Source organism: Sebastes fasciatus, chromosome 6 (assembly GCF_043250625.1).
Source record: "Sebastes fasciatus isolate fSebFas1 chromosome 6, fSebFas1.pri, whole genome shotgun sequence".
Classification (NCBI taxonomy): domain Eukaryota; kingdom Metazoa; phylum Chordata; class Actinopteri; order Perciformes; family Sebastidae; genus Sebastes; species Sebastes fasciatus.
This window is the reverse complement of record NC_133800.1, coordinates 7,257,849-7,830,348: the sequence shown is the minus strand read 5'-3', so window position 1 is coordinate 7,830,348 and position 572,500 is coordinate 7,257,849. Positions and strand designations below refer to the sequence as shown.

The 572,500-nt window shown below is 40.0% G+C and overlaps 25 protein-coding genes and 1 long non-coding RNA gene across 63 annotated transcripts in view; 12 read left to right on the top strand and 14 right to left on the bottom strand.

The window, feature by feature from the left end:
* Positions 1-368: 368 nt before the first annotated feature.
* lzts3b (leucine zipper, putative tumor suppressor family member 3b) lies at positions 369-13,074 on the bottom strand. Of its 2 annotated transcripts, none has more exons than XM_074637453.1 (8): positions 12,799-13,074; positions 8,502-9,473; positions 6,791-7,261; positions 6,539-6,706; positions 6,211-6,339; positions 5,571-5,762; positions 5,098-5,328; positions 369-3,512 (listed from the first exon to the last, which is right to left on the bottom strand). In XM_074637453.1, the coding sequence occupies exons 2-8, from the start codon at positions 9,354-9,356 to the stop codon at positions 2,409-2,411; spliced, it is 3,150 nt and encodes a 1,049-aa protein (XP_074493554.1). In that variant the 5' UTR covers positions 9,357-9,473; positions 12,799-13,074; the 3' UTR covers positions 369-2,408. The 2 variants fall into 2 exon arrangements, with proteins under 2 accessions (XP_074493554.1, XP_074493555.1); XM_074637454.1 differs by having other exon boundaries at positions 8,502-9,348.
* Positions 13,075-16,228: 3,154 nt separating this feature from the next.
* On the top strand, positions 16,229-18,032 carry sprb (sepiapterin reductase b). Its single transcript, XM_074639830.1, is given in 5 exon segments — positions 16,229-16,327; positions 16,856-16,911; positions 16,913-17,082; positions 17,218-17,505; positions 17,878-18,032. Coding segments are annotated over 5 exon segments (768 nt in total).
* Positions 18,033-21,597: 3,565 nt separating this feature from the next.
* Positions 21,598-31,225, top strand: smyd1b (SET and MYND domain containing 1b). Of its 2 annotated transcripts, XM_074637452.1 has the most exons (10): positions 21,598-21,887; positions 22,911-23,087; positions 25,334-25,547; positions 26,572-26,702; positions 26,880-26,918; positions 28,404-28,599; positions 30,107-30,199; positions 30,293-30,456; positions 30,581-30,749; positions 30,906-31,225. In XM_074637452.1, exons 1-10 carry the CDS (start codon positions 21,766-21,768, stop codon positions 31,068-31,070), a joined length of 1,470 nt encoding a protein of 489 aa, XP_074493553.1. In that variant the 5' UTR covers positions 21,598-21,765; the 3' UTR covers positions 31,071-31,225. The 2 variants fall into 2 exon arrangements, with proteins under 2 accessions (XP_074493553.1, XP_074493552.1); XM_074637451.1 differs by lacking the exon at positions 26,880-26,918 and having other exon boundaries at positions 21,628-21,887.
* A 2,266-nt stretch (positions 31,226-33,491) lies between these two features.
* On the bottom strand, positions 33,492-34,642 carry LOC141768922 (fatty acid-binding protein, liver-type-like). Its single transcript, XM_074637449.1, has 4 exons — positions 34,432-34,642; positions 34,027-34,199; positions 33,785-33,877; positions 33,492-33,703 (listed from the first exon to the last, which is right to left on the bottom strand). Exons 1-4 carry the CDS (start codon positions 34,496-34,498, stop codon positions 33,653-33,655), a joined length of 384 nt encoding a protein of 127 aa, XP_074493550.1. The 5' UTR covers positions 34,499-34,642; the 3' UTR covers positions 33,492-33,652.
* Positions 34,643-36,091: 1,449 nt separating this feature from the next.
* On the bottom strand, positions 36,092-38,419 carry oxt (oxytocin). Of its 2 annotated transcripts, none has more exons than XM_074637447.1 (4): positions 38,265-38,419; positions 38,063-38,187; positions 37,167-37,371; positions 36,092-36,237 (listed from the first exon to the last, which is right to left on the bottom strand). In XM_074637447.1, exons 2-4 carry the CDS (start codon positions 38,180-38,182, stop codon positions 36,092-36,094), a joined length of 471 nt encoding a protein of 156 aa, XP_074493548.1. In that variant the 5' UTR covers positions 38,183-38,187; positions 38,265-38,419. The 2 variants fall into 2 exon arrangements, with proteins under 2 accessions (XP_074493548.1, XP_074493549.1); XM_074637448.1 differs by having other exon boundaries at positions 38,063-38,184; positions 38,265-38,383.
* Positions 38,420-40,138: 1,719 nt separating this feature from the next.
* Positions 40,139-49,933, top strand: znf366 (zinc finger protein 366). Of its 2 annotated transcripts, XM_074637445.1 has the most exons (7): positions 40,146-40,392; positions 42,680-43,711; positions 43,798-43,965; positions 44,902-45,052; positions 45,690-45,881; positions 48,461-48,635; positions 48,715-49,933. In XM_074637445.1, exons 2-7 carry the CDS (start codon positions 42,687-42,689, stop codon positions 49,413-49,415), a joined length of 2,412 nt encoding a protein of 803 aa, XP_074493546.1. In that variant the 5' UTR covers positions 40,146-40,392; positions 42,680-42,686; the 3' UTR covers positions 49,416-49,933. The 2 variants fall into 2 exon arrangements, with proteins under 2 accessions (XP_074493547.1, XP_074493546.1); XM_074637446.1 differs by lacking the exon at positions 45,690-45,881 and having other exon boundaries at positions 40,139-40,392.
* Positions 49,934-53,618: 3,685 nt separating this feature from the next.
* Positions 53,619-62,612, top strand: mrps27 (mitochondrial ribosomal protein S27). Its single transcript, XM_074637444.1, has 11 exons — positions 53,619-53,746; positions 53,991-54,068; positions 55,811-55,881; positions 56,014-56,072; positions 56,678-56,792; positions 57,389-57,467; positions 58,951-59,066; positions 59,171-59,273; positions 59,384-59,526; positions 61,144-61,305; positions 62,117-62,612. The coding sequence occupies exons 1-11, from the start codon at positions 53,629-53,631 to the stop codon at positions 62,363-62,365; spliced, it is 1,293 nt and encodes a 430-aa protein (XP_074493545.1). The 5' UTR covers positions 53,619-53,628; the 3' UTR covers positions 62,366-62,612.
* Positions 62,613-76,120: 13,508 nt separating this feature from the next.
* ptger4a (prostaglandin E receptor 4 (subtype EP4) a) lies at positions 76,121-78,987 on the top strand. Of its 2 annotated transcripts, XM_074637443.1 has the most exons (3): positions 76,122-76,247; positions 76,341-77,205; positions 78,338-78,987. In XM_074637443.1, the coding sequence occupies exons 2-3, from the start codon at positions 76,423-76,425 to the stop codon at positions 78,863-78,865; spliced, it is 1,311 nt and encodes a 436-aa protein (XP_074493544.1). In that variant the 5' UTR covers positions 76,122-76,247; positions 76,341-76,422; the 3' UTR covers positions 78,866-78,987. The 2 variants fall into 2 exon arrangements, with proteins under 2 accessions (XP_074493543.1, XP_074493544.1); XM_074637442.1 differs by having other exon boundaries at positions 76,121-77,205.
* Positions 78,988-99,751: 20,764 nt separating this feature from the next.
* loxhd1b (lipoxygenase homology PLAT domains 1b) lies at positions 99,752-133,018 on the top strand. Its single transcript, XM_074637440.1, is given in 45 exon segments — positions 99,752-100,659; positions 102,195-102,309; positions 102,529-102,540; positions 102,825-102,905; positions 103,093-103,277; positions 104,124-104,222; positions 104,375-104,523; positions 106,234-106,357; positions 106,765-106,874; positions 107,208-107,348; positions 107,443-107,578; positions 109,097-109,257; positions 109,342-109,428; positions 109,845-109,980; positions 110,084-110,149; positions 110,152-110,241; positions 111,337-111,347; positions 111,349-111,494; positions 111,605-111,681; positions 111,768-111,960; positions 112,456-112,652; positions 113,621-113,781; positions 113,904-114,225; positions 114,571-114,722; positions 117,110-117,243; positions 118,323-118,468; positions 118,652-118,756; positions 118,845-118,973; positions 119,058-119,222; positions 120,920-121,101; positions 121,181-121,297; positions 121,507-121,669; positions 123,478-123,632; positions 123,718-123,927; positions 124,058-124,184; positions 125,456-125,664; positions 125,909-126,094; positions 126,203-126,330; positions 127,113-127,230; positions 128,111-128,288; positions 128,547-128,732; positions 130,121-130,291; positions 130,430-130,562; positions 130,845-131,000; positions 131,082-133,018. Coding segments are annotated over 45 exon segments (7,221 nt in total). The 5' UTR covers positions 99,752-99,968; the 3' UTR covers positions 131,563-133,018.
* A 152-nt stretch (positions 133,019-133,170) lies between these two features.
* On the bottom strand, positions 133,171-147,281 carry ark2cb (arkadia (RNF111) C-terminal like ring finger ubiquitin ligase 2Cb). 3 transcript variants are annotated; one of them, XM_074637438.1, is made up of 8 exons: positions 146,942-147,281; positions 142,978-143,308; positions 142,719-142,847; positions 140,650-140,779; positions 140,363-140,467; positions 139,872-139,955; positions 139,175-139,278; positions 133,171-136,882 (listed from the first exon to the last, which is right to left on the bottom strand). In XM_074637438.1, exons 1-8 carry the CDS (start codon positions 147,000-147,002, stop codon positions 136,765-136,767), a joined length of 1,062 nt encoding a protein of 353 aa, XP_074493539.1. In that variant the 5' UTR covers positions 147,003-147,281; the 3' UTR covers positions 133,171-136,764. The 3 variants fall into 3 exon arrangements, with proteins under 3 accessions (XP_074493539.1, XP_074493538.1, XP_074493540.1); XM_074637437.1 differs by having other exon boundaries at positions 139,872-139,967; positions 146,942-147,278; XM_074637439.1 differs by lacking the exon at positions 146,942-147,281 and adding an exon at positions 143,434-145,973 and having other exon boundaries at positions 139,872-139,967.
* Positions 147,282-154,549: 7,268 nt separating this feature from the next.
* LOC141768915 (ATP synthase F(1) complex subunit alpha, mitochondrial-like) lies at positions 154,550-159,614 on the top strand. The gene is made up of 11 exons (XM_074637436.1): positions 154,550-154,716; positions 155,174-155,249; positions 155,964-156,133; positions 156,457-156,630; positions 156,908-157,074; positions 157,181-157,481; positions 157,684-157,908; positions 158,013-158,120; positions 158,508-158,652; positions 158,750-158,900; positions 158,997-159,614. Exons 1-11 carry the CDS (start codon positions 154,657-154,659, stop codon positions 159,073-159,075), a joined length of 1,656 nt encoding a protein of 551 aa, XP_074493537.1. The 5' UTR covers positions 154,550-154,656; the 3' UTR covers positions 159,076-159,614.
* A 3,989-nt stretch (positions 159,615-163,603) lies between these two features.
* Positions 163,604-172,482, bottom strand: LOC141768914 (phospholipid phosphatase 1-like). Of its 2 annotated transcripts, XM_074637435.1 has the most exons (7): positions 172,334-172,482; positions 172,008-172,100; positions 167,991-168,142; positions 167,626-167,906; positions 166,238-166,295; positions 165,602-165,778; positions 163,604-164,418 (listed from the first exon to the last, which is right to left on the bottom strand). In XM_074637435.1, exons 2-7 carry the CDS (start codon positions 172,063-172,065, stop codon positions 164,296-164,298), a joined length of 849 nt encoding a protein of 282 aa, XP_074493536.1. In that variant the 5' UTR covers positions 172,066-172,100; positions 172,334-172,482; the 3' UTR covers positions 163,604-164,295. The 2 variants fall into 2 exon arrangements, with proteins under 2 accessions (XP_074493536.1, XP_074493535.1); XM_074637434.1 differs by having other exon boundaries at positions 172,008-172,478.
* A 2,841-nt stretch (positions 172,483-175,323) lies between these two features.
* On the bottom strand, positions 175,324-186,967 carry LOC141770174 (chondroitin sulfate N-acetylgalactosaminyltransferase 1-like). Its single transcript, XM_074639829.1, has 11 exons — positions 186,682-186,967; positions 185,868-185,986; positions 183,807-184,422; positions 183,582-183,682; positions 183,276-183,454; positions 181,498-181,714; positions 181,102-181,203; positions 179,698-179,879; positions 176,476-176,570; positions 176,287-176,368; positions 175,324-175,796 (listed from the first exon to the last, which is right to left on the bottom strand). The coding sequence occupies exons 3-11, from the start codon at positions 184,167-184,169 to the stop codon at positions 175,513-175,515; spliced, it is 1,605 nt and encodes a 534-aa protein (XP_074495930.1). The 5' UTR covers positions 184,170-184,422; positions 185,868-185,986; positions 186,682-186,967; the 3' UTR covers positions 175,324-175,512.
* Positions 186,968-188,213: 1,246 nt separating this feature from the next.
* rnf122 (ring finger protein 122) lies at positions 188,214-210,065 on the bottom strand. 2 transcript variants are annotated; one of them, XM_074637431.1, is made up of 6 exons: positions 209,670-210,065; positions 202,364-202,520; positions 192,029-192,074; positions 191,891-191,932; positions 191,702-191,784; positions 188,214-190,561 (listed from the first exon to the last, which is right to left on the bottom strand). In XM_074637431.1, the coding sequence occupies exons 1-6, from the start codon at positions 209,692-209,694 to the stop codon at positions 190,447-190,449; spliced, it is 468 nt and encodes a 155-aa protein (XP_074493532.1). In that variant the 5' UTR covers positions 209,695-210,065; the 3' UTR covers positions 188,214-190,446. The 2 variants fall into 2 exon arrangements, with proteins under 2 accessions (XP_074493532.1, XP_074493533.1); XM_074637432.1 differs by having other exon boundaries at positions 190,314-190,561; positions 191,702-191,781; positions 209,670-209,838.
* A 1,727-nt stretch (positions 210,066-211,792) lies between these two features.
* On the bottom strand, positions 211,793-219,023 carry LOC141768910 (gamma-glutamyl hydrolase). The gene is made up of 9 exons (XM_074637428.1): positions 217,502-219,023; positions 217,281-217,395; positions 216,515-216,565; positions 216,313-216,397; positions 215,533-215,671; positions 214,398-214,504; positions 213,610-213,703; positions 213,379-213,516; positions 211,793-212,301 (listed from the first exon to the last, which is right to left on the bottom strand). The coding sequence occupies exons 1-9, from the start codon at positions 217,605-217,607 to the stop codon at positions 212,183-212,185; spliced, it is 954 nt and encodes a 317-aa protein (XP_074493529.1). The 5' UTR covers positions 217,608-219,023; the 3' UTR covers positions 211,793-212,182.
* A 136-nt stretch (positions 219,024-219,159) lies between these two features.
* On the bottom strand, positions 219,160-223,717 carry nmrk1 (nicotinamide riboside kinase 1). 2 transcript variants are annotated; one of them, XM_074637430.1, is made up of 8 exons: positions 223,566-223,717; positions 221,633-221,723; positions 221,505-221,553; positions 220,758-220,926; positions 220,418-220,489; positions 220,149-220,255; positions 219,901-219,984; positions 219,160-219,633 (listed from the first exon to the last, which is right to left on the bottom strand). In XM_074637430.1, the coding sequence occupies exons 1-8, from the start codon at positions 223,592-223,594 to the stop codon at positions 219,623-219,625; spliced, it is 612 nt and encodes a 203-aa protein (XP_074493531.1). In that variant the 5' UTR covers positions 223,595-223,717; the 3' UTR covers positions 219,160-219,622. The 2 variants fall into 2 exon arrangements, with proteins under 2 accessions (XP_074493531.1, XP_074493530.1); XM_074637429.1 differs by having other exon boundaries at positions 219,160-219,588.
* Positions 223,718-225,153: 1,436 nt separating this feature from the next.
* On the top strand, positions 225,154-235,695 carry ostf1 (osteoclast stimulating factor 1). Its single transcript, XM_074637427.1, has 10 exons — positions 225,154-225,314; positions 229,856-229,902; positions 232,256-232,306; positions 232,644-232,707; positions 232,865-232,918; positions 233,147-233,254; positions 233,572-233,621; positions 233,858-233,936; positions 234,059-234,157; positions 234,679-235,695. The coding sequence occupies exons 1-10, from the start codon at positions 225,281-225,283 to the stop codon at positions 234,735-234,737; spliced, it is 645 nt and encodes a 214-aa protein (XP_074493528.1). The 5' UTR covers positions 225,154-225,280; the 3' UTR covers positions 234,738-235,695.
* Positions 235,696-240,493: 4,798 nt separating this feature from the next.
* mapkapk5 (MAPK activated protein kinase 5) lies at positions 240,494-262,745 on the bottom strand. Its single transcript, XM_074637426.1, has 14 exons — positions 261,770-262,745; positions 259,129-259,202; positions 253,825-253,900; positions 251,758-251,855; positions 251,533-251,641; positions 250,693-250,782; positions 250,270-250,365; positions 249,484-249,564; positions 249,152-249,339; positions 248,912-249,032; positions 248,067-248,197; positions 247,701-247,816; positions 246,768-246,872; positions 240,494-245,450 (listed from the first exon to the last, which is right to left on the bottom strand). Exons 1-14 carry the CDS (start codon positions 261,803-261,805, stop codon positions 245,356-245,358), a joined length of 1,416 nt encoding a protein of 471 aa, XP_074493527.1. The 5' UTR covers positions 261,806-262,745; the 3' UTR covers positions 240,494-245,355.
* On the top strand, positions 259,134-296,172 carry atxn2 (ataxin 2). 17 transcript variants are annotated; one of them, XM_074637417.1, is made up of 26 exons: positions 259,134-259,230; positions 268,805-268,835; positions 269,225-269,284; positions 269,710-269,781; positions 271,229-271,379; positions 272,980-272,994; positions 275,015-275,139; positions 275,347-275,438; positions 276,353-276,541; positions 277,615-277,787; positions 278,147-278,395; positions 280,683-280,868; positions 281,770-281,949; positions 282,149-282,256; positions 282,353-282,423; positions 282,498-282,862; positions 283,337-283,400; positions 283,511-283,657; positions 284,373-284,390; positions 285,043-285,115; positions 285,702-285,895; positions 287,600-287,726; positions 287,842-288,033; positions 291,668-291,879; positions 293,460-293,637; positions 295,295-296,172. In XM_074637417.1, the coding sequence occupies exons 3-26, from the start codon at positions 269,252-269,254 to the stop codon at positions 295,324-295,326; spliced, it is 3,246 nt and encodes a 1,081-aa protein (XP_074493518.1). In that variant the 5' UTR covers positions 259,134-259,230; positions 268,805-268,835; positions 269,225-269,251; the 3' UTR covers positions 295,327-296,172. The 17 variants fall into 17 exon arrangements, with proteins under 17 accessions (XP_074493518.1, XP_074493510.1, XP_074493517.1 ...); XM_074637409.1 differs by lacking the exon at positions 259,134-259,230 and adding an exon at positions 265,769-265,796; XM_074637405.1 differs by lacking the exon at positions 259,134-259,230 and adding an exon at positions 265,890-266,568 and having other exon boundaries at positions 285,043-285,109.
* A 1,164-nt stretch (positions 296,173-297,336) lies between these two features.
* On the top strand, positions 297,337-307,703 carry LOC141768908 (uncharacterized). Its single transcript, XR_012594228.1, has 3 exons — positions 297,337-297,942; positions 304,566-305,011; positions 307,567-307,703. It is a non-coding gene; the product is annotated as an uncharacterized LOC141768908 (long non-coding RNA).
* On the bottom strand, positions 299,625-370,848 carry sh2b3 (SH2B adaptor protein 3). 4 transcript variants are annotated; one of them, XM_074637421.1, is made up of 8 exons: positions 370,481-370,848; positions 345,613-346,842; positions 315,354-315,455; positions 313,956-314,044; positions 309,546-309,637; positions 308,155-308,369; positions 307,611-307,788; positions 299,625-304,976 (listed from the first exon to the last, which is right to left on the bottom strand). In XM_074637421.1, exons 2-8 carry the CDS (start codon positions 346,813-346,815, stop codon positions 304,612-304,614), a joined length of 2,244 nt encoding a protein of 747 aa, XP_074493522.1. In that variant the 5' UTR covers positions 346,816-346,842; positions 370,481-370,848; the 3' UTR covers positions 299,625-304,611. The 4 variants fall into 4 exon arrangements, with proteins under 4 accessions (XP_074493522.1, XP_074493525.1, XP_074493524.1 ...); XM_074637424.1 differs by having other exon boundaries at positions 345,613-346,845; positions 370,477-370,822; XM_074637423.1 differs by having other exon boundaries at positions 370,477-370,822.
* A 4,423-nt stretch (positions 370,849-375,271) lies between these two features.
* LOC141768904 (sesquipedalian-1-like) lies at positions 375,272-380,448 on the bottom strand. The gene is made up of 3 exons (XM_074637401.1): positions 380,308-380,448; positions 379,705-379,809; positions 375,272-378,505 (listed from the first exon to the last, which is right to left on the bottom strand). Exon 3 carries the CDS (start codon positions 378,465-378,467, stop codon positions 377,574-377,576), a length of 894 nt encoding a protein of 297 aa, XP_074493502.1. The 5' UTR covers positions 378,468-378,505; positions 379,705-379,809; positions 380,308-380,448; the 3' UTR covers positions 375,272-377,573.
* Positions 380,449-384,603: 4,155 nt separating this feature from the next.
* On the bottom strand, positions 384,604-436,925 carry prr16 (proline rich 16). Of its 2 annotated transcripts, none has more exons than XM_074637397.1 (3): positions 436,792-436,925; positions 390,813-391,891; positions 384,604-384,715 (listed from the first exon to the last, which is right to left on the bottom strand). In XM_074637397.1, exon 2 carries the CDS (start codon positions 391,835-391,837, stop codon positions 391,022-391,024), a length of 816 nt encoding a protein of 271 aa, XP_074493498.1. In that variant the 5' UTR covers positions 391,838-391,891; positions 436,792-436,925; the 3' UTR covers positions 384,604-384,715; positions 390,813-391,021. The 2 variants fall into 2 exon arrangements, with proteins under 2 accessions (XP_074493498.1, XP_074493497.1); XM_074637396.1 differs by lacking the exon at positions 436,792-436,925 and adding an exon at positions 397,731-398,519.
* hsd17b4 (hydroxysteroid (17-beta) dehydrogenase 4) lies at positions 402,666-432,151 on the top strand. Its single transcript, XM_074637394.1, has 25 exons — positions 402,666-402,835; positions 404,065-404,118; positions 405,131-405,238; positions 405,860-405,919; positions 406,028-406,049; positions 406,610-406,656; positions 407,246-407,330; positions 409,118-409,305; positions 411,217-411,308; positions 411,494-411,518; positions 411,662-411,790; positions 415,372-415,478; positions 421,590-421,702; positions 421,873-421,996; positions 422,130-422,181; positions 424,804-424,875; positions 426,223-426,326; positions 426,426-426,491; positions 426,891-426,960; positions 427,096-427,202; positions 427,425-427,511; positions 427,652-427,738; positions 427,930-428,068; positions 430,057-430,184; positions 431,239-432,151. Exons 1-25 carry the CDS (start codon positions 402,784-402,786, stop codon positions 431,326-431,328), a joined length of 2,208 nt encoding a protein of 735 aa, XP_074493495.1. The 5' UTR covers positions 402,666-402,783; the 3' UTR covers positions 431,329-432,151.
* Positions 436,926-438,271: 1,346 nt separating the features above from the next.
* Positions 438,272-504,725, bottom strand: dmxl1 (Dmx like 1). 6 transcript variants are annotated; one of them, XM_074637391.1, is made up of 52 exons: positions 504,334-504,725; positions 502,006-502,245; positions 500,392-500,517; positions 497,005-497,082; positions 496,476-496,554; positions 496,137-496,281; positions 495,087-495,153; positions 494,617-494,801; positions 493,471-493,675; positions 488,881-489,061; positions 488,033-488,209; positions 487,618-487,847; positions 485,853-486,570; positions 485,242-485,363; positions 484,661-484,750; positions 484,145-484,247; positions 483,890-484,009; positions 483,409-483,624; positions 481,401-482,638; positions 480,262-480,520; positions 479,126-479,259; positions 478,569-478,755; positions 478,316-478,426; positions 477,506-477,675; positions 476,605-476,702; positions 476,291-476,456; positions 474,955-475,083; positions 474,690-474,828; positions 472,778-473,277; positions 472,454-472,744; positions 471,180-471,278; positions 470,579-470,746; positions 468,483-468,674; positions 466,892-466,968; positions 462,272-462,393; positions 460,930-461,187; positions 459,644-459,867; positions 459,156-459,304; positions 458,828-458,913; positions 458,511-458,712; positions 456,449-456,566; positions 455,997-456,059; positions 453,250-453,336; positions 451,403-451,521; positions 450,191-450,359; positions 447,723-447,783; positions 446,660-446,787; positions 445,960-446,037; positions 445,676-445,767; positions 445,422-445,474; positions 444,457-444,674; positions 438,272-441,631 (listed from the first exon to the last, which is right to left on the bottom strand). In XM_074637391.1, exons 2-52 carry the CDS (start codon positions 502,090-502,092, stop codon positions 441,389-441,391), a joined length of 9,357 nt encoding a protein of 3,118 aa, XP_074493492.1. In that variant the 5' UTR covers positions 502,093-502,245; positions 504,334-504,725; the 3' UTR covers positions 438,272-441,388. The 6 variants fall into 6 exon arrangements, with proteins under 6 accessions (XP_074493492.1, XP_074493491.1, XP_074493489.1 ...); XM_074637390.1 differs by having other exon boundaries at positions 472,454-472,764; positions 472,798-473,277; XM_074637388.1 differs by having other exon boundaries at positions 472,454-473,277.
* A 20,345-nt stretch (positions 504,726-525,070) lies between these two features.
* sema6a (sema domain, transmembrane domain (TM), and cytoplasmic domain, (semaphorin) 6A) overlaps positions 525,071-572,500 on the top strand; it is a 110,682-nt gene continuing 63,252 nt past the window's right edge. For 2 of the 3 annotated variants that reach the window (XM_074637385.1, XM_074637384.1), the window contains exons 1-3: positions 525,071-525,503; positions 571,508-571,676; positions 572,484-572,500. The exon at positions 572,484-572,500 is cut by the window's right edge and continues 101 nt beyond it. In XM_074637385.1, coding sequence (XP_074493486.1) covers positions 571,577-571,676; positions 572,484-572,500 — 117 coding nt within the window. In that variant the 5' untranslated portion in view covers positions 525,071-525,503; positions 571,508-571,576. The remainder of the gene's footprint in view (positions 525,504-571,507; positions 571,677-572,483) is intronic. The other variant, XM_074637386.1, reaches the window with a different exon arrangement.

Sequence of the window (572,500 nt, the reverse complement as noted above, 5' to 3'; positions counted from 1 at the left end):
TAAGCATAATTTACTTTTCATATTAATTTTTTTGAAATACTTCAGGACTTTTACCTAATGGAGTCTTTTGGTTTTAATACTTTTTAGAGGTCTGGTGGAGTAAAATTGCAGTAATTAACAAGAAAATGTGATTAGACAAAAGTCTGAAAAGATAAATCTTTCTTTGTGTAGCAGAAATATGTTTTTTCTTCTTTCATCTTGTCAATTGTCTCATGACCCCTGATAATTATTAGTCCTGAGCATAACAATAATAATAATAATAATAATCCTGTATTCCAATATTTGGAGGACCTTTTCAAAGCTGAGCATCATATGTTGTCTTAACCACAGGACAAATGATTTTCTCACTGACAAAAAGTGCTGAATTATTCACATATCTTTATTAGTTCTGCTGAATTTTAACAAAGGGTGGTTTTAATCAAGCCAGAACAGTACTAGTAACATAAATGCAAACAATAAATTTGAAACATGTATAAAATCGGTAGCATTTTGTTCTCTAAACAATGCAATACTGTAACTACATTTATCACCTACATCAAAAGGAACATCATTTTTGGACAGGGTTGCTATGATTGCACCATTATGGTAGGCCAATAATAGGCTATCTACACAGTTTAAAAAAACACATAAAGGAAAGCTCAAATGGCACATCTTTTCTCTGTCAGTTCACCATAATATAATAACAGTAATAAAGATGATAATACTATGTAATACCTTAGAGATAAGTTATTATTCTTGAGCAACATCTTTGTATGCTGGCATAAACAACACATATAAAAGCCATGATATTCACATCTGAGTCTACTGTACATCATAACTCGTGTGTAGGACACTACGTAGTGCAGTTAGCCTGAATGCTCCCTTTAAAGAGGCAGACTTTCCATTTTTCAGATATTTTTTTTTTTACTTCCTTCTCCCCTGCTTTGTCTAAATGAACTATACAGAAGAAAGTAGAGTTTTCTAGGATATACAGACTCCCTCAGTTTTAATTTTCAGTCTCACTGTCCTTGTACCAAGCTTTGATGTACATCTTACTGTAGTTAAAGCCGCCCCAACAAATCCCTTTGCTCTCAATACATCTTCCCTTGCCGTATTGCCACTAGTCCCTCTCTCCTCAATCTCATAAGCTGAAGCGTTTCGTATGTATACACACATGCACACACCCGCTCTCCCACACACACACTCACACACACATTTACAATCTATAACTATTATAAGTATTTCTTTCTAGTATATCATACATTCTATTAAATCTTATTTTTAACTTTGGGGATACTGACTGATTACTCAGATTTCTTGGCTGTAAATGCACAAAGTGAACGACACAATTGTCATAATAACCAAATTCAAATCGTGTGCTTCCATTCACATTCTCAGAAGAAATTTGAGTCGGGAGCGCCGTGAAAGCTCTCCTATGACCTCTAGTGTTTGTTTTTAGTCACCGCAGACGATCAGCAGTGAAAGGCGAACCAGGTTCTCCCACGTCTTAAAACATATACTATATTCAGTTGGGGTTGATTATCTACTAAACATATCTATTTCATTCAATTTGTAGAAAATATAAACTCTGTTGGTCTTAATGATGTGTTTAAGTGGGTCATGCATGTTGGACCCTGTGCATGAAATGACTTGAAACTTGAAGCTGAACTTGAAAACTGAATCGGTCAGTGTGACCTTTGATATCTGCTGGGATTTAAATGAAATAGTCCAGCCATGTGTCATAATGTTGTGTAACCAGTTTGCTGATATTAAAATTAAAGCACTGAAAATGATAATCATTTCTAAAATCATTTTTTTTTTCATCTATTCCCAGCATTAGTTGTTATCGTATACATGCTGGAAAGAATGGAGTAAGGCGCTCTCTGGCCAAAAATGCAAGTTAACATCACACACTCTGACCACTATTTCTACTTTTACATTACCAGTGACACAGACTTACAATGAATAAATACCGCATAATACTCTTGTTGACAATTTCTGACAATATCCCTGATTGTCTTGGTCCTTTTCTAGCATGGGCATTAAATGACCCCCGTATTAGTGCTGTCATCTAAACATTGTCATTTAACGTTTTGCTTTTCTGCCATCCATCAGCATGGCACACTTTTCATGAACACTGATTAGGTAGGATGTGTGCAACTAGTGAGAGAAAGGCTGCTTAGAAGGTTGAAAAATCATTGATATATTGAATGAAGTTCAACTTCCTGCTCAGGTGATCTGCTTGTTGCTGATAGTGTTGGATTCTGAAGTCGCTGTTGTTGCTGTTTAGTGTCTTTAGTTGCTTTGAAAAGTATGTCAGACTGGACTGATTTATTCTATTGTAGACTGAACTGTTTTTCAACTGTATGCTGAAGTGGTTTTGTGTGAGAGGCCTTGTCACCGTGAGTGCATTGGCCATGGAGCTGTCTCTATATCTCAGTGGACTCTATCCTCTCCAGGCGTGAGGGTCCTGCCCAGGGATTGGCAAGCTGGTGGAGAGACGGAGGGCCCTTTTGGTCTTCACAAGGCGGGGAGATGGTGAGGGCGATGGGGCTGGGGAGAGAGGGTGGGGGCTGAGCACCCAGAGGTGAGAGGGCTGGTGGTGGAGGTGGAGAATTGGAGGAGGTGGGGGAGGTGGTGGTGGTAGTGGTAATAGTAGTGGTGGTGGACGTTGTGTTTGGTTTGGCTCCCAACTGGGTCATACGTTTCTCCAAAGCTTGGTTCTTCTGCAGCGTTTCCACGTAGCTGAGCTGCAGCTGTGCCTGGTATTTCAAAACCCTTTCCTTCTCGTCCTGCCAGGTGTGTCGCTCCTGGTCGAAGTTGAGGGCCTGACGTTCCCGTTGCTGCCGCTCCAGGCGCAAAGCGCCCTGCAGCTGCTCAAGTTGCCTGCGCAGCTCCCCTGCCTCGTCCCAGTGGCCTTCCTGGCCTCGCTGTGGCTGGTGGCCTTCCTGACGCAGCTGCACATCCTGGCAGAGTTGGGCCTCGTGACGTAGCTGGGCCTCTTGGCGCATTTGGGCCTCGTGGCAGAGCTGGGCCTCCTGACGGAGATGGGTCTCTTGACGGAGCTGCACCTCTTGGCGCAGCTGTGCTTCTTGGCGTAGTTGGGCTTCATGGCGGAGATGAGCCTCCTGACGAAGCTGGGCCTCCTGACGGAGTTGGGCATCTGGTCGGATTTGGGCATCCTGACGCATTCGGATGTCCTGCTGCATATGGGCATCTTGCCGCTGCTGCGCGTCACGCCACTGAGCTTCTTCGCGTTGCTGCCTCTCCTGCCTCTGAGCTTCCTGCCTTTGAGCTTTGGCTTCGTCACTCTGAAGACTCAGCAGGGAGTCAGATGTGGGGGTGAGGGAGTTGGGTGAGGGCTCAGTGGGGTTTCGCGGGCAGTGGACGATTCCCCATGGTGGCAATAGTCCTGCAGCAGCTAAGTTCGGGCTCACAACAACTTCTGCTCCTCTGCTCACTTCACTCAGAGCCCGCTTTAAACTAAGCACCTCTGCTTCAAATACACCCAGCTTCTCTCTGAGGATGGACACCTGTAGAAAGGAAAATATATATCACAGGAAAATTAAATTAATTATTAATTTAGTTTTACATGTAGTATTTGAGGTGGACAATCACACACAAGGTGTCTCCTACATTGAAATAGAATAAAAGAACAAAACAGGACATAAAGGGTAATAAGCCTTAATAGTGTACATAGTTATATACATAAATACAGATAATGTGTAAAAACATTAACACAGCTATTCAAACAAATACACATCCAGCTGTGTTCATTTTACATACATGCATGAATGCAAGCATGCACATTTGCTTTACATAGGCACACTCGAAATAGGATTGTACGGCTGATAGCAGCAGTGACGGATGTTGGACCAGTCGGTTGAATCAGGTGAGACTATAATACAGACAGACTTGATGGAGAGTGGGAGAGTAATCCTCTTAGTCTTGGCAATTAGCACATTAAAGCTGTTGTCTGACATCATTTTATATTAAAATATTATATTTAAACTTGCTTTAAACAGTTTTGAGTGTTTTTATGGCACTCGTAAATTGCCCCAGATATTGCTCTCAAACTTACAGCCTCTTTAGTAATGGAATACACATCTATATACATATTTTATGTGCGTGAACTGCTTAAGAGTTCATACTGTACAGCACAAAGGAAAAGAAATGGCTGCAGCTGTAATACATAATGTTGCCCAATCCCCAATTAGTCCTATATAGTCTCCTCACCAAGTTATTGGAATCCCTCTGAGGGATTTCAGGGATTTAAATGCTCAACAATCTAGATTTAGTGGTAAGCATCCCAATCCTGCAATCTCACTTGTCATAAACTATATTTTGGCTGCTTTGGACAGTAATCAACATTGCATTGCTCTTTTCGTAAAGCCTTTGATAAAGTCGACCATTCGCTGCAACGACACAAGATTTTCATCCTAGAACTAGAACAATGTGAGCTTTTTACATCCAAGTTTCATGCATTTTGTCGTTTTTAAACACTTCTGAGGGAGATTCTGGTCACCATATAGTGAGAATGAGGTCATGTCTATAAATACAACTAATATACAATTCTACATTGATGACATGAATCAGATTTTCTAACCAGATACAGTGACAAACTATTGGGCTTAAATATGGTTTTATTATTATTTTATATTATTAAAAAAGGCATCAAATTTGGCTGACTGGTGATAAAAGCACATAAAAGCCAAAAAGAAAAAATTGGTCTCCCCTCTTCAGTCCCTCGTTGCTGTTTACCATTGCATTTACAGTGTACGCAAACATACTGGAAATCGTGTTTTCAGACGCTGGGCTGGAGGTTTTTGTTCACTTGTAATCTCCTATACACAAATTACCATCATATCTTGAATCTTACAGTGACGGGGTTTTATCAGAGACACTTAAAGAGGATTTTATGTGCTCTAATACTGAATTATTGGATAACAGGAAGCCCTATGTTTTTGTTGAAAAATCTGATGAATAACCTGACTAAGAGTACGTGATTTTTGTTATGTTTGGAGACTGATTTAATGGATTATTAACATGTTTCTGTTATTTAGAATCCTTGGCGTTAAAGTCCGCTGAGTATTAATTAAGGTGAAACTGAAAACTCACCTCTGACAGAGTCCTCCTCAGCTCCCCCTCACACTTCTCCAGCTCCAGACTCTTGGTGCTATAGGAGTCCTTCAGGCCCAGCATGGTCTCCTCCCGCTCCCTCAGCTGGGCGTTGAGCTCCTTCAGCTGGCCTCTCAGGGCCACCATCTCTCCAGCTCGCTGGGTCACTTCAGCCTGGCTCTCCCTCAGCTGCTGCTTCAGCAGGGAGATCTCCCCTGCCTTCTGACATACCTGGAGCATAACGAATAAGTGAGTAGTATCTTCTTTTTCTTTCTTTTAGTACTTAGTATTTGTGGTACTCCCTATCCCGTTACATACAAGTGCGTTGCTTGTACACACATACTTACAGACACGGGCAGCTTCACACACACACCTTTATACTCAGCGCTGCACTGCTCAGTCTACCATGATGTAACCCTGATAACATTTTACTGAACTAGCCAAGCGCACCAAGTCATATACTCATATCTCACCTCCCACTTGGTCTCCTCCAGACGAGGCAAGATGTCAGCCTGCTCCTTCCTGTAATCCAGACACTTTCTCTCCAGCTCCTCTCTCTGGGCCAACAGAGCCGCCATCTCCTCCTGGAGCCTCCTCTTGTCCTGGGACAGACGGCTTATCTGGGCCTGCAGGGCGGTCTGGGAGCGCTGAGCACGACGGGTAACCTGCAGACAAATTGGACATATACAGTGTAAGTTTTGACGGTATCCACCTATATGTGGAACATACGTATATATACAGATCCTGCAATAACATCTTCTGGTACTTAAAGCCATGACCCATTACGTGTTGTATATCAGCAACAGATTTGGTCTAAATGCCTTTCAGAGGATGCTGCATTTTACCAGCGTTTACCTGTATCTTGATTCCAAAATGAACCATTAAATACCTTTAAGAGATTCCACCTACTATGCAGCAAGATGTGGCTTCCTCCAAAGATATTTAAAACAAGTAGATCTGACAAAAACATGTATCTGTTGTATGTACCCCCCAGAAATTGTATCATTGTATCAGATTTTGACCACATGCTTCATTCTGCACTTCTCCCAAGACTTCACACAGGTTGCATTTGGACTTGAGAAATAAAGTGCAGCGACATCCTGCTGAGTTCACCTGCTGCAGGCGCGAGGCGTAGTTCTGTCTCAGCTCGTCCATCTGTCGCTCCCAGACACGTTGCTTCTCCTCAAACACCTGAATGATTGCTGCCTCACTTTGGTCCAGGTTTCTACGCATGTGCTGCACCTGGTAGAAAAAAACAGTAATCAGACCACAAAACAGCCAGTTAAGACAGTAAACGTAGGAGAAATCCAACTTTGATAACAAAATGTGGGACTATCAAATAAGATCAGAACTGATCCTTTAAAAGCTGGCTCATATACGCCTTGTTTTTAATGGAGAGCCCACTAAGTGCACATCAGACATGTTCTGAGTGGCCTCTGACCTCTTGCTCTTTCTCCCACAAGCGGTCCTCCAGGTCCTGGATGATGTCATCGGAGGAAGGGGAGGGGCGTAGAGGTGCTGGGGCGTCGCTCAGGTGGCTCAGCCTCTGATAGGACGAGGAGCTCTTTCCCGAGGAGGACCGGCCGCTGTCTGAGGCGCTGAGCCCGTTCTGGAGGAAAGAACCACATCACGATACATTAGAGACGATATCAGCGAGGTGCAGACGAAGTGAGTATATGGATGATGGCCTTACCTGGTAGCCGGGCTTTTCCAGCTTGTCGAGGCCTGCAGCTGCCCCAACCATGCCCAACCTGTTGATGTGGCTGGTGGAAGCACTGAGAGGCCCCAGGACGGCTGGGGGCCCACAACCGGACCCCGAGCCCGTATAGGTGGGCAGGCTGGTCAGGGAGTTCCTCCCTGAGTCAGACATCCCTCCCTGAACCACTTCATTACCATTTCCCCCGCCCTCAGTTCTGCTGACCCTCACTGGGCTGTCCTGGTCCAGGAGCAGGGCCTCTGGGACCTCTCCTGACTCTCCTCCTGCTCCGTCCCTGCCTCTCCTGCCTCCTCTGCTCTCACTGAACCCTTCACTCCTTGCCTCAGTCTTGCCCTCGCTCCCAGCCCCTCCTGCCTGGCCCACCAGGTTCTGCATGGAGTGGAAGCTCTTGGGAACCACCGGCTTGAAGGCAGAGGGACGAACAAGGCCTGAGTTGTTCTGCATCGCCTGCGAGAGAGACGGAGGAAGGAAGATAGTAAAAAGAGAAATCAGAGATAGTACACATGTCGTAAAATACGCTGTAGAGAAAGTTTCAATGATATAATTAACACAATATGGGACATGCATCATACATATATCATACATGATTTATGTGGAACAGCTTGAGATGCATTTGGTTTATTTTCTGAGGCACTTTAATCTTATTTTATGTCATCTGTTTTTAAAGGGTGGGTTTTAAATTATTTTTCAAGTCTATCTTAATGCAATACTCACTGTAAATGAAGTGTTTTTGGTGGCTATAATCATTCCTCCTATATATACTGGCCGTGAGGAGATCCCTTTCTAACGTGACAGATTTGGGACAAAGTTCACAGTTCTCATTCTGTGCAAAAAGCGATTCTTGTCAGCCAAAGCTAATATGTAGCTTTAGCAGTCTTAGATAACCAAACAAAGTGGCCAAAAGTTACAGTCTTTTAATTAAAGCTTCTTTCTTTGTGTTACTATCTCTCCACCACAGCTCAGCAAGGAAACACTGTTCGGGGAAAGGAGGGAATTTACCCAAAAGACGGCAATTTTGGACGAAAGCAACTTGATTAGGTTAATTCAGACTGTTAACTCAGCAGTCGCTGAACTTCTGAATGCATTTTGTTTGTCTTTAGAGTATGACATTCCCTCTTTTTGTTTGGAGGGATAGTAACGCAAAGAGGACATTTTATACTGAAAGATTTAGGAAGGTGCCCATTTGATTTGTCTAACTCTGGTGCTGCTGTTCATAATAGATTTGTCTGAAACGTCGGATGTATTTTTGCACAGAATAAGGACTGCGGCTTTTATCCCCCAACGCTTACATTTGACTCACACCAAGAAGGGATCACTTCATGGTCAGTACGGAGAGGAGGAATCATTATAGCAACTAGTAAGTCTTCCAACATGCATGTGTATAATACATTTTCCAGCCTGGTCTTCTAAATCAGTGGTGTTCAAAACTTTTGTGCTTATGACGCTCATCACAGGCTGCATATTTATGAGAGCTGTTACTTGAACTGTGAGCAGTTCAACTGTAGTGGTTTTCCCTTCTCAGATTGGTTCATTTCGGAAAACTAAATATAATTTTGAGTGGCAGGATTTAGTTTTTCACTATTCCCTACCCCAGTAATCATGTTGTGACCCCTTAGATTGATTTTACAATCCCCTTTGAGGGTGCTGACCCCCAGGTTGGGAGCCACTGTCCTAAATCTTAAAGTACCTGCTCCAGTTTTCCCGATACTGGCAGGATCTTGGGCGGGTTGTGGTTCGGAGGGTTATGGCTCCCTGGGTTGTTCTCACTGTCACCTCTGGCGGCTGCCATCTCTCTGTGCTGCTGGTGCTGGTGTTGGTTCATGCTCACGCTGTTCTTCTCGTTTCCTCCTCGTCCCACAATGTTCCCACAAACATCTAAACCTGCAGCCTGCATTTCCCTCTCTCTGTCTCTTTCCAGTCTCTCGTTCTCCAGTCTCTCTCTTTCCCTCTCCCTCTCCCTTTCCCTCTCTCGCTCCCTTTCCCTTTCTATCTTCTCCCTCTCAATTCTCTCTCTTTCCCTCTCTCTGGCTCTCTCCCTCTCCCGCTCCCTCTCTCGTTCCAGCCTCTCCCTCTCCACTCGTTCTCGCTCCCTCTCCCGGTTCCTTTCTCTCTCTCGCTCCCTCTCTAACCTTTCTCGGTCCCAGTCTCGGTCCCGGTCCCTGTCTCTCCCCCTCTCGCGCTGCCTCTCCCTCTCCCTCTCCCACTCCCTCTCCCGCCTGCCTGCTCCGTTGCCACACTCCAACTGGTTGTTGTTGGACGGCGCCGTCATGGTACATTCAGTGTTGGTGGAGGAGGCTGTTTCAGTGGGCCGGTCAGTCCCGGTACAGGTCCCAGTCGCAACACTAACACTCCCTCGTTCATCGCTAGAAGCCGTCCCGTCGGATATAGTCGCCGGAGGGCGGGGCAGTCGCTCTGCGCTGCAGCTGCGGTCGGCAGGGCAACGGCGAGAGAGAGGAGGGGCTCTTGGGAGGGTGGTCCTCGTCCCCACAGACTTCATGGCAAACTCCTGCTCTCCTGCCACCCCACTGCCAACACTGCCCATAGTGGGGGTCAAAGGTCAGGGATTAGAGGTTAGGAGTCAGGATTGGGGAGGGTCACAGATACATTTGGAAGTAGTGTGGGTCATCACAACCTAATGCAGGTAGTGGGGGCACACACACTAGAGGAACACAGAAAAATGAAAGGAGTTATACAATATTATAATTGCATAATGACTAGTTATACAATAATAGCTAATGCAGAATAGATTCCAGCCCACATAGAGGGGCAGCGTGGTCCTCCCACCATGATACAAATGATGGTCTGATGGATCGGTCTGGACAGTTATGCGTATAGTGAAGATATAAATAAAGTGTAATGAATAAAACATGTCCTCCAGTTTAATGATAACACCACAGTGTTGCTTTCTGTTTATGGCAACTGTGTATTATGTAGATACACGTTGTAGTAAGAGTGAGCGTTTTTTGACGATTTTGTTTGTGTGCATAAGTTAAGGGATGCAGGGTGAAGAGGTCACTCACACCAACTCCAACGCAAAACAGAAATCACACTGGATCTTGTGCCCATTAGCATCATAGAACTGGAGGGTTGTATTTGTTTGTTTGTTTGTTGTTGTTTTTTTGCATTTTTTGTTGACACAAATAGAGGAACACCTGCATAAAACAGTTTAGAAAACAACAGCCCTGCAATAAATACAAATTTTGTGAAGCTTATAATGATCAGTTCTCGTTCAATCTGTATCAGATAGATATTGGTTTACTTACTTATTGTTTAGGGTCTCAATGTGTGTTGAAATAATAATAATAATCAATCATAATAATAATAAAAAATAATAATAATAATAATTGCTAAATTCCTTTAGATATCTTGATCTTTTCTTTTTACTCAATTAAAAACCAATATGTAGAAAATTATTGAAGAGGTAACCCATTTAACGTAAATCATTGCTATTACACCAAAGAAAAAAATACTATGATTTATATGTTATAGAGCCATGCATTAACAAATATAGGTATATGAATTTTGGATGCCAAAAGGTCAGCCATACACAAAGAAATAGATGGTGTATTATCCCACATTTGGGGTCAATTACACCTCAGAGAGGTTGAACTCCCTGTTGGATCAATTAAAAACAGTTATAAACAGAAATATAAGGACTATGGTTGGGCGATATGGTAAAAATCTTCTATCATGATATAGGTCATTTCATATGTCAATAACAATATATATCACAACAAAGCACATTTTCTGGTAAATCAATAAATAGTCCATATGAAATAACGACATGGTAAAGCCTAGTTTTGTATACTCCTGTGTGAATTAAGCACTTGACAAATGAAAAGTATTTTCTCATTTTAAAAACTTGAGTGCAAAGTGAACACCACAGTTTTAAGTAAAATTATAGAGTTATAGTTTAGGATAGCACGGTGTAAAAAGCAGTCAACACTACTAACATGTATAGAGCTTATGAAAATCAAGATCAGATTCATACTGTAAGCAATTCTTGTAAAAATTAGGAAAAGTTACGAATTACACAGCTGATAAAACAATGTTAAGTATGTTTTTAGGGCTGTTTAAGAGTCTATTTAAAAGCTACTTTTCTTTTAATCGTATTGGACTGGTTTACAAATTATTATATACATATTGTGCATTACAATCCAACACCAAAAAAACACAAACTATGGCCTGAAAGCTTTGCAAATGCCTCTCTTACTCAGCCTCAATATCAAGATCTCAACATTGTAAACTACACTTTATTGCAATACTGCTGTATTAATTTGCGCAGCGCTGCAGTGTACAGGTATTCCTGTTAATATGTCCACCCTAGTTTACACATAGGTGCCAGTTTATCAGGTACACCTAGCTAAAATGAATAATACAACAACCCTGCAATACATCCTTCATGAAGGTTATAGTGTTGAAAGTGTTTTAGAAAGTGTTGATTTAACTTCATGGTCACTTTGGAGGATGTAGTTTGTGGAGCTGTTGAATAATATTGTGTTGTATTGCGGAGCTGTATCAAAATCTACAATGATACCTTTACTATTTACTGTACCCTCAGTTTATATTATGTTCTAAGGTGCATATTATTAAGCAAAAAAAAAAAAGTGTTTAATCAAATATTCACAAGCTAATTTACAGTTTAGGCTACTGGTTGGTTTCTGGGTCTCTTGGCAAACTGGGTTGGGGGGAATGTGAGTGTGGGAGGCTCTAAAGGGGCTCCTGTAGCAGGTTTATCTGGCCCTGGTTATCCAGAGAGGTGCTTCTAATATCTACTCTACAAATGGGGTGGACAAAATATTAGAAACACCTCTCAGGATAATGGAATACAATTCAACAACAACACAAACTACAGCTTCCAAAATGATCCATAACTTCACCCAAACAGCTTAAACTAAGTATGTATTGCATGACTGTTGTATTAGACTGACTTATTTGGCCTAATAAACTGCCAACTGAGTGTAGCCTTTATATTCAGAGGCTGTAGTTATAGTTGAACTGTATTGCATTATACCGAGAGGTGTTTCTGTCAAGTGTCCCATTTATATCAGCGACTAAATATCAGAAACACCTCTCAGTGGTGTCCTGGTGGTCTCGGGGGGTTTGGGATGCTGACCTGCACATAAGGTCAACGTCCATCCATTTGAGTCCAACCTGGGACCTTTGCTGCACTTCATCTACAACTCTTTTGTTTCCTGTGTTAGCCATTCACTGTCTCCTAGTAAAGGCAAAAATACTGAGAGAGACACCACTCAGTGTAACACAATACAAGTCACCACAGACTGCAGCCTCCAAAATGACAACAACTGAACTAATAATGAATATATATATATAAACTTAATGAAGGTATTTATTGCAGGACTGTTGTATTAGTTTTAGAAAGATAGGGTACCTAATAATCTGGCAACTGAGTGAGGCATGTATATGCACATACTGTATGTATGTAAGACTGTGTGCTTGCAAAAATAAACATGTTTGTATACAGGCTACTATGTGTGCCATCAACAAGGTTAAGAAATATAGAGCTTGTTCACATATATTCACCAAAATCACACAATAGTATATCATCAATAGATAGATAGACAGATAGATACATAGATAGATAGATAGATAGATAGATAGATAGATAGAGACGCAGTCATGGTAGTGCACCTCCCCTTCTCAGCCCATTTACTAGAGGTTTACTTCCACTTGGGTGAATAGTAGTAGTAGTAAAATACCCTGCCTATCTATCTGCTGCTCTGCCTCCATCCCCTCCCCTCACGACTCCCCCTCTCTCTCCTCTTTTCTCTGCATCCCTGGGCGGCAAGGGCGGCTTTAGCAGCATCCGCATCAAGCCCTGGATCCACTGCGCTCCACAAACAATTACGCGCTAGGCCCCGTGACAAGAGACAAAACGCACGACCCCTCTGCTGAATCACACAATACATCCGAATTAAAGATGCACAGCGACATTGACATTGACGACAGTAGCTTTGATTTACCGATTGCAGCATCCTGGCGGTCCATCATCAAAGGCTACTCACTATTCTGCAGCTCGGTGGTTTGTAAGATGGCAGCCTCAATAAATAATATTTGTCACAGGACAGCAACGTCAGTCAGTATCCTGGTCGGCCACGGCTCTGAGTTAGTCTGCGTTGTTACCGCGGGGTCGGTGATATTAGGGATGTGCTGTCTGCTGTCTTCGACCGCTGTCAGCGTCGGATGCTGATGATGGAGTCGGTTGATACGCGCATCAGCTGAGAGACACACACCCACCTCTGGTCCCGCCCCTCCGGGCTGCATGATACTAACGCCCCCTTTTGGCTTCCAGCCAGTGATCTACCCCCCAGGGAAAAGGCTATAGTGTCATATATACAGTCACCTGGATGGATGGATGGATGAGTGGATGAGTGGATGGGTGGGTGGATGGGTGGATGGGTGGGTAGATGGGTGGATGGATGGATGAATGGGTGGATGGGTGGATGGGTGGGTGGATGGATGGATGGGTGGGTGGATGGTTGGATGAGTGGATGGATGGTTGGATGGATAGATGGGTGGATTGGTGGATGGATTGATGGATGGATGGATGGATGGATGGATGGATGATTGATTTTTATTTTATAATAAATCCACAGAGCTTTTAGAAAGGTGCCATATGGCTTTTCCTGAAATTGTGAATTAATCATTTAAAAAAATTGGCGGGTCCAAAATCAATGTTTTGTTTATCTCTGTGGAAGATATCTGGCGTTTAGTTCCCTCTTCTACAGTAACTGGGCTTGTGAGCCAATAGTAAAACAACGTTGGTATCACATGGTATCTCTGGGTCGTCAGTTAGTGTGGAAAAAACAGATAAATGTCTGAGATTGACATTAAGTGCCTGGCAACTTGTTATGAAGTAAATGCAATGGAACGGGGAGGGAGAATGCAACATCTAGTGGCTGAATGTTATCAATAGCACCTTTAAAAACTCAGTAATATGGACACAGTTGGGGTCACCCATAAATTATGACAGTTTGACCAGTGGTGGAGGAAGTATTTAGACCCTTTACTTGAGTAAAAGTACTAATACCACTCTGTAAAAATACAAGTAAAAGTCCTGCATTGAAATTGTGAAAAAAAAGTCCCCTGTGACTGTTACTATTATATATTTCATTAGATTATTATTACTCATGCATTAAGGCAGGGTTTCCTGTTGTAGTTGGTTGAGGTGGAGCTATTTTTTAACTATTTTGTGTAGCCTATAGTAGACTGCAACTAATGATTATTTTCATTATGGAGTCATCTGCTGATCATTTTCCCCATTAATCGGTTGATTGTTTGGTTTGTAAAAAATAATGTGAAAACAAAAACATTACTCAGAGCCCAAAGTGACCTTAACAATGCTTGTTTATCCAACCAACAGTCCAAACTTCAAAATGATTAGAAATAAATAGAAATAATCAAAATAATTAACATGAAAAGCAGCATTTGTGAAACTGGAACCCTGAATATGATTTTGCAAGAAGAATTATTTAAATTGTTGCGAATAATTACCTGTCAACTGGTAATCGATTAATGGACTAATCGTTCCAGCTGTACTTGTATATACTGTTGGGTAATTTAATTTATAACAATGCATCATGTTCAATAAACTCTTCATGTTTTGTGTGCAAAAAAAAAAGTAAGTAACTAAAGCTGTCAGATAATTGTAGTGAAGAGAAAAGTTTTCCCTCTGAAATGGAGAAGAACTAGAAAGTGGCAAGACAAGAAAAGAGTCAAGTAAAGTAAAAGTACCTCAGATTTATACATAAAGTAATTAGCTACATTCCACCACCGATTTAAAGGAGTATCCCAGTAGTTTAGTATTGCTTCCGTAAAGTTGGGGGATTTTTGCTTAGACAGATTTTTAAAAGAATGTTTAAAAGTGATGCTGCAAAGGGTGAGATATCCTTATTTATATTCCCTGCCTGATATGGGTCGAACTACAAATATACTGGATCATACGCTTCCCATAATGCATCTTTCATTAGACCCATAAACGCCCTGTTCTTTCTATCTTATTAACCGTCTTTGAGATCACTAAAAAGCGCTATATAAATCTAATATATTATTATTATTATTATCTCCACGTGTACTAATTGAGATACGTAATTATTAGATTTAGCTATAGAAATGATATTGAATTGGCATGTTTTGACTTAAAAAAATTGTATTTTCTGTGATTGCTCAGTCCAGTCACTTACTTGCTTGTGGTCACACAGAGTCATGAATATATCAGTATTCGGCAGGTTGTCCTGGTTTTGTGTCCAATCAAAAGAAGGATTCCTCTGCTCTTGTGTTGAACAGACATCTTTTACCTCTCAGTTGTTGATGATTGTCTGAGCTTCTGAGCTTGTTGTGATGTCTTTCACTCATATTTGTATCTTTATTTATCTGCTATATCTTACTCTACATGTATGGGAGTCCATTTTTCTCTTTTTCTCATCTTTTTCTTTCCTGCTGAAGAGGTGAGGAGCACCATTGTGCCCCCTTCAGGATGGGAGACGAGCATCCAAGGCCCAAAGTACACATGAGTACACAAATCCAAAACTCCAAAGCATTTCCTTTTGTGGGAAGAAATCCTACATACATGCATGTCAAGGTCACAGGACTGTGTGTAGTTGAGATTTCATCTTTAGGCCGTTAATCTTTAAGGTAATCTTTATATACTGTTGAATTGGCAAATCTCTAAAGAGGGTGTCCTTTTTTCTGTTACACTTGCTTGACTGCCCATGAGGGGGCAGTGGTGTTGTGTGTTTGCAGGCAGCCTGCACTTTAACAGCTGCAATACTGTTGTAGGCATGGTGGGGAAAGACAAGGCTCATCTCTCAGGGTTTCTTACACCATTTGGCCACTACAGGGCGCTATGATTTCTACCACTCACCTCAGTCTGTGTGCTGACTGTGTTTATTTTTATGGATCATAAAATGCAGTGTATATCTTCACCATACTTTTTTGTATTTGTTGCTGATGTAAAGCATAGTGTTTAGCTTTAATAAATTGTTGACTCTAAATTGCCCGTAGGTGTGAATGTGAGTGTGAATGGTTGTCTGTCTCTATGTGTCAGCCCTGTGATAGACTGGCGACCTGTCCAGGGTGTACGCCCAATGTCAGCTGGGATCGGCTCCAGCCCCCCGCGACCCTGAATGGGATAAGCGGTTACGGATAGTGGATGGATGGATGGATAAGTAGTCGAGAAAATGTCTTTTCACTGTGAAATGTAACACATGCAATGCATTAGTTCTGCTTGCTCACGATGGGTTATAAAAGCAGCTCAGTGTTCACAACTTGACATAAACAGTGGGCTCTTGTCCTCATTTCACATCAGCTGCAATCCCCCTTTCACATCCACTTTTTTCCACATCTTTTTCCACTGACCATCAGTGTTTTCACCACCAGAGAAAAGCTGTCAGGATGTCAGACATCAACCCTACAAACCCCAGGACTCTGGGACGGGGGATCTGTATCATCACAGGAGCCTCCAAGGGATTCGGACGGGCACTGGCACACAAAGTAAGTGAGCAACTTCTAGAAAGAAAGTAAGATAAGAAAACTAGAATTACCGCCTTGTGGTTGTATGCCTCCACCAACCAGTCAAGCTGCAGTTTACATCCATGTCTGTCCAAAATGTCATCACTTCATCATCTTATCCTGTTGATCTTGTGTGAAATTGTGATAATTAGCATATTAATTGTTGAGTTATTGTCAAAAACGTGTTTTGTGAGATCACAGTGACCTTGACCTTTGACCACCGAAATCTAATCAGTTCATTCTTGAGTCCAAGTAGACATTTGTGTCAAATTTGAAGAAACTGCCCTCAAGGTGTTCCTGAGATATTGCTTTCATGAGAATGGTCACAATGACCTTTGACCTTTGACCACTAATCTCTAATCAATTCATCCTTGAGTCCAAGGGGATGTTTATGTCAAATTTGAAGGACATATGGACAACCCAAAAACATAATGCCTCGGGCCAAAAAAATGATGATGTTTGACGCCTGTTAAAAAACAAGAAACAAACAAATATCTTGTGTCTGTCCAGGTGTCTCGCTTTCTGGAGCCTGGCTCTGTCCTCCTGCTGGTGGCTCGCTCTGGGACTGCTGCAGGAGCTGAAGGAAGAGCTGCAGAGCTTCACAGGGGAACAGCAGCTGGTGGTTCACTGCGTAGCTGTGGATTTGAGCACGAGAGAGGGGGTGAATGAAACCGTCAGGGTGGCGAGACAGGAAGCTGTAAATGAAATAGATCATGTGCTTTTGATCAACAATGCTGGTGAGTCTTAAATCACTGTCTATGTTGAAGTCTGTCACCACACAGCCTGCTCAATGCTGATTTTGTCTGCTGATCTTTCATGTATTTCTTTCCTCCTCTCTCTCTCTCTCTCTCTCTCTATCTATCTGCCCCTAGCCTCTTTGGGCGACATTTCCCAGTTTGTGTGTTTCACCGACCCCGATGAGGTGAATTCCTATCTGTCCCTCAACATTAGCTCTGCTCTGGCGCTGACTGCAGGCATCCTGCAAGCGTTTTCCTGCAGACCGGTCCTGCGATGGAGCGTGGTGAATATCTCGTCAACGTTTGCACTGCAGGCCTTACCGTCCTGGGTGCTGTACTGCACCGCCAAAGCAGCCAGGAAGATGATGTTCGGGGTGCTGGCTGAGGAAGAACCAAATGTCAAAGTCCTCAGCTACTCTCCAGGTGTATACAATATTATATACAGTATTAACCAGGGGTGTATAAATAGAAATATTTTTTATAGTAAAAAAAAAAAAAATCATTGGAGACAATACATTTTTTATTTTATTTTTTTTGTATTATTTTTAACAAGGACAATGCACATTAATCAACATCACTGTAAATGTGCAGGTGTTAAGGTCAAAATGTACGGTGATTCTTGTGCATCAAATCTGGAACTATTTAGCTTAACTGGTAGCCAGCATGTAAGGTTGTAAAAGGTTTGAGAAAAGAAAAGAAAAGAAGCTGAAAGAATGTACATCCACATTCTATATATGTAATATAGAACAACATTTGACGTGTTTCTAACCAGCTAATCCTTCTGGTTTCCTTCAGGTCCAATGGACACAGAGATGCAGGAGGATATTCTGAGGTTAACAGGCGTCAAACATCATCTGTTGCCCTGCCAGGAGTCTGCGGCCAAGCTGGTGAAGCTGCTTCTGGACAATGACTTCTCCTCGGGAGCACACCTCGACTTCTTCGAAGTGTGATGTCAATATGAGACAAAGGGGAGAATAAAGTGAAAATTATTGAATGTCACTACCTTGCTAAAGTTCGATAGACAGACGCATGCTCTCGGCTGCTGCTCTCTAGTGACAGATTTAAGTATAGAAGCAAATAGAACACAGTAGAGTAGCTGCATGTAGGGTATTTTAAACAGGATACATGCACAAAAATGACTATGCATAGTACAATATATAGAATACAATAATTTTAAATATTGGCAAATGCTTTTATAAGTGCGCTGTTTGAAGGCCTCAAAGCTTGTGAATGTCCTTTAAAGGGGAACGCCACATAAATGAAGAATTCCAATATGTTATTTCCATGGCCTAGGGAAGTTCAATCAATATTAGTGATCATGAGCTACTCTCTCTCTCAAAGCCAGAAACCACAGAAGTAAGTCTCAAACTTGTGATGTCATAGGGTATAAAGTGTGGCGCTACTCCATAGACGATGAATGGGAGGCTGATTTTGTGGACGCACAGAATGTTTGTTTTCTGTTTTGTATCCAAATGAACTTTATTCTATTGTAGTGTAGTGAAACAGAAAATGTTCCCACATACATTCCCCTTGGTGTTCTCAGTGTCATCTAGAACATCTTTTCCCATTCATTGTCTATGGAGCAGCTCCACACTTTATACCATATGACACATGACGTTTTAGCAGAGTTCTCCATGTTTACTAATATTATATTTAGGACTGTCAATGGATTAAAATATTTAATCGTGATTAAACGCATGATTGTCCATAGTTAATCACAATTAATCGCGCATTTTTTATCTGTACAAAATGTCCCTAAAAGGGAGATTTGTCAAGTATTTAATACTCTTATCAACATGGGAGTGGGCAAATATGCTTGCTTTATGCAAATTGATGTATATATGTATTATTGGAAATCAATTAACAACACAAAACAATGACAAATACCATCCAGAAACCCTCACAGGTACTGCATTTAGCATAAAAAAATATGCTCATATCATAACATGGCAAACTGCAGCCCAACAGGCGGCAACAGCTGTCAGTGTGTCAGTGTGCTGACTTGACTATGACTTGCCCCAAACTGCATGTGATATCATAAAGTGGGCATGTCTGCAAATGGGAGACTTGTGGGTACCCATAGAACCAATTTCCATTCACATATCTTGAGGTCAGAGGTCAAGGGACCCCTTTGAAAATGGCCAGTTTTTCCTCGCCAAAATTTAGCACACTTTTGGAGCGTTATTTAACCTCCTTTCTGACAAGCTAGTATGACATGGTTGGTACCAATGGATTCCTTAGTATTTTTAGTTTCATGATGATGCCAGTATCTTTAAAGCCTGCCACAACCTAAAAATCACATGTTGCGTTAATGCGTTAAAGAAATTATTGGCATTAAAATGAATTTGTGTTAACGCGTTATAATGTTAACTTTGAGAGCTCATATATTATAATATCTTGGACAGTCTTAGACCATAGGAATAACATTTATGAATTTTGAAAATGGCCGTAGTTCCCCTTTAATTCTGTTGTTTTGTAATCAAAGATAGATTTATTCATCAGAATTGCTCTTATTTGTTTTCTCAATTGCTGTGATATTGTGTTTGATGTGTGATTTTGTCTTGTAAATCAATGTCACTACTTCATATTATCCTGTTTTTTATTTTTCTAAATGTAAGAATATATCTATGCATGGCCCAATTCAAATATTTTTAATTAATTAAGCTTGTTGCTTTTGCAATTTATTTCTGTTGTCTTATTTTCGTTATCTACTTTTTTGTATTTGTTGCTGATGTAAAGCATAATGTTTAGCTCTAATTACTGTAAATGGTCTTTAACCCAACTGTTGAGTGAAATTGCACGTTTTATTTTAAATATATTGAACAGAATTTTGCATCTAGAAATAACTTTATTAGAATCATCATATACAAACAGGTACATACATGAAACATGACCTCTGTATGTAACCCATCCTAAGCATTAGGAGCAGTAGGCTGCTGTGAAGCACCCAGGGAGCAACTTGGGGTTCACAGTAGGCTTTAGCTTGTGAGCCACAGACACCCATTATTGGTTAGGGTTTCAGATCACTTTTGTATTTGGACAAACTTAAGCCCTTTACGTCAAACTGTTCATTAACACAGCACAGAACTTTAATTGACTGCTGTAGTGCTGCCACCCCATATAAAGGGCACATGAGGTGGTTTGGCACCAGAAAACATTAAAAAGGGATGAAGAACCAGGTTGATAAGCAGGAGTAGTGCAAAAAAGTGGCATTTATTAACAAAAAGTTTACTGAAAGAAAGGACCAAAAAAAAGACATCCGAGAGATTCAATAAAACTACATTTAAACTGAATCAAAGAACACCAAATAATAAAAGAAAGATCCCCGGCAGAACAACAACAATCCTACTATATGAACCCATAATGCAAACAAACTAAACTACCTTTTGTCATTTATAAAGTATCAAATAAACTGAAACACTGGACTGAAATTAATAATTAAGCAGACACAAAAACACTGTTTATATTGGGGAACAGGGCCTAGTGAAAAGGGAGAAAGGCAACCAACTGCTAATCTGAAAAGTTACGTGAATATGCACATGTAATATATCTATTCATAGATTAGTCTTCGTTCTTTGCAGTCATCATGGTCATTTTAGAAAAAGATCACTCTGGTGTAAAAATAATCTGGATACAATGCAGGCCAGAGAATACAACTGAAACCTTGAACATTAAAGGGTTAGTACAAACTTTGACAAACTGTGGTCTTTTAAGCACTGCCATACACGGCAAGTAGAAAAAGTTCAGATGAAAATGTGCGTGCACATATCATATGAGAGATCTTTAGTATACTATATATATGTATGTATATGTACTCTGTACGTGTGTGTGTGTGTGTGTGTGTGTGTGTGTGTGTGTGTGTGTGTGTGTGTGTGTGTGTGTGTGTGTGTGTGTGTGTGTGTGTGTGTGTGTGCGTGCGTGTGTGTGTGTGTGTGTGTGTGTGTGTGTGTGTGTGTGTGTGTGTGTGTGTGTGTGTGTGTGTGTGTCTATTCTTCATTGTAGAGTACTCTGGGGACCTAAACCTGGTAATCCACCCATGCTGTGGGGTCTGGGTACATTCTGGGGACACTAAAGCTGGTCCATGTCATATCATATGCTGTGAGTACAGAGAGAGAGTAAGTTACAGAAAGCACCAGAACAGAGTAGAGAGTTAGATCAGCTCTGTTTCTGTCAAACTCCTCACAGCTGTCTCACGTCACTGCAGATTCTTGATAGACAGCCCCAGCTGAGGGACAAAAATAACCCTCAGGGACAGAGCACCTACCAATTCATGATCGGGGGTGGGGGGCATTTTTGCCAGTTAACAGAACAAAAAAGTCAAAAGTGGGACCACAAATTCAAATAAATGTAAGAATCTGAGAGAACGACAGTGAGTTTCAGTCGCGTTACTTTCAGACGAGGTTGTTGGCTTTATTGACTGGACAAAACATTTCATTTCTCAGTGGACTAATGATACAAATCACCATCAACCCATTTTCTGTGAGTGTTGGTATAGTTCAAGAGGACGGCTATTTTAGTACCTCGGGTGAGGAATGTGCAGTTGTCATTGAAGAACACAGAGGGCACGGATTGGTCTACGAGTTCCTCAACTACTCTATCGCTGCATTTAGCTTCTCTCCACCACTGAAACGCTCATCGGTTCAACACCGACTCATCAGCATCTCAGGACCTAGTGCTAGAACCATGGAGCACGTGGCAATATTTGACTCACCTGGAAAAGGAAGGGGTCTGAAGGCTGCCAAGGAGTTTTGGGCTGGAGACGTCATTTTCGCCGAGCCCAGTATTGCAGCTGTTGTATTTGACAGGTACAGTGATGACGCAAGTTGGGCATGTGGTTGATCAATGGTGGGGGATGTGTTCATTCAGATGTGGTCATTATGGGGACATTTGGGCAGATGAACAATATTTTTTCTCTAGATTTACAATTTATCCACAATATCTTTCCTGTTTTGGAAGGCCATAGAGTCTGATTTTACTCTGGTTTGATAATGAAACAAGAGAGCTGTCATTTGGATGTAATGTCATGTGGACAACTGTGCCTCCATTGTAGACAGATCATCCTCAGGGGAATATTTTTACTGTTACTGTAACTAAAGAAAAGCTGGTCACATGAAAGAACATGCAAACACAAATTGTGACTGCATTTGTATCTTTCAGACAATAATGCTCAGTTGTATTAATCTTTAGTGCCAACATTTCTGTGCGCTTTAAATTATGATCTTTAAGGGATAATTTGAAAATATCTTTATACTGTATATACAGAAGCTGTTCTGTATGAGAAAAGGATGTGAAAATCCAAGAAATATAGTTTTATATAACATGACAGGCCAGACTTTACTGTCAAAAGTAATCCTAGTAGTATTTTTGCTGAGGAAGACTGAATGTTGAGTTGAGAATATTTTGTGATTGCCATTAGTTATTTTATTTCTATTTTATTTTTATCTTTATTTTTATTTTTATTTTGGGGGGGGGTATTATTTTTTTATTATTATTTTTTCTAATTAATGTTTTGAATTATGTAAAAAAAAATGTTAATAATTGTCAATGCATATCTTTAAAACCAATTCAATCTGATCACAATATAAGAGAATATTTTGTGATGACATTATATGATCTGAAAAATAATATAGAATCAATTAATTTTCATGCTCATCTGGAAGATTAACTTCAAAATTCATAAAAAATAACTTACTATAACAGAGCATTTGGGCACCTGTAAGGTAAAGCCAACACTCTTCCTTTGACAACTATCTCTCAGGCTATTATATCTACCGTATGCATGAGCTGTAATATATGGATCATAACATCTTCCATCTCTTTTTCTGCAGTCAAGCAGAGCGTATTTGCCACAGCTGTTTCCGCAGTCAAGAGAAGCTGCAGAGGTGCGGCCAGTGCAAATTTGCTCACTATTGTGACCGAACTTGCCAGCGTGCCGGGTGGGCCGAACACAAGCAGGAATGTGCTGCCATCAAAGCTTACCACAAAGCGCCGAACGAGAACATCCGGTAAGTGGAAGGAAAAGGAAACAGGGAGTGATAAAAAGTTGACACTTGCTTTTAGATTTTTTTTTTTTTTTTTTTGTGGACAAATCATAGGTAAGAAACCCACACACTAAGAGAAATACTTATTTTCTACAGTGTACTATTGGTACTCCATCCTACTAAACTAGAAAAGAAGAGGCTGGTTTGGTGCAATGTTGACTTTGATCAAGGAAACATGAATGCGTAGAGCCACATTCCATCTAATTTCCCTCAGGGGGTTTTAAAATCAGTAAAGCACACGACACTTTCTGTTCTTTACGACCCTCGCTTGCTTCGGATAGAGAAAAACTCCCCTCAAAAAACCTTTAACAGGGAAAAAAAATGGATATAAACTTCAGAGCAACTGCGGAGGATTCTTCTTCCAGGACGGACTGACGTGCAAAAGATGCCATGTGTGCAGAATGGACCAACACAATAAAATTATTTTATAGACAATACATATTACAAAATGATACATAGAATGTGAACATATTGATGAAAAAGATGGATCCAGGAGAATGTCAAGCAGCTTCCAGGTGTCGCCAAACAGAACCTAAGACCTGAGAAACACAGATACGTTTTGGACACATCTAAAACACAATGACCCCCTCTCATTACCAAGCCCTGCAGTGCCAAGAGATGACGGTCCTAAGGCTGAGTTTACAAACCTGCTCCACAAACACGCCAAGGCCTCAGGAACAGAACGTACTGTACCACCAATTAGACTCAACCAAATGACAACACAGTTAAAACGAAAATACATCACCTATTGGCAAACACAAACAACAGTACAAAACAAAATACAATGCTGTCTGACACTAAATTGACATAGACCATAGCAGATCATTTGAGCATGGTTACTGATCTACAATTAAAAAGAACCTTGACACAGTACAGACTGAGTGAAACCTGAAACAGAGCTACACTTCCTCACCAAATGAGACAAATATAAAAACATTATATTTAAAAAACATTTTTTTAAAAAGAATATATTTAAGAACCAAAGGTTTTCTACAGCTTAGATGAAGATACATTGACAGTCCTACTGGGGGAGGACACCAAGAGCTGTGAGCTGGCAGCAGTAAGGCCACGATCAAACTGCAGGCAAAAGTGGCCAAAATCAGTTTTTTTGTGAACATGTGAACAGCACAAATCACATGAAGTCCAATATTTTCAATTCAGGCCTTTTTTATGCGGTCCTAAATTAGATACAGCTCCGATTTTTTTTTTGCAACGTGACCTCAGTCTGAACAGTCATATCAGAATTCCTGCAACTTTTACGTCACTCTAGATCGACATTTGTCACAATTCTGTGTTGTGAAGCCGTTCACATCACGATCCCACCACTCCTGGCTCCAACTTTGCATCCACACACACCTCTGTACCTGAAGTAGCAGCCACAACCTGTTTTCATTCCCATGGCGTCAAATACCGAGGCTGTCACGGCCATCAGCGTTCAGTACCGTCGCACAAGGCAAGCGCCGGTATGAAACGCACTGGGCGTTCCATTAACTATAATGTAAACCCATCTGCAGCAACAGTAAACGCTCAGAGAAAGCGCACCGGGAGTGGGTGAGGTGGATGGGTCCAACAAACACAAGGCTTTCATCTAGAAGACCACTGTTTGTGTCCCGTGCATCACGTTACAATAAGCTGTTAGTTTGTGTCACATGTTCACAACGTTCAGGGTCATTTTCGCTGTACAAACGGAGTAGTTTTAAGCCCAACCATGTAGTTCTTTCCTAAACCTAACTATAGTTGTTTTATTGTCTGATCCTAAAGTGATGGGAATGGCTTCACAACTTCACAAAGGTAATTATAGTAGTTTTGATGCCTAAAATAAAGTGACAAAGCTACGGTATGTGACGAATTGAGATCAGAACGTGTTGGCAACCGTTGCTCCACAAAAAGCTACAAGTGTCTCTTTCTCCTCGTTCTCATTTTCATCTGCTCAGGAATTAGCTGGCTTCCACTGCACATCCACTTATGAATGAAAGTGTAAATGCTGACTGACTGACAGTGGCCTCCATGTACGCCAGCGTGTCGTGTGTGACGTCTTTGTTATTGTCTTTTGGGCGTGTCAGTCGGTTCAGGACCGTGATCAATTCACACTGGAATCTGATATTGGCCACATTTAAGAAATAATGTGAACAGTAAAACATCACTGTGTGAAACCAAAAGTCAGTGTTGACTAATTTTAATTAACGTTTTTTTTTCTTTCTTGTGGTCAGTTTGGCGGCCCGCATCGTGTGGCGCCTCGACAAAGAGGGGAGCGTGATGTCCGACATGCAGCTGACCACACTGGAGGAGCTGGAGGATCACATTGCTGACATGCAACAGGACGAGTTGAAGGACCTAAAAGTGGACATCCACAACTTCCTGGACTACTGGCCCCGGACCAGCAAGCAGCACATCATTGACGACATTTCCCATATTTTTGGAGTGGTGTGTTATCCCTTTTTTGACCATCCCTCCGTTTCCAAGTTGTATTCCAAATCAGGGGCTAGTTTCCTTAGAGGACAGAAAGATAGTGACCTGAACTTGCCCCTCTTCACCAAATTAGACTGGTCAGCCTCCCAGAGACCAAAACTAATGCATTCAGTCGTCCTTGTCAACTGGTAAAATCAAATATTTTCCAATTTCCCACCAGCACAAAGCAGTAAAAATGAGTGGCATGTTCCTTCATACCTGAGTTTACAGCACAAACTGTAATATTGAACTTTAATAATTGACGGACAGCTGGAACTCGATATGCTGGGATAATAGTAAATGTTAAACATTCACAAAAGTTATATCAATCTGTGAAATCCTGCGCCTAGCAACATGTTAACAGAGTTTATACATCCTACATGTGATAGGCCTCATGAGTTGACAAAAACTGCCCAAATTAACCTTTAACCAACCCACCAGCGCTGGTAAAATTAAAGATCTACTGCTTCAAATTCAGACAAAAAACAGGCCCCAGTTCTGGGGTACAATGGAACAATCTGTGGTTTCCAAACTTTTTTTTTTATCTTGTGACAAAGTGAAGCTACATATTACATCAATAAGAGCTATGTACCCGTTTAATATTGCTTAAATTGAATAGGTGTGAGAGGCCTGAAGTATTCTACAATTAAAAGTCAGTTCTGGAGAGAAAGGTCAGACAGAAGAACATCATTTTTGTAGCAGGAATGTTTTATTTTCTTATTTCAGATCCTGTTTATCATCTTGATATACCTCAGATTTATCGTGTGACTTTATGTACAACAGTGGGAACTACATACTGGTTTAATACAGCCGCGGCTGTAGTCTTCAGCCACTTTTACACCGCTTTATTTTTGTCCTTTGACCCTTAAAATAAATGAGCTGAAGCAAACAGTTAAAAATACTTCTCAACGTGCACAGGTTGCACAAATTATTCCATTATTTTTCTCCTAAATGTTTAACAGCTCTGTGTTCACATTGATATTTGCCGTCTTTCTCTCAGATTAACTGTAACGGTTTCACTGTGAGCGACCAGAGGGGCCTTCAGGCAGTGGGAGTTGGACTTTTCCCAAATTTGTGTCTGGTGAATCATGACTGCTGGCCGAACTGCACCGTGATCCTCAACCATGGAAAGTAAGTCAAAAAAAAAAAAAAAGCCTCTTTAGTTTCTATTTGTACGAATTATTTTTGTATTCAGCTTAAATTTAAATTCATTAAAATGAAAAAGTTTGTGTGCTGTTGCGTATTGTGTGTGAATGTGTGTTTGTAAGGTTGCATTTGGTGTAAAACTGCTTCCTGTTTGTCTTTCAGTCAATCGGCTGTGAATACTATGTATCATTCTCAACGGAGGTGCGTTACCTCAACCTAAAGTCTTATTTAATAGAGACTACGACATACTCAACATATCATTACGCATAACCGTCATCCTCCCTCCCTCTCCATCCATTGTAGACAATACAAGTCTTTGTCAGTAGTGCCCTGTAGTCTGCACTGTAGGTTTGACATGATTCAGTTTTCACATCAACATGTCAACATGCTATTTGAATGCTCTAACCTTTATTTAAAGGCTGGTATGAGTTTTTCTCTGCACATTTCTTCACCTGCTGAAAGATCATTTCTTTAGCCACAGACATTTATCTAACTGTTTGTCACTCGTGTGCTGATGGTTTGTCACTTTGTGTGTGTTTGTCCATGTGTGATGTCTGTCCATCATGCCAATGACACAGGTTGCTGTGTAAGAGTGTACTAGAAGCTTCTCTCATTCTTAACAACTTTCATTCCTATTAGTTCACCTCTAACGCCATGTAACACCAGGCTAAAACATGACAAAAAGTATATTTCCATGTAAATATTACTTTTCTTAAGCTAAATATCTATAATTATTTCATATTTAAGCCTTTTATTACCATTTTTGCTGTGACATTTACTACATGTGGATAGTTTTTTCATGCATTTTTTAAAGGTAAAGTGTGTAGGATTTTGCGGCATCTAGTGGTGCGGTTGCAGATTGCAACCAACTAAGTACCCTTCTGCTCACTCCTCCCTTTCCAAGATTGCGGTAACCTGAGCCGCCGAGTGCAAAACCGTGGTAACGCCGTTCACCTCGCTGAGAGGCCGTCCTTACTATAATAATACTACTTTAGGGGCAACAGAGGTCAGACAGCGGCTGGCCGTACCATGGTTTTGCACTCTGCGGCTCGCGTTACCGCATTTTCACAAGTGTGTCGGAGAACTACGGTGGCCTTCAGGTAACAAAAAATATACAAAGGGCTCTCTCTAAAGCCAGAGGTTTCTGTCGGTTCTGGGCTACTGTAGAAACATGACGGTGCAACATGGCGGACTCTGTGAACAGAAGCCGCTCCCTCTGTAGATATGAAGGGTTCATTCTAAGCTAACGAAAACACAACGATTCTTAGTTTCAGGTGATTATACACTAATGAAAACATAGTTATGAATATTATATTACATTTCTGCTAATAGATCCCCCGAAATGTTACACACTGTTCCTTAACTGTGGAACTAAATCAAATTAGGAAATTAACTGAACAATAAATGAATGTAATCTGTCCAGACATGTACAAAAAAATGCTGCTGCTTTATACTTAACACATGAATTCCTTTAGATGTAGAAAAGTGGTACATTCACAAAATGAGTGAACTGAATTTTGGCTTAAATGTGAAATAATCTTCATTAACATCCTTCAATCCTTGAACTGGATTGACTGAACTGAAAGCCACACGATGGAACAGAGTTTCACCATCAGTCAAAAACTGTAACTGAAAGACTAAATGAATCAAAGTCTGTTTGTATTTAATGATGTTTCTCATCCTCAGGATCGAACTGCGCTCTCTGGGTAAGATCGAAGAGGGAGATGAGCTGACGGTCTCGTACGTGGACTACATGAATTTGTCAGAGGAGAGACGAAGGCAGCTGAAAACACAATACTTCTTTGACTGCACGTGTGAGCACTGCAAGAACCACATCAAAGATGACCTGAAGTTGGCGGGATGCGAGGTGGACGGAGTCAAGGTTTGTGTCTTTGCATACTTTTGTCTTTGTGTTGATTTTAATGTTGCTTTTCAAGAAGCTAGAGAATGATTTTATAGTGCAGAAGGCAGAAAAGGACCAAACCCTCTCACTACATTTAGTACTGACACGGGCGATAACCACAAACGGGAAACATGAGAAGCAGAGCCGCGGGGACTATTTAAAGCAAAGATAAGCTTCTAAACTGTGTGTAAGGGCGTGCATTCACACGTGAGAGGTAAAGAAAAAGTACTCAATAATTTCAATAACTTCAAAGAAGTAACCGTCTTTCAATATTTTACCATATGCCAGGAATTATCTTTTCTATTTTATGTTATTACTGTATATAATTTACATTCAATTTCCCATTACATACATGACACACTATAATAAAGTGTAGTAATCCCATGGCCTTAAATGATATGGCCTGACATTATCTTAAACTGTGAAACACACACACACAATTAGAGTAGATAGTATGTGTGGGTCAGTTATTAATAGCATGTGTCAGGAACTATCAGTAGGAAACAAGTGTAAGGAGTTTATTACTTTATTTTAAACCATATAACTCTGAGACATTGACCCAAACTGTTATCTGTCAGATTTGGCTGTCTGATAATGACCATAATACCTGTAACTATGAATTGTCTTTTAATCATATATGAGAGGAAATCTAGTTTGTTATTAGTAAAATAAACATTCAAGTCTTGGACAGGGCCCCTTCAGCAGGTCAAAGGTCTTCTTAAGATAAAAAAAATAATAATCAGGCCTTCGCCTCAGAGCCGAGCCAAGATTTTAGCTGGAGCCTCTTACATTGCAACCAAGTCCACCACCAGTTATTGTCTTCATACACTAACACAGAAATTGCTGCATAGTTGTATGTCTTTGAGATTAAGCTATGCAGAACACACTTATAAGCAAAACTGTATTTGTTAAAATGATGCCGTAAGTTATTCCCCAAATGCCTGAATGGTCTTTCCACCTTTCCCTAATTAATTTATGGTGGCTAACTATGTATTACCAAGAAAATAGGGCCTATTTAATAGGCTACAAAGTTATGTTGTTGTGGGCCTTTTTGTAATATTTTTGAAAAAATAGTATATTAGTAAAACAATAGTAAAAGTCATAAATTTAGATTATTTTTTTTTCTTCCCTCATTTGGGGCGCCCCTATGGATGGATGGCGCCCCTAGCATTCGCCTATACCGCCTACGCCTAGGGCTGGCTCTGCTTTGTCTGGACCAGGACAAAGTTAAAGGGGACCTATTACACTTTTGTGCTTTTCCCCTTTCCTTTAGTGTGTTATATAGTTTTTTGTTCATGTAAAAGGTCTGCACAATAGGTCCTCTTTAAACTGTGTTGTCTAAAAAAGTTAATGTTTTTCTCTCTAAAAAAAAAAAAAAAAGCACCTTTCATGGTATATTTCATTGTCAGTGTGTTAATAGTCAATGAGTTGTGCAACAGTCTTCGATACTTTCATTAAGATTTGATCTCCCATCTTCACCTCTCAGCCTACAGAGGAGCAGGTGAAAGAGGCAACAGATTATTGCTATCAAATGCTGGAGAAGATGGACAAGGCTCGACTAAGTGGCAACTACCATGAGGTATAAAATCCCCTACCACACCAAATAAAAAATGTCTTCCAGCGCTCAATCCTACCATGTTTTGTTTTTTTAAGAGTAATTTGTTCTCTTCAGGTGATAAAAACCTGCAAGGATTGCATAGCGAAGACGGAGCCCGTTTTGGCCGACACTCACATCTACCAGCTGAGGATGTGGAGCACATTAAGTGAGGTGCAATCTTACTTGCAGTTATTCCTTGATGCTGCAGAATACTCTCGCAAAATGGTGGATGGATACACGTGAGTACAGAGATATCGTTGTGACACACATGCACGTCTTTATCCAATAATTAAGAAAGACTCTCCGGTGGGAAAACATGAAGAAATAAAATATTAAAATGAGTCAAATCTCTTCCCCTGACAGTAAACTGTACCACCCGAACAATGCGTCTCTCGGTATGGCTGCCATGCGAGCAGGAGTGACTCACTGGCAAGCCGGGGAGATAGAGGTCGGCCACGGGATGGTCTGCAAGGCCTACGCCATTCTCATGGTCACCCACGGCGCAACACATCCCATCACCAAGGACCTGGAGGTAAACTCCTTATCATCTTAACATCTGATAAGCTTTTCTTCGGCTCTGCTAAAATGTTATATATAGGCAAAATGTTAGTTAGAGGAACAGGTTACAATCCTTCACTTATGGGTGAATATTTTAAGCGTTGATGTGTCCCTCCTGATGTTTCTACAGTCGATGCGTGTGCAGACGGAGATGGAGCTGAGGATGTTCAAGCAGAACGAGTATGTTTACCACAGTATGAGAGAGGCAGCTCTGAAGAACAAACCGATGTCCATGATGCAGGAACCTTCGTCTGTGGAGGAGGGAATCAAGAACCTCTTCCACCGGAAGAAGTGATTAAAAAGATCCAAGAAAAAAAGACATCTTATTGTTTACGCTTGACAGTTTTCCGAGTGTTGATGTGTGTGAGTCTACACATTTAGTCACATGATCATTTTCTGTTTCACTCACTTTTGTAATTACGCTTTTCATTAAAAAGATGTCACATCAAACTTGTGCATATTGTTTTCAATATTCCAAACCCAGTGGAACTACAGAAATGAATCATAATGTTAAGAGAAAATAATTTTTTTTTTTAAATATGCAGTGCAACTACCTGTTGCTTATTATGCCATCAATCCTTCAGCCATGCTCCCTGATGTAAGATACATTTTAACCAGGTTTCCACAGGTTCACTTTAAAATTACAGGTCCTTAAGTTACACTAAATCATTTTGCTTCATGGTTATGGTTCCATTTTGTACCAGAACATGTAATTCATTACCAGTATGTAATACTTTAACCCTGAATAAGGCAAAGTTTTGAACCCCACTACCCGCCCAAAAATGCCCCCAGCCTTCATAAATGTAATAAAAGTGATTTTTCATTGACAAGATTTGTCTTTTGTTTGAAAGACAATTCAATCTGTTGCACTCCATTTTCAACATGCCAACCCAGTGGACTATAGACATCCTGTTGCATATCTGTTTGAATGCACTTTGTCCAGAAAAATATGGTATAGATTGTTCCAGTATGTTTGCACAAAGTGGGTAGTATTATGGACAATTTAACAAGAAAAGCAAGTTTGATATTGAAATTATAAATGATGGAAATGGAAAAAATACCTAAAATGTAAAGGGGGGCACAAAACATGTTCTAATTGCATTCAAATCGTATCCAATTGGGAAGAGCTGGGACAGAGGCACCTCAAGGGGAGACAACCCAGGTGAAAAGAATAAAAAAAATGATACCATGCGATTTCCCCAGTTGATTACTTACATTGAGATTATTTTTTGTATTACAAGTTTTCTGAAATTTTACATTTTAATATGCAAATTATCTAATGCTAACGTTTGGTGAATTTCTGAAAATCTGACACAAACAAAATGTAGTAAAATAAACACCTAAGTGTATATTGGATGTTTTCTTTCCACTAGTCTGAAAGAAAACCTATGGAAGGTAAAATAGCTCTCGCATTAAAGTGGCAGTAGGCAGTATGTTTTTGGCATCATTGGGCAAAAATTCCATAATAACCTTTCAGCATATTGTAATTCATGTGTTCTGAGAGAAAACTAGACTTCTGCACCTCATCATGGCTCTGTTTTCAGGCCTTAAAAAATCTAGCCTGTGACAGTAGACTTTGGCCAATCACAGGTCATTTCAGAGAGAGCGTTCCTATTGGCTGCACTCCGGTCATGTGACCGGTACTTGGCATTCCTTCAAGCCATCTCAACATGGCTGCCGGGTCACAAACTTTCTAATTTTACAGCTAAACAGTACACTACAAGATGATTCTGAAAACATTTGAGATGAGAAATAGGCATTAACTTAACATAATATTGATTCATATTTGATCAGCGCTGCCTAGTTTGACCGTTTGGTCAGAGTTTGCAAGTGATTGACAGCCAGCTCTCATAGACAGCAGACCTCATATCGGCTCTTACCGCTTGTTTTCCTCTGGTCTGTGAAATCTTGCAGATGCCGTTAGGAGCACACAGAGGAACACAATTTTTCTCAGGTAACCTGTTTCATGTACTACTGCCAGGATATAGAGACAGTATAATAAAAATATTTTTTTTCAAATCATATTTGCTCCAATCTCGCCTACTTCAGCTTTAAAAGTGTCAGACATCTGAAGAACCTGTCCTGGGCCCAACCTTTTGAGAAGCCAGAACTATAGCATTAACTTCCTGTCAGTGTTGGACAGATAACAGCAAACACAACTATGGACTCAAGCTGAATACTAAAGTTTGTAGCCACTGATTTATATGGCTGTAGCCAGCTGCTGGATTAAGTTAGATCACAAGGATCAGTAGAGGTGCCCTGCTGACCCACATGTAGTTCTCTACATTACACTGTTCTCTGCAGCAAGTCAGACTCCCCCTGTTGTCCTTTGGGTGTCCCTGCTCTCTGATTCGTTACAGGGCAACTCTCCAGCACATAACTGCATTCCTCAATTTCTTCCATTTTCATGCTTTCCACTTTCTTAATCCTAATGTTTATGCCCCCTTGACTAGACTGTCAGACTTCCTATTTTACTGTAAATGAGGCAAGTCATGGGATTCAAATGCCATTTTACTTTATATTCGTCATTCACTGCATCGCTCATTGTGGTTGCTGCCATTTGCAATTTTGTCAGCTTTTGTACACTTCCGAAACAAGTTTGCTTTAGCCCCTTTAAGCGCATGTTGCCCATTACGTAATCAGTTCAGTCAAACTCCTTTCGGTCACAAAAGTTCAGCCAGTTCCAAGTCTAAACACACAAAACTCAACCGTCACATTGATTCTGAGCATTTTATGGCCCTCATGTTCCAGTAAGTTTCTAGCAATTTTAGATTCCTGCCCGCATTTAGCTTCACATTCAGTGTCATTTTAGGAGAAAGAAACCAACAAGATAGCTGTGCCTTTTTTTTTACGCTTTATTATCCCAAGTGCAGACAGTTATATGCGTTTACTCGTCCTCTTGAACACAATGGGGCCAAGAGTCATAGTCTGGTGAAAAAAAGAAAAAAAAAGCCACATTAGAAACTTGTTTGAGTCTCTTAAGACTCTTGAATTGTGTCTACTACTCACATTGACAATTGTGTTTGCATCCACCAGTTCCGTGACGGACTCGACTCCCTTCAGGCAGATCTTCAGCTTGCCACCATCACGCTGAGCCACCGCCTTAAAGAAGCACGATACAAGAGTTTCAATCTGGGACGGTTAAGCAATTATTAACCGATGTGCACCCGGATTTAATCGCATCAGTGCGTCATTTTATTGCATTACTGATTAGCCATTCATTTTATCTGTGCTGAATCATCCTGGCTTACCTTGACCTTCTCCCCAGTGGCCGTCTCCATCTCTGCCTCCTGTCCAATGGTGAAGGTGTTGACGATGACCTTTGTGCCAGTGGTGACCGTCACCTTAAAGTTGTTACCAGTCTCCTCAATCTCGGAGATGCTCTTGAGGTCTTTGCCTTTCTGGATGAGATCATCAGGGAGACCTTAAGACAAAAAAGGAATGGTTTAAGAAGCCACCTAAGAGGTGTTGCATTTCATTGGCTGACCGTTTTAGCACCATTACATAACATTGTTACACAAGTCATCAAATCTTCGCATGTTCCAACTTTTTTTTTTGTTGTGTAAAACAGCCCAGTTAAACAAGCATTTCAAAATCACAGTGCAAACATTTAGCTACTGTTCAAAAAACATCATGAAAGAAGGGTGAACTCTTACCAACGGCCTTCATGAAAGCCTCAAAGTTCTCCTGAGACTCCAGCTGGTACTTTCCAGTGAAAGACATGGCGACAGACAGTAAAGGTAAGAATGAGAAGTGCTTAGCTGCCTGATTTATACTCTCAAACTCTCAGCGCTGCAATCATTAACCACAGGTGTCACAAATTAAAGCAACTCCAGCCCACTTCAACATCCAGAGAGATAGAAGAGGTACAGAACGGCTAGACTATATAGAGTTAGGTAACCCTCAATGCAGAGGAGGAAATAGTCAAAATGTCTGTTATGATCTCATTCGAAGTCACACTAACATCTGATGACATTGCATGAATCGTACCCCAAAAACTGCTGACTGGACACACTGTTCAGTTTGCTGCTTTCTCTCTTCCTTCATCTTCTTTCTGTTCCTTCTTTTCATCCTTTTTTTCTCTGTTTTTCTCCCTTTTGTCTTTCCTTTAGCCAATTCTTTCCTTCTGTCTTTTTGTTCTGCATGACTTTTTACATAGTGTATTTTTCACCTCTCAGAGTTTTACAGAGGCTTGAGTTTTAGGGAAACTGTTTTTCTCTGAGAGCTGATTGAGATTGATAAAAAAAAAAAAAAATGTAAGTTTGCCTGCAAGCAGTCGGGGCATATCAGGGGAAAACATTTGCTCTTATTTTGTCTGAAATGAGGAAAACAAAGATAACATTTCTAAGCGAAAAAATTAAATTAAAGTTTCCTAGATCATGTCAAAAACAAAATGATCAAATCTTTAAAAGATAGATAAATAGTTTCACACTACAGTTTCATATTCACAGTATTCACTTTTGTCCTAATATATTTAAAATGCATAAATATTATTGTATGATATATTATATATTTGCAGCTAACCCTGCTGCAGTTCATTCATACTGACTTCCATAGAGTGAACTGTACATTTCATTACAAAGGTACTTTACTCAGTTGACCTGGACACTATTCAAGATAAGATTCCTAAAAATAGAGAGCTCTCACAGATGCAAACTAAGATACGACAAAATGATTCAATCAAGCACAATGTCAATAATCTGTCATCAGTGTTTCAGAGTGAATTCTTCAGTCTGCTGTGTTCCAATTGTTTGGTGTTCACCTCAACAAGAGCTTATGATTAAACCACAAAGTTAACAAAAAAAAGGATCAAAGGTGACTACCGTACGAGATAACCTTCATAACTGTTGCAACAGTGATATTGTGTCACTGGAGTTGCGACGACGATAACACAAACATCATCATGTGAGGATCCTTTGGGTTGTTGCAGGATTATGCAAAGCTGAACATCTGAAGAGATAAAGACGGATGTGGGCTTTGTACGTTTAGTGATAGTAGAATATAGTGTAACACCGAAGCCTGATAAGATTTTTGCTGGCTGGTTCTTTACTGTGTAGAGAAAAGGGTTTGAAACTGTCTGCACTGTAGTTTCAGTCAGCTGGCTCTTAAATAAAGAAACAACATTTTATACTCTCTCAAAACTTTATTTCAACATGCAGATATCTGGATGACCACTGTCAGTATTCATCCCTGTTTTCATACATAAAAATATATCGACAGAGGCACTCTACAGAAGAAGAGGAATGACAAACATAGAAATACGACTATATGAACTACAACTACAAGTCCCACGTCCTCGGTGTCGGGAGCAGCAGCTTATTGGTGAACTCGATGAGGAGAACTGTGACCAGCCAGATGCAGGAGCCTGAGGATGATGTCACCGGGGTCGCTGCCTTCGAATTGGCTGCTCTGGTCATCTCCTTCGTCCTCGATGAGGCAGGATTGGTCTGTGGTGCAGCTTTCTGTAAAAAAAATAAAAAAAATAAAGGAGGAGTTATCACTCAGAACTTGGTTGTCTCAATCGTACACTTTACAATATGTTGTTATCAGGTGTTGCTACCCGTGACCATGAACCTTTTCAGAAGAAGAGGGCAAGAAAAGTTCACAATAACGTAGAAGACGTAACAGAACTCAGATCCAAAGACACAGTATGTAGCTTATTTAATTGAACTTTCAGTGATTTGTTCCATTTAGCTAAATCAAAGCTTGTAATAGAAAAGAAAAATACTAGAAAATCACATAAATCAATATGCAGTGGTGGAAAATAACTAAGTACATTTACTCAAGTACAGTACCTACAATTCTAGGTTTATTTTATGCTACTTTATACTTTTACTCCACCACATTTCAGAGGTAAATATTGTACTTTTTACTCCACTACTTTTCGGTTTGTTGCTGCTTCGTATTTTATACCTGTCTTATTCTATTTAGCTTCTTTTTTTTCAATTCTCTTGGTTTTTAAAATTAAAAATATTTAAATGTCCTTTTATTATGTGTTTCTTTTGCTCTTTGTCTTAATGTTTTGAATTGTAAAGTGCTTTGAATTGCCTTGTTGCTGAAATGTGCTGTATGTACAGTATAAATAAACTTGCCACGACTTGACTTATAGATTCAGATTTTACCTATAATGAGCATATAAAATACAATGCTTTGATACGCAGTCTATTAAATCATCCAATAGTAAATTGAATAACTAGAATCTGCTCCATTTCAGTCAACTACAACATTAAAATACTGTTTACATAGTAATGCAAAGCAGTAACTACAATTTAATGGTATAATATATAACAGTAGTACTCTGACAGAGACATTTTTCCTTCGAGTTTTACTGAAGTAAAGGGTCTGAATATTTCTTCCACCGCTGCCTGAATGCACTTCGGGATATCCTGACCTGCATCACAGCAGACTCCTGAAGCAGCGCAGCGTCCTCCCTCAGATCCACATGGTCTCCCTCCGGCCTGGCAGGGGGTGAGCAGGTAGTTCTCCTCCACGCAGTGAGCTGTTTCCGGGGAGCCCAGCAGGCAGCCGAGGCCCTCGCCGCAGCAGATACTGGGGCCGAAGCAGCGGCCCCTGTCTCCGGGGCCACACGGCATGCACTGGTGGAGCAAACGATTTTTATTAGAATGTATTCAGATTCAGATTCAGACAACTTTATTGATCCCAAGAAGGGCCATTCAATTCACAGCCTACCCCATCACAAAAACACACACAGACAACGTCCAGACAGACATCCAAAATGTTATGTCAATCACAGGTCAGTAAAACTGACAAACAGAGGTCGGTAAAGGTATATCAAAGCATTTAACACTGTGTAGAGCATGTTTATCATGAGCTAATGTGTCTGTTGAGCTCTTTAAAGTGAACTGACCACGAGAGTTTCAGTCCAAACTCAGCTCCTTTATGTAGAAATAAAAATGTTCTATGACGTATTTGGACATGTAACCAACAACTTTTTATTGAATGAAATTTTAGTATTGTTATTTCTATAGATGTTTTTCTACGCATGTCTGTCCATCCTGGAGGAGGGATCCCTTTTCTATTGTTCTTCTTGAGGTTTCTTAATTTTTTGTCCCTGCTAAAGGCTACAGGTGTTTGTTTTTTTGTGAGGTGTAAGGTGTAAGGATAGACGGTGTTGTATGTTGTTCAGATAATAAACCCCTTTGTGAAGTGTGATATTTATATATCATATAAATAAAATGGAATGGAAATGGAAAAAAAAACACCTCTCTGAATCTAAGATTATGACTTCATAAAGGAGATTTAAGGTAAAATATTGGTAACGCTCACCTTTCGCAGCGGTGCATCCATGATGGACCTCTTCCCGCCGATAGGACAGTTAGAGATGTAACACGCTGAACATACAGACAGCACAAAAAGTAGGCACACGGACACAGCAGCTCCAGTCATTTCTGCTGAGAGAGAGAAAGAAAGAGGTTAGTTAATACTCAAGATGGACAGATATCCACAAATCTGCAGAAACAGAACTCACTTGTTGTTTAACCTCTTGATGAGCAGTAGATTTGAAGTGTTGGTTCCAGATGCTCGCCCTGATGCTTCTTCTGATCTCGGATACCTCTGACATGTCTTATATATACCTCCAGAGCTTCTTCTGAGAGTGACACAGAAACCCAAAAGCCACTTAGAGATCCTTAATGAGTTCGTTTTAGCTACTATCACCTCCGGAAATGAAGCTGACCACCACCTCGAAGGCCGGGTCAAAAGGGCCATGCAGTTCTGTGGCCCGGTTGGCTTCTCGCTATTGGGAGTCATTACAGAAGGGCTCGTGGTGCGTGACCGTGCATGTTAGAGAGGACACGAAAGTCAGAGAGGTCAGGAAGTCAATGGAGAGATGGAATAATTCAGAGCATGAGTGGACACGAGTGTAGTACAACTTTTATGTTAAAAAAGGAGACACATTATAAGGATTCTTTTTTATTTTCCAGGACAGATGAAAAAAGCTGGTTTTAAAGGTCATGAGAAGAAGTTGAATCGCGGCCTGTTGCGCCGCCATGTTGGTTCGGAAGTGCTGAGTTTTTTGTCGACTGGAGGTTTACAAACAAACACAACGGTGACGAAAAAAGCACACACACACACACACACACACACACCTACAAATATTCCTTTCTATTAATAAAGTCTTTAATTCCTCACAGGAATTGACGCACACATCGTCCAGGTCTGAGGTTAATTGGTCTCATGAGCTAATTAACACGCCTAATGATCAGCCACATCCCCGTAAAAGACAGTTTCACCGTTTCAATGATATGAGTTCAATTACTTCTAACTGCCACCTCATCTCAATTAAACATAAAGTGAAAACATCGTCTTTGTTCGCCAACTTCTGCGGCAAAAAGGGAGGATTGAGACGTGGGCTGACAGTTTATTTAGATTTCACACCCACAAATAAGATAGTAAAACATAACTGTTGTCATTTTGGGAAGACAAATAGGACAAGTTGTTGTCATAAAGTGTCATTCAGACAATGGGCCACTCTTGCCTCCTAGTGGCTGTGTTGACACATTTAACCTATTCATGCATTCATTTGTACATACAGACATCTAAACATGTACGTACTGTACATAATCATCCAGTCAGTATGTATTTGCACTATTTGTATTGTTTACAACTTACACTACACTTGACTTGTATATAGACGTTTTATGTTATTTCTTATATTATTGTTGGTCATTGGTTCTTTTTATATATATTTATATAATATTTATAAATACACCTATTTTTTCACTTCTTGTGTACATAACGGTCCTGTCTATTCCTCATTTGTTTGTCCTTGTTATTTCCATTTCTGGTTAAGTACATTGAGAGAGATGCATATAAAACAGAGTCCTTGTATTTATGTACTTGGCAAATAAAACTGATTCTGATACTGAGTTTTCATTGTCTGTTGCTGATTTCACCTGAAAAATTGAACTTCAAATGTTGCACGTAGTGTTTTCTGCTGGGTTGCATTATATTATACAAGTATTTGCATTATAAGCCCCTGTATGATAAAACACTATGTACCTAACTGACTAACTATAAACTTTATCTGCTGGAACCTAAAATACCTGAAATACATTAAGTGTTTAAAATCTCATCATATTCCTTCTAAAAACATAAAAGATTTTATTCATTTTTACATGTGAAATCTTAAAATGCATTTCTTTTTAGCTGAAGAGCTGGTTTTACCAGACTGAGATCCTCTTCCATCACTGCCAGCGCCTTACAGCTGTTAAACATTCAAACTGCATTGTTTTCTTGTGCAACATCGTGTCTCGCCATTCCTCCAAAAGCTGTGCAAATCCCTATTTCATAGAGAAATGGAGATGTCTATCTAGTGTTTCCTTATTTTTCTGCAGGAAGGCACTAGGCTTGTTGACTTCCTCTCCCCTCCCTTCCTTCCTTCTCTCCGAAGGTACTCATCTGAAAAATGAGAACAAAGTGATTGTTCCTGTTCTCTTTCTTAAGTCACTTCAAATGCTATCCGTGGACGGGCGGCTCATTGTCAGGAGAGTTGCAGTGCGAGCAGGAGGGAGAGAAACGCAGGTACAGGTACACCAGCAGCAAGCTGCAGCAGCACTTCAGCCAACAGCATCAAGAGCAGAAAACACACTCAACTGGTAAGTTACACTCACACACACACTGACTTCGCTGCAGCCTCACACAAATACACACTTACATGGCACTGGCTGGCATACAGTATGAGGAGGGGCTTGTTTTTAATGGATTGTTTGGAATGCATGGTGTGGCAAAGAATAGCCTGGGGTCTCTGCACAGAGCACCTTAAGAGGGAGAGGTGAGGAGGATAAAAGAACAGGATCAGGGTTTGAAACTGGCTGAAAGGGAAACATTGAACATTTCAGCATGCATCTGAAATAGTTGCAAAATACTTGGAAGATGCAGAGTAGCATTCTTCTTGCATTCTGCATGAGGTTTCTGTTTTCTATAAATCACTAATTTACATTGTGTCCCTGTAACGTGTATTTCCATTCTTAATTGATATAGAGCGATATTCCCTGTTTTTAGAGTGTGTTGCACTGATTTAAGTTTTCAAAGTATGTTTTTGCAGAATCAAAATGACACTGTGATATTATATAACTGTGAATTTATTTATAATCTCTGCACCGATCTTAATCTCATGATCTTCCATAACTTCGTCATCCTCACTTGTTGTCATCATCTTTTCAACATGATTCAATCATATCATGCCGTCTGCATCTATGTGAATCTGGATGCATCTGTTGAGAGCTGAAATAGTTGATTAATTGATCATTCAGTCAACAGAAAATTTACAATTCTGGTAATAGATTAATCGTTTAAGAAATCTTTTCATGCAAAAATACCTAAATATTTTGTATTTCAGCCTCTAAATTATGAGAATCTGCTGCTTTTCTTTAATTTATGTGATCATTCACTGAATATCTTCAGGTTTTGGTCAGACAAAAAACAAAAACAATGAAACGATTATTTGAGAAAATGACCTGCAAATGAATCAACAATAACAATAATCTTTAGTTGCAGCCCTACATATGGTAATATGTGTATTTTGAGTGAATTCTTATATACAGTAGGAATAGTTGCTGCATCTGCAGCCAACATTGATATAACATGTAGCACACAATAGAGTAGAAGTAGTGGTCATGCTACAGTGAATTGATATGCATCACAGCAGTTTCTCATTGATAAGCACTGAGCTATTTACAGGAATAGAATAGATACATAGAACATTGCTAAGCCCATTTTAGATGTCATGCAGAAGTAAGACAGTTCCCCTCTGAGTATCATCATATTTTTTACCCATGACCATTATCTATACACTAAAGTATGCACATAGAAACTACGGCGGAGATGTTATTTATAGCAATGACATCTCACAGTTTTCATGTCACAGTTTTAAACTTCTATCAGTTATTGAGTCGACCTCAGACTTTAGGCTGCATGCTCACAGAGATACGGATTGAAACATCACGTAGCATTATCAGTGGAGGAGAAAAGGGGAAGTTTGTCCTGGCTATCAGTGCAACAAAAAGATGAACAGAGCAGAGAAAAAAAAGACATGGAGAAGCGAAAAGTGTGCGGGAGGTAGAGGTGAACATTTCACAGATAACTTCCTTCTTTCGGGAGAGGAGGAGATCTGTGAGAAAGAAAGAAGTGAAAGGTTTCAGGTTGAACACCGAAAAGGTGTGGGTGTCGAGACAAGAGGGTATGTGTGCCCGGTTACTTTCCTTCCACAGAAACCTTCAGCTTCATATCATGAATAGAAACCACATACAGAGTCATTGGACATACTTTTGTTCTATAAATGATGTGTCTGTTTTAGGGCTGCCAGTATAACTACAGGTAAGCAGTGGTGGACAGTAACTGAGTACATTTACTCAAGTATTACTCAACATTTATTTGACAGCTATAGTTACTAGTTACTTCTCTGATAATTTCTACATAATAACACATATATGTTCTTAAAATAGACAATGTATTCATCATACAAGCTTGTAAAGTTCTTAGTGATTTAAAGAACGAATCAGTGATTCCTAACTTTGGCTTGTGACTAAAAAGGGGCCCCTTGTCCAATAGCACAGCAGGCAACAACAGCTGTCAGTGAGTCAGTGTGCTGACTTGACTATGACTTGCCCCAAACTGTATGTGGTTATCATAAAGTGGGCATGTCTGTAAAGGGGAGACTCGTGGGTACCCATAGAACCCATTTTCATTCACATATCTTGAGGTCAGAGGTCAAGGGACCCCTTTGAAAATGACCAGAACAGTTTTTCCTCACCAAAATTTAGCTTAAGTTCAAGACAAGCTATAACTTGGTTGGTACCAAGGATTCTCGCGTTAACTTTGACAGCCCTAATCTGAATACTTCCTCCACCACTGTAACCACTTCTTTTACTCTTTCTAATGCAGACACAAGATGGAAACAGACAGAGGGAATTTCTCTCCAGCAAGAAGTCCTCCTCTCAGAGACCAGCTAAGACAAGCACCTCAGCACAGTTTCTACCTAAGCCCACCACCGCTCTACATTAAGCCCCCCAAATTCTCCCCTCCCAGTTACCCCAGCACATCGCCCAGCAGAGACACCTACAGTACGTTCAGCGCCCCTGCCTTCTTTCCCATGCTTGGTCCCGGTTATATCCAAAAGGAAGGATCCCAAAAACGCAAAAGAACTCCTTTCAAAATGAACGCCCAAGGAGGTGAATCTCCTGACAGAGGAGCAGCAGAGGCAGATGAAAGCAGCAGCAGAAAGAGGACGGTGCACCTCTCCCACGTCCCCTTCTCCCTCCCATCTCGCCCCATTCCTTCCCCATCTCTTAAGCCCATCCCTGGTATGATCGAGCTAAACAGACTGCAGCTTCATCACAGATCACCAGGTATTAGTCTACCTGTGCAGGTGAAACAGGAGCCTCTCAGTCCTTCCAGTGTTTGGCCTCCCTCTCCTCTCCTCCTCCACTCTCCCTTCTTCCCACCTCTCCACCACAGCTTCCTCCCATACCCCTTCTTCATGCCCGGCCCTGTCATGCACCTTTCCCCTGGTTCTTTCTACCCAAGAGAGGACCTCCGCCCCGGGCATCGTGGCCGTGACGGACCTCCTCGAGGTGGGACGACCAGTGCCGAAAAGCTTGGTCTCAACGTCCACGTGGATGACAGCTACCACGTAGACGTCGGTGGGGACCAGAAGAGATGGAAGTGTCGTATGTGTGAGAAGTCCTACACCTCAAAGTACAACCTGGTCACGCACATCCTGGGGCACAACGGCATCAAACCACACGGGTGCCACCTGTGTGGGAAGCTGTTCAAGCAGCTGAGCCACCTGCACACACACCTGCTGACCCACCAGGGCATGAGGCCCCACAAGTGCCAGGTGTGCCACAAGGCCTTCACTCAGACCAGCCACCTGAAGAGACACATGATGCAGCACAGTGACGTGAAGCCATACAGGTAGATGTTTTATAGAAGGAGCTTTTTTATTTCCAACTGTCAACTTTTATCCTAAGCGATCTCACACACTCTCTCTGCCCCTCCAGCTGCAGTGTGTGCGGCAGAGGTTTTGCTTACCCCAGTGAGCTTCGTGGCCATGAGCTGAAGCATGAGAAAGGACAGGAGAACGTATGTGTGGAGTGTGGTCTGGATTTCCCCACGCTGGCCCAGCTGAAGAGGCACCTTACCGCCCATCGTGGCCCCACCCTGTACAGGTGAGCACAAAACTGGTTCTTCCCTTTGCTGAAATAGCTTAATGATTGTATTGGTAAAGCAATAGTTGGACATTTTGGGAAATACCGTAGTTTGTTTTCATGGAAGGATTACTGAACGGGCGTTCTGGGCACAAGTAAGAGGGTAGAGGGCCCCTGAAGTTTGAAGTTACTGCTAAAATTTGGAAGTCATACATAGACGCAACATGACCACAAACAGATGGAAAACTACCACAGAGATGCAAAAATGTCCAAAATTAGACACAAAACAACCACAAAGAGACACAAAACGTCTACAAAGAGATGCAAAACAACCAAAAAGAGACAGAATATGACCCCAAAGAGACGCAAAACATCTACAAAGCGAAGCAGAACGGCCAAAAAGAGATGCAAAACGACTACAAAGAGATGCAAAACAACCAAAAAGAGACAGAACATGGCCACGAAGAGATGCAAAACATCTACAAAAAGATGTAAAACAACCACAAAGAGAGGTAAACAACAACAAAGACACGCAAAACGTCTACAAAACGACCAAAAAGACGCAGAACGACTACAAAGAGATGTAAAACAACCAAAAAGAGACACAAACAGCTACAAAGAGACGCAAAAAGACCATCAAGAGATGCAAAACATCTACAAAGAGATGCAAAATTATCTAAAAGATATCTCTTTTAATCTATGGCTCTTGAGGGGTTAAGACCATTTACATGTCTGTGCTTAGGGGCCCATTGTCTCATAATCCCTTTGTTTTCTTGTCGAGAGTTATAGATGAGATTGATACCACTCATGTCTGTACAGAGAGTGGTATCAATCTTCTCATCTAATTCCTGGCAAGAAAGCAAACACATTTCCCGAAATGTTTAACTACAGCTTTAACATTTCAGTTCTCTATTTGTCTCAGTGAAGAGGTTAACCGTATGAATGTTGTTCCTGCAGGTGTACAGAGTGCCAGAAGACTTTCCAGTACCCGAGCCAGCTTCAGAACCACATGATGAAACACAAAGACATCAGGCCGTACATCTGCAGCGAGTGTGGGATGGAGTTCATCCAGTCACACCACCTGAAGCAGCACACGCTCACTCACAAAGTAGGTTTCATTAGGAGGACAAAGAGAAAAGACGCAACATTTTGTCATTTTTTGACAGGGGTTGGAAGCAAAAGCATGGATTTTTGCCATCAAACAGAGTTATCAATTTTGCTGTCAAATCAAGACATTTCCATTATTTCTTGCGCACATTTTGGATAGTGACGCGATGGATCAAATAATTTGGACACTAGCCTAACAGGTTGTTTTGGCAGCTGTCTCAAAGCAATTTCGCCTTAAATTCTGGCTCCTGAAGTTATTTTTAGCCCATTAACATCCAGTTTTCATCTTTTATTTTCCCCTTAGGAGAGTTAGAAAAACCTGATTCCACACAGTTTGACAGTATTAGGCCTGTAGATAAATATACTGTATGAGCTTGTCCGAAGTCTTCATTGAAGTAGTTTGATGTTTACACTGAGTTATATGTTGAAAATTTGAGATTTTTAATGTCTTGGCATCATTTTATACACATTTCTCCTAAAAAAGACAAATCTGGTATCTTTGGAAACTTTGGGATCTCCACAAAAAATAAAATAAATATGTTAAAATAAAGATCAACCTAACATTTTAAGCAGACAGACAGACTCATCTTTTGACCACATTTCTCACACCGCTACTTCCACATTCTGTCGTTCTTCAGGGGGTGAAGGAGCACAAGTGTCGCATCTGTGGTCGTGAGTTCACGCTGTTGGCCAACATGAAGCGCCATGTCCTCATCCACACCAACATACGGGCCTACCAGTGCCACATGTGCTTCAAGAGTTTTGTCCAAAAACAGACTCTCAAGGCTCACATGATCGTCCACTCGGACATCAAGCCCTATAAATGCAAGGTTAGTCAAATTTAATATGTCAGATGGGGCTCTTTGCGTTGTGTTTTGGCCTTCAATTCCTCTTTCGCTCACCGAGGAAAAGAATAGTTTGCACACATAGTTAGCTTAGCATAGAGACCGGAATTAAGGGGAAACATCTAGCTCTGTCCAAAAGGTAACAAAATACACTTACCAGCACCTCTAGAGCTCACAAATTAACCAGTGGGCAACCTCTAGGTCTGAAAAGTGAAGCCAGCAATGTGGAAGTGCCTTACACTTGCATTCTCTCTAAAAGCCAGCAGGGGGCGACTCCTCTGGTTGCAAAAAGAAATCTGATTGTACAGAAGTCTATGAGAAAATGACCCTATACCTTTCACTTGATTGATGATATTACCTCAGTAAACATTGTAAACATGAGTTTATGGTCTCAATCACTAGTTTCAAGTCTTCTTCAACACGGCATGGTGCTCATTTAGTAAATTATGGTCCCATTTAAAGTCAAATAGACCATAAAGCAGGGGATGCTGTAGGGCTTGGCTACCTTGTGATTGACAGGATGTTACCACGCGTTGTTCAATCTGAGAGTTGGCCGTGCTTTTGTCTTAGAACTTTAACCCTTTCACAGTGTGATTTCAGTTTGTGAAAGTTAATATTAACATTTTGGTTGCCTAAAAATGTCTTATTCAGCGTTTGGTTGTTGCTCCACCCTCTGGTTGCAAAAAGCCAAGATGGCGACGGCCAAAATTACAAACTCAAGGCTTCAAAACTGTAGTCCACAAACCAATGGATGACGTCAACTGCTCCACTTCTTATATACAGTTTATGAAATTAACATATTATTTCATTTGTTTAATCTGTACAAAAATCAAACTGTAAAAGTAATGTATTGTGGTACTACGGGGGGTTATGTGGTGGATTGTTACCTTTGGACAGAGCCAGGCTAGCTGTTTCCCCCTGTTTACAGTCTTTGTGCTAAGCTAAGCTAACCAGCTGTTGGCTCTACCGTCATACTCAGCGTCGGACATGAGAGTGGTATCGATCTTCTGATCTCACTCTCGGCAAGAATAAGCGCATTTTGCAAAATGTCAAACTATTCCTTCAAGATTCAATCCTGCCTCCAGGTGTTACTGTTATTGTAAACTAAATGAACCAGTGTGTATTTATTCACAATCACAGCCAAGTACCAAAACTATAATATTTAGCTGCTATTAAAGGATTTCCTCACTTTTCTGGAGAGTCTGTTTTGACCTTGGTGCGTGGTGCGAGGACTGAGACGATGACCAGATAGCAGAGAGGCTTTTGGCAGTAGGAGCCTCCTTGTCCATAGGAAGGATATCGCCGCACAAGCTGCCTCTCTAACAATGGCCCCCCAGCCTCCCCGGAGAACAAGGCCCTCAAATAGATTTCATCTCGCTTTCTCTGCTGCTGGAGGGAGCTTCCTGTTTTCTCACGGTCCTCTTGGACAGTTTACAGTCCCTCTCTCCTCCTGAAGGAAAGGACCACCCTAATAAAAAAGAATGCAGAGGAAGGACAGCGCAGGAGTTGCCCTTCCCTGTTCTCCTCCCGGCCCTGTCTCCATGTTGCTTCCTCTTTCTTTCTGTTTTTCTTGCGTGTGTGTCAGGGAGCGAAAGACAGAGAGAGAGAGCGGGGGGGGGGAGACAAAGAGGAAAGGAGGAAAACAAGGATAGGAGGAGGGAGAAAGGGTGTGTGTCTATGTATATCTGAATGCCTGCACATTCATTCATGATTACGTGTTGCTCAGTTTGTCATCTAACAAAGGAGATTTGGCAGAGAAAGGAAAATAATAGGTGGATGGTGTTGGCCTATTGTTTTTATATATCCTCAAATAGTGTTTACAACAGTTAGTAGTGGAAAGTAATCAAGTATGTGACTGCGAGCTATTTTGAGCTGCTTGTCGGCTACTTTACTTGAGTATCACCTAAATGTTTTACGTCTTCCTGCATTTCTGAGGGGTAAACTGTACTTTTTACTCACTCAGCTACATTTATCCACCAGCCACAGTTATTTTGCAGATATAGATTTGACATACAAAACATATAATCAGCCTCAATACGATGATTTCTCATTGACTAAACTGCTAATGTATAAATTAGTTCAAATTAGCACCACCTCAGCCAATTAATAAAACGTAATAATTTTACACTTTGAAAGACGGCATTTAACAAAATGAGTACTTTTACTTTTCATAATTTAAATAGATTTTGCTGATAATACATTTGTACTTTTAGTTATGTAAAAGTCTACTTGTGACGGAGTAAATCACACTGTAGTATTGATACTTTTACTTAAAGGAATAGTTCGACATACTGGGAAATATGTTTAATCGCTTTCTGGCTGGGAGTTAGCTGAAAAGATACCACTCTCACGTCGGCAAATGTGTATAGCTTGAGCCATCGGCTGATTAGCTTAGCTTAGCATAAAGACTGGAATCAGGGGGAAACTGTTAGCAGCATTGGAGACTACAGGAAGTTGTTGTGCCCGGCTGAGTTGCAAGGAATTTAAATGTAAAAATGAGTAGATTTCTTATTTGGCTAATGACAACTTACCTGGTCGTACTCTTCTCTCCCTGTGTCTTTCAGCTTTGTGGGAAGGAGTTCAACAGGATGCACAACCTAATGGGCCACATGCATCTCCACTCAGACAGCAAACCCTTCAAATGCCTTTACTGCCCGAGCAAGTTCACGCTGAAGGGAAACCTCACCAGACACATGAAAGTCAAACACGGCGTCATGGACAGAGGGCTGGATGAAAGATGTAAGCATGCGCTTAAATGGTATATTCATTGTTTGTTGCAGAAGTTGCTCGATGTAATTAACTATTTGTCTGACTTCAGTGTTTAGGCAAAGAGGGCGATACTGCCTGTCCGCTCCCATGGGCCTCCTCACCCGCTTCAGCCAAGAGGAGCCGTTTGACCTTTCTCAGAAGCCCCCGGGCCTGCCCAGCCTCCGCCTCTCCCAGTCTGATGGCGAGAGCGTCCCTGGAAGCTCGTGTCAGGAGGAAGACGAGGAGAGTTTGTACAGAAGGAGCCAGTACAGCCCCGAGGTGGACCAGCACGAGCCGGCAGGCGAGGACCAGTACATCCCCGAGCTGGAGGAGAGAGAGCAGGGGTCTCCAGCTGAACCGCGGCCAGGGGAGAAGCAGAAAGAAATGTATCAGCATAGTTTAGATGAACAGAGGGGGTCAGCAGCAGAAGTAGATCCCAGAGGTGACCAGGTGCACCTCTCGCAGTCAGAAGAGACGTCCGAGATGGCCTATGAGTCTGATTTAGACTACGAGACAGGCAGTAGACAGTCGTATGATTATGACTCTGATTCAGAACTAGAAGATGATCACCAAGAGCTAGACGAGGCAGAGGAAAGCAAACAGCAGATCGATGGCTTTTGTGATGCAGCCATCGACGTAGCAGAGAGGAACCAGAGCAGATCAGAGAGAGGTGAAATAGTGCATCGCTTGTGCACGAGTGAATTCATGGGAGTTACGGGTCCACAGGATGAAGAAGAAGACAAAGAAAGAGAAGAAGATGCAGGTTTTTAGGGACGGTTGATGTTTTTTTTGACAGTACAGTGGAAGTCTCTAAATGAAACTGATTATGGAGGATGTGGTATCTTAGCACCAAAAAAATTAGAAAGCTGAACATATCGTGTTTATTAACAGAGCAAAAAATAACAATGAATTAACTGAAATACAAAGCTGTGAAGCATAATGCATGTACAGAACATGTCATACACTGATTATTAGTCACTGACAGACGGTTAATGTGCATTTATGAATGGGAAAGTATGTATATGGGAGTTTGTTTTTCGTTGTGTGAATAAAATGCAAAAATATTTTTGTTTGTTTTTTTACAAATAGTTTTGCAAGTGACTCAAATATGCAATTTTGCTTCAACTTTGTCTTTTAAATGATTATATCTATTATAATAAAATCAAAAATGTGTTATTTTCTCAAACCATTGTGCATGTGTTGGGGTTTGTTGTTTGTGTTAACAGATTCAGATATGACAAAGCTTGAGATTCTCAAGTGCGTCTTTATGAATAAACTGTGATTTCTTTTTTATGTCTAATGTTTAGATTTTTTTTATGCCTTTGTTAGTTCAATTTTGGGGGGATTTTTTTTATTGTATGGCAGTGTAATGATGGTCGCCTGAATGTGATTCTGCTAAATAAATACAAAAATAAAAGCTTGGACGCATGAACCTGTTAAATGAACCTGCTATTTGTGTTTTTATAAACACCCCTTTGACCGTTTTTTAAAGAATATAAACCCAGATATAAAATCTCATCCTCTCCGTCTGACACGTACGTTACCGAGCCAGAGATGATCGCTGTGAGTTTCAAAAAGCTTGCTGCCTTTTCTCCTCCTGCTTCTCTTTCAAAGGAGAGGAAGAGGAAGAGAAAACACCTCTCCCCTTCTCTCTTTTAGGTTGCGATCAAACAGCAGTGACGGACACAGTGGGTGTCCCAGACAAAGGCTTCATATGTCTGTATGACTCAGAATAAAGCATTGTTTCTGCTTATTGCAGAAGCCTCACTGAAAACAGAAATACTCCTGGAATGAAAGCATCTTTTGTTACAAAGTAGAAGATGATATATTATCATACAGTGCATCATGTGGGTTATCTCATATTATAAAGTGATTTAGCAAAAGGTCATTTATTTACTGTGTTTTAATATAACATGGAGCTCACTGGGCTGTAGTATCACATTATACCTCGCTCTGTTGTTCCAGTTCAGGTAAACACTGAGCCATTTCTTGTCAGATGAAATGCAGAACAGCAGCTTCTCTATTTCTACCAGTGACGACCACCGTGTCCTAAAGGGCGAAACTGCAAACAGTTTGAGGAAGTTCTCACATCCTCCTCTCCTTTCCTTTCCTCACCTACATGTTTCAATCCCAACCACTGGCTCGGAGAGGAACCCACAGACAGTTTGTTATCACCGTCTCCTCTCTAGAATCAGCTCCTCTGAGCAGCATCAAATCTCTGAGGAACAACGTCTATAACTGACCACACCTCAGAGACTTTATGAAAGATGGTGTTTCATAAGGTAATTCTATCACTCTTGTGTGTGTTTTTTAATGAACTGAAACTTTAGAGCTCATGAGAATGCGATGATCAGCCAGACACACAGGAGATACAGAACAGGTAGATACTGTTGGTGATGGGAAAATGAATCCTGCACAAACCGGTTGGTTGTTCTGCTTTGCAAACACACTAATAATATAACCAACACGAGATGACAAGATAAGTTGAATCATTTGAACTTAAATAAAGCTGTAAAATACAGTTGGTGTTACACATTTACTGTCACACATGCTGCAGTTGTATATAAACATTATCTACCACATTTTTACAGCAGATAACTCTGATGTTCAGGCTCAAAATATCCTGTTGTATACATATACTGTATATATTTATATATATATATATACAAGATCAAAGAGGGAAATCTTTCACATCATTTCATGTGTCAAATTAATTCACAGGTTAATTTCTTCATTTCTACTTAACAAGTTAAAATTCAATCTTCCCTAAAGTCATAGAGCACATGTTTAAAAAAAGACTTAAACCTTTTACAATTTTGTTTTGTAATTAATATCATAACCTTTATATACCTTTGTCACTCTGTTTTGTTTTACATTATTACGCTAGAGGCAATGAAAAAGCACTTTTTTTGGCTTTTTTTCCTATCTTCCTGCACATAATTTCTACAGTATGCTGTTTGTTTTTAGCTTACTTGCAAATAAATAAAACTCAAAGTCAATATGATGAGAGGCATAAAACTGTTGATTATCTTATTTAATTAATTGGGCGACATGTAATATTTCTCACAGAGGCATTATTGCTTAAGCATAACAACATATTCATAGGCAGCCAGTCACTATACACAATACTGTTCTTATTGCTGAAAAAAAGTACCCCAACAAAGTGACATGTGTAAACAAATTTCTTACAATGCCGTTTTTGTTTTTCTGTCTCACTTTTTCAGACACTAATGCTCTATGCTATGTGATACTATGGCTGTGAAAAATCAGACATGGGATGCGCGTAACTGAGATACTGAAAACAATTACATGTGTATTCTTTGCATCACTGGACCACATCCACAAACAAACACCTTTTCAGATGAGGAGAATAGTGTGGGAGGAAGTTTCGGATCAGACTTTTGATGAAAATTGATTGCACACTAATTATTGGCTCCAACAATACCAACAAGAGGACACAGCAGTGCACCAACAAATCATAACAATAGAACAGAATAGAGTATATTCCTGAAAAGGTATCTATATCTATCCCCACTTGTGCGTGTAGAAATGTTTACTTCCTGTCAGTTCTCTCTAGTGCAGCTCGGCTAGGAGCTTCCTGTTTTGCTGGCAAATGAGAAAACGAGATGGTGCTAAAATTCTTTGTTTGACTAAACTGTCCCACCCCAGTCTCAACCTGTCACCTCCCTTGACCCACAGCCAAGAGAGCTTACTGTAAGTATAGCTGAGGGCTGTCTTCGTCAAAAACAAAAACACCGAAAGAGAGGTGAGAGGACAACAGGTCAACGGCGTTGCTGTGCAAAGACTAATAAATGCATGTTTAAAGTCAATTCTGCAAAAAGTAAAAACAGCTCAGCTCCCAATTTAGGGCGCCAGTATCCCTCCTGATTTATTTTAAGGGTGTGTTACTATTTTAAGGATTGTCTGCAATCTTTTAAACATGACTGGATAAATCTGATGTCCTGACAAGCCTTGGGAAGCAGTCATCCATGATGCTGTGTAACAAACAGTGGGACTTTGCATGGCTTTATGTGCAGAGCCGTAGGGCAAAGTGAAGCTGCTGCACTTCTCCCTCGGTGATGTGGTCTGTCTCCTCTTTATAGAAACAGTGCCCTCTATTGTCACAACATATGTACTGTTCAAGTGTTATGCTCTCTTTTTAATATTAAATGATTTTATATTCAAGAGATTTCCCCTATTATTTGATTTCAAAGCACACTCCTGCAACATAGTTACTTTTATTCACCCCAGACAACCACTTTACATGTGTGTTTTTGTCCAAGAACATTGCTTGAAGAAGGTAAACAAATATGTATGCATTATAGATGTCATGATAGATTCAAATGTAACAAGCTTTAAAATATGATTTAAAAAAAAGTTTAAAATATATAGGCCTATATATATTCAACATATGCCTAGATAGTATTTGTATAAAGAGGTATCCCTTCAAGCATTTTGAGTTGGAAATGTTTCGGCTAAATATAAACTTTGATTTCTTTTGTAATTTAGAAAAGGAATTATTTATTTATTTATTTATTTATTTCACTGGAGATTATAGGCCTGGCTTATGGGTAAATAGCCTATGAATAATTTTAGACATGGATATTAACGTTAAAACCGACGTGTTTCGTGTGATGTTGTACATCACTTTAGGCACCCCAAAGAAGAACAAAAAGCTGAGAAAGCTTATTAGTATTTTTAGATCATTTTGATTTAATTTGAACTTTAAAATAAACTTTAATGATTGACTGAACTTCAATAGACTTGCTGAGTTTTATGTAGCCTATTATATGATTGTTGTTGGTCTTTGTTGTGAATAAAGACTTTTTTTAAATAACATTCAGCTTATTTTTGCGCCTTTACAACATAAACATTATTCATGAATATTTAGCTAAATTATTTTTCCGTGCAAATAAATAAATTAAAAATATACAGTGTTTCCGTTTTGTGTTTCACTTTGGTATGACCCTCTGACGAGGTAAATATGAAACACCCCCCCGTCCCGGTTAAGAAATGGACTCGTCCAAAGATGGCAGCCTCCGTCTGGCAGCGCTGTGTGTCTGCAGCTGTCAAAGTTAAATGTTTCTCTTCTTCTCTCTCAGGTAAACTCATCCTGCAGATAGACACGATAACATTAGAGTCGTATTTGATTGCATTTCTTTGTTTAACTTCTATTTCCTTGTCCTTCATTGTCGTTATTTGGATGTTTAGGAGCTACATGTCCCAGTTCATGTTGTCAGCTAACTCTATGTAGCCACATTAACAGGCTAACATGCCTGCAAAACTGAGACAACTAACTGTCTTTAGGTCAGTAATGTTAACCAGCTTGACTGTTTGTCTTGGCAGCCAGGAGATGGATGCTCTCAGCAGCTTACACAGACACCAAGGTGTGGGAGGAGAGAGAGAAAGACCCTCAGAACCTGGGTAAGAGTTAAACCTGCTCATGCTACACATACTGTAAATGTAACATAACATAAATGTAATATGCTTCACACTATTACATTTAATGAGCAGTTCAGAGCTACAGTAGAGTCTCCAACCTGGATGGAGGTCAGGATCTGTGGGCATTAGCCAGGGGAACCTATTTTGTCACCTTGTCCATATACATAAAGTCAGTATTCAACAATTTAATCCTTGGTAGTCAGCACTGTTGAGATTAAGATAAAGATTAAGATATTCCTTTATTAGTCCCGCAGTGTACAGCAGCAAGGGGATAGTGCAAAAAACAAGCTGCATCAGCTAACACAGTAAAAAAAAAAGAGCTAAACAAAGTGTAACAAAATATGAACCATTGAAATAGAAGGAAGTATAAAAATAGGAGCAGTATATACAGTATTGACAATAAACAGACTATTAACACAATTGCACAAGTGGAAAATGATATTGCACATGAATGAATGAATGAATATAATAATAACAGTAATAATAACTGTATTCATATAGCTCCTTTCAGAACAAGTTACACATTGCTTTACATTAAAAACAAGCTAATAAGAACCAAAACATGTGCAAGATTTAAAACAGGATAAAGTAGTTTAAATGGTTACAAGTTAAGTTAAGTAGTATAAGTTGCCGTCTTTGAATGTTTCGCCTGCTGATACCCGAATAAAGTGTGTTTCAATAGTCAAGTCTGGAGGATATAAAATCATGGATGACCTTTTCTAAATCTGCATAGGAATATGAATATGTCTACTGATAGCTGCAGAGGATACACTGGTTGTGTTCTACAAAGTCAGGCAAAAGGAGGACACATTTCTGTGCAGCATGTGATGTTATTTTTGTATTAACGTATGAATTGTTAAAGATGCAGCCTCTAAATTGGGAGTGCTATAATCTAACTTCAGTACTTTTTGGGCACTGACTGAGGGTATCGAAAACTGTCGATTGCCAAAAGTGGCACTGAATGCCTGTCATCACACACAACATATATTGGATGTCTATCCGTCCTGGGTGAGGGATCCCTCCTCAGATGCTCTTCCTGAGGTTTCTTCTTGTAAAGCTTCCTCCGGCAAACTTGGGATATTGGGCTGACTTTTCTTATTTTATCAAATATGTTCCTGATTTAAATCATAATTTTGCCAGTTTTATGTTGTATTTTTAGGTAGAGTTCCAATATAGTGCAGATTAAAATTGTGTGATTAATTTTGTGTTGAGACAAAATGAAACACTGAAGCTAAGTGTGTTCAAGGGGTTTTATATTCCTCAAAGTAAGATATCAAAAAAGTACTTTGTGGGTTTTGGTGCTGAAGCGTATCAATACCTAGCCCCACTATAATCACCATTTACACTTGAGATGAAATATGATGTGTAGCTGGCTTCCATCCAAATCCAGAAGTACTGATTGCAGATTATTTCATGTCTAAAGAATAAACGTTGCATGCTTGGCTGCATGCAGCAGTCGAACACCAAATGTTGCTGTGTGTGTGCACTCAGTCAACACAGGGTGGCGGTGTAACACTTCAGTCTCATGGTGCACCGATTGGAACTGTTCAATAGTGTTGATATTACACACCGAAGCATGTGATGAAATATTTTTTTTGGGGCTGCTTTGTCTCAGGCGAGTGTATCGTATTGGCACACTTGCCATACTGTAAAAGAAATTCTGAATAGTTTGTTTATGACATGATAAACTGTATAATAGTCTTGTCTGTTTTTTTAACATACAGCTGTACTGGCCAGCAATATGGACCGGACATACGACAGGAATCTCCCAGTTAGCTCTCTGACTGTTTCACGGGTAAACTCTAAATTTAAATCGCCTGTATTGTGATAAAACCCGTCTCTGACAAATCAACAATCACATTTGAAGTTGATGGCAGTACGGACAAAGTTTTTAGATAACTATTTATATTTTCTGTTTGTGCTTCAGTTCATTGACAACATTTCATCTCGAGAGGAAGTGGATCAAGCAGAGTACTACCTTTACAAGTAAGAGGGATCATTTTTACTCTCTCTCTGCATCAGCTTCTGCATCCTCATGTCTGTGTTGGATCTCAGCCTCTTCCTTGGTTTTGTGTTGTACCAAATGTTGTGTGTGCTTTTCTTGGAATGAATTGTCTGTTTGGTTTGTCTGTTTTGGTTTATATTCAGTCACATGCTTTTCTTTGTTCGGGGCAACTCCCGACCTTTCCTGTTTACTCCGTCTGCACCTGGAATCTGCACCCAATCTTGTGATTGTAACATTTAGTAAATTTCCCAATCGCACCCTTGTTCACGTCACATGCATTTTTTATAATCGGGTGAGAATTAAATAACGAACTTTCCGCTTTCGGAAGCTTGTAAATAGTTATTATTATTAATGGATTCAATTGTCCTTGATGTGTTTCCACCGTATTAGTGCTGAGTTGTGAGGATGAAGCTGTCAACATTACTATTTGCTCTTCTGGTGGTTCAGCAACCAAAATAGTTTATCGTGACATTCAAATGCAGTCGCATTCCTATCATTTTTATCAAGCACACCAATAAAGCAGAGGTGTGATGGATATGTAAAATGAAAAACTTTGTGTTTTCTTCTTTTTTTTTTATCCCTCCAGGTTTCGTCATAGTCCAAACTGTTGGTACCTGAGAGACTGGACCATTCACAGTTGGGTCAGGCAGTGTCTAAAATACGGAGCCAGAGAGAAGGCCCTGCACACACTTAAAAACAAGGTACACAATACATTATAATCCCTCCTTATATTTAACACCATAAACTGAGCACAGAAGACTCTCTTTGGTCAACGGAAAGGAGGCTCATCTTTATAATCAGACAGGAAATCTGATCAGATGTTCCTGATCGGGGCCGACAGTTGCAGTTATGAGCGATCACAGATCCAATCTCAACCACCCAGATGCATTTTCAAACTGATCTGAGCAGCACAAATAACATCAAACATGTTTGACATTTTCAGTCCAGCATGTGTACTGTTCCCGAATGAGTTGTAGTATCTGGGAATCACTGAATTATTCCAAAAGCAGAGACGTACACGAGCCAATGACTTGTTTACGGTGAGGTAAAACGGAGCGTGCTCGGTCAGTATGGCCGCCTCTGATGTTGTTGTGATTGGTGTCATGTTACTGTGAGATAAGAGGCCTCGATGTCAGTGATGCATCAGAACCAGCAGTTGTGTTATTGTGTGATATACACCATCTTTACCAAATCATGAAGGGTAAACAGTCAGTGTTCATGGATAAATAATGTAAAAGATCCTGTGTGTGTGTGTGTGTGTGTGTGTGTGTGTGTGTGTGTGTGTGTGTGTGTGCAGGTCCAGTATGGAATATTCCCAGATGACTTCACCTTCAACCTGCTCACAGATTCTTACATTAAGGATGGAGACTTTAAAAGTAAGGTTTTTTTAAAGCATTTTTTTCAATCAAACATTTGGAAAAAATTAGTTTCTGAAAGACCAAAAAAAAGTACACGCTCTGCAGACACAGTCTTGTTGGCACTGAATATTCCCAGGAGTGAGAACAGACGCTAAAATCAGATTTCAAACATTTCTTTCCTTATTTGTAAGAGACAGAGGTGAAGAGGAAGCCTGATTATTTTTTTCTGTAATAACATTAGAAAGTAAACAGTTTTGGGCAAGTAGTGAAGGCACAGAGTTGATGTTACAACGTTTCCAGTTGCATGTTGAAGTTTTGATTACATTAGATTAAATCTTCAGTATTGTAACTCAAATCCAGTGTTGTTGTTTCACTACTTTAAAGGATGAATCTGGCAGTATTCTATGTTTCCCATGAAAAGACAAAGACCAGCCATGAATTGATCCTACTAACAAGTATTTTCTGTGTAGCGAAAGTCTGATACATCTTATTCCTCTGTGTCACCTACTGAAAACACATCAACAAGCCACATTGATGTCAATTAGTACATTCGCATCCAACTATTTGAATGCACATTTTCATTTTGCATACAAAAAAATGAGTGAAAAAGTCAATTAGTGGCAAAACTGTGTGGACAGATAAGGAGACTGTAACAATAATAATTATGATGATAACAACAATAATGATAATTATATATATTTTAATTTATTAACATAGCACTATTCAAGCTTAAGCACGAAGTGCTTTCCAGTTTAAAAGATTTACAGAATAACGAATTAAAAAAATCTGAATCCCATGAAAGCACCGCCCTGTATGACATACATAAATGAGAACATAGATCATGCAGAACTGAGCCCATACATAAACAAATGGCAATGCAAGTGCAAAATAAAATAAATAAGTTAATATACAATTAAGTAAGATGTGAATAAGAGGAATAAGCTCATAATATACATGAAACAAACATCAATTCCATGTTTCCATCATGTTTTCCACATTTTTGTTGGTTTGTGGTTTGACTGGTGCTCTGCTCTCCTGTAATGGTTTAATGACACCCGACTGGAGAATTAGCACCACCAGCTGTATATGTTGATGAACCAACTCCTATTCACATAACTTTAGTGGATGAAAGCATGCACTCATTTGCATTTTCTTTAGATTTTCTGGAAATCTGTTCAAAATGTTGTGCTAAATTTGGATGGAAACTTGGCTATTGTTGGTTTTGGTCTTTTCATGGGATTTGTTGACAAGAAGGAAAATATAGATAAACACCTTTAAACTTCACAAAAGGAACGAACAGCAAGAGCAGCGAGTCTAAAAGCATCTCATTCAATCTCTTTTTAATTTATGATAACTAGGAAGAAATCCCTGTAATATTGGCCACATTATTATTATTATTATTATTTGACACAGGAATTACCTGAAAAAGGACTTAAAGTGTAGAAAGAAAAACAGAAACGATAGAATTAATTGTAGAAATGTTTTTGTTGTAATTGTACAGGTGCGTGCTCTGTGGTTGAAGAGGTGATGCTTCAGGAGGCCTTCGACCTTCCCTCCACACAGATCCTGTGTCTGTACGCCCTGGGCAGTTACCTAGCAACCAGACCACAACTCACTGTGAGTGAAACAGCAGCAACTCATCAGCATTTCAATGTTGCAGCAGGACTAACAAATGTGCTTCCAAATTAGATGCTTACACTTGTTCCTCGCTGTGCGTTCAGGTGTCAGAGGAGCGGGCGTTGGGAGCATCGCTGCTGCTCTGTGGACTGAAGCAAGACAACACTGTCGGCCTCAGCGCTCAGCTGCTTGGCAATGCTCTGCTAGGTGCGTATTTGAGTTTCTTCCCCCACAGTGTTGTATTTTTTTAACGTGATTCATACAGTGTTCTTTCATTATGCTGTTTGTTTCATTTATTCTCCTTCTTCCCCGTCCAGGCAAGGTGGAGATGTTAAGCGGCATCCATGCCGTGTTCAAAGGCATGCCTCTCTTCTGGGAGCGTGGTTATCTGGGCAGAGCGCTGGCCGTCATGGAGAGACTAGCTGCTGCTTCTGGTGACGTCAAGCTGTCCAAAGACACAGTAAGCGCAGAGAAAATCTGATTCAAAGAGTATATACTTTTGTGTGTGTGTGTGTGTGTAGTCATCTTACCCAAAAAAAATCATCCGAAAGAAGAAACTTTCTTGCAGAAAAATTGACATTTGAAGTTCTTGTTAATTATAACGCTATAAATCATTTTCATGTTTTATTTAGTTAATCCCTGATATCAGGTTACTTCACATAAAACACACACTAGTGAGGTGAAAACTTTGGGGGGGGAAAGAGGGCACTAGTATGGATTAGTGCTCGGCGAGGTTATAATAGTTTTACATTTTCAATTGATTTTTATTTTGTTTTAGTTTTGACTTTTAGATTTCATTTTAGTTTCGCTTTAGTTAGTTTTCAGAGTGTGTTTGCTAGTTTTAGTTTCAGTTTTTCAGAAATATTTAGTTTATATATTTAGTTTTATTTTATTTTTGTTAGGGACAGCTATAATGTCTCAAAAGTATGTAGCTATTGTAGCATTTTTATATTATTTTTATTAGTTTTGATTTACCAGGAAATATAGTTTCAGTTTAGTTTTTCTTCAAGGATATAGTTTTTATTTAGTTTCAGTTTACAAAATATTTTTTCAATGCTTATTTTCGTTTTAGTTTCAGTTTTAATTCACTATAATAACCCTGGTAATCGGTCAACAGATGCCATGAGTTGAAGTATTGTAATAGGTTACAGGAGAATAAAAGTTGGATTGGTGCATCCTTAATTATATCATATCACATGACAATAGAAAACATGAAACAAAAGTGGCTTTGGAGCAGGTGAAAGATATATCTTTGTCATGTTTGATGGAAATAGGTCAGCAGTTTCCTCCTGGGTCTAGTCTTTGTTATCGATCTTCTCCACTGACTATGGGTTTGACGTCAAACAAGCTGGATTAAAATTTCTTTCAACTATAACTGTGTAGTCGCAGAGCATTACACACACACACACACACACAAACACACACACACACACACAGTAGAGACTGTTGTTACTTTCCAGGTGGGGTGTATGACACCGACAGTCTTCATCTGCTGAGATAAAACACGCATGCTGTCATATTGTCGTTATTTTTACATATTTGCACGAACGCACAGTCGGGTGTAGCGCCTCTAATCTGGCCTGTGCTGTCCAGTTCAATAGTCCAGCTTTGTCCACGTTTAATGAGATTTTGAAGAGCCCGGGGCACAGAGGACGTCTGGGCGAATCATTGCAACAGATACTAAATGCCGAGTGTCACAGCAATAATGTAGACAGAGCGGATAACACCGTAGGACAGAGAGGAAATATTACATCTCAAATGAAGGTGCAGGTGACTGCTGCCTCAGGTGACCGTTAATCTTAATGCTGCTTCCTAAGATTAAAGGTGAGGTCTTCAGCCACTTTCATCATTACATGTCTGGTCTGTAATCTTTAAATAACAAACTGCATCTTTTTAAAAAAAAAAGGTCAGAAAATATGAAACTTTTATTGAAGTAATTTAATATAAATCAGATAAAGACTTTTCAGGCAGTAACAGCTGTTCTTCAGAACTGCACTTTATATTGATTTGGTAAACATAATAAATGAAAAATAATAATCTTTCTGTTTACTTAACCTTGATTTTCAATATTCCTCAGCTGGACTTCGTGAATGACTTGCTGCAGAAACTGTCCTCCACCTCAGACAGCGACTCCTCTGGAGAAGAGTCATCAGGAGAGGAGGACAAGAAAGAAGACGCCATAGATGAAGACGATCAGGCCGAGCAGGCTAAGCTGCCTCAATATGTCGACAGATTCAAAGTGGGTGTTTGTCGTGTATAACAGCTGTGCTTTTGTTTGTAGCAACTGAATTTACATCCGTTTTCCTGTCATGCCTGCTGTTGTAACTCAGAGTGGGCAGCATACCAAGGGTTATTTAATTGATTCTTAGACATTTAATTGAATACTTAACAGACAATAAAACCGTCTCAGCTAAATTACCGTGTGTGATGTTAAAAACCGATGATCTCATCCTTAAGATAGTCAAAGTGCGTCATCGTTGAGATGAGACTTTGTAGCCTAAAGCGTTGTTCATGCCTTTGAGCCGTGCAACAGGAAGCTGGTTGGGTGATTTAGCAGACAGGGTGCAGCCTTTCCACTCATATATTTGTCAGTTTAAGATAATATTCCGCTTTGCTCTGTTGTCAAATGCAGAGGGAAATTTAATTTTAAAAAATGGCCATGTGATGACTGAGAGATGGTGTCATTGGTGGCTCACTGATCGATGATTGAAATAACATCTAGAGTTTTACATTCACTGTTACTCACCAAGATGCGGTGTGCATGTCTTTGAGGTCTAACAAATAGGCCTGTCATGATAACTCATTTTGTTGGATGATAGAGTATCCCAGAAATAATTGCAATAAACTATATTATTGTCAGTTTTAGTCAATTTTATGCCACTGATATAATGATAAATATAATAGCATAATAATGCAAGAGCAGATTATCTCTTTTTGAAATGTATTGAATAGAGTTCACTGGTTTGGATGGTTTCACTCAAGTCATTTAAATGTAGTGATGAGGTCACTGTTGGGTGCTTCAACGTCTTTTTGTTCCTCTGCCTCTTCAGGACCTGAGCAGCCAGCTGGAGTCTCAGGGTAAAGTGGACTCTGCCTCCTTCCAGGCTTTAGTGACCGCTCTGGCCCAGCAGAACATGGCCGTGGCGGAGAAACCCGACTTGGAGCAGTACCAGAGCCGGATGCAGGACTGGGAGGCAGAGATCCGGCAGCTGATCCAGAGGGAGAAGGAGATGAGGGAAAAGGCCGAGCAGGAGAAACAGGAGCGGTTAGCTGCCAAGGCTGCAGCTCAGCAGGCGTAGAGACACGTAGACGGAGCTGAATCAAGATAAAGGAACTGTCCAGTGCGTATGCACATTGAAGTTGTGTAATAGGAGTTGTATGTCTTTAAAATGTAAAAAAAATCAACATTGATAACATTACATCTGCTCGTGTCACTAGTTACTTTTGTATATAACAATGTGTGCTTATGTGATAAGTATTGCTCTGTAACTAGGGCAAATATAAATATATTGTTAAAATGAAATTCATTTTCATTTGTATCAGAAATTGTGTCCCACATTTATTGTTTTTCTGGGATGAAATCATTATTGGACACATGAATTGTTCAGCCTGATGGTCGAGTGACCTCATGTAAGCAAAAAGAAGGGAAAGCTGGGGAGAGATCGTACCATCACATCCTCCCACTCCTTTTCCTCTCTGCGTGCATGCGTTTGGCGTGCATCAAAAGCATATTTTGTAAGTTTTCCCACAGAGGATTGAAAGGGGTATTCCACAGAATAATTCACTGATAGTCAATCTACAGAAAACTAAATGCTTTGCATGGAAAGGAATGCGTTTATGGCCAGAAACATTTTTGTTCACCAAGTAAAACCTAAATCCAGCATAGATCCTGATAACTGTAAGAATAGACACAAAGTGCACATCTGTGTTTGTTAAAAGTGGAACTATCAACATGAGAGTGCAGCATCAGCTAATGCATGGAAAACAGCACGTAAACTGGCAAATAGAGAAAAGCCCGAGTTGTTTAGACTCCGCAGAAAGATAAGATAATAGATCTTTGGAGAAGAAAATGCTGTTGTGGTTGTGCACATAATACGTGCATTCCACATTATGTTGCAGCTATTCAGTATTCAGAACAGGATCTTGGGAAACAGCCTGGTATGCAGTCCGGGATGAATGAGCGACACAAATTGCTGAAACAAGAAGGCTCCTTACTGAGTGAGCAGCTATTCACTCGTCAATGTTTCCTTATATAGGAGCACAAGAAGTGTAATTTAGCTGTTAGAAAATATTATTACTACACTGCTATTATATTTTGTCCCCTTTTGAATATGAAATTGAGATTTTTTGACTTGACCTTGGAAACAGCAGTTGATAAAACAATCTTAACTCAGGGTCCACATAGTTTACTTGTTTAGAGTCGGTTGTCTGTACTTTTAAAAACGCCTTATTTATTGACTCAATAGAACCATATATGTACTTTGTTCTCCACAATACAAAATAATTTCTTCATACCATATCAATGAATACGACAAAGAACATGCCATAACATAATCATAAATCCAAAAGCAATATTTTTATGTGAGGGGAAAGTAAAAAAGAAAGAAAAGCAAAAATAAATAAATAAAATTGAATAAAAACGAGGAGAAACAGCCAATTATTGTTTTATTATTGTTATTATATTATTATTATTATTATTATTATTATTATTATAATAATGATAATGGTAAATGAAAGGAAAATCAATTGAAAATTCTTAAAATAGTAATCATGATCATAAAGAAAGGAAATGCATAGTATTGTAGTGAAATAAGTGCTAACATATGAATAGGTAGATAAAAGCTGATTGCGAGTCAGTAATAGAAGGAGGGGCTGTAGAGTATGTCATCATAATAGTTCCCCTTATTTCACTTAATAATAAAAACATACTTCTCTACAGGCCAAATAAGAGAGAAGAGGGAGAGATTGTCTGTAGTTTTAGCTAGTAAGTGTTTATTAAGTGGAGATTTACACATCACTAGATTAAAACATATTACAGACCTTAATTGAAGGGCAAAAGAGATAATATGGAATATAGTCCACACATCTGACTTGACACTGGAATAAAATGCTGTTAAATAACAATGTAAACTGGTAAACTTGCTTTTCAATACATCACTAGATTACAATACATTAACAAATGGCTAAATGGCCAGATAACATCAGAATAGTGTAACATTTGTAACGCTCTGAAACATATTTCTTGTTGCATGTAAAGTCATTACTACATTCACAGCAACGGTTAAGTTAAATATATTGTTTGGCCTCCTAACACTGTACAATTTGGACCTTGTGTTACAGCTTGTGATGCTACAGTGACTTCCTGTTTACCTTGTTTACTGCTTTTGATTGAAGGGGCTATAGATGTTTCCTTTTGTTTGTGATCTATTTATTTGATTTTTTCTTATACACAACATAACATTGGGGGATAACATACAATACCAATACATATTAATTCTCCCAAAATATAGCAAGTCATCGCAGAGTCATGAAGCCCGAAGACAAAAATGAAAAAAAAATAATTAAAAAGAGGAATTACTTGCAAATGTCAAAAGAAAATTAAAAAAACAAGAATAAAAATAAAGAAATAAAGAAAGAAATAAAGAGAGGCAAACAACAACAAAAAAAGAAAAATAATTTAGGGAGGACTTTACACACAAATTTAGTAATCCATTTATGAATGGTGGCTGCAACCTAAAGTGTAATTATAACAAATAAAAATGCCACTATCTTCTCAGTCTTTCATCTTATACCAGCTCCACTCCACAGGCCATTTTTGTGTGATGCTTATCTCCCACTGATAAAGCTTTGACTGTGTAAAATCTGTAGACAATGAATTAGCTTTAATATGCAGTAAAAATGGGTCATTCATCATTCTTTGTCGGCTGCTCGTCCTCAAACTCAACTTAAAATCACTGATTTAAAAGTAACACAAGTGTTTACATTTCCCGCTTGAAGGGTTTTTTGGCCGTCATTGCGGGTGTTTGTCAGACAGATGTGCCAACACGGCTGATGAAGTCAGTCAGGTTGAGATGCGATGAGATGACGGGAAAAAAAGTCAGGAAGTTTGACATCCACATCACTGGTTATCTGTTGCCCAGAGCCTGTTAAGTGTTTTAAAAGACCTGTGTGTGTTTTCTTGGAGGGGGAGGCAAGGTTTGTAAGGGATATGTTTCATGGTTTATTTGACAAATGTAAACATTACAGAGTCTAGAAGAGACAAGGAGATGCATTAGACATTATCAGTGTTGAGCCTGGATACAGAACACCTGCTACTGTAAAAACAACACTTATCTCTAGCAGGAAACTGTATTTGTAGAATAAAGGCACTTGAGCTGGTAAGAGAATTTATAATAACGCCAGCACATCCTCATCTAATCTTTTACGTTTAGTACATATTATCCACTCTGAACATTACGTCCTACTAAATGCCTTTTTTTTTAACTTAAGTCAACAGGATTCGGTTCTTATTTTTGATTTGTAAGTGTGATTTATATCTGAGACCGCTGTGTCCGTCTGTTAAAGCAGATTACAGGATAAGATGCTGCTGCTTGTGTGGCTCTTGGCTCCAGAAACGTGTTTATTAATCTTTCATTATTCATCAAGGTCAGCTGCTTCATATTTCACATTCTAAGGAGATAAGTGAAAGCAAATAATGTTTCATTTGTCTGTCTGTTTGTTTTGAGGGTATGCGTGGCTTTTATGTGTCCTGACATTGGCGTATTGCTCACATATTAAACAGTAATAAATCAGACAAACTTCCAATGGTTAATTACAAATTGGATTTATTTGCTGTCTGATTCATTTGCCTGTTATGTTGTCATCATCAGTTGATATGCATAACCTTTCCAAGCTATTAAAATGTCTGCAGAAACATAGTGAGAATTGAAAACATTTGCTACAAATACCAACTTATAAAACTTAAACTTTAAACAGTTTTGTGCACCTTATTTATCGTAGAGATTTAGGCATTCTGTAACTTCATTTTTCTGTGTTTAACATATGGTATATACACTGATCAGCCATAACATTATGACCACTGACAGGTGAAGTGAATAATATCTCCTTACAATGCTGAGCGACTTTGACAAGGGCCAGATTGTGATGGCTAGACGACTGGGTCAGAGCATCTCCAAAACTGCAGCTCTTGTGGGATGTTCCCGGTCTGCAGTGGTCAGGACCTACCAAAAGTGGTCCAAGGAAGGAAAACCGGTGAACCGGCGGCCAAGACTCATCGATGCACGCACGTGGGGAGCGAAGGCTGGCCCGTGTTGTCCCATCCAATAGAAGAGCTGCTGTAGCTCAAATTGCTGAAAAAGTTAATGCTGGTTCCGATAGAAAGGTGTCAGAACACACAGTGCATCTCAGTTTTTTTGCGTATGGGGCTACGTAGCCGCAGACCAGTCAGGGTGCCCATGCTGACCCGTGTCCACCGCCAAAAGCACCTACAATGGGCACGTGAGCATCAGAACTGGACCACGGAGCGATGGAAGAAGGTGGCCTGGTCTGATGAATCACATTTTCTTTGACATCATGTGGATGGCAACGAGTTTGAGGTGTTGACTCGACCTCCAAATTCTCCAGATCTCAATCCAATCGAGCGTCTGTGGGATGTGCTGGACAAACAAGTCCGATCCACGGAGGTCCCACCTCACAACTTACAGAACCTAAAGGATCTGCTACTGACGGCTTGGTGCCAGATACCACAGCAGACCTTCAGAGGTCTAGTGGAGTCCATGCCTCGACAGGTCAGGGCTGTTTTGGCTGCAAAAAAGGGGGACCTACTCAATATTAGGCAGGTGGTCATAATGTTATGGCTGATCGGTGTATATTAACAGCACTTTGGGAGCCATGTTGTATAATTGGTCGTGTTTACTACAACAAATACTCACAGTATAGCCTCTTTGTGCCTCGTTGAGTAGCCTGCAAAACTCACGCTGATACATACTACCAATTATCAATAAAAATGTACTTGTTTGTTTCTCATGTGTAGCTGCCTTTGCATTTGTGATTTATAGTATCTGCTGCAAGAATTGCTGGTGCATCAGTTGCAAATAGTCACTAAGTATGTGATATTGTATGGCATGGCCAAATAAGCCAAAGCTGTTAGTATGCTCTAAATGAACTACTTCGTTCAACATGTCAATGGTAATAGTTTTTACAGCTGTTCCTTATGGCCTCACTTAAAGGTGGGGTGAAAAGCTTGCTGTCATAGAGAAGAGCAAGACGTAATGACGTGATGTTGCACTCGGGTACATCAAAGGTGACAGAAGTAATTGTGTGAACCTTTTCAAAATAAAGCTTGAGAGAGAAGTTCAATAACCTCCACACACCTGGCTAATTGTTTCAAGAAGTGGGCCTGAATATCAGATGGTTTGTTTCAGGAAGTTACAGAAATTGTTGGGTGCTGCTGTCATTTGTGTGAAAAGTATAGAGGGGGTTTCAGACGAAGCATACTGATCCCTTTAGTAACGACGAACAATGGTCTCAAGATGACCATTACAAATGCAGAGTGAAAAACATGTGCAGCAATGGGATATTTGACCCCTCAAACATTACTATAAGATGAACTGCGGTTATTGTATTGTATGTCATTTGTGTTTTGTTTTTTTAAATGATATAGGCCTACATCTGCACTTAGCAGTTGCTGTCTATGTAAGATTTGCAGTAAGGCTGCTCCCTCTTATTCGATTAGTCGACTAGTCAGCCGTTTTCATCTTAGTCTGCTAATGACTTATTTCAAAGAACCTATTTATGAGCACATCTCCAGTAAATACAAGATTTAATGTGGCGCTTCCTTGTGATTCTTTGTGGAGAATCACTGTGAGTTTCACTGTCGATTAAATCAACTAATTAGTTGTAAAAATCGTACAAATGTTATCAGTCGACTGAGAATTTCTTTCGTTGAGGACAGCCCCAATTTGCAGCTGAGTCTGTAACTGTAACTAGTTGTTTTTCCATTACAAATACATTTTTTGCAAAGAAAACATTTTTTTCTCTCAAACATTTGAAGGCCTCCCTGCCTGAAGAATGGTCTGATATCAAACTACCACATTGCAGTACTGTATAGCAGTTATAGCGACTCTTGTACAAACATGACTCGTATTTATTGGGATATTTATACATTATACTGAAAGACATTTCAGTATCTCTCACAACCTTTGACCACTCTGTGTCACAACATCTCAGCATTTTATCTACAAAGCTTTGTGAAAGAGTATTGATGTGGCTAAAACACACGTCTGTGTGTTTAGGGATGACGTAACTGTCAGGCAAGACGTATCACAGCTGTCCCACTGGAAGCAGCACTGTAGCTCCGCTCATGACACTGACACTATCACGATCAAAAAATGTTTTCATAAAAATTAATCCTGTAAGAAAATACACCCACCCAAAACATCTGGTCCTCATCTCTCCTCACATTGGGGAGCTGATGAGTAATTGCCAGCAGGAGTTTCATTGATAAAAGCCGGAACAACCAGATAAAAGATAAGACCAGACTGACTGCATCAAGAGAAAAATGTATCATGTGATTGTTTAGATATGTCCTCAGAGTAATTACCTTGTAAAATATTAGCTGCATAATTTGCGGTTAAGCAGCCAACAAGATTTATAATGAAGCAGTTTAATTGGTTCTGCACATTGTCTTCTCCTTTGATCATCACATGAATCCTGCTCCAAGAACATGTTTACCAGGTTGTTGTAGTTAATGTTTAGACAAAAGGACTTGATGTTAACAAATTGTTCTTTAAAGGGATTTTAAAACATTTTAATTAGGGGCTTTACATACGTAAATTGAATGTAACATTTCAAGACTATACAAATGGTAAAAAATATAGAAGTTAAATCAGGAACATACAAAAATGTAGATAATACAATACTATTAAAAGAGATCAAATTTAATTAAATAGAATATTAGGAGTGAACAAATACAAATTAGAATACATTTAAATACATGTTTTAAAAAATATATTATATTTAAAAAATATGTTTCCTTGTGTTCTCACTATGCGTGTAGATAAGCTTTAAAAATGCTTGTAGGGGGATTTTGTTACCTTCAGACAGAGACAGATCTAGCCGTTGACCCGTAACCCGTTATCAGTCCTTATCTAACTGTCAGCAAGAAAGTGGATAAGTGTATTTCCTAAAATGTCGAACTATTCCTTTAAGACCTCATAAGATAAGATAAGATAAGATAAGATAAGATAGATTTAATTGTCCCGAAGGAAAATTGGACTTGGACACATACAGTACAGTAGCCATATCTGCTACAAAATAACATACAGTATACACAGACTGTCTCCAGTCCACATGCACACAGAAGTATAGCCTAACACAGTAATTAATCTAGTAAACATAATCCACAAGTGTTAAAAGCCTAAAGTAAAAATAGTAAAATGCATGACATCAACAGTAAATTAACAGTTAGCTACTCGTTATGGTTGTTGTATTAGCAACATTAGCCTCAGACAGCTAATATAAGCTAATGTCTAGCTTGATTAGTAGTAAACTGTAAACTGCAGAAAGAAACTAAATCAACAAGTCAACAATCACAATTAACAGCTTTAACAAACATGCATATAGATACATGGAGGGTATTTGGGCCGTAGATGAAAGGTGTCTGTTAATATTTGCTATAGCAACAGAATGTTCACCTGAAACCAACTGCTGGTCATGAAATTTAAAATAAACCTTCTTACTGGCGTTATATGTCAGTAATCTGAATGAAACATGTTCTCTTGCATTTCAATGAGCTGGCACAGCAGCCGTTCACAACCAGCGTACAGTGTGTCCAAAACTAATTCACAAACTCAGTAGTTGGAATATAAATGAGCTGATTAAATGAGATGCAGTGCCGGCGGGGTTTTGCTCATGTGTTATGGTTTGGCCCTTTGACAGTAGGTTTGTACCATTTACCTTAATTTATGCATCATCAGCAATATAACATCCTGCGTGCGGTTTTCCATCGTGCTCTAATGGGCAACTAGGGTCGTCTGGTCATGTAAAGATTAGCAGTAAATGTCCCTAATTTGGCTTTGAGTGTCGGCTCCCTGTTAATGATTGCCACAATAATGTCTACAACCAAATGGTACACTTGTACAGCGGGGATGTAGGGCTCACAGGTTTACCGAGGAATCTGAACAGTTTGGATGGATTAACACGTTTAAAGCAACTTCCCATTATGTTGCTGTTTGATATGAGTCATATACCCTCTTTAGGGATAAACAGTCCTGCTGGAAGATCAGGAAAATGATTGTGTAAAGTTTAATGTTAAATGTAAAGTGCATTATATTGATTTTTCTTCTTTCTCCTCCCTATTAATGATGTGTAATTTCCTTGTTTTTTCCACCAATAGGCTTGCTCATTGATGGAGAACCACCCTCCCACTCTACTGATTAGTATAACACAATATAGGTGTGCAAGCTACTGCTGAATGCTCACAGTGACCCTGATGAAGACCTATGTTGGTCGCAACGCGTTGGTCATTTTAAACAATTATTGCCATATAAAATAAAGGCATTTTCATTTTGTTCAAACACTACAGTGTGCCTTGGATTTTTTTTGAGGGAGACTTGCATTTTGTACTTTTTTCCACCCATGCAATGAGCCCTTCACAAGACTGAATGTGCATTATATTGTTCTTTGTCATTTTGACTTGAATGAGCTTGAGTCTGATTTTGTATTGTTTTGCAGTCCTACAGCCTCAAGAGTAAACTGTCCTCTATGGGTTGGATGAAATAACAGTATGAACAGAGATGTTTTATGCTCAGGTCATTCAAGGTCATATTGAAAGTGGCTGTATACAGTGAATCCATATCTTCAAGGAGTTATAGAGTAGATATGATTACATTTGATGACTTAGACTCAACAGCCCAAACAAATCAATGACAGTTTAATCAGATGCCTGTTGTAAATAATCTCAAAAAGCAGACAAAGTATTTCTGTTTTCATGTTGGCATCACATGTCAAACTCTGTGCCAGTTCAAACAGTTTACATCTGATTCTCTTTGTTATGCTGAGTGAGATCGCATACGGATGTTTTTACTACAAATCTACCAGACCCCAGAATAAACACGTCCAGACTCTCTCTAAACTTTACATTTAAAAACAGGCCGCAGGCAGAGTGTCAAGGACAACAACCCGGCCACCTGGGTTTATGCTCAAAGATGTTGGGAATCCAAGACTAAAGTCGAGAGGGGTGACTTCACCGATGATTAGTCTGATATGGAATAACAGTAAACTGCTCTATTGGAAAGCACCAGTTTAATGCTTAAAATAGCAATGTAGACAAAAATGTTATCTGGATTGAGGCTCAAGGTTCATGGAAACAAGTGCTCTTGTCATGCATTTGTATTGATTTTACCAATGTTTTTGCATGTTTTATGCTATCACATATAGACCTACTTTACTGCCAAACAACTTATGAAGCTAGGTTGTTGTTGTTTTTAAATGGAAATAGGTTTATAAATTAGTGAATAAATGTACCAGGTAGCTACTTGATTTCATTTGTTTCACTACAACATGAAAAACAGCTTGAAACTTGAGATAAAAGTTCATTTTGGGCTTTGAAAACAACTCAAGACATTTTTATCAAAGTTAGCTCACTATTGAAACCACCCTCTGTAAACATGTAGCTGGAGCCAGTAGCTTAGCTTAGCATGAATGGTGCCTTCAAATGAAACACGTGAGCTCGTGTTTACAACATGGGAAGTCATGTACATGATATGCTTGGCGTTCAAGTGGTTAAGTCGTGAGAACACCGCTGCTAAGCAACGGCAATATTAACGTTACTGTCGGCGTCTAGTCGCCACAGATGCTATTAGCAGCAATTAGGTAACATAATGTAGGAAATGCAAAGACATAATGACAGAGGAGAAAGATGAGGCTGTTGGGAATATCAGCATTTTCCTCAGACCTATAAAATTACGGAAAAAAAAACAATATACGATTAAAATTATATTACTCATTATGCACCGAAAAATTTACTTCCATGGCCTCCGCCATTTCTGGCAACGTCAATAAACACGTCACAACTCGTGAACTCGGAGCCTTCAGAAACTTTCCACTTAACGAGGTCGTAAATACGACAGGAGGGCGCAGTCATATGGATTCCTCTCATGAACACAGTAAACACCAACCCATTTGAAGGCACCAAAGAAACAGCACCTTCCTGAAGTCTACGCCAGTTGCCCAGCCAAGATTTTGTTTTTTTTGTAGCTACAGATTAAAGAAACAAGATGTAAGCTAACATGTTTGTTAGCTATAGAGGTGCTGGTGGATTTAGTACCTTTTGAAAAGAGATGGCTAGCTGTTTCCCTCTGTTTCCAGTCTTTATGCTAAGCCAACTACATATTTACTGTACAGACTTGTTATATCAATCTTCTCATCTGACTCTCACCAAGAAAGCAAATGTGTACCTCCCAAAATTTTGAACTACTCCAACCCATTCTCATTACCAGGGCATCAAAATACTGATGTTTTGTCACGGCCATCAGCGTCCGATACCGCCGCAAAAGGCAACCTTTAGCGGTGGTAGGAGACGTACCAGGCTTTCCATTAACTACAATGTAAACCCTTTCACGGCAACAGTAAACGCTCAGGGAAAGTGCTGTGGTGGCGTAGTTTAAAGAGCAAAAGAGACACACACGGCGGGCGGGAGGGGAGGTGGCGGGGTCCAATAAACACAAGGCTGTCATCCAGGAGTGCGTTAAGTTTCACTTTCACTTTACAATCAGCTGTTCGATCATGTCCTGTGTTCACAACGTCCAGTCACATTTTCACTGTAAAAACAGTAGTTTTAAGCCCAACCATGTTGTTTTTTCCTAAACCTAACCATAGTGGTTCATTGCCTGAACCTAAGCACGTGTTTTCATTTCATTCACAACATTAAGCACGTGTTTTTATTTAATTCACAACATTAAGCACGTGTTTAGTGCGACCAAGATGTGACGCCGAGGGGTCTGATAAGGCGTCAGTATGTGACGAGTTGGAATGGGAACGTGTTGACCAGTCCTTTAAGCCAATATGTTTGAGAAAGAGCTCTGATAAATGTGGATTTTAAAACATTATGGTGACCTTGGTGGTGGGACTGTTTTGTCAACTAGCTTGAAGCTAGTGAATATCATGTCTGCCTTTATTATTGTGGAAGTTTAAATCATCAGCAGTATATATACAAGTCAGTTCATTGACAAAAATGTAAATTGTGCAGACAGAGTCAGTTTTGTCAGTTATTAAATGTGTGGGTGTGTAGACAGTAGATGTGGAATGAAGACAGTTTTCTTTGACCCATCCCACAAGCTACCAGATGTGTCTGTACATGTCCACAGAGATCCTGTTTTACTCTACAGGTGGCTGTTGTTTTTTCTAAACAAAAAGGTCTTTGGCAAACCGTAATCTCAGACGGTAAATCATAGATCAACCCAAGCGTTAAACTAAAGCACGGGTGCATTGTTGCAAGCAAATCATGCAGAACTACACCTAAATTCAGTACTGAATACCTGTAATAGCTCCCTTGGTGTAATTGTCCCTCTCGTTGTAAGAAACAAAGTCAAATCCCTAACAGCTATCAAAAGAAAAAGAAATGTTTTCCACCAACTGGCACTACTTTGAGGATATAAGAGTCTATAGAGCCAACAAAACCTTTCCAAGACACAATGTAGTAATTGTTTGGCACAGGAATTAAAGCCCTGGAAGAAATACTGTGTTTTGGAAGTTGTTTTTTCTTTGCTTTCTTTAAACCACAAAGTCTACCAGAAAAACAAATGCCTGAACAGAAAGCCCCACTCAGCTGTGTGATTGTCTTTCAACAGTTGTATTTACAGGAAAATGTAGTCTTTCAGCAGTGCGTCTGCAGTGCGACCACGCTGCAGGTTATCTGACTTCAACAAACAAATCCAGGAAAAGCACATTCATGAGAAGCCTAATCTTTCAAATCTACTTACAGAACATTCTGTGAGGATTGAAACCCGACATGCACGTATACAGAAAAACACAACAGGACGCTGAAATCATATTTTATACGTGCAGGGTGGCAAACACATTACATAACAGCTGTTTTTCAAAAGGTTGACATGTTGAGGCCAATTATGTTATATAAAGCCTGAATGGGTATGCCTAAGAAAATATTATTTTTTCAAGGCTATATTGCGCCCCTAATCAGAGCATGTTTCCTCCGTTTCTATGTTTAAATAAATGGCAGAAAGTGGCAACAAAGAAAAAACAAGTGTGTTTTCCAAGAGCACAGGGTCAGTCTGGTGGGATGACGTCAGGCAGCAGGGCTCAGGGTCTCGGTTCCTCAGAGTTCAACATGTTGTGCGAAAGCAGTCACAGTCTAGCTACGTGGAGGAAACAGCTTCAAGTGGTGTGGGTGCTTTTTCACAAGTGATGCCACTGACAATTAGCTCAGGGTTAATTGCATCACACACAGACAACAGACAAGCTGCAGCCACAAGTCTGACATCATCAGCGCAGCTAAACAAACCCCACCCACCTGAGCGTGGTGATGTTGCTGGTTTGTTTGTCAAAACAAGTCCTGATCGAGAACCGTCATACTACATATAACAGTCATGGAAATCGTGAGGATGGCCGGTGTGCACGGAAAGCAGAGGATGTTTTGAAGCAGGTCAGGCAGGTCGATGTGTGTTGCCCTCATATGGTTGCCCTTTAATCCAACTGAGCAGGGGCAGCCCATTCTCATTCCCAGAGCGTAAATTACCGACACTTTGTCACGCCCATCAGCGCGTGATACTAACGCACAAAGCACCCTTTAGTCCCTGATATATATACAGTATATATACAGATATAGATATAGATATAGATATATAGATATAGATATAGATATATATGGACCTTCACCTATATAATATAATTACGGAGCAAAGAAAGATTCTTGATCCCAAATCAATCCTATTATGAGATGATTGTCAGGAAATTATTTTAGAATAACTGAATTACTATAACAAATAATAAATGATACCTAATAAAATAATAATAAATAATTACCTTCACATTACTATATTCTAAGTTTTATTCTACCTTTTTGTGGCACTTTTAAGCTTACAGGAATATTTGGTTCTTACAAGGAACACATTTTTTTGGGCTGGGAAAATATAAATATGACCATTTTGATCTACAAGCCTCAACTAATTGCCTAAAATATAGCCTAATTCAAACACAATATGAATTTGGTCTTATGGTAACTTTAAAAGAACACATTTACATTTGTAAGAGTTTTAAGATTCTCATTTTTGTAACTTTTTTTAATGTTAAACCGTGTCATACAAGATTTGTTGTACCCCCATTTCTGCCCACCCACACACATACACGCCACGCACACACACATACACAGTTATAATTATATATGACCTTCGAATTAACTTAAAACATTTATTTTCTTTATTATTGTTATTATTTACTTATTTATTTATTTATACTGTATTATATATATATTTCATTCATTTATTTTCTTTTTGTTTTGTTTTTGTTCCCCCTATGCTATAAAAGGAAGGATATCTGTATGTGTGTGTGTAGATATGTGTGCATGTGTACAGTATATGTGTTTAAGAGTAGGTATATGTCATATATGACCATTTCGCCTCATTCAATGCCAAACACACACCCATTATCCACATCACACGCACACACACACAAACACACACACATTCTTCAACCTGCTTTTATCCCCTTGTGTTGTTTTTGTTTTGTTTTGTTTGTTTTTGTACTTTATTATTTGTCTTTCTCTGTATAATATATATTTGGTCTTTTTTATATAGAGTATGTCCCTGCACATCTTCACTTGTTTTGTAATCACTTTATAACACAATAAAAAATTAAAAAATTTAAATAAAAAGATTTGTTGTTTAGGTTGAACCTCTGTGTGATGGTGTTAAAACAAAATATGTCCAAGGCCTTTGCTGCACCAGACTGAACAGCTGATGAAGCTGTGAGGTGAAATGAAGGGGAGGGACTGAACCCTGCAGGAAGCTTGAAGGCAGAGCCTTATTTCAATGAAGTCACTGGTGTCTGTTGGCTGCCTTCATCTCTCTCTCCTGGTGAGTGAAATGTGCTTCTGTCTCCCAAAGCTATAGCTGAGGATCTCTCAGCCACATGATGATGCTCAGCAGGAGGAAGAACTAAGACAAGGTGCAAACTATTTTTGTTTTTTTTCAACTTTTTTGTTTTTTTTCAACTGTTTTGTTTTGGTTCTGATTTTGATGATGTTGGTTTTCTTTCAAGTGAAAATAAGTTTCCTCCTCTGGACTGGGAATGCTGGCGTTGAGAAAAGTAGTTTCACTCGTCTTGAACTGCGTTTTAAAAGATGAATAACCAAACGATGACAACAGGGGGCTTTGTCCCAACCATCCCGTCCATTATGTTCATCTTCGGGATGGTTGGGAACTTCATCGCCATCGTGGTGCTTTGTAAGTCTCGCAAAGAACAGAAAGAAACCACGTTTTACACGCTGGTGTGTGGCCTGGCGGTCACGGACCTGCTGGGCACCCTGCTGGCCAGTCCGGTCACCATCGCCACCTACGTGAAGGGCTCGTGGCCAGGCGACAACGCGCTGTGCCAGTACTTTGGCTGCACTTTGCTCTTCTTCTCTCTGGCCGGGCTCAGCATCATCTGTGCCATGTCGGTGGAGAGATACATCGCCATCAACCATCCCTACTTCTACAACGACTTTGTGGACCAGAAACTGGCCGGTTTGACTCTCCTGGGCATCTACATCTTCAACGCGCTCTTCTGCGCTCTGCCTATCGTCGGCTTCGGACATGTGAAGAAACAATACCCGGACACTTGGTGCTTCTTAGAGTGGAGGAGCAACAAGACCAGCGATGCCGCCTACTCCTTCATATACGCCGGCTACAGCACTCTTCTGATCCTCACCACTGTTGTCTGTAATGTGCTGGTGTGCGTGGCTTTGATCCGGATGCACCAACACTTCATGCGCAAGATGTCGCTGGGTACCGACCTGGGACGCACCAGGAAGCCGCCGAGGAGAGGAAGCAGCTTCAGTCGTCTGGCCGGTGCAGAGATCCAGATGGTCATTCTGCTCATAGGCACTTCAGCAGTGGTGCTTATCTGCGCCATACCACTTGTTGTAAGTTCCTAAGTATCCTTTACGCACTGATCTTTTGCGCACAAATGTTCCTTTTTTCCTTTTTAACACAGTTTGGTCATACATTTTTATCCAAAACCCAGGTGGATGATTAGAAAGCAAAGTTAAATCATATTAATATTTGTACTTAATAACTTTTTCCTTGCCATTTTTAAGCCACTACTCTTTGTTCATTCTATCCATTATGCACGTTTTACGCAAAAATATGCACTGTTAAGAATTTCCCAGTAAAATAACGATAAAGAACTGGCAGCAGGGTTGCCTTTATGTTACTGTAAAATTAACATCATTATACTGTCGTTGAAATTTACAGCTTTGTACTGTTATTGAAAAATACAGTTTGAACTGGGTTTTTTTATTATTAATTTCACAGTATTTTACAGTTAATTTACTGTTTAAAGAAACATTATATAGCTGTTTTTCACCTTTCTTTTACATTATCTTACTGATTTGTTTTAATGCACTATTTATTTTTTACATACATTTTAATAAACATAATTTTTTTGCCTAGATGAATAGACTTAGCAGGTTACAGACATAGGAATAGTCACACTAAATACAATTAAAGGCACTTGTTAGGAAAAAGGCTATAATAGACTTGTTGACACATTTCCCAAAATGTATGTCTATAGCTGGCTACAAGCACAGAATGCAAACTATAACAACATGTGAGTGAAGAACAATAAAGCTAATTAACTGATTTTACAATCATGTACAATGTACAAGCCTCACATGTGCAGATCAGGTCCCAGAATTAAAAAAATACTGCATGAAACTGTTACTGATGATACTTTAGACAGTTGATCAGCAGTAAAGTGCTGTTTTTTAAGAATGCATTATAGTTCAGTTAAAAAACGGCCTAGTGTAATTTAACAGGTTTTCTTTTGTATTAACAGTAAAGCACTGTTTTTAGCAATAACAGGTTAATACTGTTGAAATCCTGTTTACAGTGTACTTATTTTTGTACATGGATGATGAGATGCTCTCTCTCTTTTCCTGCTCTGGTGCTCCATGTTGTTATTAATGTGCTTTTCACACACCCACAGCTGCACACTCACACATAGTGTAAAACATGTATCCATCTACTCATCCTGTATTCTCTCTTCCCCTGCAGACTCAGGTGTTTTTAAACCAGCTGTATAAGACTCCAGTGGAGCCGAGGTTGGACAAAAACCCTGATCTACGTGCCATACGCTTTGCCTCCTTCAACCCCATTCTCGACCCCTGGATCTACATCCTGCTCCGCAAGGCTGTTCTCCTCAAGCTCATTGAGAAAATCAAGTGGTTATTTTGCAAGATGGGAGCACAGAGGCAAGAGAGACAGGATAACCGCCCCTCTATAGACACTCTTCAACGTCCCTCGACCACCAATAACCGGGACTCAACCGTCCTGGTCTGCCACGATGTGCGAGACTACACCAGCAACTCCCAGATCTTCCTCTACCTGCCAGAGGGAAGTGAGGCGTACAAAGGAACCTGCCACAAAGCAGACAAACTCTCTGGTACACAACCTTCATCAGTCAGAGACTCACAGGCTCAGAGTAGAGAAGTAATCAGGGACCTTTCAGCTCTGCCATGCCCAAAAGACCCGGCACTTCAGGTGTCATTGACCACTGAGACAGAGGAGGAGAAATCCATCTGACTTAACTCTGAATAAGGAGAAAGTTCTCAGTTCGCTCTGAAGCTCTACCGAATGACTTCTCTAAAAGTGAACTTCTAAACCTCTGAAAAATGGGGGGAAGGCAAATAAAAACAATAAATGACTCTTCTTGTGAAGTCGGGCACATAAAGAAGCGAGAAAGAAAGAGAAACTTGAAGTTCTGTGAGCTTCCTGTTGTTCTCTGTTTCAGCGCACACCTACCTCTAGTTATGACTATCTCTGACTGTGTGAGCAGATTTTGTCATTTTGCCTAAAACAGATATTCTAACAAAGATGATGACCCACTTCTTCATGACTCAAGTGTCAGTGATGGAAAAGCTATCCTTCCTCATTTCAGCTACTTTGTTCGATCATTGTGGAAACCTTTACTGTAAAGTAGATGGGGCCAGAAATTTAGAATAATTGAGTCACACGCTTGTGGTCAATAAATGAAAACAGTATTGAATGTGATCCTTACTGTATGAGTAACCACTGGCATGTATGCTGCCATTGTAAGGAGTGATTTCTTTAACAAACTCTATTGTGCAGTGCTTTTTGAAGGACATATGTGACTAAGTACAGTGCAGTATTATTATGTGGTGGACACCAACATTTTTGCGGGAATACACACACACACACACATACGTCATCTCAAATTATAAAAAACTTTATTTCCGTAGTTATTAACGCTAAACATTTTGTTCCTCAGCTACAGAAAAATGTGGTGTAAATCAGTGGACAGATGTTGCTTGATGTGGAGTACTAAGATGAAGATATTTCAACACACGTGTCAATGTTGTGTAAAATATTGTTCGTAATAAAGTTATTCTTCTCTACGAGAAGGTTTAGTTGATAAATCACAACTCTCAAGGGATTCTCCACACTAAAGAAGTATTTCTTTGATCAGAATCACTATTTTGCAGCGCTAACATCCAGAAAATCAGGACTTTACAAAATGTTTTGCATCAGTTGGGACGGTTATTTTCATGAGCAGTTATTCTGCTGATTATTCAGTTAATTATTTAGTCAAAATGTCCAAAAAAATTGATCGTCCTATTCTGTGCCGCATTTTTTCCATGCCTTATAATGTTTGTCAGTTGACACCTTCAGCTGCTGTCTCACCACTATATACAATAGACTGAACTTTTGAACCCGTTTGTTTGAGCTTTTCCACTCAAATGAGCTTTATGTCTTAGTTTCAGCAGCTTTGTAGCACACAGTCTGCCTCCTTTTCCCTGTTATTAAATCGGCTCCAGATTGTTGCTTCATGTCACGGATCACATTCTTGCCTTTCTAGTTTCTCTTGCTGTTAATTTTAGACAAGCTTCTTCGTGTGGATAAATGCTGGGAATCACGCCCCTCGAGTTTGTACATTACAATGGTATTTGGTTAAAGGTCGAGTTTGACATACAACAAGGTCTTTTAATTTATTTTTTCATCCGGTCTTTAAGTTATGCACTTTATTTTGTATTCTGAATTAAATATGTGGACATATAGTTGCGGTTGTATCAATTTTCATATCTGTAAACGTGTGTGTGTGTGTGTGTGCGTGCGTGTGTGTGTGTGTGTGTTAAAATTGAGCGGTAGATCATAACTGAGAACTTCGGTAAAACATTTTATAATGCAGCTGTAAATTAACGCCCACGCTGTCGTTTCACAGCGAACATGACCTTTGACATGTCGTCGTATGTTGTCAACATAAAGCGGAAGTTCATTTTGTGAGCACCAAGTTTCTCACACTCTTTTTTCCTGCTAAAGGTTTGGAGAGATCATCTCATGACCCCCATTAGCACAGACAAATGGCCCTGAGAAGAACAAACTTCTTCCAAAGTTTACAGACGAATAAACGAAAGTTTAACACTCTGGGTTAGGGTTACGTCAAATTAATATTTTTCTAAGCGTACAAAAAAGCCTGTGGATCTTGTTAATGTGCAAAATAGCAAATGCCTGACACACACACAGAAACAGAGAGTCTTAAGGAAATAAATCTGGGTATCAGGAAGTAGACCTGGCCGAGAGCGTTTCTCTCCTGAAACAATAAACACAATCTAAGCTCCAATTCATTGCAATTAAGCTTAAACAAGCAATGCAGTGGCTTAGGCAAACACGTAGCAGAGACGCCTAAAAGAGTAGTGTCAGCGTATCCCCCAAGCTCTGGGAACAACTCATTGAGTTAAACTGGGACTGTACAGTAGCGGAACACTGTGATGTGTGGAACAAGCCCTCCACTTGAGCCTCTTTGCTCTCACCAGAGTCAGTCCTACCTAATTAAATGTATAAATGGACAACCAATGAGGCTGATATTTACCGTCTGTGTGAACAGGTGTACATTCACATGCTGTACAAATGAGAATAGCCTCACTGACCTCAGATCTATAGAAACAAGTCTAACACAAGTCTTTTCTAACAATCAGCAATAAATGTGGACTGTTTTGTTGGATATGTTGAGATTAGAGACGGTGATGCATATACAAGTTGACATGAATGTTGTGAAGGAAACCTGTGAAGCTGCTTTACATCAACAGGGTCCTTCAGTGACGCCCTGTCCCCTCATGCGCTCATTGATAAACAGCAGAAAACACCTGCTGCTGCTCCTTCACGTCTGCTGTCACCCTCAGTTGAAAAGAACACTAAACAATCCTGGTCTGGAAATACGCCAGATCCAAAGCAGAACTGATGCATGTGCTGATAAATGGTATAAAGAACCATGTGCTTCTTCCCTGAAGTGATGGAGAAAATAGGAAATGTGAGTCTACAGTGTGTTTCTCTCACATTAGTGCCAAGATCATCCTTTGTCCATGGTACGCCCATGAAGCAATATGATCTTAGTGCTACAATCAGAACAACGAGGCCTTGTTTGGTGATAGATTTGAAAGCTTAAATGGTCAGCACACCCTCACACACCGAGCATACCGAGCTGATAGTTCTGTTTTTTTATTTTCCCAGGATCTGACATTTCTGCTGACAGATTTAAGGACTATTTTTCCTGGAAAAAGTAGTACCAAAGAAAATGTTCACACTCAGCAACAGGGACAATTTTACTGTAAAATACTGCTGTTGAATTTTTTAAAAGTATTTCATAATGCTATGAACACCACAAACGAAATTCCATTCAACTTGTATTAAAGGGACACTCCACCAATTTTACAAATGAATATCAGTTTACGCGTGGTGAGGAGTGCTACTCAGTTTGTGAAAACAGTTGATTTCTTTGACGTCTGACAAAATATTACCTATCAGTTTTGAGAGTTTGGGCTATTTTGCTTCCATAACATGTCTTCTTTCAGACTAGTGGAACGAAAACACCCAAAATACACATTTAGATGTTTATTTTACTACTTTGTCTATTTGCATCCGTAGATTTCTCCTAAATTCACCAAAGTTAGCATTAGATAATGTCTCATTTGCATAGATAAACATAACATTTCAGAAAACTTCGAATACAAAAAAAATAATTGTCTTAATGTCAGCAATCAACTGGGGAAGTTTCATGGCGATATGACTTAAAATGTTTACCCTATTCACCTTTAGAGTCTCCCCATACAGTAAATGTTTTTACATAAAGCCTGTGTTACAAACTGGAGGTGTGAGACATTTGTTTACCAGACAGGGGAAGTCTGACGAAAAATGCTACTGAGTTGCATTATGGAAATGGTAAAGGATCAGGATATCTTGGTCTTGGCTGCACAGATTTTGACCATTGTGTCTCTCAAGCTACCCAACTTAATGGAAATACAACACCTGGCAGCAACAACAACCTGGCATAGATACCACTCAAGGTAAATGAGAAATACTTTTTTTATAATTTTGGTGAACTAACCCTTTAATTCCAACTTTCCTGTCTTTCCTGTTTGTATAAGAGGAAAATACTCACCGCTGTGTCTTGGTTTTTGGTTCCTTTTCCTTGTTTTAACAGCATATTCACTAATACAGCACATTTTCACACACCAACTCTCTACACTACTGACTCTATAGATTCCTTCCATACATTCTTTTGACTTATTTCACATACTTTTGGTTAATAAATCACTTTATTTTGTTAAGTTTACCCGTGCCTCCCATTTTTGTCACAGTTCTAGAGATGGGCTGTGACAAGTCCAATTGTAAACCTGTTCTGCAAGGGAGGCCTCCAGCAACAAAATATAAAATCAGTGAAACAGATAAAACAACACAACACTTTTTTGTGGGGTGAAATCTTGGTTTTATTATCACATCTATGTCATTATCTGCTCCGTCTAACTCTTGTTGCAGCCTGGCCATGTGTTCAGTCTGGTATAGGGGACGGCGATGCGAACAGCTCAAGGCCAGGAATTAGTCACCCTGCTGACTCTGTTAAATCCCACACAAATATACAGCATGGAGAGCGACTTATTTCAAAGCTTTTAAAGCTGAATTATGGACACCAGCAAGTTCCCATGAAATCAGGAGTGGTAACTTTGATCTCTGCTGTTATATAACACCCAAGCAACTACAGTAGGAAAAACTTCACCACATGAGATGACCTGTCAGACAACAGGCCAATCAGACACAGACATATGGATTATTAAATACACTTATTGTATATGTTTAAACCTAATGTGTTTTATGTGTTTAGAAATAGTTGTAGTAGATTAGAGAGTATCTGATTTAAAAGCTTTTGGCCTGTGCCTTCAGGAGAGAGTATCCAATTGCAATGAAAGCATTGTAGCATCTGGTGATAGTGCTGATATGTGTGTGTGTCTGTGTGTGTGTGTGTGTGTGTGTGTGTGTGTGTGTGTGTGTGTGTGTGTGTGTGTGTGTGTGTGTGTGTGTGTGTGTGTGTGTGTGTGTGTGTACGTGCGTGTATTCACGAGGGTCAGATCTATTGACGTGTAGAGTCCACAGTAGGTCAAATAAGGCTGGAACCTCCCACACTCTGGGTCCAAATCTAACCAGTGATCTCAGTTGTATTAAATCCCTTTATATTTAAAAAAGGTGACAAAAAGCAACAAGAAATCTTAACTCATGTTTTTCATATGGGACTAAATCCACCTACCAGTACATCTGAAGCTCATTTATGAACACATTATATCTTGTTTTGTACAAAAAAGTGTAAAAACTACATGTGTACTACGTGTTACGAGGAATCGTGTGCCAGACTGTTTTTTGGCCAGGTGCAGTAATTCCTGGAAGTTTCAGGAAACGGCAACTTGTTATTTTTTAGATTTTGATTTAAAGGTCACATATTATACTCCATTTAAACTAGTTATTATAGGTCTCAGACACCTCCAAACCATGTCTCTGAAGTTTTTTTTTAAAAAAAACAATCAGATCATGCATTCCAGCATGTCTCTATAACCTCTGTTTCAGCCCATTTCCAAAAGTGCTGATTTCTGTGTCTGTAGCCTCTGTCTCCTCCCACTCTGCTCTGATTGGTCAGCGTTTTCTGTCAATCAAACGTCCTCAACAACACAGCGTCACCCTCCCCGCCCCCCTCGCGGCCTGAGAGCAGGGAGAGAGAGGAGCTAGAATAGAGCTTATAAACCACTTTAAAGTTTATAAACCAGAAACTTCACCCAGCGCACGTTACCGGAGGAATCTGATCAGAAATCGGCGACACATGATGAACATCTGCGGTCCAGATTCCAGGTTTTCCTGACGGTTTCTCTCAGGTAAATAATGCTGTTTATATCTCTGTTAGTTAGCTCAGTGTTTACCTCATGCATCAACTCTGTAAACCGTAAACATACACTCTGTTTTACGTCTGTCTTTACAGATCCATCTGTGAGAAATGACCGACAGAATCATCCCAGAGGAGAGCAGACAGCTGAGAGCAGACAGCTGTGGGCAGATGGGAGATACAGAGCTAACCCGTTAGCATGTAGCTACATGCTAACGGGTTAGCTCTGTTTACATGGAGATACAGAGCTAACCCGGTAGCATGTAGCTACATGCTAACGGGTTAGCTCTGTTTACATGGAGATACAGAGCTAACCCGGTAGCATGTAGCTAACCCGTTAGCATGTAGCTACATGCTAACGGGTTAGCTACATGCTACCGCTATGACACGGTGTGTAAACACAGCGACCATCAGGGTGGAAAATAGAAGATGTGAAACAGTAGTCAGTTCATTATTTCTGCTAAAAGATAAATGTATGGAAGATCAGAGTAATGGTATATTATTTACAGTAGTAGCTGTCTCTGTGTTACCATGACTACAGACCACCGGAGCTTAGCTTACTGTAGTTTACCAGAGCTGAAGACTTTCTCCTGTACCATGTTAACATAACTGCAGGTGGGATGATTACAAATGCTGTGAATAATTAATATTGTCATCTGTCAACTCAAATAAAGTTTGACTGTGAAACAGAAATGTGTTGTGTTGCTTACAAGTCACTATTTACTACCTGTACTCTGCTACATGCATGACATCAAATATATATAATATATAAATATCAGCTGTTGAAACAGTGTAATTACATAAAGCCTTTGTGAAAGAACATGTTATATTTAGATGATGGGAGTACATGAAGCCTGTTCTGCTGGTTCTTGCAGACTAGGGGTCTTTCCCATTAGTGCTTTTATACGGCTTGACTCCTCGACTCCTCGGCTCCTCGACTCCTCGACTCGCGTCTTAGTCCCGCCCCCGGGAGATGCGAGCGGAGGAGGCGAGGAAAAGACTCGAGGAGAGAGGAAACGAGTAAATATGTTTTTAGAGACATGAGACGTCGTTTCCTCTGAAGCATCTCGTGAAGCGACGTCCGTTTCTGATGACAGCAGCAGCTGATAACAGCTGGATCAGCTGTCAGTTGGCTTCAACAGCTGTTTATGTCTGAACTGATCTAATAGTAATAAAGAAACAGAGTTATCAGAGCAGCAGTGTTTCCTCTCTGTAGTCTGTTACCTGTTTAACAAACACCTGCACATGAATAACAGCTGCAGTCTGTATTTCTACTGTGGACTGAGTCCTGCTTAGAGAACCAGGAACCATCTCTACTGGCACAATATCTTTATATTATTTATTCATTATTAGCGTCTGTATTAATTTATATTCTGACAGTAGAAGTTATGTATTAGTCTGAATGTTTGAGGGGAAAGTGAAATGATATAACTCATATCAAACCCGACGCTCAGGAATTATCAGTTTCACATGTGACTGAATGGAAATGAGGATAAATTATGTAAAAGGTATAAAAGACAGACTCCCCTTCTCTCTCTGACTTTAACTGGATACTTAATAAAAGTGAATGAGTGAAATAACAGATCATCAAAAGAAAACTCTTTCTAATAAATGAAGAAAGTTATTTTAAGTCTATTCATTGTCAGCTTTTATAAACCCCTCTCAGTGTCAGACTCCTTCAGTGACGGTGTGTGAAGCAGAGAGACTGCAGGTCCTTCTGCTGCTGGAACACTTCACCATCAACATGATCCGTCTGCTGTTCACACCTACAATTAACACAGATTATAACTAGACGGCGAATCAGAAGACAACTAAAATATAAAACTGTTAATCTGTGATCTGTCTTCACTCCGGTATAAAACTCTACTGATGTTGATGTATCAGATCAGTCCTATCGGCGCAGCGGCCAATCAATAACTGATATCCAGTAAGGGGGCGTGTCGGTCGGTGATAAACTTCCGTGCAGGAAACACTGGAGGATGCACTGGTGTATCCTCGCTCATAGCTCCTCCAGCAAGCCTCCTCGCTCCTCGATCCTCGATCCTCGCTCCCTTAACAGGAGCTACTTTGCTCAAGTTCGGTTGAGGAGGAGAGACAGTGACGCGCTGTGGGGCGGGGTCAGCTACTGAAGGTTCTGCTCTGGTTCGACCAGGAAACCCTTACATGGCTTGCATTTCTCTAATGACGTCAGAATACAAGGAAAAAAGCGAATTTTTTTTCTGCACCCATTTCCGGACAAACGGAGGAGGAGAAAAAGAGAGAGGATGGTCTTTTATGATACTATGGTGGCCTGTAGACACACTGGGGACAGATATTGATGTTTAAAAGACATGGAAAAGTGCATTTTGCATAATAGGTGACCTTTAAAACAAGATATAATGTGTTGATTAGTGAGCTTTAGAGGTGCTGGTAGGTATTGTTCCCTGTGGACAGAGACAGGCTAACTGTTTCCAGAATTGATGCTATGATAACTAGCTGCTGGCCCTATAGCTTCAGACATAAGAATGGTATTATCTTCTCATCTAACTCACTGTAGGGGTGGAGCCAGACGTTGTAATCATTCAGGGTTTAGCCCAAACCTGCCAGGGGGGGGCATCCTCCATCGGGGGGGATTTTTTGCCCACTTACAGCAGCTATATGCATTATTTTCCAAGCCATTTGATCATAGAAAGCCTAAAAATCTGTACTTCATTTGGGGAAAAAACATGACTTGCCAAGGAAAAAACAATCATCCTGTAAAGCCTAAATCTTATTTTGTATCTATCGTTCTCCAACTGTCTTCATCACTCTGAAACCATAACACAAGAACTAATGAGGATGATTAGTTTTCACTCCTGACACCTAAAAAGACGCAAAAATTGTCTGTTGTTATTATTTTTAAGTTACATAACATACATAGGTAGGACAGGAATTTGGTGTAAACAGCTTTGCTATTCTTGAAACCTATTTTTGTTATGTTGGAGTACACAGAATGAATGTTTAGCTGACCAGTCAGAGAGACCAGCCCGTTTTCATTCCCAAGGCTTCAAATACCAACGTTTTGTCACGGTGTTAGACACCGCCGCACAAGGCACCCTTTAGGTTGGTATGAGATGCACTGGGCTTTCCATTAATTACAATGTAAACCCATCCACATTAATAAACCCTTAGGGAAAGTGCCGTGGTGACATAGTTTGAAGAGCGAAAGAGACACACCGGGCGGGTGGAGGGGAGCGGAAGGGAGGTGAATGAGTCCAACAAACACGAGGCTTTCATCCAGGAAACCGCAGTTCGTGTCCCGTGAGTCAAGTTTCACTTTCACGTTAAAATCAGCTGTGCGTTCATGTCCCGTGTTCACAATGTCACATTTTGACTTTACAAATGTAGTGATTTTAAACCCAACCATGTTGTTTTTTCCTAAACCTAACTAAGTGCTATTATTGCCTGAATCTAAGTAAGTGTTTTTATTTAATTCAAACGTTAAGCACGTGTTTACCTAAAAGTGAAGCTGAGGGGTCTGACAAAGCGTCAGTATATGACGAGTTGGGATGAGAACGTGTCGGAGAGACCAAGGAGAAATGACACAAAGTTGAAGGTATTTTAAAAACCTAAAATATTTGGGGCTGACTCATGGCAAGAAAGTGAATACGTGTATCTTCCCAAAATGTCAATCTATTCCTTTAACATGACTTTAATGATGATGCAGCACAAATAGGTGAAAAAACAAATACAGTCACTTCAGTAATCATTTAATGAAATCATATCAGCCACCACATCAGAAGGGGTAGAGCGGTTCAAAAGTTGTTGGTGTCAGATTTGAGCACCAAATGTGACGGTAAACAGATTAACCACACACAGTTTCAGGTCCACAGAGAGATGTTCAACAGAAAGTCACGTGCTCTCACATACTGGAAGCCAGCAGCGCTTCCCAGCTCGCACCGCTGTCCCTGCCAACTCAGTGATTCTTGGAGAACTCTGCATTTTTACAGCTGCCCACAGCTGTTTCTCATCCATTTCTCAAATAATAATTATCCCCTGCGATCACCTACTACACGCTGAATAGAATTCCCCCCATCATTTCTCCGTCGTTTGAAAACAGGTTAATTTGACCACAGAGCTTCTCCAGATCCAGTAGTTTGTGCTGCTGCTCTGCCGGGAATCAGATTACTGCACCTCACTCTGAGGCTTTCTAACAAATGGGGCTCTGGAACAATGTTGATGGCGTTAATGTTGCTTATATCCTGATTTGTTTTCAGATTTCAGCACCTCATAACTCAAACCCAGTGGGTCTGTGTGCCAGCGTTAGTAGTGACTAATGTATGAGACCAATTCATTAATCACATGATGTATGAGCAGGAAAGCAAATATGGTTATATGAATCATAGGATCTTTAAAAGCACATGTTGCATTAAAAATATAACAAATCACTGGGTAAAAAAAACAGAAACGATGATTCGATTACTTTACCCATTACTAATCAGTTGTTTTTATATAACTGTTGGGGTGTTTAACCAAAAATATGTTGTTGTTTTTTGACCCAACAAGCTCCAGTATGACCTGAAAATCTGTCACAAATGTATTGTTAGCTGTGCAAAACAATGTGCATATGACATTAAAAACTGTCAGTAATCAGTAAATGGTGACATATACATTAAAAAAGAAAGTGTAAAAAGCCCAACAGTAATACAAAAAACAAACACTAGGTCAAAAAAATCATTGGTACCTGATGTTACTAGGTAGTTATTGCTTGGCTTTGGTGCTACATTGACTCAGATTGGGTACATTTTGTCTTTCAGTGTGTATGTTTTTCAGAATACTGTGATCAGCTAATTAATGTCAACCTGAAATGTTTTATGATGTCACTGACTTCAAAAGGGCAAGAAATAGTGGGAACAATGTGTTTGTAAGCGTTTAATGAGGAGATTATGATGAATATTCATCATAATCATAACAAATGTGTATTGCATGTGTGTTTTCGCATGTTTCCATTGCCTGCACAGCTCGGGTTTCTTCCTCTTGTGATTCTTGAGTTAAGGCAATGAGATGCAGTCCTCATTTCCACTACCAGGACCAGGGCCTTTAATTGACGGTGGCGTGGATCAACATGAATATAAGTGCTTTACCAGTGCTTTACTGGGAACAGAGAACAAGTGCACTTACTTGCACACACTACAGTATATCAGATGTCGCCTCTGAGTGCACTTTCAGCAGGCAAAAAAGTACCAAAGACGTCACGACGTGAAGGAGTGCTGATGTGGAGTGAGGGCATATTTTGAATCTGTTTCTGTTGTGCTCGTCCTCTTTTGATCCCACCGCCCCAACGCTATTTGTGTCCAAAATAGACTGTGCCCTTTTTTTGTCACCTGTCCAATTTATCACCCTTTATCTTATGCTGGCACCAGCTCCGTATAACGTTCTTACACAAGCTGAAACAGGCTTTGCAAGCTAAGCAGACTGACTCACATGCCCCGGGCTTTGTCGGCTGTGTCATCTGAAAAGGTATTAATTATCTCCCAGTTTTGAAATGACACCACACAAGTCCACAAATAAATCATCCTGATTGTGTTCCGTCACATCAAAGTGCCTTTTTCTGAACTGTTTATGTTTTGTTCAATGAAGAACAGGAGTGTTGTGGAAAGAACATTTGCCAACTTAGATGCTGACCAATGACGGATATCTGAAGCAGCACAAGTGTCAAATTCAGTAATAGTGACATTTAAGTATGCTATTGCTCTAGCAGCTTATTTTTTATTAAGTTACTTCAGCATCACTTCTGGGAAATAATGATCTGTTTATTTCACCTGCTTTATATCCTAAATTGTCCTTTCCAACAATTTAAGGGTGTGCACTGAGGTGTTTTAGTAGCTAATGTGATTGAGATATACTATGTTATTTGAGTTTACTTATGGAAAAATGTGCAATACACGACAATATACGGAATGACCTGCCTGAGGAAATCAGGTCAGCTGAGTCAGTAAACTCCTTTAAATCCCTTCTTAAAACATACTTTCATCGGAGAGCCTTCCCTGATTTTATCAGTTTTAATTTCCTTGAACTGTCTATTATTTATTCTCTTCTATTCTATTTCTTGTTTTATGACATGTCTGTTTTATTTTGCTGCCCTTATGAAGCACTTTGTAACATGGGTTTTGAAAAGTGCTCTATAAATAAAGGTTATTATTATATATTCTTTGATTCAAAAGACAAAATCTGTCGTCTGGTTCATAAATAAAAACAAAATAATCAGACAGAGTGAAAGGAAAAGTTGGGGTCATATCGCCGATCTGTTCTGACGCTAGTTGGATTACACTGGGACTGCAGGCATCTTGCTTTGAGAACGTTATCCCCTTGAAGTGCCCGTATCTTTCTCAGTTAAATTAGAAACTAAAATAATAACAGGAAGTTCACACTGAAGGTTGAAAGATGGCGATGAGATAGCAGTTTGAAATAGATACCGAAGTTTATATAACTCTGCTTCAAAGGCCGTAACATCATTTTAACTGGGAATGAGCATTGATGCTGTGTTTTTATTTTTGCTGGTCAAACCATTAACTTTGCATCACAGCCTGTACTATGCTCTGAGTGGGAAAAGTTATGATTTGGTTTCAGGACTCTTTTTAGCAATTGTTTTCAATGGAAAGTTGTTGCTATAGTGGCAATTATGGGAACCAAAATTGGAAGAGTAGATTATCTGTGATCGTTAATGATATTGTAAACCCAACATTAATATTCAAAGCACATGATTGGAGGCTGCACCTACTCCCTAACTGATAAACATTCCTTCTAATAAATGGACTAACACCAGACTCAATTGAAGTTATTGTTTTCCGATTCTTAAAAATCTCTACGTCATATTTTTTCTATGATCTATTGAGAAAAATACAAAACCTTTAAAGGCCCTGCACACCCAAACGGGTGTGTTCAATTACTTTGGCTGATTAGAGCTCTTGTCAGGCACATTTCTTTTTTAATCCATGTTAGAAGGAACAAGGTTTGCAATTAAGCACAAAATTGAAAATTGTTCAATTTAGAGGCGAGATTTGAGAAAGATGTGTGTAGTTTTGTGGCCTCCAGGGGACTCCATTCTCGTCAACGTAGCACCTTTAAAATCTCACTGAGCATCACACTCACTCCTCACTATATCACCTGTTGGCCACATTAATTATACTATCAACACTAGCTGCGACCTCTTTCGGTGTTGCATAACGACCACAGGGACAACTTACTGTGAGAAGGGACAGACCACCTTGTCAAATAAATCAGTGTTTAGGTTTCACCACGATCCCATCCCCTTGTCACAACATCACTTGACCACCGAGCAACATGACAGCGACTGTGCTCCTCACGTATCCTGCTGTGACAATCTACTTCCTCTTCATTTCCTTCTGTGCATCCTGCGTAAACCGAAGGACCTCCAGTGTGTTTGTTTGGAGAGTCTTTGCCGAGTGTCTTCAATGAGGCTGTATCAGCGTAGCCTCAGCTATGTTATCACAAAGTTCCTTCTGGATGGGATAGATAAAATAAACAGTTGTAGCTTTGGGAAACCAATTAAGCTTATAATCTAAAGGCTATGAAATTATCTGAAGTCAGCATCACATAGAGGAGACATTTCAGACTCCTGTTGGCGTTAATATTGCTATTTGATGTTTGTATCTCGGGGTGATACTGCAGGCAACCAGGAAAATATGGCTTATTTAATAGGCTATGTAGTTACAGTATGTCCTACGACTGTGTGGTCGTGTATCATAATAATTGATTGACATCTAGAGTCTCTTGTTAGCTTTGTTGAACCTGTTAGGGCGGGACAAAACACACCTTTATCATCCTTATTGGTAGATGAAGATTTGTGACCTCATAAATTCCCATCAAATCTTCAACCTGAGCAGAGGTCTAATCAGCCCGAATAACTGAAAACACCTGCCGGGTGTTCAGATTCACCTACAGACAATTTATTTTAATGGTGCCACTTCTTATTACAACTATATTTCTTAGGATCAAAACTGTGATGCAAAGTCATAATGCAACTGTAATCTAGTTTGTCTATGAAAAATTAAAAAATAAGTTAAAAAAAAAATACTAATGTTGCCTTTTTTCCCCCTTTCATATTTTTTTTTTAATCTTACTGAAAAGTCTTTATTTGAATCTAGTATGTTTCATTGTATTTTAAATAGTTTGCTGCAATAAGTCAAGGGGTGAGAACCAGAGGGGCGTAAGTGACACTTGACCAGCTTTATAGAAGAGACAAAAGAAAAAAATTCCATACTTTGTCCTTACATTGTTTTTTCAATTTCATATTTAATATTACAACTTCATAAACATGGATGACAATGTACTTAATGAACAATATTTTGACATTTCTTTTCATTTCTTAAATGCACTTAGGCCCTTTTGGCCCCAAATAGTTCAGTGTGGTAGGTCTTCTTTTTTTTTATTAATAACTCTGGATTTGTTTAGACTTCACGTGTGCTGTTCTGGCAATTGAAAGAGTTCATCAAGAGCTTTTATTTGATACATATATATATGATTTCAATGGTGTGATGTTGCCTCCCTCCTCCATAGTGTTTTGGGTTGTAACAGAAACCTTTTAAGGTGTTAATTGCTTTAAATGTTTGTTTTCATGTCATTTAAAGAGGCTTTTAACTGCGAGGTACCACACAAATAATGTTAATTACGATTATTGTTATATTATCTGTCTATATGTGTGAAAGAAATGAGTAGGGACAAAAAATAATAACTTTCAACACAGATGCATATGATGTGCACAGGATCAGGCAAACTATGAGCATCTTGTGCAACTTAAAGATGAGTTAGTGGTATCAGTGGACTTTAGTTTGCTCCAATGTACAATCTACAATGATAATGGGTTGACCGATGACATGACCTTTGGGATTCAAACCCTTTGAATCTATGTTCAAAGACGCCACAGATAAATGCAGCGTCTGAAGTCCAGTATCTGGCCCCTATGGACGTGTACACCCTAACTGCTCCAGTCTAAAATGCTTCCTTCACTCTCGAAGAATCTGAAAGAAGTTTGAAACTGACAAACATCTTGAAAGACTTGATGAAACTCCTTTTTCCTGCATGCATCACTGATATGCATCTTACAAACATGTCAATCTTGTTACCTCACAGAAAGGTTACAGGCCAGGGCAATGGGTATCAGCTATCGTTGTTAATAATGAACTGACTACTGTTTCACATCTTCTATTTTCTACCCTGATGGTCGCTGTGTTTACACACCGTGTCATAGCGGTAGCATGTAGCTAACCCGTTAGCATGTAGCTAACGGGTTAGCTACATGCTACCGGGTTAGCTCTGTATCTCCATGTAAACAGAGCCATCTGCTCACAGCTGTCTGCTCTCAGCTGTCTGCTCACAGCTATCTGCTCTCAGCTGTCTGCTCTCAGCTATCTGCTCACAGCTATCTGCTCTCAGCTGTCTGCTCTCAGCTATCTGCTCACAGCTGTCTGCTCTCAGCTGTCTGTTCTCCTCTGGGATGATTCTGTCGGTCATTTCTCACAGATGGATCTGTAAAGTCAAACGTAAAACAGAGTGTATGTTTACGGTTTACAGAGTTGATGCATGAGGTAAACACTGAGCTAACTAACAGAGATATAAACAGCATTATTTACCTGAGAGAAACCGTCAGGAAAACCTGGAATCTGGACCGCAGATGTTGATCATGTGTCGCCGATTTCTGATCAGATTCCTCCGGTCACGTGCGCTGGGTGAAGTTTCTGGTTTATAAACTTTAAAGTGGTTTATAAACTTTATTCTAGCTGCTATCTCTCCACTCCTCTCTCTCTCTCTCTCTCAAGAGAGAGAGAGAGAGAGAGAGAGAGAGAGAGAGAGAGAGAGCTTCTCCGGGAGGGAGGGGGAGGGTGACGCTGTTGTTGAGGACGTTTGATTGACAGAAAACGCTGACCAATCAGAGCAGAGTGGGAGGAGACAGGCTGTGAATCAGGGGTTTTCAGACAGAGGCTGAATTAGGCTCTGAGGCAGGCAGACTCAGGCTGCAGTATGAGAAGAATAAAGTTTTTTTTGAACATTGCAGCATGTAAACATGTTCTAGTGCAACATTAAAATACATCTATGAACCTGGAAATGAGCATAATATGAGACCTACAGACACAGAAATCAGCACTTTTGGAAATGGGCTGAAACAGAGGTTATAGAGACATGCTGGAATGCATGATCTGATTGTTTTTTTGAAAAAAAAACTTCAGAGACATGGTTTGGAGGTGTCTGAGACCTATAATAACTAGTTTAAATGGAGTATAATATGTGACCTTTAAACATTTAAATCAGATTTAATCAGACGTAATAACAGAACTCCAGTAATAAACGACAACATTTGTCCACGCTGACCTCTCACAGGTGCAAAGATTAACAGTTAAATTGTTCCAAATCAGAGTGCTGATATACTGTTAGCACTGCAGGGTGACAGACAGAGAGGCAGAGGGAGAGGAAGGGTGAGGGAAACAGAAGGAGGAAGATGAGGACAACGAAGAGAAAGATAAATCCAGCGATTCATTGTGACTGAACACATCATGCCAGGCAAAATGTCTACTGAATAGCCAAAGGAAACATTGCAGAAAGTGGAGACAAAAGCGCTTGGCCAGACAGAAAATGAATAAAGAATGGGGCCTTTTTTATTGCATTTTACGTTTCCATTATTTTTCAGTATGGACAAAACTTCTTTTCTGTATGTAAAAAAAACTTTACATTAAAAGAGGTTGTTTATATACATATAGCATTTTATTTTGAGGTTTTTCTTGTTATGTGTTTAAAGTATTGAGAATAATGGAAGGGTTTCCATCAAATGTGTAACAACTGAGGAGGAATGGGCTTTGAGGAACACTCAATGAAAAGGGGGAAACCAGTAGTGGGTCTTTTGATAAAACTGTCACAATCACAATGATGCAACCAGTGCTCATCCTGTGTTGAATGAATGTAATGGAGCAAACAATAATAATAGTACTTTGAATCTACATGCAAATGAATGTGTCTCCCTCTGCTGGCTGCAATGAAGTTTACACACAGAAACGTAAACATAGAGACACCCGATTTTCATTTACCTCAAAATGCCACATGGACACCCCAGAAGCAGCTCAGATCACTTCTTCTTTGCATTATCTACTATCACATGCATATAATTAACTAATTTTGTTAGGGTGGAACAGGGTGGTCTTGTTGTTTATAGCATGTAAAAGGTTCTCACCTCACAAACAGCAAACAACACAGATATCAATCCTATATAGACACTAACAGTTTGTAAACCTTCTTTTCTGATATATAGGAGAAAAAGTGGAAGGTCTATACTGAATAGAGAGGTTTGACAATGAAATAACCTAGTATAATCTGGACACGCACAAGCAATACTTTCAATAATTCTAACACAAATTACTGCGTAAAGAGTCACTAGTTTTAATCAATTTCAAGTAAAACTGCAGAAGACACAAAAATAAATAACAACCAATGCACATTACACTCAAATCCTAAAGCTGCAACTTTTACAGACAGAAAATGTGGATGGCAAGCACAACTAAAATGTCAATTTCCAGCTAAATAAAAATACAGTAGGCTAACTATACCTTCCACTTACAGAAATTAACCAAATGTCAATTTCTGTAACTTAAAAAAAAACTTAAATAAAACCAGTGGTGGAAAGTAACAAAGTACATTTACTTAAGTACTGTTCTTCAGTACAATTTTCAGGTACTTATACTTTGTACTTTATACTGTACTTCTACTCCACTGCAATTCAGAGGGAAATATTGTACTTTTTACTCCACTACATTTATCTGATAACTTACTAGTTACTTTTCAGATTATAAATATAATCAACAAATAAATGATGATGTTTTATTATAGGTCATGGTAAGATAAGACGTTAATGTTATTTGGGGGGAATTCACAAGCTGCCCTGCAGTATTTGTAATTGAAATTAGCCCTGCCTTTACTGGCTGTAACATTTAAGTGTTTTACACATGAATGCGTCAATAATTATAATTCAATAATATATTTCTCTCAAATGGGCGATGCATACTTTTTCTTTTGGTACTTTAAGGACTGGAGGCCTATTTTTTATGCTAATAATGTTGTCCTTTTTATAAAAAAAATAAATTAAATGCAGGCCTTTTACTTGTAACAGTGTGTACAACAAGTGTGGCATTGCTATGAATTTTATGAAAATATATATATAAATTTGTTAAGCAGCAGTTTTTTTACTGTATGTCTACAGTGGCTCATTGGCGTGGCCGCTAGGGGGCAGTGACGCTCACCAAACGGTATCAAACACACAACCTGGACTCAAACAGTAGAAGAGAAGCCACATATCTTCTTCCCGCAACCTCTGCTGCTCGATGTCGAGACAACTCCAACTTTATTTATTAACAGGTTTTCCAGCAACAGGGAACATATTTTAATATGTTATCTGCTGTCTGGACAGAAAGATGAATACAACCAATGTTAAATACATTTTGACAAACTACCCGGGTTTAACGTCAGCTAGTTAGAGCAGAGCCGTTAGCCGTTAGACAAGGCTTATAGAAGGAGGCTGGGTCACGGGTCTGGGGTATGACGCATGCGCAGTGTAACAAGCTGCGTTCGTGTGTTGAGATTGGCTCAATTTCGGCGAGTGCAGACCAGATTATACTGCGCATGCGTCATACCCCTGAGTTGTCACGAGTTGATGACGTGTGACCTAGCCTCCTTTCCATAGGCCTTGACAGTGAGTGAGTGAAAATGATAAATAAGTTGCTAAAAGTTGGTTTCCAACAGGTAAAACAACAAAAAGTATCATTCGAGTGGACAGTAGACATTTGTGAAGTCGCACATATTACTTTGAAGTTTTGACTTTCTCCTAACGTTGGCATATGAGATGGATACCGAATCCTACAAAGTGCCAGGTTATGTCTCAATTAGGGCTAGCTAATAACAGCTCGCTTTATCTGGTGAAGACAGCAGAGCCTCAGTGGTGGAGATCAAACCAGAGACAAAAGGTGAGTGTGTTGGTTAGAAACATTAGTTCTGTGTCAGCTGCAGTGGTGGCATGTCACTAATGTAACATTACTGTACATACTCAACTCATACAGTAACGTTACTGAAGTACATATTTGAGGTAGCTACTTGTACTTTACTTCTTTTCATGCCACTTTCTGCTTCTACTCCGATACAGCAGGTCCTTTTCACAGCAGCCACTTTGACATGTCATTGCAGGGTAAACACAGGTGTAATCAATAACTTTAATTATGGCCCCGATCCAGTGAGGTGAGCCAGGGCCCAGGTAATGGCTGTAAATGAGACCATGAGTAAACACCCAACTTATTTACAATACTCAGAATCACAGCACTGAAGCAAATAACAAAAGGGTGGGCAAAACTAAACCCCCAGATTTTATAAAATGGAGAAGTGTAATTCAAGAAGTAAAAGTTATGGAAAAGGGAACTCACAAAATAAGGAATATGGAGGATGTTGTTCAGAAGAGATGGAGTCTAACAGAAGGAAAAATCTAGCTACGTGGGTTAACACGCATGCACATATACATATGCTTGGAGGTGACCTGACATGAAGGTGGATGCACATGTGTGCCCATGTAAATGATATTACTATATATTTGCCCCCCCAATCCCCTTTTTATTTTCTATTAACTTATTTGTTTATTTAATTTATTATTACTCTCTTATTTTTGTATTATTATTGTTTTTTGTTTTTTTTGTGTTTTTTGTTTTTGTTTTTTTAATTCTATTCTTTCTTTTTATCATCATTATTATTATTATTATTATTATTATCATTTCTTTTCTTAATTTTATTTCAATTTTGAATGTTGAAGATGTTTTCTCTAGTGTACTTAATGAGTTTGTCTATAAGCTCAACTACTTAAAAAATTGGTTTATAAACTATTGTAATTAAGAACTGTAAATTGCATATATGAAAACAAGCTCGAAAAAATAAAGTATAAAAAAAATAATAAGTAAACGCCTGTGTTTACCCTATTACCCAGCTATGACATGTCAAAATGGCTGTGAGAAGGGCATATTCAGAGGGAAATATTGTACTTTTTACTTCACTACATTTATCTGACAGCTTTAGATTTGTATAAACAAAAGTGTAAAGTAAAGAGTGTTTAGAAAATAAATAAATAATATGGTTTGTTATAAATTAAACTACCCAACAGTATATACTAGTAGGCTACAGCTGGAATGATTAATCAATAAATCTTTTAGTTGATTGACAGAAAATGTATTTATTTATTTATTAATTGGCAACTATTTTGGTAATCGCTTAAATAATTTTTCATGCTGATTTTTCTTTTAATAAGTTTAATAAGTAAATTTATTTTAAATAATGTTGAGGTTTGGACTGTTGGTTGGACAAAACAAACATTGTGAAGGTGTCACTCTGGGAGTAATTGTGATGGCATTTCTCACTTTTTCCGATTTTTTACAAATCAATCAGTTACTTAGGAAAAGTAATTAGCAGATGAATCCATAATGAAAATAATAATTTCTTAGTCAAACAGTTATAATGAACCAACCACCTACCAACTACAACAGTAAATGCATAAGTAATGATAATAATTACGTTATTGATATAATATATGATAGTATAACAGTCACAGGGGACATTTTTTCTGCATTTAATACTTTTACTTTTAATACTTTTTCCTGATTATACTTACATACTGTTACTTAAGTAACGTTTTTGTTGAAGTACTTTTACTTGTAACAGAGTGTTTTTACAGTGTGGTGCTTGTACTTTTACGTGAGTAAAGGATCTGAATACTTCCTCCACCACAGGTCAGATGAATGTGTAAGTAGGGAGTTGATTGTTAACAGATTAGCAAATCCAACAGAGCAGGTTTGTGTTTTATTTGGGTTTGTTTTGCAGTCTTTCTCCACAGTGGCCAATAGTCACTCAATTCACCTTTCCCCACATACAAAACGTGATATAATTCAAAAACATAAAATTATGAATGCTTGAATTGTAACAAAAATTGGACAAAGACGTTTTTCCATTTATAATTTGTTTGGTCATCATCATCCACATGGGTTCTGTGCAGCTGGAGGCCCAGGCTAGCTCGCTTAAAAAAAATTGTATGCATACATTTAAAGAAGTATCTATTATAAAGTCCCACCTTTAGGCAGAAAGCTTTTAGCAGTTTAATTGTATAAAAGAGGGATTATTGCAGTACTACTTTGGAATTTTGTAGCAGCTCTCAGTTCCCAGGGAGGGTTTCTTCCTCTGGTCAGGTGACAACATGCGTATTATCATTTTTAATGAGGTCAGAGCATCTGCTGCTGCTGTAGGTCAGGACAACCAGCAGTGAGGGTCTTCCCCAGCCACCTGCCAAACAGCCGTCTGTGAGCTCTGACTGGGACCTGTCCTGCCAGCGGGTCACTCCTGGACAGTCTTGGGTCAGTTAATCAAGTTTCAGCGGAACACACAGGAATCGGTTACGGTTACAAGGTAGTAAATAAATTAAAGATGCCCACAAAAAAGAAAAAAACAAGACAGAGCACCGAGGAAGAAACCAAAGATGTAGATGACGAGGACTCAGAGGATCAGGAACCAAAGCCCAAGAAGAAAAGTAAGCAGGTGAGGGAGTCAGAGGATGCTGGAAGATCGAAGAAGAAGAAGCTTAAAGACAGCGATGAAGAAGGATACAACTCTGACGCATCAGGGCCGGATGTGAGGAGCACCAAGAAAAAGGGCAGAGATAAAGAAAAGGTCAAGAAAAAGAAGAAGAAGAAGAAAGCCAAAGAGGAGAGCGAGGATGAGTTGAGCAGTGACTCACAGAATACTGATAATGAAGATAACAACAATGATTCCAAGAGTAAAAAGAGAGGAGATAAACTCCCTGATGTGATTGAGACCACTAAGAAAGGATCAAAGAAGTCCTCGGTCAAAGATAAGATGGGGGCAAAGGATAAAAAATCCAAAAAGAACTCTGAGAAAGAGGAAGAATCTGCAGCTGGGGAGGAAGAGGAAGGGAAAAAGAAAAAGAAAGAAAAGAAGAAGAAGGGTTCGGTGAGGGGAGATAGTGATGAAGACACCAAGAAGACAAAAGGAAAGAAGAAGAAGGTTGAAAATTACGTTGAAATCTATGAGAATGAGCTTCGCACCTACGAGCCAGAAACAATGGAGAACTACGAAGACGAGTATCACAAAAAGAAAGGTAATGGAAAATGTATATCTCAACCTGTAAAATGTACGAAAGGTAAGCTGTGGAATTAAAATACTCTATATACAGAGAGCATGTTGTTATGACATTAATTCAAGGACAATTTGATGTAAGTTCTATTTGAGAAAAGACATCTGATACTCGGGAGAGGTGAGTCCTTGATTGCAATTAGGGATTTATGAGTGGCCCCAGCAGTAATGGGCCAATGCCTTGCTTTTGATGTTCATGGTAACATTACACTGAGTGAAGTGCCAATCATGTATCGTCAGTATGTTATCTTCAACCTACAGCTATATGACTCCTGTCACTCACTTATCTTTACACATGGTGGTTTCACATCCTGATTAGAGGCCTCACAGTCCTCTAAAGTTGTTTTGACTCTCACTGTTAAATGTAAAAATCTCAATGTAAGTCCATGCATAATATGTATCTAATCTCTACACACAGAAACACACTGACCACATGCACTCCTTATACTAACCCTAAATTAACCTGTAAATGTCAGCCCTGTCCCAAATCCTTCATCACAGTAGAATCATGACAATTCAAACTAAACATTTTGTAATACATTTTTAATGTAATTATGAACTATGAACACATATTTTCTCCTTCATTTTTGCAAAATCCCTCTATGATTAGTTATGTTATTAGTTATTAGTTAGGGGGGCAGCTGTAGCTCAGTGGGTGTGGTGGTCGTCCTTTAACCGCAAGGTTGGTGGTTCGATCTCCAACTCCTATTGTCTAAATGTTGAAGTGTCCTTGAGCGAGACACTGAACTCCAACTTGCTCCCCTTGCCCTTTACAGCAGCTCACTGCATCCTAAGTATGGATTAAATGCACGACGCTAATAAAAAAAGCACCAAAAAAAGTTTGATTTTTAATGTAAGAGAGAATTCATTACTTTTTCAAAATATATATATTTTTAAAACCGTGTTTCACTCTTTACTTTCTATTGTGGAAAAATCCAAACTGACAGAAATTTGCCATTCAAAGTCCATTATTAAAAATATCTCTACCCTTTCAGGGTACATTCAGAGGGTCATAGTGTTTGCGATTACGCAAGAAAAAAGTATTTTAGTTCATTTGATTTAGAAATAATAGTAGAATTTGATGGTCAATTTGAGTCAAAATAAAAGTTGTTTTTTTATGTTGAGTTTGTTTAGTTTCATATCAGTAATAACATGCACAAAAGACAAAAACGTTCATTTCTACTGCCTCCAAACCATGAAAAAATTCCCATTATACCAGCTCTTACTGTACTTTTTATTGTGCAGGGCCTTCACTGGGCAAAGTACTTCCTAACAAAATGCTTTTTCTGAGGAGATTTTAAAAATCTAATTCTAATAAGGATAGAAGTACTAAAACACATGTAGACACACAGATTATAGCTGTTTACTGTATATATGTTTACTACTGTATCCCACTATCCTGCCCACACACCCCCAACACACTTTCTCCTGCTTTGTTTATACTGTGCATCTGCTTTCTAAAACTCACCTCCATTGTTATTATTTCCCTTAACACTCCAGTATACGAGGTGGTGACCATCACTGGCGATGAGAGAGGAGCAGGCACTGACGCCAACGTGTTTGTCACTCTGTTCGGGGAATATGGCATCACTCCCAAAGTTCACTTGGCTAGCAAGTAAGTCCTCTGATGAGTGGAATTTAAATGCAAGGTCATCTGTACTATTTAGGACAAAAGTAAAGAGTTTGGTCAAATAAAGAACAAAGATTTAATTTGTATTTATCATACTGCTCTAGCCAGAGGCCTCAGTAATAATCTCAGCCAGTTAGACCCCATATTTGATTGAGTTGGTTCTTGTGCTTGAACTAAAAAGTGTTTTTTTTTCTCCACTAACAGCACAGAAAAGAGGTATTTATTTCTTAATGCAGTGGTGGTGGTTGTGAAAGAATGGACGGAATGTGTGCTGTGATTTTGGTGTTAAAATTGCAATCGGTTTGCATGACATGATTTGCTGCATGATTTTCCCAAACATTTGCCAGGCTTTTATGTTTCATTGTGAATATGTGCATGTGGAATATTTTGTTATTTTCCTAGATTTACTCAACACTTTACTGTTTGATTCTTTTGCATTTATTTTGTAATTAAGAGTTTGATGAGAGAAAAGATGCTGATATTCGTTTTTTGTATTTCAGGAGTCGCACGGCATTCGAAAGGGCCAAAACTGATGTGTTCAGGATTAGAACTCACAATGTTGGACCTTTGAAAAAGATACGGTACGTTAGACTCACTCAAGACATCTCATCCCTGATCCAGTCTGTTTTTCAGTATAGCACAGATCAGGTATGAATAGCTTTTAGTTGGACCTAAACCAAACACTGCTGGCCTTTGTTTCGTCCCCGGAATTTGTTTGCAAGAAGAATGAGACTTAGGTGTCCGGATGTTATTCTTCTGTTGCTTTAGGATTGAGCATGACAACACCGGTATGAGCGCCAACTGGTTCCTGGACAGAGTGGTGGTGACGGATGTGATCAGGCCTCACCTGAGGTTCTACTTTGCTTGTAACAACTGGTTCAGTAAGGTGGAGGGAGACTGCCTCTTTATCAGAGACCTGCTGGGTACTATGGACCCCATGGATATTCCCAAATGTATGTATACACAGATATGAGTATAAGTATATGTGTCATACTCAGTGCCTGAAATGGGCAGGTACTCACCAGTACTGAATACTGGCACTTCTGATTTTTGGCCACATGAGTACCCTTACTTCTTATTGCGTACCACCAACTCCTGGTGAGTCTAGGTGCGCACCCCTAAACACCCGCGTAACCGCATCTCTGACTGTGTGTAAACACATAGCTCGCTTAATGCTGAGAAAACTGCTGAAAATGCCTTTGGTATTCCTTGTCACCATCCAATTGAATATGTAGGCCATTAGGTCATATTTTAAGTTGGTTTTGTTGTAGCATGTATGCAATATTATATTTGTGTACAATTTGATTTGTATCAATAGCTACGTAAAAAGTTTTTATTAACCAAAAATACATTTATGTACAAATAGTGAAAATGTATGTTATGTGTAGGCCTAATGTATGTAATGAAAGGCATATAAAAATAGATTTGCAGTGTGATATATTACCAAGATATACAGTACGTAGAAATATAAATATTTTCAAGACACATACAATGATTTTGTCATGCAACTGATAATTAAGGGTACTGACATCTTTGTTGGTCCAATTCAGGCGCTGGTAACATTTTATAATCAGAGTATTATATAAAAAATGTATTATGTTTTTTAGAAAGCGTCCCTATTTCCTCCGGTGATTAATTAAGTGAACTAGCCTGAACGGGGATAATAAAAAACAGCAATTAAAATCTTTTTTATATTTATTCACACAGTGGTTGCTTGTGGTTGACATACTATTTTGATGTTTTTGTATAAAGTCTGGTTTTAAGTTGTTTTTTTAAAGCTTTTGGTCTTAATTTTCCAGACAATAAGTATATAGTGAGTGTTTTCACTGCGGATATAAAAGGCAGTGGAACAGATGCAGATGTCTTCATCAATATCTTTGGGGAGTTTGGAGATACAGGTAAATTACAGCACAACAGGTAACTCGTGTGTGTGCTCATATTATGAACTTTCTCCCAAAGTGAATACCAACTTAAATGCAGTTGATTCTTTTCCAGTTACATTGAAATAGAATTTATCTGATATAATTTACAATTTTTTTTGTTGTTTAAGGTGAAAGGCGACTTGACAACGACAAAAATAACTTTGAAAAGGGCACTGAAGACAAGTTCACTATGGAGGCACCAAACTTGGGCAAAGTGAGGAAGATCACCATTGGCCATAATAATAGAGGTTCTTCAGCAGGATGGTTTGTGGACAAGGTAAGAAATAGCCAGCTGTTGTTTACAAGACTGTTTCTTTTGTAAGCAAGAAACTAATAAAATGCATGACATTAAGGCTTCATCGATTCTAAAGACAGATAACTAAAGAATAACACTTTCATTTGTGACATGCGTAACTTTTTTTTACAGAAAATCTTAGAGTCGTACTGTACCCCACTCTGCTCAGTTCTGCCTCTGCAGAGGTACTTAAGACATGTGATCCTCTTATTTCCTCTCAGTTTTCCCATCTGAGTCCGGTGTCCATGCTCCTCCAACACATACAGTGTGTGCAACTGAGAGGAGTTCATTCAAACACACACACACACTCACACACACACACACACACACACACACACACACGGGACACACATGTCGTCATTCTACCCTCTGTGTAAAGGGAAACCATGACCCTTTATGGGATTACCTTACAGCCAACAGACAGATGAGTCGGTAGATTTATTGGTGACTGCAGCACAGACTGATACCAAAGATCAACCGTGACAACAGTGATTAATTATATTCTATTTGCATTGCACATGTGCTGCCGTCAAAGTTCACATGGATTTGGGAGTAAATATCGTCTTTTAGCTAAATTATTTAAGCTTGTTCGGCTCCTCATTCCTGCTAAAACATGTTTAAACCTATATACCGTATGGTGTGTTAGTAAATTATTTAAGTTTCTTAGGGCACTTTCCGAAGGCATAGTCCGTTTGGCTAATCCAAATCAGAGTGAAATTGATACTTTTGAGTCGTTTTCTATTTAGTCTGGTTCGGTTTCACAATGCAAAAATTAAAGCGGACCAAATAAAAATAAAAAAATTTGCTGTACGAATTTATCTTTTTCGACTCGAGAGCTGCAACTTTCTTGCATGTAATCGCGGACTTTAAAATTTTGCTGTCAACGTTTTTTCACTTTGACTCGGCACGGATCTGTGTGCATGAATCCCTTCTTCTCCAGTTTATCTCTAATTACTTCAAAAATGTCACTATTTTTGTGGACTTTCTTTAGCATGTTCTGTATGTTCTCTTCCCAGATGTCACGCAAACATCAGACTTCTGCAGAAGTCTAGGTCATGTCCCACTCATGTTAACCTGTTGTTTACCTGTGTCCATCTCAACAAATGCCCGCACAGGCAGCCTGCATTTTTGTTCACTTGGAAACTGTCCGAGACCACCTCTCGCAAACGGTCTCAGACCGGTTGTTTTGGTTCGCACCAGAGTACGATTACTGCGTTCACTACTGTCCAAAATGAACCGCAAAAGAGTTTGATTAAAACAGACTAAATGTTGGCTTGAAGCGCCCTTAGACTCTGCAAAGGCTTACAGGACACAAAGGAAAAACACAGCGAGCGAGACACATTTTAATTAGTTTATACAGTACAAACATGCATTAGCTGCAAATATACAATCATACATTTAAATTCAGAGTCAAAGACAAATCCTCAATCAAATTATGTCAGTAATATAGCAATATAATATTAATTATATTATGTAGATAATCCAATATATCATTTCAACCAACCTGTTGCATCTTCTGTCTTCCTTTACCCTTTTACAGTAACTTTGTCAAAGTGTTCAAAATGTTCAAAAAGAAAATTGTGTTGCTTTACTGCCTTGCTTTACTTACTTTTCATAACATTATGTTCAACAGACCTCAATCACATGTTGGCTGACTATATTCAGATTTTCTTATTTTTCCTTTTTATACAGGTGGTTTTGGATGACATGGGAAACAAAATAGTTTATGAATTTCCAGTTGGTCGTTGGTTTGCCATCGATGAGGATGATGGGAAGATCCAGAGAGACTTTCTGGTGGGTGGGAACCAGCCCACAGGTGAGAAATATGTTTATGAGCCTGGAAAAAATGCCTTACATACACTTCATGTCAGTGAAAACAATCATGGCAAGGATGAAAATTAACTTAACATTTAACCCTCTAAATGATTTGCCTCATTTTGGAATAATTATCCACTTGCCTGGTCTGAAAATACTGCATAAAGGATTGTAAGACAAAAACATTTCTACTGCCAAGGAACAAATCTTTTGCTGTTTATCTTGTTCAGTCCAAAAAGAAAAATGTGTTTTGTTTTCTGGCCCACTGTGTAACCATTAAATCTGGGGTCAGACTATCAATGTTAGGATCTGGTTCCTGCTCAGCTCCTTAGGGAGTACGGGTGCCGTGAACCACAGTGACCCGCTGGCAGATCCTCTGATAGCCCGACATGTAACTGTACCCACCAGGTATTGTGTACAACGTCCAGATTGTGACAGGAAACATCCGAGGTGCCGGGACCAACTCCAAAATCCACATCGTGATGCAGGGCTCGAAAGGCATGAAGAACAGTGGCAAGGTGATGAGAAGATAACGTAGATACAGATTAGACAACTTGTACTTCATTTAAAAATAATTGCTGCAGCAGTTAGTTTTCATTTGTATGAAACAGAGTTGATAAGACTTTTAAGTTAATGTTGTAATGTTTGCTCTAGTGGTAACCCAGTTTGTGTTTTGCTTCGGTGGCATTTTTGTTGCTTAATGGTCATCGATCGCTTTAGTGTTTTTGCACTGCACTACCCAAGACTATTGTATTCAGACCACTATGAATGTGATTAAATCTGATTAAGTCTGTCTTACGGTGGATGAACAACCCTTTCCTTTAACTTTTCTTCAATGTATTTGTATCTAGGTGTTTTTGGAGGGAGGAAAGTTTGAGCGGGCCCTGACAGACATTTTCAATGTTGAGATTGCGGCACTCCTCAGTCCCCTCAGCAGAGTCACCATCGGACACGACAACGACGGAGTCAGTGCTGGGTGGTATTGCGAGAAGGTACATAGAACATGAAAACACATGCAAACACCACAATCTGGCAATTTACTGTGAGTTTATTCAGCTGAATCAATTATTATTATTTTTTTCGCAGGTGGTGGTGTACTGTCCGTTCACAGGGACAGAGCAGACCTTCCCGTGCAGTAAATGGCTGGATGAGAAGGAGGGAGATGGGCTGATAGAGAGAGAGCTCTATGAGATGGTCTCACTCAGGCAGAAGAGACAGAAGAGTAAGTTGAATGTCAGTAATTATGGCCAATCTGCAGCAGTAAATGCTGTCATTTTATTTCCTGAAACACTGAGCAAACATATTCAAAGCTCCATTCAAAGCTCCAACATATGTATCAGACATTTGCATAATGACTCAGCAGGCAGTCCATCTTCATTCTACTTTGTAATTTTAATGAGTTGTTTTTCCTATTGCTTGTGGAATGAAGTCCTTTTAAAGAAAGGTAAATGGTGAGTGCACTTTTTCTGGACTATACTTGTTTTTTTCTGGTCCACGACAGCAGAATAGGTGCATTAGCTTAATTCTTTTCCGTCCACACAAATCTATTCCTTTACTGCCTCATATTTATATTCATTCATAATTCACAAGCAAGAATGGCATTTCAGGGGCTCCACTGAAGTGTTGAGGAGTAGAAGTAGTCAAACTGGCAACTAGAGATGTTACGATACCATTTTTTCCTTCTCGATTCCGATACCTGAACATGCAGTATCAGCCGATACCGAGTACCGATCCGATACCAATGTGATTAAATATATATATATATGTTATTATTTAACACCTGTTTACTCCAGGGCAACAGCAGCAAAGTGAAGGCTACTGTTTTGGAGCGGCGAAGAAGAACTGATTTCCAGTTAAACAAGTTCATTATTTTCTGGGTTGATAAATGATGCTATCGGATCGGTGCATAGAATGGCGTACTCGCCGATACCAAATTTTGGGTAGTATCAGACGCATATCCGATATTGGTATCGTATAGGAACAACTCTACTGGCAACCCTCTTGTCACAAACTACTTCTGTAAACTCAAAGCTGCTGCTGGCCCCAAATGTGTAAAAAAAGTAGGCAACAATTTTTGGCATAACTGGGCAAAAATTGCATAATAACCTCTCAGCATATTGTAATTAAAGTGTTCTGAGAGAAAACTAGACTTCTGCACCTCCTCATCGATCTGTTTTCAGGCTTTAAAATATCTAGCCCGTGACGGAAGACTTTGACCAATCACAGGTCATTTCAGAGAGAGAACGTTCCTATTGGCTGTGCTCCGACCATGTGAGCGGTGCTTGGTATATCCTTGAGAACTTAACATGGCTGCCGGGTCACAAACTTTCTCATCTTACAGCTAAACAGTACACTACAAGATGTTTCTGAAAACATTTGAGACGAGGCATTGCAGTAACAGAATATTGATTCATATTTGATCAGCGCTGCTTAGTTTGACCATTTGGTCGGAGTTAGAGAGTGATTGACTCGTGGCTCTCATAGACGGCAGCTGGACGGCAGACTCCAGATCAGCTCTGACTGGTTGTTTTCCTCCGGTCTGTGAATCTTGCAGATGCCATTAGGAGCACCGGAAGACACTGGAGGACACAGAGGCACATGATTTTTTTCAGATTACCTGTCTCATGTGCTACTGTCAGGATATAGTGACCGTTTTATAAAAATAACTTTTTTTAATCATATTTGCTCCAATTCTACCCACTACAGCTTTCATAAACTGATTTCATTTGGTTTTCCTCAGAGCATCCCTGGTCCTTGTGGATCTGGACGTCAGATCTGCCCGGTGCAGGAACCGATGCAGATATCTCCTTCCAGGTGTACGGAGAGAAGGGCAAGAGCGATGAGACCCGACTTGACAACAAAACAGACAATTTTGAACAGGGACAAGTGGACAGGTTTATGGTAAATTAATAACACATACATTAATATCAGCAATCAGATAATGAGGCTTCGTAGGAAACTTTTTATCTTGATGTGAACCTACAGGTTGAGCTGCCTGATTTGGGGAAATTGACCAAACTCCGTCTCTGGCATGAGAAAAGAAATCCTTTTGCAGGATGGCATCTCAGTAAGGTGAGGAAATGTAATATCTAATAATTGTACAATCTTGCATTTGTCATATCAGTTGAATTCACTCAGTTTGTAATTCACTCCCATACATCCAACTAATATTGCTATGCCTAAATGTGCACAGTTGTAGGCATGCTAGTTAACATGAAAACGAGGATAATAAGACAGTTTATTATCCTCAGTTTATCACCGACACGTAGAGACATTAACAGACTATCTCAGGTTTAAATATTTCATTCAAACACAAGGCAGATATAGAATATGTGCATAAAATTGGCATGTGGCAAACAATGTTTTTAGGTGTTTTTTAAGATAATTCAGAGGATTGTTCAGTTTTAAGTGTTCAGTGTTAAACCCTTGAATGAAATGATAATCCAGACACCCCCTCACATATCAGAGCATTGTATTTTTCCAATTAGGCAACTGTGATGAAGACATTAACAAAGGAGAAGTATAGGTTTCCATGTGAGCGCTGGCTGGACACAAATGAAGATGATAACGAGGTTGTGAGGGAGCTTACTGCCACAGGAGACCTCATCGCTGAGCCGCTGCCCCGTGTGTATATGCACCTGTATTCACCCCTGAGCAACAGAAATCTGCTTTGCCACATACAAAGAAGAATTTAAATGTAATTGAATTATGTTATCCTGTTCTGTAGTGGTCAAATACAGAGTGACTGTTTGCACGGGGACTGTCGGCGGCAGCGGCACAGATGCGTCTGTTTTTCTAATCTGATCGGAGACAATGGGGACAGCGGAAATCGGGAGCTGGTCAACTGCAAAAACAACGTCAACAAGTTTGAGAAAGGAAACGTGGGTACATTCAGTACATCATTGTTAGACATAGAGCTTAGTGAAATATCAGGAAGGAAAACTTCTTTCTTTTTCCTCTCCTTCATATGCTTCTTAGTTTTTTGCTTTTGTCTGTTTTCAAAATCAAATGACAAACCTCGACCACTCAACAAGCATTAAACTTATTCATTTCTCTTACACACATTAGTGCAAATCACTAATCTGTGTACTCTTAATTAATCCAATTATCTGTACCTGTAGCATGCTGCTTACTTGGGGGGATATGTTTCTCACTGATTATGGACTTCACCCAAACAATCAGGCATTAACCCCTGATGGAGTCTGCCCAACCTACAGTATCTTCAATCAAAACAGTATACGTATAAACTAGACTCTCCTGATGGGAATACTGTTATATACTCTATATAACCTCTTGCTGTGTCCGAAATTGCGAAATATGCACTACATACTCAATTTGTGTACTATCATTCAAAATACTTTTGTGTGAATAAACAGTAGTATGTATGTTTTTGGACACACTGAGCAGTAACTACCATGTAGCCTTCTTGCCGATTGGAGAAGTGTAACCATGGTAACTTGTGTCAACCTCATGTGACCAAACGATAATTGTGAGATTCATAAAGACTGAACTAATTTAAAAATTATATTACAACTACCAAAGTGAAATCTTATACTTACACTTAAATTGAAGCATTATAGATGTTACAGAGCTGTCCGCCATCACTTTCTGTTATGAACCTTGTCATCACTGCCGCATTGCATTGTGGGATAGGTAGGCCAGCGTAGGGTCCAGTGTTGCATAATACTGCAATTTACGTACTATTGGTTTTATACTAAAGTTTCAGACATACTAAAAAATGTCATATGCCGTTTAATGTACTAAATTGCATGTTAGTATGGAATGTCGGACACAACCTATCTATAGCACAAATACTGCAAACACATTTTGAATAATTACAATGTCATATCTGCTGATTAAAAAATATGCTATGATATCAGTAAATAGGTCTTCACCACATATTCCTCTGTTGACATATAAAAAGGCCTCTAAATGTAATGTTACTTACTGTAATTTATTATTTTTTTGTCCTTTCATTAGATGAGTTTATAAATCGAGGCAGTAGCCATCGGGAAGATTCGCAGGGTGAGGATTGGACACGATGGCAAAGGTGGAGGCTGCGGCTGGTTCCTCGATAAAGTGATTGTAAGAGAGGAGGGAGAGGCTGAGGCCCACGCTGTGGAGTTCCCGTGCAACAGGTGCATTACTCTCATTTGTGAATACAGAGAAAACATGCTAAACAGTTGTTTCAACCACAGGGTGTGCGTGTGTAATAGATGAGAGTTTGTTCATCGAATGTGGCGTGCAGGTGGCTGGACCGCAACGAGGATGACGGACAGATTGTCAGAGAGCTGGTGCCATTCTCAGATGGACAGCGTCTTTACAGTAAGTTAGAGGAATCTTGAATTTGATTCTAACATTTAAACTTAAACCCCTCCTGATGCTATTGTTTGTGTCTCTGTGTGTGTCAGACGTTGACTATCACGTCGCGATAAAGACAGGTAGCATCCCCGGGAGCAGCTCAGACTCCAACGTGTTCGTCAAGCTCTACGGCGAGAAAGGCGACACCAGTACGATGATGCTGGTGGTCTCTTCCAACAACCTGGGGAACTACTTTGAGACGGGTCGCATTGACATCTTCACTGTGGAAACTTTTGATATTGACAGGTGACACAGTGGAGGCAAAAACATTGGATTTGATATTGATATTACTATGAGAAGCTTTAGAAATAATTTATTGAAGGCACACAGTCAAAGGTTTTGGGGTCCTGTCCATTGTGGGGTTGCTAATGCAAACAATATGTGCTGTCAAGGTGGATGAACCGCATGATGAATAACGTTATTTACATTCAAGCAATTATATTACATAAGTTATATTACAGAAGATTACCATCCCTAGTGGTCTCGATAGGATCTTAACGTTGTACTCTGCATTTGTAGCCTTCTTTCCTAGATACGGATTAGTAGCATATTGATCATTTGACTGGGTCTAAGCATGAGGCTACATTTGTTAAAGAGATGAAGAATTGTAGAAAAATCTATAAAAGCTTTTTTATTATATAGTATTTTATATGCATGTCTTCGTGTGACTCCTCTGTAAATGTGTGTAATCTTTTTTATTTATCGACTTTAAACAGTGTCATCCATTTAATCGTATTTCCAGATCAACCGTCTGATGATTGGTCACACCAACGAAGGCATGCGTGCCGGCTGGTTCTTGGACAGTGTTCAGCTCATGGTTCCAGTCCATGGAAAGCAATACATGTTCCCCAGTCACCGCTGGCTGGACAGGAATGAGGCTGACGGCAAGACAGAGGTGGAGATCTATCCCAGCGAGATCCTGGACATGGAACAGCGTAGGCAACATTCACACAACCTCACACCATTAGAAGAAACTATATATATATTCATGCTGACATGGTGACATTCTTTGTAATTGGTCCCCTATCTCAAGACTAATTCCGTAGTTTCCTAATCCTTTAGTAAATCACATTAAGACTGCATTTAAAATACTGTCAGTGAGTCACAATAGGGTTTTCCGACTGAGAGGAACAGCCGACTGGGGAGTTCCCAGGAGAACTACATACCTTCAAGGGCTTTTTTCTGTTTGCATTCGCATCGCCAATAGGAACGCTGAAGTGACATAGGCTGGCTGGTGCCACACGCACACATCTCCAGCTGGGAGATTGGCGAGGGCTAGTTTGCTTCGTTTCACAAGCTCTCTTAGCTTTTTTAGTAATATAAGAATAAATAAACATCTCTACTCTACTTTACTCTGTTATATGCCACAGTCATATAAACTCAAGCAAAACAGCCGTCACGAAAGTACCGTTTGCGATTTCATTTCGAATCGACTATCGTTCTTTGACACAGTGGGTGTGCTTTCGTTCTTCGGGACTTCACTGTCGGTCCATTTGTCCTTCTTTTCTTCCATTTATTTCGTTACAAGCTATTGTCTGTCTTTTTTGTTGTCTGTTGATTACACGACTAACGGGTTTTTAAAGATGGTGGTTGCCGGTACTGTATTGGCTCATGTGTTTGACCAATTACTGTACACTTCCATCACTCATGTCATGTCACTCACGACTCCTCTTGTGCTGAGAGAGTACCTACTCTGAAATAGGAGCTAAAAAAGTCCCTCAAAACAGCGTTCTAATAACTATGATAATTCCTAGTTCTTGCGGTGCGGACACACTTAAAAAGGGGGGTTCTTAGAACTAAGTACTTAGAACTATGAAAAAGTTCCTCCTGTCTGAAAACGCCCATTTACTTAAGGAATATTGCCAAAATTTGTGCTGACCATTCGTCAATGTGTATTTTCCAGTGATTAACTATGAGGTAACAGTAATAACTGGAGATGTGATGTTTGCTGGCACCAACGCCAGAGTGTTCATCCAGATCTACGGGGACAAGGGGAAGACAGAGGTCATCAGACTCGAAAGCAGATCCAACAACTACGAGCGAAACGCCACAGAAATATTCAAGGTATCAGAGTTTGGATTTCGTGCTTTCTGTGGCTCCAAAATGCATCTCAGTAGTTAAATCTGAATGCCAAAGAAAAATGTTAATGTTACATTTTGAGTTGAAACATTGCAACTGTTCCTCAGATAGCGGCCAAAGATGTGGGGAAGGTCTTCAAGATCCGCATTGGTCATGATGGCACAGGGATCGGATCTGGCTGGTTCCTGGAGACGGTGGATGTCAAACATCTAATCATGGCCTTGGTGCCCAAGGAGAAGAAAAAGGAGGACAAGAAAAAGAAGAAGAAAAAGAAGAAAGATGAGGAAGATGAGGACGAGGAGGGAGGAGAAGAGATGCAGGAAGTAGTGCTGACTTACCATTTCCCCTGTTCTCGCTGGCTGGCCGGAGGAGAGGAGGACAGCGAGCTGGTGTTGGAGCTGCTGCCTGAGGATGCAGAGGAGCTGGAAAGTAAGAATTAAGTATAACAACCCTGTATACGGCACAATGGAAAACCAGAACTACATTTTCTTTTTCTAATATTTGAAACATACAGTAATTACTAACCCCAAAATAGTTTGAATAAATACCACCCACAGCTCAGGGGAGCTGGTATTTATGCACAGATGAATTCAGGAGGGATGGATAACTCATATACAACTGAATTCAATGTTGCATTTTATTCACACATGTTTATATCTTGTACTTGGGGTTGATGTTGTAGACATGCATGGTTTGATTTGACACAGTTTCCTGGCCGACATATGCGACAGGTTAAAGAGGTGTTAGTAATTCATCCCTTGTATTGTCTGACAGTCAACACCTATGAAGTGTGCGTCTTCACTGGTGACACGCAGGGAGCGGGGACCGACGCCAACGTCTTCATTAATATTTATGGGGAAAACGGAGACACCGGAGAGCGCTATCTGAAGAACTCTGACAACCTCAACAAATTTGAGCGGGGGCAGGTATGATGTGTTAAACAAAGAGAGGGACTCTACTTTTTAAATCAGCTAAAGATAAAAGGAAGGAATACAATGAATTACATTTTTAAAAATGAATTATTGTACACAGAAAAAATGCTGAGAAAAATGTTGCACTATGTTTCATAAAAAAGGAAAAACACCTTATGTATATTAGGCTGGCTCACATTTTTCCAATTATTCTTTCATTTACTTATAGAAATACATAAATCAGGAGCATAAAAAAGCAACAAGCCATGGAGTAATTTCCCGTCTGACAAGTGTAGAAATGTTTGTTTGTGCCTGGATCTCAAATATAAAAACATATTTAATGGGGGTTTTACAATTTGACCCCTTTTCCTGGAAGTGTATCCTGCTGAAAATTAACTATCGGAGAGACAAAGACTCAAGCACTTCCACGCAACATGAGCCTTGCACTGAGGTGTGGTAGGATTACAAGCTCTCCTGCAGGCAAGCCAGCTGTGACTGAGAGGAACTGTGAGGAGTCCTCTGTGTCATTGAACCTGTCCTACTTTTACTCATTACTTAATCCAAACCTGTGAATTATTCATCTCTACATTACACCTGGCTCTGTAGGAACACACACCTTGTGTCACAGATCAAAAGCAACAATAGTCGTTTGTCATTCAAACGACCACAGATACTGTATTTACTGTACAGTAAGCAAGAAAATTCTGATTAAATTAATCAATCACTGAAATTACAATACTGTTACTACAATTCTGAAAGATGTATTTGGATGTCATAAAGGGTCATTGTGTAACATTTAAGGGGATATAATGGCAGAAATGGAATATGGTATTGATAAGTATGGTTTTTTTTGTGTATAATCGCCTGGAAATAAGAATCGTTGTGTTTTCGTAATGATCCGTTTATATCTCCATACGGAGCGGGTCCACTTCATGGAAACGGTCGCCATGTTTCCCAGTAGCCAAGAAGGGACAAACCAAACACTGTTTCTAGATAGGGACATTCACGTTTTCAAGTCGGCCATTGAGTTCTCCTGCACCCTTGGCACACAGGAGAAGTTTCAGTTGGTTGCAATCTCCAACCTCATCGTTAGAAGCCGGCAAATCCTGCACACTGCACCTTTAATATACAAAGTTGAGATTGAATGTTCATTCTTGTTCATGGAAACAATAAATCAATCTGCTGATGAAATATCATAAATATTGTCTGTAGTGTAGAGTGTCCCCATCACCATGTGATCGCAACATTCCCAGTTTGATTCTAGCTGGGGTCATGTGTTACATTCAGCCTTGTACTTTCCTTGAGTATTTCCCTTTTATGATAATTTATACTTATATTTTGCTGCATTTTTGAGGGAACTACTGTAGTTTTTACTCCACTACATGTATTTGATAGCTATAGTTACCAGTTATTTTGCAGATTCATATTTTTACTTACACTAATGCAATCCAATACATGCTGCCATAAAGTCTGAAGCCTATAATGTTTACTTTTTGTTGACACTGTCAAAGAGGTTTTAATTCATTGATGTTTTAACACTGAGGTCATAGTTAGTGGTGTTGCTATACTCATGGATGTATAACGAGAACTGGATACAGCGTTAGAGGCAGGCTCCTGTTCATTCCTATGAAAGCTGTTCAGTGGCGCATGAAGCAAAAAGCAGGTGCAGTAGTGTTTACTTTAACTCCACCTCCCAGCCCTCGGTCCAGCCTCGGTCTGGGTCTCATTCACATGAACGGAGGAGGGGAAATGACTCGGCTATTAGTGCATTTTACAACTTTTAGGACGTAATGATTTATATAAGGGATATTCAAGTGTTCATACTGGGAAGTTGATTTACCTAATTTACAGACATCTCTTTCCCAATGTAAGTATGAGAAAAAGTATTTTTGGGCCCAATGGCATCAGGTGATGGACACAGAAGTTGTAATTCCACCGTTTGGCCACTATGTAAAATTTGTTTCAACGCCCGGCGCTCTTCATGGGGACTTTGTTGAACTGGACTGCATCATTTTCAGATGTGTTTCTAATATTCTGCCCCCTAAGAAACGATAAGACACGCACATCCAGTGTCCGATAGGATGGGTGCAGGATCAAAGAAATATCTAGCAGAATTAAAAAAAGATAAATCTGCACATCAAGTAGCTCCTTTAAGAAGGATTTTTATTCCTGTGTAACATTTCGAGCACCAGACTCTAAAACCTTTTCTGACGGGAGCTACTTGTTGTGCAGATCTATCTGTTTTAATTATAATATTCTGACAAAAAAAATAGAAACACCTCTCAATATAGTGTAATCCAGTATGTCACCACATTTAACTATGATCTCAGTAATAAACATATAATTGTATTTACATATTTCTGACAATGTTGAATAGTAACTCCGGTTGCTGTATTTTGCAGGAGGATGTTTTCATCGTGACAGCTGCTGATCTGGGTCCTCTGAAGAAGCTACGAATCCGTCATGACAACACTGACTCTTATTCGTCTTGGTACCTGGATCGTGTTGAGATAGTAGACACAAAGGATGACACGACGTAGGTGAAACCAACATACAGTTTGCATGGATTTTGTTCAGTTTTTCAATTATCAAGAGGAAAGATCTCACTGTACAGTAATATTTCATGTATGTCAGGGCTCCAGACTAACTTTTCCTGCTACCAACTTTCTCATTTGGTCGCTTTATTATGAGTATATGAATACAGTGAATTAAACCACCCAACAATATAAAAAATGAATAGAATTCGCTCTATTGCAGCCAGCTACAACATTGAAATGCATCTTACATATTACTGCATCAATAATAATAATAATATAATATAATATCTAATAATGTAACAACTAAAGAGTCCATTTGGCTGCATAGTGAGTACTTTTACTTTTATACTTCAAGTGTACTTTCTTGATTATATACTTTCATACTTATATGTTGGAGTTTTACTTGTAACAGAGTATTTTTTTTAATTAGTACTTTTACTTAGGTAAAAGATCATAGTACTTCTTCCACTACTGGTGTTAATCAGTGACACTGGTTCAGTGGGTCTCTCCCTGCCTGCACTTTCATCATCAGTGGCGAATGAGTCTGAACCTCTCATTGTCTCTATCTCAACACCAGCCGCCTCCTCTCTCTCCTCTCTCTCCTCTCTCTCTGCTTTTTAAAATAATCAGCTATAGACTGCTTCATTTTTGGAACACAGTAACAGCTAAATGGATCGTTACGTAAAGTTTTCCGCCGCTACGTGCACCGTTACGTACACGTGTATGGCGGTTAAATAGTCTTAAACCACGCACATAAAAACCGGGTGCATGCACGTGATGCAAGCACTCAAGAGTGAGCGGAGAAGCATCTTTGCGCAGGTGCATCTCTGCTCTGTATACAAATGTGGCCCTGCGAGCAGCAGGGATGGAATAGACAGTGGCTGATGTCTCCATCTCATGCACACGCATGAATGCGACCACGTGAAATTTTAACTCGCACGCTCTCAAAAAGTTATCGTATATGCGACCATTTTGGTTGCAGTCTAGAGCCTTGTCTGTATGTACTGTATACAACTGATAGTGATGTACAGTAATAAACTGTTGTTAGTGCTGATCAAAGGTATTTCTTCTTCGACAGGTACTATTTCCCTTGTACCCGCTGGCTGGCAGTGGATGAGGACGATGGACAGATAGCAAGAGAGCTGGTTCCTGTAGACGAGGCATTCATGAAGAAGGATGAGGATGAGGAGGGAACAGGCGCCACTCTGGGACTCGAGCAGAAATGTAACACACTTTCAAAGCTGGCTCATGTCTTAGTAGAGGGACGAGATAAAAGGGAGGCCTGCTCAAGTATTTATCTGAGTGCTGGTGAAACATGCAGGTGTAGACGAGAGCAAAGAGGGACTCATGCATTAGTGTGAAGATGAAAAGGATTAAGTTACTTACTTGTTAAATATGATCTTTCAGCCATGTCCACTACATATACTCTCAAAGTAAAAACCGGAGAGAAGGAGTATGCTGGAACTGATTCCAACGTCTATGCCATCCTTTTTGGTGAAAATGACGACACAGGTACGATAGCTCACCAACCTGGCGTTGTTGTGGTGGCCTCATGCTGTATGTTATGTTAAATTAAAAAACATTTTGATGTCACTCACAGGAATCATCAACCTGAAGGCTTGTAAGAACTATAAGAATAAGTTTGAACACGGGATGGTCAATGAGTTCACTGTGGAGGCGGTGGATTTGGGCGAGCTGGAAAAGCTTCGAATTGGCCACGACAACTCAGGTGGGGAAAGAAAAGGCTCTACAGATCAAAAATAAGCAGTACACTATATGAAACGGAATAACGCGACTGTTTTCTCTCAATCAGGGGGTTCATCTGGTTGGTTCTTGGACTGGGTCGAGGTTGACGCCGCCTCACAGGGTCAGAGACTACGCTTCCCATGTGGCCGCTGGTTGGATCCAGGAGAAGATGATGGGGCACTTGTGAGGGATCTTTATCCTGCTGATTTACAGACTGAACTCTACATGCCATGTGAGTGAACAGCTGTGGAAGAAGTACTCAAATCCATTAGCGAAAGTAGCAATGCGCTGATTGAGAAAGTGCTTTATGCAAAGTTTTGCTCATGAAAGTGTGGAAGCATTAGCAGTAAAACGTATTTAAAGCACTCTATCTGAAGAAGAGAGCTTTGACTCTTTAGTAAGTGTTATAATGTCGCTGTTGTTGCCTGCCTTTTAAACGTAGTACTAGGCTTCTTGACTTACACATGAAGGAGTCCAAATCACAACGCTGCAGTCGTAGATACTAGAGTTTTATTTTTATTTCTATTTTTAACAAAAACAACCTTGCAGATTATACTGTGAGGTCAAAGACTGTACCAATGTCACGCTCTACAGTACACACTCAACAACTACTACAATAAGGGGTGGGCAATATTGCCAAAATCTTCTATAACTTTATATGTCATTTTATATCACTTTACGGTATATATCACGGTTCAGTAATTGTTCTGTAAATTCAGTTAAAAGTTTTAAAATAAGCATACCGTACTTTATCACATTTCATTATATTTTCTTTTAGACTCAAAACAGTTAAACTAAACTTCTTTCAAAATGGAAGCTTTAAGGTTCCTGAGAACAATAATTTCAAGTGTTACAGGTGTTAAGGTTAACAGGTCTGGCTTCAGTAAGTGATATAAAAATCACACAAATTTATATTTTAGAGTATAGCAAAAGAAAAAAAGACATCACTTTTTTGCTCATCTTTCATTTGAAAAAGCAGACAAAACCCTGTCAAAATAAACTACGATGTGCAAATGTCTGGTTAATCATGTAACCAGAGTTTTTCCTCATCTTGGGTTAGTTGGGATGCTTCCTCCTGCTCTACTTGATTCTCCTCTTCTCCTACTCCTTGTCTGCCCAAATCACGTTACCTTGCCAGGCAGCTGGATTATATCATGAGATTACATGATGATTGCAAAATCACGCGAGAATAGCTACCGCTGTGGAAACGGTATTGCCAAATCTCTACCGGTGGACACATTTCTACCATCGCACGATATATACCGTCCTATAGCCCAACCCTAACTACAATCTTCATGCTTGCTCCAGTAAACTCCACTTCCTTCTACAGCAGGTGATTATCATCATCTAATTAACTGTAATAAATCCAAAAATCACAAAAAAATTCAATAAGTATCTTGACAAATATAAACTTAACAATTAACACAAAAATGACTCTAACCCCTAATTGCTTCTTATATAGCAATTACCAATTATCTTATTACATTAGATCATAATGTAACTAAAGCCATCAAATAAAAACAAGAAAATGTATCAACAACATGTGAAATATTTCTCGCTTTACAAAATGTAAATGCCCATAGTGCCAATATACCATCCTCCATATCAGTGCTACAGAGCTCCTGAAGTACTCAAAATATGATATATATTTTCATCTTGTTTACTTTAGATATTAACTTGTGCTCACAAATTATTATCATGGGCCTACATACTGTATATTGTGTTGTGCATACAAGACTTGGCAAAACAAATTTTAAATTCGGGACTTTGTGGGTTCTGTAAAGTGCCAAAACTGTACTTAAGTTCTCAAGTAACTGTAGTTTGTGACTTTTCGACTCTCTAAGTCTAAGCATGTCAATCATATTGTTAAATTGTATATTTATATCTTCTACTTGTGTCAACCAATCAAAGCTCTCACCTTCTCCTCAGTTGTGCCTTATGAGATAAAGATATACACCAGCGATGTGTTCGGAGCGGGAACAGACGCTGATGTGTTCATAGTCTTGTACGGACAGAAGGGAGTGTGCACGCAGCAGAAACACCTGTGTGTCAACAAGAGAGAGAGACGTCTTTACTTTGAGAGGGGAGCTGAGGACATGTTTATTGTGGAGGTGAGTTTGTGGATTTGGACCGTACATCCTTTAAGACTGCGGCTTCAGCTCTGTAAACACTGTGTTGTCTCTTTCCCAGCTGGAGGATGTCGGTGAGGTTATAGAGAAAATCAGAATAGGACACGACAACAAGGGCACCAACCCAGGATGGCACCTCGACAGAGTGGAGATCAGACGACAGCTCAGGAAAGGAAAGGTAGTAAAAATTCACTTGAGATTACACTTGCATAGATAAGCGCATCATTAACGGTTTCCTTGTCTGTGCCTCATTAAATTATTAACAGATTAATAATTTAACACCTTTTGGCTCACACATCTCTCGCAGTCAGATATACTTTCTTTCAGTCTCAGGCAGACACAGCCGGGCCCAGTTTGGGGATTTGTTTCTTTTTTTTTCAATGGCAGGGTTCAGAGACGACCATATTCCCATGTGAGTGCTGGCTGGCCAAGTCTGAAGATGATGGGGAGACGGTGAGGGAGCTGGTCCCCTCGGACATCATCACAGAGAAGCTCCTCAGGGATGGGAAGCTGAAAACCACTGAAGTTGAGGTGGAGGACGCTTTGGAAAGTAGGTTAACCCTGATTTCAGTGCTGGAATGTAACTAAGTACATATAATAGAAATACTGTACTCTATCATGCCACTTTATAAATTTACTCCACTTCAGTTCAGAGGAAAATAAACATCTACGATATGATGTAGATTAAACCCCCCTCCAATGTATTTTGGCATTTCTATATTTCATATTTATTTGAGTCATTTCCTGACTAAGTCGATTAGCCACATTGTTTGCCAAAAAATGTTTTGACAAATAACTTAATTTTGTGCTCAAAGTTAAAAAAGAAGGTTGTTGCTTAAACAGGAATATGACGCACAGTATGACTATAGTAGAAGCTGCAAGTCATACGTCATCCTCCAAGCTTACACAGGTGCACTCATGCTTCTTTGCATCAGCCTGTCTGTCTGCCTGTCTTGTCTCTCTATTTAGTTAGCTCACTTAGTTAGGTGTAGTGAGCTAGCCCAACTTGCATTAGCTAAATGAGGGGATTTCATTTTATTTTTGAGTTTCCTCCACCTTAGTTCAGTGTGTTGTTTATTTTCACAAAGGAATTTGTGTGTGCGGTGAACAGGTGCAATCAAAGCAGTGGATTACACAAAATCCCACCGGCAGAATTAGCACAACAATTAACACACTGACTGTCCCTCTCACTCGCTCTCTTCTTCACCGTCTCCTCCTGGAGATGAATTAAAAGAAAGCAGCCGATGCCGCACGCCGGTGTTGTGTCCGGCCACAGCGCACCACACGACAGATCATAGACATGTTGAAATGCAGTTTCGGTACATTTTGGAGGTTTGCCGGCCTCTAACAGGTCCGGACGCCGGGGAGCGCACAACTTTAAACTCAAAAGAAAAGAAGAGAAAAGTCCTGCTAGAAAAATAAACGAATCACAGTGCAGCCTGGTGCAGAACTGCATTTGCAACTGTTGTGCTAATTGTTGTCTCATTTGTGGTCTGATAAATAGTAAATTTATCAAATTCAGTGCCACTGGGTTGAAAAACAATTCAATCTGGTTGCCATGGTAATGAATAACATCTGAATATTAACCACACTCCCATTCTCTGTTTGAGAAAGAACGTTAACCAAAAAAAAGGAAGTAACACTGGCTGGAGGGGGGCTTTAAAATCATTAAAATTAGCTCCACCTAGAGCAACTACACTAGTAAAATATCACAACACATAATATAACACTCACAGGCCTGTTTTTCTGCATAAAGAACATTTTTACTTTTGATACATGTACTTTGAAGTACATGTACGCTAATAAAAGTTACACTCATGGGGATGAACCTACAGAGAAATATCACCTGAATCTGCAGTAGGGCTGAACGATTTTGGAAAAAATATCTAATTGCGATTATTATTCTCACTTTCATTGAAAAAAATATTAAAATGATTATGGTGTGATTGTTGCGGAGATCTGTACCAAACAAAGATGTTTTCTTAAGTCTGTAGAATATGATGTGTAGGACAGATCATCTCTGCAGCACCACAATATTTAATTTGATATGGTATTTTGACACACATATTGCGCCTCCTTCAGTAGGCCATAATTTCAATTAATCTGTAGCTCCCCTTGGTGTTGTGGAGCTTTATAGTGAATATCAGTTAATTGTTTAGCCGAATTAATATACTGCATGAACACTGACATACTGTTTAATTGGAAGCTCAATTCAATAGTCATGTCATTCAATAAGCATGAAAACTTAAGTACACACCAGAAATGTCCAAATCATCTTAATTTTCCATAATTACAAATCTGTGAGCGACCATTGTGTTCATCAACTTAATTGATACTTCTGTTTTTCTTCCCTCACAGCTCACATGTACTCCGTGTCTGTGCGGACAGGTGATATGTACGGAGCAGGAACTGATGCCAACGTTTTTCTCACCATCCACGGAGACCTGGGAGACACAGGAGAGCGCAAACTCGCCAAATCTGAGAACAACAAGAACAAGTTCGAGAGAGGAGAGGTGTGTGAGGAAAGGTGTGAGGCGTGTCAACATCACTGCTGGTGTCTAAAGGTATCAAATGTGTCATATTCTCTTTGCCTTTCAGGTGGACAAATTCAGTATTGAGGCTGTGGACTTGGGCCAAGTGTTTAAGATTCGCATTCGTCACGACAACTCCATGATAGGTGCTGATTGGAACCTGGACCAGGTGGAGGTGTTGGATTTGGACACAGAAGAGGTGTACATGTTCCTGTGTGAGCGCTGGCTGTCGACGAAGAAAGAGGACAAACGCATAGAGAGGACGTTCTTCGTCAAGGTTTGTTACACTTGGGTTATGGTTTATTACTCTGTTCTCTGTATTTTATTTCCTATTAGCTGCTGCTGCAGTAAAATAGGTTATGAGAAGGAAATGAGTAAATTATTTGTCTGTTATGTGTCTGGTTTAGGGGTATGAAGGTGAAAGAAACATTGATCCAAATTCCAAGAAGATGCTTCAAGCTAAACTGGGGCTGGACAGAAACGCCAACAAGAAGAAAAAGAAGAAAAAGGTGGCAGTGGTGGAAGAGGGTCCAAGTAAGGCCACAAGACTATTCTCTGTGTTTCTCAAGATCATGTTGGAGTAGGATGAGAACAATGTGCTTTTGAAAAATGTCTCAGATCATTAACTTGAGAAAAGGAAGCAATACCAGCAGGAAGAATACTCCTAAACCCTGCATGCAAAACGTTCAAAATAAAAGTAAAAACTTTTAGAAATAATTCAAAATGTTAGCTAAGATTTATCAGTTCAAAGCTTTGTGTATAACTTGAAGTAACAAATAGTTCAACAGTTTGGGAAATATACTCATTTGTTTTCTTGCCGAGGGTTATATGAGAAGATCGATACCACTCTCATGTTTGTAAACTAAATATGACGCTATATGTGGTTAGTTTGGCTTAGCATAAAGACTGGAAACAAGGGGAAACAGCTAGTTCAGCTCAGGAAAACAAAACCACCTACAATTAAAAGCTCTCTAATTAACATTATTTTATGTTATGTCTTTTTGTTTTATTTGAAGAAAAAAAAAACTTGTAAAAACAACAATTTGTGTTTTTTTTCAGGATATAATCTTGATATATCTAGGACTATTTCTTGGCAGCAAGTAGTAACTCCCTAAAGTATCTCGCAATGACGACAAGACTTCTGCGTTAGAAGGATTTTTAAAAATGAGATACGTGTTAATTAGTGAGATTTAGAGCTGCTGGTTGGGGGAGACAAAGCCAGGCTAGCTGGTTCCCCTCGTGTCCAGTCCAGGGTTATTATAGTAAACTAAAATTGAGACTAAAATGAAAATAAGCAGTGAAAAATATTTGTATCAAACTGAAACTAAATAAAAACAAATTCCTTTTAAGAAAAACTGAAATTATATTGCCTGGGTAAAAAACAAATACAAATTACGTAAATTAATTCCATTTTTAGTTTTTTAGCTATAATATATCACTACCAAATTTATGTCAACTCCAACTTTCTTGAACCACAGAAACTGAACGGACTTGACATTCCAGGAGATGGTGCTATGCCGCAATTGCTTCACTTAAGTAAAGATAAGCGTGAAGATTAAACATTATGGCCATTCCTACACAGTTCTCCAGCCATTTATTTTGTATATAAATGTAGCTACATACTTCTGAGACATAGCTGGCCCTAACAAAAATAAACTAAAACTAAATATATAAAAACTAAAACTAAACCTTTAAACTAAATTAGCAAACACGCTCTGAAAACTAACTAAAATTAACTTAATTAGATTATTTCCCGAAATGTCAAACTATTAATTTAACTTTAACTATTCCTGTTCTTCCACCAGTCATCCCCTATCACTTCACCTTGTCCACTGGGATGGACCGTGATGCCAGCACTACAGCCAGGGTCTATGTCATCATCATCGGCCCCAACGACATGGAGACGGACCGACTGTGGCTGGACCTGCCGGAGGGAAAGACATTCTTCACAGTTGGCACCATGGAGCACTTTGTCAGTTATGGAACTGACGTAGGGGAGATCAAGCGGGTGGAAGTGAGAATCTAGGACTGTCTCTGTTGCTAAATCTGTGAAACTGTCTACTCTCTGCTGCCTCCTCAAATGCACCGACGTTAAAAATTTAAATAGAGCCATTCTAGCTCAGCAATAATTAATTCTGGCTGTGCCTTCTGGTACCTACATCAAACAAAATCAAACGATATATCAATTCCCAGTTCTACCTTCCCCCTCTTTCTCCCTCTCCTCCCCCTCCTCTTTCCTCCCTCCGTCTCCTCCTCAGCTTGGCCATAACGGTGTCACACCAGAGAGCTGCTGGTTGGTGGATGAGCTGTCGGTTGCCGTGCCAACCAAAGGTATCAAGTACATCTTTCCATGTAAGTGCTGGCTGGCTAAAGACAGGGGAGATGGTCTGACTGCCAGACTGTTCAATGTGCTGGACTCCAGCACGATCAACATCAACCGCAAAGTGAGTCACGGCACCTAAAATATGAAACCTTGGAAAATGTTCAGTTAATACGTTGTATAAAAACAGAGTCTCTTCCTCATCTGTATTATCCATCACTGTGTATTGTAGGTTATTTATTCGGCAACAGTTGTCACAGGTGACACTCAGTATGCAGGGACAGATACCAGCATTTTCCTTACGGTGTACGGAGCTAACGGGAGCACAGAGGAAATGCAGCTGCCCAAAAATGAGGACAGGTCAGTCCTCCAATTACCCCCTGATTGCACTGATCACTTTTCATTAAAGGAGTAGTCCTTGTTTTGGGAAATACACATATTCACTTTCTTGTCGAAACATAAAGCAGCTATCATAGATCATTTATTTAATAACAGTTTCAGTTCATTGTTTAGCTGTCAGGCCCACAACTTTACTGTTTTGGTTTACTTTCACCGCTCTCATAGTGTCGTTTTTGGTCGCAGCCTTGGGTTGCTGTTTTCAGCAACAACAAAAAAACTGAAAATCCACTGCACACTTCCTGCTCATCACCAAACAGCAGTTAGAAAAAAGCTTGTGAACATAGTGGAGCATTTAGCAGCTAAAGAGACAGATATTTCCCTCAGGAGTTGGTAGAGAGCAAAAAAACAGAGCTAAAAGAGAGAGAATATTGGACTTACATACGGATGCAGACAGAAACATGACTCTAAATGAATGATAATGTTGCTTCATAACTGCTGGATGTGTAAATCAATTATCGCAGGCTTAAAAGAGACGTTTGTACAGATGATCTAAAGCTGATGATACCATGAGCTTTAGAGGTGTTGGTAGCTGTTTACAGTCTTTGTGTTAAGCTAAGCCACCTGGCTGCTACAGTAGCTGTAGCTAGATAGTTAGTGTACAGACATAGTGGTATCGATCTTCTCATCTAACTCTCGGCAAAAAAAGCATATAAGCGTATTTCCAAAACAATTTAAGATAACCATCTTACGTCCGAATGTTTTAAAATGCTAAATTATATATACTGTATATTGTTTTGATTTAGGTTTGAAAGAGACCAAGAAGACACGTTCAGTTTGGAGATAGATGACATTGCTCCTCTGAAGAAGATCAGAGTTCGGATCGATGGCTCTGGAAGTCGCCCTGACTGGTTTCTTGACAGGGTAACGTAAAGACTACTACTAGGGCTACTATCTATAGGAGCATAGATTTTTGTAACACCGAAGTCTTTTTATAGGTCTTGAGGAGTACTACTGCATATGTGAAAAAAATTATATAAAGCCTTTTGTGGCTACAGAAGGAACTGTCTCCAAAGTCTGAGAAATTGCCTCAAGTGATGTCTTTTGAGTCAACTGTAGTTTGATCTTCAGACTACAAGCTTGAAGATGAATAAAAATCTTTTGGTGTGGAGTTAGAAAGAAGTCAGTGGACCAGATCTCTGTAGCCCGTTCCACATCTCTGCTTGAGGATAGCCGCTCTAGGCTACATTAGCCACTACTAGCAAAATACACCCGAATGTCTGACTGAAATGTCAACAGTCAAGGTGCATTGTGGGTAATGTGGGCACCAGGTTTTGACAAGGAAGAATGTTGCGTGGAATAAAAAAAAGACAATATCTCTGGTTCTGCTGCATTGATTTTGATCAATTTTTTTGCTGTCCATTGGGACTCCGACAGTGTTATAGGAGTTTAATACTAAATCCACACATGGTGTCAGTAGTATAAGTTAGCATTAAAATTGCACCTTTTTAAATCACAATTTTGACATAAAAGGAAAACGATTAATTGTTCAGCCCTGGCAAAAAGCAGCTGTATTATTTTATCTGGTCCTATTAATGTAGAAAATAGATAAATACTTAAATTTAAGAAATAGAATTCAAATCCCAGTAGACTATTGGTCGGGGAAAAAAAAGCAAATACATATTTTCCTGAAATCCTTCAGTCCTGAAGACAACTAATATTGGTCTGTTTCTGTCATATCTGCTCCTGCAACTTAACAGTGATATTCACCAAGAAAACATGTAACAACAGTAAATGCTTTTAGATCCTGATGCGGGACCTGAACACAGAGGAGACGTATCTGTTTACCTATGAGAACTGGCTGTCAAAGACAAAAGGGCCAAAGAGGACGAAGGTGTGCGAGCTGGCAGCTGTGGTGGAGGAGGAGGAGATGGTGGAGAAAACTACCTACTTCATCCAAGTCCAGACCAGTGATGCCGGAGGTGGGGCACATTAGTTGCTTTTTTAATGAGCATTTTACATTTTACAAAAATACTTTAAAACAACTAAATGAGGCACAGTATTTATATACTGTATAGTATTACAGTATGTAAGGCCACAGGGTGTTTAAGTTGCACATGTATTTTACTACTGATTACGTACCATAATATATCCACGTCGTAGTAGCATCCATGCAACATTATTAGGCATAAACATGTATAAAGATGTGTTTTCATCAGTAAATGCCTGTGATATTTTAGGTGCCGGCACTGATGCCAATGTGTTTATGATGGTGTTTGGGGAGTACGGGGACACCGGGATGCTGCCTCTGAAGGAGAGCACCAACAGGAACAAGTTTGAGCGTAAAATGAAAGATGTGTTCAGATTCCCCGACATGCTCAGTCTGGGCGAACTGTCAAAAGTCCGAGTGTGGCACGATAACAAAGGTGAGGAGGAAAGGAGCGCTGGGTGTTGGAACAGACAACTATTAGAAGGATCTTTGTTCTCTAAAACAACAGAGTTAATATGATTGTGATTTGTCACAGTGATTTTTTTGTTTGTTTTTGTTTTAGACTTTCAAGGCTTGTTTGATTACAATCTCAAAATGTTTAAGGATGGTTCTACATGTCTGAGACCATAATGAGTTACATCAGGGAAAATCATTGCATTCATAAATCATTTTGCTGCTGCTGTTGTCAAATAGTTTCTGTTGAATCTGAGAAAATGTAATCAAATTTGACTGTATTTACGACTTTCTTAACTGGTATTTTAAAGATCAAGTTGGCAACAAAAAAAAGTATTTTTATAAAACTGTCACTGTATCCTGACAGTAGTGCATGAGACAGGTAATCTGTGCTCATAATGGCATTTGCAAGATAACACAGATCTGAGGAAAACAACCAGTCAGTGCCAATGAGTCTCGGGGCAGCTGTCAATCACTCGCGAACTCCGATCCTATGGTCAAACTAGGCAGATCAAATATCACTCAATATTGTGTTACTGTAATGTCTATTTCTCGCCTCAAATGTTTTCAGAAACATCTTGTAGTGTACTGTTTAGCTGTTGAATGAGAAAGTTTGTGACCTGGCCGGTGGCTGGTTTTGTCTCATCTTTTCATAACATGGCGGCCGGGTCACCAACTTTCTTATTGTACAGCTAAACAGTACACTACAAGATGTTTCTGAAAACATTCGAGGAGAGGAATATGCATTACAGTAACAGAATCATAATTTATATTTGATCCGTGCTGCGTAGTTTGACAGTTTGATCGGAGTTCGCCAGCTGTCCAGAGACTGGCCGGCTCCAGCTTGGCTCTGATTGGTTGTTTAGATTCAGGTGTTGTCGGAACTTGCAAATGCCATTAGGAGCACGAGGAGGAGGCAAAAGATTATCACAGATTATCTGTCTCATACACTGCTGTCGGGATATAGTGATAATTTTATAAAAATAACTTTTTATCATATTCGCTCAAAGTGACCGACTGCAGCTTTAGAGAAGGTTATTAATTAATTATGATTCCAGAATATTAGAACTCCTACTACCAGACATTTGGATGAAATGCCAAAATCTACTCTTTTTGCATACTGTTTTCTAATATTAAAAGAAAATGTTGACGTTTTTAGGAAATACGCTGGTTTGCTTTCTTGCCAAGACTTAGATGATGCGTTCAATACCAGGGGAGGGATATTGATATTTTTATCTAACTCTCGCCAGGAAAGTGAACAAGCTTATCCTACAAGAATGTCAAACTATTCCTTCAGGAGCTCCTCACACATCATTGCTTTTAGAAATCATTTCCATATTGAAAGGATGTTGTTGCTCTTGCTGTTAACAGGCCCTGCTCCTGGCTGGCACCTGGAGTACATTGACGTGAAAGATGAGGCCATGGACCAGACCTTTAGGTTCCCCTGTGACCGCTGGTTGGCTAAAAATGAAGATGACGGGCAGATAATGAGGGAGCTGGCCTGTGCCAACAACGACTCTATAGACCTCAGTGACAAAACCAGTTAGTAAAAACGGAAGTCTGTGGGCATAATTACAAGCTCTCTAATTGTTGGAGATGAACGACATGCAGCTAATTACAGCCATTTGCCAGATTTGAAATGCTCATAGTGTGACAATCTCTCTCTCTACATTGCCACAGAATATGAAATTGCCACAACAACTGCGAACACAGACGACGCCTCCACCACGGAAAACGCCTGGATTGCGTTGGAAGGAAGGAAAGCTCGTTCCAAGGAGTTTGTTCTGGAGAATAAGAAAAAGAAGTTCTTGTGGTAGGTCTTCAAAGGGGAGTCTAGGTGCCTCGGCTCACGGTAAAACCCTATTATGTGGCCTTACATAATCTCCTCTCTTTCACATGTTTTGTTTCTCTACCCTCTTTTATCTTGTAGCTTCACTTTCTGTTCTCCAAGTCTCAGCTCTCGGGAGAGCTAATCCCATGAGACGCACAAAAGAAGAACTCTCTGGCAGACCACTGAATTTAACCGTTCGCTGTTCTGAATCAAACCCTGCACAAACTCTGCTAGTAGTTGTGACTTTTGTTTGCCCTTTCACAGCGGTGCCACTGACACGTTTGAGTTCTCGTCGAAGCACGTGGGGGAGATTGCCGGCATCTGCATCGGCCACATTTCAAAAGATGGAAAGAAGGTGAAGAAGGAAGCCTTCTGGCATGTTATGGAGGTGGAGGTGACAGAAAGGGAGCTGGGAAACAAGTGAGTTGAATCTCATACATCCTGCATTATGTTCTATAAAAGGTCACGTTGATGTGACTTCGCACTATCCCTTCTGTTCAGGTATTTCTTCCGCTGTGATGCACAAATCCCCCTGGCAGCCAAAAAGGACCAATTCCTGACATTTGAGTGCTTCAAGACCATCGAGAGCTTCGCGAGCAAAGTCCGCAAGCTGGTCCCCGTCAAGTATGAAATCATAGTCATCACCGGGGACGTGAAAGGAGCTGGCACGGACGCCAACGTTTTCATCAGCATCTATGGCGTCAACGGTGACTCGGGCAAGCGTCATCTGCGGCAGAAGTTCCGCAACCTTTTTGAGCGAGGACGAACGGACCGCTTTGTTCTAGAAATGCTGGATCTCGGGGAGCTGCTGAGGGTCAAAGTGGAGCACGACAGCAGCAACTCCAGCTGCGGGTGGTATTTAGAGTGTGTGGAGGTGACCAACACAGCCAACTCAGTGACAACCATCTTTCAGTGTGGAAAGTGGCTGGACACTCTTAAGGCCGACGGGCAGATTCAGCGAGTGCTCTACCCCAAATATTAGGAGGAGGATGCATGAAACAAAGAGTAGGTGAGCATTCATTTAGAGACTTTTTGTTTTTCTACTACATGTTAGACGAGCTTTGTGACGAAAAAGACTATTACCAGACCTGAATGTACCTTTATGTCAACTTTTAAAGGAAACACCATTGTTCTTTTTTTAAGTTTGTGCCAACTGTTTTGGTTGCCCCTCTTCTAACTTCAGAAAAAGCCATTTACCACCATCTACTCTTGTACAATTTGAATATTACCCAAAGCAGATAATCCAACACAATAAACATTTAGTCATAATTTGTGTCAGGGTGAAGCGTTTTCACATCAGTACACACATCATGTTACACTGTCCTTAACACCTAAAGGTGGTAAAGAAAGCCAGGAATTAGTTTAAATTAGTGTGGAGTATGGATTTGGGAATCTAGAAAACTAGTAGTAAATGAGACCAGTATTCCTCCTGAAGTCTTTACAACCGTTTTGACGCAAATGCCACAATTCACACATTGTCTTTATATGAAATTGTGACAAAGAATAAGTATTAATTATTAATAAGAACTGCATTTTGTTGCTTTGCAAATTTACAAATTGTTTAGGGTTAAAATTGGTCAGCCTATTAAAGCAACCCGATCTCAAGGGAAGTCTTATTTTGACACGATATTACAAGGACATTTGCGAGTCATGAGGACGCATTTTAGGCTTTTCGCGTGTCATTTGTTCGCTGCTTTTCCCTTGTCATTTGTATGTGCCATTTGTACGCTGCTTTTCTCGTGCCATTTGTACGCTGCTTTTCGCGTTCCAATTGTACGCATCATTTGTATGCTGCTTTTCACGTGTCATTTGTACGCCACGCAACAAAACTACAGTAACATCCGCAGTTAGGTTTAGGCAACAAAAAACAGCTGGGTTTAGGAAAAAACTTCATGGTTTTGCTTGAAATAAACATGTAAACTAAATAAAATACGTACAGAAACAATGTAACATAAGTACGGAATACACGTCACTAAAAAACTAGTCACTACCGTAACTTACAAAACAAAATACCGGTCTCGAACACCAGTCTCCTGGTTGAAAGTCCTGTGTTTGTACATTGCGCACAAATGACACGCCAAAAGAAAGTACGGCAGCAAAAGCGCTATTGCACGCTTTTGCCTTAAACATTATTCAATTCATACGCCTTTTTGTGCAACCGGGCTAATTAAGGATTGATTTAATAATCAAATGTAGATGTAAATGGCTTTCTTTGGGTATATGGTAAGCACATTAATGTTCATAAATTCAAATTATAGCCCACAGATAAAGGATGTTTGAGGCTATACAATCATGATATATTGGCAAAACTATATTTTAAATATAAACATTTTTGATAAGGATCCCTTAAGTTAGTTTTTAAAGAAGTGTGACCGAAATATGTACCGAGCAGGACAAGGATACGGTTTCTAAATGATCTCATGCATATAATTGGCATTTCTGTGCTGCAATAAGAGCCGACATGTACACGGATACAGATATATCTGCGATAAGCAAATATTGGCCAATATATGTAATACAAACAGTTGACTGTTGAGTATTTTTTAAAGAAAATGACTATAACAGATGTCAAATAACACCCCAAATTAGATGAGTTCTCAGCATTTTAGGCAGTTTATTTGAAAAACACATACAAAAAGATCATATACAAGACAATAAATAAAAAAGAGACAGAACAGTTTGGGTTAAGCTATGCAACTTTTTGCATCATCATTAGTAATAAATACAGTACAAAATCCACCCAGAGTGAATCTAAAGATTTTCCACAATATTCACTGATCATGTTATTCTTCATTATGATTTAGCTATTGCTTTCATATTATTGATACATACTTCTACTTTTCTATAAAATACTCAAGATCATAAAACATTGCGCGGTTACAGCAAAACAGCAGTGTGTTGTACAAAGATGGCCACTTCCCTTTTTCACTGGCAGGTTAATAATCAACATTTTTTCAGCAGCAAAGAAACATCTGAAATATTCAAGAAGGTACAGCATCATATTAAACACATCTACAGAGCTACTCCCACATACACATAGGAAAACCTGAGAAGGACATGCATTAAAAAGCTTGTGCTTTAAGTTCTACTGTTCATTCCGGTTCATCAGCTTGAGTTAATACTATGGCTACTGTCCAGTTCGCTCTGGAGTAATGGAGTACACTGTGGAGGACGTGGGGTAAGGCCAGTGAGAGCACGAAATGAAATAATAATAATAATAAGACCAGCCAGCTTCATTCCAATCCAATAAATGTTATAATAATTTGCAGGATTAGTAGAGTATTAATAAGAAATGCACACCGAAAACGTAGTTAGCTTATTATACCCAGGTGTAAAACACGCTATCTATATTGTATAACCACAGTACACCAGAAATTTGCTCAATAAGACCAATGGCTCAAGTTAGCATGTTAGATACTTCCCAAAATCCCACACAAAGCAATTGCCAGCGATACATAAGGACAAATAATACAGCTCATTATGTGGGTCCTTAAATAATAAGCACTAAATTGAGATCCAGATATGATGGGAGTATCATGAACATGGTCAAAATAAAACTAATATTAAAAATTAAATCAATTATGACTGATTATGGGAAACGAAGCCGTATAATATAACAAAGGCAAGCTAATTGTGGAGCCGTACTAAGACAAAAAGGGGCTGTACCCCGTCGTCTGCTTCAGATCAAAGCAGGGGTGATGTTTAAGAAATGAACAGATTTAATAGTAAAATCAAGAGGTGGCATGAATGGAATGTAATCCAGATCAACAGCACCATGCTGGCTAGAAAATGTGTTGGGAAAACACCCCCAAGTCAATTTTTCAACAGGTTTCTTTTTTTCTCCTTTTGAAAAAGAAAACACAGACGGCATGCAAAAGCATCCCCACCGACCAATGCATAATGAGGTATTCTTTTTTTATATTTTGTGTTATTTTAAATAAATATATTGATTAAATTGCAAAGTTATGAGATAGACATTAAATATTCCACCACGATAGCTAGCTAGCTACAGTTAGTAATAAATAATGATTGTTAAATACTTAAGGCATCTTTAATCACAGCATTCTATGTGAACTAGCAAAACCTCCATTTTCATCCATCTGTAGTTTTTTGGATGGAGGTTTTCATACGAAAAGAAAAAAACAAACGCAACACAAACAGTCAAGTTACCCTCCAATAATACACAAGGAAGCATGAAAATACTCGGAACTGAATAGAAACACAAAATCTAGGACAAGAAGAACCCACACCACCAAACCAAAAAATCAGGCAACTCCATATTATAGTGCATTTACAAAACACAAGCTACATTATAACAACAATAAATATGTTTTTGCAGCATTGCAGCTTTTTCTTCACTATGGTTAAAATGGACAAGGACTCGGCATATTAGTACCATGTCCAAATTGGCATGTGAGCAAAAAAAAAAAAAAAAAATACAAGTAAGAAGAAAAAGAAAAATGGCAGAAAAAGAGACATTTGAAAATAAAATTAATGTTAAGAACGATTGTTTGGTATTTTTCAAATGGATGGCTTTTTCTCCCTTTCACCCTCCTTCAAGTGAACTACGCCGACATGGTTCATGCATGATATAGAGAAAACGGCTTCTATCACTGAACGTATCACAGTTGTTCTAGCAATACCATACACTACTACCATGGGAGAGGGGTGGTGGGGACAATCATACACATTCTAGCACATATCACAGGCAAACTAGTTTGTATTTTCCCTGTAACACCAGACACAGTCTTTTTTATCATAACAGTGGGAGCAACTTAGATTGAAATGAAAAGGAGGCCGATACACAACAGAGGCGATTCACTGTATATAGAAATCACATGTGCTTGTTTGATAGGCAATAAGGTTCTGGTAATAGGTAATACAAATGTCAGATTTTGATTCACTCTGATGGCAAGACCTCAGGCACTGCATCCTCAAGCCCATGCCGGCCTCTCATGTCATATGATCATGCCATGAGCGAGGCAACAGAGAGGAGTTGCAGTTAGACACGGATCTACTTAGCAGCGCTTTGAATCCTAAACGTCAGGAGAGAAATGCTACATTGGTCTGAGATCAGTGTCTAAGGGCAACTTTGGTCTACTCGGGATGAGTGGGGGGGAGGGAGAGGGGGTGTAGGGAAGGGGTATTAGGTGCATTCTTGTCCTCCTCTATGAATGAGTGGGATCATCAGAGTCATAGTATACGGTTCACATGCACAGACACACAGTCCCTGTTTCTACTGCTCCACAATATTAACGACACAGCCCAAGCCTGCCATACAGCATGCACATCTGAGGCCTCTGCTCTAGATAAAAGAGGCCCGACTACAACACTACACAGATCACTGGAAGCCATGCCTGCAGTTAGCGGGTTTTTGCATCAACTCTGATGGCATCTACTAACTGTAAATCCAAAACCATGTTAGACGAGAAAGAGGGATTTTTGGCCTTTTTACACAACTAGCTCTTTCCTCATTGTCTATGATTAATTAACACGCTGAATATTCTCTCTTATTTGAGCCAACATCTCTGTAGGTTTATTTTTTCACAAAAGGCTTTTGCTTGCTACACAACACTGTTACTCTGTAAATACTTATTCAGTACTATACTCCATTACACCACAAGCGTTCAGCTACGAGAGTTCACACCAAACAACCTCATGCTAATCATTTGATAATGTTCTGTACAGATGTGCTGAGGGCTTGGGCAGAGTGCAGCTTAAAGGATTTTTTCACAGGCCTGGGGGGGAAAGGGTTTAGATGTAGTGGCAGAGAAATGGCCTTAATACGCCACACTGAGCTGGGGAGGTTGGTGGTCAGAGTGTCCTCTCTCGATGGCTGTATGGAGAAACGTACACAGGGTGCACAATCTGACAGAATGTGTGTGTGTGTGTAGCCTCAGCACATCTGTCCATACGTGTCCGCTCCTACCTTTTACATCCAGCAAGTCCATTCAAACCAACCTTCAGTCCAGCCACCTATCTATATGCATCAACCCCCGTCCCTCGTTGTGTTGTAGGTGAATGTGCTTTGTTGATCCCTCTGTCACAGCTGTCTCAGAAGGCAGGCTCGTTGAGTGATGCAGAGGTGAAGAGAGGGGTGTTTGGCAGAGCTCCCCCCCCCCGGAGGGAGGCAATGGAGAATCAACAAGACCAGATCCAAAGCTGCAGGAGTCGACAGGAGCTATCAACTGTCGGGGGTCAGTTGGGTCTCAATGTCCACTCTACAAATGGGGCACTTTCTGCTGGTGGCCAGCCATTGGTCCACACACGCCTGGTGGAAGAGGTGCATGCAGGGTAATCTCCTACAGACAAAGAAGAGACAAGGTCAGGATTTTAACATACATGTCGGACTTCACTTCAACAAAATGTTCAGCAACAGTTAATCACTGCCCTTTGAAAACCAGGTAATCCATTAAATGTCAACTTTACTCAAGAGCAAAGATAAACACTTTGCTCATGATAAACACTCATGAGCAAAGATAAACAGCCCTGTTTACAGCTTTGTGACAGATAATCCAATAGGTTGTTTAACAGTTTATTTAGCTTAATTTTCTCAATTCATTTTTTTTTTCTTTTATAGATTTTTGTTTTTTGCCTTTATTTGATAGTGACAGTCATAGTTATGAAAGGGGGAGAGAGGGGATGACATGCAGCAAAGGGCCGCCGGTCGAATTCAAACCCTTGGCCACTGCGGTAAGAACTCAGCCTACCAGGTGAGCTACCGGGGCGCCCCCTCACTTCATAAATCGAATTTGGAGGTACATCAATTTCACTGGAAAGCAGCAATTTGGAGAAGTCTTTTGTTTACAAACAATTTCTAAGATAACGATACGATCTCTTAAGATTTTGTTCTTTTTATTTCATTGACATTTGGATCTTGGTCTATGTCATACATATATTGACTTTAATGAATCTTTTTTGTGTGTTTGATACTTTTTACCTTTTCTGTTTTACTAATCAAATTAGTCGATCAACAGAATATTCATTCGTAAGTATTTTGATAATCAAGTAATCGTTCAGTAATCTTTCTAGCAAAAATGCCAAAACAAATCTCTGGTTTCAGCTCCTCCAATGTGAGGATTTGCTGTTTGTTCTTCGTCATATACAGATTGATAGTAAACTAAATATCTTTGGGGTTTGGACTGTTGATTGGATAACACAAGTAATTTCATTATGTCAGCTTCAAATCTGGGAAATCATAATGGCCATTTTTTCAAGAGTTTCTGAAATTTCATAGACAAATCAATCGATTAACCAAGAAAGTCATCTGCAGGTTCCTTGAAAATAATTGTTTGATCTGCTTCCTGAAGAAAAATGTCAATTGTTTCTTCTTATGATTGAATTTCCCTTGTTTTTTAAGTTTATATTTTCTAAAAAATGTTAATGTCAGACATTGGATGCTTGTCTTGATGAAGGTTGATGGACTGTGTAAACACCAACGATGGAAATAAGTCCAGGATTTCATTGTTCCGTCTCTGAAAAAGTCTAATATGTTGTATTTTGTAAATACATTAGTTGTCAATAAACCAAACCAAAAAAGAGAGTTGTAAATAGCTGTGTGAAACAGCTGCTGCTCTGCTTAGTTACACCAAGTTAAAGTCCTTTAAATCTTTAATGTGCATGTGATTCATGGGTCCTGTCATGCTCAGTATCCAGATTGTGTCTAGAATAGATCCAGTTGTCCGACCGTGGCTCATATTTGACATTAGAATGCGTCTCAACTGACTTCTTGTGATCAGATTTCGCTTCACGTTTGATTTCTTCTGCGGGGAAACTGCAAGTGCTGCTAAAAAAAATCCACATTTGTGCTTTATAATATAGCTAGAAGAAGGATTTCTGTGTTTGAGGTGCAATTGTGTATATTTAGCATTTTAATGTCAAATGTGAAGAACCAAAGGCATATGCTCTTATCACAGCTGTCTTCTTCAACTTTAACCTCAGGAGTCCAAACTACACAAAGCCTGAAACATCACGAATGATGAATGCTTGGAAGAACAGAGATTTTTCGGGTTCCCATCATAACAACTTGCATAAACAATATAAATCAACAAGCAAATCCAAACTCTATCACCATATCCCTGCTCCATTTCTTCTTTTAAATACAACCACACACATCCCCGAACCTAGAAAACCTGAACCTCTCCCCTACTTTGCTCTTCTTTTCTGTTTTTCACAGAGTAAAGTAACTTTTGCTGGTTAGACGGATCACAACACTGGACACACATCATAAGGTTGTGTGAAATGCTAATGTTGCCTTCAGGCGGTATTTTCAAGACGACGTGCTGGAGGGAATCCTGTGATAGGATTTTAAAACCTGATGCTTTGAACTGGCGTGGCAGAACCAATTTAGGGTTAAAAACGGCTTTTTGGTCACAACACGGTGCTTAAGTCCACTGCATTGTAGAGGTAGGATGTAAAAACAAATATTATGGACAATTAAGACATACCATGTCTGTCTCCGGGATTTAACTTAGCACAACACAAACAAATGTCTCCCCCCAGGAGATGAACTGTATGCACAGCTTTATGTTCACATCTGCATAATGAGCCTTTCCCCCCCTTTGAAAAAGCAAAAGATGAGCGTATAGTTGTACCTGACATCCTCTGCATCCTCCAGCATTGACAGACAGATGGTGCACTTCTCGTCGGTGTCCAGCTCCTCGTCTTCCAGACACATCTTCAGGTCCTGGGGTATTCTCTGCAGAGAGAGAGAGAGAGAGAGAGAGAAAAGGCAAACAGACTTTAATTATTAAAGTGTGTCTTGCAGCTGCGTGTTAGGAGCTGATATGTTTATGCCACGGGTGTCTCTCAGCCAGCCCAGACGAAGAAGAAGAAGAAAAGAGTCACCTAATCATGCTCCCCAGAAGAAGAAAAAAAATAGACATCAGATGGAAAAGACTCAATTACTTCGTCTCACTCACAATGTACCAAATGATCCGACACTCTTCCCAGAGTATTTGGGTCACAGTCAGTGTAGACGGGTTTTTTAAATTCATTCCACGCACATATCTGCAGACAGCTGGATGACTCATCCCTCGCCTTGAATTGTGCACACTGCAGACCTGTCTGACTAATCTGCTAACTGAAATTAGTTTGACCTTTGAACTGCTGTGAGAGTCGTGACCCTCTCACTTCACTCAATGATCCTGTCGACCCCAGCGCTGCCCTTTTCCATCCCCGTCTTTCACGTCCAGCTCAACTTATTTCTTGCTCAATGCCTACGTCTGAACCAGACCACATCAAAAAGATCCATCGTTCATTTAGCAAGTAAAAAGCTGACCATATTTTTACCTTTTTGTACTTATGGGGGAAGGTGAATCTCTCTATGGTGGTTTGGACCGCTCCACGGTTTACACTGCCCAGCCTGTCCTCCAGCTGCAGAAGCTCCTAGAAAGGAATGACATGTCTTTTAATTCTTTTAGGTAAAGGTTGAAAGTCTGACTAAAGGCATTTCTGTATTTGTAGGCTGAGATTAACAAAATTCCCATGTGTATAATAACATATTTAAATACAAAAGACATACAAGTGCAGAATGCTAAAATGAAATTGGTGCTTTGAGGAACAGGAAAGAGCCTCTCTGAAAACAATTGCATCTTGTTAAAATGAAAACAAACGTCACGAGATTAAAGGCAGTTGGACCGTTTGAGGCATCTGGAAGCCGGAGTAATTGGAAATAAGAAAATCAGTTACACACTCGAGCCTGTCCAGAGCATTGGTCACGGAGGAAACAATGATAAATGAGTGTAGACTGGTGTGTCTGCTGAGGAGAGAGTGGTACGGACCTCATAGCTCTCTCTAACAGCAGACGCGTGGCGGGAGGGGTTGAGGCTCTGCAGAGCCAGCAAGTGCAGCTGGGGATATGGGTAGTTTCTGATCTCATGGACAACCTGGAAGATGACAGATAAAAGAAGCTAGCATCAGCGCTGCAGCAGAAATCAGGAAAAACTGGAACACAGTTCCTCCCCGGTTGCTGGGTATCGAGATTATTCTCAGAAAACCCAGAGGAGGAGTCAACGGGAGTTCATCGAGACAAACATGATTGATTGTGCTGAGGTAGAGGGGGGCTCACCACTTGTGTTGAGGCATTGTTTCTAGGGAAGTGGTGCATCCTAGGAGAGGTCAAGTAGTGCTGATAGTGCTGCGGCAGCGGATGGATGTGATACTGGTGGGGGGGCAACCCAGCATCTACACTTAGATCCCTGGACAGAAACAAAAAACAAGTCAGCCAATGGCACCCGAGTCATTACTTCATTGCGTTTCTGGCAAATAGCCTTTTGATAACAGTGGATTAACATAGCTGTATTTACTCTAGTGATTCCCAACCAGGGGTACTTGTACCGCAGGGGCTACCTCTGCAGTTACTTGAAAAGACTGTGGAGTAAGGTGAACTTATTCTGATTAGAATAAAAGAAAATTAATCCATGTAACAGTGTGTTCAGAGTGCATAAAAACTAGTTAGCCAGTGGACAGAGAAGTCTAAGCAGTTAGCTAAAAGTACTGGACAAATGCTTTAAATGAATGTCTATCGTTGAAGTGGGTACTTGAGTTTATCTGACCGAGCTGTGCGGGTACTAAAGACAAAAAAAGATTGGAAACCAGCGACTTAAGTTATGTGTGAACTGGAGCTGCAGGACTTGAGTCCAGTTTAAACCCTTCTTCTCTTATGTTTGGGCCAGTCTTGGTCTTATTATGATTATATTGTCTTCATCACTAGTGCTCTAGGTTGTTGTTGTTTAGGGCTGTCAAAAGTTAACGCGATAACGTGTTTACGCATAATTTCTTTAACGCAATGTTCGAGCTTGTCTCAAAGGAGGCTAAATAACACTCCAAACTTGCGCTACATTTTTGGTGAGGAAAAACCGGCATGGCCATTTTCAAAGGGGTACCTTGACCTCTGACCTCAAGATATGTAAATGGGTTCTATGGGTACCCACAAGTCTCCCCTTTACAGACATGCCCACTTTATGATAATCACATGCAGTGTTGGGCAAGTCATAGTCAAGTCAGCACACTGACAGCTGTTGTTGCCTGTTGGGCTGCAGTTTGCCATGTTATGATTTGAGCATGTTTTTTATGCTAAATGCAGTACCTGTGAGGGTTTATGGACAATATTGGTCATTGTTTTGTGTTGTTAATTGATTTCCAACAATAAATATATACATACATTTGCATAAAGCAGCATATTTGTCCACTCCCATGTTGATAAGAGCAATAAATACTTGACAAATCTCCCTTTAAAGTACATTTTGAACAGATGAAAAACATGTGATTAATTTGCAATTAATGGCAATTAATTATGGACAATCATGCGATTGACAGCCCTCGTTTTTTTTATGATTTTGTTACTCCGATTTTCATCGACAAGAGATTTGCAACATAGATTAATAAAAAATAACCACATTTTGGCAAATACGATCTCGTATCTCAATATTAAGCACAAAACATAACTTTGCTTTTGATCTTCAATCTTGTAGAGCTGCTGTGGGTTGCTCTACCTCTCCTTAAGCATTAATGTTGCATTTAGCGAGACATGTACAATGTTTATTGCCAATTTTAGTGTCTAATAAGAGTTGGTTTGCTTTGGGCTCTTTTTAAACTTGGTCTGAAACCCCTTTCATCTGTTCTTGACCCAGATTTGACGGCTGTCTGGTGCAGTCAAACTAAGAAAAGCTGACAAAAAAAGGACGTCTTGTCCGACTTTGAGTATCACTGGTGCAGAAATGAGTGGTGTATAATTCAGGATAATTTCTGTTGGTATAAAATTGAAACCTACATCATGAAAACCACTTTTTTTATAACAAAAAGAAAGGCATTGTTTGCCTCTGTAGCACTGCATACTGGGTAAAAGAACTCCTTATGTATTAATGTTACATTTGGTGAGATGTATACAGTTTATTGCCAATTTTAGTGAGTTGATTCACTTTGGGCTTTTTTTCAACACCAAATTGAATTATCAGTGTTGTGGAAATGAGTATTACATTATTTTGTATCATTTAATAAGACTGTTTGTATGAAATCTAAACTTACATCACGACAATGTACTTTTCAAACATCCATAAAATAGCTGACCGTTTGCCTCTGTGGTGCTGCATACTGTAATGACACACACTTATACAGTATATAAGAGATACTGCTTACCAGTCTGTGCCCTCAGCCAGGTAGCGGGGCTGCTGCACCACAGGCTGAGGAGGGACATGAAGAGGGGGAGCAAACTCGTAGCCGGGCCGCAGTCTGTGGGGCTGGTGAGGAACTCTCTCTGGGGTGCGTCTACCAAGTCAAATAATCAAGTATTTTAAAACATCTTAGGAAAAGGTCACTGCAAAAACCACGAGGTTAACTGGAAACATTTTGTCTTTTAGATTTAAATTTCCCCTGCACACCCCCGTCGTGTGCATACCTGGAGGGTGGCAGGATGTGTCGGTGCTGGGCCTCGAGGATCTGCTGCTGGAGGAGGTATTGCTGGTGTAATGCCTGAGGTAGGAAGGGAGGGGCAGGGAGGTCCTGGAACTGGGGAGCGGGCAGGGAGTTGAGGGGCGGGTGGAGCGGAGGGCCATGCTGGTGGCCGGGAGGGGCCAGGTGGGGGTTAATGCCCGACTGTGGCTGCCCTGGGTGGGGCATGGGGAAGTCCATGGGCAGCGGGGCCTGAGGACCTAACTGGAAGTGCCGGCAAGAGGTAGCATGGCTGTGCTGCTGCTGCTGCTGCTGCTGTTGCCGGTTGAAATGGGATCCTGTGGAGGATAAGGAGAAGTTGTCAAGCACCTGAGGGGAGAGATTATGTGGAATTAATTGTGGGTGAAATGTGGTGTCACTGTGTGCGTGTGATATAGCATGTTAATGAAGCCCTACCTCTTACCTAGGGTGAAAAATACTTCTGTGGGGGTGGGAAAATGATGGTTACCACAAGTACCATGAACATGACAACCGTTTTTGGTCCTGCACACAATACGCGAGCTTTCGTTTCTTTAATCGCATTTCCGACCTCTGGATCGACTCCTGGTCTTCTGATTCACAGACAAGCGAACTGGATCAGATCAGATGAAATCTACCAGTTTATACGGTCTTGAACGCAGCTTGGTTCTTGTAAATCCTGCAGCCGACAAGAGGGTCAGTGCACTCTGACTGAAAACCTTTAGTACCTGCCTGTCTAGAAGATAAACTGTTTGGGTGCCAAGTCTCTATCTATATAACCGTAAAGAGCAATTCCTTCCTTCTTAAAAAAGAAACCACAATAAATTCACATTATTATGCATGTGTGCTTCACTGAGACCTACTGTATCTTTGTGTCTTACACATACAGTGTAGCTCTACTTGTTATTCTCTCATATGAACATTCAGGAGTTGAGAGGAAATAGCTTGAATGCCTTTTTTTACCCTCTCTAACCACAACTATTTGGCAACTTCAATGAACGGACTGCTGTGAAAGCTCAACATTGGAAAAAATACAGTCTAACTTGTGCAGTGTGGTTTTAATACTGAGCTTGTGCTTAAAAAGACCTTTTTGATTAAGCAAGGGCTGAGAAATTGCAATAACAAATGTAGCTTTTTAGAAGTTTTGAGGAGATCCTGGCTTCAGGGAGCCATGATTGGTTTACAGTGGAGCAGAATTCACTGTGCTCTGTTATGTCCATCTGGCAGAAACCGAAGCAGTGAATTTTACAGAGTTTGGACGTTATAATTGTGCAGTAAGATCCCAGTACAAATCTGCTTTGACAGTGCAAAAGAGACGACGAAATCTGGCGTAAACAGTGAATTATATTTTTTAAAAATCATGAGGAAATAGGCAAAGTCTACATTGCATTTACTAGGAGTACGCTTGAAAAACGCAGTATGATTTTAAAAACACACCCAGCAAAGATAGGCAGTATGACCTTCCAGCAATATTTACAGGTCGCCAGTGTTGCCGGGCAGACAACAGATGACCTTGCTGTCGTGGGTCAAAGGCTCAAGGCTAGACTGTAAAAGTAGCACACTGCGTTTTCAAGCGTCTCAGTGAAAACGATCACCATGAATGACAGCAGATAGACTCATTCAGGCCCTGTGATGGAGGAAGCGTGGAAATTGTCTATCTTTGTCACAGCGGGAGAGGAGGTGGGGAGGGGGGGTGGAGGGGGGCAGGTAGGGACAAGGGAGAGGGAGGACAATAAATGGAAATCAGCAAGAAGCACACTGAAGGTTAGGAAAAACACTATATTCTTTATTGAAAAATATTAGTATATGTGGAATTTGTGTTTTTTTTTTTCTTGTTTGTTTGTAATAATAGTATAAATCCATGCAACAAAAATAAACAACATAGACTGAAGGCAAGGCCCACCATGCTCCATATAGGGTTAAAAAGAACAAAAGCGGCATCCAATGAGCAGACGTGTTGGCTACAGCACATGATTTCAGTACAGCAGGGTACATCTTTACTACAGAAAGATTACATTGGATTTTCACTAGTCAATGTAGAAAAACAGAAAACAAAAAATTATGAATCATAAATGTGACCATGCATTGAAAGTACTATTACCAGAACAAAAGGTAAAGAGAGACCACAACCAAACAATAAAAGACGTTATTACTAATAGAGGATCTCTTTAGCAGTGCAGGAAAATAGGCATCCCTGTGAAATGGATAGCATTTTGGCCTTATGTTAGTGGGGAAAATTGGGAAGTGATGAACCACCAGTGAGCATGTTTTGCTTCCGTAAATGTTTAGAGGTTGCCCGTAAGGGGCAAACAGCCCTGACAATTCAGTGTGATTCGAAGCTTGAGAATTTGCAAAGGGAACAAAAGGATTACACAAAAATGGAGACAGTTATGGCAGGTTGTTGTGTGCAGGTGCAGTGTACCTTCAATCATTTCAAGTGATCACATGACAGCATTTGCTGGAAGTTTTAAAAATGAAAAATGCCATGCATATGGTTCCAATTTGCATGTTTTTCTTGTTTTAATTAGAGGTCACTTTAATCATGTACATTGCACCTTGTGTGAAAGAGAAGGAAGATGAGCCAAATTCTGGTGTTCAACAATGCAGTGCGGTATTTAAGATCATGCAAAATGTATCCACTTTACAGGAATTTACAGCATGTTGTCTATCAAAGACTGGATGGGAGGTACACAATGACATTCAACTGATATCTAAAAAAGGAGCTAAAATGTTCACTCAGTGCTACAGCAATTTGACAGAAAAAAGACAAAAAAGTGCTCTGTTTCTAGGTGTTAGCTATTGTTTTAGTCTTGCTTAACATGGAAAGTCTATGGCTGAATACATCTTGGGGAGGGGGGGGTGCTTTTTTAATACCAATGTCGTCTTCTGATGGAAAGAGGAAATGAAGAAGGGATTCACAATACAGCTAAATGCAGAGAACAGGCAGAGGCCACGCCACACCACACAGCAGCAGATGATCATTAGCTACACAATGGGGGGGACGACAAAGATCTGATAAATGCAGAATGTAGAGCCAGCCTCCATACTATGAAACAGGGAAATAAGAACAGAAATAAAAGCACAATGAAATCATTGATGCCACTGTTATGAAATTAATGTTACACTGTAGCGTTACCATTGTTTAAACTGTGACCGCAGACTCGGGGTCTTTTTTCTTTTGCAATTCGGCAGCTCCAAACAAAACAGCTGCTGAATTAGCAAATCATGATAACACTCATAATAGTAAAGGCGACTGATGCTTTAATGGATCGGAAGCTCCTACGGGCAACTGGCCATGTATCGATTAGTCCATTGGCCGACTGACACGGATAATAAAGAGTGAAATCACGGTAGAAACACGGCGAGCGCTAGCAGAGAAGCAGATGATCTTCAAATGACATCATCCAGGCTCAGATAAGCTGACTGGCTGGACAGGCTCCGTCTAGTTTGCGGTATTTTTTACAGTGCAAACACACGATAGCGCCTTGTGAGGGGGAATGACAATACATCGTGAAATAAAAATAGTAACATGTAGCTGTCTCAGATTAACAGGATTGTCTCTGCAGAGATGTGTTTAGACAGCAGGTATTGTGGACAGCCCGCCCCGAGCAGCAGAGTGAAATCCTTTGTGAGAGATGTTTCCGTTCCAGCACATAGCCGGAGCCAACGAGCCAGTTAGCTTATCTTTTAGCGGCGGTGTTTTTATTAGATTACACTGATGGTCGCCCGGAAAACAACATTATTCGGTGGTCTATAGTAATCTGCAGTGAACATACATTAAAGTAGTATCACGTTGCGGATAATTAACGATTAATTTGACGGTTAATTTTAAAGCTAGCTAACGCGAGCTAGCCTAAAGGGCTAACCTCGAGCTAGCTAGCCGACAGCTGCAGTGAATATTCAGATAAACAGGGCACATGTTGTGGATCGATATATTAATCATAATACCGTACCTCTGTTTCTCACTGAGCCGAATACAGGAAGAACCAGATATCCGACATGCACTAAGACCATCCTGGGATCCTTATCTTGTGATTCCTGCTGGGTTATCTGGAGAGAAAGAGGAGTAGTAGCAGCCCATGCGGATCTACATTCAGGCGGCTGGCTGGTTGTTGTTGCTGGCTGGCTGGCTGGCTAGTAGCACCACACAGGCTCAGGCTCAGGCTCAGGCAGACCCAGAGAAACCACTGTCTGTCTGACTCCTCCGGCTGGCTGGTTGGTTGTCGCTGACTAAAGCAGACATGTCATGAGATGTCCGGAGCTGAAGAGGGCGATGTTGCGACGCTACATAACGATACCAGAGCTGGAGGTGTCTCCAGGTTATTAACCTACTGGAAGAAGCTTTGATTGTCAACTCACATTGATAAAAACAATAGTATTAATCAGCTATTGTTTCATGTTTAGGGGCGAAAACCAGACACAGTAGCTACATTAACATATCTAGTCATGAACTCATATGACCTTAACTTTCACTATGTTGCTCTTTCATAAAGTTGGGGGACTCACAGAGACTATATATATATAGCTTATATTGTATATTGGTAGAATTTAAAAATGTTTTATTCTTATTTTATTCTAACGTTTTTTATCTATTCTTTGTTATTATACTGCTTATTTGCACCAACAAAACCAAAGCAAATTCCTAGTGTATACCTCTTACACCTGGCAATAAACACGATTCTGATATATATATATATATATATATATATATATATATATATATATATATATATATATATATATATATATGAGCTACGTATGTAAGAAAATTGTGAAAAATCACATTTTTAGAGAGCTGAAGTTGACATCTTTAAACTGCATTTTCTGTCAGACAAACGTAAATTTACAATTTAATAAAAAAGAGAAAACCAGCAAATCCTCACATTTAAAGGGACTATTTGTAACTTTCAGAAATGCTTGTTAACAGCGACACCTGTGGCCGTGAAATCAACGAAAGTCAGCGTCGAGCTCGCGCTTGCTCGCTCTAAATAGATATGAACGAGCATCGCTCAACACAGTGAGGTGACACACGTCAGCTAAAACCACAATATCACTCTATATTTCAGCTGCTTAGCAGTAATGTTAGCTGACCAGACGAAGGTCTCTCCATGAATCACTGCTGATCCTAGTGTTGGCTTTTCCTGCCTCAGCGCAGGCTGAGAGAGCAGGAAGACACCAGCACCCGGGTCGGAGACGAGACGACAACGTTTCTCTCTGCGGAGCCCCGTCACTTCACAAGACACGGAAAACCTCTGTTGGTCTGGAGGAGATGCAGCAGTTATTTCTGCACAAATGTCCACTGATCATTCACTAGATATTCTCAGAGCTAAACTAACTCTTCTGCAGTGTGGAATGAGCGCGCATTCACATCTAGAGGTGGAGCGAGTACGCGAGAACGCGCGCTGTGTGTCAGTGAAGGCAAGCAGAGGAACAGAGGCTCCGGCCACACACGAGCGTGCACATGCGAGCGCACATGTGTCCCGACCCGGTACATTTATACGCTTAAAAAGTTACAAACAGTCCCTTTAAGAAGCTGGAATTAGAGATAGTTTGGCATTTTTGTCTAAAAAAATTATTAAATTAATTTTCAACACAGTTGCCATTAGTTTTCTGTTGATCGATTAATCTATTAATTGACTAATTGTTTCAGCTTTAGTATTAAGCCCAAACTGACCTTGATAATTTCATCAGGGTTATTTTTCTCAAGCTAATAACGGTACCAAAGCTGGAGGTGTCTCCCGGTTATTAACCTATTGTAAGGTGCTGCAGCTTTGATTGTCTATTCACATTGAGAAAACACAATAGTATTAATCAGCTATTGTTTCATGTTTAGGGGCGAAAAGCATACACAGTTTAGCTACATTCAAATATGTATTCATGAACTCATATGACCTTAACTTTCACTATATTTCAGAGGGAAATATTGTACTTTATACTCCACTACATGTATTTGATCAATAAAATATGATACTGTGCTATAAATTAAACTATCCAACAAAGTAGTTTAAACGTGCTCCACGTCCACCAGCTGTAACATTAAAATGCTGCTTACTGTTAAAGCATGATATATCAATCAATCAATCAATCAATCAATCAATCAATCAATCAATCAATCAATCAAGCCCTTGTTGTTATTGTGTAGTACAATGAAATTACATTGTGACAATCCCATAGGTGCTAATGAAAAGATAATGCAATATAAAAAAAAATAATACAATATAAAAAGGATAATACAATATGTATATTGGCAAGATGCCAATTCAGTGGTTGAAAAGTGACCAACAGATAATTTCCAACAGATAGTGGCCAAAGTGTCCAAGGTGCCCAAAGTGTTTGCCCAAAAGTGTCGCACAGATTATTGCACAGAGTGTCCATTAGATAATTATTGCACAATATTAACATATTGTTATTGCACATATCCGTAAACAGTTCAAGTTTGTGACAGTAGATTCATACATGATTAGTATTGCACATTCCATATATGTATTTATGTATGTATGTATGTATGTATGTATGTATGTATGTATATATGTATGTATGTATGTATGTATGTATGCTAAATAACGGTACCAAAACTGGAGGTGTCTCCCGGTTATTAACCTATTGTAAGGTGCTGCAGCTTTGATTGTCAATTCACATTGATAAAGAAAAATAGTATTAATCAGCTATTGTTTCATGTTTAGGGGTGAAAAGCATACACAGTTTAGCTACATTCAAATATGTATTCATGAACTCATATGACCTTAACTTTCCACTATGTTGCCCTTCCATAAAGTTGGGGGACTCACAGAGACTGTTTTAAAACAAAATGGTCCAAATCAAAGCAGCAGACGCTCAGATATCCTGACTTTTATTCAGGTAAAGCTCCAAAAAAACGCTGAATTCCTACATTTCCCATGGTGCGACGCATCAGCATCCCCCCTCTCTCACCTCCTAAATGCCAAAAACTAAAGATTATAAAAGTATCAATTAATCTGAAGATTATTTTTTTCTAATATTCATATATATATATACTCATATAATAATGCACATAGTGCACTTTCATAGACTAAGCTACTGGAGTTACCCTGCACTATACTAATTTTTAACAGTCTCTTCTGCACTATATTCACTTTTTTAATAGTCGTGTATGACAGCTGTTACCCTGCACTATATTCAGTTTTAACAGTATTCTTCATCTCCTTGTATTTTTATATCTGGTATATATTTTTTGTACTTTGTACTACTAACTTTTTTACTGCCTTTTTACTAACATGTTTTGCACTATGGAACTGTGATGCTGGAAACTTGAATTTCCCTCGGGATCAATAAAGTTACTATCTATCTATCTATCTATATAAGCTACGTATGTCAAAAAATTATGAAAAATCACATTTTCAGAGAGCTGAAGTTGACATCTTCAAACTGCATTTTCTGTCAGACAAACCTAAATTTACAATTTAATAAAAAAGGGAAAACCAGCAATCCTCACATTTAAGAAGCTTGAATCAGAGAAAGTTTGGCATTTTTGCCTTAAAAAAAATTATTAATTGATTTTCAACACAGTTGCCATTTATTTTCCGTTGATCGACTAATCTATTAATTGACTAATTGTTTCAGCTTTAGTATTAAGCCCAAACTGACCTTGATGATTTCATCAGGGTTATTTTTTTCAAGCTTTGGAAATATCCATCCAGAGCCTTTTCACAGCCTAGTAGTGCTCACTGAACAACATTTGTAAAATCTGTGAAATGCCCCTTTAATCATACATTTAAAATCAATTGTCAATTTGGAACATTGTATGATTTCATGTGCAAATTCCACACAAGCATTATAAAGAATACGTTAAAAAAACAAGACTCTTTTCACAAACAAAAATGTTACACACAAACATTATTCCGGTTGGTTACTAGTCAATGGTCAAGGTTGTCTTTTAAGTCATGAAGAGTTTTAGTCAAAATGTTCATTTTATGGTCCTTGTAGAGAATTTATCTTAAGCTATAGTCTACTTGGAACTCCTCTATTATTTAAAGATACAACCAATCCCATTCTATTACAGCCACTGAAGCCGAAGAAAATTTGTTTTCCTCCTACATCAAAAAATGATAATAGTCAGGTCTCTTTTTATACAAATGTTTTTGTTTCTCTACCTAATGTGCCTGTGCATATGCTGGAAGAATATAATGAGAAAAGGAAGTTCACAAAAACATACAACATTACATGACAAAGTTTAAACCTGATGTTGATATAAATTGTTCATTTTGTAAATCTCAGGCTTTCATTGTGGGCATATTTTCACACTAGAAATGTTCTTGATGGATTAATCATGGTTAATGTAATGTAATATTATTTCTGTTATTACTAACATGCTTTTTTCCCATCATTTTCACAAATTTAAAGACAAACAATTTTACCCTGTGAATTTTATCACATTATTACCCAAATACTCAATAGGCCTTCTTAGATGCAGATTTTCAAATTGTCTTCTTAAAAGATTTCAAAATGTATTTCAAAGCTATTGAATCTTCTGATAGAAAATAGGCTTTAAAATTCAATTTGTGTGTAACAGGTAATGTATTCCTTTAGTTTAACAACCATCCCCCTTGGTTGCTTCTTCTTGTTGTCTTCATTACGGTTTAAATAATTGTCATGGACTATTTTTTGTTTGTTTGTTTATATTCACTCACATGACCACTTTATTAGATAGCCTACACTTGTATTACTTTCTAATGTAATCCATAAATTCTGCTTTTATGGATCTTATACATTTTCGTTTTTTGTTGGCACCGTCAGAGAGATGATAATAATTATACTATGTTTATTTTTGAGGACGTAGTGGGTGGTGGTGTTGAACTGGATTGCATTATACTGAAGGTAGTCACTAATATTTTGTCTCCTCATTTACATACACAATAGTGGAAAGTAATACATTTACTCAAGTACTGTACTTATGTACAATTTTGAGTTACTTTTACTTTACTTGAGTATTTCCGTTTTATGCTAGGCTACTTTATACTTCAACTTCACTATAATTCAGAGGGAAATATTGTACTTTTTACTCCACTACATGTATTTGATCAATAAAATATGATACTGTGCTATAAATTAAGCTATCCAACAAAGTAATTTAAACATGCTCCACGTCTACCAGCTGTAACATTAAAATGCTGCTTACATGTTAAAGCATGCTATATCGATCGATCAATCAATCAATCAATCAATCAATCAATCAATCAATCAATCAAGCCCTTTATTGTCATTGTGTAGTACAACGGAATGACATTGTGACAATTCCATAGGTGCTAATGAAAAGATAATACAATATAAAAAAAATTATAATACAATATAAAAAGGATAATACAATATGTATATTGGCAAGATGCCAGTTCAGTGGTAGAAAAGTGTCCAACAGATAGTGTCCAACAGATGGTGTCCAAAGTGTGCAAAGTGTCCAAGGTGTTCAAAGTGTTTGCCCAAAAGTGTCCCCCAGAGATTATTGCACAGAGTGTCCATTAGATAATTATTGTACAATATTAACATATTGTTATTGCACATATCCGCAAACAGTTTAAGTTTGTGACAGTAGATCCATACATGATTAGTATTGCACATTCCATATATGTATTTATGTATGCTATATGTCATAATAATAATAATAATAATATAGCTTTCTGAAAGGCACCATTACTTTAATACTTTCAGTAGGCTACATTTTACTGTTAGTAGCCTACTTTTGTACTTTTACTTAAGTGAAATCTTGAATTTAAGACTTTTACTTGTAACAGAGTACTTTCACTAAAAGTATCTCTGTATTCATGTCTCATATTTGTGCATGTTTGCTAAAAAAAAATATGCCTTACCTGTATGGTGATGCGCACATTGTCCCCTGTCCTTGTGGAGGTGAATCTAGTGAACTCGGGGTCTGGGTAGTAGGTTATTGTTGTGGAGCAGGCCAAGGATTCATTGGCTACTTTCAGAAACACAGAGCTGGTAGAAATCCCTTCTTCAGCTGCAGGTGTGTCATAGGTGAGATTCTGCAATAAATAAAAACATAGAAAGGGAAATTTGGATATATTTGGGCATGAACAAACAAAAATCCTATACGTTGCTGTACGTAAGACAGTGGAAAAACAATACATATTATTATATGTATTTCTTCTTTATGTATGCATTTACGGTGTCATAATATGTATATATATATATATATATATGTATAAAAATAAATTAGGGCTGTGAAAGCAATAATAATAATGTGTAGTGTCCAACACTATCTGTTGGACACTATCTGTTGGACACTATCTGTTGGTCACTATCTGTTGGTCACTATCTGTTGGTCACTATCTGTTGGACACTATCTGTTGGACACTATCTGTTGGTCACTATCTGTTGGACACTATCTGTTGGTCACTATCTGTTGGACACTATCTGTTGGACACTATCTGTTGGACACTATCTGTTGGTCACTATCTGTTGGACACTATCTGTTGGTCACTATCTGTTGGTCACTATCTGTTGGACACTATCTGTTGGTCACTATCTGTTGGACACTATCTGTTGGTCACTATCTGTTGGTCACTATCTGTTAGACACTATCTGTTGGACACTATCTGTTGGACACTATCTGTTGGTCACTATCTGTTGGACACTATCTGTTGGTCACTATCTGTTGGACACTATCTGTTGGTCACTATCTGTTGGACACTATCTGTTGGTCACTATCTGTTGGACACTATCTGTTGGTCACTATCTGTTGGTCACTATCTGTTGGACACTATCTGTTGGTCACTATCTGTTGGACACTATCTGTTGGTCACTATCTGTTGGTCACTATCTGTTGGTCACTATCTGTTGGACACTATCTGTTGGACACTATCTGTTGGTCACTATCTGTTGGTCACTATCTGTTGGTCACTATCTGTTGGTCACTATCTGTTGGACACTATCTGTTGGACACTATCTGTTGGTCACTATCTGTTGGACACTATCTGTTGGTCACTATCTGTTGGACACTATCTGTTGGTCACTATCTGTTGGACACTATCTGTTGGACACTATCTGTTGGTCACTATCTGTTGGACACTATCTGTTGGTCACTATCTGTTGGACACTATCTGTTGGTCACTATCTGTTGGTCACTATCTGTTGCTCTGTTGGTCACTATCTGTTGGTCACTATCTGTTGGACACTATCTGTTGGTCACTATCTGTTGGTCACTATTGGACACTATCTGTTGGACACTATCTGTTGGACACTATCTGTTGGTCACTTTTCTACCACTGAACTGGCATCTTGCCAATATACATATTGTATTATCCTTTTTATATTGAATTATAATTGTTTTTATATCAATGAACGCCTCTAATTTTTTTAACACATTAACGCAACTTGCAATTCTTAGTAAAAGTAAAAGATATGAGCAATTATTCCACCACTGTGCATACATATTATAATAGAATAAAGTCAGACAGGTTTGTCCAAAAATAAAGTTTGGGGGGTAAATATAGCGTCCAGCCAGTGTCCTCCTCTCCGTGCCGGTAGGCGGCAGAGCTGAGCTGTAAAGCAGGAAACGTAACGTCAGTGTCACATAAATAGAAGAAGAGTTCATTCAGCCATTACTCTCTTCTCTCTCAGCTCTCAGCCAGGTCAGAGCCGCTAGTGGTGGAGGACAGGTCATCAGCAATACGACAACATGCTATCCGTGAGAGTTGCAGCAGCGTTGGCCAGGAGCCTGCCCAGGAGGGCTGGATTTGTGAGTAGTATTAAACTCTCTGATGGGTGAAGTTGCATGAAGTTGATCTGATATCTGTGAACCTTGTGGGCGTGAAGGGTAACGATAAGGCCGCTAGCTAAACTGCCATTCACTTAATAACGCGGCCTTAAACCATGCTAAGCATAACAATAAGAACAACTCGCCTTAATAACCTCGAAATGGTGGTATTAAACGCGTTTGTCTTAGTTGCCCTTGTGAAGCGACAGTCTGCAGCAAGCTGCGCTACAGTTAGCACGCGAGCTAACGCTAGCTAGCTGCTAGCTGCTCATTGAGCCACGCTTTGAAGGTCAGGAAGCCTGACAGCAGCATGTCGTCTCCGCTGCACACTGGTACTCCAGCTCTGCTTTTAAAGTGCACATTGTAGCTGTCGCTGCAATATGTTAGTTAGGGAACTTTTATTTGCAATTAACACTTAATCTGTGGTTTGTTTGATCAGGTGTCCAAGGCTGTCCCGGCCGCCTGCATTGGGGTCAACCACCTCCACACACACAGACCATGGCTGCAGAAGACAGGTGAGATAAAGACTACATGACAGTTTATCCTTCAAACTATATAGGTCAGCTCACCCAAAGGGGATTGATGAAGGTCATTTATCATACTGTGTTTACTTATGGAGCTTGTCTTTGTAATTGCTGTGTCAGATTAACAGAATAGCTTTCTACGTGTTTACATGTCTGATCTGAGATTATTGGACAGATCATCAGTATTCATACCTGTCATTGTGAAGACTTTTGAATGCATAGCTTGTCTGTAAAAGTTAACCAAAAAAAAATAAAGGTCAGTATTAAAGTTTCTGAATGACCTTTTGTGTAGAGGAGACACTGACAAAATCACAGCACATGTCAATATCTTTGACATGTATTGGATGATATTATGTTAGTTAGCCTGTACCATATTTATCCTCAGCTAGTGGCAGATGGTTTGGTCTCTAAGGAAAAACGTCTTTTTTACTAATCAAGTGGCTTCTTATGTTCAGAAAATTATATCCATTAACTTTAATTAACATATCAATGTTACAACCCAAATCATGTAGTTTCTTATCAAGATGTTTATACAGAGATCTGTTTTTCCTAAATTCTAAAAATTTTTAATTAAAGTAATCTGGGATAATCCAAAACTTTGTTGCATAATTTTAAAAATGAACAATGAGTAAATGTCATAACAGAAAGTGTTTTAACTGTGGCTCAGCAAGACCCTCTATAACATGCATGTCTTGTCTTTCACAGGCACAGCCGAGGTGTCTTCAATCCTGGAGGAGAAGATCATGGGAGCTGAGACCTCTGCAGACCTGGAGGAGACAGGACGTGTGCTGTCCATCGGTGACGGTATTGCCAGAGTGTATGGGCTGAGGAATGTCCAGGCAGAAGAGATGGTGGAGTTCTCCTCTGGACTGAAGGTATGTATTCGAAGGATGCTATGAAACAAAAATGTTTTGTTTCTAGGCAAAGTTTTAAACGCATTGATTTAAAGCTACACTAATGTAATAATTATAGAAGTGTTCTCAGACACAGTGCAGCCATCTTGAATTGACTAAACTGAAAGAACATGGTGTACCTTTTCCTAAAGCGAAAGGTGAAATGCTCCAAAACCTTAAATAGCCAGTTTAACAGTTTAGCTTTATTTATATATATATATATATATATATATATATATATATAAATATATAAATAAATAAATAAATAAATATACCCACCATAATAAGTTGTTTTTGTCCTCCAGGGCATGTCTCTGAACTTGGAGCCCGACAACGTTGGTGTTGTGGTGTTCGGTAACGACAAGCTGATCAAGGAGGGTGACATCGTGAAGAGAACTGGTGCCATTGTGGATGTCCCTGTTGGTTTGGAGCTGCTGGGCCGTGTGGTGGACGCTCTGGGAAATGCCATCGATGGAAAGGTCACTTGAGCCACTATAACTCATGTTTAAATAGAAAATCAAATTACTATAGATGAAACTTGATGAAACACTTTTTTTCTCTCTTAATTAGTTGAGTAGATGTTGTGCGGCTGTCTTAACACTAATAATGCATTAAATTCCAGTTATTGATTTGATCAAAATTAAAGCAACACCTTTAGAATTTTTGCATGATCACATTAAATGGCTTTATTGGCACACTTGTTGGCACTTTGATATGTCTGTTCATCTTTTAAATTGCATATTTACTTTTTCTCAGGGTCCTCTGGGCTCTACCATCCGTAGGCGTGTGGGTCTGAAGGCTCCTGGTATCATCCCCCGTATCTCTGTGAGGGAGCCCATGCAGACTGGCATCAAGGCTGTGGACAGCCTGGTGCCCATCGGCAGAGGTCAGCGTGAGCTGATCATTGGTGACAGGCAGACCGGGTAAATACTTTGACATAGACACACATTTTTATGAGTATTTGGACATAAAACGATTCCATGGAGTAGGGTTTTTTTTTCTTCTTTAAATCTTACCTCCGTTCTCCAGCAAAACTGCCATTGCCATCGACACAATCATCAACCAGAAGCGCTTCAACGAGGGAACTGACGAGAAGAAGAAGCTGTACTGCATCTACGTCGCCATCGGACAGAAGAGGTCCACCGTCGCGCAGCTGGTCAAGAGGCTGACGGATGCTGATGCCATGAAGTACACCATCGTGGTTTCTGCCACCGCCTCTGATGCTGCTCCTCTGCAGTACCTGGCCCCATACTCCGGCTGCTCCATGGGAGAGTTCTTCAGAGACAACGGCAAGCACGCCCTGATCATCTATGACGATCTGTCCAAGCAGGTGAGGACTCGTATTACTGTTGTAAAGTGTGATTCTTTAAAATTGTCATAGCTTGAAATTACAACATTGGATGTTTTTCCTAATAAATGTTGCCCATGATTACAGTTAACAAGTCGGAAAATATCTCCTGCACGAATATTCAAAATTGAGGCAGTATTCCCAGGTTCAACCTTGGTAAATTCTTTTCTCCCCTCCTCCTCAGGCTGTTGCCTACCGTCAGATGTCCCTGCTGCTGCGTCGTCCTCCCGGTCGTGAGGCTTACCCCGGTGATGTGTTCTACCTGCACTCCCGTCTGCTGGAGAGAGCCGCCAAGATGAACGACAACTTCGGTGGTGGCTCCCTCACTGCCCTGCCCGTCATCGAGACCCAGGCCGGCGATGTGTCTGCCTACATCCCCACTAATGTCATCTCCATCACAGACGGACAGGTTTGTCCCAAGATGTCATATTATTGGTTGTGTTTTGGCCCATATATCAAACATTCTACATTACGGTACTGTTATATTGTAATAGCTTCATCTGTTTGCTGTAGATCTTCTTGGAGACTGAGCTGTTCTACAAGGGTATCCGCCCAGCTATCAACGTGGGTCTGTCTGTGTCCAGAGTAGGCTCTGCTGCCCAGACCAAAGCCATGAAGCAGGTGGGTTTTATTTTTAAATGTAGACATTTTAGCTCCATTTAAGTTATTTATTTATTTATTGTGGAACAAGGTCATTTTTTTCTGAACTTCACTTTTTGAAGGCATCATTTATGCCTATATTTATGAAACAACATAGGCTCCATAGTCTGAAACAAGATGGCAAACTTGCTTACTCATTTCAGCACAGACCAGAGCCACTCCTTCCATTCTTACCCTTCACAATAAAAGCCCTAGACATAATATTTGCAGGCGAGTGTTTTGCATTTGTGTTGTTTATTCATCACGCCCCAGGTGTGTAAAAGCCTTGCATCATGCAACAGTTTTATAAAAACTAATCCTGCAATTCATCAAATAGAGGTAATAATGGTCTTACTTTTTACCCTGTAGGTGGCCGGTACCATGAAGCTGGAGCTGGCTCAGTACCGTGAGGTGGCTGCTTTCGCCCAGTTCGGCTCTGACCTCGATGCTGCCACCCAGCAGCTCCTTAACAGGGGTGTCAGGCTCACTGAACTGCTCAAGCAGGGACAGTACTGTGAGTGTCAACTTCTTGTCTCCCAAGAAATATAATAGAAATGCTTAGCTGGTGATGCAAAAACTAAACTGTTGTCCCCACCCTCCACCCCCTCCAGGTCCCATGGCCATTGAAGAGCAGGTAACAGTCATCTACGCTGGTGTCAGAGGTCACTTGGACAAAATGGAGCCCAGCAAGATCACAAGGTTCGAGAAGGCTTTCCTGCAGCACGTCCTCAGCCAGCACCAGGACCTGCTGTCTGCAATCAGGTGAGATGAATTTCTCAGCCACAATATGTTTAAACGGTAAACACCCATGTTAATTTTTCAAAGTGTTAACTTGACTTGTCCTGTTTTCTGTTTCAGGACCGACGGTCAGATCTCAGAGGCATCGGACACCAAACTGAAGGCGCTTGTACTGACCTTCCTGTCCAGTTTTGAGTAATGGATAGCACTTCTCTTGATCTTCAGTGAGCTACCTGTCTTGTGTCCCCAGTATGCTTATAAATGTGAACACACTGAAGGCCAAAACCTCCATGTACAGATTTCTCCAAATAAAATTTTACAACCCTGCCGTGGTGTAAAATTCTTCTGATTGTACGCTTAACTACGGTAAGTTTAGTGTTAGGTTGGTTCCCTGTGAGCAGATTTCACACCAGTGGCAGAAGAACAAATACATAATACATTTCTTCAAACACATCAAATGTGTTTGTTCGATTTACGTCTGCCTGATATTTCAGTGTACCCAAACACAGAGATAACATGCATAACGATCCATATACCACAGTCTTGAATTCTGTTTACTGTAACCAGTTGTTCATAAGAGCGTTATATTTAAGAGGGAAAGTGAGCGTGTTTAGACTTGTGTCTGTTTTGCTCCTCACTGTGTTCAGAAGGTGGAAAGACTGTACGCCCGGTTTATCAACTGTGGGTGAAATGTTTGATACTGTGGTAATAAATGCAGTGACCATGTCACACATCAAATCCTTCTTGTATTGTCCTGTGTTATATCTTGTGAGACAGTCATCCCAACACCTCTGTGAAGTGACTATAGTGAGAATGTTTACACATTTGTGGTTAAAGTCTGGCCTGTCAAATATATATATCACTCCATAACTCACAAAGCACAAGTTCATACAATTGAAACGAGTGAGCTCTGATGTCATTTCTGCATTAACATGGAAAATGTCAAGTAGTGTTGTCAAGCAACGATTACCTCCATTATCAATTAATCAGCATATTTATCTATTAATCATTGTTTTTTTAACAAAGTGAAAAAATTGCCCATCAAAGTTTCTTCCACTCAGAGGTGGCTGCTTCACAGATATAAAATAGAGAAAAGAGGCAAATCTCCAAAGCTGTAACCAGAGAAGGTTTTGTATTGAACTGAAAAGCTTAATCAATTTTTTTTTAAGTTGCAGATTGATTTTCTATACATCAATTTATCAACTGATTAATTCTAAGCATGTAACTTGACACTTGTCCAGTAGGTGGCTGTAGATGCCACAAAGTAGATTGAGTTACTCGGGCTTAACGACACAATAGTTTTCAACTGTGTCTTCACAAGGATGCAGCATCATTGATATCTCTGTCATATATATATACAGTACATGTACTGTGTCATACTAGCCTGTCGTGAAGGAGGCTAAATAACGCTCTAAACTTATGCTAAATTGTCGTGAGGAAAAACTTATGGCCATTTTCGAAGGGGTCCCTTGACCTCTGACCTCAAGATATGTGAATGTAAATGGGTTCTATGGGTACCCACAAATCTCCCCTTTACAGACTTGCCCACTTTATTATAATTACATGCAGTTCTGGGGCAAGTTATAGTCAAGTCAGCACACTGACACACTGACAGCTGTTGTCTGTTGGGCTTGAGTTTGCCATGTTATGATTTGAGCATATTTTTTATGCCTAATGCAGTACCTGTGAGGGTTTCTGGACAATATTTGTCATTGTTTTGTGTCGTTAATTGATTTCCAAAAATAAATAAATTATATACTTATTGTTAAGAGTATTAAATACTTGACAAAAAGGCTCATTTTGAACAAATAAAAATGTGTGATTTATTTGCGATGAATCACGATTAACTATGGACAGTCATGCATTCAATCACAATTAAATATTATATTTATAAACTTTCTGAAACTCAACTGCAATATGTCCCAATATCCAATATAACTTCCTCTCCCGCCCCACTCAGGATTTCACACCAGTGTTGAGAGTAACAATATTCCCACCACCATGACCATGCAGATTACTCATGAGGGATCAGTTGCTGTGCTCTTGTGTAATATCTGTTTTTCCACAATCACAAATTTAAAGTTCATATGGGGATATGAACTTTAAATTTGTGATTGTGGAAATACCAAATCACCCTGCCCAACCTGCTATCCACACCTCATTTCCCAATGCTGTACTTCTGTTTTTTTGTCTCCTCTCAAACAGGAACAAGATGAGACAGACGGAGGTGTTGTTCCAGTCAAGCCTTTTGTTCTCTCTGAGTTGGATGGAGTTCAAGACCACTTATGACTCCATTTGTATCCATTACTTTCTCCCTCTTTGTTTTTTGAAACAATCAATACTGTTAAAAGGATCCTCTAGTGGGATGCTATTTGAGCAGTCATTATCTCAAGAGAAGAGGGCTGGCAAAGTATGCGTAAGGAACAAAAGTAAAGGTAGTGTGAGGGAAATTAAATGTATGGTGTTTCAGTGCCAGTTCTTTAATAGCTGCCAATGCACGCTGCACTCTGAGTCACTTGTTTCTCCGGTGGCATCGCTGCCTGGTAAGATAAAGTCAGACATGTGACATGTGAGAGTGAATGGAGCTGCTTTCAATAAAGACTATTGTCGAGGTCAGCGTGACAACAAGAGAGAGCTCTGTGGAGCAGCAGACAACATGACCGGTCCGATTACAGACATAGTGGGGGGAGGTAGAAGTGATGCTACAGCAACATGAGCAGTTTTTCAATAGACAAACGAACTTGGAGTCATGATCCAGCAATAGTCTCCAAATTCTCTTTTTTAGTGATGTAGCAGAACACTCCCTAATGCATATATAATTGGTTCTTTCTTTTTTAAATAGCTTTTTGCAATTTCCCCAGGAAATTTCACGCAGCATTTTTAACCGTCTATTTCTACATCCCTGCTCAGTTCTCTTTATGCATCGCACGCATAGTTTCACATTGAAGTGCTTGGAATCTGTGAAACACCCATTCACATTGTTCCCTAAGTAGTACTAGCACTAGTGCTGTTTGGCCTCTTAATCAAATTTGCTCAATCATGTCAGCAAGAGTTTAGTCAATAAAGAGACAATGGTAGATTCCTCTGGAATTTTCCTACTTCAACACGTTCCTAAAAAATGACAAGCTGTGGTAACGGCAGTAATGTCAGTTGAGAATAACTGAAGCTTTAATAACAGGAACTGAAACATGGAAAGTTGTCACACGAGACAACAGGGTGAAACAAAACTCACGTTTATAGAAATTCAATATTGATTATGTAATTTGCTCACTATGGAGTGGTGCAGACATGAATACCAAAACCATTTCCCAAAGAAATGAGTTAGCGTTGTAGCACTTACGGTTCCCCCGTCTAGAAGTCAATGGGTTATTTGGATGGGTTTTGAGTTAGATGCCTGAAATAAGGTCTGTGGTTAACACAAGCTGAAGAGATTTTAACGTTTTGTTCTACAATATAAAATACGTCAAATGCCCCACTCGTGAATTTTGAAGCTTTTACATGTCTTAAAAAAGGCGGCTAAATGAGACTACTAAACGCCATCACGCCAACTCGTCCGCCTTTAAAGCCTCGTTGTGTATAGCCAAGATTACTCACGTTCATGTAACCGCCGTGTAGATCGTTTAAAGGGAATGGGAATTGCGTAGCATTCTGGGGCGTGCCGACATTTTTGGAGGGTTGCAGACGGAGGTAGACTATCATTATCTGTCACCGGTCTATTCATCTGTCATCTGTCAATCGTTCATCAACAGAAATGTACAAAGTACGTGCGAAAGACACATACCCATGTAAAGAGAAGCTGACAGAGGCAAAGGGGCGATATATTACTAAACTGAAGCAATTGTGACAAGATGGATAAATCTGAGCTCTCGTAATTATGAAGTTGACATGAGTCGGAAACTCATTAGGATAACTCTTATATAGTATGGCCTGAACGCAGCTTTATTGCTGTGATACTTGGCATGATATCTTAATTGACAGCTGGCCTACCATAGTCTATTTTGTGAATTCCGTTTTCTTGTTACCGTTCTAATTCACCTTATTCTACATAACATTGAACGTGTTGTCCGATACTGTTTTCACAGTTTGACATTGCTTCCACCTCAAAGGTCGACTGTCTTCAACCTGTATTTGGCTCACTACATAGTAGTTGTGCACCTATAAACACAAGAGTGCAGAATAATCACACTTGCCCCGCTGATACATGGCCATACATAAGTGGTTTTGCATGGAGCCTGTAGACCTGAGCTGACATTGATGAGTGTGGTTTATTGCTGTCACTGTGTGTTAAACTAAACCTAGTTCACTGTAATAGGATTTCAATTCCAAAGCAGATCCTCAACTCGGACATTAGCGGCCAAGGATCAGCACCTGTCTGCTGAAGGTTTCCATTGGTCAAGACAAGCTGACCTCTTCCTGTTAGAAACAGCGAGGATATGCAGCGATAGTCTGCTTGTTAACGATACCACCCGGATAACAAACAAACATGTGTTTCCACTGTCATCAGAAGAGGTATATTTGCATGCTTGTGGTTTCTATGGTCTGTCTGCACAGACAGTGAATGACGCACCCAAAGTCTTTTGGTTTCTCTTCCTTGATGCTACACCCTACGCTGCAGTTTCACTAGAAAAAGACAATATTGCTATTCTGCTGCACCGTATCCAAGGCTTCATTCACTTGCATTATATATACTTACATAATAGGAATCATTTCATTCCTTTGTAACAAAGTAGCAAAACAGAGCTCTCTTTATTTGTCACACACTTTTTCCCAGTACTGCTCTAAACAATACTGTTTAAAGCTTCTGCATCGACAAAAACATAGAGCTTCATACAAATTGTAAAAAAAAAGAAAAGAAATGTCATACATGAAATAATATGAGGGAAGGGAAATAACAGCAGGCTGCAAAAACATCAACATCAAATATATTATTTCTGAGTTCAGTCTCCATTTGAAGTCGACAGTCCAGGTTTTTTCTTATTCACAGGTGCCAGGCTCTCTCTACAAGCCTGCTTGCAGCGCGCACACAGACGCTCATTATATTCTGGGCAAAAGGAATTTCATTCATTCATGATGGCAACATCCGACCAATATACACCAGTTCAGCTCACACTGTAAAAAAAACTTTTTCTAAGGTAAACCCAACATGCTGTATTTTCTTGGATTTACCCCAAACCTGTCTGCAGAAAGTTCTGCTTCTTTATATCTCAGTAAAGTGCAAGAACTGTCTTCTGTAGTGCACTTTTCTTCCTTTAATCAAAGTTTACCGACCACACCGAAGGTAGCAGCTAAAGGCAGCGGCGTCGACTCCACCGGGCAAACTGAGTTGAAGAAACGCACAGAAACAGCCAGCAGTTAATACAAAACACCTGCAGTTCATTGATAAAGGCCCTATAGTAGAGTCTTTGAGGCCTTGGATTCACTATGTGCTGCCATAGTGGTTCCCATTGGAAGGGTGTTCCTGTAAACTGGTGTGTGAGCTGTCTTCCTCCTGTGACACCACGGGGTCCACTGGCTGTTCAAAGAAATTGGACACACAGAACACCTGCAGAAAAAACAAGCAAATTATTGATTGTAAATGGACTGCATTTACAGTATATAGCACCTTTCTACCTTACCGATCTTAGTGCTTTACAATGTGCCTCTCAATCACTCATTCACAGTGAATGGCTCGCCCAACAACTTGGCTCAAACCGCCAACGGACGACCCTGCTCTACCTCCTGACCAACACCCCTAAAGCCATTTTCACACTACGAGCGACAAAAGCAAGAAAACGGCCAGCGTGGCCAGCTACATTGTCACAGAGTCGCTGTTAAAGTGTGGCTCAAACGCTCGTTGACGTATTTATGTTGTTAAAGAGCACCGGGAACTGGCTATTTTTTAGATGGAACGGAACAGGGTGAAACGAAAACATATGATTGGTTGACGCTTCACAACGTCATTGGAGCGCTGAAAAAAGTTGAGACCAGCTCAACTTTACTTGAAGCGCGTCACGCAGCGACAAGTGTCAGGCGTCAGTTTGTAGCTGTATGTCAATGGCTTCCATTGAAAATGGCTTGTTTCCTGTCGCTGTGTCGCTCATAGTGTGATCATAGCGTTATTAAAACTTTATTAGAATTGTACTATGAAGATGGATAACATCATTGAAGTAGATCAGACTTCACTTACATGCTCTCTTTAGTGTGTTTCTGCGTAAAATGGCTTTTTTATCTTTTACATTTACCTGTTTAATTATTTATTTATTCATGATTCTAACGATTTAACACTTTTATGTTTTCAATCTCACTGATTAAATAGTGGGTCAGTTATTAGACACTCATTTTTCAAACACACAGAAATTTTTTTAAATTCTAGTGGAGATCACAAAGATATTCAACATATCTTGAATATTTACATTTGATTTGAATGGTGAGGCTATAAAAATCATTAAGTCTTTAAATATTTCACTGTGTAAACATCATATAGCTTCAATGAATAGATGGAGTGAGCTGATAATGCATATGATACTGTTAGACACTGTGTTATAAGATGATTTTTCTAACTTTAAAGCTCTGAGAACTGCACGTTCAAGTCTTTAACCTCTTTTTAAAAGCAAACATGGTCAATGTGCTCCTTCTAAATAAACTAACTTGACGTTTTCAATTGCATATACTGTGATAATACTCCATAAAAGATGCATTATGCCTCGCTTTGCCATTATCCTAATAGGTCTTTGGATGAAACTTACTGTGAGAGTAGCCACTAAGCCTCCTTGCAGGAGGCCAGTGAGCACATCACTCCAGTGATGTTTGTAGTCAGACACCCGGGACAGACCCACATACACAGCAGTGGCAATCAGGAAGAACTGGATGGTGGGACGGAGAAGCCTCGACCATTCTGACCTCAGTCTAGCTTGAATGTACAGCTACAGGAGGAGGAAGAGGAAATGATTCAATATTAGAAACAAAAAAGCTATGTGGTCAGCAGGCATGCAGTTTATATTGACCAAGCTGATATTTACAGTACAGGTGTTGGCAGCTAATGCGTTAGCTGAAGAGAATTTTCATTGCCATTCTGTTGCTAGGGCAACAGCTTTGGTCCAAGTTTACTTCCTGTCAGCTACGGCATTAACAAACATTGCAACAGGAAATAGAAAGGGACCATTTAGAATGTTTCTGTTTTCAAGTTTGAAAAGGTCTATAATACGTCAACTTTTTTGACAATGGCATAAATGAGTTTAAGTAATTTATAGTGTAAATTTGAATGGTATAGACAGTAAAACAGAGCAAGCAAAGCTATTTATTAGAATAAGAATTTCTAGCACTCAACTGTAAGCCACATTTAGGCTATAAATAGTTTTTCGAAGTAGAAAATATGCACTTACTACAAGGAACAGCATGCAGTACATGGAGAAGGATGAATGGCCAGAGTAGAAGGACAGTCTACAAAAGATAAACAAAAGAGATGCATCAGCTTAATTAAGTCAGTTTTCATTCCTTCATAACAAAGGTCTATTGTAATCAAAATGTATCACTCTATCATTTTACCATACTGATATAAATTCAGAAATAAATTAAAGGGCAAAACTCAACTAATTTTACACATCAGAATCAGTTTACTAGTTGCTAGGGAGCACAATTTAACCTGTGAAAACAGTTGTATAATGTCGGCTGTGACTCTAGATGACCTCTATCTGGAAATAACTCTACTGATATCATACTGTAAATCATAACTGGGGCACAGCCTTTGAAAGACGTGGGCGTTTACCAGGTAGGGAGGGTCTAACAAAAAGACATTATTACATTCTTTATAGTTAATGATTAATGTTGTTGTATAGAGTATTTAGTAGCTCTTTTTCATGGTTCATTTGTAAATAGTAGATGTTCATAATGCATGTAGTATTCTGGATTTTAAAGTCTTTTAAAGTTTTATTTATGCATCTGTTTTTCTACTTCTGATGCTGGGACATTCAAATTACCCAGTAAAGCTCAATAAAGTTATCTTCTTAATAAATTGCATTGCGGAAAGTGTACGATTTAGAGTTTTAGGGACTAAAAATCAGGGTGTATCTTGGCTGACTGCACACATTTTGACTATTCTCCTTTTGATCTGTCTCTTTTTAAGCACCACAACTTTATGGAACTGCTAAATCACTGGAGTTTCCCTTTAAGGACTGCCAGCTTGAAAATAAAAGATCAATTTTGATATATTGGATGATAGTTAACCCCAACATTCATAGAAGTTACATGTATCGCAAAGTAAGGCAAAATAACTGAACACTCTTAGATGATCAGGCTCCTCCCAGTGAGACTCTACTATTACACAATCCTAATAATGTTATGATTTAGTCAGTTTACTTTCAACGTTTCTTCTGAGATGATGACTCTCTGTTACAAATGTTTGATTGAATCTCTTTTAACCTTTAGTATTATTACTTGGTTTGGAAATCTAAATTTGTCCAAAAAGAACAGACTTGTTCTTGTCTTGTTAAAATGGCTAGTAAGATTTTAGGGAGGCGTGATCCTCTTGGACATTTATAACAGAAAGGTCCTTAGAAGGGCTAATGCTATATTGGACTGCCAGGACCGTCCACTCCTGAAGGAGTTTAAGCTTTTAACCCTCCAGACGTTGTTTCAGGGAACCCGTTCAAATTTCCCCTCGTGGGACAATAAAGACGACCTAACCTGGCCTGAGAAAATTAATTTCCCCTCCTAAAACAGAAGCTATCTCTTGTAGGTTTCATCTAATCCATGTTCAGGACCGTTACCGTACCTGGCCTCATCTACCAGAAACTTCTCTCCAGTGCAGGTGAAGTTCTCGATGTATCCGCCAGTTTTGCAGTTGATGCTGCTCCAGACTGGTTGGCATACAGCCAGGAAGTTGGGCCGCAGACGGCCGATGGAGTACTTGGCTATGTCAGTCAGAGACTGGCTAGCAGCAGCTCCGAACACATAGCTGCCCACAGCTTTGTAGACACACGCCACGTACTTGGTCCCCATAGACTGGTTCTGGATGCGAGACAAGTAAACAGAAAGGCTCTCGCCGCAGACGATCTGCAACAGAGGAGATTAAACAATAAGTAAACTCAACATTTAAAAGGTTAGAGAACGTATGGAAGAAGACGACTGTTGACGCACCACAATCAGTGTGAAGGGGATCATGACTCCTCCCAGCAGCTGGTAGGATATGGTGTCATCTTTGAGGGGGTATCTGATGGACTCATCGCTGCAGAAGAAACCCCGTTTGAACGGGTTGTGTTGAGGGGTGAGGATAAAAAATGGAAGTCCAACTGTTACAATGAGGAAAGAGGCAGATGATTAGTATAAATTCTACCTCTTTGTCACATTGTCTTACATCTTATTTAATCAATACAAATACTTGTGTGACTCAGAGTTACTACGGTTATTACACAATTTCACGTTTTAGTCACAGGAAACATGCACTGTTGGCATCACACGGGCATTTCCCCCTCCTGAAAAAGAGGCTGGTGACTCTTGTGGGTTTCATTTAGCTGCAAGGAAAAAAATTCTGTCTGTTCAAACACATAGTTGCACAATAACTTAATTGAAGGCTCGAGGCCTTGAGTTACTACAGAGAAATACTGCAAATCACCACCAAAGCACATAAAACATGCTTTGACTTGCTTTGGTTTCACATACTTATTATTCCCCTCGCAGACAAACCAAATGCATTTGGCTAACCTGAAGTCAGTAATGCAATACCAGACATTCTTAGATCATCGCCAACGATGCCTTTTGGCTAAATGAGTTACCACACAGTCACAGACCTTTGTTTAGGCCTGTTCATTTAAACCTACTGCAGGGTGAATTACACTGACTGGCTGCGGTCTTTTGAAGTTCAGAGTACTCAAACTGGCTGTGAATAACATCAGTGGACTATACTGATCTGACCATGTAGTTAATATTTCACAATAGGCCTAGTGTCTACTTTAATTAGGATTGCTGTGCACATTTAGTCTCTGATTTTTATTCTCTCTATGAGTGCTTTCAAATCTCCTTTATGTTGCAGTTGTTGCAAACAACTTACATAGATTATTATAGGTCTTGCATTCAGATATGGAAATATTTAAAGGCATTAGCTTACGAAACCAGGTGTAGACAGGTGATATTGCAAAGATATACAGTATATACTGTATATCGGCTTGGGCACCCATCATACTCTAAAGACAATTAAGTTGAGCACACCAATTTTTCACATATAAATAATATTACCACATATAACAGACATCTAATGTGACATAACTTGGTGAATTGCACAGAAGAATACTTATATGTAGGCTAACTTTATTCAACCAGGATTTTTGGGCTTGGTTTGGTTTATTTTATTTAACATTGGAATATAATTATAAAAGTCCAATATATCAGACTTTATCAGGGATAGAATGATAAAATCCTGGATTTATATCCTTAATTGTTCGATGTGTTTTGACAGCCCACCCACCTTTATCAAGACGTCTATTCACTAGATAATCATGTATGCACATAACTGCTCAGAAAGCAGACAAGTTTTAAAGTATTAAATACACCCAAAAAGAGAAATCCCATCTTAAAAGACAACAGTTGTGTGACATAGGTCAAGATGTAAATATCAATGAATTAATAATTCAAGAAAAATAATGAATTAGTGATAAGTTAAGCATAGACGACATGTTAATAGGAGGAGAAAAACAGCCTCACTGAGATTAAAACTCTGTTTTACACAGTGGTGTAATGTAACTAAGGACATTTACACAAGTATTGTACTTGGGTATAATTTATAGATACTTTACCATATGTTACTTTACATTTCAGAGAGAAATATTGGACTTTTTACTCTTTTAATCTTAAAGAAAGGGGACAATATCAGCAAAGGTTGTATGTAGAGCTGGATTAAATTACTCAGGTGATTTCATATTAATGTAGTTCATCATTTTTGCTCAGATTTTCGTTCAATTAAGCAGAGGCCTAGTTTAAGGGACTTTTGTATCTTCTTTTATTATCCTACACATGAGAATGGGAAACTATTTGTATAGCGTAACTCTAAAGCTTGTTGTCAAATTCCTTTGTTCTGCGCTTGTGATGAAAAATTGTTCTTGTCCAAATTATTCCATTGTGTATGATGTTTTTATTTGAAGGGGATATCATTTTTCTCTATTCTATCTTCAGGATTAGTTTACAGTTTCCTTGTCAGGGTTTTTTTCAACCTGTAGCATGCGCTTGTTATAACTAGATCTGAGAATTTTTCACAATAATCTCTTTAATCCTGTTGCAAGTAGACACACGGTTTTATAAAATACTTTTGCAGAGAAGAGAAATCCTGTTTCTGTTAAACATGGCTCTCCGTCAGTACTAGAGAAAGACAGATTTTACACCCTATGTAGTTTCCATGCAACAATATATATTTTTTTGTCAGCAGCTCAGACTGTTTACTTGTGCTCATGTTGTGAATCACGAGAATCCACATTTTGATTTCCAAGTTTACGATAAATCTTAAAGGTCCCATGAATTTGCTTTCAGATTGTTACTTTTTTAAACGAATTTAAACATACATTGTGACGCATTGTTATAGATTAAACGACAGAAGAATATATAAACTAGTTAAAATCAGCTTCACCTCGAACAACTACAACGGTAAAACGCTGCTTACACATTGATGCATCAGTAATAATAATATAATGGTCTAATATTAGTAATATAACATTCACGCATTATGGATAAATCTATTTTTGCTTATGATACCAAAATAGCCAACTTTGGAATTCATAACTGTTATGGCCACAACTTGCTTAACCTGCCCAGGTAGTGCATATCTCTGTGTATATGCAACTCAGGATGTGTGGTCTCTGAGGAGGGATTGGTCCCACCTGCCGAGGGCTCGCCCCTCTTCGAGCTAGACGTTTCTGATTGGAGCGGCAATCGGTCCGGTCCTCCAATCCCCAAGGAGCTATAATCAGCTAATGAAGACTCAATTGCTCGGCCAGCCCGAGCCCCAATTTGATTTGGTGTGAACAACTCGCTTCTGTACCTTTAAAGGTATGTTCCTCTGAGGAACTCGCGTCTTTGATTGTGATGGTTAATGTTGTAAAAGGTGCTCGTTATTAGATTGGAGAAAGTGGGGGCCAGGTTAGTGTACTTTAGAGACTGATTTGCAACACTTTAGATGTATTGTTGTCTGTATCACTGTAAAGTGAGTTTATCACAAGTAAAGTTAATAAGTGAGGTTTTATTTTCCATCCAATTTTTTTGTAGTAAGTTTTGTTACATAGCTCCCATTTCTTTTTAGGAGTCCTTTTGTTCTATTTATTTCCTTGATTTCTAACAGCACCCTCTAATATCCCCTTTTCCTTTTGTCTGCCTCACCACCTTTTGTTGTTATCAGAAAATCAAACTCCTTGTAAATAAAGTAACTTAATTTACCATATTTAACTTAATTTATATTTTATTTTTTACATTGTGATATTTCTACTTTTCTTATGTGAATACTTCTGCTTCTTCTTATTATTATTATTATCATTACAGGAGTGTCCCACATATACTAAAGTTTCCACAACATACAAGAAGGACTTTCCAGTTTGATTGTTGCTGCCAGCATCAACGCAGAATGGGAGGATTGGTGTCCAGTCAGCAGCACATCAGCCAACCACAAGACACTGACTAAGCAGTGACTGAGTGCAGGTTAATCACAGGGAAGGACTGCTGAGTAAAACCTCTCCCTCTTTATCTCATACAGCAGTAATCAAACTGAACTATCTGAGTGCCCTCACACACAGTACAAAGGTTTCTTTAATTTATTTTACTGCAGTATTGTTTATTACATTGGGCAGCCCTGCAGCTTGTCTCTGTGCTATATGATTACATTACAAACACTGAGCTAAAAATACAGCTTTACTTGGTGGAAAAACACACACACAGACTTTGTTGCCTTTTTTTCCATCTTCCTGCCAGGTTCCCTAAAACCTCAAGCCTCCCAGTGTGTGTAGTTATATATGACGTGTATGCAAATCATTAGATTTGCTTAACCAGCCAGGCCATACTTCATCATGTCTCCACATACCAGAAGAGTTGCTGCAGGAGTTTGATGACAAAGAAAGTTCCACTTTAACGAGCTTGATCATTAAACAAAACGGATTAAAAGGTTCATGCACGTTTACATACCGAGGATGAGACAGATTATGTCCAGCCCGATGAGAGGGATCCCTGCAGCTTCAAACATGTTGCGTGTCCTTCTTCTTCTTCTGGTGTCTGTCTCTGTATAGAATGTCCTGTCCATGAGACGCAGCCTATCTGCCGCACATGTCTCTCTATATACTCCAGCACACAATTAAAACAGTGTCATTGTGCTACTACCACCAAACTCCAGGACTGTCCCAGAAACTATACCGGGAGATTATATATATAAATATATATCTATGTATAGACTAGATAATAACAGATAACTAAAGTCTAACTCTAATCTAACACCAGGACACACAGCCGCTCACCCTCTCAACTGCTCACAAACCATAACAGCAGCAGCAGGATGTCTTCAGCTCATAATCATCTGTCCTCTGTCCTCTGTCCTCCTCATGTGAGACACATTACCTGAGAGGCAGGAGCGCTCCTCTCGCGTTGTGATTTAATGATGCCTTCACGTGAGGCTGGGACAAATCAGAGTTCAATGTTCTTAGCTGGTTTGTTGTGACGTTAGGTGGGCGGAAAGAGTTTGGTAATAAAAGTGCAATTCATCACAATATTTATGAGGGTGTTTCTGCAACTACGAGCACTTTTGACTCTTCTAAATATAAATTTTTAAAAAATCAACCTCTATGAATTTTAACCATCAGTTGAACAGGTACACAAAATGACATAGGCTAGTCGTTAAGATTTTAATCTGTCACGTGTTTATTTTTTATGGTTTTCATCACTTGTTCTTACTAAATGTCATTACCACAACGTTACAATAACGTTCATTCTATGCATTTTCCTTTTTTTCATTTCTATAATACTTTTATGGCAGTTACATTTCATCTTGTGCATCATTAGTTATTGATATATAAACATTTTCTAAAAATAGGGGATTTCATGATTTTCTCTACACCCTGAATATTTAGACAGTAACCATAGATGTCAGTCTCCATGCTCAAAAAATATAAAATATGTTGTTTTTTATAATAGATGTCTAATGCTACAGAAATTAATTTTGTTTCTAATATTGCAGTATGATAAGGACACACAATAAATACTTGAGAAGAAAAGGTTATCTTAACCTTGTTTTTCCTGATCTTGAGAGTCACACATGTGGGCGGTCCAACCTGTCATCCATGTGCTCACCTTTTACTTTACTTAAGTAAAAGTAGAAATACCACATTGTAGAAATACTCTGGTACAAGACAACGTCCTTCATTCAAAATTTGACTTAAGTGAAAATACAAAAGATTAGCATTAAAATATATTTAAAGTATCAAAAGTAGAGAAACAGAATAATAAAGCCTAAAAAGTACTGTAGAAAAGTAAAACAAAATTATTTATATTTATTGTCATATTCTACTAAACTATATTATAAATATAATAAGCGTTGTCAGTCCAAATTGGCGGCAGCGGCAAAAAAAACACAGGCGTTTCATCTCTTTTCTTCTATAGCCTACTCTTTGCCTTTAATGTTGCAGCTGATAAAGGTGGAGCTAATTTTAATTACTTTATAGGCCTATACTGCTGCTAGCATAATATATAATAAAACAAAAATCATATTTAATTTGTTGGTGATATTTTGCATTAATAAGCTGAATCTGCAGAGTAGCCTAACTAGTAACTAAAGTTGTCAAATGAATGTGTAATAATGTGTAATTAATAGCCTATGGCGTATTAATATTTTCATCTGAAATATAGTGGATTAGAAAATGGAAATACTCTAGTAAAGTAGCCTACCTCAAAATTGGCTACAGTAGCCTATTGAGTAAATGTAGCCTAGGCCTACTTAGTTACTTGTTACTTGGCCTAGGTACTTTCCACCACTGGTGTTATCTAAAGTTATCATTGATTACTGCCATACTGTCTGGTCCCCTGTAATCAAGGTTATCCTGAGCAGGGTAAAGTCCTGTTTGGCAAGTAAACAGAATGATGAGTAATGTATTTTCTATCAATGGACAGACTTTAATTGGAATTTCCGAGCTGTATATGAATGCATCACAGGACAGGGACGTGGTAATAGGAGTCTCGGGCCTATCGCGTGCCTCTGTTGACGCTACGACAGCCGTCAGCCGATCCACAGCAGCTCCTCCTCCTCCCTCTGCCTGGGTCTGCAGGTCTGCAGAGGTAATGAGGTGACGTCAGTATCACTATTAATAGAAGAGAGAGCGTTTACTGTCTCCTCATCAATGCACCTCATTGATTAGATATCACTGTGTAGGAATTCCCCCCATGTTTCTTTATGGTGTTTTGTCACACAGACTATGTCTCAGACTACACAAAAATAGGCCTATGTAGGCCACAATCGATGTGAAATATCAATGTAATAATATCAGTGTAACACATATTTTTCTGCTATAACGAGTCAAAATGTCTGTTGATAAAAATCTATGAATCTGATTTATTTGGGAATGATAAAAAAAAGAGAGCTCTGAAGCCTTCAGACTGTTGACAGGGAAGGAAATCTGGTGATGGTCATCAAGCTAACATATCATTCATATTAAACATATAATGAATGATGCATCACATTTCTCATGTATGTAAATGTTTGATAAAAAAATTATATCATATTTCTATGAGAACAGCTGTTCTGTTTTCAGAGGTTTTCTGAGCAAATACATGGTCCTGAAATATACTTTACGTAAGTGGAATCCAGCTAATTTGGATGCATATCGATTAAAATAATGTATGAAGTAATTATGACATTCCTTAACTCCATTCACACGTGCATTAAATCATCATGAGTTATGCAGTAGTTAAGCATTACTTAAGTATGATTTGTACCCTTATTATAAAGTGCTCCTATACCTATCTTGCTCTTTAGTTAACCGTCAGTATAGAAAGAGAGTCTTTGTTCTTTTGTGTGTGATAATTTGCATATTGCATGAGAAAGGTGCGAGAAAATTCACGTGCAATTCAAGTTAGGCTATTGATAATGTTATTTCCCCTGTAATGTTACTGGTGTGGTGTTCAAGTGACAGAAAAAGTTTGGGAAGACGTGCCTTACCCTGGCCCACAATTGCAAAATTACACACATCACTTTAAGTGTAAAACATCTGTAAATGTTCTTTCTTAAATACCACATTTACATAGTCAATGGCTCCTACTGTCCCTTTAGTATGATAAGTAGAGAGCACAATAGGCTATCCAGTCAGTATTATGTGAATTTAGTGGAATGTGTAAATAGGTTGAGGATTCATTTGGGCATTAAAGGGTTAAACCACACAAACTATTAAGACTAGTTTTTGCCAAATTCCCTCTGTGACTAAGAAAACATGCAGTACACCAATAGATCACATATAGTTCATTGTTTTATTCACACAAAATATATCAGTCATTATTTGCACAAGTTTATGTGTCCACATGGAGAACAATAATCACAGTAAATCATCTGTTTGTTTGAAGCTGAATGTAAGTAAATAGAAATTGTCACGAAAAGCAGAAGGAGAACATACAGAACATCACCAAAGCCCTGTCATATTGTCTGTCCTCGTTATCATGTTCCTCTGTTCATCTGCTTCTGGGAGCTCAAATGAACCTCAATCTCCCGTTTGAAGAACAACTCCCCCAGCTGGCCGTGCGAGGCCTCGCTCATGGCTTTAGTCTGCATGCACATCTTGTATTTGTCCGGAGGGAGCTCGTCTGCACAGTTCTTCTCGTGCCACAAGTGGAAAAGGCCACGAGACGGAGAGCGAATGACCATCAGCTTACTGTGAAGGTACTTCCTGTACAGGTGCACATCCTCCAACCCCCAGCCTTTAATGTTACGGTCAAAACCACCTGAAGTAGAGAAGTTTAGATGTAGTGAGACAGTGAGAGTCAGGAGATGCATATAACTTAATAACAGTATGCTTGTTCAATGGCTGAGTTAAAATCAAAGTCAAAAACAGCATTTTAGGAGAATCATGTTTCCTTAATTTGATGTATTTAAACAAGGAAAGAGCATAACGCAGAGAGGTTATTCAAAGATCAATAAACTAACAACATATCAGGGAGTGAAAGGGCTTTTTCACAGTCAGAGAAATGGTCACAGTGGTTCAACAAAACTGTATTTTTACTTTAACTGTTTATGTACAACTACTGTTGCAGCATTAGTCAATCACTAAAAAGACAATGTCATCTATAAAGAGAAAATAGTGGCATTTTATTAAAGACAATGCATCGAATCCTGTATATTTATTACAGTACGTGTATTTTAATATACAATTGTATCATGTCTTACAAAACATGAAATTGGGGAAATTACTGATAACATAAGCTTTTCCATTACCTATGTTGAGGAAATCCGACCTGTATTGGCATGTCATGCCAAAGCCAAAGTCTCTCCAGAATCCAGTTTCCTTCCTCATCACCTGAGACAAGGATCAAATCCGTTTCTTGACGCCATCCTGACAATTCATTCTAATACATTAAATTAGTAAATTTAGCTGTTTGTATATTATTATTATTTTTTACCTACCAGTTGTTGTTGAACGGAGGGTAGAAGTGTCTGATTACTGTAGATAATAGATGGGTTGTACTGGCTGAAGAGCACTGGGTAGTACACTTTCTTACCTAGAGACAAAAGACAGTTAAAACAGACAAATGTCCAGTTACATACATGTAATAATGTGTCACATTTTCTACAAGTACAGCCTGTAAAAAAACACTAATAAAATAATAAAAACTATAAACATTTGTTAGATTTTAAAACACCATTTCTGTTTTAAACACCTGGCAGCCAGGAAGTGATTTATTTTGCATTACTGGAAGCAACAACAGAAGTTTGACTGGAGTGAAAAGAATAAGAACTGGGTAGTTAGTATGAGCAACAATAACCACCAACCTGAACAAAGACAAAACTGATCTGCAGTGCAGAAACACCACAACAATGACAACTTATTGATATAGGCACAAAAAAATCGTATAGATTATCATTTAATTAAGAGGTTAGTGCACGTCCTCATATTTTTGAGTGTTTTTCACAGCAGACATTGAAATCTCCCCAGTTAGTTTTTCTAGTTCTTTTTATGGTATGTCAACTTATTCCTATAACATTATTATCCACCCTATTCCTGGCCCTATGATACCTTGTACATGTAAGTATCATAAAGCTAGGAATAAGGTGGACTGGCTGCATGCTGCTTGTTATATCTGGAAGGGCAGGAAAACCTGCTGAAACAGAGTGCAGGCAGCATATGAGGCGACAGGTGTGATATTGAATCTCTCTGAGCTGATAATCAAACAGCAGGAGGTGTCAGAGACAGAACAGTACCTTTTTATATTCAATTTAAGCCACAACAAATCATGTGAAATATGTGCTAATTTGTCTTTGCTGTATATGCTGCTGTTGGAACATGTGGTATTTTTCTTTACCTGCTGCACAGAGCCGTCGATTCAATTCAGCACAAGCTGCATCTGCAGTTTTGTGTGCCAAATTGAAATGGAGGGGAAACCACTCCATTTAAACATCTCAAACCAGCACTGTGCAGTTCAGCTTTTTGGAGCCCACCCAATAGTTTTGGTGACCTCACATAACTCCCATCATAGCTCTGCCCAACTTCAACCTGAGCAAAATCAGCTAGAATAATAAAAAATACCTCTGTGGGAGCGCGGGGCTTTAATTAATTAATTCAATGGAACAGAAGGTAGAGACTATATGACTTAAATAGACAATATTTTTAATATTCTATAGTTCATGTTGTCATTATTAGCTTTGACCTAAATTGTTTTATTCTTGCAGATACAGATTACAGTGTGTGTAAACCCTGGGTAAATATCCAGTGATAAAATGTACATAGCAGTAGAAACACTACAGTTATTGTGTAGCCTACTGTTTGTTTGAAACATAATCTAAATATGACAGACTATCTTGCTTATTTGTAGTGTTTTTTAAGGTGGGGGAAAATGTATTTATTTGGCCTATTTAATTTTTTTTTCTTTAGTTAGATTTGGAGAATTGGTTTATTTGTAATGCAAGTTTTTGGATGCAAACCACCTCTGTAAACCACCGAAGAAGAAGAAGAAGAAGAAGCAGCAGCATAGCCTGCTAATGCTGGCAGCTAGTTAATGTAGCAACTAGCTCTAAAAGTAAGCTCAGTGTTAGATTAAGTGTATCCAGTAGTAACTAACGTGTGTTTTACTGCTAAACTTTCGTCTAGATACAGTGTTTCTGGTAGATAATCTGAATCCTGGAGGCTCCTCTGCTGCTGAGCTATTAGTAAGCATGCTCGCTACAGTTACTCTGTGATGTCGTCTGATGGACTTGGAGGCTCGCGCAGAGCAACAGACAGCGTGCCATGTGACCAGACAGACACAGGTGTCAAGGAGGAACAGTTTGTTTCCCTTCTTCATAGCCACTGGGACCGAGGTTGTATGTTTTTTTCCACTAGTGAAGATAGGTGAGTAACCCCATGATGCATTGCTCATGTGAGTGAAGACGTCATTGGTAAGTGACCAGTTTAAGTTACTCATCGCACCCAAGCTACACTCAGGCTGTCTGCTTTCTGCTGTCATAAGTGTACAGGTTTAAAGGGTACTCACCTGTCAGTTTTATTTGCATGACCTTGGTAGTAAAAGGGCTGTGATATTTATTCTGTCAGGTTATTTTAAGGCTGGCCCACACTAAAAGATTTTACACATCTTAACAGATGTTGAAAATGAGAGACCCCACACATAACGACATGTTATGTTAGATTTAACAGTTTTGTTCCTATGGTGTGTGGTGAGCAACGATTTGGCCAAAACAGCACAACACACACTAACAGATTCATTCATGGACAACAAGAGTCCAGACTCTTGGCGGACGACGGGCAGGAAGTGATGTTAGATTCTGCACTACCTTGTACTGAAAATTCACAAAGAAAAAAGAAGAATAATGGATGAAGTCATGGAGACATGTTAAATAAGCCACAAATCAACAAGTTGGTCCTCCATTTCTGAGGTACATCTTACTACTACTTTATGCTCAGTGTTTTGCATTAGTTCATGCGGTGGTTAACGTATGGGGTTCCCCACTGACAACAGGATATCCGATATATATAATAATAATAATAATAATATAATATATATAATAATATATAATATTTACGATTTGAAATCGGTGCGGCCAGGATGGACTTCCGAGCTGATCGAGGGATGTAAAAAACACTCTTAACATATCTCACACCACGGGTATATCTGGCATGATAATCTTTAGAACCATTCAAAAAAAATAAATGTCTTTGCAGACGATTGACGGGAGGGGGGGAATCGGGCCTAAAATCAGCTTGATTCTCGTGTAGTGTGTACCTGGCATTGAATGACGCCCTAGAGAACACCGAATGTGTTTTTATGTTGGTTTATTTTAATTGCTGGTCAATAAATAAGATGATTTCATATCTTTGTCTTTGATCCAGTAAATAGAAGTGGTGTAAAGCCGAGGGTTTACGGTGATCAGGGCAAGGTTTAAAATGACACAGTCCCACTATCATTCTTCAAGTTCAGCTGAGATGTTATGAAGTTGTGTTTCGGGTAAGTTTTAACATAATTCATACAAATAACACAGGGGAATAACAAGCGATGGTGTTAGGGTGTGCTCTAAGTAAAAGAAGTCAGGGCGCTGTATCACATGGTAGTTGATACAGGCAAAGTGCTACATATGAATCAAGGCTGGATGACACAAGATGTTGTAAAAATACTTGAAGTGAAGCAGTCCTCTCACCAGGCTCTGCGTTGAGACGACAGGAAGTTAAGAAGTCAGCGGTGAAGTGGATGTCAACGTCACAGAAGAAGAGCAAGACATTCTGGCTGCGCCTCCACGCCCTGGCGCCCACGTCTAAACCACGCCCTCGAGAAAATTCCTCATTCAGCTGGATCAACGTGAAGCTCCTGAACCGAGTCTCTCTGAAGAAGAAGAAGAAGAAGAAGAAGACAGGAGGGCTGTCATGGGAAATCTGTGTTTACTTAGACAAGTACTGCGATGCAACTGAATGTTTTTCATTTGAATATTTAGTGACTAATCATTCAGAAACAACCAATCTGCAGACATAAAGTCTGGTCACACTGTTGGAGCATTACATAGTTAACAGTATGGTATTTTGCTCCCATACTCTCTTACTTGCAATTTTTTAATCCGTTTTTTAGACACATCTGTGAGAGTAAATTCCAAAAGAGCAGAGAGAAGAAACAGCTTCAATACAGTCTTGCAGTAATCATATTATTGCATATTATCGTCTTTCCAGAAGTGTGGACTCCAGTCCCATGACTTCAACTCAGGTCATGACTCTGATGACTTAAGATTTGACAAAATCAAAAAGACTTTGACTTTCAGTGACTTGGGACTTCACTTGGACTTTAGCCGTTAGGTATCTTCTTGAAGCCCAAAAAGGAAAATTGTTTTTAAAAAGTATGCAGCTAATCAACTTTTCCAAAAATAGACAAAATGGACAAAAAATAGACCACATATCACTTCAACAGCAGTCAATCAGTGCAGACCATACAGATAACAAGTGATACCTCAGATTATGACATTCAAATGTAAATACTGACTTGGTCTGGTCAACCAAAAATAGATAGAGAGAAACATTCGGCTCAGAAATTACCAATGTCTGTAATTGTATCACAGGACTAACATACTGATGCAAACCCAATCAGTTTGTTTTAAAATGTTTATTTGAAAGCAACGAATACAAAATCAAAAAAGCATTCATTACTTCTGTAAATGTACTGTAGTACTGTACTGTTACATAATTTAAATGGCATTTAATTTGGTGAAGGGCGCATAATGATTTGTTTCGGACTCGAAACACAAAGTTTAAGATTTGGTCTTAATTTGGGATTTGATTCAGGATTTACCAGTCAAGATTGAGACTTTTTGACTTTGCTCCACCTCTAATCTGTTGTGTCATCGAGATACAAAACCGTGAGTGACTTTACTTAAATTATATGAACAAAACAGATGCACAGAATAAATTTGTAGACTAAATATTTCTTGGAGCTTTAAAGGAATAGAAGAGAAAATAGGTCAGAGATCAGAGGAAGATATTGTAGTTGAATATTGTTTATTTCAACACACCAAGCCAATGTGACATTAGCCGTTGATTAAACTGTAAAATGACTACATTACCTGGTGGTCTGGTCCAGCATGGCTTTCACCTGGTCTATCTGATCTCGACCAAAGTAGACCACAGTCAGATGAACCCTGCTGTCCTGCTGGATGCACACTTCTCTGAACCAAAAACACAATACAAATTAAACAAATAAACATGTTAGGCCCACTTCAATACTACTTTGTCCAGAAAAAATGACCTTTATTTTAGATGAGGACAATAATTAGCCTCACACCTTTAAAATCTATAAACTTCTGATTTTATCTGAAGTCGAGACTTATTGGCTTTCAACCAAGCTACTCTATTAAGACAAGGATTCACTCAGCACTTCCAAATGTGAGATCAATAATGTCCTGATACAATCAGTTAGTGTGAGTGGGTCCCAGCCTGTTAATTCACTGTCCAAATGATACCTGAAGTTGTTGATGAACCTCCTGAATGCGTCCGGCCTCTTGGAAAGAGGTACGATGATGTTGATGAGCGTGCTGCGCGTGTCCACGCTCTCGCTCTTCACCTTCATCACGGGACCAAAGGGTCTGAAGAGCACGAGCTGTGTGAAGTCCCGCGGACCGTCGCCTTTAAACATCAGCTCGTAAACGGTTCCTCTGTCCCTCTCTGTACGAGTCAACCCTGTGACAGAGACAGCCAGAGTTTTATTTTATTGGTCCCATATTTTTTCCTATCATTTTGTCAAAAATAACTGATATAGGACTTGTGCATTTCCAATTAATTTATTCCAATTCATAACCTGAAGGGTCTTTTAATCAGTGCCCAGCAGGTTAGTTGAATATGCAAAAATGGGAATTTTGTCAATAATTCAACATGTGAAAATAAAGTTGCCATTTTTTCCATTAATGAATAATGAATGCATATTAACTTGAGTTTAAATGGTTTAAAAGTTCTTCCTGCTTATAAACTCAACTAGAGCTGCAGCGATTAATCGATAAGTTGTCAAAACTTAAATTAATTGCCAACTATTTTGACGATCGATTAATCGACTTGAGTAAATTTTTAAGAAATTACAGTCAAAATTAATTCTCTGATTTCATCTTCTTAGTGTGAATATTTTCTGGTTTCTTTACTCCTCTATGACAGTAAGCTGAATATCTTTGAGTTGTGGACAAAACAAGACATTTGAGGACATCATCTTGGGCTTTGGGAAACACTGATTGACATTTTTCACCATTTTCTGACATTTTATAGACAAAACAACTAATCAATTAATCAAGAAAATAATCAACAAACTAATCGATGATGAAAATGATCATTAGTTGCATCCCTAAACTCAACACAACAAACTAAACTACTCTCTCATAACTATGTCTCTATTTTCCTTATAATTAGTACCAAATGACATAGTCCTTCACAGAGAATGTTCTAGGAAATTCTAAGGAACTTATGGAAAACAAAGCGTTACCAATGTTTTAAAGATGTTAATAAAAGAGCACTTGTTTCGGACAGAGGCTGTAGTGTTGCTGTGAGATCCTACTGGGTTTAATGACAATACCACAGATGTAATGACTAGCTATTATATACAAAATTACTTCACATTAGACACTTTTAACTCCAACTAAATAATGCTTGCCGTTAGAGTTCTTAATGAGTAAAAATGAGGACTTTACTATTTACAAAAAACATACAGTATGTTTTTGAGGATAATCTTTTAATATTTTGTATGGATACAAAGCATTTTGAGGTGCAACCCTGCGTTGTAGGATGACCTTGTAAAGGAAACACTGTCGTAGATTTGAAATTTGACCTTTGACCTTTGACCCATTGTGGTTTCCTCTGATGCTCTAGTTTCCTACCCTGGTTCCAGACCTCTGAATCACTCACTGACTGATTCAAATAGGTCTTGGTGTTTTGCTCATTGACGGCTGTTTCTCTGGTTGGAAAAACAACCAGCCATCGAAGCCAGAAAAATTGCATGTGAGCGAGCGTAGATGAGATTGATGTAGCTGTACACGTTGTGTGTTTTGTAAGTTGACTTACGGAAACAACAACTCTTGAATCTTAAATTTCTCCAACATGAAAAACATCATAGGCGTACTGTAAATGTGTAGGCTGTCTGCTTGTATTTGACAATCTATGGATGGAGTATGGATGGACAAACTTTTCTTGAGCTTTCCCAGCCATCCACCTAGATTATACGTGTGAAGAAGATGAATGAATGACGTGAGATCTTTCTCACCCTCTATGAAGTCTGCAGGGGAGTATGTGCGCTTCCGTCTGGTGTTGTCTGCGTGTTGCTGAGGTCCGTTCAGGACGTGCAAAGCTGTTTCCACAGTACTTATCAGCTCGTCTCTGTGGTCTCTCCTCACAGGCCTCTCCTCTGGGTGCCTCGTCAGCCCCGTCTCCAGCTGGTACACCCTGAGTGACACAACAAAAAAAACACACACTATGAAGAGGCTTGAGATAAAACTTGACATCAGAGGTGCTCCTGGAGGACTTGATAGCTCTACTGTTGTCCTTACCGATGAACGACTGTCCCACTCACCTCCGCAGGGTGAAAGTGTCAAAAGGAATCACTGCATATTCGCTGGACAGCTTTACACCCGAGTTCACCTCCGCCTGGTTCAGCTGGGAGCGTAGGAAATCCTGATGGACATGATGTAACATTTACTACTACACTTATAACGTCACACTTAATTTATCTCATCAGCACACTTTATTACTCCTGCCTGTCTTCTGCATCTACATCATCCTGTATCATGCTTCCTACCTTCAGGTCGGTCTGTGCTGGGGTTTTGTGCAGACTCTCCAGACCCTGAGGCAGAATCCCTCTAGTTTTAGCTTTTTCCAAGGACTCTTGAAGCTGCTGCGTCCTCTCCTGGAGAGCTTCCTTCAGATGAGCCATCTGCTTCGTCAGGCTGTTGATGTAATGTCTGTGAGAGTCCTCCCTCTCCTGCAACAAGGCCATGTATCCTTCCTTACTGGTGGCCCCTCCAGACCACAGCAGAGACTGCTGGCTGCTGTGAGACGTCGGTTTACAAGCGAGGAGGTAGAACAGGAACAGACAGCAGCAGAGGCCCAGCACAATGAGGCCGACCCGGGCCAATAGGGCTAAAAGCCACCGTTTAAACATGGTGGATTGTCTTTTATAAAAAACCTTAAACTCTCGAGGTTTATAAAATCATGACTGTTCCTTCGGTCACGTGGAGTTGCACCCACAAAAAGATGAGCAACCCATAGTTCCTAAACCATAGATTAATAAATGTGGCTTTTAAAAAAGACATCCTCCTGTTTTCTCATGTCGTCCGCATCTGTCACATCCTCAGGCAGCATCTTCACAGGTGTTGTGTCGCATGTAGAGATCATCGCCAGAGCGCTGAAACTACCTAGGACAACAATATACATTTTAAAGCATTGGTTCCCAACCTTTTAGGCTTGTGACTAGGGGTGGGAATCACCAGAGGCCCCACGATACGATATGATCTTATAGCGATTTTAAACATTTTGCGATATGCTGAGTATTGTGATGCAATATTTTGCAATTTATTAGGAGTTTACAGACATGCTAGCAGCCCTGTGAGACGCAGCGGTGCTCAATGCTAACGTCAGCATGCTGGTGTAATGTTTACCATGTTCACCATTTTAGTTTAGCGTGTTAGTATGCTAACATTAGCTAATTAGCACTAAACACAAAGTGCAGCTGAGGCTGATGGGAATGTCATTCATTGTAAAGGTAGTTTTTGAACCAAAGAAAAGTATGACTTGATGGTGGCGCTAGAGGAAAAGTCAGGGGATCACCAAAGGTATTATGATTCATCCTCTGGGGAACATGAATGTCTGTCGCTTACAGAATTTCATGGTAATCCATCCAATAGTTGTTGAGATTTGTCAGTCTGGATCAAACGGCGCCTTCAAATGGGGTCGTATTTACCGTGTTCACGAAGAGTCCATATGAACGCCCCTCTCTTGCGGTATTCACGACCTCGCAATTTGAAAGTTTCTGAAAGCTCTGAGTTCACGAGTTGTGGCGTGTTTGTTAATGTTGTCAGAAATGGCGGAGGCCATGGAAGCTCATTTTTAGATACATTATAGTTGATATATTGTAATTTTAATTGTATATTGTTTTTCTTTGTAATTTTAAAATAGGTCTAAGGAAAATGTTGATATTCCCAACGGGCTCATCTTTCCCCTCTGTCATTATGCCTTTGCATTTACTGCATTATGTTACCCACTTGTAAGCTTGCTAAATTGTTAGCCTCAGTGGCTTCTAGACGCCGACAGTACCGTTAATATTGCCGTTGCTTAGCAGCGGTGTTCTCATGACTTAACCACTTGAACGCCAAACCTATAGTGTGTACACAACTTCCCATGTTGTAAACACGAGTTTCATTTGAAGGCACCAAAAGTTGCCAGCTCTAGAGACACGCCACTAGCACGGCTAGAGAAAAAAATCTGATAAAATAATCATAATTTTTGGTAAACAAGGTTTTTTTAATCATCTGGTGACCCCTTAGATTTATCTAAGGACCCCTTGGGGGTTCCTGACCCTCAGATTGGTAACCACTGTTTACCAAGGATTATTAATTAGTCAAATGTTAAATCATTTGCACAAAGACAGATCTAATGTTGTTGACAGTGCATGTACTGTGTATGATAAATAACTGCAACAGCAAAGGTCAAGTTAACATATACAGTATATATTTTTAAGCATTTTATCATAAGAAAGTCTCAAAGGACTTTAAAAAAGACTTTAACAGAGACTTTGACATGAAGAAAGTCTTACCACGTCTAACAAATCAAATGACAACCTGAGAAAGTAAACCAAACCAACCTGGTCAGTCTCTTCCTGATGTGTCTCAGTGTTTTGTGAGCAGCTTATTTCATTACCAGTCCGTTTCACGCACCCTCGTCTCACTGCTGTCGGACTGCTGGTCAGGTTTAGCTTGGCTGCTATAAAATGCACAGAAAGAGAAATAACCTGACCTTACATTCACTCTCCAGTGCCACGACGCTGAAGGTGGGAAGTGACAGAAACAAGCATTTCTCTGTGTGTCTCTCCACCCTGTGTGTGTTTGTGTGTGTGTGTGTGTGTGTGTGTGTGTGTGTGTGTGTGTGTGTTGCCATCATCAGTTTATTCACAGCACAGATGGCTCTTTATTGCTCAGGTAGAGGCTGATCTCATGAAAGACTTGCTTATGTTTCCAGGTCCACCCAAGCGGTGTGAGAGTGTGTTGATGCATGTGTGCATGTGTTCATACCATGCAGACCCTTTTAAAGCATTCTACCATTAAAGTCAGGTAATTTTAATAAAAAAGTTCAGCCTCTCTTGGACTGTGCACGCTAATGAAATCCTTTCACAGCATCAATAGTTTTTTCAGCTTAAACATCACAGTTATGGTTGTAATCTTCAGTATCTTGTGGCTCACATATAAAAAACCTTTCATCTATTTATAATGACTGCAGCGCTTTCATCATGCCGTCATCTCGGTCGAACACCTTACAGGCAGTAAATCACAGTGGGTCATCAGATTTATGATGAAACTGATGCAAAAAAACAAGCTGAGATCACAGGATGAAACATGCCAACATCATCCCCCCAACACACTCTACAAAGCTGTAATTAAGAAAGATTTTGATATAATCACCAACGCCTGTGAGTCTCAAAGGAAAGTTGCGACCAGATGTCCATCTCTTCCCCTCTCCTTCTTTCTTTCTTCTTTTGCAGGCTTTTGTTTTGTAGTCTTGCAGGAGATCAGTGTGTTTGCATGCACAGAGAAGTTTACTCATCCAGATAATGATCAAACAACTCTCTGCCTTGTCAAAATTGGGAGTTAAAGTGGCCAAACTGAGTACCTCCTCTCTCCCATCCTCTCTCCTCTCAGTCTCCACCTTTTCCCAGCACCTCCCTTCCTCTCCTCTCGCTTTTTCCATCTCTCACTTTCTATCAGACCCAGTGTTCACTTCCATCCATGTGAGATCTCACACCATCTGCCTCCATCCTGAATCCCCTTTCAGGTCCTCCCGAGGCTCCTCCTTGGCCTTAAGTCTAATTAGAAGGCAACCGGAGTAAGGAATGCCCTTCAGACTTTCGATGCTCTGCCACCTGCAATCTGCTATGGGGAAATAGCTAGGTACCGGTTGGACCCACCAATAGGACGGGGTCTTGCACATTTAATGAGGCAGCGTACAGCTGGTCCTTGTTTTCATTCGGATGTCGACTCCTGAGCTCTGACTCCTCTAAATCTTTTAGTTTGCTAACTTGTTTCCCCCCCAGTTATTCACTTGTATTTTCAACGTCCAATATGAATATATTTACTGTAATATGGTGCTTCATAATTCATTGTTATTAATATTTAAAAAAAGTGTGTAATAAGTGAAATGTGTTATGATGCATTGTCAAATGTGTTTTAAATGGAAGGACAAAGCAGTGGGAGAGTGGAACTTGTTTTCTGTCTTAGTGCAGTTCGTATTGTTATTATAGTATTACGCAAATATTATTTGATTAATTATTGATTTTTTTTAGGCAGAGGAATATGAATAAATGTAGGATATTTGTGTCTCAAGGTGAGATGGAGATGATTATTCACATTTTTAATGCACCCACTTTTAAAAAGCAGCTCCAGATCCACCTGTTAAACCCACCTTTGTTTAGTTTATTTATTTTTTTCCTCTATATTATTTACTACTCTACTCTTGTTTATTTATGTTTTGCTTTTGTGTTTTATTGTGTGGCAGTCTTTTTGGTGTATATTCAGCCAGTATACTCTTTGGCATCAAGCAAATACTTGATTCAAACACATACACTGCCAGAATAAATCCATACTCTTTAGGATTAACAAAACATTTTTCGCACTTTTACTTTCCCAAATAATACAAATAATACAAATAATACAAATAATACAAATAATAATAATAATAATAAAATCTTAATTATCTTCATGGTATCTAGCCTTGCAGTTATTTTAAATTGACGAATCTCAGAGACAGATATGTCAAACCCCTGTGCAAACAAAACAGTCATAAAACATCTGCATGGACTATACTGTTCGGCTTTAAAGAGTCAAAAGCCAAACAGGTTGAAAGCCAGTGATCTAGATAGAATAATTTAATACCGTATTTCACCTGATGATGGCGCCAGATACACGACTACCAAGAAATAAACAAGGGAAGCTGAACAAAACAGACAACTGTATTTATTATTGTTTCAAGTTATTTACATCTGTTTGGATTACAAAATGTGGAATGTGGCCAGAATCAGAGTGAACAAATCTCTTTGACATTTTCTTTTCTTTTCTTTTCTTGGCACGCGGCGGCCTCATGTGAATTCAACAGCCTCACATGTGTGTTTGTGTTTGGCTTTTAATTACAGTGCAGGTGCCTTCTGTATCTGGACAATGTGCTTTTGTGAGTTTTGTGCTCAATTTTAGGCAGTGTTTCGCTTTCTGAATCGCTGTAAGTAACAAAAAAAAAACTATGTCTGAGGAATGTAAAAACAGAGTCACCAGCAATAATGCCACAGAAATGTATGAAAGTGAGATTTAGTTGCTTCCCAGATGAATTCACAGAACAACACCGAGCATCTGTACTGCTGCTTCTCTTCAGATGAAGCAACATCTCAGATACTTCACAGACTTTTATAAAAGAGTCACCACACCTGAAAAACAAAGGACCTGCTGTGCTGCATCCAAACCTTAGTCTATCAAGGAACAAAGGCTGTTTTTTGTGTGAATTTAAAGTGCAATATCTTAACAAAATCAACATATTTCAACAAAGAACCAAACTGTTACAGTGAAAAGCAGGAAGTGTCAGTTCCTTCCATCTATATTAACACAAGAAAAACATATCTGAACAATAAAACATCCCAGAAGGAAAAAACAACACGTAGAACATACATGATATCACTATAGAGGTGGGCACCAATATGTTTTACACATCAGCATCAGATGCACATATCAGCAACAAATCAATTGGTTTGACTTCATAGAAATACTGAGTAATTTGCTACTCGTGGACTACAGCTTGAGCTGCTCCTTCTAAGTAATATGAATAATTTAGGTCCCATTGATGACGCCTGAATCCACCTTTTTCATCATTTTTTTTTTAACCAGTGTGACTTCAATTTATAATCTTAGGCACAAATCTTTTTTAAAAAGTTTTTAATTTCCTTAAATTAAAAGCAGTTTTAATCAACTTATCTATGTCTTCACCACAGTATTATTTATTCTCTTCCAGCCTTCATATCTAGACGGCTCCAGACATTTTTATCAAACCCTTGTTCAACCTGTTTTTTTTCTTCTTTTTTAAAGGTGCTCTATACAATAGCCAGAGCATTAATAGCAACTATTTGTTATGTAAAGATATAGAAGAGTAATGTCTACCTGAGCAGAGAATGAAGTCACTCTCCCTCTGTGTGAGTTGTTATCCGAGCTTTTCAAGCTCTTCACTTTGTTGACATAGCCGGGTCGGCCGCGCGTGCTTTGAGTGCATGTTAGTTTATGTGAGCGTGCCCCACTGGCTAGCTAACGGCCGCCACTCTGCACTGCTCTCATACGGCGGTTACAGCTGATAACGCTGTCCCAGCCGCCGCCGCCGTTGTGGAAGCGTAGCACCCACCCTCCAGTTCCCTCTCAGGTAAACACTGTTATCTCTGTCAGCAGTGTGGCTGTTGTTTTCACTGTTAGCACTGTTAGCACCGTTAGCTACGAGCCGCCGGCTCAGCTGTTGCCATGTTGAGAGCCGTGCAGAGGCAATAGAAATGCTCCCAATTTCGCATTTAGCATCTTTAAGAATTGACTGTATCTTCCATCAACATGATCTTGTGCTCGTGGATGTTGAAATATTTATTTGTCTGTGGTTTTGTCTCAGATTTTCTTGTCTGAAAGAATTTTGCACGAGTTTTAAAAACCTCAGCCGATATTGATAATATTTCATATCAGTGACCACCGTGACATACAACACTCATACATGCTCGGAGGGGATCAGTGCCTCCTACCCAGCGCTGTCATCCTTCAACACTCACTTGTCCACATCGTTGTGAAAAATGAAACTCTTCTTCAGTGGTGCCATTAACCTGACCCGAGGCAACAAGAGAAGATGTGACGGAGCGGGTGGAGAGGGGGGATGTTGAAGAGTGAAGAGTGGTGGAGTGATGTGTGGGTGGCTGGAGATAATCTCTTAGACACCACAAGGTGTCGTGTTGCCATCTCAGAGATGGTTGCTAGGCAACAGCATCCTTCAGAGTCTTTCTCCGGGTGGTAACTAGGTTACCCCAACTTACTATCATCATGTTGGTGTTTTTTTGCTGCGTTTTTAACAGCAAAACAGTGTCCCTCTTCTTGTTGGTTGCTAACTTATATCAGCTGGTCTGGCCCGGGCGCCGGCGCCCACCCAGGCTGGCGGGGGATGAGAGGTTACACCAGTTCATCCAGAAGAGTCCCTATGCTGTGGTGCTGCTCAGGGGGGCCCGCTATGGGTTTGTTGCACATGGGGCAGACGCAGCGCACCTCCAGCCACTTTACCAGACACCTGTGCAGGGGATCACAGACAAGAGAGGATCTTTTAAGTAAAAGTTACAATACAACATTATCAAATAAAAATAATAGTCCTGCCTTCATGATTTTACTTTAAACGCATTAAAATGTTCTTGTAAAGTATTAAAAGTAAAAGCAGTAAGTACGAGTGTTCATTGTGTTGGCAGCATTTTGATGTTTTAGCTGGTTGGCTTGTAGCTAATTTACAGTATACTGTTGGGAATTTAATCTATAACAATGATATTTTATTTTTAATGAGCTGATCATAACTTTCGTATGTAAAAGTTGTATGTTCAAAGTATCTAGTCAATTATAACTGTTGTAGTCGAGTAAAGGGTACAATATTTGCCTCTTAAATGTAGTGAAGTAGAGGGATGAAGTAGCACAAAATGAAAGTACTTAAGTAAAGTACATGTGCCTCAAAACAGGACGTGTGTAAATGTACGTGGTTACATTTCACCACTACCCATACATGAGCATGTGAGAGCCCTGTATTTATATGAAGCTTGGGTGAGAGTTCATTAAGGACGGGCCTTTTCTCTCACGTTTTTTCCTTTATTGCTCTATGAGTTAAGTTCTTCTTTCTTCCTGCTCGAATTTTCTCCAATACTTCAGCTTTCCCGCGCTGTAAAGGTCCCACTAAGGAATTTTCTGCCCACGTTCCTCCAGCCAGTCTTACTATATACTATATATATTATATTCATGCTTACTCTATTAGATTTTTCTCTCTCTTTCTCTCCTTTTTCCTGCTTCCAACTCAATCAGCTGACAGAGGGCATATCCATCAGGGCATAAGTCAAACATATCCATCTCATTATTCTTAATGCCTCTCTTTCATTTAGTCTTTCCTGATTGATATTGATATTAAAAAAAATGATCCTTATGTTCAAGATGACTGCGAGAAAATCACAATTTTAGACACCTAATAAACATCAGGAATGCTTCCCCCTGCAAGATCTTAGCACTTATTCTACCTGCTGTCTACCCGGTGCATGCTGGGATACGCTATTGCCCTGACCACTCCTTCCTGAATGTCAGCGTCGATGAACGAGAGCTCCCGTAGAGCCGCGCTATAGTCGGGAATAAATCAACCAAAACAACAAGAGAAAAAGAGACTGTGCCCTCCTGTACTCACTTCCTGTGGAAAGCATGTTGGCATGGCAACACTCCCAGCTCGTCTTTCACTTTGAAGTCCTCCAGACACACGGCACACGTCTGCTGTTTAAGTGACAAACAGGACGGAGTGAGGACCGGTCATTTGATGGAATTATCATGCATCATTTTCTGTTTCACATTATGAAAGTTTTGTAAATCACATCCTTACCCCATGAAGATTCAACTTTTTAGGATCTCCTTTTAAAACCACCTGTAGGAGTAACAAAAACAAAATATGTTTAAGAGATTTCTTCTTTTTTTTTATCTAGACCTTAAATTGTGCTTAAATATTAACATCAGGCTTTACCTCTCTGTATCCAAACCGCTCACTCTGGGCTTGGTGTCGTAGTTTGCTGTTGATTAATAGAGAAACAGATTAATAAATAACCTTGTTTTACAATCTGTAAAACCTTCAATCAACCATACTTTGCATGTACATCTTGTTTAAAGTGATGGAAGAAGGATTCAGATCCTTTAATTAAGCAAAAGTAGAAAGTCGCTCAAGCACTGTACTTAAATACAGTGTTTGAGTATTTCCATATCATGACACTTTATACTTACAGAGGGAAATATTGTACTTTGTTCTGCACTCCATTTATTTGACAGCTATAGTTTCTAGTAACTTTGCAGATTATTTACATATAGAACATGTGATCATCAAAGAAAATAGTTGTTATAAACTAACTAACATTACATTAAAATTAGCATCACCTTGACTAACTACAGCAGTAAAAGGCTACTTACACATCATTAATACTAATCCAATAATATAATAAGATAGCACTCATAGGGGCCATTTTTTTCTGCATGATGAGTACTTTACTTTTGATGTTTTAGCTTTCACACCTGTAGTTAGGTTCATTTGGTCTGGACCAAAGGGATTATATATTATTTAAATTATACATTGTTGCATTTTAGTTTGTGTCCGGTTCCTGTTCACGCTGAATTTTTACAAACAAACCAGTAAACATGAAGTTACAGACTGACAGGTGACTCGTTGATTGGACATTGGACATGGATTGTTATCCTGTATCATTAGGACCCACATGGGGAAATCAAATTCTAGTGGTTGACCAAAGGTTATGCAGCACTTTAATGCTTCTGATGTGTATATTTGTATTCTTTGGTGTCACGAAGAAATAACTGATTATAAGCATTATTAGTATTATTAAACTGCAAATCGGCCACATGTTCTAATGAATAATGGTAGAGACAGGACAGTACAAAAGCACCTTTGCGCGCTCCCAGTTGAATGGTGTGAACGCATAGTGCAACGCACGGACACTCTCATGAGGCGTATTACTGTGGGAGCGCTGTCACGGTGCTTTTTACCTATTAAATCAGGGAAAATACCTGCTGATTTGCTTATACATGGCCTTATACAGATCAATAAGATTGCTTCCTTAACAGATGGATTTATTAGTAGTTTAGCTTTTGAAATCATGCTAAAATCATATTTCACATCACAAATGAACCGCACCAGGCAAACGGAGCTGAGTTAATTTTACGGGTTAGGTGTGAAATCACTCTAAGGTACATTTTCTACTCATACTTCAGGACTGCAATTATCAATGCAGGACTGCATGTAATGAGTATTTCTACATGGCATTGCTTATATGCTTATGTAAAAGATCTAAATTCTTCTTCTCCCAGTGGAAAAAGTACAGAGGGATTATCACAAAAATGTACTTAAACCTACATTAACTGTGGGCGACCCCTTTAACATTACACATAGTCATTTGATCTATGAAAATATTGATTAGTGCAGCTTTAAGTAAAATTAATATTATCAGCAAATATACTTAAACTATTGAAAGCAAGACCACTAATATTGTAGAATGAAAGCAGCTGGTGCAGTGGAGCTCATTGTAACTACTTTATATATTTTTGAGTAATATAATCTATACATATGCATCATTTATATACATATATATTTCTACTTCTTATTTATTTATTTTTCAGTTGTTATTACAATGAACAAAGTCCACAACAAAAATAGAAACGAAAATGAACACAAAAGGGGGGCACTACTCTCTCTTTACAGCGTTTGATCCTTTCTTTTCAGACCAGCTGAGAACACGACTCGTCTTTTCTCTAGTATGAAGTCCATTTCCTCCAGCGTTGCTACGCATCATATTTTTATAAATTGATCATAAATTATGTATGCAAAATCTTAATCTGCAAAGCAACTTATAACTATAGCTGACAGATAAATAAAGTGGACTAAAAACTACAATATTTTGAAACCTGAAATATAGTGGAATAGGTATAAAGTATTGTGGCATTAAATGAAAATACTCAAGTAAATTGAGTACATGAGTAAATGTACTTAGTTCCACTACTTTCCCTAGTTTATTAAGAGCTAAAGATGTCTTTATTTATTCTAAGCTGACTTTAACAGCAGGTCATTGGATTCAGGCTGAGATTTTAAGTTTGTGCGGTTAAATTATGGGACTGCATGTAACAGAAGCTGTGTAATTGCAGGGTAAGCTTTGATAATTAACTGTCTTTTCAAACGGCTACACATCCACAGACAAATACACGTTCCCCCAGCAAGCACACGCACACATTGTTCACACACTGATCATGCAAATGCTAACACACACACTTCCACGCACATATATACACAAACACGGTTAATGAGTATGTTGCGTTTTTGAATCCTTGCACCGCCCTCATAACCAACAATAGAGAGGAGATCTTTATCACTTGGCGAGCTGCGTCTGTTCAGGCAGTTATTTTTGGCCTCCTGTTTTTACACAACTAAACATAGACTCAAATGTCTATCACTGTCTGTGATTTGAGCCTGAAACTAAATGCAGTGAGAACATCTGAGACGAAAGATGAATGTTTATTTGTGATCTGAATCCCCCCTCAAAAAATAAATAAAAAAATCAGATCTCGCTGCTTTATGTAAGGAAATGACAGTTATTTGTTGTGTTTGTCACTTGGTTTATTGTTTACACTGATTGCTGCTAACAACCATCCATGCAGAACAATGTGAGGATACACATTTTACATGTGTTGAGGTTTCCCATGCCTGGAGAATGATGTGAAGTGGGTGAAAGGGGGGCATGACGGAGATTTCAGTGTTTCAGCTCAGCTATTGTGCCCGGTCTGCAAGAATAGAAAAATCCCCATATAGCTGCTGCTATAGGCAGTTCTTATTGTATGAAGTAACAATGCATTCAACAGGTGTGTGTGATATAATGATAGGTGCAGAAAACTACAAACAAACTACTGCTTTTCCTTTCATGAATACATTTTAACAGACTTTATTCTAACTAGGGCTGACCTGAATGCTTCGAAGCATCGACCGTTGCCATGGTAATCAATTTTATTCTTTATATACAGTATATATATATACGTATAAGTATGTAATAATAATGTATAAATCCCAAAATAGCCCATGAAATAAGGAATAATCCCACATGATTCATTATTCATATTCAACATTCAGTATTATTAGTTATTCTCAGACGGATATCTCAGTTTGTTGTGTGTAGAGGTGCGTGTGTGTACAGTAGTGTGGCAGCGGCACTGAAACGGGAAATGGAGAAAGCCTGTTGCCTGCTGCGCCGCGAAGCTTCGACTACCTTCGAAGCCCAAAAGACGTCATTTGGTAGATCAACAGCTGGAGCTCAGATTGGTCAGACTTATTTATTGATTACAATTAAATACGGTAAAAGTCTAAAATTATTCTTGTGCTACACTCCTACACTATCGCTGCAGTTACATGTATTGTTCCAGGTAAACTCATTCAGCGTTACAGAGACAAACTTTTATAAGCCAGATGTCTCTCCTTAGAAACAATTTTTTCACAGATTTAACCAACTTAATAGACGTCTCTCTCTCTCTCTCTCTCTCTCTCTCTCTCTCTCTCTCTCTCTCTCTCTCTCTCTCTCTCTCTCCCGATAAGCTGCTGACTCTCTTACTATGTTCACATGTGATAGAAGATGACCTTCAGTCTTCTGCTGCAGCATTTTCTAATTAATTGTTGCTTTATTTCACCAAATCTCTGTTTCCCTTTCCAGTTATCAGCAGTCAGATATTATCTGTATATTACTGCAGGGGGATTCGAGAAGCATTTTGATTATTAGAAGATTGACTGAGCACAATAACCAGTCATGGTTCCTGTTGTTGGCTAATGAACAACCGTGTTAAGCTTTACAAACTCTCCTCTGGGTTTTGGACCTTCAGGGGATTTCACAGGTCCGGTGTCAAGGACCACTTGCAGTAAATTAAATGAGTCAGTGAATTCATTTGGGGATCTGGTGGCTTAATATCTCTGCGCTCAGTCACTGTATTGCTTTGGTGGAAGAAATATATCTTGTACTTAAGTAAAAGTAGCAATACCACTCTGTAAAAATACTGTACTAGGTAAAAGTCCTACATTCAGCACAAATGTATTATCAGCTAAATGTACTAAAGCATTAAAGTAAAAGCTGGGCAGAATGATCCCTTTCAAAGAGTTATATTATTATATAGGGCTGCACGATTATGGCCAAAATGAAAATCAATGATAAAAATGATCAATATTGAGATCACGAGTATTCATTGATTTAGGGACACTATATTTTTATGGCACAGAGCACTGCTTTCACTTCCATGTTGTGCTACATTCTTGCTAATGTACAAATCTTTGCATCAAAATATGACTTGAAATAAGGTTCTTCTTCACCTAAATTCAGTGCATTTTCATTTTGCCTGTCTGCTCTCTGTTATACTGTATAGCTGCATGACAGCTCCACAAAAGTGAAGCCAAAACATCTAGATCGCCCCCTGGTGGCTGGCTGTTCATTTATTACTTGATTTGATGTGCGGCAGAGACTTTTATGAGCGGATCACATATTTTAAATGTCAATATTGCAGTCGATCATGTTCATTTAATTGTGGGAAGCCCAAATCTTGATTGTGATTAATATTCGATTAATTGTGTATCCCTGTTATTATTTATAACATTCTATTGGAAAACTTTAATACATAAGCATAGCACAGTATTATATTTAATAAATTCATCATGTGTTTTGTTTGTTCTGATCTGTAAAGTAACAAGTATATCAGATAAATGCTGTGCAGTAAAAAGTACAATATTTTAGGGCTGCAACTAACAATTATTTTAATTTTCAATTAATCTGCTAATTATTTTCTATACAAATGTCAGAAAATAGTGAAAAATGTCCATCCTAGTTTTTCAAATTACAAAGTGATGTCTTTACATGTCTTGTTTTGATGAAATAACAAATTAGTAAACAATTAATCGATTATCAAAATAGTTGTCGATTATTTTTCCGTCGATCGACTGATTGATTAGTTGATTATCGTTGCAGCACTACAATACTTCCCTCTGAAATTTAGTGGAGTAGAAGTATAAAGTATAAGCATAAAATTGAAATACTCAAGTAAAGTCAAAGTACCTCAAAATTGTACTTAAGTACAGTACTTAAGTACACCTTCAGCTTGCACCTTATGGTTCTCATAGCATCTCTCTGACTGCTGTAGCTGCTGTGTTACTCCTTAAACTGAATACAGACCTGCTGCTGTTGGCGCACATTGGGGTATAATTAAGATGTGATATTTTTGGTGTGTGCTTTTGGCACCCTTCTGGTTTTGCACTCTTGTACATTGCAGGTACTGCTGCGTACACCCCCAGTTTGCTCCACTATTATAACAGCAACTGTTTGAATATGAAGGCTGAAAAGATATAATTGCTTTTGTGCTTTGTTTGATTAAAAGAGGAGATATCACATAGACGAATTGAGACAGCTTTTAAAGTGACTGTAATGTTAAAATCGAACATCACAAACTCCCTGACACACTGGATTGAGAGAAGAGAGCCTGTCTGAGTGTATAATAGGAAGCCTGCTCCCAACAGAGAATGGCATTCATCACTCAGTATTCATCTGATGAATCACCGGGTCTATAAATGAATTCACAATCACACTCCTACCCAAGACTACTTTCAGCTTGTTAATGGGGCCGAAAGGAAGTGACTCATTGGTTATGATTCATAGGCAAGTGCTTTAAGAGAAGCAGGAAGGATCGAGCTTTTCTGAAAGAGTTGATGGTCAATTTAGTGCCGAGCCAAAGCCAAATAAAACATTCATGATTACAGAAATATGCCCGCAAGGTGTTCTTTTCTCTAGGTAATAACTACAATGTAAAAGTATCCCAGAGATTAGAAAATACTCTAAATTGATGCCTGTCTTTTAAAAGATTTCCTTCAGGTTTGCCTCCGAGTTGAAACAAAGGAATTTAGTGTTTCTCAAAATAATTGATCTCCAAATGAAAATACTTTTACCACCTAATATTGGGAACATTTCATCCTGTTACTCTCTCCAAGAATGTTTTTAATTGGGAAAAAAAGGTAAATTTAGTAGCTGTTGTCCTGTTGTTCAGATTTTCCAATTTTTTCTGAGCACTCAATTACTTTTCTCGTCCATGTTGGATTAAAACATGAGCCTCAAAGATGCATGATCTTCATCAGCATATGGAGTTTATGGTTCAACATGAATGACATTGGACAAACTCCATCTGCTGATGAAGATTGTGTGATATGGTCAAAAGCTCCAGAACAGCCACTGAATGGACCTCGGGGTGAGACTGTTTTGCCAAATCCTTTATTTATTTATTGGCCAACAGATTGTCAATTTTAAACCTTAAGTAACTGTTTTTTGGTCACTTGAAGGCAGTGGAAACAAGGTAGGAACACCATTTTAAGTTGATATAGTGAAACAGTTGCTTATTTACACATCCAGTCATGTTTCTGTCCACCTGTCCTCTTTTACCTCTGTTTTGGTCTCCACCAACCCCTGAGGGAAATATCTGGCTCTTTAGCTGCTAAATGCTCTGCTATGTTCACCAGCTAGTCGACTCACTATAGCTCTGTGAAGCTGCCAATTCAGGTAATAAAACACTGTAGGTTCATCACCAGGAGCAACCCTTTCACATTGTTTTCACATTTGAAAAAATTTTATTATGAAAAATATTGATTATAGCCACTTTAAATATACTGATAGTAAAAATACTGTAATTGGCCTATACAATATCCAATGAATGTTGTCTCTAATTGTAGAATGATATGATTGAAAACTCCAGAACAGCTACTAAATAGACCCTATGGTGATAGTCTTTTGTCAACTGGTGTTTTGAGGTCAAGAGTAAACTATGTTTTATTTAGAAGTTGATTAGGTTGTTGGCACTGTCATCTATTTCAATTGGTGCTGCCTCGAGAATTCATTTATATGTAATCTAACTATAAAACAAGGACTTTTTGCTTTATATAGATTATAAACACACATACTCTACTTTATAACCGTGATTTTGTCAAAGCAAGCAACTAATATGCCTGTTTGTGTATTTCACCGATGTGGCAGCCAGTGCTACTTGCGTGACTTCGGTGTGTATTCCCCCATGAGTAAGATATGGAGAAAATTAAATATCACAATATTTTTAACCAAATACTTCAATATCGATATTGCGACGATATTTTAGGGTGGATTATTGGTGCTTTTACAAAATATTTACAAATGAGATTTTTGATAAATAATCATCATTAATGTGGATATAATGAATAAGTGGGTAAGGGTAAATAATAGAACAGCTAGAACAGTCTGGTAAGTTCAGAAAATGACATCACTTTACTGTAATGCAGTCTTTAAAAACAGGAAAAGACAACAATTATGCCATATCACGATATTTCAATATCCAAAATCTAGGACAATATGTCATCTCATATATCATGATATTAATATTATATTGACATATTGCCCAGCCCTACAAAATGGTTGTACTCCTCTAGGGACTGTATTTCCCCGCTGTAAGACTTGATACTAACCTAAAACACTATTAACATTACCACCAGCAAAATACCTCAGCTAATTAATCCATGCTATACTTTATCACCGCGGTGGTTATGTCAAAGCAAGCGACTAATACGCCTGTTTAGAAATTACCTCTGCTAAGTGTGTTTTACCGATGTTTCTGATCGCGATTAGCCACGAACTGGGTGTGTTTTTCAGGGGCGGATTTAGTGATATGGGGCCCCAGGCAAACTTCTAGCTTTACTTTTCACCCTTTCTCTAACTGGGAATGTTGGTATTGGCAGTCACAGATGTAGTGGGTTACTCAAACTATTAACAGTAAAACTATTGATACCGCACAGTAAAAATCCTGCATTCAAATGTTTATTACAAGTGAAGAGTGAAAAAGAGGCATTAACAGCACAATGTACTTACATTTAATTAACATCTGTTCAAGGTGGAGCTTTCAATTCTAATATGATGCTGGATAGTTTACTGGATAATAATGAATCACATTTTAATTGTTATATTATATATATATAAAAACCTGAATCAGCAACGTAACTTCAACATAACAACATCATTTCTCTGTCAGGTAAATCGTAGTATTACAATGTTTTCCTCTGAAGTAGAACAGCAAGTAGTATAAAGTTTAGTTACATATTTTTAAGTGCTTTTGGGGCCTTTTGTCAGTTATTTCAGTTTACAATGAGTAAGAATAGTAACATAATATATTATTATAAATATAATATATAATATAATATTTTTCATATCTAAACATTATAATAAATCTATAGCTGTTTGGGGCCCTTACAGGCAGTTGCCTACCTTGCCTAACGGTAAAGTCTGCCCCTGGTTTTTCCTGTGACCCAGAGTGTATTTCACCGGTGTTTCTGACTGTGAATAGACGCGGCTTGGGTGTGTGACGTATGTAACTATATCATGGCAGGTGTATTGCTGAGGACCCAAGGAAGCGCAGTGTCGAGTGTGAAGTTGTTTGTATGATCTTGAGAAAGCTGCAAGCAGCAACGCCACAGGCCAAGCAATCAGCCTGTTCTGAACAGGCATGTTTTGAACGGGCACCGCAGTAATTATTATAGAAAAAGTAATGAACAACACAGGAAGCAAATGCACAAAATTGAGCAAAAGGCGCCGCATACCTATTGGATACCAGCTACCAACTGTTAGTGACGTGCAGTTGTATTCTGATTGCTCTGTATGTCTCCAGGCGACAAACAAGTTTTTTCAAATTGTTTGACATTTTGACAAAAGAGCAGCAATTCAAAGTCATATCGAAAATAGCACATTATGAGATGTCGGGTAATTTTCTAAATACAGAAGCTCAGTCATCCAAAGACAGCTCAGGATCAAAAACATCCCCTACTTCAGGTGTTGACGTTTCCTATGAGCTTTTGTACACTGCAGACGTCCATGTGTGATGTGTTAGTGTACTCCCACTGTGTGCTATTCAGGTCGTGTTTATTCTGAGTCTCTCTGCAGTGTTCCTCGCTGCTGTCCTCACACATTGTGACGGGCTGCTTCCTGTTGCCTCATATCCCGTCCTTCAGACACAAACGTCCCCTCAGCTCATCAGGGAGTTCACAGTCAACAGAGGGAGAGGTCACCCTGTTCCTCTTTCATTCCCTTCCTCCTTCCCTCCCTCACTGTTTCTCCCTACTGTGGAGGTTTTTAGGTGATGGCAACGTCGACCGGTCCACCAATTTGTACCAGATTGAAATATCTCAACAATTATTGGATGGATTGCCATGAAATTTGGTACACACATTCATGTCCAGCGGAGTATGAACCCTAATTACTTTGTTGATTGCCTGACTTTTCCTCTAGCGCCATCGCCAATACCTGCAAAACTAATGACATTCCCTTCAGCCTCAATTGTGCTTTATGCTTCCTGCTAATCAGCAAACGTTAGCGTACTAGCACACTACTAATATGGTAAACATTGCACCTTCTTATCAGCATGTTAGCATGCTGACTTTAACATTTAACACAAAGCACTGCTGCAGTACAGCCTCATAAAGCCTAAACAGACGCTGTTTAGTCTGGTCAGACTCTAGTTCACCGCTTGGTACAATTTGGGCAGATCTGAACTCAGCAACTGTACTCAGGTGCAGACCAAAACAACCACACAGGGACCCTTTAGAGGGTCTTTATATATATATATGTATATATATATACATATATATAAATATATAAAAGTATGTAATAATAAAATATACATCCCCAAATAGCTCATGAAATAAGGAATAATCCAACAACATTATTCATTATTCACATTCAACATTAATGATTATTAGTTATTCTCAGACGGATATCACTGTTTGTTGTGTGTAGAGGTGCGTGTGTGTACAGTAGTGCGGCAGCGGCACTGTCCTGGGCACTGAAACGAGGGAGATGAAGACAGACAGAAGAGCATCTACTGTGTGCACAAGTCCCTTCTCCTCCACTTTATTTCAAATGACCTTATAGATGTCACTATTTTTGTAGACTTTATTTAGCATATTCTGTATGTTCTCTTCGGCCCAGACGTCAAGCAAACATCTGACTTCTGCAGAAGTCCAGGTCAGTCCTCTCATGTTAACCTGTCGGAAACCTGTGTCCATCTCAACAAATGCATGCACAGGCAGCCCACGTTTTGCTTCACTTGGAAACGGTTGTTTTTGGTCCGCACCAGAGTACGATTACTGCGTTCACAACCGCCCAAACGAACCGCACCGGAGTTTGAGTTTGATGAAAACAGACTAAATGTTGGCTTGAGAAAGCTATCTTAGTCTTGATTTTTATTCCACACATTCCTTGTTTTCAATCACATCTCCCCTCACCTGATGAAATAACAGCAGAAGATGAGGCTCAGGATGAAGACAAAGATGCCTGTCCCGAAGATGACCATGTAGATGTTGAGAGGCAGGTCCTGGAAGGTGATGGGTGGCATGGTGCACGACTTGTTGGAGTAAACCAGTCCCAGACCACAGAAGCACCCTAAACAAGGACAGAGGGAACATTTAAAAATACATTTACAAGAAGACATTTACAAGACCTGACGCTGCTACACACAAGAACATCTCAAACACAACTGAAAGCAACTGTACCGAATTTAAAGTACTCTACTATTCACGGGCAGCTGAGGGTCAGACCCGCAGCTGTGTCCGCCTCTAATGGAAGTCAGAAATTGAAGCTTTACACACACACACACATGCACGGACACAAAGGCTGAGAGACAGAGGTAGCGAAAGATGGCCACTGCACTTTCCTTTGATGGCAAATGAGTCCCTTTCAATGTTATACTTATACATGTAAAACACTCTTAATGCAGTATCCAAGCAACATGGTTTTATCTCTTATAACACGGTGGATCCACACTTCTTTGTCTGATAACAGGTCAGGGTAGTTTAAAGGCATTGAAGAGGACAGACGAGAACAGTTAGCCATAGACGTTAAAGATTATATTTGCTCAGCCCTCTTTTGTGGAATTAAAATTTTATATTTTGTAAGACACTGATTAAATCACTCAGACTCTCAGAATCAGTGGGTGCAATTTGATTAAAATGGCAGCATAAAATCTATTTTTTTATATTAAGATATCTGTATTCTTGTACAGGGAGGTGATTCATTTCATTCACATACACTAACAATGACTGTTTTCTGTCTCGAGCTGAGTGCGTTTAGGAAGAACCTTGCAGTGTTCTCCAATCCAAACAGATGGTTTTCACATTCTCATCCTTCTTGCTGTGACGCTACACTCCTGTGTGTGTTTGTCTTACCGTGAAATAGATTATCACTGTGGCACTGCTGTCTGCTGTCAAGGTCAGAGGTAGAGAGGCGGGGGAGGGGGAGGACTGAAGAACAAATGTGGCCATGACTATTGGACGTGTTGCACTATGTGTGCAGTTTACATTATTTGATGGCGAGTGTTTATTAGTGTTATTTATTACGTATAAATAAATTGAGAAGAACCGTGAATTCCCAGATCTCAAGGGAGAAACTAACGCAGAGAAAAAGTTGGAGATTAGATAGACGGAGACAAAGAGACACAGAGGGCACTCTTGTGTTGTGTGTGTCTGCATGACTAATGAGAAGTCAGTATCTGCATGTGAGAGGGGGCTTTGTGAGATCGGGGTCACACTAACCCAGTGAGTGATAGTGAATCGGAGCTTACACAGGACTCATTCCGGTCTGCTGATATGAACAGGATGTGGAGACTGTGTGCCGCACAGTGTTTCTGCAGGTTTTCATGTTGATCAAACACTACAGCCACTGATTGACTGAAATCAGCGGCTGTAGTGTTTAATCATAGTAGAGAAATCCAGACTCTTCCCAGCGACACGGCAGCAACTTATCTCATAGCAGAAACAAACTGTATTGTATGAAATTGCACAATTAAGAAACAAATTCACCAGCTACTCTTTTTTTATGTAAAGGTTGCATATTCTTCCTGTTTCTCTGCTTCAGTTTCCTCCCACAGTCCAAAGACATGCAGGTCAGGTGGACTGGAAACTCTAAATTGTTTGTAGGTGTGAATGTGTTGTCTGTCTATGTTCACTGGTCTTAAGATGGACCGGCAACCTGTCCACCGTGGGATGGATGGATGAATAGATACATAGATAAATAGGCAGTAGCCTTGCCGCGGTAGTCTGTGTTAACGGTGTTACACAGTGTTCGGGCATACACCGATTTCATTACTTGCCCATCGCCCTCACCGTTGTTTCGCTTTTTTTTTATAGAAATAAAACCCATTTAGTTCATTTTCGCGTATCAGTGCCGTGTTATCAATACATAGTCGGACGACGGACGCTACAAACTGAAAGTGAAAGTGTCTGCTCCGTACGGAGTCTCAGCGCAGAGTAGCAGGAGTCAGATTTCACACACAGGGACGAGAGAGAGTTCACAGACAAGACGATGGCGGAGGATTTGGTGTCGAAGCAAAAAGCAGATGAATGGACACATGGATAGCCGGACGAAAGGATGGATGGATGAACGCATGGATAGATGGACAAACAGATGGCTTGACAAAAGGGACAATTAAATGGATGATTTAGAAAATGGATGGATGGATGGACAGACGGATGGGGGATGGAAGAACAGATGGATGGATAAATGGAGACCTTTACCAGTTTCATATACCTGTGATGGGTATTGTTTTCTTGTGTCACATTTTTTTCTATAGATCGTGGTATTTCTAGTCAGTCCTGCAGCCAAAGTGACACGTTGACATTTCTATTTGACATTTCTCCCGCCTCACAGTGGAAATTGCAGTATGAGCGGATCAATACTTCCCGCCTCGTAGTTCCACTCTCTCTGAATGAGCAGTGATGCTCCATTTATCGAGGCTCGTCGATGGCTACACATTGAAGTTCCACCGCTATATGACTTCACTCAGCGAGAGATGATCACTAACAGAGACCTCTGCGTTTGTAAATTAAACACAAACTGAAGGACGTGTGCAGGGCCATACAGCCAGGATCATACAGGAGTCAAAACTATAACTTTATTAAGAAAAGATTTACTGGCCACCAACCAAACTCTGAACAATTTTCTGAGTATTTAAAGAGAAAACACCAAATTTCACATTTTATGTATTCATTTAACCATTCAATTATATTTTCTGTAAATCATATCTCCCTACATTATGGTCGAAATTTTGTTTCAAAGCCTTTTCTACACTGCAGTGTATGTAATTGTAGTGGAGAATACTAAACACCTTTTGATTTCTTTAGTTTTTTTCCCCTGAATACAATCTGAAGAGGTCAAAACTCCAACAACACTTACAGTATAAAGTGGTGGAAAGTAATAAGTACATTTACTCAAGTGCCGTGCTTTTGGACAAATTTGAGATACTGTATGTACTTTACTTGAGTATTTCCATTTGAAGCTACTTTATATTTCTACTCCACTACATTACAGACGGCCATTATTTTGACAGCTATAGTTACAAGTTACTTTGCAGATTCATATTTTAAATTAAAAAAAAACATGATAAGCTTATAAAATACAATAGGTTAATAAAGATTAAACCACTGTGGTTCCCAATCTTTTTGGCATGTGACCCCTTACAATAAGTCAGCCCTTTGTCACATTTCAAATGGCTACGAGGTGTTAACAGAACCACCAAAAGAGTTCAGAGGGTATCATTTAAAGGACCAGTTTGTAACAATTAGGGGGATCTATTGGCAGAAATGGAATATAATATTAATAAGTATGTTTTCTTTAGTGTATAATAACCTGAAAATCAGAATCGTTGTGTTTTTGTTACCTGAGAATGAGCAGTTTATATCTACATAGGGAGCAGGTCCCCTCTCTCCATGGAGTCCGCCATGTTTCTACAGTAGCCCAGAACGAACAATCCAAACACTGTTTACTTTTCCTGCTTGGGCCGGAGTCAATAATGTTACTCGCTGCCGTCGCCGCCGCTCTCTCTCTCTCTCGCTTCACCACTCACTTCCCACATACACACACACTCTACGCACTGGCTCTGCTCCAGATGGCTCTAGAGAGGGCCATTCGCGTTTTCGCGTCGGCCACCGTAGCTCTCCAACATGCTTGGCACACGGGAGAGGCTTCAGTTGGTTGCAATCTCACAGATACCACCAGATCCTACACACTGTTCCTTTAAATAACCAATTAAACTTGAAGTCGAAAAGATAAAATCCAATATCCAATATTTCACAAAAATGCAAAGATCTGAGAAAAGTCAAACGCGAATTCAAAATAACTGCGACCACATACGCGCATGCATCCACGCGTTCATGCATTCACACACACACAACCGCACAATACTTGATCTCCATGCAAAATTTCAGCCTCCTAGGGTGAAATCTGTGGCCGCCAAAGGGTGTGGGAATTTTTGTTGACCGACCGACAAAGCGAGCTACAGAGCTGCTGGTCGCTTTTATCATCTCTGCTCTCTATAAAGAAGAAGTTAAAACTAGCTTCACCTCGAACAGCTACACAGTACTTTAATACAAATATAATAATGGAATATAATAATATATGTGTCTGGTGGTGGGGGGGTTTCTGCAGATACTTTTACCTTTGATATTTTAAGTATCTGTTGATAACACTTCTGTAATTTTACTTAGGTGGAATTTTGAGAGAGGGACTTTTTTCCCTTCCCCATATGCCCTGGAAGTATAGGTGATGTTGAGCCAGAAAGTCCCTTCTCTTGCCTAAAAACTGTCTAATGTTTGGATATTTAATCAGATTCAGCCTTTAAAAAATGTGCGTCATCATGTAAATGTAAAACTCCTTTTCATGGAGTTCTCTCCTCCATATTAATATATCAATGAGGGCATGACCTCAGTGTCCACAATGGTGGCTGGACACACGTGAGACACATGCAGACAAACAGGCAGCTGTATAGATGTAAACCTAATTTTCTCCATCATCTTTACATCGTGTCAAACAATCTGCTTCACAGAGATCGTCAGCAGACAAAGAGACACACACAGCGAGGGGGGGTGGGGGGGGGGAGTATATGTTTCTGTATTCATGATTCATGTCACTGCACAGCTGATGGCACGTATCACCTGTGAAGCTGCTGCAGACTCACAACCCAAATCTGGGTCATTTGTATTCATATCTTTGTGTCTGTCTGTCAGTATGGATGGGCGCTCACGTCTTTTCCCTCCACCTTTTGTATGCATGGAGAGCAGACAGCTATATGTGATATTTTGCTTTGGGTCGAGCCCTGCATGACCACTGACCTATATATTGGCCCACTCAGGAGGCGCCCGTTGCCATGGCGCCAAGAGTAGCAGATGCGGGGAAAAAAGGATGAAGGCTAGCTATAGCGAAAGTTCTCATTTTGAGAGAATCTGAGTCGGTCGTATTGACAGATTCTCGTGTTGTTGTTCAAAAAGGCAGGAAAGTCCCTCCGTGATTCGATAGAGCTGTAAAATACCTCGACTATGGCAGCTTCCCTGACAGCTCCTATGAGATGCCTGCTAGGGTTTTGTCCTATATACGCCGTGTTCACACAAAGCTGCTTCTGCCGCTGCTGCTGCTCGCATTAAAGACAGAACTTCCCATCAAATATTCAACAGTTCACATGGGGGGGGAAACACTCAAGCCTGCCTGCATGACTGCTGCTGCCGAAGAGGAAGAAAAAAGTAGGTTGGGCCCAAAAGTCCCCATCACATGCATGAAAGTGCTACATGTGTCACACATCAACACGGTAGGCCTGATCACAGATACACTGACACAGAGCTGAGCTGTGTGGCTGCCTGATACCGCTTCATTTTTCAGCAGAATGTCACTCTTTGATACTGTGTGTGTGTGTGTGTGTGTGTACTATTTCCCCTATGAATAGCAGGGGAGTTGAGCAGCACAAAGGGAGTAATTGTTCTTGTCTGAACACCACCAACAGTCCACCGAGGAGGCTGCTGTGGCGGCTGCACTCAAATAGGCAAAGCCAGAGGAAAAGAGACGACCAATCCATCATCTTCAGCAGGTCTCACCGTGACAACCGACGCACCATTTCACCGCCATGAAGGGATTCATTTTGTTTTAAGCATGACAGACGCACCTCCAGACGCAAACAGCCGTTTTCAAACAAGACAGAGAAAGTTGTTCAGACTTTTTTGGCTTTTGGAGATAATTGGTCGAGGCCGGGGAAGAGTGTTAAGAGTGTGAGAGACTGCAGATAGAGTCAGTCAGTGTAAACAAGATTACCCAGAGAGGCAAAATGTTACACAGAGAGCACAATGACTGGCCTTGTGTGGCTCTCAAATAGAAGTAATTTAGATGGAAATAAAGGATTTATTGATTAAGCAGTCTCGTATTCTACCAATCAATACACAAATTGATTAAAACATTCAGATAATTGCTGTTTTAACATGTTCATCACCACAAAGAAATCAAGAATATTATTAGAATATTAAAGGGAAACTGAAGGTAACTTAAAATGCAATCAATAAGTGGGTAACACTTACCTTTAAGTCCTTCTATTTAGCATTTATAAGCAGTATACAACACATGTAATATTATTTGTAATATTCATTATTTATTTTTATTATCAATTAATCTGTCGAATATTTTCCCTATTAATTGTGGTCTATAATTTTGAAAATTTGTGAAAAATCCTAAATCCAAAAATATTCAGTTTACTTTCATATATGAGAAATAAAATCATCACATTTAGGAAGCCTATTTTTGCTTGAAAAATGACAAAAAAAAAAAAAAAAAAAAATTAATTATTAGAATATTTGCTGATTAATTTTCTGTCAATTAATTAATCGTTGCAGCTCTAATAATGTAGTTATATGCAGATATAAGGACATTTTTAAAGTGTTTGTTACTTTACAGTATTTGTCAGCAATTATGACTCATCATATGTAGACATTATTATCATTATTACAACTGTGATTTATTGTCATTCATTTCTGTGGGGCCTCCACATGGAGTTAAAGTTGTTGACAAATACATTAATAAACACTTATACTGTATATAAGACTTTAAACAACTACATGTTGATGTATATACTGTATATGTCTCCCTGATTTGTGTGCCTTTAGGGTGTTGTCTGTGTTTTATTTTATTTATTTATTTTTTGTTTGTTTGGGTTTTTTTGGGGGGGAACGGGGGTCCTTTAACTACTTATGTTCTTTGTATTTGCTTGTCTCCATTTTTGTTTGCCCTTAATTCCTAGTATTTTCTGTTTCTGCTGATATAAATAAAAAATGAGACATGATACACACCCCACAGAAGTCTGTATCACTGACATGCACATGCTTCCTAATAAAAATATTTGGTAAAAAAGAAAAAAGACTTTAAACAACTATATTAATAATATACAACTATATTATAGTGATAAACTATTCATGACATGTTTGTATACTGCTTATAAATTCTAAATTGGTGGTGTTATAATAAAGTGTAGGACGCTTATTTAAAGTCATTGTTAAGCACCACATAAGGAGTGATTTTCTTAAGGATTTCTAAAGGTAATTTCTCACAATAGAAATTAAAAAATAAAAATTTAAATTAAATTAAATTTAGAAAGCACTGGAGCGATTAAGAGATTACAATCTTGCTCTATCATATCACTGCCACCAGAGATTGACTCTAAAATAACAGGCTGTATTGCACATAGTATGTCAGAGAGAGGCCTCACAGTATAAAATGAGTGCTCACCGTTACACCACTGAAACGGGTGCATCAATGCACCAGAGGGAGTCCTCGTCCTCTCCGGAGGGATCTGATCCGTGTTTACCAACAAGCAGCAGCAGACCCGAGCAGAGAGATGACCGCAGTAATGAGCCCAGAGCACAGCCAGAAGACTGTCTGTCTGCCAGCTGTGAGAGAGAGGTTCAACGAGACAATGGCACCTGTAAAAAAATAAAATAAAAAGGTGGATAAAAAGCGGTTTTTGTGTGAAGTTGCAGCGGGTCTTTGTCACACTGTCTGGTTCATCACTAAGGATTGAAAAAACAGGAGAAATGGTGATGTGGATCTCCCCCTTCTCCCCCTTCTTCTTCTCCTCGCTGTGGCTGATTCGACTCTGTTATTATTAATAGACGGCATAACACTGACCCAGCAGCAGCAGCATCTGTGGGAGAAACTAGAGCACTGGCTGGATTTGACTAGTCCCGCCCCCAGCAGACGTGACTGACGGGCGGGAGGACCAATCAGCAGGCAGCCTGGTGTTGGTGTGTGTTGTGACGGTCTGCTGTGTGTTTTCTGCCATCATATCTCCGGTTTCCTCATGCATGTGTGTTTTATAGGCTAATTATTGCCAGGAGAAAGAATACTGAGGTCATGAGTCAAAGTCCTCTCTGGTACAGGCCCGGATTACCACTCTAGGGGGGCCCTGGGGCAAAACTTACTTGTGGACCCCTATGAACCCCCTTTTCTCCAACACTTTCTATCCATTTTTTTATGTGGTTGTAAACTTAAAGGAACAGTGTGTAACATTTGGGGATCTATTGGCAGAAATAGAATATAATAGTATGTTTTCTGTAGTGTATGATCACCTGATAAGAATCGTTGTGTTTTTGTTACCTTAGAATGAGCCGTTTATATCTATATAGGGAGTCTGCCATGTTGCACCGCCATGTTTCGACAGTAGCCCAGAACCGATAAACCAAACATGTTATCTTTTCCTGAATTGGCCGGAGTCAATAACGTTACTCGCTACCGTCGCCACCGCCGCTCTCTCTCTCTTGTTTCATCACTCACTTCCCATGTACACACACACTCTACACACTGGCTCTGCTCCAACTGACTCTAGAGAGAGACATTTGCATTTTTGCGTCGGCCACCGTAGCTCTCCAACACGCTTGAAACACGGGAGAGTTGGTTGCAATCTCCTCACCTCACCGCTAGATATACAGCCAGATCCTACACACTGGACCTTTAATATTTTTGAATGGTTTTGGACTGTTGGTTGAACAAAACATCACCATGGGCTCTGAAATTATGATAGCAATGATTCATAATTTTGTCACTATAGTTTTTAGACCAAACAATAAGATGAAATAATAATTATTAAATTAATTAATGATATAAACAATCTTTAGTTGCAGCCGTTAAATGGTAATTATTAATTTGTTACGGTCATTTGATTGAACTAATAAAGGCTAGTAAATAAAAACTATTTTGACAAAAACAATCATAATTCATAAGTCAACTTTCAACCTCTTCGTCTTCCTCAGTGGGTGAAGCAGGGAATGCATTTATTTGTTGATGAAAACCATGAGATGCAGTTGAAAGGACCAAATTGTTTTTTGTGTGTGTAACTGATTCCAACGTGAAGAATGAACAGCTGTAGTAATGGCTGTAGTCTTTGCAGTGTGTTGAAGTTCAACAGTCGACCTTCATCGCCGCTAGTTTAGGCCCTTATCATTTCAGTACATATTGTGAACTATAGTGAGACGTCCACATACTGGCGGCCTCTATTATTCAGTTAACTGTTCAATGACATTTTCTGTACATTTAATTTCCATTTAAGAAGGTCTAAATGCAGTTTCAAAATAATGAATTCATGAATCTTTCACTTGAGACTGAAGGTTCATTCTTGACCTTGGAAATACTGAAGGGACATTGTGGAGAGATTGTTTGGTCAGCTGCTGTTTCCAAGGTCAACAATGAACCTTCAGTCTCAAGTTTGACATGAAAGAGAAGTCCGTGTAAAAGATCACAAGAAACGGAAATTTGAACATCTAGATTTGACATGACAACTCCATCTGCTGATGAAGATCGTGTGGAACGATCGGAAGCTCCAGAACTGCTTCTAGATGGACTTTGTGGTCAGATAGTTTGGTCAAATCATTCTTTATTGGTCTCCATGTAGTCAAATTTAAATATATATTGATGATCTGTAATATCCACAAAATGTTGGTTTTATTGCAGCATGTATGTTTCCTAATACTCCTAAATACCCAGAAAAAAATACAGTGGACATGACCCATGACACACACAAACGCCCCCTTTCCCTTAAGGATCCATCCGGATGTTCTACTACCAAGGCATTCATCTCCAAAATGACAAAAATCAGAGTTTATTTAAGAAAATAAGCACTTTAGTATCAATAACAGCATACAAGTATTTGTTTAGAGGTCTAACTGTGAATAAAACCACCATAGACCGTACATGTACATGAACATGAAATGAACAGAGTGAAACACAGACGGAGACGTTAGAAGATTTCAGAAGAAGTAGATTTGTTCATATCCTGTGAAGTTTCCAGCGTAGATGGGTGTGTCGTTATAAATCAGTGACTTTTCCTCTTCCTCAGGATTGTCAAACTGATGTAAACTTCTCCTTCCTAAACAAAGCAGAAGTGAGATGCATGTGATTACAATAGATGAATCATCTCGATGGGGCAGTTGGGTAGAACAGGATAAAGAAGTGTTCGATGTCAGATTTGTATTCTTTTAATTGTTGGTCTGTTTTTCTAAACCCAAGAATGTTATTCATGTTAATCTCTCATCAATCTTTATTTGTTGTTTATTGCGACCGGGTGTTGAATCTCAAAGGGCCCAAATCATGGTATATATAATTTTATATTGCAATATCAATATATATTGTGATATTGTAAATATTCTGGAAAATCCATTGAGTTTATGGAAATAATAACCATACAATTATGTTTTTTTATCTTTTGCTTAATCTAGTGAAATAAATACCTGACAAATCAATGTACTGCATCACACTGATGCATTGATTTGCAGCATTGCAAACAGTCTTATACCACCAGAGATACATATTAAAGGGATAGCTACCACGGCATAAATTGCACGGCAAAAATTGCATGGCAAAAATGTCTCAAAATATATACATGTATGAACATTGTCAACCTTTCACATTGCAGTTTTTTTACAGGTATTCTTTCTCTTTTTAAAACCTCCACCTGCATAACACTGACAAAGGGGCAACATCTGTGTAAAGTAACATATAAGCACTAATATAATTTCCATTTTTCATATTTTTATCATCATCTTGTTCAATAGACAATTACCTGGATTGACAATTGCTCATACCTGATAATAATGGGACTTTCCAAATCAAATTAAAATGTATTTTGCATATACAAGGGCCCACTAGCATGCTGGACCCCTGGATGAGCGCCCATGAAACCCTGATAGTATGTTGTTTACGGTTAATTTAATCAATCTATATATATCAGTCAGCACCTATCAGAGTTCATTTAATGTGTTTACAGTTAAAATGAAATATCAGCTCAATACTAGGGTTGGTCAATATGGATTCATTCTTCAGTCTTGTCACTTTTATTGCATAATCAATATAGATTATGATATTTTATGGAAATTCAATAGACAACCATAGTTAATATCCAATGATACGATCAGTAATTATTGTTATTGTGTGTTTGTCATCTTACCTTCGTTGATAAAGAAGTCAGCCAGCAGAGTAGATAACTGAACGGCGTTAGCCGAGTGAGGAAAGTTACTCTTTCTGTTCCACTGAAAACGATTCACCTCAGGGTGCCACTGTACTCCATAGAAGGGATATTCTTTACCTGGAAGAAACAAAAAAATATTACAACTACTCTGCTACAGAGCAATGATTATACTGTATGTTTGTCAAATTAATATAAAAATAATTTTGTTACCTTCTATGGTTGAGACAAAGTGGACTCCGTTCTCAGCAATGTTTGTAGACAGCATTGAGAAGAAACTCTGCAGCTTCTCATTTTCCTGGAAGGTCTGAAAGAAAAACAGTCTTATTATAGTTACAGTATTATTTATGTATTAACTTTTGTTATTATTTTAATGCTCCATAATATTCTAAATTTTTAAGGATACATAACTGTAACAAATTTGTGGACAAAATACACATTTAGGTTTTTATTTTACTACACTTTGTCTTTTTGCGTCTGTCGATTTTTCCTAAATTCACCAAAAGTAAGCATTAGATAATACCTCATTTACATATTTAAACATAAAAATTCAGAAAACTTGTAATACAAAAAATAATTATCTTAATATAAGTAATGAACTGGGGAAGTATCATGGTGATATCTATTTGTTAAATTTTTTACCCTATTCACCTGGGGTGTCTTCCCTTAAAGGACATAATTAATCGAATTACCACAAACCAATTGCCAAACTGTGCACCTGGGTGGTTTCTGGGGCCCTGGGATTAGCAATCCAGCCTTGATTATCCACACAGTGTATGGAGAAAAACTCTTGAATCTTGTAACGCTTAATGATTGTTGTACCTGCAGATTGTTCATTTACTGTATATACATTTATAATTTCCTGCATGTCTCAATGATCCTTTTGAGTCAAAAGGTCCTGTCCTGCGTGTCAGAAATTCTCAGCACAATAACAAAAAATACCCAGCAGGAAGTGAAACACACTGTACAGTCAGTGACACCTGGGGAGGGATTTACTGTACCTGCACTGCAACTCCAAAGTTGTGAAAATTGCCAGTGAGAGGTTCATGAGTCAGAGCCTTCATAAGTTTGTCGGGGAAACCCTCAAACATCCTACTAGAGACGGCCTCTGCAGGGAGAAATATATATTAAAAAACAAACTTAAAAGATGAGAGGTTTCATCAAACAATGACATTATTATAAGACAAAAACACCCTCTGATTTGTAACCTGCTTCTACTGACACCAACTGGTACGATTCAGTGCATGCAGTTCTCCACAAAATGTTGCCAAACAATTACATCTTTTATCTATTTTGATCTAGGGCAGTCAAAGTTACGCAAACGCCACAAATTTCTTTAACGCATTAGCGCAGTCGATATTCCGGAGGTTGTAGTGGGCTCAGTTTTATGCTGATGATACTGGTATCATGTGAAACTAGAAAACCTAAGGAATTCATTAGTACGTGTGTCAACATGTCATACTAGCTCGTTGTGAAGGAGGTTAAATAATGCTCCAAACTTGGGCAAAATGTTGGCGAGGAAAAACTGTCATGGTCATTTTCAAAGGTGTCCCATGACCTCCGACCCCAAGATATGTGAATGAAAATGGGTTCTATGAGTACCCACGAGTCTCCCCTTTACAGATATGCCCACTTTATGATAATCACATGCAGTTTGGGGCAAGTCTTAGTCAAGTCAGCACACTGACACTCTGACAGCTGTTGTTGCCTGTTGGGCTGCAGTTTGCCATGTTATGATTTGAGCATATTTTTTATGCTAAATGCAGTACCTGTGAGGGTTTCTGGACAATATTTGTCATTGTTTTGTGTTGTTAATTGATTTCCAATAATAAATATATACATACATTTGCATAAAGCAGCATATTTACCCACTCCCATGTTGATAAGAGTATTAAATACTTGACAAATTTCCCTTTAAAAGGTACATTTTGAACCGATAAAACATGTGTGATTCATTTGCGATTAATCGCGATTAATTATGGAAAATCATGTGATTGATCGCAATTAAATATTTGAATCGATTGACAGCCCTATTTTGAACATATTCTCTAAATTCAAAATGTTAATTGAGGCTGTACTTTACCTTAAAAAAAAGATACACATAAAGACATCAACAGTAAAGCAGTAAGCTGTAACCTGTGGTTAGGTTGAGGGGCAGCGCCACGTTCTGAGCTGTAGTCTCTACCAGTAGGTTTTCACCGGCCACCAGCACAGTCAGTAGTTGCATGCCCATGCATGTACCCCAGATGGGGAAAAAGTCCCCCTCATCATTGGCCTGAAACACACACAGAATCAGGATTTTTACTTTTTTGTGTGTGGAACAATAAATCAAAACTCATCTCAATAGCATTAGGACAAAATCTTGTTCAGGCTGTGGCAGAAAAGCAAATTTCCGGTAACAGTAAATGTTCTGCATTTAAATTTTTATGTAGGGAAAAGTACAATGACATTAACTGCATTTTAATATCAAAGATGTTAGTCCTCAGCGCAAAGCTTGATTCCTTTCAGAGTAATAAATTAGTGATGGATTAATGATAGTAAAATTATTGTAATGTTGGAGCTGTACATGAACTTATTGTATATTTTACCAGCAAAATCTAAGGATGCAAAGTACAATAGCAGGAATAACTTTAATGTACTGGAGTAAAAAGTTTGACTATTCTCTCTCTTGAAATTCTGAGGTTAACAAATTGTCTTAGAAAATGAAAATACTCAAGATAGGCGCAAGAACAGTCCCTCAAAACTGAACTCAAGCACAATACTTGAGTAAATTCACTCTGGTTTTGGTGAATTTAAAAGATTAAAAGGACAGATAATAAACAGAAAAAAGGATTTTTTCCCTTCAGTCAGAGAGAGAGAGAGACAGTTGCAGCCTTTGAGGGAGAAACAATGAAAATGATGTTCGGCTGTACAAACCTTCAGAGCGAGTCTGTAAAAAATCCTCGTCACCTTGGCATAGTCTGATGTCTCCAAATCTGCTCTTCCCCCGATGAGAAGCAAGCTAAACAGACATCACACAGTTAGAGCAGTGACAGACTAAGAAAATGCAACGAGTGTATTTATCTAAGATATAAAAGTATTTTTCCTCTTCTAACACATTTATGGTGACGCAGCTCACCCATTTATCTTCTTGAAGATGTTTTCATATTCATCGGTATCGAGAGTCAATCTGTGGAAGACAAACAAAACGAAAAGTGCTGCTTCCTTACTATATTATTCTACATTGTTTAGACAGCACGAAAGTCAAAGGTGACAGAAAATCCACTTCTTCTTTTTCCACAAATATCAACAGTGACAGCGGATAAAATCACAAATTAACATCCAAATAATGTCATTTACATTCCCAAGTAGGGCTGTCACAATATTAAATTTTCACTTCACGATTATTGTGGCCAAAATAATTCACAATAACTATAATATCGCGATATCTATAGAAGATTTGAAGAAGAAAAAAATCAGTCAAATTCATCTTTAACTTTGTTTATTGTGCAAGTGTAGGGAGATGGAGAGAGTCTGTACCCATAACTGTATATATAAAATGATTTAAGAGCCACTAGATTATTTCTATGATATTATCATGTGTATTGACATGATATCAATATTTCAAGGTTATCGTCAATACCGGTATATCCCTAAAATAACTCAACATTAGTCTGATGCTACCGTCTAAAGAAGTCCTGTATACATTTTTATTCTGCAGATTAAAAAAGTGGTTATGAATAGGTAGAATTATCTTCCATTACTTCCACAATTGCCAGTGTTTTTGCAACCTGCTCACTGACATTGACAGGTCATACATCAAAAAAGCTCCAGTGAAATGTGTATGGTATGATTATGGTCTGATCTGTACAGTTATAAACAACATTAGAGAGGACTCAACCCACCTGATAGGCATCACTCTGCTGCCCCCAGACTCAGTGAATTTCACATAGGCGGAAGGTATGTAGGTGGTCCCGAAAGGTTTCATGCCTTCCTCTGAAACTATCTGAGTCAAAATACCTGTGGGACAAAAACACAGCAGCTGTGAAAGTTCAACAGTTACAAAGAAACATTCATTTGTTCTACATTTTAAACTAAACTTCTCTTTATCTCTAGTTTCACTTACCGATGACTGGTCTGTTGTTCACAGCCTCCTGCTGCAGTTTAGCCGGCATAGCTTTGCTGCAACAGAAGTAGCAGGAAAAAAACAACCACACATATGTGTTGGACATGCTTTTATCTCAATTTCCAGTGACCGATCAAGGCTTGATTCAGCATTTAAAAAGACACGATCCTGTTCTTATGAAAGAAGCTGCAGCAGACGTATATATATGTGGTGAGTTAAAGGAGGATATAGTCAGTACAGGGAAGTTAGGAATGTCCAGATCTACATGTAATACTGCACATGCCGGTAAAGCAAGTTTGACTGCTGACGTAAACAAATATTCTGCTGACAGCACGGACTTTTTGGTAACATTTTCTAGCATTTAGTGTGGTGGGAAATGGTCACAGCTTCTTTAGTCAGAGGAGATTTTTGCCACAAAGTTACATGAGAGCGTCTAAGTAAGCAGCTTTTGGGTCACACGGCTCACTAGCGTTTCAAAGTGCTGTCAGACAGGTTTCAGTGTGAAAATTAAAGCAGGCTTTCTATTTATAGGATTTTAAAGGTAGGGAGTTTATTGTAGAGGCATGCTCTGAGGCCAAGCTTTCTAAGAAGGGTTCTGGTTCTGCTGACAAAGACTCCGGGAACATCACTCCAGGGGTTTCTGTCTATTTTAAATAAATGGACATTTTTTGAAAATCAGTTTTATACTTGGATAGTATTGTGTGCATATCTTTATAAGGGAGCAAAATGAAACAATAACTTGAAAATATGAGATGCATAATTTTGGAAAACCCTCTCCATCACAGGCTGACGTTTTGGTTTTCAAGTACATTTGGTAGTAAAATGCTGCTGTGTGTAAATCAACAGTGCAACAGTGGAATAACTTGAATCAGCAGAAATGTGCGTTAAAGTCCTTGTGGGGGTGCTGGTAGAACACCAGTGTGAAACAACACAAGCTCAACAAAATCTTACACACAATCAGTGGTAAAATCCTCCACAGGGCAAAGTGGGAATTTACAGACCATGAGCTCAGAGAGTCCCAGATTAACGACATGTCAGTTGGGTTAAAGTACACTATATACAGATCCTGCATTAGTAGCTAATGTTTTGTAAAGGAGATAATTCAGTTTTATTTTAGTTTATATTATGTTCATGTGTTGGATATTCCTAACTAAAGTTATTCTCAATCGAATTACAGCAAACTACTTGACGCACAAAAAAATCGGAGGCCATGAAATGTTATTGCAGTTCTTCCTGCCATGAGTAGTCCGCTGTGTGCACTGTACTTAATGGGAACCTGGAGGCGACGGGGTGAACGATGCACAGAGGGTGTTTGTTGGGGCTGGAGGGTCAATAGGGATGTTGGGGCACATAGATTGGACATTCTAACAATAATCAACAATCTAATAAAATATAAATGACTGGATCAACGTAAGTGTTAAAATGTGATTTTCTGCTGTGATGTGTCTTTGCTGATGATGAGAGTTGATTAGAGCTTTGGTTTCAGGTCATAGAGTACTTTGTACAGAGAATAAAATAAAGTTGGTCACTAGTCTGTCTCCAGTGTATCAGAGTCAACCACCAGGTGGAGATGAATTGCCACCAATGGTACAAATTCACAGTTGTTGTCTTTGACAAATCATGTAAAACAAAAAAATGATGCTCACCAAACCACAGTATGCCACGATCATTGTTTAATATTTACAGGTATGTTAGAATCAAAATCCTCAGTACATTATTAAAAAACTATGCAGTGAGAGAAACATTGTAAGATATCAACTATATCGACTATATTCAGCATCAACTTTGTGAAAAACTTAAAAATATTTAGGTTTCCCAGTGACTTTAAAATACGGTCATGAACCTGATGACTAAATAAAGTCATCAGGTTTTCTGTGATCCTCGCAGACTCTGTCCAGTCTCTAGCTTAACTATTTTTTTAGATGCTACAGCATCAGGTAATTCTCATCCACAGTATTTTACTTTTTTCAGCAATACTAACTATTATAGGTTTTACATAGACATCAACACTTGGTTTGGTCCCTTAAGTCACACATTAGTAAAAAGAAATTAACTTTCCTGACATCCATGTGAGCAGCAGTCTCCATCTTCAAAAGGCAAACAAATCAAATCCAGACCATGTCAATCTTTCTCTGCAAACAAAATACACAAAATAAAATGAGTAGTTTTTTCTTTTAAATACAATATTTTAAGTAACCTAACTAAAAAGGTCTTGAAGACTTAATCCAAGTTTTAGCCTGTCGCTCCATAATCACATTAATATTCATACATTTAAATTTAAAACATTCACAAATGACAAAGAAAAACACAGATTTGGTAGAAATTTGTTTGATTTTGTCTTATGACTTTCATATAATGTTGTTTTGTAGATTTGTTGTTGAATATTGTTTGCAACTTACCCCTGAGCCTTTCTATTTCCTGACAAACATCTTTACACACAGCAGCCAGTAGTTCTTCCTTTGGCTCCTGTCCATCCAGAAATACTGAGAAAAAACACATAGATGTCATTTATTTCATCATTTAGTAAATCTGCTATAGTTTCATTATTTAACATACTTTTTTAGGTCTCAGCCACATAAATACCCTAACTGCTACAATAAATCACAGTTCTTATCCCATCTCGTGGCATCTTTAACTGGACACTCACTAATCTCAGACGCCGTGCTCTCCATCTCCTGCCTGTTTTTCAGGTACATCGGCCACACGTGTCCGTCAAAGTATCCAGGAGGATCAGGAGGCGTGTACACCCTCGAACTGTCAATCAAAGACAGCAACAGAGGTAAAAACATGAAGACGCCAACTTTCTCTCTCTCTGCCTTTTGTTTACTGCAATTTAAACATAAAACATGGAAATTAAGCGAAATTCATTAAAAGGTAAAACAGGAAAGATAGTGTATTTATTTAAAAATCTGACACCTTCGTCTCCTGTTGCAGACATCATACGGTATTTCCATGAAGTATCTCTTGTAAAATAGCTCATTCAGAAGCCTGGAAAAGTAAAACAGAAAGAAAAAAACAGAGTTACAGCATTATGATCTGGTATATTATATTTTATTTGTATTATTATTAAGAGATAAGTTGTCATATCATCAAATAAATCCTGGGAAACAGTTAGCCATCATGGTAAGAGATAAACCACAACTGAATGGTTGGTTACATTCCAAAAAAAGTTGGATGTCTGGACAAACTTCACATTTGTTATTATATTATATATAATTATAAACTCAGTAGCTTCACTAAAGCCTCCCTCATGTACCTGTGGTTGAAAATGAGGAAGCCCTCCACAATCAGCACATACACCTCCTCATCCAGCGATGGTGTCGTGTGCTCTGGCTTCAGGCCTCGCAGCCTCAGGAACGACTCAGGATCTCTTCGCCACGAGTCGACATCGCTCATCATTGTGTCCATGTGGAGAGCATCGAGCGCTTACACAGAATGCAATCAAGTCATTTATCAGCAAAATGCCAATCATTCTCTGGTTCCAGCTTCTCAAATCTGAGGATTTTCTCTGTTTTCATAACATTTGAATTAAATTATAATGAATATTTTCACTATTTTATCAGGAGTATTATTTAGAAAAAGATTTAATAAATTAGATACAAAGAAAATAATCATTAGTTGCAGCCCCACATTTTTAAAATTATTAGGATATTTTGTTTCATTTATTTAGTTAATTATTTATTTGTATATTTTCCATAAAGTTTTATTTTATTCCCAAACATGAATCTTTATTTTTTTTCTTTCTCTCTTGGTCTAAAGTATTCAATTTCAAATAAATTGGAAATAGCCATTTACATACCCACCATTGTAACCTCCCCAGGTTGATAACACTCCAAAATTCCCAGAAATACCAAGGACATGACTGCAGTGTCCTTAATGGTAGCTAATCCCTTACATCCCATCATTCTTCCATAAATCTATTTTCAGATGCATGAATAGATGGACTACAGCTGCACCGAAAATGTTGATGTCTTGAACAAACAGTTAAATAAAGTGTCCTTACTGTCATATTGCTTAAACCCATTGCTGTCCACTGGTACCACAGAATCATCCTGAAGAAAAGAGCATCCACTGTGATCACTCAAGCTCCCATTATAAATAATAAAATGTGAAAGCGATGATATGATCTACCTTAAAATATGAATCCTGTGCAATGAGATAGCTGTTGGGTATCTGCTCGTGTAGACTCTTAGACAGAGTGGATTTTCCTCCGTTGGTTATCCTGAAAGAAAAACAGTGCATATCACTAACAACATTTTAAAGCTGTATGAATTACATTGAAATTGTTACTTCTTTTACTCACCTGCTTCAAAACTCAAATCTACAACTTTCTTGATTGAGATAACTGCGTACGTCAAGTCAACAATAGCCATTAGAGAGCTTTAAAGAGCAATTTCGCAGCAGCTAAAAACCTTGTTGCTGTGATGTAGAAGTGTACTGCAGGGTGTGTCAGTACCAGAGCCTTGGCAGGGCTTATGTATCAGCTGATATCAGCTTATCGTAGAAATATCATTGCTGGCGTATGTGCCAACTGATAAATAATAAGCAGCACAGAAATGTTTGTTTTTTTAACTGTAAAATGTCCTGCTCAGTACACATCTTGGTCAAATTATTTTACAGAAAACACACATAAGGGATCCTCGAAAATGTTTGTTTATGTTATTTTGTTTATGTAAAAGAAAAAAAGGAATATTGACTGATAACATTATCAGAATTATTATACTCTTTAGTATCGGCCTCAAAAATTCTGTATTGGGTTAGTTTATTTTCTAAAAGTAAAACAGGGCTGGCTCTAGCCCTTTTGGTGACTTAGGCGTCAGACATCCCAATGGTTCTCAAGACAAAAATTAAGCCTTTTATTTTCATAAATAACTTGGTCCGATATTGTTAGTTTAAAAGTGTTTGGTGTTTGCATTTTTTTATTTATTTTAGGTGGCACCCTAGGCGACCGCCTATATGATCTACGCCTTAAGCCGGCCCTACTGTAAAATGTCACACTTTGGTAAAAAACAAAACAAACTGAATGGTTTCTAATTAAAATATGTAGACAAATAGCGCCTGATCTATCGTTGTCATGTTTTTTAAACTCTCAAATGTCAATATTGTATCAGCCTCCAAAATCAGTCAGGCTGTAATCAGAATGCCTACACTGTGACATCACTGTTGTACTGTATGTGGTCAGAGGTGCAACCAAACCACACTCAGAAGTGCAACACACTTTAAACCAACTGAACCGCTGCTTTCAACACGGTTAGTTACGTGACAAGTCATATTGGGAAATATTGCAAAAGAAAGTAAAGAAATCCTGTACACTGTTGGCGCTAAATCTATTTGATAATGCAACATTTCGGTCACACACACCTTCATCAGACATCCTGATTTTATTTTTCTACACACCTGTCTGCAGGGTGTGCATGAGCCGACACTTAATTTGACATCATAAAAAATGTAAAACATCTTCTAACTATGAATTACTATGAATGCAAAGAAAATAGTTGTAATTTCAGGCTTTTAAAACACCTATTTTCTTATTAACCCTTCATTTTCTCAACACTTGCCAGCACTTCTGTACAGTGAATTAATGTCAGAAAAACAAAAACCTGAGCAATCTGATTTCTCCCTCTGACTCTCAGGACTCTGCTACACATGTTAGACACATGGAAGTAACCATCTCTTATCATCAGTCTTATCTGCCACATGGTTGTCACATGTTGTATTGATCTGCTGGTGTCCCTGCTGCTCCCACTTCAACATGTAATTTAATAGGAGGCTAATGCATTTTTCCTGGTGCCTTTCTGTGACCTATTGTCTGTCTCCCTGTCTTACATAACCACCAAGAAACATTTCAGAACCTGAACAGGCATCTTAAATAAAGTATGAAGTAACTATGAAAACTGTTTCCACTTTATATCTTATATAGCCTATGTGGTGTATAACCTTAAGCATGCAAAATGCTATCTGAGTTTCAACAGGCTTCCTAGGGGCAAAATAACAGAAGGAGAACAATAAAATGCATGCAAGGAGGTCAACACAACAACACATAACGTTTACAATCCTCACTTACCCGCCAACTCCTACAACTAATGTTTTCATCTCAGTTTTAATGTGTAAAACTGGTGAAAGAAAGTTAATTAACAGCTCATGTGCAGACTAAAGTAGTACACATGCGTGTTATGTCTACTGCTGCAACAACTCTGCAGCTCTGTGCTCACTCAAGATTATCCGCAATCGGACGCTTGTGATTCGCTGATGGAGCTGTTACGTCACTCCGGACCTGCCCATTGAGAAAAAAATCAATACAGTGTTACAACAGAGTTCTATTGAATGAACACCTGATAAAGTACAAGTAAGTTGAAATATAATAATAATAAATAAATAAAAATACAATAAATTGTGCAGAAGGTTCAGGGTTCACATATACAAAATATCGTCAAAGCATAAAACAATATTTAAAAAATATGTACAAAATGATAATAGAAATAGAAATAAATGAAAAATTACAATAAAGTAATATAAAAATGAAATGAAATACATTGTACAGATTTACATCAAAAGCATAAAAGATTGTAATAGAAACGTATGAATACATTTTGATCAATGAAAAGATAAAGTAATGTAAAGTATTTTAAAAAAAGAACATATTGTACAGAGTTAACATAAAAATCATAAAAAAGTATGATTAAAATAAATAGACAATGAATACATCTTGGTCAATCATAATATAAAGATAAAGTGATATAAAAAAAATAAAATACATTGTGCAGAGTTTACATAAAAAACATCATCAAAACATTTACAAAAGTTAGGCTATGTAGAGTAAAATAAAAAAATAATAAATAAAAATTGTAATAGAAATAAATGAATCATCTATGTAATAGATAAATGTAATCTTGATACATTAATAAATCTAAATATAAAGAATAAAATAAAAAAAATACATTATTCAGTGTTTATAAAATACATCAACACATTTTTAAAGTTATACTATGTAAATTAAAATATGGTTAAAAAAAGGAATAAATGAATGAATCTCGGCAAATAATAAGATAAATAGTATTTTATTTATTTTTCACAATTTAAGACTATACAACACAACAACAAAAATAAATGAATAATATACAGTGCAGGAAGAGGCAACAAACCCACTGGGCTTATATGAAGCCTCCACCTAGAGACAAGATTAATATAAATAAAATGACTACATAATAGTGATAACAAACAATTTGGACAAGATATATATAATAACAACAATAACAATACAGTAAATATATTTTAAAAAATGTGTGTTGTGTGTGTGTGTGTGTTGCGTGGACGTGGAAGTGTATGGTTATTGTTTGTGAGGAGGATATTGATTTAAATATCTATAAAGACTTCTGGGCAATCGTAACCAAACAACATTGTGAGTGGGAAAAAATTCAAACAGATACATGGACAACATGGGGAAAAGCAATGTATTTAAAAATAAAATACATAATTCAGGGTTTACATACAGAAATATCAACAAAACATTTTTTTTAAAGTTAGGTAAGGTAAAATATATATCTATAAGTTGAGCAATGCGTTAAAAAAAATAAGAGCATAATATAAAAAACAACAACTAGAAAACAAATAAGAGAGCCATATCTTTGCGCATGCGCAGTCGAACCTTTCCGCCTAGCCTGTAATGCTACTTCACACTTCCTCATTGGCAGTGATAGCAAAGTGTTCACACTCCAGCGACGGTTGTGGCTGAAATAACACACAGCGGGTTTCGTTTTATTTTATCTCTGAGCCTCGCAAATGTCGAAGCCTCCTCCCAAGCCGGCCAAGCCAGGTAAGAGTAACCTTATCAAGATGTGTTGTTTATATTGAGCTCAAACTTCAGCTGTGTCTCTTGCGAGGACTACACACCTTGTTGGCGATGTGAGCTTAATGGGCGGACGGTGAGCACCTCAAGAGTCACTGACATACATTTATGTCGTTTTATTTCTGTTAAACTTCCCACACACAGTAGAAAGAAAGCAAACAAACTCTGATTAATATCAATAAATCCATTATTCTTACTGAGTGGAGCAGGACTACAGTGGAGTTGGTTAAAAGTGGCTTCACTGCTGATTGACAGGGGATCCAGCTCTCAGCAGCAGGCCTCTGTGACTTCCCTATTTCCATCACTCATGCAAGGAGAGTGTGCCATCATCATTCAGTGGCTTTAGGTCGTAGGTTAGGAGGTCAGGATGACTCTGCATGCTCAGTGACATCACTCTTTCCTCCTGCAAGCTCAGCATGTGTGCTGCTATTCTGGTAACTCCATCCCAGAGATTAGGAATGTCAATTAATCACCCAAAAATGTGAAATGAATTCAAAGCACACGTGTAGTTTTTGTGCATATCATGGTTTTCACAAATGTAACATTTGTGTAAAAACCTTACAGATTGTTTCTGTGCAGCAGGTGTTGTCACAAGTAATGGCAGGTGACAAAATAACTGTGAACCATCTTCACATCTGTAGTAAAATCTAAACTGACAGTTTATTAGGTTCTCAGAGTGCAAAACGCACACATCTTTCTTGTCCACTGTAGAACATTTCCTTAAAATTTCTATTTTATTACATGAGATAAAGCACAAGGTTTTCACTAATTTGGGATTGAAATGTAATAAAATAAACATTTTAAGGGAGTGTTCTACAGTGTCTTGAGTAGTCAGGAAGCGCAGTTTATTAAGTACACCTTTTTAAACGTAATGCAGTCTAATACAACAGCCCTGCAATTAATCCTAAATGAATGAAGGTTAAAGAGGTGTTGATTCAACTTGATGGGTCATTTTGGAGGTTGTTGTTTGTAGTTGCTGCTGCATTTAGAGGTGTATAACATCAAATATTTAGTCTACCCTCATTGATATACACTAAAATGAGATGGACAAAATATTAGAAACAGACCAAAATGACCACAAATCAACACCTTTCTAAAACAGTTTCAACAAAAACTGAACATAATAAACTTCATGAATGTAGGGATGATGTATTAGACCACATTAGTCTTAGTACTTAATAAAGTGGCTGCTGAGTGTATTTTTTTCAGGTCACATCTTGTGCATCAGGTGTAAAATAAGCAAAAAAGGAAACTGAAACATCTTCACATCTGAAGTAAAAGCTGTTAGAACGGGATGTCAGAGAATAACTCAAAGAATCTAAACAGGTATATCTAAAAACACGTGCTTTGAAATCACATAAGGGACGACCACGGGCACATTTCTGTACACTGTGTCATGTTTTGCTTGCTAGCTGTGGCTCTTTAAAACGGAGCACAAAACTCAAACAACTGACACGTCATTATCATTCATACACTTCATGTTTATTCATGAGTCGGCTCCGTGACGCCACACCTGGTTGTGCCGGCAGGTGAGGTAGGCTGTCGTCTGTCCTGACAGATGGCTGGTTGTTGTGCTGCGGGAGAGTCTTCGGTGATATTAGGCAAAGTCAGTGCCTCACATAGTCACGACTGATGTAGCTTTATCTATGCAGTAATTCATGTGGAAAGCTAAGGATTCACTGCCCACAATGAGTTTTACTAGACCGTGAGCAGCTTACAGTAGATGTATATCAATGCTGTTATGTGGTGGTGCAGTTCTTTAACTGAAGGCCCCTGATTCAAACCTCCATGTTGGATGATTTTGGTCCTTCTAAAGTCATTTTGAATGAATCTTTCCCAGCTTCAGGGCTACTTCTTCTCCCTCTAATGGACGTTTTGAGGAGCGAAAGACATTTATTATTTATCTACAAAGATCAAATTAAAACCTTTTTTTCAGTGGGTACCTGAAGAGATCTTTAGCTTTACACGTGTGCCGTGATAATTTCTTTTAGTGGTGCATGGCCACAACCATACACCCTGAACAATGTACTCTAACTAACAGGACCAGGCTTGCGAGTTTCTTTTTCCTTAGAAATCGGTACTTTATAAGAGGAATAGGTTTCAGTTTTTGTGGTAAGAGGGCAATACTAGAGAGCTGCATGTATTCTCTGGTGTAGAACATTATAGTTTCTGTAATAATGACTCTTGGTGTCATATTTTTGGAGGCTTTGATGGTTAGGTTTTTTGGGTTGGGCTTCGAACAGGAATGGGGAATCACCACCAAGATCAGACACGCTAGAGACTAGAGCTGCTGGAGTTGCTCTTGCAATGAAATAACACAGCTGGAAATCATCAAAAAACCCACAAGCAAATATAATATACTGACAATGTTTTGCTCACTCTGAGGACATATTTCTTCTTTCTATTTTTTTTTCTTTTTTAGCTAGAATGAATCTTTGTATGTGCCAGAGGCTTTAAATTGCAGAGAGAACGTGGACTAGTCCGCACAGGCTTTTGTGTGTTTTAAGCAACATGACCGGACCTGCAGAGGAGACGTGCTTGCTGTGTTGAACAGAGCTGTGCTTGTGCAGCCCCTCTCATTCTGGGACACTGACACAGTGTTAGCTCGGAGTAACAGCAGAGGGGAGTTACAACTGTCCAACATTTAGGCCTGTTTGCTAAAGCAGTCAGCATTTACCAGCTTGGTGTGTCCAGAATCAAATGCATTTCACATGTTAACCAGTAAATATATCGGCATCAGTTTTGAGAGAAGCTCTTCATGGGTCAACAGCGTCTTTATTACACTTTTAAATTCTGGCTTGTGAGGAACATTCAATGTTGAATAGGGTTGTCCCAAATACCATTTTTTGGACGTCGAAGCTTCGATGAGAGTATTCGAAAGTATTCGAATCTACGCAGCTCGGCAAGGCGCTCCATAAAGGCTCCATCTCCCCCGTTTCAGTGCCGCTGCCACATTACTGCACACACACGCACCTCTACATACAACAAACGGCACTATCCGTCTGAGAATAACTACTTGTTGAATATGAATAATGAATAATGTTGTGGGATTGTTCCCTATTTCATGGGCTATTTGGGGATTTTTATATATAAAACAAAACAGAAAACGGAGCATTTAATTACGGATTTGGAGGTTGATTACCATGGCGATGATCGAAGCTTCGAAACGTCAAAGCATTTGGGTCAGCCCTAGTCTTGAACATATTTGTCTATTTATTTGTTAGTTTATTTAACAGGGAAACTACAGAGAAACACTGTTACACAGGTAGAAGAAATGCAACAAATGTAGTAACAGTTAATAGTAATAATAAACTTTATTTGTATAGCACCTTTCTTTACAAAGTTACAAAGTACTGCACTAAAGCAACAACCATGTAAAAGTGTGAATTATGTAGGAGTTAAAATATCAGATCACACACGCACCATTTAAATAAAGAGGAGAGGAATAAAAATATTGTACAGCATATAAAACATCACTTAATGAAAGTGTTTTTATAATGTAATGATAAAGTATGCTAATTTGCAGCCTTCATTCCAGGTTAGTTTAAAAAATCTGATTTAAACAAGTAAACAAACAAATGGATAAAACCTATTAAAACGGGCTGTATGCATGTATATGTAATGTATGTGTGTATGTTTTAAAGCATTATTAGAACAAGACAAATCTTTGAAAGGGAAGTCCGTAGAGTGAAGCACTGAGGGAGAATTTGCATGAAACTTGAGTTAACTGGAAGCAAAAGCAGGCAGTCTGTTTATAGTCAACTTTGTGTGTATATAGTAAATATGCAACATATTGCACATAACGTCAGGCATTGTTTAGTCCCAGAAATCAATATTTGGTAGAAATATTTATAAAATAAGTAAATGTGAAATGTGTCACTGCTTCTTTAAGCTCTTTTGTAGGTCTCCATGAACTAGTTCAGCTGTCGGCTGAGGCCACAACCACTCTGGTAGCTTTCCAGCAGCAGCAGCGTTAACGCCAGGCTCGACAGCGAGCCATCTCAGGCCCCGAGGGCAGCTACCTCAGGGCTGCACACACAAGGACCAGCTATGTGTTTCTGTCCCGGCACTTCATGTACAAATGTGTATTGTTGTTGGCTGCAGCAGAGCTGTTTTAGTGAACGCAGACATTAAGGAGCAACTGTATGTGTCTTAAGTGCAGGTTGTGTTGCTCAGGCAGGGCTGCATGCAATTGGCTCTTGAATGAGGTGATGATGGATGATGTTGATACTTAACAATACCTAATCATATATTGCACTTGTATGAGAGTAATTTGCCACATTAAAGCTACATTCTGTGCTCGCCTGCAGGCTCATCGTAGTGAAAGTAAGCTGGTTATTCTACAGGGCAGGGCTGTGAAGTGGCAGCATGTGTGGTTTCACCACGCTACGTCTAAGTGCAACGTGCTCTGTTCACCGCTCTTGTGCATACAGGGATGAGGTTAACATGCCACAAACGGTCTACAAATATTTCATCTAAAATGAATTCTGTGTTTTTCTCTTCACTAGGCCAAGTCAAGGTGTTCCGAGCACTGTTCACCTTTGACCCCAGAACGGTAAGAGCTTTTTGTTTGTCGAGATGGATTGTTTTTCTAATATTTGATGACTGTTGAAAGACCATTTGTTGAGTCCCTTTTTTAAGATTATTTTCATTTTCGATTAATTTGACATACTTCCTCTTCTAGCCACAAAACAATCGCTAAATCTACAGGATGCTGAGCAGTCTTCAATGTTCAGATTTTGTAACAATGACTTAGGATAGTGAAGACATATTTTGGTCCAGTGGCGCGGCCTGTCTAAAAGAATGTAGTAAAAAAGGCAGAACTGGACATGCAGACTGTCCTTATGGGTGATTTAAAATGTGTAAACCCAGTGGATGTGAGCATGATTTTATTAAGTTAAACCCGACGTAAAACATCACTTTACAGGAGAAACATTAATTGCACAAACTGATGACATGTATGTAACATATGCTGCAAGGTGGGAAAATCTGAGGGGTGGTGATTAAATGGATAAAATCAACTGAAATAGGTGATATTATAATGTACTTTGGTGGAGGCGTGCCCTTCTTTTCTTCTTCTGCTTCTTACTGAAGCATCACATTTTATTGATTTAAAAATTTTGCGTTTGGCTCTAGATATTTTCCTCTAGACAGGGGAGATTAAAAATGTAGCACTGTTCATTTTATGATTTATTACAGTATATAGTTTACATATTGGTCCTTTTTTAAAGCAAGAATTCCATAATAACCTTTCAGCATATTGTAATTCAAGTGGTCTGAGAGACAACTAGACTTCTGCACCTCCTCATGGCTCTGTTTTCAGGCTTTAAAATATCTAGCCCGTGACGGGAGACTTTGGCCAATCACAGGTCATTTCAGAGAGAGAGCGTTCGTATTGGCTGTTCAACAAATGCAGATGCGCGTGCACGTCCCTTCAGACGGTGAAGCCTGATTCAATGGTGGAATATCCTGCAGGGAAAGTTGCTATTGCAGCATTGGTAACAACTGCGTAAACTGCAAAGCAATCCAAAATAAGAAGACGGACTTATGAAAAAGAGTTTAACAATATCGGCGAAGCGTTTCAGCGATGGAGAGAAAACGTTGCTAATAGTTTAGCCTTCTGCTAACTGTAGCTGTGAACTAGCTGCAACTGGCTAAGCAGCCGGCTAAACTATTAGCAACATTATCACTCCATCTCTGAAACGCTTTGCCAATATTGTAAGTTATCTCACTAGAGCCTCGAATCACAGTTTGTGTCATCTCAAAGGGCTTTACAGGTCCACAAGTTAGGCAAAGAAAATAGGACGGTAGTTCTCATAGAACTGCCGCTATATGACGGTATCAGGATCACAATCACCATCGGGATGATGTTATGTATGACTAGTACTTGTACTGGTTACTGTATGAAGCGTGTCATATACCGGTGCTCGTCTGGTGAGAAGGGCTTAGGACAGAGAGGACAGAGAGGGGAGAGAGGAGAGCTGCAGGATGAGGGCTGTTTTTTCAAATTTTGCATTTTTTTTCTTTGAACATACTGCCTATCCCCGCTTTAATCCTGCTTTAGTCTATGAAATGTAAAAAATTACTGAAAAATGTCCATCACAGTTTCTCAGGTGATGTCTTCAAATTGCTTGTTTTGTCCAATCAACAGTCCAAAACCTTAAGATATTTAATTATCTATCAAATATGACAAAATAGAGGCAACTCACACACGCTTGAGACGCTGGAAACATTGAGTGACTGAAATCACTACTTGTCAAAATAATAATATAAAACCACTGACATTAAAATAGAAAATCCTCACCCACTAAACTGTCACTAATCCCTCTTTTATGTAGGGATGCACCGATTTGACTTTTTCAGTCCCGATACTGATACCGATACCTGGGCTTTGGTTATCGGCCGATCCGATTCTTAACTTTTTAAAACTAAATGTAACAAATAAATACATAGATATAAAGCTACTGAATTGTTATTTATTATTGAAATAATAAATCGTATACCAGCAACTTGGTAAAAAATCTTCAAAATGAACAGGATTTATTTACATTAATTACATTTCAAGTGTAAAGATTTTTAATGCAGGAACAAATTGGTCAAAACTTAAACAGGAATACAAAATTACAGTATGTAATGTATATAGTATATAAACATAAAAAAGAACTGAATAGATCGGCCCCTTTGTCACCAATACCCGATCCAGCTATTTAAGTCAGTTTCGCCCCGATATCCGATCCGTTATCGGTATCGGTGCATTCCTACATTCAAATTTAGCAGTCACGCTTGTTTCAGTGGGGGGGAAAGGGGAAGAAAGGGGGTGAAATGCAAAAGTCTGTGTAATAGTGTGAAGACATGAAGCTGACTGATTAACCCGGTAAGTAACATTGTCTTATTTTTTTATTTTTCAGCCAGACGAGCTGTTCTTTGAAGAAGGAGACTTCTTGTACATCTCTGACACAGTATGTAAAACCTCAGAGATTTAGCTGCTGTCAGCCTCTTCAAGTCCTCATGTCCCATTCAGTTTGAATCTGAATTTGCACTTCTCCTTCCTCTTTCTTTGGTACCTCAGTATTGCACTCTTTGCATTTCGTGTTTCCTTTTTTTGTTTCCATTTTCTACCTTTCAGTCAGAATGTTCACTCTTTTCATTTGCTGTCTTCTCTCCCTCTTTATTTCACTACTATTTTCCTTGCATTCTTTTTTTTTGTTCGCTTTGTCCCATTCATCTCCATTCATTTGCTTCTGTGATTTTTAAAAAAATTAAAAATAAAGATTTCTGCATTACTATTATCCCCAGAGTGACAGTAATTGGTGGAAAGGGACATGCCGAGGAAGGACGGGACTAATTCCAAGTAACTATGGTGAGTAGACAATGTAGACGGACCAACTTTGAATTTCATTACATGTATGCGCTGACTAAAATATTACTTAATACAGACATTTGTCTCTTGTAATTGTCCCTTATTAGAGAATCTTATATAATGAACTAATAGTCTTGTTTTGTCTTGATTTCTTTAGTGGCTGAGCAGGCAGAGTCTATCGACAATCCAATGCACGAAGCAGCCAAACGAGGTGCGACAATTATCTCTACATCTCAATTTATTCAATGTGTTTTATTTATTTATTTTTTGTGACATGACATCCAAGACAAATCTTTCTTTCTGAAGACAATAAAAGCAACTTTAACCTTGATAACGTCTTTTCTGTTACTGATGAAGAGCTGTTTGCATTATTAATAGTCTTCTTCATTCAACTCTGTGCTTTTTGTGTATATACGCACATATCTGTGTATTTAAACAGGCAATCTGAGCTGGCTGAGGGAATGTGTGGAGAACAAGGTTGGAATCAATGGGCTGGATAAGGCGGGAAACACTGCCCTCTACTGGGCATGCCACGGAGGACATAAAGGTAACAAGAATTGGGGTGTTTAAAACATATTAACACTTACCTTTTGATATGGACATAGCCTGGATTAAGGCCACAAAAATGTCAGCTTCTTTTAAAAGACAGTGACTGAATGTAATTTCATCAATCTTTAATTGTTCCACACTGGCAGATTTGTTTTACATGAGAAGTGACGTACAGAAAAACAGGAACTCGGGTCTATGGAAGTGTTCCAGTTCTTCTGTGTCCCTCCATTGTTCCTGCATAATTGTTATGTGATGCATGTCTAACTCTTCACTCAATCCGTCGCTTAAAGTTCTCTTTTTTTATTTCTGTATCAGATGTGGTGGAGGTGTTGCTAAGCCAGCCCAACGTGGAGCTCAACCAGCAGGTAAGATGGGTTTAAAAACTCATTCAAGCATGAAAGTAAATTCACTATTACTTACTTAGACACTTTAGGTTGTTGTTTTTTTTCTTTTGAATTTGTCACCCGTCTGTATTTCAGGCATCAAAAACCAACCATTTTTTTTTATAGCTGTGGTTTGGGTCACACCTTGGGGTTTGGTCACACGTGTAGTTAATGCTTGTCAGGACGTTTGTCAGTGAAGTTGACGCTTTGTGTTTCAGAATAAACTTGGGGACACCCCCCTGCACGCTGCTGCCTGGAAGGGTTATAATGACATTGTGGAAATGTTGCTGACCAAGGGTGAGTATCTGGCCACGTCTCTTATTTGGTTTTATGAAAAAGTAACTGGCCGGCGGGTCATCTTGTGTGTCTTTCTGTAGTATGTAGTTTCTAGTCTTTTAGTGCGATCATGTTTATTTCAGATCCGAGGACAGACATCCGGAACAATGAGAATAAGCTGGCTCTGGAGATGGCCACCAACGCAATGTGTGCTTCACTTATCAAGAGAAAGCAGGGAGGCAGTAAGTACAGCTGCCACTAGGGGGCAGCCTCGCAGCACTCACACATAGGGTATCACCAGGACTGGCCACACACTCCAGTCAGTGGAAGGCAAATGTCCAGCAATAAGCTTAGACAATGCTTGAGATTAGCCTAATCCATCATGTAAACGGCATGAAATTGGGGTGTTGAATGTAATCAGGTTTGATACTTTTGGGGGGTCAGCCCCATTTTGGCAAACACAGGTCCTTGTTGGAAAACGGGTATGAGGGGTAAGAGACTCAAAGACCAGTTACTATAGACTGTCTTTCTATTCTTTCTACTCCTTGAATTAACAGTACTACGTGTGGTCATTGGATCCAGAATTAAACTTCATTCACATCACGAATGAGACTCTCATGCAGAGTATTTATTGTGAACTAGCTCTGTAAACACACATGCAACAGACATTCGGCCACTAATACTTTACGGTTCAGAGGTTTTGTGGATAAATATAAGCAGTGAAATATTGTCATTAACTGTCCATTTCTCTTTTTTTTCCCAGACATCACCCGCACGCTCAGCAACGCTGAAGAGTATTTGGACGACGAGGACTCGGACTGAGCTGGCCCTGTTGAAACATCATCACTGTCTTCCATTGGGGGGTTTTGGGGGTCGTGGAGCTCAGAGAGTTTTATTACAGACCTAAAATGGATTTGCTGCTCTGTTTCCAACTAACTCCATTTTAGTTCCATTATTTTGTACAAACAACTCGGCCCTCTGCATCACGTCAGTGTCAATTTCAAAGCATTGAATCGATGCATTTTACAGTTTGCCAAGTGGATTTCCACCTGTAAGGGATTTGTTTTGGTGTTGCACACTGAGGACTGAGGGGCAGAATATATGTTGTTGCGGAGAACAGACCAAAGCTCTAAGAAACACATTCCAAACATACAGATTGTGTTTAACCCATTTACACTGGGCATTAAAGTGCCAGTGCAGATAAAAAGATTGATCCATGTCTAATAAGTTTCAATGCTCCACTTGAGTCACTGAACTACAAAATCACCCAAAAGGAATTAGAAACACGTTATCTTTTGCAGCTTTGGGCTCAATCACAACTAGGCACAGATCTGTTTATAAGAATCTGGGAGGCAATGTAACATTTATATTTAACTTTAATATTTCCCCTTTAAATGGGACATGCTGAGGGACTCCATGAGGCCCTGCGTCATAAAGTTACTCTCTGTACTGCATGTATTTTGGTCTGTGTTCTAACACTCCCACTGCTATTAAAGATCAACTCAGTGTAATAAAATAATCTGCCCCCTGTAAAACAGACTTTAAATTACTCTTTAATCTTTCAAGCTTTTGATGGTGTGATATCCATCCTGGGAGCAAATTTCTGGTTTTATTGCTGCTTTCCAACACATTTAATATATATTATAAAGTGCCTTAAATATGTGTAACATAGAAAGTGTGTCTTTGGTATCAATGTGAAAATGCTTTTGTCTTGTGAGGTTATTTGTTCTAGATTTCTATCTGCTCTCTTCAATCTACAATAAAAGATTTTAACTTAAAATGACCCATTGAGTAGATATTTTTATTTGAAAGTTTAAGATAAAATGCTGTCAGGATTTAGATTCTTCCCACTCACAGATGCCATACTAGAGATTATAATTAATTATTCAAAGCTTGTCACAGCAAGCAAGCCCTGTTACATGTACAGTGATACCATTGTGGGCTGTATGTATACTCTTAAACCCTAGGGATCAGGCCCCTGCTTGAAAATGAACCACTACAGCAACTACAAGGTCCATTTGAATAATCTTGGTATCATAATAAAGGTAACACTTGTGAGATTTCTGTAGAGGTGTAAGCATCAGTATATACTGTTTACTGTATATGTTACTGCGAATATCTAAATGAAGATGGAACACAGCATAAATGAAAGACTTAAATTCCCCCTAACAAAACTGTATGATTTTAGGGTGAATATCCCTTTTTAATGATGCAGTTGCAGCCCAAAACCTCTAAAAAAAACAACATATCACAACATCTGGATGTGCACAGACAGATGTCAAGTTAATTTTATTTGTATAGCAGCCCAATATCACAAATTTGCCTCAGAGGGCTTTAAAATCTGTACAGGATACAACACTGTCTGTCCTTTACAGACTGCACTGAAATCCTGGTTCACGCTTTTGTCACATCCCGAATCGACTATTGCAACGCTGTCCTCTCTGGCATTCCCATCAAACTACTCAACAGACACCAAATCATTCAGAACTCTGCCGCCCGGATCATCACCCGCACCAAATCCTCCGACCACATCACCCCCATCCTCATCCAGCTGCACTGGCTCCCTGTTAAATCCCGGATTGACTACACAAACCTCCTGCTCACCTACAAAGCCCTCCATAACCTCGCCCCCACCTACCTCACAGACCTCCTCCAGGAGTACACTCCCTCCCGTTCCCTCCGCTCATCATCAGCCGGACTTCTGACCACCCCCACCTCACGCCTCAGCACCATGGGAGCCAGGGCATTCAGCTGCTCTGCTCCCAGGCTCTGGAACTCACTCCCCCCACACATCCGGCAGTCTGAAGATATCACATCATTCAAATCCCTCCTCAAAACCCACCTGTTTAAACTGGCATACTCTCTCTAGCACTCATCATCACCCATCATATGTGTCTGAACAAATATGTCTCTGTCATGTCCTGTTGTTTTTATATTGTTTTATCTGTCTATGTTTTAATTAATTCTTGTAAGGTGTCCTTGGGTGTCCAGAAAGGCGCCACCAAATAAAATGTATTATTATTATTATTATTACAACCCTCTCATCGGATAAGGAAAAACTCCCCAAAAAAGAAAGAAAGAAACCTCCGGAAAATGATGCTAATAAAAGGAAGCAGAGCAAAGATGGAGAATTTAGTAGAGGCATGTTAAGGTGGAAACTTCAAATTGTCCATTTGGGTACATTTGGGTACCATCTCTGCCATTCAAAGGGACTGTTTGTAAGAATCAGAAATGCTTGTTAACAGCGACACCTGTGGCCGTTAAGTCAACAAAAGGCAGCGTCGGGCTCGCGCTTGTGCTCGCTCTACATAGACATGAATGAGCATCGCTCAAAACAGTGAGGCGACACACGTCAGCTAAAACCACAATATCACTCTATATTTCAGCTGCTTGGCAGTAATGTTAGCTGACCAGACGAAGGTCTCTCCATGAATCAATGCTGATCCTAGTGTTGGCTTTTCCTGTCTCAGCCTCCCGACCGCAGCCGGAGGAAACAGGGGAGACACCGGCACCCAGTCGGAGACGATAACGTTTCTCACTGCGGAGCCCCGTCACTTCAAAAGACACGGGAAACCTCTGTTGGTCTGGAGGAGCTGCAGCAGTTATTTCTGCAAAAACGTCCACTGAACATTCACTAGATATTCTCAGAGCTACGAACTCTTCTGCAGTGTGTAGTGTGCGCGCATGCACGTGAGGTGGAGCAAGCTGAGCGAGCGAGAACGAGCGCGGTGTGTGAGTGAAGGCAGGCAGAGGAGCAGAGGAGCAGAGTACAGCAGAGACTCCGGCCCTGGAGACCAAAGCTAGAGTCTCCCCAGCGTCCTTCGACCGCGGCCAACACTGTTTCCAAGACGGGCTTCACTAGATATAACTTTGCAGTTTTGGTGCTTCGGTCTAGTTTGTGTTGGAGTCTCGTCTGAACAGCGTTGCCACACGTGAGTGCGAATGGAACACCGACCCAAATTGATTTATACGTGTAAGAAGTTACAAACAGTCCCTTTCAAATTTTCTCGGGTAACTATTAAACTCATTTAATTTAATTTACACGTCACTATGGATATTAATTCCATCTAAATAGAACAGTTTTTGAAAAGTCAGACCTCTATACATGTAACAGCCAGAGTTGTGGTATTACTGTAATACCACATAGTGCCATCCGGTGGCGCCTCCTTTAGTTGTGACCTACTGAGAGTTGACAGTTGTGCACATGACACCGCCGCTACTACTGCGACCCACTTCCACAAGATTTAACTGAGTTTTTGCAGTTTATGTTTTCTTTGTTCCACTAGTCAGTCAGTGAATAAAGAGCCGTAGAGACCTGGCATTGTATGGTTGATGTTAAGTCCTGTAGAAGAAATGAACAGGGTGGAAATCTCCGCTCCGTTTACCGTGGACTCTCTGAGCTAACCACATGGACAGCTGACTGGACTCAAACATGACCCAGAGCCGTTGGAGTAGCCATGGTAACCATGGTAGCCATGGTAGCTGTTAGCAGCGTGATCACCAAACAGCAACGGTAAGACATCATTTATGGTATTGGCTGTTTGAAGTTTATTTTTTCTGTTCTTCAGCTGCTAGTCCGTTTTGGTGGTAGAGTGATATGATTTATACTCTGTGGAGTCTCAGCTTTCATAACGGCATACCGTTTGTGTGGGTAACGTTAGCATGAAGTAGCTAAATCGCTAGCAACACGATGCCAGCATGCACCTTTAAGTGTTTGTAGCTGTGTGTTCATAGTTGCTTGGTGTTGTTTGTTATCATGAGTTTGTAGCTGTGTGTTCATAGTTGCTTGGTGTTGTTTGTTATCATGAGTTTGTAGCTGAGCTTCTTCCCGTTATGTGAGTGCGCAGGATGATGAATGTGCTGCTACATGTTTAACATGTCCTGTTTGTACGTTCCCAATCGCACATTTGTTTTTAATTTAGTACATAGGCTACTGCAGCTGCCCTCAACAAGTATGTACTGTTGCATGCAGTATGCATACATTTGGGACATACTGTTTGACCTTGAACTTTGACCTTATTGTGGTATTCTACACAGAGGATTGTGGGTCAGAATAGCCAGAAAAGCATGCTGGCTTGCATCCTGCTAAATGGACCGGATGCAGTAATCCATCCTGGTATTTTTGGCATGCTGTATTTGACATACTGGTAGCGTCTGAAATTCCATAACATGCCATATGCTAACATGCTATTTAGTACACTAAAACAGCATGTGCGATTTTTTAAGTATGTCTGAAACCTTAGTATGAAACCAATAGTACGCAAATTGCATACTATTTCCGGTGAAATATTACAGTATGCAACGCTGGACAGTAAATGCTAGCATAAATATCCCATAATGTTGTGGGATTATTCCTTATTTCATGGGTTAATTTGGGATTTACACATCATTATTACACATATATAAAAACGCCAAAAAACGAAGCATTCAAATACTGATTTGGAGGACGATTACCATGGCAACGTCAAAGCTTCGAAGCATTCGGGTCAGCCCTACTGTTTATTCACACAAAATGATGTTGAATGATAGTGCGTAGTTTGCAATTTCGGACATATCCACTATGTATTGGGACATACTAACTGTACGTTCAAATACCATACTACAACAATATTTAGTATGCCATAAAAAGATTTAGTTTGTCCCAATGCATTGTTTGTCAAATGCAGTATGCCAAAAATACCAGGATGTCCTACTGCATCCGGTCGCATTTTGCAGGATGTAAGCCAGCATGCTTTTCTGGCTATTCTGACCCACAATCTTCTGTGCAGCAGACATATGAGCTAGGGGGTCAAAGTTTAAAGTGCAATGTTATGGCGAAGTAATATGTCCCAATTGTATGCATACTGTATGCAACAGTACGTACTTTGTAAGGGCAGTTGCAGTACGTACTAAAAGTAAAAAGAATGTATGGAACGCACCCTAAATCTTTTTCTGGCATACTAAATAGTACAGCAGTTTGGGGCTTTGTCCAAAATCGCATACTATGCACTGCATACCCAATATGTGTACTATTGTTCAACATACTTTTGTGTGAATAAACAGCAGTATGTATCTTTTTGCACGCACTGAGCAGTAATTTACGTCGTCACTTCCTGAGAGCCTCCTTGCCGGTTGGAGACGTTTAACCATGGTAACCCGTGTCAACCTCATGTGACCAAAACGATGGTTTGTTAGGATCAAAGTCTGAACTAATTTAAAATATATATTACGCCCAGCAAAGTGAAATCTTATACTTACGGTTATATTGAAGCGTTATTGATGTAACAGATATGTCTGTCAACGTCTGTTATAAACGTTGTCATCAATACCGCATTGTATTGTGGAATATTTATGCCGCTGTGGTGTCCAGCGTTGCATACTGTAATATTTCACTGGAAATAGTATGCAATTTACGTACTATTGGTTTCATACTAAGGTTTCACACTAAAATATCTCACATACTGTTTTAACATACTAAATAAAATGTTAGTATGGAATTTTTGGACGCAAGTTACGCAACCAATATCTTTTTCTGGCATACTAAATAGTATGGTAGTAGGAACGCCAATAAATACTCAGAAACACTCCAAAAGAAGAAATATGTTCAAAAGTCAAAGAATTCCTTTATTACAAAGTCAGCATGTTGATGATGTTCCAAAGAAGGCAGAAAGGGCAAAAAATAGATGTGTAGACAGAAATACAGCAAGTCATTTGTGAGGGATTCAGGTACATGCTACATAACTGCCAGACCAGAGAAAAAAAAGAAACAGACCGTTAAAGCAGTAAAAAGGCTCTGAACTTTTTCATTTCCTCCACATTTCTGACCGACTTAACATGTACAGGAATGGCTCAACATATATAAAACCCACCTCTCCGTACTTTACAAGTACACACACACAGCAGAAGAAACGGAAGCAACTGGTATTTATCAAGAGTAGTAAGTGCTGCTTACTAAACCATTTCTGCCTTTCAAGTAATTTTTAATGAGCTGGTATTTTGATAAAAAGGACAGTTATTTATCCTCAGTCAGCATCCATGTAGGGAACAAGAAATCTTTCCTTGTATAAAATGTAGAAATCTGGTCCGTCTTCACTGAGCAGATACGAGAGGAAGTGGAAGCTATTTAATATTTGTGAAATAAGCCTGAATGTCAGTCTGAGGGCATCCTGCAGCAGCAAATACTGGATATACAGGGTAGGGAGGAAGCATCTTCAAAACCAACTGCTCCTCCGGGATGTTTAGTAACACTGAGCCAGACTGAGCAGCAAACAGCAGGTAAATGGTGTCATTGTTAGGAGTATCAATATCAAGATACATGCCTTGACGTTACAGTACAAAATGCTAATAAATACACTACCCTTCAACAATAATGCTCACTTGGGCAGCAGAGGATATAAATTCTGTTATTTGTGGGTGGGTGAGGAGATTTAAAGGAAGCAGCTCTGATTCATTTATAGGCCTCCAGTAATACAAAGTAGGTTCAGCATACTGAACCAGACACACACACACTCACACACACACACACACTCACACACACGCATTTAATTACACTGTCACACTCCCACGCAGACATGGTCAAAGTAAAACAAAACGACACCACTTTTTGTGAAAAGCTCTGTTGATTCTGCAATACTGTAAGTTTAACAAACATGACTGCTGCACATCAAAGCAAAAGTTTGACAATTTGACAAATACGCTTAATTCGCTTTGTGGCGGAGATGACAAGATTTATACCACTCCCATATGTTTTCGTCACCAGGAACACGATCACCTCAAAACCTCACAAATTAACTCGTTAAATCTTGTTTTGTTTAATACAGTAAAGTGTAATTTAAGGCCCACTTCTGATTGTTAAACAATTTTGAGGACCCCCTTCCTAAATAAATAATAAATAAATACTCCAGCGGAGTAACTGTGCCCAGTTAAGACATAGTCTGACCAGCGCATGAATCGGAAAACCTGGGTAAAAGTAAATTGTCGATTTTACATGTCGATTTTTGTACAGAATTTAAAAAAAAACAAAAAAAAACGAGACAAAATGGTGATTTATTAGAGGTGATGGAAGGCGGATTTAGTTAGCAGGCCAGTCGTTTCTCCGTTTCTTGTCTTTATGATAAGCTAAGCTAACCGGCTGCTAGCTGTAGCCTTATATGGGCAAGCTATGCTGACGCTCAATAAAGCGAATAAGGATATTTCCCAAAATGTTAAACTGCTCCTTTAATGTGTCAGTGGTGAATTAAGGGGTTTTCTTGAGACACAAGCCAAAACAATTATTCTTTTTTTTTTTTTTTTTTTTTAAAGGACAGATTTCCCCCCAAATATATAACTATATATCAATTTCAACAAAATGTTGCCAAACCAATACACGGATTTATGGAATGAAAGCCTTCATTTCATTACATGAGAACAAGTAAATCACAGCCAAAAGGACAAATACCAATATCACTACTACAAAGATTCTGAGTTTCCTCTTCATCCTGTAATTAGTTTTTACTGATAAGAGCAGTAAACGTTGAAGATGCCGCCCCATCAACAAGGCACATTTATGCATAAAACTTAGCCATGTAATAATAATAATAATAATAATAATAATAATAATAATAATAATAATAATGCCTTTTCAAACACAAGCTGTGGTTATCATTAAGACTTTAAGGCTGTATGACAAACCATCATCAAGTCAGACAGTCAAAATGATCTCTCAGAATCATGTTAGTAATGTTTGCATTTGCTTAAATTTGAGTTTTTAAGCCAAACCTTAATAAGAAATGCAGACTTGTTCCTTCATGTCAGTTACAAATGGTGTGAAAAAAAGATCAGCTTACATTGCATCACTGTCCTGTGTCTTTAGAATGTCAACTTATTCATGAGCCAAGAAAAACAGCCATTTTTAGTTATGTGACATTGCATTTTACAGATAATCCAATGAGTTCTTAAATAGTTTATTTATCTTAGGTAGGAAACTTTTCTCAACCCATAAAGAAACACCTAATACCTTCAGTTTATCTAGTCAGCATAGACATATCTTTTCATTAAGGTCAAAAATGGTTAATGCAGTAATCTTGACATTAAAATATGTTCTGCATAAAGATAATACCTCGTCAAAGGGGAATTTCATAAATTTCGGAGGATTTTCAAACCATTATTGTAGAAATAATCAGGCACTGCACTAGAGAACTTGCACTTTCAGCCATCTAACCCTCGTTCTGTTGACTCAACATGGCCTCATTCAAACACCTGAACATGAATCCCTTCTTTCAACCCCTCGATGAAGAAATAATATCAGATATGACTGAAGCAGTAGAGCAAAAAAAACAACAATGCAGCAGAAATGACACTCAATGACATATTAATTACAACTAAAGGATGAGGATGAGCAAAGGGAGGGAGCATTTGCTGGTATTCAGACCATTGAAATGAAGACAGTAATACTGACGGATTGATATCTCACTACCATGTACATGCATGCACTATGTATACATGATTAAACCATTGCCTTATTGCACATTCAGTAGCACTGCAAGTTTTATGAGACTGAAACAGACCTGTTAATGGATGCCGAAGCTGTTCTACTGATTTCTTCTGGCATAAAGACGTTGACTACATTGCACCAAAAATGCCCCGTGGTTTTGTGTTTCTGTTGGCTCAAGTAGCGCACTCGTGCTTTAAAATGACTTAAATATTAACTGACTCTGGTCTGAAGTCCAGTAGATACAACTTAATGTCAAATTCGCTCAGGTTGCACCAGTTTCACAGATCAACAACTTTGGCTGAAGACTGAACTTAAGACCTTTCAGAATCACATCAGAAATGGGAAGACATGTAAAAAAGCCTATATGTAAAATAATTAACTTCATTTTACTTGCCAGACACACACTTCACGAGCTGACAATCTGTATCATCACTTCATGTGTATGTGTTGAACTCATGTTTGTGAAACCTACATGGATCTAGTTGAGGCTGAAAGTTCATTCTTGACCTTGGAAATAGTTTGACAAAAAAAATCTTAACTCAACTGGAGCTTTCGACCGTATTTGAAAAAACTGCATCCTCTTAAGAAGGCTGTGAGACAGTTAAAAGCTCCCCAAAAAGCTAGTAAGTGGACCTTAGGTTAAGATTTTTTTTTGTCAAAACACATCGATCTAAATGAGTCAGTGTTCATGCCTATTCAGTCTACTGTGATCTATTTAATCAGCCAATTAGACTGTTGTCAGGCCATTAAATAGGTGTTATCAGTCGCTAAAAGCCCCATAGATGCGGGTCAGTGGGGGCTTACTACACCCACTAGTAGGTTTTTATCATCTATTCACATGGCAGATCACCAAAAGAAGGTATAAAAGAAACACAACAGCGACATCGAGCGACCGTAGTAATTATGAAAGGAGCAGAAGTGGAAGTCAGGCGCTGTAGTATAGACAGCGTGAAACTCCATAAGTCGAGGACGATGAACAAAGGGCTTTCACCTAAGACACCGGAGTTTGCATCCTGTGTGAAACCAACAATATGTAGTTGTCTTTAGTTGTCTTCATACTTATTTTAACCCAAAACACAATGTTTTTCCCCTAAACGTAACTCAGAAATAACTTTTTTTTTTTTTTTGCCTTTTTCGTTTGTGTTTAAAACGTGACGTTTCATTCAGTTTTACATGTTAGAACGTGTTGCTTTTAAGTTTCACTTTCACTTTTACAACGTAGTAGGTGTAGTAGGCCCCTAATGACCCACATCTATGGTGCTTATATTGACTGATTACGCCTATTTAATGGCCTGATAACAGTCTAATCGGGTGCTTTAATGCCATCTCGTACCAGCTTCAAAAAAGGGGGTTGTGACAAATTTAATTTCCGGCTGCATTTGTCTATTTCATGACACTTTCTTTTACCTACATTTCCACTCGGCCTTTACTTCTACACAACAAAAAGTTACACAAAAACAAAGATTGATATAATTTAAACGCAGTCTGAGAATCAGAGAGTGTGTGGAAGAACAAAGTCACACCGTAGACAGCTTCTCTCGACTTTAGAGCCCTCTGCCAGGCTACAAGTATAAAATAATGGAAATCTTTGTTTAAATAAATACAAATCTTAGGATAGTTAAAAGAAAATAAAAACAGAATAAAATGAAATAACTGGGATAATACGTGATGCCTTGGACAAGCAGCTGATAAAAATTCCCTCCCAGAAAATAATTTCTTTAAATGATTTTTCTCTTTTCTCTTTTTTCCAAAAATGAAAATATAGTTTTTTTTTCAATGTTCTTTGCAAGTTTCCATTAAAAAAAAGTATAGTACCAATGAGTCCTCTTTGAAATATATCTACAGCTGTACAATAGGTCTTGCAAGTGAATTCATGAAAAAAAACAAAAAAATTAGCGCATCATTTTACATAAAAAAGCCTCTTTACAGATATGGGTTAAAAAGGGTCATAATAAACAATATAAAAAGAAGATAGAAAGACAGCGTTTGCTAATGAGATTCTTGGAGATTCGTCTTCTCTTCGATGGCCTGTTTCACTATTTCAGCCAACTTCAAGCGGTCGACTTTATCGGAGAAAGATCGCCCTGCAATGAAAAAGCTGGTGGTTAAGAACCTGGTAACTATAGAACCAACGAAAACCTACAGATAAATGAGTAAATGATTAATGCTTTTAACTGGAAAAAAAGATCAAGACTGTATTGCTTAACTAACACACAACTCCAACCTATCATTTGTCTTTTTCACTTTATCCATTAGGCTTTAACCACAGTGACTATTAGAAAATAGAATATATTCAACATTGTTGTCTGATGTTTGGTGGACAATGGAGCAATTTACTGATACTGATGTTTAAAATAAATATTTGGCCGATAGCAGATACCGATGTTTTGTTGTTGTTATTTATTCCCCCTTTGGTGCCAGGGAAACAAAGAGATCTTCATTAGAAAAAAATAACTGAACTGTCTTCACTCTTAAAGTCATTCAGCCCTTCATTCATATCTTGAAAGAGCACAAATTAAATTGTACAAATTTATGAAACGAGCTATAAAATAACCTTCTTTCGCATGAAAAATAACTTCTTCAAAAGCCCCTTAGCCTGTATACAGTTACCTACTCAATGAGAGGAATTTTATACCTAACCCAACAAAAACATATTGTTAAACATAAATTAAATGCAATTAAATCAGCAGCTAACAACACAACATTTATCCAGCACAAAATGAATGCAACACAACACATAAACATCGGCCATCATGAATGTCATCTTATTTGCCAATAGGCCGATTGCAGTCAACGAGCCGAAAATCGTCCGATACCGATGTTCGACCAATAAATCGGTGCATCCCTAAATAATTAGGCTATACAGTTATTTACATTATTGATTAATCTGCTGATTATCTTCTCAATTCATTATTTGGTCTATAAACATATAAGAATTATGAATAAAGGCCTTCACAGTTTAGGTGACACCTTCTAATTTATTACCTCATAATTAGACAAAAAAAAGAAGCAGATCGTCGCATTTGAGAGGCTGCAACTAAGTAATCTAAGACAATAAATCAATTGACCAATCGCTGTTCTGATAATCCATCAGTCCTCGGCCATTTATCTTTTATATGGACAACTGAGCCATGTTTGTAACTGCAACAACTTTTTTTGGCAGGCAGATGAGGCAAAAAGACCGGATAATGTGGGGCGTCGTTACAGCTAAATAAATAAGGGAAAAGAAAAATGTTCAATAGTTGCTATTGTTAGATGAATGAACAATGAATGACAACTACAGCTAATTTCGAACAGCTTTTTTTTTTCTAGATGTCAAAAGGTGAAACAGCTGCTTTGCTTTTAATTGTTTAATTAATACAAAAGATTACCAGATATAGACAAGATGAAATGGTACTGACCGTCCCAGCTGAGCCCCTGCAGGCCGTCTCTCAGCTGTTTACAGTCTCTGTTGAACCTCCAGGCTTCATACATCACCTCATTCAGCTTCTCATCCTCGTTCTCTCCTAGACAAACAAAAACAGGCATTTCAGAAGCTACTCGTTTTCTCTCTCAGTTAGTTTACATTGGTGAGACTATTCTGTCTTTTAAAGGTTGCAGCGGGCTCAGTCTTAAAGCTAGATTGAAGATACTGCTATCATATGAAATTAGAAAACCTGATGAATCGATTGGCACCATGTCATGCTAGCTTGTCGGGAAGAACGCTAAATAATTTAGGATACATTTTGGTGAGGAAAAACTGGCACAGCTAATTTTAAAGGGGTCCCTTGACATCTGACCTCAAGATATGTGAATGAAAACTCTGAGATGAAAACAGTGAAAACTATCTTATTAGATAAAACAGATGTTGACAAACTGCATAGTTGAAAAAAGGTAATAAATCTCAATACTCAGCATAACGCAAAATGTTTAAAATCACAATAAGATCGTACCGTGACTTAAGTATTGTGATAATATCGTATCGTGGGGCCTCTGGTGATTCCCACCCCTAATATACAGTATATAGCTAATATAGCTTAATTATAGCCGGTAATGTTTATTCATTATACCTGTTAAAACATGGGTGACCTTCTCAGTATTTTGGGTGTCTTACATAAGTTAAGTTATAGCCAATCTTTGTTTTGTTTTCATCTCCAGCCAGCAAAATGCTTCTTAGTTGAAAAGAAATGACTGAAATTTAGATATGTTGTTTGGGGTGTGCTGTATTGTGGCAAATTATAACAGTATATACTGATATGTGCTTATATACAGTGCACAAAGTATGTATTCAGTAAAATGCTGAATGTTTTAAGTCTATTTAATTAAAATGTCAACATCATTGTGGGTTTACTGACCAGCTTGTGGTAGTATACACTGTGCAATGACGTCTCGCAATTTTTCCAGCGCTACGTTGGAGTCTTCCCCTCCGTTCTCTGGGTCATGAATGAAGAAACCGTCACTGGGCTTGGGGCTGTAACAGGGACACCAAAACACATTTCAGACCAAACTTTGACCCAATTTGGAGAATCGTAACTGAAGAGAATGAGATTTTAGTTTAGATTCAGCACCGACTAATACATTGCAACAGGAAGGCAGATAGAAACATCAGAAAAACATTTCTCACCCTCACTGAGCTACTGTATCTTATCAGAGGAATCATAATTTTAAGTGCAATACATCTATACTTCAAATACAGAAAAAAAAAAAAAAATCAATCATACCCTAGTAGTTTCCGCTTCCTGAGGATTGGGTTGTTGACAGAGTTTAGAGGCTTCAGGCTGACGTTCAGATCCTGAATTCTCATGTTGGCCAGCTGCTCTGCGTGGGCCTGCTGGATACCTGCGACTACCGCCTGGAAGGCAGAGAGGACAGACAGTAAAGCTGTGTTTCCACTGCATGGTACGGCTCTGCTCGACTCAACTCCATTTTAGTAGCAGGTCCTTTTCTCTATGCTGTATTTCCACTGCAGATAGTATCCCCTCAGTGTAGGCGGGATTCTCAGCTGATCGGCGTAGCGACGGCACGGGAAACTGCCGTGACATCATCTTCAGCGGGACACGCGTTTCAACGGCAACCAAACCGAGAATCTGCACTTTGTCGATTCTCCGGCGTAGTGTACGGTGTAATTTTGCGAGCTGCCATTTTTTAAAATCTGGGTCGAGTGATTTAAAAATTGCGGTCACTATTGACGGAGGCTTTTTAAAAACGGCAAGTTTTCTGCAGGATGTCCCGTGTTGCGCTAGTGGCGATTCTCTCTGACCAATCAGTGGTCTGCAGTGTTTTAACTCCACCTTCTAGTATGGGCTCAGCTCGCTTGGAAGCTCGACCGAGGTGGTACCAGTAATGGAGTGGTTCTATTGGTACCATCCACAACTTTTGCACATGGAAACACAAAAATAACTGTTCTAATGTGTAACTAAGTGAACTGGACAGCTTGGTGTAAACGTGCCATGTGAAAAGGAAGAAGAGGACGCAAGAGAACTAACTAACTTTCAATAGTGGCCTGGGCTTGACCGTTGCAACATTGGTGCAATGCAAGATTTTTCACCTTTAACTTCCCACTCACCTTATCCATCATCATCTGGGCAGAGGGCAGCACGTTGTCGAGGGCCTCGGTGCAGTTGAGCCAAGGGTGATCTAAGACTCCCTCAATAGTCAGCCTCTCCTCTGGCTTCACCTTCAGCAGCCTGCCGGGGGCAGACGAGGAGGGAGAACACATTATTGGATAGAAGAAGGAAATGCTGTTCTGGGACTACAGCAAGATGAGATAACCAGACAAGATCAGGGGACAAAGAAAATGACTCACTTGCGTACGATGTCCTTGGCCATCTCAGAGATCTGGCTCCACTCATCTTCAGGGAAGTCAAAGCTGCCCGTCATAATCTTCTTCCTCATGTCCTTTGGGATGGTGCGACTGTGGTGCTTGGAGTAGAACGGAGGATAGCCACACAGCATCACGTAAATGATCACACCGAGGGACCACAAGTCACAGCTCTGAAGAACAATAGAAAAGAGAAAATAAACATTTATTTAAAAATATTTTCGTATTACATACAGTAGATATTGAGTAATGATATTTGAGGAACAATACTTGCTACAGTAGACTTAAATGCTTAGTTCAACAGGTTTGGGTCTCACCTTGTTATAGGTATAAGGAGTGGGTGAGGTAGGTATAATTCCAGACTTTTCCTTCTGGTGTCTTCTTTGAGCCTCAAGTACCTGAACAGAAATAACAGCAGAAGGGATACATCATGGAAATGTGCGTCAGCTTTCATTATTGCTGCATTTAAGATGTCCCGATCTGCAGTGTTGTAGTACTCGCGAACGGTCTTGGTCTCAAGACCACTGTTTGAAGGTCTCGGCCTCAGACAAAGAGGTCTCAGGATTTTATTTCAAGACCACAACTGCGGGGATATCCCTAAATTGCCTGTGATTTATCTGATTTATTTGTTAACATCATTACTGTGATTGGATGTTAAACTTCCCTGCTTCACATGCAACCAATAACTTGACTCATTTCTAATTTGAAATGTTTCACACGCACTCAAAAGAAAGTAAACGCGGAGGACAGGAGAAGAAGCTCTGGCTGTGGAGATGTCAGCCAAATCTTCGGTAATGAAATTTGGTTACCTAAAACGCAAAGACATCATCTGCAAAACAGTATCCAAAAGAAAACACACAGAAGTATGTAGATTCTGCAATGCAATGCTGACTGAGACGGCTGGGACCACGTCAAACTTTTATCGGCACTTAGAAACACCTATGGTTTGTGTGTCATGCACTGTGGGACTCTGGTGTGGTCTTGACTTGGTCTCAACCCCTCAAAGTCTTGGTCTTGTCTCGGTCTCTACATACTCTTGTCTCGGGTTTAAGTGGTCTTGACTACAACACTGCCAATCTTTGGATGCCTTTTACGCCTTTTACCTGAGGTGCTACATAGTAGGGAGTGAACTGAGGAGTCATCAAGTCTCCTTGATCAATTTTGGCAAAGCCAAAGTCACACAACTTCACAGGTGCATCCTGTGGAAAAGACAGAATCAAGAGTGAGAAACATGAGCAAGCGAGCACAGAAACGTATTTCTGGCTTGTTCCCTTGACAACATTTTTAACACATTTCAGGTTCCAGGGAGATCATTGAAGGTGCTGCCAGAGTAGGGGTGGATTTAGAAGTCTTGGCCAATTCCTGCAGTCAAAACTTTTCCTTGTTACAGTGTCTCAAAAAGTAAAGCTGCAGCCTTACAGTCCTGCAAAGTTGATTTTCATTTGTAGCAAAAGCATCAGTAGTGGCATCAGTCGTGGTACACTTTTAAAATTGCCGTATTTAAGTCTGCAACTTCAGGTACTTACCAGAGAGTTATCCTTAAAGAGCAGGTTCTCTGGCTTCAGGTCACGATGTGCAATATTTAGGGAGTGACAATGTTCCAAGGCTTGACTGATCTACAGGGGGAAGAGACATCAGACTGAGACGCTAGTCTATGTGTGTGCGTGTGTGTTAGTGTGTCAAAGCAACCTTTAAACACACTTGATTTGAGCTGGTGTGTGTTGCATCTTTTCACCACGAGTCTCGCTGTTCAACTGCCTCATGTGCTGCTTTATCCAAGCAGGGGGCTGCTAATGACATGAGGAGGCTCTTACACACAAAGAAACACGCAGACAGACAGTAGTGGAGAAAGACTGACCGACCGAAAAAAAATATCTAAAAATGACATTGATTCAACATGCTGAATCATGCTGATTCAGCATGTTGAATCGGCGGCGGAGCCCGTCGGTGAGAGAAATCACTCTGATTGGCTGTTCACCTTAAACTAATCGGTGCACGAGAAGAGAAACGGACGTGAGGAAAGCAAGACAACGAGTAAAGTCAAGAGGACACACACAGAAGGCTCTTCTCATTTTTCATCTTCATCTCATCTGATCACTCCAATACGGATATTTTCACAACAACATGGCCATCTGGAATGAAGCTAAGTGGTGAGTGAGAGTGGTGTCAGCAAACGCTACTTTGTTTCATGGTATGGAGATTTATTTCATCTCACGCAGGTGCAAAACGTACGTGCTAACTGGCTGTTGGCTGTAGTCTTTACGGTATATTCGAGTGCAACTTTACAGGTGACGTGAGGCGACGCAACAGTCGGCCTTCATCACCGCTACTTCTTTGATGTTGGTTTGGTGTGTCTGGGCGTTTACCTGTTTAGTGACCTGACTGGCCATCTTTTCAGTAAAGTGCCTGTGCTGACTGATTCTGTGGAACAGCTCTCCACCCTCCATCATCTCCATAACAATCAGGAGCCTCGCTCTGTAAGAAACGAGAGGAGGCGTGGGTGTCAGTGGAAAGAGCAAAAGAGAGGCGATGGATTGACGTAAAAACAAAAAGAAATGCACAGGATTGCACACAAATACAGGGCTCTTTACCTCGGGCTGGACTCATGCGGAAACTGGACACTATTGGCGTAAACCTCCAGGATTTGCACTATGTTTGGGTGGTTGGCACACATCATATGGAGACGCACCTGCATGGAAGAGAATCAAACACTAATTCACTTAAATTTGTTAAAAGTTTTATGTTAAAACCGTGCACAATAACTACAACACAAAACAACATCCCACAGGAAGTGATACATTTCTTTAAACTACAGCAAAGACAACGGAGCATTTAGTTTTACTAACTAATACATATTGTTATTAGACAAGAAACTGGGGGTGAGCAATAATATATAAAGTATTTCCTACCGTGACGAGTCAAAATATCTGCAGTGAGGCCTATTCTACCATGATATATGTACTTTTATATCCCGATATGAATATATATGGTGGCATAGTAAATTCTGATCCAATATTGACAGAAAAAAGTCCTGCTCATTGATTTGTGACATTACCCACAATGACTTAATACAACAAGAGATAATAAAGTGATCCCTTAGTAACTATATAGCGTAATCAGACTCAGATTTCACTGCATATATATTGTGATACCACCAAACCCTAACCCAATGTCTACACAGCCCTAGTAGCGAAAGCAGTGTGTAGCAGAGCAGCAGCTTCAGTCCTCCGTCTGTCTATACAGAATGCGTTCAGGCACAGTATTGAGTGTAGGTCACCCACATTTTGGCGGTGCTCATGATCACTGTTGTTACATCGTAAAACGGAAGAAAATAGACTTGAAACTTAAGATACGCTGAAACGTCTCCCGTGTACACGAGCTGTAATAGAGATTCAGTTCCTAATATACTGCTAACTACCATTTTATTGGTTCCTGTAGACACAAAGGCCTTGTTTATTTTTATTTTCCCTTCATCATATATTTACAGAAAAGGTCAGGGGAGTGCTTGTGTGTGTGTGTGTGAGAGAGAGAGATGAACACCTGGAAACTGAAGGTGGTTTAGTACTTTAGTAGAGGAGCTGTGATACAAGAACCACAACAGAAATATGTTTTACCTTCATTGACTCATGTTTGTTGCAAGAATCTGCATTATGAACTAGGGCTGCAACAAATGATCATTTTCATTATCGATTAATGTACCGATTATTTTCTAGATTAATCGATATATCGTTTGGTCTTTAAATGGTCAGATAATAGTGAAAAATGTCCACTTCTAATCTCTTAAAAGTCCAAGGTGAGGTCTTTAAATCTTAGTCTTGTTTTGTCAGTCCAAAACCAAAGGATATTCAGTTTTATATGTTACAAAAAAAAAGAAAAGAAGGAACTCTCCATATTTGAGAGGCTGAAAACAGCATTTTCGGACATTTTTTTTTGAAAAATTACTTTAAGGATGAATCGATTATCAAGATAGATAGGCGATTATTTTCTGTTAGTCGACTAATCGATTATTTGACTAATCGTTGCAGCTCTATGAACTGTTAAATAACAGATACTACAAATACAACTACACATTATGCAGCTAACGATAGGGAGGCTTTTTCCAACTAACTAATTGCAATGATGAAAATGATGCAGTGTCAGTGTTATAAACCAAACACGTAAACTGAAGTCATCATTATCGTGCGCACAAACAAAACCTCTGCCTTCAAACATAGCATGTATCCAAGTAACACCCTTGTTTAAAAAAAGATGATAAAAGTGCCTGAAGAATACACTGTTTGGCGGTAATAATCTGTGTGGCTTTGCTTGTCAGTGACAGTTTTCACAGTTGAGCAGCGAGAGCTCGTGTGGAGCAAATCTGTGGGGCTTGTTTTGACTGTATGTCTCACTGCTGAACTGCTGTATAAGCTGCTCGATCAAAACAGAAGGCTGCTAATGACATGGAGAGGCTGCTAGATACCGTGTTCACTGCAGGAAGACAATGTTACAGACAAAGACGCCCTTACAAACAGACAGAGAAGTCACAGGAGACAGATTGATGAGGAAAGAAAAACAGGAATTAATAGAGACGGCGAGGCAGACAGAACAAATCATATTGATACAGCCACAGACAACAAACAACAGGCATTAATCAAAACCGAGACTGTGTTTCCTCTAACCTCATTCCTGGCCTTGGGGCGATCAATGAGGATCTTCAGGGCCAGGCGTTCCTGAGATGACTTCTTCACACAAACTCTGAACAGGAAGAAAACAACAGTCAACAAACATCTCAGTCAATATGAAAACCCAATCTGTCTCACAGATGTGATCATGTATGCAAACAATCAATAAGGTAGTTTCTGTAGTCTGGCAGGGCTTTTCTTATTTTCTGGTGTTCCTTGTTACCAAACAGTTGCTCACCGGTGTCGGGCTTATCTGAGTTATGTGTTCTAAATCCATGTCTGTAAAATGTAATCAGTGTCTGTAAAAAAATAGATAAGCCAGGCATTTTGCCTGTTTGTATGATAGAGAAACATGATCATTAGTCAAGTCAATGTTGGTTATATACTGTAGCGCAGAAACCACAAGTTTGTCTTAGAGGACATCAGATATTCAATAAAATGCCAGACAGTCTCCACAAATACAAAACACAGCTGGTACCAATGTGTGGCCTAACAAAGTTTGGCAGCTGTGATTCAGTGTGCGGTTACTCTCTGCTTTCTCCTCGACTGACGTGTGGTTACCTTGTCTACCAATATCGTTACTATTGTTAAAATCTTCTGATTTGACACCAGAGCTGCAGTGATTGATCGATTAGCTGTCAACTATTAAATTAATCGCAAACTATTTTGATAATTGATTAATCAGTTTAAGTATCTTTTCAAGACAAAAAGTCTAAATTCTCTGATTCCTTCTCCTAAATCTGAATATTTTCTGGTTTCTTTACTACGCTGTGACAGTAAACTGAATATCTTTGAGTCCTGGACAAAACAAGACATCATCTTGGGCTTTGGGAAGCACTGATCGACATTTTTCACCATTTTATAACATTTTATAGACTAAACAACTATTAATTAATCTAAAAAATAATCGTCAGTTCAAAAATGAGTGCATCCTTATTCAACACTATCTGACAGTATCATGTGTAGTCTGTCAGCTTGTTTCAACTCTCCCTTGAAGCCATGTGATGTTTACGCTGAGTGAAATATTCAAACTAGAGACTCCATGTTTTTATGGCTCCATCATTTCATCAAATGGAAATAATTCTAGTTGTGTTTTGCATCAGTTTGTACTTCAGAATTCAGCCCCATATGTTTGGTATTTATTATATTTTATGTGATTTGAACGGGTTGGTGCAACAGTTCAACAAGTCCATGGTTCGGTTTCTAGTGCGGTTTTTGGGTCACGGTTTCGATTTAGTTTGTTTTGTTTTGCACATTATAGGGAGAAGAAAAACATAACCATTTCCAATGTGTTTGATTGATTGATTGATTGATTGATAGTAATGAATTATATTTCTGTATTATATGAAGCCAAAACACTGATTTTATACATGAAATAAGGCAGGCTACTTAATGGTCAAGTAGGCCTTTTAAGATAATTGCCTCTTCTGTGTCTCTGACACCTCATCAAATAATTAGCAGGCCTGTATTTAATAGTGGTGCAAAAGTTCAACAAGCCCATGGTTTGGTTTGTGCAGTCATTGAATGGTTCATTTTTACTGTTCGGTTTTGTATCCCTTGAACTAGAGCTATATCAGCAGATATTAGCTTATTACAGTTATATTGGTATCGGTTTATATGTCAGCCGATAAGTTACAAGAAACTGCAGTACAGAAATGTCAAACTCGATTTGAGGTAATTCAGAAACGGTGTTGCCACTACATTTTTCTACTACTCTACTATTTTTCAACTGTGAAATGTCCCGTTTAGCATGTATCATGGTGAGGTGAGACCCAGAGATCTCTCAGTATATGCCTAAAAAATCCTCTATCAGTCAGACTACAGTTTGAACAATGTTTGGCTGCACAACATGATTTGTGGTGCTTGTTTAGGGGTTCATTTCTATTGTTACTGAATTAGCTTTATCGTCAATTTCTATGTGCTTGAATATGGTGCTACAGGTGTTGAAGTCTAGGTAATATGTGCTGTGAAGTTAAATTTGGCCTGATGTAAACACAGACAAGAAAGCTGCTGACTAGACTAGTCAGAGTTAGAAACCCTATTTTGTCAACATCACAGTTTATTATGGGACATATGAATCATCTTTGTAATGAGAGTAAAACCAAATAAAAAGTAATATATATTCATATTCAAGACTTTTTTTTTTATGAATATCTCCTTGTAATGGTCGTCTACAAACTACATTTTAGCATCGCAGCAGAACACAGATGAAATATGGACCGCACTGATATACATTTAATTTTCTAAAAAAGCCCATCAACTCCTTTCCCCCTCCTCCAAGCAGCAAGGACTCAAATATTCACTTTAAACAGCAACCTCTGGCCCTTAAACTCAGATTACACTATTAAAGCATTACTGCGAGAAACATTCTGCTTCGGCCAAAGTTCACTTCACTGGAAAAGCAATACCTACCTAATGAATCACAGAGTTGGACAGAGGGGGGCTAGTACAGTAAAAGACATGATTGTGTTGTGAGAGAAAAAAAAAAAGGTGAGAAGGACAATCCAAAAAAATCTGTATGAGCTAAAGTCTCCATGAATCAGAGAAATACAGAATTAGAAAAACAAGAGACAGAGTGAGTAAGAGTTGCCAGAAAAGAAACACATGAATCACAGCGTTCAAGAATGTGTTTACATGGAGGGCTGATGAGTCAATTTCTCAGTATTCTTGTCACTTGAGGCCAAAACTACACACGGATATAACAGGCTGATACAGAAACCATGATAGCTTCAAAGTGCCGAATGGGCAGGAGGAATCAGTGACACACATTGATATATTACAGCCTGCATCTAGCTGGAATCAGCAGAAGAAACTGCACATAGCATGAACAGACTTAAAAAGCTGTTTGAGCAGCCACAGCCTCCCTGTAATGTTTTGCTGTAACTGAATACATCTAAAACAGAAGTTATTCCTATGAAGAGGTTATACCAGGGTTAGCTGAGGTGACGAGGGCAGAGGTCAACATGAGCACAGACAGCGCAAACAAGAGACGTTAACTAGCAAACCATTTTGATTCTGGTTATGTAGGCCAATGCAGAGTGATGTCTGTAGCATTTTCTGTCTCATAACAAACAAATGTCCTGTTTCCCAGCCTGATGATGACTTCAATTTGTGCCTTAGATTCACCACATGACTTAAAAGTAGTTTATTAATGGGTAAAAAGTAGGGCCGTCAATCGATAAAATTATTTAATTGCGATTAATCGCAAATTAAAGCTTCAGTAGGTAGTATATTTTTGACATCATTGGGCAAAAATTCCATAATAACCTTTCAGCATATTGTAATTCAAGTTTTCTGAGAGAAAACTAGACTTCTTCACCTCCTCATGGCTCGGTTTTCAGACTTAAAAATATCTAGCATGTGACGGGAGACTTTGGCCAATCACAGGTCATTTCATAGAGAAAGAGCGTTCCTATTGAGCGTTCCTATTGGCTGTGCTCCGGCTGGGGGGCGGTGCTTGGTACTTCCTCAACAGATCTCAACATGGCTGCCGGACCACAAACTTTCTCATCTTTCTCACTACAAGATGATTCTGGAAACATTAGAGGCGAGAAATAGGCATTACAGTAACAGAATATTGATTCATATTTGATCAGCGCTGCCTAGTCTGACCGTTTGGTTGAAGTTCGCGAGTGATTCACAGCCAGCTCATAGACGGCAGCTGGACGGCAGACTCCAACTCGGCTCTGATTGGTTGTTTAAATATGCTGAAATCATAACATAGCAAACTGAAGCCCGACAGGCAACAACAGCTGTCAGTGTGTCAGTGTGCTGACTTGACTATGACTTGCCCAAAACTGCATGTGATTATCATAAAGTGGGCATGCCTGTATAGGGGAGACTCGTGGGTACCCATAGAACCCATTTACATTCACATATCTTGAAGTCAGAGGTCAAGGGACCCCTTTGAAAATGGCCATGCCAGTTTTTCCTCCTCCGAGGTTTCTAGTTTCATATGATAGCAGTATCTTCACTCTAGCTTTAAAATGAGCCCGCTACAACCTCCAAATGATCGATTGCATTAAAGAAATTAGTGGTCTTAAAAACGAATTTGCGTTAATGCGTTATTATGGCGTCAACCTTGACTGCCCTCGTAAAAAGACTTAATAGTCATTGCTGCTTACTGTTAGTATTTCACAAATGTGAGTAGATTGGAGAGAAGAATGCAGAGAGGGGGGCAAAGATAAAGAAAACTGCTGAGTTTTATCATTGATCCCACATGCATCCTCACGAATCCACTACTCAATCTGAGTGCAGCTTCTCAAAAGAAGGTCTGTTGCTTTGCACAACATTTCATCAATAGTATGTGGACTAAAACCTGACAAAGCCACAGAAATAGACATAAATACACTTTACATGTATTCACTTGCACAAAAAAACAAACAGGATAAGATATTTCCACTCAAGGAGGTGAAGGACAAAAGTTTTGGTTTGGATTCAAGCTCAGGATGCTGCAGTTACATGGACTGTTTCTGAGCCAAATGAGCCCCCACCATCTACAACACAAATGGTACCGGTGCCAAACATCTCAATATTAAGCGTCGAGTTGCAACGGTGTTACACACTAGTGGTTGGTCCAGTCTGTTAAAGCCCCTTCAAGTGACAAGCATCTGGCCTTTTCATATTCTCAATATGTGTTAATGTGTCAAGGATAAAGTCAAACTGTGCTGGTGAAATGGTGCCACGGTGAACACGATGCAATAAAACCACAGGAGAAGTAACATGTACCAAGATTTTTTGGCATGAAGTTTGTCCATTCAACAACTCAGTTAAAGTCAAATAATCCACATCTGCTATGACGTTTATACTTGAATCCAACCAAAAGGTGTGGCTGCAACCACACTCTCTACATCAGCATTCACAACCATGGTTTAGTCATACACTGCAAGGGCTGGGCAATATATCAATATTTATCTCTCTCTTTAATCCTATCACGTCACGATACACTATTTTAAGATCTAAACAAAACTAGAAAGCAATTTTCAATGGACGCTGGCTCTGCTCTCACAACTGCGCTCAACCCAGCATGTCAGATTTCTCCCAGTATGTTTTCTGCAATCCTAAACAGTGCCAGTCGAACCCATTTCCATACCAAACACAAACAGATAACATAATGATGATGTCTCCTTTATGCAATACTACTTGTCCCGGTCTTAGTTTAATGAAAGACTATTTGTTCTGAGTTGTGTCAATGCAACACTGCCCCAGCAGCAACCGTTTGACATTAATCTGATGCAGCACAAACACATTTGGTGACTGGAGATAGACCATTTGTTAACACACTCTCTCCCTCTCACTCACCTGACAGGTCCACTGATGCCGGCTCCCAACTTCTGTGTCCAGTTTATGTTGTACTCGTCTAGAATGGAGGTTTCCTGTCGGGAAGAGAAACCACACCAAACAGTAGGCTATATCAGATGTTCGAAAATAAATGAGAAACATAGTGTTTGTGCAGAACTGGTATGGTTTAATGTTCACAGTTATCAGCAGAGAAAGAAAAGAAAATTCTGTACTAGAGGGATCGTTCTCAATCATTGTCAGCACCTAGAGTATCAACTGAAACTGCTGTTAAGCATAACAAGGACTTTTCACATTCACAAGTGGCCCTGTTCAGACCTGCTATTAACATGCGTCCTCAGTGATCGGATCACAAGTGGACAGCTCTAAGTACAGGTGTGAATGCACCCAAGACGCATGGAGGACGCATTGAGATCCCACCTTTCAGACCACATTCAGAGGTGGTCTGGGCCACATATGGCCACAGGCATTAGCAGTGTGTACGTGAATGTGTCAAGGACCACCTACTTAACTGACGTCCCGCTGGGATCCGTGGGGCTCATTGCGCTCCGCATGTGAATAGACAGGTAGACGCGAGCGCCTGCTTTTCAGCATGGAAACGGCCTCTGTGCTCTACTGTACTCTGTCAGTACAACTGTATTTTATTAAAATATATCTTATCTATAGGCTACATATCTACAGACTATCAGACTAGGTACGCAAAGTGCATTATTATCATATTGTTGGAGATGTGTCTGTGTTTTTGTTCCGGTGCCTTGCACGGAGCTGACACCCGCCCGCTTGCTCGCTCGCTCATCCCCGGCTCTCTGAAGCTCTGTACCCCGCCGTTGCCTGGCAAAGGCAGCGGTGACGGTGGCACGGAGGTCCCCGGGGACCGCCAGAACAATAACCTTTTATTTTGATGTTAATAAAATGTACCCGAATTCACGAATATGTAGGATATTACTACTGACATTCATGTTATTACGTCACGTCTGCTGTATTAGCCGTGTGTTTACTACGTGTTTCTTTGCATATAGAGGAAGTGAGATCAGATCACAAGTGGTCACTCAAGACTCATGTGGAGACGCATTCTAATGCCAGGTGTGAAGACGTAGTTAAAGCTGTCCACGTGTGTTCGGATTACTCAGGACGCATGTTAATGCCAGGTCTGAACAGGGCCAGACACTCACAAAAGAGTTTGGCAGATTCTCCTCAGTAAAGAGTGCTATGCATTTCCACCCGTTGAGTTAGCTCTGGGTTGTGTAAAAGCCGCCTTATCCATTATCACCTGTCTAGTTTCACGATAGTGCTAATCTTTAATGTAGAATTACTCTTGAAAAAAGACAGCTTGGCTGCTATAAAACACATATATCTGGGAAAGTCTAGCCACTGCTGCCGATAAAAAATGGTTAAAAAAGAAGGATGGGATTCTATCCCAGAAGGAGGGAAGCACTGGGAGACATCCTCTGTAATCAACTGAGTCGAAAAATATTGGAATGGAGCTCTTAAAATCACACTTGAATTGTGCTGGATTTAAATACATTTTTGTTTGTCAATATTTCCGAGTTTGTGCTGTATTTAAGTAAACTGAAGTGGACCATCCTCTGCTTATACTCTAGTTACAAACCCCCAAACTTAAGATCAAATGATTAAATTATCCCTTTTCCTCCTTTCCTGAGAATATACTGGTCTTGGCCAGCACAGTGCAGTTAATCGTGTGCCACTGCCAACAGGCACCATAATTTCTCCTCCCTGTCACTGCCCTGCTCGGCCCAATCTGGTCTGTGTAAACACAAAGAGACTGATGATAATCGGGATTCATGATTACGCAACATAGGACGAGAGGCGTCTCAGCTGTCACAACTAACCAGGGGTCTGTGCCATAAACTTAATATCTTTGAAGTATCTGACTTCACACTGCGTCCAATATTGGCAGTCCTGGAGGTTGTTACCAATTAAAGAAGAGTTCCAGAGTATCTGGTTAAGCCCAAAGTTAGCTAACTAACTCACTAATTTTTCATCACAATAACGCCCCCCCATTGTGATCCAGTTCCCAGTGCCGTCCCCTCAGTCAACCCAGCATTAGGTTCATTCTGGCCCAACTGTGAAAGCAGAGGGCCAGGGACACTTGGGATCACATTTTACTGCTTGTATTAAATGCCCGGGCAGTGACACATCGAGGGGAGAAAGCCAGGAATGAATCCCACTGCCAGGGTGTATGGAAATATAATGACCATGACCATGTAAGATAGATCCAAGCTCCACAGTAATGTTTATCAAGCGTAAAACTTTCCATAACACACTCATAAGTTACATTTATACTATTTCTAAGCTACACAACATTCAAGTGTACTTTTCAGTGCAGTCTTCATTGAAATCATTCTTAGAGCAATAGATCACGTTGACTGAAGTAGCACTGACAATCATGCTGTAGTCATCGGCCCAAATATAAAACTAATGAAGTCAGTAAAATCAAAACAATCCCCCATCCCAACAATTAAAAAGTAACATTTCCAGCATCAATGGTTGTAGCTCCATTTGTTTACTACAAACGTCATTAAATCAAGACCAAACGTGATTACTGCTACAAAAAAATGAAAACTTCTGCATTGTTTACTTTGCACGAAGATTTAAGATTGACATTTGATCTAGTTAAACTTACCTTGATGAACTTGTCTGCGTTGTTATCCTCCGACATGGTGCTGTGCTCTGGACAGATGAAGTCTGCCTCGCTGATCTCACACAGTTGACAGTAGACAACAAAGCGTTTTTCTCTCTGACCTTCACAAAGTTTCGGTCCTTCAAACCTGGGCTGGACCAAGGCTTGTTTATATGACTACTGATGACAGAACAAGGCCATTGGGGCAAAATGATATTCGGCCACCGATCAGCCAAAGCCGAGTTTGGTTCACCTGGAGACCTGAAGCCCAGCAGCCGGCACCATGTAACGTTAGACCAGGCCAGCAGGGCTCACAACCTCGGGGTCTCTCTTCCAGTCGACTTAACCTCACTGTGGTGACCATGTAGAGTCTCAAACTCCGAGCAAGGTGTCCAGAAAACAAGTCGAAGACAAGTCCAATATGGACAAGCTAACCACTTATGTAGGCGCACTGAGGAGCATGGGACAAGCAGTGTATTTATAGCCGGCGCAATGAGAGCAGAGCTCTGCTAACACTGCGGGGACTGGCTCAGTGAGCTAGTGGCTCTCCATCCTGCGGTCAGGGCTGATGATTACACAACAAAAGGCAACCGGGAATGATAAAGTAGACCGAGGATACTATCTGAAAAGCACCGGTATTATCCTCGATTAGCGCTGGGTTGATCTGACACGACGAGCACACCGTGTTCCCAGCAGCACAGCAGCCTATTATGTCGTCGAGCCGAGCCGAGAAGGCTAACGGGGCTAACGGGGCTAGCGGGTTAGCTCAGCTGGGCAAGTTGGTTTTCCAGCTCTACTCAAAGACACAGATGTTAACATTCTTCCGTAATAAAAACTCAGCTGTCGTACAGAACAATGAGACAGTTTCAGTGGTGTGAAGGGTTAATGGAGAGTGTTTTCATAGGTGACCAAGGAGACACACATCTCCGGACTAGTTTGTTAATCCCATAGTTGCTTGTCAGAGGGAATACACAACCAGAGGCCCCCGCGCTGAACGCCTGATCAAAAATAATAGACACTTATTTTGTATATTCGGACAATATGTAGATTACTATTGTTTTTCTGTCGATAAAAACATATTTTTTATACGTATTAAACGTGTATTGGTCGGTACATTTTTAAAGTGAACGGTTTTAAATTTGTATAAAATAAGTTTGGAAAAGGCCAGACTATGGTGGGTCCTTATAAGGTCCCAGATTTTTTTTTTTTTAAATAAACTTTATTAACAATTTGCTTTTAGCACAAACAATAAAGTAAACTTGAAATACAGTGTTGACATTTTGGTGCATAATACACACAAAATAAATTAGAATTAAAAAAAAGCTAAAATATACAAGTTGGAGGTCCCTTGTCTGTTAGAAAATGTGTCCTTACTGCATTTGTCCTTTTCTTAAAGTTCAAAGCAGCTAAGAAACAGTAGGAAGATGATGAAGTTTATCCTGAGAAATCTTGTTTTATGAATGAAAAAAAATCCCAACAGAAGAATACAGAAGAATAGAGTTCAGCATCTTTATCAGTAACAGAGGCAACAATTGTATAATGACATGAAACAGCATTGATCACTTTAAAATGCACGTCAATTCACCTTAGGAGGAATGGGGTATTGAATTGCCTATGGTGTCTATGCAACTTTTTAATGGTGGATTTAGTGAATTTCAAAAGAATAGAATTTATATTTGAAAGCCCAGGAAATTAATCTGATGTGAAGCCCCCTCAAATAACTTTATTTTACTTTCTCTGAAGTTAAGAGCTTTGATTAAAAGAGAGAGGGAAGGTATGGAACTGAAAGAAGTGGCGTGCTTGAAAAACTATGCTTCCCCAAGAGTGCAGTTGGAATTGCTTTCAAAACTGTTTTTTTTTTGTTTTTTTTATCATTGTGAAATTGTATTTTCGAGCAGCTGTTCTCAAAAGAGAGAACATTGCCTACGTTATCTAAAATGTTCATAATAGACCAGATATTCTTCTCCATCCATTCCTCATAATTCAGGGATTTGGTCCTGTGCACAACACATCTGTTGTTCCAGATAGGTGTCACATGTGGGGTAAAGTTGTGATTAAAAAGTAACTCCCTGTACCAAAGTACCAGCTGATGAAATAGTTAAAGTTTGACTTGATCACTGCAAGACAAACACAATACCAATTTCCTGAAGGTCTCTCTGGACACATTCAACCTCAGTGCTTAACTGTTGTTTTAACAGAGATTCCTTGGTAGCTCGATATGGGGACAAAATTGACTACTACTTCAAAATCAGGGTAGAAGCATTGGAAAAATTACCTTGAAATTTTCTCAATGTATGTTGCATCCGCCGATGGAGGCTCTTCCAACAGGACAGTGAACATAGCATATAGCTGGCAGCAAAGAAGATAGCGGGGCAATGTTTGTAGTTCTGTTTCTGAAAAGCTGGGCACAGTTTTTGGAAATATTGGATTTGAACGTTGGTTTTGCCCCGGGCACAGATCTTCTCATCCCGGGCAGATTTTTACAACTTTCCCCACTGTGGGACAAATAAAGGAATATCTTATCCTATCTTATTGTCAACATAATTCATCTTTCACAATAACACATTGGAAGATGCAAAAAGCTGCCGGATAACAGGTAAAAATAGTGTTTGTATATCCCCCTTTAGTGCTCATTTATGGGGCTAATGCAAAGAAACACACATTTAATTGCTAGTTTTGTTAACAGTCTTCCTTAGTAGGTTTTTTCCTACTGTTTTTCTATTTGTGAACACCAAGTGAACACTTACGCCTATGCAATGCAACAACCCTGCAATCAATCCCATCTTTTTGAATGTTATATAATGTACAGTTTCTGTTGACTCTGTGTTAGAGAGGTAGCCTATTTATTAAATTATATGGTATTTTTAAGCTGTAGTTGGTGGTGGCATTGTATTGGACTTCTTTATTCTGTAAAGGGTTTCTATTATTTTGTCCACATGAGGGAGACAAAATATATGCACAATAATTTGTCTCATTTGAATCCATAAACTGTATGTTCTTGTCAAGTCTTAAATGCAAAGACTCACTAGAGGTATTTTGCTGTATGTCTCATGTTATTACAAATAATGACTGAATGCATGAATTAATGTTTTGAGCAGAAAACAAACTGTTACATGCAGTGTTTGAGATGTGGAAGAAATGGAAAATTATAAAAGGTATCTGACATATTTTCCATTCATGAAGTGTGCAACTAATACGGTCCTAAATTAGACTAACTGGAAAAACTGGAGAAGTCATTGAATGTTACTGGAAAATGTCATTCAAATTTGATCGTAGAATTTTTTAAAAGGACAATGAAGATTAATATGTAAAAAAAAAAAAACCTGAATTTCAGTTGTAGACCCATGTTGTAACCATAGATATATCTATGGTTGTAACTGTGAATGGACAATTCTTATTTTATTTAGTATTTAATTAATTATTAGATTATTGTATTATTTATTTTATTTATAAATAGAAAAAAACTTTCTTTAAAGAAAAACAGATATATCAAAGGTACCATATAGATGTACAATATAAAAATGTAAACATAAGCAGAGGAAAAAAATAAATAAAAGAAAAGCGGTGTTTAGATTAGATTTATTAGATTAAAACAAAATATACATCTTAAAATCAATCAAATCAGGAGCCTGACATGTAATTTATTGTTTTGGGAATAAATATAGGCCTTGTCATACAGTGCATAAAAAATGGCATAGGAATTCCAACATTTGATCTTGTATAGATGAAATCATCAATGTGAATTTTTGTACATTGTTAGCCTAATATACTGTTGAGGTAATTTACCTGCGCAACTAAAACCAGTTATTTGCATGATGCGAATACCTCAACATAAAGTGCCACATCTTTATCAGGCAGTCAGATTGTAATGTGTAATTGTCCATCCTCAATATGCACACACACGAGCAGCGTGTAGATAGTGTGTGTCTATGCGTGAGCGCCCGTGTGTAGTAGTGTGTTCGCCGGCTCACGTGGATGCCACAAAACAGCCGTTGAGGATTCACGGACTTCCTGAAAGTAGTGCCATGTTGTATGTATAATTTAGCAAAACAAACGAGCATCTATGTGTTTTATTTTGGTTGTCTACATTCAATAAGACTACGTTATTCTTTTTTAAACAGATTGAGGGTTGTCAAAGAGCCCAGTGTGTGAATATGTGGTGATATGTTATGAGCCGTTACGCCTCTCATATATCCCTCCGCTGTTTTTTGTCCCCTTTCAGACTGTTTTGGTCTTTTCGCTGTTAGCAACGGAAAGAAGCCGAGATAGCTGTAAACCCTATTTAGAGATATAAAACATTATTTAGTTAGGCTTACACAACGAACTGACAAGAGGTGTAATATCCATGTTTATTGTGGACGAGTGATTGACGCTTGTTGTCTTTTTAAAAGATCATTTTTTCCCGTTTTAATAGGAATTGTACAGATTGCTAATTTAGATAGCAACTGTTAGCCTGCTAGCTTCTTTAGCCTAGCCTAGCATCTTCCTCCATAGCAAGAGGCACGTTGACGTGAGCCCTGCTAGCTAGCGAGCTAGCCCGGATCATCTTAGGACTGCACATCGGTATCTAGCTGAGAGCTGCGAGCTGTCACAACACAATCACACATCGTCTCCTCGTCGTCAAGAAGTCGCGGGTGTGTGTGAAGCTGGTCGTTTTCAGACGCTGTCTTTTATGGGATCACCATGTCAATGAAGGCCGGTGGAAATCGCAGCAAGCCCGGCGGTGGCAACACCTCTGGTGCCGCCGCCTCCGGTGCCGGAGGGGGAAGCGGCGGCGGCGGGGGAAGACAGAATCTGGGCAGGTCTGTGGAAATATTAAACGTTGATTTAAGATGAATAAAAACAGAGCTGCGGGGATTATTGTGGCCAGATTGCACTACTAACACACAGTCACTTCCATTAGTGTTGGTTTTGAGAGATGACATCCCCGTTAAGTGGTCCAAAAACTAGTAGATCGGTATATGTGGGCCTTGCGACGTGTTGGTCACCTAGCGGAACGTGATGCAGTTCAGCTAGCGAGGCCTGTCTGCTTGCTCCAATACTGTTACCTCCTCTTTGCACGGCAATTAAACACACATCATCTGCTCTCTTGATAATGTATTGATGGACATGTTAGTGGACAAACATAATCTCCCTACACGTGTGTGTGTGTGTAGTAGGTGATGCTGCTTGCCAAGTTGCTGATATCAGTTTACTATCAGCTTGGAGTGGATTTAGCTAACAGCGTTAATTAGCCGTCTGACAGCACCATGCTTGTAATTCAGAGCCTCAATCAGCTTTTTATAGCAGCTAGCTAACGGGGACAGTCTTCCACCACTTAAGAGACTGCGATAAAAACAGCTGTGTTTGTTTTTACTGTCATCTGGGTTGGTACGTTACCGCAACATTGCTGCAACGGGTTTGCCAAGAAATTGATATAAACGTGTGGGCGATACGAAAGAAAGGGGCGGGTGAGGAAGAGGAGGAGGAGAGGAAGGAGAAGGGGGAATTATAGACCGACAGGCTTTCAACCTTGACGTTGCCGTATAGCTGCTCGTGTGAAATAATGTCCTTGAAGCATGACATTTCTGCACATGTCGTCCTCAGATAAAAGCTAACACATCCTGTCAGTGCATGAGCTGCATGCGTATGGTGGATTTTTGTGGTGTTAATTTTGGTCAGGCTTCTATTCACCGGTCACTAGGACACTACGTCCCATTCATTGCGTAGGTTTCATCCATTAAAAGGCCTGTGCGAAGATACTGTAAAATACGACAGGAACCAGTTGGACTGATTGCACACAGATCCAGCTCATTTCACTTCGACATTACTTTGGCATTGGATTGGCTTTATTTATTTTTTTTATACTGAGGAACTGAATGTGTTTGAATATGCATTTTACTCATTTACTATACCACGGATATAATGTAGATTGCATTGCCTACATCGAATCAAGTGTGAATGCCTGGCCATGTGCCAGCTTGCTGAACAAGGTGCATTTTAGGACATGCTTGGGAAAAAATGTAGGCTACTGGATGTTTGGCTGGCAGTCCCCTTGAACATTATTCCAACCAGCAAAAATATCCTGGAATCTGTTGGAAATTTCAGTATCTACATTTGCATTCAAATATGTAATAATAAAATGCACATTTTCAAGACATTTCAATATAGATTCAATCGGATAATTTGAGTTGATGATGTTTCTTGGGATTTCCCTTTAAACATGTGCAACAGCAGTTCTGTGCCATCTTAGATTTACACCACCACCTCCAAAGATTTCAACATTCAGTCTACAGTTGCCCCCATTAGAGAGGGCTTTGATTGCGTCCGAAATACCATATTAACATGCTATTTAGTACACTAAAACAGTATGTGAGATTTTTTTAGTACGTCCAAAACCTTAGTATGAAACTAATAGTACACAAATTGCATACTATTTCCGGGAAAATATTACAGTATGCAATGCTGGACACTATGGCGGCACAAGTATCCCACAATGCAATGAGGTAGTGACGACAACGTTCATAATGGACGTTTGACAGACAGCTCTGTAATATCAATAATACTTCAATTTAACTAACTATAAGATTTCGCTAGGCGTAATATATATTTTAAATCAATTCAGACTTTTGATTCTCACAAACCGTCGTTTTTGGTCAAATGAGGTTGGCGCGGGTTACCATGGTTACACGTCTCCAACCGGCAAGGAGGCTCTCGGGAAGTGTCAAGTCAAGTCAATTTTATTTGTAGAGCCCAAAATCACAAATTTGCCTCAGGGGGCTTTACAATCTGTACATGAAACGACACCCTCTGTCCTTTACAGTGCGACCTTCTCGTGAAGTTATAATGTAACTGTATAATATATAAATGTATACTGCTCAGTGCATCTAAATTGATACATACTGCTGTTTATTTACGCAAAACTATGTTGAACACCTATTGAGTATGTAGTGCATAGTATGCGATTCTGGACGAAGCCTTTGTTTCAGTATGCTAGCAAGAACTTTAGTGCTAAGGATGATGACGAGTTTGACAACAATGACATTTTTTTTCTTTCAGGGGAAGACACAGTGGTAAAGGTCCTGCAGCAGTAAGTAACTCACGAGTCAGTGGAAAATTGCTTTAATACCACGTAGGCATGTGTCATCAAAAGTTTGGTGTACCTGATTACTGTAATTTCTCAAAGAAGGGAAGCTACTTTATGAAAACCCACACACTGGATTAATGCTTAATTTTCTTAATTCTGTGCAGTTATTTGAATACAGCATCATGTTTTTGTAAGGCATGTAATTTAGTTTAAAAGTTGCACTGGTTGGACCTCAGAGAAAGCATAAATCCAGTGGTTGGATATCTGCTTATTGTTATGCATTATGAATGGAACAAATGTCCAATAGGTGTCACATGCCTGTGGGAGCATATTTGGCAAATTTTTTCTTTGCAAATGGGGAACATCAGAAGTTAACTGTGTTTCTTCTTTAGGTCATTTTCAATGGTGTATATGCAAATATGAGGATGGTCCATGTCTTGACCTCAGTGGTGGTATGTTTACTGTGTCTGTCTTAAGTTCTTTTTAGATGATGTTACAGATATGTCTAGTATGTCCTTCTGAATTTTGTCTTCTGTGTAATAACAAAAACAACAAGAGAAATAACAGTTACAAAAAAAACTTGTTTGAAACAACCCTGTAAATCATGCTTACTGTAAATGAATTTGTAACAGCAGTATGTACTGCAGTCTGTCTTTCACCACATGCTGTTTCTTCAAAATGTCTACGCTGCTATAAACAAAGCCTGTGTGATCTGTAGAGACAGCTGGTTGCATAAACAAATCAGAGATTGATCAATCATTTCTTTTTCACAGCAGATGGGTTTCTGAACTTGTTTTTTGAATGTGTAAATTGAAATTGGCACTTAATTGAATGAGTGTTGTGTACATTGAATAATGATAGGCCTATTTATTTATAGGGGACCAAGTGTGAGCTGAAAGTGAAAAATGGAGCAGTCTATGAAGGAGTATTTAAGACATACGGTCCAGAGGTAAGGATCTCACAGTGCGATGTTCTTTATACCGTAGGTGCTAATATGGAGCTAGATCTGTAATTTCCTTAGTAGCAGTACTAATGATTGAGGTTAAGTATGCTGGGAAGATAGTGCCCTGATAGCACTCAATAGCAGCTTCACCCCTGAAGTGGCTTGGGCAAAGATCACCCTTTCCTTTTAAGGAGGAGAGGTATGTGGCCTTTCGTCTTCCCTTTTAGGTTGAAATATTTTCCAATCTTTTTTCTATGGAGAAAATTTCATTTTGTACAAATGAAAAGCTTAACCTGAGCAATGGTAGAAATTTCTGTCCAGTTCACTTGGCAGAGGCTTGACTTTAACTTCACTTCCTGATGGGATGTCAGTAACCTACATTATCCCCTGTTTTAACATCAAACTCCAGGGTTGATATTATATACCTCCAACCTCCTTTATAAGATTGTATGACTAAAATGTGAAAAAGGCTGACAGGATACTCTAAAATAAATTGAATTTGGTGCTTGCACAGGAAAACACACCACTTTGTTTTGAGACCAAAAAAAAAAGCATCACATTTGGCTTTTATTACCACAGTGTGTGCAAGCTGAACAGTCAAACATGTGGAAATATTCACCACCGCTCCGCACACTGTCTCTCAGTCAACATTTTAATGTGTTTGTGTTTTCAATTTTCTTCTAGAATATTACACTAGTTGCTGTATAACTTCTTGTTTTGAGGGAAATCGGAGGTCACAAGCTCGCCCATCTGGCTTGGATGCCATTAAATGAGCATGACTCAATTAATTGATGTCAATCAAACTTTTGTTTTTATATATGCTGTCAGCCAAAGAACCTAGAAAAGATTTCCTGTGGTTCAGCCTGAGGCAAGCATGTTGATGTGCCATGCTGGGCCAAGATTGCAGGTTTTCAATCTAATTAAACACACCAAGTGATTTGATTAGTTTGGTCCTCTTTTCTCTGATGGGGCTCATTATGATCATTTTCGTTATCCATTAATGTATCACTTTTTTTTTTTATTAATTGGTTCATCGTTTAGTTAATAAAAATTCAGGAAATAGCGAAAGAAGTCTGCCCCAATTTCCCAGAGCCCAAGGTGACCTCTTCATTTCTTAAATTGCTTGTTTTGTCTGGTCAACAGTCCAAAATGAAAAGATATTTAATTCACAATGCTATGGAGAAAAACAGCAAATCCTCCCTGATAAACTGGAACCCGGAGAACGTTTGGCATTTTTGCTTGATAAATTTACTTAAAAGAATAATTGACTATTAAAATGGTTGCTAATTCATTTTCTGTCTGTCCAGCTACTGCGGTACATGATTATGTTGAGACAATGCATGGCCTCTGTCCTACATGTCTCGTGATTCCTCATCTCTTCTGTAGATAGTTGATGCTTCTGCTGTATTTCAGATTCCCCTTTAATCCAATTCAACATAACTTTCTCCCTCAGTGTGACCTGGTGTTGGATGCAGCCCACAGAAAGAGCCCAGAGCCGAGCATAGCTCCCAGGAAAGAGGATATTGTGGAGAGCATCATTTTCAAGGCCTCAGATGTCGTAGTGGTGACCTTCAAAGATGTGGACCCGAATTTCGCCAGGAAAGGTACTGAGGGCCTTTGTGTTGCCACATATTATCTAGGTACATGAACAGCAGTCTTTATATACTTAATCTTGTAAATACTAAAAACCCATGAAGCATACACAATATAAATAGGTGAGTTTGTCACTTTGTATTCATTGCACATTCAGAAAAAATAAACACATGCCAGAGTGAGTGACCATCAGTGCATACACACAACAGTTTGATCTGTTTCAGTCTGTATTCACTACGTTGATGTCACAGAGGCTTTGTCGTGAGTTAAATCTTGTGTGTCTGCTCTGAGTGGCCAGTCATTGAAGACTAATGTGATCTATTGATTGGTCCGAAGGTTGCCCTGGCTCAGCAAGGACACTCAATAAAGACTGAATATACCTATATAATTCTTATTTGAACAGGTGAAACAGTGTGAGGGTCTCGTCACATGGATTCGAAGAGATGGTACTCCACTGGTGCCACTCGCAAAATTTAAATTGTTATTAAATTGAACAATTGTGGACTGACTTGGAAATTTCTAGGGCTGTCAATCGATTAAAATATTTAACCGCAATTAATCACAACGATTGTCCATAGTTAATCGTGATTAATCGCAAATTAATCGTACATTTTCTTAGCTGTTCAAAATGTACCTTAAAGGGAGATTTGTCAAGTATTTAATACTCTTATCAACATGGGAGTGGGCAAATATGCTTGCTTTATGCAAATGTGTGTATATATTTATTATTGGAAATCAATTAACAACACAAACAATGACACATATTGTCGTGAAACCCTCACAGGTACTGCGTTTAGCATAAAAAATATGATCAAATCGTAACTCGGCAAACTCAATCCCAACAAGCAACGACAGCTGTCAGTGTGCTGACTTGACTATGACTTGCCCCAGTCTGCATGTGATTATCATAAAGTGGGCATGTCTGTAAAGGGGAGACTCGTGGGTACCCATAAAACCCATTTTCATTCACATATCTTGAGGTCAGACGTCAAGGGACCCCTTTGAAAATGAAAATTACGCCAAAATTTAGCGTTAGTGTGGAGCGATATTTAACCTCCTTCCCAACAGGCTAGTATGACATGGTTGGTACCTATGGATTCCTTAGGTTTTTTAGTTTAATATGATGCCAGTATCTTCACTCTAGCTTTAAAAGTGAGCCGGCAACAACCTAAAAATCGCAAACTGCACTAAAACAATTTGTGGCGTTACAGCGAATTTGTATTAACGCATTATTATCGCGTTCATTTTGACAGTTCTAGAAATTTCACAATGTTTTGCAGAAAAGTAAAACATCTAAAACACCATTACTAACGTTAGTGATCCTATATTACTAAGTCAACAAGGTAGTTAATTTCAGTGTGTTTAAATAGCTGTTATTTCTGCAGAAAGTGTACTGGTCAGAAATGTCATTTTTGTTTAGAGTGTGCTTTTCATCAATTTAATAGCTGAAATAAGGGGATGTAGGGAGACAGCTAGACATGGCTGGACTAAATCTAGGAAAACCACACTAAAGTTGTTAACTGTTGGTGTGATCGCTAGTCAGTCATTCTATCTGTCAGTCCATCTTCTGACTCTCTGTCATCTGTCTGTCTCTCCTCTCCGATGGTCTAGTCTCCTCTGACACAGGTAATATATGGCTGTTTTCTCCTCTCGCACATCTCTGAATGCACTCAAACAAATTTGTGAATCTCCTAAGGCTTGGGTCTGATCTGTTGCCACCTATTGCTGCTTTTTGAATCCAATTTGATGACAGCATTTTGGGATCACTGCTTTCACATAACCTAAGAATAAGAATCAAATGTTTGATTTAAGTCAGTCTTGCTCCATCTTTTCACCAGATCTTTTGTTATCTTTTTGACTAGATGTTGCTTTCAGTGGAAGAGTTGCCTCTTGCTCTAACATACACAGTTCAGTTAAGCTTTTAACTTTAGAGATCAGCAGATGCTGAAGCCTATCCTGGTCATGGCCGTGGGCATTATATGTATGGTTTTATGCTTACTTATGAGGAATCTGAGCATGTGTGAGAGATATACATCTAATGGTGTAACATGTTTAATGTAGTAAACTAACACTAATACTTGTTTTAAACTAACACTAATACTTATTTTATTTGTTTTTAACAGTAGTTTTAGTTTTCAGCTGACCTTTTAAAATTTGATATATAGTTTTAACTCATTATTTTATGGTTTAGGCCCAAGAACAATTGGAGCCTCTACGTAGCCAGCCAGCAATGGCACCCTTGCAGCAATGACTCACTCTTAGAGGAGGAAGGATATGATTATTATTTTTGGCTTCACTTTCAATTCAGAGCATTGTTATTTTCCTAAACATGGGGTTCTGCTGCGGCACTCGATTTCAATTAATTACTGGAGCGGAGCTCAGTTCAAATCAGAGCTAGATGGAAAAGGGGAAATTCTAAGTATTATGAGTATGATACCATTGAAAGCAACAGATTGAAAACTCATATCGAGCACTTGCACCTTAATTTGCTTTGTGAGCATTGTATTAAAAATCTGATTATGTCAGGACATTTAATTTGGTTTGGCCCTCAAGTGCTTTGAGGTCATAATAATTGACTGCAATCTAAATGCATGTTTGCTTACCCCTCACTATGGCCACATTTGATTTGTTTGAAATGTTCCTTATTTGAAGTCCCTTAATGGACAGAATGCATTGAGCGTACCAACCACCTCCACCATACCATATAATTCAGGCCTGTTAGCCCAACTGTCTGCATGGTGCCAATCTAGTATCTCTGAACTTGCTCTGTGCCAGAAATGCTTAAATGCTCTTTTTATTGTGGGGATGAGTTGGGATGGCTGAATTATGTTGACTCCAGGTGGCTGATATGCTTAACGCACGTAGTCCATTGATGCCAGTTCTGAGAATGTGAGACTTGGGCTGACATGAGATTAGATTTCCTTTCAAATATAATTGGGGGTTTTCTTTGAGCACGCCTGTTCCTGGTTCTAGTGGAGCCAACCAAAGTATCCTATAAGTTTAATTAATTACAGTGAATGGTTCTGAAAGTATGGACTATCATCAGCCTCAAGTAGACTTTTATACACGTGAATGTTGTCTTTCATGGTGTTGCCATAGTGGTGCGCAATAAATTAAATGTCGGAAAAGACGGGCCTTGAAGACATTCTATGATGCATGTATTTTAATTTCAGATGAAAGTTTGCCATCTGAATATTGCCAGCAGAATATTGTAGCACCTTGTTGATTTAATTGGTACATTTTGTTACAGGCTAAGACAGTAATTGGGGACTAGCTTTTTGCATTTCTTTGCAAGGCTGTTTTCATATTCTTGCTCCCGCTGTCAGAACATTTTATCCTTGTTAGCTTTACCAAGGCCCGCTCAAGCAATAGCTCAAATTTTTTTGAAAGGATTTTGTCCCCTCCCAATCCCGTTGGATCCATGTCTGGTTGTGAGTGGGTGTGCCTGGTGAACCACCACTACCTCTATATAGACCCTTGCTGTGAGAGCTTGTGGCAGAAGCTCTTGAGGCATGAGTGCTTCCCTGCATAAACAGTGAGAGTGCAGCCATGTGACTGTATCCCATCATGAGCTTCTGTGTGTGTGTGTGTGTGGGGGTGTGTGTATGCGCTGTACATAAATATGTATTCTTTGTGTGTGCCACAGACAACTTCACAGATGCAGCAGTGAGCGGTAAGATCAATGGCGAGCATAAAGAGAAGGATCTAGAGCCCTGGGATGGAGGAGAGACCCACAACTCTGACAGCCTCGAGTCTCTGGATACAGATGTGGTAAGAAAACAGACACAAACACATCAAACGCATCGACGCTGCACTTGTGAGCACATAGAATCCGCGCAGGCCTTCGTATGATGACTTGTTAATATGACAGGGAAAGAAGTAAACACAGGTTGTGTCATCTGATCCACAGCATTGATAATTTGTTAATAGGCCTTTTGTGAAATTATCTCTCTCTCTCTCTCTCTCTCTTCATATCAGTCAAACGGCTGGGACCCCAATGACATGTTCAAGTACAACGAGGAGAAGTATGGAGTCTTGTCTACATATGACAGCAGCCTGTCAACATATACGTAAGCTTCTCTATGTTCATGTGTTCCTCTCTTTGTGTTTATTCTGTTAGAATATGTTCATTCCAAGCAAAAATGCTATTCAAAAATCACTGGGAATTAATCGTTTATTTTTCGAAAATCGCTGCCCACCCCCCTCCACCCCCAGCAGCAGCTGCTCCGCGGGGAGAGAGACACGGTGGGGGAAAACGACATGTAGGCTCAGCACATTTTCCCATGGAACGCATCATATGAAACTACAAAACCCTAAGTAATCCATTGGTAACAACCATGTCATACTAGCTTGTTAAATAGGAGGTTAAATAATGCTCCACACTTGTGCTATATTTTTGCAAGGAAAACCTGGCATGGCCATTTTCAAAGGGGTCCATAGACCTCTGACCTCAAGATATGTCAATGAAAATGGGTTCTATGGGTACCCACGAGTCTCCCCTTTACAGACATGCCCACTTTATGATAATCACATGCATTATTTGGAGCAAGTCATAGTCAAGTCAGCACACTGACACACTGACAGCTGTTGTTGTCTGTTGGGCTGCAGTTTGCCATGTTATGATTTGAGCATATTTTTTATGCTAAATGCAGTACCTGTGAGGGTTTCTGGACAATATTGGTCATTGTTTTGTGTTATTAATTGATTTCCAATAATAAATATATACATACGTTTGCATGATTTAAGTATGGACAATCATGCAATTAATCGCGGTTAAATATTTTAATCGATTGACAGTCCTAATATATTTAAAATCAAAGAATGTGTTTTCTGCTTCTATTTTCAAAATCTCTGGTTATTAATCTAAGCTTTTAATCTTGTTTTGATTTAGTGTGACTTCACATGACAAAAACTTGATATCAGGCCTTCCCTACAGTCACTACATCACCCTGCTGCCCTTGTCTGACCTGCGCTTGTTTCCCAGGGTCCCCCTGGAGCGCGACAACTCAGAAGAGTTCCTCAAGAGGGAGGCGCGCGCTGCCCAGCTGGCAGAGGAGATTGAGGCCAGTGCCACATACAAGGCCCGTGTGGCCCTGGAGAACGATGAACGCTCTGAGGAGGAGAAATATACTGCTGTGGTGCGAGGGGAAAGGGAGACTCACACACTTAGCAGGTGAGACAAAGACACACATACAAACTTGGGGCCAATACATAATTCTTGTGCTGGCGAGTGTGTCGGTGCAGTCCTTGTAATTATGTAATTGCAGATTGTGTTGACAACCAGCATGTGTTGTCATTGACGGTAATTAGCTCTTAATGTGTGATGCAATGCCAGCTCCTTCAAAAACGCAGCAGCACAACACAACGCCGCAACAAATACAGTCCCGTAATGGGATTTAGTTTATATTATTGTAATTATTGTTATTAAATGTGCATACTGTAAAGTCACGTAGCTGGCCTGGCCTGTTTGCAAACGTTATCGCCTGTAGGTCTGTTTGAACATACGCCATTATTGTTTTATTGTTATAAATGGTTCAATAAAATATTCCATTCACCTGTTTTTTTTAAACAAGTCACAACATGTTCATGTAGTTAAACTGACTATAAATATAGTCGGAGATGATTAATAGCAGGGAGTGCTGATTTATCCCACATGCACTGTATTTATTAAGAAATTACTGGGAAGAGGCACATTGTCCACACTTGTATAAACACTTAATTTCCGGTGCCTGATATTTTACGAAGGCTTTGCAAAGAGAAGGATCTATATACCAGTATGGCCCATACTATAGTTCTTTAAATTTTCTTTATACTATCATGTCATACACTACATATCAGAATTTAAGGAGTTTGAGTTCTCACCATTGAAGTGAAAGGATGAGAGCACAAGTACATAATATATGTACATAATGCTTGCAGATGGCGTGGGTCTGCAGTAGAAAGGCTTATGCTTGAGAGGCATATTCAAGCCTTAAAAGGGAGACAAAGTAGTTCCAGCAAATTCAATAAGTAGACAGCAGCTGCTCCCAGAACAAATACTTCCTTGGTAATTAAAGAAAACATGCTCATTTTGGCTGATGAGAAGTACTTAGTTGAATGTAATGAGTGTAGAATTAATTCCTCCCCTTTATTATCTTGACTATTGTCTTGGATATATTTAACTGAACCATCTGCTTGTATTGTTTGTTTGTTTGTTTTGTTTGTTGTGCATGTTGTGTGTGTGTGTGTGTGTGTGTGTGCGCGCAGAGAGAACAAGTACATTCCTCCAGGTCAGAGGAACAGGGAGGCGATGTCCTGGGGACCGGGACGTCAGAATTCACCTCGTCTGGCGCAGAGCTCAGCTGGACCTTCAAATCCTCGACCAGGACCTCACGACTACAGTCCCAGCTCCGGGGCCGACCAGAGGGTGGTTAACGGAGGTATGTTAACTCATCACATACAATCCTATGGTGTTACTTGCTACAGCCGATATACAAAATATGTACAGGTGCAGAGGTACAGATTCTCTGATTTCCTCTACTGTGTAACTGATGTAAAGCCGGTGGTGACTGTGGGTTTAGCGTCTCTGGGATGTTCATATTTGTTGTTGCTGTTAATTCATTTATTTATTTATCATACTTTACTTATGTCAGTTGGATAATTTAATTTCTGCCTTGCCATTCTTTCTCATATTTATTAATCCCCCTTCTTTATTCCTGCTATACCTTTGTTTTCCCCACTTTAACTGGTTGTTATCTGCCGTTTGTCATCCTTGATCATTTGTCCTTCCCTCTTTTAGGTTCATCCCATTGGCCCTCACCCTGTCCGTCTCCTTCCTCCCGCCCCCCCTCTCGTTACCAGTCTGGCCCCTCCTCCCTGCCTCCTCGGGCGACCACGCCCACCAGGCCACCCTCCAGACCCCCCTCTCGACCTTCCAGGCCTCCCTCTCATTCATCCCACCCCTCCTATCCCTCCTCCTCATCCTCCTTTTCCCACCATGGGCCCACGTCGCCAGCCTCTACTGTGCCCAAACGCATGTCTTCAGAAGGTACCCACAGTGTGGAGTAGACCTGGGCAAAGGCATGAGTTGAAGGTGGATGTATTGTGCTCAATGTGGAAATGATATTCCATAATAATCAGATTGAAAGATGTAATAAACTAAAAAAAAATAAATAAAGAAACCACTTTCAAAAATACATTTGCCCAGGTCTAGTGTGGAACAACACAAATAGGTGAAGTTGCTTCTTCAGACTGATTTAGGGTCAGACAATTTTCTTACAAATGGAAATTGTGAGGATTTGGTAAACCACTAAGCTGATCCTTTGTCAGTGTGTCAGGCAGTTTCACCTTGGCATGTGGGTGCACCACGATGTGTGCTGTGCTTTTTGTCTAGAAAGAGTGAAAACACCGAGGCACCAGTTTCTCAAAATGTTTTCTGTTGGAGCAGTCAAGAGGAAGATCTTGGCAGACGGCATTGTATTTTAGCTAATTAGTAATGTGGCTGCGAAAGAATTGAAAACAAATCTTTCTTAACAAAAATGATAATAACCATAGACATTTGAAAGGCTTGATTGTTGCAATTTATTTTTTTTTAAATACAAAGTTATGCGAAGGTTTGATTATGAAGCATTGGAAAGATGCACACAGAAGTTTGAATTGGCCCTTTTTAAAAGAGGATACATTACTTATAACAACTTCAATCAGTTGGGCCTGACGTTCAGTGCTTAACAGTGATATTTTCTGCTGTGTTGGCTCTGTACTCCAGTGCATTGGATTTGAAAGTATATCAATGAAAATGAGGTTAAGATACCAGCTTTGAGCTTTAATTTGATGGAATTTATTCACATCCAAATTAGATTGGACTGTAGGAATTCTCGTTTTTTTTTTTTTATACCTGGCTCCCCAATCTGCTATTCTGCCATTTGACCTCTTTTGCTTAAAACATTGTAAGTCTGTTGCATCTCCGATGACACTTAGCAAGTGTGATCTGTTGTACCTGTAATGACAGCCTCACATTATTGCAGCAAGTTGAGGACAGCAAAAACGAGACTACTAGGTTACTCTTTAATTAAAGGTAGGGTCGGTGATCTTGAGAAACTAGCAAGAGTACACTAGATTTTATAAGATGATCTAATAAAAAAAACAGCCCAGTGTCGCCAACTCTTTTCCAATGAAGGTAGCTAGCAGCACTAGTTCCAAAAGTCCCTAAATCTAGCGAGAAAGTCGCCAATTCGGCTACACTGACAGTCTGTCGCTTCTGGCCTCCCTCCAAAGCCACTCCCCCCAAATTATCATTACAAACATAAACGTATCATAATGAAGGTGAACTGCGAACATAGCTATTGTTAGTACTCACAGCTGTCAAGCTAGCAGCTTGAGGAAGTCTCTGGTGACGCGCAATGAGTGCACGTCAGAGTGTGCAGGCAGGTAGCCCGTCCAACCCTTTCATTCAGGCCGAATGAAATGGTTGAACAGGCTTATTATTATCCCAGAGCATTTGATTTATTTAATTGCTGAAGGGATGTAATGAGAATTTCAACTAATATAACAAAATAATTCTAAAATGTTTACTAACCCTGCCTTTAAGTCTAATATATTGGTTATATATGGTTATATTTGGTTATAGTTGGTTATAGACTCACCACTATCTTCCACAGTGATGCTCCTTTTCATTGTCCTAAGATTGGGCGGGGCATTGTTTAACAAAGGTTATGAGTCCTACTCTGTTTACCCTCAAGCAGTTAAAACTGAAAGCAAACCCTTTAACCTCTTAGTCATTGTTTCTTGTTAAATCCAATGAGCTGGAGTACTGAGCTAAAATAATTAAGTACCGCTGTCCAAGTACTTATCATGTTTATACTTTTCAAATGTGTTTACACTGAAATGGCAAATTATTCAACTAATATTTAGTCAAAGATGGGTTTTGCACTGGGCTGTCACCTGTAAGACACACAGTTTGTGTATACCTGCACGAACTCTGCTAAACAGTGAATTTCTTAAATGCGGGTTTCCACTTCACCTTCTATCCTCTGTTTCCCCATTTCTCATCTCTCACTTCACTTGGTTGTGGTTTGAAAGGTGTGGTGTGTTGTTTGATCACTTTACAGGATCATCTGCAGTTTCTCCACTAACATGCATGTCACCAAATAACGTTACTTTGTGATGTGATATTTCAAATTTAGATTAAGATATAATCAGTGCAGAGAGTTTTTTTGTTAAGCCTTTGTGAGACACGGATCAAAGAGAAACCTTCACAGCAGGATTGTAGGAAACACAGACTGTTCAGTGCGTTTACCTCACATCCACTGTCTGTGTCTGTCTTTCTTCATCTACAGGCCCACCCAGGATGTCTCCAAAATCCCAGCGGACGCCTCGTGCTCACAGAGTGCCACCCTGCCGGACCACTGGAGTACCCCCAGGAGTGGATTTAAGTTCCCATAATGCCCCTGGAGAGCTCCCGGTGACTCCACCAACCAGGAGCAGCTCCTCTGGAGGGACATGGTCCTCGGTGGTTAGTGGAGGTAAAATAGCTCTTTCCTTCCTTTTTATTTTTATTTCTTTACTATTTGAGTGTTTTTATTTTTGATCATTTTTTTTTCCATCTGTGTGAACATTTCTACTTCATTGAGATGTCACTAAATGGAACGAATCAGCAAAGGAGATAAGAAATTATAATGTAGCACCACTGGACGTTATACTTTTGAAGCGACATGCATTGCACTTAAAACATTTCAGCAACTTTTTCTGCCTTATTGTATGATTTTAAAGGACCAGTGTGTAACATTTATGGGGATCTATTGGCAGAAATTTAATATAATATTAATAATTAGGTTGTCTTTAGCGTATGATCACCTGATAATAAGAATCGTTGCGTGTATGTTACCGTAGAATGAGCCGTTTATATCTACAAAGGGAGCGGGTCCCCTCTCCACGGAGTCCGCTATGTTGCAGAACAGTAGCCCAGAACGGACAAACCGAACTCTGTTAACTTTTCCTGCTTGGGTCGGAGTCATCAACGTTACTTGCTCCTGTCGCTGCGGCTCACTCTCTCTTGCTTCACCACTCACTTCCTACGTACACACGCGCTATGCACTGGCTCTGCTCCAAATGACCTACAACTGGCTCTACAGAGGGCAATTCTGTTTTTTGTGCTGGCCACCGTAGCTCTCCAACACGCTTGGTACACGAGAGAGGCTTCAGTTGGTTGTAATCTCCTCACCTCACCGCTAGAATCCACCAGATCCTACACACTGGACCTTAAAAAAAAGCACCTTTTTAGAGTATGATGAGTGCAAACATGGGTGAAACCCTAACCCTCTCACTACTTATCCTCTAATGTTGGCAGTAAATCAAGATGAGTGAAGTTGGTTAAGGTGACTTACATTATGTGATCACCAAAATATAATTTCTTCTCCTCCTCAGCTCACAGACCTCGCTCCCCCCGACAGAATAGTATGGGGGGAGCCTCCTCTGGCTCCTCCTCCCTCCCAGCACCCCAGACAGGAACAGCTCCTGTGGAAACTGTTGCTACAGCAACATCAGCTTCCTCTCCTACTGCTGCTAGCCCCGCCCCCAACATGGTCACCTCTACTTCAGGAGATGGTAGGGTTACAGTAGACCCACACTTTCACTGAGATTGATTGAGAGAATGAGGAATGCTAAGTATGATATGAAATACCTCATATCTGTGTACTTGAATTTGACGTGTTAGTGTAGGTTGGGACACGATCAGAAGCGCACTGTTCACAGATCTTTGCTCTGCTTTTTTACTGAGAGTCAACAAACAATTTTTCTGTTATAGCAAAAGAGTGTCGTATCCAGGAGACAAGACAGACATCCCCCACGGCAAACAAGGAGAACATCAAGCCCTTGGACAGCTCACCTAGTATTACCAGACCAGTCTGTAAAGGTGCAGTATACACTGGGCAGCAGCAGTATTCGTTGAATCCATTTGGTAATCACTGAAACCCTCAATCATGTATTTCTCTCTTTACTCACCTTACAGGACCCCCTTCTATGGCACCAGACCACAGAAAACAAATAGATAATTTAAAGAAATTTTATGTCGATTTTAGGGTAAGTGCTGAAAATCTGACATAACTAACCTCATGTTATGTGACCCCTTCTAAGTCTTCTTTTCATCTTTCCAGTTGCAGTCTAGTTCAAACCCAGACCCTGCTTTTGACCAGATGATGACCAAGCCTCCCAGAGATCCAGCAGACAAGCCGAAAGACCTTCCCCTGGACAAAGCCTCCACAGTGGGGCGGGAGGGCGCTGAAGACGGTGTTGTAGTGAATGCAGCTGGCACCCCCGGTGGTGCCTCCGCTCCATCCACCGCCACCACAAACACCAGTAAGCCTGGCAGCCCCGCTGCACTGTCCCCGTCTCCCTCTGCCCCCGACCAGAAGAGGGCAGGGCTGGATGTGACATCACAGGGAGTTCAGACGACAGCCACGTCCTCATTCAGTGGACCCAAGCATGAAGAGAAGGAGGAGAAAAAGGAGGCCGTACAAGAGTGAGTGGAAGAGACGGAACGGTTCAGAGGGTAGACTGAACATATATTTTAAGAATAAGGCTGTTGATACCAGATAATCCGATTATCTATTAACATTTTTGATCCTAACAAATATTTTATATGTGTAGTCAAAGCCTGATTTATTTTATTCCATTGTGGTCCAAAAACTATTAAAAACACATCAATGTGCTGCACCGCTGCCCTTGGTTACATGTTCCTTCTTCACCATGAATGAGGGCACTGTAGTTTATTCAATCCCACATACACGCCCTGCTGCTCACTAGAGCATCAAATGTGTTTTAATCCGCTGCTGAAAATAGTCCCCCCCCTAACAAATGCACCATTTACTCCTCTTTGAGTAATGTTTGCACCGGCTGTTTTATGAAACTACTGAATCTTTCAAGAAAAAATAACAATAATTACCGACTGATCCTTTAAATGTTAACTTCTTCACTGTTTGTTCTCCTCCTGCAGTCAAGTGAGAAAATCAACCCTGAACCCAAATGCCAATGAGTTCAAACCCAGGTTCAATACGCAGGTCAGTAGTATGCCCTGATGCTGCCAGACTACCACAAAAATACCACAAACTGATGATTGTTAGTAAACTAATTTCTTATGTCTGTCTCTATTTGTATGCTCTTTCATCAGCCCAAACCAGCCAACACCCCAACGCCTCCCCGGCCTCAGGGCCAGCCCAGCCCTTCCATCGTGGTCCAGCAGCCCCAGACTGTCTACGGCCAGACAGTCTGCTTCCCCCAGATGTATCCCCTCACACCAGTCAGCCCTGGAGTGCAGGTGAGACACACACCTGCATGCTGAAATGTGCAGTACGAAGACGGATGCGTTTGTGTCTTCAGTTCAGATCACCCTGAACATCACTCTGAATCAGTATGAAACGCAAAGTTCATTAAAACAAATCCCTAACAACCATCACCATGAGGTTATCTAACATTGCTGCTTATGTCTGTCCTCATTTGGTATTTTCCTCTCCGTTTCTGGCTTTGATTCATTTATAATGCATGCCAACATATATGTCTTTCCTTATTTTATTTTAAATAGGCTACATTTAATATTTTTTTAAATTTTGTTTTCTTTGTACACCTTGATATACACAACATACGCATCCTTCGTCATCACTTTACTTTCCTCTGTCATCTTCGAGACTCTGTTATTGGTCTGAATTATTTATGCTGAATTATTTGAAAAATGTTTAGGTAAATATTTGGGATAGCAAGCTTAGAAATGTTTAAAGAAAGGAGGAAATATATGAACTTTGTGTACCAAATGATGTCAAAAGAATATTTATAAGCACTTTCAAAGCACTTATTAAAGGTTTTTAGCATATTTTTGATGAAAGCTAGTACATTTGTTGTCGTAAATCTAAGTTGCTTTAAGAAAAACTTGGTGATCCAACATCAGACACGTGTAAACGATAAAATACCTTTGTGAACAACTAAAGAGTGGTTCTTTTTCCCTTTTCTCCCCCTCCTCCTCTCTCTCGCTCCATTAGAAAAGCATAATATGGAAGGTTTGTGAATTTTTTAAATCCTTTGTTTTTGAAGCCCAATCAGTACTGAGATGTTTTTCTTGCTTGTTGAATTAATGCCATCAGATGTTGGTTTGCCAACTTCTTATTGCAATTCATTTTAAACTGTCATCACACTTGGACTTATAACTCCATCTTATTTCTATTGGCTTCATCTGTTTACCAAACAAATGGCTGTAAGCTAATAGGAGTTTGAGCCTCTTTGTTTCTTCTGCAGTACTGTTTGTAATAGAAATGCATGGTGTATAATGTTAAAGAGTTAAGGAATGGAAGATGACAAACAGTGTTTGGGTCATAGTTGTAAAACATCTATTTCTGCCCAATGATAGACAGGCATAGAAAATGCATGTGGCCCCAGGTAAGAGATAATTCCCACAATCTCACATGCGCATATGTGTTTTTTTATTATACGTTTTTTTGCATATATATTGGGCGAGAGGTTAGCTACTTAAGCTGAATGTCAAACCCCACAGACGGGTAGTAACAGTAGTCCCACACAAATAAGAAGAATTCACCTGTTTTTAGTCAAGGGCTGGTTTTTCATTCTTGTAGAAATGATGCAGACGTGTCCTGAGAAGATTGAGTATAAACATGTTTTCTTCATCTGCCCTCCTCGATCCCCTCCTCACTCCAGTCTCCAGCTATGTACCAGGTTCAGATGCCTCATATGACAGTCAGCCAGTCTAAACCCTACAGACCAGGTAAAGGTGAGAATTACCATTGCTTTCTGTCATGTCCTTCCCACCTCTCTCTCACTCTCACTCTCTTTCTCTTTCTCTCTCACATGCACAATAAAAACGTACACGGTAACAGTCACACACATAAGCCACTATACCACACAGGCAGAAGAAAGAGGGACAGCAATTCTACACCAACAGTGCTTATACAAGTACAGGAATTTGATACAAGAAGTATTGGAAACACAAGTGTAATAAAAAATGTGAAACTGAGAAATAGCTGCACTTAACTTGGATGAGCTACATGAATGTGGGATTTATTACCTTCATCATTTAAAGTTCATTTTACAAGATAAAAGGCTTCAGACTACTAGTATCTTGGGAAACTTTCCCATCAGGACTCATCTGAAGTGTTACTCATGTTGATGAGTTTTTTTCCAAAGATGTGTTGAAAAGGGGGGGTTATCTTATATTGTCGTCTTATATTCAGGCAAATTCTGTAAATAATTTGCCTCAAAACCAGCGGTAACTTTTTTCATTCCTCCATGATTGTGGTATGTTAGTGGATATTAAACAAAACTTCTTCCCCATGAAATCTCTTTACACGACTCTCCAGTACCCAACATGCCCCAGCAGAGGTCAGACCAGCACCACCCGCAAGGCACGCCCACCATGATGCACCCAGCGACGGCAGCAGGACCCCCTATTGTAGCACAGAGCCCTGCCTACTCTGCCCAGTACTTCACCTGCAGCCCGCAGCAGTTCACCAGTCAGCCACTGGTGCAGCAGATGACACATTACCAATCACAGGTAAGATTATATCAGAACAATGCCACCTTTAGCAGCTTTATTCAGCAACGCTCGGCCCGGGAGGCTCCTCTGTTAAGAACAACACGTAACCATTACAGTTGCTCTGGTACCATCAGTTAGCGCTGGCAGCCTTTATGTCTCCCCCAGCTGTTCAGCAGTCAGCCAAATCGTCTGACAGATGCCTGCAGTCTAGCAGCTCGGCAGGATGCCAGCACGATGCCAGTGATTCATCACGTCTGATTTGTGGAGCTGACTGCAGGCTCCTGCCTCTTACACCTGAAGTGTTGTTACCTTGTTTGCAAACAGGCTGTGATAGAACAAGTGTAGGAGCACAGAGGTGGTTAGGAGATTGGCTTCAGGGTGCTTAAGGGTAACATAATGGCCACATATTAATAAGGGATGGGAATTTCATTCAGTTTTATTGCCATTAACATTAATGAAACTGACCATATAATAAAGTTAAGAAAGGGATGAGATAATGCGAGAGGAAGGGAGAAAGACATTAAAATTAAACCGAAAACAACTTAATTAGGTACTAATTTCACTGCAGCTGCTCAAAGCACAAAAAAAACACCAGACAAATCCTCAAAGCCAACTCAAGGCACCAATTAAAATGAAACGAGTGTTTTTTATGTCGAGTAGTGCTGGGTTATGTTAGGAATGTACATTGTTATTGACAATACAATACCTGAGGTTTGGTACCAATACCAAACTTTTTTAGATACCTTAGTTTGAGAAATGTTTGCAAGCCAAACTCCTTAAATGTTGCATATTATCTTAACACAAACCGCCACACGATCTTTGCTTAAAATAAAATACCGTCTAAAATCGGAACATTTTTCATTTTAAATCAGAAAATATCTGATCAAACCAGGTTTTCAATGCCAGTTTTTGGTACATGACTGAAATGTAGTAGTCGATACCAATAACTGAAATTCCACGATTCTCAATACCAATTCAATACCACGGTAAAAAACAAAAGTAGAACAATAAATCCCATGTACTTACACTCCTTTGTTACCGCGCATACTGTTTTTTGTCAGGAAGTTAAACGGGTCATAATTCCTTCTCTATTATCTATTTTATATTGATATGAACACATCTCCTTCAAACAACTGGATTTATTAAAACTACATTTTACAAGGTTACGTTATCATGAACACATCATGATAACGTCAGAATTTACCTTCGCCCAATACTCATTTACTGAATAGAGCCTAAACGCATCACACACACACACACACACACACACACACACATCAATCATAATGTAACTGAATGGCACCTCCCGAAATTGGCAGGACGAGAACTAGTTAACGTTAACCAATTTCAACACGGATTTGTTGTTCGTAATGTAGCACTGTCAGGGAAGATATAGGGTGTGTCCCCTGGACGCGTCGATAGTGAGTTTACTGCATCCCAAACACATTTTCTATCATCACCGGGACTACAGGGCGCCGTTAGTCTCGAGCCCTGACGGTACCTGCTGTACTGAAGAAAAAGGAGTGCCGTCACATTTTCAGAATTTTGGCATTGACTTCGTACCGAAGTGTCGGTTCTTGCGACATCCCTAGTCTGTACCACTGAGATTAGATACCTAGCCAGAGGCAAGGACAACACTTTGTTTAATTGACTTGGGTTACCCACACATGGGCTCTAATGCTGATGTTGTCAATCTTCTCTCTGTCCTTGTGTGTCCTCCAGGCGCAGCATGTGTTCAGTCCGGTAATGCAGGGCAGTGCCAGGATGATGGCGCCTCCCTCGCACGGCCAACCCACCCTCGTCTCTTCCTCAACTACACAGTACCCAGAGCAGACACACACCATGTATGGTACGTCAGCACACCACTTGTGTATGTTCATATGCAACGGGCCAGAATGTGCAGGTAATATTTTGTGTACCGTTTTAATACTTTTCATCCCTACTTACACTGATTCTTGTCTCAGTGTCTCCGGGGCCAATGCCTCAGCAGTACCCCCACCCCAACGCCACTTTGCACCCTCACCAACAACACCCCCAGCCCTCTGCCACACCCACAGGCCAAGGCCAGCAGGGTGGTCCCCAACAACATGGAGGTCCTCCTAACCACCCAGCTGCCAGCCCAGTCCAGCACCAACAGCACCAGCAGGCAGCAGCAGGTGAGGTTTCCTGTCTTAAGCTCCGGCCACGCAGTGAACGTCAGCAGCGCGTGGCAGCTGTGGAACTAAGGAGGCTAATTTTGAAAAATTCTCTAACTGATAACCGACCCTCGTTAACCAATTATTTACCGTTAACCGACAAGATTTGTGCCTCGCGTGTGAGCAGCGCAACTCGGCTGCGTGTCAGCTCTTCTAAAGATTCGAGGTTTCGCCTATTTTTACCGCTTTCACAGCAACAACAGACAGTGAAAGTGATCGTTTGACAGCATAATGACATCTTACCAGCTACATTACTACAGTTTCAATGTCTGTATCTGTAGAATATGTCACAGACATGAAAAAAAGTAAAGATCTATTTTTAAATCAACACTTCTTGCTTCCGTTTCAAAATAGAAGCGGTCTAGCGTTTTTTTTTCTGTGGACAGAATTCCTTCATTTTTTAACACGAGGCTTTTATTCTGAAATATTTACGGGACAGTGTTGTAGAAAATACAGTGACTTGCAGGGCTCCATGAATGAATAAAGAACAGGGTTTTAATTGTGGATTATTACTATTTACAAATTACTAATTATTTTTCTGTCTAAAATAAATATAAACGAGAGCTGCACGCAGCTATGAAAGGGCCCTCGCCCCTACGTGCATGTCGGGGGAACGCGCACGTCCGAGAACCCGCTGTCGTGCATTCCCGTGAAAGTCGGAAACTGCACGCAACAGTTAGAGTGAATTTTCTGCTTGGAGCGTGTGGCGCTGTAAATGACGGTTCACGAGTTATGAAGGGGGGCGTGGCTAATGTGTAGGGGGCGGGCATAACATTAACCAATGAAACAGGAACTCTCTGCTGAGTTATATGACACTTCCCACAAGACTCTACGACAAACGGATCATGAGTTATGAAAGGGGGCGGGGCTAATGTGTAGGGGGCGGGCATAACCTCCACCAATGAAACAGGAACTCTCTGCTGAGTGATATGACACTTCCCACAAGACTCTACGACAAACGGTTCATGAGTTATGAAAGGGGGCGGGGCTAATGTGTAGGGGGCGGGGCTACCCTTAACCAATAAAACAGGAACTCTCTGCTGAGTGATATAACACCCCCCATAAGCCTGTACGACAAACGGTTCATGAGTTATGAAAGGGGGCGGGGCTAATGTGTAGGGGGCGGGGCTACCCTTAACCAATAAAACAGGAACTCTCTGCTGAGTGATATGACACATCCCACAAGACTCTACTATAAACGGTTCATGAGATATGAAAGGGGGCGGGGCTAACGTCTTAGGGCGGGGCTATGAGTATAATTTTTCATATACATGTCCTCAAGACTGTACCACCATCATACCTGAGAAATCTGGGGCAGATCGGACTATGTACAGTTGAGTTACAATAACTCCCTGTTTCATGGCGAATGGCTCAAAATGGCCGCCACGCCACGGTCCGCTCGTTAAGTGAACGCTCACCATTTTAATAACTTTTCATCCTCGAGGTCTTGAGATGGTCCTGACCAAATATCAACTCGATATGATCAAATCTGTAGGAGGAGTTCGTTAAAGTACGCGGCCAATAAAACGAAAAAATTGGGAAAATCGTACATAAAATCCAATATGGCCGACTTCTGGGTGGGTGGGGCTAATGAAACCCAATGAGGAATATGTTTCAAATGATAATTTGGGGCAGATCGAACTATGTACAGTTGAGTTAGGGTTAACCCACTCTCTGCTGAGTGATATGACACATTCCACAAGACTCTACTATAAACGGTTCATGAGATATGAAAGGGGGCGGGGCTAACGTCTTGGGGCGGGGCTATGAGTATATTTTTTCATATACATGTCATCAGTACTGGAGCAACATCATACCTGAGAGATTTGGGGCAGATCGGACTATGTACAGTTGAGTTACAATAACTGGCGAATGGCTCAAAATGGCCGCCACGCCACGGTCCGCTCGTTAAGTGAACACTCACCATTTTAATAACTTTTCATCCTCAAGGTCTTGAGATGGTCCTGACCAAATTTCAAATCGATATGATCAAATCTGTAGGAGGAGTTCGTTAAAGTACGCGGCCAATAAAACGCAAAAATGACATAAAAATCAAATATGGCCGACTTCTGGGTGGGCGGAGCTAATGAAACCCAATGAGGAATATGTTTCAAATGATAATTTGGGGCAGATCGAACTATGTACAGTTGAGTTAGGGTTAACCCACTCTCTGCTGAGTGATATGACACATCCCACAAGACTCTACTATAAACGGTTCATGAGATATGAAAGGGGGCGGGGCTAACGTCTTAGGGCGGGGCTATGAGTATAATTTTTCATATACATGTCCTCAAGACTGTACCACCATCATACCTGAGAGATTTGGGGCAGATCGGACTATGTACAGTTGAGTTACAATAACTACCTGTTTCATGGCGAATGGCTCAAAATGGCCGCCACGCCACGTTCCGCTCGTTAAGTGAAAACTCACGATTTTAATAACTTTTCATCCTCAAGGTCTTAAGATGGTCCTGACCAAATTTCAAATCGATCTGATTAAATCTGTAGGAGGAGTTCGTTAAAGTACGCGGCCTATAAAACGCTAAAAGTGACATGAAATCCAATATGGCCGACTTCCGGGTGGGCGGAGCTAATGAAACCCAATGAGGAATATGTTTCAAATGATGAGTGGGATATGCATACCAAATTTCATGATTATCGGATCAACTTTGACAAAGTTAAAATTTCAACGCGTTAGGGGGCGCTATAGAGCCGAATAAAAACACACTGAGCCTAATGGCTATGCAGTTACATAAAGTTCACAGGTGTCTATCATTTTGCCAAATTTCATGAGTTTTCGAGTACCTAAAGGTATGTTCAAAATCTGAAAGACATAAGGGGGCGCTAGAGAGCCAACATGCCACGCCCAAGCAAAATTTCACCACTAAAATTAAGTAATTACTAGTTTCGATGTGCGTGTAAAGTTTCATACATTTTTGTGCTTCCTAAAGTCTTCAAATATGCGTTCGTAAATTCTAAAATCACGCAGGAAGTCCAACATGGCTGACTTCCTGTTTGCCGAAAAAATCTCAAAATCATTTAATCCAGGTATGAGGGCGTGAGCAATGACATACTTGAATTTCGTGAAGATCGAAGAAACTTTCTCTGAAAAACTGTGTACGTTAGGGGGCGCTATGGAGCCCCCTGGAGACACCCGAGCCCAGTCACTCCAGAACATTGAATTTCCCACCAGTTCTGACGCATACTCCACTTTTCGTGAGTTTTGGGGATGGCTAAGGTCGTCAAAAACGCGATATTCCAGCAGAAAAAGAATAATACCCAGAAAAACAATAGGTTCCTTGCACTTCGTGCCAGGACACCGTTGGGTCCTGGCACTTTCGTGCTCGGGCCCTAATTACATTTATAATTACATGAAATGGCCAATATGGAAGGCAAACTCTATGTAGAAAGAAAGAGCTGGCAGCAGCAGCAGCAGAAACGCTGCCAGTGTGGATGCCACACGCGTGAGAGACGCAGCAGTTCAGCGAGGCAGCCGCCACACACTAGTCACCTGGGCAGTCTGGTCCAAGCGTAAGCCTCGTTTTTGTGTTTAGTAGGTTTGTGTTTCTAACTAGTATGTTTTTTTGTGTCGTAGCGGCAGCAGCAGCCCAGGCCCTCCATCTGGCCAACCAGGCTCCGCAGCAGCAAATGTATTCTGCCTTGGCCCCCACTCCCCCCTCCATGACCCCGGGGCCCAACCCTCAGTCTCCCCAGGCATCGTTCCCCTCTGCCCAGCAGACGGTCTATATCCACCCAGGGCAGGTGCAGCACGGCTACAACCACAACCACATGGCGCACGTGCAGCAGGTAGGTCACAACCGACTATCAGCTTGCTGGACAGCCACAGTAGCTCCAGCCAAGTAATCCGATTGGCAGTGTTCCTGTACAGGATTTTACATGTGAGAGTGAGGAAATCTGGGATCAGGTCCAGCAGGTGTTTAACTTTATGAATGGGTCATATTTGGGGGTTGATAAGGCTGTTAGCGCAGTGGATGTTTTTCGGGCAGTCTGACCAAGTTTAGATTAGGATGTGTTTATCACTTTCTCGAGCCTTTAGATATAAGTGTTTTTTAGCCATAAGAGGAACAGGGCACACTACAGGATACAGAGGAACAACAAACCTTTTTCATTGACAGTCCAACCATGTTAATTCCATATAGAAAAATAGAAATGCTGCTATGTTAGCTTTTTGGGGTTTGGCCCTTTTCTGTCTTATAATAGTTCGCCATTATGGGAAACATGCGTGCATTTGCTTTGTTTAGATAGCCAGATGAAAAGTCAATCGACCCTTCTGTATGTGTGTAAAGAATGGAGCTTGAGTCAGGACGTGGTTAGCTTATCTCACTACTCTAACTACTCAACACGTTGTATCTTTCTTTAATCTGTACACAAACAGAAATGTAAAAACCAACGACTAATTCTTGACAAAGAGCTGCACGGAGTGACTGTGTGCAGCTTCCCAGGGTCTATGCAGCTTCCCGGAGTCTTGTCATCACAGTGAGGTTGCCAGGTTTAGTGCCTTCGTGCCAGAACAGAGACCATTTATGGCAACACCTGAGCTCACTGACTGTATCCTGCAACCCTGTGCTATAGCTGGAGACACTGCACAAATATGCTGGGCGGACTGAAAACCATAAATTGTATTTTTTCTACATTTCTGTTTGTGTATGGTTTAAACAAACATGATATAATGTGTTCATTAGTGAACTTTAGAGAGGCGTATTTTTGAACTTCAGAGAGAGAGAGAGAGACAGGCTAGCTGTTCCCTCCTGCCTCCAGTGTCCTGCTAAGCTAGGCTCATTGCCTCCTGACTCCAGCTGCATACTTAATGCACAAATATGTAATATTGATATTATCTCACTCAAAAAAAGAAGCAAAAATGTTGATATATTCCTTTAAGAAATGTACACTTGTTGGCAGGAAACATTTCAGTATATTGATGTCATTACCTGAAGCCAAAATTTCCTTTAGACAGCTTTTGTTACAGTGACTGCATCTTTCTCTCTGTGGTTATAAACTCGCAGAATGCCAGAAAACTTGTTTTTACTACATTTAAGAGTTTGATGGGACGACAGAGTTTGAGCTAAATTTTACAGTCAGTCATTTTGAACAGAGATTATTAGTGTTTGCCAGATTGATTTTATGCTTTATTCCATCCTCCACACCCAGAGTATCGTCCACACCATAATGTATCCATTCATGCTGCTCCTGTCAGTAACACACAGGCAGGAGCTGTGAACGTTGTGGCATTGATGCTCGTCTGTTTCATCTTTTTAATTAACTTGTGTCTTGTCCATGTGTTTTTTCTCTCGCTGTCATTCTCACTTTCTGTCACACTTGTACTCTCACTGTCACACGCACACATACACACTTTCTCTCATACACAGGCCCATATGCAGTCTGGTTTAGTGCAGTCTCACCATCCGGGGCAGACTCACCCCACGATGATGCTGATGGCTACCCAGGGTCCTCCAGGTGGTCCGCAGCAACAAATGCAACAGACTGCTCTCAACCCCATACCCGTTTCCTCCACCACACATTTCTCCTACCTGGCACATCCACAAGGTATGTTTATTTTATTAACTAGCACACTTCTGCTGGGTGGAGTCATGCCCGGGCTACACCACCACACCGGTGCTTTCTTTCTACATAGTTTTAGTCTTTCATAAATGTCATTTATATTTGTTTTAGACAGAAGCGCGCACTCATTTGAAAATAATAATAATAATAATCCACAATTAATAGCTGGTACTCTTTGTACTTTTTGAAAGTTTGTAACCCGTCAGCCATGTTGAGATCAGTTGAGGAAATACCAAGCACCGCCCCCCCAGCCGGAGCAAACTTTCTCATTTTACAGCTAAACAGTACACTACAAGATGTTTCTGAAAACATTTGAGGAGCGAAATAGGCATCACAGTAATAAAATATTGATTCATATTTGATCAGCGCTGCCTAGTTTGAAAGTTTGATCGGGAGTTTGCGAGTGATTAGGCTCGTTGGAGATGAGCCAGGCCTGCGCAGAATCGATCACCGGCGATCGTCACACAATGCATGCCGGTTAGATTTGTGTCCGACTTGATGCCGACTTGCTCTGACGTCATGCACACGTGGGCGACGATAACCTCACGAGATTAAGACGGGCGCAGTTTTTAGAGCCAGGCGGCGCAGTTGCTCTCCACCGACTGCAAGACCTGGGGGAATTTTGGGAAACGCCTGGCTCGCGCTATTAGTCTCATGTTGTGCACTGAAGGTTACATCTGTTAACAAACATATCTTGTGTGGTTGATTATAATAATGAAGGTTATTTATAAGTACTTATCAAAACGTGTTCATTACAATGTGCTTTACAAGGCGGACATAAAAATAATAAAGGATAGAATGCCAGATATATATAACAAATATAAATAAATCCCAACGTGGTCTGAAAACTACAAGTAGCCTACAGATGGGATCTAACAGGATGTAACCCTTTCTGTGACTTCCTGTAAATTCAGTGAAGGCTGCTCGAAATGGCTGGAAACTGTCCGACTTGACCGCAGCTTTTTGTCCCCGCCCCCTGCTGCTGCCGCCTGATCTCGTCTACTTTCCAGGCGAGGTGCTTTTTATCTCGAACGAGTCTAATGACAGCTGCCTCCGTTGAATGAACAGCCAATAGGAACGCTCTCTCTCTGCAATGACCTGTGATTGGCCAAAGGGCTAGATTTTTTTAAAGCCTGAAAACAGAGCCATGAGGAGGTGCAGAAGTCTAGTTTTCTCTCAGAACACTTTAATTACAATATGCTGAAAGGTTATTATGGAATTTTTGCCCAATGATGCCAAAAACATGCGGTTTACTGCAGGTTTAAGTAATTTTGTACTAAAAACACAGTAGCTTTGCAAGATACTCACTTGATTTGTCTAACTCAGACTGCTTATATTATCTTCAGATAGATTTTTGCACAGAACGAGGACTGTTTGGTCCATTTGGAAGAGATCTCCTAATGGCTAGTATGATCAGGAGGAATAATTACAGCAAGCAGAACCTGTTTCAATATTCTTATGTGCGTCTTTACTATTGCTTTAAGACGCACATTGAAAAAATGACAATCTATCCCTTAAAGTGAATGACTCCCAAATGTTATCTTTTGGCCACATCACCAGACCTATCCCATTACTGTGTAATTGTGGACCATCTCCAAATCCATGAACTTTATTTTTCCCCCATTTTGTCTCGTCTCTGCAGTGCAAGCTCATCATCATCAGCAGCAGCTGTAGATAGAGGGCGCCAGCGAGCTGAGGGACCCTCTCTGCGTCGCGCTTCTCAACCAGAGCCTTCATAACCAGGCGATGAAGAGAACGAGAGCCCTCCCTCTCATCTCTTTCCTCATCCTCACCAGACATGCTTCACATCAGCTTTTCTCTTCCCTCCCCTCCCTCCCTCCCTCCCTCCCTCCCCTCCCTCACTCCCTTCTTCCCTCCCTCCCTCCCAGACTAGGCAATAAGAGAATGTTAACAGGTTGATGCAGTGACATGTTTTAACGTGCTAGAGAGTTTTAACGGGCAAGACTGCTCCTATTCAGCCCCTGTTCACACGCAGACATCCGCAAACACACACACAGATACACACACAAACAAAACATCCCCACACACACTTCCAGGGGTCCCAATTAGCAACTTGAGTCAGCTTGCCAAGTAAGACGTGAAAGAGGGTATGAGAGAAACTAATCAGTGAGAGTGAAGAAGAAAATTCAACTGGAACTTGTATTTTGTCTGCACCTTGTTCTGAAAAAAAAAAAACTTCCAACTTTTAGACAGTATTAATCTTACTGTTTATTGCTGCTGCTATGTGCTGCGTTTGTTTCCAGACTACATGACAGGTTTCTAACCAAACTAAAAATGAAACATGACAAGAAGCTTCCTGAGAAATAAACACATTTCGGCAGCCAAGAGGACAGGAGAAACGTTATTTATGAAATTATAATGGCTGAGGTGATCAGATCCCACTTCTCACCTGACCCTTATGTAACTTTTAAGTTAAAACTTTTACTTTGTAGATAATATAAATAATTTAAAAAATGAGCAAAAAAATTTAAAAACAATAAAAAAGTTTTAAAAACTGAATGGTTTACTGTGGTTGCATTTATTGTTGGTTTGTCCTTTGTTCCTTCATTACCATGAACATCGGCACTGTAGTTTTTCAATCAATCCCTCGTACACCATCCTGCTGCTGTAAATACTCATGGGTGCGCCAATTTTGTATTTATTCAGAAAGTCTCGAAATCTCTTTACTAGAGAACAAATGATACATTTATATATACATAGATCAAGACACTTCTGTCACACAAGCAGTCATCATTACAAACACTAATTAAAACATTCAAAAATACTTTTAAAATATCAGTAAATAGAACTCAGGGGAATGAGTGTCCCTAACTTGTTTGCTTAAAAACTAGTGTCCCAGTTGTGTTAGGATATTATTTCACGTCTTTTCAAAGATCAAAATATATATTTGTGACCTACTATACTATACTATACTATGACTATTTTATGAAATTTTTTATGGTATACTATATTGAGCCTGTTTTCATGACATGCTATACTGACTTTTTTATTACTTTTGTGACATACTGTACACACACACTATTGGATATTCCTCCTGTTGTACATTATTATATATTAAGCGCTTTCAGTGCACTTTGGAAACAATTTTTTTTTTCCATACATATTGTTTTGTAGAAAGATAAAAAAAAAAAAAGTAAAAGGGAAAACTAAAAAAGTAAAAATAAGTCCTAGTATACCATAATAAAAAAATGTCATAAAAAGTCATGGTATAGTATGCCATAGAAAATTATAAAAATGTCATAGTATAGTATATCACAAAAAAGCCCAAAATGTCATATTATAGTATGTCATAAAAAAAAGTCATACTTTAGTATGTCATGAAAAAATCATAGAAAAAGTATATAACAAAAAGTCATATTATATCACAGAAAAGGTATAGTATGTCATCAAAAATGCCATTAAAAAAGTCATAGTAAAGTATGCCATAAAAAGTCAGAAAAGGTATATTATGTCAAAAAGTCATATCACAAAAAAAATCATAGTATAGTATGCTATAAAAATTCCATAAAAAGTCATAGTATGTCTTAAAAATATCATTAAATAAACCATAGTATAGTATGTCATAAAAATAAGAAATCATAGTATAGTATGCCATAAAAAAAAGTCACATGTTGGAGCCATTTTTATATTATGTTCATTATGTGTCTGTATGTGTCCACTTGTGGTAATTCCCCTGTTGGCCAGTAGGTGGTATGTGGAGTAACTACGGGGAGAACCAGCAGGTTAATCACACAGCAGGTGTGTTGTTGAACGGAAGAGACACGTGTGACCGTTTTGTGTAACTTAACTGTCATGTAGCATACCGTTGAGTCATTTGTTTGTTTGCATGCAAGTTATTAATTGATATAAATGCGTGGGAGTTGCCGTCAACACTGTGGATAGACCTGATGGTGTACAAGGCATAAGTTACACATCAGTAGGGACGTTTGGCGAATGTCAATTATTCAACCTACATACCAACAATGAAGACGCTTCCATTAGGCAGGTAGCTACCTTAATCCATCCATGGTAGCTACTGGTACAGCAGCCACTCGTGGCTTGTAGGTTTCTTGTTTGGGTCAGGTCAAGCCATTAGCTAAAGTTAGCCCTACATAAAGACTTCGCTTCACTTGGGACATTGGAAAAGACCTCATATGCATTGTTTGTCTTACTGGAGGAGGCCGATCAGCAACATCTGACCAGATGTTCGACCAGTGGGACAGCTGCCTGAGGCCTACCACCTTTATTAATGGCACAGGTGGGACCAAGTCATCATTCTGCAAATCACAAGTAAGTCTCAAGTCTTGTACTCAAATATCCCAAATTCTTAAAAAGACAGTCATAAAAAAAGTAATTATGCCATTAAAAAATGTCATAAAAAGACATAGTATAGTATGTTATCAAAAATGTCATAAAAGGTCAAGGTATAGTATGTCGAACGAAATTTTAAAGTCATAGTATAGTATGTTGACAAAATAAAAAAATAGTAAAGTATGTCGAAAATAAGCCTTATTATAGTATGTAAAAAAAAAAATTGAAAAGTGATAGTGTAGTAATTCGTAGTATACCACTTCAATGAAATAAAAAAAGTCAAACTGGGGAAAAAAAGTTTGGAAACTTGTTTGGTGGATTATTTCTCTGTTGTGACAATGCTAATGGTCATTGTATTTTTCATCGTTGGAAAGCCTGTTTATTTACCTTCACAATGATGTCCAACTTGTAAGGATCATGCATTTGTGGGATGAGCAGCACAGCTGATTATGTGGGTAGCGCCCAAGAAAAATTTGCCAAAATGCTCCGTCAATGGTAAACAGTGTATTCTCCTGTTGGTACTGACTCTTGTTTTGAGTTGTTTGGTGGATTGGATGATTGAACTCTCTATCATTAACAAGGAACAAACAAGACATATTGGTTATTTTAGACTTTATTCATTTAATACACCGTCAGGAGCCTCAGTAGCGGTGGAAGATCCATACGCAGCCACAACAGCCTGGCACCTCCTCCTCATGCTGGTCACCAACCTGGTCACACGTTGCTGTGGGATGGCGTTCCATTCCTCAACCAGGATTCGTTGCAGGTCAGCCAGCGTGGTTGTGTTGGTCACTCTAACACGTACAGCACGCCCAAGCTGATCCCACAAGTGTTGAATTGGGTTGAGGTCTGGACTCTTGGCAGGCCGTTCCATTCTCTCTACTCCCACATTGTGGAGGTAGTCTGTGATAACCCTGGCTCTGTGGGGGCGAGCGTTGTCATCTTTGAGGATGAAGTTAGGTCCCAGATTGTGGAGATATGGGATCGCCACTGGCTGCAGAATCTCATCCCGATATCTCACTGCATTGAGATGGCCTTCAATGATGACAAGCCTTGTTTTGCCAGTGACATAGTATGTCGAAAATAAACCATAGTATAATATGTCGAAAACATTTTAAAAAGTCATAGCATAGTATATCAATTTTTAGTACTATCAAAGTATAGTACGTCGATGAAATAAAAAGTCATAAAGTATGTCGAAAAAGTCATAGTATAGTATGTCGATAAAATAAAAAATTCATAGTATAGTGTGTCAAAAGAAATGTCATAGTATAGTATGTCGAAAAAATAAGTCATAGTGTAGTATGTCGAAAAACTTAAATAATTAAAATCATAGAATGGTATGTCGAAATTTTTTTAAAAAGTCGTCGTATAATATGTTGACAAAATAAAAAACGTCATAGTATAGTATGTCGAAAAAATATAAAAGCCATAGAATAGTATGTCAAAAAAATAAGTCATAGCACATTTTGTTGTTAAAATAAGTCATAGTACAGTATGTTGAAAACTGTCATAAAAAAGTCATAGTATAGTATGCACATTTTTTTTATAGTATGTTTAAAAAATGTCATAGTATAGTGGAGAAAAAGGAGACAGAGACTTGTGTGTGTGTGCACAAAATTCACAAATTGATCACGTGAGTCATTTTTCTTTTGGTTAGGTTTATTTTACAAAAAGACAAATATACAGTTGATATATATAATATAATTTAGATGCTTATAACTGAAAGGGATGCAGACACAGTGACAGATTTTAAAAAGCTGTTGTTGTTTTCATTGGCTGTTGTTGGGTTGAACTGGAATGTTTACAGTGCTAAGTTAAACAGAATGAACAGTATTGAGAACAAATTACATTCATCAACTGGACATTTTAAAATAAACATACGGGGTAGATAAAGGTGTTGCTGGAGCGGATGTTGAGGATTAAAGACACCTGAGGTACACAAGGATTTTCTTAAGTGGTAACTCGATTGTTGCAGACAAATTGGATTGAACCATGACACAAAATCAAAAGCCATAAAAGAATAGCGGTAGCCCTTGTTTTAAAGCTTTTTTTCTCGAAACTTTGGCATTTATCAAATATATTTGTTCAGTCTACAAGCAGGTGCAAGCATTGATTTCTCATTCACTTAATTCATCCATCTAGAAGCCTCTGATTGCTTCTTTCATACATAAAAAGGTGTGAAGCACTGGGCATCTCTCAGATATTGCACTACACAAGTTCTGCACCACATCACACCCTGAGCTTTAAAAAAGGGGAAAAGCAACAGCAGCTTTCTGGCAAAGGCACAGTCATTCTCCCTAAAAATAGAAATATCAGCAAAGAGAGAGGACTGATAGTCAAAATAGTTATTGTTACCGTTGCTTTCCTTTAGCAGAAATAAAACAGAAGTGATGAGGGATTTGTTTAAACTCGGGCACATAAAGGCAGGAAGACCAACCGTACTTTTGCCAAAAACGTCCTTGTTTTTGTTCCCCTTATAAACACATTAAAGATGTCAGTCTTGATCATGATGATACATTAAAGAAGAACTACACAACCATTGTAAAAATGTTCCTTTGGTAGACAAAGCTGACTTATTGCGTAACAAGAAGAATAATCACAGCGAACTTACTCTGGTCATGTTCATGAGGAAATTAATTTGCATTTATGCATTTATTGGGCAGAGAGACAGACCGAATCAGGTCTAAACCATACGTTAAGCATAGGTTTACTGAAGGTAAATCTTAATCAACTGCTAAAGTTAGTGTTAAAGCAAGGTTAGAAGACAGACAGACAAGTCCTAGCGCACTATTCCCCAAAGGCATCCCGTCGCTAATGGAAGTGAAGCGTCAGATATTGAAACAAAATTACAGAAAATTTCATCTTTGGTGTGTCAAAACTACTGCTTTTTATGTGGACAACTGGTCACTGTTTATGGGCTATTCATGTTTTCTGTGAGGAGAGATGAGGTTCACAAGTAAGAATGTAACTGAAACAAATCTAGTGTGGCCACAGGCTGATCTCAAGACGGAAACACTTTGGGTTACAAATCAGCTCTTTAGATGCTTTTGAGGAAACTCATAACTGAGGCCTGTACTACGAAGCAGGATTTTTTGGGTTAGAGAGGTAACTTCAGTTTTAACCCTGGGTTTTCAGTCCTATGACGGTGGTTGACTTCCTACCGGGGTAGATTGCCATGGTATCGCCATGCCCTGGAGCAGGTTATGTTCAAGATAAGAGATCAACTCGTATAGCTTGTTGCGTGGATCTAAAGCTAATACCACACAAAGAAGTTACAGGAAACACAGTTTAAACTGCCAAATGCAGAAAGGACAGCTGGCAAAAAAAATTGCCGACTGTGTGAATGCTTGAATTAATAGGCTTATAATATCACTGCCCCATGTAGAACATGATATATCTGACTATAATTACATGTGTGTATTCCTTTTAGGGCTGTCAATCCATTCAAATATTAAATTTTTTACCCAACGTTTAACATTTTTCAACTCTAATTCTTGCATTTGGCAGCTTCAACTGTGTTGCATTTAACCTGGATTATGTGTTTAACTTCTTTGTGTTTGTCTAATATTATAGTTTGCTCTTTGTTTGGAAAATATGCCGTTCTAGACTTGTCCATGTTTGTGATTGGTTATATGCTGCAAACACCACCCCCTTTTATGTGAACAGTGCATAGCCAGATTGAGAAACCCTGGGTTGATTTACCAAATTGATAACCACCGTCGTAGGACTGCTTAGCGTGATCGTGGTTGTTAGGGTTAGTTAAACCAGTTAACGAGAAGATATGTTGAGCTCGCTTCGTAGTACAAGGCTACGGTGGTGGATGAGATGAGGAACACCCTACACAAACTTGTCATTAGATAAAAATAATTTTAAGAAAAAATGCTTGCTTTGGTAAAAGCTTAATTTTTGGATGTATTCCTTTATGTGACCTCTAGCTCTTGACAATAAAAATCACCCCTGAGCTGACTGAAAACCTTCCTCACGAAGCCTCACATTAAAACCACGGAAGTTCTATTAAAACGTATATGTATAGTATAAAATTATATTATTGTCATCGTCCTTGGTTTTTCAATTGGCTGCTGTTGTGAACTTGTACAGACAAAGCTTAGACAAATATTTGATGTTATGAGTGTAAAAAGTTGGAGACATGATGCTACTCCAGAGATCAAGATTTGCGTGAAGAAGTTGTAAGAAAATATGTTAATATCTACAAAGACACTTGTGTGACTTCAGTGTCACTGTCTCGCAGGAGTTGCATCATATCACCGTCTACATTTAAGAGCCCTTTATGGGTTTAATGTAAGATTATCAAACATTTTAAACCTAGATTGAGGTTTCCAGCGCTTTGAGCCTTGTTTCAGCTGTGTCAAATATCGGATTCAATTCCTCCTTTGTCCTGTTGTGTATGTGGAGTGTTTCCCCCTCTCACGCTCTTTGGAGTGAAGCCTTTCATGTTTATGTTTTCTATAGAGTGCTCCAGGGATGACACATTTTTGTAGGCCATTTCCCATTGGGTTTTGGATTATTGCAGAAAATAAACTGTGACAAACACATGTTTATTATACTTACACATTTTGCTCAGCAAGATAATCTTCACAAATGAACATCACTTTTAAGATTTTTTGAAATGTAAATGCACCGCCAGAAGTAAAAAGCTAACGTTAGGCTATAAACGAACTACACCACGGTCGCTCTCACTCCTGTAGCACTGTATAGGGCGCCTTTTTCTGCTTTATGCATACTAAATTTACCTTGGCGGTGCCGAGGCTCATTTTAGTGACACGGAATACTTTTTATGCCACAAAATAAATAGAATGGAGTGAAATTATTATAGTATGATTAATGTGTCATCACTAATTTGTAACAATTGCAATCAATTTAATTTTAAGTACCCGTGGAAAGTGTATTGTGACACAAAGTCCTTTTTGGCCATATTGTGTTGCCATCAGGAGAAAAGATGAGCTTGTCTTTTCTCCGGATGGTGACTCTTTTGTCACACCTGTAAATACAGATAACACCAGGAAAGGTGACTTTGTATCAGGTGCTACGAATTAATATGGTAAAAGCGCACACACATTAGCGGAATTAACATTCGTCTCCCGTTCACTTCCATTCTATGCAAGCGAAGGGGCAGAAAAATATTTGCTTCCGATTTGCGCAGCAAATTTGCATCTTTGCATAGAGTTCAACTTGGGTGAACTTTCAGTCGGAAATTGCCTCAGCAGGGCAAACATCACTTGCCTGCTTTCGCATGTGTGACTGCGCCAGTCGGTTGCTGTTTGTAAACACACGGCATTAAAAGTTGGTCGGCTTAAACAAGCGAGTGAATGAAGAGAGGGAGCGGCGTTAGTGAGAACAAAGCAGTGAAAATAAAATGAAAATGTTATTGCTGGAGCCCAGAAACGTCTCAAACACAACAAAATAAGAAGAAAAAATAAAATACAGGCACCACACACTTCTGGTGGGTCATAAGTGATGATTGAGAGGGATTTTTTTTTTAATCAGTCTATACATTGAATGAAATGGCAAAAATCTATAAATTATTGTATTTATATTATTACATTCTTAGATTTTTGTGGCAGGACTTATTTCTGTGACACTGTGCTCACTACAAAAAACCTTGATGCTGATTTTGGGAAACCTATCATTGTGTATTGGGACACAAATTCCCACACACAGACTCATGCTGATGTACTACACTTTCACTCATCTCACATACACCATAAACAGCGACAAGTTCTCACTGGTTTTGGTAAAAACTGTACTGATGAAAGCTGATTTGGAATAATTTCTGTGGTATCTGTTTTTGCTTCAGCAAAGGTTTGAAGTAACAGCTTACCAACTGACTTTAACCAAGTTTACACTTTTTTTTTTTTTTTTTTTTTTTTTCTACAAAAGAATCTGTGTATAGAAAAAAATACACATTGTTTCCAAAGTGCACTGAAAGCATTGTGCACTTAAATATATAATAATGCGCAAGAGGAGGAATACACTGTGTAGACACTCTAAAATAAGAGTGCTTTCTCGTTGTGTGTTTGTATTAAAAGGTGGGAATTTACTCCACACAACGTTCTGTGTGTGAAGAGTAAATGTCTTAAATATTTTAAAGGAGCGCTTGCTTTAACCAATTTCGCAGGCAGTGCCTTCCCATCAGTTCAGTTTAAATGCCAAAGAAGTTAAATCAAGCGAACCTCTTTGAATTCACAATAGAAACATTTAAAAAAATGTTTTTGCCCGGGCTCGATGACAGCTACACATGTGGCTCTCCCTCTCTCACACAGAACCTAATATCAATAAAAAAAGAAGAAGAATAATCATCATACTCAACACTGTTATAAAACTCCCAAAAATACATTCACTGTGGACACTCGGGGTGGAGGTTGTGGAGCTCTGACACTGGTAAACACACTACCAGCACAGACATAGTGACTGTGTGTGTATGTTTAGACATAGACTTGTTCACTCAAGTTCATGAGTCTGCTATAATCATGTTAGCCTCATGCACTCTCTGAGAGTCTCACACACCCACGTGAAGCTGGGTGGGGGGGTAACAAAATGTGTCTGTACGATGTGCGCATTAACCTGTCTCTGTTTCACAGGTGACGGCCATCTGTCAGAGGTGATGGAGGTTTTTGACTCAGCGGGTCAGAGCAACATGTACTGGTTGTCTATTGCCCTCTTGCGACCTCGGTCAGGCTCCAGCTCATAGTCTGAGTCCCGCTGTGCGATGTGGGGGCTGGGTTGGCGAAGCAAGGGTCTCCTCCCCACCGATTCACTCCGACGAAGAGGAGCGGGAACTGACGGAATAGGAACAGGAACAGGGTTGGTGCGAGTGAACTGGCGGTTTCCCGGCTGGGAAACAGAGCTGGGGCTGGTGGTGTTGCTGGTGCTGGTGGAGCAGGAGGAACGGGGCTGGCTAAAGCTGCGAGCCAGGCTGCAGTGAGCCAAGCTGGGCTCGGAGCTCCACCGATGGAGGGAGAAAGGGACGAGAAGAGCGCCTGAGAGCTGACCTGAGATTTTTAAGAAAGAGGTAATGAGAGTTTTGGTGAGCACAAGCAAAAACGTTCTTGGCATTCCTGCTGCACGCCTGTTTGACATCACACAACAACACAGGACTGCACTGAGGTCATTAAAGGATAAATCTTATTTTTGTAGTTTTGGTCATCATAACTATTGGGAATGTTAAGATGGCATTCACAAAGTTAATTGCTGAAACCTGAGAACATGGCAACATCTCAGAAGAAAAATAATACTCTGTAGAGAAAAAAAAAAGGTGAACTGCACAATTAAGTTTACAGACAAACTACCTGTTTCAAATTTTGCATGTTTTCACTTTGCCTTGTGATCCCTTTAAACCCAGCAACGTCTATTGTGAACCACATGAACAGTTCCAACAAAGACTGTTTTGTTTTTTAGAAAACTAGTTTATTTCACAAAGACAAATAAGAATTAGTGAAAACATCTACAAATTATGTAACAAAACTATGTTTTTAGTTCCCTCCTCTAGAATTACTTCCTCTCAAACTTATCCTGTGACCCAGTACTGTATGCCATAACAAATGCCATAAAAAGTCATAATTATAATGTCATGAAAAATTCATAGTATAGCGAGTCATAAAATGACATAAAAAGTCATAGTATAGTTATGTCATAAAAAAGTTATTATGCTATGTATATGATAAAAAATAAGTAATTATGCCATGAAAAATTAACAGTATAGTATTCCATTAAAAAGTCATAGTATATTATGCCATGAAAAATGTCATAGAAAGTCATAGTATAGTATGCAATAAAAAATTTAATTTAAAAAGTCATTATGCCATAAAAATCGATATCAAGTATAGTATGTCACAAAAAATAAATGGCATAACATCATAGCATGTTGTGAAAAATATCATAAATTCATAGAATTCAAGAAAGTCATAGAATAGTACATTGCAAAACAATCATAGTATAGTATGATATCAAGTCACATCAAAATCACTGAAAAAAAGTCATAGTATAGTGAGTCATAAGAATGTCATGAGTCATATATAGTATGTCACAAAGAAATCATAAAAAGCCCTAGCATAGTATGTCATAAAAGTCTTAAATATTATGTCGTAAAAATGGCATAGTATACTATCCCTTAAAAATGTCATAAAAAGTCACATTATAATCTCAATTAAAATGTAATTAAAAAAGTCATCATGCTGTGTATGTGATAAAGTAATAGAATAGTAAGTCACAAAAAAAATCAGTCAATCATGTCATAGTATGTAATAAAAAATATAATTTAAAGTCATTATACCATACAATTGTCACAGTATACCATAAAAAAGTAAGTAAAGAATGTCCCAAAAAAATGTTTTTTCAGTAAAAAGTCATTATGCCATAACAATTTCACAGTATAGTATACCATAAAAATCCACAAAAATGTGGAGTATATTATGTCACAAAAATGTCACGATAACATCTTAGTCCGTCATAGAAAATGTATCAGAAAGTCAAAGAATAGTATGTCACAAAAAATCATAAAAAAGTCATAGTATAGTATGTCATAAAAATGTAAATCAATAGTATTCCATAAAATTCCACAAAAGTATTAAGTATATTATGTCACAAAAAATTTCATATCATAGTATGTCATAAAAACACGTAACAGAAAGTCAAAGAACGGTAAGTCACAAAAAAATCATAAAAAAGTTATAGTGTACTACGTCATAACGACATAGAAAAGTCATAGTCATAGCATGCCATAACAATGTCACAGTAAAGTATAACATACAAATTCATTAAAAAAAGTCAAGTATGTCAATGTATAGTATGCAATAAAGAAGTCATTATGCCGTGACAAATTCACAGTATAGTATACCATAAAAATCCACAAAGTCAAGTATAATATGTCACAAAAATGTCATAGAAAGTACGTAAAAAAAATCATAGTCATAGTATATTATGTCAGAAGAAAGTCTTAATATTATATGCCATAAAAATGTCATAGAATAGTAAGGGGAAAAAATATTTAAAAAAATCTAGTGTGTCATAAAAAGTCATAGTATAGTTTGCAATAAAAGCAAAACAAAAAGTAATTATGCCATAAAATGTCACAGTATATTATCTCACAAGTCTTAGTATTATGCCATAAAAAGTCATATAGTTTCAATAAAAATTTAATTAAAAAAGTTATGCCATGCATGTGATAAAAATTTCATAAAAAGTAAAAAGTAGAATAGTAACTCGCAAAAATCATAAAAAGTCAATCTAGTATGTCATAAAAAATGTAGATAAAAAAATCATAGTATAGTTTGCAATAAAAACGTGATTATGCCATGAAATATTCAGTTAAGTATTTCAAAAAAAAGTCAAGTCAAGTATAGTATGCCATAAAAAATGTCATGATAACATCATAGTGTGACATAAAAAACTAATAGAAACTGATGGTAAGTCATAAAACATTTAATAAAAAAGTCATACTGTAATATGTCATAAAAATGTCTCGGAAAAAATGTGCAATGTTACCATAATAAATAAAATGCTTGTGAAAACTACAAAATAAGACCAAAGTTGTAATAAACATGTTTGTGTAAAAGTCAACACTAAACATTAATAATGTTTCAGTCTGACAGGGAGATATGGCTGAGAGGTGGATGGTAGAGTCTCACCTTGTGATGGAGGGCTGGAGCCCGCCACTACAAAGCTGGACAGAGTGACGGCACCGGCGGCTCCACACTCTAGCGGGATGGGGAAGAGGCGGAAGTGACTGAGCATGTCCATAACAGAGGGAAAGCGCAGGTGCTGTACCCGGCACTGACCCCATTCTGTTAGCGAGAGGCGCAGGTGCTGCAGAGGCGGAGAGACAGAGATGTGAGGAAGGAAAAACATCAAGAAAAGACATTTTTCCACCTTTTGAGGCCGAGCAAGCGCTGAATTGTGCCCCCCTTCCTTTTCTGTTCTCCGCTGGTCAGTGTTCACACTTGTTTAAGGTCTTTCCCGTCAGAAGTGTGTTTGCATAATGCTTCCTCATTTAAGTATTTACCACCGTTGTCAGGAAACGAGGTCGTCACAAGTTTGACGCACACAGGCGAAAATAAGAACAATGTGGGTTCGGGTTAGATTACTATTTTTTTTTGGTGAACCACTTCCAGATGTGAACTAAAATGCCAGGATGAACTAGCCCTCAGTTAGACACTGTGTGAGGAGACGTACCTTTGCTTTTCCCTGGTAGTTAAACGTGAGGACATAGTCTCCTCTTCGTGTCTCACTCTGTCGGACCAGGAACACCCCGTGTCCCTCCGGTCCAGAACTCTGAACCAGATGGGCGGCCTTGACGCGGGAGATGGGCCCGTGAAACCAGGGGTAGGAGAACAGGAAGTGATCAGCTTTCTGGACCACCTGCTCGGGCACGGCGAAGGTGACGGGGCCTGGAGGGATGACCAGAGAAACAAAATGGTTAAATTCTAGTAAATCATCAAGCTGGACTAATTCATACTTTCATATTAATAATGGATCAAATGACTATGTGTAATGTTAAAGGATGTTAAACTCACAATGAATTATCACCCAACTCTGCGGGTCCCTTCAGATCTAGGGAGTGTTTAAGTGTTTTTTAGCTATTTTTTGTTTTGTTTTATGGCACACAACTTTACTGTTTTCTTTCAGTCTCACATCTCACAGCAAAAATGAAATGTTGCTCCATGTCTGCTGGATGTGTAAATAGGCAACTGTTTAACATGTTAACCATATTATCACCTGATAAAAACTGGTAATTTGGTAATTGTGTTTAGAACTTGTTCTGCTTCCCCCAAGTGGCCAAAATAAAAAAAAAAATTAATTTAAAATTAATATTGCTTTTAATTTGTGTTTATTAAAACATGGGCTTTATTTATTTATTTTCAAAAGTTTGGCCATTGTTTCTGTTGGTTATGATAACATAACATTGTATTCACTAAGTTAATTGCTGAGATCTGGGAACACTGCAACAGGACATGGGGAAATACAAATTGTAGTAAATAAATAGTTTATCTAGATTGCCAAAACCACTTTCGAGTTAAAAACTAAATTTAAAGTACTAAAAACAGCTTTAATAATCCCTTTTCGCACAGGGAATCTGAACACAATGTAAGCACATGTCATATTTTGTTCTAAAGGAAGAAAAGCTGATTGGATTTTGATATATAAAGTATGACGAAATTGATGTTTTGTAAAAATGTTTTTTCCATATATTATTAAATATGTGCACAATATGACCGGGGATGTGATCTAAAAGGGTTGAAAAGCATTTTTCTTTAAAGTTGCTGCAAACTGATGAATGGTTAGAAATGTCAGTTCGGGTAATCATTTACCATTCACCTTTGTTTTCGCTTGAAAAACAAATTTAGTTAACCTGGGAGTTTGTTTAAAAACCTGTCTGATCACCTGAATACTTGTGTTTCTTTCCCCGTTGGCTAAACCTAAAAAATCTTGTATTTATTTAATGCAGAGAGCCTGTTGGAGATTTTATTCCCAGACCAGAAGGGACACACACAGCTGAACTGTAAACCTGAGAGTTTCAGCAGGTCTGTTACACAGAAGCATCCTCTGCTCATCTCACCACTTACTTTGACTTCCCAACTCTGAGCTCCCTCTGTGATTGGCTGGAGCGGAGCTGTCAGCTGGGGAGGGGAGAGGCTCCAGATCCACACTGCTTGACCTGAAGGACAAGAACAGATTTCAGATTACACACACTGTATCATCTACAACACATGTGTGTTATTCTCATTTTGGACCACCTGGGGAGGGAACATAGGTCAATTTCATGATTATTTAATTTCATTTTAAGTCATTTTTTCCCATCTGGGTTTCACCATCTGTCTTATAAAAAAGCCTCAGCTCTGTTTGTGCTGGAAGATCAGCGTCCTCTTTCTGTTTTGTGGTGAAAAGATATTCAAGTTGCTGTAAAATGCAGTGTAGAGGCTGCATTTAGTAACTGTAATTACACCAGTGACTCAAATGTGTTGATTTATTGAAGTTAACATGCTACATATCGCTTTTCTTTTTCATCAGCAGGAGGGAAAGCAGCAGCAGCTACCACGAGATGATGCACTTTACACACACATGGCACTTTAAGACTTTCTTAGGAGTTCTTAAAGGAACAGTGTGTAACATTTAGGGGGATCTATTGGCAGAAATGGAATAAACTATTAATAAGTGTTTTCTTTAGTGCAGAAAATACACTGCTCTTACAACAACTGGCTCTAGAGAGGGCCATTTGCATTTTTTTCGTCAGCCACCGTAGCAAACCTACACGCTTGGCACGCGGCAGAAGTTGTAATCTGCAACCTCATCGCTAAACTACGTAGGCTACTGCCTAAATTGGAGATGACGGAGAAACAACAGAACTGGAAAATTCTCCAGCTTCCCTGAAGTCACCGGTGTGGCTCCATTTTTACTTCCCCCATGAGTTATGTAAACAAGCACATGTTGACAGAAAAACTACAGTTTGTAGGCTGCAGAAGATATAGAGACTACAGAAACCAAAGAAAACTGTTTTGTGATTTCCACTTAAAATTGATTGTCTACATCACTTTGTACGGTAAAGTGGGGTTTATGCTCGCAGTCGTGCAAACAATGAAGCATGTAGGGTAGGCGCCGACAGGGACGTCATGGTGCATTCAGGCGTGCCTCGTAAACTCTGAGAAACTCTAGCTGTTGTAAAGTACACTTCTGTTATCTAGTGGATCTTCTTTTTGAGGGTTTAACAGCTTGTTCCCCAATTGACCAATAGCATCAACTTGTGAAATAAGTTATTATTATTTAAATTTGATCATATGGCCTTAGTGTGGTACATTCCAAAAAAATATCCCACTTGATAGCCTGAATGCTCTATTGATCTTTACGAATCAAGACTCCATAGTCTAACAATGACATGTTTAAATCCAAAATCAAATTGTGAATTCGGAGAATCGTGACACCCCTAATTAATACTATGATGGTGATTGTTTCAATGGATGTTTTGATGTCCTTTGAGGTGTGTGTGTTTTGTTTTAATTCTGGAATACTGAATCTCCTGTCTGCACAACAAATTGACCCCCATGTGTATTAATAAAGAAACCTTGACCTTGATATCGGTAGAAAATGCAAGAGAGAGGTAGGTGTGTCTGTGTGTGTGTGTTGGTGGGCTGAGTCTAGTGAACATGGAGGAAACAGCAGGCTGAAGGAACACAAAGACACCGAGCACAGACAGGAAGTGAGTCCAGTTCACCAGTTCACATCTGAACTAAGACTTACTGTTCTTCTGTTTCACTGCTCGCACACACATAGCCACGCAAACACAAGTACACGTTCACAAATACAGACACGCAGACAGTATGTGTGTGTACATACACAGATGAGAACGGGAAGGTTAAAGAAGGAAGCCCGAGCAGATCCTGCTAAAATGCTGACTTGAGTTTGCAGCGCTCTGAATAACAGGAAGACAAGTCTCCTCTCTCTTCACTCGTGTGTGTGTGTGTGTGTTGTTCTTCTATCTTTGTGAGAATCGGTTCACGTTTTACTGTAGTCAAAGTGAGGACATTTTGCAAAGTGTGGACATTTCAGCCAGTCAGCAAATGCTACACCTCCCACATCCGACCACATCTAAAAGGAAAAGTGTTTATACTCGTTCCAAATGGCCCCCACTCGAAAATCATCATAGCATCACTCTGCCTCCCTCACCTCTCTTTTGCAGGTTTTTTGTAGTCTCGGCTTGATGAATCATACAGACGGGGATAATGACGCACACTTTCGTACAATAGGCCTTTTTCACAGCACACATTTATAGTAGGAAAAGCACAGGTGTTACTAATAGCTGTTCTATTCAAGTGTCCCATTGAGCATGACAGTGTAACACTGAGCCAGCATGCACAATATCAGGACCCTGAAGCTGGAACACCTGTGCTTTTCCTGCTGTGGCATGTTACAATGCCATCAGTGAGAAAGGCCTATCTATTCTCAAAGGGCATTCATGGTGTTGCACTCAGTTGTACACGCAAAAAAGTGACGGAAGTAGTTATGTGAAGGATGAAAAATAGGCTTGAGAGAGAAGTTCAAACTCTGCCTACATTTATACGCACACCTGGCTGGAAAACCCCTGTATGAAGTGGTCATGTTTGTCAAGATTGTTTTTTTCTGAAGAGTATTGACAGACTGGCTCTATTCCAATGAATGAGAGTGTCACGCAGTGCTAATGTCGGTCTGAACGCGGCCTTAAACGATCTGGTAAGCACTTTGTTTGAAGCATCCTGAGGCACGTAAGGTCAGAATTAGGATTAGGTTAAGAACCGGCATGTTGTTGTGATGTTTACAAAGATGCATTACATGCAGAATAACAGCTTTTGGTTAACAAATGAAGGAATTCTGTCCACATAAAAAATGCAAGAGGGCTTTTATTTTGGAACGGAAACAGGAAGTGCCGAGTTAAAAATAAACACATTTTTTCATACTTTTTTCATGAAACTGTTGTACCGTTGCTGGTATGATGTCAAATAGGCAAGACCTCGAATCTCTAGAGGGGACGCAGCCGACACACAGCCGAGCCGCACATTCATGTTCAGATCAGCCAAGAAGAGGAAATCGACACGTGCGTGCACTAGGCCCATATTTGGGCCGATATTAGCTTATTGCAGATATATTGTATCGGTGTAAATGTCGGCTGATAAATAACAACAAATTGCTGTACAGATGGGCCAAACTAGGTCTGAGGTCATTTAGATAAAATGTCTCCATCAAATAGTTTGTCCACCAAGAAGCACTGACAAGTTTATTTTTTTTTAAATGTCCTGTTCAGTATGCATCTTGGTCACAAAAAATTAGTCCGTATGTTATACATAAACATATGCACTCTTACTAAACACATGCACTTTAATGATTGCCTGCACATGTTTTGAAACGATTTTCTAAAAATGAGAAGAAAAATATGACACTTTGTGGATTATCTGAAGAAACACTGAATTCAAACTCTGACCCCACTTCCACACTGAATGAGTGTTCAATGTACTGCTGACTACTGACTGTGTGTGTGTGTGTGTGTGTGAGAGAGAGTGGGTGTAAGAGCACTACAGACATCTGCAAAAATGAGAAAGGTCCTGAGATTCTCCCGAGTCTCAGACTTCCCCCATACTTCCTTTCTCTCACACACACACACACACACACACACACTGAAATACAAGTTCAAACTTATAAAAGTTAGAACATATTAGCCTACAGCGCCTAGTGACTACCAGGACTTCCTAACAGCTCTGCAACTTTAATAAGTTTAAATTTAAAGGTTACATACAAAAATACTAATTTGATTTTGAAACTACACGTATTGCAGACGAGCGTTAAAGCCGTAACAGAATACTCTCCACACCAGATGTGTTACCTCTCAAAGGCTTAGTGTAAATATTAAGTTGACTGATGAATTTGATGAATGATTATTTCCAGGAATATTCCAAATATAACGAGAGTCAAACCTGCTCCGGTCTGTAGAGCCCTAAAGCAAACGAATGCATGGACAAACTCACACACACACACACAAATGTTTGTCCACATTATACACACACAGTGCAAAATATTCTCACTTGCATTTGCAAACACATACCTCAGCATGAGTAAACATCCAGCACGCCCACAAACACTAAAAACAGCCAAAGTCCAAGTGTTAAATATTTCCACTCAGAATCTCAAGGAAAAAAAGCTGCGTTAGGAGAGACGGATGAGGACGATGCAGGCTCCTGTTACATCCTGTGAGTGTGTGTGTGTGTCTGGGACACAGCTGGCTTGGTCAGGCTGAGCTATATTATTGATTTCATGACAAAGTTTTGAGTCAGACTCAAATATATGATGGGAAAAAAAAAAAACTCGAAATTTATGGATTGAAAATGAGTTCAGTTTGTGCTCACCAGAAGAGTCGGATCAGATTCAAAAAAGAGAATATGTTTGAAACAGACAGAGTTCAAACATTGAGGTTTCACGTAAAGTATCTGTCTTTGTGTTTCAGTGTTTCTCACCTGTTGCTGATACATTCTTTTAGCTCTGTGGTCCAGGAGCTGACCTGCTGGTCGTTGTCCGTCTCAAATATCAGACTACCTCGATTAACCTGCAGAGGCAAAGATGCTTTCAAATACACCGCCCACATTATATAGACGCCGAGCTGCACTACGTTGTGTAAATGCTGTTCCACCTTTAAGAAAAAGCTAAAGACTCAGCTCTTTCATGAACACCTCCTCACCTAATGACACTGATGCTTATTGATGATGTTGATAACGAGGATGTTAATGACATTGAGGATGTTGCTGATGTTGATTAGGATATTCATGACGATGATGACATTGATGGCGTTGTTGATAATGTTAATGATGACGATGACATTGCCTCTGCGCCTGTCGGCACCTGCGTCCGATCGGACTTGAAGCTGTTGTTTGGCACTTACTCACGTTGTTCCCTCCTATCTAGATCTAGAAAATGCAATTTTTTCTAATCATATTCACACACTGATAGTGTATTTAGGGCTTAATATTGCCATTTATGTGGCAGCTTACCTTTTTTTTAAGTTTTGTAGCTCATTCTAATGATCAAAATCAGGTTCAAGTGATAAACCACTTTAAAAAAAAACATCTGGGAATGTACTTTTTTGAGCCACTCAGATTTAAAATAAGGTTTTCTATAACTGCTACAAGAGGGCATTAGCTCAAAGAGTACAGATGTTAACTATATTCAGAACGTTTTGGTGAATCAGAAGAGGCCAGTAGTGTTTTAAATTACCCATTTTCTCTAATGAAAAAATTCTCTTAGTAGTAGTCAGGGCAGGCTACCAAAACTGTGATAGAGATAGTTAACACATTTTCCACAATTGATGTGTAAAACTGCTGTCAAATACTAACTGCTGTTGCAATAAAAACTTTATAGTTTGACGCTTTGTGAACAAAGGTTGTAATTAAGTTGGATTGATGTTTGTTACACCAGATTGCAATGGTTTTCACAGTAAAAAAACAGCAGTATTTTTAGATATATTTTGGTGAAATGATGGTCGATGGAGAATGTGGATGGACATTAGAGAAGTGATTGGTGATGTGAGAAGTTTCTGTGGGTGTTTTGTTTTCATGTCCATCATGTAAACACATGTCAGCCATCTTCCAACCCTACAGGTGGTGTGTGTTTGAAACTAAAGAGACAAGGTTTGGATGGAATATCCTTAAAGTTTAAAGCAACAGGTCTAAATGAAGGATGCTGTTGAGTTTTGTTATGAAATGATATGACACAATGATTGTCCGGTTTTCTCTTCCTGTTGGTTGAAGATCTACAGTAAGTAATTGTGTATGTTAACAACAGAGCGAGCAGAGTCCGCAAACTACAACTGTAGCCTTTTTCTGATCAGAATCTTAATGTAGTTAAAAACTTGAACGCACCTTTAAAACAAATGTGTTTAAGTTGTCAGGCATCTCCAGCCGGTTGCAACGACGGACTTCTTGGATATCTGAGCAGAGAGTCGTCAGCTTGGGACTGGAGGCCTGAAAAACACAATATGATGACTGTCAGACAGGTCAGACGATTCTCTCATGAAAGGAGACAAAAAAAGGCACAGAAACAGAAAGAAGTAGAAAAACAAAATGAGTCTTCAATCAGCTTCTGATGTCTACGGTGGCTGACCATGTGATATGGCCAAATTCCCTGAATGTTTCAACAGCACACAGAACAACACGCTAGTAAAGGCTAGTTGCTGGTAGTCTGTGAGGAAACACAATCACAACTTGGGGTGGGGTGTTGAGAGTTTGGTGCTGTTAACGGAATTATTCTAAAAATGGGTCGGTGGATCATTTTCCAGAGAAATTGGGACATTGATTCAGGAAAGACAAAAAAAAAAATCCATTCACCTCCACTGTTTTGGAGTGGCAGAGGATGTCTGGGTGACAAATATCTCATAACCTTAGCTACCATATCTGTGGTCAAAAGCCTCATTTTGGTCTTAAAATCTAATACAATCCCCCCTGCACAAGGTTTATAAGTTTTAGCCCGATATCTCTGCACACCTTTTTCCCCCACTTTTATTCCAATATCTAGCTTATCAATGAAGTGGCTTGTACTTGCAACAAAATAAGCTTCCCTGCCACTGAGATGGGTAGAATAGACTTGCCTTCTATGTAAGTTGCCATTGCAATACGCCTTATTTTAAAGTTGATCAGTTAAGCTACAGATACCACACTACAGGATGTTCAAGTGTACAGTATGTGCAGTCTCTATATGTGTATGTATGTGTGAGCGTGAAGTCTCGGTGCTACTGAAACTGAAGCCTCCCTTGGTGAGAGAAAATGCAGTGAATCATAGGAAAGAAGAGCATGATGGGAGCTCTCGAGGCAGAGCTCTAAGGTCTACCCCACCAGGAGAAACTGTGAATTTGAAGAATGAGATATGAGGGGCTTCCTGCTGGATGTTGTACCTGAGGCACAGCGACCTTTTCTGCAAAACTATCAGTGGCCTTGACTTTTATGCACTAATGAAACAGACACATTAAGATACTTTCTACAGGTGTAAGACCTCTCTTTAGAGTAAAGGTAAACCTGAAACTCAGCTGGACAGAAGAAGGATGGTGTGTGTGCACATCCATGAGTGCACAACTACAGACACATGCACTCAAACTAATCATACTTTACTAATAAAGCGATGCCTTCAAGTCCCCCCCCCCCGATACAAACGAGCGCCAACAGAGCCAGCGGCATAAACAAACACACACACACACACACACACACACACACACACACACACACACACACACACACACACACACACACACATGGATGACTTGTTCAGCCATGTATAAAGGCCTGTGGCAAGTTGGGTCAAAGGTCACCTCTGAAATGAAGCCTGGGTGACAGCTGATAGAAATACGTGTGGAGTTGAGAGTGTCAGCAACTCTTATTGAGAGTTTAAAACTATTGTGTGTGTCATATGTTCGCTATGAGTGTAGATCGACTAATCATTGCAGCTCTACTCATGCCGGGTACACACTACACAAGACTCAAGCTGATTTTGGGCCTGCTTCTCCCCTCCCGACAATGGTCAGGAAAGATATTTTTTTATGGTTCTAAAGATTATCTTTTCAGATGTTTCCGTGGTGTGAGGTATGTTAAGAGTGTTTTCTGCACCCCCCGATCGGCTCAGAAGTCCATCCTGGCCGCACCGATTTCAGATAGTAAATATAAAAAATGTTCAACATATACGATCGGACATCCTGTTGTGTGTGGGGAACCCCCGAAGACAGCCGATGACACAGTCGCGTGGGAAAGAACGACAGCCAATAGGGAACCAAACTGACTGGAGCAGAAGGACAACCACCATCGCCATGGCAACCGCAGCTAATGCATGAGCTAATGCAAAACGCAAAGCATAAATTAGCAGTAAGATGGAGCTCGGAAATGGAGGACCAACTTGTTGATTTGGCGACACAAGTGTATATTTAACATGTCTCCATGACTTCATCCATCCATCCTTCGTGAATTTTCAGTACAAAGTATTGCATAAACTAATTCTTCCTGCACGTCGTCCGCCATGTTTGTTTACACCAAAGTCCCGTTTGATCGCGAGAGATTTTGCGAGATTGACTCTTGTTGTTCATGAATGGAATCTGTTAGCGTGTGGTGTGCTGTTTTTGCCAAATCGTTGCTCACCACCCACTACAGGAACGAAACCGTTCCTATAACATGTGGTTATGTGTGGGGTCTCTCATATTTTCAACATCTTTTAGTGTGGGCCAGCCCCAGCCTTTAAATATTCAAAAGTTAAAATTGTGTTTGTTCAATCAACATACTAAATGAAATTCCTATAATACAGCATGTTCTTATTTACGATCTTTTATTGATCTGTCATTGATTCATTTTGAATATGAACCACAGTATCTTTACTTTATCAATTGATAGAATTATGTGGAGAGATGATAAATATCATCACCCAGCCCAGGATGAGAGTCTCCTGAAACTAATGTATTTAATCTACCAGAAATTAAATTGAAGCGCACTAATCTTTCTCCAGCACACAGCGGAAGCCAAAAAGCTACAGTTGGGTCAACATCAAACCCTATGGGGGCAAACGTATGTAAGAGCCCATAACAAAAATAAAAGTGGAGGCGGGTGGGTGGCGTGAGAGAGCAGAAGCAGCAAAAGGAAACAGGCGAGACAGTGAAAGACGCGGCGTTGGGTGGGAGAAGAGAGAGGGATGAAGAGCAGAAGAAAGAGCAGCGAGGACGGATTCCAGGGCTTTGTGCACCGGATGAGTTTGAGTCTATGTGACAGTGTGTGAGCCTGAGGAATGTCTATGATAATCCTACACACACACACACACACATATAAAAACAGACACATACACACATCAAAAGAATAGATTAACCCCCCACTCGCCCAATTTCCTCAGCTCGCCGGTGACGTGAATGAACCCCGTAACTCCGTACGCTCTTTGTTTTAACCACAGTGTCTAATACTATCAATAAATACTGTGACACAGAGATGAGAGGGATGTGACTCATTTAGACAGATCTGAGTCAGTGAATGAGGAACCGACTACAAGTTGAACTTGTAACCAAATTGCTGCCACAGCTGGATTTTAGTCCAGGATGTTCAGAGAAATTATGCTTCTTCAGATTCAGGTTAAAATTTCAAGTTTTCTGATAACTTTCCTGTGTAGAAAGATACAATCAATATATTCTCAGAAGAAACGTGTGCACACTTGCAGGAAAGACAAGAGGCACATATGAAAGATTCAAAGATAGTATGCCAAAAAAAATCGTTGTTGGTACAGAAGCTCCCAAGTGATTTAAAAACAAATCAATAAAAGTTAAAAAAAAAAAAAAGATTTGAGGAGTAAATAAATAAATAAAATTGATGTTTATAGTTTATTCTTGGCCTTGGAAAGAGTAAGTGACAAACAATCTCACTTCAAGGTCGACTGAGTAGCTGTTCTTGAGCTTTCGATTATCACATGGTCTTCAACAGATTGTTTTTGTAACATTTTGTTTTGTAAGCTGCTGTTTTGACATTCAACTTGTTTTGAGGTTTGATCTACTTTTTGATACGAATAAAAATACAACTGCAGCTGAAACGATAGCTTAGTTGATCGACTATTTCAATAATTGATTCATCGTTTTGTCATATTTCAAGCAAAAATACCAAATATTCACTTGTTTTAACTTCTCAAAATGTGACGATATGCTGCGTTTTCTTTTTTGAATCATGTTTAACTGAATATCTTTAGGTTTTGGACTGTGAATCGGACACAACAAGACATTTGAAGACGTCATCTTGGACTTCTGGGAAATTGTAACAGGCTCAATGTTTTGTGACATTTTATTGAGATTAATTGAGAAAATACTCAAGAGACTAATCACTAATGAAAATAACTGTTAAATATTTGAAATCTAAAATATTTGACCACTCTTACATTTGCAGACAAACCAGTTTACTTCTATTTGCACATCACTGGTTAATGAACATGTATACATATTTCATGCCGAAAAAAACCTAAAGCGACGAAGATAAAGGATGTGAGTTAAAGCTTCATCATCAACATCATAACTACACAGGATGTGCAACAGCTATTAAGATGTGGAACTGTGTGTGTGTGTGTGTGTGTGTGTGTGTGTGTGTGTGTGTGTGTGTGGGTAAGCAGAGGGTGACTCACTGAGAGGAATTTATTGTGAGATTGTGAATGAGTTTCTGACTAAGAACATCTTTGAGGAACCATATGTGTCTGTGGAGGGAAAAAAAAAAGAAGAAAAAAAAACAGGCAGCAGATGTTTGACTGGTTGAGCAACAACATAACACGCCTGATTTCTGTGAATCAACTTCATCAGGGGAGCAAGTTCAAGCTCACAGCACATTTCCTATTACTGCAAACTGTAGTCTGTAATAGTCCCTCCAGAGGACACACACACACACAAACAGACTCACGCACACACTGACCAGGCATTTGCCCTTTTTCTTCCCTTTTTTCTCATCTGCATATAACCCTTTCATGGTTATTTCCTTAAACAACACCCCAAAGCAATGTGGGAAAATTGTGTGAGCATTCATGAACTGTGTGTGAAGTTCATCTTCAAAAGCGCGATGAAAAACGACCCCAAAAAGATGCAAACAGACTAAAAAAGAAACACAAAAAGACCACAGAGACGCAAAACGACAACAAAGACACACAAAGAGACACGAAACAATCACAAAGACATGCAAATGAGACCCAAAATGGGCCGCAAACAGCCACAAAATGACCAAAACAGAAGAAAAAAAACTACCAAAATATGCAAAACTTGATGCAAAAAGAATAATAAGGGATAAAAAACAATTATAAAGTCATAAAGTTATCAAAAAAGAGCTAGAAAGAACAACAAAGACACACAAATTTATCACAAAAAGATACAAAACAAACACAAAGAGACTCAAAACCACATTGTTTTGCATCTCTTAGAGTCTTGGGGTTTTGCTCCTACGTAGGAAGGGTGGGGGACCTTTTATATGTTTGTGTCCAGGGGCCCATTGTCCCGTAATCTGTCCATGGCTGTGGGCTATTTGGAGTTACAAATAGCCGCAATTTACTGATATTATTTCATGTTAGAAGTAGAGATGTAAGAAAATATCGATACACATGAGTACCGTGATATTATGTTTTGGGATACTGTATAGATTCTCCAAAACGCTGTATTGATTTTTAATTAATCTCCCGGCTGCTATTCCGTCTTTTGGAGGATGTAGCAGGCTCAGGTACTGATATCATATGAAACTAGAAAACCTGAGGAATCCACTGGTACCGACCATGTCATACTTGCATGTTGCGAAGGTGGCTAAATAACGCTGCAAAGTTCCACTAAATTTTGGCGAGGAAAAACTGGCATGGCCATTTTCAAAGGGGTCCCTTGACCTCTGACCTCCAGATATGCGAATGAAAATGGGTTCTATGGGTACCCATGAGTCTCCCCTTTACAGATATTTAGATTTGGGCAAAAAACAAGTTTTTTGCATGCAGTACAAATGTGTTATTTTCACCTATTCTAAAATGGTGTACAGTATTTGAATATTTCTTCACACTAAACAGTCTTGGAATTGCATAAATTGGGTATGACTGTAAAGCTGAGACTCTTGTGGATCCAATGAGTCCAGTTGTATTCATGTGAGATGATGTTAGTCCCCATAGTAGTCATTTCACAGTGACTTTTCTTTACTCAGATTTTATACATTTGGTGTCTTATACTTTGACAGCTTTCCTAAAAATGTAATTTGAAAACAATTGCAATATATCCCCTTGCTTACAATATCGCAATATATTGAATAGTTACCCCTGTATCATGACACTTATCGTATCGCCAGAGTCTTGCTTATACACAGCCCTAATTAGAAGTCAAAGGTATTTATTAGGCATTAATAAGTTATTACCCTGAATAACCTATTAATAATGTACACTTTATTACTGCCAAGAACCGGAGCTTTAAATCTGAGTTGAAACACGTTATTACTCATTTTAAAACTTCATTAAAACTGTGCCCCAGGTGTGCGAGTGACATGTTTTCGGAATAACTAGACTGCAGACTTAATCCTTTACTATAGAGACTGACAAAAACAACAGCTAGTGCAACGTGTCCTTAACAACTATTACCTGGCATTAACCTCCTCTACATACAAACACTCTACAGGAGAGAAACGGATAAAATAGGCAGATTCAGACAAAGCCACAGAGCGTGAGCATAATGAGTCTGTTTTACTGTATACAATAAAACCTTTAGGGAAGCTTTTCATTAAGGTCTTAAATAACTGCTCCTCTTTGTGTGTATTGTTTGCCAGCAGACCTCAAGTCTACGGACTTATAGTGCTGCTGTTCTTTATCCTGCAACTGTGAAGTTGTAGTAAACAAAGGTTACTGCATGCTCATAGCTTCAATGTTTAAATAATAATGAATTCCGGACAATATTTTAACATTTAATGTCTCCTTCATGTGGGGAAAAAAGCCAGGATATAATGTCAAAATGTCTCAGTACATTATTGATGGTTTAAATCTGTGAGTGTGGGTGTAAATCTAGTTCAAGATGGATTTTCCACTCGGGAGAACAAGAGAGACTGGAGTTTTATCAGCTGCATATCACGGAAAAGTACAAATCAGGCATACAATAATATATATATATATATATATATATATATATATATATATATATATACACACACAGCACTGCGTTTTACAGCTTGTTCCTTTGGTTTCGTGACTCTGTTGGCCTGTTTACATGAATACAGGTTGTTTCTACCACAGTAACTACATGCTACTGTGTGTTGATGACCTATTTACACTAGCAACACATGACATACAAAGCACTGCAAGACCTATATTAGATTAGTTAGATTAGTTGATCAACTCCTAAATTTAATAGCTTTTAGTTTGGAAATGATCTTATTTCACAATGTCTGACGGTACCATATATGTTCCTTTACAGCTTGTTGAAGCTCTTCATTGAAGCCATACGAGTGAAATATTGAAGCCCAAGGTCGTGTTGTTTTTAATAGTTGTATCATTTCATCAACTGGAAATATATTAGACGTCATCTGTATAATTTTATACACTTTTCCCCAAATTCAGCTGGTCAAATTTAGAAACTTTGGCATCACCACAAAACCGCGGAAATAAAGTTCTGTGGGTTTTAACAATATTTGGTTGCACAGCACGAGTTTGTATTCAATATTCTGATGGCGGAAAGTGGGATAGAATATATTATTTAATTTATCAAGTAGAGTCCAGCATCTCAAATGAGATGATTTACTGCATTTTTCTTTGCTTTATATCATTGTAATTTGAATATATTTTTTTTTAGTCGAACATTGGGCTTTGGGAATTTATAATTTAATTTGTTCACAATATTTTGACATTTTATAGACTAAACACTTTCTTATTAATTTAAAAAAAGTAATCAACAGATAAACTCATGATGAAAGTGTTAGTTGTAGCTCTATCCTTTTTTTTTTTTTTAAACTGCCACATTAACAACACTCCTGTTTACTTAACTGACTTAGTTTAGCTGTTAAGTTTTATTCTTTTCTTGGCAACTAAAATATCAACGTGTAACACATTAAGCTGATGATGAACTGTCCCAGTAATATTATGACCCCGCAACGACTTTTCAGTTTTCACTCCTGGTTCTTTTCAGATTGAGTCAACTATACTTTCACTACTATGTTTCAACTTCACACACACACACACACACACACACACACACACACACACACACACACACACACACACACACACACACACACACACACACACACACACACACACACACACACACACACACACACACACACACACACACACACACACAGAGGACTGATATTGTGAATATGAAACGCAGATATGACATGATGTCACAATACGGCCTACATATTGGCTTTTCAAATTATTTTTACTGTATATACTGTATCTATCTGTTAGTCCTGTCCTTGCATGTCTTTTTTCCCTTACTTACTTACTTGGACTCTAGTTAATAACTACCATGTGTTATACTATGGCATTATCTATAAGTGAATGTGTAATACACTGTTTTTTTGCATATTATTTATTATGTTGTGTGTATCAAATTTATAGGATATGTAATTCTCTGTTTTTAGGTTGCGTTTTTAACACCCGGCCAGAGACAACGGGTGATAATTAGCATTTTAGGCTTCTGTATCATTTTATACACATTTATACAAGATTCAGCCGGTCATGTTAGAAAATAACATTTTGTGGGTTTTAACTAAATTTGTCGGTACAACATCTCTTATTTGAGGATTTGCTGCATTTCTCTGTTTTTATCAATATCAACTAGGGCTGTCAAAGTTAAGGCGATAATAACATGTAAATATGTCTTAACGCCACTAATTTATTTAACGCAACTTGGTTGGTTTTAGGTTGTAGCGGGCTCAATTTTCAAGCTTAGAGTGAAGATACTGGCATCATATGAAACTAAAAAAACCTGATGAGTCCACTGGTACCAACCACGGTACCATATTTGTCATTGTTTTGTGTTGTTAATTTATTTCCAATAATAAATATATACATACATTTGCATAAAGCAGCATATTTGCCCACTCCCATGTTCATAAGAGTGTTAAATACTTGTCTCAAATCTCCTTTTAAGATACATTTTGAACAGATAAAAAATGTGCGACCAATCAATTGTGCGATTCAAATATTTTTAATTGATTGACAACCCTAATGGGAATGAAAGATTTGGGGATTTTTATGGACTATGATGTTTTGACATTTTATAGATTAAACAATCAATAGATTAATGAATTACGTTAATAATGAAAATAAAATTGTTTAGTAATTTTTCAGTCACAGCCTTATATTGAAAATATTTTTGAAAAAGTGCCAAATGAATGACATTGAACCTACTGTACTACGACTTCACAAACTTTGGTCAAATCATATGACAAACCAACAGAAACATTTTAGGCACCAACGCTGCCTGTTCAAAGTAACAACTGCTTCACCCGGGTTCACGCACGCACGCATGCACGCACGCACGCATGCACGCATGCACACATGCACGCCAGCAGCAGGCATAAACAGTTGATCAAAGTAGCTCACAAACAAATAGCGATGCAGCCGTGCAACCTCTCACCCACACAGTCAAAAACACATCTACAGTTTGAGAGCGCGCGCACACACACACACACACACTAGGGTGACACACAGGATGTTTGGAGTCCAAAACGATCTTCCCAGGGTCCCTTTCTCAAGGCCGTCACCGTGGCAACTGACTGACACTCCACATTCCACTATCCCTCCGAGGGTCGGTGTAGCCAACGCTGTCCGGGGTGCGTGTGTGTGTGCGTGGTGTGTGTGTGTGTGTGTGTGTGTGTGTGTGTGTGCTGGACTGACCGTAAACTCTGCAGGGTTACCAAACTGGTCTCAGTAGAGATTTTGGAAAGTGTGTATGCACAATTATCCTACACACAAGCACACACACACAGACATTTTAAAAGCACCACCCATCAGGGCCTCATCAGGCAGAGGAGACCTTGACCGACACATCTGTCTGTACTTCCCCTGCTTTTGGGTTAGGATCACTGATGCATTTCTTTTCCTTGCTGCACACTTAAAGGATAAGTACGGTCTATATATTTCTTATTGTCAACAAAACCCATGAAAAGACGCAAACCAAAATGATCCTACAAGTTAAACCAAAGCCTTGTATATCTTATTCTTCAGTGCCATAAAGGCTCCATTGTTGTCCAAAAACTATTTAACACATCCATGAACACTGTCGTGTTTCCATTCAAATTTAGCAAATATTTTATGCAAATTTCCAGAAAAAAAGAAAATGCAAATTAAAGCGCATTTCCATCCACTACTGTTAGGCGTATTTCAGGAGTAGGTTCATCGCAATAAAAAGAAGTTGGCGGTTATTCACCAGTTGGGTGCCATTAAAGAATAAGATGTAATTAAAAGAGCATCAGTAAAACCTCAAAGGAACGAAAACAATGCAGAAAAGGTGTTGAAAATATGGTATTTGTGTTTGTTTAATGTGTTAATTTTAGGAAGGTTACTGTTTCCTCATCAGTCCACGCAGATCTGATGTTTTCATCCGCTGCCATTTTCAATACAGGGCTGCACTAACTTTGTACATTGGCTGTACTGGTGCGCCAAACTTTTTTCATTTAGGTGCACCAGCACATATTTTAGGTGCACCCAAAATATTTCACCGCGCAACAATAACACATTTTAAGCCTTTTGTCAGTTCCTATAGGCCTACACTGGGGGTGTCACGATGACAGAAATTTAGTAGTTGATAACAATACCAGTGAAATTCCACGATTCTCTTCCATCAATAAAAACAAAAGTAAAACAATAAATCCCATGTACTTCAACATACACTCCTTTATTAACGTTTGCATACTGGTTTTTGTTAGGAAGTTAAACAGGTCATAATTCCCTCTCTAATATCTATTTTATATTGCTGTGAAAACATCTCCTTCAAACGAGTGGATTTATTCAAGTTTCTCGCCAAAAACTACATTTTACAAGATTACATTTTAACACATCATGATAACGTTAGAATTGACCACTTGACCGATTTATGGTTGCACGCTGGAGCCCTGAAATAGTCAATGTGTGGGACATTTATATCCAGCTCATGTTACAGGTTGATTTTTATAATCTTATAGCTCTGCTTGGATCGCGGCTACTGTACACTTATTCTTGGTATGCTTCTAAAGAAAACTGTGTTTAGTGTGTTTATACAATAGCTATAGCTGCACTTAACAATGGTGATCTGTAGCAGCTGGCATTGTTTTCACCCTTCTACTCCACTGCCAGACCACCTGTTGTTTGTGTCACACTCCTGAGGTCTTCCTCCATAGTTGGTTGGACAGAAATAGATTTTCTGATCCCAGCGCTCCTGGTTTCTTCCATGACACGGTGGCTAAACTTTTCTTCCTGTCCAGCAATTAATAAGATCTAAAGACCAGTTAGTGGCAAACATTGGCAGTAAACGTACGTAAACAATTAGGCTTGTGCCTATGCCGTTGTTTGAATAGAGGAGACATTGCTTTTAAATAGATTTTCTAATTGTTTAAATATTTTAAATAAAATGTTCACGCTCTTTTACCAACGTTTATTCACGTAACTTTAAAAGGTAGGCGCGGTAATGCCGTGAAACTAGCAAGAGTAAACTAGATTTTAAGAATGATCCAACCAAAAAAAACAGCCCAGTGTTGCCAACTCTTTTCCAATGAAAGTAGCTATTATTGATATGAACGTATTGTAAACAACAAACATGGCTATTGTTAGTACTTACAGCTGTCACGCTAGCAGCTTGTGGAAGACTCCGGTGACGCGCAATGAGAGCACGAGCAGAGTGTGCGCAGGCAGGCAGGTAGCCCGTCCAATCATCACATCCGGCCTGAATGACATATTTGGACGGGTTTATAGTCCTGCGACAACCAAAGATACCGGATTTTTTTTTTTTTTTTGTCATAGCATTTGATTTATTGATTGCTGTCGGGATGTAATGAGAATTTCAACTAATATAACAAAAAATGCATTTTAACAGCACTACAAACCCTACCTTTAACTGTATTGCTTTTAGAAAGCTTAAAGGTTTGATTATTTCAAAGCTCAGAGGCTGAGCCACGCTGCCGATCGGATCGAATAGAAACAACTGCCAAACCCTATAAACACTACACAATAAGCAAACACTGCATGTCCTTCAACAGTGAGCAAAAAGAACAAGAATATCAACATTAAAGATAAAGTAAATGTTAGTCTGAATCCTGCAGTTTCTCTCTTAAAAGGTCGGGTTAGATCAGTGGTTTGTGTTGGGTCTCTTTTGATTTGGAAAGTAGAATTTGACTCAGAAAGCAGATCCAAAACATGATAACGCAAAAAAAATAAAAATTTAAAGGCCCCACTGAGGGATATTTTACCGATTCTCTCTGGCCTTCAAATTATTTTTGGCTCAGGGTTACGTCCACTCAAAGCAGCTGTAATCACATAAAACCATAATACAAATGCATGAAAATGTTTGTTTTTTTACATTTTAAGCCAAACATGATCTTTTATGACTCATTTACAGTAAGTTTTAATGACCGTAACTTACTATGAAATGTTTTAGGAATATTTTATACATTTTACTGTTCATGTAGTGTTTTTTTTTTCCTCAAATCAGCTCTTTCACAGTCCAAGAAAATATTTAAAAAATGTGCCTCCGCTGAGAAAAACTCTTACAGTCACCTTTGTACAAATTGGTTTCTAGTACATGAACATAGGTGGAGTACGTGCAGCCAGGAGATCAGATCACTTTCACAATCAGCTTTATCTGTGGCATCACAGAGGATGTGGGAAACACACACACACTCTCACACACACACACACACACACACACAGAAACTGAGCACTAGTTGTGGGGTTACCAACACTGATAGAGATGAGTGTGTTCTAGGAAACCTGTCAGAAGTCGTCAGCCTTCAGTGATGAATAAATGTGTCAGTTCATTGTGCTGCCCTCCTTGCATACTTCTCAGAAACACTGATATATAAGCCAAATATGCAGAAGTTAAGACAGCACACTCAAGATTCACAGAACTGAGTGCAGTTCCTTGTAAATGAATTAGCTGTGGTTTTGCACACGAAAAAGACCAATTAGCAAGCCTGACGGAGCAGAAAAAAAGAAGGGAAAGTAGTAACATTTCAGCCAAATTCTGACAAACATTGAATCCAGTAGGCAATGTAAAGGTCTTTGAGTTGAAAAGATACATTCTAATATTTACCAAGATCTATAAAATCATGTATGAGGCCAAGCAGAAAAGCTTGTTAAGAGGACTGCACACCGCATTTATATCAATGAGGGTAGGCCATATAACAGGAACACCTCTCTGTATGCAACACAATTCAACAGCACCACAAACTATATCCTCCAAAATGATCAGAACTAATACATCGATGTATCGATTTATATTCCTACGATCCAACTACATCGGTAGGCACTCGGCAAGTTGTCCTTCACGGGAGACGTATATCGATCTAAAATTGATTTGCAAGGTAAATAATCGATTGTATCGATACTAAGAATTTGCACCTTGCATTTAAGCACGTCAAATGTTATATGGATGTATTTTTTAGCACTTTTAACAGTAAAGAAACGTTAAACGTTACTCCGATTCACTCTCCCTGTGTATGACGTCATCGATATGCGCCAGCAGCGCCAATCTCAGAAAGACGAGAACAAAACGAAGCATGACTGATGGCGAGGAAGAGCCAGACGTGTTTGAGGTCCAGCATGTGGAAACATTTTGGCTTTTGCAAAAAGGGAGGTGTCCTTGAAAAATTGCTCGCTGTTTGTGCAAAGGCCAGATAAAATACAACGGCAACACAACCAATCTTTACACGCACTTACTGAGATGCCACTATTATTGCTCTACCGTTTATATTGGAAATGAGAACAGAAGCAGCAGGTTAAACTACTGTTCGTTCGACCTGAGGAGAAGTTGGTTGTATTTTATTCCTCGTTAAATATTATTGCTCTACCTTTTGCTTTGGAAATGAGAACAGAAGCAGCAGGTTAAACCACTGTTCGTTTAACTTGAATAGAAGTTGGTATATTTTATTTTTTTGTTAAATATTGCACTGCCTTGTATCTTGAGAACTGAAGCAGCGTTTTCCTGAAGTTGCACTTTTGATTATTTTCAAATAAAAGGTGTATGTATTTGCCATTAATCGTTGTGCTTACTTGTTTATATCCATAATTAATTTATCCCCGATTCCCTTACAAGAAAAACTTTGAGGAATCCTGACCTGCAGTGTGCAGTATCCAGCTATTTACTTCAGTCACACTGATTGAATTTTTGGCAAAAAAAAAGGTTACTGTATCAATTTCAAGTCATTGAATCGTATCATATCGTATCGCTCTAGATGAGCCAAGTAGCGTATTGTAACGTATTGATTAACACCTTTTTTAAATGGTTCAACAAAAACATAACATTATAACCTTCATTAAAGTAGGTCCTGCAGGACTGAAGAATCAGCTCATGTAAGCCACAAAGAAACATATTTTCCCACCTAACACTCCTGACATCACTTCATGTGGATCGTTTTGGATATCTCGGATTTGAGATATTCACCACAGAGACTTCTGTCGCTGCTCAAATATTTCATTTGCGGTGCTCACAGCACTGAAAAATTACATTTGAAACGCCAAACGGCAATATCTCCTTCCAGAAAATATGTATCGGTTATCCAAACTAATCCTCAGACCTGACTGAACAGTTTTCATTGGGACTTCTTTCTATTGAAAATGTGAACTGTTTTTATTGGGACTGCTTTCTAGCAAAGAAAATTGTTCCAGTGGAAACTACTGACAGCGAGGTCTGTGAATTATCTTGAGTAATCGGCACATTGTTTTTGGAAAGACACGTTGCTTTGGCAATTAAATGTCATTTTTTAAATGCTTTAAGCACCACAAACAACACGGCATTCACCCACAATGTACTGAAGTGGAAACACAAGTCAAGGCGGCTTTGTGAGCCTAAATCTACAGTATATGGCAGTGTAGCATAAGCATGAGATACGATTTTCAAGGCGTCCTGGTAGCCTAATGATCTGGGATGTTGACCGTGTGGTCACAATGTCCCCGATTTTAGTCTGGCTGGGGGGTCTTCCTCTCTTCTGACTCATTTCCTGTCACCTCTCTGCTGTCACTATCAAACAAAAAGACAGAAATGCCCCAAAAAATACTTTGAAAAAGGGAGATATCATTTTCTAATCTGTCTTAGAGTAGATTTCTGAGGAGAAAGGTCTGCCGATATGAATGACAAGATGTTATGAGGTCAATGTGATAAACTATTAGATCTTTGACCCCGACTACTGTTCCAGAGTGATTATTTTCCAATTTGAATCTTAATCTTTGCATATAAGGTACAACTCATTTGTCCAAGATAAATGACCCTAAGTAAGACAACATTTCAAGCTAATCAAAGTGCAGCTAAAATATCATGGAAAACAACCAGATCAGCTTACTGAGAAACAGAAAATAGATTGTGTGATTGTGTGTAGTGTAGTAATCTAATTTCTACCTTTTAACATACTGTAAGTGCCAGTACCGATAAAGTTCAAATCATTAGTTTATTAATTGTTTAATTGATCAACAGAAAACAAATTCCCAATTATTATGATAACTGATTAATCATTTGGTAATTTTTCAATTACCAAAGTTCCAGCTATTCAAATGAGACAATTTGATAATTTTTTGATATTCTACAGCGTAAATGATTAATCAAAAAGCAGCAAATGAATCGATAATGAAAATAATCATTGGTTGCAGCCCTAGATATTTCTATATCCCAATAGTGGCTGATAATATCTGCGGATATATTGGCCTGGAATAAAAATCGGCTGTGATTTATTATTTTAAAACTACAAAAAAACGACTTCAGAGATATGCCCTGAAGTTGGGAAAGAAAAACTCTCTTGTCCTTCCTTTCCCTGCTGCCCCTGTGCCACACCATTGTTTCTGAATAAACCTTACTGTGTAGTTTTGCCCCTTATGACTACAGTTTCTGGTACCACTGAGCCAGAACCAGGTTTATAAAGGGAAGGAGATCAAGTCATGATAACATTTTCCACACAAGAGGCAGAGCCAAGTGGGATTTGCCAGGGCCAGAGCAAACTCTAAATGTTTATAACGCAGTATCAAAAGCCACAGTTTGCTTAGTGAGAAGCTACGGCCACAATTGACAAATCATCTCCGCTGGCAGCAAGATAAAAAAAAAAAAAGTCATTTTTTTACAGGGGAAAACTGAGAAGCACAGATAATGAGTAAATGCTAGTTGTGTTTGGCCCTGTAATGGAAACCAGGCTAAAGACTTGCCTGGAGTGAATCAGGGGCTTAGCAGGACTGGAGATGTGACTCAGAATTAAGCGGAGTAGAAAAGAAGAGAGTAGACTAGAACACAGAAGATATACAGAAATGTTCACACAGGGTTTCTGCAGGGTTTACAAATTTAAGACTTTTTACAGCCTTTTAATGCCACATAAAACAAAATGGAATACCTTTTCCACTGCCATACTGCTCAAAGTGTGACTGAAAAACCAGCCAGGACAATAAGGCCTACAATTATTTATGAAGTACATTAGGGCTTCAACTAACGATTATTTTCATTATCCATTAATCTGTTGATTAATTGTTTCATCGTTACCTCTATAAAATGTCGTGAAAAAGGTAGTGAAAAATAACATTCACAGTTTCTCAGATGTTGCCACGGTGTTGTCTTTAATTTGCTTGTTTTTTCTGACTGACCGAACAAAACCTTAAGATTGGGGCTGTCAATCGATTAAAATAGTTAATCGCAAATTAATCACTTTTTTTATCTGTTCAAAATGTAGCTTAAAAGGAGATTTGTCAAGTATTTAATACTCTTATCAACATGGGAGTGGGCAAATACACTTGCTTTATGCAAAAGTATGTATATACAGTATTTATTATTTGAAATCAATTAACACAAAACAATGACAAATATTGTCCAGAAACCCTCACAGGTACTGCATTCAGCATAAGAAATATATGCTCAAATCATAACATGGCAAACTGCAGCCCAACAGGCAACAACAGCTGTCAGTGTGTCAGTGTGCTGACTTGACTGACTTGCCAAAAACTGCATGTAATTATAATAAAGTGAGCATGTCTGTAAAGGGGAGACCCGTGGGTACCCATAGAACCCATTTTCATTCACATATCTTGAGGTCAGAGGTCAAGGGATTTGAAAATGGCCAAGCCAGTATGAAATGGTTGGTACCAATGGATTCCTTAAGTTTCCTAGTTACATTTAATGTCAGTATCTTCACTCTAGCTTTAAAACTTAGCCCGCTACAACCTAAAAATCGCAAGTTGCGTTAATGCGTTAAAGAAATTAAATATTTAGCAGTTACATTTCATCAATTAACAATATCGTTGCTGATAAATTGTCAGTCAATCGACTAATCCATTAATCATTGCCACTTTAAAGTACATGAATTTATCGACATCTTTGTCAATACTTCCCAGCTGTATATAGAAATAATGTCTAGTAATATAATTTGTCATTTAATGTGACCTGGACCCAGATAAGCTGCAGAAAATGTATGGATAGATAAACAAAAATAATAATTAATTTAAAATTTGGTTAAAAATGTACACTTAATTATGAGGGGATGATCTTCCTAGCTACTTCCTAGCTTCTGCTCCAGTCCTGCTGATGACACGGACTGAAACTCCACAAAAAAAGGATTGAACTACCTCTTGCCAGAAACGGTGGTTATGCACATAATAATCAGTTTGTTGACAATAATAAAAAGGCAATACTCCAATATTGATGTTCAATGTTTATCACCTTTAGATTAATATTCCTGTTTCTGACTAATGGCTGAAGACACTCTGTCCACGTTACGTCACATCAGAGTGGACTATAAGCGGCTCTTTTTACGACACCAACAGAAGAGCATGTGCAAAGATGACTTCGTACAAAAAAAGAACAAACAAACAAAAACATTTCAGTAGCCACGTTTAAAGCACAGGAAGTGTGTCTAGAGCAGAGCCGTCCTGACGCATAAGCAAATAAAAGACCCCACAACAACCACAGGGCCACCAGACAAGCAAATTGTATAATTTTAATATTTACAGTTCCTGCTTAGGGCTCCAGAAACGCTGGTTCTGAGACAGAGTGAAGCCTAGATATAAAATACACTAAGTTGCCATTTTTTTAGGCACACCTTGTTTAAACTAATGCAATACAACGGTACTGCAATAAACCCTACCGTCATGAAGGTTATAATGTTCCACTGAAGCTGTTTGAGAGTCACTTACAGTCAATAATAAAGAGTCACAAGTTCAGCTATGCATGCTGCAGGTGTTTACACGACTGCAAACATCCTTTTGATGCAGCAAATAAAAAGAAGAACTTCACATACTTTATCTTAATGCAATTACACCTACTCGAACCATGACATAACACTGCATGGTAATATAATAGTGTTTGCAGGTGTGCGTGTGGGCACTGATGAATAAGAAGAACAGAGGCCAAGAGAAAACTGTTGGGTGAGGGTGTTGCGCAGCTTTGCTTTGGGGGCTTTCCACATGCAACTCAGCAAGGTCATGTGCACTGGCACTGGGATTGTAGGTCACGATAGAGTCCAACAAAGAGGTTATGACGGGGGGGAAAAAGCACACATTTTGTGATGCATGAACGATTAAATATCATTAATCACCAAAGGGAAACTTTGTATTGAAATAGAGTCGTCATAAATGCAGGAAGAGACAGCATGACAACCTCTTCTGCAGAAAAAGACACAGAACTAGAAAGAGAAAGAGCGAGAGATCTGACAAACATCTTGACCACATGACTCTAACCACTCGACTTCCTTTAGATGTTTCTATAGATTTTTGTCACGCTGAAGCATACATGCACAAACAAAAAAAACACACAACACCCCTCCCACATTCAGGCATTTTCCACACTGAGAGAGATGTTTTCCACTCTGTATGAGAAGACTGTTTTTCTGCCTCCTTTAGACTGAATCCAAATAAATATAAACAAAAGTGACAAATGATGTGAAAAGCTGCCTGCTGTTGTAAACCGTGTCCTCCGTGAGCTATGTTGTCTTAGCCTTACTTCCTCTGCTTTTCAATCAATTTTATATTTCCGAGCATTTAGCCCCTACTGGCACCCCAATTTGGCATAAACATGTATAAAATGTTGATGTTATGGTCCAGCCATCTTTCATCCATCCATCCATTTTATTCTAATCTACTTGCAGAGACAGCAAGCTATGCAAGGTAGCCATGATTGCTTCTTCCTAGCCACGTCCTCCAGCACTTCCTGGGGGATACCGAGGCGTTCCCAGGCCAAGTGGGATGTGTTTTCCCTCCAGCAAGTTCTGGATCTGCCCCGGGGTCTGCTACAAGTTGGACTTACATGGATTATTCTCACAAGGAGGCATCCAAGATTTAAGTTTAAAAAATGAATTTGTGATAAGCTCAGGCATTGGTGGAGCCGAATGCCAACCAAGAATATGCTGGACTTATTGCTGAGAATACAGAGACACCCCTCATTCCAGTTATTCAAGGAGGGACACCAAACTAACCCATCATCCCATCCAGTATCCATGCCAGGCTGAAGAGCAGGTTCACTGTTGCACAACAAGAAACATATCAGCATCGCTCCTCTTGAAATCTGAGGTTTGACGTTGCCTCACGTCACATTTGTCTTGGCCGACAAGTTGCACTTGAACACGCATTGAAGACTACATCCGACGGCCGGTGAGCACGTACGTTCTACGCCTGCGTGAGAGGAAATAACTGTCCACACCAGCAGGTGGCAGTAGTCTGTATTCATCATTCAAAAAGGGAAACCGGAGGACCGAGGACTGCGGATACAAGCCGTTGTTATGATACGTACATGAAACAAAGCGGCGTTTGCTGACTATTTTCACACCACTCTCACTCACCACTTAGCTTCATTCCAGACGGCCATGTCTTTGTGAAAATATCCGTGTGTTGGAATAATCAGATGAGATGAATCTGAAATATTAAGGGGGCCTTCTGTGTTTTTCCTCTTGACTCGTTTCCTCACTTCCATTTCTCTTCTCATGCACTGATTTGTTTCAGCTGAACAGCCAATCAGAGTGTTTCTCTCACCAACGATCTGCGCCACCAATTCAACATGCTGAATCGACAAAAAAACTTCCGACACGGGCAGACTAGAGCCAACGGTGCGGGCCACACCACAAAAACTAGGCCGACAGACGCTCACCGACGGCCGACCGTCGGCTTGGCGTGTCAGGGCCTTCAGGCGACCAACACCCACCTCTACAAGTCCAAAGGCACTGCCCTGAAATCTCCCACAAAATTGAAGAGGCCTGTTAATGAAGACCAACAATATCTAGACCTTTCAGCTCATCCAACCCGAACACTACAGAGCTTTATGACTAACACAGTGACCTCCAAGAGATGGACAATGTTTCAACAGTCTTCTGGCGACCTCATCCACAGAGGTTATGTCAGTCAGGTTTAGTTCCTCAAAATGTTCCAATATCAGTCGAGGTCAGCACTTCTCTCCTGCTGAGAACAGCGTGGGCAAGCCCCATGTTCATGTAAACATAGTCACTAAAATGGATCTGGTCTATAAACATGTGGATTCTGCCCACAACATAAGCTTTTCAATCACAAATCTCCACATGAATCATATCATATTACATATTGTATTACATCAAAGGACATGACGCCAACAATCACGTTCAGAAGCCGGTAAGATTTCTTTTAAGGGTCAGAAATGACTTTGTTTTGCCAAACCCTTCATAGATGAGAGAAGTTGAAGAAAGAGGTTATCTAGTGATCTACTGTATGCCGTCTACAACATCTGAGAGGTTGCAGATCTTTGAAGCTGTTGGTTATATTTACACCAAGTGCTTTCCGTAGATATTTGTGGTTTTAACTTGGTAGGATCTCTCTATGACTCACTGTATTCCTGACAAGAGTCATTACTGCTCACTTTGGTTAAACACTGGTTTTGTTCTCAGTCTTAATACCTCAAGCCAACTTTCACGCAAGTGTGGCATGTGAGGACTTTCAAATAAGAAGCAAAATGCTAAATTATACACTAAATAAGACTGAATGTAACCTGAAACTCTATGTTCAATCCACCACCAACAAAAGCTTCATCATCTCTACTATAGATCTATACACTCATATTTTCCACTACTGTACATTTGCCACAAAGTAAAATAACACATTTTTGTGAAAAATCCTCTATTTTGTTGTGGCTACAGAGACTATAATAATCACTTACCCTGTTTTTTAAAAATCTAACCACACTTGGGGGTGGTGTGGCAAAGATCCACATTTCTGATCACGGAGACTACATATCTTTTAGGTTGTATTGATCCAGATCCTGCTCATTGATTCATGTTCTTGTCAAATCATTTCATGCTTTCAGTGTTTGCCCTTCATAAAAAATGACTCCCTTTGTATGTACTAATACTACTATACTACATGCAATTTTGTGGTTGCTGTTGTCCAACCACCTCACCGTACTTTGCCATGCTTTGGTGTACAGACTGAGACAAATATATTTTTTACTCCAACTCAACCTGCACTTTTACCATAAACATATTTTCCAGTGATCTCTCTTTTTTGACAGGTTGCAGGTTCAGGTAATATCTGTACTAGTGGGGAAACTATTAGTCGATGAAGCAACAAAAAAAATGCAAATGCTGTTTCTGCTAGGAATATGGTGCTTTTCTCTGTTTGACATCATTGAAATGAATATCATTTCGGTTTTGGACCACTGGCTGGACAAAACAAGCGATTTGAATGGAAAAAAATTATCAAGATGATCAAATTAACCTAATACTCTATGTGCATCACACATTATTCATGTAATTTAAGCAAAGGGTCGAGTCACAGTGGCCAGTCATTTCATTTCAAACCAACAACATTATGCCAACCAACCAGAGATATTGTTTCCAGAGGGATTTCCAAACTCAGAGCCAACTGGATGGCTGCCTGAAGATTTCCAGAGGCTTTGTTCTCCCGATTTTTCTACAAAATACCCTCCTATGTGGGCTGTACAAGATAAAGATCTGGTGATACGAAATTATAAGGAGACCGGGGACAAGTTCAGGCATGTCAGCAGAGAGAAACAAAAAAAAAGCAGAACCTTCAAGTAATCTAGTTTAATGAACCGAAGAAGACAAACGGGAGAACATCGACTCTCACACTTTTACAATCTGTCTTGAACGGATTGATTTGTTGCGTGATATTAACACCATATATACATGTGGTGAACACACAATACACAAGCATGCATGTGCACCCACGCACATATCTACATCCATTACATGAGTCAGTCAAGTCACTTCAAGGCATAATTTCTAGGTTTCATGAAACTCAATCCCTGGAGAGAGGAAAAGATTTGACTTTGCGGGTGAGATACAAAGACTGTTATGATGTAAAATGAAACTAGCCTCTCTTTGAAGAGATGATCTCTGCTCTAAATACGTCTATCTGCAGAGGCGGACTGGCCATCTGGAAGTTCTGCGTGATTCCAGAATTGGTCGCTACTTCCAGGATGTCTACTGGTTGTCCACCTGGCCTCGGCCAAATACGCATCGTTACAGACCAAAATATTATATTTTAGTGAAACCAAAACAAAGCAGCTAGTAGCAGCTCGTGTCACTTATTTTTTATTAGGGTCGCAACTAATGATGATATTTCATTATCGATTCATCTGCATTCATAATTTCCTAAAGCCCAATGTAATATTTTAAAATGTCTTGTTCGACCAACAGTCCAAAACCCAAAGATATTCAGTTTGCTATCACATAAGATAAAGAAAAGCAGCAAATTCTCACATTTGAGAAACTGGAACTGGATCATTTTAACTTGGAAAATGACTTAAAACAATTAATCTATCATCAAAATAGTTATCAATGAATCAGCTAATTGTTTCAGCTCAAAACTTAACTGCAAAGGTGGGTTTCAATTTTGCAGTAAAAGAGTTTCTACAAGTCACTCAAAGTTATGTCCTTTTAATTTGAATTACATGGTGAATGTAAAATACAATTATTATTATTAGATTTATGACAGTTTAGTTGACAAGGGCCCTAGGGTTGCCATCAAAATATCAATCTCAAATGAGCATGCACTTACCCAATATGCATATTGGAAATATGGTAAAATCACCCGTGACTAGTCTGGAACTATGATCTCCCAGTGATACAGTCCCAACTAGAGTTGTTCCGACACGGATACCAGTATCGGAAATGCGTCCGATACTGCCCAAAATTCGGTATTGGCATGAACGCCAGTCTATTCATTCATTCATTCTATTAACCCAGAAAGACAACAACTTGTTTAACCGGAAAGCAATTCTTCTTCGCGGTTCCAAAACAGTAGCCTTCACTGTGCAAGAACTGATTGCAGGGAGTTTGTCACATGACGATAGCAAACAACAACCGTGCAGTGCTAGAGGAGAGTGTAACGGTAGTCAGAGCAAGGGGGTTTCAAAGGGTGGCAGTACCCTAGTAGTGTGTGTGAATATTGCACCCTGAAGGACAAATTAGCACTGCTTGTATCGGATCAGTACTCAGTATCGAGAAAGAAAAAATGGTATCTCTAGTCCCAACTATAGCGTAAAGCTTTACGTGAAGCATAATTTAGATCTCTGTGTGCTCCGTTACATTCAGGTTTGCTGGTCTCCCTGAAGAGAAAATACTTTGTGATGTAATTTAGGTGAGACTGAAGACAAAGTCCATTTCATAATTTACTGCTCATTAAATGATGATTTAAGGGCTTTTCTTTTTATTAAAATGTTATTTCTGAGGAGTTCTTCTGGATGAATGATTATAAGAAACTTGAGTTTTAGGAAGAGAACATTTTGTGTGGCTCATTTAATTTATAAAACCTGGGACAAGAGACAAAGTTCTTTGTTTGAAATGTAACATAGGATGTTATTTTATGTCTGACAAATGTATTACCACTCCGTCGGTATTTTTTTAGCACCTTATAAGTCCACATGGGCTGGGCACCTTGTATGTGCATGATAAGATAAATAAATAGTTAACTAACTATGTGTGCTACCAAGGAATCTTCTTTCTTCTTTTTTCAAGACCTCTCATGTTTTGTAAGAATTTTGCAGACATTTAGTTACAAAAATAGTAAAATTGGACCTACAGTCACCTCAGTCTCACTCTGTCTGTCCTCCCCTTAGCTGGCTTGTCTACCTAACTTTTAGCCCGTCTTTCTCATGTCTCCTGCTGTTGCGTTTCCTGTGTCTCTCTTGGTTGGTTTCATTCTGTTTCTGGTTCAGCTGACTGGGGCCCATATGTTCAGAGCTTTAGTTGTGGTATGCAACGAGAGCCAAATTAACGCTGCATGTTGCCATATGAGAGACTGAAGTACAACAAGTAACACAGAACAGATGGACACCAGAGTCTGGTTGTAGGAAAAGTATTTTCCACTGATGTTGCAAACTCCTCTCTTACTGTCAGTGAGAGAGAAAAAAGCAAAACACAGCAGCAGAGATGCAGAGGCAAGAACACGTAAAAATAAATGTAAATACAAGAATGCATAAGAACAAACTGTATATTTAAACGCATTTTAACTTCAAGTAACTCCAATTCTGTTGGTTTAATAAGACGTAACGCTGCAGTTGGCTTTCTAAGATGGCCTATTACTGGAAACTCATCTATTTTCTATTTAAGTGGCACATGACCCTGATGGGACAGAAAAGCGAAGACAAAGCTTTTACTATATATGTCAACATATATAAAAATACGTGTGAGAGAGCACAAACACACAAACTCCAAGAGCAACATGATACATAGTTGTAGGCACATTTACACACACGCATGAAATGAAACCATGTGGGAAAGATTAAGGCTAGAAGAGCTGGAACAAACACATGCAAAAGCAAAAACACACAGCTGAGATGAGATGAGAGGGGTGTGATTAAGTCTATAGGAGGTCTGAGGAAACATATCAGACTGCAGCAGTCTGTGGGAACGGACTATGGAAGACAGAATACCACGATTTTCCTGGCAAGACGCTAACCTTGTCTGTAACCTTGACTACCGTACGTCAGATGAAAGGAGAAGTAGGGCTCGGTGTTGTAGAAACAGCTACCTCGGCAAAGCTGAGGAAGGTTACAAGATAACTCCTAAGACCTGAGGAAAACCGTACATTAAGATACTTAAAAGCAGGCGATACACCAGAACAAATGCCACACACATTCACTTTCTTCTCAGCTTTTTGAGGTGTGGACTAAATAATCTAAACTAACATAACACCAAGACAGGAATGTTAATTGTTTATGCGTCATAGTGTCAGTTTGTCCTCATCGAGATTCTTGAGGCCAAACTTTAAAAGGCAGAGACAAAATAGAGACTTTAAGGTTAAAGTCTCAGACAACACTGAGGACGTTATGGAGACTTCTGCTCGCTTCAGCTGACATGACAAGATTCACTTCTGCAATAAAACAAGTGTTACATTGCCTATTTTGGCTATTTTGTCATTCCATCTGCAAAACAAACTAGAATTACTGCCTTCGCGACTGTATGCCTCTGCAAACCAAACCAAGCCAAGTTGAAGTTTACATCCATGTTTTATCCAATTAGACATTTGTGTGAAATTGTTATAATTAGCATATGAATTCTTGACTTAAGGCCGAAAATGTGTTTTGCGGGGTCACAGTGACCTTGACCTTTGACCATAAAATTCTAATCAGTTCATCCATGAGTCAAAGTAGATGTTTGTGCCAAATAAGAAGAAATCCCCTCATGGCGCTCCTGAGATATCGCGTTTACAAGAACGGGACAGATGTCAGGTCACAGTGACCTTGACCTTTGACCACCAAAATCTAATCAGGTCATCCTGGCGTTTGTGCCAAATTCGAAGAAATCCCCTCAAGGCGTTACGAGATATGTTGTATTCGTTATGTAAGATATTGCGCTCACAACACTGTTACAGACGGACGGACACACATTTTCCCAGAATTTCCCCTCTGGGGATCAATAAAGGCTTCTAATCTCATCTAATTAATTTCCCCAGGAAAACAAATGGATCATAAGCGCGAGTGCAACAAGCAGATAGTCATGCGGAAGAATTGTAGCATCATTTTTCATCCGATTCGTAACAAATTCGATTAGGATCACTTTAATATATTCAATTAACTTTTTTGGTGCAAAACATATGAATGTCAGAATTATACAATCTTACTATTACATAACTAACTTTACTATCTCATAACTTTAAGTTTGGAGCATTTTTGCAACAACACAAGACTGACATTAGCACTGCATCAAAAACCTGGCTGAACTGTTGCCCTGACAAGGCGCTGCGCCTCGACTGAAGTGTTCTCACGCGAATACATTATCAGTTTCCATGCAGCTTCCTCTTTTGTGCGAAATGAGCACACTGATATTCTTACTTAGAAAGCTGCAAATAAAAATACATATGCACACTACCCATTGGATCATTATCTTCTGTGCAGCCAAGACATATGTGCAGCGTGCAGGCATGCATGCTCACGCACAGTCACAGATGTGTGAAACCCCAATTTACATACACAAAAAATAAACCGTACCAGCACATTATATAACTCAAGAACCCCAACATAGTACTAGTATGTGTGTTTAAATGACTTCCTTTACTGTGTGAACCATGTGCGTTTTTTTTCTTGTGTATGTTAAAATGTGTGCATGCAAGTCCACAGCTCTCCTTCCTTTTAAGGCCATTCTCGGGGCCTTAACTCTCTGCCCTGCCAAGATTACACACACACACACACACACACACACACACACACACACACACACACACACACACACACACACACACGAGTGAGAGGGGGAGCACTCGGTCAGAGCAGCAGTGCAGTTGGCTAACTAAAGCAGCATTGCAATCAGCCAGGAAAATCCAACCAATGCCTTCACATTCTGATCAAATATGCATGCACGTACACACACACACACACACACACACACACACACACACACACACAGCTCTGGCTCTATCATCAACTGAATTGCCTCACGCACTTGGTTAGGGCTGCAGCTGGCTGAAGAGTTGAGGGATGCTAAATATAAAACGCTACAAGGACACATACGCACTCAGACACGCACACAGGCATGCAACATCTTTTTCATTGACCTCTGTTTGTGCCAGAATACACACTTGCACACACCCCGAAGAGACTGAACTCTGCTGCCTTATACTGTAGATGGCTAGGACAGCAGTCAACTTAGCCACTCTGATTACTGGTTTGGGGATCTTAGGGGACTGGGTGTGCAAGCACATGCAGCCTTGCAGCTGGCCCCATCTGGAATTATTGCAGGGTTTTATGCCATGAGGTCTCATGTGTGGAGCCAAGCGTGCATATTAGAAAAAAAAAAAAAAAAAAAGACATCCTGCTGTGTTGTGATGAGCTGTCAAGCAAGGACATGGGGAGGGCAAACTGATCCTTTTCTCGTTCCGAAACTTACAAATGCAAGTGACTCAAACAAATATACATTTAAATGTGACAACTTAATATTTTCTGATTGTGGAGTTGATATTATCTTGAAGCATTAAGTAGAAAAAGTTTTGACTGGCTGAAGCAAACCCCAAACAAACAGGAAATAGTGTAGGAGGCATATCTACTCACCAAAGAGTAAAAGAAGACATGCATGTTGCAGATTCTTTGAGGTAATGGAGCACAAAAATGCCACACAGGGCAAATGCTCTGCTACATTAATGCATGAAAATTACTGTATTATAAAGAAATGTGTGACAGTAATCAGCGAGGCACAGACGGATTAAATCCATCTTTACTCATACAAACAGTAACTCCATTTCCTCAAGCTTCTTTAACTGGGTTAAAGGGCAAACTATCTGTTATCCTATCTTAAAAGGTTATCAGTGTGAAACAAATGATGGAGTTTTAACAGTTACCCTCCTACTCGGCACGCAATGCAAGAACAGACGTGATGCTCTGATTAGTTTTCATTAGTCTAAGCTGTGAGCAGACAAGTAATATCACTCTTTGGCTTCTTCAGCTTGTTTAACACCAACGCCTGCTCAACATCACAGCACACTCTGTAGCTGCAGTTATGAAACAAACCAATCACTGGAGGCAAAGACGTGATGAAAACCACCAATAAAACACACAGTTTTCTGAGACAAAGCTAAATGTCATCACAGTGTTGGTCTTGTTTTGTCATGTGGCAAACTGTACACCAGACGGAGCTTCTTAGATGCGGCAAAATATCATTTATGAAAACAAAAAAAAAACAGAGAAAAGAGACGATTTGAAAAAGGGGGGGGACCCCTGTGACTAAAACTGGAAACAGGAAATGACTTTGTGCCTTTGTGTGTGTGTTAATTTAGAGTATGTACACGCATCTGTTACACAGCCTGGCAATCTGACATTAAAAAGCCCTTTAAAGGTTTCTGTGGGTTTCCATCTTATTGATGAACACAAACAAATCTACAGAAGTATCCATCTTGCAGAGATATGAAACACACGCTGAGGAACCTGCCAGCTGTTAACTGTTTCAGTGATGTGCAGATTTCTGAGAAAAAGCTCAACAAACATTTGCAAGAACTGCAGACGCATTATTGTGAAACAGTCCTATGAAAGCATGCATCTGCTCTACCAAGAACAGCAACCGAGGAATTGTCAGCGACATACATCTGCTTGTTACAGCTAAGGTTAATGTCAATAATAAGATAAAAAATCCTTAAATGTTGTAAATATAGTATACATTTGGGATTTACTTTACAAGTAAATCCGTATTGAATCATAAATCTATTAATTAAAATGTGATTATATGGTTGCACAATGGGACCCTCTACTTAATTTCAATACATGTTGATTTGTTTACATGTTGTTTGTTTCTTTATTATTATTACTATGAAGGCAGCTATATGATAAGACAATAGGTCATGTGTCATATCATGTCTGCAGCATGTGAGTCCAAAACAAATTTCCCTATGGGGACAATAAAGTATATCGTATTGTATTGGAAAAATACTGCAGCCACTTCTGTGACAAAAACAAACGTTGCTGCAGTGCAACATTTCTTTAGCATTCACACAGAAGTTCAACATTTTGAGAAATACATTTATTCACTTTCTAGCTTAGAGTTAGATGAAAACATACCACACTATTGTCTGTGCATTAACTATGGAGCTAGGGGTGGGCGATATGACCGGAAATGTATATCACGGTATTTCTTTTGGTTATTGGCGGCATTATTATTACATTATTAAAAGGAATACTCCACTCTAAACGTGATTCTACCTCTTTTCTTTCTATTGCCAATGTAAGGGGACATATCCTAAGAAAGAAAAACATATTCTTTAAAAACAGATGTGTTTATTGACTATAAGATTGAAAATGAAGTATAGGCCTACATGTGTTTTTGGAGGAGCAGCCTGCCCCATAATGTAAATGTAATGTGATTCATTCAGAGTTAATAGTAACACCCATGCTGTTGTTTTGAGGTGAGACTGAGCAGTAGCTGATTGCTGAGCAACTTGGATCTCAGCAATAAAGAATATTTACATATTTACTGTTGTTTTATTATTTCAAAGTTTTTTCACCTCAGCCAAATTTAAAATTTTAAAGAATTTACATCTTTGAAGAAACCGAAAGCTGACATATTCTTTTACATCTTAACCCACATGAAGAAAGAGTTTGGAAATATACAGCGAAGACGCTGTTGGACTAGTACTGTACAGAAGACACATGGACTGAGAGCAGCACGGCTCGGCTGCGGGCGGCTCATCTACAGATTCACCGTGGGTCGGCTATTTTTTCCGTGTGATGCGCACGGTTGTCAGCAAAAATAGACAGTGAAAATGATCTGTTGAGGGCTTGCAGTAGCAGCTCCGCAGCAGCAATGCTGTCTGTGTGGACACCACACACGTACAAGCCACAGCAGTTCGGCGGCTGCAGCCGCGCTGCTCATCCAGGCTGTGTGGCTGCTCTAACCTGTTAACATGGGTGTGAAATGAAAAGAAAAAAGTTCCATGACCAAACAGCGGTAGCCTGTAGGCTACGTAACCATAGACAACCTGTGTGGGTGTGACGTATCTCCCTCGGGTGTGTACTAAAACCAAAACGTGTGCGTGTGTTTATCACAGTAATGACGATATTGCAAAATCCATGTCATGGCCAAACGTGAAACCGTTCATCATCCAAAAACTAAAAATACGATAACGTACAACAATGTGCAGCTGACTGCTAATGCTGCACACGTTACTACCAAAACCAACTTGAAGAGAGACAGCAAATAAGGTTCTAGCTCATTTGAGAATATTCACAGGTATTGCATGCAACATATATTTCAGTAATCACTGAACTGAGCCAGCTCTAACTTCCTCTCTCCTTCCTGGGTAACCAAAGTGCTGTTGAGCCTTTTTAGACGCCATTTATAACATTTCATTAGGAGTGGCAATAAAGACTACATGAGACTATTTAAATTCAGTGCAATGAATGTGTAGGTTTCAGTGTGTGTTTTAGAGAGTGATGAATCATATATCTAATGGACATATAATGCATGACCACAATTACACCCACAAGGTGTACATGCATCTAATAATTGCTTGGTTTGTATAAGATATGCGTGTATAAATGTAAGCATGAGCAAATGTTTTTACCTTTGGAGGATCATAGAGCTCCAACTGGTACCTCTCCCCTCCTCCTCTTCCTCTTCCTCCAACTTGTGCATCCCTGATCCTCCTGACCAGCAGGCGGCAGCGTTGCCAGCGGGGCTGAGTGTCTGAGATAGTGTCATCCACCAGCAAGTACCTCAGTTGGCCCTCTTTACAGCAACCGCTCACCTCTGACCTCCTCTGCCTCATGCTTCCACCACGTAACCAACGGAAGCGATCCAGGAAGTGAGTGGCTACTCCAGCCATAAACATGTGTGAAGAGGCTGGGGGCGAGGCTTCAGAGATCAGACAAGAGGAAGAATGGGAGGAAGAGGAGGAGGATGACACTTCGTCATTTGTGGAGGAAATCCCGCCCACTCTGTCACCATTGTTTGGGGGATTGCTGTTGTTTGTGGCGGGGTTGGGGTTGCTAGGAGACAGGTGACGGGATGAGGGGGGGCTGGGCCGTTTCTTGAGAGCTGTCTTGAGCCGTCTTACGGTCTGCTGGATTTGACTGACAGAGAAATGTGTGACGTCAGCGTGTGCAGGGTTGGAGGTCGAGGAGTCAGAGGAGTATCGTTCAGATACCTGACTTCGATCAGTGCCAGAGACGTCCTCGTTGCTACGGCTACGAATCAGCAGCGACCCGCTGCCGATGCTACGAGTCGACCCTCTGAGCACCGCCGGGTTTCCTGATGAGGGGTTTCCTGCAGCACATCGCAGCGGCTGCTCCGGTTCCCGACTCACCAACACCGGCTCCAATTTTGGTGACACCACAGTGAACGGAGCAGCCCCTCCGCTTGGTCGGCCCGCCTCTCGATAGTCCTGCACCGCAGACAAAGATGTGATCCGCAATCGACCAATCACACCCTGTGATGCAAGAGGAGGGGCCACCAGAGTGGTAAAGGAAGAACTACCGGTAGCGGTGGAGCATGTGTTCTGACTGAGCGGAGTGCCATCTTTGTCGACCTCACAGCAGAAGTGCTGCTGGAAGAGGTCAGTGAACTGCTTGGAGAAGGTCTCCGGTGGGAGCACGTCATGTTGTGGCCGCTCTCTGGCGAAGCTCCGGTAGTGTCCGGCCAGCTGCCGGGCTGTGGCGATGGCGTGCAGCTCGCAGAATTCCCTCCAGCCTCTTGGGGGCGCTGCCACGCCTGGGCCTCCTCCTGCTGTTGTGGTGGTGTTGGCTGGATGGATAGTGTTACCATTCATTGCAGTAACCAGACCGGCTGAGAATCACTGCTGCGAGACAAGGAAGGTTGAAAAGAGACAGAAAAAGGAAGAGGAAACGAGAAATGGATGGTTGGAGAGGAGGTGGGGGTCAAGGGGTTGATTTGGAGACAAGAGTGGAGGGATGGATGGTTTAGAAAAGAAGCAGAAATAAAGATGATTGAGGGATAAACAAAGGAGAGATATAGAAATGTAATTAGAGGCAAATCAAGATAATGTGGAGTGTTGTGCAAGAACTAGAGTACTGGCAAAACAGTCGGAGCATTTCTTTGAACTACTTGAAAGTTTGAAACAGTTCAAACATTGAGAAAGGACAGCCAAAAGTCTGAGCTTATCTGTGCTCAATCTTAAACAGCCCAAATTGGATTACATGGGCCTGCAAAGAATCACTGGCAATCAACCATTCATAGAGTGTCTTAATAGATATGGACGGCCTCAGTTCACTCAAAGGACAATTGGTAACCATTCAATTTGAGGAAAAACAGTCAATTGAATCAAGAGGAAAAACACTGTAAGTGCATATATTTAAGGAAAACTCTACAAAAGTCTGGAGGAGAAAGTGGAGTCAACAAAAAATGACTAAATCACTTCCAAATTGCACTTATATGGATGACAGACTGAAGTATTTGAAATGAATGAAAACAGCAATAAGTCATTCGGACAGACACTGAATGAGGCACTGAATTGAGGAAGTACGGTTCGAAAATTTCTCAATCAACCACACTGCCTGCTCGGCCATCTGTGTGTTTGTGTGTTTACATGTGACCTGTTTCAATGTTCCTTCTGCTTTTTTTTTTTCTTCTAAAAGCCATGATCATGTCAGGGCCATTACACAGACTGATCACTTGACTCTACACTAGGGCTGCACGATTATGGCCAAAATGATAATCAGGATTATTTTGATCAATATTAAGATCACGATTATTTATGGATTAGGGACAATTTTTTGATTGCAATTTCACATTTAAATAAACAGAGAGCTGCTTTCACTTCCATGTTGTGCTTCATTCCCACTGTCTAAAATTCTACCTGTTATCTTTTTACCTTGTTATTGTCATCTATGGTGGTTATTTGCATAAAAACACACAATTCAAATGATTAGGAAATACGCAATAGTATTTTTATTTAAATATTTGCTTTGATTTAAAAAATCTTGGCAGTAGTAGTTCTAATTATATATTAAAAGCTGCTTAGGGCTAGTGTTAGGAAGTTAAACAGGTCATAATTCCCTTTCTATTATATATTTTATATTGCTGTGAAAACATCTTCAGACAACTGGAATTATCCATGTTTCTCGCCAAAAACTACATTTTACAAGATTACATTTGAACGCATCATGAGCTTTATAATCTACCATTGCCCAGTACTCATTTGTACTGAGCAGCGCTTCAACACACCATAATGTAACCCCAATGGAAACTCTTTTAGCAAGCTCTTGTGCTGTCAGACGAGCTGGCCACTGTAATTGCTCTGAGCAGCATGCATGGGAATGCATAACAATATGTCTGATTAGGTTAGTTGTTCCAAATGTTTTTGAGGTTGTTCTTCCCTGGCTTATATTGCAGTTATTGTGAGCTTTCTGTCTACTTCACTCACACTTAAGAACTTCCGCACGACGACATTTTGTGTGTGAGACGTTACCGACTGTGCCTCTGTGTGCCGACGTAAAACCTTCGAGTGGCAGCTACACATGTGTGAAAAATTGGATATACACTATGAGACCGCTGAAAACCGGCCGGCTTCAATCGGCTGCTGTTTGACGGTTCATCTCTAGCTGTTGATTTATGCAGCAGCGTTTTCTATGAGCGGAGCACGCATTTTAAACGTCGATATCGCAGTCGATAATGTTAATTTAATTGTGGAAAGCCCAAATCATGATCGCGATTAATATTCGATTAGTTATGCAGCCCTACTCTGCACCCTATTTTGTCGCTTGGTTCGTGATAAAAAAATATTTTAAAAAGCTAATATAATGGCTTAAGAAAACGACTTTTAAGACCATTGTCACAAAATGTCATACATTTTTCTAGATACTAAATTGTTTTGGCCACTTTTGCCATTTCTTTGAGAGCAGACTGTAAAAATGTGACAGGAAATGAAGGATGAGAGAGGAGGGATGAAATGTGACAAAGTTCCCGGCCTCCTGGACTCAAAACATAGACGCTGCGATTATATAGTGAGCCTTTATTTTTCTAGGATTTTTGGGGAGATTTTCCTTGAATACATTGAGGTAGTGATGCTTGGGTGGCCTTGGACAGCTTGGCCTCCTTCAGCTTGGCCTCTCTACTTGTTATTCTCTGTTCTGTGTTTTGTTTCACTTCTCTTCTTCCTATGCTGCATACTGATACACTGTATGCTGACTAGTTTCATATCAGTAGGCTTTTCTTTCTTTGTAAATACCTGTAGATTTTGCTCATTATAATATGGACATAATTCCCTCATTGGCCACATAAAAGCATCATCATCTATAGTGTCAAAGCATCACATTGCCATCACCATTCTGTGCAGAAAGAAGTCAACAATCAACTGTCCTGTTCTTCTACTTCCTATTGCCTCTGCACGGCTCTCAACATGGCGATGGCTGAGTCGGCGGCTCGTGGCTAATGGTGCTAATAGCACTAAACATGAAAACAACGGCAACAGTGCAGACAGAGTTAACAGAGTTAACCTGGGGGAGAACGGAGGGTGGTGCTACGCTTCCGCAACAGCGCCCATCGGATGGGACGGCGTTGTCAGCTGTAACCGCCATATGAGAGCAGTGAAGAGCGATGGCCGAGCTAGCGAGTGGGGCACGCTCACATGCACAAACATGCACTAAAAGCATACACGGCCGGCCCGGCTATGTCAACAAAGCACAGAGAAGCTTGGATTACAACACAAACAGAGGGAGAGTGACTTCATTCTCTGCTCAGGTAGACATTACTCCTCCTATATCTTTCTTCTTTACATAGCAGATAGTTGATTGATGCTATATTAATGCTCTGGATATCATATTGAGCATCTTTAACTAACTGCTACTTTTGTAATGAGAAAGAAATGAGGCAGTGGTTTAGGAGTTAACCACAGTCACACAGAAAAGAGGAAACAGGATGCATGTATTCAATAAGCTAGATGAGAGCCCTACCTCTGTCCTTCATCGTGTGCATACACTGCTGACCCCGAGTACGCTCAACCCATAGTTACAGATGATTAGAAGGAGGAAGAGGACACATTTTCAAAGTACCACAACAGGCCTTAGCTGATGCAACACTGGAGCTTCTTGGTTTATGCAGACAGCCCATGACCGCAGTTGCTAGATGCTCACACAGCTGTCATATAGCAAAAGAGTGACCTTTATACGTACTTAAATAAAGTTTCATCAACGGGTTTCGGGAAATAACTTTGCCTGATTTTAAACATGATAGGATTTTGCAGTTACATTTGTTGCATAGGGTGGTAATGGTTGACCATTTTAATTAAAGCTGATGGTAGAATACCTCATCATGAAACACTTACTGGCAGGAAAACATTGATGTCTGAAGAGCTGAAGATGTTTTAAAAGATCCAAACATGCACTATATAACAATTGTAGCTCATTTCTATACAGCTGCTTTTACCCATGCTTCCCATAAAAGAGCAAGTTGAATAAACCCACAGTAAGACATCAGCCACAGTAGCATTAACAAGGGTTTATGATTCTCAAACTACAACATGTGGCATATGTACAGGTACATACCATCTTCCTCCAGTGCAGCACAGAGGGGTCTATTCTAAATACAGGAAGTACGAGTGTGTGCGTGCATACGAGTGTGTGTATGTATGGTGGTGGGCGGGGGGTGGGGGGACGAGTCACAGACTGTGGTCCAACAGATCACAGAAAACCACAAGAAATAATTGTGGTCGGGCCAAACATGGAGCAACATGTCTCGTTATCTCTCGGCTAACATCTCTCTCCTCCGTGTCCTAAATGACGACATTCGTCAGAAGGAGAGTCGTGAATACTTGAGATCGTGTCACGCAACAAGCCTGCAAATTTTTTATCGTGTATCGTGAAACATACCAGGGGGGACACGTGCGTCAGTGTGGGAGTGAAAGCTTGGCACCGTGAAATATTGCGTCACTAGAGTTCCTGGATATGTCCTGTCACAACAACCCATTCCCTTCCTGTACTTTTTGGAGCATGCTCAGTACGTGCCCCCTTGTGCCCCTCCAGCTGGCCCCTCCAGAAGCTAGTTTCTATCTGCCTGGCCAGCCCAGCGATGACTCAGCACTGACTACAGACTACAGAACATGCACACATGCAGACACCCACTTCCTCTCGCCGTATCCCTCTGGGGGCTCGGCCGTCTCTGTTCCCATGGTTTTCCCTTTCTTTTCATCCTCTCTGTCCTCTAGTATGAAGATCTCCAGATGTGTTTGGATTCATGCTTCCTTTACTTATACCTTGACATTCAAGTTGTGAGGGAAAACAAAAAGGCTAATACAATCGTGTGTCTCTTTCCTCTGTTCTTATCCAGGACCTCTGACCTCAACTTGGCGCTTTGTTATCGTATTATTGTTTTGCTAGACAGCGTTAAGCAGGGGGGGATGACAGGTTGCAAATGGAAAACATTCCTGCACAATAGAGTCCTGCATTCCCTCGTTTCTTTCTTTCTTCCTCACTTTACTCATCACTCCCTCCTCCTCTTCCTCAATGACTACATTCTTCACTGTGACACACACACACAAGCACAGTGATTGGTTTATTTGTCTCTCTCGTGTGCTTTACAGAAATCTGGCGCAGCTTTTCCTGCAGCATCGAACACCACAAGCAGCCTGAGAAACTGCTGTCCTGAGCAACTCAGTGGCCAATGTCGACATCAGTTGCAGGTTTGTGTACAAGAAAGAAATACAGTTTAACCAAACAAATGCTACTGGTGTATGTTCCACCTATGACTGTGAAAGTACAGAGGCTGCAGCTCAACCACTGTTGTTTAAAATAGCAAACGGTGACATCGACAACACAGTAGGGCTGTCAAAGTTAACGCAATTTTCATTTTGACGCCACTAATTTCTTTAACGCATTAACACATCTTTAGGTTGCAGTGGGCTCAGTTTTAAAGCTAGAGTGAAGTTACTGGCATTATATGAAACTAGAATACCCAAGGAATCCATTGGTACCAACCATGTCATACTAGCTTGTTGTGAAGGAGGCTAAATAATGTTTCCAACCTAAACCTAAATTTTGGACAGGAAAAGGGGTCCGTTGACCTCTGACCTCAAGTAATGTGTATGAAAATGGGTTCTATGGGTACCCAGGTGTCTCCCCTTTACAGACATGCCAACCTTATGATAATCACATGCAGTTTGGGGCAAGTCATAGTCAACTCAGCACACTGACACACTGACAGCTGTTGTTGCCTGTTGGGCTGCAGTTTGCCACGTGATGATTTGAGTATATGTTTTATGCTAAATGCAGTACCTGTGAGGGTTTCTGGACAATATTTGTCATTGTTTTGTGTTGTTAATTGATTTCCAATAATAAATATATACATACATTTGTATAAAGCAGCATATTTTCCCACTCCCATGTTGATAAGAGTATTGAATACTTGCTAAATCTCCCTTTAAGGTACATTTGGAACAGAAACAATGTGTGATTTATTTGTAATTAATCATGATTAACTATGGACAATCATGAGATTAATTGCGATTAAATATTTTAATCGATTGACAGCACTTCTTAGAAGTCATTTACCTTTTTTTGGACAGATGCACACGTCAAACAGGTGCTATGAAAAAAAGATGGCTCGCCAGGAAAGCAGCTTGCAGCTGACTAACATTTAGAGACATACTACAATCTGTTTATCTGAGCTTCTGACATGAGGTCTACCAAATTGGATCAATTAGTCGATTAATCGATTAGTCAATTAACAGATAATTAATCAGCAACTAGATTTTAAAGCAAAAAAATCCAAACATTCTCAAATGTTTACCATCATTGTAAATTGAATATCTTAGTTATTCAAGAAACTAATCAGCAGATGAATCAATAATGAAAATAATTGCAGAAGTGGAACTAAGGTTATTTTGTACTGGGGACAGCCTAAAGCTGATTTTAATCATGCTGGAAGGAAACAGGATGCGTGAAAGACACACATGAACTGATCTTCTCAGCACGAGTAACCTCATGACTCGTGTCAGCTCCCGGAGTTGATTTTTAACACAACCTTGGATAAAGCTCCGGACACATTGGGGATGAATGTGTGATGCAGTGAAATTCTGTTCTCGCTAAATGTCAAAAATGGAAGAGCTAGCAGAACGTCTGACGTGGCCAGTACACAGTATCCTGGCTATGGCCTATTGGGAGAAGAGCCAAGATGCAATATCCTTGAAACCAGCATCGTCTTTGAAATACACACACTGCCAAGCTTAAGCCTTAGACCAACATAAACATTACCACCATAACATTAAAATTTAAAAAAATAAGAGAGATGGCATTCATTTCTGTGAAAAAACAGGAAATTAAAATCTACAAAGACACACATTGACGGAGGCCTACACAACACAGAGAATTATCAGTGCTGCTGGTGGAAGCCTTGTTGTAGGGAGGTCCTATTTATATCTCAAGAGCTTGGTATCAGCTCTCACACACCACTGTGTGCTCCCTGTTGTCCCCAGCTGGGAGCAGCTCTTGTTTGATGCAATGGACACACACACACACACACACACACACAGACACACATAGACAGAGAAGAGGTCTCTGAGCTTTCAGGTCATGTATTCATAGCTGGCGGTAGCTGCCATAGCTACATGCTGAAGCCAGTGCAAAGATGCAGTATTTCTAATGGTCACTGGTTGTAAAGAAAGACTTGGGCCCTGTCTATGCATATACAGGTATTTTTAAAAATGTATATTTTCCTCTACATTTTGGCCTCTCATCCACACGCTAACAGAGTTTTGGGTCACAAAAACAGATATTTTTGAAAACGCCTTCAAAAGGTGCAGATTTGTAAAAACTCTGGTTACTTTTTTACGTTTTGTTAACACTGCTAACAATTACTACTTTACATTTGAAAAATGTTTAAGTCACAGGAGGCCAAAGCAGGGAACACATTAAACATGTCGAGGCTGAAAGGTGATCGAATGGGCTTTTAGGCGATTGAAGGCGAAGTTTGGAGCACTCAGAAGGGCTGTGGACATAATCCTGAATGACCTACCTTTCCTCATTTATGCATGTAAAGAGACAGTTGATGACAGCAGAGTGATGCCAGGGATCCCTGGAGCGTAAAATATCAGTTTTTAAAAATATCCGTATACGTGTAGACAGGGCCTAAGACTGGGTCGAAATCAATGGAAAAGACCCCCAAACAGTACTGTAAGTGCTTCTTACGTTACAGTCATAGACTGTATATAATAAGTGGACGTAGTCATCGTGACGTCACCCATTGGTTTGTGGACTGCTGTTTTGAAGCCTCGAGTTCGGCATTTTTAGCCAACGCCATCTTGGTTTTTTGAAACAAGAAGTGACACGAGAGGGTGGAGCTAAGTACAACCGAAGGCCGAATAAGACATTTTTAGACAACCAAAATGTCACAATTAACTTTCATGAACTGAAAACAAACTGTGAAAGGGTTAAAGTTCTAAGACGAAAACACGGACAACTCCCAGACCGGACAACGCCGTGGTAGCAGCCTGTCAATCACAAGGTAGCCACGCCCAAAATCATACCCTGCTTTATGGTCTATTTTATACTCTAAATGGGACTATAATTTACTGATAAATCAAGTGAGAAGTAGGGTCATTTTCTCATAGACTTCTATATGAACAGACTTCTTTTTGCAACCAGAGGAGTCGCCCCCTGCTGGCTATTAGGAAGAATGGCTTCACTTCTCAGACCCCGGAGTTGCCCACTGATTAGTGTAAACTTAATCTCTTTGAGGTTTACGCTGTTAGTGAGACCAAAACAATTTGAAGATTTTATCTTGGCCTCTGGGAATCTGTGACGGCCATTTTTCACTATTTTCTCACTATTTTTCAAGATAATCACCAGATTAATAGATACTGAAAAAGGTATTAGTTACAGCCCTAATGCACTCTCACTGTGGATTTTAGGAAGGTTGTCTCTTCTGTAACTTACTAATGCAAGTTTACACTGTAATCCTAATTGATTAAAGAACTGATTTCATGACATGGGAATATGTCTCTCCTGAGGTTGGACTAAAATCCTTTTTAAAAGAAATATGAAGATGTCACATTGGGCTTCAGGAAGTTGTAATTTTTCCCAATTATGTTATGTTTTAAAGACCAAAAGATAAATTAATCAAGAAAAATAATTGCAAAAAAAAAGTACCTCTGCATGACATCTACCTCCATGTTTTAATAGGCATACTTAACTTAAACATGCATACACATCTTCTTTCTAACGCACACAGACAGACATGTGTGTGCGTGTGACTAACTCGTCTGAGAATGTGCGCACATGTACACCTCCATGCAGCGTTTGGTTGTTCAAAAATAGGATGTGCTCCTAATTGTCATACTCATTATATAAAATGCAATTTACAGCAAAGCCACATCCTTCTGACCTTTATATAGCCCTGGCCTTATTACCAAGATCAGCCGGATCCAATCTATTGCTTACAACTCAATTAGACTGCGTGGCATCAAGGCTCTCTGAGACATCAAACACTCCAGTTTTTACGGGAAAACTGGAGTGGAAAAAATAAATAAATTGGAAAAGAAAATGCGGCAACATGTGCATCACAACGTCCGGGATGAAAAACAGATTGTTACCACCTTTGAATTTTCATTCTCTGAATCACTGAATGAATCACAGAGCTAGGGGATACATTTACAAAGCAGGGAGAGAGTAAGTGAGTGTGTGAGAGCAGGAGTTCGGGGCTTATTAAGAAGAGAGTGAGGAGGAGGGAGGAGGTGGAGGCTGTGAGGAGTGAGGGAGTCAAACATGAAAAGGAAGAGGAGGAGACAGAGAAACAAGGGTCACATGGATAGACAGAAAGAGAGATGAGGGGATAATGAGAAGGCAGGCAGGAAGTGAGGAAAAACGGAGCAGGAGAAAGGCGAGAGAAGAGGAGGTGGCGCCGCGTTTGTGGGTGAAGGTCCAGGTGGCAAAGCCAAAGAGGAACAGAGACCAAAGGAGCTCTGCTCTGCCTGGGCAGCGATCACAGCAACAGGAAGCCCTGCCCTGGCAAGCTGCGACCAGTGCACACATGCAAAGACAACGTACACACACACACGGCATACCAAAATACACTCTTACATCAGGGTTTGAAAGAGTACCAGAATATCAAAGTACAATAGCAGTTACTTAAAATATCATGTGATTGTAATTAATTTGTGTGAGCTACAGGTTTAACGAACAAAAACTGGTCTTTTTACATGTGTTCACCAATATCAGTCGTAGCAAAGGAAGAAAAAGATAAAACAGACTGTAAAGGATACAGATCAGTGTTTCAAACACAGAATATAAACTGTTTGTAGCCATATTGGTTAATAAGAAAATGGACACAGTATAGAAGAGGACCAGATAGGCTCTATAAAGAATAGGCAAACAATAATATAAGGAGAGCCTTATATATATATTATGAATCACATTTCAAGCGGAAAATCGAGCCTCAGTCTCAGAAGGCTTTTGACTCAGTTGGAAGGGACTTTTTTTTATTTGAAGTTATGAGAAGATTTGGGTTTTGTAAAATATTCATACAATGCATAAGAACAATCTGATCCTCCCCAACGGCAAGAAAAATCTCTCCAGTGTTTACGTTAGCCAGCATATGCCGGCTTTTTGCCGGTATCATGTGTAGTTGTCTGACAGATTAAAAGATCAACGGCAAAAAATGTCCTATTTGGAAATATGCCAAATTAATTAATTAATAGCATATTAAATAGCCTAATATTGGGTGACCTATAAGATATGTTGCCAAGACAACTTCAATATAAACTTATATTAAACAAAAGATGAAATGCCTCCGCTGATTCTAATCTAATACACTTTTCGTCAAATTCAGCGAATATGTCCTCGCGGTCCGCTGGCTGTCTGTTTCATGTGCGCGCTGAAAAAAACAACTGGTCTTCATACACAGCCAGCTGACTGTGTAAAGGTAATATGGCTCGGATCAAGGCACTATAATGACGATATAAATTAGAGGTAGACTGATAAATCAGTTTGGCCGATACATTTTACAAACTATTGTTATCGGTGGGACTGGACTCCGATAGTGGCCGATGGCTGCACAGCCTCCACCAGTCACGCGGAGACGTACATCACCGTTTTGCATGGAGGCTCCATACACAAAGTCAAGGTAGAGGGGGAGAAAAAAAGTTATCTTCCGAATATATAGAACCCTGATTCTGTTGTACCATTGCTAATGAACATCCTGGGGAAGTATGGGATGGGAGCTATTCTGATTAAACACTCAATGTCCAAAACACTCATTCACGCTCATTCACAAAAACTGATGGATAAGCAATAAATCAATCACACATTAAGTACCTGGATCTCAATGAAAAACCTGTCACAGCTGTATGATGTTAATTACAAGCAGATTAATAGGAAACTATATGATCTGTGTAGGTGGAACTCCCTCTCTGTAGCAGAATAAGGACAATTAATATGAATATCCTTCCAAGATTGTTATACCTATTTACAGCACTTCCAGTAGAGGTGCCTCTTAAACAGTTTAGGGAATGGGATAGGCACTAGGTCTAGATTCATTTGAAATAATAAAAGACTAAGAGTGAGATACTCAACATTACAACCTCCAGGGGGAGAGGGAGGGCATGTCTTTACTTTGTCTTAAAGATTAGTACCTGTTGGCTTGTGTGTTGTTGTGACCCAGCCTATGAGGCATACCTTAACGGGCATACCTATACAGTCAGTGTTGTCCTGTCCCAGCAGAGTTAATGAAGCTCCAAAATCAATGGGGTTGTTTTTTTCAATGAAAATATGGTCAGAAGTGGTAAAGAGACTTCAGCTCCACAGAGAGATTAAACTGCTGAGCTGGCCGCCATATGATCCACACTTCCTCCCGGCATCACAAGACCATAGGTACAGACAATGGACAGAGTGAGGCATCACCTCCTACTGCTTAATGATAACAAATGTAAAGAAACCACCTCTCACAAACGGCTCGGACCGGTACCAGACAAACTGCATCGATAAAAATAGACTAAATGTTGGCTTGTGAAAGCGCCCTTGAAAGGTTTTTAAGACCGCTAATAAGTAAACAATTACAAAATGCTGGCTCCAGAGGCACCCTCCCACTACTGCCCTTCTTATCAACATAATAAAAATATTCATCATCATCAACATGGAAAAGACAGGTGGTGCTGAAGGATGAAAGGTGGTATTTGCACATATAAAAGGTTGCTGACAATCAACAATCAAAGTTGAGACTTTGAGCGCAGTTGAAAGATATCAAATCCGAGCTGCATGCAATGACCAATGAGGTCACGATTATCTATCACAATTTTTAATTCATCTTCTGTAACAAAATAATTTGAATGCACTGACTGTATTTTACACTACACTTTCTAGGGGTGAAAAAAAATAATTAATTCACCCATGTATCGCGATTTTTTTTCCCGATTTTAAAATATTTTTTAATGCCAGAATCGATATATTTGCTCCATTTGAGTCTGTGTGGAGGTAGAAGGAAGTTACCGCCTTTATTGTTGTAGTCTGAGTAACGTGACGTCACATCCGCTCCGTATCCGTCACCAAAACAAACGGCAGCGAGCCGAAAGGACAAAGCAAAAAACAACAGAGGGTCTGTGTGGATACGACCTGCACCCTCACATGTTAAATCCAAAGTGGTAAACACTACACATACAGTAAAGTATGGGAACACTTTGGGTTTCACACATTGCCAAGAAAAGCAGAGCTAGACATCCGTCACTCTCATCTCCGTGGTCAAATCGGCCGACGCTACAACTGTAGAGTACCCATATACTGACATTTATGTTAAATGCATTCAAACAGCCCAGATGGAGATGACTATGGATGTATAAAGAGAAGTATAAAACATTACATGTCCCTTATAAATTAAAAAGAAAATACCACTAATTTGTGAGGGAAATGTCTATTCTTTGATTTTTGGGTTGCTGGAAAATTTTCTATTAATAATGCCTGACAATGACTGATATATTTGACTTCAGGACATCTCTGACTATCTACATGCTGAAAATTGTTTTTTACTGAATCAATTTAGATATTTTCCAAAGTAAAAGTCCCTAGAAGTGAATGATTTAACTTTTGCCCAGGGTCCAGTATTAAAAAAGTTAACAAAAATCACAATAAATCGTAATATCAAATTGCCATACTAAAAAAATCGCAATACATATCGAATCGGCAACCAAGTATCGTGATAGTATCGAATCGGGAGATGGGTGTATCGTCCAAGCCCTAATACTTTCGCTAAGAAAAGGTAGAGCATTAGAAACCTGCTTAAATCAAGTTTAATGTGAAACAGTGAAAAAACTATAATTGTGGGGATCATTATAAATATATGCAGCTGTATTCCATCCATGCCTTACATGAAATTTCTGCAAAATACAAGAGGGACATCAAGAAGTACTAACGCACAAGCAACTACTGGATTATGCAAGTTGTTATTAGAGGGAAAAGGCCAGGGATTCCCACCTAAACAGGTCAATATTGTTGTGAGAGGCAAAACAGCCCGTTCCTCTGTTAGCCAACACACCAGCTAAGGTGAACTGACACCATGTGACCATTTTCATCCGTTTCACTTCATGTTTTATACTTGAGTGCAACAAGCTGCTATGCATCAACCTGACCACAGCTACATGCAGATAAAAGGGCTTTTTAAATATGTATTTATTGCCTTACTGATCAGCTACGTTAAAGAAGAAGGCCTACATCAAAAAGATCTACAGTCGCAGTGATGGGATTGGCTGAGTCTCAGTGTTCCTGTTTGTGTGAAGTGAGATGTGAAAGAGCTTTGATAATGAACAGAGCAGAAAGCGAGACGCACACAGCTTACATAATTGAAGAACATATTGTAAAGGAGGAAGTAGCGCTGAAACATGAGATAACCCTCGGCTTTAACTTCCCATAGCCTGAGGAAAGCGTCAGCTGATTCAGGGTAAAGCAAGCGAGGGAAAGCCTGCAGCTACATCACAACTAGAGTCTATTTCAAATATAAACCATCATCAGTAAAGGATAAAAAGATGTTCTAAATGCATACAGAAGACAATAGGGTTGGGAAAAAAAATTTGATTCACCTATGTATTGCAATTTTCTTCTACGATTTGAAAATTGATTTTTTAATGCCATCGATTTCTTTGCTTCATTTGAGTCTATGGTCAAATCAGCCGACGCTACTACTGTAGAGCACCCATATACTGACATTTATGTTAAATGCATTCAAACAGCCCCGATGGAGCTGATCATGGATGGATAAAGACAACAGAGCTAATGGGGGAGAGCTAGCGACAGACTTGGCAAAGTTAGCGTAAGTACACATGTGTGACTACGTCCAGGAAACGTAGACATTATTCTAAATCATAATCACGTCAAAATATGCATCAATATTTATTTTGTTTACAACAGTCTGCATCTTGAAACTGCAACTATCTCTTATAATAAATAAAAGAAAACAAGAGGCAGTAACAGCTGTGAACCAGTGGAGACGTATCTTTTGTATCGCACATGCGTAGGCAAAATACTATTGGGTAGATGGGGGTTTTGTTTTGGTTAGAGTATTCTCTAGCTCTACTTTCCCACAACAATGCAGGCTCCAACACATCACAATGCTGCTATTCTTGAGACGCACAGAAATAAAGCCTGGCCGCTTTCTGGTCATTTCCTGTGGTCTGGGAACAGAGAGAGGGAGGCGGGTTGGGAAAGGAACAAAACTAAAAGCCCGGGTCTGTGAGAAGAAAGGAAATCGCACTAGCGAGGATTAAAAGTAGGAAACCAACTGGAGTCTCAGACCACTTTGACCATCACTACTGCAACGGAAACAAATCTAGGGTTTACCTTAAAAAAAAAAAAAAAAACAGTATATGATCATTATATGTCCAGGAGTACAATTTTCACTAACAAGCATCCTTCCAGCTGTCCGGTATCCTACCAATGACTAATACAGAATGTCTCTGCACAGTCTGCAGTCTATCATTAGCCTGCAAAGACAGACTCTGGCATGTCAAGGAAATACTAAAATATAGGGCTCCCAGAGACATAATGAAAAGAGAGAAGTTAAGTTTTGGCTTTGGCTGCATGGATAGATGTGTTGTGTGAGGAGGGGAGACTAAAGGAATGAGGTCAGTAGTGACCATCAGGCATCACAAACAACCTGTCATTTAATGCTTTTTTTCCTTCCTGTGTTTTGTCCCTTCAGTACGCCCTGCTACCATTTCTAAAAACTGATGTTTTGGGCTGAGCGACATGGTTGATATTACTTTTTATTATTGATTAGTCTGCGGATTTCTTCCTCTATTCATTGATTCATTCTTTGGTCTGTCAGAAAATAGTGGAAATATCCATCACGATTTTCCAGAAAACAAGGAGACATCTTCAAATGTGTCATTTTTTGACTGTTAGACCAACAGTCCACATCCCCAAAATATTCTATTAAGGATTAAAGAGGATTCATTTTCTGTTGACCAACAAACTGTTAAATACACCATCCCGATTAATCGCATGATTGTCCATAGTGAATTGCGATTAATTGCAAATTTTTTATCTGTTCAAAATGTACCTTAAAGGGAGATTTGTCAAGTATTTTATACTCTTTTCAACATGGGAGTGGACAAATATGCTGCTTTATGCAAATGTGCAACAACAGCAGTGTGCTGACTTGACTATGACTTGCCCCAAACTGCATATTGATTATCATAAAGTGGGCATGTCTGTAAAGTCGGGTACCAATAATACTCATTTTCATTCAAATATATTGAGGTCAGAGGTCAAGGGACCCCTTTGAATATCGCCATGCCAGTTTTTCCTTGCCAAAATTTAGAGTAAGTTTGGAGCGTTATTTACCTCCTTTGCGACAAGCTAGAAAAAAACATGGTTGGTACCACTAGATTCCTTAGGTTTCATAGTTTTATATGATGTCAGTATCTTCACTCTAGCTTTGCGTCAAAGAAATTAGTGGCGTTAAAACAAATTACGCGTTATTATCGAGTTAACTTTGACGGCCATAGTTTTTTGCCTTTCAATACAATCATTACAGGGTAAAATAAGATGAAACTGAGTCATAATATAACATTCTTATTTTCCATAAAGTTAAAAAGCATATGCTGATTTTTAAAAAAAGGCACAAATTCGAATTTCTAAAATAAATCTGCTAGTACTTTTACTACGCAACTACACAAACCTGAATCTGAATAATGTTTGAAATATGCATGCACACACACCCACGCATGATCCTGCAGGGGAGAGCACTGCACAAATCGTATTCAATATACTGTGCACGATGTTAAAATGAAGAAAAACTGCACACATGCACATACACTTTTTCCTGCACACACACTTTGAGCCATGGCAAAATAAACACGGACTGACTGCACATATTACAGAACATTAAATACTCATACACGGAATAGCTAAACAGTTTAAGTTTGTTTCTCGGCTACAAAGCCACCAAAAGCTGACCTCAACTTCTTACTGGAACCCTTAAACACAGCCTTAGTTTCTGAAAGCTGAAAACAACAATCCATCATTCACAAGTCTGTTGAGACAAATCAATACAATTCAGCCAATTCAAGCATTCGAGACTCAAATGTTCCAGCCGGGGAGAGCTCGACAGAAATCTCTGGCTGAAATCCACAAGCACTTTATGAATGAGTCATCCGTACTCGAGATGTGTTTCTGATTCATTGTGAATTGTGCAGACGCATGATAGTATTTAAGATGTGTGTGTGTGTGTGTGTGTGTGTGTGTGTGTGTGTGTGTGTGTGTGTGTGTGTGTGTACGTGTGTGTGTGTGTGTGTGTTGGGAAGAAACTTACATGGCATGATGAAAATTGTATGTTTTGCGTGAGAATGTGTTCCTACTTTCACTTCTTCAACTTACACATGACACACACACACACAGGACTAAACACACAAAGGGCCATTTAATACATGCATGTATGTAGGGCTGCAACTAGCGATTAATATATTAAAAAATGTGTAAAAAATTGTTTCTCAGAGGCCACAGTGCTGTCTTCAGTACAAGAGCAAAAGATTTTGAATTTACTGTCAAATTTGACGAAGAAAAGCAAAACTTCCTCACATTTGAGAAGCTGAAACCAGAGAATGTTTTGGCATTTTTGCTTTAAAATACTAAAACGATGAATCGATTGTCAATATAGTTGGCGATAAGCTAATCCATCAATCGACTAATCACTGCAGCTCTACATGTATGCACTCGTGAAACTTCTCATGAGTGAAAAGCAAACATTCGGGGTGTGTTTCTTTTCTAAAGTTTGACAAAAGCCAAACTCTTGACCCCATCCTGCGTCCTCACTGTGTACACACAAACACACACAGAGACAGATCCATTAATGCATTGCAACTACACAGCCTAAAAGCACACCCGTTTTAAGCGACATCCTCATTCTGCTGCAGCTAAATCGGGCCTATAATCAACATTCTTCCAACAAGAACAGGGGCGCATCGGGGTAAACACACGCAACTATACACACAGTCTCTAATTATTGCTGCTTTTGAAAAGGCACACAGGCACGTATGTGTCGTCCCCCCCCCACCCAAACGCTTGCATAAATGCATGCACACACACGCAAAAACTTAACCCTACTACAGCATGCCTTGTGTGTGTTTGTGTGTGTGTTTTTGTGGTCCACATTTAAGTCTGAGGTATTTAAGCGTAACTGTTTGGGTGGCCAAGTGCTGTGTGAGTCAAATCACACACACATATGTACACAAACTGCTAGAAAACGCCTGTCAAGCTGTAGAAGGTCCCAATAGACGGGTTTCTGTGCAACGTCATCACAGTGATGAGCGCGCAGCTACGGGGCAGAAAGCACGGCAGGTCTAAGCAGAGCCAAGCTCCAAAGCAGTTGTTGCACCAACCACAGAAAAGATGGATTGAAAATGTTGAATATTCCGAAGGGGGTCACGTGATTTTGCTAAAAAAACAGAAGGAGATTACGGATACAGGCCTGATGGGCAAAAGCCTTCTAGTCACACTGCGCTAGCAAAGCAGCAGGTGGTCATGGCGAGCTGTCATGCTCCACAGATCGATAAAAATGAACCGATCAACATCAGGGTGATTGACTCACACTCTAAGGAAATATTTATATATATTTAGCGACTATGCCTTAAAACTTCTAACTTCTAAATCTGAGACTTCGTTACGGCTCTAAATTGGTGTAACGTTACGCGACTACGGCGGGGGAAAGCTCACTGCGTTATGTTGGTAACGTTACAACGTTTTGAATGGAAGACGTCTGGTAGTCTAAAGGGGCAGCTGCTCCTCCTCCTCCGCGGTCACAACAACAAGCGGCCGTGGAAGCTAACGTTCGCTTAAATTTGAATCGGACATATCAGCAATATTGTACCGTCTTTTGGCGTTACGTTTCCGACTGAGGGCTAACCGCTAACGTTAGATAGCAACCAGCAACACCCTATTTAATGGAGAGCCGTCAGGGGTCTAATGTTGATGCTCACCTGCCCGACATACAAAGAGCTGCTGTGTGACTGGTACAAGAATGTACAAACAATGCGAAATCTACATTGATTACAACAGCTGCCAAAGCAGTTTTGCCCCCCGAATGCGCACGAGTGTGCACGCACCCAGTAATGTTTGTATACAAGAAACCCGTCTATTGACACCGGAAAAGTGCTTTATTTTTCTTCCATTTTCTGCCCTAATCTGCATCTAGCGTCTTTCTCCTTCATTCTTCTTTTGCAGATTCCTACTCCTGTCTGCCTGCCAATTTCTCTCCCACGGTTCCCTCTTCCTCCTTCTCATTTCCTCTCTTTCTCCTCTCCCCACAGGGCCGCTGTGGGTCAGACCTCTCTCGTGGTCTCATCAGTGGATTTCTTAGAACCCCTGAGGGAAGCAAAAGAGCTGGCGTCCAATATCATCTCATCGCGTTGAACCATGATATTGTCTGATCCATGGCTGATAGCCGACTGCAGAGTCCACCACTTTTTTGCACTTCTTCTACGACTGCAACGACATGTATGCATAACGTGTGTATCAAATGTGCACAACGCTTCAAAAATGTCAGATTTCCAAGAAGCTGCATTCTTTTCTTTCAAGGAAAGATGTCTCAGACGGCAACCAAGAAATTGTGTTTCGTATTACAGTATGTTGTGGCGCATAAGATCCCCAACCAAGTAATCATGTCATGTTGCAGAAAATCTCAATATAATCATGCTGAACAAGCGTCATCCTATCGCTGCTCCATTATGGCAAAAATCATAATCAAGATTATTTTAGTCAATACTGAGATCCCGTTTATTTAACACTCAAATACTCATTGACTTTAGAAACATCACGCGTTTAGAAAGAACATTTTGTAGCGTACATTTTAGGAGGCTCAATCTATGAAGAACTATGTGCTCTAGTAAACAATTTAATCATAAACACATTGGTTGTGTAGATATAAATGGTGATGACACGGCTAAAAAAGCCACACCCACAGAGGATGGTGAACGAGACGGGGTCCATGTTTCAAGACGGTTCGGGTGGGTTGCCGACATCGCGGCACTGAGGATAGTCCGCCTCGTTTGACAGTCGAGCAGGGAGCTCTGTCCCTCCCCGCAGGGAGAAAGGGCCCAGCAAGCACTAAGCGCAGAGGTCCGGGCGAGGGGCACTGATCAACCTAGAGCCTGTTGCGGCGCACCACCACAGAGGAACTGCGCCCAAGGAGGGACAGCCAGCGCCGGGGAGAGTTCCCACCAGCGGATCTACCCTCGCCAAGCGGCCGTCCCTGAAAGCGCAATGTTTTAAAGGAAAGGGGTGCGCGGGATTTATAACACAAGACGTCCTTGCTAAACGGAATGGGGCACAATAATCATTTTATGTCGATTATCTTATTTTAATAATCGTTAGAAGCCAAAATTGTATTTGAAATTCGATTAATTGCATAACCCTACGTCATCCTTTGTCATTACATTTGTAAGGTTTACTGTTATTTGTGTTAAGCTGCGCACGGCGCCAGAACAGAACTTCTCTTGTTCGTACCACACTGAGCAAAAGAGAAGTGAAGACGGCACCAAAATATCCAACTGTCAGAAACCAAGGAAGTCTGTAGGGAAGTAAACACTCTCTGAAATTCATCAGAAAACATTTGCGACTGTACACGCCAATTAGAGATCTGGAGCTGCACTGAACCTTTAAATTAAAGTCAACCTTTTGTCTGAGGTCGACTGAGTTAAACCTGTCTGCCATGGAAAATACTACGCACAGTCTAGCTGGCGTTACTTCCCCACCCTAGAGGCATGTTTCTCTGTCTATTGTGCTTCACTGACTCAAGATGTGATAACTGTCAAATCTATATGACTGAATCAACAAAGAATGCAGACCTCAGCAGGTTGCTGGGATTACTGTAGAGGGTAACCCCGCAAATGTGTTTTCATACATCTAAGATTATATACATTTTTAAAGAAGGCCTGGCAGTATGACACAGCTGGTAACCCGATAATTTGTAAAGGTGGGCGATATGAAGACATACGATGCAATGAGTCAATATAAATTTGTCATATTGTTATACTGCAGTAGTTATCCCTTTAATATCTCCCAGGCCATTGTAGGTCATGTTGCAAAGCAATGAGAAGAGCTACTTCAAAATATTGGACCTTGATTTGTCAGGTATTTCATTTGCTGGATTAGCCATAAAACTAGGGCTGGACCTAACGATTATTTTCATTGTTGATTATTTTCTCAATTAATCGATTAGTTGTTTGGTCTATAAAATGTCAGAAAATGGTGAAAAATGGTGATCAGTGTTTCCCAAAAGCCCAAGATGACATCCTCAATGATTTGTCCACAGCTCAAAGATATTCAGTTTACTGTCATAGAGGAGTAAAGAAACTAGAAAATATTCACATTTTAGAAGCTGGATTCAGAGAATTTTTACTTTTTTTTCTTAAAAAATGACTCAAACCAATTGATTGATTATCAAAACAGTTGCCGATTAATTTAAAAGTTGACAACTATCAATTAATCAATTCATTGTAGCAGCTCTACATAAAACAGATATTCCTGACCGATTATTTGTCAATGGATTTTTCAAAATAATATCTCACAATCTGCATGGCAACACCAAAGTCTAGTAACTGGCTGCCCAAATATATTTTGACGTATTTTAACAAAAGCAGTGGTTCATGAGTTCAGTCTGCCGTCATTCAGTTTGCTCCAAACTCTCAAAACCTATCCCAAGGAACAGCACAAACTGTACAGTAACATCCGCTCTTATTCACTCAACAAGAAGGCAGCCAGGTGTGACAGTCAAATAAACAGTACAACACTGTGTATAAACCAGCCCAAACAACTGATAGTTGTGGCTCTGCTGCCAGCTGCCTGTGTAACAAAACCAGAGCTCATCCAACGGTTAGCCATGTTAGTCAGTCAGCTAACATTGGATTTATTATATTTGACAATGCTCTGGCTCTGTCTGAGTTCAACTGAGGACTGTTGAATTATTGTGATGGAAACAGGCTGGCAGATGGAGGAAGCCCTCCCGAGTATGTTTTTGACCTTTGGGAGACACTGTGTATGGATATTGTGATATAAAAGCTGTGGTGGAAGTAGTACTCAGATTTACTTAAGTAAAAGTAATATGACAGTGTAAAAACTCTTTTTAAGTCCTGCATTCAACAATTGACTTAAAGGACCAGTGTGTAACATTTAGAGGAATCTATTGGCAGAAATGGAATATAATATTAATAAGTAGGTTTTCTTCAGTGTATCATCACCTGAAAATAAGAATCGTGTTTTTGTGACCTTAGAATGAGTCGTTTATATCTACATAAGGAGCGGGTCCCCTCTCTACATGGAGTCCGCCATGTTTCTACAGGAGCCCACAAAGGACAAACCAAACACTTAACTTTTCCTGCTTGGGCCGGAGTCGTTACGTTACTCACTTTTGATGCCTCTGCTCTCTCTCTCTTGCTTCACCACTCACTTCCCATGTACACACACACACACACTCTACGCACTGGCCCTGCTCCAGATGACCTACTACATTGCGTTTTCGCATCAGCCACCGTAGCTCTCCAACACACTTGACAGGAGAGGCTTCAGTTGGTTGCAATCTCCTCACCTCACTGCTAGATATCGCCAGATCTTACACACTGGACCTTTAAAGCAGCAGTGGGTAGAAATGGAGCAAATATGATTAAAAAAAGTTATTTTTATAAAACGGTCACTATATCATGACAGTAGTGCATGAGACAGGTAATCTGAAAAAAATCATGTGCCTCTGTGTCCTCCGGTGCTCTTCACGGCATCTGCAAGGATTTCACAGACCGGAGGAAAACAACCAATCAGAGCCGAGCTGAAGCCCGCCGTCTCTGAGCAGCTGTCAATCACTCGCAAACTCTGATCAAACGGTCAAACTAGGCAGCGCTGATCAAATATGAATCAATATTCTGTTACTGTAATGACTATTTCTCTTCTCAAATGTTTTCAGAAACATCTTGTAGTTTACTGTTTAGCTGTAAAATTAGAAATTTGTGACCCGGGACCCATGTTGAGATCTGCTGAGGAAATACCAAGCACCGCCCACCAGCCTGTGCACACTTTCTCATTTTACAGCCAAACAGTAAACTACAAGATGTTTCTGAAAACATTTGAGGCAAGATTTTATATATATATATATTTGATCAGCGCTGCCTTGTTTGACCGTTTGATCAGAGTTTGCGTGTGATTGACAGCTGCTCAGAGACGACAGACTCCAGCTGTGCTCTGATTGGTTGTTTTCCTCCGGTCTATGAAATCTTGCAGATGCCGTGAGGAGCACCGGAGAACACAGAGGCACATGATTTTTTTTTCTGATTACCTGCACTATTGTCAGGATATAGTGACCGTTTTATAAAAATAACTTCTTTTTTTAATCATATTTGCTCCCATTCTAACCACTGCTGCTTTATGTGCAGTACTTCAAAGGATTTGATCATTATCCACCTCTCCTACTAACTGTTCAACTACTATTTTGGTCAGAACACTTTGGGAACCACCCCACTTCACACCTGTTGCCTCAGAATCAAACACAGAGAGAGAGAGGGCACCTTTTACTTTGAAGGAATATCCTCCTGTGCACAAACCTGTATTTCTCTGCACGTACAAACACATAGACACACAGGAGCTATGAATAGAAATGGATCCCCTCCAAAACACACACCGAAATTACTGTTTTGATTTACTGCTAGACAACACTGGATTATGAAACCAAGTGGCTGCTCCCCACTTGTTCCTGTTCTCCCTCCTGCAGTCATGAGGGGTGACCACTGATCTGTGCACGCGCACACTCACGCCCGAGCAACACACAATAACTGCTGTCTGCTGCATACAACAATGAAGTTTCATGTGCACAGTATTAATGTGTTGGTTATTTATGGATGGAAATGTTGGGACAGTTTAGTGACTTTAAAAAACATGTTTGGCACAAATAATATGTATCATAAATGGGCTACAACATGTTGCATATTGCGACTTCACCATGCAGATCACTAATAAATCTATCAATGAATCAATCAATCAACATGTATTTGTATATAACCCTTTACAATAACCAAAAGGTACCCAAAGTGCCTTACATTAACATCAAGAAATAACAGGAATAAAAACACAACATATCATAAAATCATAAAAAGGAAAAGACGAAAAAGTACCAAGCAATAATAGATGTTAACAGATCAAAGACAAGCACAGTTCATAGTATATATTTGTGTAGGTATATATAGAGCCTATATTGAATACCCTTTTAGTAAGAGATGTTGTGGATGAGGAAATAGAGTGATTTAATATGGCATTTTATCTATGCCGAATAATGGTTAAAATGTCACAGAAACTCACTCACACACTTCAAAAGTTGCAAAAAGTATGTGTAGTGCACAACACACAATAACGCCTGCTGCATGCATGCAACAATGAAGTTTCATGTGCACAGTATTAATGTGTTGGTTATTTATGGATGGAAATGTTGGGACAGTTTAGTGACTTTAAAAAAAAATGTTTGGCCAAATAATATATATCATAAATGGGCTACAATATGTTGCATATTGGAGATCACTAATAAATCTATACTGAATAATGTTTAAAGTTTCACAGAAACTCACACACACATATCAAAAGTTACAAAAAGCACGTGTAGTGCACATCTCCTGTGCCAACTCTCCCTGTTGTTGATGTGAGCAGCTCAAACACAGTAGATCTGTTAGGCTGTGTGTGACAGGACTCTATTTATAGAAAACTTTACTTTTTGGGCTACAAAGTCTGCTTCAGCACCACCAGCCCCGAGCCGAAGATAGGCAAAGCCCTTTAAATTTCACAAAAGCACTTTTTTTTTCGACGATTATGAGTGAAGAAAATGTAATTTAGGATGTGAGCTACAAATGTCCACTTTACTAGTGCGGTTCTTTTCATTGTTGGGATCATCCTCCTCCATGTGGTTAATTAAGAGTTTAGAGAAGTTAAAAGCACTCAAAGAAGAGGAGGTAACACAAGTCCTCACAACATACTCACGTTCTCCGTTATCTCGGATGGGCACCCACCGCAGCACGACGACTAACCAACAGGTTGGACTTCGCATAACGGAAATGTGTTGAGAGAAGCATCTAAATCAACTCAGAGCGACGACAGGAAACTGGACATCAGAGGACGAGCTGCATGTTAAACAGTCAGTCGCTTTCTCTCTCATTGTGAGTGCTCAACACGGTTCCTCCGCAACAAACAAACACAAAACAACAAAAAAAGAGGTAAGAAAAACTTTCAGCCACGAACTTCACGCGGAAAAAAAGTGGCGACTCCTCATTTCCGCTGTCAAAAAAAAATGTGCCGCCGCGGTCCAGCTGCGTCAAGCTTGTGTCAAGTCGGAGGAAATTCACGACAACGCTTCCGGCGCTGTCTTTTCAAAATAAGAGACCAACGGCAGGATTAACCCACTACAAAACGACCTCTGGTGGAGGAAGTATTTATTACCGTGGATATTTTACTACACAGTCGTACTTAAGTAAAAATACATTGTTTGTTAGCATCAAAATAAACTTAATGTACCAAAAGAAACGTACTCATTATGCAGAATGGCCCATTTCAGAATAATGTATATTATGTCACTGCAACTCTGTGTTTGTTTTTAATTTTTATTTTAATTTTATTTATTTCTTTTCTTTTCTTTATTTCAAAATGACAGTATACATATTAACAGCAGAAAACATTAAAATTATATACATACAGAAGAAGCATAGCAAAAACATAAACAAAGAGCTGTGTCAAACATAAAAGGACAACAGAAATGAAACAAAACCAACATCAAATTAAAAAAAGACCACTTGAGAGTATGACAATAATTTCATTAAAAAAATTCAAAGATATTGTATACATTCATTGTTTTCATTACTTTTTTGTTTTGTGAGGAAGAAATTGTCGACAGATATATTTGCATTTCTTTCATAAATACAAAGAAGTTAGGTTTTTTATTGGTAAATTTACACTTGTGAATGTGGAACTTCGTGAGAATTAAAATTAGATTAATAAGAAAGAATGCATAACTGTCTTTGTCACTGTAATCATAGCAACCAAATATAATATTTCTATAGTACAGTGCAAAATCTGACTAAATGTTAACAAATATAAAATTGTTGACATCTTTCCACAATTCACATGTAAATTTACAAGACCATAATAAATGAGAGCAAGTTTCAGGATGTGGTTCGCAGAAGGAACAATTTACATCTATGTCACTCTTTAACTTTTCTAAGAAATGTTTCACTGGATAGAATCTGTGGAACAACTTAAATGACACCTCTTTTACCTCTTTTACCTTATTTGTTAGAAGGAACTTAAAGCAATGTGAGACTATATGACTAATAAAAATATAAAAATACTGTATGAATAACAAACTTACGGAATTGTCTTTCAAATTATTACATAGAATTTACCCAGTAAAACTCGTGTTAGAAAGATTCAAGCTGGATATTCAGATATTAAGATTTCGGTGGACTTGAGAGTATTTCCCATCTATTTTTTCACTGTATACGTACAAGAATGTTCTGGATGGATGTAGCCAACTTTCTACAAAAGAAACTTAAGATGAATATTGAAATAAATATGTTTGATGTAATGCTATAGTTTAGTCAACATAAGATTGAAAATAGCATGTGGTGTATCATTAAATTATTTATTATTTTTAGAAAATGTTATATTCAAAAGAAAAATGTTCAGGAACCAAGTCAACTTTCCTGCATTTTATTAATGAATATAGCACCATTTTACCAAATGTTTAAAACAAAAAAGCCATTAAGCCCCTGAAATTATTAAATGAATATAATATGATGTATATATTATAAACTCTGGCTTTATGAAATGTATATATAATTATTTTTGTTTTGTCTTCTTTTTGTCTTGTTTTTTTTTTTTTTTCAATTGTCTATGTATCTGTTTGTACCTCTGGTAATGAACACATGTTCAATAAAGAAAGCATTATTAAAAAAGGTGATTTCATAAACTGTAAAAACAAAAAAAGATACTTGAGTAAATGTACTTAGTTACACACCACCACTGAGTAAATACCACAATTTAAAAATAATTTGTTAAAAGTAAAAGTCCTGCATTCAAAATTTTACTTCAAGCTACTCAGGCAACATGTAAGCCTACTCAAAGCATAAAAGTAAAAAGTTCTCGCTGTGCATGCAAAATGGACTCTGCCAGTGCTCCATTATTATATTATATTATTATTAGCGATGCATTAACATGCAAGTAGCATTTTATTGATGTAACTGGCCGTGGTAGAGCTAGTTTTACTCAACTTATGTACTGTTGAGTGCTTTAATTTACTGTATAACAATGTATTATATTTAATGTGCTCATTATAGGTTTTGAAAATCTTCATCTGCAAAGTAACTTTAGCTGCAAAATAAATTGCATGCACAAAAAAGTAAATTTATTTAATTACGTTCCACCTTCACTACCTATTGACCCCGTGTTTGTGGTAAATTTGTTCAATACAAATCTATTTATGAGTTTTCAGCACACTGTACATTCTGACACAGCGCCCATCTTAAAATCAGATGACTATTTCTAAATGTTGCATTTTAATTGGAAAAGGCAAATATTATATTTATTGTTAATGTCCTGCAGCTTCAGAAGCTCAACATTGGCTATTTTGCTTTCGTCGAAGTTACAAATTCTTTGCCCATATTTTTGTTTGATTTCATAGATAGAAACATATTTGTTTTGGCAACCTAATGTATGTCTAATGTAATAAGTTATCTGGGCAGTATTTCTGTGTTATGTAAACCCAGATACACATAGGGGCAGTGATTAGGCAAAAACATTTTTTTGCTTATTTAGCCTAATTCTTTAAGTAATAAGTGTGTGCAGAACAAAGAATATGTCCTTGACCTCACATATTCACACTCAGTTGACAGTTTATTAGGCACACATATAGCTAAAATTAATACAATCCTGAAGTGAATAATGCCTTCATTAGCTTACTGTAATGTTATAAGTTTCAGAGTTGTATTGCGTTACAATGACAGGTGTTTCTATTATTTTGTCCACCTCATTTGTATCAGTGAGGGTAGGCTAAATAACAGAAACACCTCTCTTTATAATGCAATGCATTTCAACAGGACCAAAAACTACAGTCTCCAAAATGACTGCAGTGACACTTTTCATTCTCTTTGAGTGTATTTAAACATTTACTTTTATTTTGAAATTGCCAGGGAAGTAGCTGCCCTATTCTGTGACGCGTCGTGCTGCACATTACATGATGCAGGGCTTTATATTGTTTTAAGAAAAACATATACATTAGAAATACAGATACTATTATGAACACATTAATGTCTTATTGATACCTCTAAAGAATATAATCAGTATGATTGATAACTGTATTAATCCAACTAAAGGCTGCAATAGTTCTGGCTTGACTAATTCTATGATGCAGTTCTTATCTGCGACCACTGGAGGGCATTACAACTCCTGATTTTAAATACACAGGTCAAGTTAGCAATAGGCCGTTTTTATTTACTAGTTGTTCAACCTGGATAATATACTGTATATATTATATATATATATTTTTTATATAAACTTTATTTTTTCAAGGCTGTTTTCATATATGCAATCCACTGCTCGTAATTAAAATAGTTTATAAACCAACTTTTAAGTAGATGAGTTTACAGACAAACCCATCAAGTACACTAGAGAAAACAACCTCAACATTCAAAACCAAAACAAAACCAAGCAAAGAAATAACAATAATAATAATGACAAAAAGAAAGAATAAAGTTAAAAAAAAAAATTATATATACATAGTATATTATATTTTTAAATCATTATTTCCTGAGCATACCTCTGTGTTGATGCTAGGAGCTGTTGCTCTGTGTATTTATAATCTGAGTGTTTGCTGCCCTCTAGTGGTGACAGCGAGGAACTGCGACATTAAATTAGTCAAAGTGACGTCAATGCAGACACTATAGCATACTCACACTTCCGGTTAATCATTTCAAAATAAAACTTTCAACGTACACAGGGGTGTAGTTACTGGTAGCCACCGCAGGAGGGCAGTGTATAGTCATGGCAATGATTGGCCATACACAATAATAAGATGACAATATTTAGTGTAATTAATTAATAATTAATTGATTAATTTAATGTTAGTCTTTTTTTTAGGGATTATTTTGTATACATAAAGGAAAAGAAGCACAACACCCCATTACTGTTTTCTTTTGTATTTCCCATATTGTGTTGACAAGAAGATGCAAGAGGGTTAACAATTAATCACTGCTTGGTGTTTCATGACACCTTGCATGAATTCATGACTCATCATCAGTGGTGGAATATAAGTACATTTACCTAGGTAGTGTACTTAAGAACAATTTTAAGGTACTTTCCTTGAGTATTTCCATTTTACACTACTTTATACTTCTACTCCACTACATTTCAGAGGCGATGATTATACCTTTTACTCCACCACATTTACTTGACAACTTACCTTTACCAGCTGCAACATTAGTGACACTTAATGCATCAATAATTGTAATCCAGTAATATTATATATATCATTCTGAAATGGGCCATTCTGAATAATGAGTACTACTCCAAGTATATTTTGGTGCTAGTATTTTTACTCAAGTAAGATTTTGAATGCAGGACTTTTACTTGTAACAGAGTATTTCAAAACCGTAGTATTACTACTTAAGTACAAGATCTGAGTACTTCTTTCACTACTGCACATCATACTCTAAAAAGGTTCTGTATAATGAAAGGAGAAAACGTGTAATGATTAAACCAGCCACATTAATGACTAAAAAAAAATGTCTTGCTGTAACTTTATTATAAAGAAAACTAAACTCAGATCAGCAGATATCGTGATCAAAGAAAACTAATCACCACATTATTATATTAACTGTTTAATGAATGGTTTACAGCAAATGCTTGATTAAGAAACATATTTTCATGGTACCATATCAGGACAATGTGTTAATTGTTGGTTATTCAAAATAATACTCATATTGTGTACCATAGAAAATTTGTAAGACAATTGTGGAAATCAATCAAAGGTTGTGCATTAGAAAGCATTCCTCATTTGGCACTCTTGAACAATGTTTATCACTCATATGGTTAATTTGACACATTCAACAATTTCCTTTAAATATGATTGTTAAAAAGACAGACTATTGTCATCTGTAATTACAGTAACGCTCTTCTGGAGTTAACAGAATTGGCACAACAACAATAATTTTAGTCAATATGTGTCAAAAGCATACCGCCTCGATGCTGCTGTTTAAAAAAAATAAAACACAATACACACTGTACCACTCCTTCCCACATTGTCATTTCTATACAAGCCAAGTGTTTAACAGTAATGATAGTGCTGTGCAACGATGCAGACTGAACGAACAGAGACATTGTCAAAAAGTAATTAAAGAAAGAAAGACATGAAGAAAGACATAAGGAAGGACATAAAAGAAAAAAAAGATGAAGAAAGACATAAAAGAAAGACAGCAGCACAGTAGCCCTCTCATCACTGCAGGCCTATGGAAATGGTTGCAAGTGCATCAAACGGAGTTATAAAGATAACATAAGGCACATAAAAAATAAAAAATGTAAACGACTATATGATTGGATATATAAATAGAGAAGTAGGACAGTAACACAGTACGGGCAATCATTTTAAAAAGGCCCATTCTTCAGACTGCTGGTGTTAATTTCCAACATGGAAAACATGGAAAATATTTCTACAAACCAAGAGGTTAGATGTTCACGTATACAGTAGAGGCCTCTAACAGCTACATCCATTCAGTAACATTCACGTTACTCAGCTGTAACAAACAAACAAACAGTATGATGAAATTAAGACGATTCGATTGCATGATAAGACATTATCAGTGTTAAAGTCCTGTAAGTTCAAGGATAAAAAACAACCTCCTTTTATGAAATACAAGAGTCAAAAGAGAACTAAGTGACAAGCACTCTTATGACACAGACTCATCTGGCCGCTGGCTATCAAGGGCTAAAAATACCAGTGTTGCTCTGAGCGAGACATCCAGCTCCCACCACGGTCCCCACAGACGGTCGAGAGGATGCTCTGACCTTAGCAACCACAAGGTCTCTGAGGTGAGATGTGCCCCGCTGGGAGTATGGAGGAGAATCTGGACTAGTTTTCCCCAACACCACTTCCTAACCAGAGGTTACAGAACGTTAGAGGAAGCTCGAAATACTGATATATATATATATATATCTTTTTTTTTTTTAAACTTGAACGCTGTTAATTTTCCATTAGATTGTAAGAACATCATCGATGGTACAAACGGCTTCCCTGCTGTTTCTTTATTTTATCATTTTATCATACAGCTGCAGGATTTCCTGTTACCTTCACCTTTGTATGCCGTGGATAACTTGTAACTATAGCAACCTGATCCATGTGGATTTGTCTTTATACCGTTATTTATTCTTTATTTCGTTTGCATATAACAAAAAATTGCCATCCTGGGCTGGGATCAGACAAATATTAAAATGTGGGGATTTAGCAGATATTTGATGTTGTCTAGTATTTCTCAGATGCTTAGCACCATAGTGTGCATGTACACAGTAGAAAAACATGGTTTGGATAAAGGTTGCTACAGCTTTAAAGAAAATGGATCCCAAAACAATTGCACATATTTGGAATATATGGAAGCAAGAAGGGCAAAAGAAATCGTGAACATATATATATAATAACAGAACAGCGTATTTTTTTATGAATTGTATGTACCACAAGGCCAATCAAGGCCAATCAGTTTAACATCTTGTTAGAAAAAATTATTACCATTTTAAATACTGTGTCCTTAACATTTTTAATTGTCTTTGCCAAATGACACTCAAGACTGTGGAAAAAGAGCATATTTTGTGTTTTAAAATGTTTTGGCTTGTACAATGGATAGTGTTAATGTTTAAGACAGATTGATTCCCCTGTGCCAGACAAGACTTGGAATCAATCTCACATTTGTAGTTGTATTTTCTGATTGGTCATAAGGCTGCAATTTGCAAATAAGTCTGTTTTTTTTCAGAATAACGCTGCAGAATGATCAGAAAGGAATGATAAACTGGAAAAACGAGGTAATCCACCTCCATTAGTTCACTGGCTCTGCAGCCACTGCACTCTCAGTTCCTCCACCTCTTTGCCGTACCAGTCGTGGAGTTTGGAGAAGCAGCCGGTGCCCGGGCAGACTGGGCTTTCCAGAGATGCTCCTCTTCTCCTTGGTGGCACCGGTGGAGCCCTCACCCCATCAGCCCCATAACCAGTGTTATTCCCAGAGTCTGCGCAGGCTTCCCAGGCCACACAGGACGCTCCCTCAACAAAGCCGTTAGCCAAGGCAACCGGTGGTTTGCTCCACGCAACGCCGTTCTCCCTGGAACAATCAGACATGAGCTGCATATCATCCTGGACGCTCTTTTGGGCAGCGAAGAGGGCTGCCATGGGAAGGGCACTTGATGATGATGATGACAAGGAGGATGAAGATGACGAAGTAGAGGATGCTCCAGACCTGGGCCGTGCCACCTGGTTACGCCTGGAGGACTTAGGTCTGCCCTGCAGGCCTCCGACTCCAGCCCCGACAAAGCCGCCTCCCGCAGCCTCCTGGATCTCCTCCAACTGCCTCTCCAGCTCCTTCACCACCAGCCTCATGTAGTCAAAGCTGGCCCTCGACAACGCTTTCACCCACGACTCCATGGCTGCTTGGCTCTCAGCAGCCATCTTGTACACCCGCGCTTTGGCACAGTCGAACTTGACGGCGAAGGCGAACTCCTCGGCCGACTCGCACAGCTCCACGGTGCATCCTTCGAGGACGATGACGCCGATGGGCTCTCGGCTGTCGCGCTCCTCAAAGTAGAAGAGCATGTTGCCCTTCAGCACGAACCAGCGGCGGTGATACGCTGTGTTGCGCTCACCTTTTTTAAACAGGAAGCCCGTCTTGTCTGGCGGCGAGTCACAGGTGGCGTAGTGCGCCACGCTGCGTTCGTTCAGCTTCATCTTCTCCCCTCCTCAGTAGATTCTTGACCTAAAGAACACTGTAAAGACAGAGGTGGTCACCAGGCTGATTAGTTGCTCTCTCTTCTTTAAGTTGTGCTAATCTTTGTTTGCTGAAAGAGAAACCTGCAGGCTCTTTGCTCTCAGGGCTATTAGACTGTATACTTTTAGTTTATTGACATGGTAATATGTCAATAAGGATGTGTTCAGTAGGCAAACAGTCTATTTGCTCTTCTCTTGTTAAAAAGTAGGTCAGAGCACAGGATCAGGTACATAACAAAAAGAGATTGATTCAGTGTTTTGCTCTTGGGAACTTTAGAGGGGCAGATGTTTGCCAAGCAGACATTCTCTGGTCTCCTCCCAACTGAGTCATCCTGGAAGTTCCCAGGGAAGTACAAACACTGGTCTTTCACTTTTACTTTACCTGGCACACTACAGGTACACAGACATGACTTTGGACATAGTGTTGTCACAGTAAAACTATAGTGTAGCATAGAAAAACGCTGCATTGACTTGACCCACTGCAAATGTAGGCCAACTTTATATGTCGTGTGGTCACATGTTCGACTGTAAACTGGGGCTCAGACCTTCCCTCGGGAGTAAACAACAAACTAATCCAGTTCTAATCTCCTAAGAAGTTAAAGTAAGGCTGGACACAAGTGTAACCTCACCTACATCACCTCATTCAGCAGAACTCATTGTTTGTGTAGTAGCTTTCACATGTAGTGTTTCACATGTAGTCCTCCCTCAGATACCGTGGTGTACATATGGAACACCAAAATACACGTTATCAAGAGCTCGTTATCCTTTGAACATTTTAAAAGGAAATTATCATCACATTTAATTAATGATGTCCAATTATCTTTTGATATGTTTAGATATATTTTCTATTCTTCTGTACTGTTTTTTGTATGTATTTCATTGTTTGTATTGGATTGTTTTCCACTGTTTGGTTAGGGGGTTTTCTGCACTTCTTGTTGTTTAACTTTTGTTGTATTTTTAAAATGATGTTAGTTTGAATCTTAATTTCTTCCTTTTTTGTTATTGTGTTTTTGTCTCCCGGGGTTGGGGGTTGGTCCTTTGTATAAGCCTGTGGCTTCTTCACCTCTCCTGACACATTTCTTGTTTTTGTTTTTTTACTTTTTGCAGTTTTATATATGTGCAAATAAATAAATAATAATAAAAAGTGTTGTTAAAGCTGTAAATAAACTACACATTTATAAAGGATGTTTTTACTTACGTGTTTATCTCATATCCAGCTGACATCCACCACTGTCCTCCCATCACATCTGGAGCTAATAACTTAACATCTTCTGTTGTCTTGTTCTCTGTTTCCACATGAAGGCTGGAGAAGACAAAAGGCGTTTTACACTCACTCTTCTCTTTCACCCCACAAAGTGCCAGTTAAGATCCTATTCTTGCTGGTTTATTTACAAGTCCGAGTGTAAAAGACGGTCATGAAGTGAGAGATCTACATCCAGTTAGTCTCAGACATGAGTCATGAGAGACTAACATGTCTCACATTAGCTGTGTTGTTTCCACCTCTGCTAGCACATAATGGTGCTGGATGGTTGGTGGGTTTGGTCACAAGCTGTTGACACATCAGCACTTTGCGGGAACTCATCTCGGGATAGATTTAACAGTTTCAGTAACACAGAGACACGACTATAAATGAACACTGGCTGAAAGACAGAAGTCTCTCTCTGTCTCTGTCTGTGCTGACTAGCTGAACGCATTCAGTGAATACTAATGATCATCCAGCGTCAGCAGTTTCAGCCGAGCACCAGCTAGCACTCAGTGAGTTACACTCACAACAGTATTACGTTAACTAGATGTTTATTACCTGCTGATAGAGACGCCTCCTCCTCCTGTCGGGTAGATAATAATGTTCCTCTGTTGTTGATTCCTCTCCTGTTATCGCTCTTCCTCATGGATGTTATTGGTTATCGCTCTTCTTCCTACTTTCTTTCCTTTTTCTTCCCGATCACGTGACCGACAGGGAGGGGCAGTCGTTGTGTATTACGCGGACAGCTCGACTGGGCGGGGTCATCATTGCAACTCTCCTGTCGTCCTCGTGAAACGTCGTCATCCGGATAAGCGGTGAATTAAAACATGCGCACCCCGTCTTTGCCCTTGGAAAGGTGGTATTTGGACAGCTGCTACAGGCTGCTGCCTACATCTGCATCTGGCAAAGACTATGCGGGCTAACTACAACTATTTTTTTATTAACAATTAAATAGAAATATTATAGATATTGTGGAAATGATTCTGTCTCAATTGAATATCTTACATTTTTTTTTATATCTATTCAACATATTCAACAAGTATTTCCACTTGTGCAATTTTGTTAATAGTCTGTTTATTGTCAATACTGTATATACTGCTCCTATTTTTATTCTTCCTTCTATTTAAATGGTTCATATTTTGTTACACTTTGTTTAGCTCTTTTTTAACTGTGTTAGCTGATGCATCTTGTTTCTGCACTATCCCCTTTGCTGTTGTACACTGCAAATTCCCCCACTGCGGGACTAATAAAGGAATATCTTATCTTATCTTATCTTATCTTATTAACCTTTTTGTTTAACCTATTGTTTTCTCTATCTGCCATGCATTTGACTTGATTTCTAACTGATTAAAACCCCCTGATAATTAGATATTGATTAATATTGATATTGATAACGGACTGGAACATAACACAGCACACCTTGCAGCAAAATATACACTGGTGGAAGAAGCACTGAAATGTTTTACTTGAGTAATAGTTGAAGAGCTGAAACAGTTATTGATTAATATTTGATATATCAATCATTTTTAACCAAAAAGAAAGCCAAATATTATCTTGTTCCAGCCTGTTAATATGGTTTCTTTTCTTAAGTGATTGCATATTTCGAGAATTATGGAGATTTTTCAGTTAATCAAATCAATAATTGATGATGAAAATAATTGTTGAAAAGTAGCAATACCTCAAGGTAAAATATTCAACTAAGTCCTGCATTCATGATTTTACTCACTGTAGAAGATATAGGCCTTGTATCAAGATGTACTACGTATCAGTTACCTACCAGTTAATTGTCCCTTTCAGTGTTATTTTACTTTCAACTTTAAATTTGTTTTCCATCCAGGTGAAACACAGAACACGCATAGATATGAACATAAAACATAAATACATAAAACAAGTGCAGTTCTATACCACTGGAGTATGATGTAACATGTAAGCAGCATTTAACTGCTGTGGTTGGTTGAAGAAAGGCTAATTAAAACTACTAGTATACAGTTTAGTTGTTTAGTCTTCAACAATGCATCATATGTTTTGTGTGCAAAATGTTGATCTTCAAAGTAAGATACTCAAGTAAAGTACAGTTGCAGTACAGTATAGTACGTATTTGAGATACATTTCAACACTGAAATAAAAAAAACAACCTTGAACAGATATAGAATGACACAAATGTATTGTTTGGTGTCTCTTTGACATTTCACCATGGATGCTTTGAATGAGCAGGCCCAGAGGCCCAAAAACAGTACAGTAAAACAAATGTGCTAGAGCATTTTGGATTTGTTTGATAGAATAGTTCTGCTTAATAAAGAGGAACTTGCAACACAGGGTTCCTATATTTATCATATGCAGTAGTATTTTGCTTAATGTTTTTGGAGAGGAGTGTTAGTGTCAATCTGTTGTGGCAGGAAGGTTTGTAGAGGATTTAGTTAAGGTTAAACCTGCAAAATACCACAGAGAAACCTGCAAAATGCACACAAACAATGTGTCTGCGCCCAGTGGTCCATTGGCTCATAATTCGTCAATGTAAATAATTCAGATTATTACTAGTATATCACTAATACATTTATTATATTACGAATATAAGCTTCAGTATGAACTGGTAAGTAAGTTTATACTGCTTACATTAACAACAATGCCAGTGATAATGCCTCCAACCTCATGCACATTTTCTCAGCAGATTTTTGTGATGTTCCAGTGTTTAAACCGCCTCTCTGTCCTCTAGGCCACCACAGCCCTGTTCCTATGACCCTGTCCTTCATTTTTAAGGCATTGAGCTGCTGGCTTTGGCCCGTGTTATACTGCGTACGACCACGACAAACCACTATGAATTCATTAGAATATCTTCTGGAGACAGCCGATGGCCTTTAGCACTGCCTGCCTGCTATCTCATCACACTAATCTTCAATTAAGCATCTGCTGGTGCCATTTAATGTATTTCTCAAATGTTTGCTCACACTCTTTTTTGGTAACTTTGATTAAGGGTGATGCTCTTGCAGCTGGTTTAATTTCCTCTATTTGACTCCCAGTTCACAGAGTCTTAACACTTTAAAAGATTAATTTGCATAAGAGCACAGCTTATAATAAAGAAGACAGACACAAAATCAACCCCTTCTGTACTTCAACTTATTGTTCAGTCCATAAAACACACACAGACACGCCGACATTAAGTGTAAAGTGTTTACTTCTCACAAGTTATTTTCCAACAGTTTGTGGATACACACAACAAAATATCACAGACAGATTTTTGAGACATTCCAATCATCTTTAGAACTGATTCCTGATTGAAGTTTGGTCATGAATTCAGTCTCTGTGTCCAGTGAGAACAAAGAGGTGGAGTTTACAAGTGTGGTGCCTCCAGTCTGAATATGGAGAGAGGCTGCGTTGTTGCTCTCCAGCGTACGTTTCCCACAATTTTATTGATCGAAAATAACCTATGAAAATGTTCTTTATTTTTCCGTTTGTTCTAGTAAAGCATGTTATAATATCTGTTTTCTGTAAGTGCTATATGAATAAACTTTAATATTATCATTATTGAATTTCCAATGAATAATGGGCCTAAACAATGTGGTAAACAGGACATTTGTCAGGTTTATAGAGGCTGCAAAAAATAACCTGATGGACTTCATATGAGGAAATGAGAGGGAATACTTCTTAACTCTGTATTATGGAGAGCAGAGCACCCTGCATGTTGGACCCACCAACAGACAGCCTCTCCACAGAAATGCATAGAAAAACACAGTGATGGCAGGACAAAGTGAAGAGTCAGTCATGCATTCATTCAGCCCCATGCCTCCCGTCTGATAAAGCACAACTAGGTATTTGGTTTACGCCATTCATCTTCTCCACCTTACATTTTTTCTCTCACAATACAGCCCATTCTGTAAAGTTTTTTGAAGTGATATTACTGAAGCACTTGTTTTTCATCCATACAAACACTATCCTGTTGCTATATATAAATAACTCATCCTGCTGAGCCCTTCTGAAAAACACGTACCTCGAGGGAATGTCAGCTTTCGTCAAAATACCTCTCAGTCATCCAACACAATATCAAAAATATCATCTCTTTAAATGTTAAAGTCTCTGTAGAAAAATGCCTGAAATATATAGATATCAAACATGTACATGTATATTTGTATACAAAGAAAATTTGATGCAAATTATTACTTCTTCAACGATCCTTTAAAGCTGTAGCTATGGCACTATACTGTAGTTCTGCATGTTATTGTGAAAAAAACGGAGCTTGCATGGCACCAGTTGAGCACGTAGATTGTGATGTACGATAAACATAATGTCTGGACACAGATCAGTGACCACATCTTCATTCATTTCAAACCTTTCCAAAAATACACTATGATTGAGCATACGGCACATCGCTGACATAATACCATTTTCTCCTCATCTGCAGTCCAGCAATGTTATGCTCACAGGCAGACCTATCGGGCTTTCCAGACACAAACAATTACAATTCTTAAAAGGCAAATTCCATCGGTTGAGTGGAGCTATTGATTTCCATCTGAGTATGCACAGAGCAAAAGTCTGTGTAGACATCAATCAAATACTGGCTGACATCATTTCACAACCATGTTGTACCTCTTCATCTAATCCTGCCTCTTTATTTCAGATGATAGGGTTTCAGCAGCATTCTAATCTTTAATATCAACGTAACAAAAATATCACCTCCACATCTATAAATTCATCTATCTGTATAAACTTACATACAGTGACTGCCCTTCCTATTTCACCAGTTTCACAGTAACATTGCCCTGGCACAACTGTGCCTGGAGGTTGTTCAGTGCTCAAAAGTAAAAGTATTAATTTGTCTAGATAATCTCCTGGTGATTGAGAGCCATTAGTGATTCTTGTAAAAAAAGGTTGATGCTTGGCCTCAGCTCATGGTTCCTCCCGCTCTGATCAACCAGGGTCGATCCGTGGATGAAACAATCTTCCACTCGTAGCTCAAGTATCTCAATGGGCCCTGCAGAGGAAAAAGAGGAAACACATTAGTGTGAATAGAAGAGAGCCACTTGACAGAGCAGTCACAGCCCTAACAGTCTCTTTTCATAGAGCAAAATGAAAATATACCAAGGTATCATTGCCCACACACAAGCACCCAGACACACACACACACACACACACACACACACATACACGCAAGTCATCAAAGTTAATAGAACTGAAACGTCTGGCACATTTTCCTCTATGGATTAAAAAGCCATCCCTTTTGTGAAAAGACAGTCGCTTAGCCTCGTGTCTCTCCTTAAATAGCTGCCATTTTTTTTCAGTGTTTCTTATTCAAGTCTGGAGTGGTTCAATGAGCAGAGGACCCCATCTGGATCATTGTGGCTCTTACAAATCTGATGCTGTTGTTGAGATGTTGTGTACCTTCCATGAGTAAGGTGCAGCTGATGCCTCTAACTTTTAACAATCTCCAAAGCAGCGTGAAATCTTCACATTAAGTTTGATTCAACCCCAAAGCTTTCTAAGTTGCACTGAACCATCTCGAGCCCTTTGACTCTTTCTCACACACACACATGGCTGCATGTTCTCATGCATGCCTTTTTGCACTCTCATACATATTGAAACACAAGCGCAAGTATCTCTTTAACATTGAAATGTATGCATATGAGTGTGCACGCATTTTGACAAGGACACACACACACATACACATGCCCACTCACTTTCCCACATCATGACTTTGTCTGAGTCATAGATAAAGCAGCACCAAAACAAGCCAGTATCCATGCCCAATGTGCACCAGATTTACTTTTGAATGCTCTGATGTTTGACAATGTAGGTCATGTGTTTGCATATAGTATCTCCATCACAGATGTAATGCCTTTGGCACGCACGACTACAATTATTTAGCTTTCATTTTATTAAATGTTTTCCTCATAACATTTTAATTTCCAATGATCATAATGGGATGTAGTCTATTGAGGGAAACACAAATCTAAGTAAATGATGCATGCAGAATGGGGATGAGCAAATAGACAACCGTGTCTCTTGGCAGACTATCACCACTAACAATCAGACGGAGAAACAACAGCTAATTAATATTCACTGGCAAAATGTGTCTCACTCTGACACATTGAGTTTTATTGCACACTGTGCACTTGCCAGGTTGGAAAATGGGATGAAGACAATGCAGATAGAAGAAGAACTATAAGCGCAGACACATATGACTGTTGTGTTATATTACGACAAATCAGAGTAACAGGTTTACATTTACAAATGTAAATGTAACAATCTACCCATTCAGCTCTGTGAGATTTTATATTAATTATGGAAGCGGGTTATCGCACCGGTCAACAGGACGTGGGGTTGAAATCAAAAACACACAATCTTTTAATGCAGGAGCTGCTGTACACAATAATTTCTTAGCGGATGCTTCAAAATCAGGAGTAGATTCTTTCATCACTTGAAGGTCGTTTGTAATTCAAAGGTAAGAAGTGAAGGATGCAGAGGCTGCTGCAGCTCTGGAAAGAGAAAGTCAGTGAACTTTTTGATTAAAAATGGAAATTCTGCCAAAGGTGCTTGCTGTACAAAGTGTCAGATATGTTTTCATAATAGATACCCCACCCACATATGGAGATACATGTGCGCAGAGAGATTATGCATACAGCTGCTGCCGAGTGGGAGTGTAGCATCATCGAAGGGGAAAGAAGGAAAGAAATGAAGAAAGAGTGATAGAGAGCGAGTCAAGGAGAGAGAGAGAGAGAGAGAGAGAGAGAGAGAGAGAGAGAGAGAGAGAGAGAGAGAGAGAGAGAGAGAGAGAGAGAGAGAGAGAGAGAGAGAGAGAGGTGGGCTATAGAGCTGTGAGCTGTAGGGAGTAGGTCAGTGCAGTTGAGTCAGTCGTGACTCATGATGGAGGCGGTGAAGATCCACCTCCTCCCTGCCCATTACAACTTCATCCTCAAGCCTGGAGCACTGGAGCTCAGATAGCCATTACAAAAACAGCGAAAAACTCCTACATCCATGGTCAGAGGAGCACTGGTTTCTGTGTTACAGGAACAATCTGATAACAAGTCATGGATGCAGAACGATGAATCCAAACACGAGGGGCTCATTTTTTGCAACTGCTGGTCAAAGAGCTGCTCAGCCAGCACACATGTCAAAATAGCTTCTCCCACTTCCCACTGTGGGTGCCATTAATGTATGCACATTAGTGTCTTTCCACCCTCTCCACAAATATGACGTGGCTATTAAAACGGATTCATGTAAAATAATGACCATAATGTGTAATTTAAAATACATGTACGTTTCAACAGCATATTTTAAGAATATAGGGGAGATTAAAAGTGGGATATTACAGGACATGACATCATATATTGTTAATGTGCAACAATTCCCATTATGAACAGGGCTGAGTATCAAACCTCAATACCTTTTTGACCGACCGAAATGTGTTCTTAGCACCAAGCATCAACATATGTCAGAGTATCGAAAGCCAGCAGTGTCTGGTCCATCTGGATTTGTAAATTCATCATCCTCCTACTTTAAATCAATGCTCTTTTATTAGGCACAGTTCTTGTACAGCTGCTTGTGTTTAGACAATATTTCTTTTGTTAAATTAAAAAACAGTGTTCTGGGGAGTGCCTTGGTGGCCGATGGTTACAGCTCATGCCACGTAACCACAATGTTGCTGGTTTGATTCCAGCTGGGGACCTTTGATGCATGTCATACCTCCCTCTCCCACCGCACGGTTTCCTGTCTGCCTCTTCACTGGGAACTTTCCAACAAAGGCGAAAATGCCAAAAAAAATTCTTTGATCTGTTTTGTAGCAAAACATGTTGATACTGTATTTCTTAAAGTAAGATATCGAAAAACAAGACTCGGTCAAAACTGAGTATATGTCTGGACCGTCTGTGAGTTTGTGCCTAAATTGTTACAAAAATAGTCAGTGGTCATGTCTATAATGTTAAATCCAGAGGTACATGTCCACCAGGTCCGGCGAGGACACTAGGGGACGCGACGCGCTGCCCCACTTAACTGGCCGTTCAAGCGGTGGCGTACCCTCTCGTGGAATGCACCTGATTGGTCCCGGGTTTTCTGCTTTCTGTTTCAAACAGGAAACAACATGGCGGCCTGCTTGTAAACTTTCTGTTACTCCGTCTAAACAATCCACCAAAATCTACTTCTGAAAACATTTTAAGCGAGAAATAGGCTACACCACTACTGAATCTCGTTTCATTTAAGAACTAGATCGCCGATACTTTGACAGCTTGGTCCAAGTTTCGTGAGCCGGACGCGTTGTGCTGGACGGGCTCATTTGCATAACGGACTGTTCCCCGCCTTTTCATTTTGAAAGAGCAACAGCCAATGAGGAAACTCCAACACTCGGGCGACCAATCATGTGACTTCGTCACTCAGTCACTCAGTGACAGACTTTTGAGTTTATAGGGCTGGCCCTCTGTGGTCCAGCCAAAAGGTTTTGTTTGGTACTGGTACTGAAACTCAGGTATTGTCAAGTCAAGTCAATTTTATTTGTATAGCCCAATATCACAAACACAAATTTGCCTCAGGGGTCTTTACAATCTGTACAGGATACAACGACCTCTGTCCTTGACAGTGCGACCCATAACTCCCCACAGGAAAAAAATGGAAGAAACCTCAGTGAGAGCAACAGAGGAGGGATCCCTCTTCCAGGAAGGACAGATGTGCAATAGATGCTGCGCGTACATATAATGTGAACATAATATATGACAAGATGAATCCAAAAGAATGTCAAGCAGCTTGTATCTAGTACTATCAAAATGCTTTAAATGATACCCAGTCCTATGGACACTGCACCAGTGTCCACCAATGTCAATAGTAGATGATAATAAAAATGACTATTGTGAGTTTGAAAAGGGACATTTGGACAGCCACTTGCAATAGCTCAGAGAGTGCACAAACATCAACATTTGTTGTCAAAGCTTTTCAAACAACTCTGCTTCCTTTCTCTTTGCTGCCTTTACTTTTTCAGTGTGTTCCCTTAATCATACCGTGCCAAGGCCACTGTGTCAATTGAATAGTGCATTATCCAGTAAGGCAGGGCTACAGCAGCAAAAGCCCTTATGAGCTGCATCTATTGATGATACTGGCTGCACTTCATTCTGTAGCACGCTGCTCTGTTCAACCTGAATGTGTGTGTGTGTGTGTGTATGTGTGTGTGCGTGAGCGCTGCTGCCAGACTCATTAAGATCCATTAACACAAGGTAAATACAGTGAATGTTCTACACCGACAGCAATCATTGTCAAGGACAAACATGCATCCAAATACGCTCTTACATAGCAAACACAGTACAGACAAAAGAGCATCAGCTTTCCACCACATTACTGCTTCTCTCACCAACTCCCTCTCTGCCTCTCTCCATCACACTGTTTTCCCTCTCTTTCTCTCTCCCGCACTTTCTCTCTCTCTGTCTGTGCCGCCCCCCCTACACTCTTTCACCGTTTCTCATTTTTCTCATGGCTGAATATCCACTGATCCCTAATCCAGATGCTGATTTTAGATTTGTTAGGCCAGTGAGGTCGTGCATTGGACTTACTCATCAGTGTGTGCTATTTCATACCCTGATTTTCTCAGCCTTAACCTCCAGGCTTCCCACCCCCACAACCGTATATATAATATAATATATTAAATGTATTGTTTATATAACATTCTGTCCCGTAAGCACACCCAAAAACCTCTTTACCTTTCTGTCCCTTTCTTTACTTACTCTTGTTAGCTTGCTCTCTCTCTCTTTCTGTTTATCATAAAAAATACGTGCAGCAGCAGTTCAGAGCTTTGTCGAGGCTAACGTTGGTACAAAGGCTGTCTGAGGCAGTACTGTTATCTCCTGTAGTCTAATCCGGCTAATTAAGGGCATCGCTGGGAGGAAAGTGCTACTATTCTCATCCAACTCCAGGATATGCTGTCTCCCCAAGTCTGCCAAACTGACATGTGTTTTTACACACACACCTAGTATGCGCACACAAAGATTCCTTGACAGTCGATTTGAAAATGATTTCAGCCATACGCACACTTAGTTTGCACACAAAGGGAACACAGGCTTCATTAAATGTGCCGCTTAATAAAAGCTAATAAAGTGGAGAATACCAATTGCTCATATGATGGTGATGACGATATTACTGCTGATTTATATTCCCTTGAGGAAATAAGGTCCCGCGTTTTTCTGCCTGATTCTCTCCACTCAAGAGCAGAATTGATTAGCTCACTGTCCACGTAGTCTCATGGATGTCACAGTGAGTGATAGTGGGGGTCTACGCAAATGGGGGTTGAGTTGCTTAACATGAATTTATATTAGACCATGATAGGCACGATTTTTTCAATTACAATTTGCTATAAAGCTATCAGTGGACACAAATAAAAAATGTCAATTCTGTCATCTAACACTTCTCTCTCTTCACCAGCCCACCATGCCACTCTCTTGTCATTCACTCCTACAGTCTAACATGTCAGCAAAATGGGACTTGTAGAGGCAAGAAGTGATGAAGGATGAACTCGCTTGTCTATTTCTCAGAGTTAACTGTCATCTTGGCAGGCTTGTGTAGAGGTATAGATGCCACTACGGGTCTGCAACGACGTCAATGTAATGGTGCATCCTATAATAGCCTTTATATGTGTGTGTTTTGGAGAGTTACTTGTGTATACTATGTAGGTGTCGGTGTATGGGAAGATATTTAGGGCTTTGGATGAAATGTGAGGGAAGCGGGTTTTCTTGTTTCATCCAGAAGGACATGAATTAATTAGAGCCCCTCTCTGAAAGAACTTCCTGAGTTTGAGACTCGTTAGTACCAAGAGCTTCCAGAAAGACACAGATACAATTTAGTTTTAGTGTTGTCAGCAGTCTTTTGTGAAATGTTTAGAGTCCCTGTACATTTTTCAGTCTATGATCGCTGCCTATACACATCACACTCTGCACACATAACGCCTATGCATGCACCCACAAAGATATACACACATAAATATGCAGGACGTAAACAAATAAACTGGTATGCAGACAGACAGAAGATATATGTCAGTGCACACATGCAGCTGATCCCTTTCTCTTCCTGACAAACACACTAATACATGCACAAACACTCACCGCTTCCTCCTGATATCTCTGTGTACGTCTCAGCGCCCATGGCGATGCCTTTCTCTCTGTTCCACTCCCTTTATCCATCATTTTCCCAGCTCTTCCTCTCTCTGTTTGGATAATCCAAAGTTCAATTGGAGTAGAAAGCGCTCATAAAGTAGAAAACACTATGAATGATTCAAGAATGTTTAAGTTAGACAGAACAAGGGGTTTCCGCGTCAAACCGTGGTGGTGGTTGATTTGCGTAGGATTGTTTTCTGGGGCTTGAGGGAAGGCGGGTGAGGAGGCACACAAGGTGGATTTGTGTTTGCTGTCGGCGGGAAACTGTGGCTGACCGAGAGGCCGCCGTTTTCTAGCATTAGTTCATGAGGAACAGCGTGAGGAGGAGGGGAGAAGGAGGAGCAGCAATGCACTGGGCTGAGCCTCAGGTCGTTCAGCTCAGCCTGTAAGTGTAGCTCTGTGTCGTCAACATCATATTGGAGGTCGCAGTCAGGGCAGTAGCCGTGGTACTGAACCTTCTCACTGAAACGGACACGCTCCCTCTCACGAGACTCCCTGCCAGGGGCCTTGGGGCATTTGTTCTTTTCATGGCGGAGGAGAGGCATGGGCCTGGGTAATGTAGGAACAAGACCTGACTCAGGGATTCCACTGTCATTAGAAATGAAACACGGCATAGAGGAGAATAAATCCCTGTTTGGTTTGTATGGAAAAATCCCACCATTCCTCATTAGAGACCCGGTAGCCTTGGATATATTTCCTGATAACACTAATGTCGGATGAGGCAGATTCTTAAAGTTGTGATCTTCGGCTCTCAGCGGGGTATGTCTGGGTGGCGGTAGGGGAGGGTGGGGTTTCTTGAGTACTGTCAGGACTGCAAGAGGGTTGACAGGGACCGGGTCCATGAGGGCAGGTAGTCTGAAGAAGCAGTCATCAGGGAAGAGCTTCATCTTCATCTCCAGGCTGGAGGCGGTGGTCGTGGTGGTGGTGGAACTCGAGCTGGAGTTGAGCGTGTCAGTCTTAGAGCTGTCTGTCATTCCGTCCTCCTCCAGTTGCAGGTCACAAGTCAGGGTGTCAATGTCATGAACAACCTGGTGACAAGAAGAGGAAGTGTCACTGAGACAGCTGATGTCAAGAGTAATAAAAACACAGAAGTCTTTATCTCATCAAGCTCTTAATCAATGAATTGAAAAGCTCATTGTATACAATTTCAAGAAGATACACTTTGTTTTAAGAGACTGATTAAAGCGATTTAAGATCTCTATGACAACCAATCTAGTGAGAAATGTAATATCACTTAAATGTATGGGAACAGCCATGAGCCTGTCAGACTCTGACTTAAGTGATATACTACAACAATCCCATGTACCATCAGAACTGAGAGAATTAACAATTCCAGCCATACCCTGTAAGCCAAGACACAAAACCATAATTTATAATGCAGAACTAATGTTAGGAATTAATGAAAAAGACATCTTCTACATATAGCAAAAGCATGCAGAGGACCAGAACAAGCAGAGGGTATACCAAATAGAAAAGGAGACAGATATGGAAAATAAATAGACTGTCAGCCTCTTATTGGGAAATATCTGCACAAATGCTTATAATATTCTGCTGCAAGTGAGCAAGTCAGAGATCGATAAGAATATTTACATTATTGCAAAGAACAAGTACAAAAATAAATATCATACTGAATCAAATGCTCTGACAGGGAAGATACGTTTCTACTAACCACAGTGTCATATTTCTTAACAACAGCACAGGAAACAATTCATCATGAATTAATCCCAAGAAAGCATCCTTGATATGACAGGAAGAAGCAGAAATAAATTGATATTTTACAAAAAGCTGAAGATATGCAAAAACACTAGGAATCACTCTGCAAGCAACGCAACAATGAGCGAGCAAATACTCTCCATCAGTTGTGAAGGGTGGAAAAAGGATACATAAGAAATGCACTGTGAGAAATGCACCAGTGAATATATTTAGGGAAAGGAATATTCAAATGAATTTGCACTCTTGAACTGTACACTGCAGACAATGATTATAAAGGAGGTACAATACACAGAATTGCAATAAAGGGAAAATGGAAGAACTGCTCTGCTCAGAGCTGTAGAATGAATATGAGATTATGTGTATACAGAAGATATTTAGATCCAAAGGTGCTTCCTTTGTCCTCCAAGAGAGAATTTGTTTTCACAGCCTTCATAGGGACATAAAAAACTGTTGGAGCAGACATTTGGTTTGTTGGCACTCGAAAGACAACAAGCAATACTGGAAGTATAGTTGTGGATGCAGCAGCACAAATTGAGATAATATATAAAACATTCACAGTACATACTGTGCAGACATGCATACCTGCTGAATAACACATTATTTCAGGGCATGATGCTCAACTAAATTTGATGTAATGTCAACCAATCAATATGCACCACTGCTAAAGAGTAACAGACTGTAGAGTGTTGCCCTTAGACAGCATACTTCAAACGCCTCCTGTGCCACAACTGATCACATTTTGTCTACTTAAAGCAAGCACTTGCACTGTGGGCACATCCATGGACATAGTTACTGTTCCATACATTTTCTGTGCTGAGAAAATACCTGGAAGGATTCAAACTGCATTATTAAACATTGCCCAAAGAGCCATTCGTATAGGGGATTACATTTTAAAAAGGCAGTTTAACAAACAGAACAGACATTGTGCTAAATTCTGCTGGGAACTGACTGATATTCAAAAATAAAATGTTTGTGTTCTTCGGCCATTTTCAGAGGGCTATCCAAAAACATTCCTTTTGGAAAAGAGTCCTTCCTGGTTCTCTCTCCCTTGGTGGAGTTATTATTGATTCAATGCCCAGAACTGAAGTGTGGTATTGGACTTTTTAGGCTGCCTTACTATTGAGGATCCAGCACAGTGAGTCTGCAGAAAGTCTAATACAAGTTGAGTTCATGTATCATAGCTGAAACACAGCGGAAATAACCAGTGAGAAAAAACTTGACACTGTGCTGAAGTTCATTTTCTGAACTAGTAATGCTCATCTCAGAGTACCCAGTACATTACATTAGTAGAAAAATAAATAAATCTATTGGTATGATAAGAAGGGTTAATCCTCGTCACCACAAACTGTCTCCTTACTCTTTATTATAGTCTAATTTATCCCTATCTTTCATATTGTAATATAATTTGGGCGAGTACTTTTCCTACTAATCTTCATAAAATGTTGGTCCTCAGCCAGAGTCACACATCTCATCTGCTCCTGTACTTCAGAAAATCCACATTCTTACTATTTATGACATCAATATTTCTCAAATATGTGTTTTTATTTATAAGATACTTTCTGGACTATTTTAAAGCAAATTCTCAGGTCCATTCTTACTCAACTCATCAATCTTTAGATCTCCATCCTCCTAAATTTCTCATTAGTAGTGGTCCATTTTTTTGATAAGATTTAAGGGTACCAAATTATGGAGTAGATTTTTACATCTTTCAAAAAACTGTTAAAATGTTAAATGTTTCAAAAGATGCTTAAAGGGTCATTTGACTGCTGTTTTGTAATTGCTTTTCCCATTGTTGTCCTTGTATTTTTTTCCCCCTCATAGTGTTATGTATGATTACTATTGATCAGGAGTCAATGTAGATGTTTAAACCAATATCCCCCTCACAAACACAAATATACATACACGCACATTCGCTTATGCACATCACACACATTTTTTGTCTTTTTTTATACATTTATTATTATTGTTGTTATTATATATCTTGTTATAATTGTTTGTCATCACTATTATGTAGTCATATTATTTCTGTATATAAATAACATTGTGAAAATGTTAACACTATTTAGGTGGAGGCTTCAAATAAACCAAGTGTGTTTTTTTTGCCTCTTCCTGCACCGTATATTATTATTTTTTTTTATGTTTGTGTCGTCTTAATTTGTGCATAATAAATAAATGAATAAATTAGCCCACTGTAAAACACCAGTGCTATCATCTAACTGTTTGAAATGCAGGTCCAAACAGTGGCTTGAGAAGAGGCTGAGAGGAGAGAGTGGCGAGGAGAGAAACAGAGTGCGAGAAAGAGTGACTGAGAGGGAGAGATAAAGAGAAAGATAGAAGGCCTTGGCATAGAGGGCAATGCAGCTAAACTCTTCATGCACTCTTTAAATCAGTGGTCTCAAACTCAATTTACCTGGGGGCCGCTGGAGGCAGAGTCTGGGTGAGGCTGGGCCGCATCAGGTATTCCACAAAAAAAGCTTTGTTAAAAAAAAAACAATCTTCTCAAACGTCATTATTAACAGTTCTTTAACTTGAATGGGTTCTTCTGAACATGAACTGTCCTGAACATGAATGGAACATTGAAGAACATGAACGGTTCTTCTGAACATGGCCTATTGTGTCTCCCACTTTTCCTGAAATTGTCTGTGCTCGTCACCAACCTTTCTCTTCACTGCAGGCTTTGAAAAAGACAAGATATATATTCATTCCACTTGGTGTCACTCCGCAATAAAGTTGTGCCTGCTGTGTTTGTGTTGCTCTGCAATTACACCACCAAACCGCTAGTTGGCGGCGGCGTCTCTATGAGTTTCCTTCTTCTTCTTCTTCTTCTTCTTGTACTACAAACAGAAACTGAGCGGAGTTGGAGCTCATAACTGTTGAACCACAGAACTTCTACTGACATTACTGCAACGCCGAAAAGAGAAAATATATCTGAGTGGATTTGTGTGAACAAACATTGAAAAGATGGAGGCAGAGAGAAGTAGAACTTTCTGTGGTTGTCCGGGGTCCTGGCCGCTCAGCATCGCTGAGAGACTGGACCAATCACAGCTGTTGCGGTCTGCGTCGCCGCGACGTGTAGTTACATTTCTGGAGAGGTGCACGTCAGGCTACGGCGTCGATTCAACGCAGAAGTATAAATCAAGCTTTAATCGAGCTTATGCGATGTTACACGGGCGCCGCCACAGTTGTTGTGAAATGTTTCTCTGCTTGCATCAAGCCCGGCCGATTGCCCGCCTCCGGGAGCCATATACCCCGCTGTGATTGGTAGGTTCGTTCAGCTCGGGCTCGCGCAACAAAGGGACCTTCCACACACAACGCGGCAAACTGCCATTCACATAAAACTCGCGGGCCGAGGGCGCCTGGTTAGCTCAGTTGGTAGAGCGGGCGCCCGTGTAACAAGACTTGGTCCTGACCGCGGCGGCCCGGGTTCGAATCCGGCCTGTGGCCCTTTCCGCATCCACTCTCTCCCCCCTTTCCAAGACTCTATCCACTGTCCTGTCAATAAAAATGAAAAAAATGCCCGCAAAAAAAAAACTTTATAAAAAAAAATAAATAAATTTGCGGGCCGCACTAACATTAAACTTTCATATCAAGGTGGGGGCCACAAAATATCGTCTTGCGGGCCGCAATTGGCCCGCGGGCCGCGAGTTTGAGACCCCTGCTTTAAATGGATAATTTGTTGGGACACACACAAGAGGTAATACCAGTATCCCAGTGTGCAGCCCCTGCTGTAGGCCAGGCAGCTTCTGTGCTGTGCCAAGCATCTGGGCAGGGTCCTTCCTCAGAGCCAGGCTCGGCTCCAGCCCTGTCTGTGAGTTATAACAGATAACTGCATTTCAAATGGATTATAACCCAAACACTGGCTTTGATAGTAACACCCCCCCGAGGTATGTGTTTAGTGTGTGCGGTGTCAGAATAACAATCTTGTGCAAGCAAAAATAAAGAAAAAGAAAGAGGGCACATCATACAAAAGAAATCACAACAGAGAGATTACAATGCTTTCTTGTTCTCATTTATCTTTGGCGCCTGCTGTGAGACACTGTAAACTGCTGAAAAACACAAAAGAAGTCTAATTCAGCTCAAGTTGCAAAAACAGAGTAAGGGGAGCAGAGAGGCAGAAGGAGACAGATGCTGTGTCGACTACCCATCCATAATGCAGGAACCAGAGAGTGTACGCAATAGGGTTTTATTAGAATGACAGCCTGTCATGTCAGGGTGAGAGGTTCGGCACAGCAGGCTGGATGCTCGGTGTGTGGCCGGTAGAGGAATGTAAACATAAAAGCAGGTAAGACTGCGGGTTATTACAACTGAGGTGGCAGCATGGGATGATCGGCAGTAGAGGAAACCCTGATTTGAAGCACGTGAATGAAATGAAGAAAAAAAATGTCTCTGCTCTACGAGAACAACTTGCTGTAAATAACAATATCTTCATATAATCCCAGAATCCTTCAGAGATCCCTCCTGTCTCTGCATCACTGACATGTGAATGGTCAATCAGACAGCCCTGGGAGTTTTGATCTTTAACAAGGATTATGTGGAGAGAAGGAGAGCAGACAACAAGAGATAAAGAAAGGATGGAGATGAGTGGCTGTGTTAAACAGATGAAAGATAACAAAAGACAAAGAAGAGGAAGAGCCACCACGAGAGATTGAGAGAGGAGAAAAGTGAAAAGATAAGCCAACTGTTCTATTATTTGGGAGGAGATAATTCGCAGCAAACAGCAGTCAGCATTAAGATGATGAAATGCAATGCAAAAGCACCTTCCTGGTTGAATCAACTTGTTCATTAAATATTAATTGTGATTAGCCTGTGAGTCAGGGAGAAGAGGCTGTCCTGTCATTTCACACCCCACGTCCTCACGAGTCCTTCATGTTGGAGATAATGATCACATACATTAGTGGGCAGGGGAGGGGAGGAGCATGTGTGTGTGCGTGTGTTTGTGTGTGTGTGTGGGTGTGTTAGTGTGTGTGTGTGTGTGTGTGTGTGTTTGTGAGTGTGTCATAGCCTGTTCCAGGCCCCAGTGAGGTGGACGTCCACCCTCCTATGTCCTCTCAGAAAGGGATGCTTATAGAAAGAGCATCCTCACAAGCCAAATAACACAACACATGGTGGGCTGCTTCTATAAGAAAGGTGTTTTTTTCACCCAGGTTCATTTACCTCTTTGAGCTCTTTGGCTACATCCTTGAGGTCTCCCAGGATGGTTTCCAAATTCTCCACGATTGTCTTGATCTCCCTTTTCACTTTCACTTTGGAGACTACTACTACTCCTTCAGCCTCTGCAGCATTAGGTGACCCTGACATTCTTCAGTTTGTGGCACAGTCTATTTCGTGAAGGATCTAAAGTCAAATCCTTTGGTCGCCACGCTGCCACTTTGCCAACGCATTTTATTTTGTTATTTTAGTCCTCAGCTCCCTTCACTTGTGCTCCTCCATCACGGCCAGGACGGAGCGGAGTGTATCGACCACCAGGCATGCGCAATGGAGCGGAACGCAAAAAAATAACGCTTATGTCAAAATATGGTATCATAGTGTCTGCGAAACGGCGCCTGTCCACAGGTTTCTGCACCTCACATATTCATGTCCAACAACAACAATATCCTTCACGTCGAGAGAGCGCTGAATTCAACATTTTGTGAGAAAACGTCCAACACGAATGCGTTGAAAAATAAAGACACGAAAAAGAAGAAGAAGAAGAGAGAGTAGCACACACAGTTATCCAACCCGGTACACCGCCGGTCCTTATTGTAATGGTCCATAATCCTCAGGCATCGACCAAATATTAATACACTCCTCCTTTTTCCTCAGATATACACCTCTGGTAACGAGACAGCCAGGAAAGCCGCCAGGTAACGACACCCCAGAGGCACTTTCCTCCGAAAAACAGCCCGTCAGTTTCATCCTGTCTCCATCGCAGCCTCCTTGGAGAGTCTGAGCAGCCAACACCAACGTCCGGGCGCAGAGGATGCTCGCTGCGCGCTCTCTCTCTCTCCATCGCACGCTCTCTCTCCCACGTGCTCTCTATTGGCTGCTGCTGTCAGTGAGGTTAAAGAGGTCTCCCTGCAGTTAGAATTTTTTTTTTTTTTGTACTATATTTGTATTGTTTTTCCATCACAGAAAGACAACATACACATAGAACCGGGGTCAGCAACCTTTACTATCAAAAGAGCCATTTTAGGCACAAAAAAAATATATGTCTGGAGCCGCAAAACATTTGAGCATTGTTTATAGTCTAAGTATATAAGTCTAATGCAGTGAGGGCCAAAGTGCAAAAGTACTACGTAGTATCAGGGCCATATTGAAGGAAAAAAAACAAAGATTTCCAGAATAAAGTTATAATATTACGAGAAAAAAAGTCGTAATATTACCAGAATAAAGTCACAATTTTACAAGAAAAAAAGTCGTAATATTACGAGAATAAAGACATTACTTTACGAGAAAAAAAAAAATAACGCGTAAAATTACTACTTTATAATATTATGACTTTATTCTCATAATATTGCGACTTTTTTCTCGTGAACATTTGACTTTATTATCATAATATTACGACTTTTTTTCTCGTAAATCTATGACTTTATTCTTGTAGTATGACTTTATTCTCGACATCTCTAATTTATTTATTTTTCCTCAATGTGGTAATACTATGCTACTATGCTAATACTCCGTTGTACCGGCGTACCATAGACCTACAACAATAATAAATAAAAATGAAATTTAAACAGAAAACAGTTATTAATTTCCATGTTTATAAATCCACAGGGAGCCACTGGAGAGGGGCTGAAGAGCCACATGTGGCTCCGGAGCTGCAGGTTGCTGACCCCTGGTATAGGACAATAAAACAAAACAAAAACATGAAAGGATATAAATTGCCCTGTCTCTACAAAGTTTTCTTATTGCTATGACATATTTAATGGTTCATCCCCTCATCTTGTCGTTGACGTGTAAACATTGTCCATTTCTCCCACTTCTCTCCACATTGCTCCTCTTGTATTCTTATCCTATGGGTTAACAGTTCCATATCATATATATTTCATTCACAATTTTTCAGCCATCCATCTTGTGTATGGTTCTGCCTTACACCATCTCTTCGTAATGGTCTTCTTACAGGCCGCCAACAACACTTTCAGCAGGTATCTGTCTTCTCTTAACACAGTATTTCCAGTCATATTACCAAAATACAATACTATACTTGACTTGGGTATATCATAGCCCAGAATTTTGCTAATAACCTTATGAACATTTCCCCAAAACTGTACAACTTCAGGGCAAAGCCAAAATATATGTGAATGGTCTACATTTATGGCCCCAAATCTTCTCCAACATGGATGTGCTAAAGACAAGTATTTGTTTGTAATTTGGGGTGTTGTAAAAAATCTGATTACATTCTTCCAACAGTGTTCTCTCCATGTACGTGACAACGTTGTAGACTGTGTTCTCCAGATATGCAGACATTCATCTTCTGTAATAGTGACACTAGTTCTTTTTCCCATTTCAGCTTTACATACGATGTTGTATTTCCCCTTCTCTCCATTAGGCACTGATATAATGTAGATATTATCCTATATTTCTTTGAATTATAAACTCCAATTATGGTTCCAACTATCCCATTTTTATCTAAATTTACATTGTGCTTTATGTCTCTGTCATGAAAGTCCCTTAATTGCAAATATCTAAAGTGATCCTGGTTGTTCAATGAATAATTTTTTTCCAGCTCCTGAAAACTCATAACATTCCCATCTTTTATTACTGTACATAATGCTATTACACCAATTGGAATCCATAGTGCAGTTAGTAGTTTTATGATGTGACTGACTGATACCGAGTACCGATCCCATACCAGTGTTTAATTAATAAGATGTATGCCTCACTGTGTGGAAGTGACTGGGATCATTCTGTTATGTGTAAGGCAACAGCAGACTTGACTTAAACATTGCTTTCCTAACTTTGTAAAACAAAATGTGACCAATAAATACATAGATACAAATTTATTGAATTGTTCTTTATTATTGGGATGGTGGATTGTGCACCAGCAACTTGGTAAGAAATCTTCAGAATTAACAGGAATTACAATTCAAGTGTAAACCGTTTTAATGCAGCAAGAAATTAGTCAAAACTTAAACAGGAATTAAAATTACAGTAATGTATATAGTATATAAACATAAAATTGAGTTGAATAGATCGGCCCCATTGTCACCGATATCCGATCCAGCTATTTGAGTCAGTATCATCGAATCCAGTATCGGTATCGGTGCATTCCTAATTATAGGCCTAAATACACAACACTAGCAAGAACAAACAAAAAGGAAAGCAAGCAAACATATGGTACTACAACCATATGTATCAGACATAGTATATCAAATATAAACCTGCTTTTTCTGTCATGATAAGTCCAAATATCTGTGAAAACTGTCATATTACGGAGTTTACTAGTGGGATCTTATTTGTTCATATTCTTACAATCCTGATTATAACAAAAAGTTATTCCTCTTGGACAGTTATAACAATGGCATGGGCTACTCATGTTTCGTGTCCTGGCCTGTGATGGAAATTTTGCTATTAACGCAGAATGCAAATCATTACAACCAGGCTGTGATACACTTTATTACCACTGTTATTTTTCTTACTTGCAGTCTTTGCTACATACACTATGAACTTAAAGCAGCAGTGCCTCTGTGTCCTCCGGTGACCCTAATGGCATCTGCAAGATTTCACAGACCGGAGGAAAACAACCAATTAGAGCCGAGCTGGAGCCTTGCCGTCACTGAGCAGCTGTCAATCACTCTCAAACTCTGATCAATTGGTCTGCAAACCTCAAGCCTCAAATTGACAGCTGCCTCCGTTGAATGAACAGCCAATAGGAACGCTCTCTCTGAAATGATCTGTGATTGGCCAAAGTCTACCGTCACTGGCACAGATTTTTTAAAGCCCGAAAACAGACCCATGAGGAGGTGTAGCAGTCTAGTTATCTCTCAGAACACTTAAATTACAATATGCTGAAAGATTATTATAGAATTTTTGCCCATGGATGACAAAAACATAATGCCTACTGCAGGTTTAACCTCTGAAAAAAGGTTGAATTTGGCCATTATAGATTAATGTTTAGCACATCTAATTCAAATAAGGCTTAAGAGCCATCTTCTACAAGGGACAGGAGAGTTAGTAATTTTGAGAGGCTTACAAATACATACATTTGCAGAGATGGTGAAAAGTGCTGTAACAGGGTACAAAATCAGTCACTTACAAAATGAAAATTTACAGAATTTGTTAATGGTAAAAGTTCATAAAATACATATAATGGGATTCACACAATGAACAGGAATAAACTGATTTCTTAAGTATAAAAACATGATATCAAAGTAGACTGCATGTGACACGGTGGTGGCATCAGCCATTTTTTATGGAGCTTGGGGCAGCACCATCTCGGCTGCAGAGAGGAAGAGACTAGACAGAGTGATCAGGAAGGCCAGCTCTGTCCTGGGATGCCCCCTCGACACAGTGGATGTGGTGGGAGAGAGGAGGATGATGGCTAAGCTGTCATCCATGATGGAGAATGACTCCCACCCCATGCAGGACACCATCTCAGCACTGGAGAGCTCCTTCAGCGACAGGCTGCTTCACCCAAAGTGTGTCTGAAGGAGCGCTATTGCAGGTCCTTCCTTCCTGCAGCTGTCAGACTCCACAACCAGCACTGCTCCCAGTAGACCACTTACACACCAAAAACTGACAATAACCTGATATTTTCAGGTGGAATTTCATTCATTCTCACTGTACAATATCATTTTCCACTTGTGCGATTTTGTTAATTGTCTGTTTATTGTCAATACTGTATATACTGCTCCTATTTTTATACTTCCTTCTATTTAAATGGTTCATATTTTGTTATACTTTGTTTAGCTCTTTTTTTTTTACTGTTTTAGCTGATGCATCTTGTTTTTTGCACTATCCCCTTTGCTGTTGTACACTGCAAATTTCCCCACTGCGGGACTAATAAAGGAATATCTTATCTTGTCTTATGTGTGAAATCAACAGTGGTGAAAACAACGTCATAGAATCCTGGCTTCTGATTGGTCGCTGCTGAGACCGCCCCCTCGTGATTGCGGAAGTGGAAGTTGTCAAAGTCCACCCTGCTGTCTGTGACCTGACTGTCAGTGTTGCTCTTGTAGAAGCCACTGTGCTGTTAGTGTTCACACACAGAGAATAATAACTCACAGGGATGTCTTTGTCTTTCGATGGAAGAGTCGTGCTTGTCACCGGAGCTGGAGGAGGTAAACAGAGCTGAACGGCTGTCACTGCTGCTCACTAACTATGACTAGATAGGTTTAGTAACGTTAGCTCCCAATGCTAACCTGCTAATTGCAGACATTTAGTAAGTATGTGAAAGCTGCAAAACAGCTGGTGCACAAGTCTCTCTTTTCTTTCTGCCCAGCTGTTAAACTCAGTATCTTGCTAAGTCGTTTGCTAACGCTGGAGAAACAGCTGTAAAAGTAAACAATCTTGGACCAAAGTGTCCCAGCCTTTAACACTTGAGTTGGTAATAATTTACAACATGCACTACATTGATTTGATAGCCTTTCATCTGAGGAATACAGGGAGCAAAGTGCATGTGACGCAATGGCTCATAATCTTATGCCAGTGCAAGTGTGTGAAAGGTGAGGATTTGTGAGGATTGCAACTCGATCAGAGTCACACATCTCTGCTCCTCTATTTAAGAAACTCCACATTCTTACTATTTATGATATCAATATTTCTCAAATATGTGTTTTTATTTATATGATTATGTGAAGGGAATATTCCTGAGCAGTTCAAAACCTATTTTAAAACAAATTCTCAGGTCCATTCTTACTCAACCCATCGATCTCTAGATCTTCTTCCTCCTAAATTCCTCACTAGTCAGAGGAGGTCAATTTTCGATAAGATTTAGGGGAACCAAATAATGGAGTAGCTTTTCACATCTATCAATAAACTGTTCATCTGTCAGATGTTTCAAAAGTCGCTTAAAGGGTCATTTAATTGCTGTCTTGTAATTGCTTTTCCCCTTGTTGTCCATGTATCTGTTTTTATGTTTTATATTTTTTCCCCACTCACAATGTTGTCACAATGCCCAGAAGTCTTTATAGATATTTAAATCAATATCCTCCCCACAAACACTAACCATACACTATTTTTATATATTTACTGTATTATTATTGTTGTTATTATATATATCTTGTCCTAATTGTTTTTTATCACTATTATGTAGTCATATTATTTCTTTATATTAATCTTGTCTCTAGGTGGAGGCTTCAGATAAGCCCAGTGGGTTTTTTGCCTCTTCCTGCACTGTATATTATTCATTTATTTTTTGTTATGTTGTATAGTCTTAAATTGTGCAAAATAAACAATAAACAAAGGGCACATCATGCATCAACATCTCAGCTGTGTTTGTTGATGGGGGGGTGTTTTATTCTGTCAGAGTATGCTGAGGCATTTCACTAATCTGTCTCTCTTTCCGCAGGTCTTGGTAGGGAATATGCGCTGGCTTTTGCTGAAAGAGGCGCCTCAGTTGTAGGTAAATAAAAGGATCTTCATTTTAAGCCTCTTATACTTAATTTTTTTTAGAGCAGGTATTGTGGATATACTGTGGTTAGTGCAACCCAGGCTAGGATCCTATGTACTTGAACCCTCATAACCACTGTTGATGTTTTCTTTGCCACTGAGAGACAGTCATGTCAGTGTGTATGTTGACATTTAGCCCAGCATGATCCAGATGTTTTCCTTGAGCTTTTAGGAGCTGGACATCAGTTTCATGTTTCATTAATCAATTATCCCTTTTAGGAATCTCATCAAAACGCTAGTTTTTACCATACGTTCATATAGAACTTGCTGCTGACTACATACAGTATACAGAAAAGCTGCTGCAGTGATCTTAATTTATGTGACATGACAGCATGAGTCAAAACCTGTAGATTCTTGCACCTGCATGGCTCACTGTCAGAGTGAGCCATGCAGCCACTGTGGGTTTAGGGGTGTCCTGGTTTTGATTTTGGTAGGGATGCACCAATCCAATAAGCAGGACTGGAGTAGATACTCATCTTAAGAGGGTCGGGTATCAGCCTTGACAGATCCACAGTAAATACAATGTCATTATGAATATATGCCAGTTCCATTTATTCATTAACAGTGGGCGGCAGACTCAGTTTTCAGTGTCAAAGCAATTCCTGGTCTTGGGAGAGAAAAAGTTGAAAGGGTGCATCCTTAGATTAAAGGGATTTAGGAGATAAATTATTCCTCAAAAAGGAGGCATGCGATAAAGAAATGTGCGTTGCATTGACATTGATTCAAATGGAATAATTTTACTTTTTAGACTACACGGTTGCAGATTTTGGCATAAACATTTGCCAACATCTGCAACTGTGTAGTATTCCTAAAATAATAGCTTTCCCTGCTGCCTGGATTGAACTTGCCCTTGAACTCTGACAAGGCATCAACTTAGCTACACCCTTTTCCTAACCTAATCACTCGTGGAGAATTGCAGAGCTCACCCCATTATTGCTAATCTTTTTCTTCTTGTTGCAATAAAGTGAATGACCTTGGGGCAGACACTAAAGGAGGTGGAAAGAGTTCTGCAGCTGCTGATAAGGTGGTGGAGGAGATAAGAGCGAAGGGAGGCAAGGCCGTGGCAAACTATGGTGAGAAGTTTGGACTCTTGTCTTGCATCTTCTCTTCTCCTTTCTTCTCCCGCACATCAATTCCTCCATCTGTGTTTTGGCTCTTGTTTACCGTGTAGTATTAACCTACAGCTAGCTTATGTAATGCTTGACTCCAAAACAATATTGATTTCTGGCCGACTAGCTCACTGATGAAGGCTGTTAGCGAGTATTGAAGACAAGTGAATCCCCCCTCTCATCTTTGTGCATCTCACATACATGAGAAAAACAGATCAAAACAACATAACACTTGTGTTTCATAGGCAGTTTTGAACATGGAAGATTTGTTTGTGAATGTAATACAAAGGTTGGCTTTCCTTGTACCCATTTTATAACACGTTATTATGCCCAGCAATCAATAGTTCCTTTGAAGCCTCTCTCCCCGTCAGTTATATTATTGTTACACTATAACTCTGCACATTATTTCTAGCTATAAACCTCAATACAGCCAGGAACAATGTAGCCAAGAATCAGATCTATAACTGAAGCTAAGAAGAACAATATATGCAGTCTTCTGGAAACCCAGATATACAAAATAATTTAATTTGATTCATCAATGTAAAAAAATAAAATTCTCTGACCTTTTCTGTCGTGCATGTACAGATTCTGTAGAAGATGGAGAAAAATTGATCCAATCAGCACTGGATGCATTTGGAAGAATAGGTGAGAACTGTCTTCGTATGGAAACATTAAATTATCTTAATTAAATGATTGTGTGTAATGTTACTACTGCTATATGAACTAAATCTGTTAAAATATCTTTTTGTCCAGATATTGTTGTAAACAATGCCGGGTAAGTCATTTCACTATAATGATCACACTTTTTGCTAGGTCTAATCACATCATCTGTTTTTGGAGTGGTTATTTGATTGTAGTTACAATATTAAAGGGACTGTTTGTAAGAATCAGAAATTGCTTGTTAATAGCGACACTTGTGGCCGTTAAGTCAACGAAAGTCTGCGTCCTGTTGCTCGCGCTCTCGCTTGTGCTCGCTCTACACAGACATGAACGAGCATCGCTCAAAACAGTGAGTGCCTGTCTGTATGTCTGAAGTTCAGCTCTGGGGCGACTGAGTAATCGCCCCTAGCAGGCGGGTCTGTGTAGCAGCTTAGCCAATAGCTGATTCAAGCTCTGAACGATTGACATTAAATTTAGCTAATCAGCGTCCTCAAATCTAATCTATCACACGCGAGCGCGCATGGGACACCGACTTGCAATGATTTATACGTGTAAAAAGTTACAAACAGTCCCTTTAATGTGAGTATGGGCTGTTATAATCACGTTAAAGAGAACCTTAAGTTTTCTCACAAAGACCGAAAAGACTAAAACCCTTTCCTGCTTTTCTTTTCGAAGGATCCTTCGTGACCGTTCATTTGCCAGGACGAGTGATTTGGACTGGGGTAAGTACATTGTTTCTGATTTTTACATTCACTTCGCCCCCATTAACTCATTATTACACGGCTTTGTTGATCGATTTTGATTAGGCGTCAATCACGGCCTTCTACGATCTGTTATTTCTTTATAGCAGGCCGCTGCTATGTATTGCTATGGACACAGCTCTGATGTCAGACTCTGGAGGACCATTTTTGTGTCAAATTGTGGATTTAGTAGGTAGCCGTATAATAAATGGGATAATGTATAGCTAGCGGGTCATTGTTTATTTCACAACAATGACCGGCTCGCTGTACATTATCCCTTACCTGTGTTTGGGGTCATCTCATATCATCACAATATTCCCTTTTGTTTGACTCGCCTCATAATGAAATTGTGCCACCATGCTATAAGTAGAAGAATACATTTGTTTTAACTTGGGTCTGTTGTCTGTGTACCAAACAGTATGTCTATAAAAACAGAATGTCTGTATGTGGGAGTTTAAAAATCGACTGTAAGCTGGATCTGATCCACAATGTTGTAATGTGAAATAACAGAAGTGCATAATGTTATATGTTGTGTGTTTTACTGTGTCATTCCTCTTACACTCCATTTCAGACCTGATTCAAAGAGTTCACTTGAGAGGCTCCTTCTTGGTGTCTCGAGCCGCCTGGAACCACATGAAAACCCAAAATTTTGGCAGGTAAGGAGCCCAGCTACGAAATATTGAGGTGGATAAAAACTGCACCATCCTTCTATTACGTAGGTAGGATTTTTTTTTAGATCCAACAAAGTTACAGTATCCTCAGCAGACACACCATTGCTGGACTGTAATCAAGAGGATGTCAGCATGGCCCAAAATGCTGTTTTGTAAGACCTGATTCAGACGTCAGCTAAAGTACCAAAAACACTCAAAATGTTTTTTATGTGCCCCAATTGTAAAGTGGGCTCTTGAGGATATGCACTTGAGGCAATGAGTAATATAAAGCACGTCTGCCATCACATTATTATACTCATATTCACACTCTGACTTCAGTCACTTGATACCCCTTAATATGTCTAGCTCCACTGGTTTCATGGTGTGCTATGAAAAAATCTACATACTAATAAAAGCCCAAGACAGCAAATTTGATAGGAATATTTAAATCACCAAAGAATTACTTAATTTGGTTATGCAGCACTGCAGGTTAGTCTCTGAACGATCTGAGCACTATTTAAATTGATGACTCCACAAGAAGCGGCAAAGATGGCTGTGCAGGGCTCATCTCATTCTTCCAAGTAGTACAGCAATAAAAAAATATATCCACTAGTCTGAAGTTGTAGAGGTGAAGGTGTTTTGCCACTCATCTGAGATTCTTCACCTCTGGAGAAGCCTCTCGAATTCAGTGAAACATTCAGTGGATAATTAATACTGACTTAAAGCACCAAGTATGCAGATATGCATTGATCATGTTTTTAAGGCATAGTCAGTCACTGAAGATGGTGAAGATATTTTGACCAAACACAGGGACCTGAAACTGTGGTTTTCCTGCTATGACAAGTAAAAATGTGTGCTCTGAAAAAAGGGCTGCGTGTTTTGAATTACAATTTGCAGAAGAAGGTCACACAACCAACTTTGCTCCCATGTTACTCCAGGTAGCAGATGCCCTTCACATAAGTTCTACATGAACGGGAGAAGACAGTAGTTCATGAACATTTGAAGTGACATTTTGCAGAAAGTTTTCACTGCATTGAGCCCCAAGAACAGCCTGTTATTGAGTCGAGTAGGAAACAGTTGCACATAATGCTGTTGGTTTAGAATAAGCATGGAGCAACACATAATTATACTCTAAATAAATAAATAAATTTGCTGTTGCTCTTCTATGTAGCAACATTCTATCATATGTGTTTTTTGCAATAACACTTGATAGTCTGAAAGGTTCCCCAAGTAATTGAATCATATACTTTAGCGCATTAAAGTTATTGATTTGAGAAATTTTCTATCATTGCCAATCCCCTGGTAGTGCCATTGTATTGTATCGTGCGAATGTGCTGTGATATGGATCACTGCTTTCTTATGACCAGTGAGACAGCGTGTTTCAGATGTCTCCTACAGTTAAAGTGGCGTTTGTGCATAACCTCATTACTTTTGCATGGCTGAAGTGAACTCTCTGGATGAGATTACTAGCAAAATTGTATGTGCAAGACTGGTTGTCTGATGTGCATACATGCATTTATTTCTGCATCAGTAAAATATTCAAGTAGATTTGCTGTGTGCAGTTCTGTATCTGCAATAAAGCAGTTATGCAGTGAAGGGTGTTATGCGTGTGAATGTGCAAACATTACATGACTAGATGCCTGCATATGCATACTCCTGTGTGTTTATGCATGCATGAAAAGTGTGCACCACTTTGTGAGATTATGAGTGTGTGTGTGTGGGCTGTCTATGTCTCCCATTACTCCATAGCAATGCCTGTTACTGACTTGTTGCCTCGGGTTGTCTGTGGCCAGAATCATCATGACGGCTTCAGCCGCAGGCATCTATGGTAACTTTGGCCAGGCCAACTACAGCGCTGCCAAGCTGGGCATGCTGGGGCTGTCAAACACCTTGGCCATCGAGGGACAAAAGTACAACATCCACTGCAACACCATCGCTCCTGTTGCTGGGTCACGGCTCACAGAGACGGTCATGCCCCCAGGTAAATAGAGAGATTAAACAACATACATAATTGCATGCTATTAATTGGTCTGTTTAATGCATACTGTGGTGTTCTGCTAGGTTCACGCTCTCTCACACAAACAGCCCTTTTCTGTGGACAGGCCAAAATAGGCAAATGGATTTTAACCACAGCATCTTTTTTAGAACAGCTGCATAATGAAATGCCCATGTAATGTTGATTTATAAAATTTGAGGCAACAGCACTCCCGTTTGACATGCAAATTTGTCATCTAATATTCAAGAACTGTGGTTTTTCACTGTTCCAACGGCCATGATGAAATCCTGCACCCTGTAAGTGCTTTAAAAGTTTGAATGTGTCATGCCTTGATTTAAACAGGCAGCTCTGACCTCCTTATTTTACTGTAGGTGTTATCTGTGCTTACATATACTCACAAAAGTATGAGCAAGTATGCTAATGTAACATTTGTATTTTTCATGTTAAAAGTATGTCTGAAGACAAAAGGTAATGCAGCATTGCATACCCACAGTGAACATAATGGAATGTAGCTCATAAATGTGGAATACTCTGTGTCGCCAGTCTATGAACATTATGTCAAACACAAAACTAAAACAACAGCCTCCAAAATGACAAGCGATTTAAAAAGGCAATGATTTTTAGCACACTCTCATGAGCCCATAAAGATGGGGAATGTTTTTCTAACCCACCAAACCAGGACATCTGTAAATGTCTACACACCGCGAGCATATTGTGCATGCTCTGTGACTGCAGCTCTGTTGACAGGGGTATTAAGTGACAAATTAGAGGAATGGCTTTGCTGCCCTGCTGTGCTGGTCTACAGTAGCATCTGTCACACTGCGCTTTGCCAACTGTCACAGGATGGCCTCACCTTAGTAAATGACTTGGTTCCATATGTTGGCTTTCACTGACTCAGGCTTTTCTAAAAAACAAACAACAAAACTAATCTTGCTAAACATTGCAGAGTGCAGTGAAACAGAGTGCCTGTTCTTTTACCGCCATGTTGTGTTGATAGAAGTGTGCAGATATTTTCAACACGCATCTGGTGTCTGGTACTAAATCTTAAGCAGATTCATACAGGGAATTAAAAGCCTGTGCCACATTTGCTTAACATCATGGCAGCATGTTTAGGAATCTGTTTCATAACTTAATAAAATACCCAGACCTTTTTAGAGATCACTTTAAACTGATGTTGACCTGGACCTATACGTTCTCATTAGGGCTGTCAAAGTTAACGTGATAATAAAGCAAATTAACGCAAATTTGTTTTCACGCCACTAATTTCTTTAACGCATTAATGCAACTTACGATTTTTAAGTTGTAGCGGGCTCAAAGCTAGAGTGAAGATACTGGTGTTGTATGAAACCAGAAAACCTAAGGAATCCATTGGTATCAAGCACGTCGTCGTTACGGATCGTGAAGGTGGCTAAATAACGGTCCAAACTTTTTGGTGTGGAAAAGCTGGCATGGCCATTTTCAAACGGGTCCCTTGACCTCTGACCTCCAGATATGTGAATGAAAATGGGTTCAATGGGTACCTACGAGTCTCCCCTTTACAGACATGCCCACTTTATGATAATCACATGCAGTTTGGGGCAAGTCATAGTCAAGTCAGCACACTGACACACTGACAGCTGTTGTTGCCTGTTGAGCTGCAGTTTGCCATGTTATGATTTGAGCATATTTTTTATGCTAAATGCAGTACCTGTGAGGGTTTCTGGACAATATTTTTCTAATTTATCTTTCTTAAAATGAGCACATTAAGCAAACAGCATCCTTTTAACAATACACTAACTACCAAACAGAGACACTGACGCAGAAGCACCCCTTTGCTGTTTAGGACAATTGTATAACAGATGTGCAATAAAAAGAAGCTCTGCTGTACTGTATTTATATATGTTTTATTCTATTCAGACCTCGTGGCGTCTCTGAAGTCTGAGTATATTGCTCCCTTGGTCCTCTGGCTCTGTCACGAACAATGCGAAGAAAGTGGAGCACTGTTTGAGGTATATCTTTCTTTCTCTTCAATAAGATGAGTAAGATCTCACTCCCACTGTACTGCCTGTGGCTTTCTATCTATTTCTTCTTTTGTCATTGAGAACAGTAATGCACCATTCATTCTCCATAAATAGACAATATTTATTTTATATCTGTGTGTTTGCTCATCTGCTCATGTTTCATCTCCTTTCAGGCTGGTGCAGGCTGGATTGGTAAATGTAAGTATTGTGTGTATCTTTCCACAGGGAATGTCTGTATGCATCTATGATATTCATTAGCCCCTGGTTCACTACTACTGTGTGTGTGTGTGAGTTTCACTATGCAGCGACCTCTTTATTTGTGTGTGTCCATGTGTGTGCAGTGCGCTGGGAGCGTTCTCTGGGCCGCACTGTGAGACAGAAGAACCAAGCCATGACTCCTGAGGCTGTCAGGGACCAGTGGGACAAAATCTGTGATTTTACAAACGCCACCAGGCCCACTAGCGTAAAAGGTCAGTAATGGGCTGAATGCATGCTCACATTCACAACAGCCCCTACAAAAACACATAGTGGCGCATGCATGTACAAATTGTATATATGCACCCTTACACTTGCATGTGCACTCACACATAAATACTTGCATAAGGACCATACAGTACATTACATGTTAAGATTTTCATGTGGTCTAATGGTCTATATCAGTGGTCTCTAACCTTTTTTCCTCTGAGAGCTAATTTGACCAAATGAAAGTGGCCGTGAGCTACTCATAGCACCAAGTTGTACATCGGCAACAGCAGACATGTCTTACTTTTATGGTCCTTTAACATTTCAGCCACCACAGTCATCGCCTCTATTGTAATGCCCCCCTAGGGGAAGGGCTTTTTGTGTTTCGTTAGGATGTGCACCACTAAACGAAGCCTCTGTTTCTGCATTGGGCTTCTCCGTCAGTTTGGTAAACAGAAACTTGTATTTTAATCGTTGTTTCAGCTCCTTTACCTTCTCTGCTTGTAGACTGCTACCAGACAGAAAGATTGGATAGAAATGTAAACAGGTTTACAAAGTTAATTTGTTTTATTAAATCTATATAAGTATTCTTTGAACCTTAAACGAGCCACTTAGAAACAAGCTACTTGTTGGAGACCCCTGGTCTATATCTTTATGAGAGTGTAAACCACAAAGATGTAAGAATTCATGTAATTACTTTTGTCTTGAATGGTCATTTATTCAATGTGAACATGATAATATTTCTTAAAACCAGTAACCAAACAACACCTGCTTGCAGGCAGTCGAGACATTACTAATGTTTTCACACAGATTTGGTCCAAATCTGAGTTGGATCGTGCCCTCCCTCAAAACCCTGCTTGTTTGCTTTCACACTTGTTTGATTCATTTTTGTTTTGTGTCAGGATGATTCAGATGGCTGCATAGCTACACTGAATCTAATTGAAGATACTACTTACCAAGGACGTAACCATGCCGTTGTACAGTTTGCTCTTTAGCCTTGTGTAGGTAGGCCTTGGTAAAGTAACAATTATCTTTTCTTGTTTTAAAAAGCGATTTTAGCTTTGAGACAGATCTCTAGCTTCTTAAAATGACCTGTCTATTGCAGCTTGCTACCGCAACAAACTGTATACAAAGCGGTTCAATCCTTTTTGTGGAGTTTCAGTCGGCACCATGAAATTAACGTTAAAGGAATGCAAGATTTTAATCTTTATTATGGGGCTATTGACAACTATTTTAGTCTGACAGTGTGTGACATTGGTAGATTGTTATGATGTACAGTAAGAACAAAAAAAGAAAAGTCAGTAATTGTAAGTGGTAATATTCGGTTGGGACATGCCAAAAATGAAAGGTGTAATTATCCTGTATGGAGTGCAACAGAAGGCATAATCAACAAACCACTTTTAGAGCTCAAACACTTCATTTCAGCAAACAATTGAAGCTAAAAATGAGAAGAAAAAAAGCACATGGTCGGTGTATTAGTCATGGAGTCACACTTCATGACTGAGCTTTTGTGAGAGTGTGAACCTTCTAAAACAACATACACTTCAGCCAAGTGAGCCATTTGTACTCATCTATCAGCTCATCTGTATTTACAGAGAGTTTGGTAACATAGAGCGAGGACAAGATGGTGGTTAGAGATCATGCGAATGAGGCGGAGGAAAGAAGCAAAGGTGAACGCGATGTTGAGTATGAACAAACCTAGCGTGGTTCCCGAAAGGTCTCATGCAAACAAAGAGGGTGGCGAATGTTGATTATTATTTTCTCTCCGCCTCCTCCATCCCTCTCCACGCTCTCAGATGTACATTCGAGGAAAGGGCGGCGGTGTCAACATTAAGTGAGCGAGGGTGGCAGTCCCACGGGGCGCTAGCTGGCCTCATTAGCATGACTTTGTAGTGCCTCCTCATTTGTAGCTTATTAAAGAGACTTGTTGCTGCATCTGTTTTGTAACTGCCTGCCACTGAGTGATCGTAATTAGTGGCTGCAGTCTTCCCAGTCTCACTCTGTTTCTGTTCCTCGGTTGTCTCAGCTGTCTTCTTTTGTTTCTTTGTGTTGACTGAATCTGCATGGGTATTCATGACTTGCGTTACCTGGGTGGATATGTTTTATATTCTATTTCTAGGCAAACTAAGAACACACAGCGTGCGCTCAGTCAAACAGATCCACCGATAGCAGCACAATCTGCACACAGCAGAGGAGAAAGGCGATGAGTAGGGGGAAACACTGAAGCACATAAACACACGGCGATGCAACAAACACTGGTCGTCAAATACTGCTGCTTTGTATCATAGACGCTGCCTCGGTATCAGACGCAGAGGGGCGGGACAGCGGCGGTATTTGACGACATGGGAATGATAATGAGCTGCACACCCTGCGCGTTGTTATTGGATTGGGGTTGCACTCCCACGTGGGGCCGAAAGGCCGTTTACAGACGCCCAGAAACGTCCTGAACACAGCAAAATAATAAGAAAAGAGAAAATACAGGCAGAGGGCCGCAGGGTCTCTGTAGATACAGACACCACCACACACTCCTAGTGGGTCAGAAGTGATGATTGAGAGGGACTATTTTTATATCAGTCTATACATAGTTTTTTAGGAAAATGCTGCATATTATACCTTTTAAATATGTAAACGACTAATGTTAGAAGAGAACTGGTCATGTTTTTATTCTTAACACGCGTGGATCTCACATCCATCCATCCATTTTAAAGCTGCTCTCGGATCAGTATGTGTTAGATTGAAATTCTTATCATGTGTTAACATCTCCCTGGAAGTCTATTTAACTTTACTTCGAGCCATTTAACTTGAGATTAATAATTTTCTGGAGCTGTCAGAGCAAAAATAAAAATCCGTAAACTCATTCCTGCAAAAGTGCAGGTTTAATGATAGTTATCTGGGTCTGGGACTTTTGATGAATATGAACCGCATACATGAACAAATTGTCAGATATGAGGGACCCGACACCTTCCATCAGAGGCACCAGAAAAGACATGTTGATATAATCATCCATATTATTGATATATCAGCAAGGTCTCTTGGTGTGATTACAATTTCACAACAATTTCATCTTGACAATAAAAACTTGTAACATCCTAAAGTATGAATAAAATAAAATTGGTGCTCTTAAAAATCTAAATTTAGTTAAAATAAAAGTTTGTGTGAGTTTCCTCAGCTTTAGATGAGAGAGAAAAAAAAAGTCTAAAGGCTAATCATGGTTCCAACTATTTATCCACGCTGCCTTTATTTCAAAATGAATGCACTGTAACTTAATAAATGAATCCTCCAACCGTTGCTGAGGAATGAAGTTAAATAGAAAAAAATGAATGGGACAATTTTAGCTAACACAATGTTAGCCTGGATTAGTTAAACCACGTATGAAGAATGGTAAAGTCGGCTGATGGGTGGATTGTCAATAAGCTTGTTTACAGAGGTAAAAGCGTATATAAGTATCTCTATCTTTCTACATGATGTGGGGCATCAGAAAGTCACATTCTTAAGGTTGAATTATATTATTTTTCACCTCGTCTTACTGTTTTTCGTTGTCTTGATCTGGTGCGCTTTCACTCATCTGTCATCTCTCACCTTTGTGTAGAGTCTCTACAGTCAATTGTGAGTGTGCTGTCCCAAGTGGAGTCGGACGGAGAAGTCGGTGCGAATCCAACATCTGCTGCTGCAGCCTCGGCTTCAGGGATCAATCCTGTGAGTAGAGACGGCTATTGCTGCTTTTCTTTCTTTAACAGTAATGTACAGGGTATCTGCAGGTCTTAAATTCTTAAAAATCATTAAATTAATCATTTTTATTCATTTTACTGCTGCTTATCCAGGTCCAAGTTGCATTAATGTGATTAATTCTATCATTAGGAATTATTGTTATGCACTGCCGGGAAGTACTTAAAAAATATTGATTAATAAATAATTCTCTGCCGTATCCTCCCTACTAGTTTTCCATCATGCTTTCATACTTTGGCTGGTATGATTGTGAAACAAGTATTGGATTTCATTTAAGGGTGTTAATTTAGAATTTTCTTTCTAACCGATAGCCGACCCTCGTTAACCGACCATTAACCGTTATCCGATTAGATTAGTGCGTTGCATGCAGCGGTGCTTAGTTGTAATGCATAACAAGCCGCCCAGCTGCACCGATGAGCCGATGCACAGAAAGACTGAATCCATCATTTATCACCAGCTGCAGTGTACGCGCAAAACAGACAAGAGTCCCCAGTTCACCCGTCCAGGAGAGTTACTGTAGCAGCCACGGTGCTGCGTGTATTGTCGCTTTGCACATGCAGCCGCTTTCCCAGTAAAAGTTTCCACCACATCAATTAGTTTAGCTGCAGGATTGTCAGCTGTGTGTGTGTATATGCTATGTTCGTGTACAGTTTATTTGTCGTTGAATAAATGCTACAACTCCTCAAGACCCGAGCCAAGCTCCCGTGTCTTGCAACACTGGCTCAGGCTCACTTAAGGTGGGCTGTTAAGGTGGACCAGCTATACTCCTTTATGTGACAAGACGCTTCTCTGAGTTTTGCTCAGCTTTTTACTTCATTTTTAATATTCTTTTAACCATTTAACCGATTACAAATTCTTAATGTCGGTTGACGGTTAAACGGTTAATTATAGCCATCCCTAATTTCATTCTATGTGGTATTTAAAAAAAGCCTTAAAAAGTCTTTAATTTAACTTGGTGAACTCTGCAAAATCCCTGATGTAGATAAACAATACATTCCTAGTTATAGTAAACATGATTGGGACCGGAGTATAATTCACCTACACCTGACATTTTTATATCTACACAGTTTTTCTGTCTCACCTGCCCTCCTCCACTTTTTGCCCTTCGCCTTTATTCCTTCATTATGTTCCTGGCCTCTGCGGTTCTTTTCACCAATGTTTCTCTCCACCTCATTTCCTTATACTCCATAATTCCTCCTACAGACACTATAGTAGCTATCGACTGTAACGGTTGATTGGTGACAACTTTTGAAAGCGTGGAGCTGTAAAATCTGAGACTGTTTCAACCATGACAACTCATGACTCTTTAATGCCACCACACTGTACTTAGTCAGGGACGATAATATCCTTCTCAGCAAAGCTCCTACAACATACATAAGTTCTTTGATGTCTGCTGCATTACCGTTTCATATTTACGGCAGACAAGTGCCAACTCAGATTAGCTTTTAAACAGCGACGTACAAAAGACGTCGCAGCACAATAGGGCAGTGACAGCTCCCCGGATGGGTGTTCCTTCACTTCACTGTGTTCCCTATCACTGAATCACAGGAAGTGAACTGGTTACAGCTCACTTTCACTCACTTCAGTGCCTTGAGTTGCTTAAATAAAACATTGAGCCGCAAGCATATTATCACATGAAATAATTATCCACAGAAACGGCCACCATTTTCTGTTAAGCTGGCTGTAGCATGAAATCGTGAGACTTCGTCCACAGATTAATCTGTATTTGTATTATTACTCAAACGGATGACTGAACCCTTTCCTTACTTTGTTTAAACTCCCAAAATATTTACAAATCTGTTGTTCTGAATCGTGTTGGCACCACAATATAAAAGAAACGGCTGATTAAGCATCAGAATCGTCACAATTTAATGAATGAAAGTTTAATCAGGATGAATAGTTTAGTGTGTGGAGGCTGGTGCAACATCTTATCAGCATCAGGCAACATTACTTAACAATTTTACTGGAATGGTATCAAAGCTATGCACAGTGGGGGCATCTTAATGACTTAGTGGTTACGTTACACACCAATTAACCATAATGTCAACAGTTTTCAGTTCCAGCTTCGTTACACACTGTACCCTTCTCTCTCCCCATCTCTCCGGTCGATAGCTACGCTGTCAAACTGTCAGTAAAAAGGCGAAAATGCCACATAAATAATCTTAAAAGAAAGGATAAATATGTATGTTTCAATATTTTGATCATCTAATCTTTTATATTTAAGAACCGGATCTGTTCGTTCGGTTTTATTCTGTTATACAACAACCTACACATAACACACCTGTTCACAAAAACCACAAGAAAAGACAAACTCAATCCAACATGCAGAAACAAAATTTTTTAAATTGAGTAGAATAAAACAAACTATAAATAGCATTTAACACATACAAGGTGTCGTGCATAAAATGTAAGCAAGACTTAGTTTAAAGATGGGTTGAAATACGAACAATATTATTTCTGTCTATTTGCATAAAAAAAAACAATATTGTGCACGGTACATGCACGATTGTTCTGTCTTCTGCTGTTTCCTCTGTTTTAAATGCATCAAAATGTCAGTAATACTCCATGGTAAACTCTGCTTTCATATCACTTCATCTTACATATCACTACCTTTTGTATATTTGTCTTTAATTTAACAGTATGTATGGTCGTAAGCACACATTAACTTTTTAAAATTGTACTCACTTTTAATATTACTCACTAGTCTGCTTCAATAATATAATGATTCAGTACTTAAAATGTTAAATAATGTGTGTGCTCTCCGCTGTGTCTCGGGAGTGTGTGTGTCTGTGTGTCTGTGTGTCTGTATGTGTGTGTGTGTGTGTGTGTGTCTGGACAGGAGATTTGGAACAGAGTCACAATGTAGCCTCAAGACAAACATCACCATTGTGTCCTCAGCTGACTTAGCTTTGTGTGTGTGTGTTTGTAAATCTGCATAGTGCTACACACATGTGGTGTGTTGGTTGCATGTGTGTCTTTGTCCTTGTCATGGTATAATGCACGTATTGCTTAAATTACATCACACTGCACATCACTTCTGTGCTTATATTTATTTCATGTCACGCAAAGTATCACATTAGCTCTACCAAGCTTCACAATGCTCTGTGGACTCACATGTGCTTGTGTGCACATGCAGCTGTATTCTGTAGGTCGAGTGTTTAAAGTACAGTAATAAAGCTTCGTGCCCTCTGCCATCACTGCCCTCAACAAACTGTAGCAATAACACTCAGTGGACTCGTGTTCCTTGTGGCTGGGTTTTTGTGATCGATGTTCTTTAAGTGTTCCCATGTGTGTAACCTGTGGGGACAAATTTCCTCTAACGGACGACAATAAATTATCTATCTATCAATTATTCCTTATTCCAGATTCTGGATTGTGAAGATTTGCTGCCTTTCAATGGGAAGATGTCACCTTGAGCTTTTAAATTGGGATAGACATTTTTCACCATTCTGACATTTCACAGACCATTAATCAATTAATCGAGAAAATAATTGGCATTAACGGATTATTTAAAAAGTAATAATTATTTGCATCCCAAATTACACAATTTAAAATAAATTGTACATCGAATAGAAGAAGAAGGAGGAAAGAAAATTGAATAATACATGTACATAAACATATGCATGTTTGCCTTTATTAGTCTGTAGTCCTACTTTGTATCTTATTTTCCTCATCAATACAAGTAACTAACTTGACTTACACCTACATGTCCTCAACTGTAGCTTTAATCTCTCTGTGTATGTGTGAGAGCGTGTAATATTAAATCCCCAGTTACAGGGATGTTGGAATGCTTCTTCTCCCACATCTGCATTCAAGTGCATTTTTAATTAAAAGAAGGCTTTGTAGTGGTTATCGACCAGCTGAGAAGAGGTGGTGTTATTCAGAGTGTGAATCACACCATTCTGCCAAGCAATACTGTTTTGAACAATAGCTCAACGCAGTCGTTGATAATGTGATAAATGAGTAACCGCAGGACTACCATGACTGTAGTGTTGCCACAGATGTATGTTTATTGTGTGCTTCAGGATATTTGAATAACAGAAATATCTCTTTATAGATCATTTCTCTGATTTAATAACACTACTTGTTGACATAAAGGAACCAGCTGAGCTGTGGATTTAATATCCTTGAGAACTCATCATCTTCATCTTCATCATCTTCACCCCTCTTTCCCGTTTCCATTTGACCCCGACTCTTAATATAGTTTGTACTCCTCTACTGTATCTGGAACTTTCAACACAGACACATCAAGTTTTTCTAATACACCCTGTAATACTACTACTGCTACTATCAATACAATAATACAAAAAAATCAATATTTATACAGCACAAAACAGGGCTGTAGATACTAGGGGTGGAGCTGAATCCGGTAATCGTCAAAGCACAGATAGAGGGTTTTTATGATTATGTATTTCATAGAAATATTTAGAAAATATTTGTTTGTTGTCAAATAGCTGGTGTGCCTCATAACTGTGAAAATGACACTTAAACAATAAAAAAATCTACTCATGACTTTAGTATTTTTAAACTCCTGGTTACGGCCCTGCAAAAAAACCCAAATATTTACATATAATGCTTCAAAAAAAGAACAAAAACTAAATATTAAATTAAATGTAGAACTGAGTGTTAAGAATTAAAAAGATGGCATTTATTTTTTAAGTGGGAGTGTTGTTGCAGCAGGTTTCTCCAGATCCCATACTTAAAATTCATGATGAGTTTGAGTGTTGAAGTATCAGAAAGCTCTGCCTTAGGATGTCAGGCTGGGATTAATGAGGGTTTTAAAACATTTACAATACAGTTAAGGGCTCCACCTTCCTGAGCTTTAAAGGGCATTCATGAATATTGTGTAATTAACACTTGATTACAGCGACGCTCCATTCGGTCCATTTTCAGGCTGCTTGTTAACAGAAGTGTTAGTACTAATCGAACATCGCTCCATTTCTTGCCTCCCTGCCCTGGCCACCAGTCAAGTTCAGGATGTGTTTTAAAATCGTGCTGATCACTTACAAAGCTCTGCCTGGTTTGGCCCAGGAGCACATTTCTGAACTGCTGATTCCTCTTATCTCTGTGAGATCCCACAGGTCCTCAACCTAATTACTGATGATGATCTCAGATTAAACCAAACAGGCGATCATGCCAACTCTTTTTGCTGATTTTTCGATTTTTGCTTGTATTTGCTTTTTTTTTTTGTCTGTCTTTTCTATCTTATTCTTTTATATGACCCTCACAATATATCCAGTTGTAAGTTGCTTTAAAATGCTAAATTATTTAAAAAAATATTTCTACTATTGCTCAGCTTTTACTCCTTTTATCGTCTCCTAGCAAGTCTAAGAATCTACAGCCATGCTAGCGGCTCTTATTTTTTTCTTAATGCATCCATGATATTTAGGGCTAAATGCTAATGTTGGTGTGCTAACGTGTTCACGATGACAATGTTAAGCAGGTATAATGTTTACCATGTTCACTATCTTAGTTTAGCATGTCAAGGGATCACCAAAGTAACTAGGATTCATCATCTGGGAACCATAAATATCTGAACAAAATATTGTGCCAATCCATTCTGTAGATGTTGAGATATTTCATGATAAGTGAAAACTTTAACCTACTGGTGGCGCTAGAGGAAAAGTCAGAGGATCACCAAAGTCAGCAGGCTTCACCCTCTGGCAATCATGAATGTCTGTACAACATTTGACGACAATCCATCAAATGGTTGCTGAGATATTTCAGTCTGGACCAAAGTGACTGACAGACATTGCCATCACTAGAGCCACACTGCTAGAAAGGTGCCCCTATAAATAAAGTGATTATTTATTCTCTTAGTGCCTATGTTCCACCTATAAGGTTTGACAAGATTGATTAATTCGCTCTGACTGTATGTGCAGTGTTTATTTAAGCATTTGTATTCAGCGGTTGAGCTGCGGAGCTAATCTACCATGGTGTGAACCTTATTACTTTTCTGCAAACCCTTAAAATTGCATATTCATTTTCTCTGCCTAAATTACAGGATACCTTTTCAGTTCTCAATATGTTGTTCTGTCGAAAAAGCTGACAAAGTCAACTCTTCTCTCTCCTTTCTCTCAGACTGAGGCAGTGGGACAAAAACTACCACCGACCACGTTCAGCTTCAACCACACCCAGTGTATCCTCTACGCGTTGGGGGTCGGCATGTCCACCAAGGACCCAGACCATCTTAGGTGTGTATCTGTGTATGTTTGTGCTAATAATAACCGCCCTAAGGGGTCTGAGAAGTCAACTTGTGTGAAATTGAACTGATGGCTTGTTTGTAAGCCTATGCAGGCTTACAAACGCAGGCCTGTGCGAGTGTGATTATTCACAGTTCAGTGACGCCAACATTTCTATGTAGGTTCCTGTATGAAGGCCATGAAGACTTCGGCTGCCTCCCCACCTTCGGGGTCATTCCCTCCCAGGCGACCCTGATGCAAGGCGGGCTGAACTCAGTCCCTGGACTCAACATAGATTTCACACAGGTTAGAAAACATACATCATGTCTGTTTTTTTCTGGGTGTGAATGTTCTTCTCATCGTTGCGTGCTCATATGCACATTACTCATGCTAATTAGGTATGATTATATATCACAGCTGTTCTAATGTTCTGTGTCAGGTATTGCATGGAGAGCAGTATCTGGAACTCTACAAACCTTTACCAACCTCAGGTATTTCCTTACATAAGCACTTAATGTAATTACTGTAGATTTGACATTATATTAAGTACATTAAAGCCATTTTAGAGCCTCACTGAGTCATTTCACTTGGCTTCATGTTACTGTATTGAAAATGTCATATAAGTGGGAGCAGTCTGAGTTTAATAGATAATTTAGACTTGAAACTGAGTCTCTAGGTCCTTGCCTCCACATATAAGACCTCTCATTTGGGCCAGTTTACCTCTTAAACCATGATGGATTTTTATTTTATATCCATACTTAGAAAATGACTACATACTGTATGGACCAGTGTGGCCCCAGTTTGTGCATCTCATTTATTATCATTACATTCAAGTCTAAGCTTTTCTTTTTCTAAAAGAGAAATCCCTAACAGTCTATCAAAAACCAGAAGGTCGTTTAGCAACACTTGCTGCTGTTTTAAAGGTGTAACCATCTATATAAATATATTGTCTGCAGCATTATAAAAAAAAACATTTTAACCTGTTTCCCAAATTGTGACTGTTTTCTAATTTCAAACAAAGATGGTAGCTGAAAATGACATATCTCCTTATTTGATTTGTACAAAGTGAACCAAATTAAAAAATGATCAGTTATATTGGTCAGTATCAATGTTATTTTTCATCGTTTTATATTTTCACTCACAGTGACGCCTTTATATTTTTCTTGTGTTATACTAATTAGGGCTGCAACTAATGATTATTTTCATTACCGATTAATCTGCGGATTAATTCTTTAATTAAATGATTCGTTATTTGGTCTTTAAAGGTGCTCTACACGATATCCACATCATTAATATAGCATCAAACAACTATTTGCTATGTAAAGATGTAGTGGAGTAATGAGCAGAGAATGAAGTCGCTCTCCCTCTTTGTGGGTTGTAATACGATTTTCTCTGTACTTTTGTTGACATAGCCGGGCCGGTCGTGCATGCTTTTAATGCATGTTCGTGCGTGTGAGCGTGCCCCACTGGCTAGCTCACGGCCGCTTCTCTGCACTGCTCTCATACGGCAGTTTCAGGTGATAGTGCCGTCTCTGAAGTGTAATACCCACCCTCTGGTTCCCCCTCAGGTAAACACTTTTAGCTCTGTCAGCAGTGTTGCTGTTGTTTTCACTGTTAGCGCTGTTAGCACCGTTAGCTGTGAGCCACCAGCACAGCCGTCGCCATGTTGAGAGCCGTGTGGAACCAATAGAAATGCTCCCAATCTCGTATTTAGCACCTTTAAAACATCAGAGAATAGTGAAAAATCGTTATCTTAAGGTTGGATAAGTATTTTTTTGGTTTGACCGACCGTTTGCAAAACCCCAAAATATTCAGTTAAAGGGACTGTTTGTAACTTTTTAAGCGTATAAATGTAGCGGGTCGGCACACATGCGCGTTCGCATATGCGCGCTCGCGTGTGGCCGGAGCCTCGTCTCCGCTGCCTGCTCTCCTTCACTCAGACGGCGCGCGCTGTCTCGCTCCACCTCTAGACGTGAACGTGCGCTCGCTACACACTGCAGAAGAGTTAGTTTAGCTCTGAGAATATCTAGTGAATGTACAGTGGACGTTTGTGCAGAAATAACTGCTGCAGCTCCTCCAGACCAACAGAGGTTTTCCGTGTCTTGTGAAGTGACTGGGCTCCTCAACGAGTTACGTTATCGTCTCGTTCCCGCCCGGTTGCCGGTGTCTTCGGCTGCCGATGGGGTCGGGAGGCGATAACGTAACTTGTTGAGGAGCCCCGCTGCTGAAGCCTGCGCTGAGCAGGAAAAAGCCAACACTAGGATCAGCACTGGTTCATGGAGAGACCTTCGTCTGGTCAGCTAACATTACTGCCAAGCAGCTGAAATATAGAGTGATATTGTGGTTTTAGCTGACGTGTGTCACCTCACTGTTTTGAGCGATGCTCGTTCATGTCTATGTAGAGCGAGCAAGCGCGAGCTCGACGCTGACTTTCGTTGATTTCAAGGCCACAGGTGTCGCTGTTAAGCAGCATTTCTGAATCTTACAAACAGTCCCTTTTAACTGTAATAAAAGATGAGGAGAAATAGCAAATCGTCACATCGAAGAAGCTGGAAGCATCAAATGTTTAGCTTTTTTGCTTGAAAATTGACTTAAAAGGACCATTGTGTAATATTTAGGGGGATCTATTAGCAGAAATGGAATATAATATTAATAAGTATGTTTTCTTTAGTATATAATCACCTGAAAATAAGAATGGCTGCTTTTGTTGCCTTAGAATGAGCCGTTAATATCTACATAGGGAGCGGGTCCCCTCTTTCCATGAAGTCCGCCATGTTGCACCGCCATGTTTCTACAGTAGCCCACAACGGACAAACCAAACTCTGTTAACTTTTCCTGCTAGATTCATTGATCAATCGTTTGCCTCAGTACAAATCAAGCGAGGAGATGTATCAAGAGTCTTTGCGGATTGTGGAAATACCTTGTTAAATGACCTTATGGACAGTCAGGGACGTTTAGCTCTGTGACTCAGACATAATGATGACACACGTGAGGCATAAAGTGTGGCTAGGCACAGTCCTGTCATGAAGTACAGAGCTAGTTTAGTAATATTAATTACCTACAGGACTAAAGTACGGTACATTGTTAAAGTATAATGTAAAATATCTTTTCAGGTACACTAACGTCTGAGGCCACCATAGCAGACGTGTTGGACAAAAGATCTGGAGCCGTCATCCTCTTGGATGGTGAGTTTTCTTTTCCCTCCAGGGTTCACAACTTCTATCACAGAGTGTGTTTATTCCACATTCATTTGTTTTCATCACTTTAATGTGTCTTTTCCCTAAAGTTGCCTCTCAGGCTGAATTAATGAAAGTTAATTTTCAGTCTGCAGGGATTGAAATAATGGACTGAGAACGGCTCATATTTTTGTTTGACAATTCCATATAGATGGATGATATTAGAACCACTCTGATCTATAATTAATCCGACTTAAAACAAATAACATGGGACCTGAGGTTCCCTGAGGATTCGCATGGGGATGTAATTTTTTCTTTATACACACAAAAGCAGTCAGCTTCTATTATCATCCCAGAGTTCTTTCTGGGTGAGACAACACGTTACAGTCTTTGTTTGTGTCTGGTTGTATTTTTGAATTGGCCTAATGAAATTAACCAGCCAGTACATCACCAGGAGTCTGGATTTGATTCCTCCTGACAGCTGCTAATTGTCTCTTCACAGTCAGCCTCCATAAGGCTGTTTCCTTTTGCTCTAATTTTTACTATAAATGTGCTGTTGTGAGGAAATGTGGCTGAAGCAGGCGTTCTCTTCCCTGTGTTTATTGTTATACACAATGTCATGATATGTGGAATTGTGTTGAATTGAGTGTCATTCAAAGTGATTGCAGGGAAAGGGTTAATAACTTAATAGTTTAGTTATTTTTGCCGCTCATAGTTAACATCCACTGCACATTGGTGAGTTTATCATTCTGAAACACGACAAGACATTGTCCCAACGCATATCGACAAACAACAAAATAGTAAAGGAGATTCTACTGTATTTAAAACTGTAACATGAACCGTAGAAGTCTCTCTCTCTGTCTGCACTGATGCTAGGTTTACCTCAACCTTAGCCAGTAGAGGACAGTTATGATTTACTTCTCTAAACATACAAAATAGTCAATGGTGGAACTTAACTACTGTAAGTACATCAAGTACAAGTACTGTATCATTTTGAGTATTTTCTTTTTTACTATGCATTACTTCTACTCAACTACATTTCAGACAACACATATGACAAAAACATATGATGACACTGTTAAATATGAAGGATTTTTATAGTGTAAACTACCCTAAAGTATGTTAAATAGTTAAACTCAATATGTTGCTTACACATTAATGCTGCAGGAATAATAATCCAAAAATATAATAAAACTAGAATACTTTTACTTTTTTTTCCTGATAATCCCTCAAGTAGAAATGTGTATGCAGGCCATGTACTATTATTTCACTGTGGTATTGCAACGTTGACATAAATGAATAATACTTCTTTCACCACACATATAGTTTGAATGCCACATTTGTGCTGCTTTACAGTGAACACCTTCAGCGGCGGCGAGCTGATCTGCTTCAGCCAGTTTTCAGTGTTTGTGGTCGGAGCAGGCAGGTTCGGAGGGAAGAGAACCTCTGAGAAAGCCAAAGTACGTATTATTTCATGTTTGAGTTACAAAATAAGAGTTATGTGAGTTATTGCTGCCTCATATTTGATTTGTTTTATTTGTTTCCTTCATTTCCTTCAGGCTCCTCTGCCTCTACCTAAACGGGCACCAGATGCTGTGGTGATTGATTCCACCACAAGAGACCAAGTGAGTGCGTCTGTGTGGGTTTAGTTGCGGAATAAATCAGCTGCATTGATGATATGTGGGTGAAAACAGGACATATTGTTTTTGTGCCTCTGAAATAACTTTAACGTTTTAGACAAAATGTGAAGAAGCGTTGAACAAGGTTTTCCATACAGTTTTAAAAAAAGCACTCTGGCTGTATGATGCAGCAGAAAAGAAAAAAGAAAAAGGGGGAATAAAAAACTAAATCCCTTGAGCAATTTAAATGACTGCAACTGTATCACTTCAAAGACATTCTTATTTTAGGTAGCTCTTATTGCCTTCATGATAATTTAATTTCATTCCACATCTGTGTACGAAAAGTTCAGGGGTTTATGAATTAGATATAGATCTAAACAATATCTGTTTCCCCTGCGGTTACAGGCGGCCTTGTACCGTTTGAGTGGAGACTGGAACCCTCTTCATATAGACCCCAGCTTTGCTGCCATGGGAGGTGAGTCCGTACATCTATTGTCGTCTTCCATCAATAAGTCGAGACTAAATCTTTCCCTGCGATTTTAGGTCAAGTGATGTGTTTTGATCTCATTTGTACTTAAACATGCCATACTTAAAATTGCTCTTTGACCAGGCTTCAAGGCTCCCATCCTGCATGGCTTGTGCTCATTCGGCTTTGCTGCGAGACACGTCCTCAAGCAGTTTGCCGACAACGATCCCTCCAGATTCAAGGCTATCAAGGTATCCATTACCTGTGATTTAAACCGTGTCATACATTTTATGAGTCACTGAGCCTCATGCAAGAACCACTTGTATGAACGGGTTTGTTCTTCAGTGGCTTGTAGGCTTAAATGCTTGATAAATAATTCAGCATTTATCAAGTGTGGTTAAATGTTATGAAATCATTTAATTACAGAGCCATCGACTCCACCACTCCGTCTTAATCCCGTCTTTCTTTCTCAGGTTCGCTTCGCAAAGCCGGTGATGCCAGGCCAGTCTCTACAGACTGAGATGTGGAAGGAAGGCAACAGAATTCACATCCAGTGTAAAGTCAGTATTTAGCATCAGTGTGGATTACAGTTAGTTATCATATCCGACGTGGATAAATGAGTCTGACTTGTCATTTCAATGCCGTCCTGTTGTGAATGTTACGTATGTGTCGTTCTGATCAGCTCTTCTCTTTCATACAGGTGAAGGAGACTGATGCCGTTGTGCTGGCTGGGGCTTATGTGGATTTACATGGCACATCAGAGGCTTCTCCAGAAAATCTCACTCAAGTACGTCATTCTGAAAATGCTCCACTCAAACAACAATCTTCCTTTTTGTAAAATTCCTTCACTGAGCCCTGAAACTCATTTCTTTGTTGTTTTGTAGACAATTTTGACTAAATTAATTTGCTCTTTTGACAAATCTGTGACGTGAAAATATATATATGAATAGTGTTTCTGTTTTTTCCACCTTTGTGCAGGGAGGGGGCCTCCACAGTGAGCTGGTGTTTGCAGAGATCGGCCGTCGTATTAAAGACTCTGGCTCAGAGCTGGTCAAGAAGGTGAATGCCGTGTTCGGCTTTGAGATCACCAAAGACGGCAAGATTGCGGCACAGTGGAGTAAGTGTGCTGAATGCTGTACAAACACGTTAAACGCACCACTAGTTCATAGTGTACTGTGGGAAAAAAGATCAGTTCAGTTCAGATCTTTTTTTGTCCAATGAAAGGAAATTATTTTTGCAGCATAAAAACATCCATACAGTAAAATAATAATATGAACCTGAAGAGCCTACCCAAACTAAACAATTCTCATGCGCCCCAGTGACAAGAGGTTACCGGCAACCCTGAACTTTATCCAGAGATATCTCTGTCTATTTCACTGCTATTGAAAAGATAAATGGATGGAAAGTTGAAAATCTTTTGCCGTTCTAAAGGTGGTTGTCATTCTATCAAGGCAAGGGGGTAAAGTTTGACCCTGAATTGACCATGCTCCTTTTATTTGGTTTTTGCGTTTTTCTCAGGTTATAAGCTTTTAAAAAGCACCCTTTAAAAATAAAGAGGGAAAAAAGCATGTCTGTGATCTTCTGACATCTGATCTAATCAGCTTGAACACACCTTGGAAATCGTCAAGTCTCATAAAATCTGTTTTCTGCAACATTTTGGAATCTTAAGCACCTATTTAGTGGGCCAAATTTGTAGCGCCCCAATATCTATATCTTTTCATATCAGATAAACCTACATCTGTGCTAAATTTGTTGCTTTTATCGCGAAATGCAGTTGTTTTTTCCGAATATTTCAGCTTAGCTGCCCCACTATAAAGACAACTGAAGACATTAAAAAGGCTGGTACTATACACGTAATAAAGGTTCATGTCATAAAAGAAAAAAAACACTGCAGCAATAAGAATATGTATCAGATAAATTGCTAAGCTGTGAGGGGAGCCAAGAGGCAGCTTATGGTAAGTCAGAATTCAGAGCATTTATTATATATATTTTATATACGTTGGATAAATTAAAACTTGAACCTGTCACACCTAACTTATGGAAACCTGTCAGAATCCCTTTAAAGAGGACGGTCCAGATTTGCTAAGATGGATTCAGTTTTGTGTGTGATCTGACAAAGAAGGATACAGTGATTTCACTTGTCACCTTGACAGTGTTGCCCAGTTGATTCCTGTTTCGCACATTTAAATTCCCATAATAAGAATTCACTGAGAGAATCATGGTGGATTAGTTACACCATGAACCTTCTGTCAACATTGCATCTCTATGTATCTGCTCACTGAAATCCATCTCTTCGGTGCTACGCTAACATTCAGAAATCAATCTGAAAACATGATTTCACTCCGACACTGGCTCATGAAACAAATGTTGAAATATCAGCGTGAGCTATAAAAGTTGACAAGTTAATTTGACCCAGATTGACATTTTGCTAACAAGCTGTCAAATTAACAATTCAAACTTGGACAACATAGACGTAAATGACGGGATAATAACTCCATACACAAGTGAGTTGTGAAAGTACAGACAGCTAGCCCAGCGAAACACTTGTGAGGTGTTTATGATTTCTATCATCTTCCACTTCTACTACAGTACAGCCTGGCTCAGTAGTCCATCTGTAAAACTTCAAACTAAACTTTATAGCCAAATCAAAATTTTGCCAACCTGTGACACCCTCCTTTCAAGCATCTCACAACAAGAGCATGCTCAGACTTGCCAACAGCATCTCTTCTGATCCCTCGCATGTTTTCAACAGGGAATATCAACTTCTGCCCTCCAAGAGGCGATTTAGAGTCCCTCCATTTAATCCCATCAGGCTGAAGAACGCTTTTGTTCATCAGTCCATCTTGTTGCTAAATAATAAGTAATGTGCTGCTAAGGAGATGTAAATCCAAAGAACAGAAGTTAATTTTTGGTTATGTATGGTTAATTGTGATGTGTTTTGGTTTTTGTCTTGTATGTACAACTGATGTGTCTTATTTGTCTGTTTGTTTATGGTAACAGTATGTCTATTGTATGTGTACTTTTTCTCAAATTGAGCTTCCTATGGATGCAAAATGAATTTCAGTGCGAACTGACAATAAAGTTGTATTATACTTTTTCCTCCAGCCATTGATCTGAAGAACGGCAGCGGCTCCTTGCACACAGGCCCTCACAGTGGGAAGGCGGATGTGACCATCACCGTGTCAGATGACGACTTCCTGGAGGTGGTGCAGGGGAAACTCAACCCTCAGAAGGTAACAAACAAGTATTCACTTTATTCAGTCATGATGAATCTCTGCTGATGTAGCATGTTTTCTACATTCTGTGTGTGAACGGCCATGATCTTTTTTTCTGCACGTGAAAGCCAGATTCATACTGTAACAGAGTAATAACATAACCTCCTGCTTTACATTGATTCTCACAAAGGGAGCGCTTTAGTTGAGCAGAACAGATGTTAAAATGTTTTTTGGGGGGAAAATGGAGTCTCATATTTTAAATTGCGTCTTTTTTCTGATGTTAAAGTCCCATCTTGTACGTTTTAATTAAAGCGAAAGTGCCTTTGAGGAGCCCTTCAATTTGTAATGACTTCTCTCTTGATCTCATCATGTCAGAAAAGAAGGAAATGAAATGATCTATCAAACCGAGTTCAGAAAGCACTCAGCGCGGATAATCAATCGCCGCTACTTGTTATGTCTGTAGCATCTCATCTGTCAGAGGGAGTGGCCATCACTGTACAGAATTTATATGCTTCCTGGAGCGTTTGATATTGATCTGAGGCCAGTGTGTGTGCGTGCGTTCGTGCGTGCGTGCGTGCGTGCGCTCTTTATAAAGAGCGTCAACAGGCTGCAGTGCTTGAAGGTCTCTTAGGCAGGGTGCTTTTCCAGCCTCACCGATGATGAAAGGAGCAGCTGGAGAAAGATGAGTTAGTCGAGTTAAAAAGGACGCTGCAAACTGTCACCCAGGGTCGTCATAACCGCCGTCCCCTGATTGATTCTAGCCGAGGAAAGCGCCGCACATCATCGGCAGTTCAGCTCACCCAATGACGAGACTTTTCTGCAGCACTTCTCAGCTCTGAACCTTATGAAAATGATTTCATTGTTCTGCTGCCAGAGCACCAATGGTCACATATTCCGTTGCCCTGGCTTGTTGCTTTTTCATTTGTGTAGCTGCAGGCGTCTTGGCCCCGTTTTACTCCCCGTGTAGTACTTGAAAACAACTATCAGCCAGCTAGAAATCAGAGAAGACTTTGTGCTTTCTTGAAAAAAAAAAAAAAAAAATTACTCAAGTATGTCTTTGTCCTTTTTCTAGGCGTTCTTCTCTGGCAAGCTGAAGGTTAGAGGGAACATCATGCTGAGTCAGAAGCTGGAGGTCATCCTGAAAGACAACGCCAAGCTGTGAGCTCCTCGGCCAACCAATCAGACGACTCCACGAACTAATCAACCTACCAGCTGTCTACTTTTCTTCTCCTGATTTGTGTGTGTGTGCGCTAACATGCTTTCCCTCTCAAGGGAAATGTTTAGAGAAATCAGCCAGTAAGATAAAAACTGCTTCAGAATGAATTCTCTCATATAAATTAACTTTAACTGAAGTCATAGAATGTACAAAGACTACTTGATCAAATAAAGAGGTTCGTTGTATCACAGGGATCCAGATGTACTTTGACGACTGGAGAGAGAAGCCAAGATTTCAAGAAATGCTTTTGTCAGAAGAAATGATTCAGTGTCATTTCAGTTGGTTGGGTCCTTATGCTCCGTCCTTGCTAAAAAGAAAATTAACCCATATGCCTTTAAAGATCCAAATGGGAAATTAACCATTAGTTTTTCATAGATTTAATTCAATTTAATTAATTTTTTATTAAATAAGATAATAGGAGATACAAGCGTCTACTACAATGAACCAAAATACTGCCCAACATTGGGCGAATGTACCGGATAAAGTGATAACAATTACTATCTTATCTCATTTTAAAGCTCAGCCTGACTAAAGTCATTATCCAGTGGCCTGTTACTGTATATCATTACAATGACTAATTCACAGTCTGTTGACACAGAAACGGTTGTATGTACCTTATACTGTAATCTCAACAGAACCTTTAAGACATGTATAATAATGTAGAGTTTGCTAGTTATGAAAAATAATGATTTTCACTTAATTTTGAATGTAAATTGTAAAGAAATGTAATAGTTGCTCTTGTATGAAAATAAAGCAATTCAGACTAAAATTTTCATTTCATAAATTCAACACTGCACTGTTTGGGAGAACCACCCTGAAGCTCCCACTGAAATCCATCAACCTAGGCTACAAACAGGAGAAGGTGAGACTTGTCTTCGAGCTGAGAGACTCACCTGACCCGTCTGTCCAAAACACCAAGGTCCAAATTCGAACAGGACGCAAGTGGGATGTAACTCAGGCAGTCGACCAGGCCATCAATCGCCTAAAACACCAGGAGATTGTCGGGCAGCTGCAGCAAGGCAGGGCCGGGTTTGGGTGGGGACCAGCACCCAAGATGTGGTCCAAAGCATCGAAGAAGGAAAGGAAAGATCTTGTGATCTCCGAAGTCACAAAGATTGAAGAAGAGGGCTACAAAATCAGAGCGGTCAGCCAACAACAGCAAGGCAGATGGACAACCTGGGAGGCGGTGATAAACCGAACTATCACGTGGGCAGACATGTGGAAGATGCCCCAAGCAAGGCTGAGTTTCCTGATCAGGGCCACATATGACACCCTTCCCAGTCCCCGGAATCTTCACCTCTGGTATGGCACAGAGGAGACATGCCAACTCTGCAACTCCAAAGACCCCACCTTGCGGCACATCCTCTCTGGATGCAAGGCAGCGCTAGCGCAGGGCCGGTACAGATGTCGCCACGACCGGGTGCTGCGTAAGCTAGCCGAAATCCTGGAGACACGCAGGCTGGAGGTAAACAAGGCCAGCCCAGCAACATCTCAGCGGCTGATCCAGTTTGTTCAGCAAGGGGGCAAAGGCCAGAGCAGCAGTGCAAGGGGGCGGTCTCTCCTGTGTCTTGGAGGCGAGTGGAATATGAGAGCTGACCTTGACCGGCAGTTAAAGTTCCCGCATGAAATAACACCAACATCCCTTCGGCCAGATATTGTGCTCTGGTCCACCCCTACAAGGACGGTTATCATGGCGGAGCTGACTGTCCCATGGGAAGAGGGGATAGAGGCTGCTTTCGAGAGAAAGAAGGAAAAGTACTCAGAGCTGGCAGCTGAGTGCACTCAAGCAGGATGGAGGGCGGTCACCCGTCCAGTAGAAGTCGGGTGCAGAGGCTATGCTGGAACATCCACCCAGCGGCTCCTGAGGTCCCTGGGGATCACAGGCTCCAAGCTTAGAAAGGCGCTCAAAGAACTTGCGGAGGAGGCTAAGCAAGGGAGCTTCTGGCTCTGGCTTCGTAGAAAGGACAAGGCGTGGGGAAAAGGAGGGTCCTAAGGCTGGCTGCAGGGGGCGGCAGGGAGACGTCCCTGTCGCTGCTCCACCACCTTGAGATGTTCCGGGATTAATGGAGCGAAACATCAGTGAAGGGTGGCTCCCAGCTGACGACCCTGCAGCCGGCCCAATGGTACCGTCGGAGGTGTGACAGGCAGAAATGCCCAGCAGGTATAACCACCTGTGCTTCAATTTATGTATGTTTAGTACTGCTGCACTGTGGACGGCAATTAGAGCGCTTATAATTAATGTTTTTGTAATAATGTATCAACCCCTATATGAAAGGGGTCGCTCGTAGTTATGAACCTACTGAGAATTATCACCTGATTCTGCAGCTCTCCTCGGCTTTACTGCAAATTTCAGCTCATTGTTTAGCTGTCCTGCCTGCAATTAAACTGTTTTGGTTCATTCTCATAGCGTCTCTGAAAATGCTTCCTACTTTGCACCGAACAGCAGACACACAGTTGGCGACTTACCAGATATTTCCCACAGGAGTTGGTAGAGACCAAAAAAACAGAGCTAAAAGAGACTCATTGGACTTACATTCATCTGGTGGACAGAAACACAATTATACATTACTGCTAATTTTACTCCGTAACTGCTGTATTTGTAAATTGTGGAGTTTTTGACAACTATTAGCACTATGAAGAAATGATTTTTACAAATAAGTCCCCAGTTTGGTAACGTGCAAAGAAATTTAGCAATGTGCCAACGAAGGCAGTGAAGAAATCAGCTAGCCATACCATAACCATAGCTATAAACGGTGCAGGATTTAAATTATTGAAGAAAAAAAAATATATATATATACCAGCTTGTGGTTGTATGCCTCCACCAACCAGTCAAGTTGCAGTTTACATCTATGTCTGTCCAAAATTTCATCGCATCATCATTTTATCCTGTAGACATTTGTGTGAAATGGTCATAATTATATGAATTGTTGAGTTAAATGTGTTTTGTGACGTTAAAGTGACCTTGACATTTGACCATCAAATTAGTATAGTATGTCATAAAAAAGTCATAGTAGCCTATGATATGCCATAAAATGTCATAATATAGTATATTATAAAAAGTCATAGTATAGTATGTCATAGAAAAGTCACAGTATAGTATTATATGCCATAAAAAGTCATAAGTCATAGTATACTATGCAATAAAAAAAACGACATAGTACAGTATGCCATAAAAAGTCATAAAAATGTCATATTGTAGTATAGTAGTCATAACAAACATAGCATGTCATAAAAGATGTTGTAAAAAAAAAGTCATAGTATAGTATGTCATATAAATGTCATAACAAACTCAGGTAAAGCATGGCATAAAAGATGTCATAAAAAATAACATGTATAGTTTGCCATAAAAAAGACAAAAAGTCATAGAATAGTATGCCATAAAAATGTCATAACTACAATTACCGCTTTGCCTTTATGTGCCGCCGCCAACCAGTCAAGCTGCAGTTTACATCCACGTGTCACTTCATCATTTCATCCTATTAAACATAATAATTGTCATAATTTGCATATGAATCCTTGAGTTATGGCAAAAAAAATTGTTTTGTGAGCTCACAGTGACCTTGACCTTTGACCACCAAAATCTAATCAGTTCATCCTTGAGTCCAAGTGGATGTTTGTGCCAAATTTGAAGAAACTCGCTCAAGGCGTTCCTGAGATATCACGTTTACAAGAATGGGACTGACGGATGGACGGACAGACGGATGGACAGGTGGACAACCAGGAAACATATTGCCTCCAGCCCCGGCTGTCACCGACGCAGAGGCATAAAGACAGGCTCTGCAAGTGTTTTCAGGATGGAAATGCATTCACATTTAACATGTTTGTTAGACCTCAAGGATTCACACAATCAGTGGAGTAGGCAGAAATCACAGTATGGATGGGCACAGAGAACATCAGGTGGGCCCAGCTCGTCCAAGACCAAACATCTACTTAATAGGTTGTGAACCGCATTATGTTAACCCAAATAGGCCATTACAACTATACTTGTCTGAATGCACCACAGTTTAAATCATACAAGCCTTATATACATCATCAACATCATCAGAGGTAACCTGACATGTATACATGCATTCTGTATATCCACCTACGTCGCGTATATAAGTTAACATGTTACATTAATCATTCAATATTCATTCCTCCAGCATATTTGCACACTGCACCATTGCACTACTGTATTATTGTTTACAATTTACAGAAACAGTCCGGCACATTGTATGTCATTCCTTGTTTTTAGCTGCATTTCTATTTCCATATGTACAATGAGAGAAAAAAACAAAAAAACACATTCAAATCCCTGGTAGCCTATGTGTAGGACTACTTATACCTGGCCGATCAACCGGACTCTGATCCTGATTCTGATCCTGATCCAACAAGACAAACATTAACAGCATGGCATAGCCTGGCACGGCGGACACATTATGCACACACACAGCTTAAAACAAACCCCACTTTAACATAGACTGGCACGGCAGCCACATATTCACACACACAGCTGACAGACGCAACATCATCATTAAAGAAGCATATGGATAGAAGATCTGCATTAAAGGGGCAGTCGGCAGAATGCAAAAGTTCCCTAATAACCTTTCAGCATATTGTAATTCAAGGGTCCTGAGAGATAACTAGACTTCTGCTCCTCCTCATGGCTCTGTTTTCAGGCTTTAAAAAATCTAGCCCGTGACGGGAGACTTTGGCCAATCACAGGTCATTTCAGAGAGAGCGCGTTCCTATTGGCTGTTAGTTCAGCGGAGGCAGCTGTCAATCACTTGCAAACTCAAATATGAATCAATATTCTGTTACAGTAATGCCTATTTCTAGTGTACTTTTTAGCTGTAAAATGAGAAAGTTTGGGCGGTGCTTGGTATTTCCTCAACAGATCTCAACATGGCTGCCGGGTCACAAACTAATCTTACAGCTAAACAGTACACTAAAAGATTTTTCTGAAAACATGTTATGTGAAAAATAGGCATCACAGTAACAGAATATTGATTCATATTTGGTCAGCGCTGCCTAGTTTAATCGTATAATCAGAGTTCGCGAGATTGCAGCTGTCAATCAGCTGTCAATCAACTTGACAGCTGATTGACAGCTGCTCAGAGACGGCAAGGCTCCAGCTCGGCTCTGATTGGTTGTTTTCCTCCGGTCTGTGAAATCTTGCAAATGCCAGGAGCACCGGAGGACACAGACGCACATGATTTTTTTGAGATTACCTGTCTCATGCACTACTGTCAGGATATAGTGACTGTTTTATAAAAATAACTTTTTAAAATCATATTTGCAGCCACATATTCACACACACAGCTGACAGCAACATGAGCATAAAATCGAATTGTACACCAAACAAAAAATATTCCCAATAAACAGTAATATTGAAATAGGCCACTAGTCCAAAATTGTAAATGATCTTACTTTTGATGATGACAGCAGGAGAGGACGGGGCTTAGTGTTGAACACTGAAATGACTTCATTAGTCTCTTTCAAAGGAGAGCAGGGACAGAGGGAGTTCAGTCTGATAAGATGCCCTGATGCCAGTGTTTATCCCATTGACAGTTGAAAAGAGTCTTTCACCAGTACAGCTTGTTATGGTAGGGTGACTAGGGACCACATAACGTTACGTGTCGTTATTACTTGACACTTGTTGAGGAGAAGCTGGCGCAGGAGTAGAATCTTTGTTGAGAATGATGGCTGAACTTCCTCCTCCTGCTCCTCAGGCTTCTGCTCCTCAATGATGCACAGGTGTGTCGGTTTAACGGGTGACCGTGTTATCTGGTGACTTTCAGCCTGAATGCATCACTGTGCTCGTCGTAACTTTTATGTAACTGGTTGACGTAGATAATAAGCACAGAGGAATATTTATTTAAAATTGATGAAGTAAAAATTCAAAGCTGTCAGTTCGTGTTTTCAACAGCTGACGTCACTACAAGCAATCAAATGTCATTCACTGGATGATCCAGCAAAAAAAAGGAAGCCTTCTGATTGGGTAAGAGTGCCAAGTGGGTGGACCCAGGCCCACCTAGGCCAACCCACAGCTACGAGGCTATAAGAGGGGTGGAAGTAACACAAATTAATTGATAAAAATGGAGGTGATGAGGATGCATGCGAGTTGAAAAATAAGAGTGATAAATTATCGAGTGATTTGATGAATTTAAAGCTGATTTGACTAAAACAGTCACGATATGACAGAAACAGAGACACGTTTCATCATTTTCACCATCTTACATTCATCATTCACAACACTAAATGACCATTTCTCATTTAAGGAAAGTGAACTCGAGGGTGGAAGTAACAATAACTGTGTGTTGTGAATGACGAATGATGAACGTAAGACGGGGAAAATTATGAAACATGGCTGTTTTCATCAAATCGCGGCAGTTAGTCAAATCAGCTATAAATCAATTAAATCATTTGATAATTCATCACTCCATTTTTCATTCCACGTCTATTTTGACGGCTCAATTTTTTCAATTCACATGCATTTTCAACACCTCCATTTTTATCAATTAATTTTTGTTACTTCCACCGCGCATCCGCGGCTGAAAACTCTACGGGGCACTTTAAAGTTCATAGTTTTTGACTTTGCAATCAGAAACTTCATGAAATGTATGGAAATGTAAAGGTTACTAACTATGAAAATAATGATTTTATTTCATATTATCACTGCAATTATGAGTAACAACAATGGTTTTGTTTGCTGTAATGGAAATAAAGTTATTCAGACCAGAAACAATTGAAATATGTTATCTTAATACTACTATAGACAGTAATTGTTAGAATCAAAGTTTAAATGTACCTGTATCTAATACATGTGTACTTCCTCAGTGTGAGATGATTATCACAAAAATGCACTGGTATGATATCAGTTTCCAAAATTACAAAAAAAAACATCTGCTCATGTTACATAATCTTTTTTATTACTTCGGTACGTTTGTTTTGTATATAATACATCAATTTACATGACATCTTCATTATAAAATTAGAATTATCTGATCAAATTCACATTTGCAAGATTGAGGAGGGGAAAAAGGAAGAAATCAGAGTTGAATATTTGCTTTAGCTGCGTGGGTTAGTTTAATCTACTCACCCTGCCACACTGATGTAGTTAAACAGATCTGTTCGTGATGCGTCTTAAAAGGAAAATAAACGGTATTTGGGGGGAGAAAAAAAACCACTTGCTTTGATAAAATTGATTTTATTCTCCAGTTTCTCTAGGAGTACATATAGTTTGGCTTTGATTAAAAAAAAAGGATTTAATCTCCAGTTGCTGCAGGAGTACACATCATTTTCCAACCACTTTGATTTGTGGGAAAAACAAAAATCGCAATATGGTCGTTCAAGACCTCATCAGGAAATAATAAGAAAAGAAAGAAAGAAGCAAAAAAAAGAGCAGGAAATAACATTAAATCTGCCTTTTGATCACTCAGTCTATAATCCTAAATACAACCATAAATATACCTGTATTTGTACAGAATGCTATTCTTCATAAAGTGGCTTTTGTCATATCTACGACTCGTCGTTATGATTATGCAGTCATTATGAGAAGCCTAGTTTATGGATCTATGTATATACATAACTATAATAAATCTGCTTCATCCGACAGGTTTTCCTCAGTTTATCCTCCCTGAAATCAAAGCTAATGTACATTTTGTTTTCCATACAGCAGCATAACAAGGTTCTATGGGTAGATAGCTTAACGGGTTATATTCCTTCAGACTAAACAGCTATTAGGACAGTTTGAACCTCTTCCCTACTTATGTGGAAGACACGTCATAATACACACCAACCTAGATTACACTTTCCAAGCATGTACTGAAGGCAATGTGCTGCATTTAAGGATGATATATAAAGCAACTTAATGATAAAAAGGTTAAAGTAATTCCAATAATTGTGACAAAGGAACTGAATAGCAAGTCGATAAAGCAAGATGGCTAATATGAAGATTACTACAAGGCAAACAATATTGTTTCCAAGGCAGATTTTCGATCGCGGTCCGTATGGAAATGAAAGTTTGGAGTCGATAAAAGGGAAGTGAATTGTTATTGGAATAAAACATTTCCACGACAAAGTATTATATTGATTAAAACTTGTTTAACTGCCCCACCCCAACTAAACCCCCCTTCCATTGTCAACAGCAAAGTTCCCCTGCTACATGTTCTTAAGATGAATATTGAGCATTAAAAAAAGAAAAGAAAAACGCAGTCAGAAAAGGCATTATTCAGAGTGTCCCATATCAACGAGGGCCTTGTTAAATTAAAGCTACTTTGTGCAACATAATATCAATAATAATCAATATCATCAGGACCAACAGTAGTCCAGTACTGTGCCAGCATGGTAGAAGTAGTTTTCAGAGATTAAGGACACTTAATACTAATGATAATACCACTGGTTTAATCTAGGCCGGGCTAAACAAACATCGTACTATATAATATATTTACCTTATTACCAAAGGCTTGGACTGCTTTACTGACATCCAGCCTCGTTTACTTATATGCATTTCACTACATATAATTTAGCTTCATGTTTTATGTGCAAATAGATTAAGAGAAATGGCGCATTCGGGTAGTCCATGGAAATTAAGAAAATGTTGGGAGTCACATTTCTACAATTTCAATTAAAGGAATATTTCTACGTTTTGGGAAATATGCTTATTCACTTTCTGGCGGAGAATTGACGCTAGGATGAGAAGATCGAACGCCACCCTCACATCTGCCTGTTAAATGTTAAGCTTTAGAAAGCAGATGGTCAGTTTAGCTCAGACTGGAAACGAGGAATCGGCCTGTCAGCCTGGCTCTGACCAATGGTTGTAAAATCTTCTTAAACTCGTTATATCGTTTGGTTAATTCGTACAAATACAGATTTTTTTTGTACAGCTTAGTCTTTGAGCTAAGATGGTTAGCCAACCGTCTGCAGGCTGTAGCCGTACATTTAACACGAGAGAGGTCTCAATCTACTCATCTAAACGTTTCCGCCAGAAAGTGCACGGTTAGTCTTTAACAGATAAGTGTGTTCATTCTGTCTACCTTTATAGGATCAGTGTCCTGTGTTCATTTCAAGTCAACCTGGAAAAGGGCATCAACCAAACCCCCTAAGATTAAAATGTGATATGATAAGTGATATGAAATTGAAGTTGAGTGTGGTTTTGATCGTGACAAACACCTGGTCCTCTGCTTTTACAACCAAGCTGGCTTCATTTGTGTTAAACAATTTATATGGAGCACCAGAATGCGCTGAGAATCCTTGTGACTGGATATAATGTGCTTTGTACGATGTCCACCGGCCTTACTGCATTGTGCCGAGCGGGTTCAACACTCTTGTGGTGACGTTTGAAACCCGCTAAAGGGATCACTTACCGCCCCTTTACTGCATACAGTCTACTGTATTTTATCACCTGAACACTCCAGCAGTGATTCCAGCTTCCACCATCATGACTGCTTTACTAATATATAAACGAATAGATAGGGTGATACTGTATAAGAAGAACAATGCTGCATCTTTAGACTCTTCACAGTCTCTTGTCACTCCTGCTCCTTCTACAGCTTCACTTCCTGTGCAAAAAAAAAGGCTCTCCACGTGCTGTTCAGTCCTCGCTGAGGTGGCAGTTTGTTTTGGGAGAACCTGCAGCTGTCTCTCGTTCAGTTAATTCTGATCGACTGTGCTCTGGGTCGTTACCCTGTGCCCACTTTAACTTCTACGGTTTAAAACACTTGTAGAGGCTCCTGCGATTGGTCGGCTTGGGTTCATGTCCCACTCAAAGAGTAGCAGATGCGGTCATTTACCTCTTGGGCCCCTGGGTCAGACGACTCACTGGATCTCACACTGTGAAAGTCTGTAAATCCTCTGAACATTCCACCTCTATGAAAGCCATTCTTCATTTACACTGTTTAATAACACTTGACATCGTTGTTCTGTCACGGCACGACGGCCACTCTTCCAGGTGTTACGGTGTTTTCCACAGCAGTAGTGCAGGTAACTTCACATGAATCTATTAAAACCACCTTATTTTTTGTGTCTATATGATGAACTTGACGTCACTCTTGAGGTTGCCGTGGTTGTTGTTGTTGTTATTGACGACACTGAAGCGGTTGGGGATGATCCTCATCTTCATGGTTCCGTCGGCGCCGCAGGAGAAGATGTGATTGGACGGTCCCACCTCGATCTGCATGACACCCGTGCCGAGGTTCCTGAACAGCGACTGGCGAGCGTGTTCGTTCGGAAAGGTGTAGAGCGCACACTGTGTGGCCAGGCTCCAGATCTGGGGAGTCCAGGGAAGAAGAGAACAGTTAGCATAGAGACTCTTTTAAACAGTGCAACATATTAAAGAAGGTGATATTCTGTTTTTTTCTCATTGACAACAAATCCCATGAAAAGACCAAAACCAACAAAGAATTGATCCTGCCAACAAGTATTGTCTGCATTTAACTCATACTTAGATGATTGCAATGAACGTGGGCATTAACGTTTAGTTACTGGACAGTATAACCAAAGAGTTTAGAAGCAAAGAGACGAAACTAGATGGCGCTGCGGTAGTGCTGCCGCCATTTTGGACTGAAAACGCCAATGAGTCTGTAGCCATGGATGTATAAACAAACATCTGTAAGACAGACAACGATTTTTTTTTAGGTAAATCAACTTCCCAGTAGGAACACTTAAATAGACCTTATTTAAATCATTATGTCCTAAAAGTTGTAAAATTCACTAATAACCGAATCCAGAGTTATTTTCCTCGGCGTAATAAACATGCATCAGACTCAAGGGACTGCACCGCCCTGCACGCTTATATGACATAACCGGTTCTGCCAGCTTCCTGCTAGCTGTAAACGGCTGTAATAATGGAGATATTGGCTGTAATTCATCACTTTTACTATCCTATAATACACCCATGGGCTGTATGCTGTAAGCCTGGACCTTGGTGGATGTATTAACGTCTCTGTTCCGAAACAACCGGCTATCAGCCAGTAGTTAGTAGTGCTAGTAGCATGACATAAACAGAATTTAATGTAGTTGTAGTTGTATTTAATGTGGTATTTACTAACTCGCAAGGCAAAAGAACAGGACACAACCTCTAATACATCCATGGTCTGTGGTCTATTGGACATCTATTTTAGAGGTCCTTGACATGACCTTGACATCTGTGTGCTGGATTTTTCTAACTTCCATTTATGTCCAATTGCTAATTTTTTGCTCCTCTGGGAAGCGGCCAGGCAAAAAAGTCTAATACATAAGTAAGTAAATAAATAGTTATAATAGTATGTATATTTATAATATTTCTATTGTTCAACACAAGCACTTTTGGTAGAGACATTAAATATATGACAATAGGATAGAAATACATTTGATTTGCTTTTGTAGGCGGACGTTTTACTGGCGTCCGGTAGTCGCTTTCAGTCCAAAATGGTGGAAGCGTAGCTCTGCTGCTGGGCGCTGATTTTGCAATGGAACGACCAATTACCTTTCACTTCTTATCAATATACGTTCTCTGGTAAAACCTAACACCTTTGACGCAGGTGTTCGCTCTTCTAAATTAACGTTAACAGTCGGTTAAGACAGCAATCGTGAGTCTTGGCTAAAGATGCTTTGCACTAGGATTATTTGTGTAACCAGTAAAATAAGAAAAGATAAGAGGAGGGAAAGAGAGAACATCAGAAATTCATGAAAGCTGTGATGAAGTTTGTAGCCTGCGGGGTCAGGGACAGCTGCAGTAGAAAGGAGAGGACCGGAGATGAAAATGTCAACAAAACTGAACAGAAAGTAGAGATGAGGAGAAGTCGTGGGTGAGAGTGAGCGAGGGGAAAGTGAGAAGTGCTACGTAGCATCATCACGTTCAAACATAACAATTTGAATAAGATATCAGGAAGAAGCATTATTCTCTATTCTTTCACTTCCAATTTGAAAATTCTGGATTTTAGTTTGAAAATCAGCCTTATGAAATCCTTCCTGTTTAGCTATCTGTTGCATATAAAGCAAACAGAAATACATCTGACCCTATATATATAAATATACTATACACTTACAGAATACTCGCTGGTACAAATCCACAGTTGAAAATAGTCCAACAAATACACTATTATTCACGTTTTTAGCCTTTAAAAAATACCACTATAAATTTGTGACCTGTTTTCAAAGCTACATCTTCAACAGGAACCACTGAGAACCAGGATTAGCTCTGAGCAACTTGCATTGTTTGATTTGTATTCCCAGCCTGGGAGCTTTATTATTTGATAAGCTATTTCATAAACTGCAATGTGTACATATTAGTTAATCTTCCACTTCCATGGACTCTCATCAAACACTTTAAGAGCTTATAAATTTTCAGCTCACCCATGTCAAATTTTCAATCAGCCAATATACAATTAATGACTCCAGATGAGTAACATCACACACACACACACACACACACACACACAGCTTCGGAGGTTTTCCTGAGCAATCATCCAGAATGAAAGTCTTATGAATCTCAAGCAGATGTGCACTGCACCATTTCTTGTACATCTGCGTGACGCAGCGGCTTCATCCTTGGAGTGACAGCTGTGTGATCCTCGCCAACATATTTAAGTCAAAAAGATGAAAGACCTGCTGTCTCTGGAAATATATTAGCTGAAGACGGTCACATCTCTCGGCTGTTCAGTCAAAACGCTTTCCTTTGCCTTTTCCCGTGTTAACCCGCTTTCACATTAGTCTCCATCATTCACACCGTTTTCCCGAGCAGGTGGTTAATCATAAGTGTGACATTGGTTTTGAGTGACTTTGATGGGGCTCACCGTCGCCATGGAGAAACGCAACAGTCATCTGATTGTTGGAGGAGAGGGAGAGACATTCACACCTAGGGGCTAAACGCCTTGCAGGACTGTTCTGTCAGGTACAGGTTAACTGTGTGTCAAGTGAATGATCAAATCTGTTTTCATAATCCAAGTTTTTTCTAAGAATCACTGTTCCCAGTGAAGCTCTCATGTAAAATGTCCATCTTAAAATGATCATCCTTTCTGGCAGATTATCTAACCCTGACTATATACCACTCAGAATGTCATATTTATTCAATCGAAAACACATTTAATTTCATTAATTAACCAGTCAACATACCTTAATGTTGCCCTCAGCTGATCCACTGATAAAGCAGTCCTCGGTCGGATCGACAGCCAGCGCTTTGACCGGCGAGTCGTGGGCCTGGAAGCTCTGACGCTGGAGCCTGTGGGAAAGCTCCAGTACGCTGATCCAGCCCTTCCTCCCACCTGTGATAAGCAGCTGCTGCCTGGAAGCCATCGTGAGCACGGTGGCTCCGGACTCGTGGCAACAGAAAGCTGAGGAGAGAGAGAGAGAAAGGGGAAGGTTGGCAGATGGAGTAGAATAAAATGGATGAATCAGAGGGAACGGGATATATCATTGTAGTATGTCATAAAAAAGTTATAGTATAGTTTGTCATAAAAATGTCCTGGTATAGTTTTCATAAAAAAATGTCATGAAATAATGTCATAAAAACATCATAATATAGTATGTCGTAACTAGAATTACAGCCTTGCGTGTGTATGCCTCTGCCAACCAGCCAAGTTGCAGTTTAAATCCATGTCTGTCCAAAATTTCATCATTTTATCCTATTAGACATTTGTGTTAAATTGTAATAATATTAATGTAATATATAATATGAATTCTTGATTCCAAGTGGACGTTGGTACCAAATTTGAAGAAATTCCCCCAAGGCGTTCCTGAGATATCACGTTCACAAGAATAGGACATACGAACGAACAGTCAACCCAAAAGCACAATGCTTTCAGCCATGGCTGTCGCAGAGGCATAAAAGTTGTACAATTTATTTGAAATTCAAGTTGTTACTTGACAGTAAGCCTGCAACTAACGCTTATGTTAATATTAAAATTATTTTCTTGAATAATTGATTAACTGCCGTCAATAAAATGTCAGAAAATAGCAAAAAATGGCCATCAGAATTTCCAAAGTCCAAGCAGACATCATGAAATTTGGTTTTGGACTGTCGGTGGAACAAATTGCTCAGCGGATTTTTAAAAGAGGCTGTTACAAAAAAAAAGACTTACTATGTACAAGGCTGTTCGCAGGAGTCACCAGAGTGTCCCACAGACACACGTTCCTGTGGAGTGAAAAAAAAATACTAAATAATTATCCATTCCTACATTTTAATCAAAGGACATTATCCCTGTTGGACACGGTACAGTGGAGCTGAAAGGCAAGGATTCAGTATTCAATTAAAAGTTTATGAAACAGAATTTAATTGGGAGGACAATTTTTGACGACGACTGGAGAGACACAATGCTCCCTCCAACTGTCATACCTGTTGTCTGTTGAAAGACCTGCAGTGGCGATGAGGGAAGAGGACCCCACGAAGACAAAGTCATGAGCTGTCTTGTTGTGGCACTGCAACGTCTGTCAGAGAGAAACAAAGAAGACGGTTAGTAATAGTGACAGTAATAGAGAAGCAGTAGGAGAGTAAACACAAAATAAGAATGACAGGAAGAAAGTGTGAGGACACGGAGAGCGTCTAGACAGACAAAACCAAAAACAAACATGTCGGAAAAAGAAAAAGTAGCACGTTGATCTGCCCGGTGACTTTCTTACCAGGTATGGTTTAGGTGCATTCCCACTTGTGTTGGTCTGCCAGAGACTCAAACCTCCGTCAGCATCGACGATACCAAACTGCACAAAACATTCAGAGAGCAGATATCAGACTTTGCTAAAATTAAGTAAGAATTATCCTTTCTTTTTACATCAGTCAGACAAAAACATATTGTCCTGCGCTCTTCCTGTGTTTGCACACTCATTGAGCTCCGTCTCTCCCTTCTGGTGATTTGGATCGTTCTCAAATTATCTTCCAAAACACGTCAACAGCCTCATAAGTTCAAGCACCACTTACATAACTAGCATCAAGCACTCTGCTTGTCCTCTCTTTCCAATTTTTTTTTCTTTTTTTAAAGCATATTTCACTCTTTTGGCCAGAACAGGCAGATAAGACGTACTGGCACAGGAGAGGCACCATCTGAGAAAGTTATTAGCTTGAGGCGAGTGCCTGAGTTCAGAGCTGTTGAATCACTCAGCGGCTGAATAACAAAATGTGCTGAAGCCAAACTCCCAACTGTGGTTTGTGCCTGAATGGCAAAGTGTGAAAATGTTGCTGAATTTGACAGGCTCGCTTCACAATGCAGTTATGCTGCAAAGCTAAGAATAGTCTGACATCTGTTGCTGGTAAGTTAACTGTTCAATTTTACAGTTCATATAGAGAGTGTGTGTGTGTGTGTATGTGTGTGTGTAACTTTGTAACCTTGTTTCCCTGGTGGTTGAATCGTATCCTGGTGACTCTGGAGTTGCCTGGACTTCTGAAGCAGATGATCTGCTGGGAGTGACCCCACTCGAACATCCTGACGCTACCATCCTGAGCTCCTGTTAGATCTGGAAAAAAGAAAAAAACTCATTTTCCAGTGTATCTCGATGAGCATTCTGGTCCCAACATGAGGTTTTGGCATTTCTTTTGTTCCCAAAAGCATCTATTTTATAATTGATGAAATAAAATGTTTATTTTACAGACGCACTTCAACAGCCGTTCTTAAGACCTGCTGGGAATTATTCTACTCGAACGCCTCACAACTGAATCCCCACTCTGCGGTTTGACTAGAAAATACAAGGTTGGGCTCACTCAGCCTTCTCTAAGTCAACAGCAGCACTGGGTCGCGTCTAGATGGTACCACACGATTTGCGAAACTCTCGCAAGATGGCCAAAGGAACAGTGTGTAACATTTTGAGGGATCTATTGGCAAAAAACGAATATATTATTCATAACTATATTGTTTGTGTTCGTCAGCTTAGAATGAGCCCTTCATATCTACATAAGGAGAGGGTCCTCTTCAGGGAATCCGCCATGTTGCTCCGCCATGTTTCTTTTGCGTTAGGACTGCTCCTAAAGTAGTGTTATTATGGTAAGGATGGCCTCTGAGCGAGGCTCTGCGGCTCACGTTACCAGAGTCTTGAAAAGGGAACAGTAAGCGGAGGGGTACTCAGTTGGTTGCAATCGGCAACCACACCACTAGATGCCACCAAATCCTGCACACTGCACCTTTAAGGTGAGGCATTGACCTTGAATGGTTAAGGTTAGCGTAGGTCGTCGGGCAGCAAGTCTCGTGAGAGTTTTTGCAAGTTTTCGCAAGGGGATTACCATCTTGACACGACCTTTGCCACTTGCTAAATATCGACATATGAGAACCTTTTTGGGTGATGTAATCATCCCCAGAAGACTTTTTTTTGCCACGAGAAATATGATGTCTGGATAGCACCTTCAAGAGGCGGATTCTCTTCTTATCTACTGACAGACACGTCAGAGTCGTACTTACAGTAAGGCAGTGTGGGATGGGAGGTCATTCTTCTCACATTGTTGATATTTCTTTTGATCATCTGGGAGAAGAAAAGTGAAGAGGAGGAGGAGAAGATGTTTAGTAAGCCAACATTAGAAGAAAACAATGCAGAACTTCATTATGGTAAATTCGTTACAACAGGTAACTATGTAACAGTAGACAGTTATACAATATTACACTAAGCCTTCTTCACACATAGAATACTGTCATCGCTGGCTGTTAAACTAATGGCTTGTTACTAATGGACTGCCATTAACTTTTATGTAAATGTGAAAAGTGCCATAACATTTACGTAACGAGGTGCACGTCTGAAAGTCTGTAGTTAAAATCAACTTAAAGGTCAGAGAAATGCTAATCTTAATCATTATGCCAAAGTACATATTTAATGTTGCATTTAGTTTACAGAATAAATGGACGGTTGCCCCATCAGCAAATAGCATAAATTGTCTTAATATACTGTAGCTCAGTTACTATTTCCTGTCCTGTGTTATGACTGGTGGCCCAGAGAGGCAGACATTAACAGCAATGTCTGCCACAGGTTTTTATTTATTATTGTCTCTAATGTAGTCTGCTCCAACCTCGAGCACACTGCCTGACTGGTTGGTAAAATAATTACTATGCAGAGTGGCTCTTACTGTCCAGTCTGCATATCAAGAGCAACGAGCAAGCTGGTTAATATCAACAAAACATGACTCACAACTGACTCGATTCAAAGAGCTAGTACCAAAATAAAATCTATCTCTCTCCCCCCTGCTAACAACGCCAAGTTTCTCTGCTTAGTGAAACAGCTTTTACAGACTTTTCTAATTAAAAAAAGCATACAAATTATAGCGGTTTGGGCCTGGTGTCTCACGAGCTGTCAGCAACATCTTTGTTTCTTTGTAAATCAATGAGGGAAGCTAATGTTAGCACAGCGGCCAGGATGCTTTTGGCAAACACACAAAGATGAATTATTAATTTAAGTAATTTAAACTGCTTTGAGGATTTTGCTTAGTACAAAGAGTACAAAGAAGGGCAGATCCAGAGGAGCAACAGACATCACTTAATTCCAGAAAAGCAGTGAAGAGAATACTAAACCCGTGGCAATCGTTACTGTATATACTGCTGCTTTTTCGAGGTTTATTTGAACTACAAACTGCATTTACTTGATATCGCAGCAGACCATGAGTGACCAAAGAGCATTGTCAGTGTTTAGATTAGTTTCCAAACTTCAAGACAACAATTTACTGAGATTTACCATTTAGCAATCCAGTGAACAGTCAACCAAGTTTTTATTTTATCTTCTCATGGTAAAGCATTTTCCAAAAGCAACTATGCTACAACATCTGATACACCCCAACTAAAAAGATATAATATAAGAATCAAAACAGCAATAATTGTAACAAAATATTCACTGTGATACATTAACTATCCCAAGCAAGTTTCAAGACTTTTTAAAGTGTATTTTCATACTGTGCTGAGATTAAATCAAATAGTGGCTTCCAAAAAGGTAAGAAACCAAAAAAATTAGGGCTGCGCAGTCATTTCCTGTCTCGATTAATATACTAATTATTTGTTCAATTCATCAAATTATTGTTCGATCTGTAATATGTCAGAACCTAGTGGAAAATTTTTAATAACTTTGCTAAAGCCCAGGGTGACATCTTTATAACACTTTTCTTTTGCCAGACTCACAATTGGGAAGCTGGAACGAGGGAATATTTGTAACTTTGGCTTGAAAAATTACTTCGATTTCCTTTTAGTTCTTATCAAGATAGTCAGATTAATTTTCTATTGATGATTACATGCTACAGCTGCACAATTAATCGAAATTTTATCGAAATCTCAATATGGCTTACCGCAATTTTCAAATCGCATGATGAGGAAGAAAAAAACATGTGTCAAAATATAACTTTAAACTAAATATTGTGGTGCTGCAGAGATGTCCTGGCCTACACATCATATTATACAGACTTAAGAAAACATCTTTGTGTGGTACAGATCCCCACAAAAATCACACCATAATCTTTTTAATGTTTTTCAATGAAAATGAGAATAATGATGTAAAAATGATCATACCCTCTAATATTGCAAATCATAATCGCAATATCAGTCAAAAATAATCGCAATTAGATATTTTTTATAAATCGTGCAGCCCCATTACATGCTCCTTATCACCCCTATCCTACTGGCCCATGCCAATATAGACTGTATTAGTATGCTGGTCCACACCCACCTACAATTTAACTCTAAGGGTGCAAAGTTGTATACTTTGGAAAATGTTTGTCAGTTTTGTAAAGTATGAACGGTTTACAGTTGATGGCCGAAAACATGCAAAACAACTCGCATGGCTCTTTAATCAAAGAGGGAAAATAACTATATACTGTAATAACATTGGGAAAATAACTCAACAGAGCAGGAGAAGACAGGTGGGGCAAACAAATAACCCAGGTAGTATAATCACATACAACTTCAGGTCTAGAGCTCACCACAGCTGCACCCCGGCCTGTCTGCACTCCTCCCAGCCACGGCATGTTGATGGGTGTGCCGGGGCTACTGTGAGTGTACGGCGTTGTGCCGTGGAGGGCGGCAAAGTCATCGCGTGAATGGACCACCAGGAAGTCATCAACACTACCACTGCAGAGACAGAATAATAGTATATAATGTATCTTCATGGCTGTAACGTAGTTAAATCTTAAAGGGAACAAAAGAAAAAAAAAGGTTTTATAGCAGTGTCATCTGGGGCGGCTGAGGCTCAGGAGGTAGAGCGGGTCGTCCACTAATCAGAAGAAGTTTGATCCACGGCTCCTCCGGTCCACGTGTCAAAATGTCCTTGGGCAAGATACTGAACATCAAACTGCTCCAGAAGGCTGTGCCATCGGGGTGTGAGTGTGCGTGTGAATGAGCATTAGTTTACATCCTGATGAGCAGGTGGTACCTTGCATGGCAGCCGCTGCCACCAGTGTATGAATGTGTGTGTGAATGGGTGAATGTTGGCATGTAGTGTAAAGCACTTTGTGTGGTCGGAAGACTAGAAAAGCGCTGTATAAATGCAAGTCCATTTACCATCTCTGTGTTCAGTTTTTTTTTTAAATCATTATTATTTGTATTTACTTATTGATTCATTCTCAGGAACAATGCATTAATCAACATCACTGTAAATCTGCCAGTGTTAGCCAAAAGGCTAATTTATTTTAGTTTTCCCATGGCCAGATGTTGAATTAGCCCATTAAAACAAAACAACAATAAAACACATAACAGTTCAGAGATAAACCTGAGACATGTTTAGTAGGAAACAGATTGATAATCCTTAGAGTGGAAAAATAACAAAAGACATTTGCATTTATAACAGGTATGCAGGAACGCATACTGACAGAAAGTGACCCCGGCTCTGAAATGTGATAATATCTCATAAAAGGAGCGGCCATACACAAATACATGTAGATTATGCAGCACCTCCAAACACAGACAACACAATGCAGATGCATGTACTCCGCCTACACAATCATTACTGAACCAATCACATTGTCCCACGCCCACACTCGATTTAGCTCTGCTGGTATGAGGGTGAAAAGTGAGTTGATGTTACTCTGGAAGAATCACAGCCGTTGGCCTAAACAAGTACAGTATGCACACAAACAAACACACACACACACACACACATCAGATTGTTCTCTTACCCTTTGGCTTCGGCGTCATCGTCATCGATCCATGTCAAGATCTGTGTGGCCAAGATGGATGACACATCCAACTCCTGAATGTCATGGGTGGAGGCCATGACTAAACAATTACGATTTGCCTGGGAGACAGACGGAGACAGGAAGTGGGGACAAGGAGAGGCGGGTGACAGAGAGGATAAGGGTGAGGAAAATAGGGTTAGACTTTTAGTGACTTTTTCCAACTCTATTCTGCCCGTGGTCACAAAACCATCCAACTATAATGATGACCCGAGGTACACCTTCCTTTGATCGCCAGCACTACTGCTTCCCTTTAAATAAAGAGCTACATTCAAGCAAGAGCATCACAGCGGGAACCTCTTCGTATATCAAACAAAGAAAACACAAGCTCAACAACATCAAAGGCGCTAGGATATGGTGTAAGAGTTGTGCCACTGGCCAAAAGAATTTAATATTTGTTTTGAATTTAAATTGCGTGCCCTGAATCTGTTGGCCAAGCCAATTCAGTTTAGAACTTCAAATTAAGACTACAAAATTGTATTTTATTTGGATAGCTGCACATCTGTTGTACCAAACTAGAAAGCATTGTTATCATGCACAGCTGGGCTAAAACTTCTTAAAGCAGTATTTACTGAACACTGACATATTATCATCTTATGAAATTGAAATAGCAAATGCTTCTCACTTACACATCAAGCAGGCACAGAACAACATTAACATTTATTTGGTGTTTCTGGCTTGTGTCACTCTCCTTTTAGCTCTGTTTTTGGTCTCCTTAGACTCCTGAGGGAAATATCTTGCTCTTTAGCTGCTCAATGCTCCACTATGTTCAAAAGCCGTTTGGTGTAGGGTGGTGGTTTTATAAGAGCTCTTTCACTCAGCTGGAAAAGAGGTGGATGAAAGCGGTAACGCTGAACCAAAACAGTAAAGTTGTGACCCCAAAAAACAAAACAATGAGCTGAAAGACACTAAATCGCTCCTTACAGCTTAGTGAGAGACGGCAGAGATGGGTGATTATTCTCGGTGGGTTCGTCACCACAAGCGACCCCTTTCGTAACTGACAGACATTTGATCCACTAAAAATATTGATTAGAGCAGCTTTAAAATGTTTTCAAAGAAAGTCTCCGAAGGTGAGATTCATAGCTACGAGTGTGTTTCACAGTAAACGGTTGATGAATCAACTCCCAAAGAAGGTTACATGACACTTAGTAGATTCAACTTTTTAGTAGTTTATTTTTGCTGCTCAGTTTTCCAACATTTGAAGCTCTAGCATATGTTCAGTCAGGAAGACTATACTTTTGCATGCTTAGGCCTGTAGTTTATTTCTCATACATCGTGCCATTCACTCCTCTGACGCACGCTCACTCATAACTTCCTTGCCGTCATTGTTTGGGGCGTCAATCGCAATTATCAGCTGTTTTCATCTGTTGGTCACATCCACCCAATAGCACAGTGACACACCTTTATTGTTGGCCTATCATCTTTCTGCTGTCTCCTTTTCAAATAAGATTCTCTCTAAGTCATTAGTACGTTCATGCTGCTGTTACACGCGCCCCTCCACCACCCCATCATCGCCAAGACTCATCAGCTTCATCAGCCTCCTAAGCCTACCCGTTTTAGCAGAATCATCACCACCACCACCACCACCACCACACCACCAGTGTCTGGACTCCACGTAGGGACTCTATTATCATACATCATCTGTTCTAAAAACTAAAATAACTTAAAATACAGAGATTACCACACTAGCCAGATAGATTGACAAACTAACAAAGTCCTCGGTGGGAAACACACTTTGCTTTTCAGAGTCTAATGCGTTGTTCAGTGACAAATGTGTAAAAGAGTTGTACCTTGTTGATGGCAAAGGCTGTGATGATGTCAGATTCCTTGTGGATGATGCGTGCCTTTCCTCCAGGGGAGCCCTGATCTGACTCAGTCTGCACAGAGGAACGAACACACACACAAACACAAATCACCACCATGGAGATTGAATCATTATTGTTGAAACGTCGGTAAACATTTCCTGCAGACAAATCACAGCCATAACTTCAGATACAGTACATTTCCCCTCATGCTACAGAATCAATGACCTGACAAGATCCATGAGAGGGGTTGATGAATGAAGTGCCAAATGATTTGCTGTAGAAGACAACAGAGCTGGTGTTGTAACGGAGCCGTGGCTCCAGCCAAGCCAACTCTTTGTGTAATATGTGCACTCTCTATGTTAATGTGTTTGTTTGTCTTGCCTTTAGAGGTTAGCAGAGGACGTGTGTGAGGTGCATCAGGCCACCCTGTTAACCACAGCAGCCAACATAACTGGGTTAGTGCCATTAGATAGCATGAGCTCAACAACCCGTGAGCGATGAGCACAGGCACACACTGTACTGTACCATAGAGGTCCTACGGGACGATGCAGTAGCAGAGTAGGCTATAATGTAGCTATGCATATTGTATAGAGATGTAACATTTTGATTTTACTCAAAATGAGACAGGCATCCTTTGAGCATGAGATTGAATTAAAGTCTTTAGTGCGTTTATTCAAGGGGAAAAGACCATGTCTTTCTCTGTCAGATGGAATAAAGTAAAACTTGACTTGCAGAAATCTAAATATGGTGGTTTGCCATTTTCGCCGAGCACATAATCCCTGTGGGGCGCAGATTCACTGCGACAGTGTTGGGCCCATTAATCAGAAGCTATTCAGCTTCATAGCTTGTCCTCTGAGAGACTGGGTTAATTAACACTGAGCCAAATGGAGTAGCTACAATGTGGCAGCTTGCACAGCGAGAGCCAGAAGATTACAAACCTCTATGAAGCATCAATTTACAGTGCAATTTGAGATTTACGGTTCACATTCACATGGATATTGAGACCGCTAAATGTAAGATTAATATCAAACACTGACCGGAACATTCAGAGTTCATGGCCCAGAAAATATACGTGGTGTGATTCTGTCAAGATCACAATTTTAATGTTTCTCAGATTATATGTGACGGGCCACATTTAATATTCTACTGTAGGAGGCAAATAGAAAGCACATGATGTGCATGTTCTCATATCTAATCAACGGTACAGTTTGTGCCGCCCACACTACAGTATGTTGATGTGAAGTATGCTTCAGAAGGTTTCTCAACATCTGCACAATATGGTTTACTCATGGGTCTTGACAAATCAAATAGTACTGTTGTTGTTAGGAATAAAAAAAAATATCACACATTTTTGTTGTGAGTTGCCAGAGAGCAGGGATGAATGGTTTAATATATAAATATATAAATATATTAATTAACAGTTTTAGCTTCCACAATTAACCAACTTGATTTTGGTGTGATATTGACACCACCTTTAGAGTGATTCTGGTAAACTGTGTGAGTGACCAATCATATGTTTTTTTATTTTTTCTTTGCAAACCAAATTAATCTGAAAGTATTTTCTGCAGTCTGCATGTCACAATCATGCAACCCTACGTGAGAGACTAAAGGTTGTTTTTTTATGATATACTCTAAAACCAAGAAAATGGCATGGTTTTACTTATAAAACATTACAGTTAAAGGATTATTATCCCCAGGACTCTACCACAAAAATGTCTGTCCCACCTCTAAAGCTGAGTTCACACTACGAGCAACACAGCAACATTCTACAAGTCATTTTTTATGTGACATGAAGCTACAAACTGACGCCCGACACTTGACGGGTGTGACACGCAAGTTGAGCTGGTCTCAAGCTGGTTTCAGCGCTCCAATGACGCGGTGAAGCGTCAACCAATCATATGATTTTTAGGGATGCACAGATACCAATACGAATCTCGGATCGATACTGACTCAAATAGCTGGATCGGGTATCGGTGACAATGGGGCCGATCTATTCAATTCAGTTCTATGTTAATATACTACTACTACTATATACATTACATACTGGAATATTAATTCCTGTTTAAGTGTTGACCAATTTGTTGCTGCATTAAAAAGGATTTCACTTAAATTGTAATTCCGGTTAATTTTGAAGATCTTTTACCAAGTTGCTGGTGTACGATTTATTATTTTAATAATAAAGAACAATTCACTCAATTTATATCTACGTATTTATTTGTTACATTTTGTTTTACAAAGTTAGGAAAGTGATATTTAAGTCAAGCCTGATGTTGCCTTACACATAAAAGAATGATCCCAGTCTCTTCCACACAGTGAGGCATACAGCTTATTAATTAAACTCTGGTATCGGATCGGTACTCGGTATCGGCCGATACCCAAAACCCAGGTATTGGTATCGGAACTGAAAAAGTTGGATCGGAGCATCCCTAATGATTTTCTTTCACCCTGTTTTGTTCTATCTAAAAACAGCTCTATAATAGTTTTGTTGCTTTTGACACTCGTAGTGTGAACATAGCATAAGACTGGGTATTGTTTGAATTTTTTTCAAATATCAGTGCCAATACTTTGTTTTACAGAATTTAAGCACTCACTTCTGAAAATAACATCCGATCAAAGAATAAGTGACCAAGAATAAGGATCTAATCAAATGAAAGTACTGATGTACTTTGTTGAGATTTGGTGCCCATCCCACCCCAACACCAAAAGCCACAATTTATGTGTAGCAGCAGTACCTGGTGGTTTCCTGTCTCCTCCATCCCTGAACATTTCATATTGTCAGCCTGGTCCTCACCTGACTTTAATGATTGGGGAAGCAGCAAAGGGGAATCACACACACAAAACACACACAACATACAACCAAACAGTGATGAACCATGCAGTCAAACACACACAGAAACTGCATTATTGTGCTGTTAATCAAACAGGGTGTAATTATTGGAATAAAGCATCAACATGCAACTGGAGGCGGTAATAATACATGAAGTTGGCATGCAGGACAAAAAAAAACAAATGCACCAACAGGGATGTAACAGGGATGCAGTTTGCCTCGGGGTAAATACATAAACATGCTGTGGATTTTATCATAACAAGACAGTTAATGTTATTCAGTGACAACACAACGTGCTAGCTGTGCAACATGGAGACAGTTCATGCAGAGGGTTGGCATGGTGTAAACGTGAGGTACCTCATTCGGGTCCCGTTTCTTGGTAAAGATGTGTCTAATGAAAGTCTCCTGAACTTCTTCCTGCTTGACCAGAAACTGCCACAGACGCTTCACTGGCAGCGCTGAACGGTGGCTGGTCCTGAAAATAATACAACACATCTCATTAAATCAGTTGCATCAGTTCCCTGAAGCAAAACAATGTGTTAGAAGACATCATTTCTGACTTGTGCCATTGGTGCTCAAAACTCCACATATTTGGTGCTCGAGGCAAAACACATCAAATGCACATACAATAACTGTTGTTCCTCCAAGAACAGTAAATCCCCTACAGTGTGTACTGTACGGGCCATGTAGAAATCTATAGGGGTCTTGAGGGAGAATTTCTAAATACATTTCACTGGTGTGAATGTGCTGTACAGATATATCTGGTGCTGAAGGCTAAACTGTAGTCAATTGAACAGCATCACTAATTCATGATGTTTAAAAGCTGAAGGGTATATCTGTAGGCTTGAATTGATATTATAAAAGGGGAAGTCGATTGCTTTTTCAACAAAAAACAAACTAAGGCTGACTTATTTCAAATTCAGTCTAAAGAAAAAACAGTAGGGCTGTTAATCGATTCAATTATTGAATTGCGATTAATCGCATGATTGTCCATAGTTAATCAAGATTAATCACAATTTAATTGCACATTTTTTTATCTGTTCAAAATGTACCTTAAAAGGGAGATTTGCCAAGTATCTAATACTCTTATTAACATGGGAGTGGACAAATATGCTGCTTTATGCAAATATATGTATATATTTATTATTTGGAAATCAATTAACACAAAACAATAACAAATATTGTCCAGAAACCCTCACAGGTACTGCATTTAGCATAAAAAATATGCTCAATTCATAACATGGCAAACTGCAGCCAAACAGGCAACAACAGCTATCAGTGTGTCAGTGTGCTGACTTGACTATGACTTGCCCCAAACTGCATGTGATTATCATAAAGTGGGCATGTCTATAAAGGGGAGACTTGTGGGTACCCATAGAACCCATTTTCATTCACATATCTTGAGGTTAGAGGTCAAGGGAGCCCTTTGAAAATGGTCCTACCAGTTTTTTCCGCCAAAATTTAGCGTCGGTTTGAAGCGTTATTTAGCCTCCTTCGCGACAAGCTAGTATGACACGGTTGGTACCAATGGGTTCCTTAGGTTTTTTTAGTTTTATATGATGCCACGATCTGCTACCGCTACAACCCAAAAAAGGCAAGTTGTGTTGATGAGTTAAAGGGACTGTTTGAAACTTTTTAAGCGTATAAATGTAGCGGGTCGGCACACATGCGCGCTCGCGTGTGGCCGGAGCCTCGTCTCCGCTGCCTGCTCTCCTTCACTCAGACGGCGCGCGTCCTCGCTGTCTCGCTCCACCTCTAGACGTGAACGCGTGCTCACTACACACTGCAGAAGAGTTAGTTTAGCTCTGGGAATATCTAGTGAATGTACAGTGGACGTTTGTGCAGAAATAACTGCTGCAGCTCCTCCAGACCAACAGAGGTTTTCCGTGTCTTGTGAAGTGACTAGGCTCCTCAACGAGTTACGTTATCGTCTCGTTACCGACCGGGTGGCGGTGTCTTCGGCTGCCGGCTGCGGTCGGGAGGTGATAACGTAACTCGTTGAGGAGCCCCGCTGCTGAAGCCTGCGCTGAGCAGGAAAAGCCAACACTAGGATCAGCAGTGATTCATGGAGACCTTCGTCTGGTCAGCTAACATTACTGCCAAGCAGCTGAAATATAGAGTGATATTGTGGTTTTAGCTGACGTGTGTCACCTCACTGTTTTGAGCGATGCTCGTTCATGTCTATGTAGAGCGAGCAAGCGCGAGCTCGACGCTGACTTTCGTTGATTTCAAGGCCACAGGTGTTGCTGTTAAGCAGCATTTCTGAATCTTACAAATAGTCCCTTTAAAGAAATTAGTGGCGTTAAAACAAATTTGCGTTAACGCGTTAGTATCGCTTTGACAGCCCTAAAAATAAATTAAAAAAAATCTTCTCAGAATTTTTTCCCTTGTGTTACTGATCCCCAGCTCATGGTGGTACCTGAACGGGGTGTTGGATGGTTCAAACAGGGCCTTGTGTCTGAGCAGGGCGGGGCCCGCCGCGGCCATTTCATCCTGGAGGGGGGTGGAGATGTACTTGGAAGGGGGGCCACCAAAGATCTCCAGCCTTTTCTGCAGCACCCGCTCCCAGCGCTGCAGCGTCCTCAGCACAGTGTGACACAGAGGAGAGCCCACAGGCAGATCTGTGTTAAGAAGAAGCAAAAAGACAATAAGATTAGCAGTGAGAAATGGGGCGGTGCTTATCTACATCCAGGATGTTAGTACACAACAGTGTGTGTGGTGTATTTTAGTGTTTACCTAATAGATCATATCCTGCCATTGGGTAAAAGGACTTGAGATTGACCAACACGAGCTGAACCATTGCCAGACGCATCAAACACCAACTGAGAGGGTAATAAAACACGACAAATCAGATTTTACAATTTTGAACATAAATACTTTAAATGGGTCCAGAGCTCCTTGAAAAACCGGAGGCATAAAAGTGTGTTCAGGCAGTGCAACTGAATACAAAATCAATGGAAAGAAACAAACAGCTGTGAACACATGCAGGTTTACGCAGGGCAACTTGAACTCATGTGAAGATGAGTCACTCTGCAGTAATATCCACTCAGTGCTGTGTCGTTACCTGTATGAATTGTGGTTTGAATGCTCTCTTTGCGGAGAGCTGGGGTCAAACACATCTTCATAATCATCATCTTCTTCCTCTTCATCTTGACTGCCCTGGCTCTCCTCCGAGTCATATTCAATTCTGTTTTCTGATGGTGGCAGCGAAGGCTAAAAGACACAACAACACACTGTTTTAGCTAAAAACAAAAACACCCAAAGAAAAAAAGACATATACTTTTTTTTTGTTGCTTTCACTACCAGTCAGCTTCAGTACATGTTGAATATTATAGCAGATTAACATAGTTAGATTATTATAAATTGCCAGATTATTTCCATAAAATAAGAACTATAACCACAATAATTATGCTGTTATACATGAACTCTGCATATGAACCATTATCCCAATGAGAGTCAATACACTCAAGATCAAGTCAGAAAATGAGTGGATATGAAAGGGTCATGTTTTACTTGATTGGTTTTAGGGTAGTTATTGATATTCTGGATTACCTTGGCGATAAAGTAATCCCAAATGCTGAGCTCTGGAGGAACAAATCGTTCTTTAAAGATGGATGTAGCTTCGTTTTCCACTACAGGGCTGTGCTTTGGACTGGATGGGCCATGCTTGGGACTGGATGGGCCCTCCCGCTCTGTCCCAGACTCGTCCTTGGATCCACTGCGTGATGACAGAAGCCTGAATCGTCTGGACTTCTGGCCTGAGCCGCTTGGTGAGGCTGGGGTGTCGAGAGAAAGTGTTTGTGAAATTATTGCAACTGTGATTTCAGCTGCTACCACACCCCTACCCACTCGTGCATTCACACATCATATACAATACATACAACAAGCCTGACATGCTCTTTTTGATGACAATAACATCAGCTTTAAATACTCCAATATCGCCCTAAAAATATTAAAAACAGTAGTTTAAATTGCCGAAATTTTGTCAGATAAATAGGTGTAAAACCGGGCTTAGACTACAGGAGTTTTAAAATCCTAACCTAAAATCCTAATCCTAAAAATCACACACATAAGGAGAATCTTCACAGATGCTCTTCTTTCTAATCTCAAACACACACTACAAGATATTATTAAGATTATCGTGGGAATAATCCATCGTGGGGATAACGCACCACCTCATGGAGAAGCAGATGTAAACAAACCGGAGACTGACGTGGTGGAACAAATTGCTGTAGTAATGCTTTACAGTAAGAAAAAACAAAAGCAGAAGGCTAAACGAGTCTGGATGAGAAAAGGTTGGGGAGACGCAGCCAATTCTTCAGCGAGAACTGGAGGTGAGATTTGTCAGTTTAAATATCTGGAGAGTGCTGATGTAATCATCCAGATTTTAACTCTTACATTTCAAACATGTTTGATATTAATCGGGGCTGCCCCGATGAGTCTGCGAACATTTCGGGAGGTTTAAGACTGGACCTGTAAACCCCTCACATTACCAGAGAATCAGGGCCGTTGATCTATACCGACCAACCAAGGTCCCGGACCAGATTTCTCCTCTGATTGTCAGATCTCCTGTAGTCTGAGCCCGGCTTTACAGTTGCATTACATCAGGTTTCCTCTGCTGAACACGAGGGAATAGCACAGAGTGTGAGGGAAACGGCTCCCACACTAATATGTTGATGGATTTCACTATGACCTACAGACGGGAACCCAATTAATTTAGCAGCACTGATTTAATTTAGCTACTAGGTCACCTCCAAAGGAAAAACCCCATAGAGAGACAGCCACTCATGCAGACTGTCAGAATGGAAACTAGATCGACCAAACTAATCTCTGCCAACCTGGTGGGGGTGTTCTGGTTGGGCTGTAGGGTTTCTCAATGACAGGGGTCCGGGCGCCTCCTCCGAACACCGTCACCCAAAGCTTGCTGTTGAGGGGGTGGGCCACGATGCGGAACAGCTCGTTGCTGGAGTGAGTGGCCATGCCGTGAACAAACAGACTGAGGAAGACAGCAGTCAGGATCTCACAGAGCAGCACAGCTAAGCCTGGCTGGCTCTCCTCGCCTGCTGAGCTCAACAGGCGAATCAGAGAGGCAATACCTGGAGAGGGGGACGCAAAGGAAGGACAGCAGGGAAAGAAAAAGGTCAAAAGAGAAACAGACAACAGCATTTGAAGAACCATTTAAAATGAGAAACTACAAAAACGTCATTTTTTAGTAGATGACCAAAATATTGAGCGTATTAAATAAAATTTCCGATGTAAAAAAAATGCACACAAAACACACGCTTGCGTTTGAAGAAACAGAAAGCAAAATTGACATAATACATCATTTTAATGTATTCATTTGTGAATGCATCAACTTATTGATGAATGGTTGAAAAGATGGCTGATGTGCACATTCAATCCCAGTTAGTTTAGACAAGAAACAGCAAACAAAGACAAAGGACAGGTTGTAAAAGACGTTGAAATTTGCCAGATCCTAAAAGTTTTTATTGATGCAAAGTTTCCACAATCTGTTTTTTTCTTTTCTTTTTTTCTCACCTTGTGCGGACAACCTCTCCTTTTCCTTAAAAGGTAAAGGCTGACAATACTCATACACTGAAGTTATGGTCTCTATGCCAAAGACCTCCATTGATGTCCAATAACTGTTAAAACACACCAATGAGCCACATCGTTGCACTGGGTGACATGTCCCTTCATTCTAATGAGCATGGTCACTGTAGTTTATTTTGAGTCAATCCCACACACACCATCCTGCTGCTGTAAATACTCACTAGAGCACTAAATGTGTATTAATCAGGAGCTGAAATTGGCCCCAGCAAATGCCCTATTCACTCACATTTGAGAGATGTTTGTTTAAAAGTACAGTGCCCAGCTGTTTAATGAAATTTTGCCTCATTTTCACTGCATGGTTTGACTCGACTCAACTCACTTTTGGTACCAGGTCCTCACTGAGCCTTTTTAAAAATGAAATTATACTCCCCAAATATTTTAAAAAATGTACATCCTCAGTAGGGACACAGCTTGGAGCTGAATGCTACAGACAGGGCAGGGAAGTTGGCAAGTACCAAGAAATGGACAAATGCATTGTTGGCTTGGATCTTTTACTTGTTGACAATAAGATAAAAATGCCTCGTTTCTCTTAATTCAGATAAATAAACATGTTTGGTTAGGCTTAATTACCTGGCCACTGTGCAGGTGAAGTGTTGGGCTGGACAGACTCATCCATGTTGACAGTTCTGACTGGCTGCTTCTGAGACAGCAACACGCTCTGATAAACGATTCCAGTGAAATGGTTCACATGGCTGTGGGAGACAAAAGAAAGCAATCATGTACCGTCAGTACCAGGAGGACACATTAAACATGAAATGCTGGACTGAAAAGTAAAATAAAAAGTTTAAATATATGATGTCTAAATGTTTTACTTTAAATGTTTTAACTTTGTTCTGAATTCTGGGATGATGTTTCGAAGTAAGAGGCACCGTGGCCAAGCTCTGTCCTGTCAAGACCTGAAATACTAATGCACTGCATCGCAGTTTAGCTACCCATCTAAGCTGTATGTATGTTAAAGTAATGAGTTAAGTAATCTTGAAAATGTTTATTTAAGTCACCATCTATCGCCGAATGAGGAAACACAATGACATGATTGAGCCTATAGCCCACTGATGAAAGCCCTTGCATTTGCAGTATTACGAACTGGTTGTCTGCGGCAACATTCACGGAAATTCCAAACTAGGCATGCCCCTGTAGTCGGTGTTACACGGTGTTACACGGTGTTACACGGTGTTACACGGTGTTACACGGTGTTATACGGTGTTATACGGTGTTATACGCTGGACGGGCATACACCGATTACATTACTTGCCCACCGCCCCTACCGTCATTTTGCTTTTTTAAGTAGAAATAAAACCCATTTAGTTCATTTTGGGGTATCAGTGGCGTGTTATCAATACATAGTTGGACTACGGACGCTACAATCTCAAAGTGAAAGTGTCTGCTCCTTACGGAGTCTCAGCTCAGAGTAACAGGAGTCAGATTTCACACACGGGACGAGAGAGAGTTCACAGACACGACGATGGTGGAAGATTTGGTATCAAAGCGAAAAGCAAAAGTGCCTATTTGGCAATACTTGGGATTTAATCCCAATGCTATAAGGGAACCATAACGTTAATGAGACAATTGCCATGTGAAGGACTGAGCGGTCACAGCCGGTGTGCAGAGTGCAGTGGGGCCGGATTGAGCCATCCAACGTTAAAGATCAAAGTAAGCGCTCTACAGATATTGAGCGTCGTCTTGTCTTGTAAAATGTTCCACTGGTGTTGTCACAAGTTTATTAACCGGTGGGAAAATTTCCTCACTGTGACATCCCTATTCCCGAAACTGTTTGGATCTATGGGAAGTGAGATCCAAAAACCCACCTGCAATTACCCACTTATCGCCATAGACAACAAAACAGAGATCTTTGAGATTGCAACTTTATCATAAAGCTTTGCTTCTTTATTAAAGTGTCAGTATTCAAGTTCTTACATCAAAGGGCCTTTCAAAAACACAAAAAAACCTTGGATTGTTGCTGAAGGAAACTTTTACAGAGAACCTGCCAGGGAGTCTATCAAGTTTTTAACATCCAATACTGTAAGTCCCCTTTTAAGCTTCTGCAAAAAAAACAATTGACTCCGCATCAAAAAGAATCTAAAAGTCAAAGGGAACCTCATTCAGAAGGAGGACTTCCAGTCACTGTCGTCTTAATGCACTTCACAACAAATTGAATCCATTATGTCACACACAACACTGCAGATGTACAGGTACAGAAACCTCTAGTGCTTTAAGGTATTCAAGCACTATGCACTTCATATGTACCTGCAAGTTATTTCCTTAACGGTTGACTAAATTGAACTGAAGTTAACATGATAACAGAGAGACTAAAGAGCAGAACATGTGTCAAATCACTGTCAACTTGGCGGCAACACTCAACCCCCGCAACCTACATCCTGAAATACCTTTTAAAAAATTCACACTCTCTTAGACTCACTTTCTCGCTCCCACACTGGAGAGGAAGAAACAGAAGCACAATTCCATCAAACATCTGCAGCGACACACCAGGAGAGCTTATATCATAACTACCATAACAAAGACAGTGTTAAATTAGAAATAGCCCTGCTAATTTAGTTAGGCTGTTCAACTCCCAATAGTATGTGATAGATGGCTCTGTGTGTGTGCATGAGTAAAGTATAAGGCGGAAGAGGAAGATAATGAGAAAAGTGCTCATTTCATCACACTGCTTTGAGTTGTGTGATGTTTGAAATACCATGGTCAGAGATCTTGCTCTGAAAGAATAATGCATAATCTCTCTTAGCTTAGAGGAAAACTCTATTTGACACATTTATATATATTATATATATATATATATAATTATATTATATATATAAGATATATATTATATATATCATATACTGTATGATATATAATACACTGTATATATATTATATATATATACACTGTATATATATATACACACACATACATATATATATATATATATATCATATATATATATATTAATTGATACAAGCAAATCTATCTCTGGGGTCACAGCACTGAGGCTTTAAAGATCCCAGCCTGGCCAAGCATAAGTAAAAATGATTTTGTACAACCTCGAAGCAATCTGACAGAACCGTGACAGGAACTCACACAGCAGCACAGCTGTAAGACAAACACACACGCATTCACCCATCCAAAGTTTAGATCCTACTGGGTTGCTGTCAAAGTGAGAGGGAGTTATGGCCCATACGCGTCTTAAATAAACAATGTTTCTCCCATCTGTCAAAACCAAAAATCTAATTAAGTATTTACAATAAGAATGACAAACAGCAGCTTTCATAAATCATTCTCAACACGATCAACGCAGACAAGTGACTGTCATATTTTAATTAAGCAAACTTCCAACATGTTTTGTCTCTTTCCAGGTCTTGAATCAGTCATTCCCAAAGACTGGGTCGGGGCCCACAGGTGGGTCGCAGGAGATTTTATTAGGGCCGCCGAATAAATTTGCATAATTTCTTCCAGCCTTTTATTTAACATTTATATCTGCAGTACATCTTTGGGCCACATGAGGGAGCCTGAATATTTCTATTGTAATAATTGTTGTCTACTTAGAACATTGAATCTAATATAAAAGGCTGGCGTACGTTTGTTTTACCGATGAGAGGAAAAAAACAAGAGCCTGTTAACTCGGCCTACATGCATTTATTTAACCTGTGTATATGGGTATATGTTTTCAATAGCACATGCCTAAAATGAAGTAGTGATTTATATATCTATCTCTATCTCTATTCAAAATGGCTGGGTTACATATTCAAGACAATATCGGGTGATGCAGAAAAGGTAGTAAAAATGGTCAGGAACGACGTTCATTTACGCACAAATTCGCTCTTCTCACGATTTATAGATAAGGCCTATTGTTTGGGTCGCCATGGTTTGTAATTTTTAAAAAGTGGGTACCCAGAAATCACACCACTATAGCGCTCTGTAAAAGCATCCTAAAGCCATAGACTGAATTTAAGAAGTGGACATAGTCATCATGATGTCACCCATTGGTTTGAGTACTGCCGTTTTGAATCCTCGAGTTCGGCATTTTGGCCGTCGCCATCTTGGTTTTAGGAACCACAAGTGACACGAGAGGGAGGAGCCAAGAACAACCGAACGCCGAATAAGATGTTTTTATGCGACCAAAATGTTACAATTAACTTTCCTGAACTGAAAACACACGACCTGTCAATCACAAGGAAGCCACGCCCTGTAGCATCCCCTGCTTTATGGTCTATTTGACTCTAAATGGGACCATCATTTACTGAATGAACATCATGCTGTATTGAAGAAGACTTGAAACTAGAGATTGAGGCCATAAACTCATGTTTACAATGTTTACTGAGGTAATAAATCAAGTGAGAAGTAGGATCATTTTCTCATAGACTTCTATACAATCAGACTTCTTTTTGCAACCAGAGGAGTCGCCCCCTGCCGGATATTAGAAAGAAAGCAAGTTCAAGGCACTTCCACATTTGCTTCACTTTTCAGAGCTGGAGGTTGCCGCCTGCCTAAAGCATGTGCTGACATGATTTTTTCATAAACAAAGCCATCTTGAAAAGCATTTTCCACTTTGGTATTACATTTGTAGTGTTTGACTTGAGATGTATGTCTGCATTACCCTCTTGCTTGGTTACCAGTAGTCATGTCCCTTCCCCCTTATCTTATTATTCTGCTCCAATAAGTCCAAAACCTTCTAACACACACACACACACACACACACACACACACACAACCGAATGAAACCAAAGGATGCATATTAGCATTTGTTGCCAACATTTTGTCTTTTAAATGTTAATACTAAGAATAGGAAAACAATGTCAGATCACTCTTGATAGATAAATAATCCAGAGGCGTCTAGTGCTGTTAATGGAGTCGTGTCAAGGTGAATGTGGTGGAAAATTGAAAAAGTTGTATCAAAGATAAGCATCGCTTGAAGTCATATAAAGAATTCAAGAAGCTTGCTCAGAGAGATGCTGCAATGTAGATACCCACTATGAACTCCTTTTGAGTCAGACTGAATAAAAGCTTTTATTTTTCAAACACTGGGTTCCTTAACATTATTGTTAAGGAATGGATGGCTTCACAATAGCTCAAGGTTTGTGATGTATTAAAGTCCCCTATCAAGCTGCTGATTACGTTGCTTTGTGGAACGGTACCAGCAAAGATGACAGCCTAGATAGATGTTAATAGGTTAAAATCCCTGCTTGGGACACTTACCTGTGGGTGTGTCCATCACACAGACACTGATATATGCAGGCGGACAGGGAGGCAGCCAGTGTGTGCAACACATAGATCTGAAATAAGGCAAGGGATAAAAAATTAATTAGTGTTTGAAGGTTCATAAATACAATCTAAGTTAAACACACTTAAAAGAAGACAATAAGCTTTTCCCAGTCCAAACATTTGTTAAACATTGATACACAATACAAACTTTAAAATAACTTGCAATAAAAAACTCTTTAACTTGAACAATTCTTGTGATAATTGATCCCTTAAATTTGTTTTCTTTTGAGAATTAGTACTGAGTGGCAAATTTTACAGTTGGAAAATTCTCTTTGTAATGGTGTCGCTGTTTCTAAACTACCACAAACACATCTGTACTGCAATTCCTTCTTCGTTATTAGCTGATATACTATATACTGATACCAATATATCTGCAATAAGCTAATATAATCCGTTTGATTCGCCCGGATATAGACACTTAAATGCAGGCTCTAATAATTTGTCAAAGTTTGTTCAAATTTAGGGCTGTCAATCCTTTAAAATATTTAATTGCGATTTATTGCATGACTGTGTAGAGTTAATCGCAATTAATTGCAAATTAATCACACATTTTGTATCTGTTCAAAATGTAGCTTAAAAGGAGATTTGCCAAGTATTTAATACTCTTGTTAACATGAAAGTGGACAAATATGCTTGGTTTATGTAAATGTATGTATATATTTAATATTGGAAATCAATTAACAACACAAAACAATGACAAATATTGTCCAGAAACCCTCACAGGTACTGCATTTAGCATACAAAATATGCTCAAATCATAACATGGCAAACTCAAGCCCAAAAGGCAACAACAGCTGTCAGTGTGTCAGTGTGCTGACACACTGACACATTTTCATTCACATATCTTGAGGTCAGAGGTCAATTGACCCCTTTGAAAATGGCCATGCCAGTTTTTCCTAAATTTAGCGTAACTTTGGAGCGTTATTTAGCCTCCTTCGAGACAAGCTAGTATGACATGGTTTTACCAATGAATTTATTAGGTTTTCTAGTTTCACATGTTGTCAGTATCTTCACTCTGGCTTTACAACCTAAAAATTGCAAGTTGCGTTAATGCACTAAGGAAATTAGTGGCGTTAAAGTTAACGCGATAATAACGCGTTAACGCAAATTTGTTTTGACAGCCCTACTAAAATTCATATATTTTACTGTGAGTCATTGCCCATGTTTCCCAGGATCATTGTCATCTTTCAATATAATCATATTTATAGGTCGATATAAATGTCGATAATTCTGAGTCAATATTCCCGACTTCCAATCTAATTGCGTCCCAGTGCATCTGCTCGGGAAAGCACGGAGGCCTGCAGCAATCTGGTGTTTGTATGGCAAGCCTCTGATCTTCACAAGTATCTACAGAAGATCAATTACCACAGCGCCATTAGCCAAGGGAAACGGTGTATAAAGTAACCATCTTTAAATTAACAACTAGAGAATCCTGTGGGGAAATATTTCTGAAAATCCCAAACCCTTTATGCAATCAACAATAATAAAAGCAGACATGGATGCATGAGACCGGAGACTGCCTTACCTCATTGTTAACCACATCGGGATGTGGAGGAGAGTCGAGTGAATTGATGGTCTGCAAGATGTCATGAGCCAGGTTGGTCAGGTAGACGATGGGGTTGGCCACCACCGTTTTTACGTTGGCCGTGCAAGCCATCAGAAGAGGGATAGCGGTTGGTTGACAACATGGCATCACTGCTGACTGGATGGAGTCATCCTGTGGGGAGAAATCAGAGAGAAACATATTGATATGTGGGTTCAGTCATGACAGTATGTCTGCAGGTACACTAAAAAACAGATGCACCAATGAATGCACATACTGTTTTGACAATGCTGAACATGTATAAACACAGTAAATAAAACCTATTTAAGCGTTTAGTGTTCACTAAGAACACTAACCAGACTCATCACACTTATACACGGGACATAAGCATAACTACACGTCACACTCACACCACAAAAAAGAAGAGCAGATATATTCAACGTTCTCATTTCTTTTTTTAGAGGGTAAAAGAGACAGCTCACAAAGAGACCGGGGAAATGAGAGGTGATGCTTTGATCTGTGAAACAAGAGACTTTTTCCTGAGCCAGAATAAGTCTTAATCCCATACTTAAGAGAGTGCATGATGTGTTTTCCAGTGTATGTGTGATGACATTTAAAGAGCTAAAGAGAAGAGATAAGCAACGAAGGGTGGTGCCTGGTTTTGTGTTTGTTTACTAGATCCCCGAACATGACTCTCTGAGTGCAAGAATACCACAGGCTTATGTTCGTCACGCTTGATGAATCACATTCACTTGTCACTAACCTCCTTAACAGAAGCTCTACACACCGACTGAAGTTAAGACAAAGAAAAAAAAATACAGAAAGTTCCTCGACAACAATGGAGAAATTTGACAATCATAGGACAAAAGAAACAGCTTTTATTTCAAAATCAAAAGTAAGAGTAGACAGAACTCCCAGTGCTCGTCGGCTGTGCTAACATTCAAGAACGTTGTTGCAATGCTGGCTCATTGAGTTGTTTACCTCCTCAAATTTAACCCAACCTTTGAATAGTCAGCCTAAGGCAGAACTCCCTCAGGAGCTTGGAGAATCAGCACAACCTGCCAGTCCATTGCTTGAGGTGTGCAAACGATCGCCACTGCACAATAAGTGGGTCTGAGTGTGTGTGTGTGTGTGTGTGTGTGTGTGTGTCTTGGGAATCTGGTTGCATTAAGACAAGCTTTCAGATGGCTTCATCATGTTCGTCTTTCTCTGTGATCAGTTAAATAATACTGCAGCTCTGCCTGCCAGTGTGAATGTTCTCACATGCAGTTGATGGTTGTTAGCTTTCTATATCTTGTGTTGCAAAAAATATATATTCTGTTCAGATAATTCTTGTTGTTCCTGTCTAAATATTAGTAATAATAAGACAAATAATGTCACATTTAGTTTGTGTTTTCAGGGCATGTTCAGAGCCTCTGACAGATAACGTTTGGGAATGGCTGCACCACCTTTATTACCACTTGTCTGTGATAAAAATGTCCTGGTTGCATATATGAAACAATGTTCTCAGTAGTGTCTCCATTGGAAAACCATGAAGCAACAATTATTTTCATTATCAATTATTTTCCTCCATTCACTGTCATCACAGATTACCAGAAACATGCTGGCCGAGTAACAAAAAAATATTACTTTAATTTAATTTATTCTTTTTTATAATAAGAAAAACAGAAGCCAGTGATGTGTGTTTGTGAAGCTGTAACTGCTAAATGTAGAACTGATCAACCTTTTAAATTGACTTAGACTAGTAATCGATCACAAAAATAGCTTTTGTCTTATTTATTTGTGGATAAATCATATTTCATTCTCTATATGTTAATAGACAGAAAATCAAAGCAGACTGCAGGACCAGCAAATAAATCTAAACATCCTACCGATCACCAGAATTTTTCAAGCAAGAATTGCCAATCAACTGGCTTATTCATTAACTGACTAATTGTTTCACTAATCACTTTCACCAGCAACCTAAAATCAGTTAGAACACTGGCACCAGCTACAGAGTCAGACTAACTGGGGTGCCACTGAAAAGTGTGTCTGTCTGTCAGTGGCTTTTAGTGTGCATCTGTGCATGTTTTTATTACCTGGTGAGACTCTTGAAGCAACAATATGAGCTCCATGCGTACAGAGGCCAGTCCTCCACCGTGGGAGCCATGCAAGCTGCAGTAGCTCAGAAACATCCTCAGTAAGGGCTGGTTACTCTGCAGCCAGTGTCTCCTGCTCCGCTGGCTGTCCCCAAGAGGACTCCCGGGCTGGAAAAACATTTTTACTTTATTAGTTTTATAGACAAATCAATCAACATCCCTGTAAATATGCCAACGTTATCCAGCTGGCTCGTGTTCAAACTAAAGTCCCACAGTGGTGTGCTCAAATCAACAATGTTTTAAAACAATGCACATTAATCTGTTCTGTCAACAATAAATAAACTAGTGGGTCTTTGAAATTTTATTTTAATCCGTAAATGCACGGTGAGTGTACTGTGCAAGGGTGCTGAAACTGAAATAGAGCAAATTTTACAGCAGCATGTTAGGAGTTGAGATTTCTAAGGGAAAAGGGTTGCAACAATCTTTTCAATTTACAATTTTTCATACTATGTCAAAACACACTGTGCTGTTGTGTTGCATTGATTTTTCGTCATGAACATCTGACAAATCTAGAAATCCGCCGCCAGCTATCTACACCCACCTGTTTCTCCTCCACCGATCCAGAGACAGGGGCTTCACCCTGGACAGACAGCTCTGGTAAGCAGGGCTTGTAGCTGCAGCAACGCTGGAGAGCCACCACCTGGGTTAAACAGAATAAAAAAAACAAATTAAATTTATTAAGAAGGAATTCATCCTGCATGTGTGGGAGTGAGAGCAAAACATTTCACCGAACTGTCAAACAGGAAAAGACAAACAATTTCATGAGATAAAAACCACTGGAGTTATCACCAATATGAGGTTTATATACACTGAGACTGTGCACATAGAGAGATACAATCTTTAAACAGTGAACATGAAGGCAGGAGAGAGACGTGTGGGAGTTATGTAAGTTATAAAAGTTTTATTGAGTGAACTTAAGGGTGCAGCCAGACTAATGCTTCACCGGATGGATATTAGAAAAGTATCTAAACTAAAAATATATATTATGGATTTGATCTTTAAAGCTGTAGTGGCTAGAAATGGAGGAAACATGATTAAAAAAAGTTATTTTAATAAAACAGTCCCTATATCCTGAAAGAAGTGCATGAGACGGGTAATCTAAAAAAAAAATCATGTGCCTCTGTGTCCTCCGGTGCTCCTAACGGCATCTGCAAGATTTCACAGACCGGAGGAAAACAACCAGTCAGAGCTGATCTGGAGTCTGCCGTCCAGCTGCCATCTATGAGAGCCAGCTGTCAATCACTAGGCCGCCCTGATCAAATATGAATCAATATTCTGTTACTATAATGCCTAATCCTGCCTCAAATGTTTTCAGAATCATCTTGTAGTGTACTGTTTAGCTGTAAAATGAGATGGCCATTTTCAAAAGGGGTCCCTTGACCTCTGACCTCAAGATATGGGAATGAAAATGGGTTATATGTGTACCCACGAGTCTCTCCTTTACAGACATGCCCACTTTATGATAATCACATGCAGTTTCGGGAAAGTTATAGTCAAGTCGGCACACTGACGCACTGACAGCTGTTGTTGCCTGTTATGATTTGAGCATATTTTTTATGCTAAATGCAGTACCTGTGAGGGTTTCTGGACAATATTTGTCATTGTTTTGTGTTGTTAATTGATTTCCAATAATAAATATATATATACATTTGCATAAAGCAAGCACATTTGCCCACTCCCATGTTGATAAGAGTATTAAATACTTGACAAATCTCTCTTTAAGGTACATTTTGAACAGATAAAAAAATGTAAGATTAATCGTGATTAAATATTTGTATCGATTGACAGCCCTAGTTTAAATATGTGTGCCATTACCTCTCTCTCCAACCACTGGTAGAGCTGGCAACGTAGCTTCCCTCCATCCAGTTCATACCCCGTCGACAGCGTCCGGAGCTCATTGGTCATAATCTTCAGGCAGGCAGTAAACTTCAGCTGGGCCGCCAAGATGTCATTAGATGGAGCCAGGAAGTCATTGCGGTCCTCACTGTCCTCTTCCGTCACCGTCTCCATTAGCGGCGACATGGCATCCTGCGTGTCCTGGAACACACTGCTGCTGTCTGCAGTTCTACCGCTCTTATCATTTTTAGTTTCTTCTTCATCCTCATCTTCTTCATCATTCTCATCTTCTTCATCATTCTCATCTTCATCACCTTTGTCACTGTCCCACTTCAGCTCCAGGGGATCTGGATGCGTCAGTGACGGCTGGCTCCAGTCAAAACTTAACACTGAATCTGAGTGGCTGTTGGTTAAGCTGTTTCCGTCTGACTCATAGCCGTTCAGAGCCGGCTGAGACCAATCCGGGTCTGATGTTGGTCCATTGTTGTTCCCAACACTGAGTTCAGCAGCGATGCCTGTGTCCTCCTGGTTGGGCAGTTTGGAATGCTTGCGGACTTTGGGCATCTTGGAGAGGACTTCAAGTGCTAGCACGGGGCAGCCAGCTTGCAGGTGTGCGTATGCAGCTGTGAAAAATAGTCTCCTCTCCTCCAGGCTGATGGAGTCAGCCCTGCGACCCTCAGCGGTCAGTCCAACTTTAGCCTTGTCTGAGGAGCCAAAATGGCGGCGGAGGAGGAGTGGGTGGGTTCGAAGGTATGTGTAAAAGTTGAACACCTCGGGATTACATGCGGACACAGAAGAGGAACCTGTCATAGATACAAAGAGAGAGAAAATTGGATTTTATCTGTGTCGGTGGCAACAACCAGCCACTTTACTGCTTTGACCACAGCACCTGCAGGACAAGCTGTGTTATTGGATCAGACACAGAAATGGAGCTATAGCTGGCCTGACTGAACCTCTGTTTAACTTTGAAACAAACTGAGGCATGCAGCTATGTGAGCACTTATACACTGACAAACTGCACTCTGTGGTCACTTTAAGGCGAGTAGAGAGTTGAGTTGCGAATTCAAAAACAGACATCTTTTTTAGAGCAACTGATGGACAAAAAGGTAATGCATTAAGTTCACTGTTTTTCATCTAGGTATAAACAACATCAAAGAGCCTGTCTGACTCTGAAAACCCAGCAAGGACAGCACGCAATCTATAAGTATAAGAGCATTTTTAAAATTCCATAAGCCAGTGTTTTCTTCTCTGTAAGCATATTAAATGTGCTTTGAGAACATCATTTATGAAACACATGTCGCACAGGGAAATTAATCTGGGACTGGTTTGGCTCTTAAGTCAAAGTGAGGTTCATATTAAGGTCAGTTCTTCATCTATTCGTAAGGCAAGGCAAGGACTTGTATATTATTTTGTTCAATTAAATGGTCTTCTGCGTTCAGTATGGTGCAATTACTTATGCAATTTAACATACTTAAAGGACCAAAAATAGTTGCAAAGCTGAGCCATTTGGTGAAAGCAGTGCATTCAACCTCACAGTGTCAAAGTACAATCTGCAGCACTTACAGTACAGTCTACCCCGTCTGTTTTGACCTGCAATGCTGCATTTGACAGGCCTTAAATGTTATGTATTATCAAGCGTGGTAAGCTCTACAATACATATTGACAAAAATTACAGGAACATTTTGGCAAAATTATAGAAATTATAACAAACATAACAATATATTTTTTTAGTAAGCGATAAGGTACAGCGAGCCGGTCATTGTTGTGAAATAAACCCTGACAGGGCGATGCGGCACCCCAACACAAAGTGGAGGGGTGGACCCGACCTATCAGAATCGAGTATTCAACAAAGCCTTGTAACAATACAAAATATTGCTATGAATAATCAACACTTAAAATCATCAGATCGCATCGTCAATAACAGAAATCAAAACATGGGGCACACATATGAGTTTTGTCTAAATAATCAAATTTTGTTTTCTTGTATGATTTAGTACAATTGATATACGCATAACAAATGTGGGAATGACAACAAAGCAATGCATGGTCATGGTGTGAAAATTTGGCAAGTGCATAACAATAGGGTGGTGGGTTTTGTAGGTTATCAATTTAGTTTGAAAATAAATGTTTCTGCGGTACACAGTACCAGACTGTAATTCAATCTCACCTTTCCATAGAGGTAAAGAACAAAATAAGCAGAGCACTTCAGACCTACCAGTGTCACATTTGCTCTCAGTGGACCCAGAGCCGGTGGTGTTGGCAGGCTGCTCGAGAAGAGTGTCCAAGGCTCTGCTGTAGTCCTCCAGCACCCAGTGAGCCATGCTCCGCAGGAACGGGTCCTGGTGGGCTTGAATCTGACATATACAGAGAATCACAATGGCTCAGTCTGGTTCCTGCAGTGTATTCATTTGCATAATGCTGGAGAGTCAAACAACACTGTGTGGTTTGGTGAAATAGTGCATTTTACACAAAGTCTGTACCTGTTTGTCTTGTCCCAGAACATGTCTCTTGAGGATCTTTTTGTAGGTGGATGCCGTCTCAAACTCGGACTCGTACAATCTGGAGATCACCAGGGCAAGCTGTAGGTCCTGCATTTTCTCCAAACACACCTGGAAGGGGAAAAAAAGCAAGATATCACAGTCGGTTATCATTTAAAAATGGTTTCTGAGCTATTGGCACAGGACTGAATGGGGTGAGATAAGACAAGACGTAAGCGGACAAATAATGTATATTCTGGACACACGGTAATCCAGTAGGACATAATCTCTGAAATTACATCTGTCTTGATTGTTTTTCTGTTAAAAAAGGAAAGGAAATAACCGAAAAATACAAAAAGAATAAAAGTCTGTGCACACTGCAAAGAGTTGGTGGATAGTTAAAGTTGTTGTAGTTGCTCCCAACCGGTAAGGTGTGAGGTGCATTTCAATGAGACTGACTCCCAGCCAGAGGGACTGAACAAAGTCAATGATAGCCCTTTGCCTGGGTGACGCTCATTTCCATAAAATGCTTAGAGAAGCTCCCGTTACTCACGCAGATGAAATAATGTGACTCATTGCTTTAGGGACTTTCTAAACAGAAATAACCTTGATGAATAAAAGGTGAAGCAAACAAGATAACCAGAAGCAGCCCCTCTTGATATGTAAGCAAAAAGATGGAGAGCTGTGTGTTTTTGTGACTCAACCTAACCCTGATAATATTAGTGCTGTTATCTTTCAAACTACAACAGCCATTCTAACAATCATGCAAGTTTTACACACCAACAAATAAAAATTATGCAAACATATTTTCATGAACTGAAGGTAGTAGGTAGTGTCCCCATTTATGAAGCTTCAATAAGAATGTGGTACTGCTGGTGTATAAATGTTTTAAATGCTATTGAAACTTCTCACAAAAAGGAGAAAAGACAGCAACACCCAAGAGTCAACTGACAACATCAATAATTCTTCAGTGCATTGTGCTAAAAGCTCTTGACAGAGACACCACTTCGGGAATCTATTGAACTGTTTCAATAATAAAAAGGATGCTGCATGCTGCAGAAATGCTGGTGACGAAATCTGTTTTTGTAAATGTGGTTTCTCTGCTTTTACTATATCATGAAACACTGCCCTTGATGAATTGTTGGAAAACAAAGAAAAAAAAAAAATCACATGTAAAATGCTACAGAAATGTCATAAATGAAAAATGCAGCTGCACTTGACATTACTCATACTGAGAGCAAGGTTTCTAACTTAGGTTTAGCAGGCTGACAAGTGGCACTTGCAGTTGAAGGAACAAGTGCTTCTTGCAAGCAGTGTGTCATGTCTTTTTTCCACTTGCCTCCACAGCATCCTTAAGGGAGCCGGCTAGAAGGAAGAAGGCTGCAGAATGCTGGAACCGCTGCTTTCCCAACAGAGAAAACGCATTTTTCAGTGCTGCTTTCCTCCACCGATCCTCACTGAAGTTGTTGCGGAAAAACGCTGTCATTTTGGCATTCTTCTGAGACCTGGAGAGAAAGACATTTTGGATTCAGAACAATACATGTGTCACAGCGCTTCGGCAATCTGACAATTTGTCTTGGTTAAGGGTAAGGGGCAAATACTGTGATGACTGCATGAGTATTTCATATGCAAAATTATGTCAGTTTTGCCTACCTGTACAATCCCCAGACCACTGCCTTCTTTTTCATTGCGAGGTAAAAGATAGCTGCATCCAGAGGATCATTGTTTCTCTGTAAAGACGTCTTGGCAACCTGACAATGAAAAAAAACAAACACATTGAGCTCCTCTGCAGCATTCACAGTTTTATCTACAGAACAAGATGTAGCTGTATGGGTAATTTCAGGGAGTAGCTCAGACTCAGTTATAGCGATGTGTTTTATAGCAACCTCAGCAAAAATTCCCTTTCACCTACCTGACAGCACTTCATTTATAAATGAAGCAATCGATATGAAGTACACAGGGCTAACACTAATGGCCAACATTCAAAGCCTTTGTGTGTAGACCTTTTATGTCATTATAGTCTCTTTAAAATGATTTGGTGCAAGTTGTGACTGAAGAAAAAAGGACCCAATCCTGATGTGTTGCTTAGTGTCGGACCAACAGTCCAAAGATATTCTATTTAATATCGAATAAGACAAACAAAAGCAGCAAATCCTCACATTAGAGAAGCTAGAAGTAGAGGATGTGTTTCGCAATTTTGCTTGACTAAAACATTTGCCGATTGATTGAGATTACAAGACCATGAACAAGCTCAAATATGAATTTAATGATACAAACAAGACTACGATCTCTAACATGAATGCAAACTGAATATTAAACTAAAGTCCACAGAGATCCTGGCCTTTCCATTTCATAAATACCTCTATATACAGTACCTTTTACTCTGATTTGCTACTGACTGCACAATCTGCAAATGTGTACGTCAAATCGGACAATTTATTTCAACAAAACTGGTGTTTCTTTAATCTGTATTGACATATCATGGTAATTTTATGATTTATTACAGTAAATATATTACATATTGGTCCTTAACTACTGTCATTAGCCACCTCACCTTTTCAATACACTTGCGTAGCTTGTTGGTGCTGCGCAGCCACCAGCCCACGCCCATGGAGCGCAGCTCAGGCCAGGTGGGCTCTCCCTTCTGTGGGGCAGGCAGCATGTTGAGCAGCTCCTCCTCAGCCTCAGAGTGGAAGGCCCAGGCATAATGACATGTTGACAGGCCTGAAGAGAGAATAAAAAGACCCATGGAAAATGGGGAATGTTTCATAAGGAGAATATCAACATTGCGTAGCGAGTAAATGCGGTATGTCGGTTCCATATATTTAAAGCAGTGAGTTCCCTCTTCCAGCTACAGTGTTGTACTGCTGGCCACTGAGGAGTTATGTGGGAGCATACATGGATTAATTGCCTCAAGCGTAACTTTACTGCGATAGTTAAGGATGATGAATAGATGGCTTTTTTACTTCTCTTACTGAGACTATTACTGTCAAAAATGTACATCTGACCATCCGTAACCTTCTCTCTTTTTAGCTTTAGAGGTCTTTATAGAGTTACTGCCCTGATACAGTAGGTGGCTACTGGAGCTATATCTAAAAAGAGTGCAGGGAGACAGCTCTTTAGGCAGCAAGCTGGAAACATATAAACCTTCCAAGATCATACAGGTGAAAATATAATAAAGGCCTTTTGGACAAAGTGAGCCAGTTTTGAGGGACATCAATTTTAGGTCTTGTTAGATTAGGGACCAAATCTTTTTTATTGATGTGGCCCTGTACAGTGAGTTGAATGTTACATGCTTGCTCGTTTGTGCCAGCTCAGAAATGCTCCCAATGAAAACAGTTTGAAAACCACTATCCCACTGTACCTTGCCGCAGCAGCTGTGCTCGGTGCGCTGGAGGCAGGGAAGTAGAGAGGAAGGTGTGGAGTCTGACGGCCAGCAGGAACTTCAGACCACACTCATCCAGCGTCTCTCCACCTGGTAAATCAATGACAGACAGCTCTTACGTACCGCTACTTCTAAACATAATTACACGATGTTGTGGAATGGAGCACTAATCTACTGCAATTTAATCCATTTGAAGATCTCTTTACTTTATGTTTTGATTTCCCTGCAGTACCTTTGCTCTTGCCATGGCTGTCCTTGAGGTCTGTGCTTGTGGTAGCGATGGTGTCGGCCAGCGCCATGAGAGACATCTGCTCCATGCGGGTTAGGCCTGGCAAACTGGAGTGAAGGAGGTGACTGGACAGAACCTGGGCATGCTCTGGACCAAAGTATGTTGGACTGTACTGGGACAGGTCAATAACCTACAGACAGGGAACAGACAGTCGGTAAAATTAACTGCACGGTATTTCTAATTTATTTAAAAACATAATAAAGAGAAGCAGGAAATAACATTAACGCTGGGTTTCATACTCACAATAAAACACCCACAATATTGTATGTGTATATTAAGTATACAAGCTGGAGACGTAGCCAACACAAGGCTAGGTTTTTGATGCATTAGCTAGCCATCACCGGCTTTAATCTTTATTCTAATATATCTAAAATGAACCTTGACATGCACAATTATGAATGTCTAAATTTTACATTGCAATACCAAAAGAGCAAAAATGTTGCTGTCCACTCATTTTCATAAATTCTCTTTTAACCAAGGATAAGCCAACAGAAACGGACCTTGTTCCCCGTTTCCTCTTGATCGTCGTCCAGAGGGTCCAGGTCCACAATGCTGGGTGTATGAAAGAGCTCATCATAAACATCAGTGTGACTGGAACCATGCCCACTATCTCCACTCACACTGCCCACTTTATCTGTAGGGGGACACAAGACAGAGCTAAATTACACACAGACGTGTATTTCACAAGAGACATGCAGCCTCCTGCTGGGGAAACAGCAGATTCAATTAAAATACCAAAGAGCAGGACATTTTTATTCTGTATACATGTTTCTGCTTTCATTCTCCCTTGAGACACTATGAGGTAAAACTAGAAGACCAAAGAGTAGGATATTATTATCAGTCTCGTACACCTTGAGGCAGGGTGGCTAAAAATGGTTGCTTTTCCACTGTAAACACCGTTTCCCTGTTTTTGTTTGTGTATCTGCTTAAAAGCAGGGGAACATTTTGTGTGTTTGTCAGACTTAACATACACTGACAAAGTTACAATCTTCCAGTTTCACCCTTTTCAATTCAACACCGCAGGAAATTAATCTACAGTCTTCTGTATTTCATTTAATTGTTATGCACGCTTTACGCAGTCTTTTACGCTTCGTATAATCCAATATCTCAAAGCATCTCTACCTCCCAAGTTTGAAGTTTTTTTTCAACTGATTTGAAGATTGTGTTAATTGCTTTTTAAAGTAAGTTGTTCAGCGTTAGCTTTATGTTCAGGGCCGTTATTACCTGCAGAGACTTAGTCTTATATCAGCAGGTGAAAGCCCTTCAAAATGCTAGATTAAAAACAACAACAACAAATAAAAACCACCTAAAGTGATGCCTTTGCAGCCAACGTGCAGAGTATATTTCTCCCAAGTGTAATACAATTGTTGTATCACTGTGTATTAAGCAAACTAACTTTAACTGACTTTCATTCAGTAAATAAGTTATTTTTTTAATTCAAATTACAGCAAGTTAACATCCTTTGTCCATTTTTGCTTGGCTGATTGTCTTTTTCCAACTTCATATATTGAGAATATTGTTATATTTTCAGTACTTGCTTTACTTAGCCTATGTTAAGTACTACTGAAATAAAGTTTACTGTTATTGTATTCATTACTGTATATTACTATTATAAAACCGTGTATTGTATACCCACCAGGTTTTGCTGATGTATCCCCATCGGCTGCCAGAAGGGCGTACAGAGGCAGGGGAGGGATGGAGCTTATCTCTGTGTAGTCAGGGGTGCAGTTCTCTGCATTGCTGAACATCTTCCGAACCCTGGCTGTGCTGCCTCCGGCGCTGATGGTTCGAGAGCGCACGCGTTTCTCAGGATTGGTGGTATTGTCTTTAAGTGTCACAATTTCTCCAGCAATGCATTTCACCAGGTGGGAGAGGATGGCTTTGGCACGGTGAACCTTAAAATAGACACATTTTGTTACACATTTATATTTTAAAAATAAGTCACAACAAATGTCGACTTTCTGGCAACTTTAATTATTTTTAAATGTTTGTAAATGCCTTTTTGATATTTTCTACTTCGGCTTCAAACCTTATGAAATTAGATTATATTAACTGACAAAACTGATCCGTCATATCAACTGGAGAAGGTAATAAGATAAGAGAAAATAATCGAATAAGAAAAGATAAAATAGTATGGACCCGACTGGCATTGCGTCATTACCAAGACCTTGCTGCCTTTTGGGGGAAAGAAACACGTTGTCCCATGTGGAGAGAAACAGGAAAATGCAGAAAAGCTGTTGTGTAGCGGGTTAGCCGAGGCTTTCACACTGAGCTCTGAATGTTCACTGTCGGTGTGGTAAATCGCTAAATGATGTGACAGTTACTACTGATGGATAAGTTAGCTTAGCTAGCTTGAGTGGGGGGCTGCTGCAGTACAGTCACACAGTATAGCAGCATCAGACTGTCTCCAACTAAATCTCAGCCTAAAGATCAACCAGTTGGCTATTAACACGTTGATTATTTACAGGCCACAGTGTTGGGTCACTCATCCACTTGGATGGGGAAAGACCTATGGGGAAGACTGAAGGGGCATGACTGCAATCAACGGAAATTTTATAAAGGTATCGCGAACGCAAGGTCGCAAAATAATTATTAGACATGCATATATTTGACGTTTGTTTAACAAGAGATGAATGCATAGGAACTTGTCAAAATTACAATCCAAACACATCAAATTGCTACAGATCTTCTGTTTTCAATCCCCTAAAATGGGGCGTGGCATTGGCGAAGCCGGTCTGGTCTATAGACAGTAATTAATTAATTTCTTTAACTTACCTTCCCTAGATCCATGAGCTCCAGTAACTGTACAGGATGGTATTGGGGCAGGGTAGGAAAGAGTTGGTGAGCTGCTTCAAAAAGCCCGGAATCTTCCATCTCGACAGGCAAGTCGTAAGCTGTTCTCTTCCCGCTGAGTTTCTGAGCCAGACTCATCATCGATCTCGTCAGGGCCTTTTTGGGAGGGGCCAGTGAAGACATGGGGGCCCCAGAGCCGAGAAAGTCCTCCTGGCTCTGTCTGACGGCTGAGATTATGGAGGAGGCGCTGCTGCTGATGTCTGTGTCTTGGGCAATCGGGGCGTTGGGTTTGGATAGTGCTGGGGGCTGCCACTGGGAGTAGACGTGCATCTCGCAGTCCATGCCTACCACCAAGATGCCATCTCTTACCCAGGAGAGGGAGACTGGAATGGGTAATGAGCCTTCAACAGAGGAGACCAGATCGACTGATCGCAGCAGAACGAGGCGAGACGAGCTCTGGTCTCTACTGGCTTCAGATGTCAAACCGAGTTCTGGAGGCTTCCCAGAGAGACGACCGTACATATAAATCTTTGTCCCAATACCAACAGTCAGAACATGTGACCCATCTTCTTGTGAGACCCAGTCCAAATGAACCAGGATCTTACTAGTAGAACCAGGACAGTCCTCGTTAGGTATAGGGAGTTCCATGTTACCTGGCATATTAGCACTTCCAGTTGTGGGATCGGTGCTGTCCACGACTATGGTCTGCTCTAGAATCCACTGGGAACCACCAGTGGACTCGCACTGGAAGATGCCAATGTGGACCAATGGCTCTCTAGTGGTTGCTGGGTTTGGAGTGAGATTTGGGCTATGCTGTACAGTCAGAGTTGGGGTCTGGTGGGTGTTGCTGTTGTTGTTGTAGTGCACATAAGGGGAGGAAGCAAGGGTAGGAGGAGAAGTAAGCAGTCCGTGAGAGTTCAGATAAGGTGTTGAGTTCAGAGGTGTGTTTGGTATCTGCCTGTAGGCTACTGCAATCCGTCCAGAGTGACAGCAGCTGACCTCTATGGGACGACCTTGCACGCTTACTGCGCTGTCGTTGGGAAGCCTCTCTTCCACCAGCAGAGGCCACTCCTCCCACTGGTACACCAAGTCGTCCATACCGGAAGGCTCTGTCGCAATGACATTACACCTCCAGAAGCGCACCTTTCCATCAGAACAGGAAGTAGCAAGGAGGTAAGGCACACGGTCAGCTGGCAGAGAACATGACGCGCTCAGGTGACCTGGGGAGAGAGAGTTGACAATATACTTAAAGGCAATATCTTGTCATCTTTTTTAATTTCTGTGAATTGCTTTGAAGTTGCTTTGTTTTATTGGACATATGCTGTGCAGATAGCAACATAAGTACAGTTAAGTAAGTTTATAAACAAGTCGTCTAGGACAGGGTGATACAACAGTGGTTGCAGTTTAAAAAGCCTGTGTACTTGTTTTCCAGATATTTTGTGGGCTTTCTAAAATTACTGAGTTGAAAATCGTTATTAATTATCAAAAACCTTTTCCACGCTGACAATGAAAACCTTTAAAAAATATCCCTACATTTGTCAGTTTCTATTTTGACTTCCTACGATATAGAACTAGCTCTTTCTTAGTCAATAAAAAATGTCTATATGTTCCTGAAAAGGTTATTTTAATCAATGTTTTCAATCATTTGCTAACTGAAGGACCATTTCATTAGAAATGATGTTCCCATGGCAACATAAAATTGAACACCGGTGTCGGTAAATACCTCGGTGGCTGCTACATTTCTTTATCTGTGTTCTGCTATTAGACTGGCATATTTTCCCTGAGGACTGTGTTTTAAATCTATTATCACAAAGAAATGTAATTATTACTACTACTACGATAATAACACTACTGCTGCTACTATCAATATTGCCCTTTTTCAATCATGGATGCCTTGTGTTGTGCTCAGGAACGTTGTGCTTTCACTACCAGAGGAACTTCATACACGTATGTCATTTGTGTGTTAGTGTGGGTCCTCACTGTCCCTCACCTGCTGACGGTGTGACACTGATGGCTTCCACCCCTTCTGGCAAAGCCATCTCTTGGCTGTATAGCCTGTGTGTTGTGAGGCTGAGGCGACAGGCACTCTGCAGATTGGAAGTGCAGGGTTTACTCTTCGGAGTTACTGGAGAACCATACGTGTCAAAGCTAAACGTAGAGCTGTTCATAGAAGCTGAGGTGGCATCCTTCTCTGTCGTTGTCTCTTCTGTGGTGACAGGAAGAGAGAAATAATGTTTAGAAAAGCTAAGGTCAAAACCCTATTTCTTAGGATGCTCAAGAACAATTGCAGTTTCTACATGATCAATACAAAATAAAATTCAGAACTTTACAACTTTACATCAGCAATTTTGTCAAGCTTCCAGTTCTTTAGGGAAAAACCTTTAAACCGTTGTTTATTTATTTACTTGACAGTAAATCCATTTCTTTCCCCATAACCTGTGAACTTTAAGTCTTTTGTTCAAAGTACCCACCCATGGTGATGGGTCGAGCAGCAAGATGGAGATGCCACATGTGCAGGAGCGAGCGACCGGTCGGGGTCAATTCGACCACCACAAGGAAAAACCGTGCCGAGAAGGCCGCCTCGCTCGAGGCTGCAGGGAAAAACACAGACGCACAGAGAATAATAATGAACAGTGTCGTTATTCACGTGTTTGAAGGTGGTGAAAAGGTTTGGTATTAAAAATATAGATATTTCAAAGTAGTTAGAAAAATGATTTTGTCCATACCAGTGTGAGGAGAATCAGGAGTTTCCTGCGTGCTCTCTGTTCTCTCGCTGCCGAGGATCAGATCCTCCTCAAAAACATGCAGGAGCTGGGTCTCCTTCCCCTGCTGCAGAGAATAACAACAGCTTTTTATCAAACCACATCAGATGCAGACACTAAACAACACGCACTGATGCAGACACAAGTTGTGTTAATGTTACACAAACACGCACACACACACGAAAACTGCCTGAGGGGATAAAAGAAGGTTTGCTCTGCACCGTTTTTATTACTTTTTTTTTCCCATGGTTGACCTTTCACAGAGTCTACTGCAGACTGTTTTATGCTACCAATGGTCTAGAATTAAACTATGGCTTTTAAATATATTACAGTTAATATATCCTCTATTTCAGAGGAGAAGTTTCTGTTAATGTCCTTTTGACACAAGATGTTTTCAGGGTCTCTCTACTGTTAACCAGACGACGATCAGAGAGAGGCTAAGTATTTTTTTACATTCCATTACTCTTTATGTATACTTACAAAGTCAGTAATGGCATCCAGCTCTATAATGCACCCTGGTTTTGCTGTGGATTGCTGACTGATGATGTTGAACACCTCCCCAACATATTTCTGAAGAGAAACAAACAGTAATATTTTAACATTATTTGGGCATTTACATAGTCAAAACATAAAATTAGTGAGCCAATTGTGCTTCAGAAAATTTGAAAAATTTAACTTGTATCTGTACTGGCATTGACAACTCTGTTATGGTCATTGTCTGAAGAAAACAGCTGTTTATATGCCATGCAAGAATATGCTTAAAATAGTATTTGTGCAGTAAATTAATACATCAAAACTAAATATCAAACGTCACTTCTTTCTGGATTCATCTCTTCTCACGTTATTTAATTGTGCTCCTGTGTAACTTTTCTACCAAGTCATCCAAGGCTAACAATAATGAAGTGACAAGACTGCAAATTGACAACATATTATTACCTCACCGACTCTTTAAGGGTCCAAGGGGTAACACTGATTTGTTTTTATTGGTGTGCATAAAAAAAAAAGTCATTTCAATGCTGACTACACCCTGCAGAGTTTAGGAATCCTGTTTTATGACTTACTGATATCTCAGGATTAGAGAGCTCACTCAAGAGTTTCTTAGCTTCAATAACAGCCTGATACAGCCTGAGTGAGTGGCCGTCACTTGCCACAAAGCAGGCGCTGGGAGAGTTACAGTACGCACCTGAAGAGAGAAAGACAGAAAAAAAAATTTAACGGTGTCTGCTATTACACTTGTTTTTCTAAATAAACATAAAAAGAAAAGACAAAACAAGACACCAGAACAACACAGAAAACTGTGGTACAGTACGTTTAACAAAAAAGCAAATATTGCAAATATCAAAGACTCCTGTTATAAAGTCATATAAACTATGTACACTCAGGCAACTGAGTTATTTTATATATTCCCAGGAAGTGTTTATATACAGTATATATATAGAAATAAGTGTAAACTGGACTCAAAAACTGTTCAAAAAACTATATCTATTGGGATTTCATGCCCCAAAGCTAGTCTCATTTGATCATAATTATTCAGAAAACAGATCATTTCCATCATATTACTGAACAAAATAACTGTTAAGTAAACAAAATTAATTCTGAAACAAACTTGATTGCTGAGTACTTTCTCCTCTGTTGCTTTAACAATCTCCAAACAAAAAAAACATTTTCTCACCTAAACAGCTGCTGGGAATGAACGTGGGCAACCAGGCTACATTAGCAAACGCTGATGCATGGAGAGAATTGATCCGAGCTAGCTCGGAGACGCCGCCTGACAAAGACAGCGGACCGACAGGGTCCACTCTCCATAAAATCAGTTCACTGTAGATCGCGTTGGGATCCTGTGAAACTACACCCAGGGACACCCGGCTGGGCCGTGACCCTCGAGGCAGAGATGCTGGATGAGAGAAACCGGAGGAGTAGGCGTCTGGAGGAGCCAGGATGCTGTCTGCCTCCGGCGTCCTCAAGGCGTTGTGGTGTGAGGTGGTGAGGAGGAGAGGGAGTAATGAGTGACAGGCCAGGTCATTGAGGTGGAAGCGGTGGCCACAGTACCGTGACTTGTGAGAGACGCTGAGCACAGTGGAGAAAGCCGAGTCCTCCGCGAAGCCGACTGCCCACTGGTTCAGGGAGCCATCAGCATGTTTGGAGATCATAAGGACGTTGGGGGTGAAAATGCTTAGTCGAAGACTACTGCTGGATGCAGCTTTTCCTTGACCTCCGTAGCTTATTAGAGCAGATTTGGTTTGAGGCAATGTGTTCCCAGGTGGTCGCTGTCTGCCGTGTTGGATAGCCAGATCCACGTTCTTGTTGCAGGCATACATAACCACACTGTGGCTCAAGGAGATAGCATCACCTGTAGGGAACGCTACAGGGATACGGGACACAAACGACACCTGAGAGAGAAAGCAAGACATCAAAATAATGAAATCCAGAGCATCTAAAACTTACAGCTCTGAGTTAGTGATGGCTCAGTCAATCAAGTCACTCTATTTCAGCTTGAAATAAGCATTGTGAAACAGCTTAAGCTCCCATGTGAATGCGGTCATGACACAGATGGCACTGCAGATCAAATTAGCTCAAAACAAAGGGCTGAAACTCTCCTATTCTCCATTCAGAAGTTGAGTGACAACTGACTTTTGGAAATTAATTGAGTTACTAAGAGAGTGACGGAGACTCGAGGGATTCAGCCTTCTTCATTAGCCCCTTCTTATATGTAAAAAAAAGAATAATGTTCAATAATACTTATGCTAATAATAATACCAGGATCCTGTCTGTTTGATCTAATTAAAGCAGTCAGAGCTAATCAACCTGAATGTTAATGAAACTTGGGATTCTTTTGGCTGTTGTGCCTGATTGACTAACTGCCATGTCACAAGGCTCTCATTATTTCACCATTAATAAAAATGCACCGAGGGACTTCTGAGTTTGATATGAAGTCACACATAATTAGAATAGAATTGTCTGAACGGCTGGGTGAGAAGCCATTGAAATAGCTAGACCATCACAGCTGTCAAAATGATTCACAACCTTATTGAGAAGATCAATTAATTCTTTCACCCAGGAGGGTCTCTTGAAATTGTGAATACAAACAAGAGTAACCAAAGGAAAGTCCACTTAGTTTACAGTGTTCATTAAATTAGAAAGTAAAAATATGATTAATATTTGCTTTACTGTAGTTCCCCCATCATAACACTTCTGTGTCTCTGTGTTTCTTGATGAATATTTGAAGTGTGACTATACAAATTAGGAAAAAGAAAGTGATTATTAATATCTGTAGACGGATAAAAGATGAGGGATTGAGTTTGTAAACAAAACATCAACATAAAACTTTATGTTCCATTTAGAAATGTCAAAGTTAACACAATAATAACGTGTGCAGGCCTCCTTTGTGTACTGCCATTGTTTTACATAATCAGAAACCACATCAACAGTGAACGTACCTGAGCTTGTCTGAACATGCCTGGCTGGTATTCATCCAACCAGTCGACGTGCCAGACTAACAGAGAGCCGTCCATGGGATGGATACTGAACAACATGTCTGCCCCTTTGTTCCACTCTTCTAACAGCACGTCCACCTGGTGCTTCACTGCTGCCAGAGGAAACTCCACAGCCTCAGGTCCTTGAGAGTTACTATTATCTTCCTCATCAAAGTTATCCTCATCTTCAGGCTCTGGAGGAGAATGCAAATCATAGTGCCCACATGTAAATTCAGAAAATCAGTATGGAAGACTGATGCAATATAAAAAAGGTCTGACTTTTAGATTGGAAAGTCTAGTTTTGACAGTGTTATTCCAGCTTCATATGCACACCCCCTTCAAAAGAAAGTTAATGCCTGATTCAAATATTTTTCTATACCTTCATGGGAGCATTCGTTCTGTTGCTCCATGCTGCCTCGGAGCTGCTGCAGGAAGACTTCCATAGCTAAGGTGAAATGAAGCTCTTTGTTATTGAGCCAGTGGACAGTAAAAGGACCTCCAGGCTCCTCGTCATCCACGGCACTCAGAGAGGAGATGGAGGGTAGCAGAGGAATGTCTGTGATAAAGACCACAAGTGATAAAGAGGTTAAGACGTTTAGAAAAAAAAAAAAAGGCAAAGAATAACTTACATTACATTAGATGAGGGGCATGCAGGACAAAAAGACATCTGCTGGAGCAAATTCACTTTTATGAATATGTGTACGGTTTGAAGTATGCTAAAATATAATTCAAGCATACAAATACCATTCTACAGGACTTCTCAGCCTCAAGGCTGAAAAAAAATCTACAAGATTTTGTCCCACGATTCAGGTCAAATTGAACTGCCCCACAAAACACAGAGGAACCAACGCCTTATATTTACTGTGAGCGGCTCTCACGGAGCAGAACAGCTCTCTGGGATGTTAAATAAACAACCTTAGGCAATCTACGAAGTTTACAAAATTTTTTTCCCTAAGAAATACAGAGTTGAAGCCCTCTGACCTCCAGCTGATTTTATTCAAGCAGAGCTAACGATCTATGCAGTCTCTAGGGTTTAGGAATAACTACTATGGTGCGATACTGTAGTTCTACAGTCTTTCCTTCTCTTTCAGAAGTACTTTGTACGGTCTTTGTCGCTACAAATTCCTCACTAAATTTTGAGAATTTGTTTGGTGTCAACAAGATGCTGGTAAAGAGGATCAACAGGATTATCAACTAGTCACAGAAATGAAAATGTTTGAGTCTAACCTGTGGCAGGGTTGATGCTGGCAGCAATGTGGAAGTGGCAGAGAGCGTTGGCATGGGGCGTGCTGCTGCTGCTTCTCTTGTGGTTGTAGTGCCGGCTCTGATGGTGAGGCAGGCAGCCAGTCAGGGAGGGCTGGGGGACATCCCGATAAATGGACGCCTGCAATGCTTCTTGGAAATTTGACTGTGAGGAAAATATCAATTATTCAAGTTAGATAATTAATAAACAAAATGTTATTTCTTGTGACTTCTAAGAGTGCTTACGTGCTAAAATTCTGATTACAACAATGTTTGATGATTGTGGTTACAGAGTTTATCGGTGAGCTTTTTCCATAGCTTACAAATGTATACACAAACCAGAGAGACGACATCTAGCATGAATCTCCACGGAGATTTAGATCTTCTTAAATGTGTGTGTTTTATAGGGCGGGGCAGGGATATGAAACATCATACTCTAGTTCCCCCTTTGAGGCTCATGCGGCGGTGCAGGTTAAACCTGCTTTTGAGGGTGGAAGTGAATGAATCAACTTATGCCAACTAACAGAGCTCAACTACTCTCCACCCAGCCTGAGCTGAGCTGCTCCGCCTTGGTGAACAGGTGTTTCTCTTTGGAATGGGAATTTTAAAAAACATTTAAGTGAACCGCCCAATTTGTTTACAAAAGAGCCAGAGTGAAACAGGCAGCATGGAAGAGTGGTTGAGTGAGAAGGTGAGGCATGTAAAGGGAAATGAAATTAAACTGTAACTTAATTTGGTACTTAGGTTATGTAATTTGGGTTTTTTCTGTTGTTTCGCAGTAATGTGTTAAGACCTGAAACAGTAGCAGTCAAGAAAGAGCATCTTAAGGTTCATGGAGATTATTTAATATTATTTAATGTAGTTTGAATCACACTGCTCTTATGCAGCTTCTCTGGTGCAGAATAAGTTATACTGTATAATAAGAGCTGTAAGGCTGCAGTTTCTCAAAGTATTATTGAGATTTATGTGCTCATCTCACCCACAGAAGAGAAGTCCTTTGTCAAATATTGATAACAAATGTGTGTAAAGTCACAAAGCAGTACAAAGCTACGGAAGCACAATGCATTCACTTGAGAAAAAAACATTTGTCCTGTTTTTCTGAATTAATGAAATGCCTCAAAATCCTGCAAGAAGCTCTCATTTACTCTCTGGTGTAATGTAACTACTAAGTACAAGTACTCAAGTATTGAACTCCAGTACAATTTTAAGGTACTTATACTTTATTGAGTATTTCCATTTTATGTTACTTTATACTTCTACTCTACTACAATTTGGAAGCCAATAATGTGCTTTTACTGTACTACATTTATTTGGCAAAGTTAGTTTCTTTGCAGATTACGATTATTAATACAAAAAAAAACAAAATCAACTAATAATTTGATGTATTATTATAGATTAAACCACCCAGCAGTATATACAGTAATTCAAATTAGCCCCACCTTGCAACATTAAAGTGATGAACACATTAAGGCATCAATAATAATAATCCGATAATATATATAATAATTCTGAACCGGGCCACTCTGCATAATGAGTACTTTGTATATTTTGATGCTAATACTTAAGTACTTTCACTTAAGTAAGATTTTGAATGCAGGACTTTTATTTATATTATTTCTATATTTTATATGGTATTGCTATTTTTACTTAAGTAAAAGATCCAAGTACTTCTTTCATCACTGCATTTACTTGAGAGCTCTATTTCATGGAAGCGAACATGTCCCATCTGTTTAGTTTGACCCAGAACTGAGAAACTTAAGTCACCACCACCACACAGGCAGCCTGAATGCATTTCAGATGCATCATCTCATATCCGTGAAGCATTAGCATGCCATATCGGTTCAACTTATCCTTGAGAAGCACAGCAATGTCCAGCAGATCAGAATGGGCTTCACGTCCTGAGGTGCCTGTGCAAAGTCAGTAAACTAATAACTTAAAGACATGAGTCTCCCAATGTCTCAAACCCAAATCAAAATAAAATTGGATTGAACTAAACAGTCGGGACACGTTTGCTTCCATGAAATTGAGTTCTCAAGTAAATGAGGGCTTCCCTTGGGATTTTGAGGTATCTCATTAATTCAGAGAAATAGAGCAGATTTCTATGTTTTTCCATGAAAACTGTTCTCAGAATTACACAGATAATTATCTCGTGAATTCAGAAAAACAGGACAAATGTTTTTTTCTCAAGTGAATGCATTATGCTTCCGTAGCTTTGTACTGCTTTGTGACTTTACACACATTTGTTATCAATATTTGACAAAGGACTTCTTTGTGAGAATGAAAAAGCTGCAGCGTAATTCAAACTACGTTAAATAACATTAAATAATCTCCATGAACCTTAAGATGCAGTTAGTTTAAATATATGTTATAATATTTTTTTCTCAAGCGAATGCATTACGCTTCCGTACAAAGCTGTACAAAGCAGATACAAAACATTTTGAATGGTTCAATATCTATGTAGAATAAATTAGATCATGGTTGAAATCTCATATCACTGTCTCTTCTGGAGCTTCACAAGCAGCATCCTTATCAATAAACTTTGGGCTTAATCCTCTTTACTGATTTTGTGAGAAATCTTGTAGTGTTCATCCCACCCTGAGGCTTCATACTAAAATGGAGTTTAAAATGGGGCTCTCTCAGTATTGTCCATCCCTTCAGTTTTGGAGGGAGAGAGAAGCCTCAGACTGGATCATCCGGCACAGTCTGCGATGTTTTAATGAATAATTCCACACATGTACTCTTACAGACTCTCCTCAAGGCAGAGGAGAAATTTGCATACCTATTTTTCCTGTAATCTAATGTGCCTTGAGCTCTGTAAGTGCCAGTGAGACCCATAACCATTTAAATGCCCATATCAAAATGGATGTTAAGTATTGTGCTTGAGGCCTAGCTCAGCTGTCAGCAACAACGTAAGTCACTTAAAGCAGAAGACGCCACCGTTACAGATGTGAGCTAGCAGCAGCAGCTACAGTATGAATGCAGCTATGAGCAAAAATTAAACAGAAAAACAAGCATCAAAAGTCAAAGTTATGATTTTGAGGTGTTGCACAGAATCGCGAAAGGAGGCCAATATTCGTCCCTGATGCTCGTTTAAAGCCCTACAAAGCTTCAAAAACCTGATAGCCAATTAATTTTCCCTTTTAACTCCGCTAAGCCTCAGTTTTTTTCTATCTTCCTTCTCAGTCTCCCTTTGGTCTTGTTCCCTAATCTCTGCAGCACCCCTATGTCCTACATTAGCAGTGGTGAAAATACAGTAACCAGGCTTCTATGTCAGGGCCAAATGGGGCAAACCAGAGATGATAGCATTTGTGCCATTTATTTTCCCCATTCTATATGCAAAATTATGTTGATTCTTTTTGCATTATGCAACTAAAAGAGACAATATTCTCACTGTGATACAGATTTAAAAATAATGCTTTCAAATCTGACAGAAAAGTTGTGTTGGCTATAGCAAGCACTTCTTTGACATATTGACTTCTTTGTCTGTAAAAAGACAAAACAAAGAATTTACTTTCTCCGCCGCCTCAGGTCTTTTGGGACGAGTAAACAAATTCTTCTATTGTTTTTTACTTCTGTGATTATGAGTGTCCTGCAGTATTGTTATACTACATGGTACAATAATTTGTCAACTACTTTAAAGTCAAAACTGCTCCAACAAATGAAAATCTGCTCAAAGATAGTAGGTCAACCCCTTGAGAAACTCTATGAATCAGCCTATCATAATAACATCGTAAGGCTGGCTAACAACATCGTCTCTAACCCCAATCATGTTTTGACCATCGAATCGGAGATACAGGGTTCCACGATTTAATAAGGTTAGACTGAAGCACTCTTTTTTGCATCAGTCAATCCTTAAACTAAATATGGAGCCTAATCCCAGATCAAATGTGCGTTAAAGGGCCCTGAATATTGTCTTCTGTGATTGTAATGTTTAAATGTTTGTATCCTTGTTTATTGTCTTTGTCCTTTCTGTGATGTTGCAAACGGAGCTGCTGTTATGCAAAACAAATTTCAGACCTGTCTGACAATAAAGTATAAAGTAAAGTATAAGTAAGTATACATCATTTACCTTTTGTCAATATTTTCATATGCATATACTGTATATCTACAAACTGATACCACTTTTTTTATTAATTTTTTATGAATTATTACACATATTATACATCATTATAGTATACAGTACATTTAAGTTAAATTTTATGATGTGATTTAGGTTCTTATCTTTGAGTTCCTGCTCTCTTCTTAGAAAAATGTATCTAGGTATTATTATCTTTAGTTAGATATACACACACTTGCCGGTTTGTTAGGCACACGCATCTATAAATAATGTGGTCTGATTCAAGAGCCCAGCACTAAATCCTACCTTCATGAAGTTTATAATATCAGATTTTGAGGTGTCTCAACACTTCTCAAAAAAAGTTTTAAAAACCTGAATGTTAAAACCTTCATAAAGGAAGAATTCACTGCAGCACTGTCGTATTAGACTGCATTTGTTTTAGCTAGTTGCACCAAAATAAAGTGCCAACTGAGTGTATTTACTGTATTTTGAGCAAAAGCTACATTGGAGTAGCTTACCTCATGTGCTGTTCTTCCTTGAGACTTCCCATTGCAGGTGTTTTTCCTAGGAGGGCCAGCACATCTGGGTGTGTCACCTTGTTGGCCAGAAGCAGGGTTGTTATAGTAACCGGACAGGAGGCTGTCACCTGGCAACAGCGTCTCTGCCCAGAGCCGACACACGCTGTCCTTACAGCAGGTGAGCAGAACGTTACACACTGCACCTCTGTTAGGAGAGAGGAAGCAAAGGGAAGGGGGATAAAGGAAGGATAACAGCAAAGGGTTTAGGATGAAGTCTGGAGGTCACTGAACGTGTCAGTAATGATGTTTTATCTTCTAATGCTGATAGTACTATCCAACATCAAGTCAAAGGAGAAACACCTCTTGAGAGATAAGTGAAGATTAAAAGGAGCAGTAATGGTGACAAAGAAATGACTTAATCTAATCTCTTCTGATAACAGAACACGTCACACCAGTTTATTTAAAAGGAGTAGAATTTACAAACAGAGCAGGTTGCCAAAGGTAGAATAAGAGACAGCGTTTTATTACCGATTATTGACAGGCCTTCAACATAGCAGTACAACCCTAATCACCACTTCAATGATTCCTAAAGACTAATTTATACATAGCAGCAAATGAGCTTAGTGGGAATTCTGCCCGAACATTACACTGTCTTACTGTCTACGTTCATTCTCTGAGCAGATAGTTAGAGTAACAATAATCTCTTCCTAGTCATTTCCAAAATAATACTCCTGTATGCTAAATCTGCTGTGAACTGTGTCGCATTAAGTCAGAGAACAATTACAGGTCACGTAAGATTAGTAACGCTGTTAACAAAGCAGGGCAGAAAGGGAGCTATAGTATAGTGTGAGACTGTGATACTGCACAGTGGCTGACCTATTTTGAATTTGCTGCTTATAAGAGCTCCTTCATTTACATTCAGCCCACGAAATACTGTATAATGCGCAGCTAAATAAACAGAAAAAGACATACTGCTCGTCTACCCAATAAAACAGGCTTATGCGATTATCGTGCAATTGTTAACTTGCGCTTTTCTTATTGCGCTCAGTTGTGTCAGCTTAGGTCAAAATGAATCAATTTGAGAAAATAAATGAATCATGACTGCATAGAAGGGGCTGTGAAAGGCTGCACTGACAGTGTCCATACCGTGGCATGTACTTGCTGGTCTTCCTCCAAGAGAAGCCGGTAACAGAACGGGGATGGGCCAGGTAGACAAAGGAGAAGGCCAGCTCTCCCTGGATACCGACACCAGGCTCCAGAGGCGTGAAGAGTCTGGAAACACCAGACTTCCACTTACTGGTGCTGTACCAGACCTTTACTAGGCAGTCATCCTGAAGAGGAGAAACAAACAGGGATATAATTGATACCAAGTTGTAAGCCTTAACTTAACGCCAAAAGACAAACGCCAGTACGCCATAACTGATCAGTTATTAACAATTACACTTGAGCTTACAGTGTTTGGCTATATCAATATGAATAGACAATGTAAACATGACTTGTACACACATTTGCATCCAAATCTGTAGAATACTATATACTACTATAACACTGCTTCTCTATAATTGTTGTGCATACGACATTAAAGAACTTGAAATCCTGGTAAAAGCTTTACATACCTGTCCAGCAGTAGCAAAGAATTCCCCATCAGGAGAGAACTTCATTAAACTGACTGGAGAAGCTGTCCTTCAGACAAAAAAAGAAAATTACAGTATTTTCAACACTCAATACTACATAAGTCTGTTTTTTCCAGATATAAAATACATGTCATACTAGCTTGTCGCGAAGGAGGTTAAACAATGCTCCAGACTTGTGCTAAATTTTGCAGAGAACGGTCATGGTTATTTTCAAAGGGGTCCCTTGACCCCTGACATCAATATATGTGATTGAAAATGGGTTCTATGGGTACCCATGAGTCTCCCCTTTACAGACATGCCCACTTTATGATAATCACATGCAGTTTGGGGAAGTCATAGTCAAGTCAGCACACTGACACACTGACAGCTGTTGTTGCCTGTTGGGCTGCAGTTTGCCATGTTATGATTTGAACAAATTTGTTTATGCTAAATGCAGTACCTGTGAGGGTTTCTGGACAATATTGGTCATTGTTTTGTGTTGTTAATTGATTTCCAATAATAAATATATACATACATTTGCATAAAGCAGCATATTTACCCTCTCCCATGTTGATAAGAGTATTAAATACTTGACAAATCTCCCTTAAAAAGTTAAATTTTTGAACAGGTAAAAAATGTGCCATTAATGTGCCATTAATCGCGATTAACAATGGACAACCATGCGATTAATCGGGATTAAATATTTTAAATGATTGACAGCCCTAATAGAAAGTAATGGCTACGGTTTACAACAGAATACAATAAGTTAAAATTAATTCATTACAAAAACAAGAAAATTCTAAATTAGATGTAATGTAATATTGGAATATCAAAAAATATTACAGCTGTTTTTTACAAAATTGTCTATTTAGCACATAACTAAGAATAGTGTTTAAAACGTAACAAATGATCCACTTTGAGTACATTTTGGGAAAAACAACATTCCTGTTAAAAAAATGATTTCCTTTAAAAAAAAAAAAAGGAAAGCAATACAATTCCTATCTTAATGAGGTAGATGGCATCATGTGCATAGTTTTTTTTTTTTTTTCTTACTTGCTCTGCCAAATGCACCTCCAGGCAGAATGACAGTCTCTTATGGTCATTTCTGTCTGCGTTCCAACTTCTTCAGCTTCATCTTTCACTCCATCAGCATTAGACCACAACTGGAGGCTACTAGAGCCTGTTAAGAGAGTGCTGCCTGGATACACAAAAGCACATTCACTCTGTCAGATGTGACAGACATGTTTTCTATCATATCATTTGTAAAAAAAAAAAGAAAAAACCCATGAAGAAATATACTGAAAGAGAGATGTATATACTGGAATTATAGTACCAACCCAACACTTTTCTTGAAGACATAATTGTGTATTTAAGTATTTTCAATCAAAGTACCTGTGGGGTGCCAGGCCAGGTTCCGTACCACCGACTTTAATACAAATTGACCAGTCTTCTGCCATTGGCAGTTCAACTTCTGTACAAAAACGACAAACAAATAAAGACATTCAAAAAATTGGACAGGTTATGAAAAAAAATATATTCTACATTATATCAATAGTTACAACTGTAACAAGAAACCAAAAGTGAAGCTGATTTCTTGTGAGCCACATGTGATCAGGCCACATGGACAGTAATACCACGGAACTTCTGCAATGAAAGCGGTACTGGGTTGTGTTTAATCTTTCCATTCCTTATGACTATTCTTTGACTTCTCTAACAACAGAAGACTGTTCAACACTGACGTGTGCATGTTTGAAATATCAGTTCTTCCCTGGTGACTTTCTGATGGGTTTGGAGGAACAACATGATGCCCTATTTCAAATATCAAGAGAGCGTCGACAGAAAGAGAAAGGTCTCGTTTTTCAGGATGATCTGAATGCATGCATGACTAGACTGTGACTGGAAGATAATGTAGGCAACTCACAGTCAGCGATGAGTCTTTTTGATCTGGGTGCTGGATGGGCTCAAAGACACACACAATGCTTCCATAGGAAGCTGCAATCTGTCAGCAGAAAAAAGGAAAAGGCAGCGTGTTAAATATTAAGACATGTTTTCATATTATATTCCAATTCCATTCCTAAAACTTATCAAATTATTGTTGTAAGATACAACATTTCATTGCAAAATGATCAACTGTATGTTTATGTGATAGACTTTATATTTTTTTAAATACTGCCAACTCATATTTTTGATGATTTAGTGGTGAGTGAAGATCCTTATTCAAGATCCTAATTGGGAGCAATCAAAACAAATCTATAGCTTACTTTATAAATATAATATATAACCATGACATGTCTCAACAGTAAATGAGCATGATACCTGGAAAACAAGCCAAATATACCTTGAGGATATAACAACCCAGTGTTAAGTCAACATTGACTTGTCTGCCGTATGCACACCTCCTATTCATGCATTGCTCGGGGCTACATACTCAAGGGCTCTCCATGGGAGCCACAGTCACAATGTTAAACAGAATGAATGGGTGAAATTTCTGTGGCAGTGAACACAAATAACAAGCCTAATGAGGTCCAGGTCTTGGATAATACTAGCTGTGTCTCTATTGGGGTAAATAATATGCCGACTGTCACAGAATGAATACTGTGAAGGAGTCACACACTCACTAGTGCAAATGTGCATGTATTAATCGACACAGACATACACACACTCATAAGCCATCACTTGCACAAAAGCACAGTCTCATAAAATCTTTTGAGACAGACAATGGCTTATGGCAGGATGATACATAAGGAAATGATATCCCTTTTTAGGACACAGTTCACATTCAATCAAATTACAGTGGAGAGCAAAATGTAACACGCCTACGCTGTAAAAGAACTAACGATGTACTGTAGCTCTAGTCCAGGAAATAAAGTAGTTAAGTCAACATAGTTCTGTTATGTTGGTTATAATGATGACTAATCTTTAGTCTGATTTTCATAAAACCCCAAATGACATTTTGCAATCATATTATGCTGCAAGAATATTGTAACATCTTAAAGCTCCAGTAAACCGGTTTTAACTTAACCAAGAGCAGCCTGCTGTTTTAGCTAATAATAATAATAATAATAATAATGGGTGCAGTTTCTAATGGTTTAATGCCACTGCTTTCTGGTGTTGGTGGAGGTTGCTACCTGTCCCGTCTCCATAGTGTTGCTCTGCATGCATTTGTTTTGATGCTTTGACCTGATGCAAGCCGTTGATAACAACAAATAGGCATTCAAATTGTGAAGTAGTCAAACACAGAGTTCATACAATCTAATTATCTTTAAAAGGTTTTTCTTAATGACATTAAGCAATGCAAAGTTCAACTCGGTATAACACAAATATTCAAATGTTTGCTCTAATTTTAGTAATGTCTAAAAAATAATGTGGTATTCTTTAATTGTAACTAATTACACCTTCAATATAATGATTTTGGAAAACACAGGTTTCATTGCAGTGGATCATTAATGCATCTGAAGTGTCACCGCACAGTGTGAGGGCAGGGGATGTGTGCTCAACAATGCTGTGTGAACTAATATTGCAAATATCACAGCGTGGAGAGGGGCAGTGAGGTGGAACTGGCAAGCACACCAACTGAGCACGCTTAAACAGATGCTAGACCACGCTGGAGGCATGTGAGGTTACTTCAGGCCCAACTGAATTGGATTAAACATCATATGACATGAGGGGAGTGGTGGAAGACTGGGTGAGTGATTTTGTCTTTCATTTTAATTAAATCAGGTCTGTCTGCTGTTTTAACAAGAGTTCCACCATCCCCAATCAAATAATAAAAACCTAATTACAGTGATGCGCTGGCAATGACAACTTTGATTGCATCATTGTTACTCGAAACGTGAATACTGTGACTGTAGTAATAATGCAGGATGGGTGGCTTTGGCTTCCATTTAACAAGAAAAACTAAAAATAGCAGAGTATGGTGAGTATGTGGTTTAGACTTTATCCTTGTAATCTCTGCCACTGATATAAAACAATAAAAGTTAGATGGTGTTACTATTATAAACAAACCCTGCAGAGATTTAGCGCACACATTGAACAGATTCAGATCTGACCATTTGCAGCTTTGCAGTTAGATTTTATGGCATCACTCTTTGGGGGAAAGGTCCAAAACTCCAGCGAACTACTCAAAGAACCCAAACCAGCTCGAGTTGGGACTAAAAGCGGGTAAACTTGAATCAGCAAGTGTTCTCGGCCAAGTTTTTTAGTGTTCACATCTCAGTTTTTTAGCTTTAGCTTACGATTTTCATTTTTTACACCTTTTTTTGCAATTGGGACTAACCCCAACACCACTTTCCTTCACAGACTCTACCTGAAAATCCACCAAGACAAGTTCTACATTTAGAATGTTCCTGTAGCAAACTCTCAATTCTCTTGATGTCTCTCTGTGCTACAGATGGACTCGGAACAATGTTCAATAAGAAACATCAGAAAGACCAGATCTGTCCCAGATACAAATTACAAACACATCACAACAGATCTTTTGTTTGTGGCAACACACAACCCATTTGGGGCCATTAAAGGGATTATCAGTGGCATTAAATCAGTGAATGTGCCTGCTGTACCGCTACTTGCTTTACTGGGTGATATTTTCTCACTTGGGAGTTGATGACACAAAGCTCAAGTTCATTAAAACAGACTTTGATGTTGCCAACAAATCCTCCTCCCTGAAAACACAAGCCGCAAACACTTAATAAGAGAGCTTGCCACTAATGTGCCTTGCAAAACAGTCATGATTAATCTAGTTTATAACAGAATCTAAGAACAACAGAGTCTTGGACATTTTAGCAACCTTTGGGCAGGATTCATTAGATACATATGATTCCCCTGACACTCTGAGCTTGCCTACCACTCATTCCACCAACCCCAATTGTGTGGTCATTAAAATAAACTGTACGCCATGGTGCTGTGCAAAAACGCCTTTCTTTTTTACTTATTCCCCATTTTGCAGTTTGATCTCTGTCAAATCAATGGATGGCATTAAGGGCTGGGTATGAATTATATTATTGTATTATATGCACATCCTTCATTGTTTGCATGTGGTGGCAACATTTTCTGTTGCAAATCCTTTATCTTCCATCGATATATAATTAAAAAAAAAAAAAGATTATTATTATTTTCATTAGAATATGCCTTCCCAGTGATTACCGACACATTATGACACAATACATCCAATTAACATTTAAAAAAAGAAACATTCATTTAAACTGAAATGTTTGTGCTCAACAAAAAAATGGTGTAATTTCTGTAACTTCCTGATTTGCACATCAGCCTGAGGACGCAACATGACAGAACACCACTCCATTACTCTTACCTGTCCACCCTGCCGTGAGCAGTCGACACAGCCGACCTGGATGTTGCCATGTTTGGCCCCTGGGATGATCTGCAGCCTCTCAAAGTCACTGCCCAAAATCACCACGTCACAACCTGACGCATAGGCCTATCATGAGACAAAGAGACAACGAGATGGGGAGAGAGAGATGAAGAGGACACTCAGATCCACCCAGAAAGAATTGCATGAAAGGGTCACTTGAGCGTCACCCTGTCCTGGAGCCAGTGTCACAGCATCAAACATGCCACCATATGACAGCTCCGGAGCACAAGCAGATAAGATTAGAATTCAACGCTCTATTTCTGTGGCCCTCAGAAGGGGATCTTCACATGAGCTGTGATTCACTGTGACTCTGCCTCCTTCACAAGAGGACAGACACACAGAAATAGTTCTCCTATTGATCCACTCTCTGAATAGCATTGCAGTAGTATTTCACGGTTTGCTTTGAGATCACAGAGTGCAAAAGCAGTCAGAGGTACAGAATGCCTTTGAATTTCAGACACAGAGTCCTAAAACTTTCAGTAAACAAGGACTTCCTGCAGTAGAAGGAAGTGCTTATGCACTATTAAGCACCATATAAACATAACACAATGACATAGGCTACATTCTAATGCATTTTTAAACTAGCGTTGATAAAATAAAGCATTTGATCAAGCTAACACATCCCTATCTGTTAGACAGAGGGATGTGTTTAGCTTGCTGCAGCACAAATTGCCCACTTGGGACAAATAATAAATTGACTTGACTTGATTTAACACATCAACACATAACATCAATTGCAACTTGGCAAATGCCTTGATCTAAAGTTCTGTTTTATATTATGGGTGAATATATTTTGAGCATAGGTAGCCTCCAGCCCTGGCTAGTTTAGTACCTTCCCTACCCAGTGAGTTATTCCTAGACCTGAGAGAAGTTGATAAAACTAATATTATGTTTTGTCTACAGGATTTTCTGTATTGTTTTACAGTGGAGGTGTGCCACCTCGCCTGAAACAAAGACACCTTTCATAACAATTAAAAACACTTGTGAACACCTAGGGAAAAAAGAGTAGAGGCACTATTTCACACAGCCAAAGTGGGTATAGGTCAGGCTGTCATCTACTTAGCCAAGGCTTATCCCCAAACCAGGACCTTGATCATGTGGCAACATTTTGTGTTCGGCTGTTGGTGCTTTCATACAAAACTGAATCTGAACAAATCTAAACTTCTCAGAGAAAAAGAATATTGTGTGATGACCAAGCATAAAGAGGCACTGAAATTTCCATCAGCAAAAATTGTCAAATGAGCTCGATGTAAATTTTATCACTCATTTGTAACGCAGTTTTTAAGACAACAAAAAGACTCATTTTGGGCCAATACATTACACATATTACCAATGTAAATGTAAAATGTAATGTAAATGTGAATCCAATTTTATTGTCACACATTGTACCTAGCACAGCACACAGTGAAATTTAGCTACTGCATTTAACCCATCCTAGTCTATTAGTCTCAATGAACATAAATCTGTTCTGACAAATCAGTTTGCCCACCCCTCAAGAATCAGAGCTCCTAAATGGCTGGGAGGGAAATATTTCCAGAGCTGGAAATACCTTACCGTGAATGGCACATTGTTGACGCTCCCTACAGAGAAACAATTGTCTCCGGGGTTGACGGCCCCTGTGAGGACCTGATGGAGATTCATGACTCTTGTTTACAGTCCCCTTGTGTTCTTTCCTCCTCTCTCCTTTCTCACAACACCCTCCCACTCCAGGTGAGATTCATAGGAAACCATGGGAAGGATGTGTTCATCTTCGTCTGTCGCCTGTAATCTCACTTCAGTGTCTTTACGGGCTTGCTGTTAGAAAGAGAGAGGAGAGGAGGGAAGAGATAAAAACAGATGTAAACAAAGAATGTTTTGGTTCAGTGAGCGTAGAGCCTTGAGCATATTACTAACTCCTGATGTTCACAAGGATGAAAGTAAGATGATCTGCAAATTGTTTCTGTTGCACTATATTGTGCATACACAGCATCAAGTGATCTTAAACCTTTTCTTCACCAGTCCAAAACTGCATGAAATTTGTCTCACAATGGGACCTTTGCACGAAAACATACTGCTAGTATTGTGAGAAAACCGACTACAAATAAGCATTAGACGTCAAAGCTCATTTGACCTATCTTAAAATCCATGCTACTTGGTGGTGTGTCAGCTGGTTATCATCGAGAGCTTTTTCACTACAAAACAAGCGTGGTCAGCTTCATTACTGACAAACTGATTAGCATGCAAAGGAACTGGAATTGCCACCAGGTAGAAAACAGCAGGGTAAATATGGCGGAGGGCTTTCAGGGAGCCTACAAAATAAGACCTTGGACAAGCAAGGTGATGCTGTAGTTGCCGCTGACGTACAAAGTCAGTGTCACATAATCTCTGGGGGGCAAGGATTTCTAGCAGTGTGGCATCAGCTTCTGTGCACTGCCCAGGTGGAAAGTATTGTCATGTGTATTTAATAAAAAGGCAACTGTATGACCGTCATAGCAAGATAAATCTAGTTAAGCTATTATACATGGTTTTAGATTGACTCAGTAAGTGTTTGAAACTAGGAATGCACCGATACTGGATCAGATATCAAGCCAATATTGACTCAAATAGCTGGATTGGGTATCGGTGACAATGGGGCCGATCTAGTCCTAAAGAGGTACTGAAGTGACAGAACTAGGTCGAGTTATTGGGTGGGTAACAATAGATAATACCAGCACTGACTTATGAAATGCCTGTATGCTGTATGCACAGTATTTTACCTCTGTGTGCTGGCAGCAAAGCAAGTCCAATAGACATGAAAAGGCCATTATTAAAAGGTGCAGAGCAGGTGTCAGTGAGCCAAGTGGGTCACCATAGTGCAGGCCAGGTTAATCTCCTTTGTGCTGTGTTACAGTGTTTGTCAACTAAACTTTGTTGAAGGCCCAATTGAGGAAATTAACATGCACAGAATAAAAGAATCCATATAACGTGTGTAAAAGCTATACAGTATATCTCACTTTTTGTGCACAAGGCAAGGCAAGGCAGCTTTATTTGTAGAGCACATTTCAGCAACAGGGCAATTCAAAGTGCTTTACATAAACATTCAAGAACATTGCGACAAAAAAAGCTAGGATAGAAGCTAAAATAGAGTATAACACACAAGAGTAAAAGCTCTAGTGCAGTATAAAAGCATTATCTGGTTTAATAAAAAGGCAGCAGCAAACAGGAAAGTTTTAAGCTTTGTTTTAAAAGAACTCAGAGTTGGAGTTGGTCCTGCAGGTTTCTGGGAGCTTGTTCACAATATCTGGTGCATAAAAACTGAACGCTGCTTCTGCATGTTTAGTTGTGTCTCTGGGGGACACTAAGCAGACCTGATCCAGATGACCTGAGAGGTCTGGATGGTTCATAACCCATCAGAAGATCAGAAATGTATTTTGGCCCTAACCCATTTAGTGCTTAAACCAGCAGGTGTATTTTGAAATCATAACTTATTGGCATTTTTAATACCACGAATTAATATCTTTTCAGTAAGTGGAAAACAAGTCCTTGAACGTGAACGTTTGGTCTGCAACATGACTACAAAGTGCAGCATTAACGTGATGCTATTTAATAACTATAACTGAGGAACATGTGAGTAATGTTCTCTGTGCTGCTGCAGACTCACGTGATAACGTTACACACATAAAACACAGCTAATGACACCACAGCTGACTAACACTGTGTCACCCGTAAAGATCAAACACATAGTTGGTGAAGTGTCTCAATGATTTTAGGCAAACACTTCATACATTACAGTAGATAACGTCACCTTGTTTACTAGTGGTCGAATCATCATGACGCTAACTTAGCTGTCAAGTTTAGCTAGCCAGCTGCAGTTTACAACATAAACACGGTGACACCACCAGTGTTAGAGACAGTACTACTCACCTTGTGCTGCTGCTTTGTATCCTGCCCTGTAGACAAAACGATAACAGATATTCTGTCTTCAGGTGAGTGTAGCTCTCCAACGTTGTAAACGTTAGCTAGCTGGCGTTAGCGCCTCCTAGCTATTGCAGCTCTGTTAGCTCTCTCCTGAGCTACACAGCTAGCTGTAGGCCACTGAAGGCATCACATCTAGAGTCTGACAATCTCTGTTTCCACAAGACGAGGAGCTTTTTAATCACTTCTCAAAATGGTAACCACAAGAAGGAGCCAACCTATCCCCAAGGTTAGCAAACACAAAGCTTCCAAGGAGGAAGCTTTTCCTTATGTTGCAGATGTGTCATGATTATGACTGTTTCGCTGCAATGCATCATGGTCCTTGTAGTTCCGTTTTGACAGCACTGCGAGATCAGCGTAGCATATAGTGATGGGAATTACAGCTCTTTTTAGTGAGCCGGATCATTTGGCTCAGCTCACCAAGAAGAGCCGGCTCTTTCGGCTCCCCAACGGCTCTTCGTTTTACCACTTCTACCTTTTATAATTCAGCCAAATTTAGCGCTGTTTTGGCAAATGATTAGTATGTGTGCACATATATCACTTAAATTATTCGATATAATTATACTAAACCTTATAATTTCCAGAATATCAAAATTTTACATGCTGCTTCGTTTCAGACTGTCACTCATTTTGTCTGCTATTCGCGCACCGCACTCCTCTTTCTTTCTCTCCTCCTCTCCCTCCTGCTCTGTACCTGTAGACCGCCAGCGTGCCACGCACCCCCGCCCCTCCCTGCTTGATGGTATGATCCTTGTCTGTTATCACCTGAATGGTCGCATGGACGTCAATAACACAACATTCAGTCACAGTCAGTGCACGGAGTGCACGGAGTGCCCGTGGCGCGGAGAAGATCATCCTATCATTCTGCCTTGAATTAATAAAATAAATTAAAAAAATCGGCTCTCGGACGGGAGTCGGCTCTTATCGTTCACTTAAAAGAGCTGGCTCTTTGGGCCGACTCGTTCGTGACAGGCACATCACTACATAGCATACACCTGCCTACAGTAAAAAACAACATAGAGAGGTCCCCATGCTTTTTGTTATTATTGTCACGTTTTGCAATGTCCATAGAAGATTGTGGTTAAACCGGCTCGTAGTGAACACCCCCCCAGGTGTGTCTGTATTGAACTTTGCTCACAGTAGCCTATATGTGAATGAACCTTGCTCAAATAAATATTAATGTCAAATTGTAGAGTAATATAAATGATAAGAGTACTTTAACAGTGCCCCTAAAGTGGGGGAAAGGAGCTTTTACTTTAGCAACTTATAATATAATAGATTTGCAAAATGCAACCATCATTTAACCCAACCACGGTTGTTAAAATGAGCCACCAGTGTCTGTGAACTAAACAAACTCAGATCTGCATAATCTGATAAAACCATGATAAAATAGTTGTACTCAGGTGCACCTGTAACCACACCCAGAAGTGATGTCTTAGGTCATGGTGAACTGGCACTTCTGCATCACCACAGTCAGATGAGAAGTCAAAGTAGGCCTATATCAATGTGACTAGTATTGCACCACAAACTAAACAAAAAGCTTCACTTTAATTGCTGCAATCATGGTGTGTGACACACTGTTTGAATGTGTATGATTGTTGGCTTGATTGTAGAATAATGTGTCTGTTTAGTGTCCTATATACATATTGAAGTATTGTTTTTTTATGTGCCGTCACGTGTCCTGTGTATGTGTCAATATGTACTTTGTCATGCTCTCTTGTTGAGGGACAACAAATATTAGTCACTGCGGGACCAAGGCCACTAAATTATCATTTTCAACTTCTATCTTTCTAGTGTATTATTATTATTATTATTATTATTATTATTATTATTATTATTATTATTATTATTATTATTATCTTATTATTATTATTATATTCCACAATCTTTTGTCATCAGATATAAATTGAATCTAAATGTATCTTTTATTCCCTATTCTTGTCTGAGATGAGGTGGGAGGTGTATGAAGTCATTGCATTACGCCTAAATGACCACAGGGTGTCACTCTTGCTCAATACACTGGACTCTAGTTTACTTTGACCAGTTCAAATGGTTGAACTGGGCTAGCTATACTGCTCTTATGATCTGATGTTGACTTTTTTTTGTTTAGTTTTAATTTAGTTTTTCAGTAATCCTAAACATATTTCTCTTTTCCCTACACATAAGCATGTATACATATGTCACATTATTACTATTTTGGTCAAAAATAACATGGTAAATGGTTATTTAGTTGCCTGAAAGATGGCTCTAAGTCTTGTAAATATGATGAAACTCCTTCATTGTATTATGACATTTATTGAATCCAGAATAATAATCACAGCACAAGATGTAATCTTATATATACTCTATATAATATTTAACCTGCAGCTCACTTCTTAATTTTCTACTTGTACATATTTCCGCACATTCTGCCCAAGCTCCACTTTAATGGGCGAAACACTGTTGAATGGGGAAGCAAAATGAGGATAGGGGGGGGGGGTTGGAGGCTTCAAACTCAATTAAAGCATGTGGAGATAAATGGGACAGACAGTCTCCATGAATAATTAAAAAGGGCTGACATGTCAGTGACATTAGGGAAGGTTGGCGACATTTATCGTCATGGCAGTTGGATAGTGGTGATGATGAAACTGTTGACTTCCCAGTCAGGAAGTAGGTCACAGCATTATTAAAAGATGTAGCTTTATTACTGTGCTAAATATTACATTTTCAGTTTGACACACCCACACACACAAACACGGCCACCATCGCTGCATGTTCAATTTATGTGCATTAGATGTAAAAAATGGACATAATATTCTTGCACACAGGCTTGTGCACACATCTACACACACACACACACACACACACACACACACACACACACACACACACACACACACACACACACACACACACACACACACACACACACACACTATCCATCCTGGTGTAATAACATCACCCTATCTCTTTTACCATCTCAGTTTTCTACCAGTGGGTTTGACTTTGAACAACATCCGCAGAGAAAATAAAAGAGAATTCTTTCATAGAAAAAAAACTCTAGTCCACGGTGTATAAAAGATGATGTTGTTCAGTGTGATATTGAATTCTCTGAGTTTGTGTAAGAGTGCCTCTTTGCCAGCAACAGTTTCTTTTTAGTGCAGACACCCAAAAAAGAAAGAAGAAAAAAACATTCGGTTGTACTCTCTCCCATCTGAAATTGGAAATAACTGTGATAAAGTTTAGTTCAGGTTAGTTATGTGTTAAAGAACCCTCCTGTGTCAAAACATTGTCTAAATGACGAGAGATGCTGAAACCAAAATACTGACTAAATGTATTGCGTTGTATAAAGAGTTTTCAGTTATAGTGAGCATGTACTGTCGGCCTATTTCAGTGGTAGGGGCAGAGAGCTAAAAGTTAGAAGAGGTCCTAAAAATATCATCTCTGTGCATGGTCCAAGATATATTTAACAGCATCCCTCAAAACCTACAAGACTGTTCTGGAGAAAATAGGCCATGTAACGTTTGTTCACGGACTTCATCTTAGACTTTACCTCCAATATATTTTATATCTAACATCGATACATATCTATGATATCTGCTGTCTATCAACAGTAGTAAAAACGAATAATTTTATAGTTCATACACTTTGTTTTTGCTACTGTATTTCATGATGCTAACACTGCTCCATTTGCAGACAAAAGACACGATACTCACCAACCAATTAAATCCCCTCAAGTGCAACTTTTGTCTTTATTTTTTTGTTATTACAACCTCCTTGTCTCATCAATTTATTTGTTACTCTTGTGACTATTTTTGTCTCAATACAATGTGTGTATTTAGTACCTTTTACTTTTGTTTTCCCATGCTTTATTTTGTGTATTGTAGATGCTCATAATGTATATAGTATTCTATTTTTTATTTATTTTTTTAAAGATGCTCATCTGCAACTGTATGCATCTGTTCTTGTTCATGCATCTGTTATCTTCTTTTATCTCTTTAAAAGGTAGAATTGGGGGGAAAAAAACAGGAGATAACTTGCTCTTCATGTTCATGAGCTTCTTGATTTGGGGTGTGCAAATTGGTTATATTTTGATCTAATTGAAGGAATAAAATAATATAAACTAAAAAAATAGAAAGAACATATTTTTTTACATTGTAAATGTACTGTAAGACACAAGAGGGCAGTATTGATGCATACAAAAAACCTTAGGCGGTGGTGAGGCTGTCTTACCTGTCAAGGCGCTGCAATTTAACCTCAAGACCAAACACACACTTGGCTGCTGCATAATCCTATTGTTACCAGAAATAGGCACATTGCAAATGCAAAACACAGGCTGGTAAAAAAAAAAAAATACCCCAAACCACTGGCCTGCTCAGTTTTAACAATCATGTAGAATTTTCAAATTATACCAACATAAATCTTGATTATCAAGTTTGCGTCTCGCTCCAGATAACATGAACTGAGCCCCAGCTGCTCTGGAAGGTTGATTCAGTCCCTCCTAATGCATAATCCACCAGTTTATATTTCCCCTTGAAATGTGAGTTTACTCTTTGAAGTGTTTTGCGGTATTATTATACTGTGGTTTGACGAGTAATAATGTTGATGTCTTGTATGAGCTGTAATTACTGGATCTGGAGGTAGGAGGGCGATGCCAAAATGGGCTTGAAGTTTCAGTGTGGCCGTGCTTTGATGTTTTGAGGGGGGGGTCGAGGCAGCTTTCCCACAGGAGAAAATACCCACAAGTTGCTGAACTTTGTCTGACAGACAGAGACATGAGTAACTAACCATAATGAAGCATAATGGTAAATAAAGCAACTGTTCTTTTGAAGAGACTAGCCGTTTAACATTTGGCTTTGGTAATCACAAAATGATAAATACTCTCATCTCTGGGTAATTATGAGTATCCATTAAACACTCATCAAATGATAAGCTGTCATTTTGGTATATACGTGTTGAACTGCACCGAGAGGGATAATGGGCTTTGTTTGCTCACAGTAAACCGAACCAGCTGCACCGCACTGCATGATAATATTGTTTTTGTTGGTGCCATCTCTGGCAGACTTTCTGTGTTTGTAATCCACCGGCTCTTCCTCCTCTGCACTATAATTTCAACACTGTCCCACATTTCTGCGTAATGCAGTGACCCGAGTGAAAGTATCCTTGGCTGTGAATGTTGTTGAGTCAACTGGAGGTATGTCTATGTGTGTTTTTGGCTGTCAGCACGTGTGAAAGCCTGCGTACATCAGCACATTTACCCATCTGTGTGAGCGTGCGCGCGGACGTGTGTGCGTCACTGCATGAGGTGTCTATGAGTGTATCTCCTGTGTTTGTGCTGCTCTTCAGCCTCATCCTGCAGAGGTGACTGTGAAACGATGGGAACAGACATTAGAGTCAGAGGAAGAGGGGTTAGCAGGCAGGCGGGCCGCAGGATATCCCATCACATTAAGACTGCTGCTGCGCCCACTTCCCTCAGCTCTTCCCAGGAAGAGGTCAGCAGAGGTCAAGCAGACTCCTCCCTCTGTCATTATCCCTCCATCACCTGCCGTCCTCTCTGTGCTGACAGCAGAACTTTCTCTTCTGTCTCTTCAACCTTTACTCTTGGAAGCAGCTTTAGCTTTTTATGAGCGCCCACCCCTTTTCTTTTTCCTCTTGTCTAACTCTGCCTTTATGATTCTCACATCTTTTTTCTCTCCATCTGTTCCCCAGTTCTCGTTCCTTTCATAGCCTTTTATTTGTCTCTTTTTTTGCTCTTTTGAAAGCCCTACATCACTCTCAATTTCCCTCTGTCATGTTCTCTCACAGATTCAGGGAACTCAGGGGTCCCTCTTTCTGAGATCTTTTGTTGAGTCTGCAGCTGATCTCTAGATTGCAACAGAGATACTATACACCCACTGCCGCTTTCACAGATTGAACCAAATTCTGTCAGAGGAGGATCTCTGGTGAGTTTTTAGCAAGGGAGGAGAGGACTGGCTGTGTATTGTGAGCCTGAGAGTGCAGCCTAATGTGTGTCAAAAATACAGCTAAAATCTGGGGCAAGTGGTAATGCAATATAGATGTTATGTCATCATGAATATTTTATGATACACAACAATGTACCGTAATAGAATAATGTATGGGTATTGGCTAAACTGAGCAACATAGGTGATAATTTGATGCTTTTCTTTATATTCGGTGTCATGCAAATTTAAAGAGAAATCTTTCGGCCATCTCAGCAAAGCACGACAGCTGCCTGCTGGAAACAGAACAAACTTCATTCGCTTAATTCACGTTTTAAACAGCACGTCAATATTTTAGCAAAAACGTATCCCACTCAAAACTGGAAGTTAGTGATTTGCATCTTACTTATGAGATTTTAAGTTTACAAAGTTGTGTACGACCTCATACCACCTTGTTTTGAGCACCGAGATGCTCCGTGGTTCACTTGTGTTTGAGCTGAATTTGTCTAGATGTGTTTTGACTTTGAGGTCTCTTCATCACTGGATGCTTTGGCACCATTCTTTGTCTGGCTGCCTCCTCCTGTCTGAGGAAATGCAGAGTTAACTTGCTTAATGAGGAGACAGGAATATTTTTCCATGATTTAAAGAGAGATCACAGAGCAGACGTCCAGAATACATCCTCTCAGACAACACACATCTGATAACAAATCAGATGCGGTGTAGAGACGACAGATGAAAAACACTTTCCACAGGAATTTCTATCTCCTGTCAAAAGAAACTAGACTCGCGTATAAATCATGTCCAAATTCAGTACACAAGTTTGTATCACCTTCACTTAAATGATCCATAATTTAGGGGAATATCATATTGCATATTGCAACATAAGAATCTCAAGAATCGCATTATAAACACCGAACTGTCCATATTTTCTACAACATCAAATTATCTGTTCGTAGTGAAATGGGCAATCCAGCGTTTAGTGTCTGTGACAGATTGTTGAGTTACGGCTGTTGAATATACCTGTAATGGCTCTCATTGGGCCATTATCCTCCATGATATCTGGTTATTATGCCTCTCTGATTTATACTGCTCCTGTCGACCCTCACCCACGGTGACCTACATTCACTTTCATCTCACCCATCAATCATTTAGCAGTTCAAAGCAAAGGTCTGTCTGTGGGGGAACGCAGAGAGCTTGATCATAATGGCATTAATTCTCCAATGACACCGTAAAAAAAGCGCCCAATATTATGTATCTAAAGGTGCTGTCACTGTGACACTGTGGATGAAACGGAATATGATACATCAAGAGGTGATAAACGGGAAGCAGACTGTTTTGACGATTGTCTTCAATGAGCGGAGTTAGCAAGCTGTTATCAGGGCGTGCAGTAAATGGAAATACTGTGGTTCTTCAAGGTCAAAGTCCAATTTAAACAAATCCTTCTCCCTCCTGTAACAGACCTTTCCTCCATGCACCCCCAAACAGCCACAGTCAACCACTGTGTAGAGATAACGCAACAGAAACAACCCCTGCAGACTCCAAATTAAAAAAAAAGAAAGACTGTAGTCAATAGTGATGACAGAATATGTAGCTGACTGAAGTTCGGTGGCATTAAAACAGCATCATATTTACACACAGCAAGGGACAGAGACAGAAGAGACAGACGGACAGACAGGCAGACAGATTGGGAGTGAAACGGGAAGACAGAGAAACGTCCTGGACTGAAAAATAGATGAGCACTATGGGTGTGTAAGCAGAGGCCAGATGACTTATTCAGTAGGGACTGTGTGTACGTCATTAAATCAGCTACTATAACCACATCCAGCCGCCCAGGTGAAGCTAAAGCTGGAGCTCAGGGAGACAATTGAGACACTGAGGTTGAATCTGGATCTGGATTTGGATCCGGATCAGCGGACTGGGATGAAGATGGGAATAGTAATATGCAATGTCAGGGGAACATCTGCTTCCACTTTGTATGCCATTGTAGTTCTCCCGAGCTATACTGTGCTCTGCGGCATCATTTCCTCATAAAATCAATTCCACTCAACACCTGATATGCACCCGTAGGTGCAACAAGGTAAGGGAAGGTACACTGTACTTGCACAGTGTGTACACAAATAGCTTGCTTGCTCGTGTAGCCAGAGCAAGGAGACAAAGGTCAGCTCAATGTTTCCTGCAAAAATGTGTGAGAGAATGTAAAAACTGGGAAAACTTTGTGATTGTGACTTGGCTGTGGTTGGTTGTGAGAGGAGGGCCTTAAGGAGCAGGGCCAAGAAGGTCAGTTAAGAAAGGTTATTTAACACATAAATTATCAACATACAAAGCAATGGAACACATCCTGATGGCATGCAATTTTACATTATATATGACATTATGTCTCGCAGGGCTTACATGAAAAAGTCCTGCTAATCCATGCATGTCATTTTTACAGGTTTGGGATACTATTTGCAAAAAAAGGCAATTTATGCCTCACATTTTGTTAAAGTTTCTTTTGGTGCATCAGCTCCCCCACATATCAAGTAATGGGGGAAAAAGAGAACACAGGCCCAGACTCTTGAGAAAACAGAGTCAAAATCAGGATATTTCATCATTGCAAGGGATACGCCAGTGTTTAAGCACCGTACAGGTAATTCTGTGTTGTCAACACCTCCTACTGGGAAGCAAATTACAAATGGACCCCATCAGGAGGGACCGAGCTGGCAGGCACGAGGAGTCACAGGTGGGTTTTCAAAAGGGTTTTATTTACCCAAAAATGAAACAATTTACAAAATATGCAATGATGTTCTGGGCCCATGAAAGGGGTAAAATAAACAGAACTAAACTCAGCCTATAATAACTTGAACTGAACAGACTAAACTGACCACAAAGGGGAACTTATCTAATGGCTGATCAGACCATTTTTGAAACAAAGGGGTAACTCAAACGGACAGTACCAGCTAAACTACCAACAAAACAAAAGAGCAATTGACCAAAACAAAAGCACCAAAAATCTCTAAAATAAAGATCTGTTATTTCCTTGTTTTTCTTAAGGGAGTTCTAGTGATACAGACACCAGCTCCGGACGGGACTGTGCAGCCGGCGAGAGATTCATGACCTGCTTCAATCTTCTTTTCAACTTCACTTGTTGACTCCATTCTTCTGGTTATCATTACAGTTTATTTTTTGACCGCTTGCTCCCGCCAGCAGCAAAGTTATAACTACCTGCTCCCGCGGGATCCCAATCCTAATGGCGTCCTCTGGAGCAGAGCGTTGCACACACACACACACACACACACACACCACACACACAGCCCTGCGGTTGCATATCGACGCAACTCACGGCTCGTCATTCTTAAAGTATCGGTACTAATAAAACGGTGTATCGTACCGTTTTTAACGGCAGGGTATCGCGATACCTTTCTAGTATTGGTATACCATGCAACACTAAACCTGAACCATCTCGCGAGAGTTTCCCAACTCTCGGGTTCCCATCTAGACACGACCCTGCTTTAGGAGGTGCCTCTTTTGCACTGACCTGACAAGATGTCCCTCCAGCAGCAGCAACAACCAGCAGCGGCACTTTCAGCACTGTAACACAAAGAAATAATAATTAGAATGACTTAAGGAAAATGTGTGACTGAAGAAGTTGTGCACGCTACAAATAGAAACCAATATACTGCCAACAATACTAAAACTATGAGTATGAGATGTATGAAACAAAAGCTATGTGTGATCATTTATCTGTTTGCTGATGTATGTGCAGTGTGCATAAGGTCAAAAGGTCAAACTCGAGGAGAAAATGAAAACTATTACATTTAAACTATAACAAAAAGTAGAAGGGGGGTTGCGACATTTAAATCAGATGAAAATTCAAGACATCAATATAATAATATTTGAGCATGGAGATTCAATCTTTTATCAATGATAAAATATTCTAAATTTGAGGCTCAGGTGTGTATGACTTGCCCCCATGTACAACTACTTGTAATCACTCAACTGAAGTTCCTTACTTATGTCAAGTGATGATCCCTCAGTATGGCTGTCCTTGACCAAAGAAATTCTTAGTCGACTAACACTCTTACGATTTTGTTGCCTCATCGATTATTTGATTTAATCCACAAAGAATCGCGAAAAGCACCACTTTAAATCTGTGTTTACTAGAGATGAGCTCATAAGTTTCTTGGAAAGAAGTCATTCAGCATGAAAAAAGCATAAAAAAATGATTAATCGACTGAAGAATTCTTAGTCGACTAAGACCAAAACGATCGATTAGTTAACTAATACAAATAAGATGGGGAGGCCCTACACGTCAGCAAGGTCCATCCGGTTAAAATGTGAATGTGATCAAAATTTCTGGAAAAAAGTGAACCTTGAGTTTAGAATATTTTGCCGCAGATAAATAAAAAGAAAGCCAGAGATATTGCCGTTTGTTTATGCAATGACCCAGTTTGTTTACCCGAACCCTTGGTGAAATTCCCTCCTCAATCTACAGCCCCATATGCTACTGACGCCGAAAACCTCTTTCTCTCTCTTTTTCAGACCTCATCAGCAGCTTGACGTCCATTTGTGAGGTAGATGAGGGAAGGGGGAGGACACAGGCTCATGTTCACAAGCACTCTGCCCCCCCACCCACACACACACACACACACACACACTGAGTCCCATCTGAGATTCTTAAGACTATGCTCTCTAACTGTCACTCCTAGTTACAGACCTATCATGCAGAAATGCTGACTTATTCATGGCTTTCATGCAAACCTGGATGCACAGAGGAAACTGAAGCTGGCCGGGGTGCCGCCCAGCAGGCTGTTGTGTGTAAGTGTGTATGTGTGTGTGTGGTCTGTCTTACAGTACTGTGCTCACTGTACCTTACTCAGCCATGCTTTACATCATTTTACCATTACAGGTCAGACACACACACACATATTCAGGATATACCGTATATGCTGACGTAGATGCCTCCGGCTTACACTCAGACACAATTTCTACTCAGGCTAATAATATTTTTGGCAACTGTTGACTACATATTTACAGCATTGAAATACAGTTTTAGCAGTGAGTAAGAGAGAATACATTTCATCCCTGTATTATGTCATCATATTTTCATATTACTGCATATTCACTGATAGTAGCAGAGAGCATGGCCTCCAGATAAAGGTACCTCTGCTGGTTTAGAAATGCCAACTAGACAGTCAGATAAAGCAGGACGCTGTCGGCCAATATGCAAAAACATAGCAGCATAAAACTGCTGCAGCAGGTTAACTATAATTAATGATAATAAAATATCATTATATTGCTAAATGAACATTCACACACACATCAAGGGTTGCCCATACTTGTCCATGAGGTGAAAATAGTGATGCGTATGTTTATGTGGCTTTATGAAACTTTGGCAGCAAATATCTCTGAATAAGAAATCAGTTATTCAAAACCTTTTGCTGCCAGCAGCAGTGAAAGAGTAGAAAAAAAAAAGATTCAGTCAACTAGAATTTTCTTGGAGACCAATTAAAATGGTGTGAAAGTGTTACTTGCCAGTTGGATGGTGCTAAAAAAAAGTGAATGCTCTTCCTGTGACACTGGTGATTCTTAGTTCCTGTGATTCTTACTATTGTCTATTAATTATCATAATATATAACCATCGAAACTGTGTGTGTATTTGTATCACATATACATCATGTGTGTGTGTGTGTGTGTGGGTGGGTGGGTGGGTGAGGGATCTTTACAACATTGCATTCATAACTAGGGCATCTGACTGTCACTCTCTACACTGCTTTCTTATGATATATTCGAAGCTTACAACTGCAAGTACTGTATACATGCATTTGTGTGTGGTAATCTGAGTCAATGTGCACACATACATTCATATGAGTGCATGCAGGAGTGACATCTCCCTGCTTGAGATAACTAATGATCATTATTCAGCAGCTCAGAGGCAACAGTATCTCGATTTCTTCTGGGGTTTTTTATGTAAATTTATGTAGAAACTGACACCCCATCATGCAAGATCTATTGAATATTGCTCTTTAGTAACCCAAACACGTAGGTTAACAATGTACTCATGCACACTGGAAATACACAGATAAATATACAAAATATCGCCCAACAAATTCTTAGTTAAGTGCATTTTCTTTTTTGCAATTTTAGTCGATAGCAAGACCAGTATGAATTATGCAGACAGATGTGGATGGTGTCCACTATTGTACATATACTATATTATATATAACTGGGTGTCTGCTATATCTATTACTGGTGTTATGATAGTTTCTGATTTGGCTTTAGTTGCTGTGATACAATAGTTCTTTTCAAATTGTGGACCATGTGCTAATTGATTCTTTTTTTTTGCTGTTTAAACACCTATGAATTCATATTGTATACTTTCTAGAGTTTAGTTTGTATATTAGTTCAGTTTTGATATTGTTTGATGAACCTCTGCTACAAAAAGACTCAAGGGTGTTGGAGTGAAAAATGTATGGTGACAACAGCTAAATGGTTTCCCTCTATTAAGCCTAAGTGCCTAAAATACAGCTGGGACACCTGTGCAGACCGTTGAGCAAAATGTCTAACCGTGGGGAACACTTCATTTTCCTACGCTCTGTGCAGGTTGTACAATTATTCATTTAAACTTTTCTAGAGTCCATATTTTTACATATTTGTTCATACAAACATTTGTTTATTCTGATGAAAAACTGTGTAAGTGTACAACAGGAACGCTATAAGTTATTTATACTGTAATTTTATTCATTTTTACTTCCTATAATATTTTGCATTGACTTGGGGAGCTTTGGTAATATACAACAAACAGCACATTTACATAGCAATTTCTCTAAAATATCTACAATATACAGTAGGGCACTTTTTATAAAAAATTACATTTGTGTCCAGAGAAAGTGAATAACTGGACTTACTGTATTCATGATATGTACCTCATTAATTCCCATGGGTTAAATATCACTTCATACTTCATAACTACTAAGAAGTCTGTGCTTGTACAGTAGTTGAGCATTTTTTGTGTGTGAAAATAGTGTTTTTGAATATTTGAGCTTTCTGAATATCAGCTATTTCTCTGAAAATAATATTTTTCCTCCAAAGCAGTCTTTTGTAGCCTACTTTGTGACATATTGTCTCAGCAGACTGTCCAGCTGTGTAATATCATTACAGACTCTTCGGTTGATTAACTCATAGTTTTTTTTTCCAGGTAACTTTTACAAATGCACATAAAAGATTACATCAAAGAGTTCCCTTCTGTAAAAAAGGCAGTAACTTAAAGGGTCTATGTAAGAATCAGAAATTGCTTATTAACAGCGACACCTGTGGCTGTTAAGTCAACGAAAGTCAGCGTCCTGTTGCTAGCACTCGCGCTTGTGCTCGCTCTACATAGACATGAACGAGCATCGATCAACAAAGTGAGGCGACACACGTCAGCTAAAACCACAATATCACTCTATATTTCACCTGCTTGGCAGTAATGTTAGCTGAACAGACAAAGGTCTCTCCAAGAATCGATGCTGATACTGTGTTTCCTGCCTCAGCCTCCCGACCGCGGTCAGAAGGAACAGGGGAGACACTGGAGTTTTGGTTGGAGACGATAACTCGCTCCGGAACCCCGTCTATTCACTCAGCAGCAGTTAGCACTGTCACATCACAGCTAGAGAGTCGCAGATTCGAATCCGGTTTGGGGCTCTTCTGTGTGGAGTTTGCATGTTCTCCCTGTGTGAGCGTGGGTTTTCTCTGGGTTCTCCGGCTTCCTCCCACAGTCTAAAGACATGCAGGTTAAGTTAATTGTTGACTCTAAATTGCCCGTAGGTGTGAATGTGGGCGTGAATGGTTGTCTGTCTCTATGTACTGTCTGTGATAGTCTGGTGACCTGTCCAGGGTGTACCCTGCCAGCATGTCAGCTGGGATCGGCTCCAGCACCCCCACGACCCCGAATGGGATAAGCGGTTGCGGATAATGGATGGAATTAATCAGTTTGAGTAATTTAAAAAAAAAAAAAAAAAAAGGAAAAATACTCTGATTCCAGCTTCTCAAATGTGAATATTTGCTGGTTTCTATACTCCTCTATGACAGTAAACTAAATATCTTTGAGTTGTGGACAAAACAAGACATTTGAGGACGTCATCTTTGGGTTACATTGATCGACATTTTTCACCATTTTGTGACATTTTATAGACCAAACAACTAATCGATTAATCGAGAAAATAATCATCAGATTTATCGGCAATGAAAATAATGGTTAGTTGCAGCCCTACAGCACTAACAGTTAAAACAAAGGCAACAGTGCTGACAGAGCTAACAGTGTTTACCTGAGGGGGAACCGGAGGGTGCGTGCTACGCTTTCGCGATGGTGCCGTCGGCTGGGACAACGTTATCAGCTGTTAAGTGCGCATGAGAGCAGTGGAGAGCGGCGGCCACTAGCCAGTGGGGCACGCGCACATGTACGAAGATGCACTAAAAGGCACGTGCGGCTGGCCCGGATATGTCAACAAAACGAGGAAAAGCTTGGATTACAACACACACAGAGGGAGAGTGACTTCATTCTCTGCTCAGGTAGACATTACTCCTCTATATCTTTACATATCAGATAGTTGTTTGTAGCTATATTAATGCTCTGAAAATCTGAGTGCACTTTGAATGAGTTACTTTTTTACTAAATTTGGCCTTTACCTTACTTTACCTGTACTAAAATAACCACCTAGCAAAATAACAGTGCTTCTACTTTAATATAATATAATGATCTCCCTTATGAATGTTGCAGACTCATACAGCGAACTGAACCTGGACAATGCATCCAAAAACCCAGAGTATCACTTTCAAGCCTGTGGCTGTTTACCACTGTTGGACTAGATCCTTATAATCCCCACTTTCCTGTCTGTTTTCAGCACGATCCACAAGTGAGCATCAATTATATGAGATGACAGAAACAGCAGAATACAGTCTATGCTCTGAATACAGATACAGCTGTCATGCTCCCAGAGGTCACATATGGGAAAGTTTAGCAATCAGCAATATAGAGCCACAATTTCTAGATGTAACTACATGTTTACTCTTTTCCACTTTACACCCTTTGGGGAAACTAAACAGGCTGCAGTGCCCATTAAAGAACTAAGAGGAGAGGTAGCAGACAGATTCAGTGATTGGCCTGCAACAGTACAATGGCAGTTACTACTGTAAATGGGCTCTGTTGCTTTCTCAGCTGTCTGTATGATCCACAGGTAAGCAGCAGCCATTAGGACTCCGGCAGCAGCAGCAGCACAAATGATGCTCCTCCAGTGGTCCAGCTGTAAAACACACAGCTCAGCAGGCTTCAAACGGACATCCTGTCACCGGCATCATATTGTGATATAAAAGCAACAACAAAACACCTGTGACTCGAGCAGGCTGAGGCCCAAACCTGAAGAGACACACTACAGGCTGTTTGTGGGTTTGTTATTTCGTAACAAGTATCATGTGAAGTGGAGATTGTGAGTACGATGTGTTTGACTTATGTCTCATTAAGTATAAACGTACGTACAAATTGAATGTTAGGATGTCTACCGCAGTGATGGAACGTAAACACATACATTTACAAGTACTGTACTCCAGTAGGCCTATCATGTTGAGGTGTTTCTTTACTTTTTACTTGGGTATTTCCATTATATGCTACTTCTCATTCACTACATTTTAGAGTGAAGTATTGCACTTTTTACCAATAATTTCACAGCTATAGTTAGTTAGTATGCAGATTCCGATTTTACATAAAAAACATTTAATCATCTTATAAAACATGATGCATTTGCATACCTTCTCCAGTACTTTTACATTTATCTGATAATATTTGTGTATTATCTGATAATACTTGTGTATTTTTACTTGAGTAAAGTTTTTAATGCAGGGCTTTTACTTGTAATCGAGTATACGTACATACAGTATGGTGTTTCTACTTTAATTTACACTAGTAAAGGATCTGAATATACAGTATATCTCAATACAAGCGAGTGTGAGCCTTTATATATGCAGCATGGTTTACTGTGAATTTCTTCATTTTACATGACTATTTAGAAATAACAGATTGTGGTGCAGTGGTGGCAAGTAAGTACATTTATTTAGTACTGTACTGTACTTAACTACAATTTTGTGGTATTTCTACTAGCTCTGAAAAAATAACAAACCAAATCAAATAAAACCAATGTTTATATACCCGGGTAGTGTGTTTTTTTCCTTTAAATGGAGTGTGGTGTGCAGCTCTTACCTGTACGATGTAATGAAGACGGTGGAGTGAATCAGTCCTCTTGACTGGTGAGACACTCCACTGCACACCCGCTGTATGTCCTCGGCTCTTCTGTCCTACGTCCTCTGCCAGTGTCCATCGGCGATTTGTCCAATTCTCTCACAAATCATCAAAAAACACAACCTGCATAAACAAGGCAACATTTAATTATTCTCTTTTAAATGAAAATATTACCAGACTAATATTCCTGATCTCGAAAAAAAAAATGAAAATGAATGAATTTACATTACCTTCAAGATTACTATACATTCAATCCTTTTAGCTGCTGCACATGTAAAACCCTGGCACCAGCATACCACACAGCAACATGACCAAAATTCTCCTCAATTCCATCTAATTATGCTTTAGTTTATTCAACTTAATAAATGTCTTTCAGACAAGTGAGTAGAAGCGCTGCTGGGTCTTTGTGGTAATCACATACAGGTGCTCTTTGGATCCTTTAGATGTACTGTACTTATTCAATCTTGTGAAGGGCTCATTGCGTGGGTGGAATATGACCTCAAAAAGTACTAAATACAAGTCTCCTTCAAAAATAATCCAAGGCACACTGTAGAGTGCGAACTAAATTTAAATGCCTTTATTTTACATGGCAATCGTTGTTTAAAATGACCAATGCGTTGCGACCGACATAGGTCTTCATCAGGGTCATTCTCTATTAGTAATGCATGTCATTAGTAAATGTCTTACCAAGAAAACACAACTCAGCAAAATGACATGAATGCTAACCAAGAGAACTTCTCACTATCTGTAACAGAATACACTGACTTAATGTTGTCTATTATATCATGTTAACAATACACACATGATATTATCATATAAATAATCCAGCGCCTCTTAATAATTCCTCATGGTTACAGACTTTCTCTCCACCTGACTATACTTGTATTTTGAGTGTAATTAATTTGCCTAAAAAGAGACAAACACACATTAAACATTGTTAAAGATGAATTTGACTGATAGCATTTTTTTTCTTCTAATTTTCTGTAGTTATTATAATATTGTTATCGTGAAGTTTGGCCACAATAATTGTGTATAGTAAAAATCTGATATCATGACAGCCCTATACTTGTAATGAAGTACCTTTAATGTATTGGTATACTTTCATTTCAGTAAAGGATCCGAGTACTTCCATCCAACACTGGTGTGGTGTGACAGCTTGTCGTTGACAGGGAGAAAGGAGGAGAAGAGGGGTGAAGTGTCAGAGACACAGGAAATTGCTGCATGTTGTTACAAAGATTTTAATGGTGTCTATAGAGGAAAGTGGGTGCAGTTCCTTTAGTATCTTCTCAAGCCAGCACGAGGGTGTCAATTAGTTGCAGGAAATACTGTAGGCCAGTAAAATGAGCAGAAGATGTCTGTGACACATGGGAAGGTAATGTTCAGATCAAGTTCTAGGAGCTGGAGGGGAGAAGAGAGCCGCTGTAGTCTAGAAAGAAAGCTGAGAAAATGGAGCTGAGCCGGGTCCCTGCTGAATCTCTGGAGTGTGCCTGCTATCTGTCCCAGTCCGGGATGTGATGGTTGCTCTAACCGCCTCTCCTCCACACACACAGAGTCCTAATGCGCCTGGGACAACTTTAGCAAGATGAGCGAGATAAGCTCTGACACGAGCATATTTCCACAGTTCAAACTAACTGGTGTGTATCTTGACATTATTGAGCTCGAATTATACCCTGCCCGCCTCCCACACTTAGCAACTCTCTTCCACTTCAAAGTGTGTGTGAGAGCGTGAGAGAGAGAGCGAGTGAGATAGAGAGAACAAAGAGTTAGAGTGTGTGAAATAGCGAAGGTTTTGTATATAGTTTGTTTTGGTTAGAGCCTTGCAGCATTTGCATTGATGTTATCAGATCAAAAGTTTTTTTTCTCATCTGGTTTTGTTGTATGGTATCCATAATGATTCACCTGCATGTGTCATCGGCACACGGTAAATGTGCACTCAGACACATTGCTCGCACAGAATTTTAATGAGCTCCAACGAGCCTGCTGAACATTATACTGTAAAATGAGATATATGATATATGAATGCACTGCAGGCACTTACTGTAATTGCTAAAGAAGTGTTTATATTTGCATATGCCTCAACCACATTTTACCTATAATAAGATATTTTGTAACAAACCACGCAGGCAGAATCCAAATCTGCCTGGGAGAAACAAGAGTGATTATGTTTTCTCATAACGTGCACAGCCCTGCCTGATGGCAAATGAGTTTTGCTTTTAAAGCAAATTAAATGATATCAGATGAGGGGAGGATTGGCAGGCATGAGCACATTAGTTTACATCACAGAACAACAGTATAGTGTTTGGCATATTGGGCCTGTGGAGGCAGCACTGTACGGAGCGTTTACAGTAACAAGACGGCAATAGTGCCTGACAGGCCACTACTCAGGAGCACAATTACACACACACACACACACTACTGCTTTCACAGGTGGCCTGTTATTATATAATGATAAGCGCAAAGCCTCACACACACACTAGCTTTGTCCCTCTGGAGCTCATCTATATATGATGCCTACACAGGTGTGTGCACACTGTAATGTAATGTGTCTTCATGCGTCTGAGACCGTGTGCAAGTGTTTGTGTTTTGTGGCAGGCTTGCACTTTTCAATCTGACAAACTGATGTTCATTTTGGCTTGGTTTAAAGCTTCAGTAGGCAGAATTTTTTTGGGCATGATTGGGCAAAAATAACCAAATTCAGCATATTGTAATTCAAGTGTTCTGAGATAACTAGACTTCTGCACCTCCTCATGGCTCTGTTTTCAGGCTTTAGAAAATCTAAATAGACTTTAGACTTTGACCAATCACAGGTAATTTCATTGAGAGAGCGTTCCTATTGGCTGTGCTCCGGTCATGTGACCGGAACTTGGCGTTCCTTCACTAGATTTCACAATGGCGGTGAACAAATTTTCTCATTTTACAGCTAAACCGTGCACTACAAGATTGTTCTGGAAACATTTGATGAGAGAAATAGGCATTACAGTAACATAATATTGATTCATATTTGATTAGCGCCGCCTAGTTTGACCGTTTGGTCGGAGTTTGCGAATGATTGTCAGCCGGCTCTCATAGACGGCAGCTGGACAGCAGACCTCAGATCAGCTCTTACTGCTTGTTTTCCTCCGGTCTGTGAAAGCTTGCCGATGCCATTAGGAGCACCAGAGGACACAGAGGCACATTACTTTTTTCAGGTTACCTGTTTCATGTACTACTGTCACAATATAGCGACCGTTTTATAAAATAACTTTTTTTAATCATATTTGTTCCAATCTCGCCTACTTCAGCTTTAAGGTGTGTGTGTGTGTCTGTGTGTGTGTGTGTGTGTGTGTGTGTGTGTGTGTGTGAGAGAGAGAGAGAGTATGTGGAGCATGCATCCCTAACATCAGATCGTAGCCTCAATGTACCATAAATCCAAACAAACAACTTTTTGAACTTTGCTGTTATTTTCAGACTTCACCTGATGGCCCCTCTGATGAGATCAGGGCCAAGAAGCAAAGTAAGGGCCAATTTGTTAGAAACCCAACGACCCAATGCAAAGCATGTGTTTGTGCGTGCGTGCGTGCGCGCGTGCCAGGCAGCCTGGGACCAGGAAGGGACCACCAGGAAAGAAAGGCCAGTCCAGTCCAGAGACCAGAGAGAATAGACAAGAGAGACGCTTTGAACGTGATCACATACCGATTCGCATCGGCTGCGCACAAAAAAAACGACCTGCATCTTTATTGTGTCTTCAAAATCACCGATGACAGTTCACATGAAACAGAGCCAGCAGACCAGCCTGCGTGTCTATACAAAAAGACAGTTAATCTTATTTGAATTTCAAATAACCTCTTAACATTTTTCTTTTTCTTCATTCCGTGACAAAACTATTAATAGCACCATGGCTCTTTGATAAATGTTGGGGTGACTTTGTAACCTTTTTACATACTGGTACTTCTCTTAATGGTGTTGTCCATAGTCAGACTGTTTAAGAGAATATACTGCATGTATATAGCTTGTCTATCTCTTGTACTACTATTACTTCTGTAATTCTCTCTCTTTATTTGTTTTTACTTATTTATATTTGTATGTATGTATATATGAATATATATACATATATATATGAATAAATATGTTCTTTCTTCCTTTTTTAATTTTTTTAAAAATGTATTTATTTTTAATTTTCTTCACTTATTTATCACAATTGTGACTACTGTTATTTTGTTATCATATATGCTAAGTTTATTCATGCAATTATCTTGGGTGGGCGGGGGTCGGGGATCAATGTGTATTGCTGTCTGTATTGATTGGGTTCTATAATTTGTAGGGGGAAAAAGGGGAAAAAACTCAATAAATATATTGTTTAAAAAAAACAAAACTATTAATAGCGCCCATGCAGGCTTTCTCCTTGTCCGACGCGCATTCTTATGAAATGCCTCTGCGTAAAAATAGAAATACAGTTGTCCATAACTGGCACCCATTGACACAATACCTCCCGATCCAAGGACGAGGCTCCTCCCTATGCATGTGTGTGTGTGTGTGTGTGTGTGTGTGTGAGTGTAGCTGGTGGGTGACAGCTGGGATCGCTGCGCTCCGCTCCAGTCTGTCTGCTAAGAAGCTTCATCTCCAAATAGGATGACCGTCGGCTTGTATGGAAGGGACTGCTCTCAGCTCCGTAGCTAGTTCTGTTTGTTGTGGGACACCCGGTTCGTTCAGTTTTACCTGAGGGGGAGTTTAAAAGCCAAAACATTGAGGGTGTGTTTTCTTTCTTTCTCTAGTGTGGATTTCCGATGGATATTCCGATTTGAAGAGGTGTGATTTGAGCGCGGCATGTAACAAAAAGAAGCGCATGAAGAAAAGTAGCGCTCGTATTGTTATTCCGTAAACGAGCACCGTCTGAACTGCTTTGAGAGCCAAACCTCATGGATTACTAACAGACAGAGCTGTGAAACCACTCCGGCACATCCATTCATGAGCTGAAGGTAAGATTTCTTTGTTTATTTCAAACTTTAAGGTGCGCTTATAGCCTAGTACCAGTCTCTCTCCACGCAGCCCCGGAGGCTTGTTTTCTGTTCAGCCAGGCTGCCGGGCGACAAGTGCACACGCTCCACGGGGTTACTTTACAGGGTGATTTTTGCGTATTTATATAGCATTTTTAAAGTTATAAAAAACAGAAAGTGCCCGTTTTTTAATTCAAAGGAGAACTACGATGCTTTCCTTCGAGAAAAAACACCTTCCGGGGATATAAACAGACCACAATTTAGGTGCGTAATCCCTCTTCTGCTGTTCAGCCATGTGGAATAAAGAAGTGTCAGCCTCAGAGGACCTATTGCGGATCACATTGAGTCCAAACGAGAGCAAAACAATGCCAGTATCATTGCAGGTATATAGCAGGTACATGGACGGCAAATAAGAAAATGTGCTTAGTGAGAACTTGCAGGACTCGGACCGACTTGGTTCCTCTGTCTAACAGGGCTGTTTCTCAACCTCGATGACTCTCTGAAGATGTAATAAAACCTCAGGCACAACACTACCGGTTGTAGACTGCGAAATAACAATGGAAATTGCAGGATTTCTAAGAGCCTAATAGCATTTTTATGCCTGATTTGTTATGAAAACGCTCAAACACTGACGTGCTTGCTCCATTATTACAGTGCATGATGGGATTTTTCATTTGCCATTTATTTTCACATGATTGGAAATTCAGAATTAGAGCAGCAATTTACATGTAGACGAATGATGCAGCCGGTGTTTACAATCCTTTCTGGGTTTTTCGTTATTTCTATAAAAACTAATCTGAATCACAGAGATTTGATGTGAATTAATGAGTCATTTTACATGCAAGTTTTTTTATATTGTTCTCAAGTGAGTTACTCTGCAGGCTGAGACTTTTTCTCTCTGTTACACACACGCACACGCACACGCACGCACGCACACACACACACACACACACACACGCACGCACACACTGGCTTGGGTGTGTTCAGGGATTTCAAGCTACCATGAGGCGGAGTGGTCACTATTACTCTGGTTCAAGAGATCAATCAAATGTTTGTAATTCTGACCAGGAGACAAAATTGCACCGGTCTCAGAAGTGGATTTGCCATTAAATGAAGTGCTGCTGCACATTATTTCTTTAACAAGCTGGGATTGGAGATAGAGGCCTCACAAACCACATCCAGCAGCCTGACTGCCAACACCCAGTCACTCCCAGTGGTTTCCCTCCTCTCCTCTCCTCTCCTCTCCTCTCCTCTCCTCTATACCCTTCTCTCTCCCAGTATGAAAGATCCCCCCAGAGGCACTGGGAAAAGCTGGAAAAAGGATTCAGCAAGTCTAAATGTAGGTTATAGATTATCAAGTGTGTAAAGGTGATGATAAACTGGGTGAATCTAGGGAGTGTTGAATGCCCACAGCAAAATGCGCCTCTCAGCTGATTTTCAGCAGCAGCACATATTAGTGTTTTGGAAACATGATTCTAGTATCAGCCTTTACAAAAAATGAAAAAAAATAAAAGGATAGGAAGATTTCATGCCAGCTCTGAGAGGAGAGGGTGTTGTATGTCATCTGTTTTTTCCTGAAATCACTGGAAATATTTGGTTCTCTTGTGTGTTCCATATTTTCTCATCTGTGACCTTATGTTTTTTTTGCAGTCAGTATACATACTGTGCTGGGTATTACACACAGATCTTAAATGTGAAAAAGCAGAATGTTTTAACATTTTACCACCGCTCGTCCTACAACATCAGCCTCAAGGCATTCAAATGTCCTGGAGGCATTTTTTTGAGATGTTGCACGGGCTGTAAATCCCACCATGCTGTTCCATAAAGGCTGCAACACCACAAACCAGAGTGCTAATCCTGCTATTATCACACTATACATTGACATGTTGTGGTGCTGATACATGAATTACAGCATGATTACCTTTGTCACAGCAGCAGCCTGCCTGTTCTCCTCCTGGAGAGGCAGCATAGATCAGAGCGACCACAGTTGTTGCTTGTATTTGGAGCAATGCTCCGTGGAGCATTTGATCCGCCGATCCCTTAACAATGGCAATGGGGATGGCATTGTGTGTGACTGATGTGGATTTGTCACACTGTATGTGTGTCTGTGAGAGAGAGGAAGAGAGGGAGAGTTAGTTTGCCAGTTAAGGACAGATGCAGCAGGAATACAGTAGTTTTTGAATAATTGATAAATGGCTTTGCCCCTGTTCCAATGAATTGTCCCTCTGTTATAAACAATGAGACCGGTCAGCTGCTGTTAACCATTGCTCCTCATTCACAGTGTCAATACCCAGCATTCAATAGTGTGTGTATTTATGCATATTTTATAAAAGCCATGTTTTATTGATGCACGTCCTTGGTGTGTGGGCTGGTGTGCTTTTTTTTTTTTTTTTTTTTAAACAATTAGAGTGCGAGAAAGCATCAAACCCCTCTCACTCATCTGGATGTGATTTATTGATGCTTAACCCAGTTTTCCATATTCCACATCTTTCTAAATTGCAGCTGCATCAATTACACTGCCTTAACGCTAAATGACAAACACGCTCTAGTCGTGGTGGAACATTAAACGAAAAAAAAGGGATAATCATGAGTGTGCGTATGTGTTTCAGCCCATTTTGTTCTAGGTCGGCATAATCAAAGAAGCTTGTATTTTAATGGAACTGTCCATCACAGATGTTACGTGGCACATGATTTTAGCTGCGCTCAAGTTGGCTCCCTTTTCAGATTCAGTGGGAGTCTGTTGTGATTCAGAAGGTGAAAAAAGAAACAGGAAGATATTCTAATGCGCTATAACAAATTACACAACTCCCTCTCTGTATAAACATTTTACTTAACCTTTTGCTGCTCCATCCCTCTCTCTTTTTGGTTATGATTCCCCTGACCCTCTGAAGTTGAACTCATTATTTGACAAATGCCTTTCATTTTATCTAAGAAAACATGCTGAATGATATTATACAGGATGAGAGGAGATGTACTGTATGTCTAGATTTCTATCTGCTTTGTTTATGTATTTGAGCCTACAGTTTATTTGCTCACTACCCTCCATCCTTTCTAGTTAAGTTGGAACTGTTTATAGGGGATGATAAATGATATTCATTGTACTGTAGAGACCTAATATATCTCACGGTGCAGTATGGTCCGGTGTGCTCTATTCACAGCATGGCTCATTGAAAATGTAATCAGTCGCTGATCACTTGCTTCAGAGTGTTGTGCCATGTTCTCTCTGTCTTTCTCACACACACACACACACATGCATGGATGCACGGCGTTCCACTTTCTAAGTTTCATTGTGTTGGTCTATCTGGCTGCTTTCCCCCACTTAGCCTTAACCCCTTCCGGCTCCCTATTAATGACTCTACAGTGCATCCATTGAATTAAGCATCCATGTGTTAAACACTCTTCATACTCGTTACATTAGCATAATTGATTGAGCGTGTTGTCTATGCCAAGAAAGCCAGAGGCATGAAGGACCGGGCGAAAGGCTTATTTGGGCCGGGCGCCGCAAGTCAGTGGTATATTGGCCGAGTGTCTGTTGGTATTTTGGCTGTTGGTCCTTGGCAACGCTTTGTTGTTAGAAATGAAGTGAATTAGAAAGTGATAGCCAGCCCATCTAGAAGATGACTGTTGAGGAGCCAAACTTAACCACACGCGTGCCAAAATGAAAACACAAGCGACGTTTTAAAAACAGCTCACAACATCATGGAAAATCTTTATCTTTTAAATACGTAGTGCATGCAACATTAACACGCAGTAATACCTTTGTCACAGCTGAGGTTGGTCGCCTGTCATTACTCAAATGGAACGGAGAGGAAATGCATTTGCAGGGATAATCCAAACGCAGCAGGACTTTGTGTGATTGCCTGGGAGATGGATGAATGACTGGCCTTGAAAAGAGCCGAGTCTTGTACTACACTGTACAGATCAGACGATGTAAATCGTGGTACACAGCATTAAAAATATGATGTCCTAGTTCCCGTCCTGCTGTCGTGCTTTTACAGGTGAGAGCAGCCGGCTGTGAGTCATGGAGAGAGCCACAGTCTGTTAAGACTCATTAAGGGGGCATCCGGCTGCTGAGGCTGCGGTTATTTCTGTGGTTAGTTTCCTTGTTGGAAGCCAATAACGAGGTGTGTGTGTCAGGAGGATGTTAAGCATCAGGTAAACTCTGCCCCATCTTCTTTTGCTCTTTTTAGCACTGCTGATAACTCATGTCTGTCTATGTGTGCAAGTCCCTTTCCCGTTTTCTGTGTGTATACTGTATCACAAAGCACGGAGGGTGGCTAATGGTGGGGGGGTTTGAGTGTGTGTACTCATTTTGTGTACTCTCTGCGACCGTGCGTGCATGTTTGCGTGGCGTTGTTCGAGTGCATCTGTCCCTCCTCCCCGGGCCCCAGCGATTGGCACTGCATCTCTCATCTATTAATCATAGAGAGCGCTTGCTCTCTCATTCCGTTGCCATAGTTTCAGGACCTGAGACAGTGTTGGGGTGCCTGGCTGCCTGGAGAGAGAAGTGAGGAAGAGGAGGAGGAAAAGGAAAGGAAAGAGGTGTGGAGGAAAGGAGGAAATGATATAAACAGCGTAGTGAGGGGAAGGCAGAACAATTGAAATAGAGCAGAGGAGGAAAAGAGGGGAAGTGATTGAAAGAGCAATGGCAGGCTATCACAGCGAGCAGGTCCTCACACCGTGGATGAGTGTGCTTCAAGAACCAAAATGGATTCCATTTTTATCTCAGCGGTGAACCCTCTATCTATCTCCTTCTGTGGCGTGCATCTTTTCAGTCTCTCTCGCACACATAGATACACTCTCTCTCTCGCTCTGTGCTCTCCTTCCTAAAGAGAGCAGAAGAATATTTTCACAGTAGGCATCATCTTGTGAATAGCGCGCTCGCAGGGCTGGTGCATCTCCAGTGTGTTACAGTACATTGAGTGGCTGTTATTTCACCTTGCGTTACAATGGAAAAGCCTTCCACTGAGCTGAGATGGAAGATGGGCCACGGCCTCCTGTTTCATGCTCAGCTGGATGTGTTGATGGTAAATCATGCTGAATTCATGTGTTATTCAATGATGGATTACTACGGAAATAAACCACTATGGCAAATTCCAAGGCAGGGAATACCTCTTGCTATCTGCTCTCTCTGTATTTATCTTTCTTTCTTCCTTTTCCTTGTCCTGTTTTCGTTCTCTCTCCACATTTAGATTTTTTTCCCCCCTCTCCCTGCTGAAGGAACACACGCTGCTACTTTTCAGAGGAGGGCTTGTTGTTTTGGCTCTAGGCTTTGTGCCTCCCATATGACCTCATAATCTCATTTGGGTCTTTTAATGGCTAACCATGCACTAATGTGGTGGTTGTATTATCGCCTTGTCTCATCACATCATACCCTGCTTGTGAGCATTTCCAATGGGAGCTTTCGGAGAGCGGGCAAGCACTGTAATCATGGGATTCTCAGGACACACAACCTCCTTTTCTCTCTCAAATGCGTGCACACACAATTACACATAAACTCACTCACACACAAAAGACACATGTAAGTGCACACAGATTCACGCACCGGGGCAGTTTCTTTCATGTCAGAGGAATAAAGAAAGCTTGTCATTGTTGCAGTGGTGCACAGCGAGTGCCAATGGGCAGAAACCCAAGAGTACCTGATTGTAGAGTATACTGTGTAATTCTCCCTTCACTGTGTATGGACTTTCTGTGGGGGAATTACCATTAGGGGACAGAAGGACAAAGGAGGAAGTGATAGGGTGCGTTTGCTTTTCTGTGCTGATGGCACGGGGGTGCTTTTGTGCCTTTGAAGTGATGGGATTGCAGGTGACATCATGGCAGTCGCATTCTCAGGTGCAGCAGGTGAATTAATCCAGGTGGGGGATGAGGTAGAGGTAAAGGTGTGTGTGTGTGTGTGTGTGTGTGTGTGTGTGTGTGTGTGTGTGTGTGTGTGTGTGTGTGTGTGTGTGTGTGTGTGTGTGTGTGCAAATCCGGCCTGCTAATGCTCCTGAGTATCTGTGGAAGCAGGCATGCATGGCTGTGTGTGTGTGTGTGGACGTGCTTTTGTGTGTGTGTGCGTCAGTCATCAAAGCAGAGGAAAGCCAGTGTGTAAGGTGATCTGTATGCTCATGGCAGAGCAGCAGTCATACTCTCCCAGAGGCTATAAGCCTCGCTGAATGTGGAACAAGCAGCTTCTTCTTCTTCTTCTTCCACAGACCCACTGCTGGTTTTCCATGCGCGGGCCAAACAAGGCTAGACAGACTTAGTTTATTATCCATGTTTCTGGATTTCCTCCACAGCAACATTTCTGTTCAAATTATCTGTCAGCATGGATCTAGTTCCACACATAGCCTAATATCGCTTCCTATCTCGTGATGCAAACATCTATTAGCCTGGCCCCCAAACCTGGCAGGACGAGCTCAGCTCAAACACGCATCGACTGATATCCTAGACAGCAGGTAATTTGTAACAACCATCCCGAGCTCATCTGACACACTGATGATGATGATAGATTGCTTGTAATTGGGCCCTGGGTGATTATTAATTATTTCCAGGTGACTGGTAAATCTTTACAATGACCTGTAGTCATTCTGGCACATAAACATGAAACGTAATAAGGGAAGACTTTCCACATTCAGCCATATGAAAGCAATCAAAACAATTTAGCTGAGTATATTAGTCGCTAATATCCGAAACCTTACACAAGCAACATTATTTCAGTTTATATTTGCAGTGTTCCTTACAGCAAATAGAAGAATACAGACTACATGTTTTTCTTCAGTTTGTCTCAAACCTTGTTAAGAAACCTCCTGGTCACAGTGGCTGGCAGACTACAAGTGATCCCCCTGAGGGTCCTCTATTTCAGAATCCAATCAGGCAGAACTCGGAACAATATTACCCCTGTGTGTGTGTGTGTACATTTATTACATAGCTAATGAACAAATTGCAGCCATGTGGCATGGCCTGGTGGCGTGGCCGGCTGGTGAAAAAAAAAAGAAACACACGCAAGCTCACACACCACACACACACACACACACACACACACACACACACACCACACGCACGCACGCACACACACACACACACACACACACACACACACACACACACACACACACACACACACACACACACACACACACACGCACACACACTCCGGTCCCCAGCCACCGTCTACCCCTTTCCCTCTTTTCACCACAAGACACACACATGCGCACACACACGCCCAACCACAAGGCCCCCAGTGTTCTTGGCCTGTCTGTCCATCAGCTCATGCGGAGCGCTGGGCTGGGAGTACTTATCATCACTCTGCTGAGTGGAGGCCTCACAAAGGCCCACTCACATCACACACACACACACACACACACACACACACACACACACACACATATACACACAGAGAGTCAGCACAGGGAGACTGCTCGGTACAGCCAGGGCCGCTGGACTGATTAAATGTATGGTGTGACAGCGGCCTGAGCCGACACTGGGAGGAAAGGAGCCTGATAGGCAAATGGAGACTAGCAGGCCGGTTAGACAGGTGGGAGGGTAACCCTATCTCCAATGAAAAACATTTTATTTTGAATCTGCTTTGCCACATATCTCATGGAGGAAATGTAACTGCTGCCTGAATTATATTTACTGGAAATGTTTTTACAATCCAGGAAGGGTATCATCCTCATACTACACAGAGGTCACAGGGAAGGGGTCAAGGTGAATGGTTGGACATGCAAAACGCAGGAAAAAATTTGGTTTTGGTTTAGCGAAGCCATCAGCGCTCTCTCGTTCTCTCAACGTCTCTTGCTTTACGTCAGTGTTTACTTGTATTTAACCAAGAGCACACTTTTAACCTTAAAGCTAGGGTTGGTATTGTTCTTCAAATACATTTTTTGTTGTATTTGTTGAAATATCAATAAATCAAATCTTTGACAAAATAAATGAAAAAAAATTGGTATCTGTGGCTGTTGCAGGACTGTAATAAGCCCCTTATAATTTAATTCGGCCTACCTGCCTGCCTGGGAGTCTCCCACAAGCTGCTTGACAGCTGTGAGTACTGACAATAGCCATGTTTGTTGTTTACGTTCATAATGATAATTGTGGGGTAGTGGCTTGCGATGCAGGCCTGAAGGGACGGTCAGTGTTGACGACTTGGAGACTTTCTCTCTAGATTTAGGGACTTTTGGAGCTATAGTGCTGCTAGCTACTTTCATTGGAAAAGAGTTGGCAACACTGGGCTGGGTTTTTTGATTGAAGATTTTTAAACATATACTCTTGCTAGTTTCTCAACATTGCCAACCCTAGCTTTAATCAAGTCTTTTGAGCTGCTTGAACATAACCATAATAATAATAAAGGAAGAGTTTGACATTTTGGGAAATAACACTTATTTGCTTTGTTTCCAAGAGTCTTTTTGATAAATATAAAGTTATAGCCAGTAGTTGGTTGGCTTAGCTTTGCATAAAGACTGGAAATAGAGGGAGGGTCTGAAGGTAAAACATGTGTTATTCTCTACAAAACGTGTAAAAAAGGTCAAAACGGCGGGTTGTGTTTTTAAGGGGGTTATGTGCCAGACTGTTTTTTTGGCTGGAAGGAGTAACTTCCTGCAGTAGAGACTTCAGGAAGTTTCTGTGCCTTTTACAGAACACCTCGTAAAACCACAAGGTGTCATTTTTACACCTTGGTTTTGTTCAGGTTAAACAAACAAGCTATAAAGTGACCCTCTGGAGGGGCTGTTAAAGGCCGATTTTGTTACTTTTGCACAGAGCCAGACGACTATAGCTGTTTCCCCTGTTTTCAGACGTTGTGCTAAGCTAACCGGCTGTAACAGACATGAGAGTGGCATCGATCTTCTCATCGACCTCTAGGTAAGATAGCAAATAAGTGTATTTACCCTAATTGTCAAACTGTGCTTTCATCATGCTTTAGTTGCCAAGGTATGATATAGATCCGTTCGGTACATTTTGCATTGCCATTGAACAGTTTGCAAATATGTTCAACATGAACATTTCCTCTTTATATAAATGTAATCCAAGTATCAGTATGTCTCTTAAAAATGTGTGAATGCAAATTAGGCTAATTGTACTTGAATGTAATTTTTATGAGACATTTTGGAAAAGAAACAGGCTGGAACAGTTATCCAGTAGAAGCAGATATTCAGGGGTCAGGGGTCATGGAGGAAAGCACAGACTCACGGAGGGAACTGGGTTATTTAAGTCGACAGGTGGAGAGGAAGGCAGCCTGTCAGAGAGAGGAATAGAAAGAGGCTGGACGGTTAGCAAGGGAGGCAGGCAGTGAGGTTCACAGAGCAAAAAGGAACTCAACACATCTCCTTTACGAAATGAATTCTTGTGAAAAGAAATAATATTTCACCTCGCCCCCATCCATGCCCCTTTAATCTGGACAAAAGGTGCTCTGTATGTGGGCAGGTAATCAGGCGAGCAGTTTGATAGGCAGGAAGACAGACAAGCTGTGAAGCAAGTTGTGCCTTGCATGATAATGTATTCATTCATCCCCCACTCTGATAATTCACAGCATGCTTGGCTTGATTCATTCATCACAGTCTACTGGGGGCCTTTTTTTATGCGTTATTTGTTAAAAAGTCCTCTTTGCTTTTCTAAACCTGTTAAGGTTTTGATTTGTGCACTGACTGGATTATCCAGGAGGTGATTGCCTCTGGGTTTGTGAAAGGTGTGTGAGGCTATGTGCATGTTTTTGAGCTAGTGTCTTATTTGTGTATGTATGCAGTCTTGGTGCATAAACTGGTGTAGAGAATTCTGCAATGAGGCCTATTTTGGTCTCAGAGTAGTTTGGTCTGATTGGGCAGTGCAGCAGCTGCATACTGAAACGCTGTGTCTTTTGATCTACTCCCATTCTCAACTAATCTGGGACCGTCTCATCTGTTTCACTGATAAATTCTCTGTATTTGTTTCTTGTGGGATCTGTTTAATTTCATCCAAATAAGTCCAACCAAATCCAAAACCCAACAAATCCTCCATTTATTGATTGTGGTATTATACAGCAATTGAACCGTTGATTATTTAATTGGGTTTGGAGAGTGAGTGGGGAGGCATGGCTATGCGCCAAAGCTCCTCTAAAGAGAGTTTGATGAGTCAAAGCTGGTCAGACATCATCAAAGGGAATTATTCCTGTTTTTGGAAAAGATTATTAGACTGTGTGTGTTCGAATCCTGTTTGCAGAAAGGCTTTAAACCGCTGCTCACAGCTGTTCGACAGGTAGGAAAAACAGAAGACAGCCAATTCATTAGTCACCCCCTCTTCAGTTTCTCTCCTCCTCCCTATCTTTGTTTCTCCTTCTGCGTGTCAGTGCATGTGAGCTAAGTAATGCTAGCTAGTCTAGTAATGTTAGCCTGGTAACTAGATAGGAACATGAGGCTATCTAGACCTAATATCCGTTAATCATTTACGTGGCGTAGCTGAGTCTTACTCACAAGGAATCTTTTTACAACTTTCCACACCTAATTTTATTTCTTTATGTGATGTTTTGTCTTCGGTTTTTAATTTATATTCACATCAGACGATTGTATTGCTCTTAACCAGGCTTTCAGCTGCTTTTTAAACTTGTATTTAAGGGTTAATTATGGGGAATTAGAAAGCCACAGTCTGTCTAAGTTTTGGAGAGTCATTTTTTTGTTCCTCCTCAGTTACTAGAGAGAGTAGTGCTGCTTTTGTCTTGTTTTCATCACATGGCCCCGCTACCTGGTCTCCATCTTGGGTTTACACTGCAAAGTTACAGTACGTTACATCACCTCACATGACAACAAAGAAATCAGGAGCAAGGAGAGGAGGTGGGATGAGTCTCTGAATCTGCAGCTCTGACCTAGATAAGGAGTTCGGTGCGTAGAGTTGTGGTTTTAGGCCTGTTGTTGTCGTTCGGTCCGTACCCGACTTCCCTCCCTGTGTGGTGGATTTGCGTCTCTGTTTGGCCTTGTGAGGTGCAGTGAATTCCCTCAAGCTGACTGTTTGATTGTTGCCGATCCAGAACAAACAGGGTTTCATGCAGCCAGCTGATAAGATGGGACATAGTGGTGTGTTCACACTGGCGCCGCCGCAGCAGTCATTTGTATCACACATTAACAGGTGAAGGACTTAGTGTGTGTTTGCAAGTGTGTTTGTACGTGTGTGTGTGTGTGTGTCTGTGTGTGTGTGCTTGTGTTAGCAAAGCTGTGTAACTCTGGGTGACTGAGACTTTGGTAAATGAACAGTCACAGATAGCGCAGACTACTCGGACAAAGATATTTGCCGTCGTTACAACACTGAAGAATGACTATGCGGTCACAAATAATTAGATCACTTGTGTACATTACCAATGACATACACACATATCTACACGCACACACACCTGCATGCCCTCACACACACACACACACACACACACACACACACACACACACACACACACACACACACACACACACACACACACACACACACACACACACACACACACACACACACACACACACACACACACACACACACACACACACAAGCATGCACAAACAAACATAAACATGTGAACTCAATAAAGCAGGACCAATAAACCTGTGACAGCTGAGCAATTAAATGACAAGTTTGAAATACATCCCATAGAAGAATTTAGTACATAGCTGGGATTCCACCTTTTTATGGCTGCCGTGGTTTTATGTGCTTCTAGTTGTACATATATTGACCATACCTTCGTAGAATATATGTGGTGCATGCAGGCTCAACAAAGAATGAGAAAAGCTTATTTAAGAGTAATGCGAGAGCCATTTTAGCCCCATGTAAAAGCACGTTATTTAAATTTCATAGATGCGATTCACTCACCTTTAACCCACACATAATTCCCCACTTATTACTCACTATTTGAATAGTTAATATTTCATTCTGGGCCGTGAGATATGCTGATTGCAGAGGGCAAAAAAACCCCTGCAGGGTTTCAGCTATTTTTCATTTTCCACTTGCCACCAGCGTCTCAGTCTTGTTCAGGGCGATTGTCTGAATGAAGCAGCCTACGTGGCCTCAATTACCTCGGGGAGCTGTATTCCTTACCTCCACCACTTGCATAATAAGGCGTGACTTTCTATTTGAATGCTCTCATTGCCTGTCCCACCCTGGAGGCAGTCAGATAGTTATTCCTTCATCACGGTGATTTCCATGCTTGTAACACTGGGCTAATTACTATAGTAAATAGTGCCTGGGCTGTGACTACAGCAACAGCGGAGTGGAAAGGGTGAGCAAGGGGGAGATGCGTTTAATTAATTGATTGTTATTTGGAATCCTCTGCGAATGATTGGAGTCAGTCTGACACAACGGAGGAAGAGAAGAGTGGCGCTATTTTTATCTAAAGCACCTTACCGGATGGCAACAGAGTGGATTTTTTAGCCTGGATGAATCAGTCTGAACCAGTTAACATGCTGCTGGAGTCCGCAAACTTTGAATAGGAACTAGGATGTAGTGGCAGTCAATTTAGGATAACACAAAAGGAGCAAAGTCTCCCATTCTGTTCTGACAGAGCAATTTCTCATCCGCTTTTCATCCGTAATTCTTTGTGCCACCATATTGAGATTAAATAAAGATTGTGGTTGGGGGAGATATTGATTTTTAGTGGCTAGAACGGAGGCCGATTCTCGTGAGCTTTTTATAGCTATTAGCAATAGTTATTCATACCCTGGGATGCATTGTGTTACATCTAAAGAGCGTGTAGGAGCTGATGGCGGGATTGTAATCAATAGAAGCATTAATACTGTTTCTACACACGTGTGTCTATCTTCTTCTCACGGATGACCACCGACTTCCTCTTTTAGACCTCCTATCATGAGTTCAGCCCGTGGCTCAAATGTGCGTAGATACCACCGTCACATGGTTTGGTCATAAGAGTGCAATAACAAAACCACTGCGGGAAGGTTAGTCAGAGGAACAGCTTGCTGACTACAGTAGGCCTGCCATATGCCTCAAGTAAACAAAGCTAAAGGGAGATATTGTTCACAGTGGGATGTTATGAGGAGCTGAATGCAGAGAAAAGAAAAGGGGGAGACCCGACCAGTGAGGAGGCTTTGGTTACCCTCTTAACTGATAGCTATCTCTCAAATGGACAGAGAGAGGAGCGCACCTGCATCGCAGCCATTTGTAGGAGAGGACAAATAGTGTGTTTCATTACCTGGCGGATGATGGAACTTTATCCTCCTCTGAGGGGGGTTTTATGGTGGAGTTTGATGAACAAATATGTGTGAGAGATAAGAAGCTTTAGACAAGCTTTTATGGCATTGTGATGGTTAGCTGGAAATTCTAGATGATGTGACTGCACACACCCATACACGCATATGCGTACACACACACACTCAGGCATGCAGGCACACAAGCAGTCATATATCATATATATAGCCCCTCATCCAGAGCTGCACAGCGGCACACATTGCCTCAGGGTGAAGACATGCTATGCTATGGGCTGGGTGGTGTATGCGTCCCTCTCTGGTATCTACTATCCGGGTTTTGGGCTGGGTTCTGCGTATCGAGTGTCGCTGGGTCGGACATGTGCTGGGAGTCAGATGACTGTGTGGTCAGATGAAGATCTGATCCGTGAGAAGCCCGATTCTCTGACTCAGGTTTTCTTTGTTTTGTTGGTGTCAGACGCCTGCTGGAGAACGCAATTAAATGATGAAAGGAGGTCAGCCAGCAGAATGTACGGAGTGAACTGAAACTATTAGTGGATTAATCGATTAGAAAATCAACAGAAAGTTAATTTAGAAATATTTTGATAATCGATTATTTATTTAAAAAAAAATGTACAACTGGTTGTAGCTTTTAAATTATGAGGACATGAGGTTTTTCTTTGTCATATATGATAGTAAACTGAATATATTTGAGTTTTGGACTTTTTGTCTAATAAATCAAGCAATTTGCAGATGCTGTTAGCACCCAGGTGTCCGTAGCCAACAATGCTATTTGCACCCGACCCGGGCACACATTAGATACTGTATGTGAATATGTACTGTATGTATACTTTTCCTAAACCCAACCATGTAGTTTTGGTGCCTAAACCTAACCAAACTGCAACTGAAAACTGAAAATAATCATTTAAAAAACAGAAAATAATAAGTCAGCTAAGTGAAAAATAGGCTTCTTTGTTTGACCCATTCATCCACCAAAACCTACTCCTTGCATGTACTTTGTCTCTCTTTACTACTATCACCCGGGTGTAAATAGCCGAAAGCTACCGTGTGACTATTCTCACCCTGGTGCAAATAGACAAATTTAATCGGTATGGAAATAACCATTATTTGTAGCCCTAGTACGGACACAATACCATTAATGCATCATGCAATCATCATCATTATATAAAATAATGTTTTATCCATATCGCGAGTGCAGCGTTGGTATCTAAAATATAATCAATCGAATGCCTCAGTCACAGAGGAACAAGTAAACCTCTCACACTGAACACAAACATGAGATGGTTTTTGGCTGATAGTTTTTGGCACTATCACTCCCTACAACTCAGCTGGGAGCACTAAAACAAGGTATGACACAATACTGCTGCATAATATAACATTTTGTCACACCATCTGTTGTTTCCAGTTTCTTTCAATTTCAATATGTTTGTGAATTTGAACATCAAAGCGCGGCCAAACTAAGAGCACTGAGTCATGGTTTCTACCAGCATGACTATTTCCTCAATTACAGATTTTGGCAGCGCAGTGAATGTAGCATTTTCTCCCTCTTTGTGATGTCATGAAAAGACATGTCACAGTGAGTGTAGCTAGATCTGATTGCAGGGTGTGTTTCCTGTATTGAAACGTACTATAGGTCAGATTTAGAGAAGAACATGATTCCTTTGAGTGCCGAGTCGAGCGTTCAATCGAAACCTATCTGATTGTGTTTCTGCCCACCCACCCTGCAGGCCGAGGATGTAAGCTATAATGGTCGATCACAAAGAGCCATTCAACGAAACTTCCTCCCCCAAACAGATCAAATGTATAGATAAGGCAAACAAACTCACATGATATTTCCCCCTTCTCTCTTTCAGTCGATACGATCTTTTGAATGTAGCAGACGCGTTCTCTTGGCCTGTAAGGTATAGAGAAGCAGAGGAAAGTATCAGGTGGCGAGAAAAGCGGATCTACCTTCCCGCAGGGTGTGAATCCCAGATTCGCCACCACAGGAAATATTACTCACGTTTACAGTTTGCCCTTGTGCACATGCAGATATTTGGACCAGGTAAGACAAGACGGGAACATTTAGTGACATCTTTGGTAATAAATAGTTGAAAAATGTAAATCGGTCTTGTCTCTTCAGCTACTGTACTGTGGCTCATGCTAATTACCCATTTTCCATTTACTCCATACAAACCTGTTGTCAGAGCCACATCAACTCCTGTTCATAAGAGGATGTTTCCAAGAAAAGGTTTCACTGGGTCTTTAAAAAGCAAATGGAAAAGCTTTCATGAATTGTGTTGTACAAAAGAAACATTTATTTACATGAAAATGTAAGACCAAGAAGTACCGGTTCTCCTCCTTCTTAAAGATTTCAGCTGTTGACATACTGTAAAAAGAGTTGAAGTGTTTCTGTGAGGAGGAGTCGGATGAGGAGAGAAGAGAAATAGATCTGCCTGTGGTGGAGGTTAGCCTCTCAAGTGCACAGTATGGTGCTCCTGTAGTTGAAAGTGTGTGCATGTTTTTGTGTGAACATGTGTGCGAGTGTGTGTGTGTACATCAAAAGTTTTTGTTTCATGTGTTTACTCCTTGCTTATGCCTGCCCCGCTGTGAGCTTGCGTGTACTTAGGTGTAGACCCCCTGTGAAGTAAATATTGCAGCGCTGGGAAAGCAGAGCCGGGCGGACCAGGCCAGACCTGCACACAGACCCTTCTTTATACCCCATTAATAACAGAGTTCCACGAAGGACAGCCTGAGGCCAGAGAAGGTCTGTCAAGGTAGCTCATTGTGTGGTAGGAAGTGAGTTGTTCATATGGTAATAGCTGCTGCAGCGGGTTCCTTCAAAGCCCGTTTGTTTTAGTGAAAGTTGTAGTCACTCATTGAGGGGGACTGGATGGAATGTGACAGGGTGCACTGCTGTTTAGTTACTGTAGCTTAATTGACCCTGAGAAAGGCAAGCGAGGCCGGGTGAAGGAGGAGGAGGAGGAGGAGGAGGAGGAGGAGGAGGGTTAGTGCAGAATGAAGTGGAGGCAGAGGAAGAGGGAGAGAGCGAGAGAAACGGACGGAGCGGTGGGGGGCAAAAAAACGAAAGGAGAAATTGAGAGAGACGGAGGGAAAGAAAGAAAAGAGAGGACGCTTCATTATGGAAGAAGCGGCTCTCTGCTGGAATCTGTTTATCTGTTCAGTCGACAGGAAAAAGTCTTCTTGGTGAACGCACGGCACAATGAGATGGATTCCTCTGAAGTCTCCTCTACTAATGAGCCAACTTGTCCGGAATCATCATCTTTCTAATTATTTACTTCATTTTTATTTATGGTTCCATTTATGGTTTTTCTATTTATTGCATGCTGATCCGCTGTTTCATTTTCTGGGTCAGGGAAAAGCTGAGTGTTGTCTTTTCTCATTAAGCTACATTAAGATAACGGTCACAAAGATGTAGTGACTCAGCAGGGAAACATTTTGAAAGGTTTCTGCAAAATAGAGATTTCTCCGCCTTCATGCGATCATGGACCTGTACTTACAGTATTACCGTAGACTGTAGAAGTCACCGTGACGTCACCCATTGGTTTGTGGACTGACGTTTTGAAGCCTCGAGATCGGCATTTTGTCCGTCGCCATCTTGGTTTTTGTCTGTCGCCCTCTTGGTCGTTTGCAACCAGATGTGACATGAGAGGGGGCGGAGTTAAGTACAACCGAACGCTGAATAAGACATTTTCAGGCGACCAAAATGTTAATATTAACTTTCATGAACTGAAAACAGATTGTGAAAGGGTTAAAGTTGTTAGACGAAAACACAAAGTGGTAGCAACACCGTGGTAGCAGCCTGTCAATCACAAAGTAGACACGCCCTAAAGCATCCCCTGCTTTATGGTCTATTTGACTCTAAATGGGACCATAATTTACTAAATGAACATCATGCTGTATTGAAGAAGACTTGAAACTATCGATTGAGACCATAAACTCATGTTTACAATGTTTACTGAGGTAATAAATCAAGTGAGAAGTAGCCTCATCTGTACAATCACCTGTCTTCTGTACAATCAGACTTCTTTTTGCAACCAGAGGATTCGCCCCCTGCTGGCTATTAGAAAGAATGAAAGTTTAAGACACTTCTGCATTGGCTTCACTTTTCAGAACCGGAGGTAGCCAACCAAGTATTAAAAGAATAATGTTTACCATGGTCACCATCTTAGTTTCGTCTGTTAGCATGTTAACATTTGTTAATTAGCAGTAACACAAAGTTCAGCTGAGGCAATGTTTTACTTAATAGTCGGTTCAACCTGTGGGGAACAGGAATGTGTGTACCAGATTATATGGCAATCTGTCGATACTTGTCGACTCAAAACCTCAAAAGCCAATCTGCTGGTGGCGCTAGAAGAAGTCAGAGGATCACCAAAGTTGTTAGGATTATTCCTACGGGGACTATGAATGTTTATATGAAGTTTCATGGTAATCCATCCAACAGATTGTGAGATTTTTCCAAAGTGGCTGACCAACCGACAGATTGACTTTGCCATCTCCCAAAACAAAGATTTGAACTATCCAATTTGGTAATCAAGCTGAGTTTAACTGAACAACTTTTTGCAGTTTTGTGATGAAAGAGTCGTTACTGAGACTGTTGTACCCACTGAGATCATTAAAGTTTCATTTTATGTTAATGTGTACTCAGTCTCGGCTGCACCAGTCCCTTCGGAAGAGGAGGCTTTGGTAATACTTTATTTATTTAAGCTTCTATATTCAATGCCAGGCTGTTTCTTTTCCTAAAGGACACATAGTGTTAAGTGGACAGAGATATTAGTGTGTGTGTGTGTGTGTGTGTGTGTGTGTGGGTGGTTGTTTGACTGTCTGACATTCCCCTGAAGCCATTACGAGGTAGGTCTAATCTGACAGATGTGATGGATGATGACACAGAAGCTCCTCACACACACACACACACATAGACTTATTGCACTGCCACCTTACACCCTGATCTTTTACTCAAACGTTCAGCAACACACCAGTTCAAAAAGGACCAGCAAGGCCACAGACAGAGACAGAACAGAAGTTAGATAATCAGTCCTGTCCCATTTTTCTATCTCGTCAGTATGAAATCCCTCTTCTGTCTCCACTCTACCCCGAGGTCATGAGCTAATCAAAAATGTAGAGACCTCCACAGACCTTGGTCGGCCTCCCCATTATTTGGGTTAAAGCTGAGCTGCAATCGGTGGAGCTATTTTAAGGCGCCGGTTGCTGCTTGCCCTGTACTTCCTATATCTCTCAGTGGGAACACGGAGTCATTGATCTATTGCCTAGCAGCCCTCCCGCCCCTCCTCCTTTCAGCGGGAACCCACAGAGCATCTCTACCCTGCAGCTTTCACCTTCAGATGGCATAGCAGCTAGAACAAAATATCAGTGGGAAAGAAAATCAGTTGAAAATGCATTAAGTGACACCATCAGCCTCACGTCGCATAACCCTGAACCTCTTGAAAGACGTTTCTGCTAAGTGTTTGCTACTCTTGGTACGATGTGAATTGTAGTTCATAAATGATAGACTCTGAGACTTTTGCCCTGTGCAGTGTTTGGGAATAGAAAAGTATTCCTCAGGTATGTGAACTGAAACAAAGATTAAATGCTGCACGACTCTCCAGCCGAGCATTAAATAGCCTGGCCGAGCACTACTGCTGATGATGATGAACAAAGAGCACACGAGAGTAGATATTTTTGCTGTTTCACTTTTGCTGTATTGCTGCCGTTCAGAGGGGAGCTCTGCCTGTTTTTTAATATAACGACTTTTTGGAGTGGATCATTTAACTGAAGAGTGACTACACACATTTTCTGTATTGGATAACCCTTTAGAGAGCTCGGGATCTGAAGCTGTTTCTATGGAAAATACACAGTGAAATTACTGATTACTTCATACGTTTTGGGAGAGATTTGGCACTATAGTCAGAATGGTATTCATCCAAATGTAGTGCAAATTTTAACCGAATATCCAGAAAACCTGCAAAAGAAAATACAAATTAATGTGAGTTTCCATCCACTACTGTTTATGTGAATATTGGGAGTTGGGTACAAACAGCTGGTGGTGCACATTGTCCAGCCGGGTGCCATTAAACCACTGCAGAAGAAGACGTCGTAATTAAAAGAGCACCTGTCGAACCTCAAATGACGGTAAACCGTGTAGAAAACGTGATGGAAATATGGCATTTATGTTTGTCTCATGTAATAATTTGAGGAATGTTGAGGCTAGCTCCAAAAGTGAGTGAAGTACCATAGACCCTGTACCATAGCTGTCCGCCTCAGCTCCACCGACGATCCATCTCTTTGCCCATTGTTAGATTAGTCGGGAGTTAAGCTGTGTTGTCGCTGCCAAGATGGCGACGGCCAGAACCACCCACTTTGAGCTTCACAACGGCTCTTCATAAACCTAAGGGTGACGTCACGGAGACTAGTCCATATTTTATACAGTCTATGATAATAACACACTGTTATATCTTGTGTGTTCAGTTGAGCGGAAGCTTGAGTGACAAATAAGTCACATGCTTCATGTGCGTCATGATTTAATTCGTTAATTCTGTTTCCATCTCACTTTGTTGCATTTTGGTTTTATTCATACATCAACTTTTCCACCTCAGCCAAGCATCACATTTCGATTTCAAGTTATTTTAATGCACTAATTGATAATTGTCATAAAATTCTCCATAAATGTCACAATAATACCTCACAATGGGTTATTTCCTCTAACTTTTTCATGTTTATTTGACCAAGTATGAGGTCATTTTGCAAGCTTTACCTGTTCTGGCTTGTCGGGGACTCAACTCAGTGACATTGTGGGGAGGAGGAGGAGGGGGAGCAGCCGGAGAAAGGATTGCTGCAGAAAACCGAGGTCCACAAATATCCCACATTCATCTTCCGTTCTCTCTCTTCCTCGGTCTGACTCTTCTCCCGTGTTATGTTCTCTCTTCTCTCTGCTGACGGTCAGCCTAGAAGAGGTGAGAGGAGAAAAAAGGCACGTTACATCCTGGAGCATGTTTGTATCGTATATGTATTAGTGTGCAGAGTGAAGGTTAGTGCCAGACTGTCTGCATGTAGCTCGCTCTCCTAATCTCTCATATAAAAAAGTCAATATAATCTAACTGTTTTTCAAAGAGTCAAGGAGACTTAAGGGATGTTTGAATGTAGTTGAAAGGCGTGAGCCAAGTCATTCAGATGAAATCCTCTTGAGTCTCTGAGTTGAGACGTAATGACTGGATCATTTTGACTCATCAAAGCGTTTACTCAAACTACAGGCGGGGAGAATTTTTTCCTTTTCTCTAAATGCAGATATTGAAAGAATATCATCTGATGGCTTTCAAAAACCCTTTCTTTTCCCTTAAAAGCTAATCCAGCTCCAATAAGCCGTGGGGGGAGGGGCTCGCCGATGTGATAATGCAACTATTGAGACATCTCGTCACTGTGACATGTGGTTTGGTTCACCAGCAAAGTCCCCCCCTGCGCCTAGTCAATCACCACTTTAGTTTACATAGCCTGCCTCTCCGCCTGAGGATCTGGCTGCAGACTCTCCTGCTATGTCTTTGTTTGTTTTGGTAATGGATTCCAAGTTGCTATTGTTGTTTATGTCACTTGGTGATTGATGGGAAAAAATCACCTTCTCTTAACCCCCCCTTCCCCTCCTTCCCCTCCCAAAGCCATCCTTGTGTGCCTTCACCGGACGAACACACAGTGAGAAGAACAAGTCCCATCCTATTCTCCTGACAAAGTGACTCACTGGCATCCGGATGCTCGCTTTTTTTTGGACCAGCGGGCCGTGCCTTTAAATCAAGAGGGAGACCTCTCTGAAAACAAGGTTGAATCTGTGTGGCTATGACAGTGCAGCCTCCAAAGGGAAGGTTGAGATTATATGCGTGGACGGTTCGGGGGTCCCTCTATTCATCGGCCATGTCACCCCATGGGGGAGGACTAATTGGTGGCCCCTAAGAGCCCCCTGTTTTGTCCCCGGTGCTCACAAAGGCGTCGGGGTGCGGCCGCGCTAGAGGATAGGGGGTGGAGGGAGGCGGCAGCGAGGAACGGAGAGAGAGGAGCAGGTTTCCCATAGAATAGTTGGCTGGGATGAACTGGAGGGGGGCCTCGCCACTGGGTTGCAAGGGGACACGACACACTCATTCACTCACACACATATACACACTCTCAGTGGGGGACTCTGGTGCCAGTTGCTGGCCTCCTCCTCTACAAATGATCCAAGGCTGACCCACATAGTCAGCCATGTGTGAGGCTTCCCTTTATCCCGCAGCCCAGTTGAAACATTGAGTTATGGGTGTTCTCTGGTGCTCCCTGCCTTCTCGGCTGGGACTGCACTGGGGCCCCATGTGGGCTGACATTGTTCACCCCGACCCAAGGACAATGAGGCTGTTGGCTGGGCAGAGTGAGAGCGAGAGAGACAGGGGAGGGGGGGAGATGGATGGAAGAGAAAGACAGAAAGAGATTGAGATGGACAGAGTGAATAATTGACGGATGATGGTTGAGAGGTACAGATAGAGAAATATAGGAGGAAAGTGTTTGGGGTAAAAGAGACAGAGAGAGATTGCATCTTTGGTAATGGAGGGGGAAGAGATAAGAAACTTAGACGACAGAGGTGAAGGGAGAGCGAAAAGATAGGCACGAGAGATAAAAAAGAGTGAGGCAGTAAGACAGATGGGGAGACAGACAGCGAGCAAAACGACTGAGCCGCTATGAGAGAGTATTGATTGAAGCGTGTGCTGGGTGTCTTCAGCTGTCGTAGCTGGATCCAGAGCGAGGTCGTTAGCGTCTGCGAAGCATGGAGCCACGGACATTAGTGGCTCTTTAACAAACTCTGTATTGATTGGGACTTAGAGGAAGACTTACATGTATACCATGGGATAATGCCCTGTATGTAATTAGCACCATTTGCTCTGATAGTGACATTGCACAGGACATAAGGGCTGGAGTAAAGGGGGGTGGTGGGGGGAAACCTTCAGTTCCAATCAGAAAGATGTAAGAAGTAAAAGCTTCATTTCATAATTCCTCTCCCAGCAAGTTTTATGAGCCTTTTAGCCTATACGCCCTCACCAATATCCAATCTAGATTCAGGCTTTTTACGCGGTTAAAAGCAGCTGATGAAGCTGATACTGATAGTTTATCTTAAAGGCATAAAGAGGATAAATCAGGGACCGGGAGCTACAGTATGACTGTATCACGGATCATTTAACGTGTTCTCATTCTCTCCTCGCTTCCACCGTTTCTCCCTCTCCATTTGACCGTGATTAGTGACTGGCCCGGCTCTCAAAGAGAGCAATATAATTGACAAATGACTTTAGCTAATCAAGTGATTGTGGTGATGATTACTGAGAGAAAAGTGTCGCCTTATATGCGGCGTAGCAGCTCAAGCGCACATGCAATTAAAAAGTGCTTATTTTCACATGTAGATGTTGCGGGAATCGCTGTTTTTACACGGCCGCTGACTTGATATTACACTAATGCTTCTGCCATTTAAAGGGAATCTTTTGCATGCATCTATTGCATGTGTAGGGTTCTTGCACGTACAATATGCACGCACGCTTGCCAACATACGCTTATCCAAACACTTACTGAAAAAGATGTTTACATTACCCAAGGCAAACAAACTCATCTATCAGATCTCTATTTCTTGAAGAAGTCCCTAGAGCTATCTGTTTTGACGTTTCGCAGCATCGGTGTCCACAGTTATAGATGAAAGATGGTGCTGAATCAAATGATAAAAGCTGCCTGGTTATGACAACAAAATCTCACAGGCAGCTGATGTATGTCAGCTGTCATGTTTTTGGGTATATCTGCAAAGATCAAACGCTTGCTCATGTTGGCCAGTAAAGACTTTGTGGAAGTGTTAGGTTGGCATCTTTAGAGAGAGAGTTTTGTATCAAAGGCTTTTGTCGCAGTTAATTGTTCGTAGCGTTGAAAGAATGTATGGCTAAGTGTTGATATACATTCGCTTCAGTCAGTAACACTTTTATGTTGTTTCATTAACGTTATTCTATTTTTGGATTCTTGGCTTTTCTAAAAAACAAAGGATTACATGGTTCTGGCTCAGTGTGTGTGTGGGTTGTGAACAATCCTCATCTTCCAGCACACACACACACACCACACCAAACCAGTAGCATGTCATCAAAAGCTTAGACTTAAGCGCTGTGTGTACGCAGCACGCTCGCTTCTGGAACCCATTTTAGAGTGGGGTAAAACCACATGAAAGGTCTGCCCCTATCCTTCCGCCCATACCCCCATCCCTCCATTTTTCCTCCGCCGCTGTTAGAAGATTAGACAACTTTACCGGATCTTATAATCAGGGATGTCAACCACAGATGAAAATGCCCAGGCAAATGCGTTTTGATAGCTCCCAAGAAGAGGGAGACATGTGCAGGCCATTACGCGTTTTCCCTCAAAGACAGCTGCTGCCTCTGGATCTCAGGACTCCCTGAAAGTCTCTGGCATATAAATGGAAGGTAATTACCATATCAGAGATCAAGACTCTGGGCTCTGACACCACTTTTTCAATTACTCAGAAAGGTTGTTAAGATGCAAATTCAACAAAATGGCTGAAAACCCCCAGAGAGGGATACAGTTTCACACCCAAAGCTGCTTCTTGAGTTTCTTAGCTCATCACATTTTGACAGACAAAGAGAGAGCGAGCGAGAGAGAGAGAGAGAGAGAGAGAGAGGGAGGTTGGGTGGGGTGATGCAGCATATCTATAATTCATTCTCTTCGTTAGCGTGACAACCGAACATCTCATCTGAGCACAAACTTCTCTCAATTGAGTATTCCTGGCAGTGTATCTTCATTTCTAAGCGTGCAAAATCACCTCATTCGACCTGGACTCAGGTCTAGTTTTGTGTTGATATCGTGCGTAAAGTTTGAAATACTAAATCTGGCGCATGGTTGTTGTTTTTTTTGGGGGCGGGGGGGAAACTTAAATCTGTCCTCACAAAAACATGGCTTGCTCATCAAATATGCACAAGAAAGTTTGTTTGTCCTTAAACAAAGATCTGTATTTTCGACTTTGCTCTGGTATTCAGCCAACGAGTGTTTCCTCGCGTTGAAATCACCTCATTCAAATTTAATCTGTACGTTTGTTTTCAGAGTTCTAATATTTCGCTTCCTTGGATGATACCTTGTAACGCAGATGAATTATGCAGCAGCGACGTACAGAGTGGTGTATACCGTGCGTCTCCGGCCACAGTTATGCAAATCTGGGATTCTGCCTTCAGCGCAAGCTCAGAGGAAATGATTGTATATGTAAGGGGAGACGCTGGAGAGATAATACACGGAGTACTATGTATTCAGGCGCACGGATGAAAGAAAAATGTTTGTGTTGGAGGACAGAAAATAACAAGACAGCTCCTCTTGCTCCTTCTTAGAACAAAACTGGCGTGAGCTGACCGCCCGACTGACCGTGTTGCAGACAGATCATCATTGGGACTCTTGCTTCTGTCGACCTCGCAAGATATGAATGGTACGAATGGCGAATCTGGCGTAGTTTGTGCTTCTGCCCTTGAATCGTTTTAGATTTTCTAGGAGTTGAATAAAAGTAGAAATCAAAGATATTTTTGTGATTCGTCTTCAGGAGATATGTGACTGAACATTGTATTTAGTTTCCTTGTGGCTCCCTGTGGAATAAATATGGATAGAAGAAACGGCTGTAAGAGAGATGAGGGCAGATCCAGAGGGAACCAGTAGAAACAGCAACTGAGGGATGTGGAAGAGCAGTCTGGGTTGACTGGCGCTGCCAGGAACGCTGGGAACACTCTGTGTGTGTGTGTGTGTGTGTGTGTGTGTGTGTGGGTGAGTGTGCCAGGGCCTGGAGGAGGGAAGTCTCTCGCTGAGGTCATGCCATGCAGGCCTCTACACTGGGGCCCACCCTGCCTGGCAGCCACACACACACATGCACACACACACACACACACACACACACACACACACACACACACACACACACACACACACACACACACACACACACACACACACACACACACACACACACACACACATATAGAGACTTTAGGAGACCCCACGGCTGTATGGTATGAAAGGCTCTGTGTTGCCCTCATCATGATGGCCTCATTATGACGGAGCTGAATTGTGTGTGTGTGTTTGTATAGTTGGCGTGAGAGAAAAAGCAAGAGAGAGAGAGAGAGAGAGAGAGAATGACAGATACGACATAAAGGCCTTCATGTGCGTTCATGTGCAGCATGTTCATCTAGTGTGTGTGTGTCCCTATGTGCAGGAGTGCTGGAGTGTATCAACAGGATGTTTCTTCTCAGTGAACACTTAAAGGTGGGATGTCTTCATACTGCGAAGAAAGAGCACTCCTACAGTTTATCCAGGAAAGCGCTGAAGGGGCTTATGTAATAATTCATCAGGACTACATATTATGCACATATACATAAAGTTCGCTTGCTTCCCATTGTTAGTGCCGTGCCCAATTTTTCCCTTGACGATCTATACACAGAGCTCATGCATTATGCAGATCGCACAAGAGGACTGTTGTGCGAGGAGAGCGGAGTGAGGAAAGTATGAGTCCTTAGCGAATTATTACAACGTTGTTTACACATTCTTACATATTCAGGAAGAAAAGGAAAGAGAAATGAGATGATTGGAGTGTTGCTTTTTTACTTCTCCCTGGCCTCCCTCCATCTTTCATGCTGCTTCGTAGAGTTAATAAAAACACTTTGGTTGCGAGGGGGGATTTATTTGCATTTCCATGCCATGCTTTTCCGTGCCAGTCTTTGTTTTCCTTTAAGTAAACACGAGTGTATCCTGTGTGTAGCGCCCTCTCTTTCCTCGCCCCTACCTTCTCTCCTTCTAGTCTAGCACTTATCTCATTACTCCCTTGTGTAGATTATTTGTGGCGCCTCCTCACCTCACCCCTCTTCATCCCCCCCCACACATTCACAAGACACCCTCATATTTACACCCCATTCTCTGCTCCCTCATGCCCTACTTTCCCCTCCCTCTTCTCTCAAGTGTCATCCCCCTCTGCTCCTCTGCATCCCATGTGTACTCTCCCCTCTTTCTCGTCACCCATTTTGTGCTGCTCCCCCGTGGACAGAGTCCCCACGGCCCCCATTCACTCATTGGAGCCACTTTTAATCGGCAGTCCTCCCTGCGCCCCCGGTGTTTCATCGTGGCCTTGGCTCAGCTCCCTGCACAGGAGATTCTGATTGTTACCGGAGCCGCTCTCAGTGAGCTTACTGCCCGGCCTCCTACTTGATTAAATGAGAAGAAAGAAAGAGCACATGAGGAGGGAGAGTGAGCTGAGAAAGATAAAGACGGAGCAAAAGATGTGTTTGCTCAGGGAAGAGTGCACCGGAGAGAAAGAGAAAAAGAGAGACAAACAATTAGAAAAGAGAAACGGCATCTCACACGGAGTTGGAGAGCGTTTGCCCGGCCTGCACAGCGAGTCGACGATCGACGTCACCTTTGCTTTTAAAATAGTTAATCTGCTCCTGGAGGGACAATGACTGCTTTGAGTCCCTCTCCTCTCTCTCTTTCTCTCTCTCTCTCTCTCCCTCTCTCTCTCCCTCTCTCTCACACTCTCCTCTAAGTCCCTCCCATGAGCTAAACCCCTCTGAGGCACATTGCTCGGATTAGCTTGTGTTGTTGTTGCATCTCCTCAGCTCTACAGCAGCAGCAGCTCTAGATGCAAATGCAGCAGTTATATATACTGGGAAAGCAGTGCATATAAGGGTAAGATGATTATCTGTGAGTCGAGGGCGGTGATTATCGGATGTCCATACACAGAGTAAAAAGAAAAACACAAATCTAGTGATGATAAAGTGGTAGTAGTGTTGCTTTTAAAGGATTATACACAGCTTCAGTGCTTCAGTGTCAATGTGTCTTTGTTACACTTGAGTGACGAGAAAAACAGTTCAAATCACAACGTTGTTGTAATCTGTGGATCTATGTAGAAGTCAGTCACCAGGGCTCTCTTACAAATGGTATTCAGTGTTGCAAATAAAAGTCTTTGGGTACTCACCCAGCGATGCTCTCTGGCTGTCATTTCCCTTTGGTTGGGAGGGTGACTTTACCTTGAACCATCTGAAAAATGTAACACAGATGTGGTTGGTTGAGTTCACATCTTACAGTAGCAGTTTATTTTACCGCTCATGTTGTCATTTGAGAGACCGTAATATCATTGGAGATAATGAAATGAACTGTACTGACGTATCCTGTGTTTTTGAAAGAGATTATATCTTGTGGATTATCCCGTCCATTTGGATTAATGTGATGCACGGTATGCATTTAAATGACGTGATCACACACTTGCAGAGTCACATGTGAATACGCTGTCGGGACAGTTCCTCTCCTCAAGTGGCCCCTCATCCATCCATGTCTCCCAGAAATGACATTTATATACTACTAATTTATTTTTCCAATTATGTTTTTGTACAGCAAGGTAATTGCTGCCTGGATTATGTTCCCTGGCAACCAAAGTGCTACCTTTACGTACTGCACACAAGTGATAAGGAGGAGGTCAGGGTGAGTTGCTGTGATTGTATGCAAGAAGTGGTTTTACACAAGAGCAGGCTAAACAAATGGAAGTCGCATTCAGCTGATGCGTTCAGTATCGACATTTTGTTAATTGGCAAGTGCGTTAATTAACAAAGTATGACTTTACCTTATATTACACAAAATAAGGCTCACATAATAAACCTTAGACGCCACCATAAAACAGTTTTTCCATGTTAATTTAATATAACGGTCTCCTCTACCTCCACGGCAGCCTTTATCTTTGAAACCTGTCACCTCTGACCTCTCTTCTCATCGGACTAGTTGAGTCAGCTGTGAATCATCATGGCATGCTCTGCTGCTATGGCACGAGGGGATTAGCTGCTGCTGCTGCCTGTTGGTGTTGTCTTGTCCAAGCAGCCAATCACTCAACAGACACCAAGGAGTCAACGCTGGACCTGCATCCGAGCAGTCCTGAAGGGCCGTTTTACTTCACACAGGCAGGTTTGACAGCACTTGAGTTGTCAGCTTCAGTCTTTTGACAGATGTAGAAATGGTGTCAAAGGGCAAAGTGGATGTCTGTGTGCTTCTGGAAAACATGTCAGCTGCAGGCATACCTGTGTGCCCTGGACTGTTTCTGCAGAAATGGTTTAGAATCAACACGGCATAAAAACGTCGCTCTACTCCCCCCCCCCACCCCCTTCCTCGAGCCAGAAAGAGCTTTGAACAAGCTTTAAGTGCTAATACCAAGACGGATGCTGTCCAGCTACTATAGCTCTCTAAAATACAGCGCCGAAGACAGCAGCAACCTGTCAGTGCGTGGTTTTAATTCATCACATTAATATGCCACAAGAGAATGAATCTCTACAACATCATTTCACAGATGGCTTATCTTTGCAGAAGAAAATTGAAAATGAGAAATGAAGTCTTCTGGAAAGGTGCACTGAATTCCTTCCATCTGAAGCTGCTGAACCAAAGTGACTACCGATTAACAACCCGGGTTGAGAACGAAACAAAGATAGTTAATGATTACAGTATATTAAATGTGTTTCATTCATGCTAATGGATTCTGTCTATTATAGTTGGAAGTTCTTATCTTCTCTGGTGCAGGTGTTACTTGTAAGATCAGGGTTAGAGCTGAATGACTTACTGGGTAAGGGACTTGGTTACATTGTTATGAGGACACCAAAGTCAGGTGTTCAGTATTGTGTCTGGAAATGTGGAGATTTTGAAGTTCGTTTTCTACAGTTGCACACATGATATTACTGGGTTTTGGCTGGTTTCTGATTCTGGTGGGTTTTTTTTAGACTAAAGATCTTAAAATTTGAGTATTAAAATATAATAATGGGATTTGGTATTAGGAGAGGTTGTGCTGTGTAAGATCAAGTCCAACAAAACCTATTAGCTGTATTGCTAATTGTTGTATTATCCCTCTTCGACAGATTTAGTTACCACAGAGGTTTAAGGTAAAGATAGTAATCCGCAGATCCTCCTTAAACAAAGAGACTGTGGAGGATCCGGACCGCTGCGCTTTAGCTTATAAGTCAATTACACAAAGACAAAGTTTGCATTTACAGTAACAGGCTACACTTGGTTTCTGGGAAATAAGCATCTTAAAATAACTTGACATTGTGAAAAATTACAGAAAAAAACAACAACTTTATGATTGCTTAGTTTGTTAAAGTCCCTTTCACATACAGTAAGTAGTCTTCTAAATTCTGCAGGAGTATTTCCGTTAAGCCACCTTGATCAGGGTATTAAGCCTTCGCATTGTCTGACAAGATAGCTCCTTTGCATTGTTTTCTGTTTCGAAATCGCATGTCGGTGGAATTAAATGCACAAACAGTTAAACGGTTTAAGTTACCGGATGAGCAATTTGATCCTCTTATGTCTTTAGTGACCCTAACTCTGTCAGTAAAGCGCAGATTTCATTGTGCTTTGTCTTGCAGGCTTTTTTTGTGATTGCGTGCACGTGAATGTGTGCGTGCACGCGTGCGACGCTACGGGGCCTGTCCTTGGATTAGAGATGGTGCTGGTGCTGGTGGTAATGGTTTGGATGGGATCATATCTGGATGGATGAAAGGAGGATTGGAGGGATGGATGGATGGATGGAAGGGAGGGGCAGGTTACCCCGGGGTTTCATCAAACGAAGACAGAATGAGGGAAACAAGAAGAAAGGAAAAAAGGAGGACATCGCCTATCCTCCCTTTTTTCTCTCCAAGGCCAGCATGAAAGCAGCTGAGGCCTTGCGTACTGTTGCTGCCTTTTAGCTGAGTGGATATTTGAACCCGGAGCAACCCTCTCCTCCTCATTCCCTCATTTTGGGTCTTCAATTCCATTAAGTTGATTTACATTATTCAGACAAACTCATTAATCACGTGTCCCCCTGGATATAATCTGCGTGTCAATCTGAACCCTGCATGGCGAGGGCGTGGGGAGGGGAGGGAAGTGAAAGAAAAAGAAATAGAACGATTGAGGTGAAAAGGAGGTAGGCAGATGGATTATGTTCAGCTGGAGGTTCGCTTGGACTAAACAGACGAACCAGCGCAGTTCACCGTGATTACCCTCATCTTTATAGATATTTTGTCTGCGTGAGGAGAGCCAGACTTGTGTTTATCTCAAGAGCCAGATGGACATGAGAGAGATAGAGGAACACTGGGAGAGGTAAAGACAGAGACGGGGGCAGAAATGGGAACAGTGAAAGAAACTAGAAACTAACACAGAGAGAGAGAGAGAGAGACAGAGAGAGAGAGAGAGAGAGAGAGAGAAGGAGAGAGAGAGAGATGTGGAGTCGGGGGAGGCTCCAGCCACAGTCTTTCAGTCGATGATGATGAATTACTTTGACAGAGACAATCAGGATGAAATGTTAATGTGAGTGTGCCAGAGGATGCAGTCACAGCCAGACTAAGTCCTCCTATGGGGAAATGAGATGGTTAGTTATAGAGCTCACAAACACACACACGCACACACAGAGGATGACGCACTCAAATGCACACATGCTTGTCCAGATATACAGTCATGCAACGAATCACTGAGGAAATGGAAGTTATATTTGCTGGCTGTTTGTTCATGTATACATCGCCGCAGTGAGGGATGAAAGGTATGAAATGCCACTGCTCTCCTGACATTTGTAACAAAGTAGGTGTGTGTGCGTCTGGACGGTGTTTGCTTCCAGAGCTACAGTAAGAGGAGATATTCACACAGTGTACCAGAGGCTGCGTGGGCTGCCAGGTTTGCCTACAAATCCATATTTTCAAATCTCAGGACAATTGAAAACTTTTGGGTAGTAACATCTTTTATGCACTCGGTTTCCTTTTCATTCCATCTCTTTCTAATGATGGTGGTTCTGCAGTAGCCCAGTGTCAGAAATAATAGCTGTTTTCCCATGTCTGCTGCATCTTCTTTAAACCGATGAATACAGGAGATGGGTGGATTTTCCCACTCCTAACTTTTAGCCATGCTGTAGTGGAATGGCTCTATACGGGTGGCGATGACTGCCGGTCGGTCCAGACTGAAGTATCTCATTCTTGTTTTGTACAAACACTCACGGTCCGCAGAGGAATATTACAAATGATTTTGAAGATTCTCTGACTTTTTCTGTAGCGCCACCATGAGCTGGTTGTAGTTTTGAGTGAAATGTCTCAACCGAGCGACAACCTCCGGTGCTAAAAAAAAATTAAGCCAACGCGGAAAACTACAGTTCTTCAAATGACAACTTGAGGCTGGCACTAGAAGGGAGTCAATCCCCACAGACCCCCATGTTAAAATGCCTGACTTTACAGCAGAAATGAACCAGGGCCCGCCTCAGCTCCACCAATGATCCACCTCTTTGCCCATTTTTGGATTAGCCATGAGTGTCGTCTCTGCCAAGATGACGACGGCCAGAGCCACCCACTTTGAGCTTCACAACGGCTCTTCAAAAACCTGAGTGCCGTCACGGAGACTACGTGTTGTAGTTGTTCCACTACGTCTATATTTTATACAGTCTATGGCCTCAACAACTATGTGATGGATTGCCATGAAATTTGGTCATCTGTAAAAGAATGCACTGCAAAATAAAGGTGTAAAAACCTGCTGCTGCGGTCATGTATCAGTGTCTTCTGGCTCTCAATCATTTAGGTGTGAGAAGCTTTTCTTTTGTCCCTTTCAAATACCAAAGTGTTTGAGACAAAAAAAAAAGGAGCCTCCCTCCACGTGATTCATCAAACTCTCGCGAAAAGTGGACTGACACGATAACTCTCCATTCATTGAATAAACAGTTATGATAGATGTGTCTGCTTTCTCTCTCTCTCTCTCTCTCTCTCTCTCTCTCTCTCTCTCTCTCTCTCTTCAATCCGCCCCTTCTCTAGCACACTTCACCAACCATTCCCTAACTTCTCTTTAAACTCCCTCCTCTTCAGATCTCTCCATGAACTGTGAGAGCGTAAAATTTAAGAGAAGCCGTTCTAAACCGTTTTTATACCTGACATACTGTAGTTTTGTTGTCTGGCAGCCAGTCGGGCAGACGGAGCAGGAGACAGACAAAGAGGCAGGCAGACACGGAAATAGCGAGGTCTTTTTCATGGTTTTGATTGAAAGGAAGCAGTAATCTTGGCATTAGCTTAACATCACGGTGAGTGGGCTTGACAGGCTCCAGTTTCCCCTCTGTGTTTCCGCTGTGCAAAGCCTGGAGCTGCAGGTAGGCACACGCCCACCATCTGACCGACTGACTGTAACACAACACCTGCAAGGGCAAGCACATAGCCACATGCTGGATCGCACAACAACCCGTCTCTGCAGTCCCTCTCCTCCGTCTCTTCACACTCCATCCTTCTTTATCACTCAGACAGAGAACAATAGGTCAGGGCCGAGGCTCTCGTCACCTTCCGTCTGGCTCCCTTCGCTTTTTATTTTCCCTTCCTCCGTCCTTATGCCGACAGGAAGTCGTAAATGCAGATCTTTAGATGTTGCCTGAGTTGGGTAACGGAAGAGATTAGAGGGGTTACGAGGTTAAAGATGAAAGGTTTTGTAGCAGAAACCTCATGTGTGTGGTATATTCTTATAAAGTCTTTGCTGGCAAGTGGCTGAAATAAAAAGTAAAAAAAAAAAAAAGTAATCAGGATTTGTAAGCGTGAAATGGGAGGCTGTTAAAGCTTTTATCACTTGAGAGGAACAACGCTTAGTGAGTTATGGTGTGAAAAAGAGAAAATAGATAAGAAAGAATAATTGTATCCACCACCTTCCTTCCAGATTGCAAGTTTTCAGCAATTATGCCGAGTTATCATAAACTGTAAACAGGGTTTTTTCAGTTCACTGCTCATTTGCTCTGGAAATTATAACAAGTCTACATGTTCAATTTTCTTTGTTTAACTATTTTGAATGGATTATGACGTATCTGTTGTTTATTCTCGACTGCATGTACAGTATGTTCCCGCGTTGTTTGGGGTAATTCTTTCTTTGTGTCACCCAACCTGGTTTAACATGATAACTGTTGATTTAAATGTAACTATATGGTTAAAAAGGTTTAATTACTTCCCAAAACCTTTCCAATAGAGCAAGTAATTCTTTAATTAAAGTTATATTATTTTAAAAACACTGGAGCTGGCAGTATTCTTTTGTTTTCCAGGACCCAGAAACAGCAACAGTAAAACTTTGTGGGCAGTTTTTGTTTTCTAACTTTACATTTTTGGTCCTCTAAGGACAAAAAGAAAGCACTAAACACTCACAAACGAAGCCCTTTCATTTGTTGCCTCTTCCATGAACGCTAACCTGGTTTGGCCTGGTCTGGTCCAGCTCAGCTCAGCTCTAAGACCCCCCACCCACCCACCCCTGGGGAAATTTACAGCCATGATGTATAGCCCTAGCCACTGAATTAATGCAACATTTCCATTAGAAAAATTGCATGACACAGCCGATATAAGAAGTTAGCGATCACAAAGGCGCTGTGACACAGCATGGAAAATTACTTATCGGAGAACCGTCATCTACGCTTTGCTGACGGGAGACAGAGATGGCAGTATATGCACACGTTCCTGTGGACGGGCAGAGCTGAGTGAGAAGGATCTTGTAGCTTGTAAAAAGTATCGTGTGACACTCGAAATAAATTTCAACACAAATGTCAATTAGGTTCTACATATTCAAACACTTATGGAATCCAAAGGAGGTGATTTGGATGTAATTTCAGACTGTTCTCTAGTCTCTGAAGTACAACCAGTGTTCATTGAAACTGTACACTGTAATTACAGCATAATTGCTGTGCACATGAGAAACACGCGAGTCTCAAACAGCTGGGTCAGATTCTCTTTGTTTTCACACTGTACTGTAAGCCTTATATATCTGTCTTTCTTCATTTTGGTTTCTCTTGTAAAACCTCTCTTTGTGTCAAGTCTGGTACCCCAAAGATCGTCTGTTTCGAAATGACCTCCCTTAAGAAAACAGCATGTATTTTCAGTTGTCACACGCTGTTACATTTACAATTAGCATGTGTACTTTTCACTCAAGCTTCCCAACCAGCCAAGCGTTTAAAGTGCTATGGGCACTTGCATTACCCTTACATCACTTACAGTAGGAAGCAACACCAGGACAAACATCGGGAGGATTGTATTTCTTTTCCCTACGCTGATCACATAACATTTTTTTTTTACTTGATTCCCTTTTATCCCGGGGCCATATTTTACGCCGCTAAATAAATGAACTGGTCGGTGCTGCAGAACTGCTTCTCTGTATTGATTTTGTGGTCTCATTATAAAGAATGCACCTCTCTCGTGGCACCATACAGCTCATTACGTAAACCTGACATTCAGCGGTTATTAACGTATGCTTCAGTGTCAGTCATGCAAATAACTTCTTTGACATTAAAAAAACAACAAGTTCTATTTATAACTTGTTGTTGCAGCGTTAATTGTTGTCAAATGAGCTCATACGGGACCCAAAGTGCAGCATCATAAACACATCTTGAGTTAACTGAGGTTAACGAATAATCCTGCGCCATGTACGTACAAACCTAAAGGGATTCTGTTCGCAGGCTCGTAGTTAATTGTTAATGGAGTATTAGCCTACGCTTCTAAGTAGGATTTGTAGTTAATGCGTTCAGGATCTTGCGTATCGATTTTATGTATTATTTATGGCTGTTCTTTGCACATGACGTGATTGCAACACCACGTCACAGCAATGTAAAGGTCAGACATTGCCTTACTTTCAATAGATGGGCAGCTTTTTGGATTATAAAATAGCATTTTTTTGCAAAACAAATATATTTGTTGCCTTTTAGAGACAGTTAGGGTTTGACATTTTACTTCATAATCTAAAACAGGGTGCAAGAGAAAATTAAAATGTGTCTACTTTCAATTAAAAATGCCCCCTGGCTGCCTGTAGCTAGTCCTGTATTCCTGTTGCCATGACAAGTGTCTTATAGTTAGCTGTCAACAGACATGCTAGTCTGCAGCATTGTGGGTATAGTGACACAACTGGTCAAACTGCACTGATTGGCTTGGCTCTAATCAGGTTTAGAGACAGAGACATTGGTTTCCTGAGGGATTACATGCTTATATCACTTCTTGTTTTGTGTGTCTTGGAAAGGATCTTTTCTCTGGATCTCTTCCCTGTACTAACTTATGTTTCTTACCTCCTCTCATTTCTCCTCCTGAACTGTAATTTATCGACAGTTAAACCAGCCTTCAAAAAGTATTTCCCTGTGCTGATCACTGTGCTTCTCGTATTGTGTCAGCTCATCCGGTGACATAACCGTAATGGTAATGACAATCACCACTCCGCTGCGGACTGACAAACATTTATTTTGCAATAGGCTGTACGCCATTGTGTAATACGTTTCCTTTTCATACATTTTGTTTTGCACATTAGCGCGGCGTCTCAATGATCTGCCCGCCCGAGCATTGTCATCTCGTTCATTAGTTTGGAGCTGGATGCGAGCAGCATCACTCCTACAATATGGTCCGTGGAGATAACAACATTCAGACAGATTCATTCTGTGCATTGGCAATACAACAGCTACAATGTGTTGTCAGTCAGCGACCGTGTAGCAGCAGCAGCAGCAGGATTGAATGTCCTGGTTTATCGGAGATGATTCATAATGCTATTGGATATGATGCACTAACAGAAAACAAGATACTCTGTTATCAGTATCACAATATCAAGAGCCAACACAGAACGTAATTGTGTTTAGTTTATTCCGTCCTCCATTATAAATATATGTATTTCCTGTCAAAGAGGGAAATGGAGAGAAACGGAGTCTGTGGGATGAGGTTTTATTTCATTCTGAAGATGTATAGGGTCTTTAGGTGCAGGGAGGGTAGTGGAGCTGAGAGGAGGAGGAGGAGGGAAAGGAAGGAAGAGGAAATGTAATGTACAGAGAAGTGAATAAGGAACAGAGACAGACAATAAGAGAGAGAGAGACTAAGAAAGTGTGTCCTAGTGGTGCTCTGCTCTCCCCTGACCCGTGGCCTGCACATTACCTTAATAGAGATTAGCATCATGCTCAGTCAGATCTGATAGGCCCGTTGCTGTGGAACGGAAGGCCAGCTAGCCAGTTATCAGCGAGGACACAGACTCAATCACTTAGCATAATGGAACCTGCATCAAATGAACAAGAAAAATGCCATTAACAGGGCTGAAATGATTTTCTGTGATGGTGAAACGGCAAATGAAATCATGTTACATTTGCAGACTTTACGACCGAAACAGATGAACGTGCGGTATCTCGTGTTATTGAGCAGCATTATTTACGAGGTAACATGGCATTTTTATGGCTTTCTTTGGTCACGAGGAGGTATAACTGTTGTTATGTGTGTATGCTGATGTCTCCAGTATGCTCCATGCTGTTTGCTGCATTACATAGTTAATCGTGCAGTTACTAAAAAATGCTTGCAAAGCTTGCTGAACAGCAACAGAGAGAGGAGGTGCACAATGAGGCACAGACAGAGATTGTATCACACCTTGTAAAACTCTGAAGCACACCTATTATGAAGAAGCAGGAGGCTGTGAGATGTGAAAACTGCACCAGATGGATACAACGACAGAAAACCATCACACCTCTTATTCGGTCCCTGCAGGCCACCCGCTTATATCCCGCGTCTGCTTTTCCAGTTTAGCTGCAAGGAGAGGAAAAGAACACAACAAAAAAACAGCTGCATAAGTTGAGTGTTAAAGCACATGCAATATATATATATAGTCATTGCAAAGGAAATTCTTAGAGGTATTTAGACTTTTTTGCCAGATGTCTTTACATTTCTGCCACAGAGTTGTACCACAGCACAAGGTTAAACACAGTCACTATTTTATCATCAAGGTCTGTCTGCGTCTGTCCAAGAACAGAGGTCAAGTCGGTTACAGATACTGATTCATATGACTTACATGCCTTCATACATACATGCCGTATTGATTACAACTTTATGGCTACTTAGTCAAGGTCCAGCAAGGATAAAAAAATTCCATTTCATTTCTCCAAATCTCCTTGAGCCTGTTATATCCATAGCAAAAAACACTTAGTGAGCCGACGTTGAATATTGACTTTGAGACTTTTCTCATTTACAGTCCGGGTCTGTCGAGGAAGGGTTTGTAACTGCTAGGAACTCTTGAGCCAGACAGCTATTGTTTTATTGATTGTGCATCCTCTTTTATTTGTGGGAAAACTACCCCAGGAACACAGTGTCCCTAAGCTACTTCTCCCATACGCCTCTAAATATCCAATCTAATTTCTGCTATGACTCAAAGTACTTGTGCATGAATTGCTGCGAGTCTATCAAGCTTTCCCCTCTCCCTGTTAGCGAGACATTTTTTTTTTTCCCCTTCTAGAAAAGACATAAAAAATCATTTTAGGGCTCATGCATTTTGGATTTGGAAATACTTAACCAGAGACCCACAGAAATGGATTTCTCTGTTATGCTTCTCCCAGCTGATGGCTAAGCCGATGTTTACTGAGGACGCGGAGCCTGAGGAGGATGTGCTTAACCCCTTGAAGTCTTACCTGCATTTGCATTTAGTTCCTCCTGTATTGGACACACATTTCTAACCATATTGTCATATGTTTTCAACCCCAGGCAGCCTAATTTAAAGCATTACTTGACTCACCAACCTTACAGGCTGGGAGTCCCAGGTCTGTATCATGACTAAGCACAGCGTGGCATGGCGCAGCGTCGCCTGAAGGCGCCCCGCAGTCGGCCTTCGTAAAGTGAGTTTCCAAGTAAAATGTGCATTATGCCGTGTGACAGTTTCAACACCCCCATCGCTGCTCCACAGGGCGCTGAGCTTCAGTCATTCCACCATCTCTCTCTCTGTGGAGTTAATGTGGCATTTAGCTCAGTGACATTCTGCCATTTTTTACTGCTATTTCTTCTCCGCTGCACCTCAGGAGGAACACTGAGTCTCCGTTTGTATCCTCCAGCTCTTTCTGCTCTTTCGACCAGGGTCAAACTCGACACTAGACGGGTGATCTTTGCGCAAAATGACCAGCTCCTCTATGGACTGACAAAAGTGTGGCCTTATTTACGAGGTACATGAAGTGAAAAGGGATAAACAGGGTGATGTCAAACACTAAGAGAGGCAGGCGGAGTACTGTAGCATCAGACCATATGAGATAATTGGATCAAAAGAGAGACAGAGAAGGCCATGTGCTCCCAAGCATGTCCTTATCAGCAGCAATTTTCTCTGCTGTGCCCACACAGCTCTGTATCAGCTGCGTCCAGATTGATTAAGTTGCCCCGCTTGTATCATCGCGAGCGATGATTGACAGGCCTGGAAAAGGTTCTGATATTTAAATGCGTAACCTCGTTATTTCTTTTTTGGGGTCAATCTCTTAAGCAGCAGTTGTGCGTGTGTGTGTGATGTGAGTTGAGCCTTGTGTTTGTGTGCGTGGTTGAATGTGTTTCACAGAGTCGGGGGCTTGTTTTGATTCATAAATGCTTTTTCCAGACAAAGCAAAGGAGCACTTTTTTTCTTCTGTGCTGCCATTTGTGAGGAGATGAAGAGAAGTGAAGAATGGGATTATACCATAATGAATGTTTTCATTATGTCTTCAAGGTGTAGTGAGGAAACATAGAGCACAAATGGCTATGTGGGCCTGATGGAGTAAACAGGACTAGAGTCTACAGCCATGCAAGCAGCTCTGTGAGGCTGGCACTGCAGTGCTTTGAGCTAAATACTAATGTCAGCATGCTAACATGCTGATTTTTGACCTGATCATGGCACTAGATGGAAAGTTAAGGGATCACCAAAGAGATTACAAATTATCCTGAGGGGAGCATGAATGTCCACTCCAAATTTCAAGGCAACCCATTCAGCAGTCGTCGAAAAGCATTTCACTAAAAAATTAAAATGTCAACCTCATTTTGGTGCTATTGGAAAAGTCAGGAGATAACCAAAGCCAGCAGGGTTCATCCTCTGGGGACCACAAATCTCTGCACAACATTTCATGGCGATTTATCAAAAACATTGTTAAGTTGTTTCAGATCAAAATGATCTGACTAACTGACCAATATTACCTTTCTAGAGCCACAGCACCAGCATAGCTAAAAATAGAGCAACAGAGAGGGTGAGGCACCCGCAGAGTCAAGCTGAAAAGCTTTAAGAGAGAGTACCCGGTCGTATTCAAGAATATTCTGCGGGTATAAATGCATTACATTCCCCTTTATTCTTTGTTTGATGTGTTGAGTACTCTCTCGGTCATGTTTTAGTCTAATTTTACTCCGTGCAACATATTTTGTGTCCACTGCTAAACCTTTTAGCTGTTAGAGGTTTTCCAGAGTCATTTTGGGAGCTCATCGCAGCCCCAGCAGCCTAACAAGTTCTTGACCTACTTTTAAAAACAATGTAGTGAGTGGTAGATAGTTATCTCTTCTCATCTTTCTCCTTGGCTGATTTCTGCTGGTGGCGGGGCTGGTGTGATGTCAGTTTACTTTGGATCATTCTCAGACAGAGAACACCCATTAACCTCCCATCCTCTTTCCCGTCTCTGCTTTGCTATCTTTTCCTTTCCTTTCCTTTCCCCTCATCTTTCCTGTCCTTTCTTTCCCTTTCCTCTCCTTGTACACTTTCATTTTTTATTCTTCTTATATCTAAATCTATGGTAATTTGCTACAAAGAGTGACCTCAACACATCCCGAGAAAGGATATCCATTGCTTTGCGACAGATAATTGTTTTTAATGATTAAGAAGTACAGAGGCATGTCCGGGCCTAATGGCTTTTAGATCACGGAGGCAGAGTTATAAAGATAGCAGCTTATCTCCAGTCACTGAATCTCTTTGTTAGGTTGCTGTTCTTCCGAGTTGGCGTTTTGCCTCTGTTCTCTCGCTGTTCTTCTGTCCCTCGTTCCCTCTCGTCTTTTTTTGAGTCGTCTTTGGCCCGCTTCCAGAATCAATCCGTCACCTCTTTAAAGGGAGACGTTCTTGCATTTGGGCTTCTGTTTCAAAAGAGGGCCGACAGCGACAGGGTGCCTCATTCATGTCCACTTCATTGTCTTTTAATAATCAAACCATGATGGATTACCTCGATACAGATATTCATTTGAAAGCAACATCTGAGGGACAAAAAATGGGGGAGGAAAAGGGAAAAACACCAGTATGCTTTTTAATAGCTCAAGGACTACTTGTGGGAGTGTGTGTGTGTGTCTGTATGTGTGTGCTTGTATTGGATGCTAGTTTGGCTCTTGTTTTAAAAAAAGGCAGACAGGTTCCTCCCTCTCCATTCCCTCCTCTTATCACGGCCTCCTGGGTTCAGGCAGACAGCTCCTCCTGTCTTCTCTCTCTGATTTATCAGGCCAGGGCTGACAAGTGTAAACACCTGCCAGAGTATCTTCCCCATTTGGGAGCCCTAGGTGGTTGGATGTGTTCCATTTTTTATCCCATAAGGAGGATCAATGCATTATTCTCACCTGGCTGTCTCTCTAACCTCCTCTGCACCGTCTTCTTCTCTTCTACTTTTACACCTCGTCCAAAACACCATTTTCTCCAGGCTGCCTGTTAACAGGTGTTACAATGGGCGGTGGTCTAAAGCTCTGTTCGGTTCAGCAGTATTCATGTGGCTGAGTTGTAAAAGTGTACACTTTTAGTGCGGTCTGGTGTTGCGGGTGTTGTGTTCACACCCGCGTGTAAGGTCTGTTTGTGCTCGCTGTAACGCTGTGAGATGGTCACGCAGCAGAAACTTCTGAAGTTGATGGAATTCCCCCCGCTGTCATTCATCCACCTGTGAAATCACGTCGGCTTTTATTCAGTATCCAGCAATCATGAAAAGCAAAACTGCTCTTCTCTCTCAGACATGCTTTTTACTACTTCTATTCATGTTTAAAGGGGTTATTTTATCTCTAGATGGTTTGGATTATATTTGAGCTTTCCCTCATTGAGTTTTCTGCATCCACCCAAACACAATGCAGATGACAAACCTTTCCAGAAACAATGTTTATCGTCCACAGGACATGTTGTGACCAGTTTTCTGTGGAGCTGCTTTCTACCAAAGCCATTTTGGTGTTGACTGTGGATCATCATGAGTAACAGGGACAAATATGTTTAGTCATAATTTGGTTAAACCAAAACTTTTATTGCTGCACAACAGTCCTGAAAGGATGCAAACCCACAAACACTCTTTATTGCGCTCTGCTTGCGTCACCAATTACAAAAATTAAAATACAAATAGCAGCTAGCACCTCCTCCACATGTGGTGACCGGCCACAATTACAAACACGTCACAGCGCGTTGCCAGTAAGCTACCCCATCTCTTTGGCATTCCTGTCATCTGTAAACCCTTCAGCACCAATCTGTGGACATAAACCAGTCTGCCAAATATAAACACGAGCAGGCTGCGTTCGTATCAAAGCTGTCAGACAGCATTTAGTAGAAGCTGCTATTACCTTCATATTGAACGCTTCCTTCCAGACCTGACTGTGATCAAAAAACCCAAGTGCAAAAAAGACAAATCTCTTTTATTCTCAATAATGACAATGACGCGCTCTGGAAACATCACGTCCACTAATGTGAGACACAACACAGCAATGTCTGAAGTCAACATGCGAGCTAATGCGTGTCCTTAACCGACAGGTCAACTATTTCATACAGCTGTGCTATGTTAAGCCACCTATATACATAGCAGCTATTCCGAATATGCGACAAGGACTCAAGGCAGACTGATGAAGCAAGTAGTGAAGAACACACAAACAAATGTAAACACATTGAAAAGAAGTCCAGTTTTTTGTAACTGCCAGAATCAAACACGTTCTGTCACATACTGCCGCTTTGTCACGCCCCTTGCCATCACTTTAGGTTTAGGTGACAAAATCACTATAGTTAGGTTTAGGAAAAAAACTACATGGTTGGGCTTAAAATCACTGCGTTTGTAAAGGGAAAATGAAACTGAACTTTGTGAACACGGGACACGAACAATCAGAGGAATGCAATGTGAAGGTGAAACTTGACGCACGGGACACCAACAGCGTTCTCCTGGATGAAAGCCTTGTGTTTGTTGGACCCATCCACCTCCCCCTCCCACCTTAAGTGTGTCGTACGTCGTCACACTCCAGGCGCACTTTCCCTGAGCGTTTACTCTTGCTGCGGATGGGTTTACATTGTAGTTTATAGAAAACCCTGTGCGTCTCATACCGCCGCTGAAGGGTGCCTTGTGCGGCGGTATCGAACGCCGACGGCCGTGACAAAGTGTCGGTATGTGACGACCTGGGAATGAGAACGGGCTGGAATGATACATCCTGATCTGACGACACTATCGACAGGACTACATCGTTTAACGAAACTGTTAAATTACCATTTAAAAAAAATAATGATCTCATCTCACACCACTGTGGTTAAGGTTTGGTCATATAGGTTTAGGCTCAAAAAAGACTTGGTTAAGGTTAAGGAAAGAACAGCTGTCTCGTGTTAAAGTCAGACATTTTGTTGGCACATCCATCCACCCATCGTCACGCTGCTTCCTCCTTTCCTTTGTCACTCGACGGTAAACATGTTGTTTTTGGGCATTTGCTTCAACGTCGGATGCTGTCACTTTTCTCTGAGGCCAGTTTCTAAACACGTTCAGAAGCATCAGTCCGTCATCAACAGGTCTGCTCTGAATGATGTAATTAAACGGCAGTCTCTCACTTCATTGCGCACTCTGATGGCTTGCACAGTGGGAAGCCTTCAGGAAATGAATGGCTGGGACCTCATCGAGATTTAACTAGTTGTGGGAGAGTGTGCGTGTTGGGAAAACCTGATTATGTGTGTGTGAAGCCGTCTGTTTGTTTAACTAGACAGACCGACTAAATGTCGGTAACATTTCCTTCCCTTTCCTCACCTGAAGCCCCCCGCGGCTGACCTCGCTGCTCTAATACATGTGTGTTACTGCGTGTATGTTTAAGCTCCCAGCACCCATAGCTAACATGTTGATGCTATACAGCAGTAATAACATCATTAGGCCTGATAATGTGTTTATTGTTAAAACTAATGCAGTTTGGGGCGATTGCCCCTGTTGGGCTGCTCCGTCTGGGGACAGAAAGTATGTCTGCTTTGAGTTTTATGAATTTGTCTATTACTAATATAGTTTGAGATTATGTGTGTGTTTTCTGGTGCATTTGCTTCTAGTAAGAATTGAAGGTGACTGAGGAGTGTGTGTGTGTGTGTGTGTGTGTTCACATGTGTGTGGTTATTCATAAGATGGCATGGGTATGTAGAGGGATTCTGGGGGGTCTTTGTGTTTTTATTACCTGCTGGTGGCCTCCTGCCAGCATCCAGCTTGATTAACTCTCCCCTTTCTGCTTTACACACACACACAAGCAGCTACTTTATCACTGAGAGTGTGCGGGAGGTGTAAGGGAATAGCAGCTAAGGTTCTCAAAATGTTATCTATTAAAAGCCTGAGGAGGAGGCGCAGGGCTCCATGTTACTCTTTATGTCTTCTCTTTGGTTGCTTTTCAAGGAGAGCTTTTACAAGAGAGGAAATCCACACTTCCACCTGCGCAAGTGTTTTTTTTTTTATGGTAGTAGGTAATTTATTATTGAAGTTTGAGCGCGTTTAGGCCTTGATTTCAAGGATCCTGATGTTCTCGGATTGTGTTTAAACATACAGTCTACGGTACAAAAAAGTAGCATTTTAGATCAGGATTCAACACACACACACACACACACACACACACACACACACACACACACACACACAGTCACACTCTCACACAAGGAAGCAATTTGCTCTTCCAACAAAAAGAGCGTAATTCGGTAAAGACAGACTGCGTCTCGCTCCCTCCTGTTACCCATGTGTGGCAGCTGGGCCACTGGAAGGCTCGGGAGTTTCACTTAAGTCGTTTTGTGCTCAATTTATTTTGTGTATCACAGGAGGCAGTGTGAGATGGTTCGGCTAACACTTCTTAGCATTCTATTACACCCCATTGATAAAGATGGAGGATGTGCCTCGCCTTCAGAAGCCACCGATTCTCAGCATTCGTGAGATAAATGTCTGGAGTACGATTAATCCTGTGAGATTCATTTAACGATACAGCAGCATCTACATCCGCATGGAAGAAGCAGCGATTACAGTTTCACTTTTGATTTGAGTCCCCGTCCAATATAATTACAGAATTATACCCAAATATTAGAGTCTAGTAGAGAGCCAGATCATATCTTGTTTTCTTGCTGCAACCCTCCGTCCCTCAGGGCTAACCTCTCTGCCGGAAGCCACTTCCTGCTCATCAATCAGTCAATTACTTGAGGACTTCCGGGTCAAGATTCGGGAGAAAAACACTTTTCAGTCCTCCGCAGAGGTTTACTGAAGTATAGACAGAAGATAAAGACAATTTTTAGTCCGAATGCACAGCGCAAGTGTAGCTCGGTCAACCTTCGCTGCGTGATAAAGGTGAGGGTGAGGGAAAATCCATTTTAGCATTTTTCTCTTCATAAAATATAGAGTGCGGTACAACAAATAAAACAGTTTAAGGATAGGAGGAGTAGGCCATAGAGTGAGGAGGACGGAGCGGCTTGTGAGATCAAGGTCGTATCCAGGCTTTAGTATTGGTATTCTCCTCAGTGTTAAAGTGATTCTCCCAGTGAATAGTGTTTTCATTCCTCTCTTGAATGAGATTCACAGGAGCATGGAGGGAGAGAGAGAGGGAGGGAGAGAGAGAGAGAGAGAGAGAGAGAGACATGACAAAGAAAAGAGAAAGTAATTCCCTCTCTCTCTCTCTTTCTCCCTCCTTCCTCCCCCCTGTTTGTTCCCCCCTCGGACATACAATAGCGAATGAAAATACAGCGTGGGATAAACAACTTTTATCAGACTGAAGCAAATGAAATTGACTATTTTATTCAATTCTTCATCCCGGAAGCATCCCTTACTCTATATCTACCCGGCAACATCTCACCCCTGCAGCTTCAACGGAGAAAAAAAACTGAAGAACGTGCTTTATGCAAATTAAATGCTTTATTCTTGATTAGATTACAGACGCAATAATTGTCTTGGATGATTTATGGGTGTAATTTGTTGCCACAAACTGCAGTAGAGGAAGCTCAGTTGCCATGGTTTGTGCAATGAAGACATTACATCAACACAATTTAGGGCATCTGCTATAAAACCCACCTCGGTTGGCTCATATACGTTACATTAGAAAATTAGCTTGTTGAGGACATTGTGTTTTGAAGGTAAATAATCAGGAGAGGAAACATCCAGGTGTTTCTTTTCCAGGAAATAAGCAGTCAGCATGCTTATCGAGTGAGAATAGAGAGTCAACAGTTGGCGTTTTAGGTAGAGATCAAGTGCAATGAGAATTGAGATTAAGAGGAAAGAAAGTACAAGCCTGCAGGTGGTTCTTAAAGTGGTAAATTGTTTAAGTTTAATAGCCATACTGATGCAGCGATTCAGCCGGCGGTAGTCATCGCCCTGTAGGAGTTAGGATGTGGGAATTGCTACTCTTGTAGAAGACTGACAAGTGGGAAATTAGGTACTTGCCACGCCATTCCGCCCCATCTCCAGGTACCGCTGCTACTTTACAGCAGGCTAATCTCAACAAGAGCTCTCCCACTTCACTAAGACCCTGTCACACACAGGGAGAGAGAGATCTTCTCTGCCTGACATCGATCTATGACGCATATTACCTCCCTAATCCAATTAATTCTGTTTTGCTTGCATCGCGGCTCACTTGAGTCATCGAAAGATTGCAGCGGGCCGTGCAAAATGCACAAACAGCTAATTCAGGTGGACTTGAAATTGTTTGGCTAACTCCTTTCTTTCTCTCTGCCTCTCCTCGCCCCCCCCCCTCCTGGCTTCTGCGTTTCTTTGTTTCACACAAAGAATGCAGAAACCGCGGAGGGAAAGTAATTGAGGAGGCAGTCAGGTGAAAACAGATTTGGTTTGACAAACTTTGTTTTTTCCCCCATCTCTTTCCCTTCATCCCTCTCCATCTTCTCCTTCTCCTCCTCTCTGTGCAGGCTGAGGTAAATCTGCAGCAGAGGACCACCAGCAGCAGCAGCAGCAGCAGCAGCCGTGTTGGTGCGACCATGAGGTCAGAGGCCTTGTTACTCTACTTCACGCTACTGCAAATAGCCGGGGCGGGCTTCCCCGAAGACAGCGAGCCTATTAGCATCTCACACGGCAACTGTAAGTATATCTTTCTCTCTTTCTCTTCTTGTGCACTATCCCTCCTCTCATTACAAGTCCTCCCTCGCGCTCTCCCTGCACTCTTTTCCCTCTCCTCTTTGTCTTCCACTTTGCAAATCCCCCTCCCCGGTATCTCTCTCACTTGTTCTGTCCTTTTGCTCCTCCACATCCCTCTCAACCCTTGCTTCCTCTGCAACCCCCCACCTCCCCCTGTACTGAATGCATTTTGGAGGCATGGAGTGTAATTTGGCGCCCAAGGATAGGCCCTCTACACACACTAAAATGAAGGACTTAAAGCAGCATTTGAAACGGAGCCCACCCCACATCAAAGGATAATCCGCTATTTTTTTTCTGTTGGGCTCCTAAAGCTGTGTGTGATAGTGTAGACGCTGTTGCAGGCTACAAAGATACGGCCATTGTTTCCTCTGTTTCTCCCTCTGTCCTGCCCCGTCCTACTCTCTCTGGGACTGACGCTGCACCTAACGCAGCCGGCCAGGAGAGCCGAGAGAGAAGCCAGCCAGCCATACATGTGTTTGTTCAAACCAAGCGCCTTTCATCCAAAGCCACTAACAATAGAAACGATTGCATGGTACAGTGCAGCACAGTTTTAGCCTACAATTTATGGTCACAGGAGGAGCTCAGCCAACAACTGGTGGTGGCGTTTTCTCATCCAACTAAGACACATGGGTTAACATTTGACCCACAACCCATGAGACACTCGACAAAGTGTTGTTATTACTGTACTACAGTTACTGCAGTTATAAATGTAACACATGCAGGCATTCATTTCTTGTCCTCTCCTTGCAGACACAAAACAGTACCCG

Coding starts and splice junctions, on each gene's coding strand:
- lzts3b (XM_074637453.1), bottom strand. CDS start 9,356: ATGGGCAGTGTTGGCAGTGGGGTGGCAGGAGAGCAGGAGTTTGCCATG. Junction 7,262..8,501: donor TATCGGGAAAACTGGAGCAG/GTACTTTAAGAT, acceptor TCTCTCTCGCAG/GCGATGCAGAACAACTCAGG. Junction 5,763..6,210: donor ACGCCTCGCGCCTGCAGCAG/GTGAACTCAGCA, acceptor ATTTGTCTGCAG/GTTACCCGTCGTGCTCAGCG.
- smyd1b (XM_074637452.1), top strand. CDS start 21,766: ATGGAGCACGTGGCAATATTTGACTCACCTGGAAAAGGAAGGGGTCTG. Junction 23,088..25,333: donor GCGCCGAACGAGAACATCCG/GTAAGTGGAAGG, acceptor TCTTGTGGTCAG/TTTGGCGGCCCGCATCGTGT. Junction 30,457..30,580: donor AAAATGGTGGATGGATACAC/GTGAGTACAGAG, acceptor TTCCCCTGACAG/TAAACTGTACCACCCGAACA.
- LOC141768922 (XM_074637449.1), bottom strand. CDS start 34,498: ATGTCTTTCACTGGAAAGTACCAGCTGGAGTCTCAGGAGAACTTTGAG. Junction 34,200..34,431: donor GGCTTTCATGAAGGCCGTTG/GTAAGAGTTCAC, acceptor TTTTGTCTTAAG/GTCTCCCTGATGATCTCATC. Junction 33,878..34,026: donor CCACTGGGGAGAAGGTCAAG/GTAAGCCAGGAT, acceptor TGCTTCTTTAAG/GCGGTGGCTCAGCGTGATGG.
- oxt (XM_074637447.1), bottom strand. CDS start 38,182: ATGACTGGAGCTGCTGTGTCCGTGTGCCTACTTTTTGTGCTGTCTGTA. Junction 37,372..38,062: donor TGGATGCACCGCTGCGAAAG/GTGAGCGTTACC, acceptor TTGCTCCACCAG/TGCATGCCGTGTGGCCCCGG. Junction 36,238..37,166: donor AGGAGTCTGCTGTGATGCAG/GTCAGGATATCC, acceptor TTTTTTTTACAG/AAAGCTGCACCACAGACCAA.
- znf366 (XM_074637445.1), top strand. CDS start 42,687: ATGGAAACAGACAGAGGGAATTTCTCTCCAGCAAGAAGTCCTCCTCTC. Junction 43,712..43,797: donor AGTGACGTGAAGCCATACAG/GTAGATGTTTTA, acceptor CTGCCCCTCCAG/CTGCAGTGTGTGCGGCAGAG. Junction 43,966..44,901: donor CGTGGCCCCACCCTGTACAG/GTGAGCACAAAA, acceptor TTGTTCCTGCAG/GTGTACAGAGTGCCAGAAGA.
- mrps27 (XM_074637444.1), top strand. CDS start 53,629: ATGAAACACCCCCCCGTCCCGGTTAAGAAATGGACTCGTCCAAAGATG. Junction 53,747..53,990: donor TTTCTCTTCTTCTCTCTCAG/GTAAACTCATCC, acceptor TTGTCTTGGCAG/CCAGGAGATGGATGCTCTCA. Junction 59,067..59,170: donor CAACCAGACCACAACTCACT/GTGAGTGAAACA, acceptor CTGTGCGTTCAG/GTGTCAGAGGAGCGGGCGTT.
- ptger4a (XM_074637442.1), top strand. CDS start 76,423: ATGAATAACCAAACGATGACAACAGGGGGCTTTGTCCCAACCATCCCG. Junction 77,206..78,337: donor TCTGCGCCATACCACTTGTT/GTAAGTTCCTAA, acceptor CTTCCCCTGCAG/ACTCAGGTGTTTTTAAACCA.
- ark2cb (XM_074637437.1), bottom strand. CDS start 147,002: ATGGTCTTAGTGCATGTCGGATATCTGGTTCTTCCTGTATTCGGCTCA. Junction 142,848..142,977: donor CACATCCTGCCACCCTCCAG/GTATGCACACGA, acceptor TTGACTTGGTAG/ACGCACCCCAGAGAGAGTTC. Junction 136,883..139,174: donor GAGGATGCAGAGGATGTCAG/GTACAACTATAC, acceptor CTTTGTCTGTAG/GAGATTACCCTGCATGCACC.
- LOC141768915 (XM_074637436.1), top strand. CDS start 154,657: ATGCTATCCGTGAGAGTTGCAGCAGCGTTGGCCAGGAGCCTGCCCAGG. Junction 157,075..157,180: donor ATTGGTGACAGGCAGACCGG/GTAAATACTTTG, acceptor TCCGTTCTCCAG/CAAAACTGCCATTGCCATCG. Junction 157,909..158,012: donor TCTCCATCACAGACGGACAG/GTTTGTCCCAAG, acceptor TGTTTGCTGTAG/ATCTTCTTGGAGACTGAGCT.
- LOC141768914 (XM_074637434.1), bottom strand. CDS start 172,122: ATGGACAGGACATTCTATACAGAGACAGACACCAGAAGAAGAAGAAGG. Junction 168,143..172,007: donor CATAATCTGTCTCATCCTCG/GTATGTAAACGT, acceptor TCATTGTAACAG/TTGGACTTCCATTTTTTATC. Junction 167,907..167,990: donor TCCCCTTCACACTGATTGTG/GTGCGTCAACAG, acceptor CCTCTGTTGCAG/ATCGTCTGCGGCGAGAGCCT.
- LOC141770174 (XM_074639829.1), bottom strand. CDS start 184,169: ATGTTTAAACGGTGGCTTTTAGCCCTATTGGCCCGGGTCGGCCTCATT. Junction 176,369..176,475: donor CCTCCGTTCAACAACAACTG/GTAGGTAAAAAA, acceptor TCCTTGTCTCAG/GTGATGAGGAAGGAAACTGG. Junction 175,797..176,286: donor GTCGGATTTCCTCAACATAG/GTAATGGAAAAG, acceptor TCTCTACTTCAG/GTGGTTTTGACCGTAACATT.
- rnf122 (XM_074637431.1), bottom strand. CDS start 209,694: ATGCACCCGTTTCAGTGGTGTAACG. Junction 191,933..192,028: donor AGCGGTTTGGATACAGAGAG/GTAAAGCCTGAT, acceptor TTACTCCTACAG/GTGGTTTTAAAAGGAGATCC. Junction 190,562..191,701: donor CAACATGCTTTCCACAGGAA/GTGAGTACAGGA, acceptor TCCCCTGCACAG/GTGTCTGGTAAAGTGGCTGG.
- LOC141768910 (XM_074637428.1), bottom strand. CDS start 217,607: ATGTCCAACACATATGTGTGGTTGTTTTTTTCCTGCTACTTCTGTTGC. Junction 214,505..215,532: donor GCCCCTCAACCTAACCACAG/GTTACAGCTTAC, acceptor TTCTCCCTGCAG/AGGCCGTCTCTAGTAGGATG. Junction 212,302..213,378: donor TGACTTCTTTATCAACGAAG/GTAAGATGACAA, acceptor TGCTTTGTTTAG/GAAGGAGAAGTTTACATCAG.
- nmrk1 (XM_074637429.1), bottom strand. CDS start 223,594: ATGAAAACATTAGTTGTAGGAGTTGGCGG. Junction 221,724..223,565: donor TTAGTTGTAGGAGTTGGCGG/GTAAGTGAGGAT, acceptor TTTTTCTTTCAG/GATAACCAACGGAGGAAAAT. Junction 220,256..220,417: donor GTCTGCAACAGGAGACGAAG/GTGTCAGATTTT, acceptor TTTGATTGACAG/TTCGAGGGTGTACACGCCTC.
- ostf1 (XM_074637427.1), top strand. CDS start 225,281: ATGTCGAAGCCTCCTCCCAAGCCGGCCAAGCCAG. Junction 229,903..232,255: donor TCACCTTTGACCCCAGAACG/GTAAGAGCTTTT, acceptor TTTATTTTTCAG/CCAGACGAGCTGTTCTTTGA. Junction 233,937..234,058: donor GGAAATGTTGCTGACCAAGG/GTGAGTATCTGG, acceptor TGTTTATTTCAG/ATCCGAGGACAGACATCCGG.
- mapkapk5 (XM_074637426.1), bottom strand. CDS start 261,805: ATGTCGGAGGATAACAACGCAGACAAGTTCATCAAG. Junction 251,642..251,757: donor CCGCATGAGTCCAGCCCGAG/GTAAAGAGCCCT, acceptor CGTTTCTTACAG/AGCGAGGCTCCTGATTGTTA. Junction 247,817..248,066: donor AGGAAGCGGAAACTACTAGG/GTATGATTGATT, acceptor TCCCTGTTACAG/CCCCAAGCCCAGTGACGGTT.
- atxn2 (XM_074637402.1), top strand. CDS start 266,450: ATGTCAATGAAGGCCGGTGGAAATCGCAGCAAGCCCGGCGGTGGCAAC. Junction 281,950..282,148: donor CACCTCTACTTCAGGAGATG/GTAGGGTTACAG, acceptor TTTCTGTTATAG/CAAAAGAGTGTCGTATCCAG. Junction 283,401..283,510: donor AACCCAGGTTCAATACGCAG/GTCAGTAGTATG, acceptor CTCTTTCATCAG/CCCAAACCAGCCAACACCCC.
- sh2b3 (XM_074637421.1), bottom strand. CDS start 346,815: ATGAATGGTAACACTATCCATCCAGCCAACACCACCACAACAGCAGGA. Junction 314,045..315,353: donor TAAACACATTTGTTTTAAAG/GTGCGTTCAAGT, acceptor TTGCCTCTGCAG/GTTAATCGAGGTAGTCTGAT. Junction 309,638..313,955: donor AAAGAATGTATCAGCAACAG/GTGAGAAACACT, acceptor CTTGTCCTTCAG/GTCAAGCAGTGTGGATCTGG.
- LOC141768904 (XM_074637401.1), bottom strand. CDS start 378,467: ATGAAGCTGAACGAACGCAGCGTGGCGCACTACGCCACCTGTGACTCG.
- prr16 (XM_074637396.1), bottom strand. CDS start 397,874: ATGTCAGGGTCACCTAATGCTGCAGAGGCTGAAGGAGTAGTAGTAGTC. Junction 391,892..397,730: donor TAGCCAAAGAGCTCAAAGAG/GTAAATGAACCT, acceptor TCTTGTCACCAG/GTTGTTCATGACATTGACAC.
- hsd17b4 (XM_074637394.1), top strand. CDS start 402,784: ATGTCTTTGTCTTTCGATGGAAGAGTCGTGCTTGTCACCGGAGCTGGA. Junction 422,182..424,803: donor CAAACCTTTACCAACCTCAG/GTATTTCCTTAC, acceptor ATATCTTTTCAG/GTACACTAACGTCTGAGGCC. Junction 426,492..426,890: donor ATTCCACCACAAGAGACCAA/GTGAGTGCGTCT, acceptor CTGCGGTTACAG/GCGGCCTTGTACCGTTTGAG.
- dmxl1 (XM_074637388.1), bottom strand. CDS start 502,092: ATGAATCTCCATCAGGTCCTCACAGGGGCCGTCAACCCCGGAGACAAT. Junction 496,282..496,475: donor CCTGGCCTGGCACCCCACAG/GTACTTTGATTG, acceptor TTGTGTATCCAG/GCAGCACTCTCTTAACAGGC. Junction 489,062..493,470: donor AAGGAAGAACAGCACATGAG/GTAAGCTACTCC, acceptor TTTTCCTCACAG/TCAAATTTCCAAGAAGCATT.